The 576,716-nt window shown below is 41.3% G+C and overlaps 1 protein-coding gene across 1 annotated transcript; it reads left to right on the top strand.

Moving 5' to 3' along the window:
• Positions 1-216,075: 216,075 nt before the first annotated feature.
• LARGE1 (LARGE xylosyl- and glucuronyltransferase 1) lies at positions 216,076-509,999 on the top strand. The gene is made up of 16 exons (XM_050915399.1): positions 216,076-216,117; positions 218,105-218,191; positions 302,618-302,804; positions 358,417-358,718; positions 364,979-365,061; positions 376,185-376,308; positions 396,803-396,974; positions 446,576-446,680; positions 463,507-463,619; positions 465,142-465,267; positions 475,361-475,516; positions 486,863-487,026; positions 491,486-491,764; positions 498,602-498,748; positions 503,889-504,084; positions 508,380-509,999. Exons 3-16 carry the CDS (start codon positions 302,699-302,701, stop codon positions 508,575-508,577), a joined length of 2,271 nt encoding a protein of 756 aa, XP_050771356.1. The 5' UTR covers positions 216,076-216,117; positions 218,105-218,191; positions 302,618-302,698; the 3' UTR covers positions 508,578-509,999.
• The last annotated feature ends 66,717 nt before the right edge of the window (positions 510,000-576,716 follow it).

The following is a 576,716-nucleotide window of genomic DNA, read 5'->3' as shown; positions in this document are numbered from 1 at the left end:
CCTTTGTCTCTCTAAGACACACACACATACCTTTTTAATATACTTTGCCTCTGTGCTGACACTGCCATCACATAGCATGCAATACTGAGTTCCTCTGCTCAGCTTTGATTTCTATTACTTTTTTTTCTTCCTCCTTCTCTCCAACTCTGAAATCCCATTCCTGAGAAGGCCACAGACTAAGGACCTCCAACCTTCTTTTTTTCCTTTCTGTGTAAGAAGAAATCTTCTTGATGGGCCAGTCAACACTTTCCTAACTGTTCTCCAGCTGAGGAAGCTACTGAATTCAGCTCCACTCTAAGGAGGCAGGTTTACACAGTTTTCAATTCCCCATTAAAATTATTGTACTTCATGCTAATCACATGCTATTGGCAGACATCATGTCTGTCATGTTTACTATAGAACAGTAGAAAAGAGAAAACACTCTTCTCTGATTTACAGGATATTGAATATACCTGAAATTTAATCAAGAACACATTTGTAATGAGGCTGAAAATCGCCTGTCAAATACTGGCTGATGATTTCTTAATTAAAAACAACCATAAATCTTCTATATGAGAGGTAAGAATAGTTTATTAAGGTATCAGTGTGGGAGTACATAGAATACATAAGAAAAAAAAAGGAAGCAAGCTGAAAAAAAAAAAACCAAACAGAAAAATCCTCATCTTCATTCTATTTTTCAAAACACGCATGAATATCAATCTAAAAGTGATAAACCAGCCACGACCAGTACATTGGAATGACTACCCAATAAATTGCTGAACAAATATTACCATTCCTGGGCTGATGTTTATTGCTAGAGCTCAGCTTTTGTTTTTCTTGCCTTGTTCCAGCAATATGCAAGCTCAATGGTAGCCCTCCTTTTACAGCTATCGACTTAGTTCTTTTAAAAGGAAAGTGTTCCTAAAATTCTCCCGAAAACTGAAAATCTCAGTAAAGTCCAAACTACTTAATTCAAGCAAGAAAAAAGACTAGGGAGCTTGCACCAGTCTTTAACATGCCATCCACAGAACTGATCACAAATATTAATGTTGTGGTTTAACCCCAGCAGGCAGCTAAGCCCCACACAGCCGCTCACTCACTCCCCCCAGTGGGATGGGGAAGGGAATTGGAAGGGTAAGAGTGTGAAAACTCGTGGGTTGACATAAAGACAGTGTAATGGGTAAAGCAAAAGCTGTGCGTGAAGCAAAGGAAAATAAGGGATTTGTTCACTACTTCCCATTGGCAGGCAGATGTTTAGCTATCTCCAGGAAAGCAGGGCTTCATCATGCATAACGGTTACCTGGGAAGACAAACGCCATCACTCCAAATGTCCTCCCTTCCTTCTTTTTCCCGCAGCTTTTATTGCTGAGCATGATGTCATACGGTATCAAATCTCCCTTTGGTCAGTTGGGGTCAGTTGTCCCAGCTGTGTCCCCTCCCAACTTCTTGTGCACCCCCAGCCTACTCACTGGCAGGGCAGTCTGTGAAGCAGAAAAGGCCTTGACACTGTGTAAGCACCGTTCAGCAACAGCTGAAACATTGGTGTGTTATCAATACTGTTTTCTTCACAAATCCAGAACACAGCACCACACAAGCTACTAGGAAATTAACTCTATCCCAGCCAAAACCAAAACAATTAATTAGCTCTTATCCTTGTACCCAATGGATCACAATGCTACTTATCTATCTTTCCCACAGACATCTGCTCAAAGCACACACATTTTCCCAAAGGAAAAATGCCTAGTTTTGACTATGCTTCCCATACAAATCTAATCTGGGCCCCACTGGGGCTGTTCTGTTGCACAAGCAAAACCACAATATACAGATAAGATTTGTTATACACAGCTGATTCAAATTTACAGCTACCATATAACTCCCACAAGCATAGGCTGTGCATGTCAAAACAAGACTCCCCAGCCCTCTGTCTCCTCAGCCATACCCCTATACTATTTATACAGGGTAGGGATTGCCAGCTTCCATTTTGAGCAATCTTCTAGACTACAGCATAGCCTGCAGGACCTAGGAGCTCTTTTTGAGTATCTAGCCCCAGATGCCTCCAAACACCATACAGAAGCAAGACTGGGGGCATACACACCTCCTTACTTCTGTGTCCTGGTTTCTGTAGGAATGAAATGCACCCACATTGTCCAAATGAAAGTTGTCATACACATCAGCCAGCTCTCCAAGCTGGGTGATGGGGAGACTGGGATCCCAGGACATATCACAGTCCCTGTCTCCCGCAGAGCCTTCTCATTGCCTCTTCTGCTTTGAAGGTAGAGACCACCTTGGGCATAGCCAGCAGGTTGAGGGGAGCATTCACTCCCCTTTTAATTGGCAGTCCTGAGTCTGCACCTAGAGCACTGTGTCCAGTTCTGGATCCCCTGTTGCAAGAGAGGGAGTGAAAACTAGAGCAAGTTTAGCAGAGTGTTATGAAGACAGCTAGATGGCTGGAGAACCTGCTGTATGAGGAGAGATGGATGTAGCTGGGTTTCTTCAACCTGGAGAAGAGATGGTGGAAAGGGATTTAATCTCTGTCTGCTACAACTGAAAGTGGATTTATGGGGAAGATGGAGCCCATCTCTGAGGTACACAGCAAAAATAAAAGAATCAATGATCAAAAATCTCAGCAAAAGTAAATCTGACTGGATATAAGGAAAAAAATCTTCACTGTGAGTGTGGTTAAGCACTAGAACAGGGGCCCGGAGAGGCTATGGACTCTCCATAACCAAACTGGAGAACTATGGACTGGGTAAATGGTTGGCGAGAGGGTGGAAAATTGGTTGGGCTCAGACAGTGGCAATCACCAGTAGCAAGTCCAGCTGGCAGACTCTTACCAGTGGCATCCCTCAGGAACTAATACTGGACCAATATCGTTTATCATGATTGTTAGCAACCAGGGTGATGAGACAGAGCTCACTCCTAGCAAGGTTGCAGATGATACCAAACCAGGGGGAGCAGCTGCCATGCTGGAGGGTATGACTGCTATTCAGAGGGACCTAGACAGGCTGTAAAAATGGGCTGACAGGACCATGAAGTTCTAGAGAGGCAAATGCCAAGTCCCCCACCAGGGATGGAATAACCCCATGCAACAGTGCAGGCCAGGGACTGACTGGCTGGAAAGCAGCTTTGCACAAAAAGACGAGAGGTCCTGGTCAACAAGAATTGAACATGACTCAGCAGTGTGTCCTTGTCGCAAAGATGGCCAACCAGGTACTGGGCAGTATTAGTAAGAAGGTAGCCAGCAGGTCAAGGGAAGTGATTATTCTCCTCTGCCTGGCACTTCTGAGACTGCATGTGGAGTGTTGTGTTGAGTTTTGAGTTCCCCAGTACAAGAGATATTGACATACAGGAAAAATTCAAAACTTCACTGTGCAAGGCCTGGAGCAATCTGTCCTAATAGGCATTGTCTGACTGGGAGGTTGGACTAGGTCATCTCCAAAGGTCCCTTCCAATCTGGATGGATCCCTGTTTCTGTCTCTTGAGATACACAAAACTTTAATAAACAATCTGTGATCTGATCTAATTTTGAAGTTGGCCCTGCTCTGAAACAGTAGTTGGACTACGTCCAGAGATTCTGCTCAACCTATGTTAGACTTTGACCTGTGATTCTAGTGAACAACATCTTTGCTCATTTACCTGCACAAATCCAGTGCCATTCAAAATAAGCCTGTTAACAGGGCATAAAAACAAATTGATGCATAAGCAAGTCTGTTTGCTCCTGACTTCCAGTGGCTGACCTCATTTATACTGAAGGAAGGCCAAAATATATACGTACAACACTACTGTCATTTTGACTACTGTAAGGTACTCTTACTTAAGACTTCCAGTTGTCCTTCCAGAAGGACACGGTTCTGCTGGACCTTCTTGTGCCATATCTGCCAGCTCTGAGCAGACCTCTTGCACAGATGCAAGTACAATAACAGCACCAGAAGCCTATGTTTAGGGCTTGAATTGAACTCAAAGCATCCTAAGTTTGAGAAGATGTTGAGCAGCTCCCTACTGACTTACTAGCTGTAGAAAACCAGGCCAGTTACTCAGGCTGAGAGCCCACTGCCTCAGGAAAAACCAATTTCAGCAAAAAGAAGTTTCCTCTGGGTTTTCTCAGCTTCTGCTGGGCAAACCTTTCAGAAGTACCGCAGGCACTCAGGAGTGTCAGCTCCACAGACTTTCAATTGGATGTACCCCCTTAAGATGCTTACAGGGATCTGAAGCTGTTGCATTTTGGAAGGAAATTAAATAGCTCTGCAAGACAAGGCAAAACTCATTGCAGACCTCGCAAAGAAAAGCCAGCTGACATTATGTTGAATCAGGTCCTCACCCACATGCTTTTCTGAGTGCTGAAAAAGGTTTTGTACCCTCTTCAGCTAAACTGCTTGTGACCTTAGCTCACCAGGGTAAGGAGATCCTCTTGCTGACCAGGAATGATTCTCTTGTCATGGCCCTGCACTGGTAATTGGAGAGAGGGAGGCAAGCAAAAACCATGAATTGTTTCATTCATCATAGAAGAAAATTTGAAGGTAAGACAGGGAGGGGAGACGGGAGACTGGGCTGAAAAGATCTGTAAAATTGTTTTAGATGGTTCCTGGTGTAGTAGGCACTTTATAAAACCCAAAAGGCTGCACTAAATGGCAATCTGTGAGGGTTCTTTCCCTTTCTTGTATTTCTTTCTCTTACATGCAGTAACTATTTACCCACATTTGACATGCAGTCCTGAAAAGCGAGATATAATTTCTAAAGCCATGTGCTGCTTCCAAATCATTTATACAAAGAGACTATAAATATTCAGAGATGTCACTCCTCTGCTATGCACCAAGACCATATTTGTTCAAAGCACCTAATGCAATTAGGGTGCTCAGGAGAGGCAAAGACACAGAAGTGCAATGAAACTCAAAGGCTGTCAATGCTTAACAAACTAGATAATGAAATAATAATATATTAGATAGGGAGGAGGGAGTCCAAAACAATGACGGCAAAAAAACCTAAGCTGTAAATAAGCATTTAATTGTATCACACACGAAAAAAGAGACTGCCACATGGCTTACGTGCTTTGTAATCCTCCTTTTTGGAAGTCCTGTATGAGTTAGTGTTTTCTCTCCCATGAGCAACTCAAGCACACAACAGGGAATGAAAGCCTCCATGCAATCTTTTCTAACGTCAGTTATGGTGGTGTTATCCCCTCTGTAGGGGAACGTATCTCTCCTCAGAAGGCTAGTGCCAAGCTGTCGTCACTTCAGTACCTCTTAGCCCTGCAAGATAAGTATTGCTGCTCTCTGATCGGAGTCCTGCTTGGGAGTGGTTGAACGTCAGGATTGTTACTCTGCAGCAGGGAGGCAGGCAGGTTGTTGCATTTGGGAAGGAAAAGCTGGATTTTCAGATTTTCTAGGGGAGGCAAATCCCCACATCTTTGTGTTTCTTTCTCATCTCTCCACCCTCCAGTAAAAAAAAAACCAAAAAAATATGTTTGTGAATGCAAAGACCACCCATAGCAGGGAGTACAGGTGTGACATTTGAACATCCTGGAGCTGCAGACTGGAGCTTAGCTGGAACAGAGGCTCAAATCACTACTTTCCATTTTAGTGCAAGCCCCACAGCTGACTCTCAAGAACAGGTTGTCTGGCTTCTGCACTTCTATGAGCCAGGTCAGGGGGCATAGTGGCAGGTCAAAGAGCTAAAGAAGAGGTACAGTGAGAGGCACACACAAGAAGTGAGAAGCTACACAGAAAAGCCCAGCTGCATAATCCAATATGCAAAGGTCCCAGATGGAAAACCTTGCTCAGTGACTGTAGCCAAGAGCAACTGGGAAAGAAGCTTTGTTTGCCTTAAATGTTTTTGCACCCAACCCTTCAAGTGACTTGATGGCAGCCACCATAAACTGCACAAGAATTCGAGTTTGATAAGGTAGTAGGACTGGACAGGAGGATCAAAGAAGGGCAGAGGGAGTGAGAAGGGGCAGAGAAGGCTTTTATTTTATGTCAAAGACTCTTTTCATGGGTGCTGTAGACCACTGATTCCCTGAAATAGACAAATTTCAAAAAGCTGGCTGAAAGATAGCTCCAAAAAAGAGGTGTCAGCAGCCCAGTCTCTCCTCTGAGCTGCTGTCCTGGTTTCAGCTGGGACAGAGTTAACTCTCTTCTTAGTAGCTGGTATAGTGCTGGGTTTTGGATTTAGTGTGAAAATTATGTTGATACACTCTGTTGTTTTAGTTGTTGCTAAGTAGTGCTTATCTTTGGCCAAGGACTTTTCAGTTTCCCGTGCTCTGCCAGCAAGCAGGTGTGCAAGAAGCTGGGAGGGAGCATAGCCGGGGCAGCTGACCGGAACTAGCCAAAGGGGTATTCCATACCATGGAACGTCATGCCCAGTATATTAAACAGGGGGGAGTTGGCCGGATCGCAGCTCTGGCATTAGTCAGCGGGTGGTGAGTAATTGCATTGTGCATCACTGGTTTTTTTTTCCCTTTCCCCCCCTCCTTTTTTTGTTATATTCCTTTTCATTACTATTATTATAATTATATTTCATTATTATTATTGTTAGTATTATATTTTACTTTAGTTATTAAGCTGTTCTTATCTCAACCCACGAGTTTTACTTTTTTTCTTTTCCTCCTCCCCATCCCACTGGGAGGGGGAAGGGGGAAGTGGCTGCGTGGTGCTTGGTTGCTGACTGGGGTTAAACCACGACAGCTGCAACAGGCAAAGGCTGGGTGAACTTCAGTGAGCATCAGCTACCTACCATGAATAAAGGCAGTGTAATTACAGAGGGGAAGATGGGGGAGCCTGAGGACAGAGCCAGGCACCACTTCTTCCAGGGGCTAGAGACAGTCCTAGCTGCATATCTACTGTGTGAACTGGTAGCAACTCAGGAGATGATAAAAGGCTGTTTTCCTACAACATGGTCAGGATTCTGCTGCATTTTCCTTACTGCTGTATCTTCCTCTGACTTCTTTCTTTGTGGTACATGTGGACTCCACACCAGCAAACAGGGAAACTCAGGTCATAAAGGGAGCAAAGAAGTGATTCGGCTTGTCTCAGGTTTTGGACAGGGTTTGTTAGCCCAGGGAGGCCAGGGTGCATTCCCAGGTGCTGCCGATAGCTCCAGCGGGATGGTGACTTCAGGAGAGGATCCACAGGCAGGTGATGCTCAGCTCCACTTGGCCTCTACCAGGGTCCCACAGATGGGCTCTGTGTGATCGAGGGGAAGGGAAGACCATCCAGCCATGGGATGACTGCCGCACCATGTGAGGAGGGGCATGTACCCCACTGAGCCGTGCGGTGAGGAAAGGATGCGGTCCTCCAGTTCGCCCGGGAAGTCTGCTTCCATGCTTAGACTGCTGTTACAAAGAGGAGGGACGAAGTCCTGACACAACTAACGTCAGCAGGAAAAACAGACACCACAGAAGACAAAGGGAGAAATCTGCACTCTTTCATCCTTCTCTCCTTCTGCTCCCACACAAACCTCAACACTTGCTTTTATTTTACCTTGGTCCCACTGTCACTGCCCCTTTTCTTGGGGTGAGCACTACAGCTGATGCACACAACAGAGCCGCAGAGACGTCCTATGTGTCTGACTCCCCCCGCTCCCCACTGCCTTTTGCTAGATTATCACAACTTGACATTATTGTAACAGTGTTTTGGAAACAGAGGATAGGATGCGTTTAATTATGCATTATAGTTGTAGGCTGTGAGGCTGACAGCTTGTTTTTAATAACCAAACACTTGGTGATAATCAAACAAACCTTTCAAGTTTTGCTGATGGAGTGCCAGCTGGAAGGAGCTTGGCAATGCAAAAGATGCAGGGAACTCTGCAAGCACAGCAAGAATGCCCAGCCACCAGCCTGGCTCCAGGGCAAGGACCCCAGTGCTGCGCTGCCCAGCAAGCTGAACAGCAGAATTGTGCCTTTAAGCTTAGCTCTCCAACCATGCCTACCAAAGGACTGTAAGGAAGCTGTAGTTTTTGGAAACTTTATCTTGACAGATAGCTGAGAGACAATAGCTCCATTTGTTTTTTTTTCTCACAACGTCCCACAAGAGCCCTTCATATTCCCCTACCCCCCTATTCAACATCCAAATATTCTCACTGGTGTTCTTCACCTGATAAAAACTGAGGAAGGACTATCATCTGAACCATCCACAATGATCGAAGGATTCTTAAAGATTATGACAGAGAAGCAACAGCTCTCTATGGTGATATTTCACCTTTATATGATTGCCAATCTCAGATAAATCCCACACTAGGGTTTCTTTCCCAGTCAGCTCTGAATTTACCCACCCCTCTGCACTGCAGTGCTTATAAAAGCAGCCTTTCCTTTCACATAAACCCTGCATCCTTTCCAGAACACAAACATAAACTTTTCTGTACCTCCTAAGAACTTTCAGCGCATTCCCAGTGCTTTTTGCAGCCCTCATCAACCTTTTCCTTTCCAGTGGCCAAACATTGACTGCAAAACCCCAGGCTTTTCCACAGCTGCCCTTTATCTCCATTGACAGTCAAAGCTCCAGATACAAACATCTGCAGGCTCTTGAGAAACACAGCCAAGCCTTTCATCACTGGAAAGTCTTTGGAAACGGCTTTAATTCTGCGTACATACCTTCATAGGACTTGTCTAGAGACCTCTCTTGTATGGCCCGGAGCCGAGATGATACATCCCACACTGCCAGTACCAGTGGTACACGGGAAATTATGTTTCCTATGACTGCAGAGGCTGTGATCACTGCTGGACCATTGCTGGATAAGGAAATTACTGACACAGTGAAGACTCATTTGGAAGGATTATAATCAGTTTCTCCCTGTTCCTCTCACCATCTACATGAGAAACTGGTTATTTCATTCCTAAGAAGCAAAAAAAAAAAAAAAAGGGTGTGCTCTGTGATAGCTGAACAAGAATAATAATCAGAACAATGAAAGACTGAGAACGGTTTCTCAAGAGGGGGAGATTTGTCAATATTGCAAAATCATTTGCGCTGCTTTATGTAAAAAGATAAGATAAGATCCTCTACAGGAATGAAGACTCTTTTGAAATCCTCTCTGGACCTCTCCATCTCTCTAGAGGATCATTTCCTTGTTCAGCCCAGATGGACTATCTTGCCTATGCCATTGAATTTCGCTCTTTCCTTCTGTCAGAGGACAACACTCCTTGATGACTTTTCCCTGTCTGAACTCCTGATGAACAGCCAGGCGACACGTCACTGACAGTCTTGTTAGGAAGTCAGAGGATGGGAAGTCCAGCTCCGTCTTTTCCCATCCTTTTTCCCTGTGTTATTCACAAGGGGGCAAATCACCCCTCAGCCAGTTACTCCCAAATTCTGTTGGAGCACAAGGGTCTTTCTTTAAAACTCTGTGGGGGTTTCCATACCCACTCCTCTGGCACCAGGCGGTGATGCTGGCATGGACAGGCTGGGTAATTTTGAAAGCTACAGGCATGGTCAGTGTGAAGCTCCCCTAGCCAAAGCCTCTGCGTGTATATGCTGTACGGTGAACCCGCTGTCTCTGCTGGGTGGCCATGGCAGCTTCGCTCTGTCGCCTTTCTTCTAGTCACAGGATGCTCAAGGCTCAATCCTTTTGCACAAAATTTGGATCAAGGTCTCCAACGGGTGACTCATTCTGGAGTCATCTCTTTTTCCAGTTTTCCCACTGTTCAGGCTTGGAGTTGTGATAAAGACATAGCTATAGCATGAAAAAAGTACAAATTTAGCAACAGTCCAAAAAAGTGTTCCAATGACAGCCCCACTTTCAGGGGAGAGGAATTAAGTTAAGACTTCGGTACATGTTTCACACTTACCTTGTAATTTGCCAGCATAGGCCTATTTGTAGTGCAGCTGTAACAATATTTAAATATAGTAATTTTGAATCTGAATTATAGATGATGTTTTGTACTTTAACAGATCTCAGTAGCTAAATATTTATCTTTTGCTCTTTCAGGTGTCTCCTTTTGTTGGCAAATTTCCAGTTCCCTCTGCATTGCTTCTCTCCTTTGGTAATACTGCATTGAATAAGGATCTCTCTTCTTCAGAGCTTGCCTCCTCTTTCACCTGGCTCCTGTGGTGAAAGTAATTAAGAGCAATTGGTTGCTATAGAAATATTAATATTTATTATTGGTACTGCAGTAATATCCTGAAGCTTCAGCAGCTGTGATGTAAATATGTGTAAGAGTAATAATTGTGATAGTTCCAGCTGAGGATTATTACTTTGACCACAAGGTGAAGAACCCTGCCATCATGTAGACGTACTCTGAAAAAAATGAAGCAGGGAATCTTCCAGAAAAAACTGTAAAACACAGTTGCAACCATTTGCATGCAATACAAATGCAATCATTTTAAGCCTCGTTTCTCTTGAGAGGATCTCTGGGAACTGATATCTATGAATCAGTCTTTTGAGAAGTTGAAGAATATGGGTTGAAAGAAAAAAAATCCTCCATTTAAACTTTTTTACCATGGGTCAGCTTACCTTCTGCAATTGTGCTACGTGCTTCATTCTGTTGAAAGAAGTTAACTGCAATCATCAGGAAAGGTTGTCATGACATGAGCACAGTAAAGGAGCTTTTTTATCTTGGTGTGCCTGGCTTACTAAACCACCATGCTAAAGCGTTAACTGCTAATATTTCTTGTTAAGTGTATTAGGCACACAAAAGGCTAATATATTCCTTTTGAAGCAGAATGTAAAGGTGAGATTTGTGAAAGCAGACAGCATCCATCCCACCTTGCTACCGCTGCTGACTGCAGTATCACTGATTTTGGCCAAGAGTGAAGCAATTTTAAATGCGCTCACTCCAACCTGTTATTTTGTCCAGAAAGAGAGCCAGCATGAAAATCATATCATTGCAGTAGGTCCCAGCTGATACACTTTCAAGATATCACAACAGAAAGGCTACAAATAAAATTCACACCTTTTAAAAAAAAAGAACATTTTAGATGTGTCTGTTTTTTCAAATCACATTATAACATTTTGAAGAACATGAGACATTGTTTCATGGAAATTCCTCTGCCTTTAAAAGACTGTTTGTCATGCAAAAAGCACTTTGAAGAAAATTTTCACCCACTTTAGTGCATTAGTGTATTCTTACTTATGTACACACAGATTAAGAGGATATACACACCGTGTATGTGTCTGAGTGAGTTTCTAACAGCTTTATATATTTACCGACGAGTCAAGATGATTATGGTGAGATTATGGGAAGGAAAGATAATGCAATTTAAATGTATTTTACGATGATTTTATGAAAATGACAAGGGCCAATCATTCTAATTAGCCAACAAAGAGAGAACAAGATGTAATAGGATTAAAGGGACACTGTCAAATTACATTTTAGAAACCATCTAATTGCAAATATTCCATATTCTGACAACTTACATTTTCAATAGCATGTCTTGGTTTTGAGATTATTTGAAATTCTCTTGAGAAGGAAATTTCCGCCTTCTGTTCATTTTTGGAAGAAATTAAGAAATGTGAAAACTGGTTACTGTACACAGAGGTCATGTTGAACAGTTTATTGGGTTTTACATAAATAAACTAGAGAAAAATAACAACTTCTAATCTGCCAGCTATAGCCAAATTTTCATTTTACTTCCATTCAAACATATGAAATTTTTTTGAACAGATATGGTATTTTTCAAATAGGCAAAGAGAAATACAAGGGTACTGTTTATGTTGCATTGTACCTGCTATGCTATTGCCTGTGTCTCAGTGATACAATTTAGGACATGTTTTCAAAAAGAAATGTTGATTCTGGGTACCTCTTTTTGCAATCCCCAATTTGAGACAACTAAAAAAGCCCGCTTTTCAAACTTGCACTACTTAGTTCTTTTTGAAAATGAGGGCCCTAAAATGAACGGTCATTTTGAAAAACTTTGTTATTTTTTAAATTGCATAAGCTCTTCCAGAAGTAACATGTCAGAGAGTTAAGAAGAAATATTTTGTCTCTTTTGGTATTTTCCTTCAAATATGTCATTTGGTCACAGTAATTCTTCTGAGGAATGATGGACTAACTGTGGTATGCTAACACAATTGTAAACATCCTCCTTTTTTTCCTGCACAGATACATATCTAGTTTTAAAATTCTGTTATATAAGTGTGTTAGCTAGTCTGCCCTAAAAACATAGCTGACAGTCTGAAATGTCCCATTTCAAATATTTTTCAGTGACATTGAACTTTTTTGTGGATTATTTATTGTTTCTCTTGATTTTTTTCTTTTTTTTTTAATGCCACACAAATATTCCATATTTTTAGTTAAGAACAAAGATAAATTATGAGCCAATTTTATTTTTTTTACAGGAAAAATGCCTACTGTTTCCTAACCAGCTGAAATGTTTTCCTGGAGTAGACCTGCCATGGGATGCTGTTAGGTACCAATGAGAACTGTTTCCCATTCCAGGCACTGCTATTCAGAAAAAAATCTTATTGACAAATATGAGGGAGTGCAAATAAAAGCAGCAGAAACCATTTATGCTTAGATAATATGAGAGCTAGGGATGACAACAATGAGAGCAATGAGAGCTAAGGGTCATGATAGGTAACTGAAAGACTAGTTGAACTGCCTTATGGAGAAAGATGAAGGAAGCTAGGCACAACTAGATTGTCTAAACAAAAGTGAATTGCCAATGGCATAATAGACTGTATGTATTCAGAATAAGGAACAAATAATAAAGAGAGAGTGGTACTGTTTATGGTGATGTAACTGGTCATGACTTGACTATTGCCATAGCCTGAAGATCTTGACAACGCAAGAGGCGTAGCAAGGCAAACTTCCTGACAATGAGATCTTCAGGTTGTTCAAAATTGCAAAGCAGGTGAAGGAAGTCCCATTGCCTGAGGCTAGACTGGGCAATAGTCCAACCTGCTGAGCACATATTTTACTCTTTCTTGAAATTCATATCAAGAAGTTCTAGGGAATGTTTTAGATGGCAAAGCCAAGGCACAAACAAAGAGGTGTGCTTCAGAGTTAAAATTACTGTCCCTGTTCCACTAAAGCTCTGCGGAGAAGTTTCAGGAAAGGACCCTTCTGTGACTCTCAGCTCCTGTCACATGTACAAATAGAGAGTGCAGGTATCAAGCCTCTGGAGGTAAGATGAACTAGATGATGCAACAGATCTTTTCCATCTCTAATTTTCATGACTGCACAAACAAATATTCATGTCTGGGAATATTAATCACTATTGGGTAGAGGTCTAAATCAAAGAAGGAAAATAATGTTTTGTGCATGCTCAGCACACAATGTTCTGTTTATAACCATGTAATTTCAAAACCAAATTTCTTCAAACAAGGCAATGCATCATTCAGGACTACATTCACTTTCAAGGGTGATGTTTCAAAATAAAGTTGGTTGCTTTTTTACTGGGGATGAAAAGCATATGAAAAATACCTTAAGTGGTGAAAATCACTTTTTCCCTCCTCCTGATTGGATAACTTTGAAAAAAAATACAAACAGCTGGGTTGATTTTTATGAAAGTTTCTAAAACCAATTCCAACTTGGACTAAGACCAAGCATGAAAAATTTGAGCCCCAAAGGTAATATTTTTTTAAGAAAGTTATAAATGACTGTGATTTAGAATTGAAATGCCATTTTCAAGCTTGGCAATATCAGCACAACCACAATGCTACATTAACTTGTGTTGTGCAAAGCTGTAGTGATAATAAAAAAGCAAATTCTCCTGATTTCAACTGACCTGCAGCAAGATAGTCTGTCAGAGAATCTGTCGCACAAACAGAAAACAGGGAGTAAGAAAAAGAAGAGGGTGAGTAGGACTAGAGAAGAGAAGGAGAAAAGGAATAGGCATGAATGATAAGGGGCGGAATGAAAAACAAAGCAAAAAATAGATAGACCAGTACAGTCTCTCTCTTCAAGTCCTCTATTTCCCCATGGGAGGATAAAATGTCTACGGTCAATGTAGTTCTTTTGAATACGGTGGTGAGTAACACAAAACATGGAGATGGTAAAGAAGAGACCAAAAAGAAGGTGGCAAATGGAGTGGAGATAGAAGAAGTGGATAAAATAGGGAGATTAAAAGAGAAATGATCAAGGAAAGTAATTTTGGAGCTATTGCGAGAATTTCTAGAAGAGTCCTGGAACGACTCTCTCAATTACAATTCAGTAAGAGCTCCACTTAAAACCATTTTTAGAAACCTGCAAAAGCAGGGCTAAGCTAGAAGTAGGCTGTGTTTTTATAGGAGGCAAATGAATTTTATAAAAATAAAATGGGTGGAGGAAGAGACAGCCTGGAAATGTCCAAGGCTGCAGAACATCTCTTTTCTTCTTACCATCTAGAAGGAGTCCCAGTTGGTGTTTGCCAGCAAGGACACCCCTCCAAAGCCAAGACTCTGGCAATTCCAGCTCCTGCAGAGTCTCCTGAAGCTCTAGGCTTGGCAAGGGTGCCTCAGTGTGAGGTGCCTCAGATTAAACAGGTCCTGAGGGATGAAATTATCCAAATTTACCAGCTTTCCTTAGATTTGTTAACAAACTGAAGTCTCCTGCCAGGGATTCCGCATAAACATACTCCTTAAAGATCCTTTCTGAAGTTTCTATAGCTTCTCAAAACTACAGTGGCAGTCCTGGTTGCTGACCCTGCTCTGCAAGAGCTAGCTCAAAAGCATTTCAGGCAGCAGTCTTTGATTGAAGCTTGCTCTTGCCTTTATAGAATAGATCTGGAGCCTTATCAGTTTTCCTCTGCCACCATTTTCACTCCTCTCAGATGTGAAACACATGCCCTGTATTCTGCATTTTCTGCTTGTCTCCAGGTAGTATTCAATGAAGGACGACTCTGTGAGTTTCAGCCACAGGCCCCTCTCTTACCTCCTTCCAAACCACTCCCAGGGGTTGAGCATCATTCCCAGTTTTTCCTGTATAAACCAGTTGTCACATTACAAACATTCATTCAGCTTCTGAATTGGCTAGCTAAGAGTGAACTGTTTGCTGCTTTGTGTCCATAACCTGACATGGACAGAAAACAGCAGGAAAAATCAGCCTCTCCTCTCCTTCTGACTACAGATATTTTCTCCCCTTTCCATACTCTTATTTTAAACTAGCCATCCTTGCTCCCTACCCAACAGAAAAAAAAGTTCAGTGACTCATCTCACCCGTTCTGGTCTTGCTGACATTTAGAAACAAATGTCAAGTTGATAGCTTATCTGGGAGACAAGAGAGGGGCATTGTCCTTTGCTATTCAAAGAACCTTGGTACAACATTCTTAACATTTTTGCAATATTCTACATATTACATATCTTAAAAGGCATAACAATATCAAACTTCACCTTTATTTTTAGCAAATCCTAAGCAGCTAGTAAAAGTATGTATGGCAGGCACATTAAGGATATGGATAATAAAGCTGATAAGAGAGTGCTTTGATCCATAGTTTCCTTCCTCACCGGGAACATATTTGTATGTTAGTTTTAGGGCCATCTTACATCATATATAAGGAGCTTCACTTAACCCTAAAGTTGCCTTATGCAGTGAGCGTCAGAGAATGGAGCCCACGAGCAAACCTTTGGTACAGTGTGAAGGTGGCTAAAGCCAGGCATTTGGCGGTACTGATTCAAAATTCAGCTATTTGAAAAATTTCCATTGGGACTGTTTTCCAAAGATAAATATTTTTGACAAACGTGTGCACATAAATATTTTCATCTGGAAAAATGCTGATTCTGTACAAAACAAAGCTCCTTAAAGAGAAACATATCTATAAATCTCTATCTGTATCTATGTCTAAATAGACACTATTTTTGGTGCTGCCATACATCAATAACCATAAAAATGCATTGTGGGAAAGAAAGTTTGGTTGCTTGAAGTTCATATTCTGCATATTAGTTGAAGTTCCCTGGAGAAAATGTATCATTTTAAGTGGTGTAAGAGACTGTGACACATTCTACAGGCAAGTAGCTGTATTATACCTTATCCTGTGGCAACTGTGGTATGGCTCTGTTTAATGCATCTCCGAGCTGAATGCTTTTTGCACCAAAATATATGTTTTTTAATTTTTCACAGCTACTTAGCAACTTACTTCAGGGAGCAAAAATAATTTTCAGCTTGATTCTTTAGAAAACAATAATGAGTCAGGTAATTGCATGCTAATACGCAGGAGTTTTCAGCAATAAGGATGCTTAGTATGAAAGCTGGACTGGGGAATACTCTATACCACTAAAGTGAATGGATAACAGGGCAGAAAACTTCACAGGACTGTGGTACTCGTTGCCTTCCTGGTATGAAAAAAGAGTGAGAACCCTCTCTGTAGTGTAACTCATTCTTGTAACATACTTTTGTTATTTTAAGGACAGCAAAAAAATCTAGGCATGCTTTATACTGAAAGATATTTAAGGCTAGGTTGGAATTTCATCTTGAGGGAAGCTTTTAGGGATAATTAAATCAGCTCTGACATAATTTAGGTGAATGGCCTAGGCAGGCAATTAGAAATGTATCCCAAGCTCAACAGCTCTATGACAAAACATCCAAAGACAAAGTAAACTTAATTGCTTGCTTTTTCCACATTAAAAATTCTACGAGAGACGAAGACTAAGAAACATTAAATAATTTGTCCAAAATGTCCAAAAAGTTGATGGAAACACAGGCATAATATCTGACATGGATTCTGTATGAAAAATACTGTATGCAAAATAAGTATGTCTTCTGGGTAGCGATCACAATGGCTCAAGTCTGCCTTGATCAAAGCCAGGATCTGATTGCAGAATCAGAGCTGACAGCCTCATATTTAAAAGATTTGAAGACTGAGCAGTTAAAAGTTACAATGGTTATCTATAGCAATGGGATCTACATATCTTGGAATGAAAACAGGGTCTGTAATGACATCTAGTCACTTCTGGTTTTAGTGAAAACCAAAATAGCTAATCCTAGCCTTTCTCTTCAAATGGGTGCATATGCTTTTGATCACATTTAAAACAAAGAGGACAAAAGAATGTAAAATACATATTTTTTAAACAGCCATGCAATTTAAACTTCATTTTAGGTTGATTTTGGCTGAATTATGTGCCAAGTTACGGGCTGTTTGCTAGTGGACAGCATCATACATTGTCCACTCACTTTGATAAGGTTTACTAAGTCAAATCTTTTTTTCTAGAGAGGTACAAAGGATATATGTGTTTCCAAGAGTTACTTTTGGACCAGTTAGTAAAAGAAAATGTTCTGGAAATACTCAGAGTAATGTTCCATGTGGCAGCCTTCAGCACAAAAGATTGCTTAAGATCTTTCTGTCCTCGACCTGCTTCCCTTCCTCCCTCATCCCCAATGCTCTCCTGGTGCTTACCAGCCCCTTATCAGTGCTCTACTCTAAATTGCATCTGTGGGTATAATCTTGCCAAAAGAAAGCAACCTCTTATGGTGAGTTTTGGGGTAAAAACACAGAGGTGTTTCTGTGTGTGTGTGTGTTAAATAGATTATTTTCCACATCTTTATACCAACCTCACACAAATAGAATGGATGGAAGTGAAGAAGTAACTTTTGGCAGGATGTGAATCACTTAGACTAGCTCTGCCACCAAAGGATTCATAATATGAAAAAGCATATTTGTAACACTGCTTACAAATAGATTAGCATTTTCCAGTCTTGCACAAAACATGTGTCTTTCCACACAGACTGATAGATTTTTATTGAGTTTTCTGATTGTTCTATTTTATCACTACAGGCAAGCAACAAAGCCATGATCACTTTGTTTTAATTGTCTATCAGGTACTATTGCAGTCTTTTGGGTCCCTTTGTGCTACACCATTTTTAATTAATAGGTTATGGACCTACTCACCCCCGTGAGACTCCATTAAATGCCGCTGGATGGTACATGATGCTTACTGAATTCCAGCACAAAATGTTTGTCTGTAAATGTACTGTCTTAAGACAGGCTCTACGTCCAGCTCAAATTCAATGAAAAACTTAATGAAGCTTGTCAGCTTGTCTAATAAAGAATACTACCACTCTGTACAGAGCTGGAAAACACAGAAAATTTTGTCACGGTCTTTTTGTCAGACATGATGAGCACCGAAGCCCAAGCTGAAGTATAGACTAGAAACAATTGCTTTTCATTTGATCTAGTTATGTTGCTCTCTTAAACAAATTGAGAAAGTAAAGTGGGAGAGAGAGGGAAGGAGGTAGTTTGCATTTTGGAATAGACAGTTCAGTAAGAGGTAAAATGAAAGGAGGCTGCTGGTGGACATCTGGTGAGTCCATGAGTTGTGAGTGTTAGCACACAAATTACTTTTTGGTGCTCAGAGGTGGAATGGCTGCTTTGTTAGAAACATCCTCCCATTCATAACTGGGTCCTTCTGCTCTGTGGGAATCCATTGTGCTCTGGGATGCTCATTTAACTTCACTTGTATGATTTTCATTTCAGTTTGAGAAAGGTAGGGATTCATGTATTTCAGTGTGTCTCTTGTAGGATCCCTGACAATACTACAAATCTACGAAACTGGTTATTTTTTGTATTTGTTTCTCTAGCGCAGTCTGGCGCTATTTGATGCTATTTGTCACACTCACCTGGTATTCTTTACAGTTGCTTGGTTTGTGGAGGAATATGTGGTTGTGTTGGGAGTTTTTGAACACGATTGTTGTAAAATGCATTTATTTTGTAATGTTGACCATGACAACTAGATAGTTGAGGTTGGTGAAATCCATGGACACTTTAATGGACAAGTGGTTGTTAATTGGTGATTGTCCTGGTTTTGGCTGGGATAGAGTTAATTTTCTTCCTAGTAGCTGGTATAGTGCTGTGTTTTGGATTTAGTAGGAGAATAATGTTGATAACACACTGATGTTTTCAGTTGTTGCTGAGTAGTGTTTACACTAAGTCAAGGATTTTTCAGCTTCTCATGCCCTGCCAGCAAGAAGGGTGGAGGGGTGCAAGAAGCTGGGAGGGCCACAGCCAGGACAGCTGACCCAAAGTGGCCAAAGGAATACTCCATACTGTGTGATGTCATGTCCAGTATATAAACTGGGGGGAGTTGGCTGGGCCGGGCGGATCGCTGCTCAGGGACTCACTGAGCATCGGTCAGCGGGTGGTGAGCAATTGCATTGTGCATCACTTGTCTTTCTTGGGTTATATTTCACTCTCTTTTTGTTATCTTCCTTTTCATTACTATTATTATTATTATTATATTTCATTTTTTAATTTCAATTATTAAACTGTTCTTATCTTAACCCATAACTTTTACTTGTTTTCGATTCTCCTCCCCATGCAACCGGGGGGGGAGGAGTGAGTGAGTGGCTGCATGGTGCTTAGTTGCTGGCTGGGGTTAAACCACGACAGTGATGAAAATTGCTATAGGATTCTAAGGTTTTAGATCAGATGAAGAAGTCATCCTCAAACAGCATAGATGTCCTGCTTTATGCAACTCCTCATAAACCATCTAAAACAAGATTTTTCTCTGGTTATTATTCCTTCAAGAATAACTGCTGATATCTGTGCATAGGAATTCGTGAAGCTACCAGGGAATGAGAAATAAATGAACTATTTTGCAGTATGCCTGGTTTTAAAATCTGAATGCTGCCATGTTCTTCTAGATGAGACTGTGACAGTATAGCATCCTGGTATAATGGATGAAGATGATACTCAGAAGGATGAAAGAGGGTTTACGCTGAGAAGTTTTGAGGCACAGTTTGTCTCAGAAAAAAAAAATGCTTTCTGAATGGAAAGACATTTTCTGTGTATCCTACTTTTATTAGAACCGTGGTTGTGTCTGATGTGTCTACCTGGGTTCCTGTATTCATCATTATTCGGAAATGTATAGAAAGCTCTAGGGAACAGGGGTGGAAATAAAAGAGCTGATAGTGCAGCTTTTTCTTGGGGTTCTCTGAGAAGGCATTCAACAGGGTCTTTGAAATTAAAGACAGAGAAGTGTATGTGTTTTTTCCTTGAGTTCCTTTTTGTTCTGACTATCAGAAAATCACCTGCTTGTCTTGCTGATGCAGTCTTGCATGATGTACAATTTCTGTAGCTCTTCCTGAACTTAAAGATTCTCATTGTTTTCAATGAAGGATGAAATACAACTTGAGTGGAGATTATCGGTTACTCTCACCCATCTATATGAAAATAAGGTCAGATTTTGGGCATTCAAATGTGTGATTTCCAAAGCAATCTAATTTAGAGCTTGACAAGATGAAGAGTGCTTAAAAGCAGAAAATATTATTTCAGGGGAAGGAGTTCTTGATATGTAGATGGGAGAGCAGACTAAAATCTGTTTTACCGTATAAGTCCCACCAGTGGGGCTGGCAGTCACACACCATGAGGGCTATCAGGTCATTTGGCCTCATTTGTCTTCCTTTCATACCAGTAGTTGACTGCAGAACAGGGAGCATCTGAAATGAGACAGGGGCCACAGACTTGGTGGAAAATCTCTATCTACCCAGCCTGCATAAACAACAGAAAATGTGTTGGAGATGCAAGAACAGGAAGGAGAAAGCGGGGATGGCCAGTTCCTCATCAGTTCCCCTCAGTCCACCATTCTCCAGCCTTCACAGGAAAAAGAAAAGTCACTAGAAATGAGACACAGAAGTGGAATCATTGTTCAAGAGTAAATAGAGAGGAAAGAGAGGTTATGCAGAGGAAAAAAATGGAAAAGAAAGAGAAAAAAGCAGCAAGAGAAATACTGACATTTGTTACACCGTGGCATGTCCTGGAGGTCCCACTTTATGTTTGTGTACCCTTCTGCTAGCCATTATTTCAAACATTACAGAAATAGAGCCATTACCCTGGGAGCGTAAAAATAAACAAATCCTGCAAGAAACAGGAGAATCAGATTTAGTGTCAGAGCTCTGAAAATGCTGGTAGCAACAACACATGTTTTAAGGGATGAGTATCATAAAAGAGGACTTTACAGCTTCTTAGTGAAACCTACTTAGGTTCCAACAACACCCAAGTCCTGCAAGACATCTTTCAATCCCATCAAAAGCCAGGGAGAAAAGTTGTTCTAACTGAAAACAACCTTCAACATGCTTGATGGCACAAAAAGTCTTCTAGTGGCTGGGACCCAACATGCCAAAACCTGATTGCAGAACTGTAAAATATTCGCAGGCATCAGCAACTATCTAAGAGAGAAGAAATTGGATTAGCCTAGGGGAGGTATTTGACCATTGTGGGATATACCAGCATGACAAAGTCAAAACCATGCAGCCTCCTTTGAATGAGCAGAATGAAAAAGATTCTGAAAAAAATGTTCCTCCTTGAGCTTTTTGCCCCCACCTCCTTGGGATCTTGGCTTCTGATATGACATACCCTGGGAATATGCGTGCAGCTGCTGGGGCAGAGACTTCATTCAGTTGCATGCCAGCTTTGGGGGTAAAGGCAGGAGGAAGGATCGGGCATCTGCCAGCAGCTGTTCAAGGATCACATCACAGGCAGCTCTTTGGTCTTTCCAAGCAGCTGGTCAGAGTTCAGCTCCACTCTGCTGACTCTTTGAAAAATGAGCATTGTGCTTGCTCACTGGAATTTTTAAGTGTCTTTCCAGGAACGTTTAGCCCTTATATGCAAACACTTTTATCTGAAAAGCTGCAGGAAACCTCTTATTTGCTCAGCAAACTCTGGATGCAGCAGGCAAGTTTTTTTAATGCATTTGTTAGAATCTCTAGGAAAGACAATGAGGGGGAGACTGAAAGAGGAAATAACAGCTGATTCTAAGGTTTAACAAGTAATGGGAAAACCAGTACCAGTACAGAGTGCAGCTACTAATGCCCTTGTAGTAACAGTAATATAATTATATAACAGCCAGAGAGAGCAGTAATGCTCATTGCTAAACGTTAAGTACCAGTTTCTATCCTAAGTCTGCATTTTCTTTTTTTTTTTAGAATTTTACCAGACTCTATCCATGTAAAGTAATATACTCAATGACAATTACGTATTTTCTCTAATTGCAGCAAAAGATATTTCAAACCTTTTAAGAAAGGTGGTAAGGGAAAATAGTCTATTCCTTTGTTTTTCATTAAAGAATTAGTTCCATTTTTAATATATATTTTTTTTTTTAGCAAGCCTTCTAATGCCTGCATACTTTGCAACAGAAATATGACATTTGTTTGCTAGGGGGAGTTGGGGAAGAAAGAAAAGCTCTTTGTTATGACTGGCAAAAACTAGTACCTTTTGTGAATCAGAATTCTTACATTCTCACTAGAAAATGTTTGTAGCTACCAAACGCTCTTTACATGTTCCCTATGTGTTGTGCATGTTTCTAGGCTCCCCTAAACCATCTCTTCTGTGTTTTTTGACTGTGTCATAACACTAAACTTTAACCCCTGTCAGAAATATGGAACAGCATCCAGAGGCCTGAACTTCCCCAATGCAAAGACCTGGCCCTTCCAGCAAATAGTTTTAGGTCACAGCAGTGAAATGAGTATTATCTTCTCCTCCTGTACTTAGTTCACACAGACAATGAGAGTCTGCTGACAATATCAGTTACTCCGTTAGCTGAAACAACAGAGGCTCGTGTTGGCACCCAGCCTCCCAGGGAAGGAAAGCGACTTGTTCCACCTGAGACTGTTTCAGTGTGGGAGTCAGAGTACAAGTCCAAGGAAAATATGTGCCAGAATGCCAATATTAAAAGTTTGCAAAGTCAAATTGTGAAGCTGAGGAAATGTCAAAATTGTACTCGACAAGCATACATTGCTTTCCCCCCCCAGGATTCTTGTCTTGTTCAGTGCGCAGGATGGGCAATGAATAAGGCAGAAGCTGGCAAGAACAGAAGGGATGTTCTCTGCTTTAAAAGCTGGTCTGGGACCTAGGATGTCTGAGTTTTATTCCAAATTCAGCTGCCACCTTTCTACAGGGTGTTGGATAAAAGTGTAACGATAATTAATATATACAGGAAAGGTGGATTATGTTGTGCAATTCACCTTAAATCTGATATCTCTTAACTTGATTGTCATTTCAACCTTAACCTTCTTTTAATACATTTTTTCCCAAACCATTTTGATACATGTTGGAATGGGTCCATTTCTCATACCCAGGAATGCCTGTTAGCAGGCTGTTCAATGCTAATCTGTTGCATACAAGGGACTCAGTTATTCATTCCGCTGCAGCCCTGTCTCCAGGAGCCCTGCCATCCCTGTGTCTCAGCCTTACACTGACACATATTGCAATGCATCTTGATGACCATGTGGAGCTGTTCATGGGCAGGCAGAAATCAAGCAGGTTTTAAGGCACTGTAGCCTACGCTAAGAGTTGAATCTGCTCCTGGCCGGCTCTTCACCAGAAGAATTATGAAAATGTTATAATATCATCTTTATCATCCGAGACCTTGGATAAACATTTTCATCAGGAAGAAGTGCAACCAGGATATGTGCATGCATTGTTTAGAGATGTATATGTGTGCATGTATGCATAATGTATCACAGGCTCATGTCATAATCTTTTGCAAGAACACTGCATAAGAACTTGCAGCTTTTTTACCTTGCAGTTGACTGGATCTTGCTATTTTGCAGTATTAGCGAAGAGGAAAACACATTTTTCTTGAATTGTTTTTCCCGTCGTATTTGTGAGAACACTGGGATCCTTACTGATCTGTGCCTGATGGGAACCACTAGCCAAAATGCTACAGCTGAAGTGAATGACCTTTGCCAATACAGAGTTCGTCTTGCAGAAACCAATGGACAGGGAAAGAGCAAGAGAGCGAGAGACAGCTCCGACAGTAATGGGCTGTAATTGAGTTCTCAGCCTTGCTTTAACTGCCTTGGTGCGATTGCCTGTGAAAATTGCTCTGTTTTATGCTCTTTGTTAGGTTCTGTCAAGCCCCATTTAAAATAATGAGGCCCCTTCACTCACTTTCTCTCCGTAGAGTTCGTAGCAGACAAGAGAACTTTCAAAGGAAGAACAAAAACTCATCGGCAGAGAAGAGGGGGATGTTGTAAATTACTGATACCCAGGATTCTTGCAGAGGCAGTTAGCCTGGTGTGACCTTGACAAAGGACAAATCAAACACACATTATCCAGCTCTTTCAGCCAACGCCTTCTGTTCCCAGGAGGTGCAAACTCACGCTGGATGCCCGATAAAGCTGCTGCTCTCTAGCAGCTGACCCATCTTTTTCATCAAGTGTGCGAATCCACAACACACATCACAGGAGAAGGATGGATATAAAGACTAATGGGTCTTAGAAGGCCCTTTATGAAAGTCACGTTTGAATTGGGAGCAAAGGCCGTGTGTAGAGAGAGGTGCCGAGCACTCACAACCCTGCATTTCTCCGGTGGGAGCTGAAATGCCCACAGTTCCCTTTCCGTGTGGGACAGCTCTACCATTAAGTGATTGATCTCATCACCAGGTGTGTGCTGTAATTATCCACAACGGTTTAGGGTGCAATAACCTGCATGTCATACAATATCAATCAGCAGATCCTGCAACTACAGAGACTAGTGAAAGGATATTTTGCCCTCATAGAACTTCTTTTAATCACCCTTGAAAAAAATCTAAACTGTGAATGTTTCCATTTACAGGAAACCAGTCTTTAACCATTTTTAATGAGGCAAAAGGTTTTAGAGCCATTCAATAATATCTGAGTGGTTCAGAGAAAGCTTTCACATGAATAAGTTGTAAAAAAGTGCAAAGTATTTTCCTCACTGAAAATACCAATACTTATCCTCTTAGAAAAAAGATTAATTTCAAAAAGCTATTTCATTTAATGCAATTTTTCTTATTAAAATCATCCCACTAGCTCTACTGCTAAACTGGGCACTGAGACAATCACTGTTAGGGCAAAACTATCTCTTGAACATGAGGGTTCCCATTGTGTTGCTGGAGGCAAAATGCTTCCAAAAAGATGGTTCTATCTGACAATGTGGAAAATAGCTCCAAAACTGTGTGGAGAAAACTGATTTTCTTATAAGTCTACCTGACTCAAGATTTGGATTTTCTCCAACACAGCCTACTTGTCAGTAGAAAAGGGAAGCTGGAGAAATCAAGTGAGATGGCTACGTGCCTTTCCAGGATGTCACTCAGATGAAATGTCTCCTTGGATTCCAGTTTCAAAACAGTCTTGCATTGCCATAAGATGATCCACAAAACACACTGTGATTTGTGGGAACGCCCCCTTAGGAACAAGGCTGGTGGGGAGAGGCTGAGAGACTGTCCAGTGAGTGAATCCACGGAAGCTGACTCTAGTCCTTTTTACTGTGGGGAGGAGAGAAGGGGAAGAAAGTTATTTTTGATACAAACAGAAATGAGAAAACCAAGTCTGGACACAGGAGCCTGCCAATGCCTGAGTTCCTTTGTTGGCTTTGATAGACACTCCTTGTGCAACACAAAGCCCTATACACGTATTGTACTTCTCACTCGTGTGAGAAGACATGTACTGTTGGGAATACTTTCATTTTTCCCAGCAGGAGTTTTTATATGGCTCAGAACCATTGTTCTGAGACAAAGGTAGGCATAGGTTTAATTACTGCTTCCTTTCCTTGTACTAAGAGGATGGAAAACAGACACAGTCCAGCTGACATCAGTATCCTTACTGATGAAAGTAGGAGCTCAGGGCTTGAGGGTGGAGTGGTCTAATACTTCTGGGCTGAGGAACGAAGAGCCAGTTGAGTTGTCTCTATCACAGCAGCAACAAACCTCAGTGTCTTTCACTTTATAACCTTGATTTGAGAAAGGAGTAGATACCTAAAACTCTGAGATACAAATTTATTTTCTTCTCAGGAATGGAAAGCCAAAAGAAATGAGCTGATAGACTGAAAATCCTGTAGAAAAGACCTAAGTACCTGGCAAACAGAGGCCTGGAAGAATTCATCACATGACACCAACTCTAGCACTGGACTTGCTTGCAATGTATTAACAAACCATTAGATGTCTCTTTGTGCCCTGCAAAGCTCCAGACAGGGCACAGCCCCTGGAAAAAAAAAGGAAAAAGAAAGCTGGAGCTCAATCTGTGCAGAAAACTTTCTGCCTTTTTGCTTGCCCATATTGTGGTGGTATTTAGTAAATTCCACCTATTTAGGAAGGAACATGCTTCTGCAGTTCATGATATCAACAAACTACTGGCATTATACTCTCTGTGTTAGGCGTGTCCTTCTGGGTACATTGGGCAATGTTAAACTGTGAGGCCATCAGAGCAGTATGTGGTGTGGCAGGCAGAAAAACAGTGTGCTCTTGCAAAGTTTAAAAAAGAGGTCCAGCTCTGGGATGACTTTTACCTTGCCCACCTGCAGTAGGAAAAGGTATCCTAAAACACTGATCCAGTAGCAACACATGAGGCTGCCAGCAAACATGACAGGCAGCATGGGGCTGGGAGGGTTTCTCAGAGCTGCTGTGGTCCGCAGGAGGGACCCTCCGTAGGGCAGCAAAGAACATCCTTTCCTCCCAGGGAGCAAGAAGCTGAGTCGTCTCTGTTCTGGATGCTTGCCTCTTAAGCCATCTTCTCCTGTGTTATCAGCAGTTTACCACATTCAGCATTTCCCTTAGGTAGAAAGAAAGGAAGTGCAGTTTATTATTTAGTCATAAGTGTAGTTTTATGATCTCTTAATTGGTGAAGAGACAAGAATTGTTTGCTATTCCAGCTCTGACCACATGCAGAGCTGCAGAAAGAGACACAAGGCTGAGTCTGCAAGAAACCCTGTGATAACTCATTGCTAACAATCCCCAGAGCTGCTGCTTTTCTTCCACACTATTGCTTTTCAGGATTCATTATGCTTTCTTCCTTCTTCCCTTTTGCACACTTTCCTTTTGCCTTTCCACAAAGATCCCATTACCAGTTCTCTCACCTTGCTTCTCACTATCTCAGAATCTGGTCATATATTTTAATGTTTTTTTCTCCCCTTCTTCTGTCCGTAACTTTGTTCTTCTGTGTATGAGAGGGCATAGACAAAGCATTGTGAACTCCAGCCTTTTAGTATAGTGTTTATTTGCCTTCTGGATGGTTTTATCCTTACAGCTATTTATTATTGGCTGTTTTCATTCCTCGGCATTTCTCAGTGTTGGCACTCAGCTTCCTTTATTATACACACCAGTCAGTGAAATATATATTCACTGCCCTCTCATAATAATAATAAAAAGGAAGGAAGATATCTTATTATGCTGTGTGTCTTGTGCATTTATTAGCAGCTTGGAAGGTCTCTTTGGCAGTGATGTTGCTGATAGAGTTCTGGAACTATCAATCAGATTTGAGACAGACAATGGCATTTGTCCTGCAATGACAAAGACTTTACATTCCTCATCTTGCTGACTAGCTTATTGTCAATTGCTTGGTTGCTTTTTATTAAGACAATGTTTTGTGCTATTATTTTTTATTTCACTTATATTGCTCGTGTACATTTAAAACTGCTGTTCATCTTGCTGCTCGGGGCTTTCTGCAGCACAAGACGTACATGAACTATGACTTAAAGATGTCTATGGAAGAACTGGAGAGCTGGGAACTATGTGTTCACATAGCATCATCCATTAAATTTTAGGGACTTGGGTTGAAAGGTAGTGTAGAACTAGAGGAAAATAATGTGCTAGTGGTACGTGCTGTGCACGTATTTGCCCATGTCACAGACCAACAAAACGGGGGCTGCCAGCCAAGCAGAGACCCCAAGGTAAATGAAGAAAACCCATACAGAATAGTCAGAGGAAATTCTTGCAACACAATCAGTGCCACACAAGTAATTTAAGAGTTAAAAGGTTACAAAAAGCTGTCCAGGGACTGGGATGAGGCTGCCAATTCCATTTTACCTGAACCACACCCTGACCTGAGACTCGTCTGAAAAGCTAGCAAAGTAACGTGCTCTGTCACGAGTCTCTGACATATTCTTCAGTGTGAGTGTTCACTGCAGTAGCTAGGCAGGAACTTGGAGACTTAACATATCTGTTTGCTGCATCATCTCCTAGGGGAGAGATCCAATACCGTATTATTACTATTGGACTCAACTTAAGAGGCACTTTCGTCTCTCTACAGTCAATTATTTCTCAGAGGTGGCTTGACTTTGGCCACGTACAAATCAATCCATACAAGACTCATTAGCATGGTAACTGCAGATGGATTGCACCTTTGTCATTCTTTGCTTAAAGATTTGTTCTGGGAAAAAGGAGGTTTGAATTTAAAAAAAAGCAACCCAACTTCATTTGGGATCATCATCTCTCCTTTACTCTAGCCAAGTCAGTAGCCAGAAAACAGAAGTTAGGTGGCCAGGCTGTGCTAGTAATAGAATGGTATTTGCAGAAATATGAAATCCATGCTAAGCTCCACATCTCAGCCACTGAAACGAGGGAAGTCTCTGCTGATAGTCTGCAGCCTCAGTTAGATATTATGGCTCAGGACCGGTGCCTCCAGGTGTGTAACCCATTGCTCAGGCTGATTTTCTGACTTGTGAGGCAGTGCCCTGTCCAGAGAGGTCCTGGGTCACAAGCCTGCTGTGCCAGCAGCAGAGCTGGGGAAATGCCACAGTGCTGCACTGTGCCACTACATGAGAGGTGCGGAGGGGGTAACACGGGAGTCCACTTTCTTGCAAAACTGATTGGTCTGAAGTTGCAAGGAAATTGCCTCCCTATGATAACTGGTCCAGGACCATAGGAAGTCAGAGTCTCACCTTAGGATTTGGCGGGGGAAGGGATTGTCAGGATATAAAGAGCTGCCCCCTGTAAGAAAGGGGACCTGTGCAGATAGCTGAAGAAGTTGGCAAGCTCCCCTTGAGCTGGTTTGGATTCAATGAGTTTGGCAGAGCTCTGGGAAGCAAGAAGAATGTGAGGAAGAAATATTTATAAGGAATCCACTTAGTCATTAACTGAAATCTGGGTTTTAGTTTGTTTGACTTGGATATTTGGGAGAGATGTGGTAGGAACATTTGAGTTCCCAACAGCAAAACCTGGGAAGCAGAAAACATCTAGGGGAAAGGCTTTCTTTTACTTTGCTATGAATCACTTGGCACAATCTTCTTTACATCCCAGCCTGAAAGAGCCCGTCTCTCACACCTCTGATCCCAGTTTTAATTAAACTCTGCTCAAAACTCAGTCTCAGTGGTCCTCATGGTAGGCAATGCAGCAGCCTGCAAAAGTGATTCAGGGGAGAGGTGAGTAGCAGGAGAGTGGTGGAAGTCTCGCTTCTATATCTGGGTTATTTTTATACTGCTCTCATCAGCACAGTACCAGTATGCCTTCCGCTAGCACAACAAGCTGCACAATTAGCATCTTGTAACTGTGCCTCTTTCTCCTCCCTCCCACCCCCCTATGCGCAGGGGGATTTTGTTTTTAGCTAAATACTTTATATGCAGAACTATATAGATCTTCAGTACCTGCTACTGAAGATGGTGGGTTGCTAGTGGCTAAGCCAGAAGCATTCTGGCAACGTGAAACATCTTCACATGTAACACTTATTTCTTCTTTGGGAAAAAAAAAAAATACTGAAAACTACCAGCATAGGCAGTGCCAACAGGGAAGATACAGGAGCCATTTCCTAATAGTGCTGCAGGAAGAGCAGGCAACCATGTCGGTATGATAGGTGAAAGGTAAAGGCCAAGTAGGTGTGTTTGATGAGTGGTGGCAGTGAGTCTGCTCCCAAGGACCCCATGTTCCCCACAGCAGTGAGGCAGACAGGGAAGTGATGCTGAAATATAGCAAAATGAGAAGCGAGATGACAATGTACAAATAAGCAGAGCTTTTTTCCTGGTCCTTGAATAGGGGGAATACTGTAGGCCTTGCATGCCTGTCTCCTTCGGTGCCATTTGATCTCTAATTGCTGCAGCAGCTTTGATGGGTTATGATCCCCACTGTGGCTTTGAGACAAAGTAAAATATGGGCAAAGTAGGAACTCATCGATTCTGGTACATAATTCATAAAACTTCTGTATAAAAGATCCAGTTCATGAATTTCAACTTGATGAAATATTCAAAGGAAGATAAATATATTTGCAGGTATTAGACTCCCTGGCACTTAAAATCTCTCAGGACATTGTACCAGAGAGTTCCCAGCCACGTTAATCACACTGCGCTGTGAGTAAGCCGCTGCAGAGTGTGCACTCTGCCAGCTGATGAGAGCTAGGAGAGCAGACAGCCAGAAAGCCATGGACGGCACTGAAGCCACCACACAATGGCTACATGGCCAGGGGCTGGGAACAGGATGCAAAGCCTCTGAAGTAGATGTGTTTGTCCTCTGAGGGTCTAGCCCCCAGAGTCACCAGCGTCTGAGGGCAGCTTGGTGCATCCTATGCACTGCTTTGTAAGAGGGCATACAACAGAGTGAGAAGTCTGGGAAAGCCCCCAGAAAATGTTTCCTCTGAGCGGAGCCGCTCAGCTATGCTGGCCTTTCCCAGGGGTGCGCTGGAGTGTGTGAGCCATTGGAGACCGGGCAGACAAGGCACTAGCAAGGTCCTGAGTGGGCAGGGGAGGCACCAGCCACCAAGTAAACATTTGCTATCAGTGATCTCTCTGGTACATTCTCACAGCCATCATCAAAGGCCCTGTGGGGAAGCTCTCTGGAAATGTGGTGGTGGGTTCTCCCCTCCCCATGCACCAGGGACCTGGGTTGGCTGTGGTCACCATTGCTCTATCAGCACTCACATTTCCCAGCCCAGGAGAGATGCACCTAGGACCTGCTACCCTCAGCTCCCAAGGACATCACCTCTGACATCCCAGAGTCCCTCATGTCATCAGCACCCCACGCCCCCCCACAAAGCATTATCATTGAAGACACAGATGTGTACAGTTTCTCTTTTCAGGGAAACAGAGTCTTTAAGGCCTTGCCATGATAATCAGGTCTGTTGTACCTCACTCACCAGAAGGTTGTATCAGTGCTTAGAAAGTGTCTGCATACTGAAATATGAGGGAACTTTGAGCCAATAGAGCTTGTGACCACCTCTCTTTTGTGTTGGGCTAGGCAGTCTCATTCTGCGAGCTGGGGGAGGAGTGCCATGCCCCCTTTCCAAAACTCTGGTGGGAGACCTGGCCAAACATTGTGTCTGGCAGGGTCTGAGAGCTCTTTTGCATGCTAGACAGGAAAGTCAGCCAGATGCAAGATGAGAGGGAAGAGCAGAGGCCATTGAGCTGCAGCCTTTGAGGAGCTAGATAGCAATGTCAGAAAAGTGTCTAAGGTCCAATGATCCAAGGACTTCTTGGTGTCGTTCAGTTTATGAACTACCCTATGCTTACAGATGTACAGGAAGGAAAAATTTAGATGTTTCCGTGCCTGGAATAAAGTTTCCTTCCTTGTCCAATTTTTATATTTATTTTAGCCTTATAGCTCAGATTCTCAAGATTGTGCTTATAGCTGTTTTCTGATTGCTCTTTTTGGATGGGAGTTAAAATTTAGGAATATATGATGTCAAAATGCAAGGACGAGTCCCTGCAGTGATGACTTCAATGCAGTAATATCCTAATGGTTATAATAAGCATGAACTTCTTACTCAGGAGCTAAGTGGGTGGCTGAGAAAACAGGAGTCACAAAACAGAAGCTATGGGGATTCAGCAACACTACAGGAGAAAAACAGTTGAAGATACTCTGAGGAAGGTTTTGCAGGAATCACCACTGATTGGTAGTTTGTTCCAATAACATTTAAGGAATTGCTTCTTTGTAGGTTTCCTAACCAGTGCTGGAAATGGCTTTCCACTGGAATTCTGGGCAGACATCCACCAAAGTCTTGGAGAGGTGTCCATACACCGCTAAGCAGTCATAGGCATATATGTGTAATGATAAAGCTAAGACAAACACATTTGGTGAGCCAAGGAAGATGTGCTCTGCCTCTAACAGCCACCCAATGCCAGAGTGATGGGAATCAGATCATCCTTTCTTCTCCAGATCAGCGAAGACTGAACCAGCTGATATTTGGTATAGAAATGGGATGAATTTCCAATAACTTCACTGCTGATTGATTGGGAAGATGATAAAATTTCTACAAACTTTGTTTTCTACATATATTTTTTCTAGTATGTTTTTTTAAAGTTAAAATTCTCATTAAACTTATTTTAAATGTCAACCTTCTCTAATCTTCAGATTCCAGCCCTCAGGAGAGGAAAAGCTTTTATAAGGTCAAGAATCAGATGTAACAGAATTGCAATCGATGTCTTCAGGAAGACAAAGATTGTCTTAGTTGCTATTTTCTCCTCTTTCATTATTAATGCAGCTGATGGGCCTAGGGTAAAGACGAATAGGAGCAGAAAATATTGTTGCCAAACATCTTAAAAGGTTTTCATCTGGAGTACTGAGAGTTATTACATTTCCAGAGAGCACAGAATAATTTGTTTATCTCTTCAGTAGTTATACTCTTTCATTCAATGCAGTTGCGAGCTGATTTATATTATTATACTAGTGCCAACAGATCCATAGAGAGACTATTTACTTTCAAAATGTAGTAACCTACGTGTGTACATTAAGATATTAGCATGCAAACTGCAGGATACTCCTAAAGGCTAATTCAGGTAAAAATAAAGGAAATCAGTCTGCTCAGCCTTTTTCCATAGTCAATGAAGGGAGAGAGCTCTTCTAAGCAGGCCAACTCACGGCATTTAACATTAAGTATAACCATTCTCTCTCCACAGGCTGTAAAGTGAGGCTGGCCCACCCCATATTAGCATTATTCTTGTAAATACCCCCATGACTAGAGCATTTGTTGACACATTGACATTGAGGAAGGTTAAATTCAGCTTTAACAACCAAGTGCATTTGTAATGGATTAGTTAAATTAGTGCACTAAATCCTTGCACAGCCTCTGGAAAATGGAAGTGAATAAGCTGAACTGAATAAAGGCTACATTTGTTCTGAAGAAGCATCCATCACCAGGTCTGAATGCAGTCAAACGGGCTTTAAAAACAAACACGATTTTTTTTTTTTCTGAATATCACTTTACGGACAATATTCCTATAAGTGTTAGCACAAGGTAGATGACCTGCTGTAAGTTTATACCCTGCTTTGCTGTGCACTACTTTTTCCATAGACAGATCTTGAGAGTCTAAATCCTCCGCCCTGGAATTGCTGATCTGATCTTTACAAAGCCCTAGCTATTGCAGTGACAATTGCAGAGGGATCTCAGTTACCAGACCTTGCCGACTAGCCTAGTAAAAGCCAGAGAGGTTAATCAATTATCAAGTGAAAGTGGTCAATTTTTTACCTTTTTAGTATATTCAGAAGGAAACACAGTATCTTCTTGTTTGGCAGACTGTGCCAGGTGATGTTTGTCTGTATTTGCCTCAAGAAATGGATTTTACTTAAGCAAAATTTTTCCTTTGTTGATCTTGATATCTGGTCTGGAAACATTTGGTAGGTGGAGACAACAGTTATCTCAATATTTCATTTGTGACTGTACAAGAATTATGGCTTTGACTAAAAATACAAATAAAATAAAGACTATCAAAGACCACTGCAGGTGGTACATGGAGAAAGCTGGTTTTGAAACAGAGCTAAGCTGGTATAATTGCAGAGGCTTTCCCAGGTCAGAAATGTGGTGCATCATCAGAGCCATGAGGCATTGTTGCAGACATGGAAAAGAAAGTGAACTGCTGGTCACTGCCAGATTATGGTCACAGTTGCTTGCTCACAGTTTGCTTGATGGTATTCATCCCTTGTCTTTCCTTCCTTTGGCAATCTGGCTATGGAGGAGCATACAGATGTTCACTGTAATATTTACAGAAGCATTTTTGCTCGTCTTAATCTTCTTTGAAAGCTCTTTAAATTGCTGTGGAGAGGAAAAACACTATTTGAAAGGAAACTGATTTAGGACACCATAAGGTAGACTTTCTTCCTAGTACATTCCACATCCCTTTATTCATCAGAAAAATGTGGTCCATGGGTAAAACACAGAAAATACTCCTGCTCACGGAGTGGGTGTTGATAGAACAGATTTATCTGCACAAGATTGCAGGTGGAGAGGATGTCCTCAGGGTTGAGAAGCAGCACCCAGGAAACTTCTATAAAATTAATTTAGTGCTGTTGTCTCTCTGACATTTGAACTGGACTTAGTGGCCAGCATCTCACCCATAGATGTGCAAAATACAGCTCACAGCTGATCAGTCACTATTGCAGATCTGGACTTCTCCTGAGCAGAGAGGGTCTCTCTGTTTTCTTCAAGTGCTTTAATTCTCTGATGGACACAAACAAGGTTTAGGATAGAATCGTCAGTCTGACACAATGGGAGACAAAGGCGGATTAAAGTCAAGTATCTTGGGATGAACAGCTACAGCATCAAGGGCCCACATTGTATCAAGGGCCCGCTCTCGAATGAGATTTTTTGAGATATTAGCTAAGTTTTACAAAATAGAGCACTAGTCAGTTGCATGCAAATAAATAAAGCAGCAAATCTCCTTTTAAAATAAGAGATTAGTAACATGACAAAATATTCAACAAGGCAAACAGGACGAGTTTTAAAGTGAATAGGAAAAGGCAAATTATCTCATGAATGGCACTGTACCAGCTCAGCTCTTTCAATTCCACACCAGCAATGATTATCTCATTGGGAAAAGGCAGAAGATTGTACCTATACAGACTGGAGGAAAGTGTATTAATAGGAAGTGAGGTGAGAAGAAAAAATGTGACCTGGTTAACTGTGTGATTAGATAGAAAAATAATATTTCTGAGGAATGGTAACATCAGTGGACCTAGTAGTTTAATATCTTGCCCCCCACAATTATGGCCCACGTCTCCATATCCTCTGTCTGATGTTTTGTGGCACATCCACAAGCGTGGCTGTGCAGAAATAGCTAGATTCGCAGACAAAGCAGAAATTACACAAAAGGATCAAAGAGGGCCTTAGTTTTTGTGCCAGCCCTGATGATGTGGTTTTGTTTTCATAGTGGCTTTGTTATAACCTTGGGGAATGTCATGCTACTTCTAATTCCACACAGGATCGAGATGAGCTGTCAGTTTCCACCACAAGACGCCGTGAATAGGTTTAGAGGGAAAAAGTTCCCACTGCAAATTTGGAAGACCAGCCAAGTACAAAATCTGCTGTTTTATACCTAAATACTGGGCAAGGAGACATTCTGGAGGAAGTCATCTCACCTAACTTCCATTTGACTAAAGAGCAGTGTCTCCGATGCAGTTGGATATATCTGACTAAATTACCTTGGCTCCCTTTCATAGCTAATCGAGACCTAGTCATTACAGCCAGTGGAGACTAGACAGCAATTCTTCCTCTTCCTGCTTTTTCACAGAATATTTTCCAGTAGTCCCAGAAGCCTCTGCCGTGAGGGGTATTGACCATTCTGAATAGACATGTTAAGAATCATTCCTTGACCCAGAGAATTTCTAGTTCAATTAGTCAAGACAGAAAAAAGTGGGGAAAAGGCATTATTATCATGTACTACAACAGTGTTATTTCTTTCCCCTTGTTCCTAAGTGACATGAGCTGCATACAAATTAAATTCAAACCAGGGAACATCACGAGGATGTGAAATACCATTATTTGGAACAGAGTTCTGAAGGAAAGTGTGCAATGCATCACTAACTGTGGAGAGATACAGCTAGACCTTCAGCTCACCTTTCTTCCAGGGGCAAACACCCATCCAGCTTCTACATGGAAAAATGCAGTGCATTTCTTTCCAGCAAAACACATTGATGGTTCATGCAAATGATCACATTTCCACAGTGTAAAAATATTGTGGCAAGGCAGTGCCACACTTGCGCACTTAAGCTTATGGCTAATGCAATAAAAGTAGACTGAGCTCCATCATGGTGTTGTATTTTACAGAAGGTTAGGACACACACATACAGAGTTACAGACGACTGACAACTCAGTAGGCCAGCAGAAGTTGATCATGTGCCTGAAAACTGACATTTATGAGGAATCTCACTGTGTCTATTGCCGTTACTTTGCGCAGAGTAGGTCTTACTCCATGAGTGATCCCATCAGGCTTAGGTGCAAATTTTGCCCCCATTAGAGCAAAATATGCAAAATACGAGCAGAACAATGAAAAAAAGAAAGCATGTTGCTGGGCTCCTGTGGAGCAAGTAAAATTGCTTACACAGAAGGTAAGACAAGATGTCCTGGTGATTCCTAATGGCCTTATAATCCATGAAACCTGAACATCTGAGAGGGATAAGAAAGATAAAAATCAAAAGGGAAAGTAGGACTTTTTGCTCATTAGTCTTGACAAGTTTAATTCACTTTATATTTGGATGACAATAACTTCCCGTGTGGCCATCAGAGAAACCCCACTAACATAGGATTTTTTGCTACAGTGAAGGCTGGATGTAGCTTAGAGTATCTTGTCTGAGCTCTGGCAGTAAAAATGTCAAACTGACATTTTTTTCAGCACTTTTGATACATTTTTCATAAAAGCCAGCAAACAGCAGTGGGAATAAGAGTAAAGATGGCAATCCCACCTTCCTTTGGCCACAGCCAAAATTAATCTTTCATTAGTTTCTTGCTAATGGAGGTGAGCTTAAAGAAAATAATTTTTACTATTTACATTCATAGTAATAAGCTCAAGTGCCAGAGACCTAGCATGAAAAATGTTAACAACTGAAAAGGTTTATGGGTATATGTTTTTAAGCATATGTATATGTGTGTGTGTGTGTATATACATATAATTGGAATTAGGGGTACAGCTACTTTATGGAAGAGTGTAGCATTAGACCCAAACACCATACCCTTAGGTGGTGTTTTTCAGAAGACTAACTCTGTGCTTATTTCTAGGATGAGTCTTTGTTATGTTCACATGAGCTATAATTATATAGAAGAAGATACTACAAGGTAGAGACAAGAGGTGCATGTCTTCACTCCTTGAATTTATGCCTTATGAATCAACTAAAACAAATCTTTTAAAAATGTTCTAGCATGTCAGCACAAACTTTATAACCTGGATATCTTTACCGAAAGAATTCAGGAACCTCTGTTCCATTGACTCTCAATAAAGCTTAATCTCTTAAGTGCCTGTTATTTTGAAAATGGGACTTAACTCCAGATCCTCAAAGATATTTAGTTCTGTAACTTCTATTCATTTGAATGGAAATACCTTTGAGGACATGAACTCTAAATCTAAGCAAGCACATGTGAAAATGTTACTCTGAATATTACATTAGGGACATATCTCCAGCTGAAAGTTAATTCAGATTAAAGTTGCATGTACATTTGAAGTGTAGGAAATATTCTGGAATAAATCTGTGAATGCAAGCACATGATCCACCACCAGCAACCTGTGGTAGTTTAACAAGTCTCCGACTTTTGGTCAAGCCACACTAAACCTCTGGTGGGGCAGTTCGTGCTCTTGCTGCCTGTAAGGTAACGAGGCTTAATACTGAGCATCAGCTGATGATATGAAAATTAGTGTTTTTCTGCCCATAACCTGTATGTGGACATGCTTACACCGTGTCCGTATATAGTGCTTTACTTCCATTCAACTAAATCCACTGTCCAAGCAGATTACATTAAAGTGAAGCGAGGCATTGTTACTCTTGAGTAGGTCTGTACCTATATCAGTCTTTCAGGTAAAACTAGGCAGTTCAGCTAGGCATCTAGGCTAACTTAAGTTTCTTTTATAGCCTGTAAAAGTGGTGGAGAGATATAGCCATGCCCGAAGGCAATTTATCCTCTTCTAAGACAGCATCTAAGAGAGTCGCTATTGGCTAGAAAGCAAATCTAGGCAACCAGGCTGCAGAAATCACTTACTGTTTAGAAGGCAAAGGTAAGAAAGATTCATCCTGCCTCAAATGTCCAAATACAGAGCTGTTCAGAAATTGTGGAATAGGTTTTCCTGAATAATTCCATGCACAGGGTAGCTTTAAATCTTCATAAACTAACCACAGTGACATGTGGAACACCAGATATGATATCCAGTGCATTTTTTTCTAAAATCATGAAAAGAAAAAAAAAAAGGAACTACTGTGGTGCTCTTGCCTACCATGTAATATTTCAGGAATGAAAATAACTGAAATTATTTAGAATTTAACAGTTCAGATTCTAGAGCTTATTTCCAGGAAAGTTCAACATTTATATTATAATGCAAAAATTAGGATGGGGAAGGTGAGACATGTTAGGTTTATCACTCCACAGTTTTCTTTCCATGCCAAAACATTACATTTTGGGGTGGAGTTTCTGAAAAGGTGGCTGAAAATATCATCTTACAAAATCATTTACTTATGATATTTTCTCATTTACATAGTGTTGTATCTCATGCTTCAGGCTATGAGCCTACAAATGGATCCATATGAGTAGATTTAGTTTACTGAAATGTCTCATTTTTATCCTGGGATGATTCACACATATTAGTTACCTAACTGAAAAGTATGTCTTTCATTAACAGTTAAGAAAGGTTAAAAGCTCTACAGTTGAGGTCTTTGTTTGAGGGGTCAAATACTTAAACTCTAACCACAATTCATTACAGCTGCTGTCTTTTTGCCACCATATGAAAAACAGAAGTCAGTTCTTTTAAATTCTGCTCATCTACATGCAATGCAAGAAGGAATTTATCTTACTTCTACCACTAAAAAACCAGCATTGTGTAATGTTATGCGACCGCACTGAATTTCACAGTGACCCGATAACTTCTGTCACACGGTCCTGGAGCAGTTAGGAAGCAATCATCTAATGCATTTGGCCAGTTGCATTGTGCTGTGTATGAAAGGCCAGAACCCTTCCTGACCCTGTGCTGATGAGATTCAACCTCCCTTTTATTGGGTTAATAAAACTATACATATTGTCAATGGCCCTAAAAGCATTCATTCTTTTTTAAAGTCCACTCACTGCATTTGGTTTGATGACCTTGCCTGGCAATAAACTAACTCTACAGATTATTAATTATTATTAGGAAACACTTGTGTATGATTTCAAAGGTGTGAATAATGCCTCACAGATAGGAAAAACACAAGGAGAGAGATTCTGACCCCATGATTTCTATTCTTTTTTCTCTCCTGCTGTGCTGTGGGGACTACCTGGCAGGGAGGGAGACAATATCCATTTACTCTTCCCAGTGTTGACTCCCTGTCGTGGTTTAACCCCAGTCAGCAACTAAGCACCACGCAGCCGCTTCCCCCTCCCCCTCCCAGTGGGGTGAGGAGGAGGAAAGCAAAGGAAAAAAAAAGTAAAACTCGTGGGTTGAGATAAGAACAGTTTAATAACTAAAGTAAAATATAATACTAACAATAGTAATAATGAAATATAATAATAATAGTAATGAAAAGGAATGCAACAAAAGAAGGGGGGGGGGAAGAAAAAAACCAGTGATGCACAATGCAATTGCTCACCACCCGCTGACCGATGCTCAGTTAGTTCCCGAACCGCGATCCGCGCCTCCCGGCCAGCTCCCCTCTGTTTATATACTGGGCATGACGTTCCATGGTATGGAATACCTCTTTGGCTAGTTCAGGTCAGCTGCCCCGGCTCTGCTCCCTCCCAGCTCCTTGCCCACCTGCTTGCTGGCAGAGCATGAGAAACTGAAAAGTCCTTGGCTTAAGATAAGCGCTACTTAGCAACAGCTAAAACATCAGAGTGTTATCAACATCATTCTCACACTAAATCCAAAACACAGCACTGTACCAGCTACTAAAAAGAAAGTTAACTCTGTCCCAGCCGAAACCAGGACAATATCCACCCCTTATTCTATACCATTTACGTTATGCCCAGATCCCACACTTTCCAATACATTTCCAATTAATCACCATCACCTTTCCTGTCTTTAATATATACGTATAGATATCATTCCCGCGATCTATGGGCCGTCTCTATCAAATGTGTGTTGAGTTCATTCAGTCCATGACTTTGAGCTCCATCTATCGTAACAGTCTGTCTGGGCAGGAGGGATGATGCAAAGTCCGCTCAGTTGGTAGAACAGGATTGGGCTTCGGTGTGATGTGGCAGGCAGGTGATATTGGGCGCAGCAGGAGGATGGTGTGTGTTGTCGGATTGTTGCATGCTGCAGTCAGTCCTGGTTCCATCCCTGCTGCACTTCACTCAGCTTTGTCAAAGTTCATTCTTCATTAATCTAAGTAATTCTTACTATAATACCATTAATATAGCACATAATAATTATAATAATGATGACATACAGTGGCAGGATTATATAGCAATTAATAGCATACAATTCAATCTATTGGCTGTTCTCACCTAAAATCAAATCCCCTTGAGGCACACATCGGACTTCCCCGTCCTTCCGCATCACCCACCAAGTGCACCCAGGCCCTTGAGCAAAAGCAATCCCACGAATGGGTTTGCCTTTGCCTGAGGCAGGAGTAACCCAGACTGTTTTCCCTAGCATATTTTTTATGTGCACTACAGGGACCTTATCCCCTTCTACAGTACGTAAAAGTTCTGATTGGGCAGGGCCAGCTCGATTGGCAGATCCTCTAGTGTTGACTAACCAGGTGGCCTTTGCTAGATGTGTATCCCAATGTTTGAAAGTTCCACCACCCATTGCTCTCAATGTAGTCTTTAACAGTCCATTGTATCGCTCAATTTTCCCAGAGGCTGGTGCATGATAGGGGATGTGATACACCCACTCAATGCCGTGCTCTTTGGCCCAGGTGTCTATGAGATTGTTCCGGAAATGAGTCCCGTTGTCTGACTCAGTTCTTTCTGGGGTACCGTGTCGCCATAAGATTTGCTTCTCGAGGCCCAGGATAGTATTCCGGGCGGTGGCATGGGGCACGGGATATGTTTCCAGCCAGCCAGTGGTTGCTTCCACCATCGTAAGCACATAACGCTTGCCTTGACGGGTTTGTGGGAGTGTGATATAGTCAATCTGCCAGGCCTCTCCATATTTGTATTTCAGCCATCGTCCTCCATACCAAAGAGGCTTTAACCGCTTGGCTTGCTTAATTGCAGCGCATGTTTCACATTCATGGATGACCTGTGCAATAGTGTCCATGGTCAGGTCCACCCCTCGATCGCGAGCCCATCTATATGTTGCATCTCTTCCCTGATGGCCTGAGGTGTCGTGGGCCCACCGAGCCATGAATAATTCACCCTTATGCTGCCAATCCAGATCTACCTGAGCTACTTCAATCCTAGCAGCCTTGTCTACCTGTTGATTGTTTTGATGTTCCTCAGTGGCCCGGCTCTTAGGTACATGAGCATCTACGTGACGTACTTTCACAACCAGATTCTCTAGCCGGGCAGCAATATCTTGCCACAATGCAGCAGCCCAGATGGGTTTACCTCTGCGTTGCCAATTACTCCGCTTCCATTGCTGCAACCACCCCCACAGAGCATTTGCCACCATCCATGAGTCAGTATAGAGATAAAGTATTGGCCATTTTTCTCGTTCAGCAATGTCTAAAGCCAGCTGGATGGCTTTCACCTCTGCAAACTGACTTAATTCACCTTTTCCTTCTGCAGTTTCTGCAACTTGTCGTATAGGACTCCATACAGCCGCCTTCCACCTCCGATGCTTTCCTACAATGCGACAGGACCCATCAGTGAACAGGGCATATTGCCTCTCATTTTCTGGCAATTTATTATACAGTGGGGCCTCTTCAGCACGCGTTACCTCCTCCTCTGGTGATATTCCAAAATCTTTGCCTTCTGGCCAGTCTGTGATCACTTCCAGAATTCCTGGGCGACTGGGGTTTCCTACTCGACTTCGTTGTGTGATCAGTGCAATCCACTTACTCCACGTAGCATCAGTTGCATGATGTGTACAAGGGACCTTCCCTTTGAACATCCAGCCTAGCACTGGCAGTCGGGGTGCTAAGAGGAGCTGTGTTTCAGTACCAACCACTTCTGAAGCAGCTCGAACTCCTTCATATGCTGCTAATATCTCCTTTTCAGTTGGAGTATAGCGGGCCTCAGATCCTCGATATCCCCGACTCCAAAACCCTAGAGGTCGACCTCGGGTCTCCCCAGGTGCTCTCTGCCAGAGACTCCAGGTAGGGCCATTCTCCCCGGCTGCGGTGTAGAGCACGTTTTTAACATCTGGTCCTGCCCGGACCGGCCCAAGGGCTACTGCATGAACTATCTCCCGTTTAATCTGTTCAAAGGCTTGTTGTTGCTCAGGGCCCCATTTAAAATCGTTCTTCTTCCGGGTCACTTGATAGAGAGGGCTTACAATCATACTATAATTTGGAATATGCATTCTCCAAAAACCTACAACACCTAAGAAAGCTTGTGTTTCCTGTTTACTAGTTGGTGGAGACATAGCTGCTATTTTGTTGATCACATCCATTGGGATGTGACGACGTCCGTCTTGCCATTTTATTCCTAAAAACTGAATCTCCTGTGCGGGTCCCTTTACCTTACTCTGTTTTATGGCAAAACTGGCTTTCAGAAGAATTTGGATTATTTTCTCCCCTTTCTCAAAAACTTCTTCTGCTGTGTTGCCCCATACGATGATGTCATCAATGTACTGCAGGTGTTCTGGAGCTCCACCTTTTTCCAGTGCATTTTGGATTAGTCCATGGCAAATGGTGGGGCTGTGTTTCCACCCCTGGGGCAGTCGATTCCAGGTGTACTGAACGCCCCTCCAAGTGAAAGCAAACTGTGGCCGGCACTCTGCTGCCAAAGGGATTGAGAAAAATGCATTGGCAATATCAATTGTGGCGTACCACTTGGCTGCTTTTGACTCCAGTTCATATTGAAGTTCTAGCATGTCTGGCACAGCAGCACTTAGCGGTGGTGTGACTTCATTCAGGCCACGATAGTCCACTGTTAGTCTCCATTCTCCATTAGACTTTCGCACTGGCCAAATGGGGCTGTTAAAGGGTGAGCGAGTCCTGCTGATTACTCCTTGGCTCTCCAGTTGACGAATCAGCGTATGGATGGGAATCAGGGAGTCTCGGTTGGTGCGATATTGCCGCCGGTGCACCCTTGTGGTAGCGATTGGCACCTGTTGTTATTCGACCCTCAGCAACCCCACAACCGAAGGGTCCTCAGAGAGTCCGGGCAAGGTGGACAACTGTTCAATTCCCTCTGTCTCCAAGGCAGCTATACCAAAGGCCCACCGGTACCCTTTCGGGTCCTTGAAATACCCCCTCCTGAGATAATCTATGCCAAGAATACATGGAGCCTCCGGACCAGTCACAATGGGGTGTTTTTGCCACTCATTCCCAGTTAGGCTTATTTCAGCCTCCAATACAGTTAACTGTTGAGATCCCCCTGTCACCCCAGAAATACAAATAGCTTCTACCCCTTTATAGCTTGATGGCATTAAAGTACACTGTGCACCGGTGTCTACTAGAGCTTTATACTCCTGTGGATCTGATGTGCCAGGCCATCGAATCCACACAGTCCAGTAAACCCGGTTGTCCCTCTCCTCCGCCTGGCTGGAGGCAGGGCCCCTCTAGTACTGGTCATAGGATTCTCCACTCACTTGTAAAAATGGATTAGAATTCCTTTTCATAGAATCAGGAGTAAGATCAGCCCTTCCACTTTGTCGGCCACACCGCTCGCAGTGCTCACTGGAGGCTGAAGCAACCATTTTCCTGGAAGAACCCTCATTTGTAGTTGTTTTTCCTTTCAATTCCCGTACCCGTGCATCTAGGACTGAGGTAGGTTTTCCATCCCACTTTCTCATATCCTCTCCATGGTCAAGCAGGTAAAACCACAGGGTACCCCGTGGTATATACCTTCTCTCTCTTCTCTCTTGCCCAGAAGAATACCTTCTCCTAATAGCTGAGGTATTGGTCCGTACAGGTGGAAGGCAGAACTTATCGTCAAATCGCTGGAACTCTTGGGACCATTTCTCGGCTAGCGTGTCTGGCAGTTTCTCCACAGCCGCGACGAGGGAGGAAGAGAGACTTTCTTCGTATTGCCGAAGTCGGCGAGCCAATTCATCTATTGTTGGTCCCTCCTCATCTTTCCAGTCCACTACTGCCAATGCACTGGCATACGATGATGGTGTACTTCGTACAAACTTCCGCCACATGGGTCGTGAACATTGGACTTCATCTGGATCTGTGGGTAACTGCCCATCGTCTGGGTCATAATAAACCATCTCCCGCACGGCTAATTCCCTCAGGTACTGGATACCTTTCTCCATGGTGGTCCACTTGCCTGGCTGACATACAACATCTTCTTTGAAGGGATACCTTTCCCTCACGCCCGATAGAAGTCGCCTCCAGAGGCTGAGGGCTTGTGGCTTTTTCCCAATCGCCTTGTCAATGCCCCCTTCCCTAGAAAGGGATCCCAATTGCTTGGCTTCCTTACCCTCTAATTCCAAGCTACTTGCCCCATTATCCCAGCATCGGAGCAGCCAGGTGATAATGTGCTCGCCTGGATGACGGCTGAAGTCTTTTCGCATATCTCGCAGCTCACTCGGGGATAGTGACCGGGTGATTATCTCCGGTTCTGCCTCTTCCTCCTGTTCTCGTGATGGCCCTGCTTCACCTTCATCCTTCGCTAAGCGAGCTGATTTTTTTGTATATTTCCTCTTCTGTATAGGGGCGATTGATATTGGCACCGGTTGATCCTCTAGTTCAGCTGCATCATCCATCGCCAAGGTTTGAGTTGCCACAGTGCCTGTTGCTGGGGTTTGAATAGCCACAGTGCTTGTCATAGGGATTAGAGTAGCTGCAGTAGCTGTCGCCAGAGTTTGAGTAGCCACAGTGCCTGTTGCTGGGGTTTGAGTAGCCACAGCGCTTGTCATAGGGATTAGAGTAGCTGCAGTAGCTGTCGCCAGAGTTTGAGTAGCCACAGTGCCTGTTGCTGGGGTTTGAGTAGCCACAGCGCTTGTCATAGGGATTAGAGTAGCTGCAGTAGCTGTCGCCAGAGTTTGAGTAGCCGTAGTGCCTGTCACCAGAGTTTGAGTAGCCGTAGTGCCTGTCACCAGAGTTGAAGTAGCTGCAGTCATGGGAGCTGATCTCTGGGTGGTATTTTTAAATAGTTGTTTAACCCTAGGCAAGATCTGAATCACATTCAGGAACAGGCTGATTCCTAGCAGTACGACCATACTAAGTTCAACATCCCAAGGATATTCAAAATTTACAAACTCCTTCAATGCTATTGCAATTAACCTGGTAAAGAAAAGGAAGATGTGGGAAGATGTCTCCCCAATAGGTTGGCTCCCCGAGGAGAAAAGGTAGAAAGTGCAGTTATTAATATTCTCTAGGAGATAGCACCCGAAGTACGGAGATCTCTCCTCCACAGATTGGTTCCCAGAGGAGAAAAGGTAAAAGGTACAATTATTAATAGTCTCCCATAGGCAGCTCCCGAAGTACAGAGGTGACAACAATGCCGAGTACAAACACCCGATTAGTTTCACGGCTTGCACTTCTATCATATCATAAACCAGTGTTACAAACAACAACAACGTGATAACTCTAGCCCGGTTCCCACCGATGATAAACAGCACAACAGGGAGCATATACTGCAAGTAGGGCATTACATAACGCAATTTCAAGAACCACAACACCAACTTTGAGAGCAAACGAACCCACATTGTAACCAGTAACTATCAAACCAATATAATGAATACTTATAACAAGTTTGTTTTAACACACTCTGATCAGATCTGTCGTTATCTCAACCCTTCGTGCCCCACGTTGGGCGCCAAAAAGGCTGTCGTGGTTTAACCCCAGTCAGCAACTAAGCACCACGCAGCCGCTTCCCCCTCCCCCTCCCAGTGGGGTGAGGAGGAGGAAAGCAAAGGAAAAAAAAAGTAAAACTCGTGGGTTGAGATAAGAACAGTTTAATAACTAAAGTAAAATATAATACTAACAATAGTAATAATGAAATATAATAATAATAGTAATGAAAAGGAATGCAACAAAAGAAGGGGGGGGGGAAGAAAAAAACCAGTGATGCACAATGCAATTGCTCACCACCCGCTGACCGATGCTCAGTTAGTTCCCGAACCGCGATCCGCGCCTCCCGGCCAGCTCCCCTCTGTTTATATACTGGGCATGACGTTCCATGGTATGGAATACCTCTTTGGCTAGTTCAGGTCAGCTGCCCCGGCTCTGCTCCCTCCCAGCTCCTTGCCCACCTGCTTGCTGGCAGAGCATGAGAAACTGAAAAGTCCTTGGCTTAAGATAAGCGCTACTTAGCAACAGCTAAAACATCAGAGTGTTATCAACATTATTCTCACACTAAATCCAAAACACAGCACTGTACCAGCTACTAAAAAGAAAGTTAACTCTGTCCCAGCCGAAACCAGGACAATATCCACCCCTTATTCTATACCATTTACGTTATGCCCAGATCCCACACTTTCCAATACATTTCCAATTAATCACCATCACCTTTCCTGTCTTTAATATATACGTATAGATATCATTCCCGCGATCTATGGGCCGTCTCTATCAAATGTGTGTTGAGTTCATTCAGTCCATGACTTTGAGCTCCATCTATCGTAACAGTCTGTCTGGGCAGGAGGGATGATGCAAAGTCCGCTCAGTTGGTAGAACAGGATTGGGCTTCGGTGTGATGTGGCAGGCAGGTGATATTGGGCGCAGCAGGAGGATGGTGTGTGTTGTCGGATTGTTGCATGCTGCAGTCAGTCCTGGTTCCATCCCTGCTGCACTTCACTCAGCTTTGTCAAAGTTCATTCTTCATTAATCTAAGTAATTCTTACTATAATACCATTAATATAGCACATAATAATTATAATAATGATGACATACAGTGGCAGGATTATATAGCAATTAATAGCATACAATTCAATCTATTGGCTGTTCTCACCTAAAATCAAATCCCCTTGAGGCACACATCGGACTTCCCCGTCCTTCCGCATCACCCACCAAGTGCACCCAGGCCCTTGAGCAAAAGCAATCCCACGAATGGGTTTGCCTTTGCCTGAGGCAGGAGTAACCCAGACTGTTTTCCCTAGCATATTTTTTATGTGCACTACAGGGACCTTATCCCCTTCTACAGTACGTAAAAGTTCTGATTGGGCAGGGCCAGCTCGATTGGCAGATCCTCTAGTGTTGACTAACCAGGTGGCCTTTGCTAGATGTGTATCCCAATGTTTGAAAGTTCCACCACCCATTGCTCTCAATGTAGTCTTTAACAGTCCATTGTATCGCTCAATTTTCCCAGAGGCTGGTGCATGATAGGGGATGTGATACACCCACTCAATGCCGTGCTCTTTGGCCCAGGTGTCTATGAGATTGTTCCGGAAATGAGTCCCGTTGTCTGACTCAGTTCTTTCTGGGGTACCGTGTCGCCATAAGATTTGCTTCTCGAGGCCCAGGATAGTATTCCGGGCGGTGGCATGGGGCACGGGATATGTTTCCAGCCAGCCAGTGGTTGCTTCCACCATCGTAAGCACATAACGCTTGCCTTGACGGGTTTGTGGGAGTGTGATATAGTCAATCTGCCAGGCCTCTCCATATTTGTATTTCAGCCATCGTCCTCCATACCAAAGAGGCTTTAACCGCTTGGCTTGCTTAATTGCAGCGCATGTTTCACATTCATGGATGACCTGTGCAATAGTGTCCATGGTCAGGTCCACCCCTCGATCGCGAGCCCATCTATATGTTGCATCTCTTCCCTGATGGCCTGAGGTGTCGTGGGCCCACCGAGCCATGAATAATTCACCCTTATGCTGCCAATCCAGATCTACCTGAGCTACTTCAATCCTAGCAGCCTTGTCTACCTGTTGATTGTTTTGATGTTCCTCAGTGGCCCGGCTCTTAGGTACATGAGCATCTACGTGACGTACTTTCACAACCAGATTCTCTAGCCGGGCAGCAATATCTTGCCACAATGCAGCAGCCCAGATGGGTTTACCTCTGCGTTGCCAATTACTCCGCTTCCATTGCTGCAACCACCCCCACAGAGCATTTGCCACCATCCATGAGTCAGTATAGAGATAAAGTATTGGCCATTTTTCTCGTTCAGCAATGTCTAAAGCCAGCTGGATGGCTTTCACCTCTGCAAACTGACTTAATTCACCTTTTCCTTCTGCAGTTTCTGCAACTTGTCGTATAGGACTCCATACAGCCGCCTTCCACCTCCGATGCTTTCCTACAATGCGACAGGACCCATCAGTGAACAGGGCATATTGCCTCTCATTTTCTGGCAATTTATTATACAGTGGGGCCTCTTCAGCACGCGTTACCTCCTCCTCTGGTGATATTCCAAAATCTTTGCCTTCTGGCCAGTCTGTGATCACTTCCAGAATTCCTGGGCGACTGGGGTTTCCTACTCGACTTCGTTGTGTGATCAGTGCAATCCACTTACTCCACGTAGCATCAGTTGCATGATGTGTACAAGGGACCTTCCCTTTGAACATCCAGCCTAGCACTGGCAGTCGGGGTGCTAAGAGGAGCTGTGTTTCAGTACCAACCACTTCTGAAGCAGCTCGAACTCCTTCATATGCTGCTAATATCTCCTTTTCAGTTGGAGTATAGCGGGCCTCAGATCCTCGATATCCCCGACTCCAAAACCCTAGAGGTCGACCTCGGGTCTCCCCAGGTGCTCTCTGCCAGAGACTCCAGGTAGGGCCATTCTCCCCGGCTGCGGTGTAGAGCACGTTTTTAACATCTGGTCCTGCCCGGACCGGCCCAAGGGCTACTGCATGAACTATCTCCCGTTTAATCTGTTCAAAGGCTTGTTGTTGCTCAGGGCCCCATTTAAAATCGTTCTTCTTCCGGGTCACTTGATAGAGAGGGCTTACAATCATACTATAATTTGGAATATGCATTCTCCAAAAACCTACAACACCTAAGAAAGCTTGTGTTTCCTGTTTACTAGTTGGTGGAGACATAGCTGCTATTTTGTTGATCACATCCATTGGGATGTGACGACGTCCGTCTTGCCATTTTATTCCTAAAAACTGAATCTCCTGTGCGGGTCCCTTTACCTTACTCTGTTTTATGGCAAAACTGGCTTTCAGAAGAATTTGGATTATTTTCTCCCCTTTCTCAAAAACTTCTTCTGCTGTGTTGCCCCATACGATGATGTCATCAATGTACTGCAGGTGTTCTGGAGCTCCACCTTTTTCCAGTGCATTTTGGATTAGTCCATGGCAAATGGTGGGGCTGTGTTTCCACCCCTGGGGCAGTCGATTCCAGGTGTACTGAACGCCCCTCCAAGTGAAAGCAAACTGTGGCCGGCACTCTGCTGCCAAAGGGATTGAGAAAAATGCATTGGCAATATCAATTGTGGCGTACCACTTGGCTGCTTTTGACTCCAGTTCATATTGAAGTTCTAGCATGTCTGGCACAGCAGCACTTAGCGGTGGTGTGACTTCATTCAGGCCACGATAGTCCACTGTTAGTCTCCATTCTCCATTAGACTTTCGCACTGGCCAAATGGGGCTGTTAAAGGGTGAGCGAGTCCTGCTGATTACTCCTTGGCTCTCCAGTTGACGAATCAGCGTATGGATGGGAATCAGGGAGTCTCGGTTGGTGCGATATTGCCGCCGGTGCACCCTTGTGGTAGCGATTGGCACCTGTTGTTATTCGACCCTCAGCAACCCCACAACCGAAGGGTCCTCAGAGAGTCCGGGCAAGGTGGACAACTGTTCAATTCCCTCTGTCTCCAAGGCAGCTATACCAAAGGCCCACCGGTACCCTTTCGGGTCCTTGAAATACCCCCTCCTGAGATAATCTATGCCAAGAATACATGGAGCCTCCGGACCAGTCACAATGGGGTGTTTTTGCCACTCATTCCCAGTTAGGCTTATTTCAGCCTCCAATACAGTTAACTGTTGAGATCCCCCTGTCACCCCAGAAATACAAATAGCTTCTACCCCTTTATAGCTTGATGGCATTAAAGTACACTGTGCACCGGTGTCTACTAGAGCTTTATACTCCTGTGGATCTGATGTGCCAGGCCATCGAATCCACACAGTCCAGTAAACCCGGTTGTCCCTCTCCTCCGCCTGGCTGGAGGCAGGGCCCCTCTAGTACTGGTCATAGGATTCTCCACTCACTTGTAAAAATGGATTAGAATTCCTTTTCATAGAATCAGGAGTAAGATCAGCCCTTCCACTTTGTCGGCCACACCGCTCGCAGTGCTCACTGGAGGCTGAAGCAACCATTTTCCTGGAAGAACCCTCATTTGTAGTTGTTTTTCCTTTCAATTCCCGTACCCGTGCATCTAGGACTGAGGTAGGTTTTCCATCCCACTTTCTCATATCCTCTCCATGGTCAAGCAGGTAAAACCACAGGGTACCCCGTGGTATATACCTTCTCTCTCTTCTCTCTTGCCCAGAAGAATACCTTCTCCTAATAGCTGAGGTATTGGTCCGTACAGGTGGAAGGCAGAACTTATCGTCAAATCGCTGGAACTCTTGGGACCATTTCTCGGCTAGCGTGTCTGGCAGTTTCTCCACAGCCGCGACGAGGGAGGAAGAGAGACTTTCTTCGTATTGCCGAAGTCGGCGAGCCAATTCATCTATTGTTGGTCCCTCCTCATCTTTCCAGTCCACTACTGCCAATGCACTGGCATACGATGATGGTGTACTTCGTACAAACTTCCGCCACATGGGTCGTGAACATTGGACTTCATCTGGATCTGTGGGTAACTGCCCATCGTCTGGGTCATAATAAACCATCTCCCGCACGGCTAATTCCCTCAGGTACTGGATACCTTTCTCCATGGTGGTCCACTTGCCTGGCTGACATACAACATCTTCTTTGAAGGGATACCTTTCCCTCACGCCCGATAGAAGTCGCCTCCAGAGGCTGAGGGCTTGTGGCTTTTTCCCAATCGCCTTGTCAATGCCCCCTTCCCTAGAAAGGGATCCCAATTGCTTGGCTTCCTTACCCTCTAATTCCAAGCTACTTGCCCCATTATCCCAGCATCGGAGCAGCCAGGTGATAATGTGCTCGCCTGGATGACGGCTGAAGTCTTTTCGCATATCTCGCAGCTCACTCGGGGATAGTGACCGGGTGATTATCTCCGGTTCTGCCTCTTCCTCCTGTTCTCGTGATGGCCCTGCTTCACCTTCATCCTTCGCTAAGCGAGCTGATTTTTTTGTATATTTCCTCTTCTGTATAGGGGCGATTGATATTGGCACCGGTTGATCCTCTAGTTCAGCTGCATCATCCATCGCCAAGGTTTGAGTTGCCACAGTGCCTGTTGCTGGGGTTTGAATAGCCACAGTGCTTGTCATAGGGATTAGAGTAGCTGCAGTAGCTGTCGCCAGAGTTTGAGTAGCCACAGTGCCTGTTGCTGGGGTTTGAGTAGCCACAGCGCTTGTCATAGGGATTAGAGTAGCTGCAGTAGCTGTCGCCAGAGTTTGAGTAGCCACAGTGCCTGTTGCTGGGGTTTGAGTAGCCACAGCGCTTGTCATAGGGATTAGAGTAGCTGCAGTAGCTGTCGCCAGAGTTTGAGTAGCCGTAGTGCCTGTCACCAGAGTTTGAGTAGCCGTAGTGCCTGTCACCAGAGTTGAAGTAGCTGCAGTCATGGGAGCTGATCTCTGGGTGGTATTTTTAAATAGTTGTTTAACCCTAGGCAAGATCTGAATCACATTCAGGAACAGGCTGATTCCTAGCAGTACGACCATACTAAGTTCAACATCCCAAGGATATTCAAAATTTACAAACTCCTTCAATGCTATTGCAATTAACCTGGTAAAGAAAAGGAAGATGTGGGAAGATGTCTCCCCAATAGGTTGGCTCCCCGAGGAGAAAAGGTAGAAAGTGCAGTTATTAATATTCTCTAGGAGATAGCACCCGAAGTACGGAGATCTCTCCTCCACAGATTGGTTCCCAGAGGAGAAAAGGTAAAAGGTACAATTATTAATAGTCTCCCATAGGCAGCTCCCGAAGTACAGAGGTGACAACAATGCCGAGTACAAACACCCGATTAGTTTCACGGCTTGCACTTCTATCATATCATAAACCAGTGTTACAAACAACAACAACGTGATAACTCTAGCCCGGTTCCCACCGATGATAAACAGCACAACAGGGAGCATATACTGCAAGTAGGGCATTACATAACGCAATTTCAAGAACCACAACACCAACTTTGAGAGCAAACGAACCCACATTGTAACCAGTAACTATCAAACCAATATAATGAATACTTATAACAAGTTTGTTTTAACACACTCTGATCAGATCTGTCGTTATCTCAACCCTTCGTGCCCCACGTTGGGCGCCAAAAAGGCTGTCGTGGTTTAACCCCAGTCAGCAACTAAGCACCACGCAGCCGCTTCCCCCTCCCCCTCCCAGTGGGGTGAGGAGGAGGAAAGCAAAGGAAAAAAAAAGTAAAACTCGTGGGTTGAGATAAGAACAGTTTAATAACTAAAGTAAAATATAATACTAACAATAGTAATAATGAAATATAATAATAATAGTAATGAAAAGGAATGCAACAAAAGAAGGGGGGGGGAAGAAAAAAACCAGTGATGCACAATGCAATTGCTCACCACCCGCTGACCGATGCTCAGTTAGTTCCCGAACCGCGATCCGCGCCTCCCGGCCAGCTCCCCTCTGTTTATATACTGGGCATGACGTTCCATGGTATGGAATACCTCTTTGGCTAGTTCAGGTCAGCTGCCCCGGCTCTGCTCCCTCCCAGCTCCTTGCCCACCTGCTTGCTGGCAGAGCATGAGAAACTGAAAAGTCCTTGGCTTAAGATAAGCGCTACTTAGCAACAGCTAAAACATCAGAGTGTTATCAACATCATTCTCACACTAAATCCAAAACACAGCACTGTACCAGCTACTAAAAAGAAAGTTAACTCTGTCCCAGCCGAAACCAGGACAATATCCACCCCTTATTCTATACCATTTACGTTATGCCCAGATCCCACACTTTCCAATACATTTCCAATTAATCACCATCACCTTTCCTGTCTTTAATATATACGTATAGATATCATTCCCGCGATCTATGGGCCGTCTCTATCAAATGTGTGTTGAGTTCATTCAGTCCATGACTTTGAGCTCCATCTATCGTAACAGTCTGTCTGGGCAGGAGGGATGATGCAAAGTCCGCTCAGTTGGTAGAACAGGATTGGGCTTCGGTGTGATGTGGCAGGCAGGTGATATTGGGCGCAGCAGGAGGATGGTGTGTGTTGTCGGATTGTTGCATGCTGCAGTCAGTCCTGGTTCCATCCCTGCTGCACTTCACTCAGCTTTGTCAAAGTTCATTCTTCATTAATCTAAGTAATTCTTACTATAATACCATTAATATAGCACATAATAATTATAATAATGATGACATACAGTGGCAGGATTATATAGCAATTAATAGCATACAATTCAATCTATTGGCTGTTCTCACCTAAAATCAAATCCCCTTGAGGCACACATCGGACTTCCCCGTCCTTCCGCATCACCCACCAAGTGCACCCAGGCCCTTGAGCAAAAGCAATCCCACGAATGGGTTTGCCTTTGCCTGAGGCAGGAGTAACCCAGACTGTTTTCCCTAGCATATTTTTTATGTGCACTACAGGGACCTTATCCCCTTCTACAGTACGTAAAAGTTCTGATTGGGCAGGGCCAGCTCGATTGGCAGATCCTCTAGTGTTGACTAACCAGGTGGCCTTTGCTAGATGTGTATCCCAATGTTTGAAAGTTCCACCACCCATTGCTCTCAATGTAGTCTTTAACAGTCCATTGTATCGCTCAATTTTCCCAGAGGCTGGTGCATGATAGGGGATGTGATACACCCACTCAATGCCGTGCTCTTTGGCCCAGGTGTCTATGAGATTGTTCCGGAAATGAGTCCCGTTGTCTGACTCAGTTCTTTCTGGGGTACCGTGTCGCCATAAGATTTGCTTCTCGAGGCCCAGGATAGTATTCCGGGCGGTGGCATGGGGCACGGGATATGTTTCCAGCCAGCCAGTGGTTGCTTCCACCATCGTAAGCACATAACGCTTGCCTTGACGGGTTTGTGGGAGTGTGATATAGTCAATCTGCCAGGCCTCTCCATATTTGTATTTCAGCCATCGTCCTCCATACCAAAGAGGCTTTAACCGCTTGGCTTGCTTAATTGCAGCGCATGTTTCACATTCATGGATGACCTGTGCAATAGTGTCCATGGTCAGGTCCACCCCTCGATCGCGAGCCCATCTATATGTTGCATCTCTTCCCTGATGGCCTGAGGTGTCGTGGGCCCACCGAGCCATGAATAATTCACCCTTATGCTGCCAATCCAGATCTACCTGAGCTACTTCAATCCTAGCAGCCTTGTCTACCTGTTGATTGTTTTGATGTTCCTCAGTGGCCCGGCTCTTAGGTACATGAGCATCTACGTGACGTACTTTCACAACCAGATTCTCTAGCCGGGCAGCAATATCTTGCCACAATGCAGCAGCCCAGATGGGTTTACCTCTGCGTTGCCAATTACTCCGCTTCCATTGCTGCAACCACCCCCACAGAGCATTTGCCACCATCCATGAGTCAGTATAGAGATAAAGTATTGGCCATTTTTCTCGTTCAGCAATGTCTAAAGCCAGCTGGATGGCTTTCACCTCTGCAAACTGACTTAATTCACCTTTTCCTTCTGCAGTTTCTGCAACTTGTCGTATAGGACTCCATACAGCCGCCTTCCACCTCCGATGCTTTCCTACAATGCGACAGGACCCATCAGTGAACAGGGCATATTGCCTCTCATTTTCTGGCAATTTATTATACAGTGGGGCCTCTTCAGCACGCGTTACCTCCTCCTCTGGTGATATTCCAAAATCTTTGCCTTCTGGCCAGTCTGTGATCACTTCCAGAATTCCTGGGCGACTGGGGTTTCCTACTCGACTTCGTTGTGTGATCAGTGCAATCCACTTACTCCACGTAGCATCAGTTGCATGATGTGTACAAGGGACCTTCCCTTTGAACATCCAGCCTAGCACTGGCAGTCGGGGTGCTAAGAGGAGCTGTGTTTCAGTACCAACCACTTCTGAAGCAGCTCGAACTCCTTCATATGCTGCTAATATCTCCTTTTCAGTTGGAGTATAGCGGGCCTCAGATCCTCGATATCCCCGACTCCAAAACCCTAGAGGTCGACCTCGGGTCTCCCCAGGTGCTCTCTGCCAGAGACTCCAGGTAGGGCCATTCTCCCCGGCTGCGGTGTAGAGCACGTTTTTAACATCTGGTCCTGCCCGGACCGGCCCAAGGGCTACTGCATGAACTATCTCCCGTTTAATCTGTTCAAAGGCTTGTTGTTGCTCAGGGCCCCATTTAAAATCGTTCTTCTTCCGGGTCACTTGATAGAGAGGGCTTACAATCATACTATAATTTGGAATATGCATTCTCCAAAAACCTACAACACCTAAGAAAGCTTGTGTTTCCTGTTTACTAGTTGGTGGAGACATAGCTGCTATTTTGTTGATCACATCCATTGGGATGTGACGACGTCCGTCTTGCCATTTTATTCCTAAAAACTGAATCTCCTGTGCGGGTCCCTTTACCTTACTCTGTTTTATGGCAAAACTGGCTTTCAGAAGAATTTGGATTATTTTCTCCCCTTTCTCAAAAACTTCTTCTGCTGTGTTGCCCCATACGATGATGTCATCAATGTACTGCAGGTGTTCTGGAGCTCCACCTTTTTCCAGTGCATTTTGGATTAGTCCATGGCAAATGGTGGGGCTGTGTTTCCACCCCTGGGGCAGTCGATTCCAGGTGTACTGAACGCCCCTCCAAGTGAAAGCAAACTGTGGCCGGCACTCTGCTGCCAAAGGGATTGAGAAAAATGCATTGGCAATATCAATTGTGGCGTACCACTTGGCTGCTTTTGACTCCAGTTCATATTGAAGTTCTAGCATGTCTGGCACAGCAGCACTTAGCGGTGGTGTGACTTCATTCAGGCCACGATAGTCCACTGTTAGTCTCCATTCTCCATTAGACTTTCGCACTGGCCAAATGGGGCTGTTAAAGGGTGAGCGAGTCCTGCTGATTACTCCTTGGCTCTCCAGTTGACGAATCAGCGTATGGATGGGAATCAGGGAGTCTCGGTTGGTGCGATATTGCCGCCGGTGCACCCTTGTGGTAGCGATTGGCACCTGTTGTTATTCGACCCTCAGCAACCCCACAACCGAAGGGTCCTCAGAGAGTCCGGGCAAGGTGGACAACTGTTCAATTCCCTCTGTCTCCAAGGCAGCTATACCAAAGGCCCACCGGTACCCTTTCGGGTCCTTGAAATACCCCCTCCTGAGATAATCTATGCCAAGAATACATGGAGCCTCCGGACCAGTCACAATGGGGTGTTTTTGCCACTCATTCCCAGTTAGGCTTATTTCAGCCTCCAATACAGTTAACTGTTGAGATCCCCCTGTCACCCCAGAAATACAAATAGCTTCTACCCCTTTATAGCTTGATGGCATTAAAGTACACTGTGCACCGGTGTCTACTAGAGCTTTATACTCCTGTGGATCTGATGTGCCAGGCCATCGAATCCACACAGTCCAGTAAACCCGGTTGTCCCTCTCCTCCGCCTGGCTGGAGGCAGGGCCCCTCTAGTACTGGTCATAGGATTCTCCACTCACTTGTAAAAATGGATTAGAATTCCTTTTCATAGAATCAGGAGTAAGATCAGCCCTTCCACTTTGTCGGCCACACCGCTCGCAGTGCTCACTGGAGGCTGAAGCAACCATTTTCCTGGAAGAACCCTCATTTGTAGTTGTTTTTCCTTTCAATTCCCGTACCCGTGCATCTAGGACTGAGGTAGGTTTTCCATCCCACTTTCTCATATCCTCTCCATGGTCAAGCAGGTAAAACCACAGGGTACCCCGTGGTATATACCTTCTCTCTCTTCTCTCTTGCCCAGAAGAATACCTTCTCCTAATAGCTGAGGTATTGGTCCGTACAGGTGGAAGGCAGAACTTATCGTCAAATCGCTGGAACTCTTGGGACCATTTCTCGGCTAGCGTGTCTGGCAGTTTCTCCACAGCCGCGACGAGGGAGGAAGAGAGACTTTCTTCGTATTGCCGAAGTCGGCGAGCCAATTCATCTATTGTTGGTCCCTCCTCATCTTTCCAGTCCACTACTGCCAATGCACTGGCATACGATGATGGTGTACTTCGTACAAACTTCCGCCACATGGGTCGTGAACATTGGACTTCATCTGGATCTGTGGGTAACTGCCCATCGTCTGGGTCATAATAAACCATCTCCCGCACGGCTAATTCCCTCAGGTACTGGATACCTTTCTCCATGGTGGTCCACTTGCCTGGCTGACATACAACATCTTCTTTGAAGGGATACCTTTCCCTCACGCCCGATAGAAGTCGCCTCCAGAGGCTGAGGGCTTGTGGCTTTTTCCCAATCGCCTTGTCAATGCCCCCTTCCCTAGAAAGGGATCCCAATTGCTTGGCTTCCTTACCCTCTAATTCCAAGCTACTTGCCCCATTATCCCAGCATCGGAGCAGCCAGGTGATAATGTGCTCGCCTGGATGACGGCTGAAGTCTTTTCGCATATCTCGCAGCTCACTCGGGGATAGTGACCGGGTGATTATCTCCGGTTCTGCCTCTTCCTCCTGTTCTCGTGATGGCCCTGCTTCACCTTCATCCTTCGCTAAGCGAGCTGATTTTTTTGTATATTTCCTCTTCTGTATAGGGGCGATTGATATTGGCACCGGTTGATCCTCTAGTTCAGCTGCATCATCCATCGCCAAGGTTTGAGTTGCCACAGTGCCTGTTGCTGGGGTTTGAATAGCCACAGTGCTTGTCATAGGGATTAGAGTAGCTGCAGTAGCTGTCGCCAGAGTTTGAGTAGCCACAGTGCCTGTTGCTGGGGTTTGAGTAGCCACAGCGCTTGTCATAGGGATTAGAGTAGCTGCAGTAGCTGTCGCCAGAGTTTGAGTAGCCACAGTGCCTGTTGCTGGGGTTTGAGTAGCCACAGCGCTTGTCATAGGGATTAGAGTAGCTGCAGTAGCTGTCGCCAGAGTTTGAGTAGCCGTAGTGCCTGTCACCAGAGTTTGAGTAGCCGTAGTGCCTGTCACCAGAGTTGAAGTAGCTGCAGTCATGGGAGCTGATCTCTGGGTGGTATTTTTAAATAGTTGTTTAACCCTAGGCAAGATCTGAATCACATTCAGGAACAGGCTGATTCCTAGCAGTACGACCATACTAAGTTCAACATCCCAAGGATATTCAAAATTTACAAACTCCTTCAATGCTATTGCAATTAACCTGGTAAAGAAAAGGAAGATGTGGGAAGATGTCTCCCCAATAGGTTGGCTCCCCGAGGAGAAAAGGTAGAAAGTGCAGTTATTAATATTCTCTAGGAGATAGCACCCGAAGTACGGAGATCTCTCCTCCACAGATTGGTTCCCAGAGGAGAAAAGGTAAAAGGTACAATTATTAATAGTCTCCCATAGGCAGCTCCCGAAGTACAGAGGTGACAACAATGCCGAGTACAAACACCCGATTAGTTTCACGGCTTGCACTTCTATCATATCATAAACCAGTGTTACAAACAACAACAACGTGATAACTCTAGCCCGGTTCCCACCGATGATAAACAGCACAACAGGGAGCATATACTGCAAGTAGGGCATTACATAACGCAATTTCAAGAACCACAACACCAACTTTGAGAGCAAACGAACCCACATTGTAACCAGTAACTATCAAACCAATATAATGAATACTTATAACAAGTTTGTTTTAACACACTCTGATCAGATCTGTCGTTATCTCAACCCTTCGTGCCCCACGTTGGGCGCCAAAAAGGCTGTCGTGGTTTAACCCCAGTCAGCAACTAAGCACCACGCAGCCGCTTCCCCCTCCCCTCCCAGTGGGGTGAGGAGGAGGAAAGCAAAGGAAAAAAAAAGTAAAACTCGTGGGTTGAGATAAGAACAGTTTAATAACTAAAGTAAAATATAATACTAACAATAGTAATAATGAAATATAATAATAATAGTAATGAAAAGGAATGCAACAAAAGAAGGGGGGGGGGAAGAAAAAAAACCAGTGATGCACAATGCAATTGCTCACCACCCGCTGACCGATGCTCAGTTAGTTCCCGAACCGCGATCCGCGCCTCCCGGCCAGCTCCCCTCTGTTTATATACTGGGCATGACGTTCCATGGTATGGAATACCTCTTTGGCTAGTTCAGGTCAGCTGCCCCGGCTCTGCTCCCTCCCAGCTCCTTGCCCACCTGCTTGCTGGCAGAGCATGAGAAACTGAAAAGTCCTTGGCTTAAGATAAGCGCTACTTAGCAACAGCTAAAACATCAGAGTGTTATCAACATCATTCTCACACTAAATCCAAAACACAGCACTGTACCAGCTACTAAAAAGAAAGTTAACTCTGTCCCAGCCGAAACCAGGACACTCCCATAACTGTAGCTTTGGGAAAGCACCTGCATCTGTGGGCACGTATGGGGCACACATGATGGCTGCTGCAATGAGACCAGCGCAGACTATATGCTGACTCCACTTGCAATGGCAATTTAAGGCTCTCTAGCTGATACCAAGGGACAAGTGCTGGCTGGTCACAGCACCAGAGGTGGGTGAGTAGATATGGGATGCAACTGGCTGCACCAGCTGTTGGGGATCTACGTTGGGCCAGGCTGAGTGAGAGGAGCCCCAGGAGCAACAAGCCAGTGGTCTCACCCAACAGACTTCACAGCGGCATGGAGATTGTAAGCCGCCTCTGCTGGAGACTGTGTGGAAAATTCAGCCACTTTGATAAGGGGAGATGGAGCACATTAAAGGCCTGGGAATGTTTAAACCTACATGCTGCCTCCCTGCATTGAGTGGGCTCCCTGTCTAACCATACTGCAAGCTCTTCAGCAGCTCCTGGGATCATGGACTTTTCCCACTAACCAGACATGCACCAAGGGATCCTCTGGGCTAGTGGTGGTCATATGGCCTCTGTGTGGCTTTTCTCTATTATCCACTCCCAAGCCAAGCTGAGGAAGCCCATGGTGAAGGACCTGACTAAGCCTCTGGTGTGCAAGGCTTTCCACTGGGGTACTGGGTACTCTGAGGTTGGGCAAGGAACCGGCCTATATGGCTCACATCATCTCTTGGAGCAGACCACACAGATACTATGCAGTTACCTTGAAGTCACCCTCAGCTCAAAGCAGGTCTTGAAGGCAAAAGCAAGCAAAAAAATATTTATTTGCAAAATCCGAAATAGACACTACAGTTACAAAGATTTATAAAGACATGGGTGACAAAATGGAAAGAAAAGTACATTTAATCTACTTATCCCAAGATTAAATCTAAAGGTTGGTCTCTTCCCTTGTATCTAGCTGACAAGCTGTTAGACACTTATTTAACCCACGTGGTTAGGGAATCCGTCCTTGGGGACAAGTTACATCTTAACTTACATTTATAGGAGATATCCTTGAGCTACAAAAGTACGTTAGATTTTATATCTAATTATTCCCTTCGGGTTTCCTTGGAGCTACATGCAGATTCTTAACTCCCTTTCTCTCTTCATTTCCTCCCCTCAAGGATTATTGATCCTTAATTTATTTTATTTCATATAAATATGTAAAATGACATCTGCATTTTATACAAACAGACTTTTTTCTGTTCCTTATTGAGCCTAGACATAAGATTATCCAATTACAGAGAGGTGATGGCAAGTCTGGATGATTGATCTCCACCTCTGTTTTTATGGGATAAGGAACAGACCCACTTTTCTTCTTCATGTATCTTCTATTTTGGTGGTTGGGCTAGAATAGCAGCACCTTTTCTTTTGGTTCAGTTTGTGGGAAAAATGAGAGTTTGTGTCTACTATATCCCTGTTAACATAACCTACAAGTTCGTGGCCAACTCACTGCATACAGAATGAGTGCTCACTACTGCTGCTCAACTCATGTTTCCCCTCTGGTGCCCCTTTAGCTTGGCTCTAGGCTGCAATAGTCCTCTACAACAAAGGTGAGCTTAACACTGCAAATTACACCCTTGTTTACAGTGTGGCCGTATGGAATGGAAAGAGTGGTGCTTGCAGGATCATCCCTGGTTTAGATATTGCCTATTATGGTATGACCTGGAGAAGAAGTTATGAATTTCCTTCCTTTCAGTGAGCTACATTATATCGTTCCTTTGGTTTGGAGGTAGGTAGAGGCATATTAGTTACCATATGTAGAAAAGAGAGTAGGGAGGTAAAATAGTGTATGCCAATTCATTGTACAGAGGCCTCCAAACTAGCTTAAGGAGGAAAGGCTCCAGGGCTCTGTTCATTTCTCTCACTGCAGGCATCTAAAGCCATCTGGGATGCCCTACAGTATTCTGCCTGGCTTTCAGCTGCTGCTTCAGGGTGTCCCACAGGTCCTGCACCATGTCTGCCAGCCCTCTGTGAATGTTTCAGATACTCCCGGGGCATTTCAAATGTTCCTGAATGCCTATGCTCAGGGGGAGTGAATTAGAGTGTTCAGTATCTATTATCATATGCACTCACTCAGAACAATGAATGACTCTTATTGTCTGTATGCCCCTCTCATCCCTGTTGTTCTGCTGTTAGCCAAGGACCTTCACCAAGATCAGAGCCTGTGTGCGCCAGGAGCTCTGCACAAAGCCAATGAAAAACAGTCTCTAGGCCAAAAGGATGGGGAAAAAAAAAGGTGACTTGTCTTGCCCAAGCTTACACAAGGGATCTCTTGCAGAAAAAAGAACCAAATTCACATCTTCTGAATCCAGACAACAGCTACCCAATCCAGACTGTCCTTTTGTAAGGTCCTTTTGCAATATCTGCATTATCCTGTCTGCAAGAAATCTAGCACCTTGTGACCCAGCAGGGCTGGTGAAGGAGGGCTGAGTCTGCATCTGTAAAATATAAGCTGAATTAAGACAAAATCAGTCTTGAAATGCAATTATCGCTTTTCTGTTCCTTGAAATATCTCCACTCTCCCTGCCTTTCCCTACCTTCATTTCATGCCACTTGGAGTAAGATTTATTTTCAAGCAGAAGTAGTGAATTATGGTCACAGTGCTGCAGCCTCTCAGACCCTATATATCACAGAAAGCTCTTTACCAGCAATGTATTGCTAAGAGTATTTTTGCAAAAACTTCAGCTACTCCATGGGGATTTCTTTACATCACCACATTGCAAGAAGCAATTCAATGTTATGGTGCTTGTGTAGGTATGTATCTCTTCTCCTTGTTTCTGCTCGCTCTGTTCGGACTGGAAGATGTATTTCAGGGACTTAATGGGTGTCAAACAAGAGTGGATTTCTTGGCAATGACTCATAATCCCTGCCAAGCAGGAATTTTGAACAGAAAGACTTTTTTCTACTCTGAGAACCATTGAGGAAACAGCCCAACCCTAAATCTCAAATAACTTTGGAAAGTCTCTCTTGGATGCCCCTGATGTATCTTGTGCCTTGCTTAAGGCAGAACTCCTAGTGATTCACTTCCCAGTTTCACAAGGGATAAAAAGACAATGTATGCATAAGATACTGCCCTGTTGGGCAATTGTGACATTCAGGTCTAATGCTGTGACTGTCAGGGTTACCTGCCTGCTGGCAACCACTTTGCCCTGCATCATCTGGCTTTTGCGGCACAGAAGATCAAGCTCAAGGAAGAGTGGCAAGGGTCTGGGCTTGCCTCACATCAGGTCAGGTTCTCGGATGAACTGGCAGCAGTAGCCGAGCACTGCAGGCTAAGGGCCTTGCCCAGCAGAAACATTCCTGACACCCAAACCCATCACTCCCATCACCATGTAGTGTACTATACAGACGAACCATGGGACATAGATATTTCACCTTGGTCTGTTGTTGACTTTTCCCCTGACTGCTGGATGTAAGCCTCCTGTGGGATTCCACTGACAGCAATGCTGGCCAGACAGCTGCCTACTGTGTTTGGATGGCACAACCATAGTGCAGGAGCAAGCCTGAGCTCTGCCCTTGTCAATACTGAGGCTCCACATGCTTCTGTTTCCATTTCCCTCTCAGACTATGGGATCAGAGACACGGCCTTTGTCTTCCACTCACTCACGGCTGGGAGATGTTCGTTCACAGGTCTAGCCACCCAACATGTTCAGCCAGCCACTGCTTCCATAGTGAGAAGGAAAGAGGCTGAAAAAGAGAAGGGAGCAGAGTTAGTTTATTGGGGAAATGTGGAGAAAATGCTTCAGAAAATTGTGGCAGGTAATGAAGGCCCAGGAAATAGGATTTTCAAGTGTGGGACACTTCTGCCTTGTACTGTGCAAACCAAGACTTTGCTTACTTTTTGCAGGCTGCAGCAGAGTGGTAAATCATATCCTGAGTTTCTAGCTACTACCAACTAATGAAGCACCTTGCTTCACTTCAGTTTAACTAGCAGCATTTGATGAAATGTTCTGAAAGGTTCTTTTTCCCCATATTGAGAAGAAACAGAGACAGGGAATAACTTGGGGAGTAGCACTGTAATGCCAAACCTTTTACCTCCACTTTGCTTTGTTTTATCACGACTTTTAACTAGCTCAGTACTGCAAAGGCTAGGAGTCAATGCCAGTTGTGCACTGGCTTGCGTTGCCCTGGTCAAACTTGTAGCAGAAAGGCATCCTTGCTACAAAAGACTATGATGCAGATTGCATTTCTGCTGAGTTGTTGGCAGAAAGAAGAAGATCTTTTTGTAGCCTACTCATTCTGAGAGATCAATGAGATACTGCTGGGGAGCGCTGACCAAAGGATTCTCGCACTGCATAATGAAATGTACTGTATGGACACAGCAATTAGCCCGACATCTTCACCAGCATACGACTGCCTAGAAAGCACATTTCCAAAAAGGAGTTTGGCTGTCTGTGGACTGTAGTGTTGTGAAGTTCTGGCTATTTGTTGTAGTACTTCAGCGGGAAGATAACCTACTTTGGAAAAAATCTGGTCCTATAGATTTAGCCATTTAAGTATTTGATTCTGGCTTTTGGAAATAGCTGTAAGTAAAGAAAAAAAAAAAAGAGAAGGAAAAAGGTTGTCTGATGATGCTGCATATCTGGAGAATGCCCAGCAGGGAGTCACAGAAAGATGCAAATCAGATTATTTAAAAAAAACCCCAAAACTCAAAAGAAAGATATTAATAATTGCAAACCAACCTCGAAAAGCCGAATTGAAAAATCAACCAACTGCAAATCAATTACATACAAATGGATAAAGCAGAGACAGAAAGATACTGGTTGACTGGTTGATTTGTTTTGCTTTACTGTCTCCTGTCACAGTGGATATGACATGCACATTAGCCCCAGATGAATTTATAATGATCAAGAAAGTCATTACATGACATGACAAATGAATTATTAATGACAGAGCACAGAGTAGAAAACATCCCCTGAGCCAAGTGGTGGGCAAGGGGTTCAGCATGCTGCATTGCCAGGAGGGAACAGGGGTGCAGTTACTGATCCCAGTCTCTTGCTCTCCAGAGATCAGGAGGGAGGATGTCCCAACTTTGCTTGGTTAGTGTCTGCAAGGCAGGCAGCTCTTGCCACCATTTAGAACAGACTTTCTGCCTAACTGAAGACTGGCATTTTGTGGCTTCAACTAGTGTTTGCATCTTCATGATTCAGAAAAATGCCTTTGAGTTGTACAGTGTCACGTAGAGGAAAATGATAGGACAGGAGCTCTGAGGTCATTAGCAGACACTCAGGCACATCAGGAAAGACAACCCAAGCAAAGATTTCTGGTATGTTAACCACAAAGAAAAGCAGGCGTTGTGAAATGAACGACCCACATCCTTCACCAGATGCAAGAGCTAAGACAGCTCCCACCTGCTCTTCCAAACCAAGTCTACCACATCTCCTAAGCTGGCTGATGCCAGTTGGATTCATGGGGCTTGGAGCTCTGCTTTCATTGATCCCTACCACTACCTGTGGGATGCAAGCACTTTCATACTGTGTGGCTTTTAGTAGCTCTAGAGTTAGCTCATGAAATGTTCCCAAGAACCACCAGGCAACAAAGACAGCTCCATTTTCAAAACAAGCATGGACTTGTAGAAGGCCAGTAGAGACAAGTCTGGGAGTTTTATTCTGTCCCAGGCACCAGTGTGTCTTCTTCCTTGGATGAAATCTTCCTCCTTCCCCTTCCCAAAGGAAGAACTTAGGGGTGTTTGGAGAACAGTGGTGGGAGTTGAGTACTTTTTAGTTGTTTCTTTGTTGAAGAAGTTTGCTGGGACATCCCTTCTGCTTTCAGCAGTGATTGTATAAGGCAAGGAAAATAGAGATGCCCACAGCTTGTCTCTAAGGATTCCTGAGGTTTAGGTTTCCTGAGTTCTCAGTCAGGAAATGAGCGTTTTGGCTTTTTCTCATTTCTCATTAGATTAAAAAAAAAAAAAAGAAAGATAAAACTCATTGTGTCTGTAATGCATGGTTTTCAATAGGTAGCAAAGGCAGTCAGTTGAATTTGTTTTATTAGCCACGAAAAAAAAGGACAATGGATGATGCTGTGCAAGGGCACTGGGATTGATCTGGGAAAATTCAGGGGAGGGGAGAAGCCCAGAGGGCTTGCGAAGGGAAGGGGGGAACTATGCCCACATGGGGGGGAAAAGGGAAAGGGAATGGCAAGGCCTGGGGGTGGGGATGCAGGCTGGGAACTGTGGGGGAGCAGGGCTGCGTCTGTGGCTCAAAGTCCTAAATGAAGGGACTCACATGTTTCACTTAAATTGGAGAGAACAGCAGTTCTGTTGCCAGTTAACTCAATACAGACATACTGTCAAAGGAATATTTGTGCTCATGGAAAAGCCCCGGTGATGGCTGCAGCTGCGTTTTTAAACAGGGCTCTGTTTCATTGGCGTGAAGGCTGGACTCAGCATGGAGGGATGGCATAGGCAGGGAGGATTCAGTTCAAAGGCAGGGGTGTCTCCCACTCCCTCTCTGACTTGTGCCTGGCTTAACCTGCGTTCAGCGCTGTGGCCTGGGGTCACAGGCAGCTGCCCTGTTCTTCCCCTATATGAGAGTCCTGCACCCCAGAGAGTTAGAGCTCAGCAAAGAGCAGCTTCACTTTGTTTAATTTGCACCCCACTGGCATTAACGAGTGCATCGTTTGCATAGAGCGTTTGCCTCGCTGGCCTCCAAACCGTCTCTGGGGCCGAGGCACATGATGTGCATGGGGAATCACACGTCCCCCGCTGTCGGGAGGGCGGCACAGTCAGCCCAAGCAGCAGGCGGGTGAAATCCAAACGGGGGGAAAGGGCAGCACTGTTCGAGTGGAGGCTTCTCTGACATGGCGACCACTGGTGTCTGCTCAGAAGGACAGGTCTGTCGAGAGAGGAGAGCAGGGGGTGTGCAGCTACTCCCTTGTCTCTGCACCCCATGAGACCAGACAACACGAATGGGGGAGACTGCTCCTCAGAAACCTTCATACCCTCCCACAAACCCAGCCTGATGTATGGTTTCTTTTATATGTTGAAGCAGCAGCCTAACTACTGTGATCTTTCCCCTGGCTTTTATACACTGTGTGGGTGGGCAAGAGACATTACCAAACCCTGGGCGAGTGTGCTCCACTGTTTAACTCTTTTCTGGCTGCACTCCCACCTCCACACAGCGACAGAAAAGGCAGGGCTGGAGCAGGACTAACCAGGCAGATTTGAGGCCCAAATGCCAAGAGCTTTCCTGGGGGCCACGTGAGCATTTACTCCTATGATGAGGCCTCATAGCTCACATCTCACACACGATGTATTTTTCCAAGAAGGAAGACTCCAGATACAAGCACTTTACAAGATGTACTGGGTGGCTCAGGACACTTCAGGAGATGTGAAATGTCACTTTTCCATTCTGTCCTTAGTTCTGCTGCTGCTGTTCCTTGGTGCCACCTTGCAAGGGCCAGCTGGTTCTGGCTCAATTGTCCTGGAAAAGGTTTGAAGGAACACACCAGGAAGGTGACAAGGACAAAATAGATGAGACTCCCTCAGTCTTTGCATGGCAGATACAGCCCTTTCAAGTCAGGGAGGGTAAGACAGGAGCTAGGTCAGGCCCACAGTGCTCCTGGGAAAGTTCAAGGGACAACCTCATGTCATCTTGTTCTGTCTCCAAAGCTCCTGAGAAACCTGCTGCTGCTGCAGCCATGTCTCCTGGCCAGACCCGGAGGAGTTAAAAGGATCCAGGAAGGCAGAGAGAGGAGTCCCACTTTACCAACAGCAGCTAATCCTGCACGCCAGGGTTGCAGGAGAAACTCGGAGTTACTGCCAGTCAGTTCAAGAGGGAGCAGCAGGCAGTCATTTTACTGCCTTTCATCTGGAGCTGTTTCGGTATTTGTATTTATTTCTTTGCTTTCTTTATGTCTTTCTCCCTATAAAAAAAGAAAAGAAAAGAGACAAAAAAAAGAAAAGAGGATAAAAGGGAACAGCTCTTGTCTTCTATTAAATTTGAAGGTAAGGGAATCAGGATGCAAATTAGCAATAACACATCAAAACAGAAATGATGATAACATCTAGTTAAGGCTGTTAAATTGCTCCTTCGGCTCTGGAGGTAAGAGAGAAGTGTGGCAGTTCAGGAGTCTGAAAAGGAGCTAAGATTTGTATTTAACTTACAACTAAACAGCAGCAGAAATAAATACTCAGGAGACACTTATCTGCACCAGTAGAGACATATGCTAAGGGCTTGAGCTCGGGAAGTGACAGGAGGGGCTGAGGGATGCCCCAGAGGGGACTTTCTGTGGGTGCCCCCTCTTCTCCCACAGGGAGAGACAGAGGAGGGAACACAATTTTTTACTGTTCAAACTTTTAACAGTGATGGGAAAAACTCATAAATCTAGCCAGGGTATTTCACCCTGCCATGAGCTCCAATTAAGGTTCCCGTCCCTCCATCACTCTGTTGTTCACCCTGTGCGGCATGCATTGATCTGGGCTTCAGGTGCCAACAAATGATCACTCTGCCATCCACAGCTGCTAGCTCCTGGCTGCTGCCAGTGCTGTCTCATTACTGAACTCTCTTTCTAGGTGCTCAGAGATGGCTAAGTTGCCTACTGCACCATTATGAAAGCCACAGATCAAGAAAAATTGTTGTGCTGAGCTATTTTTCCCTCCTTTAAGACCTATTTTCTCTCTTTGTTTCTATCTGTCATTTACTTCAGCTACTGCTGAGTTGCCAGAACATTGTCTTTTCCCTGTCAGAGATAATCTGCATTCTTATGGAACCGCCTGTTTCTTTCCATTTCTCATTTATTACTTTTACAGCTGTATGGCCAGCAAGAGAAATGTTTCCATGCCCAATATCTAGAGCAGCAGTTTTCAAATATGTGGCTTATGGATCCCTAGCAGTTCTCCAGTAGATGTACAAACTGCTTTAGAAATTAAATTAATGTGCATTTCTTCCACACCTTTCTTTCAATGCCTGTGAAACAGTCTACAGACAACAAAGATTTTGCAAAACATAGTTGGAAACCACCTCTCCAGAAAGACCCAAATCTCCTCCAGGCCTCCATGTTTCACATGTTCCCTTTTTTTTCTCATTTTCCTCCCTTTTCTCTTCTTCCTCCTTCCTTCACCTGATTTTGTTTCTTTTCCCTCTTCCATTCCTACTCTTTTCCATACCTACTGATATCTATCTTTTCCTTTTAGCTCCATTGTCAAAATGGTGGAAAAACTCTTCAGAAGCACTATTGCTTTGCTGGTGAGTGTCTTCACCCATTGCCATGTCAGGAGTGCCCCTGCTGCTCTGAATACATATTTTCCATGCTGCAGAGAGAGATTAGTAACATATGCTGAGCTTTGTGGCTGAAGCAGCCCAGATCACACTAAGCACTGCTGGTCTTGGAAGGGCAATAACTCGCACCATTCAGTCCCCTGTGCAGAAATGGGCCAAGCAAAAGGGTTTATCTTTGGGAGGGATTTTTAATAGGGATATTATTTTTCCTGGCCATAATGCCATTCATTTGTGGGATTGCATTAAGCTCAAAAGTGAGACACAGGTGTAAGAAGAAAGATTTAAAAGGAGAATCTTATTACTGCTGAAATTTCCCCTGAAAGACTCACATATATTAATATTGCACAGCATTCAGTTTATCTACCTGGGTAAATGTGGGTCTGGATTGAGGTCCTCAGGGCTTTCAAGCTAGGAACTTCACAGTAGGAAAGGCTAATCTAGATGCAATGTTACCAGTCCAAAACATTCGGAAAAATCATGTCAGTCCCTAAAAACCATGAGGTGAGCCTTAAAAAAAATCTCACGTCTAAAAACATAATAATTTTCTGGTTTCTGTTCCTTTGAATCACAAGCAGGAAGTAGGAAGAAAGCCCAGACATCTGTCCAACAGGACCCAGTGTGAATGGGAGATGCTCAGCAAATCTGCAAGTGAATTGCCTCCCATAGAGAAATGATTGGAAAGGGGATTTGGCACCCAAATCTCTACCACTGTACTCAGCTGATCTCCCCATGTCTCAGCTAACAGCTGTGTGCAGGCTAGGTCTGCAGAGTTAGATCTATATGTATATTCAAGATTATATCAGGTCAAGCCCAGAGCCTTGTTAACACAGCCATGTAGTTTCCAAACTGGAGCTAGCCTGCACCCACACCTTTGGGCATGGCCAGCTCAGCCTCTCCACATCTGTGTGCACAGATGTGCCCAGTGATGCCTACACTCTTTCAGCCATCCCACATGGAATATTGGCAACTCTTCCTTTTCTGCCAGCCATGGGAGCCGTGCCCATGTACTTCACTCCTGTCTTCTCTCTCCTTTGTATATTTTCTGTTCATCTCTGCCTTTTTGTCATTAGGTAGAGCCTGGCATCAGAAGTGATTTTGTTTGTTTCAGGGGAGCTCCCCACAGATCCAGAGATCCATAGCAATGGGAATTTCACAAAGCTGCAGCACTTGGCCCATGACTTGTCAAAGACTTACCTGTATGTGTTTAACTTTAGGCACTCTGAAGGCACACTTTAGGCAGCACTGAAGTCAGCTGAACTGCTCACAGAGCACAAAGTGCAGTGCATGCTGAATACATTGCATGATTGGAGCCTGAGGCTGTAGACACTCTGGGGTAGGACTTTTCTCCTTGCAGTTATTTTTATCAGAATGATACCCGACTCAGACTATGTGTTTCCCCTGTCCCCAAAGCACTTTATGAAGGAAATCAGTACCAGCTGCATTTTGCAACAGAAGCAGCTGAGGGGCAGGAATAGCACGGGGTACTAATGAGTCCTCTCATACATTTGCCATTTAAGCCCTGTCCCTGCAAAGTGCCTTGAAATTTGGAGGTACAAGGTGCTCTAAAAAGTTGTCATACTTCCAGTCTCCCTTGTTAATGTGATAGATGCGCTACAGCAAAACACAGGCTTTCAGGACATGAAATGTTGTTTTATTTCACAATTGATCCAGCTCGAGAAGCAGGCCAGTGGTCTGGGATGCTGGGCCTTTGATTTTGCCAACATTACACATCATGTCACTGCCAAATGGCCTATGTCACTGCCAAAGGCTGGGAATGCCTATGGTAATTAAAAAAAAATAAAATTATTACACTAGATTTCACAGTCTGTCCAGGAGACAAATGTTTCTTATCTGGTTTGGGTTTGTTTTTTTTCTTGTTGGTGTAGTTTGTTTTTTTTTTAACTGAACAGCCTTACAGCTGCATCGAGCAAAAGGTGGTTGAATTTTCTTCTATGTTTTTAGAACTGCTATACAAATTGATAACCCCTTTTCTCCATATCCCCCCCTCAAAATGAATTAAATAAAAAAAAATAAATGCAGGAGGCAGAGGTCCTCCCTAGAGATATAGGAGTACAGCCTGCCTTTTCCTTTGCAATTCTGAGCAGACGGTATTATCTGAACATACAAATCAGAATTATTATGCACTTTATAAAAAGGTATATCTAGTCTATGAATAAATTTAGCATAAAATTCGCTGTTCTCCTGAGACTTCAGGAATTAGTAAAAATTCACTGGCTGACTCCAAACAAATAGTTATTATAGGTTTCTAAAGTGGAGACTGCATTCTTTTGGTGAAGTGGTCTCTCTGGTGAAAGAAACGACGCCTCTGTCCTGCTGCTTGGTGTCTTAATATTCCTATGTATTGGGTTTGCGTGGCAAAGTTTTTGTAGTGGGGGGGCTACAGGGGTGGCTTCTGTGAGAAGATGCCAGAAGCTTCCCCTGTGTCCAATAGAGCCAATTCCAGCCGGCTCCAAGACGGACCTGCTGCTGGCCAAGGCCAAGCCAATCAGCGATGGTGGTAGTGCCTCTGTGATAACATATTTAAGAAAGGGAAAAGAAGTTACAGGGGAGTAGCATTTGCAGTGAGAGAGAGAAGTGAGAATATGTGAGAGGAACAACTCTGCAGACACCAAGGCCAGTGAAGAAGGAGGGGGAGGAGGTGCTCCAGGCGCCGGAGCAGAGATTCCCCTGCAGCCCGTGGTGAAGACCATGGTGAGGCAGGCTGTTCCCCTGCAGCCCATGGAGGTCCACGGTGGAGCAGATATCCACCTGCAGCCTGTGGAGGACCCCGCGCCAGAGCAGGTGGATGTGCCCGAAGGAGGCTCTGACCCCATGGGAAGCCCACGCTGGAGCAGGCTCCTGGCAGGACTTGTGGACCCGTGGGGGACCCACACTGGAGCAGGTTTGCTGGCAGGACTTGTGACCCTGTGGGGGACCCATGCTGGAGCAGTCTGTTCCTGAAGGACTGCACCCCATGGAAGGGACCCACGCTGGAGCAGTTCTTGAAGAACTGCAGCCTGTGGGAAGGACTCATGCTGGAGAAGTTCATGGAGGGCTGTCTCCTGTGGTAAGAACCCCACATTGGAGCAGGGGAAGAGTGTGAGGAGTCCTCCCCCTGAGGAGGATGGAGTGGCAGAGACAAGATGTGATGAACTGACTGAAACCCCCATTCCCCATCCCCCTGCACCGCCTGGGGGGAGGCGGTAGAGAAAATTGGGAGTAAAGTTAAGCCTGGGAAGAAGGGAGGGGTGGGGGGAAGGTGTTTTTAAGATTTGGTTTTATTTCTCATTATCCTACTCTGATTTGACTGGTAATAAATTAAATTAATTTTTTTTTCCCAAGTCAAGTCTGTTTTGCCTGTGCCGGTAATTGCTGAGTGATCTCCCTGTCCTTATCTCGACCCATGAGCCTTTTGTTATATTTTCTCTCCCCTGTCAAGCTGAGGAGGGGAGTAATAGACCAGCTTTGGTGGGCACCTGGGATCCAGCCAGGGTCAACCCACCACATCCTACCATACTGAAAATCTTTTTAGGAAGGAATTTGGGTGAGAGTGAGACTTCCAGTATGATTTCATACACCTTCAAGAAAAAAGTTTGCTGCATTGTTCTGAAGTTGGTATTGCCAAATTCAAGTAACCTCAGGAAGCCCTAAAATCTTGGATTGGATTAAAAATGCCCTGAAATTTTTAAAGAGAAAAATAATTTGATATTTTTGTTCCTTTATTTTACTGTCTGATTCTTGAGCTCTTCAAGTTTCTTCTTCAGGGTTTATCTCAGCATATGTGACAGTTTTTTGTATTATAGCTGGGATTCACACGTAACACAACAGTCCAAGGAACTAGGGTTTGATGAAAATGGCGGGTTTTCCCAAAAGTTGTCACCGGTCTGTCATTTGACAAGCTTTGACAGCAGATTGAGGGAGGTGATCCTTCCCCTCTACTCAGGACTGGTGACACCACACCTGGAGTGCTGGGTCCAGTTCTGTCCAAGCTGTCCAGTACAAGAGAGACATGGACATACTGGACAGAGACCAGTGAAGGGCCACAAAGATGATTAAGGGACAGGAGCATCTCCCAGGTTTCCCAGGGAGGCTGTGGAGTCTCCATTCTTGGAGATATTCAAAAGCTATCTGGACACAGTCCTGGGCAGCCTGCTCTAGGTGGCCCTGCATGAGCAGCAGGGTTGGACCAGACGGCCTCCAGAGGTCCCTTCCAACCTCTGCCAGTTTGTGCTTCTGTGACTCACTTCTATTTTTTCAAGATGTGTTCAGTGGTATCTGTGCAGCAGGCAGGGCCTCCTTCCTCAGGCATCTTTTGTTCAGACGAGGCTCGTGCTCATAGAGGCTAAAACTGTACATTGTCCTTTGGTGCATCGTAGAGAATGCACTGATATATTTAAAACTACTAATGCTTGTGGCTATACTTGTGCCAGGGCAGAATCTTTGTACAGGGCAGTTCTCCAGCTGCAATAAGAACAATATTTTTCTTCATAGTTTTTAAAATTCTCATTTCTCTGCCCCTTTTGTATAAAGTTAAAAGGATATCATACACACTGATTATTCCAAGTCATTCTCAATTCTGCCAGCACTGACAGCCCCAATTTCTTAATCAAGACAATAAGTTCCAACCAGTTTTGAAGCAACTAGAATCACCTGGAGGAGAGGAGTTGAAATACTAGTGTTAAAAAAAAAAAAATCACAGAATTACTAATAGTGAAAAAACATAACACCGCCTAAACAGTCATGCGGTGCAGAGTCTATTAACTACAATCCCAAACTCAATCAAACAGCTCTCAGAGAGAAACTGACTTAACAAACAAAATCTTTTCCAGCTCTGGGCTGATGTCATTGATGACATATTCAGTTTCATGGTCACACATAAAAAGAAAAGAACAAAATAATAAGGGATCTGGTTTGCTCTCAGTCAAAGAATAACTCAGGTTTACTCAAGATTTATGCTAGTAGTGGGAAGTTGAATCTTGCCATCTGAGCTGAGATACACTAAATTATCTGTGCACTAGCAAATGAGACTAACAAGAAAAATTCTATAACCCACTTGTTTCCTGTGTCAAAGGTCTTATAGAAAGCCCATTGTTTTCCTGTGGACGTACCTCTCATTGCTGTCAACAGACTGCAACAGGATATCACTTTGTGTGCCATTCATCTACCTTTTATAACAGAGTAATTCTACTAGAGTCAACAAAGGTACCCAAGAGAATCCACAGGTAGGACTGAGGCATGTGAAAATAGGACCTGCCTGTAACCTCTGCATTACAGACCTGTCTGTAATCTCTATCCTACAGACTTTTCCAAGAATTGTGAGGACAAGCATAACAATTACAGTTTGTTGAGAAAAACTGGCAAGGGAAGATTAATTTTAAAGAGGAAACCTGAAAATAGGTTTAGAAATTCATGCTGAAGCACAGACAGTTTGCACAGAGACAGTGGAGTCCATATATGCATCACTGGCCATAGGGGATATGGCTCAGAGGGCTTACTGGCCCTGGGAAAAAGAACTAGGTCCTGCTCTCGCCCTTCCTGCTTTTCTCTTCCTCCCCTACTCCAGCTTCCAACTCTAACTAAAACTATCTTAATGATGGCAGAAAACTCATTGAGAAAAAAAGAGAGTAACTACCCTTCTGTCAGTTCAGTGAGCTGAATCGGATTCATGATGGCTTGGAGGAGAGCTGGAGAGGGCACAAGGGAAGAGAGTGGGCAGGGACGAGCGGGACCATCCCTTTGACAGAAGCTGTAGGGTCAGCACAGCCGTTTTTGCCTACTACATCTTCATTATGAATCACTTACCTGCAACCCTGGCAGGTAAGCACCATCAAAGCACCATCAATGCATATTTCTAAGGCACCCATCAGTAACTTGTGGATGGGATAACCTATTACCTACCAATAGACAGACTCATCCTCTCACCCCCACCACCGTCCTTACTGGAAAATATTTACTTCACGTGCCACACTCAGTGAGCAACAGGCCTATTATTGTAGCTAATTGGAAATTCTCTGCTTAGTTTACTTTTTTCTTCCTGCAGAACTGCATATTCATCAAAAATAAAATTCTTCTTTGAGACAGTTTAATTGCAATGAAGTTACTGTGAAACCACTGATAGACTTCAAAACCTGACTGAAAACTTCGCCTGGCTTTCTGCAAGCCCACCTTTCCAGCTGGAGGTCAAGAAGCCCCACTTTTTGGACTCCCCCCTACTTGACAGTTTGCTCTCCTGGCAGGCTGATGAGGGATGGAGAGCCCAGACCCTGTCCGATACCGAGCTTCCAAGCTTCCAAGTCTCCAGGTCCCAAGCTCCTGACTGTCACAAGGCGTTTAGGCTTTCATTGCTCCTGGGCTTTAGGCATGCTGGGTTGCAGCTCAGCAGTGGAGCTGACAAGGAACTGGGAACCTGGAAGCCCTGAAACTGGCGGTTGCCAAACTCTGAGGCTCCTGATTCAGCAGATGCTATGAATGACTTTTTGTTGCTTCTCTCCAGCAGAAGTCAGATTCCAGTGGAAGTGGGACCATTCTGGTTCCTGATCCACTCACTCACCTTACAAATTTTAAAACCTTTGACTTTCTATTTTAAAATGAAAACAGCATCCAAACCAGCATCCAAACCCTGACATATCATTTCTATGTAGAGCTCTACCTACTAGTATCCTATGTAACTAAACAATACAAACTCCCAGAGCCCCTCTTGGGTAGAAGTCTCCAACATGTCAGTGATTGTTTTTAGCAGTATTACAGTCTCACAACAATAATAATAATAACAATAATCATAATCATCTGCTTAAACAAGACACAGAATTCCTTTCAGAACCCACAGCTATTATCCAAATAACTGACTCATTGTGTGTCCTGCAATAATATTATTTTGCATTCACTTTTGTCACAGTACAATACTATTTATTGCAATTGCATGACTTTTAGGAAGAAAGCCACGGGCTTTCCAGTTACTTATGGGCTTATTTTATTGTATCTTAATTTCTTTTTCTTTGATGTCACTGTGCTTTTAACACAAATATAGTGTTATTACAGCTTAAGCAAGACTCCTCTCCACAAGTTCAGTTAACAATAGCAGACAGCTCAGATGTGTTTAGAGAGTATTTTACCCTAATTACTGAAAAGCTACCCTTATATGAAAATCAAGAGGATCAGAGCTAAACATGTGAAATGTGAGTACTTCCCAGAGGGTTGCCTTGCTTCAAAGATGTCATGATATCATCTGTATTATGCAGAAACATGTTTGTTCTGTAATAGAAGCTCCATTTTCGATTCTTTAATGTATCCAGAGAAAATGTCTGCACCTAGAAAAGTGTAATCAGATCAACATACAATCCCAATACAGACCTAGTAAAACAGCTGAAACAAGAAAGGCTTTGTTATTTCTATTCTTTTCCATGCCAGTAGACCCTAAGATACCTGAATCCATGGACAACTTGAAAATTCCAGTCCAGCCAATATCACCGCTTGCATGAGGTTGATTGCTCCAGATATCTTCAGAGACGGCTGCCATGAATACCAATCATGTAGTGACAACCCAAGTTATGTCTCTGACAGCAAATGCTTCAATATAGCAAAGACTGAGACATAATGAAGCATTTGAGAAGACTGAGTTTGAACATAGGGTTGACAGTAAAAGTTTATAATGGAAGTAAATTGCAAATCAGGTTCAACACATCAGGAATGTTAGTACAGTAAGAACAGAGAAGCCTCAAAATGTCCTTCTTCTGGGTCTGAGAACAATTTCACCTTTGCTGTCACTTCCTCTTGCAAAGAAAATTTCCCCTCCCTTCAGACTTTGCACTGTGGGCCAGAGTAAGAGATTTTTCATTCTGATGCCTTAATTCTTCTTTTTCTCATCTCTGTCTAAGCTTGGGTTTTCACTGCCACATCAACTTTATCATTTAAGAAGAAGTAGGCCACATACTACCATGTAGGGGTTCACTACCCTCTGCTAAGACAGAGATTTCCGCACTGTGCTCCATTGTCTGATATATGTTAAGTATCCTGGGTCCATTAGACTGAAGGTAATACCAGAAGACAGTTGATTCAATTGACTCTGGGAATTTGCTGGAAAGGGTGGAGACCAATCTGAGGGGCTGACAGCAGCCTCTGTAACTAAGAGCTTGACATATGAGATGGCTGAGATCCAGCTGCAATGTAATGAAAGTAAGAATGACAGAGGCTGACTCATTGACCATGAGGACCAGACAGATTCTGCTACCCAGGCAGAGATTATTGAAAACAAATCACAAATGTCAGTATAGGACAATTCAGTACCACAAGAGGCATCTAAAAATATGCCTAAATTGTCAGCTGAACTGGTCAATCATGGGTGTGCACATTCAACTCCAGTGACACCTGCTATTGTAATTTGCTACAAACTCAGCAAAATGATCTCTTTTCTTGACTAGTGCCTGTCTTACCTGAGCCACCATGCAAAGAGCTGTTTGAAAATAGAATTAACACTTGACCTGGGCAATGGGCGGCAGTGTAATCATAAGTGTTAATAGTTGAAGAAATACCTGCATCCTGGTGGCACCTGAGTCTGCCCCACATGACCACCAAATGGCTGCATGTGGATTTCAGAAGCAACAAAGACAGTTGACACCTGTGGTATCTCTGACCACTGAGTGTGAATCTAGCAATGGAGAGAAGCACCATCTTGGCAAAATCCTGTGATACTATGTCCATGAAAAAGGCCAGTAACCATTGAATAAAGATGAGGAATGAGGACCACTGGTGGCAAAGAAATGAGGCTGGATCATTTTCTGCAGCAAGTTCTATACTTGGAGCTGTCACAAACTGTTTTGCAGAAAAACAAGGATTTGTAGAAAGAGATTTATTTGCTGAAACAGAAGTTTCCTTTCTAAAAACACCAGTGTTCCTATGAAAGTTTTATCAGGAAGGTTTCCTAAGCCCAGGGTAGGATTTTAGGTCACAGCCAGAGATGGAGACAGAGCCAAAAGGCAGTAGTTGAGTCCTGATGCAGATGAGGAAACAAAATGTGCATCTTTTTGATATTTTATGATTTTTTATGACCAAGTTTCCAACTCACTTTTCCTAATGAATTTTTAATATCTGTACAAAGTGGAACACAGAAAAGAACAGGAACTGACTTCATACTGTCATTAGCTGGGTATTTTCCTGGGTTAGTCCAGTTTCACATGCTTATTCTGAATTGGGTGGAAGTAGAGGACTTGACTGTTGGTGTTCTGGTTCTTGGTGTTTTGGGGAAATTCTAGTTCTCAGAATATTTTCTGAGGAGCAGCCAAAGCAGTCATGGACTGCTTTGAGCACTACTACTTTCTCCTGGATAAAACTGGGACTGCACAAATAACATTTACAAACATAGTATTACTAATTGCAAATTAACTTTCTCCTGAGCACTTTGATCTGTGCACATCCCAAAGGTGAGCTATGACGGCTCTGAGAAGCATGGTGTAATGACAATTTTTAATTCCTTAATGGAAAACTTGCTTCATAATCCCTGTAAATGTTAGCTAATGACTATGTGAAACAGCTATACTACTATTCTTACTTTAAGAGAGGACATGATACATCCTTGTTCTCTCCTATCACATAAACTGTACTGCTGTGAGAGAGGGACTCAAGTTACCACTCACATCCAAATGTTGGAGCAGATACAGTTCAAGAACAGTGGTCAGATCCTTAAGCTAAATCTGCTTAGCTTGATCTAAATCCTCAGTCATGAATCATTTGCTCAGATAGAGAAGTCTGCAGACTACAAACAGAAGGTTTTTATACTGCTTTGGCTTGTAAAATGAAGAATGAGAGAGAATAACTATGTCTCTCTCTCCAGGCAGGCAAAAATCAGGTCCCTGTTGTCACCAAGGACTGGAGATACTTGGTTCACATCACGCTACCTTAGGGTGTCCATTCCAGCTCCTCAGTGTGGTCCTCTGAGGACTGTCTAATCTGTTACACCAACACTGTCACTTCCCTCTGTGGAGACTTGCTCACAGGCAAATGATTTACTTTCTCACCTTCTCTTCAGCAGCTAGAGTTCATCATCCCTGCCATTTCATCCTCATTAGTATTACCTTTTGTTAACCTTGGAGATATAAATTTGATAAGGCTTCAGGAAGATGTTATGTCACAGATATGATAAAAACTTGGACAAAGCTTATCAGCTATTAAAAATATTAAGTCTTCCTCTTGCTGCTTGCTATGCTCTGTGCATAAAATTCGCCCAGAGCTTGGCCCTCAGACTAGGAGTGAAGATATTCTCTGCTGACACCAGAGTCAACCTGTTTCATCTCAGCTGTGGCGGCTGCCAAGAATCCTTTATTCAGACGGGTATATTTCTCCTCCCTTTGATACCTCTGGGCTGTGCCATCTTCATAAACTATAGAAGTAAAATGTGTCTCGATCCCTGGAAAAGGTTTAAAGGAGAGATTCATGAAGTGTTGCTAGTGGCTTATCTTCATTTATCACACAACTAAAAGTTGACTCCATGGCAAGTTATTGCAGTGTGGGCCATAGCTGAGCAGAGGTACGTGAGCTGTGCATAGATCTTCTTGTGAGCATCCCTCTACTCTCCAGGTACAGGAAGGACTGGGACATTGCTGGAGCTGCCTCATTTTGTCTCCTAAAAACCAAGGGTGCCAGGTGAGCACGTGGCTCTCCTCTCTCTGATTCTTCTGACAGGAGGAGCTGTCATGGGTCTCTTGGTCTCTCTGCTTCTGTTCATGGGTCTCTTGGCTTTTCAGCACTGGATCTGGTTCCCTTGAAGCTTAAGCCTTCACTTTTGTGGCAAAGCAAGTATTTCCGATGAAGATTACACTTAGTGTCTTGTTAGAATAATGAATGGGGTAAACAGCTGGAGATAAGTTATGCAAAGGGGGTCGTTGTGTCAGTCTGAGGAAACCAAGGAAAACCTCAAATGTGTTGCCTTTCAGACTAATATATCTTCAAGTCTTTTCTGTTATTATATTTAAATGCATATTATGAATTAATTTTTACCTTTCTTAAAGAGGCTGTCCTTTGAAAGTCTGCACCTCTGTATATATTCCAGTAAATGGGTAACTTATAATTCATAAGATCTTTGTATCCTATAAATACTAATTCTGTGTGATATAATGAGGTCTTGACTGGGTATTTACATAAAGCCCAGTTCTGCCTTTTGGCACCTCTACATAGTAGTTTACATTAACGGTAATGTAAGCCCTTCACATCCATTCAAGACCTTAATATAGCCCTAGGTAGTATCACATCATTTCATGGTAAATTATTTCTGTCTTTTAAGGCACAGAGCAAATTGCAGGTAAATTATTAATAATAATACTTAGATCTTATCTTCAAAGCATTTTACTAACATTAATTAATTCCTGCACTCCTCTGAGGTAGGTAGCTGCATTATTACTTACATCCTTTACAAAAGGGGAAATTAATACAAGGCAGGATGAGATCTGCCTGCAGCTGCTGCTGGCTATGGGATGCAGACTGCCAGGCGGAGGCAGATGAGTATCAAGGACCAGCTAAAATGCTTTGCCTCCAGCTATTTGCTATCTTCTCCTGCTGCAGGTCACTGCTTCTGCTGCAGACTGAATGACAGAGTGCAATGTGAGACCCTGCTCCAGCCCCTTCAAGTCTGGCCCCTTTAGTTACACCTACCAGTGAAGTGTGTTGGGGAAAGGAATAAGTGGGTTAAGCTAAGTTTGTTGAACCTTGCTCTGAGGATGGTTATCTCCACCAGCAGAAAGAAGACACCTGGGGCACCACAGTTTTAAACCATTACAGCCAGATTTATTGGAAGTTACTTACCTGCAGGCTCAATTTCAAATATGGAAGTAGAATTCCAGCCAAAAGAGGAAAAAATTGGACTTTCAAAAAGAATTTATTTGGATTTTTTTTTAACCTTCCAATATTTCTCACCTGGCTTTCAAAAATTATTCTGAATTTTATGTAGGTTTTAAAAATTATTTTATATTATTGACACCGTATAACATTTGTTCCTACTGCTACTGGTATATCAAAGTATGACAGCAACTGGTCATTGAAATATCCTGGTATTTATCGGTTCTCAATTATTAAGGGCAATTACATGAAGCTAATTAGAGTATCTTGCCTCTTTTTGTGAATCAGATTGAGTCCTAGTTTCATTGATATCCAACAGATTCCTTTATTTTGCTAAAATTAAGATGAGAACATTTCAATAGTGATGTCATGAAAGAATAGATACACAAAACAGAAATATGAAAAATGCATAGAAAAGTAGTACAGATAGATACAATTTTCAAGTTTCAAACTGAAATTTTGAAATGAGATCCTAAATCCCTTTTTGTTTTAAAAATGTTTTCTCCTGCGAGAATTCCACAGAACTTGACATGATTTTGCAAAAACTAAAAATGAGCTTAATAGAAAGACTTTTTTCCTAATGAAAACTGTCTGAGAAATGTTATCTATCTATCTCGTCAGGCTGACTACAGATAGCTGCCAGGATTCTGCTCACACCTCTACAGCAAGCTTTGTTCTCCTTTGAAATTACATGGCCCTGCATCACCTCCTCCCATAAAGAAGCCTCTATTAAACAGCCTCAGGAAAGGAACTCTACACAGCAGTGCCCTCAGAGAATTATAATATGCCCACAACTCAGAGCTAATCTACTGGTGGGGCTGGATTTATCCCCCCAAAATTCATCTATCTGCAGGCGCAGAAGCAGAGCTGCTGTGTTCTGCAGTAAGGAGTGCTGCTGCAGCCGTTGCCCTCTGTGGTCCAGTTCGCTTACATTGAAACCATGGGCTGGAGATGCCTAGCTCTGTCCTTTGGCAATGAAAGAAGCCTTGGACAACTTTTGTGGCCCAGTTAAGTGCCTAAAGTTGGGGCAGCTTTGCTGTAGTAGCTGTGCAACTGAAGCCATTCAACTCCTGGCTGTGGCCATGGGGGGAATCTGGAAAGTCTTCCCTGAACTAGCGATGGATGTGGCCCATCTGTCTAAAGGGCTCAGAAAAGTGTGCCAGAGAGTCTAATTGCTGATAGATATCTGCTAATTAGTTATGTTTCTGAGGGTCAGCAAACTCAGCCAAAATAAATGGAGAGGTTCCCACTGGAACACCAATAATTAAGGATCTAGGGAGTAGCTTTTTTCAGGTATTATTGCTTTGCAGAGTGTGATCTGCTAGCTGTTCCAGCTCTAACTAGGGAAAGCACTGGGCACATGCCTAAATCCAGGCTTCAGTCCATGCCCAAAAAGTGAAGGGCTATCTGTTTGGAAAGAGGCACAACAAGCAAAGCCAGCCTGGTAACAGTTAGAGAGACATTCCTCACCTCCAGTGTCCCTGGTCCAGACAGCATCCCAGGACTGGAGACTGATCACTTTCAGCAGAGGAAATCAAGGGATCTGGGATCAGGCCAAGCCACCCCCTGTCCCATCTACCTGCACCCCAAAAATGACCTAGTACCAAAACAGACAGAGCTGTGCCTGATCCCTTAGCAGTTGTCCCTGTCCCTGTTTCACTGGAGTCCAGGCTCCAAGCAATGAAGAGAATACAGCCCTGCTGTTATTCTGAACATTTTATTTTCTGGTTTTTTCTGGTTTGATTTTTTTTGTTGTTTTTACTTTTTCAGTTTTTATGCACCAGGAGACCTTCTCATACTTTTTATTCCCTCATTTAAAGGGGAGAGCATGTGACTGTGTGCCTGCATATACACTTAGTGCCTATAACTACCACTGGGAAGGAGCCAGGAAGAAAAAAAAAACCCACAAAGTTTTAGTTTCCTTGCACTCTCAAGTACACTTTAAAGAGTATTTTTATATGACAGGATTTAGGACTGTTTAAAACCATCAGCTACAGACTGTCAAACAGGGGTAGTGAAATTTCAGTTTCCCTGTGTGCCCTGCTCAGGCCTCTGTTGCAGCAGTGGGAGGGCAGCCGCCTACACAAGGCACTTTATGACCATGTCTAGATAGGTGATTCAGACACCAAATGAACATAGTTTTGGTGTCACCATCTTTCACCAGTTCTAAAGTTTAGTTTCACTACATACTTTTTGCTGCTGTCTGCAGCCAATCACACCATCGTCACCCCCTCCCCTTTCCAACAGTTTTTAAGATAGGGAATATGTGTTTGTTTGGTGATTGCACAAATGGGATGATTAAATGTTGCTTCTAATATTGAAACTGGATTGTTTAGCTCTCGGCTTCTCATAATAATACCAGCTGAAATGAAAATCAAGCTTGGTAATGTGTAGTCCTGAATTTATTTGTTTGCCCAATAGCTTTAAGACTGTGTACAAAATCCATACTGAATCATATTTACTTCTCTGCTGGTGCCGAGCCTCTGAGGAGTGTGACAGATCCCATCCAGACAACCCAAAAGCCTGACTAGCTGCCCACCTACATACTCTAAGATTTTTACAGGGAGGAATAAAGACAGACATCCATCCATCTATATTGAAGCTGAGGCTATGTAAAAAGCTTTATGAATCTGTGTAGTTATCCCTCAGAGTCACTTCAAATTTAGTAGTACCCAAGGTATTAAAAGCCAGATTGGTACTTCGAGTCTCAAACAAGCCAGCAAAAGATAAATTGCTGAGATGTGAATCCGAATAATCTCCATTTGATGCCCAGCATGTGGGCTGCTCTTGCATGGCATTGCAAAGAGAAATAGCAGTCACCTGAAAGAGAGAGAGAGAGAGAAGTAGAGGCACATGGTACAAGGAAAGGAAAACATCATCCCAAGCCATGCTTCAGCCTTATGTTTATGTTTTGGGGGTCCATATGCATATGGGAGTAAGTCTGCCTGGAAAAGGCCCTATTCTTGCCCAGCCCTTTCTGTGCAGCAGCTGCCAAAAAGAGCCGTGCAGTGTCAGCTATCCCGCATTGCAAGCCATGGTCAGAACTCTGATTTGTCTCCCATTCCCAATCTCAGTCCCGGCTTGAGTACCCTGTCCCTTGCACAGGCAGCCTAAACCTCTCAGGTCAGCCCTGCTTCAGCAAATGAGGGTGCGCATGGGGAGGGAGAGGGAAGAGAGGGCAGCAAGGCCAGGCTCCCACCACACTCAGGCAGGATGCTCTGAACCACTTCCCAACAGCTGAGATCACCTTGGGCAAAATAGCAAGGTGTGTGGAGCCAAAGTCCGAGGCTCAAGCCTAGGATGAAAATACAGTGTAAATATAATCATTCAGAGCTGCTGAGCGTCTAGTTTGCTTGGGAAATGCCAATGGCACTGCACTGCACAGTGCACAAAATCTCTGAGTGGAAGTATTGGAAACATTTCAGGGGCATTAGCTGTGCTCATGCTGAAAAAGCAGGGAAAATTAGGTCAAGTAGACCTCCTGCTGGAATGAGTGTCAAAGCCAGTATAGGCACTTCTGAACTATGCTATGCTGTGCTACATGGTCGTTTCAATGTTTTGTTGCCTTGTCGAAGATGCAGCCTCATGCTAGCAGCCCACCAAACCTCAACAGAGCAGGGCAGAAAAGAATGAGACCCCCTGAAGGCACCATAAGAATAGTCCTTTTCCAGTGATCCTATAGTCTACAGGACTTCCAGCACTGAGTGTTACAAAACATTCCTTCAAGTGATCAGGACAGAGAGTAGCCACTCAGTGTCTATCAGCTTAGCTACATTAAAATAAGTATTTGAATATATGTGACCAGGCATTACTAGTCCTTTCCACACAAGACTGAATCCAATATCTTTATCAGGTGTACTCAATACAGGCTAAAAAAAGGTAGATTATTCCCACTAGCCCTACTTTAAGGCAGGTAAATGAGACAAAGATTGATGACATGACTTGGCCCAGGTCACCCTGCAGGCCAGTGACAGAGCCAAAAGCAAAGCTGTGGTCTTCTGAGTCTCAGTTGGATCTGTCAAACCACAGCATCACAATGCACAAGGCAAAATATTCATCTTGTTTAAACTAGGAAGATAGACTCAAGTCAAATGGCCAAATACTCTGTCTTGACCGAAAAAAAAGTTGCTTCAAAGCCTAGAAGAGAACCATCCTACAATAAAAAATAATTAACTTTCCCTGAAGGCTTGTCTTTCCCAGAGTCGCTGTTTCTCTCCACTCCTTCACATGCCTGATCAAGACTACAGCCTTCCTTCCCTCTTTCTTCCCTTGTACTTCCATTTATATAAATATTCCTCTCAACTGTCTTATGTAAGAACTTATTTTTTAGCTCAAGTAAGGTCCTATTTTCAATCATATCTGAGTCCTTTCACCACCATAAAACCATTCTGATCAGAGAGACATTAATAAAGCCACCTTCCTTTGGTTTATTTGCTTTTCTCTTCTGGCTCGACAGGGTGCATTGAGCTACATGATAAACATTTACAGCCGACATTAGAAAAGAAATGAGGACTGTAATAGAGTCTTGCTTTTTGTCTTTCACTCACATTTAAGACTGCAGCAAATACAATCCAGGCTGCAGGAAATAGAAACCAGGGTACTTTGGTGGACTGAGTCCCCAGCTCACCTCTACTTGGTCTCTAGCTAATGTCAGCCCCATACTGTACCTCCAGTGGTACAGAATCTCTCACCTTTTTTTCCAAAGCCACATGGGGGTGGGAGAGACCTTGTAGGCAATGAGTAAAGTGAGGGGAGACATCCAGTTCCCACCTCCGGTACATACTAACTTCATTCTTCTCTTCAGTTCATCCACCTCTATTGCCACTTGCTCTTCAACGACATTTCTCAAGTTTCTGAATTGCCCTCAATTCCAAGGTTTTGTTTCATGGCAGCCTCCGATGTAAAAGGGAATTAATAATGACACACTTGTGACATTTACAGCTGATATCAACGCCTGTGTTGTAAACACCAGAGAGGACAAACAATGACATAAAGGAATGGTGGCAGGGGTTGGCAGTGCTTTCTGAATAGCAGCTGGCAAAGAGTCAGTGATGGTTATCCCAATGCTCAGCACCCATCATCACCTCCTTCTTCAGCTCCTGGTGGGTGTGAAGGGTCAGGAAATGCAGGGAGGCAGGGGAGCATAGCCAGGGCAAACTGTAAAAGCAGTTTCTGTAGCTTCACAATAGATTTAGCTCTGCGATGATAATGACTATGTCTAGCAGTTTATAAAGCTGGAAAAGGGAATTGAGTCATCTCCAAGCGTGTCCCTAAGCTTTGGGAAAGAAGCTTCATTCAAGGTGGTTTTGTTTGTTTTCTTTTCTTATTGCTGTGGGATCAGGAGCCTCAGTATTTGCTGAGGAAGAATGAGAAGAATAGTCAAACAATAACAACACGATTAGATCTGACTTGGGGAAACTCAGGGGATGATGGTATGGCAGGGAATCATCTGGGATGTTGGAAAAGTATTGGAGACAAGAAATCAGGGAAACAATAATGCCAAGTGAAGCTTAGAAGGGACAGCAGGCTGTGGGTGCAATCAGCATGCCCAGGAGGAGGGCACTTGAAAGTGCTGATGGACCAAAAGGTACTCAATGGTGAAGTGGGAAAGGTTCCTGTAGTGGGACCAGGTCTGGTGCTGTTAATAGATGACTTTTGCTGCCCCCCAGGTTAGCTGGGCACCCTGCATCTCAGAAGACACTCTAGCATTTGTTTTCTGTTTCAAAATCCACCTCTCAATGGTGGGGTACTACATTCATTTTGAGAGACCATTTCCTTCACTCAATAATAGAGTTTGAAAGTCTATCCTGACCATGAAAGAACTGTATGATATAGTGATAGCAAAAAAAAAAAAAATCTTCCAAAGATCTTAAAAGTAGGAAATATCTGAGAAGAGACACAAGATCACACATAAAGCTCAAGGTCTCTTTATCTTTAGTGTCCCCTAGCAGAAACTGGGAAGAAATTGCACCTGTACTGAAGACCAGGGACATTATATTATGATTTTTTTCTTAAATTGTAAGGAAATGATGAGGAAAATGGCAGAAATCCTATCATTTAGAACTACTTGAATAAAGTATTAGTTAATGAACCAAGAACAATCCTACATTAGGAAGATGTACTGGGTAATCATTTAGTCTCTTACATCTGTCTTTTACAAACTGCTTGATATGTTTGTTCTTTAACCTCTTGGCTCTACAGAATCACCTCTCCACCTCTTTTAAACTACTGTAGTATTATTGACTTCAGTGAAACTAGGCCAATGTTTACCATCTGGGTTGGCCCATGACTACTTTTGAGAAAAGACTTCTTGTCTTAAAGAAAAAAAAATCCAACCCAGGATTAGTTTCCAAAAGTACTTTTTATCGCATATATATTAGATTCATGTGCTGCTCTCACCTTGACAAAGAACAAGGATGAGAAACAAGTCTGCATATGCACAGTTAAGTCAGAGTGTTACAACTTACAGGGCAAAATCAAGAATGGAATAATAGCAGAATCCCATTCTGGCATAGGTAAAGACAGAGAGGGAACAAAGATACTCTTAGACCCATGTCTGTGACAGCTGCACAGTAAGAGGCTGGTCTCAGGCATATTTGCACCTGTAGGTGATCAAATGATGGGTGAAGTATGTCCATTAACTTGGCAAGTGTCTTGATCTTTACTTTAATTACAACCCATTGGCTTTTCTCCACCTGTCCACTTGATTTCTTTTAAACACCAGTGGAAGGTGGGGTGATGGTCAGCACTGAGACAAGGATGTGCAGACTTCAGGGAGAGATCAAGAGGAAGAAGGGCTCTGCAGGGCACACTTTCTGTGACACCAGAGGCAGGTGTGAGGACAGACTGCTCAGCTGCTCCCTGTACAGCCGTTCCCTGTGTTTACCCCTGAGAATGGTTAAGCCCATCAGGCCCTTGGATAGCATTAAATTTACATGGTTTAGGAATACAGCCTTCTTGGCACACAACATCAATGAGAAAGTGAAATAAGGAGAGGCTAAAGGCATTCTTAAAGTCTTAAAGGACTATTTCAAGTCCTGAAGACAGATCCCCTATGGAGAAAAACTCTTCAGGCATTGCTCTGACATCTGTTCTAGTAACTCCCTCAAATTTCCCAGTTTTCTGTAGTGAACTTGTTCTCCTGGAAAGCCTTGCTGGGAAAAGACAAGCTGCAAACAGTGCAAACTGACCCCTGACAGCCCCAGAGAGTGCACAGGAAGCTACATCATCAGTAAGTAGCAAGGCATACTTTGAGTTCGTACATACCAATCTAGCTAGCATTACCCTCTCTTCCAGAAAGCAAAAGGAGGGGGAAATAAATGGGAGGAAGCAGAAACAGCTCTCCTTACTGAAAAAAACAGCATTTGAGAAGGTTTCAAAACCTCCTTAGAGCCACAAAAGAATGTCTTTGAAATTTCAAAGGAGAGATGTCTCCAGGCTGGCACCTGCTATTTACATGTAGTACCTGCACATCTCATTAATGCAGATAGTGGAAATTCAGTGTATAATATTTTGTCACAAAGCAGAACAGGCAGCAGGCTTGAAATTCTTTGAGCCAGCCATAAAAGTGGAAAATTGGCAGCTGGAAATAGAGTATGTCCATAACCGCATCACTACTTGCAAAGAATTGGTGGCTCTTCGTCCAGTGCTTAGAAGACCAAAGATGATACACACCACAGCAATCCCCATCATTGTGGAGCTGAACCCTGTTCGGATTTTCCATGGGGATCACACACAGCAAAGGGAACCTGCACACAGCATCAAACATGCAGGAGAAATATAAAATTGCAAAGGTAATTCAGAACACTCTCTGCTGAGGGTCCTGTCTTCTCCCATCCACTTCTTTCCTTCCTGTGTTATCTCCTCCAGATCATAAGAATGCCAAAGAAAAACCTTCTACTATATCTATCTACAGAATTGATTCCACTGGTTTGGGGCTTCTTAAATGCAATGAGAAAATATTTTTACTGCATTTACTTTAATAGAGAGGCCAGATACTGCATGGGCTCCAGGGATTTCATTTCCCACTTGCCCTCTGATGGGCAATGGAATAAGAGAAGACATAGGAGATTTTACTATCCTCTGTAGATAAATAATTCTTCAGGGCTATAAGACAGTACCTTTCACTGGAAGCAAATTCACAAGTTCATAAAGTTTGCTTTTTTTATATCCATTTTGTAGTCATCTTTAGAGATGTTAAGACTATAGAGAGGAAGTAACTGAAATGGTGTTTTCAAAAGAGGGGCCATATTCAGTCAAGCCGACATCCCAGCCTACCCTTCCCCAACTTCTCAAGCTCTGAACACACTCCCAGCACTTGTGAGAGAGCAATACCCTCAGGCACACCATCATTTTCCCACATGATAGAATCATAGAATCATAGAAGCATTTAGGTTGGAAAAGACCTTTAAGATCATTGAGTCCAACCGTAAAGCTAACACTGCCAAGCATCACTGCAATTGGAATGATTTGAACAGTGCAGTGGGTTTGGGGAAGGTCTGACAATAACACTTGAGGAATTTCATACCTGAGACCCCCACCCTTGGGGCGGCAGAAGCAAGATGCCCTGTGGTGCCAGCACAGGGACAGGGTGGAGAGTCTCTCACAGGTGCCTCTCTGTACCCTGCACATGCTCCTCAGGCCTTTGGCTGTTGTCAGTCACGTGGGAGCAGACCAACCTTGCCCTCCAAAAATTTTAAAACGTGTGCTACAAAATGTACAGTAACTGTATTATTAGGTTGTTTTGACCCTCTGAGGCGTAAGAACTTCAATCCGGACCTGAACTCTGATGCACCGTGAGACACCTCTCCCAGGATTCATCATTCATGTTTCTTTTCCAGGTTTTGCTCTGCCAGTTCAGATATACAAACACATGCCAGGTCAGGCAAGTGAACTCAGCAATCTCACATGAGATCTCAGATGCAACCTTTACTGTAATATGCACATTTCTTATTCTTCTGCCTCCACAGCTGAAATTAAAGCACCATTTAAAGTTCTTACTGGGCTTATGGCCAAACAGGCTCAAACAGCCACATCATCAGATTTAGCAGTTTCTTCTTTTTCCTCCTGGGTCATTGCAAGCAGGGGATTGAGCTGACAGGTAGATGCAATCTTATAAATGGCTCCCTTACCCTTTTCTTCCCTGCTGGCCAATTTGGGGTCCTTTCTGACCCAGTTCATGGAGTGAACTGTCCTTGCCCAAGGAGCCAGGACAACCTCTTGGAAGGTCACCTTTGGAATTGTGGCTGGCAGTGAAGAGGTTAAACAGATCAACAGGAATGTGCCCAGGTCTGACTGAGACTCTGAGGCAGAAACCAGTAAGGAGGTCTAGCACCAGGACTGAAGTGAAAATTAAATCTATTTTAAGATGTTGTTTTTAAACTGCTATTCTTTGAACTGATGTGCATTTTAGTCAAGCTGAAATTGGATGTAAAGTTACATAGAAGGGGAAGGGAGGGAGAACGATTTATTTACTTAAATGCAAGAAAAGACACACATCTGCAGTTTTCTGACTCTGCACTCTGTCATGTGGGGGTTGTGTCTACAATATAATTTTGTTGCAAAAGAGGTCTCCTGGACGTGGACACAACACAGCTGTCTCCACCACTCAGGCATGACCTGGAAGAATGGATCACCATAGTACTGTAGGCACGTGTGCGTGAATACTCGGGTGCATTACACAGCGGTGCTTTGTGCTGTGCAATCTCACTCTTCTCCGTTTCTTTCTTCTTCTATTTTAATATACAACCCTCCATGTCCTCCCAATGAGCTGCCCATGAGGACTGAACTGGGATCTCCCATAACAAAAATCATGAGTGAATCTACTATTGAGTAGGAGCCAGTGTGCCTCTGGGGTTAAAGTTAATCTCCTGTTTAGGTCACCTGTGGAGAAGGGCAAAGACCTTCCCTGTGCGGTAACACTTACCACCTCAAGGACCCAATTCTTCAGGTTCCTTTATGGGCACTCTTGTACTTGTATGCTCACTCAGTCTAATGGAAGTCAAGCGTGCTGCCTGGGAAAGTGATGTGCACCCACGCACAGAAAGCTGCAGCATTGGCCTCATTGCTGCTAATGCACCACTGGAATCCGTTCAGCAGCCACATCTATGTTTTACCAGTGGGGTAAGCTTTTCTCTTTGCTCCATTCCCCACTCGTTCACCACCCTTTCAAATGCTCCTCTCTAATCAAGAAAAACAAAGCTGTACTGTGCCAAATGCTCAGTACTGCACACTGGCTGGTGGAGCAGTTAACACACTAGCCTATAATTAGACAGCTTTCAAAGCCTTGCTTTTCCTTCTGTTCCGTTCCCATCCCTCCCCGATAAACCCACTCTCTCCTTTCTCACTGAGGGGGACCAGAGCTGTCCTCCAGGCATGCATTACTCCCCATTAGTGTCAGTGGGAGTCACAAGAGCACATCAGGGGAGGAACAAATCCTTAAGGGAAAGAAACCTTTGACGAAATCCAGCCACCCCATGCTAGGGCTCTGTATGAATTCTAAGCAGCCAGATCTAAAGGAAATGAGGGCATATTTGCCCAAGAACTTCTCTGAAGTACAGAAATGTCTATTTTACTCTGTTGGCTCTGTACGTGATGAAAACTTCAGATAAGGCTTGCTTATGAGCAGTACCCAGGAAAGTGGCAACCTTATCCTACTCCTGCTAAAAACTGCAGAGAATGCAAAAGATACAGTTCATCCCTTTCCTGGGGTTTTGTTTTATTAACAAATTTAAATAATAGTTGAACTTCTCATCTGAACCACCTTGCAGTTTTACTTGTTCCTATAGTTACTCTAATAGGCCCTCTGTGTACTAGGCTCTATTTTCCTTCACCCAGACAGCAATTTCCCACTGCTATAGCCAGAATAAAGTGTCCCAGTCCCACCAAGTCAGCAAGTGATAGGCCGTGGCCTTTTCCTGCTTTGGCTTCAACATCTGAAGGAGATCAGGTCACAGAAGACTATGAAACAAGCCAGCATTGCGCTAATGGAGAAATATGTATATAGTTACAGTCAAAGGAACAGTCCACTGAAATTTGTAATTCATTTTGGAATGGGAAAAAGCTGCTTAAAATGAATATATTGGGTGCACCCTCAGTAAGTTTGCAGATGACACCAAGTTGGGCAGAAGTGTTGGTCTGCTTGAGGGTAGGAAGGCTCTGTAGAGGGATCTGGACAGGCTGGATCGATGGGCCGAGGCCAGTTGTGTGAGGTTCAACAAGGCTAAGTGCCGGGTCCTGCATTTGAGTCACAACAACCCCATGCAACACTACAGGCTTGGGGAAGAGTGGCTGCAAAGCTGCCTGGCAGAAAAGGACCTGGGGGTGTTGGTCGACAGCTGGCTGAATATGAGCCAGCAGTGTGCCCAGGTGGCCAAGAAGGCCAATAGCATCCTGGCTTATATCAGAAATAGTGTGGCCAGCAGGACTAGGGAAGCAATTGTCCCCCTGTACTCGGCACTGGTGAGGCCGCACCTCGAATACTGTGTTTGGTTTTGGGCCCCTCACTACAAGAAAGACATTGAGGTGCTGGAGCATGTCCAAAGAAGGGCAACGAAGCTGGTGAAGGGCCTAGAGCACAAGTCTTAGGAGGAGGGGCTGAGGGAACTGGGGTTGTTTAGCCTGGAGAAAAGGAGGCTCAGGGGAGACCTTATCGCTCTCTACAACTACCTGAAAGGAGGTTGTAGCGAGGTGGGTGTCAGTCTCTTCTCTCAAGTAACAAGTAATAGGAAGAGAGGAAACAGCCTCAAGTTGCGCCAGGGGAGGTTTAGATTGGATATTAGGAAAAATTTCTTCACCGAAAGGGTTGCCAAGCATTGGAACAGGCTGCCCAGGAAAGTGGTTGAATCACCATCCCTGGAGGTATTTAAAAGACGTGTAGATGTGGTGTTTAGGGACGTGGTTTAGTGGTGGACTTGGCAGCGTTAGGTTAACAGTTGGACTTGATGATCTTAAAGGTCTTTTCCAACCTAAATGATTCTATGATTCTATGAATTAGCAAGCTGGCATATGGACCCCAAGAAGCACCACTTATGTGTCCGTGAATTATTTTGCTGGAATTTGGAGCTGAGGTTTCAAAGCATGCTCTGAACACTTGAGCTCACTCAGGTCATCTGACTGTACCAAAAAGGGGTCTACAGCAGCGTGAACATATGGCAAGGGGGGAAGAGTGGTTCAGGGCGGGATAGCGCTATATTTTTCCCCTTTCTTTCACAAAAAAAGGAAACAAGCTTTATATCTTCTTATATCTACTTTATACCTTATACCTGAAGTACTTTGTACCTAAAGAAAGCCTACGTTAGCAAACTTTTTGCTTAAAGGCTCCTCCATGAGAAAAATAGGCCTTTCAGTTTCAAAACAAAGAGGAGAAATTACCCAAGGAAGAAACACTCAGACTTCAATCCTAAGAGACAGGAAGGCTCTCTTTTCATTGTATTTGCCATTTTTAAAAGGAGAAATCATGTTTTTTCCCTATGGAAGACCAAGTCTAAGTTCTGCACCCTGGTGAGCAGTTTAAACATAGCCAGACTTGTGTAGGCAACAGCAGCCTAATTAACAGCCTAATTTGTGTCTGAGTGAAACATTCACTTTCCTGACTTACGTATGTTACTAACTGAACACAGAAGTGATCCCATCCCCCTAATTACTTCTGGTTCCCAATTAACAGAAGACTAACAACTTCTGTGTGGAATGACATGGAAACAAGGGCCTCTTACTCAATACCCCATCAGGAAGGGGCCAATGATCCAAGTGAGGGAATCTCGTTAGCTAAACCACACATTAGCTGGCATTCAGTCATGTGCAGGGACCAAAGGGAACCAACCTCATAGCCTCTCTCCTCCCGAGAAAGGGATCAGACAGTACTTTGTGGGTTTCCTTACTGCATCACGTCTCTGCCATCTTATGCTGGAGACTGGGTAACTCCCCTGACTTCTTTGGAGTTCCTCCAGATTTACATCACACAACTTTGGATTTCAGCGCTCATTTTCTGGATTAAATGGAACAACACTTCTGATATTCGTTCGTTTCTTTCATTAGAATAGGATAGCTTTGTTGTGTAATTGACATGCCAGTAATTAAGGATTCCAAGATGATGTACTAATTTCTCTCTCACACACACACAGTCTTTGAAAATATTATCAGCAGTAATTGCATTAACATCTTTTCCTATTCCCTTTGGGAGTTTATTAGGCTTTCATTTAGTCTTTTTTGTCATTTCACAAATATACACACATTTCCTTTGCTCCTCTGAAAATCCGCTACAGACTTGAAAACTTTGAGCAGCTTGACTCCCCCTGTGTGAACACAGGGGAATCTTCAGCACCCTTCATTTTTTCAAACTGTTTTAAACAGAAGGTGAAAACTTGCAAGTGATACTCTATTTTTTTTCCATGGATACAGGTCCAGATAATTCTTGTGATAGCAGGATCATTCATGTAGATACACCAAGTCAGCTGAAATTGAGATGGATTTAGGACTGTGGGTTACTACCATGAAACTCTAAGAAAGTCTTAAAATCATGCTAAGGACAGTTTATTGCTTGCTGAGCACTTCTTTTTAGTGACCTCAGCTCAAGCTGTAGAGGACTGTAAAATAACCAATGGATATTTTCCAGTGTGATGAAATGCATAAAACAGGATAAGTTAGGAGACAGCAGAGGATGGTTCATCCTAGTTTTTATTCATTTTCTGTCTATCATTTCCTTGGCTTTTTAAAATATTTTGTTCCAAGATAAAAGTTTGAGCTCTGTGGCTGAAAGTTACCATGCAGAGCTTAGTCTGAGTTGCCAGTGCGTTGAGATTTTTGTATTCAACCTTAGAGCAGTAGTGCCCTAACCTTGGTGCCTATGCAGCAGCAATGCTGCAATGGTTATAAGTTGCAAGCAACAGTCTTTTACTCTCATTCTTGGTTTTAGCTTTCTCTCTTTTCCAGCTGTAACACATGCCTAGGACATCTACATTAGGGATCCAGCCCTGGTAAATCCTTGGTGGGCAGTTGGGGACCCTCCTCTAAGCTCATTAAGATGTAGCCTCACTTTGTTTCTTGCAGTTTTAATATGTGTTAGTCACTTAAAAAAAAGCCCTAGTTCCTAAGCTGAAATATTAATATTTAGTGTTGCCCTACTGCCCCTGCTTTTTGGAGGGTCAGCTGTGAAGAGTGAGGAAGAAGCATGATCCAGACATTCAATCGTAATCCTGACTCAGGTATTGACCTTGACCTGCAACTTCAGCTTGTCCAAAGACAATTCCCAGTTCATGCCTGACACTGAAAATAATAGCTACCCATTCATCACCACACCCTGACAAGAGTACTCATTCTTTTTTCCTATCCCTTCACTTTCTGCTGCATTTTATCTTTCATCTGCATTTATTAGCCTGTCTCTCTTTGTCTGGGGAAAACAAATTTGCTGAAATCTATGACCATAGTGGTAAAATCACAGTGTTTGGTTGCAAGCCAGCTTGATTCTGCTTAAATGATAAAAAGGTCTGGGAAAGAAACAATTAGGTTTGTAGCTCCTTTATGTGCATAAGTTTAAAAAGGAGTAAATCTGCATTTTTCCTCTTCTATGACTTTGAATTGAGCCTGAGACCACAAAAGTGATCCCTGCTTGTGTTCCAGGCCAGAAGGAAGGAAGGAAGAGCATCGAAAGGCTGCTGTCACTGCCAGAGCAAACCCAGGATTCTGTTTCTGGGAAATGAGATTTTGCTGTATGGCTGGAAGGACAAACTTGAGGCAGCTGCAGCTTTAGATCTTTGCTGAGAATGCCTACCCTGTACAATCTGGTGGAACATAGACATACCCAAGCTATTTCAGGGCTGGAAGTGGTCCAGCTGTGGTAACACAGAGCTCCAGGCAGGCTAATGCATGCTATATGTTGTCTCTGTGCTTGAGGTAGGGAAATAACTCATGCCGTGGTAATCTTGCATTACACAAATATTTATGCAAACTATTTTAAGTGCTTGGGCGGTAATAAATTGCTACCGTTTGGTCTGTTAGAGCCTGATGAACAGCCTGTTGTTTTGTCAGGCGAGATAGCTGGTGCTGATGCAAACAAGAAAAATAAACCCAAAGCTCTCCTTGCCCATGCTGCCCAATGGAGATGAATTTTTCCATTTCCACCGATAGGCTACAACGGGAACTACATGCTAAGCTGATATTTGGTTGCTCCTTTTTCACATCCAAAGGTTTCATCTTCAGGAGCAGACTGATTTCCTTGGGAGGGTGGACGTATGGGACATATAGTGTCAAAATATTATCTTAACTGAGCCACACAACGTGCCTATAACTAGAGGAGAAGATCAATTCTGGGTCACGGGAATACCCAAAAACTGGTATAGAAAAGCTGGATACATCAAAGAAACATACAGTTTGTTATAGAGGATTAAGCTATTAGTCCTGTAATTTGTCTGTCATATATTTTATGCTGGTTATCCAGGAGTAAGACTCTCCATGGGGTCCAGTCAATTGAAATAAATGCTGTATGTAGGACAGGGGGTCTCTCTGCTGAAGTAGAGAGCAGGATGGGAGAGAGTTTACGATGAAAGCGTATGGGATTTTTAGTCCGAATGGAAAAGGTAACCCATTGCCTTTGCGGCAGCCTTATTTTGTTTACTTTTATGGAAAGCACAACGTGCCCTCCATTAATCTGATAGGCATGGGAGATTTCCATGGAAACAGCAGGACTCCATTTCATTTAAACTCTGATGCCTGATTTCCTTGTCAAGCGGAAATCAATGTGTTAGTAACAGGAGAAGCGTTCAGAGTATCGCTTAGAGACGCTGCCTGTGCAAAGGGAGGAGTGCAGTGATCTGCCCTATCCCATCACCGTTCACCTGAGCATGATCCACCACTCCACACTTCTGCTTTCCTTCCTTTCTTCTATTTAGTCAGTACTGCCCTCAGTTTCACTGCTCACTTTCTCTTCCTGACCTCACACACAATTATTATCCTCCCTGTCTGTGGGGTTATACACAGAGACAGAACTGTCAGTGCCTGGCTAAGTGCTCCAGCTCTCTACTCTCCACCCAGAATCAGGGGCATTCATTTAACTGGGAAGTGAGGTTTCTTTACAAACTAAAACAAAAATAAGTTCTAAAAAACTGTGAGAAGCAGCCAGAATTATTTAGAGAGACACTTTTTCATGTGCAGCCAGGGGAAAAAAAAAAGGACCACAAATTCCTTGCAGCACATCATAGCCCAGCTCTTTTCTCAGTTTATCTTCTCACATGCCTTAAGCAACTACCTTTTTTGTCCAACAAGAACTGGTCAAGATCTTTAGCGGTCTTTCTGTGGAGCCCACTAGGTAAAGGTATACACAGTTCCCTGCGTGCTCCATCCCAATGCATGGGCAGACTGAGAGAACATTGCTCCCACACCTCTCCTCAGCTGTCCACCTCCTACTGAGGCACTGGAACATGACCAGCCCTCTCCACTACTTCTACCTACCTCCAGATGTCAAGGTCAAACCCCACTCATGTTCCTCTGTCTCCAAAGTATGCTCCAAAGCTAGAAAGGGCCAGGGAAGGAACAGAGGCAGAACTAACTGTGTTGGTGTAAGAATGGGAAGGGACTGTGAGACAGGTCTGGCGAAGGTGTTGATATTCTGCAGGGTGAAAAGGTCCCTTCAGAAAGCTCCATAGCTTTGTAAGAAGAGGCCATGGGGAGAGCATCATTGCAGGGTTGCAGGAAGACCACCACCCCAAGATTTCTTTCCTTGAAGCATTCCCTCTGATGGCAGAAGCTGGGGACACAGACTTTTAGCGATGGTTCTTCCTCCAAAGCTGTGGGTCTTAGTGTCATGTGGGGGCATAGCAGCCCCACTAGAGACTCACCTCAGCAGCTCCTACACATGGTGCTCTCCCTCTGGCTAGATATTCCCCTGCTACCACCTCTATGCAGGCATGAGCTCAGCTCCTCTCCACTTGCCTTAATACATGCTCTTCGCCTACACCCTTGTAGTTGCAGAAGTAGCATAGCTCTCACCTGCATTTTTTAGGTGGCCTCTGGACTCTGCAAAGGTGGTGCCGTACAAAACAGCACCTTTTGGCCTTCAAAGCCTGTGAGTCCAAAGTTAATCACTTAGAAGGGCTTCCAGAGTGATACTGGGGATTTATATTCAGAGTGTGAGCTTTTTCAGTAATGCATTTTATCCAGACCTTGTCATCAGGTTTTTCTTTTTCCTTCTTCTGGGCTCTTTCCAGACTTTAATATATTTTTAAATGTGGCCATCAGAGGAAGACATAAGTAATTCAGACGACGGCGGCAGAAAGGGAGCTGTTTTACTGGGAAAGGGGACACAGAAGGAGAGAGATGTGTTGGGAGGCTAAAGGATACACCCTAAATTAAAGTAATTCAGTATAGATGAGTGTAGGACCCTGGAGTCTTGGATTCCCTGTCCTGGCCTTTAATCACTGTGTATCCTCTCTCGTCTTAAACTCGAAGTAAATCTTAGGCTGCATATAAAGGTTTCAAACTAATAATATATTACTGTCAATGCTTCCCCTTTGGCTGGGATAATGGCACAAGTACACACACCCTAATCTTCCTAAAGGCTTTTCTGAAAAGACACTTACCATTTAAAATCTTATTCGTCTTCTCCACATATGTATCTTATATCTTTCTTTGGCTGCTGGCTAGTGGAACCTCATTCTACCTGCTCTGACTGCGTACTGTGGGAAAACACAGAAGTCCTTCTTCTTGCATAGCTAAAACAATGGAGAAGCCAGATCAATTTATCTTTTAACATAGTTGCAAAGCAAAAAAATCAGACTGCTAGTTTATTCCTGTCAACCTCACTTCAACGTTACAAATTACACTTTCTGCCCGGCCTGTCAATCAGGAGCTGTAATGCAGATAGGAAGGTGCTTTCTCTTGATGAACAAACATTTCCAGGGTGGGAGGAAGGGGGAGGAACCTGACCAGCCTCACAATCAGGCTGGGAAGATTCCACCCGACAAGAAAGTCATCACCTCAAGACACAGCAGTGCCAAGGGCAGCCAGAAACAGAAGAACAAACTGGAGATAATGCTGAACAAAACTCCACGGAGACCACTGTTAGGGTCCAGCTGTGCTTTGTATTGCAGAAGGCCACTGCTTTTTGATTACTGCGACCACCTGCAGCAGCGCTAGGAAAAGCCCGGGTGATCTTTGCATGCCCTCTGCAACCCCCCCGTGCCCCATCACCACCATGTGCAGCTCTCCAAGCCAGTTCCCAGCAGTGGTATTTCTTGTGCTGGGGAATGTGCCTCTGAATATTTTTCTGCCTCTTGATGTACCTCAGTTGCATCAAGTTGTACAGGAGGGACCATTGTAGCCTTTCACATGAATCATCTAAGCCCTGTTCTGTCATGAGTCAGGTTTATCTTCCAGGGGGGAAGGGGAGGGAGGACTCTATGTAATACAATAGGACACAGTGGGTCCCCAACATCATTATTGAGAAGAGCAGAACCTTTTGCTACTTGTAGGAGTTTTCACAAATACTGCCCCTTTACCATAAAACTTGAGCTATTCATTAATTAATTATTATGATTATAAATTTTTAATTCTTCATACACATTTTAATCTAGTTATAGTAAGGGGATCCAACAGGGCTCAGGCCTTTCTGTTCTGGAGGCTGTGCTGGGAGGCAGACACAGATCTGTGCCTAGTGAACTTTGCTTAAAAAGCAAAGTGTGTACAGGGAAACCCCCATGTTTTGGGGATGACAAAAGGTAATATTTTCTCTTAAATTTGCCCAGGTCAAAGTGTAGCTGGAAACAAGCACTGAATTGTCAAGAAGCAGTTCTGTGGGTTTCTCTAGATTAGCAAAGGCCATGTAGAGCTGACAGCTACTGTCTTTAGCACCAGCATTTTGCTAGCTTTGCACTTCCAAGTAATTTTTGAGCTGGGGCTTTTCTAGGATAGAATAAGTGGCATCTATCCATTGAGCCATGATCTGAAATACTAAAACATCTATAAATTCTCTGTCTGATGAGATGGATTTTTGTTTCCCCTATGATCATATGGGATTGTCTTTTACATGGAGGGGCAGGATATACCAAGCCATGCTGGTGAATTCAGAAGCATCCCATTTTAATTTGCCAAGAAACTGGTGAGCAGGAGTTATGAGGAAGTGGGATAAGCCACACTATCCCTTCTGAAAATCAAAAATCTTTGTTTCTGTTCCCTAGCCACCGAAACTGGCTGTGCTTGCTGCTGCCATCACGTAACCACCACCCCTAAAGAAGTTTGTGTTTCCTCTGCCTTCCCAGGCAGCCACAAAAGGTGGGCAGATGTGCTACAATACACAGGATCATCAGACCTGACATGTGGTTAATCTGGTTAAGGAAAGTTATCAATATTAAACAGGTAGTTCAAAGAAACCACTAATTAATTTCTGAACAATGTGCTAACTTCCTGAAACTCTCAGAGGAAAGTTGTAGAAACCATATTGCCTAAACAGAAAATGCTTTGAGGGGTTATCTTTTTGTGATACTTTTCTTAGAAGGATGGTTCTAATATCAGTCTCAATAAAAGAGGACTTCTGACACTTGATGATCCTTGCTCTCTCTGTGCACATGTGTGTGTGCAGATAATCCAAGGATTTTCCTATTAATGACAGCTAACTAATAGACTGTGAACACCTAAGGCATCCCTAAGCTAAACAGCCACTTTCCAGACTCATGCATGGATGAAATTTCAGATCGGGAATGTTGTGTGATTAATCCTGAAAGTATTTCTCTGTACATTTCCATTTGAATTTTTCGTGTAACAAGCTGCATCATTTTGACACGCACCAGGATGTTTTCATGTGACCTCTGTTGGCAAAGCAGAGATATTGGCTACTGCCGGACTATCTGTAATTTGAACAGACTATCTTAATGAACACCAGTATCACCTTTGATCTGGGAGTGACTGGCACCTTGCTATATCTGGCATGCAGATGGAATAAGATGTTTCAGCTGGTGCTGATAATGCTACGTTGCACTTATGGCTGGCAGCTAACTGCTGTCTTCCAGTGTGTTAGATAAAGCTCATAAGGTTGTTGATTTATTTATAATGGTTTAATTAACCTGATAATTAGATTAATTGTTTTTGTTTATAGCAAAGGAAATTAAAATAAATTGGGTTAATATTTATTTTATGTTATGCTTCTGCTTAATTATTTGATTTAGCAATTAAAGTGCATAAAATTGGAAAACTGGAGGACTGGAGGATTTTTTTTTTTCTCTCTCTGGAAGTCAGGACCAGGTCTCTGAGGACTTCTAGGGTAGATAAGATCAAGAAATTGTGTGCCCCAGTGACTGCAGATACATTGAACCATTGGTTACTCTAACATTTGTGACACCCACCTACAGAGGAAAAATGGGCCAGGTTTGTAAAGATGCTTTGGTATCTAACACTGCATAATGAAATTTAGTTTTATTTTTCAAAACTATGTACACTTGTCTGCATCTTTAGCCACATTTAAGGTGCAACACCTTTAAAACTCCAGACCAAATAGCTTCTAGGAATGTCAGAAAGCCTGGGACAGAAATAGTTAGGAGAGAACAGTGTTTCCCAATTAGAGGAGGTAAAATTTATCACATTTTCAATGACATTTTTAATTTTGAAAGGGGAAAAAATCTTTCAACTTTACCAACCTGAAAGATTTGGCAACTATCCCTTTTTCTTTATATTTTATATCAGTTGCCGAATAGGCTGAATTTTCAAAGTGATGATACTTGGGGGGAAAAAGAAGTCTGTTTATATTCTCAGGCAGCTTTGATGCAATCCCAATGGCACAAGCATGCACGTCTGCTATATTTCAGCTTTGTAACTCCCCCCCTCATACTGATAATGATTATCAGTATGGGGCTATATATAGATGTATGTATGCATATATAGAGACTCTTTTAGATATATACGTATGTGGATGTAGATGTCTAAAAATACATAGGGATGCGTTCCGCAGCCTGCACAAGGGAGATCAAAGAAAGCCCACAGAAGTGAAGGAGGAGCGCTCGATCAGCAACTCCATCGTAACATCTGACACTCCTCATCCACCAACGTGCTCACCCTCACTGCCCCTCAGCAGTCAGAAATGCCACTGTTGCCCAGGGCCAGGGTGACCCGAGGCACCAGAGGAGCTGATGGGATGCTACAGACAGAGCTTGTGGCAGTGCCGAGAGCGACGCTGGGTTTCTTGGCTCTGGGTTTGTCTCCTGACAAGGCTGTTGCACATTCCCAAAGCTGGATAAATGATATTCCACAACAAAATGAAAAAAACCCTGCAAGTGGTAAATAAATGTTGCATGACCCTGCAGGTATATGCTCTGCTTGCTTTCCAGATACGTTCTGGTGATTTAGTTAGCAGAAATGTTCTGCCAGATGGCTGCAAGGGAATATTACGTAATGCTTATGAAAAGTGAATTTTGAGGTCTCTGGAGACCTTCATCCCAGAGTTATATTTGCCCAGCACAGGAACAGAAATACCCGCCCAGTAACTAATCAATATTTCTGTGAGTCCCTCCACGCCACACGTGCACAGTCGCACCCGCAGCAGCAAGGGAAATGGCTTTGGAGAGAAACAAGCGGACATTTCACCTCCAGCTCTCTCTTACCCTCTTGTTTGCCCCCGAGGATAATTAGTGCCAGGTGGTGTCTGGTCCTTTGGCTGGTTTTAGACAAATGAGGAGGCAAAGGATGGGACTTGCATGTGTGCCTGGCCAGTGATGGGGCTGCAGATGGGAAGGAGTTTGAGCACATCAGGCTGAAGCCTGGGCATGAGCGTAGCTATGCTGGGAGCTCAAGCCCAGCTGAAGGGTCCCAACCTGCACAGCCAGCAGTGGACAGACACAAAGGAGCCAGAGGATTTGGGCCTTCTGGGAGGCACCAAGGTCCTAGCTTGCAGACTGGACTCCACACAGCAAACACAGGGTGCATCTGGCATACAGCTTTGATTTTGAATGCTCCCCAGGGGACTGCCTGAGGATGAGCTACACACAGAGCATCGCTCACAGGAAAGATTCAGGGAATAATGGATGACTGCGAGGATTACTTGATTGGTTCCCAGACAGCCTGAGAACATGGAGGAGAGGAGAGGAGAAATTTTGGCAAGCGAGTTATTCATCATAAAACACATTCTCCCCTCCCCCCAAACACACACCAGAGTTTATTCAGAAGGTGGCTATTGCATGTGCAAGAGAGATGGAGGCTTTAAGACCTTTCATCAGTGCAGGGTTGCCTTATTGAGTCTTCCTGATGATGAATGCTTGAAGCTTGCATGACAGTGCAGTGCAATTACCGCTGAGTAATAGCAGCAGGTGGAGCTTTTCAGCTCCAGCTGGGATGTAAGAGCTGGTGGTGAATCAATCAGTGTGGAACAGACCTTGGTTTGGGAGGGAGGGGGAATATGGAGGAGAGTTTTTCCTTGAGTAGCCCCTGAATTTAGGGAAGAGAGAGCTTAAATTGCTTAAGAGTGTTATGGGTGACTGATGTTAAATTTATTGTTTACTAAAGCCGCACATGAAAGGAAATATATCTGAGCTCTTTGGAGCAAAGTAGTAACTATACCTGATTAAATAAGGAGGGGATAAAAGCTCTGACAGGGCAAAGGGAAGAAGTGAAAGAGAGTTGAGCACAGATGCTAGAATAACCCCAAATAATTACAGCAAGTCCAGTCTGCTGATCTTTCCAAGAGCTCTGGGACTTTTGGGAAGGCTGCTTTGGGTGGCATGAGCTCTGTCAAGGTGAAGTGCCAGAGACAGTGGAAGACTGGGCCCTGATTTTGTTTCAGACAGGACAGTATTGGATGTTGCGTGCTGTTTTCTACTTCTTTTATGGAGAACATGCCTTAACTACCTAGTCTCCGAAAGCACACCGCTACCTACAATAAAAATAGCTTGGTTTTCAAGGCTTGGCTGGTACTTTCATGATGAAGAATTGCCCAGCTGTGACCCACACAGATGTACCAGGGAAGAAAGGCAATTAAAACACTGTAGTTTGGGGCGCGGGGTGGGATTTTTATTATATGCTTGAGCTAACCACTGAGTTCAGCCAAGGTTGCACGCAACCAAAGGAACAGCTGAAGCTCAGCCCACAAGGGTCAGTGTGTTGAAGCTATCCATGCTCCCTTCCCACCCCACAGCCCCTACTAGAGAGCAGGAGCAGAGGAGGGCTAGGACTAGTGGGCAGAAAGAACCCCTGAGCTGCTCTACCCTTCACATGCTCTGCTGTAAGAATGGCATGTCCCTGCTTTGCTGGTAGCTGACATACCATGTGTGGGACTGGCTAGTCTGGGGACCGACAGAAAGCTTGTCAAAGTCAGATACTGGGGTAAAGGATAAAAACATATTCGAGGAGGGAAGAGGGAAGGAGAGAGACCACGGATAAAGTTGATGCCAGGCCTTATCAATCTTCTGCTTGAAAATGACAGGTGGTGCCTATGAAACCTACTTAAAGTTCCTGTGTGTCATAGGGAATATTTTTCCAGAATCTTGAAAGAAATTGGGCAATTATATATTTAAAACAGATTCTCTTTCTGGTCACCTGTGTTTTAGATGTCTGAGCCGTGCATGTTAGATGATATATCAGACAGAAACAGCAAATGGATTATTTATTTCCCTGCAGGGAAAAGGCTTGACCAAAAGCAAAGGAAGCAGAGACTCGCCACTGCTACGGTGCTGACTGGAAATGAGGAATTAAGTCCCGCTTGTCTCTTTGCAGTGGGCTGTCTTAAGGAGGGTGGCCCTGTGCTCAAAGCACCAGTTTTGGAGCCTAGAGACCTGTGCCTTTGTCCTGAGTTATGCCACAGGCTATGAACGACTTTGGGAAAGTTGCTTCAATGCTCTGCAGCACTGCTTTTCTGTATGTAAAAGAGGAGAACTGATAACTAACTGCTTCAGAAGGTTATTCCAAGGTTAGGCTAGTGCTAGTATATCACTTCAGTACCTTATGATAAAAGTTACTATAGAAATGCTTATTATCATAACCTCAGTCTTCTTCAAAGGTTAATACTGGCAGAACATAGGGAACTTGCCATCAAGAATCAAGACGTTCAAATTTAGGCAGAGCCTACTGAAAGATCAGGCTTTCACCTTGCATTAATTTTTCATTAATTTCCTTTTTTTTTTTCTTTTGTCAATAGGGAAAAAAATAGGAGGTGGACGAATGAAGAAGGAAAGTCTCTTCTTTCTCTCCACTTCACTGCCCTCTTCACTTGCTTCCCTCTTCACTCCCAGTCTGCTACCTAAGAAAAGATGGGCACAGTGACCTATTTTAGAGCATATATTCTTACTCTGGGGAAGATGCATAAGACAGCAGGAATACAGGAGCTCTCTAAAGTAATTTCAAGCAAGGCATGAAGATGCTTATAATGGTGCAGCTAGTGCATGTGGAGAGAACCAGCTATTAATCACAAATGTTTCCCTTTCTTTCTAGCATGTAAATAAGCCAGATATGCATTAATAAAGGGATAGGTGAGAGAACAGGCCAGATGGACAAACTGGAATTGAAATGGTTCACAGCACACCTGGCTCTGGCTGACTGGAAAGACTCCTTAGTCTTCGTGCTGACACTGAGTGAATGCAACGGAGCTTTCTTCCTAACAAAAATGTGCTATAAAAAACCCAGGAGATTCATGGTAATGATAAAGTTTGAATGGCATGGTCTCGCTTAAAGGGAACATAGACCCTAAATCACTGCCCTTTACCTCCAACCTTGCTGGAAGAAGAAAGGCTCATTCTGCCTGACTACAATTACAGCTCTGGTCTGAGAAGTCTGCAGCTGCAGAGGGAACCTGAGAGTCTCATAGTCTGGCACTCACGTGAAATTCCCCCTTGACTACTACCTTTCTGGGAAAAATGAGACCAAAAAGACTCTGATCTTCACTGCTCTCCTTGATGTGCAGTGAAAAGAAAAAAGAACAACAAAAAAAGTCCTCTGCAAGTTTGTGTGTGTTTTGTTCCTATATTAATACCCATTGTGGGAACGGATAGAAGAGGATTAACAGTGGCTATCCTCTCTTCAATCTAATCTCCTATTGACTGAGAAACATCACATAGGGATGTCTTGGAGGAATTAACACAAATCCTTTTAAAACTCTTCAGTGTCTTCTCCCTTCCCTTCCCTTCCCCCCTCCCCAGCCCCTTCTCTCTGTGCCCCCCGGTGCTGAATGTGCAGCAGAGGACATGGCCAAGGAGGATCATGGGTAATCAATTAAGATGCAGACTTTTACCATTTGAGATGCATTATCATGGTCCCACTGACACATCCTGAAACACAAACTCGATCTATCACATTGCAAATGAATTCAAAGTGGAAGATTAAAGAGGCAGAGAGGCACACAGTCTCACCATAGAATTCAATTAAAAAAAAAAAAAGAAAAAAGCATGAAAGCAGGAACAACAGAGAGAAAGCTGGCTCGTCTGTAGCCAAAATTTACCCTCCATCCTATAATTCTTCCAATGGAGTCAGATTGGCAGGGATAGTTTGGGGTAGTCTGAACCATGACCTGGGTATATATAAAGGGGGTTTTGTCAACTTGAGATGGGATGAAAGCACTTACACACAAAGACACGTCTCTGTTTTCTCTTTAGCCTCTCCAAAAGAATGTCTCAGGACCAAATGAATTGAATGCAGGTGTATTTATTTGTTTCCTGCAGTCATTCCAGGCCAGCAAAGCACCTCACCAATAGTCAGGCCAGGATGAACACCAGGGAACTACTAATATCCAGTGCACCTCATCTTCCGTGGTCACGGGTTTGTGAAGTACAAACTGTCTACTCTTCTCCAAGGTGGGCTGGTGCTTGTCAGGACTCATCTCCCTGGCTTCAGGGAAGATAAATCCACGCTGGCTGAAAGCAGAGGTGTAACTCTTGTAATTCAGACAATTTCTCTGAATTAGAGTAGATGTTTTTTCTGCCTTGTTGCTTTTATTCTCATTGCCCCCTTGCCCTCCTACAAGAGTTGAGATGGAGATCTTTCCCACTCTGTCCAGCACTCCTCAAAAAGTGTTGGCATAAAGAATAGTAAAAATTAGAAGTTTTAAATTATGCAAGGCCTTTCCTTCTCCGCTCTCAATGTTTTCTGCAATTTTTCAGAAGTCTTTGTATTTCTGATACCAATACAGTAAAGGCATAATGATTTGGGACGAAAACAGAATTAATTCAACTTAAAACAGAACCATACGTAGGCATGGTCAATACGTAGCCAATCCACAAATAAGAGATCACTGATTACATTCCCCATTTATATCCTTGCTCCCTGGGCCAGTCACTAGGGCACATCCAAGTTCTGAGTGTGGAAATCAAAGGCCACATAAGAATGAAGGCAGGGAATGAAGCTGAAAGTCATCTTTTGGGTGAGCTTCTACCAAATCCAGCAAGGGCTTTGACTCCTACCCTGGAAAATTGCTGTCTGCTAGAACCTGTCTGTCATTTCTAACTTTCTCTATAAGAAGCATAAGGAACGGTGGTGCGTCTGCCGAGGAACTGCACTAGTTACACAACTGCCAGAAACATACGTGTCCTCTTTCTTTAAAATTAAATTGTCATGTAAACCCCACCATTGGGAGCCTCCATGTGTCACAGCCTAGAGTGGTTGAGGCACCAGAGGGAAAGACGACTGCTAGATTTGCTCGCTTCCCATCTGTTTGCTCACAGAGATCTGGTTAAGGAGCCCTTCTAGCAGAGACAGGAGACAGACGCACGTAGAAGGTAACAAGGACATGTTGTGGATTCTTTATCAGCCATGGCTCAATTTGAGATTTATTTTAGTGCTAGGATTAATTTGACGTTCATGAAAGGGACAGGCTGTCAGCACTGACAAAAGCCTGCCTGACAGCCAGGAGGCACTGGGTGAGTTTTATGTACACAGCATTTGCCTGCACCCCTCGTTCCTGGTGTGCAGCACCACCTGCGCTGGTCTCTGCCCCACTGCCATGCAGCCAGCACCAATCCTGACTGCCACGCAGGGCAAGAGGCACATCCATGCAGTGCTCTTACCCTCGTCCATGCAGTGCCCTTTCTTACCCAACTCACAGTGCCAACACAGCCTATGAGCTGGGATCAAGTTATAGATATAGTAGGGGCATCCCAAAGAAGAGGAAACAATTTGGAAAAGTCAAAAGCTGAGCTACATTATTAACTCTTTTTTTCATTTCCTAACATTTTCAGCAAGGAATTCACTTGACCTTTATTGATGGAAGGAGTGGAGGAGGGGGAAAAGAAATAAAAGGAAAGAGTTATACAACCTGGAAATGAAAACAAACAGTTCTTCTGAGCTGCCAAGGAAGTTCAGCAGTCCCAGTGCCTTCACCTGGAGTCCCCGGTTTAGTGACTGGCTGAGCTATCAGTCATTGCAGGCAGTGTAACACCGTAACCAGAAATACTCTGTTTTGCTGGGGCTTTTGCTTAGAAAGTGATGCTGACTACCTGGGACGAGCCCTTCTGAAAGAAGGTGCTGAGGAAAAGCACCTATATATGTGCTGTCTGAACTACGAAGCTATTTTTTTTTTCCTGCTTCTGCAGTGAGTAAATATTTTTACACTGTGCAGGGCAAAACATTTTTGTGGACTTTTTGTAAAAGCAATTTCTTATGTAATTCTGTTTCAGAAAGCCTCAAATGCTTCATCAGATAGCTCTAGTTTAACCATTTTAAAGTGGATTTAAAGAGCTTGCAACCTTCCAAAGTAAACACAGTGCTCAAAATTAGCCTGAAATATTGTATTTCATATAATCCACTTTGGAAAGCTCACTCATTACTACAAGAAATGGCAGATTCTCGCAGCCTCTAGGGGCATATGCAAAATCTTAAACAATGCACATCGTGTAATGACAAACAGCCATTTATAGAGACCTCAATCCAAACATCAGTTCTTATTCCTTGCTAGTATCCCCTCAAGGACTGATGCCTGATTTTACTACCTTTACTTGTGGAGAGGGCAGAAAAGACTCTCCCAGTGACTACCCCCCATCAGTAGTGACTTATGGATTAGGAACCTGTGAGAAAAGAGCAAGTGTCCTCCCTTCCCTGTTCTCTCCCTGCCTTTCTGGTTCAGCCCCAGTAGGGTAAAAAGAGGAATATATAGTATTTTTCCACAATTTTTTGCTGAATTTTCACAAATATTACAGAAACATGTGGAAGATTGTCATCCACTGTGTTTTTATTTAAAAACTGCTGTCAAGAAAGACATGTTTTGTTTAATAGTCTCTTTGGTCAACAAAACCCATTATCAGTTAAAATATTAACTGTTTCTGTTAAGTACCTACTTAGGTTGAGATCTGGACTGTGAATCTTGGTGGGGGGAAGAGAGGAAAGGGGAGAATATTTTTACTCTGCCTCAGCAAAGCAGCAGAGAGGAAATCCTACTGCAACAATCCAGGCATAATCCAGCTTTTTGCATCTGCAGTGATGCATCTGAAAAATAAAGGGCTAGCAAATGAGTTTCTTTAAAATGAGAGCAATTCGTAAGCTGGGCCAGATGCAGCCCTGATGTGGAGGCACTGGCTGCACGGCAGCGCGATACCTCTCCTGTCTCTTGGTCAGGAGCACGCGTATTTCATCAGGCAGCACTAATGAGGAAAGTGAGGGCTACATCCCATTTTTATTCTACACTTGTGAATCTATTCCCAGGGATATTGGTGACCCTCCACAACCCTGAAAGAAGCATCCTCTGGCCAACAGAGAGGGGAAAAACATATAGGAACAAAAAACACATTAAAGACAAAATTACAAGATTGAAATACATCAGACCCCTGCCACGCTAGCACACGAGGACACCCTGACTGCAGAGCTCTATTTTCCTGTGATGGAAACTGCAGAGTAATGGAGTTCGGGTTTCTACCTGTTGCTGGGTGCATTTCCATTTCAAAAACAGTACCCTGGCACTTTGTTTTGTTTTCTGAAGGAGGCCTTCACACATCTGAAATCCTTCCATCATCCCAGAAGCGGAGAGAGAAGAAAAAGGGTTGCAGGATACATATTTGTGTCAATCCAGGCCTGAGCATGCAGATTGATAGTTAAATAGACACAGAACTACACAATACATGAAGCTGAAAAGCACATACAGAGAAGATAGTGATGTATTCCCTTACTTTCCTTCCCCCTTCCTTATACATGTGTCTCCTGCTAGTCATATACTACATTCTGATGAAAGCAGATATGTAAGAAAGATCTTATCCTTATTAAAGCTTGTTGTATTATGTTAAGTCATCCCCCAATTTCAAAAACAATATCCCATGCTGGCTCAATCTATCATTCCCCTCAGCACGTAAAATTTAACGCTTCTTGAATACCTGGCTGCATTGTTAACTCAGAGACCAGCCTTAAAAAAAAAAAAAAAAAAAGAGAGAAAGAAAATTAGCTTGGAAATTCAAAATGCTACAGAGATTTGAGGTGGGATTTTGAAGGAAAAAAATACCCAGAAGTAGGCCATTGGTTTCAGAAAGGCTGGGAATAACGCCAGCTGCATGCCGAAAACACACACATGCATGTGGAAGCATCATAGTGAGACGTTCAGTAGTTCAGCTGTTTTGAAAAGCCTGCTTCTAATTTAATTTTGAACAGAAAATGCTTTAGACTAACTGACTTGTATAAAAAGTTGGAGCCACTGAGATGGGATAATTACGTTTCTTTCACAGATTTTAGATGTCGTGTGTCCTGCAGAGATGACTGGAAGGTCTGCTGTGACAGATAGATAAATAGCCGTGAAAAGATGCCCCCACGCCTCCTCCCCAGACTCTTATTCTAACTGGTCATTTATCCTCCTGCTCTTTCTTCTGTCTTTTGGCTTTCATACCCATGCCCTTTACTGCCTGGCCAAAGAAGACTCTTCCTTTAGAGTCAGCTTGACCCCCCCACCTTGCTGCTGGACAAGTCAAGGTAGCCATAGTAACTGAAAAATAGCTACCGAGGCCCCATTTCACATAGACAAAAACAGTCACTTTAAAAAAAAAAAAAATTTTTTTTAAAGCTAGAAGATCATCTAAAACCATAATAGTGCCAAGCGACTTTAACACCTTTAAAAACATTTGAGTGGTCACTTCTCAAGCCCGAGCTCCCTGAGATGCCATGCTATCACATTTTAGATACATTTTTTTGCTGACTGAGGAGTCATAGAGAGCATCTCACAAAGCCAGATGTCTCTCGCTGATCAGAAAACTCATCCATCCTATTTACATCTGGCAGCACAGATTTCTTTTTATGAAAACGGTCTACCCTTTCCCACCTCCTCCTGCAAAGTTATCACCTCCCCACGGTGTTTAATGCTTCCCTTGCAAAATAACATTACTTCCCAGCCTCAGCAGCCAGTCCAAAACATCGAGGTCTTGCAGGTTATTGTTGTCAGGAAAAGAAATATTTTGATGATGGAGGCCCATGCCTTTGAACACAGTCTTGTAACTGCAGTAGGATGCATCACAGTCCTGCTGCTTTAGAGGCAGGAGGAAGCAAACCCTCAGAGTTTATCTGCTCACTGCACCAGTGCCATTTGCCTGTGCACCTTCTCACAACACGTCCTGCACTCCCTCCCTCTTCCCTTTCACCTTTTCTGTAGACACTTTTCGCCTGTGCTTTGGACGCCTTTTTATACAAAGGGATTGTGCTTGATCACTTCCCGTGAGTTTTCCTGAATTCTCTTTTCTTGAGCTGTTCCTCCTAACTATGCACGTGTACCTGTCCTCTCAGCAAAGCCTTTCTAACAAAAAAATTCAAAAAATTCCTCAGCTGCTTTGCATTTTCCCCAACTCTGGATGACAATATGTACTTGGCTTTCTGATTTGGAGATTGCAATCATTGCCAAAGCTCCCTGCTTTCACAAGAAGGTTTAGTGATCCTCTCAAGCAAATAATTAACCAGTTAGTTAGACAAAAATTTGGTAGATGTAACACCCAACCTGTGATAATATTTTCCATTTTAAATTTCCAAAGGATTTAGTCAGTCTAAATAGGTTTCTAATCCCTGTGTCTTTTATGATCCTAAATTGAGTAGAATGTATATTTGTATGGGGAATTAATGAAACAAAAGGGCCAGCAATCGTATTCTGCTCAAAGCCTAGAAGGAATAATACCCATTTAATGGGACTTTTAAAGTTTCCACACAGGCATGTTTTAGAAATAAAAAAGAAAAGAAACAAAACACCATTACTGAGGATCTCTACAGAAAAAAATATATACATTCAATTTTCAAAATTAAGATCGAATGTACTTATAAAGAAACAGATATTTTATTGCCAGAAAGTTATCTCCCATTTTTCCTTCACAAAAACAAGAAAAATTGTAATCTCATGATGTATCTTTTTTTTTTTTTAATGGGGAAATTTATTCAAAAAGAAAAATCCTTGTTTTGGTCCAAAAATCACTTTTCATTGGAAAAAGCTTCACAATGAAAACCTTTTAATCCCATTTACATTTTAAAACAAGTAATGTGAATATAAATCCATTATTAGTTACAGCAGAATTCTCAGGAAAAAACAGTTCTCAGGGCCAAATTTAACCCTATTATGAACCATGGAATTTAATGAGGTGAACTAAAAATAAATGTGGAAGTCGTCTTTGTTTTGCCTTTTTTTAGCAGCAAGACAAATGGCGTGAATTCGTACCTGGCTGTCAGCAAGAGATACAGAAAGACTGGAAGTGCTGAATTTTATTTTTACCTGTATTTTGTACTGAAGGGGTAAGCACTCTATTTTTAATCATAATTTCTCCCACAGCGCTTTCTTTTTTCCTATTTTAGAAAGGACTGACATTTTCCAGTGCAGCCCCTCTATCCAGGCAGCTGCAGGACACTTCAGGCCAAGAGTTCAAACGTGCCACAGGCTGCGCAGTGACCAGCTAAACAAATGCACGCCTCCTACAGAGCCAGCACCTTTAAAAGTGCATATGAAACCTCTGACAATTCAGTGCTTCAGACTGTGCAGCTTCTTCGACATTGGCAAGGCTGAGACTGTAAAAGCATCTTTTCAGAGTTTTTGCAAGTAGCCTATTCACCTTTTCTCAAGTATTTTCCCAGCTTCCCTGACACTGTGTGAAGTAAAACCTTTCCTTTTAGATTCTGCAACCCCTGGCTCAGAGAGGGATTATAGAGTGCACAGCTTCTCTCCAGACACGGACCTGCACGATGCTGATGTGCCAACACAAGCTGTGATAACTTATGCTTTTAGGTGCAGTGATTCCCTGGTTCAATTTGCAGTGCGCTGATCGAGATGGCAGTTGTCATGAGAGACAAGACTTCCCCTGGTGGCACATTGATTTCAGGCAGCAACAGGGACCCGGGGGTAGAGCTTTGTGTTTCAGTCCCCTAATGAACACAGAATAGCTAGCTTTTCTGAGCAGGGATTCGGCTTCGTTCTAGCTTCAAGGAAAGACAGGCTTTGCAGTGCCATCTGCCTTTCCTTACTAGTGGCTGCCCACTGGTGCCTATGATTAAGATACCACTGGACCTTTGAACCTGTCAGCATGGGACAGCAGTGTTGAAAACGTAGGGTGCCTCTATTGAATGGCAATGACTAGACACCCGCCAGCTGCAGTGCTTCCTTACAAAGTCTACTTTTTCTCATTATGTGTATTAAATAAACTAATTTTGCTTTGCTTTCCCCCTCTCATCAGAAAATTGGTCACGAGTTATGTACCACACAGTTTCCACTGTCTTCAGAACAGGTCTTTTGAAATGTTTAAATCAAGATCTTTGGTCCCAAGAAGAGACTTCTGTCATTGAATTGTTGAGAAAACAGTTTCTTTCTCCAGGGAACAGCTGCTAAATAGGGATTTGGCTCACAGGTAGTAAATTAAATGATAATTTGCTAGGCAGCAGGAGGATATTGGAGATCAGAATTCATGGGTTTATCCTGGGCATGGGAGGGAAGTCTGGTATAAAACTTACAGACAAGACTGAGAACATCAGATTTGATTTGAAAGGCAGTGACTGACATTAACTAAAGCAATCTATGAGGTGAAGGATCTATGTTGAACCCCCAACGCATCCTGAGCTGACTTTATCCATAAAATGACTTTACAAGAGAAAAGAACTAATAGGGTCTGACTCCTGGGCAGGTTTGGAAGTGCAAGATTTTGGTCAACACGAACGGCTGCAAAGTGCATGGAAATAAAAGGAGTGATCCATGCAGGTATTAACCACCCAACACAAGACACGCTCGTTACAGCATTCTGGGTGGGAGCTCTCGCTCTGCTGTGATTGTAAAGCACTGCCAGCCTTACTGATGCTGCAGGATAAACAAGGTCAGCAGGCAGGCTGTGGTTCCTTGGGCAAAACTCAGACACATATGAGGGGGTTCGTCATCCAGACACTTTCCCAGTAGTTACAGAAGATTTATAAGAGCATTCGTGTAGCTGATATACTTCTATGTCTGCGTAACGTGAATTCACACACACTATGCTTACACAATTGCAACATGCACTTGATTTTGGTAAGTTCCTTGAAATCTAGAGTAATGTGGTGATGTCTCTTTAGCTAGCCTGTTTTGCCTTCCCATCACCTTTGCTATATTTTCCATTTCAAAAGCCAACAGTCTATAGTCGTACATATGTACAGCCAGGCCTCATGCTGTTGTACACTGCTAACAAACATGGGCATCTGGCTCCCACTGTGCCCAAGGGGTTCACTCTCGTGCTCCTCAAGGGAAAGAAACAATACCTCCACTCAACTCACTCCCTGGAGGAAAGCAACAAGCTCTGAAAAAGCACCAAGAGCCATGGCAGGCTTGTGCTGCCTGGGCAGCAAGCCCGATCCACAGGCCGTGAGGAAGCCCACTCCCATGAAGTGCTAAAATGCTTTAATTGGCAGAAAGGCCCCACAAGACAGTTTAGAAGTAATCTGGCTGTCCTCAAAATGAGAAACCTCTCCCCACACTACAGTGCAAAGCCTTGGGAAAAGCATTTGCAGAGAACTGAGTGCCAGTTCTGGGCAGTGGTCGCAGGACTTTTGGGACGAGCTTCTGCCTGGAAGAGATGGTTCAGATTTATTACGCATTTTTCATTTTCTTCTCCCTGGAAAGACGACTTTACCAGCTTAGCTTGTTGAACTTTTCAGCCTTTCAAATTACATGGTGTTTTCAATAATACTTTTACCAAAAACATTTTAGCTACAACTTCTAAAATGTATTCAGAAATCACTCAATAAGCTTCCACATATTGCAGAAGGGTTCAGCTGAATCTAGGAAAACCAACAGGAATCAAAAAACCAGGACTTTTTTCTTATTTTTTGACTATCTCTAAGGGAAGGTAAGAGTATTGGGAAGGAAGGTCTTATTTTCTCCAAAGTAATCAGTGTAAAGATACAGGATGACTGGACATTGACTTACATGAGGAGCTCTAAAGAATTTGTGTGCTTAACATCAGTACAAAGGTCCTGATTTTTCAGGCATGCAATTCTTACTTTTATTGCTATTTTGCCATGGGCTAAATTTTACTTCCAATGAGTTTTACTCGTTAACTACCATAGGCCTAAAATATATCCTTAACTATTCAACTCACAGGCAGTTTGGACTGGAAACGCACACAGCCTTTCCCTTGTCTTAAGAGACTGAGATTAAATACTTTAATCTGAGAAAAAATAAATTGTGCGTGGTATCTTCAATTGAGCTCCCTACTCACAAGTAATTGATCACCAGAAAACCCCATCAAATTCTCAAAGATTTGCAATATCTAAACTCAAGGAACAGAGAAACACAGCTTAGCTGGTGATGAAAGGCCAGCGAGTCAAAGGAAGGCTGCTTCAGAGATGAAGACAGAAAACATCAGTTGTGTTTCATGTCTGCCAGGAACACCGATGGGGCTCTGGGAGGAAGGACATAGGCAGGCCCAGTCTGAGCACATGGGTTGTCAGAAATGGGTTGAACCCACCCATGTACCCCAACACAGCAGGAACACAGCCTCTCACACTGCTATGCTTCTTGCTTCCTTTAGGCCTTTTGGGGTAAAATGGACATCATAAGGCTGCTTATCTCACTTGCTTCTGGTCTGCAGAGAAACGTGCCACCTACTTCTTTGTACGTGGCCAAACCATGGGGAGGATGATTTACACAGCTGCAGGGCTACTCCTGCAATTTCTTTACTGCCACTGTTTCCCTTCAAGAGATGATCAATATCACATCTGTGAAGTCATTCTTGAGCTTGGGATCCAGCTCAGAACTGGGTTTTATTTTTCCCTTTCCCTTTGCTAGCCCTCTACTTTGTCATCAGTGTCTGATTACACAGGCATTTTTGTTTTCTGTCTTTAACTTCTTATAGCCAAGTGAGAATAATACAGTAAAAAAGGGGTATATAGTTTTTCTAACCCACACAAAACTATGCTGACTTTACTCCACAGAACTTTTTCTTTTTTTGGAGGTACTTGGTGTGGGCTGTCTTTAAGTTGACAGATATGTCTCATTCGATTGACAAGTCTTTGTTTCTTCAGTGTCACTGACTTTGGGCCCTGTATAAAGATATCTTTAGCCCCTTTCTTGAATTTTCTACAGCTAACAATGTGTGTAACTCCATGTAGTCATGGGTTTTTTTCTGTATGACCTTAGGAATCATCAGCCTGGTACGTGTATCCCACCTTGGCAAGCTGCCTCTTACACTGGTGAAAGAAACAGGATATGTCTTGTCCTAGGCTTCTTGTTCTAATAGCCATACTTACTTTCTCCAGGATTTCATCCTGAGCAGCAGTGGCAACAATCACAGTCTGCCTTTCATCTGCCACCAAACAGATTTTAGGCTGCTTTCTGAAGTGAAAAACCAACCATACTTATGCAATCACACTGCTTGTTGACTTGTTTATTCTCTCCATGCATCTAGCATCCCTAACTTTTGAACTCTCTGGTTGATTTCAGCTAAATTAATGGAGGATCACTCATCTGAAATATTTTAAACTCGTTTAAACTGCTGTTTATAGTCCTGAAGAAGAGAAATATTCTGTTAGTATCCAGACAGGAGAGAAACATGAAGGGTGTCACGTCTAAAGAGGAAAAGTCAATTGACCTTCGCACCTTTAGAAACCGATCCACAAGGTTTCATGGGTAACCAGACTGCCTTTGATTTGCTGCTCACAGAAAGACTTGCTGAAGGCAGACTCGGCTTTGCCCCCCCATGGAGGTATGGGATAGGGCCCCCAAACAACTCAGCTTCTCCTGTCCCCCTCTTTGCCTCCTACATTTGCATCCCTAATCTATTGTGCATATATGCACAGCAGCACTCTCAAATTGCTGATTCACATAGCTAGGCTGAAGACGAGTTTCCTTGTGGCAACTGCCTCACAAAAGCGTCTTTCTACCTTTTCTGTCCTTGCAGGCTCGCAGGTGATGATTTCAGACTACCTGTACATCTCACTGCTTTAGCTTTCCTCCAAGGCTAAAGGCTTGCAGAAAGCCTCCCTCTTTTCTAGTTAATTCAGGCTCTTTTGAGCAGCTGTAGCCAGGAGCTCTGGCTCTCTCCGAAGTTGCCAAAGGCCCCTGGCCATACTTTTCTGCTGGTTTTCCTCAGATCTAAATGTTATCTGTGTGGAACAGATTTTATTGGAGAGCCGGTTTCCCAGGGAAATGTCTTCGGTGCCCAACACATGCCAAGTGTCAATTTGCCAAAACCATACCCTAAGGCAAGAATTAAATGTACACAAACGTAAGTGCCCTGAGAAATTCAGGCCAGAAACAGAGCTGACACAGCAAGCAGACAAGAAAATATTTGATGCGACCAAGAAAAAAGATCTCTAAGTGATGGGAAGTGTTTCCATTTTAATGGAAACTTGGTTTATGTGCAGATGTAAATCCCAAAGAAGAGGCTTACTGCTCCCTTGGCTGACATGTGAATATAGCCTTTCTGTCAGCACTTCTGCTCACCTGAGTTTAAAACCCTTCCAGGATCATTTGGCTTTACAGGAGGAGAAAAAACAGTCTCAAGAGCAATAATGATGGAGCATTTGGGATCCTTCAGCTCTAACCTATGCTCAGAGCTTCTCTGTGCCCTGAAGACATCCTCATGTGTAACCATTCTGGCCTCCTGCCCTTGTCAGTATGATCGTTCATACATTTATCCCTGTTATTAGATAATCACCATCTGGTATTTTAACAGGAATGTCATTAATTCCTAGAAATTTAAAAAACAGCTCTCTTTATCAACTTTTGCCCATCGCTGTACGTAAAGTGAAGCAGAATTCAAACTTGTTGTACTTTTCATCTACAATCCCAGTATTTTAGCACTGTAGTGATTTTACCTGCTCCACTTCACAAAGAAGTACACATCTCCATTTTGTTTCAGATGTGGTATTTAGAAATCCCTCGGCACCGAGCCTTTGGACAGTTCTGCCACCGTTCTGTGAAAGCTCTGTGAACTGCGTACCTGTTTTTGAAGCTTAATAGATCAGCTTGTCAGAACTTAAGCTTCCTCTTAAACTCAAATGCACTTTTTTCCTGCCAAAGTCCTCTTAAAGACACAGTGCCCCCATCAGGGTCATCTTTTCTCGTGCTCTTACAAAAACTATGAAGCATTCCCCATCAGTGATGCCTTTCAGTCTTTCTCCTTCCTAGATAAAAGGAAGTCCTGGAAACAATAATCCACTGACTTTCTTCAATTTTTCAGCTAGCTCAGTAGTCTTTAAACCCCGTATCTCAGCATTTCCAGTTCCCTGAATTAAGGGTGTTCATGCTATCTTCCAAAGTAGCGAGCTGGGAAATCTAAGGTCTTTGTCAGCTCTGCATTGTGAGGAAAGGATGTTGTCTAGAGCAACTGACATATGTTTCATCATGCATTTTTCTGTCTCCCTGGACTACTTCCGCCTTTTCCTTTGGTCAAGTCTTTTATCCATAATCTTCTTGAATCCTTTCTGACCGTACTAACAAATAGCATTTCAGGGAGCTTTTCCTTTTTCTTCCCCAAGCTCTTATGTGCCCTCTGCCCCATAGCTCTTCCAGCACTCTCCACAGTTCCTATTTCAGGAGTGGATGTTCTCTTCCCCATGCTTCCCATTCCCTAACCAACCCCACAAACAGTAGCTCACAGGGTTGTCTCCCAAGGATAGTTTCCATTTTCCCCAGCCCACCACCACCTAGTACCATCCAGTTCATCTTCAAGGACAGGGATTTCTCTTGAAGCACCTCTCTGGTAATTCTCTCTGTTCCCTCCACTGGACAGGATACCTAACTAAGGTAGGAATTCCCTCTAGGTGCAGCCAGGTTATACCATTAGCTTCTGACAAGTCTTTCACTTACCACTCAGCTCCACAACTCACCTTGATATAAGCCAGCAAGTATTGCTCCTTTTTTCATCACTCCAAAAGTTAAAAAACACCCAATCTAGCAGATGGACCTCTGTGTTGACACCAGTGAGCTCATCCTTGACCACCCTGCCAGCAAAGCAACCATTCTGCCATTATTAGCATTGAGCAGTGAGGAGACACCCCCAGTTAAACACTGAAAAACTAATATTGGGCTTTCAGAAACCACTTCTTAATGATCTTTCACAACCCTCCAGAAAAATCTCATTAGCAGCAGCAGCAGAAACCCTGGAGCTGTGCAGAACGCATCCAGCATGTGTCAAAGGAGACCATTAGTTTGCCTCCTGATGAAAGAGGCCCATGAGTCACAGTGCAGGAGTCACTTGAGGACCAGCAGAGATTTTGAGAATAGTGAGAAAGGACATATAAGCAATCTAAGTGGAAACCCAGCAGCAACAGGGAAGTCACAGAAGAGGTAGCTGTAGACATTCTGAACCGAGAACAAATAAGCAGAGTGTCAGGTTTAATATTTTTCAGCTTTTGAGGCAGAATGCCAGTTAAAGTTAATTTGGAGGAAATATCAGCATGCAATACAAAATGATCTCTGCTACATGAGATTTCTTCACAGAGAAGAGTTCAGCACCTTTGGTGTGAACTTGGCCAGAATTTGTTCAAAGTTATTCTCTTTCTCTTTTGCAAAAGCAATGATTTTACTTTTCCAGTGAGCAAAGTTCAAGCAGGAATTATTCTGCCCTCATCCCCTCAGTGCAAAACTAAAACATCCAAATGAATGGATGTTGAAATGTCTTCAGGATGTTGTAAATACTTTTCAAATTCTTCTGTCTCGGACTATACCCAAATAATGTAGCTAGAGATGCTGCACTAAGAAATGGGCTTTTACCTCTGCAAAATCACACTTGATGTTTTGACCTAGGTGTCTTTTACATTTACATTCCTCAGGCACCCTTATTTTTAATGGCACTCAGGAACATTTAAGAGATTCAGCTGCTTGTGTCTCTCCATTCTTACCCTCTACTTCTCTGTCAGAGTCAGCCTTCATCTTCTCCAGGGAACCAATTCTTGCAAAGTGCCAGGTATGCTCAGCTGACATTTAACTGAACAGAAATAGGGGCTGCTCAGCCTCCTGAAATATCTGCTCAGATTTTTTTAGGACTTGCCAGATGTACTGATCTATGATGTGGACTAATTGGAATTGGGACAAATCCTCACATTGATTTTGTTTGAGCTAAACTGGAACAAGAATCGAATTCTTCAGAGATGATGGCTATCCTGAGGCTCCTTGCTTCTAATTCTCGTATCATCAGACACATTTCTCCTGGTATCTGGTTATTTATTTGTTTTTAACATAAAAGCTGCCCTGTCCCCAGTCAGAACAGTGAAATTAAGGCTGAATATTGCACTGCCCAGTGTCAAGATGTCATGGTTTAACCCCAACCAGCAACCAAGCACCACGCAGCCACTTCCCTCTCCCCCCTCCCAGTGGGATGGGAAGGAGGGAAAAAAAAAGGTAAAACTTGTGGGTTGAGATAAGAACAGTTTAATAACTAAAGTAAAATAAAATACACTACTAACTAATAATAATAATAAAATAATAATAATAATAATAGTAGTAGTGAAAGGGAATATAACAAAAAAAAAAAGAAATAACACCCAAGAAAAGACAAGTGATGCACAATGCAATTGCTCACCACCTGCTGACCAATGCCCGAGCAGCGATCCACCCCTCCTGGCCAGCTCCCCCCAGTTTATGTACCGAACATGACGTTCTATGGTATGGAATATCCCTTTGGCTAGTTCGGGTCAGCTGTCCTGGCCATGCTCCCTCCCAGCTTCTTGTACACCTGCTTGCTGGCAGAGCATGGGAAACTGAAAAATCCTTGACTCAAGATAAGCGCTACTTAGCAACAACTAAAACATCAGAGTGTTATCAACAGTATTCTCACACTAAATCCAAAACACAGCACTATACCAGCTACTAAGAAGAAAATTAACTCTGTCCCAGCTGAAACCAGGACACAAGATTTTATGAAAGTCTTTCTTACATTCTGGTTTCTTGTAATCTTAGCTAGCTTTCAAACAAGAGAAGACAAAAATGACGCTTGTGAAATCTAAATGCCAGAAAGGCAAATGAAAGGAAGTCCCACCTTATTTTAGTCCCAAAATTCAGCTGCAAGATGTTCAAAGAGTATTTAGGACTGGTGATATCTGCTGGCCTTCCCTAGCTGTTTCCTTGTGGAGTATGTCTCCTGTAAGCGAGCAACATTCCCACAGATTCACCGAAGTTATCCTTGGTCATTTATAAAGTGGTGTTCACCTCCCAAACTTACCTGTTTGCAGACACAGAAAGTGAAAGAAGAGGATATGCACAACAGCAGCAGAATGTTAAACAAATCACAAGTGTGTACCTTAGATAGTCCATGCCCTCTTCATCCGAAGAGGAGAGCATAGGATACAAACCTGATGCATACCTTCTCCTGTTTTCATTCTCAGAAGCTATTTGAAAGCCCAAAGAAAGGACTTAAACCTGCCAATGGTAATTAAACATTTTCTGGTTCCATATGCATCTCTGTCTATGCCTGGTGAGAAATATTCCTTACCTTAGGATGATCTTTCATATTACGAGGTTGTTGCAAACACAAGTAGAGCTCTGCCTTTCATGGAGAAACTGAGGCCATGACCGCTTTTGTTCTCCACTACGCCTTTTAGCATGAGTGGGTCAGTCTCCCCTGAATGCCATGAACACAGCTATGCACTTACTAGGCTGTCAAGAGAACAAAGGGAAGACAGAGTAAATCATTATCTCTGCAGTTGCCAGGGTTCCTTGGATGCTTTAAACGGAAGGCGTTTTATGCCTTGCTCAAGCATAGCTGACATGGCTTTCATGTGCTGGCAGGGGCTGAGGGGTGTACAATGGCACATTTTATCATCTCTGGAAGACACTTCTGCCAAACAGAATAAGGAGTCTATTATTGAAATCTTCATGATCACTGGTGCTTCCTTCATTAACTCTCTCTCTCTCCCCTTGCCACCCAAGCTGGATTTCCAGGGCAAAGCTGCTGGCAGGATCATTCCACCTGATTTATCACCTCAGTCTGTTAAAACCCTAAATATGGATGGAGGCAGGCTAGGGGAGAGAAAGAAAGTAGCCAGCGTCAGACTGTAAGGCTTCATTTTTCCCACCCACACAGCATGTGCCTGAGGGAAAGCAGAGAATAATGAGCATGGCAGCCTTGTTTTAAGGGTTTTTTTCTTCTGTAAACAGAAATTAGAAGGCAAAACAAATCCCTGTTAAATGTTGAATGTTGTACATCCCTCTGCATTTATGTTTCAGAACATCTGGAATGTCCTGTGGGAGCTTTTGTAGCTCCCCCATAAGTGGGACAGAAAGGAAAAGGAAAAGAAAGTCACAGAAATCACAGTGCTCTGAGAATTACATGCCAAATACTCATAAAACAACCACAGCATCAAGGCTCAGAACAGGATACAGATATTTCTTTTTCTGGATCACCTGGAAGGTCCCCATCTACTCAAGCATCTCTGTCTCATCAGGTTCTGGAATTTCCCCATGCTCCATCCTCTCCTCCATGAAGTATCACAAAACCAGATGCTTCTCTCTACACATGGCATTCTGAATCAAGGACTCTTTCCCAGGGATGGGACCACTAAACTGTGAATGGAAAAGTTACAAGACCTTTTCAAAACAAAGCGTCCCATGTTGCCACTTCTTGCACTCTGTTCCTTGGGAGACTGAATTAGTGCATGTATACAAACTCTTTGGCAAATACGAACTTACTACATGTGACTTCTGTGTATACAAATACTAGCTTGTGCAGACAAGCGATAACATGTAAATGCTGAACCTGTAGGGATGTGCATGATAAGACAAAGGGAGAACGCTGTGCAAATACAGATGTGAGCATCTGAGTCCACGACTTCTGTGCAGTTACTGAATGTTGCAATAGGGCGGAAGAAAGCATGAGTAGGACCAAATGACAGACAATGAGGGGACAGGCTGCTCACCAGCATGAGACAGAGCTTGACACTGAGAAGAAGAGACATGTTAACACAGAAGCTAAAGATGGGAAGCAAACCAGTCTGCCACAAAAGGGAGAAGAGGGTGCACAGAGGCAGAACATTGCATAGCACTGCAGAGGTTTGTAGAGTCTGAGAAGTGACAGCGCCATTAAGGGAATGTCCTGTTGGAAGAATGTGGAGTCTGGGTCCATTTGCCTGACATGCCTTCTGCTTCCTTACAGAGCTTAGGATAGCTGTCTCCAACACAAAACTTCAGAGTACAGAATGATTTTTCTTTAAATGAAAAAATTAGCTAGGAACAGACTGAAAGGGAAAATAGAAAAATTGAAATTCATAGAAGCAATGTGAAGCCAGTTTAGAAAAATTTCATTAGAAGTACAGGAAGTCTGTGGCACACATTTAAGCAGACAAGGGGAAAAACAGTGTACACTAATGGTAAGGTATGTGAATATATATGTAAACATCTTCCCAAAACTAGACTAGGCAGGGCTGGCAGAATCAATTAATGGAAATTACAGCCAGGAACAGGGGAAAGCATTGTGGTCTAGATATAACTTATACGCTGTTCTGAATACATCCATACCTAAGCACATGCTTAAGTGTTTCAGCAAAACAAGATTAAAACATTGCCATTGTCCATTCAAAGAGACTCTGTAATTAGAACTGGACTCCCAGGATAGCACATAAGCATGAAAAATTTTCTGCCTCTTCGATCATATTTCTTAAAAAAAAATACTCAGATGAGTTTAATTTACATGTCACAGACAACCTGATCTATATTCAGAAAGAACGTTATGTCCTCCTCAGATGTCAAAATAATTTTATCTCTCAACCTGAGTTGGAGTCAGACATAAAGGATGCAATGCATGTGGCTCCCATTAAAGTGTTAATTTGTAACACCTGCAGTTCACAGAAGTTTCTATACTTTGAAATAAACTGAAACTTCCCTTTCCTATTCCACTGGTGTGCAGTGCTTACTTGCAAATTGTTTTTCTAACTTGGCTTCCAACTTTGAAAAAGAATGCAATTTAGACTTGCTACCTGGGAAGCTTAATTCAATTTCCTGCTCCACCACAGGTTCCCTGTGCGTTTCAGAGGAAGCCACACAGGTTGAGATTTAAGAGATAGGTTGGAGCTTTGCTTCCCTTGAAAATACTTTGTAGATCTGGCCTTAGTCTCTATGACTATCTATAATATATATATAACAATATAGACATACAATCCCCTTGGAAGTAGCTTGTAGTGGATTCAGATTTTTCTGCCTACCAACTATTCATTATGGGCCTTCTCCTGTCTTTGTAACCAACCTGCATTATGAGGTTGTATGGACATTTATAGTCTGCTTCAGTACAAAATCAGCTAGTTTAGCCTGAATTGTTACTGAAGGTGGCATGGGCTATTGGCATAGCTCAGGCAGCTGAGGGAGAAATAATGCCTGGAAGATGGTCAATTCAATAATGAACAGTAGAAAAAAGGATGGGGCAAGTAATAGCTTGATCAGCTACACTTCTACTTACATGCAGAGGACATCCCTACCTTTTAGACATAGTCATGATCCTCAGTACCAGGAAGGCATAAGCAGTATGAGGGTAGACAGGTTAGGATTATGGTACATTGGAACAAAGTACAAGCAAGTTGATGTCTGGCCTGGAGAAGACAAAGAAGTACCCAGACAGCAGTATCAAGAAGGGACACAGTCAGAAGTTGGTGTGTGTGTCAGGGTGTGGGATGGAAGAAGATGAGGTCAGACCAAGCTAAAGAGCATGGCAAGAAGATAGTCAAAGTCTGGGACAAAGATGAGGAACAGACGTTTGCGATGATGAGAGGGCACCACAAGGACAAAAACCATGGCTAAAAGTACAGGTTGGGCAAACAGGTGCTGGTTAAGTGGCTTCATACAACAGATCAGACTTTTCCTTTGGTGGAGCTTTAGTCCCCTGGAAGCATGGTTGCCACCAGGCACCAGCTGCAGAACTCGATTGCCTCTGCAGGGTCCAGCAGAAGGGCAGCTCAGCACTATGGCAATGAAGCCTACAGAAGCACCATGCTGGAAGAACAGTTCCTTTCACAAGAATGAAACGCATTACTGGGAAAAAAATCACTTCTACCGAGACTCTGGAAAACAAGGACTATGTCTGAGAGATCCTCCTTGTGTTATAAGCAGCTGACGCTCTTCCCAGGCTGCTCAGAACTATTTGGTAGGTATGTGAGATTGGTAGATGGTGCAAAAAACATCCTTTGTGGGATTTTGTATCAACATTAGTTTTCAATCAAAGCAGCAACATGTGCTCCAGAAGTAGGATCTATGTTAGAAAATAAAGCAATAGATACTTCTCATTCCAATACATGCTTCCCTAAATATTTTGGATATCAGGAACTCAATTTTGGGTGTATATCTGAGATGCCTCTTACACATCACTGGCATTTTAGCCCTTCCCCTCCTCTCCAAAAGATAAGGTGTGTTTGGGCTCACAGATTACAAGCAGGTGGCCTGCTCTTGCTGACAAATCTGTCTTCTAATGAACTCTCATACTAGTAAGCTGTGTTTTCTTTAATGAGGTCCTTACACCAAGCATAGAGACTGCTTATGAAAAGTGCTTTTAATGAGGTCAGTATTACCACTCAGCATTTGGTTGACCCTGTGGGAATGTAAGAATGAACTCTAGTGCTGCAATATTAGCAGATCTCTTGATACTTATCACAAGTGTCATGAAACCTGCTGTCTCACTTCATTCTGCAGCTCCTGGAGGTTTGTGGTTACTATTGGAGGTGGAGGTTACTATTTGGTAATTCTAATTTGCATTAAAAAGAAACCAGTTACGGTAACAGCAGAACTAATAATGACTGGTTTTCCACTTATTTACATACTCCATCTGTTCCTCTTTCTGCCTGCCCCTACTGCAATTATCTCAGCTACTCCTCTGCACACCCCCAACTCCCTCCCATGTCCCCTAACTTCAGGGCTATAACTGTATGCTCTGTAACTACTGTGGTCAGTTCAGGCCATGCTGATAGCTCCTGTGCTTGTGCTGAAGCTTTTGCCTCACTGACAGTATTAATCTGAGGCTTTCTTTTTTTTCTACAACTGCCAATTTTTGTGAAACTTGTCAGACCTTTGTAACTTCAAGATCTTTTGCCCTTTTGCTGACTCTGGTAGGATCAGCCAGCGTGTTCAAGAGGATGAGGCAGGCAAAGAGACTGATGGACACAGATTTCAGTCACATTTCCTTAAAAAGCCAAGCCTTTAACAAGCCATTATGGTCATCAAAGAATGCTCATAAGATCCCTAAAGTTTCAAAATTAAGTTGCCAAAAAAGCATCTCAAACCTGTTTCATAATATCTAGTGATTCTGTGGACAAGATTCATTACATATTTCAGCTGCAAATCTATATAAGCTATATGTCTTTGTGACCTCTTTCAGTCTTTGATATGGCTAGCTTTCTGCTGGCACATATCTTTTTTGGAGGGATGTGATTGATGTCAGTGAAGTCCCATTCTTGTTAATTTGTTTCTAAATTATTTTCCTAAACCTGAGGAAAAAGAAAGCACCTTTTCCTCTCCAATTCCATAGGCTGTACAGTGTATAAAAGCTACTAGTCCCTAACTGACTAGAAAGCTGTGCAATGCAATTTTACTCCTCTCAACAGAAGGTAAAGTAGGTTTTCCTCCATGAAATTACCCTTATTCTAAGAGTTTTAATCTTCCAGGTTTAAAGGTGTTCTCCACGGATCCCTCTCTTATATTCAGCAGTGTGCATTGATGTTTAGCTTTGTTCTCCCTGCCACTTCCATTTATACACTAGTGCTTACATTTGAAATAAAGAAATCACTGGGAAACTCCCCCTGAAAGGGCAGCTGACTTTTCCCACAGATACAGCAAGTGCCATGCCACTCATTACCCTGACTGTCTCTCACATGCTGGCATGCACGTGAGGAGGGAAGCACAGCAGCTTATCCTGCCCTGGAGGGTGCTCGCATTGATGCCAGGGGCTATCTGAACCAGAAACAAAGCGCGCGAGTGGCTTATAACCACCCCACTGGGACAGCAGGAAAGTGAGCCCCAGCACTTTGCTACCACTGGAAGAAGAGCCCCCTTTAGCGCTGCCTTCACAGTTGTCGGTGCCCCCTCAAGGAAAGCTGCTGGCCCCCGCAGCGTGTGAGAGCCTCGGGGGCTGGCATACAGCCAGCCTGATGCTCCCCCGCACCTCCTCCTGCCCCTTCGCGCTGCAGATGAACCCTCAAGCGTGCCTGCATGCAGTATTTTAGCTCAATCCCAGGCTTAGTCACCAGTGTGAGCTGGAAGCAGCAGAGGCAGCTCAATAAGCTTGCAAGCAAAACCTTTTCCTCTTCCCTGCGACACCAGCCTGGAGCTTCAAATCCCGTTGCTGTTAGCCTGATGTCTGTGAATGATTGATTGATTGATTTCTTCAGACACACTGCACCCCGTTTTTATGAATTACTTACTCCTCTACACTTTTGCTCTGGGAACGATCACTGACTACCAGGAAATCAAGCACTGCAAACTAGCTCGTGGCTTTGTGAGCCGAGTCCCCGGAAAACAGCAAGTGTTAGGACTTCTCGCCTGCCCAAAGAAAACAGTGACTCTGCCTGTGTAGAGTCCTGTCAGGTACATACCAGCCACAAACTAGAAACAGTGTCTTCTTCTGTGTCTGTGAAATTAGTCAGTTTGAATCTCATATGCAACCTCTGTCTAACTTCAGCTGCTAGTCCTGTAAATCAAAAAAATACATGCTAAAATGACATGGTTACCTCATAAATCCTGATTTGCTTTTTACACCTTTTGAGTCGATTTAGCTTCTTGGAGTCTTTGAGGTACACTGACATAATGTTTTCCAGCTTCTCTCCACAAAACAAAAAAAATTATGAGAAACTCTGGGCTTGCCAGTGACACTGGAGGGGCTGCCAAGGTTTCTGCTCTTGGTTGGCGCAATGGACAGCTGAGCTTCTACTGTCATTTACAGGCGCAGTCTAAAGCCTGACATTTTATTGCAAAGCAAAATCAAGCTATAAACTGCAATGGTTCGGGATAAGCTTCATGAGCACTTCAGGAGGAGTGGGGGGTGGGAAGACATAACCTCAGCAGCAGCCTGAGGGAAAACTTTCCTTTTCATTATCTCTTAGTTCACTAAAATTGGGGGGAAATCAAGCAATTGCAAAATTCAAGAGGCTGATATGAGGAGATGAAATAGCTTCAGACAGTTAAATGGTTTTAAGATTCACAGTACTCTTTAAATTTGGAATCCCTTACTATACTCATGCTCCCACCTCCCTGATGCCTGAGAACTGCCTCCAGCCAGGAATCAGGATAGGGTTATTCAGATAACACAGTGTTTGAAGTGCCACACAATGCTAGTGCCTATTGAAGATTTTCCATATGATGTCTATGCATAAACTTTCATCATTCATTTTGACCTGTGTATGTGATAGGTCTGCCTTGAAAAACTAATAAAAAGAGAGATGGGGTTTTTTATTGACCAAAAAAGAACATCAGAAGTCAGAAGCCGGTGGAAGAGTCAGTGACTTTTCCAAAGCATTACAGCAAAAAGAGAAGAAGATTAAAAAGAAGAATTTTGCTGAAAAGCTAATAATGGGCATGTTACTCCTTGATTTTCATATTCTGCCAAGTGTCATATTTTGGCTACTTAAAGAAGAGATCTGTCTTTTCCATTTTTAATATCCTATATACCTAGAAGTGAAAAATAGATCAATAGCTGAATTGCCAGTTGCCCTGAGGCTCTTTCTATTGCCCTGGAAATGGAAATGTGTCCTCAGAAGGAGTGGAAATGGCATTTTTTCCTGAAAAGGCAGTGAACCCAAGGCAGAGTGGAGGCCTTGCTGTACCTGAGTGTCCACAGTGATGTGAGGGAACACCTTTCCGCTCCGGTCCACAGGCCTGCTCTTACGGATCCTGTTTCTCCGAGGCTTGCCCTCACTTATGCCTTCTGAACTGGGTAGGACACAGGAAAACAGAACAGGAGCATTTCACATCACATCATGGATGTGCTTGGCACTGAGGTAAGAGTGCATGTGAGAGCTGCTAGCTCAGTCACTGTGTCTTAGGCTGAGCCACTGGGTTTCACAGCTAAAACCAAGAGCTGGTAAAGCTGGGGTTAAGGCTTTTCAGACATAACACATTCTTGTACAAGTCCAGTATAGTGAAGTCCAGAAGATTTAGCATCTTCCCTAGGATTTAAAGGTCCATTAAGACTTACATATACTGCAAATAGCTTCTACTATGCAGCGCCTGGCATCAGCTTTTTAACAAATTAAGTGTGACCTGGAGATCTATAAGAAGATAACATGCTCATATCTGACGACAAAGAGACAGAAAGATGCTGCAGGAGGTTTCCACCACTCTTTTCGTGCGAGTTCTGTCTTTTTTCCACATTCTGCCTACAAACACCTATGTGACATATTTTCTTGTCGAGCTCGGAGTTCCAGAGGTAATTACAAAACACTGCTTTATTCTGCTGTCTATAAGACATATTTTTATTTTTATTGTGCTATTCTGTATCGTGACTTGATACTGACACCCCAGCTGTCTCTAGCTTCTTTACTTCATATGCTAAGGCCAGGTCTGACAGCAACTTAACTGGAGTTAAGCAAGTACTTAACTGATCCCTCAGGAATCAGATCTTTTAATGTTAAAGAAGAAGAAAAAGATGAATAATAATGATTTGAAGTTCCTTTGTTTCTCAGTGCCCTTCTTGAAATACTTAAGATGATAGGTTCGATTTTTTTTACTGCAGAACTTCAAACCACCAAGCATAAATTAGCACATATGTAAATCCTCACAGAACTATAACCTAAGTAGGTTGCACTGTGGAGAAATATTTTGTAGTAATTTAGACATGTTTCATAAAAAGTAATTAGTCATTAACTAATATTCCATTGTGGGTTTCCTGCAACTGCTGTTAGAATCTTTTGAACACAACAGAACATGAGATAACAGGCAAAAAATAATTCAGATTGGAAGATGGCAATGAAAACTGAACACGCTAATGCAAACCACCTGAGACAATGACGCCAAATTTCTTGCTGATAATAATTCCGTATGGGAAAAACCATATGTGAAGGAAATGCAGCAGTTACAGCACAGGGCAGAGCTATTAGCAGGAGTGCAGCTGTCTCATGTTCAAAGCAGTCGTTGGAGTGATAGCTTCCAATAACTGTCTAGGCACACTTAAAGGAAATAGAGCATGTGGACCCGAGATCAAGACTCAGCAATGGGAATTTCCCTGATGAAGGTCAAAAGCTGCATTACCATTAGCCAGTATTTTAGAGAAGATCATTTTATCTTGCAGATGAAAAAAGGAATGACTGCTACTATTGTTGTTGGAGAGATTTTGGTGTACTGTGGAAATGGTCTCCTCATCCCCTGAAGTCAAGAGGAGTTTTATAGTTTATTCTAATAGACTCTGGGCCAAGTGCTAAAGCGTGCCAGAACTTGCTTGCATCCTTGATCAGCAGAGCTGGGCAGAACACAAAAAAGTACTTGCAAAAAGTCTTGCCAAAGCCCACTTCCAAACAATTAAATGGTGATTTTATTATTATTGTTATTATTATTATTATCATCATAATCAGTGCTATTAAGAATATCCAATGGATCTTTTGCAAACACCCTATAAGCACGTGTACTAGAAGAAATGTTGCTGAAAATTAACATATTTTCAGTGGCTTCAGTAAATTCTTAGCAGTGCAAACTTCAAGCACGTCTGTACCAGGAATTCAAGAGTAAATTTTCAGCATGCAAAATCATATTTTGTGTCCAATTTAAGATTTTTCAAAGGGCTCAATCTCCACATGACCAGTGCTCAGCTCTTCCTCAGAAATGCTTTCGAATGTCTTACATTCACTACTCATTTCTGAAAATACAATCCTAGATTCCAAGAGTTAGGCTTGTTCAGTCAGGGATTAGAAACTATTTTAGAAGTATTTGCATTTCCCAAGTCTCAATACCTAAAGTTAAAGGCCTGTTTTACATTCATATTTCAACATCTTAGTAAGTTGCCTAGTCCACAAATTGTCTAGTTCACAAAGTCTTCAAGTAGATGTGGGATGTTTCTTCCCCAAAATGAACCCAAGAGACCATCCTAGAAATAAGAACCTTCCAGTTTCTCTGTGTAATACATGTGTGGCTTCAAGAGTGCATTCCATGGATGCAAATGAGAACAGAGAGGTCATTTCAAATCTACAAACCTCAATGGATACATTTGTTTTGTCTCCCCTCCTCCCCTCTCCTCCACTCCTCTCCTTTTCCTTATTCCTTTTCTTACCTTTCTTCCTTTCCTTTCTTCTTCCTTCCTTCCCTTCCCTTCCCTTCCCTTCCCTTCCCTTCCCTTCCCTTCCCTTCCCTTCCCTTCCCTTCCCTTCCCTTCCCTTCCCTTCCCTTCCCTTCCCTTCCCTTCCCTTCCCTTCCCTTCCCTTCCCTTCCCTTCCCTTCCCTTCCCTTCCCTTCCCTTCCCTTCCCTTCCCTTCCCTCCCTCTCTCATTTTCCAGGATCTGCTCTCGGTTGAAAAGTTGCTTTGTACTCTCTGAAATAATGATAATTTTTTTTTTTTAAAGGTGAAATATCAAGACCCTGAGGAATCTCTTAATGAATGAGACTTGAAACAGTATTTTGTCAGGCTAATTGCATGCTGTAAAAGATTTCAGGTTAAATCTGAAAATATACGTGGCTCGAGGTTGCAGTGTTATGGATGAAACCACTAAGAATGTCCTTCTTCATTATTACCTGGCTTATTTCTTTGAGCAAATAATAATAGTCTAGTCATTGCCCTTGGATATATGCATGCGAGTCACTCTGAAGACAACAGGACTTTTGCATGCGTATCCCAGGGCAAGGTTTTGCCCTATATTTTCAGTGATAAAAAGTATTTTAAGCCCATTTGTAATTAATATTTCACTAAGAGTTCTTTTTTTTTTCTTTCTTGTGGATAAACTAGTAAAAATGTCTAATGTAACAGTGGAATATGTCATTGTGGCTGGCAGCAAGGCCAGTTTAGCAAAAGTGACAGGCTATTGTTCCATTTCTTGTTCATTATGATCATGACTGCATGCCATTCATACAGGCTTAGCTGTATGGCATGGGCACAGTATGGTGATATCCTGTTGGAATTTAGTTTGTTCCTTGAGTATGTAACAAAATTGAAAGATTTAAATTGTATATGTAATGAATCTGTGCAACTTTTTCTTGCTGTGCAAAGCAAGCTATAATTTCATAGTAGTAAGAGATTGAAAACCCCTGTCATTCACTGCATTACCTAGCTATCCTTGGAGTCTTTCCCACAATGCATTTGCTGAGGTTTTGATCAGCTTAATTTTAAATGTCCCAAGTGATAGGACATCAAGACTTCCCCTCTGCCATAACTGTTCCACAGTGTAAGGGATCCCAGTGTCAGGAACTTTCTCTGGTATAAAATAATGTATTTTTTTCTTTTCCATTGTTTAGTAATGTTACATGTATATACAATCTTGTACAGCCTTATCGCCTACGTGGGTACTCTTCAAGTGCTTATAGGCTGTAACTGTACCATAACCTATCCCCAAACACAGCTTTGTATCTCATTTGAGTGCTCACCCTTGCCCATGGCCCATCCGTGACTCCTGGTTGATGCCCAGTGCCTGGGTCTGGGACTGCCCCCAGTGCCCTGCTCCCTGGTTGGAGCTGTGGGATGGGCACTGGCTGCCAGACCCTGTCCTGCCTTAAGGCTGTGCCATCAACTGGTCTCTTCATCTCATAGGTTCAGTCCTTCTCTGCATGTTCTTGTCCTGTTATTAATGCTAAGTGTAAGAGAATGGGATAATTACTATAATGGGGATGAAGCTCTTTTACATGGGTTTGTTGGCCTGTTTTGATCTTCACATGAGATAATGACATGACAATTGCTGTTGGACAGAGTCCTGCTGTGGGTCAAAAATTACAGAAGCAGATCAGAAACCCTGGATTGTCAACGCTGTCAGGCAACGGCAAAACACAGAGAGACCAGGACTGCTGTAACTGCAGCATGCTCCCTCACACTCGCAGCCCAGAGGGACGCCTGCTCCCGGGGAGCAGAGCTGCTGCAGGGCTGTACTGCTCTGAATTTGATGATAATGCAGGAGCAGCTCAATTAAGAGGGGAAATTATTTAGAGTATTGCCCCGTAATTACACTTCCTGAGACAGCTGCACTCTTCTTTGCGTGGCTACAGCCATTTCTTCACCCTCTGGGGTGGCAGAAAACATGGTTTTACTTCTCAAACCACCTCCAAACAGGTCTTCATATCAGGTGTTGATCAAGGAACATGGGCAATGAATCAGTCCAACTGTGTTAATATTAAATACTAGGAAGAGAGGATGACCAAGGAATAATGCAGTATTGTCTAGTGGAACAAAATCTTTCAGTGGAGATGAGGTGAGAAATTCTGAGACCTATCAAACTAGAAAAATTGGCAATACAAGGGCAGATTAGATTCATTTTAGACAAGTGCAAGGTAATGAACACTGGAAGGAACAGTTTAAGCTACCGATACATACTGATGGATTCAGAATTAGCTGTTATTTCTTAGGAAAAGAGTTCTAGGCATCATTACGGATCATTCAATGAAGACATCTGCTCTGCGAGCAGAAGCAGCAAATAAGATGTTTGGCTGCATGGGAAAGGAGATGGTGAATAGCATGGACAAAATTATATAATGCCATTGTATAAAACCTGCTGTACAGCATGTCCTTACTTTGAATACTACATTTACTTTTGGTCACCTCAGCTCAAAGAGGCCATGAGAGAAATTGGAAGAGATGTTGAGAAAGGCAAGTGAAAATTATTAGAATCACAGGGGAATATTTCAAACTGGGACAAAATATAAAAGAATCAGATTCATTAATCTGGTGAGGAGAAAAGTGAGGTGTGGTAGGAGAGAGCTCTCTAAAATACTATATGGTGTAGAAAGAAAGCAAAGCATGTATTACTGCCTCCATTTTCCTATAATGTAGGTATGCCTAAAGAATGGTCTGTGAAAAACAGCAGGTTCTAAATGTACGCAGTGAAATATCATTGTACACAGAGTAAAATAGCCTTTAATGCACTAGGATGCAGGATGAAATTGCAGCAAGAGGATTCAGGCCCTTATTAGCTATTAATGATAGTGACTGTCGTTTACAGGAGGGTCCCACAACCACTGCATGAGTGCTCTGAAAGTACCTTCCTATAAATAAGAGTAAGTAAGTCCCTTATAAGAAAAGGTGAAGAGACAGATTGGGCTAAAATTTTCTAAATTCAGATAAAATATCAAGGTCTATAATATCCGCATGCCTCAGGGCACTTGCACTAACCCATTGCTGTTGACAAAGGGGAGAGGATGACACTGTGACACACAGGATCTTAAGAGTTTTGTTAATGTAAAATTTTAGTCTGCAGCACTGAGCATCAGCCCTCCCTGCTAGACTAGCTCCTGGATCTACACAGATATCACCAAGAAGCCCATAGCACCTCTGCCACTCCATGAACAGTGCTTACTAATCTCTCACTGTGGGACATCCTTCCACTGAGAATCAGCTTCATGCACTGTATTTTAATCCACAGCTGAATTTAGACAGTTCTCTCCCTTCCCAAAAGCTGGCAGTGAGGCTGAGGACAGAGAAGAATGAACGTCTGGGACTTCACAGAAACATGGGAGCAGAAATAAAGGAAGTGAGACGTGCATGTGATGGGAAAGGGAGAAGTCAAAGTAAAAATCCTTGAAGGAATGATATAGGGAGAAAAAGGTGAAACATTTGAGAGACAGGAGGGTACAAGGAAACAAAAGAAAGGGTGAAGACAAAATGGAATAGAAAGAGACTGAAAGGAAAGAGGGGTAGAAGGAAAGATTATAGCACAGATTATTCAGAGGCCACAAAGAGTAGGGAATATAAAGGCATATCAATTGGAGGGAAAAGGAAGGTAGGCAAGTACAGGGGAAGGAGCAGAGAGAAGAGATACAAGGAGAGGAGACCTAAAAAGAAAAAAAAAACAGGAAGAAGATGCGAAAGGACAACCCGTCATGTGCCATGTAGTAAGTAAGAAGGACTTTTTCCATAGAAATTAAAATCTCTGCAAAGGATGCTGAAAGGCATCTAAATGACAGAAAGCAGATAGACTGAATTGAGGATGTATGGAAGGTGGAATTTGAGAGAGAAGACCACGCAGATGCACTACCAATGTACTACCAATGCCTTCCAGTGCGGGACAGAGAATGAACTCTGCCCCAGCAACTACCTTTGATTCAGAGTTCCTTCTGGGATTCCTCTGTAGGGTCAAAGTGTAAGATACATGAAAATACAATACAATGAAAATATCTTAGTGGTATAAATGTTGGACAATTCATAACATAATGGAACTAAGAGCAAATTCTGCTAACCATCTTAGAAGAAATCACGTATTTTCTATATACTATTGTTAATCCCAGGGGAAAATATACATTTTGCAGAAGTACTAGAAGGAATGGACCAGCCAATGATTTGTGTCCTTCCACAAAAATGGAAAGCTAATGGCCTTGTTAAGGTAAGTTCTATTGCACTGCTAGCTAGGAAGTAAAATTATCATCAATTAACTTTAGATAACTCTCAAAATTCTTTAGAAGAGCTTTTCTGTACCTAATAATGTTCTGATTTTAGAATATGACTGTTACTCAGAGCATGAGAACAAGTTCTGTAATCTCACTGGATTTCCACTCCTTCTCAACATGTGGTTTTACAATGCAGTTCCAAAACTGGATGTCATCCACTCTGGCTATTTCATACCCATAGGGGAGTGAGATCCAAAGACAAGTAAGCCTGATATCTGTCCTCCTACCATTTGCTTCAATAGGCAAGCAGGCTGGCAGGGCAACAGGTCTTAAGGGGTAGGTTTTGGGACTTTGGCCACATTCTTAGGAGATATCACTGACTTTTGTGACCTTTTACAATTATCAGTATCAGTGTTTCCTCCTTTGCCTTTTGTTTGCCTATTTAGATAGTAAACAGTTTAATGCAAGGTATTCAACAGCGTACAGTTGTCCTGGTTTCAGCTGGGATAGAGTTAACTCTCTTCTTAGTAGCTGGTACAGTGCTGGGTTTTGGATTTAGTGTGAGAATGATATTGATGATAACACTCTGATGTTTTAGTTGTTGCTAAGTAGTGCTTATCCTCAGTTAAGGACTTTTCAGTTTCCCATGCTCTGCCAACAAGCAGGTGTGCAAGAAGCTGGGAGGGAGCATAGCTGGGGCAGCTGACCTGAACTAGCGAAAGGGGTATTCCATATACCATGGAACATCATGCCCAGTACATAAACAAGGGGGAGTTGCCCGGGAGGGGCGGATCGCAGCTCTGGCATCGGTCAGCGGGTGGTGAGCAGTTGCATTGTGCATCACTGGTTTCCCCCTGCCCCTTCCTTTTTTTTGTTATATTCCTTTTCATTACTATTATTATTATTATTATTATTATATTTCATTATTACTATTGTTAGTATTATATTTTACTTTAGTTATTAAACTGTTCTTATCTCAACCCATGAGTTTTATTATTTTTTTCCCTTCCCTCCTCCTCACCCACTGGGAGGGGGAGAGGGGGAAGCGGCTGTGTGGTGCTTAGTTGCTGACTGGGGTTAAACCACGACAACAGTGTATAAAAACTTCAGGCCATACTATAAGGCAAGGATAATAATCTACTAAACATAGTTACAGCACTGTCCTTGGCTGTTATTTGCAATCTGCTTAGGTACTCATTGCTCTCACTACACATCCCTGTCCTGGTCCAACAGAAGCACAAACATGAGGTGTTTGTTATTTTTCTATGCATTTAATCTAAAAGAATAAGCATTTGGTTTTTTCCCCCCATCTCTTAGTGAGATTGTGATAGAGACTAATATTGTAAATAGGATGTAGTTAGCAACTTGCTATGAGTCTTTCAGCTTTTTCATTTTCTTGCGGGTTTGGTCACTGTCAAAACCTCACTTTCCAGAGATTATTCTTTGGTTCCTGAAGAGACTTCAGTCATCTCTACAATCTTTTTTATTTTGCTTCATTTAAATTTTGCAACTGATTTTCAGACTGGAACAGTGAATAAACTTAGGACAGGAGAGGGGTAATAAAGGTTAAGAGGCTTTTTTATTTCTATCATCAGATCTCCTTTCTATTCTAATTCATTTTCAGAAGTAACAACCCCTCTTTGAGTTTCTAGCGTTGATGAAAAGGAGAAAAAAAAAAGATGGATGGAAGAGACAAAAAGATGGGAGAGTTGGTTTAAAATGCATATTAGGAATAAAGTACTATCTATAATTTAATATTACTTAGTTTTTCTGCTCACAAATTTGGAAGAGTGATTTGGCCTAGGCAATCTCTTATAAGTCTTTGCCTGTGATGTCAGAATCAGGACTTTACTGCTGCTTGTCCATTTCATCTGGGGCTGCCTTATACTTCCCTCCTTTTTACATCCTGGACAGTAGCTCTGCATCCCCCATTCTGTCCCCACACTTTGGCAGAACAACATTTAATGCAAATAAAAGTGATAATGGGATTTACCTCCCCTACAATATTTATTTATCCATGAGACCTACAGCCAGGCTCATCTTCCTGGGCTTCCCCTCAGTTATCCTCGACCATCTGGGTTGAACTCTTGGATTCCCGTCACAGCGGCTCTGCATACCATATTTAGCTTAGAAAGGGATTTCTGTTGTTGCTCTCAGCAGTGGGGTATCTGATGCCCTGTGAGTCCTGAATCATGCTTACCAGTGGGGTGGGAGGCCCAGATCAAAGCAAATCCTCACTGAGAATAAATTCATATCCACTGAAGTTAGCAGAGCTGCATTAGTGCTTATAACTTCCTATCCTTTATCTGCACTCCACTCACAGCATTTTTACAACTGGGTTTGTGGCTCATTTTACATATGCTTGTTTATCATTCCCAGGAACCGTTCGATTTCATTCTTTTAAGGCCACTCTCCTCTGGCATTTTCCCATTCAGATTAGCCATTTAGTACTCATGGCTTCAGTTCAGCAAAGCACTTAAGCACATGCTGAAGCAAATGCATTTTAAACATGCAGTGACGTATGTTGCTGATACATCATTAGGACTTGATATTTATATGGACACAGTGCCTAGCAACCCAGCCCTGTTCCAGGAGTTCTGCTGCTGCTGCGTGTTGTACTGCCACACAACAGAAAGACAAACATTGTTCCCAGAAGCTTCTAGTCCTGAGCTTTATATACTGTACATTCCCTAAATGTGTTATGAATATTAACCTGTGTAACCACTACATTATGCTGAGGGTTAGATGAGCTAAGGTAGCTCCCATTTGTTGATAGGGAAAATTAAGCAGCAAAACAATTGTCATTGTCAGCCTTTCTGCACCAGCACTGGCAGCTTATCCCATTACCCCTCATGGGCTTTATGCTAGGCTAGATGTACTTCATGTTCTTCCATTCTTCTGGATTTAGGTTTGGCAACTATACCAACACACTGCTTCCAGGGCTAGACATGTAAATTGAACAATTTGTTGATCAAGAAAAAAAGATATCTATATGCTATATTGATTACATGAGCATAGAGGAATTGCAAGCTCTTAAATACCTGCAACAACGGATAAAGAATCAGTGTTACAAAGACGACCAACCATTATATTAAAACATCCATTTACATAGCGGCATAGTGTTGTTCTTGCATGGTTTGGTCTACTATGGATTTCTACTACCTTTTTGTCAGTTAATCAGTCTCTTCCGGGTTTGACAGTTGCTCTGGAAAGCTTTAATTTAATTCTGCCACGAGATGGGTTGAAAAGGTCACATTTCTGTTTTGTAAATCCTCAGAAACTGGGCTTTAGAGATGCAAAACTGAAATCAGTGTGTTTCATGTATATTTCATCTTGTGCTCTCCTGACACTGAAAAGGCAGAGAAATAATTTTAGATGCAAGACGTAGGGTGGGTTCCTCCTCCCACCCTCCTTCCCAGATTATAATCATTAAATGGGAACTGTTCTGCAGGGCCATTATTCTGGGACAGCTCAGCTCCTAATTCACTGTGTCCTAACTGCCTCATACACTCCAGCATTAGGTCTGTCTGTAGTTGTGTTTTAAAGTAGGCTGATACCAAGGAGATATTCTGCCCACTCTGGAGACCTCCACACATCTCTCTGAGGTCATTATTAGAAGCAGATCAGCAAATTAGGTGGTTTATGGGTTTAATCCACTGTGTAAACCCCCTTATTCAATTACGAGGATTTGATTGTGCCCAATCTCATGTGATAATCTCCCATGGCCCATGTATTGAACACCCACTAGTTGTTACTATGAAGAAGTACTTGGACTACCAGGGTCCTTGGCTAGTTATGGTAGGAATCCCTCTCTGGTCCAGAGACCAATGCAAATCTCCTTGTTTTACCTTGACCTGCAGATATTTTTCAACAGATCTACTCAAAACATTGCCTATATCTTTGTGTACACTGCGATACATACAAGGAAATACCTCATTAGGGTACGTAAGAAGAAGACATGCTCCTGTGCCTAACTGAAGGATAGTGTTGTAGTCCCTCTGCCTCACTTTGCTTCAGGTGGACTTTAACCCTGCCAAGACAGTGACTGCTCCCATATCTCTGCTTGCAGAACACCTAGCACTGCTTGCAGACACCGCAGCCTTCCTGCATCAGTGCAGCACACACAATAAATCATAACGCTGGTTCTCATAGGCTAGTTCACATGTGAATGGCAGGCAATTCTTTCTCTCTCGCCTTCCCGGGAGGAATTCCCAGCTGCGGCTGCCCCTTTCCCGCCAGCACCACGGACAGAAGCCGTTTCTTTCGCATCCCACTCCCCAATCCTGTCTGCTTTTGTAGATTCTGATATTTTTTTTATCAAATGCCTAAACTCATAAGCAATTTTCGGCTCTCTGCAAATGTGTGCCTTTGTGGCTAAAGTCAGAAGTTAAAGCAAGACAACCATTAAGTGCAAGTAACATTTAAACTGAATATTTTTGTCTTACCACCACTGTCTTTCCATGATACCTCAGGGTTTGTTTCCTTTCTATCCTTTAAAAAAGGGCACCAGACACTTTTTTATTTTTTAATGTTGACACAAATGAAAGAAATTGATGGGCTGTGAAAATAGAAGCAGCAACGAACCCTAAGAACAGTCTGGCATTCAACACAAAAGGGAATGTGCAATAAGAAGTGCAACAAGAGCATCCAATTCACCAAAAGACTTATCCTTCCCTTTTCCTTTCATCCAAAAGTAGCCAGTAAAGGCAGAATAGCAAAGAAGGCCCAGAGAAGTATACTGACTGCAGCGGCCAAGAATCCCAAGGAAAGATTTTTGTCAGAAATAAAGATTAATTTGGTGTCTCCTCTTTAGCCTTTCTTTACAAAGCCTGAGTCATAGGCATTTCTCAAATGGATAATTATCTGCTAACTAAAAATGCAGTTTGAAAATGACTCAAGCTGTTTGCAAATTCAGGTTGGATTTGCAGACTGCTTTAGCCAAAATGAATAAAAGAAATATGTAAGGGGGAGGGTGGGTAAAGCTGAAATGTTTCACTTCAATATTGTCCCCCCCAAAATGTTTCGGTTTTTTTAAATCTTGAAGACTGCTTTGAGATCAAGTGGAACAAAATTTATTTTATTTCCCCATTTTCATTTTCAGTTTTAAATAAAATGATAATTATTGAATGTTTTATCTGGGTGGAGAGGAAAACTAAGAGTATGCTTTGGCAAGAACATTTTCATTGTTAGTGTCAAGTTATCATCCTTAGTAAAGTCGTTTCCTTCCTTCTTTCAGTTACAGTATCAAAAATTGTTTGTGCTGCAGTAGAGCAAACCACAAAATGGTTTTGTGCAATCAGCAGCTTTGCTTGGCAGAGACAGAGGGCTAGAATAGCAAAGGTGCAGGTATTTACTGATAGAGGTCTCTGGGGTAAAGTTATGTCGGGGACTTGAACTTGGGAAGCTTCAGAAACAGTGGTACACACAGAGGAGACACAAGACTGGCATGGCATAAGCAACCTCATATCAGATAGGGAACAGTACATTAAATCAGAGCTCAGCATAACAAAAGTGGTTCTGGCGATCAGGATTAAGATGAACTGACAAAGCTGAACCAGATCAGCTGGTATAAAACCCAGGGAAAATGAAAGGTAACTGTCTGTGGCTAAAAACACTAACATGACAAACCTAACAGTACTTCTTTCGAACTTGATCAAGGACTGTGCAGGTTTCATGCGATGTGGAGCCAATGTCACCAGCTCCTTGCTTGTCTGGTACCTTAGCAAGCTTGCTTGCTCCCTGAAACCCACTGAGGTGTTAGCTGTTTGGCCCACAGCAATAGCCTCACTCCTTGTTGTACAGTTAATAACCAGTTCCTGTGGCATCAGCATTAGCTGTCAGTGTCATCAAACAGCAATAAAATCTGGATCTGAGAGTTGTTTCGCAACAACTACTTGTGCCCTGGCAGGGAAGGTTTCAGACTCCACACTTTGGAGCCTCTCTGATGCATTTTATATTTTGAGTCTTGATCTTCTGCACCTAACAGGACATGTTTTCAAAGTCTTTGTGCCCTCTTCCAGGGCTTGAGGAGGAGGAGATGGAAATGACAGAGGTAGCTACAGGAGTTCGAAGAGAGGAAGAGAAACTCTGTGTGATACAGCAGAGACTGCTGAGGTGCATATTTCCACACTTCCCAGCCACTGGCCAGCACAGCTGGGAACAGTCTGTTTCTTTGAATGCAGCCAGTAGATCATGAGCGGTACTAAGATCTCACAGAGTATTGGCAATTTCACCAGATAAACCCTTCTATGTCACTTCATGCTCAGTGCAATTCTGGGATAACTCTGGAGCTGCCACATCCCACCACAGCCTCTCTGTGTTCAGCATGCAACTGGCTGTCCCCAGACCTGCACCCAGCTCAGCATCTCCAGGGACAATTCTCCAGGGATAGGCAGAAAGAGCATCCTGTGAGTGAATGTACTGCATGCCCCTGCTCAGGAGTCTCAAGTCCTCATAAGTTTTACTCCCAGTGATTGCTTTTTCTGCTTAGGCAAAGAGAAACCTCTTACAGTTAAATATTCATATGACTTTAGTGGGAAAATGTTGCTGCTCTTTGCATACATTAGGCTCATCTTTTCAATAGAGAATGGAAAAAAAATGTTCAAAATCTGCAAATGGCTTGCCTTAATACCTTTATCCCTGTTAACACATGTGGAACATAAAGATTCAAAGATTCACTGGGCCTTTTTCAAAATATGTATGGGTTGTTCCTGAGTTTCTGTAAGAAGGACCACTCAAGGGAAAGTGTATATTAACTCTGGTGGGAAGTCTGTATACTTAAAAAAAAAAAGTAAGAAAGAAACCTTACATCTTCAGCTTAGCAGATTCACTAGCTTACCTATGTGGCTGCATTTAACACTTTGATATAAACCTTGTAATAGAACGAGTACATGAAGAAGTCAGGCTCTGTCCTACAGATCCTGTGTACTGTACAGCTGTAGCTCACTGACTATGGTTTTACTTCAGATCCTTGTTGAGACACTGAAGATGAAAGAGTGGGCTTCACCTGAGAAACAAAAAAGGAGAAAAAAGTAGAGTAGAGAAAGGGAAAGGAAGGAAGGAAAAACAGTAGAAAAAAAACGTTTGATGCTGCATTTGCTATCTTTAATTGAAAAAGGTAGAAAAGTTGTGCAAAATCACATTCTTTCCTTATCCTGAAGGGTTAGGGGAACTGAAAATGTGATTGCAGCTGGGTAGGACAAATACAACTCCAGCACTCTGCAGGGTTCAAGAAAAAAAAAAACAAACCTGCTCCATGCAATCCAAATGGTGCTGCTCAGACCACCTCCAGCAGCAGCTCCTATATGCAGCTAAGATGCTGCTGGATTTACCACAACCTGGGATACCGTCTAGGTCTTTTCGCCTAAGCTGCTGAGCTGGTGATATACTAGTCCCAGGTCCTTCTGATCCTTCCAAGGAGACCACACTAGAAGCAATGGATCCTTTACATCAGCCAGCCTGTGAATTTCTCTGATCAGAAATAGTATGAAAGGCACACCATGAGAGGGAGACAGAGTGCCATATGAAATGTGCATAGTTCCAGCTTTTTTTTACTTTTAATATGAGCCCAGGGATTTCCCTGCATGTTTGCTTACTGTTATTGTTTTGACTGCATACTGACATTCAATTGTTGGAGTCCTATTTCAAATTTAGTAGGTGATGTTTTCTTTGCTGTTACCTTTCATCCAGCCAATAATAGGTCCAGATCAACTTGTCATTGAGAAAATGGGCTCCAGTATTTCACAACTTGTGTAATTGCTTCCCTTCCTTCCCCTTTTATCTCAGTCTTTCTACTGCATCTCCACTCTTTTTCTTTTGCTTTTTTGTTTTCCGCTGTGGCATACCCAGGAAGAATGAAGGAGCATAAAGGAGTTGGTGAAGATAAATTAATATGTGGTTGTGGGCATGCTTGCATCTAATGATGATGAGATACAGGGAATATCATCTACGTACAGCAAATCTGATAGCATTAGAAGTTAGCTAAGCTTCCCTGAAATCATCCAGGTCTGCATTTGGCCTATCAGCATTAGCTTTTGGCAAAGGAAGTGCACCTTTGCATTTAAATTAAGCAGGTTGAAGGGTGGAATATGAGTGGCATTTATCCGTACCACTGATGTTTAGTAAGTCAGTATCTATGCTGGTTCATCCATGGGTGGTGAAGCCCGATTTGCATGATGTTCCCATCTGGCAAATGACATCTAGGGACCTCTCTGTAGTATGAGGCAGTGATTGCTAGGGAGCAGTGTTCAAATAGTCACTTAACAGACTGGTGATGGGGCAAATGTAAGTTTATAAGCCCAAGGAGACATGGAAGTGTTATTGCTCCCCACAGGAGACAGCTGGTGCCTGCTGGATGAGTGTAGGAACAGTTTTGCAGTTCAGACTACAGTGTCATCCAGCCCTGAGCTCTGCTTTGACTCTTTTCCTTCCCACGTGTGGTTTCCAACAGCCCACTGCCAGGCTGACATTTCTTCTCACTGCTGCTGGTGGCTGGCTTCCTTGCTGTTTGGAAACCCCAACAGGCGTTATGACTAAGCCATGTCAGTGTGATTGACAGGTTTGTACACACAGCAGGCTGGGGCATCCAAGAAGCACTGATGACAGCTCACAGACATGTGAAGGCAAGAGAGCAAGTGGATTTGGCAGGCTGAGGAGCAAGCAAAACAGGCCTTGGCTTCAGCCCATGAGCTTTGGGAAGGCAGTGGGGCCAGTCCAGAGTTTGAATTTGGTGCATGGGGTTACTGAGATGCCTGAAGGGCAGGCAAAGAAAGATGAACAGATGAACAGCCACGGGAAAAGAGGGACATTAGATAAGGGGGACGATACAAGGGAACAGGAAGAAGAAAAAAAACCCACAAAACAAAAAGAAGGAATATTATATCTCCCTCATCAAAGATGCTTGCTATGAGCCTTGCTCTTCCCTCCTACCCCACTCCACCTCAGGAAAGAAATTACATTTGTCTTTCAAGCTGTTATCACTAGCCTCCCCATAAGGAAGAACAGCCTGTTGAGTTTGCACATTCACAGAGCAGACCAAATCTCTTTCCTGGCTCCATCAGGAGATTCATATCACTCTTGCTAACCTTCTTAACAGAACAGTTCTTATATAGGTCTTATATTTACTGCAGGTCTTCCCTGCAAGCACAAACAGGAGGTCCTGTCCAGCAGTCCAAGTGTCCACTGCCTTGACACTATCCCACCAAGTAAATGAATAACTTGATTGACCCTGAAATTAAGTCATTGTGCTGCTAATTCAGGAGGATAGGCTGAGTACCCAAGTCTGCCAAAGACCGTGCAAAAGTTATTGACCCTCTTTTTGTTTCCATTCCCCACTGTAAAATGGAAAATACTGACACCTGGACACCTGCTTTCTTCCTTTATTTGATGGGACCATGTACATGGGTAGGCCCAAGAGATGCAATCACTCCTCCTCCAGTTCTGAACCTGTGGAATGGAAACCAGAAATTTTGAAATGGCTGTCCAAGGGTAGCCATGAAACTAGCTCGGCCAAATGTTTCCTCTTGGTGGGAACAAATACTGAAGGGGGAGCCCAGGCAAAAGGCTTTTGGTCCATCTTATCTAATTAGGCTGTAACCTCTTGGAGGAAGGGATACGTTACCACTATGGGTTGTACATGTTAGGGAATTATGATCTCAGTTTTCTCTCTTCTCCCTATTAACCTTTCCTCCTCCTTCTTGCCCGAAGAGCTACCATTGTGGATTTCACAATACTTTCTCAGCAGCTTCTTTTGTTAGTTTTTTTCTTTGTTTTGGTTTTTTCTTTGTCATCAACAACATCTAAAGACTCATCTGGAGTTGAATATGCACCATGAAATTTTCTCACATTAGGAGCTGCCTTATGTCTGTGTTTTTATCAAGGTCAAATCTGAGAAAGGATTGTGATTTTTCTTCTCTCAAATGCAAGCTTTGTCATTTTGCCATTTGTCTGTCCTGTTCACTGAGTTTCACTGAAAGCTTCAAGCTCTCTCCCACTTCTTAGCAAGGAGAATGAATATGGTAAAGGAAAAATCTACTTTCTTTTCAGTGAGGTGTTTATATCTGGTTTATTTATTTGTGTAGACCTGCTTTTGCCATCAGATTCAGAAGAGCCTTCATAGAAACAGGCATGGATAACATTAAACTGACTATGAGTCAGCCCAGCCTCAAAATGATCCATCAAACTTTCTGTAATGACTTCTAGAGCACCTTCAGTGCCAGTATATGAGAAAATGCTGTGTTGGACCGAGTGACCAGAGAGGGTGTCCGTGGCTAAACTGGGAATGAAGGCATCACCACAGCCTGGTTTATGTTGGCCTGTGGTGACATGGGATTGCAAGTCAGGGCAGCAGCCACAGCACTGCACTGTGCATGCATGAAATGCATGTGTGTCTGTGGGGAAGGGAAGCAGAAGCCACCCCTTTATGGCTTGTGTTTGATCTAGCCCTGTTCTACCTTGGACACTAGACCCTCCTTGAGCAGGGTCTTGGATCAGGCAACATCGAAGAGTACCTTCTGACCTAGGTTGTTCCCTGATCCTCTGGTTATGCATGTGTCTCGGTAAGACTGGCTGTAACATGCAGAATACCAGATAGCCCTCATTTGCTCCACTAGACTTTTTTACAGGGAAAGTCTAGGAGTTTCAAAAGTCAGTGACCGAAGTTTGGCTCTCACATTGCAGTCAACTTAACTAAATAAATAGATCATATACAAGGGAACCATCTGTTACTGAAGAAGTGAATGAAGGCCACTTAGTTATATATTTCCCTTCAAGCAACTGTTTTGAAAATCTTAGCATCCTTGAATACAAGTGTTATCTGTTGACACAGCTGCTACTCTCTTGCCATTGTCTCTCAACCTTCTTTCAGCCCAATACAACACCACAACACAGCTAAGGGCATCGCTGGCAGTAGTGTATGAGCTCCTCTCTTTCTTCCCATGCAGTCAGGGTCCAGGTAATTGCTGTGCATGGACTTACGATGCTGCCTGTTAAGGAACTGTGGCTAGAGAACAGGTGGGTAGATTCCTAAAGAGTGTAGCTTCTGCTTTAGGCTTCCTTATTTAAATATATGCATAGATTGGAGGTAATTTTGGACCCACATCCAGATTCAAAACTCAACACACATCTTGAAGATTTACTTGGGTCCAGAGATCTCCTTTTTAAGGCATTTGGATCCAAACTGAACTTCCTCCAAGTTTCTCAGCTGTCTAGATTTATGTAGTAAATAGTGAGGGAGCGGGTGTGGAAAGAGTCTGAGAGACTATAAAATGTGGAGGCAGAATTATAGTTCCAAATAGGATGTCTTTCATGGTTTAGTATGGGACCCCTTCAGGAGTGATGAAGTTCAGATTTGTGTGTTCAAGGAGAGTCATATGTTGCTGATACTGCCAACAATACTCCCCTTCTGCTTCCATACCCTGTGCAGCAAACCTCTATGATAAGACATTGTGTTGTCCAACTGGAAAACTAATAATGGACCTTTTACACTGAGAAAGAAGACAGCACTGACCTGGACAACAGAAGATGAGGGAGAGAGAGAAGGTGGTTTCAATTTTGCAATAAAAATAGAAATAATTATGCTTAAAAAGACTTTTTATTATTATTATTTTGGTTAAAAAGCACTGGAAGAGGTTTTTCTCTGTGCTCCTTGACATTTCCCTGTTCCTGCAGGAATTCCTATTTAGCCTAATTAGGCTCTGTTTCTCCTTCATTTGGGCTCCATAACTCATTAGCTTCCAGCTGGGCAACTCATGATTCTAGGATGTTTAATTACCTTCTTGTAGCAGATATCCTGATTGCTTCTGGTCAAAAAATGCAGATCCAGTCCCTTCAGCTGATCTGAACTGATCTCAAAATGAGTTGTGTCATTAGCCCCTTCTAATTTCATCCTTTCTTTCTACTTATTCCCCTTGGTCAAGACCAACATCACATATGACCTGATGTGACAGAGAACCAAGAATATAATACAGTTGGTATCTTAAAGGGGAACACTCACTAACTCTATTGGTCTGCATTATTTTGATAATATCAAGAAGTTCGGTTTGAAGTTCCTGAGGCACACAGATGGATAAGTATCTTCATCTATTTCAGCTAACCACAGAGGCCAGCACTTTTTCTCTTCTTTCCAAGGGAGACATTAAATCCATTTTAATCAGGTATGAGACCCTAATTGAATTTTGACTCTTTTCTGGGACTGTATCCAAAGTTAATTTGTCACAGTCACATTCAAGTTGAGCTCAGTCAGATTCAAAGTAAAGTTTATAATATTCTTGTAAATTTGGATAAATACATCAACATAGATCCAGACTTTAGTAAGAGGTTCATTCCATTCTTTTTGTGGTTCAGTTTATTCAGATTTAATTGACTGGTTTTCTTTAAAGAAAAAAAGTCTTCAGTTGCAAGGACTGACCCTGATTTAGTGGTCTACACAGATTATATTTTTTGTGTATAATAAATGCCCCAGTCACAAGACATCTGCTGTAGCAGGGAAGAATTGCACAGTTCACATTGTTAAAACAGATCAGGATCGAAGTGCTTTGTTGATTTATTAATGACAGGTAGTTAAATGCCAGTCAGCAAAACATACGTTCAGGATATAATGTCAGCAATACAACAGATAAACCATAAGACCAAATTCTTACAAAATGTTGTTGTACACCTACAAATTTCTAAACATCCTTTTACAACTAGTCCAAAACTTCTAATCCCATAGATATACAAACACAGAGAATTAATTTTCCAAGGGCGGGCTGTGTGGGTACCTCCACATTCAACCATCAGAGAGCAACAGATTATCAGTAGTTGGGAATACATGGGTGAGACATCTACAACCTGACCTCTGATATTTGTTCTAAATTGTACTAAATTGTGTTCTCTCTTTCCAATAGCCCCTTCCTGTCTCTCTTTCCCAAGCTTTTTATTACAATTTCACTTGGGCTGCAGAGAATTTTGAAGGCACTCCATAGAATTGTTTCCTTATTTCTCATTGCTGTAGACTACTGTTCCCAGACTAAAGACTTCAGCTAAAGTGTCATTTTCCTGTGTGAAAACAAGAGCGACTTATCCTCTCCCTAGAACAAGAGTGTCCGCCTATTGTCTGTCATCAATAAAGGTTGCTATATTCTATTTTACCCTCACTAATTACAGAAAAGTTCTGTGCTGATATTCTGCCACTCACCACCAGTATGCAACACACTCTGGTACTTCAGACACCTGGAAGTGATGGGGATTGTGCTTCAGCTGTAATTGAGACAGTCCTTCTAAATCACTGCTCGGTAGTAGGTCACTCTGAGTACCGAGCTGTTACCACCACCCTAAAATCCCTGTTCTGATTGAGACATTTATGGACATAAGAGGTCGAGAAAGTGGGTTGTGTTGCCATTACCAGAGCAGCATTAGTATTTCAGACAGAGCACTGTATTTATGTAGCACTGATATCTTCAACATGCCAGGGACACGGCAATGAATTCATGCTTGTGGTGTCACCGCAAGCACATCAAATCTGCTTTTCAGGTGTGGAAGTTGATACCTGGAAAGGTGACTTGCTCAAGGCCAGACAAACTAGGTCAAATAAAGGATTAGACTCTGGAAAATGTGTTTAACCCAAGGGACTATGCTATTTTTCCTGTCAGGATTCTGAGTTTCCAAACTGTGATACATTAAACACATGAAGTTCAACTTAAAGCAGTGGGGCTGATGCTAATTTTTAAGGATTTCCACGCTGAGGACAGTTTATTGATTTCATTTTCTCATTACTTCACTAAATATTTTGATATGCAGTTGTGAAATTGAGTTTCCTTCAAGCTGTTACATTTCCCCATGAAGTCTTACTTTTTCATCTGTCATTAAAAAGCGTGTCATTGTCCTGGTTTCGGCTGGGACAGAGTTAATTTTCTTCTTAGTAGCTGGTACAGTGCTGGGTTTTGGACTTAGTGTGAGACAATGTTGATAACACTCTGATGTTTTAGTTGTTGCTAAGTAGTGCTTATCCTCAGTTAAGGATTTTTCAGTTTCCCATGCTCTGCCAGCAAGCAGGTGTGTAAGAAGCTGGGAGGGAGCATAGCCGGGGCAGCTGACCTGAACTAGCCAAAGGGGTATTCCATACCATGGAACGTCATGCTCAGTATATGAACTGGGGGGAGTTGTCTGCAAGGGGTGGATTGCTGCTTGGGCATCGGTCAGCAGGTGGTGAGCAATTGCATTGTGCATCACTGGGTTTTTTTCTTTTTTTTTTTCTTCTTTTTTCCCCACCTTTTCTTTTTGTTATATTCCTTTTCATTACTATTATTATTATTATTATATTTCATTATTATTATTGTTAGTATTATATTTTACTTCAGTTATTAAATCGTTCTTATCTCAACCCATGAGTTTTACCTTTTTTACTGATTTTCCTCCCCATCCCACTGGGAGCAGGGGGGGAGTGAAGGAGTGGCTGCATGGTGCTTAGCTGCTGGCTGGGGTTAAACCACAACAGTCATAAAGACCCTGGCCATGGCACAGAAAGAAGACACCATTCTGAGGATAAAATATTTTGCTTTTGCAGTAACTGTGTTGTCAAAAATAATTTTTTTCCCTTCATAGCACTTTTGATGGAATGTTATTTCTCTTTTGCCAACTTATTATAACCTATGCCTTGGCGGTTTTTATTTTTAGTGGAGATGGTTAATTCCCTGTCTTAGGCATGTTGACCACTTTACGTAAGTGCACATGAGTTTGTCAGGCATGCAACGTATGAAGTCTTTTTGCTGACATAGAGGCAACATAGTGCTTCTTTCCATAAATAAAATGACAGATTCTGCTTTTAAAAGGATCAGCTGATGCCACACGCTTTATTATTTCAAAAGAATAATAACTTCATAAGAATAAATAATGTCTCTCCAAGAAGTTACTGCTGCCTCTTTAGGTGCATGTGAATGTGCTCCCTCCCCCTCTCACTCCAAAACTGGGTTAGCTGATATTTTGCCCTGATGTGCCAACAATAGGATAATAGGATAGATTAAGCCAAGGCAGTCACAATTAATTCCTAAACAGTTCTAATTTAATTTTCCTTTTTAAATAAACCCAATTTACCTCTGTGGAGGTGTGACACGTCTGATTACACACAGAGACGCTGGGAGCAGCCATGCTTGGAGAGGGAGAGGGAGGGAGAGAGAGACAGGAGTGAGCTCTGTGCATGATGTGATAAGAGATCAAAGCTAACAGAGCTCCTCAATATTTCTATTAGCAATAATTCAAAAGAACCTGCATTTCAAATGTCCCTCTGTAACTGCTTTAATTGCAGAGATAATAACTCTGAATCGTGGTAAAGGAACAGAGTCAGGGGTCAGTCCTCTAAGCAGCAGAAATTATGGAAATTAGAAAGGCTAGTTAAGGTAAATAATCCTCATAGCCTCCTGCTTCGTCCTGGTTTCAGAGTACTTGGTTTTCAGCTCGTGCGAGAGTTGCTGAGCTGTGGATGGTGACATGGGTTGGGCCTCTTGCAGGAATCAGAGGCAGGTTTTAAGAGGTACTTTAAACTCTTCCATGGGCCTTCTGTTTTGCCTTCCTTTTGTGACCTGCTATACCAGCTCCAAGAACAAACTTTCAAAGCCTTTTAAAATTTTCCTTTCCCTTGGTAGTGTAGGCTTGGTTGAGCATGTGCGTGTGTTGATGTGCATGTGTGTGTGCCCCTGTGAGAGCCCATTGCTTTGCAGTGATTTCTAATTCTTTAAAAGCTTATGAGCCACCTTCCCAAAGCACAGTCTGTTTAAATCATTTCACTCAACTGAAATTAAATATTTCAGAAAATTGGGAGATTTAGCAGCAATGGTTGCTTTTAAAGATTTTAATGTATTTGAAGACAAGACTTTTCATTGTGACTAGGTTTACTCCATGTGAATGTTAAGCAGGTGGTAAAGCACAGCACACGGTCTGTTCCTTGGCTGTTATGACACCCCAGAGCGAGGGTTAGAAGACAGGAGACTAACAGTCATGAGTGGCTTTAACTGTCCAAGACACATAGCCAGCACAAGGTCCTGGTGTGGTGAGAGACTTGTTGCTGAAAGAGAAAAGGCTTGCACAGGAAAATAATCACAAAAGTGACACCCAGGCAGGGATATGAAATCAGAGGCCACATGGGAACGTTCATCAGTGCCAGCATCCCAACAGGTGTTGGGATACAAAGACATATTTAAGATAATGAAGAATTTAGATCCAAAAATCAGACTTTGCAGCCCAGGGCTGTGCCTGGTTGTACATCTAGAGATAAGCCTGTGTCACACTGCAGCCTGGTTCTCGCTTGCACTGAATGGCTTTGACCTTCCAGGTCTCAGGTATCCAAACACACTTTCTGACAAATGCCTTGGAGCTCATATGAAGGGGTTTTGCCAGCCTGAATGCTGAGGAGTGAGGATGGCTTGCTGTGCGCCACAACTCTTCTCTGTTTCTCATGATCTCTGTCTGGGAAGGCAGAGCAGCCACAGATCTGCTCTGTCACAGAGCAGAGCCCCAGGAAGCCCCTCGGTAGTTTTAGGGATATAGGGCACAGGCAATTATTTTGAAGCCATCATCGCCAAATCCCTTCCACCTTTTTTCCATATCCCACAACAGCAGGAAGGGAGAGCCCTGTCCTCTCGTAGGTACCTGATTCCCATTGAAGTCAGTGGGAATAAGGCACTTTTAAATACCTTGGGGAATCAGGCAGTGAGAATCTCATTGCTTGGTTGCGTCTGTGTGAAACACTCACCACTAAGGTGTGCAATTCTTCGGTCAGGTCATTTCTAACACCCAGTATACCGAGTTCAAAGCTAGCTCAAGCAGCATTACCCAGCACTCAGGTCAGTCTTGTGAACATCATGCAGACAGTGTGAATGAAATCCTGATCCCATTAAAGTCCACGTGGTGGCCCATACCATAGATTTTTAAAAGTCACTATCACCAGCCTAAAGTACAATGCTTTGAAAGATGACAGGTACCAACCCAGAAAACCTGTAGGAGCTAATGGCTATGGTCAGACTGTGCAGTTCCACGCTCAGGGCCACAGGTAATGATTTGCTGTCTTTGAATTTGGTAATTTCTGAATCCAGAAGCTCCATTTAATTCTTGTATTTCTCCTGTTCTTTTTATCTCTAAGCAGTAACCAGGACTAGATCAAGTTAAGAATCAAGCTTTGGGTCTATTTGGCAAAGATCAAAAGCTGTAGTTGGTTCTTTTCTGTTCTCCTTCCAGTTATCTCATCAAAATTTCTAGATTTTTTAGAGATGATTGCACTAATCCTCAACTTTCTCCATTCAAACTCCTATGAATGCAGAGTTCAGGTTGGCTGGAGAAATCTTTATATCTCATTGATTTGATTTCTTCTACTCGTGCTACTGATCTAGCTTAGATCAATTTTATTAATAATGCAACTAAATTTTTCTACAGTGTTTTTCAGGTGGGCTATGGAGGTTAAAGTGCTAATTTGCCTGTTTTCTCACACATTTCACATTTCTAGACACTAAGAAAAACATACCTTAATTGCTTCTGTGCCAAGCACTCTGTACTTTGACTGTGTTCATTCAGTTTCATCCTTTAAATGTGTTCTGAAAAGCTGAAGGATGTGAGATATTTAACGTAGCTTTTCCTTGAAGCGGGGTATATGCATTTTTTTTTAAAGCCTGCATGCAAGAAGAATGCCAAAAGTTTTATGACATTTGGATTTTGCTTCACATTCACTATTTCTATTGATGTCTCTCTGTTCCGGGACTAGGTTATCCAGTACTGTTTCTGTGTCAGTAATGTCTATCCATTGTGCTTGACTGGCATTTATCACTCTTCTCTCTTAGAGCTTTGCAGTCTTCATTTTATACTCTGTCTTACGCACCTCTTCAGCAAAGGAGTGGTGGATTATCTTGAGACAAATAGAAAAGCGGTGACAAAAACAGGGACATGAGAATGAAATATAGAGATGCCTACCCCATCCTGCCTTCTTCTGGGCCATTTTGCAGAGCCTTGCAGAGGTAGAAAAGAATCTTTTTAGTGAATTATGATGAGCTGTAATCAAATAGGGTGTTTACCTGGCTTAGGTACCTGAACTTGCAGTCTGAACCCAGAGCCTCAGTTCAGAAAGCCTTCTCCAGGTCACCTTTCAGAATCTTTGCTGACTGCATTAAAGGGTTAGAAATCCATTTGGACAGTGGAAATTGTTCCCAGGAAGCAGACAACAGCCTTGTTCAATATTGCATCATTATGACATCCTACCCTTCTCCCTTCATTTAGAAGGCCAGGTTTTTTCCTGGATACCTTTCTAATGCATATTTTGTTTAACCAATGTCAGCTTTCCTAAATTCTCCCAGTAATCCCTCCACCATGAGCATATCCAGGCAGAAAATGGCCTTTTAACTCATTAATCCAAGGTTTGGCTTTTCTTAATTCTGTGGCAAAATTCTACAATCGCATTCACAAGGAAATCCCAAGGGCTTGTTCTGTTCTTTTTAAGACCAGTTGTAATATTTATGGCTCCAATCAATAGCATATGGTATTTAGAAGAAAGACAAATAAATGCTAAGTATATACACAGCATTTGCATCCAGAGTTCTGAATAGGAAATAAGAAACTTTAAGGTAATTAGTTGTAGGGTCCTATGCATCCTACACTTTACCAGGCTTTACTTCCTGCTCCTTCAATGAAGTTGTTTGAAAGTTTAGAGAAACAGTACTTGTGTTTGCCTCATGCCATATAATGGGTAGTAGTCTTTAGTCACCAGTTCTCACAAGGAGAGCAAAGGGCACAGTTTTTTACTGAGTATATGAGTTTACTAATAGCAAGACCATCATGAATCTTAGGCTCAGAGGCTGACCTCCTGTGAAGGTAACCAAGCTGGTGATTGGATGCTCTTAATTATAATAATTATTTCCCCATTAGGCATCAGGACCCTGCTGCCTTCAGCACTACACAGTAAGGCAGCAAGGTGACCCTTGGCTCAAAGAGCTGTGTAAGATGTGAAACACGCACAATAGGGAGTACAAGATCAAATCCAGGCTGTTGTGGCTGCATGAGCAGATGTAAGCACAGGACCTCCACTCAAGTTTGTTGGTATTGTCCAGTGCTACATGGCAGGCTGCCTCTGTCCCCAGCTACTAAAAATCTAGTAAGTATGTGGAGATGGAGTCTCAGCATGCCCCAGCACTGCTCAGCTCATTTATTATTGCTTATATACACGGAGATCCTGAGGAACACCAGAGAGAAACTGAGACATGGTGCCGCACATTGCAATATGCTCAGTCGTCTTCTGCCACATAAGATTTGCCACTAGTACTGCAGTGCTGCTTCCGTTTCATGTTGCTACAACAGACCTAAGATGGGATATAGCAGCTGACTCTAATTTTCTACAGCCAACACCCTTGAAGGTTGGGACAGTCCCATGGAAGGAGCAGGAAGTTCGTAAGTGAGACAATTCTAGTATAGGTATAAGACCAAGAGAAATATCCCTTTGAGAGTAAAAAAGAAAACTATTCACTTAAACAGGTGATACTTAATGAGTAAAAACCTAAATAAGCAAAGCACCAGCCGCTCTTTTTTTGCCGCTAATAAACACAATGTTTATTGCTCCCTCTGGTGGCTCTGAAATAGCAGATCAGCAACACTTGTCTGCCGAAGCAGTCTGCTAGTGGGACTGGGGCACAGTGCACAGCTGGTGTAGCAGGGGACGGCCTGCAGGATTAGCTGCTGGCATTGTTGGCATTGTACCCTCCCTCTCCTTCAGAAAAAAAAAAGAAAAAAAAGAAGAAGAAAAACTGGAAGCACATATCTGATAACAAAGTCACAAGAAATAATGAATATAGCATTTTACAGTGTGCATCAGGCTTATAAATCTAATCACTTCTCACTTCAAGGCAAAATTAGTGAAAAAAGAAGATGAAGTTTACTCTTAGTTCACACAGAAAACATTGTTGTATGGCATGAAAACAGACCTAAGAATCTCAAGTAAATAAACACTACTGCTAAAATAATTTCTTAGTTTTGGGATTTAATCGATTCAGATCTCACCATGGCCATTTCTTCACTGAGCAGTTACATCCCTGATCCACAATAAAGAGTCAGCTAATTACATTCACAGGTGATACAAAATCAGGAGGTGTTGCAAATCCCAAGGAGAACAGAGAAGTAATGTAGATTGCATTTAATTCCATGTAGCTTCTTGTACTTGCCCCGTAACTGTCAAAGCTGAGAAAGAAATAGAGTTTGAAAATAAAACAAAATTAAATTCAGCCTGGGAAAATGCACACAGGGGAAAACTCATCTGAAATTAAATTTTTTTAGAGGAAAGGGAAATACTTGAAGAGCTGACTAGTGAGAGATGGATGGTGAGAATGAATAAATGAATTACGAGTCTGCAATGCAATGTGCTGAAGGGAAAAGCCAATGTGATTACAAGTTTCTTCCACCTGAGGTCATGCAGTCATGCAGGAAAGATTAAAAGATCTAATTCGGCCAAAATCAGGCTGTTGGTTTTGATGGGGTTCATTTTGACCCAAATGTGTGCCCCAGCATACAGAGTTTGGTTGAACTATGGGGAAAGAGGATCCACCAAGCATGGCCAACTTTCCTGATCATCTGCATCACATAACTCAAAGCTTCAGGTGGTCACGATTGGCAGCACCTGTTCCTTGTACCTTGCAGAGCATAGGGTGGGGAAGCACGGAGAGTGGACCACAGACAGCTGGTGATACGGTTTTCCCAGGGATCCTCTTGTGGCACTGCAAGACGAAGGGTGAATGTGGACCAGGCTCCCAGATCCAGAATGAGAGGTAAATTTGAAGCGCATAAGAGCTGCAGGTTGGCTACTTATGGCTAGCTTATCTCTAAGCAAAAATAAACATCAAAAAGAGAGGGAGAGCTGGATCCAAAGGGTGTGTGCCTTGAAAGAAATGACAGGTACAGGAGCAGAGGATTTGAAGGAAAATTCACATGTTAAAAATGTCCTAGTACTGAGCTCTAATAGACCATTGAATAATCCCAAGAGAAGCAATAGAAACAGTTCAGATATGTATAAAAATCTCCAGGTCAAAGTACTAATGAATAGAAAATAAAGGACAATCCTGCAATGACTGCAGAGAGAAGACAAGACAAGCTGACACCATCTCTAACTTACATTATTCTATATCAGAACGTCACTGAGGGCTCAGGAAGAGGAGTGTGGCCAAATTTAGCCCTGGTAAAAGCAGATTAATCTGTTTAAAAGATGGGAGATGGTATATCATGGTGATATACACTGAGCTCCTGACAAACATTATCACCCAGTAATTCCTGAATCATACACATGCATTTTAGTTGCTTTTGAGTATTGACAGAGAAATTCAGAATGCAAGATGCCCCTCAGTTGGTGGAAAATGTATTATATCTCTTGATAAGCTAATTCAGCGGTTAATTATCCTGATTCTTTAAAACATGCACTTTGCTTCCAGTTTGATTTTTTTTTCCTTGTCTTCTAACGATTGGGCTTCGTCATGCCTTTGCTAAAGAGCCTTCAAACACTTCCTCCCTGCATAGGCAATGCAGCCTGCAAGCTAATCTCCATGAAGTCAAATTAAGGCATTCAATCCCCAAGAGAGACGTGATTTAAAACTCATCCCTCCTGTTGTTTTCTCCTATTGGCTAATTTAAGTAGCTCTCTTCTCAGCATGCTGGCTCTAGTGAATTCTGTTCCTTAGCACCCAACCCTCCAAAGTGTCATTAAATCAAGAATGAAGGGTTTGAAAGCCAAGCACTGCAATGTTCAGTGTTACAGTGGAAATACTCTTGTGGATCTGCGCCCCAGGCTTTGCAACTCTAAACAGAGCAAACCCTAACTATACATACGGATCCTACTATATGGATCTTGGCATCTCCACACCAATATTTCAGGAGTGCCGTATTACCTCTGCTAATCCTTTCCTCTAAATATGAGACCTTGCTCTACGCAACATCCCATTGCAAGTTATATAGAGGGTATTTAATGCCACTATTAACAGCTGTTCTAGTAGATTACTAGATAGTGACCCATAGACAGGAGCTAACAGATTATGAAGAGAAGAGGGTGAAGTAAATTCTGACATGTTATAAATGGATGCAGTAGTATCAGGTTCATAGAAATTCAGTTTTAAGTCAGTGACAGGTTGGGTTTCTGCATATTTTGTGGATTCCAGTAAAGAACTGCTGCTTTGTGAATGACCACAATGTGTAGTAAGCCACCAAAAATTGACAGGGCCTGCCATGGATCTGCCAGATGGGGCAAGAGTGGGTCATTAACTGAAGGAATAACCTATTCAAGTGGAAATACCTGAAGAGAATTATTTGATTGAAACCTGCTAGGAGAACTAGTTCCTTCATGGCTCTGCAGGGGAATGAGACAGACAGCTGGAAAACCTCAGAAGTAAAATTAAAGAATCAGGAATTCGTGGTGGGATATACAAAGTCAAGCGATTCACAGGCAGGCCAGTAAGCTTTGGGTTAGAGAGAGAACGGAGAAATGCAGGATTTTACAGACAAGGCTTTGATTAACTGTGGGACTAACGATGCTCAAAAGAAGCTAGTCTGGATGCAGTTCAGAGGCACCACAGTTGGGAGACTTAGCCAACTGGTCAGATTGATAGACAGCTCCAGGGAGTGATTCAGCCCAGCTAAGATCTGATTCACCCTCTGGAAGTGCCAAGTTTTTAATTTAGGTCTTAGGTAAGACTGACTCACTCCCTGAAAGCGCCTTTCTCTAAAGGCTGTGGAGGACCCACAGCACAGCGGGGGCTAAAAGCCAACTGGAGGAACTGAGTCTGTCCACAACTGCTTTTCCTTGCAACCTGCCCCAAAGAGCTGAGCCTGAAGTCAAGTCACCCACCTAATGGGACTCTGGGAAAGGGTGTGTGCAGGTGCTGAGCGAGAGAATGTGGTGCTTTCCTGTCAGATAAAGCCGTGGCAAGGGAAGGTCCAGAAGAGCTGGACCCCAACAAAGGGAAGCATCTGATGCCAGTTTGCTGGTACCTAAACACACCAGCCTGCTGAGAGTCCCACTAGGAGCAGATTACAAGGAATGCGTGAATGCCAAAATCTCCATGTACATTTGGCAATTTTATAGCTATTACTAAGCAAACGTATTTCAGCTGGCTCTGAGGAACCAACCTGGAATAGGTCACACCTTCCTAAGTCCAAAACCAATTATAGGTATTTATTCTTTATTTAAGGAAGAACTATTTAGTTATTTTTAACTATTTAAGAGATCAGTATTTTTTCCTTTACATATCTTTCTCTCTTGATGCTACGTTTTCTTGAAAGCTATCAGTTTAAATATACACTGCAGGATGTGGAAACTGGATCTTCCTGCTTTGTCCCACCCGTACTACAGTGATGGTTGTCTATTTCTTAATGCTGTTGTGAAACTTGTTTTGTTATCACTCATGAGGTGCCACAAGACTCTTGGATGGACAACACAATGACCTTGTAAAAATTATTATTTTGATGATGTATAAACTATACAGATGCCAGTCAAATCCAGGGATTAAATACTGCCTTTTACCTGCTCCATGAAGAGGGTTACCACGCAAAAACTATTTCCTAATTATTTCTGCAGATAAAACTCATTATGACTTCCTCAATTCTTAATCAATACTTTAAAGGCCTTCTGTTTTATAGAACAGTTCATCAATATTTTATTTATTTTAATAATTCATCCTTTATTACAGAACCAGATGGAGCCTGCGGCACACTTGTCCTCAAGAAACCAGAGCAAGGAGGAGAAGGTGCCCAGAATCCACATCACCTGGGACTGAAGACTTGCATTTTCCTCTGTTCTGCCCATATGTCTGCTATGTCTTGGGTTTAGTCACAGGGACTAGGGACTAACCATACCCACTGGCCCTGCAGCCACGCTGTAACCTTGGAATGGCAGGGTTGTGGAGGGGAGGCTGTTCAGCTCCCCTTAATACTGATTCCTAACTGTGGGGGATGCCATCTGTCTCTGCTGATGGGCTCACAGCTCTCAGGAGACCTTGACACCATTTGCCAGGAGATTTCCCTGGGTGGTCTCTGGCTTTGGGGAAAGGAATTTAATGTTATGGTGAAAGGGTCCATCACATTCTTTTCTCTGGAGCTGGGAAGCAGAGTTGTGAGTGACAGTCATCTTAGATGAAGGGTCTTGTGTGCATGGCTATGCAAAACTGCCCCTTGCCCTCTTTATGAGTGTATTTATAAATATATATGATCCCAATCAAGAAAAGGGATTTTTTTACCAGAGATGTAGGTCTGAACTGAGGAGCAGGTAAAACTGTTGAAGAAACTACCAAGGCGCTTTTACTGAGAAACGACCAGGGTGCAACTGAGATATGATTTCATGTCATCAGATCCAGATGATATGAGGTAGTATTTCCCAGGTGTCTAGCCAGGGCAATAGTAGGATAAAGGTCACCTTACTAATGCCAGTAGATGGAATATGGTTGCAGATAGTAGCTTGAGGAAAAGATTTTTCAGGATCTGGCATAGGCATAAATCACCTTTGTTCACATTTTTTGTACTGTTCTGGGAAAAATTGAGAGCACTTTTGGATTTATGGTTATTACTAGAAACTCAGCTAGCAGTGGTGTCTAGGAGCTCTTTCTTTCACTCTGTGTCTGGCTAAGAAAAGTGGCCTTTCCCTCTGGAAGCAGTCTTTGCCTTGGCAGTCTGTTCTCGCTTGCTTTCTAGACCGTCAGGTGATGTAGGACATGCTGGGCAGCCTGCTGCATTGCTTCAGCCACTGGGCATGCATTACACCATTCTCCCGTACATGCGCATATCTGAGGCTTAACACTTAGTGGTCCTGTTTTATAGTTGTTGGCTTCCTTTTCACCTCCAGTTGCAGTTCAGGTCTCTGATTTTGTTTACAAAAGTTTTTACCTCTTGGTTTTGGCTACTTAAGTGACCATCTTTCATCCTGTGATATACCATGGTAGATGGTGTTAGCTGAGTTACTTGGTCCCTGTTTTTCAGTACAGATTGGGCTGGTTGTGGGATGTTATCAGCGAAAAACACCTGATTAGACATTTCTTTATGCAGAGCCTGCATTGGCCTTGAACATGGATGACAAAGCCTGTCTCTCTTCTTCCTACCCTCGAAGACCATGCTGAAGGGAGAGGATTGTTTGACATATACTTTTGCCATTGATGAAAAGTAAATTACTGTGTAAACGGAATAGAAATAAATTCTGCTGTTCATTGATACAATAATCTAGGACAACAGGATGACCAGAATGGGTACTGATTTCAGACTTGCTGGCACCTGGAAAAGGTTTTCCTTTGGGTGGAGAGTAAACCAAAGAAAAGGGAACCAGATCCCTCAGGATCTGGACATGTGTGCAGACAGGGAGTTAAGCAGGAGAAAAGGTAAAGGGGGATAAGGATGTAAAGAAAAGCAGGAGAGTAAAGACAGATGATAGAAGAGTAACAGGAGGGAATGAACAAGATTCTCCATGTAAGAAAAAAATGAAAGGTAGAAAACGACTGAAGACAGAAGAGGAGGAAATGATTAAATAGAAATAGAGCAGCAAAAGAGAGTTGGAAATAGAAAGTGCAGAAGAAAACAAAAAAAAACTAGACAGGTTGCTAGAGGTAAGATGTTGAGAGAAATATGTTCAAACAGTTTTATATCACAGGGAAGTCAGATTAAATACAAAGACAGTAGGGTAAGGAAGAAATAGTACAGTATATAATGGGAACAGACATAAAGAAGGAAAAAAAGTAAGGGGAAGGAAAAGAGAGACCTAAAGCAACTGAGGCAGAATAAGCACATCACTTTTGATTGTTTCGCAATACAGAACAACTAATGTCGGTTCCTTGTAAAACAGGCAAATAGGCAGACAAAAGGGTAAGGTTGGACAGACAGTTTGCTTCCCTCCCAGGCTGAGATTCATCCCACTGGTAGTTAGATGCCTGAATGTGCTTCCTAAAGCCGGGAATATCATTGCCTTAAAATCACTCTGTAATCAATGGCTAGAGAGAGGGTACCTCCAGGAGGCAATTCAGACAATCCATCTCCCGCTATTGACTGGAAGGAGTCCAGGGTGATGAGAAGCCAGGTCTCGGTCATGTGCCTACCTCTCAAGCAATATTCCTTGCTACCAGACAAGCCTTAACCTCTGTGTCCCTCAGATTATTTATGCACAGAGCCCTAATCTGCAAATTCACAGCAATTTCTCATCTGCAGAGTGAAGGCTGCTGCAGAGCCCTTTGGCAGGGCACAACGGAGCTGCTCATGCTGCTGTTGCCCCTGTTGAACCTTTTTTGTGAAGAAAAATAAGATTTCAGTAAGTGGATCTGCTGATACATCTGAGTCCCAACCTACGAGATTCCCCAGTTAGACCAATTCAAGGCTTCTTTAGAGCAGAGAAGGCCACATACACTCAACTCTGCTGTGGCAGGAGGGTTGTAATGAGGACTAGGAGAAAGCAAGTGAGCCCCCTGTGCTTTCTGAATTTGTTCAGGATTTAAGCAGTTTCCAGCAGTGAAAAAACGTAGCTGCCACCAATCCCACTAAGTTCAGGTATTGCACATATTACACATACTTCCCCTTCAACAGCTCCATCCCTTTCAACAAATCACTTCATTAGAGTTATTGAGCTTAGCGGGGCAGCAAAGTTATTCTTTCACTTGTCCTTTACCTATCCACCGCCTGAGCCTCATAGCGTTTTAAGTCACAACACATGAGACCAGTCAGATACTGACCTGGTTTGACAAGCTTTGCTTCTATGGCATCTCCTTTGTTTAAAACTCTGTCGATTACGTTTTCTTCTAAAACACAGGATGATTTCCAACTTTACGCCCACAGAATGATTCATTTGACTTCTGAATCGTCTGAAAGCTTATGAAGATCCCTTCCCAGCATCCCCTCAAAGGGAGGAGGGTAAAAAGGGGGTGAACATCTTTATTTCTTTTGCTTCCAGAAGTTAAGGACATACTCAAGCTTGATAAAGGCTCTCTTTGTGCTTACTGGAGAGTTTATTAAGATGGAGTAATTGAAGTCAATGTTCAATTTAGTCTTAATAATGGAGATGTCTTCCAGTTCCCTTGAGACCTGCCATACTAGAGGCGGATGATAGCAGTGTTTTTCACAGCATCAAGGGTAAATGTATGCAAATCCCTACATCATTCAGATTAGTCCAGTGCTGAGTGGAAGCCAGATGGGTTCTTCTAGGTCTAATTCTCACAGAAGCAAAGAAAAGACCCATGCAGACAAAGGCTCAGTTCTTCTAATAAGGAAAGGGCCTGGTGACCCAGCCAAGATGCACAGCTAACCACCTGTTCACCCATCGGTTTACCCATTACACATAGAAAGGATTCCTTTGCCTTAGAGAAGAAGAAGCTCAAAGGATGGAAAAGATTCATAGCCGTGGAAAAGCATGTAAAACAGTCCTACCTATAGAATAACTGATGTTTACAATACGTCTGGCTAAGGACAGTACACAGACAGAAAGGAAATCCCTGCCCCAAAGAACCTACAGTCTAATATTGGTACTTTCATGGCTAAATATTTTTTTAAAAATCTCTATGGTAACAGAATTTCACAGCTTTAAAGAACACAGTGAAAGTGTAGTGCCTAAATCTATTTATAGAGATGTGTAGGAAACAGTTAAGGAGAGAGACAGTATATTAATGGGAATGGCTTGGCTATTGAATTTGTGGAATTCAGCACCGAAGTGAAAGAGCCTTGAGGGAGAACAGGATCAGTAATGCAGGAAGGACTGAAGAGTTCAGAGGAGCATGCAAACAGTACCTTTTACTCAAGGACAGATTTCATCCATACTGAGACATCCATACCAAGACATTTCAACTCCAAAATTTCCTTCCCTAACCTTACTGTTCAAAGAGCTTCTGGACTGACACCTTATCCTCCTGTTCAGTGAGCTACTCACACAAAGTGAGGAAATAACATAAGCATGTGGTCTGCTGATTTTCTATAGAGCTTTAGCACTGATGGCCATTTTCAGACTGTGTGCTATAGGTATGTAACTTACACATTACAACTACCTCAGCATCTGATTTCAAGAGAGAGATGAACAATTCAGACTTCCTATCATTACCCAGGGTTGCTGAAACATGCCTTCCTAAAGACTCAAGGAAGAACAGAAATTCTAACATCTAATTTAAGCCTTTTAAAAAACAATCTGAATGTGGCCCCAAGTTTCTGAGATGCTCTGAGCTCTCAGAACTACAGCATGGTTAGCTCGGTGACTTTATTTATACGCCTTGATGGTAATTCTTCAGAAGACAGGAGATAAAGTCTGTATCAGAAGGAATTAGATCTATTGGCCCTAGAAAGAGAAAGATTTTCAGTCTTTGAATTCTCTCAACACTATGAAAAAAAGGGGTTTCCTGTTCCAGATGAAGATGGGACCTGTACCGGTTCATTCATGTGTTTTTTCAGCCACGGTGATACTGCTTTCCTAGGATCTGACCTGACCTACAGGTTCATTTGCAAGGGGCACAGTAGCAGTATCATCATATGAAAATCAGCCACAACGAGAATTTCCCAACCATCAAGCACAGATGTGGCAGTATCAGTCAAGTGTGGTGAATTGGTTAATCTTGAGCGATGTGCTGTTCACAAGTAGTTCAAACAGGTCTTTGCCAGGGCTATATGACATCACTAACAGGGAGAGGCAGAAGGGAGAACTATTGCCTCTCTGGCTTGTGGATTATCTGAAAGGAGCATAGAGAAGTAAAGCCAGTATCACTGGTCTACCTGGGGATCCAGCTCACTACCCACAAAGAAATGGTGAGATGCCCTGTGAACCACCCACCTGTGAGCTGCTTTTGATGTACCCTTCTACTCCCCTCGGTCCTCCGTGAGCTGTAATGTGTGTCAGGGCTTAACAAAATTCTGCAGTGTAGCTTGCAAGATCAGTAAAACTGGCCCATCTCTTGTGGTCTGCTTTACAGAACAGCCTCAGACTCTACCCCCTCCTGTTCCCCTGGACATAATGCTCTTGTAGTTGGCAAAAGGAATGAAAATTAAGAGGATTTAAAGGAGAAGGGTGAGCTGCACACAAATAGACATGACTTCAGGAGAAAAAGGGAAAAGACTAAAAGGTTACAATAAAAACAGGGCTGTGAGAGTCTAAGAGAAAGAAAGTGATTATCTGTGTGTGGAAATGGAAGAAGCTGCTACTGCCTGGAGCTCATCCCATACCCTCCTTCGGGTCTGGCTGTGTGGGCTCGGGGCCAATTTTGATAAAGCAGCTCTCTGGCCTTGAAGTTGCGAGAGCACTGTTTGAGAAGCCTTTGTCGGGGCCTGCCATGGCCCATCGTCATGTTCTGTGTGGCCAGAAACTTACCAACAAGGTTAGAAAAGATACTTTGCCCCTTCTCCAATATAAGACAAATCGTTGATTTAATGATGCAATGCCATCTTCCAGGCCAGGAAAAATGGCCTCTAAGTACTAGGTATGTATAGAGAAGGGTAAATTTGTCATTGAAAAAGTTTTGATGGAAAGTGCTATTTTCACTGCAGTCAGAATGTTTACCTAAAGAATCACTGTTAATCAAATTCTCTTAAAAAGAAATACAAGTCAACAAGCTAATTTTTTTCATATAAATTATCTTTTCCAGAGAAAAATGTGTTCTTTTTTTATGAAAAAGCTTTCATTTTAGCTTGCTTCTAGTACATTTTTTCCAATTGATAAACTCCCTCTCTGTAGCAGAAATTCTTATTAGTCCCTAAACACATGATGTTTTATTTTAAGGTAGTGACTGTCATCCTGGTTCTATTATTTCAGTCCTTAAGATTAGCCACTTCTCCCTGTAGCATTGCTTTCTTCTCCTGTATATTGACAATATTTCCCAACTTCGTATCATCAAGAAATTTCTCCTATGAAGTAGAAATTCACCACCTGGGAACAGTGGAAAATGACAAAAAGACCTATGTGATAAATCAGTCACAAGGTAACCATGCCTAACAAATGAGATCCTGTGATACATCGGTTGCAGTATGCCCAGTAAGGAGATGGAAATACTTCTGCCATTGTATGCAAAGGTGGTGAGACTCCATTTATCACCTTCACTATTTTGCAGTGAGCTGCTGAAAGAAGTTAAGAGAGAGCAGAAGAGCTCTACCATTAAAAGATGCAGTACTGAGTATTCTTTACAAAAAAGGACTACATGAAAGAGGGCCAGAAAAACCAAAGGTATCAGATACGGAGGGGAAGAGAGAAAGAAAGGATGTTTTTACAACCTGTGAAAAAATGTATGTAGGAAGGAAATAGATGTGACGGAAGAAGAAACAGTGAAAGGGGAGAGATAAACAGAAAGAGAACAGTAAGACCTATGATGGTTTAGGATTGTATCTATCTACTCTAAAATTTTGCCACAAGAAAGAGGTGTTTGAGAGTAGCAGAGAAGAGGCAAAACGCTGCCTTAGGAGTGAAACACCTGGGGTGAGCTGAGCCTGCCAGGGAGGCTACTGTCTGCACCTCAAGTGACCAGTTTATAAGTAGAAAATATCTTCTTACACTGGGAGTAGGGCACAGAGATATTTTTCATTTGCACCTTCTTTTATTTTTCCCCGCTGATTCAGTTGAACTTCAATGTCTCACAAAATCACCTAAGAAAATAAATACAGCAGTAGGAAGTTGAAGCAGTGTGTCTTGGCATTTTGTGAATCAAACCTTTGATTTTTTTTATTAAAAAAATACTTCTGTTCGGAAAATTCCTTACATTTTTTCTAAAAAGGAGACAGGTTTAACTCCTAAATGTAACGTTCAGCTCAATCCAAGATAAAACTTTCATTCTTAAAAAAAATGTTTGCAGGTGTTTTTGGCACCAGTGGTGAACCCATAATCTGTTGCTCACGCCGTCTCAGATCCACATGCTGTGTGGATAGCAACATGGCAGTGAGCGCTTGCAGGGCTGCATGTCTTCTCAGAAGCGATAGCACATTTAGCAAAGAGGTATATCAGCAGTAGACAAGCCTTCTCCTCGGTGCCAGGAATATGGTCCCTCTACATGAAAGCGTAGGACAGAATTCTTGATAAGCCACCCTCCCCATCTAGTCCCAGTTTACTTATTTATAACCTCTTTCCGTCTCAGCACTATCTATCTCAAGAGGCTCGGGTACTTGTCTTCCTGAGACGTTTCCTTCATGCCATCCAATTTGACAGTGTAATTTTCTATGGTTCCCTCACAAATATCTCTGAGCCTGAGAAACTGTAGATAAGTGAACCGAAAGACAAGGAAACAGCTTGGGTGACATGGACAGAGGGGGCGAGAGTCTTTGAACCCTTTCCAGTGTTCCTCAGTCAAATTTAAGGTTGAGGGGTTGTTGGGTTTTTGTGTGGTTTTTTCCCCCCTGGTGCTCTCCTTTCCCTTGTGGTAGAAGACGCTTAGTCTAGTGGGCATGTAAATTACAAAGCTGTCAGGCCACATTTACGCAGGTTAAACAGGCTCTGAAATCCAAAGGGGTTACAAATGCAGATGTCAGGTACATCTAGGCAGAAAGAAACTTTCTCCCAAGTCCCTGCGCTCCTGCCTATCACATGGCACGCAGAGGGCCACCATGTCCCCCCACCCAGCGTGCAGACACCTTCCTCCCTTCTCGGGGAGGAGGCAGCTCCAGGCAAGTTGCCCTCCCACCCCAGGATTGCGGCTGGCAGGATGAGACCACACCCCATGGGGCTTCTCCATCCTCTCCCCATCCCTGCTGGCATTACGTTCACCCCAAGCCCTGGTTTCTCAAGAGGGGAGACAAAATTGCATTTTTTTTCAGCCCATGGATGAATGATGTGGTGTGTGCCAAAACCAGACTATTCCTGCAAAGGAACTGAGCCTGGGACAGAAGATAATGAGACAGAAAGCCATGGAGAAACATGCTTGGTTTCTCTGGCTGGAAGTAGTTAGGAGCAGTGGCTTACTGACCTTAGATTAGGTTGCTCCTTACAACACAAAGCCTTAGTCTTTCCTTTATGGCAACAGAAATGGCCAGATCAGATTTGCAGATCTCTGGTCTTGCTAAAACAAACAGAGGGGCCATAGGCAATAGCCATTATTGTCTGCGGCTGGAAACCACCCCATGCCTCACTCTCTGCCCACATCACACATGAACAAAGAAATTTTTCTGACTCTTCCTCTCCCTAGCCTCCTCTGTGGACTTCCCCAAGGGTCAGGTGTCGTTTAGTCCTGACAACAAAGGAAGAGATCTGTTCTCTCCTGACCCCACTCCCTGCCAAATGAGACAGTCTGAGGACACCTGAGAGCTCCAGAGTGCTTTGCAGCATCCTGGTGCAGATTTTGCTAGGAAGGCACGGTTTCCAATACATTCATGAATTGCATCTGCCCTGCGCAGAGGGGGTCACCATAGAAAGGGTGTTGACACAGTTGATGGGGACACATGAACATGTTCCAAAATGGGAGGCAAAACCACAAATGAACAAAAGGAGGATATAAGGGAGGAAGCCACATGGAAGTGGACAGCCATGGGTGGAGTATGAATGAATACAGAACAGAGAAATACAACAGCTCTTTAGGAAAGGAGCTGGGAGTTACAGCAGATCACAAGCTGAACATGAATCCACAGTGTTCTGCTGTTGTGAAGAAAGCAAACATCCTGCTGAGCTGTATAAACAAAAGGATAGTTTGCCAAGCCCACAAAATAATCCTTCCACTTCGCTCAGAGTTGTCAGTGAGCCAACCACAAGAGCCGCAGATAGGTGTACCACCTTAGGTGGCAAATTCTAATGGCACTTTTAGAACATCTCAAGGATCATAGACTTTGTTTAGATATGGTAACCTTCACTGAATGGCAGCTTAGTAGCAGTAATTATGTTCTTAATGCCAACAGTCTCCCCACTGATGATAAATATATTTTTGCATTATAACACTTTACATAAGCGCTATGTATTAGCCAAAAGGAGAGTTTAATACAAGGCATCTAACAAATTATGTTCCCTGTTCAAAAGTACCATAATCACGTAACATATTTTCTCTTGGTTAAAGCATATAGGTGCTTTAAAAACTGGGGATATATATTTCAAGCAATTTATTAATTCTCCTCTTCCTACTCCAAGTCTCTCCTGAAATTATGATGAATATTTTTCTCTTCTTCATGAGTTGTTTGGCTAGTGCAGGTTTAAAGCTAGCACATCTCTCAGACATTGCATTCAAGTATACTTCCCTAGTTATCAGAAGACCGAACTCAATTACATTTCCTAAGCCCCAGAATTGCTGGGGGGTGTTGGTGACCAAGTCATCCAGCCCACATTCATTAATATCAGTTGTTCACCCCTAATTTGACGTACTGAGCACAATGTGTTCACAGCGCAGATCCTCACCAAAACCCTCGCTGAAGAATTGCACACAGCTCATGCTGCATATGTCTTGTATGGTGAAAGGTGATTTGAGTCGGTTCCGTCCCTTTTGACACAAAAAGTCTGATAATGATACTCGCAGACATCAGACACTCCATTTTTAAAGTCAGCAAGGTTCCTTGTCACTTCTGAAGAAACTGGGCACAAGCTCCCACACTTTTGCAGTCTCAGAAAAAAAAATATCCATTGTTTATTTGTTTATCTTTGTTCCCTTCACATAAATACTAGGTCTTACAGGTTTGCCCTACTTGCAAGTGTACCAAAAATGTTGCTGCCTGGTTGGGTATGCAGACCAGCCAGAGGTCTGTGTCTACGAGCCTGAAGGATCCATGCTGCTTTACCTATGCCATTGAGTCTCATTCCACTCTGCGTTCCAGTTTTCCACTGCATTTTTTGAGGGAGATGATTGTTGTTAACCCAAGTCAGTGCAGAGCATATCCATCTTCAGTACCAGTTATAACTGATTTGTACCCATTATTTGAGGCACAGATGAGATGAGAAGTTAAATTTCTTCAAGGATAGATTGAAAGAATTGGGTTTATTTATTGTAAAGAAGAGAGGATTGAGTAAAAACATAACTGTCTCCAGCTATATAGAAAACTGCTGCAAAGAAAGGAATTAAGTTTTGTCCGTGTCCATGGTGGCTAGGGTGAGAAATAACGGGTTAAAACTTAAAGCAAGATAGCATCAAATTAAACATTAGGGAAATTGCTAGCAGTAGGGATAGCAAAGCATTGCAATAGGTTTCCTCCTTCACTGCAGGTTTTTGTAGAATTATTCTGTTCTCCAAGAGATTTGGAGAGGACTTTCCCACTCCTGTAACTTTACTGAAAGGCTAAGAAAATTCATAGTTAAAAGTCTTCCTTAACAACAGACTGAAGTTGGAAGACATGATTGTATCTGATTTGGAAGCCTCTCTCTCCTTTGTGAAAGCTAAGTAAGTTCCTCATTGATATATTTTCTTTGAAAAATCACCTCCTAACCCATATCAGACAACACTGAGGGCCTTAGACCTCTCTGTGCCTTTGAAAATTTCTTCCTTGGACAGATGGTCTTGAGGTCTTTAGCAGAACTGCTTCAGTCTCAATGAATGTGGCCTTCAGGCCTGCAGTCTCATTCAACGTCAAGAGACATTCATCTCCCAAGGTTCAAATTTCTAAAGGCATTTCGGTTTTCCAACACAGTTTTACACAATCCAAATGACTGAGGCACCTAAGGCTTAATTACAAAACTAATTTAGACCTAAAATCCTAAAACTAAAGGACTTTGAAAGAATACAAGACCTTTTAGGCCCAGATCCTCCAAGATGAGAGGTATTCAGTCTCCAATGATTTCACTGGAATGAGATGCTAAATGCCAACAATATTCTGTACTTAAGTGTCTTTCAAAAATAAGACTTTGTTTTCTAAATCACAAATGTGCTTTTGAAAATATGTCCACTGACCTTTATTTCAATGCCTCCAAAAAAATCCTCAGAGTGTTTTATTTTTATCAGTCAGCTCTGTTAAAAACCCTGGAGCTCACAATAGCCTGTGTAGTAACTCAGAACACAATACAAGATGTTTAGTGTTAGCTAGAGTTTTGTTTTTTTCTTAAGCTTTGTTTGTTCTCCAGGTTTTATGGAATTTATCAGAATTTATGTTCTTCTACTTGTAAATAAACACCCTGCTGCCATGGCAGTAGATGGTCTATAAATCAGGGAATAAATAAATAAAACAGGCCTGATTCACCAAGATGAAGGCAGCATCTGAAGGTCCTGGGTGTTTCCTCTTGTTTTAGCATATCTTTTGGGTGCATCACTTGAAGCAGCTTACTTTGCCTTACACAGTGAGTATAAAGGGTTACAGAGATATTTATCTTTTTTTTTTTTTTTTAAATGTTCTGGTTTTCTCATAGCTTTGGAGCATCCTGTTGGGATTGCTTGGAAGCACTAAAACTTAGAGTGGCCTCTAAGCATTAGCGAGGACATTCTGTTGTCAATTGCTTCTCCAGCTTAGGGAGTATTTGTCACCAGGAGCACAGGTGCAGGAGCAGAAGAGAAAAGGACCTCATAAGTCTGCTGGTGCAGAATCACTTCCAGCACAGGGTGTCCAGTGGCATCTCCATGAATGATGATGTAAATTACCACAGTCTCAATTTCAAAAAGGTTATGATGGTTTTTACCCATTGCATAACTACTTTCCTGTTCGCTCCTCTGTGTTCTGTCAAATCGAGGCTTGCTGCTACCTCCCAGCAGCTATTTGTTCCCATCTGCTCCCTTGAACCTTAGCATCCCTTCCAAATCTGGGAAACCATCAGTGTGATTGTTCAGATACTCATGCTTGCACTAAAGCAGCTGTGAAGGAAAAAGTCCCTGTAGTGTTGTTGTTGTTTTTTGTTTGGTTGGGTTTTTTTTAACAGATCTGATTATTAACTCTTGTGGAGGGCAGATCACATCATAACTTGAGTGTGGGAAGTGATTTATAGTTTCCATCTACTCATTACTGTGAAATGCTGACCTGTAAATTTTGCAGGCATTCCCACAACCTCTGAAGAACTACTCCAGCAGGATATAAATACAGCCATTCTCTCTGCTGTCTGTGGTATTGGAGTAGCTTTTCAGCTTATCAGCAAGGAAAGCAGTGTACATGTTGGGGCATTGGGAGACCAGAGATCTCATATCTTCAAAATTATGCACACTTGCATGAAAATTACCTAGACCAGGACCACAATTTAAGGCCTGTTTCCTAGTTGCACTTCATCTATATAATCCAAGGGTTTAAATGGGATTTTGCTGAGCCTATGCTCACTCTTTGGTGCAGAGAAACTTCCTATGTAAATCAGCTATTGCTGCTAGCAGTGATTTTGTCCTCTAGATATTGAGATTTATCTTATCCATACCGGTTCAGATAATGTGTCAGATTCATAATGTGCTGGTGTTGCATCCTCATGGCGAGTCCTGAAGTAATAACAACATGCCTGAGCCGATCAGAGGAACAAAACTCTCTTCAGCAGTAGCAGAGTTAAAGCGAAAAGAGCGGCATGGTAACTGTCTCTGTTCTTTCAGTGACGCTGTTTTTTCTGCCTATGTTACCATTTCTGATAAACACCTTTGCACTTTTCCCTGCACGGCACCTTCAACTTTCAATAGGTTCCCATTAAAATCCACAGTTACCTTTACATTATTTTCCTCCAAAATACATTAAGGCTGTCAGTGCTGTGACACCCCCAAAGTCCTTGGCTCTGGCACAGCAGCTGCTGCGTGTGCTCTGGCCGTTGTTACTGAGCTCTTCATTGCTGTCTCACAACCCTGCACACTGGGGGTGAGAACCGTGGTTTTCTTTTGTGTTTGCACAACACTTAGCACAGTGGAGTCCTAGTTCAGAATTAGGTAGGATGGATAGATCCTCCCATGTTACAAAAAACAAATAATAATGACATTGAAAAGAAGGAAAATGTACAGCAGAAATAGCTTCATTGCCAATCGATGCAAGTCAGAAGGATGGTATTAAATTTAACCTCCTACAACATTCTAGAGTTAATTTGGGGTCCGTGGGATTTTTAAGAAAAAATACAGCCTACTTTTCTGAGTAACTAGACAAAAGGATTCTTGCTAAACTGTACTAAATATGCATAAAGAACAAAAAAACCTAAAGATTAAAATTTCCCAAAATTAAAAGCTTGAATAAGCATTTGGGGGGAGGGGAGAGAATCTCTGCTCCTCCTGAATTTGCATAAAACCTTTTAATTTGGGTTTTTAATTAAAGCCCCAAGGTAACTCCAAACATTTTATTTGGGAGAATGGAAGAAGAAGTTAAATGCTGAATTCTGGCTCTGTGACCATCCTTACTGAAATTAATCCTGGTTTTTATGACAAAGACAGCACACACACATATGTAGTTGAGTACAAGGGAAACTGAAAGAGCTGAGAAAGACTAGGACTGCCATCTCTGAGGGCACTTCAGGGATATAGCCTGCACTGGACACCAAGGCAGTCCTTTTACTCATCCTTTGTGTCCTGGCAGGCTTTTCCAGCTGCAAAGAGGAACAGTTGGGTTTGCCCTGGGCCTTTTTTTCAGTTCTCTCTCCCTTTTCCCAGTGCAGGTCTGGGAAAGAGAGCTTCGTCTGTGAAGTCCTTGAGTGTGGAGATGCCTGATGTGGCTTTTTGGGAGCCACCCTAACTAAAACTGGTGAATGAAACTGAAGTGAGAATGACCTCCTCCATCCTTGTGCAAGGGCCCTGCTCAAGCATCAGGGCATGAGGGGGATCCCAGGAGGATGCTGGTGAGACAAGACAGTACTTGCCAAAGGAGAGCTCCAAGCTTTGGCCTCTGCCTGAATGAGGTTTAGCAGAGAGGTGGGGAAGGGGAAATGATGCCACATGGACTTATACTGTAGAGCATGGACTGATCTAATGACTCCTACAGAGGCTGTTGTTTATTGTTCCTATACATAGGCTGTTTTCATGCTTTTCAGGCTTATACTGTGTTTTGTTTTTCTCTTTCTCATCTGAGCTTTGTGTAAAAACTCACTGAAGCAGAAACTGAAACTCCAGTTGCTCCTGGCTTCCACAACAAAAAGTTATTCTTTCCCAGTTAATATTTAAATATATTTCCTTATAAAGGAAGCAGATCCAGAAGAGGCTGTGAGGGAGTGTGATTCCTGAATACCCTGTAGCCTAGAGGTAAGGGCTGGGCTGAACATCCTGATCTGAGGAGGGGATGGAGAATGTCCCTGAAGTGAATTTCCTTTATGAATGTCCTTTTCAGTGAAGCATGGCAGTGAGTCTCCCTCCATGAATCCTGTTAGATCTATTCCAATTTGTAAGAAATGGTGTCAATAAATGGAGATGCAGAGCGCACGTTCAGGCCCAGTGGAAGGAAGACATAGTCTAGCCTTACAGCTGAAACAGCATAAGCTTGCATGTCTAGCTTGATAGCAAGTCAAACCCATATCAACAAAGCTTGGAGCTACAGGCAGGATGTGCAATGGCCATGGGTAGCACTCCTGCTGAACCTTCAAGAGACATACATGCTGTCACAAGAGGTAGCTATTAAATTCCCTGTGTTTGAGGGCACAGAGCCCTGGCATCTGCCAGGTGAGGTCCTGAGATCTCTGCTACAAGAAACAGGGTAAACAAGCATGCTCTAAACTCTCTTTTCTGTGGCTAGACTTTTCTGCCACCCAAGCTAGTTTCCCTAGTAATGATCACTCTGATATCTCTACCCAACACCACCAGCACACCAGTATCAGCAGTGTAAACATAGCTTCTGTAGCACTGTGCTTGCAGAACCACATACTGTACAAACGAAAAATTTATCTTGCTTGAAGTATGGCTCTGTAACGCCATATCTGTGTTCTTACAATGGCCCAAATCGCTCCCTTCTCACATAGAGACTGACATGAGAACCATGTTCACACCAGCTCATGTCCCTGCAAGAGGATAGCCAGACACACCCAGCACCGTTCCCAGGCTGAGTGGCCAGCTTCTCAGCTGTCCCCAGCTTTCTCCTGCCACTTCTAAATCTGATACTGACTTGGAAAGCGCTTGCCCTGTGCTTCACTGATCTGTGTACACACCTCCTATGAAAGACAAGAAGAGAAAAAGAAGGATCTGAGCATGCAGGAAGATAAGTTGTTCCTCAAATGAAGCTTTCACTACAGCAGAGACATCAGTAACAGCTTTCTCCAGTAGATTTGTTAACAGCTAATAAGAGAGGATGGAGGAGACAGCACTACTGCCTTTGTGTGGTTAAAAAGGCAATCAACCTCTGATGGGGGAATGGAGACTGGAAGCCAGGCTGTGGTTATCTAGTGCTCATAACACCTTTGGCTTGCTAGAAAGCTGCTGACCAGGGGCACAGTGAGAGCTGTGAGCAGCACCACTCCGGCACAGCAGCATCGCTAAAAATGCAAGTGCTGAAACCTAGCTACTGTCTCTGTAAGTATGTATCCTGGGCTTTAAGAAACACAGCAGCTTCAGGGATGGGTTCCCTGGGTTAATCCAGGGTAGGGGTTGCTGGTTTGTCCACCAAATAATGTGGGGAAACTCCTTATAACGCTTTGCCCTGTGGTCCCAGCTGTGAGGTGTGCCACTAGGGTAGGTTGGATGGAGGTGGGTGAGGCAGAGCCATGGTATTTGCCTGCAGAGCACTAAATAACTGCAGTATCATCATCTGACAGAAATATAAAGAGATGCTCTTGTGTTACAGCAAAGAGGGAGTGGATAATTGCACCACAGGGACACCTCTGGGATCCAGCCATTTATAGTTAATCAGAATTATTCATCTATTTGGTAAACATTTATTTCTTTTATGACAAGAGGAAAAATTGACTAAGGATGCAGTGAGGAGATACAGTAAACACCAGCCTGGGAGGCCTGTGGGTGCAAGCTAAGGAGTGTGCAAAGGAATCATTTAGCAAGCTTGTGTTCAGGTGGAAGTGCTGAGTGCAGGAAGTCTGCTACTGCTTTTAATGTTGAGAGTGGTCAATGCATCTCTCACTATGTCCCTGAGATGAATTGTATTTTAATAGGCTTGGCTTCCATAGTGAGCAGCCTAATGCTCCACCTGACGGATGATGCTTCGCTGGAAGGCTGGCAGCTCCTGCCAGGGTAGCATCTTGCTGAGGTAGAAGTGTGGTGTCAGCAGCAGGGAAGAGTCCAGCTCAAGGTGTCCATCTCTCTTGTACACACACACACACAGAGCGTGTCTTCTGAATGTGTTAGCAGAAGGGAGGAGGAAAGCAGCAAAGACCTTAACAAGCATAGGTGGCTGGTGCTATAGCTCTAGCCCTTCGCAGCCTAGCTGCTACAGTTGGAGTTTCAACTTTAACGAGGATCATAGTGGAAACTGGCCTCCTCTGTCCACACAGGCATTTGCACGAGTGGCTGAAATCAGGACAAAGCCAAAAGCAGAAGGGGCCCTAGAGTCTCCATCTGCCCTGCAGGACATCACAGCTGGTTCCCCAGCTGAGCCCATCCTCACCTGGAGCATTTTCTCTAACCTGATGGTGGAGTTCCCTCAGCAGTAATCTGCTGTATCATGCCAGGAAAAATATTTTCTCATTACCACCCCAGAGTGGTGGTAATGGACCAAAGGGAATAAGCCTCTGCTGAGAAAGGAGGAGAGATTGTTGCTCCAGCATGTGGCATTCATGACCTCCAGTGTGAATCACAGGTGTGTGAAAGATCATTGATCTCTCCTGCCTACTGGGCAGCACATACCCTGTTTAATTCCCCTCCCCAGAACAGAACTTCCTTGCTACAGGAGTTTGGAGGGAAATAGCATGGAAATAGCAAGGAGAAATCCAAGAGTTCCCAGGTTAACTACTTTTTGTATTCGTATGATAAACAGGTTTATGAAATACTTCTAGCCATCTAAGAAGCCCAGAGCAAGGCTCTTACAATGAGTGTTATTATGGGGGAAAAAAGTAAATTAATCTTGCTCATATAATCACAGAGGCCTGCAGCCTGACTTTCGATTATTTATTTATTATCCTCATTTCCTGAAGAAACAAGCATTATGAAATTGTCCTTCTGCCTGCTGCTTCCCCACCTCCTTCCCTGCATAGCTTTAAGTCATTGCCTAATTTCAACCAATCTTTAAGGAGGTTTCAGAGATATGAAACTCCTATGCGTTTGTAAGAATTGGGGCTGCATAGAGGAAAGGGATCCAAATCAATATGTCACCATAGAAGGAAAGGTTTCAAAGTGAGCTCTACAGTTATCTGCTTTGTTCAAGCTGCCCATGCAGGTCTGCTGCAGAACAATATCTTCCCTCTGCCTAGTTGCCGATATTAGGGACATGAGATGGGGATGGGAGCCCCATGACACAGCCAAGGGGGTGTGCAGGCTATGGAAAGCCCTGCAAGCAATGACATTCTATATATATTGGGAAGACAGGGAGTTTGGGGGGGATGCATAGGAGCAGGGTTATAAATGCAGGCAAAACAGGGCTGTACTAATCCTGCTGCTCTCAGAGCATGGTATTTGTGGTGGTGTCAGCAGCACTAGCTGCATCCCAACCATAGGAGTACAGGCTAAAAGACAGCCCCTACCCCAAGGAACTGCTCACCAAATGCTTGCCCGCTGCTTTTGTGGAGTCATTTAGGCCTTCTTCTAATGCAGAGTTTAAGCTTATCACGGATCAAAATCATTTGAAGAAACCCGTTGGCGTCAGCTGGGCTGTTTCCCAAAGCAGGCACGAGGTTGTATATCTTGTTGAATCAAAGACTTGCAGAGTGAAGTGAGGAGTGAGGTGGCATTGTGGTAATTACCCCACACAGGCATAAGTGGCCATTAAACCTATTTGGATGCCTTGGGTAGTGAAGCAAGCCTGTGCAGTTAAATAGTGTGTTGATAGTTCCAGTAACAATTTAGGGAAGTACAGGGCAATATTTCAGATAATGAGGCAATCTTATCTACTTGTCAAAAGTAAAACCTGAAAATTTTAAGGACCCTATTGTATTTTGCCTGAAAGAAAAAAGGAGCTAGAAGAGACTTGATTGAGGTATTCATAATTATATGAGAAATAGTGAAAACTAATCAGTCTGTGCTTTTTATATTGTCACATAATGCAAGAACAAGGGGACTCAAAATGTAAATTAATAAGCAGTACATTTAGTGTTCAAATGTATTTAGTGAATCGTGTTACAATTACAGTATATATAAATAATCCACCAATTTCCATAAAACTATCTGATAAAATTCACCCATAACAATAGTTCATTTCCCAATTCACTTTTCATTATTCGAAATCCTTTAGAAACCCAAGGAAAGCTGTGGGCTGGGGATTGTAAAAGGCTGTATATTTAGAACAAATCTGAGGAGCAGACTGACTTGTGCAGCATGTACTCCTCTTCAGAAATTCACAGCCCTAGGAAGTTAAGGACACTAATGTAGAGGCTCACTAAAAGGAAGGGAGAAAGAGCCCACACTGGATAATTTTATGACCATTAGTAAATTTGTATCTATACAAGCTAAGATAATTATAATGGTAGTCATATCTCATGCTTCAGAGCCTAAAGTGATTGCCTGCAGAGGCCAGGGAAGCCTTGGAGAGTTTCCATTGAAAGGAAGATTAGAAATGCCTGAGATTATTTAATTTGGTCATATTGGATGTAGCAGAAAGAAGATATTTATTTCCCATTTTAAAAGCTTTGCCTTTCTCCTTTCTGAATCAGTTTCTTCCCTCTTGGCTTGACCTGTAACCTGGTATCCCCATTGGCATCTTCACCTTTTTTTGCCTTTCCCATCTATTTTGTGCCTGAATCTTGCTGGTTTCCCCCAGATCTGTTTCCCAGTGTCTCAGCTCATTCCTCTCTTGTGCTTGTCTCACTCATCCCCAAGGATATCACCCCTCCAGTGTGAAGAGGCTATCCTTGCATCTAGTGTCCTTGACCAGACTTTATTAGCGATTCCTGCTCTGACTTTGTTGCTCCCCAAGTGGCATCAGCCTGTTTCTTCTCTTTGCATGTGAGCAGCTCCCTCCATCACGGGAGCCTTTTCCAACCAGGTTCTCTAGGCTGTCAGTATTTCTGTATCCCAGTCTTTCCACTAAGACCCATACAAATCATGATACTAGAATGGAGCAGGACAGTCTCGTTTTACAGATTATCCACTGTTTTAAAAACTGAAGGAAGCGAATAAAGAGCCAGAAATGCCTCGTGTTGCCCTTTAACCATTGCAAAAGTTGGTGTGGGATCTGATCACCTGATCTCCTCCTCCTTTCCTGTCCTTCTGCCTTTTTGCACCTTCATTGCACAATTATCCCATGTGGGGCCAGATTCAGATAACCTCTCATGGAGAACTTTAGATGCCTCCACAAAGTGAGGTCTCCACTGATTTCAGTGAACCAACATGTGTAATAATGGGTATGACAGAATGTCAGAAATCAGCCTCAGGCAAAGAAGACGTGGTCTTTCTCCACACTTAGGAAGAAATGAGATAGGAAAGAAATGATGTCCTTTTATTACTCTGTGCCACCTGCTCACAGCAACACAGTGAAGAATAATTGACCACAAAGGGCTGCTATTTCCCTCTCCATGCAAGGAAGATGGAAATATAGACAGAGATTTTATTGCTTCCTGCCACACAATATCGAAGTTTTCTGAGCCTCTTGCAGAAGGTGCTATTGCAAGGAAATGCCTGCCTCTGGTTACTCCCGTGCTAGAAGCAATGACCAGGTCGTGAGTTTCTGAGGTTGTGTGTATATAGGAAGACAAAGGAGCAGGCCATGAACACACTGATCTCTTTCTTTGAGCCATTTGCTCTCTGCCTATAATAGCTTTTAGCTAAGGTTTCATATGAGCTCAAAGGATCAACTCAGTGTTTAGGAGCAGAAGAGCTGTTGATGGGACTTGATCATATTTCATGCACTTAAATCCCCTGAAGAGGAGCCTGGGCACTCACTGAGGTGCTGAGCTTCTGTGAGTGAGCCCCACGGCTGGGGCTTCTCCTCTGCAAACCATGGTGTCAGCCTTTTCATGCAGGTCTGCAGACGTGGATGATCAGCAATGCTGGTCTGGAAAGAAGGCAGGGGTGACAGCTTAGCTGATAGCATATACCTACCCTGGGATGTTGCCAAGCTCTTGGTCTGCTCCTGCACACATTGCTCCTGAGCTGGAGTTTATGCCAAAGCTGTGACTGAGTCCTGAGACCAGGTGCTTAGGAGAGCTCTGAGAAATTTATTTTCCCTGTGAGTGAGGTAGTTTGCTTTAGGACACTTCAGAAGAAGGAAAATAATAATTTGAGAACTACAGGCAGCTACGATAAAGGTATAGAGAATTATGAATGGCAAGAGGAAGGCCAAGAAAGCACTGCTAGTCAGCCTTTTTGGTAATAAAAAATAAATTGGCGGCCATTGAATGAAATTACAAAGCAACACATTGTGAGTGGGTAAAAGGTAATGTTGTTTACAAAAGGTATAATTAAACCATGATATTCACTGCTCCAGAGATTGAGACGGATGGCTCTCCAGGTTCAAGAAGTGATTCAGCATTTATATAAATAAAAAGAACATCTGCAAGGACACTAGCTAAATACAATTACAAGGGCTATCAATCCTCATGCTTCAGGGCACGGTTACCTGCTGAGGTCAGGAAGAAAATTCTTCATGGTATAGCACTAAAAAGTAAAACGCATTATTGGGCATTGATGGGTATTGGATACCTTATTAGATGGTCCTTTAATCTGTTCCACAGATGCAATTCTTTTGTTCCTCCATATCACAAATCAGTGAAGCATTTAGGTGTGTGCTTAAATTCCATTTTGAAATCAATAGGACTTAAACATGTGCATAAATGTAAGTGCACAATTAAGTGCTTTCCAGAATAGATATATTAAGCAGCTACTTAAATTTTTAGATGTATCGAAGTGGGTTTTGGTTCTGGACTGATGTTTCAGAGCCCAAATCACACACGCAAAACCAGTAGAAGTTACTGTATATCTCATATATTATCAACTGACTTTGCAGAAACTCCATAAAACAGCGTGCTGCCAGTTCTAAAAAACTTCAACCTTTCATGTCAAAAACCCATGAATTTGTGACTATAGCTCTACAGTTCATTCATACAGATAATCCAATATGCATATAGACATAATCACACTGGTCTGAAATAGTCAGTGTCTTCATCTTTGGGCTTTCTTTGGTGTGAATAAAATGAGCTTTGCCATCTGCTATAGTATCCTTCCTCGTATTTGTGTCCTACTGGTTCATCTTGCAGTTCTAGGTAAGGTGGCAGCCAGGCATTGAAGATCTCTCTGAAGATTTAAGTTTCCCTTTAAACTTTGAAGCCCATCCCTTTTTATCCTCCTTTCTTCTTAGAGGAGATGATATCACTCAATCCCGACAGTCTTTCAGGGTCAGTAGCAGGGCTCTGAATACAGGGGAAATGCAGTGCCAATCTGATCTCTCTACAGAGTCGGGACATAGTAGACACCCCCCATATGAAAAGGGGTTTCACCTGGAGAAGGTCATATGGAAGTATAAACAGAAGCTTGAGTGTTATTCACAGTCCTTCTCAAACATTGCTGGCAGGTGGTTAAAGGGTTTGACAGATACAGGAGACCAGGGCAACTGATGTGGCTGATCAGGATAGATGTTACTAAAAACCCAGGTTCTTGCGGCCTATAGTGTTACTTAGTTAAAAGGCCACTTGAAATATTGCCACAATGGTGGGAGAGGTTCCTCTTCTGTGGGTCTGTCTTCCTCACCGGACCAATTGCTCCTTGCAGAGGGGCTGCGGCAACTCACCGGGGGTGGCTGGGAGAGCTTCAGCGATGTGCAGCAGGCAGTAATTCTTCCTTCCAGAGGCTGAGTGTTCAGCCTGAGCAGCACTCGTAGGGACCTACATGCTGAGATCAAGGGAACATTTCCAATGACTTATGGAGGAGCTGGAACTGGGCCTTTACGGAATACTAAATAATTAAATCAGACCTCATGTAGAGGCGAAATAGATCTCTAACACTTAAGAATCAGCACTTAATAGCACACAGAAAGGCGTAATTTTCAGTCTGTATAGGTAGATATTATAGATCTGTGCTAATAAGGAAAACCATAAATTGAGGGATTTTTCTTAAACAGATCTTTTCTTCCCCTGATCATTAAACATAAAAGTAAAGGTGTTGTCTGGTGTAGTCAGACATACATCTTGAATTGCTATTTGCTTCCAGCTTCATTTAAGATAAAATTTAAACTGCTTAGTTTAAATGCACAATCTTAGTTACCTATAAAAGACTAACTTGCAGGAAGTGTTAAGCAGATGCTTTCTGCAAATCTGTTCTACTTAAGTGATTTCTAGTTCAGTGTTCAGAAGGTACCCAACCTAGTGCCTGACCAACCTGATAAACTTCCATGGTGAAACAATTGGCTTGGTAGATGAGGGAAGAGTAGTGGGTATTGTCTACCTAGACTTCAGTAAGGCTTTCAAAACTGTCTCCCATAAGATCCTCATAGACAAGCTGTTGAAGTATGGGCTGGATGAGCAGACAGTGAGGTGGATTAAAAACTGGCTGAATGGCTGGGCCCAGAGGGTGCTGATCAGTGGCACAAAGTCTAGCTGGAGTCCAGTAACTAGCGGTGTCCCCCAGGGGTCAATATTGGGTCTGATCCCATTTAACATCTTCATTAATGATCTGGCTGGGGCAGAACGTACCTTCAGCAAGTTTGCAGGTGACACAAAACTGGGAGGAGTGGCTGATACACCAGAGGGTCATGCTCCCATCCAGACCGACCTCGACAGGCTGGAGAAATGGTCTGATAGGAACCCCATGAAGTTCTACAAGGGACCCCAGGCACCAGTAAATGCTGGGGGTGGCCTGGCTGGAAAGCAGCATGGCAGAAAAGGACCTAGGGTTCCCGGTGGACAAGTTGAACATAAGCCAGCAATGTGCCCTCGTGACAAAGAAGGCTAATGGTATCCTGGGCTGCATTAGGAGGAATGCTGCCAGCTGGTCAAGGGAGGTGATCCTTCCACTCTACTCAGCACTGGTGAGGCCATACCTGGAGTGCTGGGTCCAGTTCTGGGCTCCTCAATACAAGAGAGACATGGACACACTGGAGAGAGTCCAGTGAAGTACACTAAGGTGATTAAGGGACTGGAGCACCTCACATACAAGGAAAGGCTGAGAGAGCTGGGACTGTTCATCTTGGAGAAGAGAAGGCTCAGAGGGGGATCTCATCAATGTATATAAATACCTGAAGGGAGGGTGCAAAGAAGACGGAGCCAGGCTCTTTTCAGTGGTGCCCAGTGGCAGAACAAGGGGCAACAGGCACAAACTGAAACACAGGAGATTCCCTCTGAACATCAGAAAACACTTTTTTACTGTGAGGGTGACCAAGCACTGGCACAGGTTGCCCAGGGAGATTGTGGAGTTCTCCATCCTTGGAGATATTCAAAAGCCATCTGGACATGGTCCTGGGGAACCTGCTCTAGGTGGCCCTGCTTGAACAGGGGCATTGGACAAGATGACCTGTCACTTCCAATCTGAGCCATTCTGTGATTCTGTGATAACCAAAAGCCACAGGCACAATTGCATGTCTTAGCCTAGGCTTTTCTGTTTAAGCCACCAAAGAGGGGGTTAAAACCCTTCCGAAGAAGTTTCTATGTACTGGAAGATTCCCTTTATCCGTTGGGAAGCTCTAGTAATAGCATTTTGGGAGCTCCCTTGCACATGTAATGTTCTCTATAGTCTTAGTAATGTGTTCTGGCTCAGGATTTCCTGAACTTCTAAACCATTAGCATTTCCTATGGGATAGTATGTACGCTTATGATTTCCTTTTAATATGGGATTTATAAGGACAGTATCAAAATGTGTACTCAGCGCTTCTACAGTGTTCATGTTTCTGCATCTCCACTCTGCTCCCATCAGACAGAGCTCTACACCCTTTACCTCCTCAGCTCTCATTTTGTGAGAGGGCTACAGAACTTCAGCATTCTCTGGGTTAACGCTCAACACAATTGAAAATCTTTATCTCACAGTGTGTGGGACAAATTGGATTTGAAACGGCTACAGAGGGTCATCAATTCTTCAAATGGACATAGCATGAGTCTCCCATAAACTGAAACATAGCCGGTGCTGCACAGATTCATCTGGAGAGGTTATTATTAGGGAACTGGGAGTGTTTTCAAATGCAGGGATGTAATTTATCATGACCAGGTTTTGTTAGCAAGGAATTTAGACAGTTTCTCTTACGGCAACCTAATAAGTCATTTTATCAGCATATTTATTTCCTTGGCTGCTGACACCTCGGTAACCCTCATACCCTCTTAGTATCACATGGCAGGAAAACAACTGACAAATAAAGAGAAATCATTGGTTGTGAACTCACTGAAATTGCATATTCCATCTGGAAAGCTTGGATAATGCAGTTCAGTAATAAAGCAGAGTCCATTAAAGGTATACAGGCCTCTTGCTCGCTCTCTGTGTCTCATCTTATACCGTATATAGAAGGAAGAATCTGTAACCAAGGGAATACATCATGAAATCCTACCCAGCTGCCTAGCTGTAGGGGAAACTGGCAGCAGTGTTTCTGGATACAGAACAGGCAAGGGTCCTAAGAGGAAGCCCAGGGTAAATGACAGCAGAGCTGGGCCTCCCTGCTTTACTCCCTCTCCAAACATTGAAAGACTTGCACAGATACCTACCTTACCCTAGTTAGATGTCTAGACCTCTGCATAACTTGCAGTCGCAAGCAGCTGCTCGCTCCCCTTAGAAAAAAAAGCTCCAATTAGGTCTTGCAAGATCAATTTCTCCTGGTTCAGCTCATCTCTGCTATTGCTAAATAATTAACCACTTATTTGGCAAGTACTTTATATATTTTCCTGTCCCTGCATCTCCAACCACTCACACAAACAGAGGGCAATTAAAAGTGCATTTACCTGTGACCGTCAGGGATTGCCACGTGCTGTGAGAGTCAATATATTTTGCTTCTATTAGGCTAGCAGAGAACCAAATTCCAGGGTTTAAAAGCACCAAGGAAGAGTAACATGCAGCCAGAATAGCCAGATCTCCAATCTGGAGACTATATGCAGAAAAGCCCAAGCTTTTTTTCAGTTGCTGTAATGAACAAAAACAGTCTTAGGAAGGGAAACCACAGCCCACAGCTGGAAGGGCTTTGTAAATCAGAGACAACTTCTCAAATTGTTCCTAAAAGCTATGAGAAAACTGCACAAGTGCAGAAGGGATCTTCCATTTCCTCTGACAACCACAACGGAGTTAGCAGGCAGCCATGCACTACCCCAGACAGAAACAGCTTGGCAGGACAGGCACAAGGGCAGAAGAGGAAGAGTACCTGTTATAAGCACAGGGCCAGATTTAGTTGGAGGTGTAAGGAGGTGGTACCAGGCCATATGGTAGACAGCCATCCTTCCTGCCCCTCTCATCACTCCGCACGTGCTGCAGGCCCTGTCCACAGACACCAGCACTTGTAGGACTAGATGAAAATTTTCCACTTAAATATTTTTGTACTGGCAAAATCACAGGTTGGGTTGGTTCGGTTTCTTTTAATGAAACAAAGAGCGTGGGTAGAAAGTGAATGCTTTCCTTGAGTTTTACATTTCATAGGTCAATCAAACTCCAGGAAAACTGAGAGGCTGGCAAGGAAGGAATCAGTGAACTGGGGGAGATAATTTTGTAATTCTGATTACTAAAATGGAAAGGAAAATATTGACAAGAGAAAAAAGAGAAACTTTTTTGTACATTCCTAGGAAAATCCTCATTTCTGGAAAACTTGTCTTTGGAAAGAGAACTAGAGGTACTTTTACAGCCAGCACATCTGCACCACAGCTGTCTCATGTTCTCTCTGATCACATATGCAGATGACAAGAGGGACAAGCCTAGACAGCTGGGGAATACCCCTGAAGGTCATCATTGACACAAATGATCAACTGGCTGAAGCCTTCTTTGGTGCTTATTAGCAAAGAAGGAAAGGAGCTACTGAAGGACAGTCGCTGACCATTCTTGTCAGGATCGGTCAGGACACAGCAGCAACATGGTCTAAACAAATCAGTATAGAAAAATGATCTGCCACCTTTGTTAAGGGGCACTAAATCGAACAAACCAATGAGGTCTCAAGTACTGAAAGTTATTTTGCAAAGGGTGAAAGATTTACAGAGCCCCAAAGAGCATCCCAGTCCCTCTCTTCCACCTCTTCATTCATCTTTCCCACAAAACCGAAATCCAAGGGCTGAGGGGTATGCATATGACTTCAGTATATACACACTGAGAACAGTCTAATCTGCAGGCTACCTCACTTTCGTAATGTCTAAAAACTTAAAAAGAGAAGCCAGAAGGAAACTCAGCCTCGAGAAGACATGACATCTTTCTGCTCTTGCGGACCCAGTCCTCTCATCCCCACTCTGAGGCTACTTGTTCAAAGGCTGGAACTGTATTAGAAACGTACCTGTTTCTTACAAGCAGCAGCTTGGATTTAACAGCAGGTTAAGTATTTCCACTGGTCAAAGCCTCACAGTGATTATTGCCATCAAGGAGAAAAGCTCTTCTTAGCCTTGAAACAGCCAAAGCAGAATATTTCCAAACATTGCACCCAACCCCTTCTTCTTGGTCTGAACATTGCTCTGTGGAAAGCAATGAATAGGTGAAGTCCCCATGCCCTTCTGGGTGGCAGACCCTCTGTGAGGCTGGGTCAGCTGGAAGGATTCTGGTTCAACACTGGACTTAACTTGTTTAGCTTTGTTGACTTCAGTGAAGTTATCGCTGGTTTTACACCAGCAAAAGCAGAGTTGGAGGCAACGTGAAAGAAATCAGCAATAAAGGGAAGCGATTGCTCAGTCTGCCATTCAGTGGGCTTCTACCAACCAATGATGGTTGTGTGCACAGGAATGCTCTAATATAGTTAACAAAGCCATTTACTACTAATCATACAGTACTAGTTATACTGTAATATTAGGTATTCATAAATCAGCAATTATGTCTTGCTGTGCTTTGCAAAAAGCCTCTTGCATTTCCTTCCAGGTTGAAAGTTGACTAGTCAGAAATCCTTGTTTCTCATCATTAGCCTCTATCTGACACTCTTGGTGTCATTTCAGTTTTAAGGAAAGCATCTGCGCTGAGCTACATTGCTCAGGCTACAGGATGATCAGAGAGAAGAGCAGGAAACAAGTGGCCTGTGTAGGTTATATCCACCTGCCAGTAAAACTAAGCCTGAGCCAGCCTTATTTGTCTTTTCAAACCACTTCATGTCAGATAGCAGGACTCATGTCAGAGCACAGGACCCCTGCAAGGAACAAACGGGGGAATTAATGTTCTCCATGTGGCAGGGATGGGAAAGGGTGGTGTGGCATTTGTGACAGCTTCCCTCATCCCTGGGAATTCACAGCACAGTTTTATATCAGTTCAAAGTGAAAACTAAGAACAGTAGGAGAGGCAGAGCTAGAAAGAAGCCTTGGCTTTGGGTGCTCATATCTGAAGCCAGAATATTGTCCTCGCAGAATATTTACCATGTACATAATTAAACCCCTAAGTGCCAGCTGAACTGGAAATCATGCTGTGTGGTGCCTCTCCTACCGTCTGAATGACTGTTAGACAGTTGGCTCTGTTTTGACACAAAAATGCAGTCCATCATAGGCCCATTCATCTGTCATCTGTTGCCTGCTTGTCTCTTTTCCCATTTAGTTGTGTAGAAGATGAAATGTTTTCCTCCTGCTGCTTGTCTGGTTTTTTTACACTTCATTTTCTTTGCTGTTTTTTATGTACCCACAATGAAATAGCCACATAGAGTCACATTGCCAGCCACAGTCGTGGATTGAAGCTATATTGGCTTAAGAAATAAATAGCCATCTTCATATTTTTCCTTTCTCTTTCTCATTGCAAAGCTGAAATGAATATATTATTAATTAGACTTCAGTCTCTGCCCCCCTCCCTTCACTTTAAATAACTAGTAGAAGAGCAGGGGAAAAGTTACCAGGCATTGTTACACATTCATTACTGTGACATACTAAGCAGAGAGCCAAAGTAATGATAGAGTAACGCAGCCAAAGAAAATTACCTGTATTATATTGTCATAGGCGATTGAGACACAGTCAGTTACATGTATACAAACCACAGGAATTGTTTAAAGAGCAAGTAATTACGTGGCCAGGGGATGGCGAGTTTTAGATAAATACTCTCATGAATTATTTACTGTAAGACTGTGGAAGATTTTTTTCCTGAAAATAATTGCAAAAAGTAGCCACAAATCAGGCTATTTGCTGAGCTAGTCTAAAGTAGTGAATAAGTACGTATATAGTTCTGTGCTGGACTGTGCCAGAACTGTCTGACCCACTCTGGCAATGACAGAAGTGCTCATTTTGTCTATTTTTATTCCTCAGTGCTGAAGAAAATAAAATAAATGTTTATCCAGGAATGTAACCTCTATGTGACCCTCTTGATTTGCAAGGACAAAAAACTCCCAAACCTTGGAATATTGCCTTCTGCCCTCCTGGTGTGTTTTTACATACCACATGACAGCTCCTGAAGCCTGCCTCTTCCTACGAAACTTTCTCCTTTTCAGACAGTGAAAAAGATGAAGAAACTTTTGAGATCTCCTAGAGCACTCGTGATTCATCATGAGTCATGATGTCTTAATTTTGGAGTACCCAAAACATGAACGTTAAACTCATCTTTCGTTTCTTTAAGGAAATAGCTGGGACTGGATTTGCAAATATTTTTAGGCATCAGAAGATTCGAGAAAATGCTTAACAGGATTTTTAAAAGTTCTTGCTGTGGTTAGGCACAGGATTCATATTGCAGACACATAAAAATTAGGCACCCAATTTAAGCACATCCTCCAGTTCATTCCGTCATCGATGGAACCAGAGGGCTCCCTCCAGAGGAAAATTCAGTCCATCAAATGAGAGATGAGAAGAACATTCATGTCTGTCCAATAACTGGAGATGCCCATGTTTCTCTGAGGTTAAGTGGGATGAATCCCACCTCGATGGCCAGCTCCTGTAGGAAAATCTGCCCCTCAGCCACTCTCTGGCCATGGCAGCTCTGAAGCAGCGGTGCCTCCACCCAGCTGTAAACCAGGCCCACGCACTCATCCTGCACTACCACATATCACGCTGTGTGGTATCAGTTTTGGAAAGAAACAGGAAACGCCCAGCAGATGTGCATTATGGGATGCCCTTCCTTTAAAATCACTCAGCATAGTTCCCATGCCTCCAGGGCCCGGGTGCAGCTGCAGTAGTGTCAGTGTGCAGCTCCCATCTGGGTCATGGCCGAAGCCAGTCCTAAGCAGTATTTCTGCATGAAACAGTCTTTGCCACCTCTGGTTTCCTCTCCCCCAGAACCAGTGGCATTAGAGGCCTCTGTCGCGGTGTCTGGGAGGCCCCTGAGCAGGCAGACCTGCGGCAGGCTCCAGTGGGCACCTTGATGGGTACCTCCTGCTCCTGACACTCACAGCCGGACATCCCTTGTGTCATGCTCGTCACGGCCCGTACTCTCTTCCCTCCATCTCTCTATCTGCCGGTGAAATCGTACTTCTGCAAAATAACCAGAGTATCCTCTGGACAAAAATGAAGTAACTTAGTAAAAAGGGAAATAATTAGGATTGGGCACAAGCAACTCCTGCATGCTGGTTGTGCTATGGGCACTGATTTTCTGGGGGAAATCTGTGTATAAAGATGAAGATGCTATTTCTTAGAGATACTCTGATGCAAGGTTCATCAAAGCTTGAAAAGCCACTATATTGCTACCAAAATTTATCAGACTGCATGCCCAACTCTCACTGGCTCTCACCCAGATTCCAGGCTACCTGAAGAATTATTAGTTTAGAAGCTTCTTTAGATCTTGTCAGCTGCATCTAGGTCGCCATGTATGTAGATAAGATTCACAGTTCCTGACAAAGGAGATGGGATCTGACTCCAGGGTTCCCTATCCTATTTTAATAATGCAAACTGTTAATGGCTGTAATGAAGGTTGGTCAGGGGGTTTTTTGCTATTAAATATATTGAACTGAAAATTATCAGAAAATATTTTTTTATTTTTGTAACAAAAGGTGCAAGTTAAAAAAAATTATTTAAGAAATTTTCAGTGAAGGAGTAGGGTCACAATACCAGGGCTACATAAGAGGTAGGGCAGTCAAAATAAAATAAAAATATTTTAAAATTATTGAAGTGAAATACTTCTCTCTCACTTGAACTAGTTTTTGTGTATCATCAGGAAGGTTTCTCGCTATGAACATTTTCAAGAGATTGATTTCTCTATTTTTGCTTAGGTTAGGAAAAAATCTGAAATTTCAAAAAATATTATGGAATTTGAAGTGTTTCCCACTCACATCATTAAAGATAAAAAAGCAGAACTGATTTACTCATATGTAATTTGAGCAACATAAATTTCAGATACCTCTGCCTGCACTGACCAGAACACCAACACGTTGATTTTACCTGTTCTATTTATTATCACACAGTTAAATTTACCCAAACTGGTATTTAACACTCTACATGGGACCTTGCTAACCATCTTGATTAACTGTCCCCTGAATGTTCCTTGCATTCACATTGACACTACCGGTGATACAACATTGCAGGCAGTCAAAATATACCTTTAAGAAACAGTAAAAAGACAAATCTGTGACTGTGTGAAAGAACAACAAGCTTTTAACTTTCACAGATTATGAAAGAGGAAAAAAAAAAGAAAATAAAACCTCTCTAGGGTTTGTCTAACAAGCCTAATTCAACAGATAAAACAAGTGCTCTGTGAAGGGAGTTGTGTTCATTACAGTGTTAGTTCATTAGAGGTGAGGTGGCAACGCTTCTGCTGCACACAGCTGAATCACACCCCACAGCCTCCACGGATAGCAGGCAATTGCTCACTCGTCTGCCTCTTCGCTGATGAAGCAGACATGCTGACATTTGAGACTGAGCATCCATTAATGCAAAGCAGGGCAGCTCTGCTCCACTTTGGGATGCCGAGCCTCCCTGCTGGTTGTCTCCTTTTGCCATCCCACTCCTCCCCTGCCCAGCCCATGTGGCCATGTTGGGTTATCCTGCTCCCATGTTTCTATCGTAACCCAGACCCGATCCTCCGATGCTCCACATCCTCCTGGACCCATGGTACCTTGCAAGAGCTGCCTGGACGATTGCACAGACGTTGATCTGGAGCAAAATGGCGTGGGCCCGCTTCTCCCGCTCCTGACTTATAACCTGTTACAGAGATTCTGAGCTGCTTAAGCACTCTCTAATGCATTAGGGAGGCTGGAAGCGCAGGCTCACATTCCTGTTTCTTTCCCAATTTCTGATATTTTACAAGCAGCATTAGAAACGTCACTTACCAGGGTTTCCTGACACTTCCCTTTATAAGTCTTTATTTTCAACTTTTACTCAGTTCAACTGCACAGATGTTTCCCATGTGGGATTTTGTCTCAGAATAAGCATATGCATTTTTTAAGTTTTAATGAAAATGGTTGAAAAATTCCCTGAAATGAGATTAGGGGAAGAGATAGCACTATTTTCCATGGCAGCAAGTAGGTAAAACTTTGTTTTAGAAACAGTAGTGCCCCCATCCTTTGGAGGATGGACATAATATTTGGTAGAGGTGGCCTTTCCCCCTTCTACTGTTGCTATGGAAAACTGCTTTTACTTGGCAAGGTTGAGCATCTGAAACATTTTATTTGTGCTCATTACAGCCTTGTTAGAGCTTGGCTGCTAAATGTTTGAGAGGGTTGTAGGGGCCAGCTTGGCTCTGTAAGCATTGCCCTTGAGGAAGACCTGGGCGGGCTCCCTCCGGGGCAGGAGAGGCTGAGCAGTGCTCTGGGCAGACGGGCAGGAAAGCAGAGGGCTTGAAGCCTGGTTTTCCTGCCTTCCCAGCATGGAGATTCCTCCAGCAAGGAGAAGGAGAGAGCAGTGTGGCACAGTGCGCTGGTGGGAGAAGAATTTATGGGGCTCTAGGAGCAATAAATGTACAGACAGAGGAGTCTGAAAGCCAAAGAAAGAGGGGAGGGAAGTGGGGAAAGAAAAGGGGAAAGGAGAGAAACCTCCCTGGCCCTCTTCTAGCTACTGAGAATGCTGCTTTCTTTTCTAAATTCATTATGCTTTTCTTTAGGTTGTGGAGGAAAAGTTACAAAATAGCATAAAGTAAGGTCAAACACTTGCTCCAGGAAAACAGTAATATCAAAAAACATATGCTGTGTTGTGTTATCACCAATTAGCAATTGCTTCCACTGTGACAAATGGTCTCTGAATCACCATACTTCCAGGGTAAGGAATACGCAGAGAGTAATTGTGAGTTACGTACATGTGAAGTGTTTATGTAAATGCTTATTGTTAATAATAACAACAACAATAAGGACAATAGAGAATCCCCTGTTTTGCATGGTTGTGGTTGCTCAGAACAGCTGTTTTAATGAGACATCTGCCAGTGAAACAATTTAGCCTGAGGATAATGAATAACTGTTACTTAACTGAGACAGTATTAGCATAAACTCTGCTTAATGGGGACACATTTGGCCAGTGAATAGTGATTTCTTGGTACTTATCTAGGTGTTTAATAGTGAAAATTACGAGCTTGTGGCAAAAATAAATGAACGAATGAATAGTCATATAGTATATACTGTGATTTTTCTGGTTGCTTTAGTTTGAAATACCTTAAAGGGATCTTGTCAGAGAGTGAATTATTCAAAACTTAGGGAACCTTTGTGGTGGGTGCTTGGAAATGCTGAAACACTGATGATCACTGAGAATCTTGGTCTTAGTCTTTTACTACAGAAATTATTAAAATATGAAGACATAATCATTTGTATCCCTATTTTATGGCATTATTTTCTCTCATCTGAATCTTTCCACATACCCACTATGCAGGTATATGCGCGTAAGCATGTTTAACACACCTTACTCTGGATTGTTTCAAAGCTGGGTAAACGAAACATCCAGAATGGCACTTCAGGTAGGGAACTCTGTTCTGATAGACTCTGCTCAGCAGAATTCCCAAATTTTTCTAGTTCCTATATAGATGTCTTTCGGAGTGCTGAGACAACTGCATAAAAACTTTATGCTGTGATGGGCAAGCACAGTGGTATGCTGTGATCAAAGTCATAGGCATGATTTTTGTAGACTACTGATTGTCCATGCAAGAAGTAAAAGCTTGCTTGTAAGTGATAATGTTATTTGCTTTCAAGGGAAATGAACTCCGTGTGTGTGTGTGTTGGCTGTTATCCCCTGGCTTTAAAAAAAATGCTAGCAAAGACTATGTTCTTTATGAAATAAACTAGAATAATGAGGTTAAATGAGAGACCAGTGCAGTGTGATTCAATTTATTTGGCCAGACCTATGAATGAAATGAATATGAACCATGAGACCTTTGAACACTGTGAAAAGCTATCTGCTATTTCTCTTGAGGAAACTAAATTAATGCTTTCTCAGATAAGATAAGAAAGACTCTTACCATATTAGTGAAAGAATTCACCAGATTTAGAAGAATGCCAGATAGTCCTTCCTCTCATATTTACAGTTGTCTTTTCCTGGATATAAAAAATGCAGCTGCTGTCATGCGGTGACTCTAAAGGTAGAAGAAAGCCCTTGGGATCTGGAAGATGGAGAAGACTTTGGTCACTGTAAGCGACTGATGTCTGGAGCTCTCCAGAGAAATACACACCATTTGGTGGGCAATCCTGACACTTGCCTTCATTCTGGAACCCAGAAATGATGAAATTCCCATCTGGGAAATGTTAAGAAAAATTGACAGTTATTTTGAATGTATTTGAAATATCTTGTTTTATTATATTGATTACTTGATATATTGATATAGCAACATATATGTACCATTTCTATAGTGGGTCTAGTGTTAGAAATGTCTGGTGAGAATCATTCGTAATAGAGACATGTACATTAGAGCAAGGCAAGTAGACTCCCTTTTAAGCAGGAATTTTAAGCTGTGATTCATTTGACCTATTTTAGACACCTACACTAAGACAAGATTAATCTGGAGAAGTGAATCATACCCATTGTGTCTATACTGCTCTGGACTCTTGTTGAAACTGCAGCATAGTTTCTGGAGGCTGCTCTAATTTCCTCAAGTTAGAGCACCCCCAGTAAGGTTCTCCAACAAGTAACAAGAATCAGAGCCACCTTTGGAGTTTGCCAGCACAGCTATGTTGCTTAGAAAAGGGAAAGAGTCTTGCTGCTGATGGCTTTTCTGACAGCAGTCCTAAACTCAGTTATATTGGCAGTTTGGTGGGACAGCGATATTGATTTTGGAAAGTAAGACAAGCCCTACAGTCAAAAGACTTCTTTCACAAGGACAAGCCTTTCTTGTGTACATTTAGGGTCCATCATGAGCAGGGAACTACTACTCCTTTCAGCACCTGAGGTGGGACTGAGGAAGCTTTGAAATCTACAGAAAGGAGACACTTCTATCTGGTTGAATGTAGTTGACTGCTGTTTGCCCAAGAGCTGAGATCAGCACTCACAGAAGATAGTGTCCCCACTCCATAGCACTCCACCTCTCATCAAACATTTGTGTGAGTGAGCTGGGGCAACATTCTTTGGTGGCCTGGCCACCTCTACCCCAGCTCTAATAAATCAAGGCAGTCTGCTTCTAATTCCACTTTGCATCGTGCTCATTGTCATGCCTGGCTTGGGAAAAATCGCAGAACAGTTTAGATTAGATTGAAAGGGATCTCAGTAGGTCATATGGTCCAACCCTCTTGCTCTGACTGACTTGAAATTTACATCAGGTTTCTCAAAGCCTTGTCCAGTCAAGTTTTCACTGTATCTGTGGATGGAGATTTCAAGCAACAGCTCTATTCAGTATAGAGACTGCAAACTTTGCTTACCTCTGTGCAGCCACAGGCTGATTTCGAGTAAAGGGCTGCTTCGTGGCCTGGTGCAAATTCACAGATGAAATATGCCAACGTACCTTTAGCATGTTACAAAGCACTAGCAAAATGATATACAACTAAAAGGTCCAAGGACAAATGAAGAGAAGGTGTTGCCCTGTATAGAGAAAGCACTAGGGGAACTTGCACAATACAGCTATTTGGAGAACTGGCACTGAATTGAACTCTTATTTGCTCCAACTTCACAGACTTACTGTTGGCCATACATCTAAACCATTTGGCTTAATAGCATTCCAGAAACAGCCACATTTTCAAAGAAGAAGTGATGCATCAGGGGAATAAATTATGCCTATTATATGTGAAAAGCAATGGATGTGTAGTCTCTGAGAAGAAGAAATTTTGTGAGCAAGAGACTGAATTTGTCTTGGAAAACTCAGATACCAATAAATACAGGTGATTGTGCATGCACTGATTATACACACAGGCTTGCGCACAAAGTTATATCCAGACCACATGAGTATTTCATTATGGCTTGAGGACTCTTTCGACAGCTTTGAATTTCTTGCTGGAATTTAAAAACTAGTGCTGTGGCTGGCTGTCTCAAAGGACAGCAAGTCAGACATAAGTTGGCAGGGTTGGTATGAAATATTTTAGCCTTAGTTATTTTAAGAACTAACTAAAAAACTTCATTTTATTGTTTCTTCTTTCGGCTAACCCCCCACAGCTCCTCTGCACCCTTCAGAAACATTGAAGAGAACTGATTTCATCCAGAATGTGGTTGTTCCTTTGTCATGTCCTAAGGTACGTGTATCAGAGGGTTCATACTAATGGCTTTCACTGTCCTTGCTTTTGGAGGGACATCAAACTTTTGTGTACGCTTGTGTACATGAAGACTCTACAAGGGAGGCTGTGTTCTCAGAACTGAGCTCCCACCCATAAACCTCTTGCTCCAGTCATAGAAAGATCACACAGCTGGTGAAATTGCTTTAGCCCTCCCAACCTCTGGCTGATACAAGGCTCATGTACTTTGACTGCAAACACTACTAAAGTCCATTAATGGTCTGCTTTTATTACATTCTTTCTCATCCACAGAAGTAATTACCAGAGATGTGTACTTTCTCTGTGACTTTTCCCACTTGAGCTCTCCCCAGAGCTAGAAGGACAGTGCATATTCATATTGAGGAATTATGATCAACCCTTCATCCTCACACTGCATTTTCACAAGCATTTTTGGAGATAACAGGGAGGAACCTTCTTCATAAATTTAAAAAAAAACCCAAACCTTTAGTGAGGGGTCAATAGTTTCTTGTTCTGTGTCCAGCCAAGGAATATACTTATTGTGTGATCCTCTTTATAAACTAGAAACAATCTTTTGGCCTGATAATTGCTCTGTGTACTCTCCTGAAGTAAGATCTCCTACTAGGGGGCAGTGTGGGATTATTTGTACAATTGCTGACAAAATGGGGTTCTGATCTAGGAGTGGGGTTCTCAAGCATGCTCATGTTGCTGCTAAAAACAATAAGAAAAGTCATCTAGAAGGATTGCTGGAGGTGCCTTAAAGGAGCTCTCTTTTGACACCTCTGTTTATGAGTAGAAGAGCTTCCTTTTCTAGATGTACACACACAATTTGGGGAGCATTTTCTCCTTCTTTTTTTCTTTTTTTTCCCTCTGATTGAAGTAACCTTTCCACTATGTGTGCACTCTGTAAGTCAACAATCCTTCCTCTGCTGCAGGAGCTCAATTCATTGCTTAAAGGAAGAATAAAAGAGAAACACACACTGGATCAAAAAGAAACAAGACTGCAGGTCTGAGAGAGACTTGCCCTTGGCATTTCCTCTTGCCCTGCTCCCACAGGCAAGCAAGACTATAGGGGCCATCTGTCAGTCTTATGGAAATACATTTCATCTGAAGTAAATGTTACCCTAGTCCACAGATGGTCTTCTAAAGTTTAAAGGAGTGATGTCAATTGTGGAAAGGGCAGTGGCAAGTTTGGGGAGGCTTTGCTTGACCTCTCTTGATCTGGACTCTGCTGATAAATGCACACAAAGTGGCCCAACAAAGAATCCAATTATAAAGCGATTAAGAATGCTGAACCCAATGATCCCCTTGTCTGGCCAAATGTGTGTGCCCTGACTGTGTGAAACAGAGGGGCTCCTGCTCATGCTGTGCTGCAGGTGAATGTAAAACAAGATTTTGGGGACTTCAGCTTCCACTTTGGCAAACAAGAGGCTTCTCGCAAGAGTTGTGGTTGTTGTACAATTAGTCCATCACTCAAAGGAATCCATTTCAGCAATGAGTTTTAAACATGTCAACAAATTATAGCACCGACATGGTTTTTTTTAACTTTGCTCACCAGTTTTTTCACATGCTATACATTGTCACTACAGAGCATCTTATGATAATGGCAAATCAGAATTGAATGCACAGCACTTTCTCCAGCAAGTCAGACTCCAACTATTTGAGCTAAAGGAAAACCTGTGTAAACTACCAGTGAAAAAGAACTTTAACACACATATGATCTGCCTACTGTCCAGGAAACTTATCGAAAGTTACCTGTTTTAGCCCATTCACTATTTATGTACAAAAGCAAATTGCTGACAGGAGCCCTCATGCCTAATTTTACAGTTTTAAAAGTATTTTAAATCCAAAACATTTATTTGGTTTTGGCTTTTTTTCCCCTCAAATATGTGTCCTCTGGCAAACAAACATCATAAAACTCTCTCCTGAATCTCCTTGAGCACCCTAACCTGGGCATTAGTGACCCAAAATTCCTCAAGCCTGGGGTGCTAACACCTTTAAGATTTTTCTGAAAGGACAAGACAGACTTGGAGAACAAGAAGAGCTCTGAAAACCTTCTCCTGGCTATCTCTCCACAACAGAAACAGTGGGAAGGAAAACTCCCACAGCAAATATCTACTGCCTTTCCTCTACTCTCCTTCCCACCAGTCATCACCATATGAGAAGGCCCTCCTATTCCAGAGGCAAATATCTCTGGAAGGCAAAATACTGCAGAAATTCCAAACTTTAATGGACAAGACCCCCAATTCCCATGTCTTAGTCAGCAACACAGCTCCAAAATCCCATAAAAGGTTACAAGAGATCTCCAAAGCTCTATGACAGGGCAGGCAGGACTCCAGTTATGTACCAACTACCCCAGCTTCTCTGCATGTGCTAATCCTGCTAGTGCCCTGGTGCGTGTGGGCTGACAGAAGACTTTCCATGCAGGCTCAACTGGAAGTGACTGTTGCATTCAGGATGTGAAAGAAACAGGCTTAAACTGAACCTGGGGAAGCATGTTCTGTTGATGGCTAAAAGTCCTCAGTTATAAAACAAAAGATGCAATAAGCAAGAGATATAACCCCGTGCTTCCATTGCACAAGAACAGAAGAGGCAGCTCTGCTTGCCAGAGATGCTTACAGAAGCAGTAGAGGCTTGCTGGCTTCCAAGGAGATTTTTAATGTAGTATCATCATCAGTATCCTGGAGCAAGAGTGCAGCAGGAACTGTCAGCAAGATCTCTCCACAGGTAGAGGGATCAGTGCATGAAAACAAATAGTAGTGCTCAAGAATGTCAGATTTCATTTGGAAACCAATTTTATTGTGTGGTTTCCAAGGTGTTATTACTATTCCAGCTAAAGGAAAAAATATTCTAAATTGATAGCATCCATTTAATCCCATATCTTAATTGGTTGAGAGGAGCATCTGCCAGTGCAGAGAGGAGCAACAGGCTTTTAGAGTAATAATGAAATTACCTGCCCCTACTGCGCTTTTCATCAGTAGATCTCAAAACACTTTACAAAAGGAAGTCAACTTTACTATTTCTATTTTACAGAAATAGTTTATGCAGTTGACATTACACTCTCTTTTTATGCCTCCATACACTAGGAAAGGATTCTGTAATGGAACAAACTGTCTTTTGTAATGGGTAAATCACTAGTATTTAATTAAGCTAGCAATGGGGTGATGCTTATCAGCAGTTCTAAAATATCCCTGACTCCACGCCTTTGGGAATATCACTTTTATAGTCAAATAAGAAAATACAGAAAACAAAAGATTTGCATGGGAGCTTTATTGTCTCTTTTATTTCCATAACTACCACTAAAGCCTTTCCTCCTGGACAAGTAAGAATAAATGCCTTCAATGGAGAATGTGCAAAAGTTCAGTGAAGTGGCAGAATTATCTAATGGCTAATTTAGGGATGCACATAACCAGAACAAAGAGGTGACAGTTCTTTATACCAGCTGAAGTTGCATTCCCTGAATTCCTCTTCTGAAGCATAGTGTGTGTCTTTGATCACGGCACTTCACTTCTCTGAATCTCTGATTCTGTTGGGGCAATGATCTGCTAAAAGTCTGACATTTTCAAGCGCAGCAGAAAAGCATCTTGTTGCTAGTATTCCAAGTATAATCCACATTTGAGAATGTAGGCTTGATATTGTATGTATGCATGATACTGTATGGTATGTACATGCACTCAGAGAATTTACTGATCCTGAGGTGCACTTTCTTGCTTTTCAGAGAGTACATTTACAAGGATTATCTGGTATCTTGAATAGGTATCTCTCTTCTTGTAGGATGGCAGCAGCTTTCTCTTTCAGTTCATGTTGTTCAACATTAAACAAAAAACCAAAACCAAAACCCAAAACAAATACCTACAGAAATCATCTCTGCTTTATTGTGAAATGCTCTCCTTTGACATTTCTAACATGTAAATCTTGTAATTAAGAAGCCTCCTGACATATACTTTTATGTAAACTGTAGGTAAAAGCATCCTGAAGGTGATCCCACAAGTAGTCACAGCCTCATCCACTGTTCTGCTGTGCAGGCTCTCTAAACACAGCATGTGATCTTGTGTTCTTTCCCTAATCCCCAGGGTTCATTAAAATAGGGGAAAAAAAAGTTTGCTGCCTTAATTCATATTGTTATTAAATAATGCATTTTAAAAAATCAAAATTTAGTTTTCTCCTCTCTTGAATGCACTATTTCTTCCACTTAGCGAGACCTGTTGTCTCAGAGCACGATTTGTTCCACTGGAGTGGTAGGATTTCATATAGGCATATCCATGCTAGCTTTGGACTCTACCTCTCCAATACTCATGGCAGTACAGAACTCAGCCCAGAATAAATATTTGAGCATGTGGTATCTCAGACCAGTTTTACTGTCTGCTCTAAACCTAGCGCTACTATTGCTACGCTGATAGAAGTTTCAATGGCTCTATATGAGCTGTAGTTAGAGCTATGACAATGGTTTTGTCAACCCTCATCTTTATTTTTTCTCAAAACTTGTTTTCATCCAGATATTTGGTTTTCCTTGATCAGGTTTTTATTTAATTCTTTTTCCCCCTGTAATATTGGGGCAGAAACAGAGCACAACTGCACTACAAACCCATATGACATATCTTCTAGAAGAGTGTATTCTCTAATTGCTGGTGCCACTGCATCTTGGTGATTTCCTATGCAAGTCTATTAGTCATCAGTGACACTGCTGGGGAAGAAGCTCCAGAAGAGGGTGGCACAGAGTAGTAATCAGGGAAGACAGGCCAAGCGGGGCTGCTTGGGCAGTGAGGTAGCTCCCTTATTCCTCTACCATATCTGCTAAGCTAATGCCAGGAAACTAGTTCCTTTGGCATAGACAGTAACCTCCCAAATCCCAAGAGAGCACACAGAAGCTGTTGCACAGCACCCTGTGCCTGCCAGCCCAGAGAAATGTGTGATGGGATATGGGATCATGAGTCCAGGGTGAGAAACCGCAAGGATGTATCATTCATTACCACCACCCACAGCATGCCTGCAGATGTGGGACCTGAGAACAGAGTGCTAGTGTGGAGAATGTCAGGATGCAGAAGCGTGGTAGGCTGCCGTATGTTGGCAAGCGCAAGATTACCTAACCCATGGTTAGCACGCAGTGTAGGCAGGTTTTATTAGCGAAGTTCAGACCATGATGTGCTAATTAAAGAAGAGGTTGTCCTAGTTGCTAAGGAAATGAATGCTTTCTGTATTGCTGCTTCTATCCCAACAAAGCATGTTCTCAGCTGTCCCTCCGGTTGTGTTTGCCAGAAAGAGGGGTCAGGGCTTGATATTGTTGCTTCTGTGATTACAGTGCTCCTGTGAGCTGATTTTCAGATCAAGAGTCATAGGTGAAAGGGATGCCAGGGAAAAGTGGTTTAAAACACTCCTTTATCGCCTACCTGTCTAGTGACAAGCTCCGCTTAAAACTAGTGGTTTCAGGGTTTTGCTTTTTAAGCTCAGTTCTGCTTCTTTTGGGAAAGATGCAGTCCAGACTAGGAGATTTGTATGCTTTAGAATTGGTCTAACTGTCAGCTCTTCTGTAAGGCAGAGGCTGACTGAGTATTGGAGCCAGTCCTAGAATGAAGGAGATGTAATGGTTTGAATTTTTTATTAGTAAAGAAGCTGGCTACCACCAGACAGGCATCTTGCTTAGCTTAGTCTCATGAGAAAGCATTCTCTGATTCGTTATTCCTTTACCGTAATACATACTGTGCATAGGCAGCTGCTAGAAACATAAGGATGCATCATCAACAGGACTGAAAACTGCATATTGCGAAGTTAATGTATAAGTCAAAAACTGTCTTCGTGGGGTGGTCCATCGCTGGCTGCTAGTCCCACAGCAACTCTGTCATCCTTCATTCTCAGTGTGAGATTTACGTCAGTTCCAGCTTGAAACTTAAATGATTGTGTACAGCATCTTCAAAGCATTTTTTTTCTTTCCCCTCTGCATCCTGCATGGAAACCCTGTCACCAGCACTGCAAACCTTTCTCTCCTGTCACTTTCTGGGGCAATGGTTGTCTGGCTGTAACTTTGTGAGATCCCAGAGCCATGATCCTCCTGTGTCATGGAGATGGGCAACAATAATAAAATTCTCATTAAGAGAAAATTGTCTCTGTCTTTGGGAGACAATAGAGTTCTACATCAAGCTCCAGTTTCCAGTATGCTAGACCACTGGTTTTTTTTCTTCTTGTGCTTTTATTTCTTGAAGTAATATTCCTCTAGCTGTCTATTATACTGGAACACATTCCCTTTACTTCATCTGCTCCCCTCCTACCTCAATGCAGACGTTGTAGCATCTGGCATCACCCCTCCCTACCAGCTGGTTTGCTGCTGCATTCTCCAAGGAATAAGTTGCCATTTTCCAGAGACCATTGAACACAGAGTTCCACTTCTAACTTTCTCTCTCTGAGGACTCTAACCCCAATGTGACATTTATTTCTCTTTCTCTTAAAAATGCTCCCTCTGCAATTTTATCTGGTCTAATTTTGCATTGCAAACTCTGCAATATGCTTTTGCTAATTCAAATATGTCATCTGCATTGCATTCTGCAAAAAGGGGCTCTGAAACCTTCATAACACAAAAATCTTTAGCTGAACTTCAAATTGGACTTGATAAATGAGCAGGAATCTCTTGCTGCCCCAGAGTCATAGCAGAGACTGGAACCTGACAGAATCTCCTGCTGCCTGCTGGAGGCAGATGTGGGTTGTTAGACTTTGAATATTTGGGAGAAAGTTCTGAGAGAGGAAAGCCAGCAACAGCTGAGCCTAAGTTCTTGCCCTGAGTTACTTTGCTTTGGTGGTTTGGTTGTTGATGTGGTTGGATTTTTTTTTGAACAATCTTTGTGTTAATAAAGCTGGAAGCAGAAAGGATGAAACTTTGGTGCTATGATGAAGGCAGCATTTTCATTTGCATTTTGGTGGGGGCTTCATCAGTTTACAGGGAGAGACAAAAGCAGCTGCGAATATTCTCAGTGTCTGCTGTGAAGAATTGTGAGTGCCCACGTGGGAGAAACATTTGCCATAATTACGTATTATTAGTCTCAGTGGTCAATGTTCATCTGAAGTCCATCCTGTCTGACACAGTCTTGGTCTGTGATGAAGCCTAGTGCTTCAGTCCTTGCCAAATTAACAAGAAACCAAGATAAACAGACATCGCTAAAGACCTTTGCTGCATATAAAATGTACCAACCATTTTAAAATTTCTTGGAACAATCTGCTTGGATAAGAAGTTAATGCATTTACTGGAGATGCTGACATTTAATAGAGGAATTTACTTTCAGCTTGATCCATATTGGATAGTAAAAGGGGACAGGAGTCCTTGAAAGATGCAAAGAACTCTTAAAAAATTAGGGGTTGTTCTCTACACTGTATTTATAAATCAAATATATCAGTTCTTGCTTAAAGTCTAAGTTCATTTGTACTCAGAATGGATATTCATAAAATGCCCTCTCCTTTTTATAAGAGATCAGATCAAGGATAGGCTCAGCCCTTTTATCTTAACTTTTGCTTTGGTATGTAACATTTGGAGACTGACTGACTACACCTCTTTAGTGCACAAGCTCAGAGTGGGCAAGAGCCAAGATAGCCGTTATGTCATTCGTATTTAACCTCTATAGGATTATCATTATTTTATTCATTAATGTTCCACTGCCTGTCATCACATTCACTGGTCTCTCTATTCAAGTTGGTTATTGATGGGACAGTTGGGCTCAATAGTTAATTACTTGTCAAATTAATCACTACTTCCACTTGTGAGACACATCTTTAGTGGTATAGAAAGTGTACTGCATTTCCAGGGAGGAGGTTACAAAATTAACTAAAGGTATTTTGAATGTTCCACAAATTGGATGAGCTAGCCATCCCAGGCACTGGGAAATCTGTGGGCTGCAATTCAGAAGATGTTTTTAGTCTTCGCTGCTTCTTCTCTATGATTTTCTCCCAGATTTCATTTTAATTACTTCCTTCAGTTCTCTGAAACAGCAAAGGCTCTTTTTCCTTCATCCTTTGCATTTATATTTGCATAGGTCTCTTGCTCCATCGTCCACCTCCACCTTTTCTTTCACCATGCTGCAATCTCTTCTCCCTGCCATACCCGTCTTCCCCCCTCTCCCCCCCCTTTTTTCCCTCACATGTTCTTAATGCTTATTTTTATTTGCTCACTTTTGGGGACATGCATTCAAAGACCATCTTCTTGCTCAGACACTCCCAACCTCCTCTGGAGGCCAGGTGTCTCTCAATGTTCCTAATCCTCCACCAACCTGTCCCTGCTTATGGCTGGAGCATTGGCTTCTTGTCATAGCTGTAGAGGAAGGAGCAACAGTGACTCTTTTACTCTTGGCAGCCATCCTTCTTTCCCTTCCATGTGCTCCTTCTGATCTAGCAATACCCATCAGTTCTGGACAACCCATGAAAAAGTCATCAGGCTGGCAGTTTTACATTTTCCAGCATGCCATTACCACCAGCATCTTAGGAGTTGAGTTCTGAGTTAGATACCAAAGATACCAAATGTGTATTAAGATTACATAATGTTCTAATCAGGTTGTGTCTTTTTGCTAAAGGAAAAGATCCTCTTATGGGCATTCCCTATGGTTTTTGTAGAATAGCAGTGTAAAAAAAAGTTGCTAATTTTCAGTGCCTACAACAGTATGAGCATTTAAATGTATATATTCCCAGATGAGAACCAGCATTAACAGTGAGTTAAAGCTTTTAGATGGTAACTCCCACCAACGCAAGCCATAAAGGGGGAAAAAAAAAAAAAAAGAAACCAAGAAATAAGCAGCAAAGTTCTTCAGTGCCTTGTCTGTGCTCCACACAATTGTTCTTTATTCTGGCTACCTTTTACTCCCTCCCACTGCCCAGATGTTTCCACTTGCACCCACGAATTACTGCTTTAACAAATCAAGGGAATCTGGAAACAAATCATAGATCACAAATTTAGAAAAGAGGTTCTTATAACTACAGAAGTACAGAGTCAGGCTGATTTCTTTTTTTCCCCTCTGAAGAGAATATGTATCAAACTGAAAAACTAGCTCTGTATCACATACAGATTACTACTTAAGAACTTACTTCCCAAAGCAATGTTTTCGTAACACCAGTAGTAGATTCCACGTAACTAGTTCTTCTTTACTACTGCATCTTTTGGTTCTCTCTGAAACAATTAGCTATGTGATAATCAACTCAGACTCTTTAGTTCTTTTTTTTTCAAATAAAGGGACTGGTAAGGTAGGGGAACAGAGCAGATTCCTGCCAACATCAGTGGAGAGATTCAGTGCCTGATGAGACATACCTCAAGTGCATTTTTAGTGGAGACCCTGCAATTCTAGGAGGGGATTCTGCATCACTCATTCACCAAGTCTCACAGTTCAGAACACAGTGAGACCCTTATTTTGTGTGTAAATGAATGTGAGATAAAGTTTTAAAGAATTTATGGATCTGTCTACTTGGGGGGGGGGGCGTGTTTTGACTGTTGCTTTTAGAAAGATGGTGAGTTTAGTGGTATGGAATGTGAATACCACTGTATGAAATTAGTTATCTCTCACCCAGAACTACTAAGAGTAATACCTTTAGGTAGTACTTCTTGATAGAGAAAAATGTAGTAAACTTTTCCTGGAATTAAAAAAAAAAAGCATTTAAGTGTACAAATACATGTAGTGATCCTACCTAATAATCTCTAATAATGATAAATGGTTCATGCACATTTGATTTCCACTCGCCTTCTGTTCCCATATTGTCCCAAACTGGGCCACCTTCCACCATTCCAAATCTCTTAAGAAGCTGCCTTTTTTGTTTGTTTGTTTGACAAAACCTACCAAAGAGGTGAACAGGGCACACCTATTTTTATAATTCAATATCAGAGGGGTTTTCTGGTATACATGTAAGCCCCAGTCCTGCAAAGCAGAGCCAGCTCAACACTTCTCACAACATACGCAAAATGCAATGTTTCTGCCTCAAAGCAGAGGGACTAAGGATGGGACTGCTATTGCTACGGGAAAGGAATTGGAGGGAGACAGGCTGTAGACCATGTGGAAAGTGTCTACCTCCAGCAACTCTGAGAGGGTGGGTATCATGTCGCTGGACACAGCACTGCTGGAGAGGCCTCCAAAACCCAGCACTGGACATCACACCAGACATCCTGCCTATTCTCTGGGTGGTGACAGCTGCAGTCACAGCAACCAACCTCGTTTTCCATGGCCCTGGTATAGACAAAGCAGCCTGCCGGACGACAGCTTAGCTGGTCCACAACTGGGGCTGGTCTGCTGCAAAGGTTTACATATTCCTATAAAAGCCTTCTTGATTTCTCTGGGAAAACTGGCAGCATGCAGTGTTTAGCATGTCTGTATAGCTTTTTCAGAGCTGTGGTCTCAGCACCCATAGTCTTTGGTGACTCATTGAGGCTAGAGATGGGATCTTCAATCTTGTCCCAAAGAGTCTCAGACCTGCACTGAGCCACAGCACTTGCAACAAGCTCTGGAAAGTTCCTGAGCTCCTGCAGCTTGACATCACAAAAACAGGTAAATATAAAGAACCTACTTGAGATAATTTGCAGTGACTGCTAAAATTCACTTGTAATTTCCTCTCCCTCTGAGTGCTGTTCATTTGGACTTATGTTACACGGCATGTTCAGAATCCTATCCAATCTCCATTTGTTTGGGGCATAGTTTTTAATATACATGCCAATTAGAAGCAATGTAATTTTTCTCATTAACAGCCTTAACCAGTCAAAAAGACATTTGTGCCCACATTTCCACCAGTTACATTCCAGCCTGGTGTACTGTTGTGTTCATTTCACCCAAATTTTGTAAGTACATGATGCAACTCTTTGGTTCCTTCCTCTTTGCTCACTGCCCCCTCCAAGTCTGCTCTGTAGACTTATTTATGGTGTCTGGTTTGCTTTGAAGCTGTCGTTCCCCAGGTTTAAATAGCCAATGTACTGCTGATGTGGTTCATCAGGGACTAAAGTCTAGGTCTCAGGAAAGCAATAGGTTTGAGCAGCAGTACCGGAGGCTGAGCTGGTAACAGCCATAGTAGATTCAGTAAGAGGCTAAGGAATGAAGTGTACACCCTACCCATCTGCAGAATGGTTTGCTCTACTACCCAGCCTAGCCTTGTCAGGCTGACAACATTGTGCAAGGTCCCCAGGCAATTGTTGTGATTGTTTGCCCTCAAGTAGTGCTGAGAGTCATTTGGGATTTTGACACTCAAGTTGGCAGTCTGGTGTTGAAGAACGGATCCTTCAGAAATATGGCAAGGTTTCAGCACTGTCTGCCTACATCTGCCAGCTGAAGATTTGGTCCTCAGTACCCAGGAGACAGATGAAGTTTCGAAAGCTGAAGATGGAAATTTCTTTTTTCTGTTTCCTGCTCAGAGAGGAGTAGTTGTGAATTTAAACTGGTGGGGACAGGATATTTTTAGTATTGTATTTCTTAGTAATTTCTATTAACTACTTGTCCTCCTGCATTTACTCTTCCCACTTCATCCAATTTTAGAAAATAAGTCCATATCTTTCTGTCCCTGGTGAAATGACGCACACCTCATGGAAGCATGCACATCATTGCTTTCAGACTTCTAGAGTTAGCAGCCTGCTAAGAAGTTGACACATCATTTTGAGATAACCATCTTCAGTCTCCAGAGAAAGGCTGATGCCCCAGGGTCTGCAAACATTCTGAGTTTGAAACTTTTGTTTACAAAAGTAAGGGAAGAAGAAGATATCAAAAAAGAGAAGGTATCTATATGTTTGCATCAAAATTAATTGGCAAGTACAGAGTTATGGGGCTACTGACCTTGTTGTGTAATTCTGTCACTCAAGGGATGTTAATCAGTCCAATATATGTTAAGATTCTAGGGTAGAAAGTGTCACTTTCTCACTAGACTTGGTGCAGAACTGCACAACTACCCCATGGACAGGCTGGAAACTAGTCTACTGAAATTTTCTTCAAAGGATGCCTTTGAAATTGCACGTTAAGCATTAGTTATATCAGAGATGCACACTATGCTGAAACTCCATTGCCCTGCATATCTGAGGCATATTTGTGAAGTCTCAAGCTCTCTGGCCAACCCAAACATTTTGTGACAATTGGCTTCAAGCATGTCCTTCTTCTGAGGCTATTCTTTGCAGCAGAGGAAACTGAAAATTAATATTTTCCCAAAGGCTACCTCTTTTCCTACCAGAAGGAACACAGGCCTAGAAAATCGACTGGAACATAATATTAATTCAGCTGCTGTAATTCCTCTTTCAAATCAGCCTTCTAATGTCTTAAGACAGTATGCTCTGCTTGCACCTCTGCTGGATTTGACATTTTGTCACCTGAAGTTATATGGACATTCTGCTACAAGTTACTGCAGGAAGGGTAAGCCACAACTTTCTTTGTTCTGAGTCTAAATCTGCTCAACAGTAGTGAGAGAGATTATCAAAAGAATCATTGTGTGCACCTGATTACTAGTATATAAAACAATTGATCTACTGAGGTAATGGGGCAGATGGATGGAAATCAAGCAATGACAGCTATATCTTCCAGCACCCAATTTGTCATGCAGCTGTCACTTGCATCTGAGCCTTTACCATGTGTATGCTGGTGGATAGGATTGTCTTCCTGTTCATGCCCTGTTACACTGATGCTGTCAAAATATTCTTCAAAAAATGTAATTCATTAGTGCCCCAGTTTCTTCAAAAATGCTTAGAAGGGAGAATACCTGCTGTGAGTATTATTTCAGGGAGCAAACCCCAAATCTGATGGCAGAATCCTATTCTAACTGTAGCCTACAAGTACAAATGGTTTGGGGTGTCATAACACTCTGAGACCTTCAATGGCATAAAAGACATCTAGGCATCTGACTCTTATTTGTGCCTGTTTTAGGTTTTTTTTTTTTCTATAAATGTCATCACTAGAAAGAAACTAGGAAAAAAAGCTTCCTGTTCATATAGGCACTTGTGAGCAATACAGTCAGTACAAGCTTGAAGCAACAAATACTTCATTAAGACTCCATCTTCTCCATTCTTTTTCTGTAATATCCAGCCTTACACACAAAAACTACATTAATAGAACATCGATGTGGTTGCAAACTCAAGTACACAAAGTTAGGAAATGACAAATAAATTCTCATATGCAAACAGAATTTGATATCCCCTTTTTTTCAGATTACGATACAATTCCTAATTACATGATCACAGAGTGATTTCTACCAGACCCTTACTTTATTTGATGTGCAAAAAGGTCAGGTGCAGACTTCACGGCACTGAGATCTTGTGTGTTGGTTGGAGAAGTGATGTTTAAAATTATTTTCCCTCTCTGTAGATGAAGTTCTTCTTTTCACTGACTTGAAGACATGCTGATTTCATTGGAAACTTCACTTGGTCTGGTCATTTCTTTTCGGTGCTGCAGGAACCGTGAATTCTGATGCCATCCATGGTAGTAAAAGCTTATTCCTTTCCTCAGTACACAATCCGATACAGACTGCAATTTCAGAGTAAGTAGCAATGCCAGCACCTGTGTGGCCAAGCTCAGAAATGCAAGTACACACACAGAGTGTAAAATATCTATTGAATTGGTTGGGCTTTTTTGTATGTGTTGCTGGATTCCTTCAATGTCACCTTCAGACTTTGAAGGCCTGTCCTTCTTCTGGGTCCGGCCTTGTGTGCTTGGCCTCTAGTTTGTCTGACAGCTTTAGTTTCACCTAAGAATCAATGGAAAAAACCCTACTGTGTCAAGATACAGTCTGAATCACAGAATATTGAAGTGTTAAAGTACTCTGAAAAAGAAGCGTTTAATGTTGACAGGTTCATTGGCGCTAGTATTGGTCTTGCCTTGTTGCTTGACCTTAGCATCAACTTCCCTGTAACTGCTGTTGAGACTGAGGAGGATTATCCTTTTGTTACTGACAGTTTCACTGCTGAGATGGGGTGACCTTTCCTATTCTTTTGCCAACATAGCAAGTCCAGATCATAGCTCACAACTTCTCAAATGCCAGCAAGAACATAGAAACTTTCTTTAGCATTAACAGTGTTGGCCAGAGAGCTGGATGCAGCTCACAGTCGCATCTCAGCCTCGGCAAAGAAAAATTTTAGTTTATTCACGGTACACTTCTGAGATACACAACCACTTGTGGCCACTAAATGAGTTCATGTTTGTATGCTTGGCTGTTCGGACTATTTCTATTCAGAAGCTTGTATACATATTTCCATTGTGTTTTTGTCTGACAAGGACATGAAAGTGGACTTTCTTCTGTCAATTTTGTTAAACTGCCAGAAAAGATTCATACTGGGCAGTCTTACTGTTGTGATGGCCAAAAAGCAAATAAGCCTGAGTCATTAGGCAGGATCTGGGTTTTATTTCACCCTCCCTTCATTGGATAGTAGCAGCTATAGTGCATTTCTGCTTTCTAGAGAAATCCTCTAGAAAATATTTAAAAGAATAGCCCTCATTGGGTAAAAATATGGAAGTTCTAGGATGTGACTGATAATTATGATTATTTATTTTTGGTCAAAAATATTCCTATTTGACTTATTAGGTAGTGATCCTTATAAGTAAGTTTGGGGTAATTTCCTTCCCCACAGTGCCTATTTTTAATTCAGGTATTTTTTTATACAGATTCTAAAGGCCTGACCATTGATACAAAACTTAAAATTATTTTAACAAGTCTTGATATCATGCATTAACTTGTAATAGGATCTATGTTATTATCATTCATCTGTCCATTTTAATTTTGTTTACATTTTATATTTATACTTACTCTGTAGTCCTGTATAGATTTTTTTGGTCAGACTTACAAGAGCTTTAATATAAAATCAGCATAAATGTGACGAAGGCTGGACGTGTTACTACTGACACTCTGGCTGCCTAAGGAAGCAATCCAAGCATTCACATGGCACCCTCCAAACATGCCTGACCCACCAAGTTAGGGACATCGGAGCTGACAGATGATGCTGGCCATAAAGGACATTGCTTGGACTGCATAGAACTTGGTAGACATCTTAACATTGTTTACTTAATCATTATTAGGCTTACTGTTGTTGGTTGTCTGAAGAGGCTATTTGACTGTGGGAATAACTCATTTGTCACAGGTATTCTCTGAGTTCATATAACTGGCAGTTATTCCTACTTTCTGGCAGAAACACTCTGTCAATGATTGAATGAGCCTTCCTGCTTTCTTAAAGAAGACAAAATTCTTCAACTACTGTAAGGCCAGTTTTCCTTCTAATTAGCATCCTGGCTCTGGGGAGGCCTGTATTGGTAACACTTTCAGAAGTTAATGAAGCTATTCTGAAAACAATTAAACCTTCCATGTATAAGACAGGTGCTTCTAATGGAAACAAAAGGTCTTGTTTTGATCAGGTAGAGTATCCTCTTTTTCACCAGAGCAGTGAAAGGTGTCAGATGAATTAAAACCTAAATGTGTAAGGATAAGAGCGGAGGAGTGATATGTCCTGTGCTTTAATACTTCTAGAAAGGATAGCAGATATTAATTATACAGGTCTACAATTCATTTAAGGCTTTTCATAGTCTTATTTAGCATTTATACTGCAGGGCAATAAATGGAGAAGTGTAACAAAAGAAACAAAGTAACAAGAGAGAGACACTATATCCACTATTTGCTTGAGAGTGAGGTGAAACAGTCAAATAGAAACAGTTACAAAAAAGAACTTCATAGAAGGGTGTGTGTATGTATATGTGTGTATATATATTTTCCCAGAACACAGACTGGGACATAAAGGATAGTTTAGATTGAATACCACTGCAATCAGTGCAGTTGCTCCACTGACTTCAACATACCTTGATTTGGGCCTAAGAGTACCTGGGTCAGTTTCACCTTCGTAGGCAGTGAAGTTTAAAATTATTTTAAAGTTTGTCCAATGCTGCTTTTCTGTCCCAGAAAATTCTGTAAAAGGAATGATACATGTTAATACAGAATAGTTATGCTACTGTACATTATCTAGAATTTCACTGCAAACAGCATAGGTGTGAAGATTCCTTCGTAAAAAAAAAAAAAGAAACTTCAAACACAGCACTTGTTGCTTTTTTTTTAGGGTGCAGTTATGCATTACTAAGAGCTCTGGAAACATTGGCATTGACTTTATGCAGTATGAAATAAAGTCTTTTCTGAGTTATATAAGTCATATTAGCAAAACAGTTCTCAACTATTTCTATAAGTAGAAATGCAGCATTGACTTGACCATGGTAACTTAAGTACTATCAACCTGAAATCAGATTAACTTCATAAAATTAAAGTTGCACCATATTTATTCTGCATATCTTCACTAGTTTTTATGGGTTTAAAAGCACTATTCCTTAAAAAAGACCAAACAAACAAACAAACCCCAACTATTCTCTCTCTAAATTACTGAGTCACAATAAATGGAAAGTAGTAATTGGCAGCAATGAAAAAAAAAATCCACAGAAACTTCTGTCAGAGATATAAAGTAAACAAAAAGGAAAATACCCCTTTCCTTCAAGTTTTCTTTGATATAGGGCATAATACTATCTAAGAGTCTAGTATGGATGTTTACCTTTTTGTGTCTAGAAGTACAACTGAATTCTGGGAGAAACCCATATGAAAATCAAAATAAGTTAACACAGAACAATCAGTTTATTGTCTGAAATCTATTTTGGCATAAAAGAGAAATAATTTCTGTTTTAATAACTTAATTTCCTTCGCATTCTGAAAGTTGTAGGTTTTCATGATGTTTTCTAGTTATTTAAATGCATTCAGTTTACCAGTCTTTATTATTTTTCCAGTTCCTATAACCCCAGGGAATCTGGATCTTGCTCTGACTTTCTTGGGTTTTGTTGATTTTTCTTTTTTCTGTTACATGCACAGGAAAATATCCATTAAATTTTAATTTACTGCCCATTGTGGACAGCATATGTAACAGAGCTTCCATTTTACACTCAAGAACTGGGAATTTATTTTTCCAGAGTAGATTAAATTTCACTTATTTCTTGTCCAAAAGCCTTTTCCTACTACAAAAGACGTTAGGCAGCCTGTTCTGCAGTAGTCCTGTATTCATTGCAGTGGCAGATGATAACAAAAAACTCAAGGGTTAGGACTTGCCTCAGACTTTTGGTCTTGCTCTTCATGCTCTGATACTATTAACAGTTGTGCCATTTAGCATCTAGAAGTCAAGAGTAGCAATTTATAAACAAAGATTCACAATCATCTGTGTTGAAGTGGATCAGTTAACACAATCCAGCCAGCCCGCTAAATCAGATTTGAATTTCTGTTCCCTATGAGAACACCCTGAAGGGCTGATTTTATGAAAAGTAGCTATTTCATCAACTCCACACAAAAGCAGGTCATGGAGAACTTAGCTTTGTCCATGCATATCCCATATCTTGAGTGTGACACAGCAGCATCAGCCTCACTAGGTATTTAAAATGCTGATTAACCACAGGAGTGTGCGTGGAGGAATGGGGACAGAACACCTTCCTGGTTTTCAGGAACGTTTAACTTCTATTGCAGCTGGCATATAATGCACTATCACAGTAGTAAAGCACTTTTCAGTCACCTCCTGAACAAAGCACTGTCTTTTTCCTCAAAAGACCTCATAGTGGTTGAATTCAGCTAGAACAATGAAACAACTGTAAGAATGTAAAAAGGACTTCACTGGTGTTAAACGGGAGATGAACTTCATGCACTTTCATAAGTTTGAATACTTGTGCGCCTTACACCTCCCTTTCATGTAAAATGGTTATATTGGAAATAATTTTGTTCTTTTCATCAAAACCCAGATAATCTGTGTTTGGGGTCTTATAAATAGACTTAATCCTATTTTACTTACTGATGTTCTGGTGTAGTGGAAGTACCATAACCTGTTTGAAGTTGTGTACTGTTATGCCTTTATCTCTTGTTCCAATAAGGAAAAAAAGAGACCAAATACTCGTGTGATAATTTTACATCAGTATAACTTGGTCATATAATACCACCTCAAAATCGACATGTTCCTATTAAAAAAGAAAGGTCTGGTTTACATAATTTTTTAATAATAGGACTGTTAAAGCTTTGAGATTTTCAACCTTATATAACTGTCACTTTTTAAAAAACTATATACTTGACATTACTATAGGTTTTGCTTTTTTGTTTTTTTAAATGTAAATAGACATCTCACTCCAGAACCTGTGTAGCTTCTGGAGAAAGGTTCCTTCTGGCTGAATGAAATCTGAAGTGCAAATATTTGCATCTAATTTCTTCTACCTATCCTTGGCATAAGGATCCTTCTGCATTGCTTGTTTACTCTATGTCCAAAGCAATTGCCACTTCAGGATTTTCAAGGACAAAGACTGATGGAGCGATTTTATGATGAATATGAAAAGATTACTCTCTTATAAACACAATTTCTGAAGAACTCCATCTTCATAGGTAGTCACTCCTCCGGTCCCTGTTAGTTTTTGTAACCTAGTGGTAATCATTCTTGGCTAGAGCCTCTGACAAACGCTGCTCTGGGTTTGGACAACTGGTGTCCATTTTGTGAGCAAGTCACCAACCTGACAGATTGTCGGTTTCAGCTGCGACAGAGTTAACTCTCTTCTTAGTAGCTGGTACAGTGCTGGGTTTTGGATTTAGTGTGAGAATGATGTTGATAACACGCTGATGTTTTAGTTGTTGCTAAGTAGTGCTTATCCTAAGCCAAGGACTTTTCAGTTTCCCATGCTCTGCCAGCAAGCAGGTGTGCAAGAAGCTGGGAGGGAGCATAGCCGGGGCAGCTGACCTGAACTGGCCAAAGGGGTATTCCATACCATGGAGCATCATGCCCAGTATATAAACAGGGGGGATTTGGCTGGGAGGCGCAGATCACGGCTCGGGAACTAACTGGGCATCGGTCAGCAGGTGGTGAGCAATTGCATTGTGCATCACTGGTTTTTTTTTTCTTCCCTCCCCCTTCCTTTTTTTGTTATATTCCTTTTCATTACTATTATTATATTTCATTATTACTATTGTTAGTATTATATTTTACTTTAGTTATTAAACTGTTCTTATCTCAACCCACGAGTTTTACTTTTTTTTTTCCCTTTCCTCCTCCTCACCCCACTGGGAGGGGGGGAAGGGAAGTGGCTGCGTGGTGCTTGGTTGCTGACTGGGGTTAAGCCACGACACAGATGCAGAACAATTTTAAGTAAGAAAGACATTTGTTTCAGTATGAAGTTCCATCATTTGTCATGCATGGTGGTACATTAGATAATCCTAATAATCCATGCTACTCTTAAAACCTAAGAATTTTTGAGGATGCTGAGAGTTCCCTGCTCTAACAGCAGATAAGAACATTAAGAACCTGCAGAAATTGTTCAATATTTTGTAGGATCAGACTCTGACAATTTACTAGTTTTTAAGACATTGCATGAGACTAAAAAAAGTGAAACTGCTGAGAATTCCAGTAACAGGCAGTAGACAATCTGGTTTTATTAATAATGAAACCGTATACACAATCGTCCTCCATACATCCTCAGCGATTTGTTCATTGTGACTGTCACCAAAGCAGTTAGTTACAATCCTTCAACAGTGCAAGAAAACATTATTACATTAAGGCTGATCCTTTAGTTTCACTTAGGAGAATGGACAGAATAAGTCACTTCAGTATAGCTGATTTCTGACTTTGATTTGCTCATGAAAATAACTAGCACAATAGAGACCGATCTGTATGTTACCATAGCTTCTCCAGAATTAAATTCTTTTTACAGATATGCAGAGGTGTGGGGTTTTTTTCCCCAAAATGCTTTCCTGGTTGTCAGAATATGTCAAAATTTGCAGTTAGTAACACTTATGTGATATCACTGGCATGTTCAACTTCACGATTTACTTTCAGTTCATCTGATACCACTCTTGACTAAAGCACCAGGAAGTGGGTGCTGCTGGTGACAGAATACTAAGCTAGATGGACCAATGCCTTAAGTCTGGCCATGAATAACCTGTTCCAGACTTCACAATATTTTGGCAGAGCATACTGCAAAACATAATTTCTGCCCACAATAAAGCAACTTCTGAGTAAGTTATAGCATTTAAGCAGTTGATGTAACAAGAGAAATTAGCATCTGTGGTATCTTTTGTAGAACATTTTTTCTCTTAAACTATTCACTTCTGGGAGAAGAAAGCAGTAAGGACTGAATAGTATCCCTATTATTTCTACTTCTGATTATTTACATTGTTACTCAAAGCACGTGTATACTTTCCTTCCTCTTCCATTCTAAGAATGGATCAATGCCTTTTTTAAATCGAATTGTATGCACATTTGCTCCTCTCCTCTAATTTCTGTTCTCCTTGCACTCCTCTCGAAATTTCAGGCACCCTCTCCACCCATACACACAGTTTATCATACGGTCTTCTTAGTATGCTAATGTATTGCAACAATCCATTTTACACCGCTAATGAAGTGAAAGAAAGATGATGAATAAAAATAACGAAACAAGAGCGTTGATGGTTGTTCTGTGCCCACGGCAGGGAAAGAAAAAAAAAAAAGAAAGAAGGTGCATTTATCGCTTCACTCTCAGCAGTTACCAGCACGCAGGGAAACAACACACGGACACGCTCCGCCGCATTTAAGCGAAAAGGTCTTCATTTCTGACGCGTTAGCGGTGGTAGAAAGTTGGGTCTTCCACAACCGAGCGTGCACGTTTGAAGGCTGGGCGCCGCTTCGCCTCCCTGACGGGCACCCCGCCGAGACGAGAGCCAGGCCGGGCCGGGCCGGGTCGGGTCGGGTCGCCGGGGCCGGGGGCGCCCCTCGCTGTCCCCTCACTTACCGCAGCGCGCTCCGGCGGCTGGCCGGCCGGGACGGCGCGCTCAGGTGCGGCGCTTGCGACGACCGTGAGGCAGGCGGACGCCGACGGGCGTGGGGCTGGCGGCCCCCCACGCGCGGAGCCGGCTCTCCCCTCACCGCCCCCTCCCGCGGGACGGGCTCGTTGTCACGGCGGCGGCGGCGGCGGGGCGCGGCCCGGCCCCCCCCGACCCCGCTCCGCCCGGACCCAGGTGTAGCGGCCCGGGGCGCCGCGCTGCGCGGGCGGGCGGACGGCGGTGGCGGCCGCTGCTGGTTGGGCGCTCGGCGCCTGTCGCTGGGCGGCGTGTCAGCGGTCTGGCTCCGCCTCGGCCCCGCGCCTCCGCCCGCCCATGCACAGACATGACACAGACACACAGTCACTGCAGCTGCCGCTGAGCCCCGGCAGAGCGGTGGCGGGCACCCCGCTCCCGGCACCCGCGGAACGGCGGCGGCGGCCGCCCTCGCGCCCGCCTCCGCCTCGGCCCGCCGGGCGCAGCGCCGGCGGCGGGCAGCCTCGGCACCGAGACCCGCAGGGGGCAGCCTGGCACCGGGCGCCGGAGGGACCTGGCGGGGGGAAGGCTGGCAGCGGGGAAGGGGCGGGAGGCAAGGAAGGAAGGAAGGAAGGGGAAGGGGGCAGCCTGGCACTCAGACTCGGAGGCGGCCGCCGGGCACCGGCACGGAGCGAGCCCGGGCGCAGCGCGGCACCCAGCGGCCGCTGAGGCCGGGCCGGCAGCAGTAGCAACGCCCGCGGCGGTGCTGGAGGGAGCCTCTCCGTGCCCGGCGCCGCCGTGCCGGTGACCTTCCTGGGGCTGCTCGCCGCCCGCCAGGCCGGGGCAGGGCAGGGCCTCCTCTCCCCGCGGAGAGTGTGCGCCAGGCCCCGGGGAGAGTACAGGAGGCCGGGCCGGAATCCCCCGTCGCCCCCGGGTCCTTCTGGCCGCCGGCGGGGCCTGTGCGCTGCGCGGCTCGCCGCCGGGGAGAGGGGCGGGGGAAGGCGAGCGGGACGGACGGACGGACGGACGGGGCCGGGCTGCACCTCAGGGCAGCGCGAAGCAGGGAGCGGGCAGGCCCTGGAGAGAGAGCTGGGCGGAGGAGGAGGCAGCCAGCTCGGCGGCGCATCCCGGGAAGAGTGGGGACCTCCCCGCCGCCTTCCTTTTCCCACCGTCAGCAGCTCCTCGTCCCGCGGAGAGTGGAGCCGCCGGCTGACACCTCCGGAGCGCCGGGCTGCGGGGACGGAGCTGGAGCTGCCCGCCTGGACCGAAGGAGGGGGAAGGACCGCTTGCCTGCGCGGAGAGGCGGGCGCTGAGCGCCTGTCCCGGCGGCCCGGGAGTCACCCGGGGAAGGTAAGTGCCTCGTCGGGTCGCTGCTGCTGTTAGAGGCGAGGGGCGGGGAGGGCAAGAAACAAGCGGTGAGTATCTCCCTTCCAGCGGCCCGGGGGAGGGGGCATCCGAGTACGGTAGGGCTGAGGTGGTGGTTTTATCTCCTGGATTTTAATCCCCATCAGATCTGGAGTTGCAGGGATGCTCAGGCGGAGGTACGCTTGTCGCTCCCCTGGCACAAAGGGGCAAGTCGCCCCGTCCCCCCAGCCGAGGGAGGTTCCCCCGCCTGGCTCCCACTTCGTTCCCCTCCTGAGTCCGCACGGGCGGTTGTTCACACCGCGCCTCACGCCCCTTTCCTCCGGCTGGGATGTGTTGCCGCTCCGCGGGGGGCTCCAGCCGTGGGGCGGCGGGGGGACGGGGTCGCCGTCCCACCGAGTACCGCAGGCTGCTTGGAGGAGTCCGGGGGAGCCAGGGGGCTGGTGGCTGCTGCCGTGCGGGTGGAAGGGTGTCACGCCGTGGGGCGTGAACGCCTTGCCCCTCGGCGTGCCTGCTCCGGGAGGCAGCCTGCCTGAACGGGACCTGCCTGCCGGCTCGGGGCGAAGCTGGAGTTTCACTGGGACGCTGCGGCGGGGAGGGTGGTTTCCCCATCCCCCTCCAGCGTCCCCAGCAAGGCTTCAGCCCAGGAGGCTCTCCTTTGGGAAGGCTTCTGCTATCACCTCCTATCCGAGAACTGTGTCATTTAGATCATTAATCCCTGCTCACCAGGGGGGGAAAACCAGCAACTTGCGGCCTCTGTGGAGGTGACATGAAGTTTGACAATGCCTTATGTAACACTTTTTGGAGAGATTCCTAGCTCTTCCGCTGTGCCCGGTTTTGTTTTTAGAAAGCAAGTGATTTCTCCTCTTTGCAGAGCATCAGACAACCGATCTTTATTTGTGTTTTCACCTGAGTACAATGTCTTCTGCTTTGTTCAGCTTGGAACAGGGGTACTGCTAGACAGCAAATAAAGCCTACTTTTTTCCAACATGCATTTTTTAAACTGAAAATTAGCATGTGGAGGCATCTGAAGGGTTGTTATAAGGTCTTGCCTTTTTTTGTATGTTTTGTACTTGGTTTTTATAGCACTCTTAAAATTACTACAGGAAACATTTTCACAGCACTGATTGTCATTTATGTATTCTGGAAGGTATGGATGCCAGGATGGAAATGACAATGAATCAAATGTCTTTTAAACATTGTTAGCTTTTTTTATACAATTTCAGTGCTAGCAGGAACAGAAAGCACCAGGCTAAACAAAGTACTATGTTAAAACCAGACCTGGCAATTGCCAACAGGTCAGCACATTTTATTTAATGAAATCTTCTGGATGCAGATTAATTTTCTTTGTACAACATTTATTTTTTTTAACTTGTTCAGAAATAGAAACAGCAGGAAATTAGATAAATGGATTGAAAGGTTGCCTAGTTTCCCTGCAGTTTCTGTAAGTGGTTATGTCTTCTACTGAAAAAAAAAGCTAGTTTCACACAAAAAGACACGGAGACAGGGTAGTGATTTGCCACATATTCTTTAGACTCCTACTGCAAAGGTACGCTAGGGGGACTAGTTTGGATTGGGTTTTTTTTCCCCATTCAGTGGTGAAAATGCACAGACTATTGTAATAAGACCGATGAAATGAAGGCTTTTTTTCTCACCTTATAGAGCTCCATCATTATACTGTAAGCTTAGAGGAAAAATCGCATGTATAAACTCAGGTGATGAGTTCAGGGCAGGGGGGATCTTCTAACAAAGCCATTCAGCTCCCTGCTGCAAATGGAGATAGGTTATCAAAGGTTAGTTTACTTATAAGAACAGAACAAGTTAACAAAAAACCGCCCCCTGAACGTCCTCACTGTGTTGCAGTTTTTTAAAATGGAGAAATGACCAAGGTGGAACAGGTATCCCTAGGCTTCTTGAAAACTGCAATTTGTTGATAAGTATTCCAAGTTTGAAATGTGAAATTCTCATTGCTTAGGTGTCCTGTGACGGCCCTTGATCAGCAAGGCTGCAAGTCATGTAGAAGCCGCAGTAACTGCAGAGTCTCTGATGGATAATTGGATTGGTAGGTTGTTTTTGATTTTTTTTTTTTTTTTGTCTTTTAATTGCTCGCTGTGGTAGCAGGTTCCTTTTCTCCATCCTGTTGATGTTTAATTCTCACAATTTTTGATTTATGTTGTGTGTTGCGTCTTTCCTGTTCAAAGTACATACCCTCTTCTCAGTTGCTGGTAAGGAAAGCATAGCTTGGAGGTATTTGGAGGGCAGTATGTAGCAAGATATTTTATTTTTTTTTAGTATCTGAAATGTGCATGACAACTTTTTTCTTCTCTGCTTAGATGACGTAAAAAGATCATAAGTATTCTCAGGTCTGGAGAAATATGCACTGGCTTTCTTTGAAGGAGCACTGAAAATAGTGTTACTAATATGCTGAATTCCTTGTGCCAGCGATTCAATCTACAGGCGTTCCAAAGTCCAGTCCTCAGAAAGCCAAAGTGCAGAGCAGTGGTGAATGACTGCATGTCTGTTAGCAACATCTGTTAGAGGCTTGCTCTGAAATTTCAGTGTGTAGGATTTAATATTAGCAAAAGTAGTATTCCTTCTGAATGAATTATTTTAGAAAACTGGTAAAACTAGGCATCTCCCATGTGCACTTAAATCGCTGAACTGAAGTGTTCTTAAATATAATTATTTTGAAGGAACAATCCTCCAAACTATAACTTGTGTGACTATTTCTTGCTCAAATGTGTATTTTTTGTTTTTACCTGGAATAAATGATCAGTTGTCAACAGACGCTTACTGGAATACTCTCCTCTTTCATCCTCTGATTGCTCTTATAAAGGCACACATACAAAAAAGAAATCTTAAAAAAAGCAAACACACATATACACAAAACCCAAGCCATTTTGCCTGATGTTTATGAACTGTTTATAAAGGCTAATAATGGGTAAAATTCATAATCTGACTACAGAGTCTTCGCACTATATGCTAAACTTGATCTACATGCAAAGTCCTATCGATGTTGATGGGGAGTGCTTGTCTAGATCCAGAACAGCATTCCTTTTTTTTCTTTTTTTTTTTTTTTTTCCTGGCTTGTATGGAAGCCTATGTTAATGAGCTCCTGCTAGCTTTGATTTAAGACCTTTCATCATCTGCATTAGAATAAATTAGAAAAATACCCATTGTAAGGATATGTGATTTCTGGTATATCTATTTTTCCTATAAACTACGTATGCTGATAACATTAAGATAAAGACTTGTGTGAGAAGAGGACGTAATGGCCAATGCAAGTTTACAGTTGGTTATTCTTCATGAGTTTGTCTCCATTCTCTCCAGACTTAGCTGTGTTGGTTGTTTGCCTAATTCTGTGGTTAAAGAACTTTCTGAAAAGTAGTTTTGTGTAAGGAAACATACACACATGAGCACATGCACTATTTTTCCTCTGTTACTTGTCTGGGCTTGGCTCGTCGTTTTTTTTTTTTTTTTCCTAGTGAATGCTAGTTTTAAAAACCAATCATTGTTCATTATCCCACACTTGGCATAATTTAAGAGCTGGGAAGTCAGAACTACCATCAAGGAAGGTAATTTTACTTTTCCTTTTTTTGCTTTTTCATTGGATCACTAATTTTCTCTTCCTTGTGGTATACCCACCTGAAGATAAGGGTTAAGAAATGAGCTTTGTACATTCTAGGGATTCATGACTCTCTTTGGTGTCACTTGGCTCAGTATTCGAAGGTCTATCCTGTATCTTGTCAAAGCTTGTTCAATGCATGGCTGTAGAAGGGGAGTAGCAGATAACAAATTCCATTTTATACGGAAGTTGGTGGCTCAAAAATCAAGGAGAAAGTGGCTAGAAAGGATTATCCTGGCCTTCGCACTGACTTTGAAGCAAAACTGCCAAGGCTGGAATCCTTGTTTAACTGCCATCTGTGTCAGAATTAGAAGCAAACGGTGTAAAATAGTTCCATTACCTGTTTTAATTTGCAGGTCAGACCAGGTCTGATCTAACAATGCTTGCAGTAGTATCCACATCAGTGTTCTTTCTGGGATATAGCTACTATTTCCACAACAATGGCGTTAACTGGGTAGATGCTACACTTAAATTGGCAAGAAGAACCCCAGCTATGTCTATCCAGTGCTTTAGCAAAAAGCCAGATCTAATCACATAATCCTGATTATGGAGGAAGCTGGAAATCTCAGATGATGCAGGCAGAATGCAGTCTTCCTCACTAACCTCCACATAAGATAGGTATGCTGGAAAATAATAAAAAGAAATAGATTACTTTTTAAGGATAGAGTTCCCTGTCCTTACTCTTCCAATCTCTTGACCAGTGCTACGAGGAGATAGATGCCACCACCACTCTACTCTTCTCCCATGCGTTTTTGAGTATTGATGAGTCATTTCTGTTACTCCATGTGTATACCAGTTTTCTATCCGCAGGGAATAGTTGCACATGTTGACCCAGACCCTATGCATGCTGCCTGAGAGGCAGCTAGTCAAGGGTCACATCAATTAACAGTGGCTAGCTTTACTGTTTTCCCAGGTATCTGTGAAAATGATAGAAATCGTAACAATTTTTAATCTGTTGTTGTTCAGCAAAACTGCAAGTAGCAGTGCTAACACCAGAACCATAGCTTTCATAAATCAGAAGGACAACACCCATATCTGTTTAAACCTGCTTTCACATTCTGACACTGATACACTTTTACAAGAAAACTTACGTTCAGCAAAAAAAAAATCTTTTTAAGTACCCGTCCGCTTCCTTCACCAGAAATTTTCTGCTGCTTAAAACTTCCAGGGAAGTTGAGTTGTCACTTTCAGTTGCAGCTTTCAATAGTTCCTCCAAAGTTTATCCCAGAATGTAATATTTACATGCAAAATGCCATCATTTCAGTTGTGTCATTAGCTTTTGGATTTTTATCTCCTGGTAGGCATTTGACAGCTAGGACTTAGGACTAGGAGAAAACTAGAAAACTATGTTATTGACCAATCTTCATTTAAATACAGAGAAGAATAATGAAGGATTTTGTTTTGAGGGGGAGCAAGAGGAGAGAAAGGGCAGAGAAGTGAAAGAGAGGAATTGTGGAATTTGATTTAACTTAAAAAACAAAACAAAACAAAAAAACCCCAACCCTCTTTGTTCTCTGACAATTTCCAGTTGGGCTTTTGTACCTGTTTAGGGACTTGGGAATGAATTTGTCTATTTGTAAAAAAGAAGGCTTCTCATCCTGGAATAAAAAGTGTTGTTGAATGGTGAAATGAGGGGAGCAAGAAGAATTGTGAACTGTTCAAATGAGATGAAGTTTCCAGCTGATATTCAGGCTTCTCAACCCAGCTCCTCCTGGCTAGGTTTCACTTTCCTCCTCTCTCTGGCTCCCCTGCTGTGCCCCTGAACCTCAGTTGCCTCAGTACTAAATTCCCTTGGTGATTGTTTTCTCTTCTGTCTTCAGTTAATGCTGCTGCTAATCAATACTGCAAATGGAATTTTATGTTCAGAAATTACTGGACTTCAATGTATGAATCTAGTTAATTTAATATTTTTCAGGCCGAAGGTACTAGAAAGGTGTATGCCACTGGATAGAAATAAGAAATGAAAATCAATCATTGTAGCATTATTAAATCCCCAAATACATGTTCTTTAGATCATGTTGTTCTTAAGAATATTAGCTTTCATTTGTTTTCTAACAGAAAGGAGTTCTAAGCTTCCTGTTTTTTATAGAAAATGAACTGACATTAGCTCTGAGGCTCTGCAAGCAGCAGTTAAATTCTGTATTTCTGTAGTCTCATCGGTTTTTAATCCTAAGACTGGTTCTAGAGTGTGACTCAGATTTAAACACAGGTTATCATTCATGTAAGACATGTCTTCTAAGATAAAATATTGGCTGGCATGCTTGAGAATTCTTAAATAAGGTAAAGATGGTTCCTACCACTTTAAAAGAGTACATTTGTCTGTATTTTTTGATTCTTCAATGTTGAGTGTACCGTACAACTAGATGCTGTTTTATCAAAGTAGAGAATTGGAGCACTGAAGAATGAGGTCCCTGTAAAGGTGGACATTTTCTGTTGTTATTATTGGAATACTTTATAGCTTATGTCCTTGATCTTGGTGTTCCAGAGCTCTTTAATATCAACTACTTTTATGAGAAATCTGTTCCTCTTCAGTGACTCTTCCAAGTAGTTGAAATCAGTAGGTGATGATGTTGTAAACAATTTTTAGTACTAGGAAAGCTGCATGTTGACATTAACTTCCACAAAGCAAAAAATGATCAGTTTAAAGAAATGGTAGAAGCTTTTAGTTTGGGATGTCTTCCTTCATTGAGATTTGTGTTGACAAAATGCGGGATGCTACAAATAGAGAAAGAGGGGGAAAAAAATCAGTACTGATATCGAGTCCACTGGAAGATAGGACCCGCTAGTGGCTAAAACAAACCATTTAGTGATGGGCAGGAAAGGGAGGCTTTTGTACTTGATGTTGTTGATTTTATACCAAGTTTTTCAGACTGCTGTCCAGAATGCAACCAAACCAATAATTTGGTCTATGCTATTACCTCAGAGAGCAACAATAAAATGTAGAAGCTGAGAATGTTTGAGATGCAGCTGTCTTCAACTCATTGTCCAGCAATCATCTTGCAGTTTAGATGACTTTAAGAAAGAAGCAATGTGTATGAGAATAAATTCACATCCTTCCATAGTTGCTCTCAGACCTCAGGTGTGAAGAGGAGAGTATACCAACAGTGGCTTAAGTTACTACATTTCCTTCCAAACATTGCAATCTGCCTCCCTTTTCTCTTCTTCTCACTGTAATGCTAGTGCAGCTTAAAGGCTGGTAGATTAAAATAGTGGCTTCTAGCAAACTTCTGGGGTCATTCAAACTCGCATTGTTTAGATTAGTGATGCAGATCCTTCGTCATTGGAACACCTCCTTTCCACATGAAGGCATTCCTTTGGGAATGATTCCTCCGTGGCCAAAATCAGATCACTTTCCACCTGGTTTGGATGGTGGAGAACCATGCGCAGTACTGCCTTGCAATGTAGTTATCAGTCTTGGAATTGACATCTCTACTGTTGGTAGCCAGAGCCTTGCGCCTTGCTTTTGCATGCTCTGCTGGGGCAGTTGGACGTAAAATCTCAACTTGTTCATACTGCCAGTGGCCACTGCTCTCATGCCAGTGCTCACACCTGGCACCTGAGGTATATCAAACTACATCATATACTGGAAACATCTGAAATACTGTTCAGTAAGCTTAGATTTTGATTTATGTTACAATTGCAATGTGAATAACTGTGCACAGTTGGTGAATGGGCTGAGAAGAAAGATGTTCCTAACATTTTTTCCTCATCAAGATGAGCAAAAATAGTAATATTGTGCCACTAGTATGTAAGGAGCTGAAATTGATGACAGTATATTTCATATGCAGAATAACTTTGCCAATTCTCTAGTCTTAGGCATGTTGTGGAAATAAATCCATAGGTTCTTGAATGCTTTACAGAGCAGGTTAGAGTGAGGAAAATGACACTGTAGAAAGATAAACTGATGCACTGCAGGTGAAGTGATTTGCGCAAAGTTGCCCAAGTGGTTAGTCAAAAAGCAAAGAGCAGAACTCTGGTTTCCTGAAAGAGTCAGTGTTCTGTGCTTTAAGCATGTGAAAACACCACTGTCTTTAGCAAGAACTATTGCTTAATATAGTTGTGCCTTGGATGATAAAAGCAAGTCCCTGATGATACTTGGCATATAACAATTATTTTTATGTAAATATACAGAATATATGTGCATCTTAAACAAAAAAGTTAATTGACAGCTGGATAAATGACTGTCATGGTTTAACCTCAGCCAGCAACTAAGCACCACACAGCTGCTCACTCACCCCTCTCCCCTCCCAGTGGGATGGGGAGGAGAATCAAAAAAAAAAAGTAGTAAAAGTCATGGGTTGAGATAAGAATGGTTTAATAACAAAAGTAAAATAAAATATAATAACAATCATAATTACAATTAGTAGTAGTAGTATGTTTTTATGAAAAGGAATATAACCAAAAAAAAGAGGGAAATAAAACCCAAGAAAAGACAAGCGATGCACAATGCAATTGCTCACCACCTGCTGACCGATGCCAGAGCAGCAATATGCCCCTCCCGGCCAACTACCCCCAGTTTATATACTGGGCATGATGTTCTATGGTATGGAATACCCCTTTGGCTAGTTCGGGTCAGCTGTCCTGGCTATGCTCCCTCCCAGCTTCTTGCACACCTGCTTGTTGGCAGAGCATGGGAAACTGAGAAATCCTTAACTGAGGATAAGCACTACTTAGCAACAACTAAAACATCAGAGTGTTAGCAACATCATTCTCACACTAAATCCAAAACACAGCACTATACCAGCTACTAAGAAGAAACTTAACCCTATCCCAGCTGAAACCAGGACAATGACAAAATAAACCCATCATAGTAGAATTTACAGATACTCTTTGTTGATTTAGATACAGTGCTGTGACCAAAGGTAGAAAGGAGTGTGTTTTACTTCTCAAAAATAGAAAATAGTGCAACATTTAAAGGAGAAGGAAATAGGTGAATGCTTGAAGGAGTAAATAAATATATCTTGGTCTTTAAAGGTTGTAGGTTAGTTTTCTTTAAATATATGGAGTTTTATCTATGGCCAGGTGGTGCTAACAACCTGGAGAGGGAAACTGGCACAGGCCACTGCCATTTAGCAGAAGTCACCATAAATGAACATTAAGGAGACCAGAGTCTCCACTGAATTATTGACATGTGCTAACTGGGTTAAAAATGCGTCACTTTTATTGATGACATCATTTTATATCAGTTTTGACCAGTGATAAGCAGGGGCAGGCACAACATCTGTCTGAATAGAAGGCTACTGCCATGTTTGTATGGCATGTATCCCACTGTGGTGCTAGGCAAATTTGTTAAGGGTGAAGGAGTGGAGAGATATGAAGAAGAGAGAGAGAAACAGCACTGAGGTAAATCCATATTCAACAGGTGTCTGAAGGTGGTGTAGCGTGATACAGAACAAGTTTTTCAGATGTCCTTCTTTTTGTCCTAAAGCTCTTCAAATTTTTCATAGGTGAGGTTCTTCCCTTTCTGTTCTCAGACTAAAAAATGTTGTATTATACATCAGTAATAAAGATTTCTGGACCTGCAGTTAGTATCAAGAATTCTCTGAATTAATTACTTTTGCTGTATATTTTATTTTCTGTGTTTGGATTTTGTTCGTCAGTTTCATTTGTCCTGCAATTGGACATTGGCATATCGAGAAAGACCCGAGTCTGATTTTTAAAAAATTTTTTTGTTCTTTCTTTTTCTTCTTTCTTTTCCTTTTCTCCTAGGCTTTCATATTTTAAGTTGCTATATATGAAGGTAATATGATTTGGGAAAACATCTTGACTTTTCTGATTGAAATAGTGGAATTGTGAATGTAGTATAGAAAGCAGTTATTTATCTGTGTTACTAAAATGCCTAGAGGCCTGGGTTGAGAGAGGGCTCCCTTCATGCTGGGTGAAGCACAAATACACAGACTCTGTGTGTACCTTCGGGGTACTTTATGGAACAGGAAGGCTGATATAAAACAGCAATATAAACACTGGTGTGTGGCTGGAAGTTTTCTGACACAGCAGTGCTTTTGGAGAATCACAGAATGGTTGAAGTTGGAAGGGACCTGTGGAGGTCAACTGGTCCACCCCCGTTGCTCAAGCAGGGCCACCTGGAGCAGGTTCTGCAAGACTGTGTCCAGATGGCTTTTGAATATCTCCAAAGAGGGAGACTCCACAACCTCTCTGGGCAACCTGTGCCAGTGCTCAGTCACCCTCACAGTAAAAAAGTGTTTTCTGATGTTCAGAGGGAACCTCCTGTGTTTCAGTTTCTGCTCATTGCCTCTTTTCCTGTCACTGAACACCCCTGAGAAGGATATGGCTCCATGTTCTTTACACCCTCCCTTCAGATACTTATTTTTGACATCCCTCACCAGTTTCAGCTCCAGGTGGGCTCTGGCTTTCCTGACCGCATTTCTGCATGCTCAGGCAGCATCTCTGTATTCCTCCTAGGTTACCAGTCCCTGCTTCTACCTTTTGTATACTTTCTTTTTGTGTTTAAGTTTTGCCAGGATCTCCTTGTTCATCCATGTAGGCCTCCTGGCATTTTTGCCTGACTTCCTGCTCATTGGGATGAATGGTTCTTGAACTTGGAGGAGGTGATCCTTGAGTATGAACCAGCTTTTTCAGACCCCTCTTCCCTCCAGGGCCCTATCCCATGGGACTCTTTCCTGCAGATCCCTGAAGAGATCAAAGTCTGCTATCCTGAAGTCCAGGGCTGTGATCTTGGTTTTTGCCCTGCTCCCTCCTCTCAGGATCCTGAACGCCACCATGGTCACTGCAACTTAAAGCTGCCTTTGACCTTCATGTCCCCAAGGAGCCCTTCTTTGTTTGTAAGTATAAAGTCCAGCACAGCACCTCTTATTGTTGGCTCCTCTATCACTTGGGTCAGGAATTTGTCATCAGTGCTCTCCAGGAATGCCCTGGTTTGCTTATCCCTGGCTGTGTTGTCCTTCCTGCAGATATCAGGGTGGTTTAAGTCCTCCATGAGGACCAGGGCCTATGAATGTGAGGTTACTTCTACCTGTCTGAAGAGGGCCTCATCCACTTGTTCTTCCTGATCAGGTGGCCTATAGCAGATGCCCACTACGACGTCACCCATACTAGTCTGCTCTAATCCTTACCCATAAGCTGTCAGTCAGCTCATCATCCATGCCCAGGCAAAGCTCCACGCATTCCAGCTGCTCTCTCACATAAAGGGCGACTCCACCTCCTTGGCTTTCCGACATGTCCTGTCTAAAGAGCCAGTATCCCTCCATTGCAGCACTCTAGTCATACAAGCCATCCCACCATGTCTCTGTCATCCCAACAAGATCATAGCTATGAAATTGCACACAGATCTCTGATTCCTTGCATTTATTATCTTTGTGTTTATTCATGCAAAAAAAATTTTCCACAAATGATGGAAGCAATTCAGATAAAAGCATTGTTTTTGCCAATATAACTGTGACTACTGTAGCAGCTTCTGCTAGCCAAGTTACGTCAATCAACAGTCACTCTTCACACCGTCAACCGACATAGCTGGGGTGTCAGAAATTCCCAAAGTGAGAAACCATTCCTGCCCAAAAGAGCTTACAAAATACAGCAGTAAGAGTGTGCTGAAGTGTTTGAAAACTGATAGTTTGTACTTTACTTTTTTTAAATTTTTTTTTAGGTTGTACTTTTAATTTCAATAATTTGTCATTTGAGTAATACTGGCTTATTTATTGATGGTTTTGTTTGTTAAAATGTCTTTGGAAGAAATAAAATCTGTATTCCTGTGTGGTGATCCACTGGAACCAGCAACATGGGACAGTTCTGAAAAAATTCACTGTAGTTCTGGGACACAGCTGGTTTTCTCTGTCAGGTTACATTGTTTTTTAATTGATGTGGTATTTTAAGTACTTTTTTATATTTGACTTGAAAGTGCTAAAATAAAATCTTAAAATAGTATATAACACCAATTTTTTGGACTAACCAAACGGAAACCTTTAGCAGGATGGAAACAGATCCCACTGCACCTGCCATGTGATGGTAATTTATGAAGGTGAAATGCATCTAACATGGCAGGAACTGAGTCATTCATCACAGATAGCAAGAAATCCAAGTTCCCTTGTGTTTTTGTGTCTTTTTCTTTACCTGTATTCACCATGTATATCTGAGTTTGTGATACAACTTTTTTGATCACCCAGAACTTGTTCTATTTGGTCTGTTTTGAGTCAGGTACAGCTATCATTTTTAGGACTTAGTATTTTTGATTAATCAGAGCAAAATGAAATTTCTGGTGAAGCTTTAGTGGATTGAGCGCTGGTATTATAGCAGGCCAGAGATAATATTATTGAGAGTGAGAAGCTGTTTGTTGTTTTCAGGAGCTGTTTGTAATGCCGACTTCAATCTTTGTAGTGAGAAATCACTCTCTAATCATTCAGGTTGTCTCAGGTCCATTTTTGAATCCTCTTTGCTTTCAGCGAAGGAGATTGTTAGATGATACCCTCTAATTTTTTCAGTTAGATATTACTGTCAGATGTCAACCTGGCAGCTAACTTCCATGCTTTTTTTGCTGGCTGGAACTCTGAGTTGACTGTGGTAATGCAGTGCAGATTCCCACTAGTAACCAAGCCTGCTAAACTAGGCTGAACAATGGGAGGACATGAAACCTGTGCTCCTTGCTCTTAACTAGCTTCTGTTCCTTTCTTTATCAAGTTCAAGCCCTTAATTTTTCAAGGCCCTACTCAAAACCCTAGTGGGAATGTTTCTGCCGGGTTCACAGGGCTTCAAGCTGGGCCCTTAATGAGCTGAACATTAAATACCGAAGTGAAAAACTTTGCCATTCTTGCTTTACTTTTCCTATGAGCTGTCTCACTGAAATCAGTGTGCTAATAGTGGAGTGAGTGAGGTACTAACCAATATACATGAGGATGTGTCAGAGTTCTGCTCTTTGAGATTGGCTCTCTGTCTATTAGCTACCAGTGTTTGCTGTGGTGTAATACTGGCAAGCATACAGTGATGCTTCTGGATGGCATGGAGTTCTCAGTAGAGATCCCAGCATTGATCTATGTTAGTAGTATTAGACACTCTAAATGAACATGAATGTAGCAGATAATGCTTTGTGATGAATCTTTTTGCATAAGTCTTTCCTGTTAGCTGTGGCTAAAGAGCCATAAAGCACCCTAAAAAAAGAAAATGGAATTCAGCAGGGCATGTAATGGACAAACTTAAACAAATTACAGCTTTGTATCTAGCATCTTGACTGTGCTGGGCATATGTGCCTTTGGAAATGCAGTAATGGGAACTGCAAAGAAAAAACACTTTATTCTTAATAAGGATATAAAAGCTTTTCTTATGGTGGTATAGAATAAAAAAATTTTCCAGTCTTAATTTAAGAAAAGCAACAGGAATTTCAGTTGGAAAAGTATTAGTGTTGAAAGTAACCCAGGTCTGCCAGGATCTCTCATTATATAGTAATGTAGTGTTCCTTTGCTGTTCTAGTACTGCAGAACCTGTTTTGATGCATCACTAAGATGGGAATGAAACCACAGTATACAAAACCGAAGTATTGGCCAGCCATCCGTCCATTTTTTTACCAAATTCTCCATCCTCTTTCCCTGCCTCCTTTCACTGAAACAATGGTTCCTTTATGTCGTGGCACGTTAATATTTGCAAAGTGTTTTTGAAAGATTAAATGCACCAGAAAGGTGCTAAGTATTCTTGCTTTCATTTAGAACTAATTTTCATTCAAGATGTTCTTGTCATGGCTTATACTTGGTGTGAAAACTGGAGGGGATGCTGTGATTTTAAGAATTTTGGGCTTACTTGTTTTGCTGGCAGAACACAAATATAGATATGCAAGGTTTTGCTCTAATTCTGTAGCTCAGAAGTAGCTTTTTGATGCAGACAAGGATCTGTATTCTAGAAGCTACTTTGCTAAGGGCTGGCATAGAAGTGTATCTGAGATTACTTGTTATATCTAGAATGCAGATTGGGATGTGCTCAGTGCATTTAATTCATCTTTCTAAGCATCACTGAATGTCCAAGGTGCTGTCATACTTGTAGGGTTTTTTCTTTCCTCTCCCTGCATGTCTGTAGCTAACAGGTAGACTGAAATTTTGGATTCTTAGATATTTATTTCTTTAAAAACACTGAATATTCAAATAAAGGAGAGGTTCTCGACCCAGGCTTGGCACAGTTAGTGCAAAATTTCTTGCCATTGTTAAACTACAGATGGGAGGAAGAAGTTCTGCAAGAACCTAATTAAACCACTGACACATCTAACTGTCTGTCCCATGTTTATATATAATAAACCAAAAATTAGTGGATGCTCTGGATCTATTAGGAAAAACGTCCTTTGAGGTGAAGATAAGTATGGCATGTTACATAGTCAAAATTCTCATCTTTAAGGTCGTTAACTCCTATGAAATTATTTAGAATAAATGGTGATCTGCAGGCAATTTCTAAGGTTCTTAGTTCTTGATTGACTAGGAAATGCAGACTCATATCTGTTATTTTTCCATCTGCATCTGCATGTGCATCTGTAAAACATTCAGGGGTTCACAAACGGCAACCACTGATTTGAAATAAAGTGTAAACTGATACAGGTCTAATTTCTGTAACTACAACTTAGGAAATTGTATTAAGCATATTGCAGAGCCACTGAGGCTTGCTCCAACTATATAGGAATGTAATGGCATGACGCCCGTTGACTTGAATTTTGGAACAGGACTTGAATACATGATCCTAAAAAGCTCCCAGAACTGTTTTCTTTGGCTCTGAGTGGTATTCATTACCTCTTAAGTTTTGCCTTCAATAGTTGTCTTTATTCAAGTGCTTATTTACTTACTGTAAGAAGTGATCGTTTACTTCACAGGACATATGAAAGACTTAGATGGTATTACATCTCCATGTGTCTTTTCAGTATTATGGGAAATTTCATGTCATAAGAAGCATATTTCCCCCTGTACAAATGTGAAATTGTGTTGTAAATGAAATCTCTTAATTACTGCTCAGCTTTGCTAAGCTTTTTACTTGAGTCAGCAACTGCCTTGCTGAAAAGTACCATAATTTTGAAGCAGAAATTTAGGACTGGAGAATTTAAACCAATTTCTTTCTTTCTCATCATTAAGAGAATAGTGGCTTAGCAGTCAGGAAGAAGAGCATTCTGGTTTTATGAACAATATTCAAGTTCTTGTATTAGTAGATTAGAACAGCATGTTCATGTTTCTCCTCCACCTCCTCATTGGCTCTCTCACTTCTGGTTTTGCTTCTGGTTTTTGGACCCCACCTTTCACTTTGGAGCTGCATTTTTTTACTAATCAAGTTTTGATCCACATTTTGGATCAAATGTGTGTATGTGTCTCTGGGAAAGAGGGGTTGCCTTGAGACCAAAAGTTTGCAGTTGCTGACTGCAAAAAAAAAAGTTTGGGGGATTTTTTTTATTTATGCATGAAAGTGTATTCTGAAAAGTGTTCTTAGAAATTGAGAAGTGTGTGTGTGTCTGTAGTGATGTCTGTAATTTCAACAGGGGTGAGGTGGCATGATGACCTGTATAAGATTTGTGGGCTACTTGGTGAAATCTTTTAATTGTCTGCTTAGGGTTGCACAGAGCCTCAATTTCTGATTTTATCTGGAGTCCAGGTTAAAATCCTAATTTGTGCTATGTATAAATTGAGCAATTTTCCTTAACTCTAGTCTTTATTTTGAGTTAGACTGTGATATGTTTACACACTTCTAGTGTGAATTCAGAACTGTTCTGAATATTGTCAGTGAAATCGGTGGTGTTGTTTGAGAGTGATTACTCCCTTGGATCCCCAAACGTGTGGTGACCGCTGATTGCTATATTTGCCCTGTTTCCTTTATGCTTCAGCTATATTTCCCTGTTTTAGCCACTTGTTTTCCTTAATAGTACCTTTGGGTTGTGTGAGTACCTTGGGACAGGCATAGTTACTTCACTGGGTATTTGCACCATGGTTAGCACAGCAAAACCATGGGTCTTTGGTGGTGCCTGGCAACCACAGTCCATAATGCCCAGTATAATGCTCAATAATTAAAACATTACACAGTTGGACAAGACTGGCAGGACTCGTTAAAAACGCATTCTTGTCCTAAGGTTACTGAATGTACCTTTAAAGCATACCCTAGATTCTCTCTTAACAAGTGAGAGGGTTTTTCTATTTGCTATTCATAACTACAGGGAACTCTAGTCTTCAGATAGCACTGGTAATAATAGCTACAATATTAAAACAAAGATGGAGGTACTAACAGCAAAGAGGGAGGATGCAAAACCCATTCTGTAATCCTCTGGGATAATGGCCTTAAGCCACATGTCCTTGTGATTTATGCACTTGTTTTTATTTGTCCTCTTCGACAGAAAGCTTTGTCACTGAAGAGATTTGATAATAGCCTGTTCAGTGTGATTGTAGTCTCTTGTATTCATGTAATAAAACAAATAATTTTGGACCATTTATGGGTTTAGTCATTCTTGCTGTATGCATTTCACCTCTGATTTAACCTTCAATAGCTTAGATGGAGCTAGATAAGGACTTTCTGCTCACTTAGTTCTGTCCCATGGATATAATACATAGAAATGTCTTCCATTTTGTGCTTTGATATATTGGAACACTAGTAAGATATGCATGTACTGTACCTGCAGTATATATATGTGTAGTTGGCATATGTGAATATAGGTTGGTAGAATTTGCAACTTTGTGTACTTTCAACAAAAATTGCAACCAGTAAAGGCCTATATTAAGATAAGCAATCTAAAGCAGAGGAAAAAATTGGAAAAATAGAATATATTTCTTTAACTTGCAAACTTTACTGTAGCCTCAGTTTTAAAGTAGTCAGTGTTGCAGTGATGGAATCTATAAAGGATGGAAGTGAGTTTCAGATCTTAAGACAGCTAGCTTATTCCAAGAACCATGCACTTGAGTAGCTGAAGAGAGCATACGTGGAAGAAAGGTAACATGCTGGAGCAGAGATTAAGCCATTGCTGATCTATTTTGCTGTTTTTGCGGTGGAAAATCTGTCTGAGAGGAATTTTTCTGGAAAGGAATTTCTTCTGGAAAGAAATACAAGTAGTGCTTTTACCTTGCTGCTTCTGTGACTGTGCATCTTCTCACTACATTAAAATGTTACCTTTGTTTTTTATCCATAACCTTGTAATGAAAAAAATTGTTCTAGAGCTAGTCTTTTATGTCCTCTAAACTGAGTTGGCTTCCCTGCTGTGATTTCAATAATGCATCATTTCATAAGTTCAGAGGATTTAATGCGTTTCAGGTGAATTTGTGAGTTGCTGTTAGATGGTTAAAAGGAAAATAGCTATAATGGATTGGATGCAAAGCTGCTTCCCCAGCTTCTTTCCCATCTCGCCCACTAACATGCAGAAGCATCTGTCTCTCATCTCCTCTTTGCCTGGTGCTACGTGTGAGTGTATTTTGACAAACAGTTTATGAACAGAGATCTTTGGAAAACCTATGAGACGAAATAACAGTGGTGAGAAATGCAAGTAGTTCTGTCTTACTAGATAGCTACTTGTGCAATAGAAGGTGATGCTATAGCAAATAAAAATATTTCTGTAGTAAATGTTACCACAGCAAATGAACCTGTCTTCTCTAGCTCTACTGAAATACAGCATCTCTAAATTTATAATGGTTACTTACAACTTAAAAAAAATGGAGGGGATTTCGGCCTATATTCTTCATAGAAGTTAGAAGATGCTTTTCTTTTTGTAAGGTTTCATGAATATATATTCTGGCTTTTGAGTTATCCGAATGCTGTGTAAAGGAGGAATTTTTTCAGTTAAGATACTTTCAAGATCATGAACATGTTGTTACAAGTCAAATGGCTTTATTTTCAAAATTTCAAACTTTGTACACTTGCAGATAGGAATTATGACTGAAATCTTTTCCATATCTGGAGGAAAGATTGATGGTGTACAGAAGTTCATAGTAACTTAGGGTAGTTTTCCAAGTTTGCATGATACATGTATTGCTTCACTTCTGGGAACATGTGTGTATGTGGTGCTTCCAACATGGGAGGATAAAAGGTGTCTGAACCCCTACATTTTATTTTGTTATGTGAACTTGCTTCAATGATTTTACTTGTTACTTACTCCGCTAGTGTAAGGAGTTTTTTAGGTAACATTTATGACTGGAAAGAATGAAATAATGTGCTCTGAAAACATCCCCAAATCTTTTATAAGTAACCCTACAATTTATAGCATAGATGAAGCCTTAAATGATTTTTCTAACATCAAGAAATTGGAGGATTCTACTAATTTGAATTGGATCTAATAGCTATCTGAGTCTGGTAAGGAACTGGCAAAAAGGGCTGAGCAGTACTGGGCAATTCTGGAATAATATCCAAGACATAACCAAGTTGGCTGTTGAGTGCTTAGTTTATGCATGTGTTGATGTGAAATGTATTCCTGGCCTAATAGGGTAAACCAGGATGAATTCTTACTGGTTTCTTCTGTATCCACTTGGTTTGCCTGTATCTGTCCAGATTTTCATATTTTCAGCAGCACATAAGCAAAAAAGTTCGTAAAGCTGAAGTGGGATGAGGATGCTGGGGACGGAGAAACTTTCATATAGGGTATGATTATGTTCTGCAAGTTGTGTGCTGCTGGCTTCAGAAGGGTTTTTTGAGCATGGAAAACAGTAAAACAGTAAGAGAATGGCAGCTGTGTAAAACCAAATGTTTTTTTTCCTTCCTCGATGAGTGTCCTTTTGCATTTATATACCAGAAGTATGTTATTACTCTATTTATATTTTAAATCAACTCTTTGCTTGTTTGTACTGTTATAATGCACCTTGAGGTTGGAAAGAGGTGCTGTGTAAATTCAATCACACTTAAAGCCAACCAAACAAAAGAAGTTGATAGCAGTAAAACACATCCTTTGTCAAGTACCTGGTAGACCTGTTAATTGTGAGAACTGTGTTAACTTCTTGGGAAGGTTCTCTCTGCACCAGAACCCCCCATTCAGTCTATTTCAATCGCAACAGGCAGTAGAGTTTCTAGCCACACAGCTCCAGTGGAACCAAAAGGGGTTCAAACAGATAGCTGAGCTACTCAAAGCCCAAGCATTTCATGTGACTGGCTAGGAGATCTGACTTTCAAGTTTAAAGGACTTCATTTACGAATCTGTCCAAACCCTCTGTAGGATAACAAAATGACTCTCCCTTGCTTCACTGACAGGCTTTCAAGGTTCTTTAGTGTACAGTTGACTCCTGGTAAGAAGAAACCTTGCCACCCTACTGAAGCCTGGGGACTACATTTTGTGCACTTCTCTAAAACGCTGTAGTAGTAGTTTGGTTTAATTGACTTCATACTTCAATGTTAAAAAAGAAAAAAAAAGTTGTCTGAAGGTTTGACCACATTAATGTGATTAAACTTTGATTGTTTGAGGGGAAGAGGTTTGTAGGCTTCCTTGTTGATTTGTGATTTTTACTTTTTGCAAATGCACTTCTTTACTGTTGTGTCCATGTAAGATGCTTTTTGCTTTTATTAATTTATTTTGATAGATTTTTTGCATTCAGTGTTATTCAAATTGATCCACTTCTGTTTTTCTGCTTCTTACAATTGTAATACTGAAATGACTGTTGTCCAGAGTATATTTCCTTTTCTATTGTCCATCCTTCAAAATGTTAGCCTGACAGTAAATTGTGCAGCGTTTTGTTTTCCCCCTAGGGGTAGTTGCAGAGATTAGCAGGACAATGAAATAGTAGGGGAAAGCATCTGGAAGATAAGACTTTCCAGATGGATATCCTGTTGAGATGTAATAGGGAATGTGCTTGGTATTTCTTTTTTGTTTTGTTTTTCAAGAGAGTAGGGTGCAAAAATTTTGCTCTTAATTTCTTAGTCTTTTCATTTTTCTTTTTTCATAATGAGATGTTTGCTAATGCCAGAGGAGTTAATCTGATCATCTAGCCTGATGGAATCAGGCTGTAGAATTCCAGCAGCTATTCCTGGCTCCAGGAATTGAGAGTCCATAAATAATGTTTAAGCTGTATCTAACGCTGAGATTTGCAATCTTTATTTTTAAGGTTTTGAGTCATAAAGAAGGTACCACATTTCATAGTTTGACTCACTGATTGTTTTATCTTGTATTGTCAATTGTGTTTCCTGGCTTCTTCCCCAGGCGTTTCTGTAGGAAGCCAATTGATCAGTATGGACTAAAAGCACAGACCATTCAGAAAATACAGTGCACAAGTGCCCAGCTGACCTTGAGAAAATATTTAAAGAGCATGAATCAAAACAAAAATTATGGGAGCCCCAAAGACTGGATAGCTATACTGAGGTTAGCAGTAGCAAATCTTGAATGGCACAAACGATCACAAATTTTCAAAGAAGCTTAAGAATATGGTAGCACATTTTATTAGTAGCTCTATGAATACAGTAGGTCAGTTGGAATAAGAAAAGACTTCACATTTCTCAACAAAACAAAAGATAACTATGTCCAACAGACGTTCAAAGAATGGGAGCCAGCTAAAGGTTTCAAATTAACTTCTCTAGCAAGATTAAAAACTCTACGCTACTTGGAATTCTTCTTTCCCCCCCTGCAGTTCTAAAATTCCTTGTTGCTTTTTGGCTGGCCCAAGATTTAGTATTACCAGTAAAAGAACATTATCTTCCCACAAGATGACTTGCAATTGAAGGAAAAGCACAGGTGATGTTTCAATAAGAGTTCTTAAAATCTCTTTATTGAGATTTAAACTAACCTGTCCTATCTCTGGAAATAATCAAGTTCTTTTTCCCTGTAAGGCTAACCCATTTCTTCTCTAACCCAAGCAATAACCTGATATTTTTCTGAACAAAGTAAAAATCAATAACTGAACTTGGACAATCTGCTCCCTTGATAACTGCAGAGTCTACTGTTACTTTCCTGCATTGACAGCATTAAGCTGCAATACAGATCCTTTTCTGGTTATAATAGAAGATCCTTTATAATTTCAAATGAGTTTTCAAGGAGATTTTATGATAATTGGTCACTTCATCTGTATGGTTGCCTGAATGATTTTTATAGGAGCATGAGATAAATGAGGGGAGAGGAGAAAGAAGGAAGACTACAAGACTGGCTAGATCCCAAAGCATCTCAGACTTAAGTGTTCTGTTTTTGGGGTAGGCATCTGACTAGAGCCACCCCCAGCTGACATCTGTGGAGTGTGTGATCAGCTTTCAGCTATCCCTGAAACTCACTACTGAAACACAGATCTCAGTCAGCATCAATCTCGGAAGATCAGTAGTCATCTGTTACCTTCAAAAGATTTAGTAGTAGGTAAAACTGCACTAAGGCACGTTTCTGTGGAATTCTCTTCAGGTCCACTGATGCCATTAACTACTTCCTAGCACTGTTAAAAACTTTAAAATACAGAGGATTAAAAACCCCACAAGTTCCTCCTTGAGCTTTTCATAGAGTGGTCTATTATGCAAGTCTTTTCCCTCTCCATCTTCCCAGCACACACATGATTTTTGGTAGTATTTGGGAGTTTTCTCTAAACAAGCTGTGTGAGTGTTTTCTAGGAATGGCAGTGGGTGATACCCTCTAATGGAGATTTTTCCCCCCCCCCCCAAAACTGATCTCCTTCTGATCTAAACAGTTGCACTGTTCATGTTATAAAAATTTGTATTTAGTTCCATCTGCATGTAAATGGAAAACACTGAGATGATTTTTGTTTTGTGTTTAAAACTTTAAAGGGCTGACAAAGGAATAAGTTTGTTTCAGAAATGGAATAACTCCTGGACCAAGCCAAAAATAGTCTTTGTCATATCTTTTATCTTCATATATTGTGTGCTAGAGCCATTCCATGTATCACCTCTGTTATGAGAGATGGTACTCTAACTTACAGAACAAGGATTACTTTGCACCTTCTTTATTAAATTTGCAAATACAAACGATGGGGCGGGGGGAGCTTAGTCACTTCATCTTAAAAGAAGTTTAGATCCTCAGTGGCTGTAAATTACTGCTTTTTTTCTTTTCTTTTTTTTTTTCTTTTTTCTTCTTTTAATCTGATGTAGGCTTAAAAATATTTACTTAGTCCAGACTTGTGAATTCAAGAACAGACTGCTGCATTAGCATGTTTGGCCATGTTTTGCTTTCTCTGCCAAGAATTGTTTTTCTGTCTATTAATTGGAGCTGTGGCTGTGCATGCTGAAGTAACAGTGATTTTTACATGCAGAACGAGCATACCAATCAGTAATTACCCACAAGTTCAAAGTTCTACTCCCTAGTGTATTGGGAAGGGTTCATGACTAAAGTACTGCCTTCATCTCATGGACTCTATTTCCATTTCAAGTTGATATTAGAAGTGGGAGATAATTCATTACTATAAGTTCCCTTGCAAGTGGATATTAGACCCAAGTTAAAAAGCACCATACCTTAAAGGAAGGTGGTCTGCTGGGGTGACAGCTGGCCTGGACATTGAGTGTGTAAATATTCCTTGTGTTCCTGAGTGGGAACTTCTAAAGGATTCTTGTAAAACACAAAGAAAGGATATGTTTAGTTACTTGTGCATTTTTCAACTATTGATAATATAAATTTCATAAAGTTGATACCTGCTGATGTCAAATTGTAGACTGAGTAAATTTTATGATCCTGCTTGGATGACTGAAGTGTTGTCGTCTTGGACAAGCTATCCTTACTAATTTACTCAAAACACTGGGACTGCTGCAGGGGGAAAGCAACAGTTTGCACATGTATTTATGCTCAGTGGAGATCTGAGGACAAAGCAAAGTGGTTACTGACTTCTTACACTTTAGATTAATTATTTTAAAATCATGGCCAGACTGCCTTTATGATGATTTCAGGATTGTTAAAACCTCAGATCCATCTGTCAAGACTGATAAGTATCAGTGCATGTCCAGAAAGTGATAAGTAACGGCACCTTTAGACACACTTGACCACTGCTGATGTAGAAGTGGAGATTTGTAAAAGAAATACTAAGATTTTATGAATGCAGTATGAGTGGAAATGCATGTTTGTGTAAGCACCAGGAGAAACAGCCAAACAAAGCAAAATAGTTAAAAGCATCGCCTGTATTGATAATAAAGAACACCATTCCCAGGACAATATTCCCAGCAGTAAAATTGAGGAGTGTGGTTTTCAAGACCAAAAGACCCGCGCTTTGATAAAGCCAACGCACAGATGGCTTGTCAGCAGAAGACCCTCCATCCTAGCACAAGGAAGGTGGAAAAAGGCTTTGACATACCACGTATACCATTCCTCTTCCTGTTAGGTCACGAGGAAAACAGACATACATTCCAAGTGAGGAAAAAAACAGACAGTGGGTAGTGATTGGCCTAAGATTTTTGGAAATTGAATTTAGCAAGACTTTGAGACTGAGAACCACCTCATAACAGCTGATGATGCCTAAGTGGTGTAAAAGAGTCTGTCTGAAAGCTGGCTTGTCAGTGAAGAGGAACCCCAGAGACATGGTATGGACTTGACAGCTGTGATCTCTCATCTTCTCTGTGCAGACTACTTGGGCACATATATCTTGGTGCTTGTGAGAAAGTAGGCTTGCGCATGTAAATGAATGAAATATATGTATCTTGGTGCTTGTGAGAATGTAGGCTTGGGCATGTAAATGAAAGAAATCTATGAGAGAATGAATGTTAGTGGGTAAACCCAATTTATTTAGAGACTTTGTAAATAAATACCACCTTCCCATTCCATGAGTTCTTGTATTTTACAGTAATTTCTCTGTATAGAGTATATGGCTTACCATTTCTCAAAATTTCCATCATTAGAGTTGTTGTTTCGTACTGGTTTATTAGCTAAAAGATGTGATAATTTCCAAGAAGGCAGCCTGTGCCAACAGAAGAAGAAAAATCTGGGGAACTTGTTATTTTGTAAAATGAGTACTACATTTGATAAGACTGAATTGTTATTTTTCAGACACAGAAACAACCTACTTCTGTGGATACTATTATTGTCTTGAAATTTACTTTGGAAACTTTTGCTGATTTCATTAGAAATTTAAAAAAAAAAGTTGATTTCCTTTCCTTTTACAGAAATTTAAGTTTTTGTTTGTTTCCTCACTCTTGATCATTGTAATCAGTCCAACTGTTTGTGAACTCTTGACCATCCATAATATGCGAGCCAGAAAATACAGCAGACAAGGGATTGTTGTGTTGAATAGCTTGCTTTTGTAAATTTTGTGTCTGTCACTCAACATTTTATCTAATCTTTGGACTTTTTTTACTGCCAGTCGCTGTCATATGTAAACATTCTTGAGGGTGATACATCTGTGTAATGAAGTCCGTAAGAGTTTTTCTGGCATTTTTGTGCCTTGACCCTTCCTTGGTTGGAGAAAGGGGTTTTGTTGGGGTTTTTTTGGCTCTCGTGTGTGGTTTTACGTGTACAGCCCCTTTTCAGGCATCTTACGAAGTGTTATAAATGATATGGATACTAGTGGTGTGGAGTAAAGGCAAAATCGGTGCAATCTCCTTTGGATGCCTAGTACACAGCCGATTCCCATGAACTGAGGGTATGTTTTATTCCTGGCTGTTGTTATCTAGGGTCTTTTTTTGAATTTTCCATTGGCTGGAGGGAATCCATTTTTTTGGGTAGACCATGACCAGCTCAAGGATGATGAAACAGTCACTGGTGGAACTGTGTTTGCCCCACTGACAGTCCTGCCGGGACCTTGAGGCAACAGCAGATGCAGGTTTGGAGGACTCTGTGAGACATTCCCATGTACCTGGGCTATGAACTGACAGTAGGCAAGTCTCTTGCAGGCAGGAAGGCTGCTGTGTTCTCCCAAGCTGGAATAGAGATTTTGGAGAAATTGCTTCCATTTTCTGACCTAATTACAGTTAATTACGATAATTTTGCCTGGAAGTGATTGATGCAGGGATCAACATGATGTGGCCATGTTCTCATCTGGGAGAAAAGGCTGACGTTTCCTAGTATGCTAGAGGTTGTATAAAAGGTTTCTGACTGCTTGTGTGTTTGACTGGTATGTTCTTTAGAAATTTCTACCCTTTCAGAACATGAGACCCACTGCTCTAGATCATAAGTCTTCTTGCTAAATCTCTTCATACTTTCCGGTAGTTCCAGCATGCACTTTCTCAGAGTTTTCTTAGTTTATTCCTTCAGAAATGTAGACACAGATGGTGGAAAAATACACCTATAGCAATTGTTCTTTCCTTTAGGCATTGTAAGAGAGGGCACCGGTTGAGCCACGGGGCTAAATGCAGCTCCAGGGTCTCTGTTCCCTCACATTTCATGTTATGTGACAGCGACACACCCCTGTGTTGCAGGAGAAAATGTTTGCTCCTCAGCTTTGTATAGCAACTTTGATTCTCTCCAGATTTCCACACAGGACACACAGAGCTTGAGAGATAATGTAGGCCCGTGTTATGGACCTCTGAGATCCCAGCACTATGGCTGACAGTCTGAGCCAGAATTGTGCTCTACTGGTAGAAACTGCTGTTGAAAAAAGATACCGATGTTAAGCTATGAGAGAGGAAAAATCAGTTAAGCGAAAGAAGGAAATCAGTGTTGAAATTTCTTGGAAATTTTTCTCTGTTTTGTGATTTTGTTACTAATATGTACTGAAATTTATACAAAACAGAGTAAAAATGACGATCCCCTTTGCCCTGGAGTGTTTATGTTGAGTTTAGCACGGTGAAATTCTCATCTTTATTGGAACACTTTTGTGCTACCAAAAGAAAATTAGTGAAACGATAAACATAGGTATTTAGGAATCTAGTAGTAATAGAAGTACTGGATCTTAACTGTTGAACTGTTAAGTTGCTCAAAGATGCATCACACCAAAAACATGCAAGACCATAAAATTAAAAACGAAGCACTCTAAGAAATGTCAGAATTAAGGTTGCCTATGCAGCTGTTAGTTAAACCTGTTATGCAGACATTTCCTGGAGGAGATAGTAAGCAGATATTTTACCTTACAATATGACTTGACTTGACAGCTTGAAACTTTAATGGAACACACTGTTCTGAAGAATGTTTTGAAACTTCAGAATCAACTTCTATGGTACTTCTCAAGCGGAAATGTAATTTTCTATTTTACAGGCCGGAATGTTTTATTTTGGGCATTTGGGTTGCAGTGACCCTAATCCATGTCTGTCTTTAAAACATCCAAAGACACCTGAAAGATAGGCATGTTGATTGACCTTATTGGTTAGATTGCATGTTGTGTGACGTGAAGTGGTCATACAAATGCTTGTTGCTCAGTGATTCATGACAGGAGATGTATAAAGCTCAGCCAGTAGCAATGAAATTATACAAGCTAGATTTCAAATTGCAAAGCATGGTGTAACAATCTGAACAAAATCAGCGTGCAGGGAATCAGACAGCATAGAAAACCCCTCAGATTTGGGGGTTTTGGCAGAGGTAGAAATGAGTGGAAAGAGGACCTTGTGTTAAAGGCTGTGTGATACTTTCCAACGTAAGAGTCGCCACATGTGGTCTCCAGAAGGATAAGGAAGCTTTTATTGCTGTCTTTTGCAAAAAAATGTTATTGTATTCATCACGTTTTCTCCTCTTTCTCATTGTTTTAAACACTGTTTAAATACAGGATTAGACTACTAGCTGGTCCTGACTGATCACTCCAGACCCAAGCATCTTCATGGGTCTGGCATAGTAGGAGAGTTTCTCTTTCTGCTAATTATACCAAGCCATCTAAATGAACTGTACCACTGTGCAGAATATATTACTAACACTGGGAAAGAGCTAAGTAACCAGCTTGGTGATTCCTACATCAAAAATTTTTCCTTCTATCAGAGATATATAAAAGTTGTTCATAACTAAACTGAAATGTTTTTTTTCTTTGGTGATGGTGGTGGTAGGGTGAATGGGAAGAGAAGGAATAATGGAAGTGGTAAAATAAAAGTCAAGGTAGCTCTTTAGGGAGGGCTAAAGTTTGTGATCATCTTGATCTACAGGACTGCACTTGAGAGCTGAGCTGCTTTACAGTATTAAATACACAACAGCATTTTGAGTTGTCCTGGAAGATGCATGAGTGACAGCGGGAGCCCATTTAGAGAGGAAAAGTTGAGCCTGCTTGCTCCCTGTATTCATGCAGTACAAAAGTATGAATGTAAATACTTTTAAGTCCTACCTTGAAAATTCATTTTTCCATGTTAAAAATTTGCTTGACTTTTTTTCAAGAAGTCTGGGATGATACCCATTACTCTAGAGATGTTTTTGAAGATTTTGCCCATAGTTCAAGAGTGTAAAACTTCATTGCACAGGTGGGAAAAAATGGGCCCAATACATCTACAACTTCTCAAGTTCTTGGGGTCTGTATATCAGGGGTTTCTATCAGCCATGTCAGTATCTAAGAGCATGATACCAAAAAGTGAGTTCTGTTGCCAGCATTTGTGCTTTTCCCATTCGTAAGAATCAGTAGGCGTCAGGCCATCTTTTTTCTAGGCGGTCTTAACAGGAATTCTTTGCAGCTCTTGACAGTGTTTCTCGTAATGAGAGAACGCACCAAAAGGTTCTAGCTTACTTCCTGGAGCAGGCAGGAATGCTTCTTACATTTCCAGCAGACTGTTAAAGAATTAGTGTCATCATTCCTGCCAGTTTGCCCATTTTCTTGTGGGTGATAATTGTGTTTAGTGAATAATAAACACTTTAAGTTGTGGATTTTTTTTACTGCCCCTAACTCTCTCAATGGACAGCTGCCAACTTCATCTATCCTTAAAGTAAGCCAAGAGAATATGTAAGCTTTAAAATGAGCCTCTATGTAAGTGCTGTAAAAGAAGCTGTTTTCCTTAAAATAAGAAGTACAAAAGCCCATAGAGTTGTAAAAAAATTGTGATGGTGATAAACTTATTTTAGAGGATGACAAAATTGTTATTGCCTGAAACCCAAACACTGCCACACTGACGATATGAAAGTTAATCTGACTTGACTGAGTTTCATTATCCACCTTCAGAGAGGAGCAAAGAGCAAGAAATGGACTTTTAAGATACTTAAAAAAAAAAATCTATCTTATGAATTGGCCTCAGATTAATAAATTTGTTTGCAACAGATAGGTAAGTCAACCTCATCATTTTAGTTAGACAAACAAGTCAGTAGTAATGCTGATTCTGTTGTTCCTTTATGGCTTCCTGAATATAAACACAGAAATGCTGCCCTTAAGGGAGAAAGAAGCTATATACCACAATTTTGTATCGTATTTGAACATACTAACCATGACCCACATTTCCACTGTCTTTCCTGACAGCTGATTTTCATGGCTTGAGGGGCATATGTACCTCCGTTCACTTTCTTGTCTCAAAAGTTCAATCCAATGTCTTTACCTTTGCTGGTATTTCAAAATCCCCTGAGTCTTAGCTCTGGGCTATAGTGCCTCTGATACTATTCCTTCTTAACCACTGTGTTGAGATAAGTTCTCATACTTTGATTTTTTTTTCCCCCCAGAAATATGTGACCAGTAGTATATGTAATGTCTTCTTAAACAGTTTTAAGTATAGAACAAAAGTAGAAGGCAAAAAGTATTTTTAGAGTAACTAGTCATCTGCAAGCCTATTTGTTGTTCCTAAGCATCATGTCTAGATAGATACAACTTTATCTACCAAGCTATATGTATCTTTCTGTCAACTTGGTGAGAGTCCTGGAAGAGCTTACCCAAAACTGCCTAGTCTTCCCTTCCTCCTGGAAAGCCATTTTGAAATTGCTGTAAAAATGTTGATTGTCTTGTACTCCCAGGTCTCTAGATGTCCAGCAGCAAATCTTGTGAGTCCCTTAACGTTTATCATTGATTTGCCGAATAATTTGAGTTGGAGGAAACCTCAGGAAATCAACTAGTCCCACCTCCTGCTCAGGGTGCAACTTACATTAAGCCAGTCAGAAAACCAGCCTTTTTGCTAGCTGACTGCTAAGTCAAGACTGCATTAGACATGAGGAACGTTTTTACAGCAAAATCTCTGTAAACTTTTTAAACCCGTCTTAAAAATTGTTTTACTTTTCCTCTGTTGTATTTTATGGGCCTCTTTCTCTTCCCTTCCTTAATTTTCTCCCCTTTCAAGGAGTGCTTTCTTGAGTGTTCTATTTCTGTGATGGATTATTCTGTTTGCAGCAATGGAAAGACATGCTTTTGCCTAATGACTTTATTAAGTTGCAGGCAGCTGGAACCATGGCTGCCTTTCTCTGCCAATATTGATAAACAGAGGAGGGGAGTGTGAGACTCATTGTGGAAAATGAAACAGAGAAGGGAGACAGGAGATACTGAACTCCTGTGACATCTTTTTGCATTGCAGTGCATTAGCTGCCTTTTCAAAATGTATTTCGGCGAATTGCATTCAGTAGTGTTTGCTGGCAGAGTGTGTGAAGAGCCTGTAAGATTAAAGATTTAGGCTTGCAGTACTACAGGTTGAAGATAACTCTAGCAATGAGGGAAGGGGAGATGCTGCCAGCTACAGGACACCTGGCAGCTCTCTAAGAAGGTGGATTTTTTTGTTGTTGTTGGGAAGTGAAAGTTACCTATAATATTTTAAAGTGTGTGTGAGGAAGTTGGCCTGATGTCTTTTTCACAGTGTACTTAGATTTTTCAGCACTGCTGACTCTTTTATGAGCACTAAAACTTGCTTCTGCTTTAGAGGAAACCAAGCGAGATGTTTTAGTATTGCAATTACTAGACAAAGCAAAGTTGCCAGTATTCATAGTAAAGAAACTGCTTCCACAGAAGCCTAAAAGGAAAAATAAGGAACTTGGCTCATCATCTGTGCCATTGAAGTGATGTTTGTCAGTAAAATAGTTTTAAAAGATTCAGTATGTGGTCAGCTAAGCTGAGGTGAAAAGCATTACCTGTATACATAGCACTCTGTGAAGCTTTATTATAAAGCAAACAAGAACAGAAATAATTGCTAATCTTGGAGCAATGTGTGACCAATAGTGACATCTAAAGGGAGGATTTAACTGGTACTGTATGATTCATGGCAGTGGCAAAGAATGTGAAACTAAGGAAATAATTGTGGGAAGCTCCCTGATTTTATAATGGATTGTTAAAGTAGTGTTCAGTTTGTTTTAACAAAAAAAAAAAAAAAAAAAAAAAAAAAAGGTGTTTTTTCCACTGTTGGGGATGCTATGCAACCTCCTCTCTCTCTGGGGCCAGGAGACATGAAATATTGATGCAGTGAGACACAGTTCTGTAACACCTTTGATAGAGTATCGTGGGGTAGGTCCTTTCATCCCTTTTATGTCTGATGTGAGTTCTAAAGTTCTGTCCTTCAGCCAGCCAACTTGAGTTACCTTAGGAAGTGGAAACTTCATCAAGTACTGGTGGCCATTCTGTTAAATACTCTAATTCAGGAGATAAAAAGGGAAGCTGAAGCTTTGTGGAAGTTGTAGGCCTGTATCTGATATGAAAAGGCAAACCTAGGCTGCTTCAATAAGCAAAAAAATCCCTCACACCTCTTTCTTTCTGTTGTCTCAGGCTGCCTTTCTAGCTTCAGGGAGTGACAGTCTTACAGCAGGGCTTAGAGTATCTTTGCAACCTCATGATGTATGTAGATATGTATGTAAATGAAAGTTTAAGATTTGCAGAAGGCAATAAATCTTGTGTCCATTTGCCTTGCAAAATTTCTTATCCACAGTTGGTGAGTGGGAGAGTGTATTTGTTACTGGCAGAGCCTGTCAAATCTATAATACACAATTGTTTTAAAGAAAGTGATATTATAATCCAACTTTCTAGAATGTTTCCCGGTACTAAAAGTTTTAAAACAAATGCACTTAGTTTAGACTGCAGATTTTGCCAAGATTGGTTTTCCTGGCTGGGAGAAAAAGCTGTTATTAGATATTCATTATACTGATGGTGTAACGCGCAGTTCTTTCAGTCACTGAGACTATTTCTCCTGATTCCTTTATGTGGAAAATTTTGATCTGTCTTTCTATCTTGCCTGTCTTAGCAGTACATGATGTTACCTTTTTATTCAGATCAAAGACAACTTGCTGGATCTTTTCTTTATATATATATATTTTATATATATATATATATTATTATTTTTATATTCAGTGTCAAATTAATTTTGGGAATGTGCAGTGATCCTTGTTTTCAGGATGAGCTGTTATTCTTCCCTCCTACCTCACACCTCCAGTATGTATGACTTGTGAGTAAGCTTCCATTTCTGCCCTCTCTTCTTTGAAGCTGGCAACCTTATCTGTGCTTCGTCCTGTGCATATGTACGTAGCTGCAGTGTGCGTGTGCTGTAGAAGCTGTTTACCACAACTTCTTCCAGGGGAAATTATTTATATAGATGATATATAAAACCAAGGAATTGTCTCACAAAACAAAATTTCTTATCATATATACCTATCAAATATGATTGTCTGCAGATGATCAGACAGTCACATATTGCAATTCTTTTTCATTAACATGAAGATTTTGTGTTTATTCCTTGCTGCAGGAGGGCATCAGAGTATTTCCAGTAATAAAACTTAATTCTGTCCTGTACAGCCACAAATGGTTAGGAATTATATTAGTATATCATTTTACCATGCCATAGGCATCAAAACCAAAAAGATGTTTGTTCTTCTGACTTGTAATGGCTCTGTTACATCTTGGTGAGTTTTATTATTTAGTCATATGACTAGGCATAGTAGTCAGCAAGTAGATTGCCTCATTTTGACCTACTTCATTGATTCCAGAGGAGGAAAATCTAGTCAGTAATTCTACCTGGCTCTCAGGATTTGGAAAGGTGCCTAGGAAAATGGTTGTTCTGTACCTTGGACTACTCATGTGCCTTCATAAACGGTCATATATTGTGTTTTTGCCTACTCTGCTCTGTTACTATTCCTTATCCTATTGTAAACAGGAGGTTTTAGATAAATTGCATTTTGTTTTAAGTAACAGACAGTTCACTTCAGTTTACTGTCCTGTTTGTAAAGGCAGTACCGATATGGAAGTTTGCTCCAGAATTTTCTTTTGATAGTGGTTTATTCCAAATGAATACTACTATTAATTCTTTGTCAATGAGTCCAAGTAGCCCCATGACCTTTTCCCTTTCCCCTCCCCAAAAGGATGCCTTTGTTATAGAACGGCTGGGAGCAGCTGGGGAGGGGGGAGGAATTTGTTTTTATTCTGATAATACTCTGAAGGTCTGCGCTCAGTGCAACAGGAAGAGGACAGATAAATTTAACTGTCTTTTCTCAGCCAGAGGTGAATTTGTGGACAGCTGTTGTGCACAGGAACTGAGGGACACACCCTTAAGAATGTGAGCCCTTTTGGGAATGTATGTAAATTCCACATTTTTAGTAAAATGTTGATAGGACAATGTTGCTAGGACTGTTTAGGTTTTGGGGGAGTTTTCAGCCTACATTTTATGTAATGCTCAAAAGTTACAACAGGTATGTCTTAACAGAAGCTCCAAAACCAGGTTTAGATGGGAAGGATTCTTTTGGAAGAATGTTGGTATATGCATACCTTAAACAAGTCAGATTCAAATGTGTCTCCTTGTGCAACAAAGGTTTTCCTAATCAGTTCTAGAAGCCTGTGGTTCTTTGCCACACGTGGAAGGCCTGCCCTGGTAAAAGATTTGTGTTTAAACTGAGGAGATGTGTTTGCTTCTCTCACTGATTGCTTAAGCCATGACCTGACAGTACTGGATAGCGAGTGCCTGAACCCTAGCTCCTCTCTTCAAGGGAGATGCTGTAGCAGTAATGACAACTAAGTCACCAAGTGCAGTCAGTGATCCAAATATGACCCTTAGTGCCTAGACTAATGCTGTCTGAACTAGATTAGTGCTCAGACTAATGTTGTTCTAGGTTCTTGCTTAAAAATCTTCACTGAAATTATGTAAAAATACAGGTCCCAGACAGGAGACTAATTCCTGGTGACTTTCAGTAGGAATTGAATTCCTGATTTATGTCTATGCATTTGAAAATTCCCCCTGGTCAAGCTTAAAAGAAAAGTGCAGCGTTTCATGGATGAGATTTTTTTTAAACTACCGAATCCAATTAAAAAACAGGGTAAATCACTAAAATAGAAGTTCTTTAAAATAATGAAAGAGGATAATTAACAATCAGATAGGTAACTCTCATTCTGGTAGTTGAAAGAATTTCCTTGTCCTTTGTATTAACATAGAGGAAGAAAAATCAAAGTTGTTGGGAGGCAAATTTGATTAAACCTGCTTCTTTGCCCTCCCCTCCAATAATTGGCATCATATATGAGTCTTGAAGCCATAGTTATATTTGAGAGAAATACAGGGTTCCTTTGTCATCTAGACTCCATATTGTGAGGCTTGAAATCTCTCTGGGAGAAAAAAAGATACAACTGAAGGTGCCACTGTGATGCTATGCCTTTAATTATGTGCATATGCTTGCAAGCATACATTCATATATGAATAGATAAAATTTAAGAATGTACATGTTTTCCAGTCTTTCACATCCAAGGCAACATGTGAGAACGTAATTTGGCTCTTCTGGCTGCATATGGAAATTGCTGGGCAGAACCTTAAAGAATCTGAAATCCATGTAAGTAATTGCATGAATGCAGTTATGCAAAGCCATGGCAGATATAAGCTACAGTTAGCAGATGTGATCACAGCTTCTGCAAATAAACAAAAACTAGATTTAACCTAGCTAGTGTAGGAACTAAGAGAGTGTAGTCTGTGGGTTTCAGCAGTGATGGCACTGACTAGTCCGGGGGTCCTGGTTCATGTGTACTTGGCCACTAAAACCTGAATGTGCATGTACCCAATGCACACCAGTCACTTTGCTACAAGCATGTTGCCTCTATTTGCAGGACAGTTAAGGACTGTTGCAACCCACATGGAGATTTTTTTGTGCAGTTTTTTTTTCTTCTGGACGTGCAAATCTTGCTGGTGTTCTTTAGCTAAGCACGGTGGCTGAATGTGAATTTTGTTCCCATTTCATGAGTTCCAATTCCATGTCCTAAAGCAGTGAGAAGTAAAGGTTAGGCAATTAGCTTATGAGCATCAAATCTCTCTCTCCCTCACAATTAGATACTCACCTGAGCGGCTTCATATAGCGGACTGCAATTTGTTTTCATTTCCAAGCAACGAGTGAGGATGCTTGATAACTTACTGAGTTCTGTTCTGGGCGCTATAAATTAGAACTCTAGCACATGAATTTAACAAAAAAGTATCCCCTTGAGCTGAGACTTCTATAAAAATTTCGTATGTGAAGTCAAGGTTACATACATGGAGACACTGGAAAACTGAGCTGTATTATTAGACACGTCAATTTTAAAGAAGTTAGTTTAACTTGATTAAATCTTTTATGTGGATACTTTCTCTTCCCAATTGAGTTACATCAAACCAAGTAGAGCTCTCTTGATTCTGAGGAAGGGTGTTCACGCAGCCTTTAAATGTAGTCTAGCTAATCTACTTGAATTCCACATGTGTAGCTAACATAGATTAATTTTCCTGAATGTCCCCAGGTAGACAAACCAGTCTTACTGACTCTCATCTCTTTACTGCTAGCACTGATTCTTGAATGCCTGTCTGACAAGTACTGAGGAAAGTTAGTGTTTCTTCTGTACTCTGTACCAGCTCTTGTCCACAGAAGTTAACCAAGTGAAAATGAGTTACCCTTTATCTTCTTGCAGCTGTCAGTTTTGTCTTTAATGTGGTGCTCGGCTGAGAATACCAAATTTGCTCCCATGCTCACTGACCTTTCCTCATCAACTTACCAGGGTAAAAATGGGTGGTGAAAGGCTAGATGGAAGATGCAAAGTAAAAATTACTTGAAACTAAATGTACCTATTGGGTAACTATCTTCTTAATGTACTTTATGTAAGTGCAGTCACATGCTTTAAAAATAAACAACATGAGCATGAGAGATTCTTTGAAGCACAAAGAGAAACAAAATCATGTTTGATATATTTACAGAAGTATGATTTGCAGCCCACACAATACCTGATTGCTCTGGGACTGAAGGCCTCCCATATGGAAGTAAGGGAGAAGAACAGCACAGACTCCTTTTTGCAAATGCTATGTTTGTGTTTTTTATGAAGTTATGCCTTTTTTTTTCAGTATGGGCTTTTTCTTCTGCAGTAATTCTAAATTAGATTTTCATGGTGATATCAAGGATAGTATCTATATGTGAGCGAGAAGGAGGAGACGATTTGAAGACATTGTTTTATTGATAAATATCTTCTAAAAAGGCCAGTTTTGAAAAAATCCCCAGTATTCAGTATTTGCATCTCATACATTGAAGTTTGTCAGATTAACCCTTGGAAGGTTGTGCTTTTGAGGAGGGGGAAGAAGTTTGGGACTTTCTTTTGTTATTATTATTTTTAAATTTCTGTTTATTTTATTCTTTTCAAGTGCTGAACATAACACTGCTTCATCAAGGCTTCTTTGCAGTTGTGTGTTCTTAAAGTGGCAGTTGGTTTTGTTTTTAAATAAAAAAGAGAATATTCTTTCTCTTCATACGGTAAGGTCAAAATAGAAATTTAGAATCAGACTTGCATAAAATTATAAAATGTGGACCTATTTATACTAAGTTTTCTTAAATAAAAGTGATGAGATGCTGAAAGCCAGAACTCTACAGCGATGAATGTTGATCGTGTAGAATTGACAAGAGAACCACGAACAGTGGCAGTAACGTGTAATTGGCACTGTCCTTACTGGGCTTCATTTGTAATGCTCTTTTCAATAGTGTAAAATAACTTTTCCCACTTTTTTCAGCTCAGATTGTGTCTTTTCCTCATTCATTTGACTGTGTTTCTGTCCCCGAAAGGTTTTATCAGGAATAGAACTTAATGTGGCATACAGTGTGTTTATGTTTGTTTCTTTTATTTGCACGTGATAATCACCAACTATCTCAGCAAAGATCTGGGAATAGTTTCTTAGCTGCAGCTGCAGAGGAAGTAAAAAAAAACTGTATTTGCGTGTGTCCTATGTAAACGGGCTTTTAAAAAAATTCCATTTCTCAGCATCTGTTATAACAGAAGAGAATTATTTTATTTTAAAAGCAGATTTCTGGAGTCTGGAAAATTTCCCCCACAGCAACTTTTTTACAGCTATTATTTGTTCCATTTAAAAGTGGTGCTGTTTTAACCAATGCTTGCTGTATTAGTTGTGAAAGGGAAAACTTTATCAATGACCACCATAACAAGCAGTGTTGTCAGATAAATGCAAATGAGTAGGTGCCCAGTGCTGCAAATTTGGGGCAGAATGAGTTATAGACTTGCTGCAGTTAAAGCATTGGGTATGTTTTAGTTTTCATCTTGGTTAGATTAGTGATGAAAATGTAATTGTTTTGGTAGTTCAAGAAAATACATGCTGGTTGTACAGTGGTTTGGTGTAGCAGATATTGTTTTTTGGGCTATTTCTTGGTGTGAATTCTAGACTAAAGTAGTAGAGGGTGCTACAGCAAGGCAATTGGATGCATTGATGAAGTCCTACCCTCCATATACTGCTAATTGAACTTAAGAGTCTCTGTACTTTGCATTCTTCAAAGGACTGCATTCCCTTCATCCTGCTGATATATGTAGGAGTATTGGAATTGCCTTGCTAGGTTGGAGAAGGGGCATGGGATTCATTTGATCACACGTAGATGTTGATATCTGGCTTTATTGAAGTATTTGAAATGTCCTTTGGAAGGTTAGAATTAGTGTTGAAAGAATAATAGAACAGATCAACATTTGTGTCTTCTAAAAATAATTACATAGTTGAATCAGAAACAGTAATATATATAGTAATATATACAATATATAGTATAAAACTATGGTGATCTCAGGTCTATGAAGTCAGCTTGTGGAAACTGTAATAAGGAGTTTCTCTGAACCTTTTTGTTGAGGCAGAGGCTCTCTAAACAAAATCCCATTTAAGTAGTGCCGTGCTATGTGCCGATCACCTTATTTTTAGACTCAGCTCTTCTGAAAATAGAAAGGGAAGGACGGGGAGAACAGAAAAAAACAGTAATAGCACAGATTGCTTCTCAGCTCCCCCTATTATGAGCAGTTTGCGGACAGGTGGTCACTGTGCTCTCTAACACGGATTAAGCTTATTGATCAAAACCAATTGTGATTATATGTGTTGACACCTTTTCCTCTCAATTCCACTTCCAAATAATATTTAGATTATTGCAGCCATAGACTCTTTTGGATCATTAGGGCCACAGTCAACGCTTTACTTTACTACCAGTCTTTTAACTGTGATTCACAGTTTGAAACCTGCTGATCATGACAGTCAGAAATCCTGACTGAAATCTGTGCACTGTCCCTCTACAACCATATTGTAAAAACAGTTCTTGCCTGGAAAAGTTCATGACCTAATAAAAAGGAAAGTTGGACCAAGAATTAGGGGAAAGCCAGTATTATCTCGTTATATAGATGGGAAACTGAAACAATTGTGATTTGAACAAATTGTGTAGGTCTTGACCCAGAGTTATAGATAGAACTCATATCTCTTGAATCACAGGCCATTGCTTTTCCTAGAAAACCATCATTGTTTTTAATCTTAATCTGTCAGTTAAGAACGTTAACGAGGAGTTTCTGCGCCACTGAAAGTAGCACTAAAGTATAATTGTAAACACTATGGAAGATCAAACCAGAGAAGGAAGTGCCTTTTTACAGCTCTTTTATTTGAATTCATTGCTTGATCATTGTAGAAATTTTTATACTTCAGTGCCCAAAGCCGTGCTTGTTCATTCACCTGGTCAAGCAAGCATTTCTATAATCATCATTGTCCTATCTAAGTACTAGATCAAACAGTAGCGGTTTAAACCTTTTAATATTATATTTGAAATTCATTTTGTCTTTTTTCATCAGTAATCCCTCCTGATTGATTACACATTTCTGAAGCCATGTACTAACTTGTCTATATAAATACTTCCCATTAGAAAATGCTTTCAAAGTTCTGAATTATGTTTGTTGCCATAGCAATACTTGGTTAAAGATTCATAGAATGGCTTTTTATTTTCTTCCTACCATAGGGGAATTCACAAAGGGCATTCTAAATCTATTTTAAATACGGGGGATTCAGCAGGACTGTGTGCATGGGAGACTGTGGGCAGAAAGGGAAGGAAAAAAATTGTCCAGAGTTTAAATCTATTCCTGGAGCACTGAAGGGATCTACAGTGATGGGAAGGCTTATGGCTTTTGGTTATATCCTGTATTTGGGTTCCAGGGGACCTTGTCTAAAAGCTAAAACTGATATGGAAAAGAAGCACCTACAGAAGAAATCACTTTTCTTTGTCCATTCTTGTTTTCCCACCTAAAATACGATGTGCATTTGTATTTCTTCTTTTGATCTCTAAGAACTTGAAATAGTGCCACTCTTCTTGGGATTGTGAAAGCAGAATGGGCAAAAACTAGGCTCCGAAATTATCATTCATTGCTAATATCTCATCAGCTGTCTTCATAAATCTGTTTTGAGTAGTCCCCTGTCAATATTTAAATTTTTGTTAGAGTGTCAGCAATTGCAGCCTTAGTAAACAACTGAAACCCCACATAAAGCTAGATTTTGAATAGCTCTGATTAAGTTTAATCTGAGTTCTCTTCCCAGTTTCAAGACTAGTAGGAGGCCTTGGAAAAGTTTGTCTCAAATGTGTTCACACTCTTTTGCTGAATGTTTCTTGGCTGGTCACAGAACATTGGACAAAAAAAGTCTTGATTAGCTGTGTGTGATGTTTCATATTTTGTTATTGGATACTTAATTTGACAAGTGTGGTAATTTACAATGAGATCTCAGTATTTTTATTTCTTCTGTGGAGGATTCCACCTCTTGAAGTCTAAAAGAGCTGTTTGAATTTCATGTGGTCTCAAGAGCAGCTGTTGTTTCCACGTGCCCAAGGAACTGTAGGAGTGTAATGAAGTGGGGACAGTAGTGGATTTAGGGGGAAATAGCAAGTCAAGTTCAGTATTTTGTCTGTATCAGTTGATTACAGAAGTGTAAAATAGTGTAATAAAGGGTAATGTATGTTTTCATTTTTTTGATTGGAAGAGGTAAAGTTTGAACAAATACTACTATAAACCACACTTGTTTTTGCTCCTGTTCCAGCAGTGTATCTTTTTTCCTTTTTTTAATTGAAAAAAAGAAACACAACTTCCCATTGTTCTAGGAAATTCTATTTAAGGTTTAGTAACGTTCTATTTATTTAAAGGGTTAATGGGGGCTGGGGGAAAATGTTAAATACTACACTTCATGGAAGTTCCCCAGCTGCTACCAGAATCCATGTGCAAACTGAGAAACGAGATCAGTCCTTGCAGCACACTCTTGTGTCAGTTTTAAAATCAGAAGGTTGCTAAAAAAACCTAGAATTTTTAAATAGATTCTTCTTATTTACATCTGGGGTTTTGAGCTGTTATGGTTCAATTCTTCGAGCTCTTAAAGTTCTTGTGATGTGGAAGAAGAAAAACAAATATCAGGCAACTTGTAGTAATTGCAAGAGCTGCAACACCGAGATAACAAATATTCAGAATGCAGTTCCTCTTCACTTGGGCCGTAGTTCTGCAAACACATAGAGCATGCATTCACTTTAGTAAAGCAAGTAATCTTGTAGAGAATGGACTGCTCTTGATGATGAAGTTAAGCATTTGAAAATGTGTTGCCAGGATCAAAGCCGTAGCTATCTAGCCTTTTGATTTCAAGGGCTTGTGGGTATTTCTTTAAGATACCAACAATTTAGTGTACTCTGAACTGATGGAGGACCTATTGTAATAATAGGAAATGTGGGAAATCTGATATTTGGTTTGTTTCTAGAAAGTCCAGGAGAACTGTTAAACAATAATCTCATTTAAGAATATGTAAACCTACAGTAAGAAATGTGAAGAATAAATGTTGCAAAGTGCAGTCAAATCCAGAAAATGACTGTAAAAGTGATATTAATGGGTTTATACTTTTTCCCTAATGAGTTCTAGAACAAGTTTGTTGAGCTTGGAAGTTAGTGAATGTAAAATACAGAAAAACTCCAGGGTGGGATCTGAAAGCTCAAGCTATGTTCTTCCTGGTTTGTGTATAAATAGAAATTCTTTCAGTTTCCTAAAGTCATCAGTTGGAACCAAAGCTCCCATCCTACTATAAACTCTCTGTGGGCAATTCCACATTGCAGGAATGGAGTCTTATTTATCCGTTTCTCTCTGCCTTGAGTTGAGCAAGAATCCAGTTTGCTACAAAATAGTTATCCCCATCACCGAATTCTGCCGACGTAATTCTTACTGCAAGGCCGCAGTAGTCTTGATGAGTGGAAGGGTTGCATTTTTCTTTTTACGGTGTTACTGTCAATTCCAGAATTGCAGATCAGAATTGCATCCCTGCTTTCTCTCCAAAAAGCAAAGATGGGATTCAAAGCCATGGAAATAAGTACTGGGCCTTTATTATTTGCCTTCTTTTCTTAATCTTTTAAGATTCAAATTTTTAAACTTTTTTCTGCTGTAGTAAAGGCTAGAAGTTAGTTCTCAATAAAAGTATAGATCTTTATTCAGTGGTTTTATGCAGTGTTTGTATGATTTGTAGAAACTGCGGGTCAGGGTTGAAAATCACCACCACCTAGGAGACTCAAGAATAATATAAATGCTCCTCTAAGTACAACACTGGAGATGTCAAATAACCATGTGATCTTTGAAGTGTAAATACTTCCTTGTTTCAATTGTAGCTCTTCCTTAAGATACCAGGAGGGAGGTTTCTGATTCAGGGCCCATGCTTGAGAGCAAGAGAGGTTGAAGAGGAGGAGGTAGGAAAGGAATAAAGACTTGTCTGGATTCTGGATGTTTCTGTTCTGGTCAAATCCCAGGAATAAGTTAAGTTTTGACCCTTCTCAGGAATGAGAAAATGCTGTTGCTTATTAAGTACTTCTAGCAGACTTGTGGATGTAATCTTGGAATGGCTGGGGGAGATCATATAAAGAAAAAGATAGGTATAATGGGAGGGGGAAAGAAGAGGGTGAAAAAGTGACTAGGTTGGGCAGCAAACGAAAATGGGAAGGGAGAAGGATAGAGAAGGGCAAATAGAAGGCACTTTTAAGTTAGCAAATCACTGTCCCTCCTTCTGGCATCTATAAATGATTTTTAAGAAAAATATATGATCTGCATACCTCTCTTGTTCTTTATTCCTTTAGCCCTTGGTGCAGCGCTCATGCATTTTTCCTACATTCAGCTAGTTTAGAGGTAACACACTTAGATTTTGCTAGGATATGTGAACTCCTCATCAACTGTTCTTTATGCAGTATCCTACATCAGTAAATTGCAAGGGTAGAATTGGTAAAGAACATGGTGAATTGAAGACTGGCATATTCAAATTGTTTTAAGGAAATTTCTCCACTAACGTGACTTGTTTTGAGTTTGTGGTAGTGTTTTAAGGAGGTAAATAAAACATGATGCTGGAATGGGATTCTATGTTTTGCAAATCTCCTTGTTCTGAACAGTAAAGGCTTGCCCAGTCATAGGTGCTGCGTAGTGTATAAATGCTGATCACAATAAAATGTTACATAGAAATTAAATTGCATAAATATCAGTAAAGTAACGATTTGTATGTTAAAAAATGGCTAAATTCAAACAGCATAGTTCTAATGGAATGAAATGTGTGATATGCAATGTCATGGTACCTATTTTGAAAGCACAAGCAGAATAAGGAATATTTTTCAGTTTTTAAAAAGTTTTAAAAGACTGTTAAATAGTCACAGTAGCTATACTACCTAATTGTTACAAACTGAAGCTGGATATTCTTTGGATTCCGTATAGTATGTGCAGGTGCATGTTTGTGTGTGCTTGTATGTGTATATATATATAATGTGTGTGTGTGTGTATGTTTGTCTTTACTACAGCTCAGTTGTTGAAAAATATTATTATTGAATCACAGAAAATAAAGCTTGCTGTAGCATCCACGCAAAATTTATGCTCCTTCTGCTGGCATATTTAACAAATGTGAATTCTAGCACGATATCACTCATAGAAACAGGTAGACATTTATTGTTCTGTGTTTGATATAATCATTTTGGTAAAGCATGAATGAGGAAGTATGTAAAATTGAGCTGAGTTAATTTCAATTTTTATTGCGGGTAGTAGGGAGAAAAATAACTTTGTCAAAAACAAAAGAATAAAATTGGTAAGAGAAATAACCACTTGCGTTTCAGCCTTTAAAGCTGATTTATGAATAGTGTTTCTGAAAATCTGGACTCTCCTATTCTTGAAGTTTGTCATAGTATCCTAGTAGATGATGGGTAAGTATGGCAAGCAGTTTTGACCTATTTGCCTTCAAACTCAGTTGACTGAGGCTCAGCTTCCTCAGTCGGTGACTGAGGCAGCAGTTTGGTGGCAGTTGGTGGCAGCAACTTTGGATGCAACTTTGTCAATCAAATTGGGCCATCCGTCTCTGTCATGTCCATTTCTTTTGAAGTGTACTGTGCCAAACTCCTAAAAGGCAGCCTTGCTTCCATTCACAAAAGTTTTGCAGAAATAAGAAACTTGAAGCAAGAAGGAAGGCAGTACTGCCTTCTTGGTGGCGGTTCAGTTTTAGATTGGCTTAAACTGATTTAAGATTGCAGCCAGTGTTACTGTGATAACCATTGCAGAGCAGATTGTTTCTCTTTGCTGTACCAAGAAGGATGGAAGGACCTGTACCTTTGGATTTCTCCATGGTCTGTATTGCTCTTTTCTGAGGTGGGATGCCTAGGTTTTATTTCCTATTTGAGTGGAAGTTGAACTACATATGTAAAGTAAAACAGCATCAACATGGGATACTCTGGTATATTAAATAGGTGTGTGCAACAGGAGCTGAATGGTCAGATTGCTTCAACTGAAGGAGTGAGCTGAGAGTGTCTCCAGCATCCTGGGTGAATGCACTGGGCTACTGGACAAAAGGGCTCCTTTTTTTCAACTTCTCCTACAAGTATGCAGAAGCATCAAATGTACCTTCCATTCAGTGTGACCTTTTCAAGTTTTTTTTTCATTGATCTCAGGTGAACTTTTTTCTGAAGCTCAGATACTTGACTAAGTATCAATTATTTACACAACTCTCACTACCAACATCAGTTACTTAAAAAATAAAAATAATGAGTCATACCTTACAATATCATGTGGGTTTGTTTGTTTATTTTTAAAGCAGGCTGCATTTTATTTTTCTTTAGTTCAGAGCCCTTACGGGACATATGGGTTACATTTTCATGAGATCTTCAGAGCCATACCATATAGATACTTTTAAAAACTGAGATTGTGCATTAATCCAACTGCTTGAGTTTTTTATGTTAAAGAAAATAACAAATATTTTGAGATTTTCAATAAAGCCATGATTTCAGTGATTTGTCTTAGGCATCTTCCCCTGTTTACCTGTCAGTCATCTGCCACTACCACCACCCTGCTTCAGGCCCATGCTCTAGATTTATTGAATATCCTTTCTGTATATCTGATTTATAGATCTGATTGTCCTAAAAAGAGGTGAGGGAAAAGGGCAAGAAAGAAAAAATTATATTTTACAGCTGCAAAAACTGAAGTAAATAAATCCCATCAAATATTACATGAGTTAACTCCCATCTTGGAGAACCAAGTGCCCTTGCAGACAGCAATAAGAATTTCTAGGAAAAGAGGCCAGGCCACATGATAGACCAGTTGTCAGCCCTCCTGTGCATGAAGTTGGGTGAATTATCAGCAATCACAGAGGGAAATGCAAGTTAGCAAGTCAGTAACAATGCACCTTACTCTGCAGAACAGGAGGTGGAAAACTTTCTGTAGGGTAGAGGTAAAGAGCCCAAGTGAACATAGGAAGAGTTCAACAAGAACATAAGGAATGTTAAAGGGATCAGTTTGGTTTCCTCAGCGTTAGTCATAAACACATGTGTCTTGTTCCTCTGATGAAAAATTTTCATCCTAGTCCTGAATTGTAGCCCTGATGTTCTGTTCTTCCCGGCTGATAGACCTAGAAAAGGCAGGTGCCTTAACAGACAGTATTGAATTCAGTGATTCTTAGCATACCTGTAACTAACTGCCACTGACAAAACTATTAGGCCTGCTGGACCTTGCAGGCTATGCTCAGAGCCACTTACTTTTACTTAAAAAAAATCTTTGAAAGTTTCTGTTGGCAGGAACTGCTTACTTTCAAATGTAGGGAAACTGAATACTGAGTGGCATCGTATTAGTTATTTGTCTATTATAGGGGTCTGACTGTAATTGGAATTGCTCAAAAATTTGGGGCAGCTGGAGGTGTGACAAGTTAGACCAGCTCATGGAGTGGCCAAGCACTAATTACCATTTATCGGGAATGTGTTTCATTTTCCATATTTGAACCCTTTATGATTTGTGACCCTAGGAAGGAACCTACTCTGAACTTCAAAAACTGTAAAAGAGCTGTAGAAATGCAACTTAGCTTTTTTTAATCACCTAAAACTATTCCTGTATCCCAGCCCAAAGGAACTTTTGTAGTTGTGATAGAAAACAGGTGCATCATTATGTGTTGGTCCTTGCATATCTATTTCTTACACGTTACCTGTTATCTTGCAGAAAAAAATTGCCTCGCAGGTCAGGAAGTTTGTTATTTCCTTACTTCACTGACATGACCTGTTCATTCCTATTTCATGCAGTGATCACATTCTCTTCTTGTCCATCATTCCCAAGGGAAAGTTTCTGGTTGACTAATTATGCCCAGGAGCATATGGTAGCCGAACAGCTTCATGCATGTTTCTAGTATCCTTGCCTTTGAAGGAGTTAAACAGCAGCATTCCCATCTCCTGGGAACTTGTTCTGGGGAATGCACATTATTTCTTTCTGTGTTACCTGCATGAGACTGTTGCGTGTGCTCAGGAGGGCCCTTGGTTAGTCAGGTGGCCGTCTGATTCTCCCATGGTAACTATTCATTTTTATTTTTTTCGATGGGAAAGAGAAGAGGAGAATTCTTAAGCTTGTTCATTGATTACGAACACAAGAAAAATGCAATGGTGAGAGTAAGAGAGATGAATAGAGAAATGAATATTTGTTCATCTAAGGCTTTCTGGAAGAGTTGGACAAATGGGCAAAATCTAAATTTTATCTTGTGCCTGGATGATTTTCCAGTTGGAAAACTGTATTTCATGATAGAAACTGATTCTGGGAAACTGCATGATTCTGGATAGCAAGGTGGGAAAATAATTGGCTGAGCTATGCAAGGTCTTCCTTACTTAACTTGTTGTTGGGTTATAATACAGCAACACTTGCTTGGCACATTCAGTCCATCCAGGATTTCTGGGGAAATTTGTTGTTTTTCCTAATGCAGGTATGGTTTTTGTTTTAACCTTGGGAGAAAGAGCAATCTCTAGAAAGTCCTGCTGCTTGAATAGCTGCAAAACTAAATAGTACAAAGCTACTAAAAGAGATTATTATGCAGAACAGCGACTAGGAGCTCAGCTATATCTTGGAGTGAGAAGCAGAATTATTCTGGGTAAAAAAATTTGTGGACAAGCAAAGGACTTGTCTGTACTCATAAAATCGTAATCAATGTAGTCAGTGAAGTGGGATGTAAACCACTTCAGGACATGCCCACAGTACTTTGCTTTGCATTCGATAATTTGCAAAACAGCTTACTTATTTATCACCAATTCTGTCGTATTGCATTTAGCAAGAGAAGGCAATTTGACTTTCTCTTATGGGTTGAGCTTCCCTGCCAGATTCTGGATCCAGGAGTCCTACTTGCCTTTCAGGAGGATTTTCTGGTATGCTCTTAATTTGTTTGAAACCATCCAGCCAATTGCTACTGTTGCTGTTTATTAGATCTGCTGTTTGTGTTTTTAATGAGGATAGTCAATATAGCACATTTTATCCACATTTAGCACATTATCCAAATTCTTTTATAATGGGGATTGATTTTTAACCAAAAAGCTAGTCAGAGGGATTTCTTGTTACTGTCAATTTATCTAGTAATATATTGTGATATTTAAGTTTATGCTGTACTAGTTTATAAAGTCTCTAATCATTTGGTTTGTAAATACTATTGAATCCATTATAGCATTATCAGTAAAGCATAGGATAATGAAGGAAGGAGAACATTTTAAATATTGCTTCCTGTTTTCATTTACTCATACGTTTTCAGGAAAACATGTTTTGTTCTTCATTGCTTCTTATTGGGTGACAGTTCTTAAAATGTTTCAGTTACGTGACTGTTTTAGTTTTGTGTTGTGACTGGACAGGGTGCTAGATAATCTTATCTAGGCTCCCTTTTCCATGAAAGTTTGGACCAGATGATCTTTCAAGGTCCCTTCCAACCTGGGCTGTTCTATGATTCTATGATGCTATGTGAGTCTTAATAAAAACATACTTTTTTCCACAGTAAAAAAGCATAGTAGAAAGTACAATATATTTTCATCTTTTCTGTGTGGGTAACAAAGAGGTGGGTAACAAAGAGGTGGCAGACATTGGCATGAAGTTGGTGCTTGTTGAGGTTTCTGTGTATAACCAAATTTGGAAAGAAAGGGTATAATAAAATAATGAAAAAAGAGAAAGTAAGTTTTCACATGTTCTGTAGACTTTCACTAAGCTTTAGTTTCTGTTTCTGTACTTTGAAGGACTTCACTTCTGTGCCTTTTAGTAAGTAGCACTTCATCACCTGGATAGTTTGCATGAGAAATGTCATGAATTTCTAAATAAAAAATAAATACAGAACATTTTAGAAGTATCCATTTGGGGTTAAACATCTTTTTTTTCTTTTATTCCATGAAGCATAAGTACAGGCCACCGAAATGCAGTCAGTAGCCTCCTCCAACTCAAGATTGTCAAGGTATTGGATTTAAGAGCCCAATTTAACATTTAAGAGCATGATTGTTGCACAAACGAGCTCAAAAAGTGTCTGCTCTGTGGCTTGTACACCAAGAATTTTAGATCAAAAGTCAGCTTTCCAGCAAATGTTGGACAGTGAGATCTGGGAAAACAGGAAAGAAAATCCCAAAGGGTGAGAAACAAAATCCACTTAGGGTGAACATCCTGCATATGCAACCTGTCTTGTGTGGTTAAGTGCTTTTTAGAATAAGCAGAGGTTTGGTTGTGTGTTTTCCAGCATCAGCAGACAAGAAGAAGGAATATGCTAAATATGCTTAGTGGTAAAATTTCCATCTCATCTGTGAGTCTGTTTTATGTGATTTACAGCACCTTGATCCAAATGGCAGCTCATGGGCCAGACCTGGCCTGTATCATCCTTCCATTCATCCTCCCACCTTTTCCTCAGAGAAGATGGACAGTGACTCTTCAGGCCTTGAAAGCCAAATGACTCTCTTTATATGTGGGCAGCTACTTGGAGCAAGACCTGCCACCACAGCAACACTGTATAAGAAATGATGGGAATTAAACGGTGGCGTGCCTCTCGCTATCCACATCTTGGGTGTTGTAGTCACAGCTTTCCCACTGACACAACTCACAACTAGGCTGTAGGAGTTTCATAGTTGTGATCTGGATGTATAGCTACAGAAATGGGATCATGCAGATTTAAGTTATGATTCTGTAAAGTGTGGCTTGCAGTAATCTAATCTGAAAGCAATAATGATGTAGATAAGGAAGGAAGGTCTTTACCTGAATAAAGAATAACCATCTGGCTTTACACTGGAGACAGTTCCTGCAATACTTTTGAACAGCCTCCTACTTTGTCTTTGGATGGGTACCAGTGGGGGGATGTGTTGTCTCAATTGAAGAATCACTAGTGATGTCTTCTGATTGGTTTCCACCTCATTCATATATCATTTATTTTATGCTTAACTCTAAGTCCATGAATAGTCCCACTGAGGTAAAAAGAACAAATGTTTGTGTGCTGAAGTACCTTGATTATTGAGCTGATCATCCTCCATGCTCAGAGCTACCCAACAGTCATCAAGACATTTGACAGCAGTATGCCAGGATGCTGGCAATAGTGTTTGCCTGTACCTTTAGTCTCCCTTCTTCTCTCCCTCCCTGCATTGCAGCCTCATTGTAGGTTCTTCTTGCTTATTATCTTCTTTTTTCATGCTGACCCTTATGCTTAGAATTTCTCTCCTAATGTATCAGAAAGCTGTTCTTACGTTATACATATTTGCAATAGTAACCTGGTTTTCTTGACTGAATGCCTCCTTAAAACACACATCCTTTGCAACCTCGTCACTGTGTGCATGAAATAAAAGAATAATGTTACATATATTAAACTAAAATCTATCAATTTCACTGCCTGTACTGTACTGAATACCTAATTCATATTGTCTCATTTTATTGAATATTTTAAGTTTGCTTGGACAGAGGTCACCTCTTTCAATCGTTTGCCAAGTGTCATGTAAGTTGATTGTGCGTAGTAAGTAGTAATAGGATCCTGTTAAATTTTAGCTTTTGCCTTTAATGCTATAACTGTCTTTGGGAAGGGATCAATACAACAATATTCAACTCCAAGAGAGGCTCCAAGAAAGAGGTGTTCTTACCCTGTTGCACCTCTTTTCTCAACCCTAATCTGCTATGCTGTCTGGCATAACTGAGGACCCCTTTTCAAGGGAGATCTGTAACTGAAGTGAAGAGTTATTGCAGATTAGGACAGAGGTGGCTTGGCAAAGCTGGGTGCGATTAGCATACTGCAGGCTTTTTTCTTCAGCCAATGCTGCAGTTTTCTCATTTTGCGTAACCTGCAAATCAATTTAAAGATAAATAAATAAATAAAATCTTTAAGTCTTGGTGATTACAGCATTGTTCTTAGAATAATTTTCATGAGTATTTACTGGGGATTTTGCACGGTTTTCGACCTGGTTCACTAAATTTGGGTTATATTAGCACTGCCGTATTCCTCACCGACAGTACTTCTCCTCCCCAAACAAGTAATCTTACTTAAGCCTGTAGACAGTACATCCATTCTTCCCAGTTACCTTCTTTGAACTGCTTCAAATTAGTCCACATGTTCCTGGGGTGTCTGCTGCAGGGTATTTGGATGACAGTGTGAAAGACATAAGAATTTTCCATAATGGTACTTTCTAGACTGTGAAAGATATTTTGGGAATGGGGAAAAAAGTTATGTTTTACTGATTTTATATAGGTTTTCTCTTGTGTTGTGGGATCCCCTGAGTAATTATCCTGATAAATAGGGCACCATTTTTTTTTATTTGCCAACTGTAGAGGTCCGAAGACTATACGATTAGTGTATAAAGCTATTATGTAAATCTTCTTTGCCCCAGTTTAAGTTAATGCTCTACATATGGCATGCCTGGTAGGGTGAAAATTCATGTTCACTCCTTACCCAAGCAATGCATAGCAGTGCTGCTCTTGGTGTGTTGCTAGAATAGGAGAGCTGGTCAAGGGGTTTATAAGTACTGAAGCAATCATTTTAGTTTTTCATGTACAGGATACAGATGACTCACTCCTTCTGTGTTTTAGCACTGACATGAGACTGTTCTGTAAATAGCACATGTTCAGAAATAGGACACCTCCCACCCCCATTAGCTATGAAATCAAGGTAATGTAGCTATTTGATTTTAAAACAAAAAGCAGGAGCAAATTTCAGCACTAGTAGCAATCTAGAATTGCATTCTGAGATAAAGGACCAAATTTATTTCCACTTCCTGACAATAGGCCAAATTACTAGTCGTCATCTAGGAGATGAAGGGAAAATAAAGAAATAAGGATGGCTAAGACACAGTGCCAAGAAGACTGATAGTAGGTGGACAGAGGGGTTTCTTTTTTCTTTCTCTCTGAAAAGCATTTCAAGATCTTGCAATGAAACCTGAGAATTTCTGAAAGGGAAAAGTAAGATTGGTAAAAGTACCCTACAGGGCAGTGTGCTGATAGATGAAGAGTTTGAAAGAGGTTATGTTACACTGTATGCATTTTTAGTATAGAATAGTCATGTTGTGACTAAGAATTCCTTAATTAGAAAGCTGAGAAAGGAGGAGAGGGTCACACCTCAATCTCTCTCTTGGAAATTCTGGATTCCTACTGTATTTGCCTGTGGCTCACAATCTGGATGCGGAGCGGGAAATAAGAAAGAACCCAAAACAAGAAAACAAATCAAGAAGGGAAGAATGAAAGACAACTACAAAGTCCTGTGCCTGGGATGGAATTAACCCATGCAGTAAGTACAGGATGGGGGCAGACTGGGTAGAAGGTAGCTTTGCAGAAGACGACCTGGGAGCCCTGCTTGATGACAAATTGAACATCAGTCAACAGTTTGCCCTTGAAGCAAAGGCGGCCAATTACATACTGGGTTGTATTAGCAAGAGTGTAGCCAGCAGGGTGAGGTAGATGATTATTCCCCTCTATTCAGTGTTTGTGAGACCGCATGTATGGTACCGTGCCTGGTTTTGGGCTCCCCAGCACAAGAAGGCCATACTTGCATGTGTTCAGCGGAAGGCTACCAAAATGGTTGGGGGGGGAATAACCTTCTTGTAGATTTAGAGGATTCTGATACTTAAGCAGGTTAATATGGATAACAAGATACCATATGCCAGCTGCCTATGTTGGCTGTCCACACACTTACCCTGACTCCATAACAGAGTATCTGTGTGGTAGCTTACTCCTTTTTCAGCTGAGGGGTGAAATACCTCATACCTACTGCATTTTAGCATAGGATACAAACATGTATACTGGTTGTTTCTCAGCAGTTGGTACAAGTTAACTACCTGCCTCATGGTAGCCTGTGCGTACGTCACAGTTGAGAATTAACCTATTTAGTGGTACCTTGCAGCAACACAGCTGCTTTCTGAACCATTCAAGTTCATGTTAGTATTTTCCTCATATATTCACTGCCATGAAAGAATGAACAAAATCTGTTAAAAGGCAGTGATGTGAAGATACAGATTTATGTATGAAAATATACAATGGATTTAAAAGCTCTACAGCTACTGCATGGAACTCTTCTGTCACTTCTTTACACATATTTTTGCTAGATCTCCATAGCCCAGTTTTCAGGTTGAAGGGTGTGCCAGTTTCACAAGTTCTTAAACTTTCTTCTCTTTTTTGGGATTAATTCAGTGATTCCCACTGGTGAATGAGATTGTTCCTATTTATAGAATATCCTTCAACACACATTCAGCGCTCAAGTTTGTCACCAATGCAGAAGAGTAGATCTCTCTTTAAAGAAAGTCAGAACAGATAGGAAACAGCTCTGTAACTCTAAATGTAATGAGAGGAGGAGAAAGGGAAAATGAAAACACCATACAGAAATGATTGGGTGGTGATTAAAGGTAATCTGTGTCTGGCCCAAAAGCTAAATGAATGCTCTGCTGTTGTTTTCAGTAAAGATGATAATGTAGGGCGCGTAGGGAAGGCAGGATAGCTCTTGGGAAGGGGTATATATAGAAATGGAAATTATAATTTCTGAGATGGAAGCAAACTGCAAAGAACTTAATGTGTTGAAACTGAACAGACCTGATAATCCCTACCTCCGAATATTGAAGTCACCAGCACATGAAGTTGTAAATCCACTGGTTAGGATTTTTTTAGAATTTATCAAATAGGAGGTTGTCTTATATGGCTGGAAAAGGGTACCTGTGGTGTCTCTTTTTAAAAATGGGGCAGAGACATCTGCCTGACTACAAACTTGTTAGTTTGATCTCAGTGCATTAGTTTAGGACATACTTTGCGGGAGGGGGTGCTTACAGGCGTGGAGGTGAACAGCAAATGAGATTAAATGCGTCATGAGTTTACCAGAGAGAGGTTGTACTACACTAACTTGCTGTCTAACATTACAACTAATTTTTTAGAAAGGGGTGGGAGTCCTTATTTATCTGGATTTCAGTAAAACATCTGATGCACTGTTACATGGGGAAATACTAGTCAAGATAAAACAAAATGAAGTTTAGAATAAGGAATGAAAGGTGGGCAAGAGAAATGGCTGCAATAAATCAGTAATTAAAGCTGAAGAGAATGCTAGATAGGAGGGAGAATAATGCTGGAGTACCTCAAAGATCAGATTTGAAAATATTTTAATGCTTTCTTGTTAAGGAAGTTGGCATGAAAAATAAGAAAGCTGAAAGCTGCTGATGATGGGGAGCACTGGAATAGTGGACAGGAGCGCTGGACAGAAAAATAAGATGCATAATATGAAGTGAAAGATCATGCCCATAACATGCAATTGTAACACTCTCTTTTATATGTTGGAAATGCTATTGCTTGAAAATGACGGAGGAACACAAAGAATGGGGTATGACTGTCAACTGCAAGGTGATTATGAACTGTGACTGTGATGTAATCCTAAAGGAGAGCAAATGTGATCTTAAAAAGGATCAGGAAAGGTATTTTTGCAAAATAGGGAAATACCGAAACCATTATACTTCTGTAGTGCAATATTTACCTGCAATGCTATACATACAGAACTCTAAATAACCTGTTTAGAAAAGGTGAATGTAATTTGGAAAGTAAGCAGAGAGGAGGTACTGCTTTGGCTTGTCTGATTATTGAAATAGAGGCAGAGGAGTGGTGTGCTGCCCTCTGTGAATGTATTGTGGAGCGAATAGGCACAGCACTGGGAAGAGCTATGTACGTTGAAAGGAATTACAGTGCCATCCTTGAGGTCTAAAACATGTTGCCCAAAATACTTTCTTGGACTACGAGACATTTAAATATTTTATCCTTACCATCAAATGAACAAATTATTCTCTAAAAGATTCAACATCATATTTTTCAAGTCTGTTATGAAGACTGCTGCCATAGGGAACTCCCTGATAAGGTTACATGTTTTGCTAGAATGGACAAGCATTGCTGCTCTTGGAGAATAGGTTTCTTACCTTTTTCTCCCATTTGACCTGTTAACAGGAAAAATTACAGTTACAAAGTTACGATGTTACTTGGCTAGAGATGTAAAAAGTAGATGTTTAGGGCATTATCTGGATAGTTGGGTTATTTAATTTGAGGTGATTAAGCTCAGTTTTGTAAGGAAAATGTTATCTTCTGAGAAGGTATGAGGAAATCTGTTTTAAACCCCGAACTGTAAACAGAACTGAAGCAGTTCTTGAATCCCTTCTTCCTGACATTCTGATTTGGCATTCATTCAGGACGGTGAGGAAGCTCAGGTCTCTGCTTTCATAATGACACCCCTCAGCTAGTTGCTTTTCAGACTGCTGTCTGATATCTCTTTACAGATCTTCTGGGTTTTATATCAGTAAAGAGTTGTCATAATTCTGACTAAATTTCTCCCTCTTTTTCAATGGTTCAGTTTTCAATCTCTTCTAATGTCAAAACACTATTTGTTCTGCTAACCACAGCACTCAATAGCACACTGAGCATGGAATTTAAATGTAAAACAGGTTGTTTCATAAACAGCTGAACTAATGAGGACTGATTTTCTATTGAAATGTATCCTGTTATCCTAATTTACCTCTCTACAAAACATTCTCGGATCCCTCTCATATCACCTACTTACTTGGCTGGAGAATTAACAACAGACAGGGTGGCTAGTGCAAACCCATTCACATGCTAAAGTGTTGGATAAAGATTGAGGTGTAATTACCTTCCTTCACTGGGAACACTCACTTTGTTCCTCTTCCTATGCTTCCTTAGTTGCTGATTTCCACAAAACTAGCAAGAATTTCATCTATTGAAACTGCTGATGCTCTGTCAAATTTAGATGAAATTAGCCAGAAGTTATGAATGGGAAATACCTAGAGAGACAAACATTCCTTTTCACAAGAAATGAAGCTAAAGACCTTCAGAGGAAACAAATCTGCAGTCACTTCAGGTCTAAATCATACCTAATAGAAAAGGTGAAAGCCTCTGTGTTTTTTCCATCACAAATAATTTAAAAAATACAGTTCTGAAAAGTCTCATGAGGAAAAAAAGTGTTGCAGAAAGCTGTGTGTTGCAGGAGAGACAAGTTCTGATTGTGTCTCTCCATCTCAGACCGCATAAAAGTGGAGCTGTCCTTTTGTCTGTGCTAGATATTTGCAGGCAAAAAGCATTTCTTTGGAGACATTCGGGTATCCACTTCTTTGAATCTTATTTCAGACAATAGGAGTAAAGGACTGACAGACTTGTAGGTATTCCTAGACAATTGGAAAAAACAAATAAGACAGACTCTGGAGACTTACACAGGACTGACTTTTTTCCTGAGTCTGAATTAAATAGTCAGGATCTGAATCTTCTTACCTGCATTGTTACTGTATAACTCTGATTTGACTGATTCCACTGGATCTCCTCTGCATTTGGTGAAAACTAAGATAAGAATCAGGTACTGTCTTAGCATTCTGGTCGACAGAATCTCAACCGACTGATCCATCTTTCTCTAAGCTAATTGAATGATGAAATTGAATGAAAGAGGACAAATTTTGAGATAATTGGGCTCAGGAGGCTTGCTTTCTCTTTTTTTCCGCCAAAGTGGACAAGCTGTTGATGTTCTCTTAAATGTGCTTATGATACATGGAATACCTAATGTCTTTTGGAATTACATTTCCTGCTCCTAAAAATACACCATGTATAGTGTGTATATTTTAAAATGTCAAGCCATTTATTGACATAAGGGTGAATACGGTAGACTTAAATAGGTTGTGTATGTTTTATTTAATATGAATGCAAACTGTGTATATACAGAGTATGAAGTGTGTATGCTTTTCTGTATCATCTCTGTGCATAATTCAGTGATTCAGTAGGTGGGATGGATGGTGTTGGAGGCACTAATACACAAACAAAATTTTAATTTCCGTTACGCACCCAAATAATGGGATGCTATTTAAAAGGTTCCTATTTTTGAAATTCTGGATTATTTGGAAATGAAAAGATTTAAGATAGATTTTGTTTACTTGATTTTTGTAGGTTTTGCAGATCAGACATATTTCCCATATTAGTAGAAACCAGTTATAACAGCAACTAAATCCTTCTTTTCCTGCATGTTTTGAATTTACTGAAATTAGCAAGTGATTTGTACTGATTTGGCCAGTAAAGTGCTGGTTGTGGCCAGAATCAGGAAAACAGGAAAGGGGAGAGAGGGAATGTGAATAAACGTAGGCCTCATCCTTTTGACTGGGTGGGAGCTGGATGTGAAACAGTTGAACAAGCAGTAGAGTTCCTGGTAGTCTTCTTGTACTTGCCTATAGAATTCACGTAACTAATGTTGCTGGTAATGACAATCTTTTTGGCTGTAAAGAAAATAGGTGTGGTTCAGTACACCATTCGTAGGACATTGTTCTCCTCCTAAATTCTCATTCCACCTCTGCTATAGATTCACTGATGATCCTAAATGATCTCTGCCTCAGGTTTCCCTTCTGTATGGGGGACGACACTGCTTTGAAAATGTAATGAGCAGCAGTCAGGGGAGGGTAAATGAGATGGGCTTGGGGGTAAGCAGAGGAATTGAAGCTTCATTTTTGAGGCAACATGTATGTTGCAAGGGGAAGGAATCCATGTTCTGTTGTCTTAGGTAAATATAGAACAGCTGTTGCAGAAAATTAATCTTCAAAAATTCACCTGCATTTATGAAGCAGGGAAGACAATCAGTCTTGAATGTGGATAGCTCTAAAACAGAAGCATTGGTTAAAATCTAGACTTAAGATTTTTCTTCCATTGACTTTGCTGATACATGGAGAAAAAACATAGACTTTGGCGCAGGCCACTTTTTCTTTGGAAGGCTTTATTTTTTATGAAGAGGTTAAATTGAACAATATATAAGTAGAAATATAAAGAGTGTATATACATGCATTGTGGATCTTCTGTGCTTTTTCATACTTCCCGTTTTCTTTGATTTAATGGACAGCTCTGTATGAATGATTCAAGGAAGAAGGACAATTAAATGGTAAAGGTGTTTTTCTCCATAGGAATGCTTAAAATAGTCATTGAACTATGTATGTTTCTAATGGAAAACTTCAACTTGAAAATTGAGATTGGAAATCTGTTTTCAGAACAATAATTTTTAAGAGCGCTCATTATTGTTCTGTTTTCCTCGAAGTCAATAGCAAAACTGTCATCCTTTTCAGTGAGAGGAAAGGTAGGCTGGTACTGGGCATTTCTGGAGATCTCACTTTTATATGCTGTATTAAGAAATATTAGGGTGGAAACGGAAGACTTTCACATAAAGACAAAACAAACAAACCCTCTCTTCATATGTTTTGGGAAACTGGCCAAATACAATGAAGGTTACTTGGATAACCTTTACTCTGTCAGTGCAGTGCTGCCAGCTTCTCACATCCCACTTAGCTGATCCTTTGGACCTTGTTTTGGATAGCAATTCTCCAATGAATGAGTTTACAAAGCCTCAGATGAATTTTTGTAAGATTGCAGACAACTAAAATTGGAAAATGCATTGTAGTTTTCGTGCACTGTATGCAAGAATTTGTACAAAATGTGTATTAGCGGTACGCACGTTTTGTTTTCAGTGTTCTTCACTACCTGCTTCAGTGCTATTTAATCTGTGTACCCTGACAAGTGTGTGCAAACTACAGAGGTACAATGCAAAACCTTTCCTAGTATGATCTTGTTAAAATCATAGGGTAGATGGCCCAAAAATTAAAAAATAAATGGCTAACAACCCTTTCAACAGACAGTTTCGGAAGCAGGCAAGACCTCCCCTGTAGGGACACGCATAAGATGTTCCTCCGTCTTGCTAGTTCTTGATTTCAAATGATATGAGAATAAATGAAAGATACGTTCTTTCAAATTTGGTAGAAGCTGCCCAACAGATGCAGAAGTTATTAGGGACAACAAAGAGTAATTGCACAAGCTTTGTTTTTTTTAGGAAAACTAATTGAAAACACACGTGAAGTTCAGTTTTAACAAGGTAGCAGTGTGTATTTTGCTCATGGCATGTTTTTTCTAAGAAGGATGAGAACATTGTAGTGCTTTCCTAAGAGTGTTATTCTAGTTCTGTTTTCTGTTTTGTGTTCTGGAAGTATTTTTTGTCTGTTTGTTTGTTGAACCTTACTCCACCACAATTCTTTTTTTTTTTTTTCCTTCCCCTGAGAATTCCTTTAAATTCTTTACTGTTTTTATAAATAGCTAAAATTGGCTTCATTTGTGCTAGTTCATCTTTTATTGTCTTTGTGGACTGGAATGTGTGTTGAGCTTGTAAACCCTTTGGATTACACAGAGACCTAATTGTTTATGCAACCAGAGTTTTTAATCATGACACTCATTTGGAATGAATATTTAAAAATACGCAGCATATATAGTCTGATGCCAGAGGCAAGCTCATGCTCACATTGTAATGTGAGAGGTGATTAATACAAAAATTATATATGTGTAATTGTATACACAAAGTATTTTTCTCCTTGTTAATATTGATGCTTATTCTTTTGTGCTCTTAAACTGGTTAAAATTCTTATCTACTGATAGAGTAGAAGCACAATGAGGAAATCCAGTGGATGTGAAATTATTTTGCCTCAGAAATTGTCAACAAAGAGCTATTCTCTCACTAGACCATGTATATCAGTTTTCTTGCAAAATAGTATGATTTTTTTAGGTTTTTTGATTGTTTTTCAAAATGTTGAGCGCTTTTGCTGTGAAATATGAGATTTTAAGTAGGCATTGATCGTTCCACTTTGATCAGATGTAAATAATATTATTGGATTTCCCAGCAACATAAGACTTGGTAGGCATGTGAACATAATTCAGTAATGATCAGATAAATGCAAATAGCCTACTTGATTCCCTTTTTTTTAAAAAAAAAAGGTAATAAGAATATGGATTGCATCCTCCTAGCTCCTACACTGGGAATTACACTATTGACTTTAGAGGATTTTACCCCTTTTATATGTAACTCCATTGTTTGAAATACATGGAAAGGAGGATTCGGAGCTAAGTGTGCAGCCCTTTCATTCTCCACTTAAGCCTTAATATTTGTGTTACAAGTACAGAGGACTGGACATACATTTGGAGGGAAGAGAATAACTACACAGACATTCTTCCAAGCCTTTTAATATAGCATCTTTCAAGTACAGCAGCATCTCAAAGGAATCCAGATGCTTTTTATGCATGCATTAGCTTTACTGAACCTTACTTTATTAGGGTTTTTTGACTTACCAATATTCAAGCTACTGTGGTAGCAACTGATAATTGCTGTAATGAGCTATTTGTAGGAAGCATAGTAATACTGACAGGTTTGAAACCAGGTGACTGAAAGGGCAGTTGGATGGTTATTTATCTGGTCTCCACATATGGTAAACAATTTCTGTTAACCCCCAAAATAACTCTTGGGCAGCTGCTGCTCTTTCAGCTGTTCATCTGGCTGCTACAAGAGAAGCTCTGGCATTTTCAGGGAATGTTGCTCTAACCTGCAGCACCAGGTACCTCCTGCTTAGGCTAAAGCTACTGTATGTCAATTCTGTCTTTGTATTTGCATGCCCCAAATCTGACTGCAGTGTAGAACAAGTTAAAATTAAAGCTATCTTTAATTAGGACAAGGTGGGGAAGGGACAAGCACAGGAGTGAGCTGAAGATGGCTGTTTTACACCTCTCCTCCTTCTGTTAGCAGTGGAATGATATCATTTGAGTCAGGAAAGTTCGTCTTTTTTCCTCCCCTGTTCTAGATGTTATCCTTTTGAAGGAGGATGCTCCCACCTCACCCCCCACCCCCACCTCCTCAAAAATAAGGCCTAGGAGTGTCCTGGCATTGGGGTGTGAGAAGGAACTGTTCTAATATGGACAAAAATACATGTATTAAAAATAAATTAATGTTAATATATTTCCATGTATACATTATACGTATTTATATTTATTTTTAGAAGGTTTTGTGGAAATAATTGTAACCAGGTAAGTCACAGTCCTGAATGAATTTCCTGTCTTACAAAGAATTTTATCGATATGAATCCGTGTTTTCTGACTGGAAAAAAAAAATCATGAAAAGAAAACCTGAAAAATTATCTTTTTCTCTGAGAGGGCTTCCATTTTCCCACCTCTGGCAGTTGTGCCTTACTAACATCATGGTTTTGGGACCTTATGGAAACCTGTGCCAAGCAAGCTGTGATTTTCAGTCTTTCCAGACTGAATACCCATGTAAACGTTTTTACAAAATAATAGCTGATAGCTTGTATCCCATTTGATCTGCTCTTTAGACAGGGAGCTGACTGCAGCAATTATTCATGTCGATAGACTCTTGGCCATTCTTGTGGCCACATATCAATAGTTATGACACATGATTTCTATTCAGTAAATCAGTGTGATCTTGGAGAGTTCATGATACCTCTTTCTACTTTCTTGAAGACTGAAACAAACACATCTCATGAACTCTAGGTGGATTATATATGTGCTGATAATCTAGTCAAGGCATCAGCAGTTGGTTTCTTTTAGTTTCAGTGGATCAAAACTGTGGGCCCATCCTGGGATTTGGACCCACTTCATTGTAATTTTGTTCTAAAAGAAGTTGCTTCTTAGTATCAGAACTGATAAGACGTTGTAGAAAATGAAGAAAATAAAATTCTAGTACCTGCTGCAATTCCAGGGTTCTGAAGGAAGGACCCAGCTCATTATCCTTCTACTTAACACTAGAGGTATTGGGGGTAGGTGTACCTGCTTCTAACTCCTGTTCTAGAATTGACAACCTTGTTAACAGCGGAGGAAAAAATAGTCTAGTTTTTTATTGAGGTTTGCAATCCATACAAAAAAAAATGCAAATTTCAAACTGTATTACAACACGGTTGTAAAAACCATGTAAAATGTCAAATGTGGTTTTGGGGTAAACCACAACATGATTTGAATTTAGCAGTGTCTTCTCTCCCGACCATTCTTCACCCCCCCCCACCCCCCACCCCCTTTTTTTTTTCTCTTTAACTTGGCTTTACTACAGCAGTGGAATTGCCTCAGTGGTAAGAAAACATTTTCTCAAAGACTGGTCTCAATCTGTAGTTGCATTGTTGGAAAGTATAGCTGTGTAGAGCCAGATCTAGTGTATTTGCAGGCTTGTTTTGATGATCCATGGGGAGTTCTGCTCTCCTCTTCTTTCAGAGCTGATGAAAAGGGCTGCATTGACAATAGGTAATACTGAGCCTTTTATTTTAGTAAGAGGTGGAGCAAACACATGTGCAGTTTTATTTGCAGGTTCAAGGCCAACGCTCTGAACTGTGTTGACAACGTTTGTGAGGTAGTCACTTTTTCCACTGAAAGTTTGAACAGTGGTTGGTAGAAATTGCCATAGGAGACAGATTGGATCAATTTGAAAATGCAAGATTACGGACCTCATATGGAAGACACATCATTTATTAAAATGGTGTGGTATTTCTCCAGGGCAAAGACTCTAAATACAGACGTCTTCACTGTTACGCTGCCTGTATTCTTACATGTTGTGATATCGTCCCCATTCAGCACGCACCCATGATGCAACAACATACCCCATAGTTTGCACTTTATGGTTCATGCTCCCTGTCTCATCATGGAATACAGAAACAGGATTTTCCTGTGCTTAAAGGGGTTTATGTTTCAAATACTGTTCTATTGCCTTGACAGGGACAGGGAATGACAGACAGCTCCATCCATGCCAGAAGTACTTTGTTTAATATATCATCTCTCCAAGACACATTTTGAAAGGGTGCAACCTTAAATATGGTGCTGTCAAGGAGAGTTATGGCTACAACATTTATTACTGCTACTTGCAAGAGCGAAGGGATAAAGCACAGGAAACATGCAGTAAAGATGGACAAGAAGTTCTTCTGACATACGCTAGCGTAGCTGCAGTCACTGATTTTTGTTAGTGGAAGATGCTACGCAGAATGTGTAGGCATACCCTAGTCAAAATGCTCATGTGAGGTAGTTACACTATTTGAAAGCTTTGTTAAAAGAAAAGAAAAAAAAGAATCATCTTAACAGCTGTTGGAAATATGGCCTTCCAGCAGTTACTTGAACTGAGCTGGAAATGAGCCAAAAATTTGAGCTAAAAAGATTTGTATGCAGTTACCAGCCTTTTTTTAATCATAGTGATCTAACTTCAGTAGCCATGGAATTGGTATCTATGTTTTGGGATCTCCACGATGGTTGTACTGTCTGCTGCCCCACACAAAGCAGCAGACAGTTTCTCCCAGAAGCTGCCAGCAGCAGAATGTACCATCTTCTCGGCACAGAGAGCTTGTGCAGAGAAGAAGAGGGATGGCAGGTGTCTTCTGCTCAATGCAGAAAGCTGCCTGCTGATCCCACTGCAGTTGGCATAATGGGAGACATGGTACTGCAAATTGAAACAACTGGTATTACCCATTTCTCTTCCCACAATTTAAAAAAGAATTTGGAATAAATTAAAAATAACTGTCTGGAATTCTGTGATACTAGCTGGGGCTGTTTTAATGTCCATGATAAACATGATGCAGCCAGCTTTCTAAAAATATGGATCTTGCAAATTAACCCCATAATGTATAACTGCAGTAGATAGTATTAGATGTGAATTTCCTGAATTTCCAAAATTTAGTGTTAAGACTCTTGCCACCACTGCAACACAATTTTAAGTCTGCCCTTTGAGATTGTTACCATATGACCAACTTGCATGAACATCATACAAATGCTGAAGATCACCATGAGCACTGTGAGACAGTATGTAATTTCTTCCCTTGCTTAGGCTAGACAGAACTGAAGGTTGAATAAGAAATGCAGGAGCTATATGTGGATGGATTGCATGCAGACACAGTAAACTATTAGACTCATCAAAGCTTACCAACACTAAACACTGGGAGATATTGTTGTATAATTTCTATAACATTAAAGAAGTCTGCTATGAGCCACTGTTGCCAAAGATTTCACCGCTGATATGAGGAATAGTTAATCCCTTAACTCGTTGTATAAGAGTAACAAGTATGCTGTTCTGTTCCAGTGTATTCTTCCACTGTGCAGTGCAACTATGCCTATTGCAATGAAGGCAGCTAGAATGGGATCATTATGGCTCTGGTCTGTCAGTGCCTCTCCATTCCCAGAGAGCTGAGCTGCCTTTGATAACGATCTCTTATTTGCTGGGAGACCATAGAAAACTATTTGAAAAGTCACTTTGTCAATGCTCTAGGTAGCTGCAATGCTCACGTGTGATGCCTAGGGTGTCCTTGCCCTTCAGTCTCTGTACGTAAGTGGGAGTGCTGACAAAGGGCTAGAGCATCTGTCAAGCCCCTTTCAGTATCCTGCTCCTCTTCAGTTCCTTCTCCATTTTCCCTTATTGCTCTCTCACCTGTGTTTCCTTCCACTGCACCACAGGAGTTAGGAGACTCTAAAAATGTTTGATTATATCAAAAAGAAAAAAAAACACAAAACCCCCCCCAAATGGTTGTGTATAAGGTTGTTCTCAAGCAAATGACCAGGTGGTTACAGCTTTTTCAGTCATTTTCTAACCTTTAAATTACGTAACTGCTTGCTAGAGTACTTAATTTTTCTTCAAGTTTTCATGCTGATTTCTCAGTGATACTTTGAAAAGAAACTTGGACTCTTCTGTTGTGTTTCAATACCTATATGCATGATGGTCTCCAATAAATTAAATTTTGATGCAAAAGAAAGCAAGCAGAGGTCAAAGAAGCTACACAACATACAGACTGAAAGTGATCAAGGATAGGGCTTAGGCTCAACATTTCATGACCATAGTTCACGTTTAGTGGCATAGCATGTTACAGGTGCCAGGCATCTTCTGTCATCAACAACGCAAGTGTTTTGCTTTGCAAAGAGCTCTAATTTTCTTGCCCTTGTTTTTATCCTGTCAGGCATGTGAGTTTAGCTAAGCCTGATCTAGAGCTACAAACTTTATCAGTTAGCTTACATACCATAGTGTTTTGCTAGAGATTCACTTGGTGCTGTGCTAGGTAATGAATCAATGCAAATGTTAGAGTTTGGAGTTCCTGTTTGAGATACATACAGAAGAAGTCATAATCAGATTAGTTTTTAAACAGTTGCATATGAGGCACATTTGTCTTGGGAAGCCTCATGTTCATGCAACTTCAGATTTGGACCAAAGTCCCTATGCTGTGTCCTTAAGAACAAACATCTGAAATGTCTTCGGCTTCACCATTTCAGACTGTTGTGTCAAGTTGTGTGGTGAGCAGCCTGTCTGGTACATGTCTTCCTGTGAAAATGGAGGGCCCATGTCAGCTTACTAGAGTTGGCAGAATGGCTTCAATCCCAGGCAGCAAGTGGGCAGTGTCTCTTCTGGCAGTGTTCTTCTGGGCACTGGAAGGAGACCTACGCCATGTGCCGCATAGTGTCCAAGTTTTTTGTTTCCTTTACTAAATACAGCAGATTACAGGACCCACCAACTGGTGATGTCTGGCACAAGTGGGAAAAGGCAAGCTGCTGTTCCTCAAAAATGCCAAGTATTACCAGAACTTTGGATAATTGTGAAAAGCTAACTTAACATTATGAATCTAGTATTTAAGACTATGAGGTAAAGCAGGTCCAGAAGAGGCATAAAAGATGTCAAGACAATCTCATTTCCAGGTTGACCTGAACTAGCTAATTTAGAAACAGAAAGGAATCTTCGACCCTTAAAAGAACTAATACTGCATCATAACATACTTAAATGACCATTTTTCATCCAATATGTGCTTCCTTCTCCCTCATCCAAAGTCATTGCTGCAAGGGAGCCTGAAAGCGGCCTGATTTTCATGGAATATTGAATTCTACTTTATGGAAGCGTGGCCTCCCACTAGCATGTCTCAAGTTAGATGCTCACAAGCAATGATTCAAAAAGCCTTGTCACATAGGAACTGTATATCTCTCTATTATGGAATGCAGTAGCAGAGAATATTGAAGGGTAGACAGAGGTATGCTAGTTGAGGTATAATGCGTGAAGAAATACATACAATTCCTGCTTACAGAGGATTTATGCAATACCATTAATCACTACACAGCCATTTTCATGGATGTTAAAAATCTAACCATTATTTCAGATTAAGACAAAACAAACAGGCTTAAAAACCCCAAGTAGTATGAATAGGTAGAAGTTTTAAAAAATGAATAGTATTTGAAATGACTCAGTAAGTGCTATCAGGAGAACTCTGGAATAATCACAGCATAAGAAGCAAACAGAAATTACTTGTATTCATAGGCACTGTTACTGTGTAATTATCAAAAGGCTGAGTCAAAACTGAGCAAGTCTGTCAAAAATTCAGCATGTGTCAGGAAATATTTCCTAGCTAATAAATAACATGGCAAAAATCTCCCCTGAAGAAATTACCAGCTTCTTTGCATATCTGAATGATATGTAATGGGAATAAGTGAATACAGAGTCAGCAATTGTGTGAGGAAAGAAGCCACATTACTCCTTTTATTTTTGGCTGTGCCTGAGGTCAGAAGTTCCTTTGTTCTTTCTTTACCTCCCATTAGAGCAAACATAGTCTGCTTCTTTTCTCCTAAGGCTTTTTTTTCCTGTCCAACTTTTTTTTTGTTTAAATAAAATAAAAATGTCTGTCTGTGTTGCGAACTGTGACTGTGTTGGCTCATTATTGTTTTCAACACTTGCATGTTAATGAAATGTTGCCTTATCCTACATTGTAATACTTTTCAAAGGAAAAAACCCTCTTAAAAAAGGCAGAGTAGTGGAGCTGTAATTTATTGAGTTAAAACTTCAAACAGTAATACTTAATGTGCATGCTGTTAAAGTACTAACCATGCATCAAGTACTTACAGTGTATAAGGCTACTTATATAATAACATGCTTTATTTATCAATGCTTCCACAATTTTGCGTACTACAGCTTTTCAAACACGGAAAATTGACTCCCTTTGTTTTGCTTTTCAGCTTTCAAGCTCTTTGGGGCCAGCATTTATTGTTTGCTTAGAAGTCAGTACTGTTCCATCAAATGCAATGGAGAATTCATCCACTTGCTGTAGGTGCTTACAGCCGGAAAAAGTTAAATAATAACATCGAGTGCGTGTGTGATGTTATATTTGTAAGCATGGTTCCTTCTGTGGAGAGTATGAACTGGAAGGGTGAGCAGAAATGTTTCTCAGATTGCTGTTAACCAGGGACTGAACTGTAACAAATCTGCGGCTGCTTCATGGTTGTCACTCTGTCGTTCACCATGACTGTATGGAATTTCACAGTGACAGCAGGGGTAGGACTTGGATCTGCATGCATCACAAATCTCGGCCCGTTGTCACCAGAGGAAGGACTCTGCCTGATTTTGGTATTTGTGTATGGGGCTCTACTAGTGGAGACTACCATGTGTGAGAAAAGGCAATTAGTTACTGCATTAGTACCGGTAGTATCAGTAGAGCTGGTGGCTTTTATTGGCTCTAGGACATTAAGTTGCTTTATCCTTTCCCAGTGGTTCATTTTGTAGAAGACAGCAAGAAAAGACTCGGATGACAAGGGCGTTTATACTTGAGTGACACATAGCTCTTTTTTCCTGTTTATGAACAGATTTCCCTAATTATTAAAATCTCAGCATGTAAGATGCTTAGGGATAGTTATTTGATCATGTGGCATATGTTTTCACATGAGACTATGCAGTAAGCATGCATTTGTGAATGGGATCATATGATCAGCGTCCTCAAGCTCGTTGGCTTGTGCAGCAAGGGACAGTGCTAAGCTTATTGCTGTGAGCTAAGCATCCTATGACTTTTTTCAGTGCCCTGGCCTGGTACCACAAGCGATCATCATTTTTGCAACTAGTGTAACAAAATTTAATGTGGAAGCCCTAAAGAAGGGGAAGGTGATTTTGCTTTCACAAAATGCATTTTTCTTTCTCACACTTACTCTTTCACTGATGAAAGAGTGAAACTCTCTTACTCACATATCCAGAAGCATCAAGACGTGTGGGCAAGTGATGGGGCTAGGATTACTTACAGTGACAGAAGGGTAAAAGATGCCAGCATTAAGTCCTCATCATATCTGCTGGTTTTTTCTTGATTGGTGATCACATGGTGTTTTTTGACTGTACCTTTTGTACTCTTTAGGAGTTGACAGTGATTGCAATCTTAGCCTTTTCATTCTGTACCATCTCTGTAAGTCAGTAGGCAACATTGCTGATTTCCCCACTGTCCTTCTGCCACCTTATCTGGGTGGTTTATAGCTCTAATCCTGTTCTTTATCTTCCTGTCACCTTCTCTTAATGATTGATTTTGTCCTTTATTTTACAAAACCAGACCTCTTGAGAAACTGCATACAGAAGTGCAGTTGATAACTGGTGTATTTGGGGGTGCCCATCAACATGTGACATCTTTTATTCTTTCTTTGACTGTTTCTTTTGGTGCTTTCACAACACATACATTTCCATTCATACTTCATTCAAACTATTCTTCATAGTCCTATTACAGATCTCTACACATTTAATTGATTGATGGGATACAACAACATCCTCCGCTGAAGTACAAGCGAATTCCATAATCCCTTTGAATTCTCTAGTCCTTGAGAAGAAGAGATATATCATAAAAGCTGTGGGCATATGCTCTGTTTTGCTGTATCTCAGCCTGAGGAGTCACTACAGTGTTCCCCTTCTCCCCTGTCCTCCCTCCATTTAGAAGATAATGCTTTAATTGTGGAGCATCCAATGAACTGACGAGTCTATGTTGCCTTATGACAAGCACTGCACTTGAAGAAATTCCTGTGTTGTGCTTTCTGTGTTTATCTTTTCTGGCCCTTTATTAATTGGAATCTTTGGCTGAAAAATAGGACCTTTATGCTCCTTGTTAAAAGCATCATGAACTAAGAAAAAACTAGAAGATACTGACTTCATTAGCTTGTATTGTAATTAAATGGTCCGAGAGACAGAGGAAGAGTATGTGTAAATTATATACCTAATAAGCAGAGTAGATAATGTATTATATAGAAAAAATAACTTTTTCTTGTAAAGAGGTTGGAGGATGTTTATTTATTTTCCTAAGAGGCATTATTAGTGCTAGAAATGTGAGTCGTAATACCTATTCTGCAATAACAGCTAATCTTTTGAGAGTAGCTGGCTCAGTCATCTTCAATGATGTGATTTTTTGGCTTTGGCTTTTTGTTGGGGTTATGGGTGTTCTGTTTCTTTGGTCAGTTTGTGTTAGCTGGTTGATTGTTTTCCTAAAGAAATTTGTGATGATGAAGTGAAATGAATTGCTGCTTAAATTAAAAAAAAGGGGGGAGGGAGGGAAATAATTTAAAGTTATGTTCCTTTTTATAGAGGATTTTTGTTTCTCGTTAATATATGTGAGTGATAGTAGATTATGTTCAGAATCTTGTATAGTATGATTAGCCTTTGCTTTTCCAGGGCTAAGATCACAGCTAGCAAGTGATGAAGCAGCCTTTCTTTTATTGAAGCTCAGGTAGGGGAAAGGTCTTTCATTTCCTTTCCCAAACTCTTGGTATTTGCCAAACAATACAGAGATGATTGAAAGCGGTATGTAAAAAAAATACTAAAATTAAAATAAAATGATAAAAGATATTTTTAGTGCTTCTACAAGACCCGTCTTCCTTTTACTGAGAGAAGGAGTGGCTCGTTGGTATGACCTTTCCCTTCTGGGGCCTATTTTTGTATTATAATTTAGGTCATAACTTCTTAGAACCTACATATCTGAAGCTAGTTGCTAATTCTGGCTGTATTAATTTTAATTCTGAATTTGAGACATTGTAAGACCTTGTTTTACAAAAGTATTGAGTACACATAACTTCTGTGGAAGTGTCTAAATCTAGAATTTGTGGTGTTTAATACAAAATGGACATTTTTGTTCATAGAATCATAGAACAGCTCAGGTTGGAAGGGACCTCAAAAGATCATCTGGTCCAACCTTTCGTGGAAAAGGGAGCCTAGATGAGATTATCTATCACCCTGTCCAGTCATGTCTTGTTGAGTCTTCACAAAAGTGGGTTTATCAAAAGGTAGACATCCCACATTGGCAAAGCAGATTTAAAAAAAAAAAAAAAATTAATTTTGGACTTCAGACAGTATTTGCCTCTAGATTACAATCTTTGAAAAAATAGTTCATTTTGCACCTAAACTATAATTACCACCTCCTGTTTCTGCAAAGCCAAAGAATGACAAAATGAATAGGCCTTTTTTAAGGTATTATATTTTAGGGATTTGATAAAGGATAACGAGAAGACTGTCTTCAATAACTAACTAATAGTCTGTCTTATATAATTTGAATCTAGGTTTCCATCTTTCTTCTATTTCTTTATTTTGGATTTTGATTTTTCTGCTGCCTTCCTAAAAAGCAGTGGGGTACCTCTCAGCCATTGCTTTCTATCCGTGAAGGATTTGAAGGTGAATGATGCACCCACTGGTTCAGATAACATTTTCATGCTGCCTAAATGTGAGAATTATGGGGGTCTAAACTAATAATCATAGTGTCAGACTTAAGTGTGAGTGGGGGAAAAGTATGAACTGAGTTAGCGCATAAGGATGTCTCTGATTTGCTGTTTCCCCGTTACCAAGGAAAGCAGTGATTTTTAACGATGTGTGGGCATTACAGAGATGATCTTTTTGACTTGGCAGCAGCTTGTGAGGTCATTCCTATCAGCTTCGTTAGTGTCCTCATTCCTTTTTCCATCACTCTATTTGGGTAATGAAAGATAGTGCTAACCTTATTCTAGTGTTTTATTTGCAAAACACCTATTCAGGCTGCAATCTCCCTTTCTATAATTCTCTGCAGAGCAAAGTCAGACGCTATCTCAGGAAAAGTGATGTTAGCTCGAATGTTTAAGGATTGTACGTAGCTCCTGTATGAGACTTCACTTCTTTCTCCCTCTGTGACCACAGTCCCACATCACCATTCTGTTGCTGTGTCCTAAAAACATGAGACTTTTAACCAAATAAGGTAATTTATGTGTGTATTTTCGTAAGACCTAGATTGTGAAAGTCAGCTCCATAACTCATAAAAAGGATCATCTCCTGTGTCTGTAAAGCAAAAATGTAAAACCAATTTGTTTTGTATTAGTTCTGTAAATTCTTCATGCACATAAACATAAGACACCTGCTTGTGTTCCTACTCATATGCATAATGTGACCAGTGTGAACTTAAATCAACCCACATAAGATTGGAAGGAAAGAACACAATTAGTATTGTAATACCAATTTTTAAATGTTGTAAGAATGTGCGTTGTCAGTGGAAGGGATATGAGTAGGCAGGTAAACTCTAGGTCTGCATTGGCCTCTTATGTAACACTGAGTAGGGATGGACAAGAAAAGGTCAGACCTCCATGATCCTTAGGGTAGAGGCTGTCTAGCCTGTAGCCCTGCCTGTCCCCCAGCACAGAAAGAACATGTTTCTTTTGCTTTTTGAGTAACATCATGCAGAGCTGTTTTGCAAGTGTTTTCTGTCCTAGAAGATTGTTTTTCTTTTTAATTTTTTTTTTTTTGGACTGCAAGTATAGGGTAGTGTTGGAGTTTCCTGTCTGGGATGGACTTTGACCAGCTCGTTAAAGCTGGAATTTATCCCTCAATACCTCTGTAAACTGCTGTGAAAATTGTAATTTCTTTTGGAAATGATGTTTCATTTATTTCCCAGAGCTGTAATTCAGCACTAAATACTGGGCACATGCCAGATCATAGGACTGCAAAATAGACTTTTGAAAAAAGCCTTAGACCTTCCCATGTTTTAAAACGTTTGAGAGGAAAAAAATGTAGTGACTCTTTAAGTGTGACACTGAGAACTTCCTAAAAAAATTCATCCCAAAATGGTCATCTCTTCAAAAAGTTAGTTAGATGCAAAAACCCAAAGGTGAATTAAGACAAGGTGTCTTCTCAGTTGTTAATTTTTCACTCTGTATGGTGTTCAATTGTGCTGCTAAAGAGTGTGTCAGTAAGTGAGAGAGACAGCTTGAGCCTGTAGATTCTCTTGGGCGTTGAACTGGGAGAGAGGGTCTGATCATGGCATGAAGGGTTCTGTGGTAATAATGCTTTTAAACAGGAATAAATTCCAGTTAAGGTGGTGGACTTGGTCTTCGGAATCCATTTTTCAGCTCAAGTTTCAGACTTGGTCTGATTATAGACAAGGGACATCAGTCTGCCATGATACTCTCTGTACTATGGAAGATCAGAATATTTTCTTTCTCGGAAATTTTAGATTGCAAGGTCTATACGGGCAAGAACTTCCTGTGTTTGCACACCACTTATCAGACATGATCCTCCCATGGTAAGGCCCATAGGCATAATTGTGCAAGAAGTTGTTTCTGCACTATGAGGAGGAAAATTGTAGAAATCTTGCCATTTTGCCTGAAAGTAAGTTTTTGTTTGCATGGTAATACTGTTACTAGCACTATGTGGATAAGCCAGCCACTCAGTTCTAGGATTCAGTGGGACTTTCTTCCCGCTGCCTGGCTACTGTATGTTTTTCTGCAACTGGCAAATGTGTGTCGTTACTTTTTATTGCCTACCATTGTCAGAGAGATTAATTCATTCTCACTTGCCTCTCCCCTTTCCTTGAGGCATCAGGGACGATTCTTCTCTTGCAGTCATCTTGCTAAACAATGTGACATCTGCTGTCTGACTGTGGCATTGCAACGCTTCAGTGTGCGTTGCTGAAAAATGCAAGCACTTTATGGAATTATATAGCTGACTTTCAAATGGAGCACCCTTTTAGTTGAAACTCATTTATTTTCTTGGAAGCATTTAGAACTACAACATCAGGATGTGTAATTTCAGTCTGTCTTAGTTAAAAAATTTCTCTGAAGCACTGAAAGTTAGAATACATCTAATTCCTTTCATTGCCACCTTTGAGGAAATAACTGCTTAGAATTGTAGATTTGAGGGAAAAAAAGTGTTGACATTAAATAAGTAATTTATCTTTACCTCCTTTGCCCACTGTAAGTGCAAAAGCAGGAAAAAGCCCCAAATAAGCTACCTTTATCAAGTACCTAATTAGCTGAGCTCTTATGCTTCAACATAAGACAGGTTATGAATGGGATGATAAAAAAGGAATTCTTTCATAGCCTAATTTTTAGATGAAGAAAAAACTTGCATTTGATCACAGCTGTTGATTATCCTGACAGCGCCACAGCCTGTGAATTATTCCTCATTAATACAGCTATATGAAACTGGGTTTTTTCAGTTCACATCACATTTTGTGTGGCTTCGGCTTTTTCTGCAGCTTGATGTGGTACAGCTTTGTCCATGTTAGCAAATACTGAGGCCCAGCACGAGTGGATTTGTAGAGTGAAATAGTTGGTGCCGAGGACCTGATACACAGGCTGCATTCATTCAAGATTTTTACAGTAGGCTAGTTACAGTCTTGTCCCAGCAGCTGAGCATCCGTAGCATCCTTTAGCATACACTCTGGAATGTATCTTCTGGTTTTGTTTCATCCTAAGGGTATCCAGTTTGTGCCCTCTCAGACTCCTCAGTCATGTAGCTCAGCCTAGAGTAAGCAGGAATGCTTGGGGAGATCGTGTCAAAAGGGGTGAAGGTATTCCTCCTCTGAATTAAAATGCTGATGTAAACTCACTCATTGACTTCCTTCTCAGTTGGAGCTGAAACTGCCTATTTCCCTGCTTTTTTCCACATTGATTCACCAAAAGGAATGGAGATTGAATTTCTGGGACATATGTCATGGTAGCTGTAGGGTTTCAATTGATAATATTACTGCTATTAGCATGCTGATTGAACTTTTTTCCCAATAAACTTTTGAATTTTTATACCTCCAAGTCTTTCATATTACTCACACAGTGAAACAATTTTAGATGCTCTTATCCAAAATCTCTTAACCTCACAGATGGCACAAAAACTAAACAGAAAATCCAGCATGTCATTATGAAAAAAAAAAAAATTAAAAAAAATACACAAAATGTGTAGATCTGATTCATTAATCTTTGTTAGTGGCACTTAGACAATATTATTGAGCTACTGTGGTAAAATATTAATGAGGACTGAGGCATTGCTTAGACGAGATATTTTCACTGCAGTTAGGCTTTTTGGATGTTTCTCCTAACTTCATCATTGACTTGCTGTGTAACCAGTAAACTCAATTTTCCTTAAATTCTTAATTTTTTTACTTTAAAGACGCGAGGACTCCCGAAGACATGTAAATATTATGACATTTAATTTAGAGATCCTGATATCTCAATGTCAGGGTACATTACAGGAATGTTAGAAATGCTAAACAAAAGTTGAGACCTTCAAATGAAGGCTGAGAATAGCTAAAAACCCCCTGTTTATACTGCTAAAGTATTTTAGTATCACAAGTAGTAAAATTATATTCTCCCAAAGAACTATTTCAGTGTTTCACAATTTTTCAAGCCTGATAAAACTCTGCTATCGTTTCTGTGCAAAAGCCAGTTTTCCTCCTGAACTCTTTTGTGTAATTATTTGCCAGCATCACTTTAAATATTAGAAGAATGACACATACAGTGTTTGATCATATTATTGAATATAGCTTTGAAGATGACAAAAAAATACCTCAAGATGTATTGCACATTCAACATTACTTCTTCTGAAGTGTTTTTAGACACTAAAAAGACATGATTCAACCTATAAAGTTCCACTTTACTCCATACTACTAGTTTATAGTACAAATCTGAAAAGGTCTTAACACTGATTCTTATTTGCATGTGAACACTTGGTAAGGTCTTCTCAACAGTTAAAATATTAAAGGACCTCTACCTTGATCAGATACAAACTACTCCAGGCATCTGTTTATTTAAGTTTATAAACAGTTTGTCACCACAATGTGTGTTTGGAAGGCAATGCAACATAGCAGACCCAGCTGACGTGTGTCTGCCTGAATCGGACACAGAAATTTCAAGAGCGGTATGATAACAGCCTGAATTTGTGATGAATATCCAGTAGTGGTTTGAACTCTCTTCCAATAGATACACGCATTTTCAGTAATGCCTACAACAGTCGTGCTAACCCCTATGATTTTCTCAGGAGCCATGAGGAGGTGGCATTTTATGTCAAGTTCAGTTCTTGAAGTTCTAATATAACTTCAGCTTTCATTTAAAAAAAAGAAAAGTTCTAGGTTTTGATAGTTGCAAGTATAATTTGAGATATGAACTTTAAAAGCTTTCCAATCTGAAGGTGCTATTTAAGAAAATGAGACCAGCAGCCCCTTCTTTCCCTGTCCGAGCTGGTGGGCCCTCTTTTTTCAATTCTGAGACACCTGAGGTTGTTAAGCTGCTAATGCAGCTTGTTAAAGCTGCAGGCCGTTGTTAAAACGGCCACTTAGGTGGAAATAAGACATATTACCATAGTTTAAGGGGCATTTTACAGGAACACCATTTTCTCTAGCATATTTTCACTCAACTATACATTTTTATAGTCTTCAGCCCTACTGTCCAATTATCTAAAGCTTCAATTTCTTATTTAAAATGGTACTTATTGTCGCTTTCAATATATTTCACTGTCTCTCTCTTTCAAAATCAGTTTGTAAAAGTCTTTACCTGCAGAGATGAAATACAATTTTAAGGTCATCTGTAACAATCAATATTAACAGGTTTCTTTAATCTATTCAAGTCTGTTTAAAAAGTAAAATATTCTTCTAACTACTGTATGTGAGCTAGAAACTAATACATTTCACAAGTTTTCAAAAGTGAAACTTTACTCCATTTTCTCGCACAATGCTAAGAGAGTACATAAACTTTACAAAATACAAACAATTAACATCCATATTAAGCATTTTATCAAGTTGAAACTCTTCAGGAATATATGTATTTTCTTCTAAAAATTATCTTGTTTTAGAGAAATTGAATCAAATGAAGATGATTTTGCTTCATGCTATCGCAATACAAAGTCAATGGTATGCACTTTAGAGCTAATGTGTATTACTGAAAGAAACCCCTTCACATTTTTTTTCTGCTTTCACAAGGTATGTTTTAGGTTAGGTAAGAGATAAGAAATACAGTTATGGCCAAAGAATCAGCCACTTAGGTCATAATTTACCCTGTAATTACAAAATTATGTCTAAATATCAGGAAATGTAAGATCATGCTATTCTTAAGACTGTACAAGACATTTTTAGCATATTATAGAAAAGGTATAAATAGCCTTACGTCACTGTGTGGGTCTGTCCCTCGTCTCCAGCTTTGGCATTCTTAACACACCAAAACATGCATTTGAGCTGTCTTCACCTGGTATACCAGAGGAAGTTCTAATAACTGGAATACATTTTAAATTGCATTTAATAGCATCGTATTAAAAATATAGTCACTACAAGTATGCCTTGACATTTCCATAAAACAAGACAGACAAAATAAGTCTTATAATTCTGAAACTTTTTGGACAAATAAGGAAAAGTAATTGAAAACTTAACTTCAGCACTTTCAAGACCAAATTATAAGTTGCCTGTAAAATATATGCAATCTATATTTTTTCCCAGCAATTAGTGGTGAAAAAAATACACTAATTTTCTATTAACTTGTGTATCCCAAAGTTAACATTAATACTATGAACTTTTGATTCAAGCATGTTCTCTAAATTTTCAAATATTCTTAATGTAGTGTCATTGTTGTATTGGAAGTAAAGGATTTATCTTCTATTTCAGCTGTGCAATAATATGTCATCACTGCAAATATTTTATATATCTATAGTTCCAATCCTCAGCAGCCAAAAAAAAACCCCACACCCAAGCCCTTTTCAGCCTTTTAAAAAAATCTTTTCATCAATTGAAAAAGCAGTTAACATAATCTTGGCAGTAAACAAAACTTGTCCTACCAATATGTATCCTCATACCTATGGGTGAATCTTGGAAAAACAACATTATGTAATTTGTTGTCAAAAGCAACCAATCTGTGTGAATCACTATAGCTAATAATAATGTGGTACATTTTTGGTAATACTATGGACTACTTTTGTTGCCCTTCAAATAACTGCATTGTTATGTCCTATTTTTTTATATCTTCTAGCAACAGAAAAAGTTTTTAAAAGTTTTATTTTTAGAAGTGTGCTAGAATTGTTTTCACAATCATTATATTTTCATGTTGTCTTACTGACAGTTCCCCATGAGCAACTGAGAAAATTCTTCTGCATGAAATGCAGTGATATATAGTGATTATTGCTGTCTGTTGCAATACATATTGAGGTATATCTTATCCTGTTGGTGAAACGTTGGCCTTGGGGTCAGTATCATGATCCCAGTCTCTGTACTGGTATAACTGAATTGACCCCCTTTAGTTTATGATCATTATATCTGCTGTGTACCTCCAGTTTACACAGCCCATGGATTCTAAATATTGTGCCCCATATGTTTATGATAAAAGATAATGCTTATGATACAAGAACAGGGTAGACCATCTGTAGATAACAAAATAGATGCTATAGCAATGACATTTATACTGCCAAAGGCATTGCCTCCAGAGAGCACATCCTGATCTGCAGGCCAAGAGGTGGAGAATGGCCATCATTCACAGCACTTGGCCCCTGTAGAGCGGACTGGCTGCATCCATGTTACATAACATGCTTGGCTTAGATCCCAAGACATTGTTATTTTTCTTTCTTTATGTGATTCAGAAAAACTGCCACAGTTCACCGAAGTCATGACATGATGCAAAGCGTATATATTGTATTTCTTGAGGCATTGCATGATGGCAGTGCCTGAAGGCAGCAAACCTGCTGAGGCAGTGCTGGGGGATTGTTATAGTGCACAGGGAGCAATCTCATCCATGCTGTCTGTAGGGAATGGTCCCTGTAGTGAATCTTCTTCAAAACTTCCCCTGATTCTGTATCAGAAAGACCTAGCTGGCTCACCCTGAAAGAAAGCCCAGGAACCAAGAGATGTGTGGAGAGCCATAGCAGATCACAGATCTGGAACAAGCAAGGGAGCAAAGTTATTAAACAGTATTGGTACACATGGGGTTATTTTAACTGCAGCTCCATTGGTTAGACTATATTTTCTTTAAAATATATTTCAAATGTATTATTTTGGCTTTGGCATCAGTTGCAGTTACATATGTGTGTTTGTATCCATGTGTTTGTATGAAGATATTTTTAAGGATCTTTTGGTTTTAAACTATTATTAAGATCTAATACGCAGAATTGTTGCAGAAATAATAAGTCTTCAGTATAGAAAGCTCAGGTGTCTTTCAGAATTCCCTTTAAAGGTGTGAATATTCATAATACGACTTTGTCATTCCTACTTGGTTGTCTCACTCTGGTGAAGTACTTCTATCTAGTCAACAACAGTCTCAGACTAGAGAGTGAGGAACTCCTTCACCTTAATTGTTCTCTGAGACTCCTACCCAGCCTTTGTCCTACGTTCAGAAGACCCACTGTTGAAGTTACTAGAGGTTAGCTTTACTTCTGCTCTGGATTTATATTAATGATTGCCAGTAAAACACAGAAAGAGTCAAATTGTCTTAAAAGATTCTACAATGTAGAAACAGAGTTAGGAGACACAGTAAGAGGTGTTCTTCCTCTCCTTCCCTCTCCTCATCTCAAACACCAGCCAGTGCAAATCTTGCTCTTGTGTTATATGACATGTCCATGACTGCACAGTCCTCTACATCCTTTGATGATCCTCAGCATCATCATTGTCCTCTTTTCCATTTGTTAGAAAAGATCTGGCAACTTCCCCTCTGCCCTGAAAATGATGAATTATAATCAAATTTGAAGTGGAAGTGTTAATTATGTGCATTTAAATAAGGTCATTCTTTTCAGTATATTCATTTTCCTTACAAGGGACTTGCTAAATATTTTATATTTATTATTTCTGCACCTTCATCTAATTGCAGAATTATTGGGACTTCAGAGAACAATGATGATGATAATGAGATCAGTAAGAGATTACAAAGACTGAAGTGCTCATGCAGAGAAACAATGAAATGTTCAGTGAAAATCACTACAATTTGAGGAAATGGAGAGAACATAGAAACCCTTAGCCCACTGCCCTTTTTCGCTAGGCAGACGACCCTCCCTCAGATGATAGTTTTTAAATGAAGAGTAAAGAGCTATCCAAATTACGGATTGGTTTGAAAGAACAGTATTCAACCTGCTTTGTGCAGAGGATTGGACCTCCAGAGGTCCCTTCCAACCTAAACTATTCTATGATTCTATTAAAATGCTAACTCCACACATGGAAAATTTGGATTCCTTAGTAAGTGCTTTTGCCAGTGTCTCCTCTTGAGGCTAGTTTCTACACCTTTGTTCAGCTTTGATAACACCTTTCATACTCCTTTTGTAATTGCATTAAACTCACGTGCCATTCTTGTCTAATACCCACATTAATCTGTGTAGTGCCAAATAAGAAGCCATGAGAAATCTGTATTTATAAATTCCAGTTTATCAAGCCCTTTTCCAATGTTCCAATGTTCAATAGTCCTATGTGAAATAACCTAAATCCACACCTGCCTTCCCTACTTAAAAAAGTGCCTGACACCAAATTATTCTGCAAGAGCTTTGCTTCTATGTCAGGTAAAAAGGAGGGGTATGGGGGGGAAGCACCTTTCCCATCAACTTGCATAGAACCCACTCAGCCCTGGGAAAGCCTAGGGAAATGGATGGTCCTTGTTGCCTGCCTGGATGGTATAATATTTAAGAACAAATAAATACTGGACCTTGACACATAAGGATTTCAGCAGAAAACTTAGTAAAAAAAGTAGCTCACAACTCATGGTGCTGTTTGATGTTTTGTAGTAGCATCAAAGAACTATTGAGAATGTATAATGTGCTTAGTAAAGTAGCACTGTCATTGTAGGGAAGGATTTGTCTTCTGCTTTCGATCATGGCTATATATATATTTATATTATGCTTTTTTCCTATTTGCCGATTCCTTGATTATTCAAATACAAAATTCCCAGCAATTCTTGGAATTTTCATTACATCATTTGTTCTATTTTTTGTATAAATTTGATAGAAATATTTGTGGATTTAATAATATTTAAGCAATTTGTAGTGATGAGGTGAGAACTTTGGTGCTTATATAAAAAATTCAACTTCTTGTCCATTAATTATGAAAGACAGTCCGTATTTTTTGTGAATTGATGCAGGTTGAATTGACCTTAGTGAAACTATATTGATATATACTAGCTAAAAGTTTAACCCGGGATTCTCTGCGTGTTTCAGTATAATTGTTTATGTGCGTTATTATTCATGCATAGTGGAGTAGATGTTAGTTGGAATTTTTGAGGATTTAAATTGAATGGCCACTATATATTTTATGACTGGGTACAAAACCACAGAATCACGGAATCATGGAATCGAGTTTGGAAGGGACCTCTGGAGATCGTCTAGTTCAACCCCCTGCTCAAAGCAAGGTCAACTAAAGCAGGTTGCTCAGGTCCATGTCCAGTTGGGTTTTGAATGTCTCCAAGGATGAAGGCTCTGCAACCTCTCTGGCTGTGTCCCTGCACTGGAGGGCCCAGACCTGGACACAGCACTCCACATGTTTCTCACCAGTGACGAGTAGAGGGGAAGGATCCCAAGGAGAGCTCCATGCATTTCTGCTGCTCTCAAATAGAGGGCAATTCCTCCTTGCCTTCTTGGCCAGTCCTTCCTAAAAAGCCCTTATCCATGCATTACCTAATTGCTGCAGACAGGTATCTCCTGTCCACATCCCTCAACATCCTTTGCTTGCCGTCCCAATCCACTACTTTCTCATTTGTTGGTGGGTTTTCATCTCCCTCCTCGTTACTCACAATTTAATTCCTCACCAGTTTGGCCCCAGCCTATTGGAAAAGACACTTTTGCCCCATGTGGTCAGATGGATCCAGTCTCTTGTTAGCAATCCTCCATTCTCAGAGAGGGTCCCATGGTTGTAAAATCAAAATACCTCTTGTCAATATCAGCTGCACAACCAATTTTTGACCCACAGGATCCATCCACTCCTCCTCAGCTCCTTCCTCCTCACTGTCAGGATTGAGGAGAGAGCCACCTGGGCCCATTTCTCTCTCTTTTTATTTTTTTAATTTAATATGAGTATTTCATAAAGAGCGATTTGCAAGTACGATGCCGACTTGTATTTCCGTCTGACAAGTAAGTAGCTGCTGTGAGCGTGTTACAAATCCCCATGTAAAACTAACTTGTAGTTTGAGAGCTATGCAGTAAAATACAGGGTTCCTTTTTTTTTTTTTAATAATAGGACTCCGCTTCATAGAGGGACATCGATTCTTTTGTCAGGAAGGAATGTTTCAAGCAATAATTGTTTTCTCCTGGGCAAAACTTTCTTGTGAATCTTTAATCAATTTCCTTGTTAGAGCAGCTTTGTACGTAGAGGATTCTAATGAAGGTAAAAACTGGTTTTAAATAAGCATCCAAGAACTTTAGCTGAGAAGCAAAGTAGTAGCATCAAAATTCCTGAGAGGTGTTATGTATGTTGCATGTAGCGCCCTACTTCTGCTTTGAAGACCCTTTTGTTTTCTGTGTGGTTGCATGTGCACAATACCTAAGAAAAGGAATTAATGAATGGACAAACCCATGACTCTTCGCTATTTGATTATGAAGGAGAAAGGTGTCCTGGTATAGAGGCAGGGAGAGCAATGATGCAGCAACATACTGATGTTTTCTTCCAGCCAAGAACAGGTAGCATGTTACTTTTTGTTTTTCCTCTTGCCATTATTTCAGGTGGAGAGGCCTGGATTTGGGAAGATGTGGAGCTTCGTCCTTTTTTTAAGACTGAAATTCAGATATGGAATAATGCTGTTGTTGCTGTGAAAGGCTGAAATCAAAGACTCAATAGTCTAGGGACTATTAAGTAGGTATTCTTTATTGCAGCGCTGGACACACAGGGGATATCTCCTCCTATTGTGTGTGTCCGATCAGGTTAATTGCATAGCTTATATACAAGCTCTACATACATATTCATCAGATTTCCGGGAACTCATTATACATATTCACCAGATTTCCAGGAACTCATTATCATATGCAAATGTCTCTTGCGCATGTCTGTTTATGTCTCCGGGTGGTCGTCAGGGGTCTCTGGATGAAGGATATACTCTTCCTCACTGTGTCCGCTGGCTGACCTCTGCTTTTGCGCGTACTCAGTTCTGAGACCATGTGTATCATGTCCTTCAAGGGTAGTCTGTTTTGATTGAGGCGCTTGTTTTGAAATTTCTTTATGGTTTCGCGCAACTGTTTTCTCTAAGGTCGAACTGTCCTAGTGACATTATTTAGGAGACTCTTATCTTAGAGCCTTCCTGACTTCCCCAAAACAGTAAAAATCCAATTTGGTTTAGTTACAACAATTGTAGTAAGTGGAAAATTTTACATTTACAGGTATCAGTCCCTCCTTTTCTTTTGAGGATTTGTAGCTAGGAAGCTCTGAATCCTCACTACAGTATCTTGTCATTATGTCTTAAGCAAAGTTTTAATAATGATCATTACACTTACGGGCAAAACCATGGTAAAATGAGTAGCCCAGAAAGCTTACTATCAGGCCTGTAAAGTGGTATATATTGTATCATGCAACAGGTTACAATAATTAGTTAGTTATAGTATTGAATTGTCATGTATTACTCTCAAATTTCTTCAGACCTAGAGAAGGTATCCTTAATTATTTCATGTTTACTAAATTTATAATAGCTCATCCTTTTCAAGGGTCCGAGTGAAATATTTTCCTGTTTCCACCTGATGTCTAACCTTGTTTCTTTTCCAGTCACTGTATGTCTCAGCTGAATTCCAGCAACACCAAAGAAAACATTTGAGAAATATACAAACAAATATTCCTAAAACCATCAGAGTAATCAATCCAACGACTAATTGTTTCAACCATCCTAAATTAGGAAGCCAAGAGGTTAATTTATCCCATAAATCTCGAAACCCCAAAGAAGTATCATCCAAAGATATTTCACGGAATACTTGTGTTTTCTCCCAGAGTGTATTCAAATCTGCTTCTATCTGATTATCTGTATTGATATATGCACAGCAACTGGTATTAATGATCATACATACACCTCCTTCTTTGGCAGTCAATAGATCTAACGCCATTCGATTCTGTAACACGACTTTATTAAGGGATGACACTTCTGTCTATAAATTTTTCATAATATCTATTGTTAGATTTTCCATCTTCTCTAAAACTGTGGAAATATTTACTATGGCTTTTTCTAGCTCACTTACTCCCAGCCACGGTAAGAACCATCTGACAAAGCTATGAAATTTTGTTCCCCTAATTACAAGTGGGTTATCTTCTCATTTAGCCCGTTTCCATGATGTTCTCAGTATGCTTCTAGGTATTTGGGACTGGTTATATATTCTGAGTGTAAACAGTAATTCTGGAGCAGAACTGCTTTACTATTGTAAGATTCTCTATCACAGTTGTTACTGCTGGTTGGCCATGGTCTCTAGTATGTTTATAATTCAGTGACATTGGCATCTCAAATTCTAAGGTATTCTTAGTATGTATATATAGTATCTTGTTAGACTTCTGCCATACACAAACCGAGTCAGGCTCTGCTTCACTTTTTGAACTGTGCCGAGTCCTGAGATAAACTGGGGAGTCAGGAAATACTGATGCTATATGCCCATATAGGTGAGGGGGTAGAGTAAAGCAGAGTTTGGAGAACTCATTGAAAAACCACGTCAGTAGCTGCTTTGAAAATAAGTATCATTCTTGGGTTGCAAATGAAATGTGAATAACGGGCAAGATTGATCTTTCTGTCATGACTGTGTTTTGTTGCTACTATCTCTTCTCAACTGATAGATTTATTTTTTTTCCTCCTCATATTAACAGTGACATTTTAGTGGAGGCTTAGGAAAAGATTCTTATCCTGTTGATCTTGAATTGTGTTATTCCTTGCTAATAATTTTTAAAGTTGTAGGCTTTCCTTCTTTTGAGCAGTCTAAGCTTGAAAGGAAAAAGGAATGGCATTAAAAATGCATATATAAATATATATATATATGCACATACATATAAAGGAATACATGGGAATCAAAAAGGATAAAAGTGAAAATGTATTATTTATTTACCTCTCTCTGTCTGTGACTGCTCTACTGTCAGGATAGATCCCTATTCCTGTGGTGGTGGTGGTGTTGCTTACAGCTGGAACCTTCTACAAAACTTTGATTAACAGGACACTAATAGAATTTTCCTTAAGCCACGGCACATACTGAGTGAAGATACAAACGAAGATGTCAATCCTGTGTGCCCTCGGAGCAGTTAGCACAGTTCCAAGGCAGAACTCATTTGTGCTGTCAACTTACTGGCTTTTTTCTCTCTTACAGATAGGACTATTTTCTTGTAACTAGTTGAGAAAGAGTAAATTTGGTAGCATTTGGAAACTCTGTTGTAATCTTTTCCTTTACAGTGGCTTCACAGAACTTCTGAGGTGGATGCTGAGTCTGAGTTTACTCTAAATCCTCCTTTAAAGTCACAATACCATAGGATTAAGAAGTCTGATGCGGGGGGAAGTTCTGCAATGCCAAGAAGATTCAGTTTGGAAGCAAAGGGAGCCTTAGATTTGTTTCTGTAGCATGTTCTTCCATGTGGGAGAAGAAGAAGAGGTTGATGAGAGAGGAGATGGCATTTTCCTTCAAAATGCTATTTCTGTTCGAAGAACTTGAGAAGTAGAATATATTAACAAAGGGATGTTTATTTAAATAAAGATTTACCATTTAATTCTTTCATCTTTTATTTCATAATGTTGGGTTTATTCCACACCCTGCCTTTATGGTACTAAACTTTTCTCTAATATGACAAAAAATCTGTCACATGACAACCAACTTCCATAATTGGAAGACCACAAAGATGCAAGATAAAAAGCTGACTATCAAGGAGTAAACTCATTATAACCCCACATTAGCAACATTTTAAAGAAAAACAGAAAAATACTGGCTAAGATACTGCTTTTTTCTTTAGGTTATTTATATTTTGAGTCTGGCAAAAAACTGTGAAAAATCTCTTGTAAGGGACGGATGCTACATTGATACAGAGCCAAAGGAAAAGCTTTACAGTAGAAATTGTTCATTGACTCTGTGACTGCAAGTGTGGAAAAGCAGAAAGAATTAGATAACATTAATTCAAGAAACGCAGCAAAGCCAAGGCACAGGATTGGTGTATAAACAGCTTTAACTGTATATATTCATTTCAGTGGCTCTGAAAACAAATGGAAGATTACTGGGATAAGATTAACTGTAACAAATGCAAGGAAATGTATGAAGCAGTTGGAAAAGCTTTTTATAGTAAAGCAGTTAAATCTAGTTAATTGTGTTTGATTTTTGTTTTCATAATTACTTCCATTGTTCCACTGAACTCCTGCTGAATGTCCGACATAGTTGAGCTGTCATGCCGTAATTAAAAAAATAAATGAATAGAAACTGAATAGCAATGTGATTAGTGTTACATTACATGCTTTAATGTATGTGCTGCTCATACGGGTTGAGAGCTGCTTCACACGTAGCTGAGGAGATAAGCCTTGATTTAAAACAGAGCAACCACTCTGATAAGGTAGTGTGGATAATGGAAACATTTGACTGTATGTGAAGGTAACAAAAGTCATTCTGTTCACTGTTGCCATGTGGTAAGAAGGTCATGAGTAAGTCTTTGTAATGAGAAACCCAATTTATTTTAATTCCCACTGTGACCCCTCACACAGGCATTGTCCAAGCTAGTAGCCTTTTATAGCACAATTAGCAGTAATCAAGGATGAGCTGGCCTGAGGTTACTGTATTAATGTCTGTTGATCTGTACAGGTGCAGTAGGTTTTATGAATCTTGAACTGGGTGTATTGTAGAAGTGTAGAGCATCTGACTTACTGACAGCAAGACACATACATGCATGATGTACATACAGCTAACTTTTGTGAATATTACTTATTTAATCAGATTTCTAAAATACAATTATATGATGCTCTTGGAGCACATTCAGTACATTAAAAATTGAAGACCAAGGTAGAAGAATATCCTGAAATGTGTGCACCTTCTCTGTATCTGTGGCACAGGCAGAAAATCTCATTGTGTCTGGACGAATGAAGCTGAGACCATGTTTCAAACTGCAAACCCCTTACCAGAAACTCTCCCAAACTTTCCCTTTCACTCTGGGGCTAATTATGATCTCCCTTGCTTTGAGATAAACCCAATAAAGATGGCTGAAGTTGCAGATGTTCATTGTGGCTCAGTTAGGTGTATCTGAAAATACTAACATTGGGCAACAGATAAAGAGGAGCCACTGGCTATTTTTTGGTCAAAGTATCGCACCTAGATCCTGTGCTTAAATTGGCCAGTTGCTTCCTCATCCTTTTTTTTTTTTTCTTCCAACATATTTCATGCTATGTATTTCTGAGTACAGGTGTTTAATTAGCACAGCTGTTAAGACTGAAAGCTATCAGGAGGAATGCTGCATGGATTTGTGTAAATGAAGTGAACCATCTCACAGTGTTTGTTATGACTGAAAAGATGAATATAGCTAGCAATGTCACATCTGAAGGAGCTTAATTTTTAGCCTGTACCATGAAACTGCTTTCTAAGACCTTTTAGGCAGGTGACAGTCTGATTCAGTAGGACTATGGCTTGAGGAGCAGTGGATGCTGTAGGAGAAGTCTGAAAGGCAATGGTAAGCTCATATGGCAGAAATGTGCACAGTGCTACCCTGTTCTGTGCTCAGCCCTTGCTCCAGCCAGTGTTGTCAGTCACTTTCCTTTCATGACGGATGTCAATCTGGCACCTGTTGAATTGAAAGGAAAACCAAGTCAAAGAACTGCAATATCTTCTTTCAATTTATTTGACGATGGTAGTTAGGTAAAATTCTTTATGAGTAAAACCAGTAATGAATACATGATTGCGTCCAAAGCTTTTCCTTTAAGCTAAGCATCTTCATTACCATTCATGGACCTTTTATACAATTGCTTGTGTAGGGTTTGCACATGATGCATTGTCTAGTTTGGAAAAAAATACTCAGCAGGTGTGGTGATATTATACACTGAAAATGACTATTTAAGACTCAAGGGAAGCTGTTCACAAGTTTGGGGAGGTGGGGAGATAATAGAAACTTCCTTTAAAATAGTTTATGGCTCTTTTCTCTTTTAAAGCACCATTAAAAGAAATTATCTCAACGTTTCCTAGGGTGATCCATCACAAGCTGACTTGTCTGTCTAGAATTTTCCCAAATGTCTTCCTAGTTAGATAAAAGATGCACGTGAATGTGCAGAATGATTTGGCTGTTTTGTCTGAATGATGACAATTTGTAGGAAACTGAATTTGCCACATTCCTAGCTTTCCTTTGTAGCTGAATTGGGAGTTCAATGTTGCTCCTTATACTTTCTTAATTTGTTAGGGTACTTCACAATCATGGAGCAGAAAAGCTGGATTTCATCGTCCATGTCGACCTGTTCAGAAACTTAACGTGCATGGATATTTAAAAGAATATATAGGATTGAATTATTTCTTAAATATGCAGCCCCAGGATGAATTAATCCACTACCAGCACTATAACCCCAAGCTTCAGAGCCTGGGTGTCATTATCCCAAAAACTTGTATCAGTGTACTTATAGCATCATGATTTCAGAAACACGTAGTGTTGACTCTTACTTTGCTACCTGTGGGTTTAACAGGTATCATTGATAGGAGCAGTATGTATCCAGTGCATGTTGCATTACAAGATGTGGCTACCTGAGAATGACCCTGCTTGTGAGTTTATTTTTTCAAAGATTTATTTTTCCATGCACAGATTGATGTCAGTGGTGCACACCATGATGTTAAAGGAAAAAAAAATTTCCTACTTAAAGTAAGTGATTCTGTGCACTTTACAATATACACACATACAGCAAGTGTAAAACACAGAAGCCAGGAAAATTATCTTTGTTTTTCAAGTAGGCATGTAAAGGACTCTCTTCAGAGTAGTTGTACAAGCTATGTGATGTAAGGAAAAGAAATGAAATGTAATCGTTATCCAAATACAGTGAATAAAGATAAGAGTTCTCCACAATTTATCTACCAAATGTGTGTGTCTGTCTAACACAGTGACTCTAATACCCCAGTTGTTAATATTAAGTCTGTCCACATATTTTGTGCAAAATCTCTGTGGTGAGGCATTCATTGCGTTGAAAAGCTGACACAATGGAATGCTTTTTGTGCTGGCTCTGGACAAATTATAGTCCATTTTATCAGTTCCAAGGTCAGAGTACTATCATGGCTCTTAAACTGTAGTGTAGTAAAGTGGGCTCTATTGAATGTTTGAGGAAGAGCTGTAAGTTTGCCTGATTACTGCAGCCAGGTATCTCCAGCAGCAGAGTTCTTTGTCTGAACCCATTTTGCTTGTCTATAATTCTCATTTTTGCTGTAATTTGATTTCAGAATTGACTTTCACTGCAATATACATGGAGTTGTAGAGCTCAGACGTATTTTCAAGAGAGACAGTAGCCATTGTTAATATGTCAGTGTAGAAATGCTTTAATTGCTTATTTCAGCTCTAGTGCTAGTTTAAGCATAAGCCAAAAGGTGCTGTTATTAAACATCTTGTATTGCCAGAGTCTGTGTTTCTTTCCCTGTCATTCTTGTAGACCAGTTCTGGTTTTAAAATTAGAAAACATAACCCCTTTCACACAAAACCTGAACTAGATTCGCATGGGCTTAATACCTCCCTTTCCTTCTCCAGCTTCTCTAGTCTAACACTAGCCTTTCCTCCCTTTTCAAAAAACAAGGCAAATGATGTGAAATGATTATTTTTATGCCCTGCATACCTGCACTGGTGTGGATATATTCGTTTTCCTGTGAATAAAAATCATCAGATTATTTTGCCATCTTGGCCTCTCTGAAATGCAGAACAATGATTTTAAACAAATTAAGATCAGAATTATTTTTTTTCCTCATAAAAACAGTGGTACTCTCCAGAATCCCCTTCTTTTTTCGTAGCATACGGTCTAAAGCTCCTGATACCCCCTTTTGTGACTAAGGAAGCTTCCTTGCCCATTTTGCTCTTTCTCTTCTCTGCTTTTATATAGCAGTTCATCAGTGCTTTTTGATTAGCAAAGTGGGTCATTTTAATAACATCCCTCTGCCCTCAACCTTTACCTTTCATTTTTCAGTTCACTCTCTTGAGTTCGTGACCACCTGCAGCCAGCTCATTGAATCACTGGTGTGACTTCTGCTCTTTAGGAGCAGGTGAAGAAATATGGGTGGCTTTCTCTTATCTGCCCAGGGGCACCAGTACACATAGGCATCAAAGAACCCAGAGTTTCTGTAGAGTAAAAGGGTGGCAAAAAAACAAATAAAGGTGATGTCTCTTCGTAAGATTAGCATAGTGTGTATTTAGGTGATATGATGTGTTTTATTGACTTACTGTATTATTTAGTAGTCATGGATAATTTTGAAATGGGTACTGCTTTGCGATTGCAGTTACCCTATTTTTAGCCTTGTTCTTTTAACTCTTTATAACACTGGCATAGTCTAACCTTCTGTAGAGAGATAAGCTGTTAAAATATTTTTTCCTTTCCTTTTTAGGGAGTAATATGTGGGAGGCTGTGGACTATTTGCTTCCGACATAGGAACAGCACTGGGTTGGGAATCTGCACTCCTGAGAGAATGCTGGGAATCTGCAGAGGGCGACGGAAATTCCTGGCTGCCTCGCTGACCGTCCTTTTTGTCCCAGCCATTACGTGGATTTATCTGTTTGCTGGGAGTTTCGAAGGTAGGAGGGGAATAATGGCTGGGGGTGGGGTGTTGAATGATTTATATCAGGGCAAACGAATGCAGATCTGTCGTCACTGATTTTATTTAAATAAATCTGGTTTGGCTTGCATAGGAAGTAGTTCCCAAGGTGCAGATTTCAACAAAGGGCCTTCCTTACCATGTTGTCACTGCTGAGGAGGTGGTAATTGCTGGCCCTGGTTATTTGATTTTCCTCTCATCTTTGAACTTTTTAAAAGCGCAACAAAAAAACCCCACCTTACTCATTTCTTCTCTGTGTTTTCTAATTTTTAAAAGGTGATCTATCCTATGCCCTGTAAGATTTCACTTTTAATTAAAATTAACGTCTCATTTCACATCTACCCTTAATATTATTTAAAAGTGTTTAAAAAGGCATCCATATGTATTCTGGGCACTCTTTAAACAACTCTTGTTTTTATGGACCTGTGTGTTAGACCTTATATGTATGGATGACATGGGCCACAGAGTCCGATTTTGGGTCATAAAGCAGGAAGTGTATCTAGCTACGAGAGCATGGAGGACCTACAGTACAAGTCAAGGAAATGTGTGTCTGGCATGGTTCTTTGCATAGTGGGCTCTGCTAGGTCGTGGTCACTCAGCTGCAGGCTTTCTCTTGTCCTGTGGACCAGTGTGCTGCTGCTCACTGGACCAGGGAACACACGGTGGTACCTAGTCTGTGGAATATCAGACAGTGGTGGGATGCTGTTCTATGAGGTGTCAATGTAGCAGCAAAGAATTCTGTGAAATGTTTTATGCGCTCCTCATTTAGTTATATAAATGCCTACATGGCCAAAACCTGCACACACATGAGGCTCTTGTCTTGCCTTTGTGTGAAGATTATTAGTTCTGGCCACTGCCTCTATGCTTATTGTGCTAGAAGGCTGAACACAGAAAATCAATGACTACGTATATAAAATCAGTTTAAATCCATATCCTTCTGGGTGGCGGTGGGTTGCTATAGCTGGAATCTGTTTCTGTCCTCTTCTTTCTTCAGGTGGAGATCCTCAAGTTTATAGGTACATTGACTTGCAACTATATAACTAGCACTTTTTATAATCAAACTTGGAATAACCACTACTTTACCTTTTAAATTGTCTATCTGATGAACTTTTTTTCTGGCCTTAAGAGAGTTCAGCAGTGATACTTCAGTTAGGTGAGGTTAGAAGATGCTGGGTCTCCTATTTTTTGTTACTTTGTAGCTATCTTTTTTTTTTTTTTTTGAGATGGAGCATTTTATGTTTGGCAGTAGGTGTGTTATTTTGGCAAGAGTAAAAAAAGCTGTTCAGCCTTTGTAGTTATCTTAGCATGAGGAAAGGTGTTTCAGCCTTTTAAAAACTGTTCAAACACTAGTTTACAGTCTGATAATTTTAAAAAGGCATTGTTTAAAATGTCAAGCTTCTTTCATGTAACCTTGGCTGACGAATTTGTGCTTTGTTTCAAAACAAAATTGAATTCCAAGTTAAATTACAAGCAAGAACATGTAAAGATTTTCAGTGTGTATTATATACATTTCTGAATTAGTTACATGCCAGGTACAAATATTTGCTTATGCAAATTTATTTGGTTACTTAAAATTCTGCCTTAATGGGCAGTAACTCTACAAGCTCATTCTAGAATGAAACACTTATGGGATTCATGTTAAATTGGAAATAAAAGGAGTGCTGGCTGCATATTTGAAAACTAATGATCTGGCAGGCAGAACAGTACTGATTTTGTTTGATTTTTAAAAGCTGAGCAAATGCAGCCCTCACCTTTTTGCTTTTAGAAGAACATTATGCTGTCTTGTCGTAATGACTATTTTAATTGTGTCCACAATTGATAATGGCATGCTGCTTTAAATTCCTGTGTGTGTAGAATCCTTTGTTTTTACAGAGAGCTCAATACAAATCTTGAAATTTGCTGCTACATGGTATTTGAAGTGACTTAAAGCTCTCAGTGTGAATTAATCTTAAATGCAAACCAGGGAGCAAAGCCCATTACCTACTAAAAAGCCTTGCACTGGAAGAGGACTGGAAAGTATATAAATTTAGTAACACTTTCTGTTATTTTTCTGTATCTGTTTTCTTTTTCTTTTAATTTTTGGATGGGGCATGATTTAATCTTTGTTGGTTAAAAACTAAGGTCAGTTAAAATATTTATTTAACCGAATAATAGCTAGCATTTTCCTTAACTTGTAGGTATTATAGGCAGAGAGTTAAATCCATTTTGTCATTTTAGCTGACTTCTTGTTTTGTACTCCGCTATGGTTCACACAATTTACTTATGTTTTAAGCTCTCTGTGTATACTTGAGTAAAAAATGTCCCACAACAGCATTGTGCCTTGGTTTGAAACCAGCAGGAGTGGAGAGTCCTCCGTCTTCTGGCACTAGTTTCTTTAGTTAATCACAGGCAATGCTAGAAGTTTTCTTTTCAGTTCATCTTGTTTTAGCTTCAAGTAAATGGTTCTTGTTATACTTTTCTCTACTAAGTTAAAGCAATTGTCAGTACCTGGTATCTTCACAGACTCAATTATTCAGGGTGGAAAGGACCTCAGGAGTTCTCTGGTTAAACTCCTGCTCAAATCAGGGTGGGCTTTGGAGTCAGGCAAGATTTCTTAGGCCTTTTTCCAGTCGTGTCTTGAAAACCTCCAAAGATAGAGACTATGTGGCCTCCCTGGGCAACTTATGCCACTGCTTAACTGTCCTCAGGTGGAAGAGTTTCTGCTTACATCTAGTTTGAACCTCCCTTGCTTCAATTTGTGTCTGATGTCACTCATCCCCTCACCATGTATCGCTGTGAAGAACAAGTTGCAAGAAGATGGAGCCAGGGTCTTCACAGCGATTTCTGTTGATACAGCCCAGGATGCCATTGGCCTTCATCACTGCCCAGGCATGCTGCCAGCTCATGTTTAATGTTCTGTCCACCAGGACTACAGGTCCTTCGCAGCAGCACTAGTCCACAGCCTGTGCCATTATGAGAGGGTTAGTCCTTCCCAGGCACAGGGCTTTGCTTTTTTCATTCCCCCAGCCTGTCTAGGTCCCTGTGTTGGGTTTGTGTAGCGGGGGAGGGGCTACAGGGGTGGCTCCTGTGAGAAGCTGCTAGAAGCTTCCCAGCTCCAAGTTGGACCTGCCTCTGGCCAAGGCCGAGCCCATCAGCGACAGTGGTAGTGCCTCTGTTATAGCATGTTTAAGAAGGGAAAAGACTGCTGAAAGTAAGGGTGGAGGAAGAAGATGATGGAGGAGGAGGAGGAGGAAGAATAAGAAGAATAAGAGCTACAGTGAAGAGAGGAGTGGGATGTGAGAGAAACAACCATGCATACACTGAGGTCAGTGAAGAAGGCGAGGGAGGAGGTGCACGGGAGCAGAGATTCCCCTGCAGCCCGTGGTGAGACGGCAGGCTGTCCCCCTGTAGCCCATGGAGGTTAATGGCGGAGCAGAGATTCCCCTGCAGCCCATGGAGAACCCCATGCCGGAGCAGGTGGCTGGGCCCGGAGAAGGCCATGACTCTGTGGGAAAGCCCACGCTGGAGCACTTCGTGGAGGACTGCAGCCCATGGAAAGGACTCGCGTTGGAGAAGCTTGTGGAGGGCTGACCAGCTGGACCAGCATGTGGAGGGACCCCACGCTGGAGCAGGGGAAGAGTGTGAGGAGTCCTCCCCCCGATGAGGAAGGAGCAGCAGAAACAATGCGTGATGAACTGACCACAACCCCCATTCCCGCCCCCCTGCACTGCTGCAGGGGGAGAAGGTAGAGGAATCAGGAGCAAAGCTGAGCCCGGGAAGAAGGCGCGGGCAGGAGGGGGAAGGTGTGTTTTTAAGATACGGTTCTATTTCTCATTATCCTACTCTGATTGGTAACAAATTAAATTGATTTCTTTTTCCCCAAGTCGAGTCTGTTTTGCCTGTGACCATAAGTGGTGAGTGATCCCTCCCTGTCCTTGTCTCCACCCATGAGCCTTTTGTTGTATTTTCTCCTCCCCGTCCCATCGGGGGGAGGAGTGAGCGAGCGGCTGCGTGGTGTTTTGTTGCCGGCTCGGCTTAAAACACTACAGTCCCCCTGGGTGGCACCCTTGCCTGTGAGTTTATTGACTGCAACCCCCAGTCTTGGTGTCGTTTGCAATCTTGATACGGGTGAATTCTGATTTCTCCTTCGAGTCATTGATAAAAATATTGAAAAGGACTAGTCGCAGAATAGATGCTAAGGAACTCCACATGTAACTGACTTCCAGACAGAGCATGAAGGAGTAACCGTCACCCTTTGAACCCAACATTCCAGCAAGTTTTTCACCCATCTAGTAGTCCACCCATATAGACTGTAAAATCCCAACTTGGATACAAGAATGCTGTGGGAGACCATATTGAAAGCTGTGCTAAATTCAAGGGAGACTGCATCTACTGGTCATCTCTTATTCATGGATCCAGTCATTTCATCACAGAAGGCAGGCAGGTTGGTCAAGCATGATTTACCTTTGGTGAATCCATGCTAATTATTCCCCTGTCAGGCCTGGGTATGTTTCTGTTTGAAGGTACTTACATATAGCAGTCAAATCACCTCTCAGTCTTTTTTTCACTAAACTAAAAAGATTGAGCTAGCTGAGTTGTCATAGCAAAAAATGTTGCGCTCTTTTTTTGTATGCTTTTGCAGTTGTTTGTTTGTTTGTATGTTTCAGGGCTCTAGACTGATATCTGCAGTGCTGTGTCCGAAAATTACGTGTTCTTGATGTAATTAGGAATTACATTACTCATCCTGTGTTTATATCTAAGAACTTAAGTTATTCATTTGCCATAGCATGGCAGTGGGATCACATTTAGAAACCCTTTATAAGCTCTTTGTTAGTGAATCTGTAATAGAAAATATGCCCTAATGTAGTAAATTCCCATGTTCTGCTTTTTAAATAGTTTACAATTCTTTAGGACAGAATTTTGTTTCATTTTGGGCTTTGTTTCTCTTGTCAGAAAGTACATTGCATCCTGCTACTTCAGAGTTGTCACTCAGACACTGCCAGTAAGACTCTTCCCTTGGTATATTCATTGGAGGTGGCATTACCTAAGCTGTGACAGCAACAGCTACTAAAAGCCTCATTCATCATGTATAAATGTCTATTAAGGTTATGAACTAGAGTAATAAAGAGGGTTTTGAATATTGTGTAGCCTTTGAATGTACCTGGTTACTGTTGTTCTTTTTAATAATGCACAAGGACAGCACAATTTCAGTTTTCAGTTACTTTGAATGAAAAAGCTAATTGTTCCAACATTCTTAAATTACATTCAAAAGGCAAGGTAATAGAATAGGAAGGGTGGAGTGCATTTAAAACAGGGAAGAGGAAATAATCAAATAATATATGATGAATTTTCATTAGAAGGAAAATAGCAATTTCACTAACCAACAGTAGCTCCAGAAAGAGCATCATTTTCCAAGCTATATGCAGCAGTTTCCTATCCCCTTTACTATGAAGGTCATGTAAAAGGGAGACTTGGAACTGTAATTTGACACATGCTCTCTAGATTACTGATTCCTCAAAAAAAAGTCCACTGTGGCTATGTGGCCTCAGCAGATTCACAGTCACCTCCATTTTGACAGGATGAAAATACACTTGAGTTAACTAGTTTCTGCGTGGTGGATCCACTTGAGGTTGAAAGCCCTAAAGTGTCTGTGTAGGGCTCCTGTGTAGAACGTATTTCACAGGAAAGGAAGAGTCAGTAAAGTAACCTTAAGATGAAAACATGAGAAGTTGTGTGAGATCATGTAGGGAGTCAGAGCAGGAAGTTGACTGTTTTTTCTTAACTGCCAGGGTAACATTTTAAAGACAGAGCCTGCCTTGTTTCCTGGGACTTGCTTTCCTCGATTGTCCTCTTTTCACTCCAGTGTTGGGCAACTATCATTCTCTGACAGTACATTTTGGTCCAAGTAATCTGTAGAGACATGATTGAAGCCAGAGTTGGGCAAACACCTCATAAAATACAATAAAGTGAAATGAAGGAAGGCTGCAAATAGTCATCTTAGTATTTAAATGGATTCACTTTGATGCTGTTCACACTCTTTTTGTGTATGCTTTCCATAAATATTCTAGTGAATATGTTAATTGAGAAGACTGTCTACAGAAACAATGAATATCCAGTTTTAATATTCATGGGAAGCAGATTTTGAAATCATATTTGTGAATACTTGAATCAGAAAACTGATTCTGGGAGTTCAGCTTTATCCAGTTAAGTGCCAAAAGTTTATCACGTTCTATGTGCGTGATGAAAACTGCCTGAATTTTTAATGCTTGCAATAAGTTGCTCATAGGAAGAGGCAAACAAATAATTAATTGCTAAAATGTCTATCAGACACTTGCAACTGATGAACAAACATCAGAAAATAAACTCTTCACAGACCATGTAATCAGAAAGGGGCAAAATCTAAAATTGCTTTTTTCATTACGATTCGCTCAGTTTGCCTGAATTTTTTCTGCTGTATGTCTCAACAGGATTAAACAAGAAAACTTAATACAGTGTCCATTTAAAGTAGAAGTTTCAACCTCTGTATTGATTCTATCTTTTTAATAAAGTTCTGAGAAAAGAGGTCCTGAAAGGGTGCCTCTGCATATAATAAGGATGTTACTGTGACGCGTGCCTGAACAGGTTTACAGGAGGTATGTTGTATGTTAAGATTGGCTTCATAGCAACCCCATTTCCATTCTGGAGTAAATGGTGGTGGTTTACTCCTCTGTTGTTGTTTTTTTTAGGAGATATGCCGAGAATTGTCACTTAAGCACCTCTATCTCAGCTGCAATCAAGATACCTTCTTAAGTATGTTTGCAGTTTTTACTTGGGGATCCTACCAGAATAAAATCAATCACAATAGTAAAGACCTCAGGCTTACGCCAAGTTTTGTTGCTTTATCCTGGAAAACTTGTCTTTCTATGAAACCCTTGCGATTTGGATGTAGAGAGTACTGACGAAGTTTGGTTGAAGTATGCTGTTGACCAGAAGGTCCCTGCTGTGAAAGCTGAGTCTGGTTCTCTCCTCATCATCTTTAGCTTGCAAGTCAGTATCCCCACGATTAGATTTTGTTTTACAGACATGGGAACCCTTATCTGTCCATCATCTAAGAAAATAACATTAACAAGTGAATATGAAAAAATAAAGGAGTTTTACTCCCCATTATATAAAGAAACAGTCTGTTTGTGAGCAGCGACTGGAAATTTGAAGAAGTTTCTGTGGCAAAACGAGAATGGCCTTAGGCAAAGAATGTGAGCCAAAATATAACATGGGCATGAGAAGCTTTTGGAGGTCAAACTGTGGAGTTAGTGAGGACCATGTTTCTTTTTTCTTCTCAACCATTCTTTCAATTAAACTAAATACTTATGATCCTGCAATACAATTTTATCCTTAACTAATGAGGTCCATCAAATAGCTCAACACCTAAATGCTGGTGTCAGTGCTGTTTCTTCCTTAGCTTGCCAGGATTTCACATCCTTAAACCAATATATTATCATCTCAGGAAATGCCATGAATCTTGCAGCGGCCACTTTTGTTGGTGTGTTGTGCCAAATGAAAGCAAGTCCACATTGCTCTTTTGAATTCCAGTACAGGACACACACATTCTCTTTTGACACTCATTTTTTTAAGTACGTGCTTATTCTTTCATAAAAGTAAGCTGTAGGTTTACCTTCTTTCCTCTCTATACATCTCTTAATGGGGTGGAATGTTTTTTTGTTTCTGAACACGTCTGCCAGTTTTGTCTTGGCTTTCTTTTTCTAGTCGGCTCTTAGTTTGTCATTTCTGGCAGAAACATAAAGGTCAGAATGAAAAGGAATTCTTTGAGCAGAAATAAGTTGCCAGCCTCTTTGGAACAGCAGGTTACTCTGAATATAATCTGTGGGATTTCTCAAGGTTTTTTTTTCATCTTTGTCTTCCTCATTCTTTGAGCAAACTTTTGGGAAAAATGCAGTCTATAAAAGTTGCATTCCACAAAGGTGATCAAATTCCTTCCAAAAAGAAGGGACATCTGGATACCTAAATTCTGTTAGGGCTGCATGGAAGACTAGCAGTAGGAGAGCTATTTTCTGATTATTCCTCTGTCTCTGTTTCAAAGATAGGTACTTACTAACTTCATAGTCAAAATATGTTTTTCTGCAGAAAAACAGAACAGCAAGATGAGCTTAAATGTCTTGTTTTTTAAAAAAAGCCAAACCCCTAAGAAGTAGTGCTTGGTGTTTTGAAACAAAATATGCAGTTTATAAGTACATCAGATCTTCTTTGAGTGCTGGAACTAATGTAGCCTGACTTGCTGTGATTGATGTCATGCAGCTGATTGATGTTGAAGCTGCTTTTCCTACAATTAGGGCATTTATAAAATCTAGCTCCCATATGGGTCTCCTGGTATCTAAATAAATCTTGAGCTCAATGCTGCAGTGTATTTCTCAATGGTAAAGTGTATAGCATCTCTCATCTCTCTCTGTGTTCCTGACAATTGTAGAAGCTTCAGTACCTCTGACTTCTTTCACTCTGACAAAGTAATTTGTTATTAACCAATGAGCTTTGGGGGCAAACAGGCAAGAAGGTCAACAAATGTATACGTACAGGATGAAAAAATACCTGAAATATAGATATTTTAAAAGGTTGAAGTGAAAATTTAACATTTTGATTCTGGTGAATGTTTCAGTTAACTAGGAAGAATTAACTTAAGATATTTGATTTTTGTGGAGTTTTTGTGTTTAAAATTTGTGGGTTTTTTTCAGATCAGGAAAAAGTTTGAAATCAGAATCTTTCTTGTTACACAACAAATTGCATCTGTAGTGCCTTCCAGTACTTTTGAAACTTATATTTTGAATATTTATTTAAATGTGTATAATACCAGAAGGAGAAGGAGTCAAGTTAAAAATAAATTCAAGCAAGTACTTCACACATCATGTATGGTTATTCTTATGTTCTGCAGATAATGCTCTGGCATGGTTTAGGAAAAGCAACTGAGTGTGAAGGTTAATATCCTGATACTGGATGGACGTGTTTTAGGTATGCTTAGCTTAAGAATACCAGTATCTTAACACATCTTTTTATTCCCTCTTAACCCTTTTCAAACATTTTTCAGTCATGATAACCATCAAATTGTTCAGTTGAGTAGTTATTTCCCTCCCTTGAATTTTTACCTCTCTTGTGTTGCTTTGCTTTCTGCAATTCTTATTTTGAGACTTGAATCTAAGATTTTTTTTAAATGTATCTAGATATCCTTGGAGAATTGAGTGAAATGCACAGCTAACTTCAAAAACATGGGCTGACAGCAGTCATCTTGGTTCACTCAACTTTGTAGATACCAACAATAGGAGGAAAAGTTGATGAACTGGAGAATGATATGGTTTTAGCCTGAGATTCTCTTCCAGTTTAACAATGTTCAAGCAATTTGAGCTATGTTGCTGTAATCATTTTTTCTAACCTGTAGCATGACTGTCCTTCTCCATAGTTCTGTGAAACATGAGTCAAAGTCCAGAATGTAAACATCAAGGTTTTAAACCTCCTTTTTTTTTTTTTAAATATAATTCTGTTTAGCTTTTAAATGGATAAATGTCAGAGTTTGCAGAGATCAGTAATTAGAGGGGAGAACTGAAAGCAGTGAAGCTAAAATTACAAAAAAATTTGGATTTATCACATTTTCCTAAGTTAAATTCACAATCCATAACAGAATGTGCTTCTGTTTGGTACATTTACTTTAAAAAAAAAAAGTTTAAAGATAACAACTTATGGGCCTAGTTAAAATACTTTACTGTCTAAATAAAGTCTTTCTTAATGAGATACTTCTCCAGTGAGCTTGTAATAACAGGTCTATACCTATTCTAGAGAAGAGATGCATGATCTGCTCTCTGCATACCGATTCCTGAACTTCTGTAGATGCCCAGTGAAATCACTATCACCAACATATACTTTCAGACTCCTGGAGTAGCTTACAAGATTGGATTTAACACATTAAGGTCCTGAATTGGAAAACCCAAAATGTGTCTCTACAAATAAACTGAAAGTGTGATTGTAGTACAGTCAGACCTGCTTATGTTGGCTGTAATTGTGCGAGCACAGGTACTCATTGAATTGTTCAGTTGAGTAGTTATTACCCTCCCTTGAAGTTTTACCTCTCTTGTGTTGCTTTGCCTTCTGCAGTTCTTGTTTTGAGACTTGAATCTAAGAGATTTTTTTAAATGTCTAGATGTATCACAAGTATTAGGGGTAGAGATAGGCCGCTATGAGAAGCAGAAGAAGCCTGGTCAGATTGTACACTGTTTTCTAGGCAGTGAAGCCTGGGCCCCTACCTCTTCAAAGTGATTATTGTTCTTCCTAAATAGATTAAAACCAGTGCATCTATGGCTGTTGAAGCTACAAAAGCATCTTCATTTGGCTCTCTAGACACAGGATTGAGATTGTCATGGTGTAGTTTAGTATCAAAGAATGTTGCATAGCATTCGTGTAATATATAGAGGATTATTTCTGGAGCTGAAATAAAGCCATAGCTAATAAGATAGAAATATTCTTATATGCTGGAAAGGGCTTGAAGAAATTGCTGGAATAAAAAACATGAAAGAGCTATCTGTTTATTGTGTGATTAAGCAGAGTAAAAAAACCATAATATCCAAAAGTAGTTGTGTTCCTCCCCACCATTTTCTTCCTTTCATATTTTCCCTATTTTATCATTCATCTTTCCTTCTTTACATGTCGGTACATCTCTCCTAGAGTAGTTGCAGCAGCCTTTTGTTTAATTTGTGTTTCAAAATGGAACTGGCAGACAAATTTGTAGATTCTCCCGAAAATCACACAGAACAGTTATTGATGTTTTGTTGGCTTGTGAAGATTTGTAGATTTTTACCATCAGAGGGACTGTTAATAATCAATGTCTCTAATATCTTGCATAGTGCAGGCTATATTATATTAAAGAGTTGATAGAATAATGCTGGCTGGTTATTCCTGCATCTGACCCATGCCTTCTAGATACACCAAAGCTTTTCTTCTAGCCAGATTTCTGAACTTGATTTAAAGCTGGTGGAGGATTCTAGCACGCCTCTGAATAAATTATTCCACCTTGTTCAAAAATACATGCTTTAATCCTTGTCTAGATTTTTCTGGCTTCAAGGTAGGAAGTGAAAGATGAGAAGTAGATAAGGAAAAAAATAATAAAAAAAGGATCATTTTAACAGTTTCAGTTTCGTGTAAAATAAGCGATCATGACTATGAGATATTGCAGTATATAAAGTGCACTGCAAGAAATATCACCTTGAGAACTATACATGAGGGTGCTACAGTGCTACGGTTACCAAAACATATAGCTGTTTAAAAAAAGAGATAAATTATAGGATATTTACTAACCTTGCCATAGCTAATAGAAACTAGTTATCAGGATGATCAGTTGCCATCCCAGGCCAGAAAACCTAATTTCCCAAGCGGATTCTTTGCTTTGTGCTCCACGTTACTGTACCTTTTCAGTTGTGAAAAATAACCCTTCAGAAAGGATCAAATCAAACACAGTTTCAGCTGCAAGTTAAGAATGTTTATTAAATTTAAGAAACAAGATTTATTTGAGCACTAATTTGGCAACCAATTATTCATGAGATCAAGGCTTATAAACTTATATTTTATCAATCTTGTAATCTCTATTCTCTAAATAAAACATAAAATCATTGTACAGTGTTTACAAGTTACCTTTACAGCATTAAGAAATGGAAGATTTATCTTCCATTTTTTTCATAGCATTAAGGCATTCGGTATTCTAGAATCATATTGAACTAATACAGCTTTAATATTTCACAATCAGTAAATTTCCTGCCTGTTGATGCATTTAATTTAACCTAACTCTGTGATTTTGCTTGTTAACTTTAGCAGGAATAATGTTTTCAGATGAATGGGTGGTATAAAAGTCTGCTTTTTATTCTCTACTAATCAAACTATTATAATGCGTATCTCAAGTGATCTACACTGACTTTAACAGAGGTTTCTTTTGGTCTGAAAATGTAATACACACAGAATGTTTTCTAGGAGTACTAACTATAATGTATTTAGCTATTTCACCTCTTACTTCAGTGCATTACAAACCCAAGGTTTAAAGTAAAAATCTCAACGGAGAGGTTACATTTTGTAGAATATTCTTATAGGAACGAAGTATAAAAATCTGTCTGCACAGCTACATGTAATTATTGGTTTCCAAGGAACTCCAACTAACTCTCTTTAAAGCTTTGCCAATATACACAGAGGTAAGTAAATCTGAAAATAACAATTATCTAACGTATTTGAGTTGGGTGAAGGTATTAGTTGCTTGTTCATGTACACTTCAGTGGAGAAGTGATGAATTAAGTAGTCTTCCTGTAGAATGCAAATGCCTTTAACTAAACGATTGAAATCTACTGTTTATCTCCTTTAAATTGTACGACTTTGTTTGCCCAAGATCTGCCTCATAGTAACCTGACTTCAGAGCTGCTGATGGTGACTCTGGGCTTCATTCTGCGTTTCTTGCTTTAGGAGATTTAAGAGCAAAACGTACCTCAGTTATTTTTGTCTTCTTTTCCTCTCCCCAATTTTAAACATTCTCATATGTCCCCTTTCTCTTCAGCTACCATACTTGCACCTCAGTGATTTGATATTAATAGCAAAGATTAAGCAGTTTCAGCTCATCAGAGAAGAGATATTAATCATCATCAGGCCCAATGAGAAGTTTAATTTTCTGCTTCTCTTTTTTCACTAAGCTCTGTTGGCTGTCACTCGCACTGATGTCTGTGGGACATTTAATAATCTGCTTCTGAAGATGCATTTCAGTGGTTTCTCTCCTTTTATTTCCTCTGTCTATCTCAGTGGGTTTCATCATTGCAGGCTTTAATTGAAGACCACTGTCAGGAGATGGAGAGAAGAAAATTATTCCTTGAACAAAGCTAGTTTAGGCACTCGTGGTTTTTATTGTATTCAGGAGGAAGCTGGGTTAAATCAAGATATTGAAAACTATAGGAATTGTTGTTTTGGTATGTGACTCACTACCTGTTCTCTTCAAAAATGTCATATCCTCCCAGTCCCCAGCTCCTGTTTGTACACATTTATTTATTTGTGCCTCAAAAGTATGGTTAGATTTGTGGTGCAATACGGATGTGGAACACGCTGAATCAGGGGATGACAAGAAAGAATCCACATAGAAAACTTCATAAATTACACCAGTACAATTATACTGGTTTATGTCGTTGTTGTAGATAGCATTATTGCAGTGTAGGAATGGCTTTTGCCAGCTCAGTTAAAACAGCTTCCAAAATGACAGATGTACCAATAAAAGCAGTCATGTGGGATATTATGCTAGTTGACATAGCAATAGCTGTTTAAAATGGCATGTCATCTTAGACTGGCACAAGCTTATCTCATAGAGAAGCCCTAAACGTAAAAAAATTCTTTTCTGAGATGGTGCTACCACTGTCACCTGTTAACTACAATAAGACAGTGAAGTACTGTCTGTATAGGTGTTAATGTGCAATTTGCATATCCCACCTATTTGGGGGGTGGTTTTATCAGCTTCTAAGTAGTTTTAAAAGCAGCAGCTCTCCATTAGGAGCAGCAGGTTACAGTTTTATAAGTCAGAGAAGAACAGATCAGGCTAAGACAAAGCAACACAGGGAGCTCAAAAGCAAAATGATTAGTCTTCTGTATGCGTCAGATAGAGCTCATTTATTAGATAGTGGATTTGTTGGTTGAACAGTGATGTAGCTGATTAATTTGTACAGCACATGCTGTGAAAGCACTTAAGTAAAATTTTAAGCAGTTCATAATTGTGGATGCTACCGTGCTTGCTTTACTGCCTCTGGATGCCTGATTTTGAGTCAGTGTTTCTGCTGTTTAAAAAAACAGGCCCCTTCAAATTTGAAGAGGCTCAAGTTGAGTACATGAGGACTTTAAACCAGAATTAGTCATTACTTTTTAAAATCTCTGCAGAAAAGACAGGTCCCCAGCCTGATACTTGGCTGTACTGAGGGGACTGATTTATTCCCTCTTGCCAGGAAGAGTCTTGTATAACTGCATTTTTTTAGCTTCCAAAAAGACCTCTATCTACGCTTCTCACTTGGGATGAGCCTGGTAACTGCAGCAGGCCTCTAAGTTTTCTAGTCACGGAACCTTCCTGAGCTTTATTAAAAATGGCCTTTTAAAAAGAACTTTTTTGCTATCAATAGCCACTTTTCCACCTTGGGGACTGGAAACACAATAGGCCAGTAAATCAAGATAAAATGACATTAGCTTAGAAAAAATTGCTATTACGCATTGCAATTGCTACCACTAAAGAAAGGGCAGAACCCCCTCCCCCAACAAATCTTCAACAATTAGTACTGTTTTTCTTTTAATTGGCATGATAATTTATTTTGCAGGTTGACTCAGGGGAGCCAGATCTAGAATAATATTGTCGACCTGAAGCAAAGCATAATCGTATTTTTGGGGGAAAAAATGTTTACAGCATACTGGACTGCAATCTATGAACATATCTGATGTACAGAGGAGGATGAGATGTCATTTCCTTTATTTTTTTTAGGGGTAAGATATTGCCCTTGGAAACAAATTGTTTGGGAAAGCATTTACATATTTAAACAGACTGTTACATTTTTAATAACTTAAGGATCATTTACCTTACATATCCAGCAGTAAATTACAAGGAGTAGGAATATATTATATTATTTGGATATTGCTTAGAAATATTCCACTAAGGTCCTGGCATTTTTGTCATAGTTTGACTGCACAGAAGTAATGGAAAAATCTGAGCCATTTCTGAACAGGGGATGTTTTTGTGCTAATTACAGTTTGGTTGCACAAAGTAACATACTTGCTTTAGGAGCTGTGGTGGAAGAGAGACTCTGCTTAGAGGCAGAAAGGAAATGGAAAGCTTCTACTGGTGGAAAGATTATCCATGGTAATTTTAGGTGGTGCTTGTTGGAAGAACCAGATTTTCAGTGAGTGAGAGTAGGAATTGCAAAAAGAATTGGTGAAGGTTGGGAGCTGTGTTTTTGGTGGGTCTCACAGAAGAGATGTTCTAATGGTGTGGTGAAAAGTGAGGACGTGAGTGTTTAACTGGAGATGGAGGAGCTAATGAATGAGAGTGAGGAAAGAACCATGCTCGGGTGTTATTGTCATTTGTCATAAACAATTTCTTGGTAGGAAGCTGAACGGAGTACTGAGAGCTGGCTTTTTTGTAATAATCCGGGCGGGGACAGAAGACAAAGGAAAAGATGTGCATGCATTGCAAGTACTGGGATGTAGTAAAAAAATGGATTCATGTGGAAAAGAGAGGGTATTATCCTGAGGAGTCAGGAAGACACTGAGTTCTGTTATGAGAGCATCATTTGGAATATTACTAAAAGCAGCCTCACCGTGCCTCACACTAACCTCATTGTTGTATTTGGGCATCATGTATGTGTGAAAGGATTCAGCATCATGGAAACATGTATGTTATTATCCATTCCAAATTATTCTTTTAGGTTTCAATCTTTTGAAATTACAGGGAAATTTTTTATCTGAAATTCATTCTAAAAATGACAGCTACCAGTTGAACTTGCAAATGGATAATTGATATTTGGTAGTCATCAAGTGTGTGTTTGTGGATTTAACTGAATGAGTGTTGTAAAGTTGAAGGAAATGGTTAAGAATTGTTAAGAGAGAATTTGCTGTTACAAGGAATACGGAAAACCTGCCTATTTGGTCCTCGCAAGAGCAAATACAACATTGAATGAACAATATATTGAAGAGAAAGAGGAAAATGATCCTGTAGGTGAGGCATTTTTGGTGATGGTGGATGGTGCAAGGATTATTTAAGGCTAATTTAAGTCTCTCTAGACCTCCCAACAACTTTTTATTATCAGTCTAGCTCAAGAGGCTTTACATCGTCAAACCCCCCAGTAAGACAACTGGTGGTTACGTGGTTAAAAATAATATGGAGAATAAAATAACTGAAAGACAATGACTGGAACTTGATAAGGAAGTTGTATTCTGCCTGTAGACTCTAATCAACAGTTCCAGTGTATCATAAAATAATCAACTTTAGAAGTAATTAGAACACCTAAGTTTTGGGTAATTGTTTTCTATGCGTATATAAAAGGACAGGTACACTTCTGGATACTGAAACTGAAGAAAAGGAAGAAAAGTTAAGAGACTGAACTGAAAGACTCAACATTGTCATTATTTCAAGATGGCTGGTTGAACATGAACATGAGATAAAGGCTGTGAAAATCCAGAATACAGGCAAAAACACATTCCTACTTAATACTACTGGTTATTTGTCTCCAAAGAAAACAGCAGGATGTTATTACCAAGTTGATGGAGATGTCAGCCAAGGATACAGGAGAAAAAAGTATATGAGGAGGTCTTTGCTTCTTCAGATAGCAAAAGTAGGGTAAAAAAGATCAGAACTTCACAAATGCAGTAATGCGAGATGTTTGAAGTAGTATTTCTGAAGATGTTTGTTGAGAAAGAAGTGTATCTTAGTACTGTCCTAAAGCATATGGTGGAAGGTCAAACCTCTTCCCTGGCTGTTTGAAGAGAGAAAGGTTGATTAATAGTGAAATTCTCTGGAAGATGAGGACTGCACATTTGTATTCGATGCTGCAAGCCGGCTAGACTTTTCATTGCATACAGAAGTGGATTTGATCTGAACATTACAAGTTAAAGCCTTAAACTGCAGCAATGGGAGATTTACGTAGAGTTTGACAGGAGGAAAAGCAGCTCTAAACATAAGGAGTGTGAAGTGTCCTGACAGATCGCGAACAGAAGTTGTGGAATTTCCACCATGAGATTTTTTAAAGCGGGACAATACAATGGCAAATTAAGTTCAGTGTTTGTAAGTGTAAAGTAAGGCACCTTGGGAAAGACTAATCTTAATACTCTATAGTGGACTCTTAGGTGATTGTCACTGCTCTGGAACTAGATCTTGGACTTTTAATAAATATTCCTAGGAAAGCTGAATTTGACACTGGAAGATAGTAGGTAATGTGTATATGTCAGTAGCCACAGGCAAAATTTGATAGAGCTTGCTAGTTATTAGAATGGGAGACTTAATTGTATTTTTCCATTCCTTTACCAAATTGAGAGCTTTCTAAATACATAAGGCAGGGCAGAGCTTTTCAGATGAACAGATACTGTTAATACCAAGACAAATGTTTTTTATCAGATCAACAATACATTTAGGATGGAAATGGGAGGAAAATACCTGTTCATCAGATCAGTAAACTTCTGGCACAGCCTCTCAGTGGGATTAATGAAAGGCAAAAAGCTCTCACTAGTTCTAAGGCAAAACTCGAGCTGTTTAAGAAAGGGCTTATATGATATATCAGCATGGGACACTGGGCCTTAGCTCAATAACTGCAAAGGTCCCTTCTAATCCTATGTGGTATCTTTGTAAATATATTCCCTTTTTGCTTCATGGAACCCTCTTGGGTTCCACTGAACAGGCAATAATCTCCTTTGCTAGAGAAGGTGTATTATTTGGAGATTATGTTTTGGCTTCTTCATGGTTTTAAAACACCATTTTTAAGGATTAAAGCAGCAGCAGAGCTGATTATTTAGTGGGTATTACTTGATGAGGTAATGACACTTGCCTTCTTTACTAAGTACTTTTGATCTACTGATGAAAAACACTATATAGGCTAGGTAATATTATTGTTATTCTAATGGAGTGTTGGGGACTAATTAGTCACACCAGCCTTTTAAGGCAAAGGAAGAGAAGTGTTGATGGAGAAAAAGGAATGCTGTTAAGCTTCAGGAACGCTGCTTGTAAGTCTTCGTTTGAGTGACAGTCTCTCTGTGTAACCTGAACTACTCAAAGCACTTGTGTGGGAAAGTGGATTTCTTTCAAAGTGGGTGGTTCAGGGAATGCAATTTGTAAAGAAACACACAGCATGTATTGAAAAAGCTCTGATCCACCTGTTATTTCTTTGCCTGGCACATTGATTTTCCTGCTACTACACTTCCTGTCCTGAAGGATACCGAAGTGTTCTGCAAAATACAGACTTCATCCTGAGAGATGCTGAGAACCTGTAGCTCCCAATGACTTAGATTTTATTTGTGGCAAGTTAGTGTCCATCATTATCAAACATAAAAAAAACCCTTGGAAGCATTGCACAAGAGGAAAGGTTAGGGTGTGAGGAGTAACACTATAACACACTGACACAGAAGGAGGAATTTTAAAGACGATTGTAGTTATTATATTCATATTTGACCAAGATGCAGGGGCAAACAGCCTCAGTCCTGCAAAAAATGCAGTGAGATTGTTAATAAGTGGCTATGATCTCTCTTCATAGCATGCCCAAACGCCATTCAGTCATAGTGACTGAACATAGTGTGGCTAACTGGGTCTCTCACATAGTGCATACAGCTTAGGTGGAATTGCATTGTGTCCTGTTTGTCCCAACTTGCATTTATAAGGTATAGCTCACCTGTGCACTGATGTAGTTTCCATATGTTTTGGTGCTTATTCAAGTCAGGTGGCCCTAAAGCCTAGACCCAGGCCCATCTTGCATGTTTTTTGCACTCATGGTACTAAATTTATGTTGTCCAAGTCTACAGATTTTTAACAAAAAGAGAAGGTAGTCTCTTCGAAGTATAACTCTGTCTTATGTATGAAAGTGATTAGATGGAATCAGCTTTCTTTTGGACTCACCTCCCTTTTCATATGCTTTTTCCTTTGCTCATCAAATGATTTTTTTAGCACTGCAAAGCTATTCCATGTATAGGAGAATGAGTTGGAAACTATTCTGAATTGAATATCAACAGAATTACTAGTAGCATTCTGATGAGCAACTCTTTTTATTGTTGCTGGAAAAAAAAGGATTCTTTTACTTTTGTGATGCAGGTTGAGTTTTGTGTATTTCTAGTGCTGAAACTAGTTTGTATGTAAACCAAATTGCTGAAACAATAATTGAAGATGAAAAAGCATTTATAAAAGTATGTGTGAGTATGTATGTGTAAGATATGAAGATGTGTTCCTGTTTGCCCAGTTGTCTTTGAAAGAAAAGATCACTCCCATTTAAAACTGGGGTAAAGAAAATTTTATTTTAATTGTCTATTTCGTTATTATTTATACTATATTCTGTGTGTAGTTTTTTAGACAGTTGTTGATGAAATCTAGTCCATGAGATCCAAATTTGAGACTGAATAAGCACATGTAAGGTATTTGTTCACCATGTAGACCTTCAATAACCTTCAAGATATAAATGAATCTATAGGAATCTTTTATTATAGTTTTTCAAGATTATGACATGAATATGACAAATTGAATCTTTTGTAAAATAAATATGACTGTAGAAAAGTTAAATGAAATCAGTATTTTTGAGAGTTTGAATGTTCACAGGGAAGCCATCCAACCTTTTGGCTTTAATACTCTTACACTCTAATAAACTTGAGGCTGTCTTCAAAAAACCAAAACAAGCAGTTTCTCTGTCATTAACCACACAAAATGAAATAGCTTACTCTTTCTTCTACTTGACATTTTACATAGATGGAGATTGTCTTGAAACTCTTGGAAAGAGTACTAGATTAAAAAAAGGCATCCTGTAGTCTAGATATGAAAGAAAGAGTGCAGGAGATCTGTCAAGGCTGTTACTAGGATAAGCAGAGTAATTTGAGCACCATAACTCTTGTTATCCAGAGAAGTATTTGAATACCTGTGTTTCTTTCAAGTTTCTTTTACATGAATGGAGAAATATTTCCTGGTTTCATATTTTTATGTAACTACAGCTGTGCAGTAGAACTTTTATTTAGCCGTCTCTTACAGATAGTTGTGCCTAACGTCTGTAGTCCCTAATTTCTCTGCCCCTAATTCCTTGCTGAAGACTTTTTATTGTGATACTATACATATGTTTGGCTTCACAGTAGACTGTGACAAGAACAGTTCATCACATAAGGGAGGAAACATTTAAACGCTCAGCTGCACTTTTGAAGTTACTGGTTCCCCTTTCTTCCAGTTTGCTGTTTTCCAAAGGACACGCTGCATGGTCATTCTGACCACCTCAGCTTGGTGGACAAAATTGAAGGCAATTTCCAAATGTCTTGTTTATTGAGATTCTTAGTAGTTACTATGGCTCTTGTTTCTTTCTTACATTGCTTGCTGGTCTGTGTTCATGTAACAGTCTCTCTTCTGATAAATGATCAAGGTAAAAGCAACCTAAAAAAAAAGAAATTAATCATTAAAACTCTTTTCTATCTGGTTTTCCTACTTTTGCCATCTTTTACTGCATCACAGCCTGTCACTCTGCCATGCTCTGTTGCTCACTTGGATGCTCATTTGTACCCGTTTTTTCTTTCACATTTATGCTTGGTTACCCTCTATCACTTTCAGCCTCACTCAAAATCGTGTTCCTGTTTTCCTCTTGCACTTGCCCTGGTTCACACATCCCTCACACTCTTACTCTTTCCTCAGTGTTTTCACACTTTGAGCCCTTTTAAGCCTTTTGTGTTGCACTTCTTTTTCATGCTTCATTTCACTCTGGCTTTCTGTCACACATGTTCAATTTTCTCTGTTTTATCACTTAATTCCTGGGGGTATATTTGCAGTGCTGCCTAGCAGGAATAAGGACTGCTATTCTAGTATTTCTCTAATAATCTTTATGTTCCTTGTTCAACACCAATGATGATGTGATCAGAAAATTTTAACCACTGCTAGTTTCCCTCTACATGTATATCATTAATTTTCTTTCTCTCTCTTTTTTTAAAAAAAATATAGTCCCATTTGCTTCCTCTTTTTAAAATTGATTTTCACTAGAAAAACAAGTTTATTTTGGAGATATAAAACCAAGCAACATTGTTCAGCAAAGTTATAATATGTTCAGTGCAAAAGTCCCAAGGAGCCTGGAAATGGAGCTAAGAGAAGAGCGTTGCATCCTCCCAGTTATAACAGACAAGATCCAACATGGCTCAGATGTTCCTTTCTATACAACAGTGACATTTCAGAATGGAGAAGTCATGCAAATCAGTTGTGCACAGTTCACCTGTCTATTGCTTTCCTATGCTGTGTATTCTGCTATCTAAATACCTGCTTAGCTATGCTTAACATAAAAACCCCACTGACTGCAGTTTCTCTTACTGTATTGGGACTCCTTCTTATATGATAATTAATTACGCTCTTTAGGAGTAAACTTCTCCTAACCAACTTAGCTTTCTATTCTTTTTTTTAACGTACTCTTCAGCTGTATAGTTTTCTTACATCTGGTTTATTTGCACAAACTTAAATGCTGGTTAGGAGCATTTATATTTAGGGCTTCCACTGAAGAAAATGTGATTTGAAATCATATGGCCAGCCAAGAGTAACTAGAAAAGTACAAGATTTTCAGATAGTTGAAAATTTCTTCACAAGTCCATGCGCTGCTTCTCTCTGCTTAGTGTTCGTGATTTAGCATGTTGGGATAATGGTGGTGGTGTTGGAGGGTGTCTGTACTTACAGTTAGCTAGTTGCTAGATGGTTTTAGCATTATTTCACTGTAACTGATGCAACTAGGAATAAATAAGAGGCAAGACATGATTTTCCTTTACAAGAGAAGAACCTCTGTCTCTTTTTCAGTCATTTATGATAGTATCCCAGGCTTGGGGAAGGCTGGGGGGGAAAAGGTGCTAGGAGGGAGAAGAGATGTTTAGATGTTTTATAGAAATAACCAAAGCAATTCATTTTGACAGGATAGCAAAACTCAAAGTACGTCTATGTTGCATTTAAAACCACAGTGGGAGCACTGCTGTTGGTACCGTGGCAGCATGGATATTTTGAGATCCGTGTGCAGCCCGAGCTGATACAGCCTCACTGTTGTCAGTGTCTGAACTAGTTAATGAAAACATTTCTGGTGTGTCTGCACTTCAGAGCTGCCACGACCCATCACCAAAGTTACAGACATAATGGTTACTGTGATAGGAGTAGGGGCAAGAAGGGAGCCTAAGAGTAGAGGGACTGAAAAAACCAGTGGGGGAGAACAGAGGCCTTTCCAAGTGATCCGAGCCACTGATCCATCCAATTATGTCCCGTCTCTCAGCCAGCACCTGCTTGCTTCCAGGGAGGTTTGGATCTGCTGCTGGTAAGTACAGAGAGAGCAATTTATCTCCTACCTCCTAGTTCCCACTGTCAGAAATTTGCAAAGCCTTGGGGCAAAAGATTCAACAGAACTCCCAAATTATTAATTAGTAATTATTGGGGTAATTACTGTTAGTAATTATGGGGCATTATTTTAATATATTTGTAGTCAAAGTAGAACTTTGAAAGTGAAAGGCAATTTGATTTAGAAGATACTTAAGGAACTAAGTGTTATCAATGGAGTACCAACAGGTATGTCCATTTTTCTACAGTGACAAAAAGAGTATCTTTTTGAATGATGGAGGTTTAAATACATCATCAGAGTTTGAAGTGCATTTTACTTTGGGAGCAGGGATTGAGAGGGGGAAAAAAATGTTATTCCCTGTCTCTAATGCTTTCCTTTGAGTCTTGGGTTGTTTGAATTGCAGATAAGGCCTTTGTGGCAAATGTCTGTCCAGGGCAGACGTGCATGTTACCTGAGGAGTAATGAGTAATTTGGGCTTGATAAATGGTGAGCAAAACTGTGCACGTGTTATGCCACTTTTGCAAACAGGGAGGTACTATGTGCAGGTACGAAACAACCCTAAATGTACTGTATATGAAATGGCAGAAGGACGTAGTCTGCTCCTAGCTTGAGATCTGGTTTTGTTATAGTGGGAATTCTCCCTGCCAGCTGCACAGCGGGATGTGAAGCGCAGCTACTTCACTGCAGAGCCTGACATAGGATCCCCCTCCTTCCTGCAGAACCCTGCCAGCTTTCTTCTGGTTAGCTCTTTCCGGGATGTTGAAGCCGGAAATAGGCATGTGGCGAGACACCAGGTTGTAGAGAGAGTTGACCGATATCTGTGTATTTGCAACTAAGGTTTTCACAAGTCAGTATCTGTAAAAATTTAACTTGGTTTGTTGTTTATTTCCTGGTCTGTAGCATCAAATGAGTGTAAAACTTCTGGAAGGAAATCAGTTATCAGCTCACTGGAGGCAAGGAAGGGAGGACACTGAGATACATTTTACCACATAAATCAAAGTGGACTTCTCAATTTTCTTGAAATTTATCAGAAAAGAAAATTCAGTACTATTTTTTTTTTAAACAGTTCCATTCATTTCTTTAATGAGTATTTGAAAATCTTTAACCTTCAAGGGTAATTATTCTCTAAGTCTTATCCATTCTTTCAATTTTGTAGATATTTTTCTTCCTTTAAAAAAAGAAAAAAACTGATTCATTATAAGAAGATGGATACTTAACTGAGCTTCAGGCATCTTCATGAATCCCAGACTGAAGCTGATAAATGTTATCTCTGGCAATTTAAAGAGTTTTTTCTTTTAATTGACTTTTTCAAAAATGGGGATATTTTTAAAAACTTGTGAGACAAGGTGATACATAACTGTCGTGAATGAATTCAGCTCACCTGTAGGAAAGCTTCATTACATACCCATTTTCAATATCAGAAAAGTAAATAAAGATTATATCTGTGTATCTCTGTGTGAACAGAAAATCCTTCTCTTGTCTGTAAAATAAGAAAAATCTAATAGTAAAATCACAAAATAGGCAGCAAGAGAAAAGAATGGGTGCAATTCCTCAAACTTTTAAATATTTTAAACACTCTCCATTTTTAAAGTTTTAATAGAATTTAATTTGACTGATGGTGTCTCTTTGGCTAGAAAAAATACCATTTACAGTATTGCCAATCCCAAATGTCCTAATATCATGAGTTCTGGATCACAAAAATCATGACATTGAATTTTTAGTTTTGTTTCTAAAGCAACTCTGCATCTGTTCTCCTAAAAATAAAAGTCCTCATTAGTTGCCATTTGGGTTATGAATTATTAGATCAGAATGTATAACTAGATAACAATTTCAAGCTTTGCTTTGGCATTCTATGGAACAAGAAATCTACTTGCTATAAAAAAAGAAAACTAAGACTCTTTGAATAACAGTCCACATGTGCATTCACATTAATGGAGATTGTATAATCTAAGAAGTACTTGTAAGGCAGGTACATGGGCTTGTCATCTAAATGACTGCTGAGTTTTCTTCCTTAATCTGTCATACAGTCCTAAGGAAGATTTGTTGAAGAATTATGACATCCCAAGTAGTACTTGGGATGTGCATCTTTTTTTCCTGTTCAGTATCCTTAATACCTACAGCATGAGGGTGCTGAGTGCTGCATCTCTCTCGCTAACTCCAAAGTAGACTTAGGAATCATTAGTTTTCAGATGAAAGGTCCAGGGAATGGCAGCTCTTAGGAAATTCTGTGATAATCCACGCCAATTTGCACTGCAGTGTGCAGCTACCAATCGTCACGCTGACATCTGGCAGCTCAGTAGGCTCTATGGAACTTGGCCACAGATGCTTGTGGCAATTGCCTGCTTGTTTACTTAGCAAAAAGGTTGTGAAGTATCTGCTTTCCCTCTTGATAGGTTGCCTTCCAATTAAAATGTGGCACGAGAGAGACTTGGGGATGGACAGCAGGGAATATGTTAGGTTAGACCTTGTATGCAGTGGTGGAGTAGGTAGCATAGGGCCTGATCCTGACAGCAGCAAAACCTTCAGTGAGGTTTGTCAGTGTGCACTTCTCAGGACCAATTATAAACCTTGATGGAAGTCATATGTTCATTGAGTTCAAGGCCATTAAGGACCTCCCAGTTGTCTGAGCTGGTCTTTGTATCACATCATTGTGTTTTACCCCGAAGTTTATTGTAGTGAGGCAGACTACTTAGGTTTTGCTGCAGTTGTACTTCTGTGAGGCTAAAGCAAGTCCTTCAGAAATGTAGTAATGATTCAAAACATAGAAAATTGTCACTCCCCATGGGAAGCTTGTGCAATGATTAGTTATGTTCAATGACAAAAATGTGTACCCCATTTCTAATTTGAAATTGTCTGACTATGGCTTCCAGTCGCTGGTTCTTGCTATATCATTCTCTAAGAGATTAAAGAGCTCTTCAGTACCTGCTATTTTCTCCCTGTGAAGGAGCTTATACAGTTTAATCAACTCACTTCTCAGTTTTCTTTTTTATAAGCTAAACAGATTGATCTCTTTCAATTGTGGGGCATTATTTCCAGTCTTCAACTCATTTTCTGACTCTCTTCTGAACCCTCTCCAGATTTTCTACGTGCTTTTAAAAATGCACGTGACAGAGGTCATAGTGGTATGAAGTATCATTCTTGTCAGTACTACATACAGAGGTACTACACATATTTATCTCCTCCTACTCTTTACTCCCCCAATTATACTTCCAAAGACCTAATTACTTACACCCCCCTTTCTTTTATAGCTTCAGCTCTTAGAGATCTTTTTCAATTGCTTGCTTGCCTACTCTGACTTTTAAGTCCCTTCCATGATCCTTGTTTTCCAAAATACATGATTCTGCTTTATATATATGGTCTGCATTGTTTGTTCTCAAAAGGATACCTTTGCAATTGGACATACTGAACTGCATTTTGTTTGAGTGGGACAGGATTGCCCTGTCTTTAGCATAATTTACACTATTAACTTTGTGTCATATGTAAAGTTATTTATTTCCAAAGCATCAATGAAATGTTAAGTGGGAACCAGCAGATATTCCTGTTTCAGTAATTGACACCTGTTGCTTGCAATCTGTTTAGCTAGCCAGTTTTTAGTTCATAAAATAGAATGTCCTGGTATTGTATCTTTTCAACATGAAAATTAGTTACTAGATCAGACACCTTGCAGATGCCTTAGTATGTTACACCTGTGCATAATCTTTATTTGCCAACTTTAAATCTGATCAAAAGATAAAATCAGTCTGATCAGAGCAGATCAATAGTAAAAAAAAAAAAAAAAGCTGTGTATCTTTAATTATATTCCTGTCAATTAATTTTCTGTATACTGATTTCTGGATTAACTTTTTCATTACTTTAAGTGCACTTAGTGTATTTGGCATCAGTGTAACAGGCCCAAGAGTCATCATGATCATTTTGTTTCCCCTTTTTGAGTACTGGCACAGAATAAATACTCAAGTCAATAAAACAGCCTATCCTTTCTGATAAGTATTATGTAGTGTTCTTGGCTGTTCCCTGGACAAATTCCCTCCTTTATTCTTCAGCACACTGTCTTTCCCTCGTTATTTAGTATGGACCACCGGATAGAAGATATCCTGGTTTACATTCCTGTTAACAAAAGTCAGGTCTTAAAATTGTCTGCAATGCAACTATTTATATTACGTAAAATCACGGTTCTTATTGTGTTCAAAAACTACAGATTGCCTAAAATTTCTAAATAAGGAAAAAGGTCACATTCAGTTTGACTTCAAGTACATTCAGTTTTCCAAACATGCAGTGCTTTCCAAGACTTTGGTGTGTGATGATTAGACATATTTCTCCTGTTTTCCCATCAGCATATTAGCTTCTTTCATTTTTTTCAGTTAAGTTTCAAAAGCTTTGCTTGAGGGAATATCCTTCTAGCTTGAATCATCCGGCTTCAAGACCCCTTTTGAAATTTTGCCGAAGCCCCATTTTAAGCCTGCATTAGAGCATCATGGGCTGAGTTTACACAAAGGGGTATTGCATTACAAAGAACTGAATGGGTATATCTTTGCATGATAATTCTACTTTAGTATGACTAAAATGGCACTTCCAACTATGCACCACAATGAGGCTTCACAAGGGAAAAATTATGAACTCTTTCTAGTCTTACCTTCTTTGTCTTTCTAGCTCTCCGTATGTCTATTTTGTTAATGCATTCCTTTAAATCTTGCAGCTATCATTGAGAACTCAATGGCTGATTTGTAATTTTTATAGCTATTAAAATAAATAAACCACACCAGTATAGAAAGGAAAACTGAAAAATCTTCAAGCTGGTACACAAACTGTTTTTCCTTATACAATATTGGAGTATATACACCTGATTCCTCTGCTTACTGTGTTGTGAGAATTCTTAAAAAGTGAAATGGAATACATTTATAAGCAATAGGTGCTACTTATTGCAGTCAATTCACTCTTTCAACACCTCCACTAGTAGGTCTGTCTTAGTTTTCCTTGGGACTTGGATTTTTTCACTGGAATTTAGCTTGTAAAGCCCCTTGTTCTTCTTGTTCCCCACAGACAGACACCATCTGGACATTGTTATGTTGTAATTGTGGAGAGCCTAATATTTTTGTTTGTTAGGATTATGGGATTAGTCTGGCTTTTAAATAAAGTGAAACAGACATCTTCTCATTAACATTTATATTGCTTCTTTCTCTCTTTGGTTGCAGCCAATAATATTAAAGCGTAAGGTTTCTATGATTTAGTAGATTTTTGAAACAAAATGTGGCCATTTTGGTGCCATGAGATATGGCAGCAGATTAATGCAGAGTTCAGCTTTGGCTGGCTTCACAGTGGAAGTGTGTTAGAACTGTATTAGTTCACATGCCCTAAAACTTTGAATTCTCACACTTCCAAATTCCTCTTTGAAATTTCAGAAGTGTGGTCCTCCAGGCAGGGGCTAAGGTGCAGTGGAGGTCACTGAGCTCTGGGGTGCACATTCTTTAGCTCTGGTAGTACTCTCAGTCCTTCACCAAACTCACTGATATAAAGGGAGTTTCTAGTATACCAAGCAAAAAGACACAGTTGCAGTCTTCTGCATGACACAGGCCACGGGATTTTTTTATTGCGTTTTACAAAAACTTGTTCTTGATTTTAAAATGTACAGAGACAGAAAATTGGTGGTGATTCTTGCTAGTTATTTCAATGCTTAATTACTTTCTCTGCTCAAGATTTGTACCTTGTTTCTGTCTTGCATTTTTGAAAATTCAGTTATCAGCCACTGATTCTTGTACCATTCTCTTACAATTGGAAGACTCTTCTTGGAATGAATTTTAGTATTTCTCATAGGTACTTAAGGACATGAGAAAATTGCCTATTATCCATACTTTTGTTTGTTTATCTGAATAGATTTCTGTCCTTCAGCAGTTCATTCTGAAATATGTTTTCTAGCACTCGGACCATTCTGCAGCTCTTCGCATAATCCTTCTTATCAAGTTCCTTGTTTAATAAGGATCACCAGAACAGAACAGTGTTCCATATTATTCATGTATGTATATTGTATAAATACACATAGGAAAATATTGAAGTGTCAATAGTTAAGATTGTCAAAATGTTTCCATTCTAAATGTCCTTTTTAAGAGGCTTACAGTTTTTTCAAAGACTGTGACTGTTCAGGCTAAAATTTTACATTTTTGATGCAGAACCTATGCAAGATTTTTTTAATTATTTGAGAAAATTGCTTATTTTCCAGGAGAAGATAATTTACCTTGCCAATATTATTCGATCACTGTTTAACCGTAACAGGAAGTACTTTCATTCTTTGTCCCCATTTTTGCCAATTCTGACTTTAAGGAAGTTACCCATTGAATTGAGGTTTCTAGTACTTCTTTACTTAGAAGTTTATTTATTTCATGGTGAGGAGGGGACAGGTACAAAGGAGTTTACTGAAATGCTGTGCAGATTGACACAGGGTAGGGGATAAAACGGTATGTTAACTGCCTTGTTCCGATGTTATTTTCTGTGAGTGGGTGATTTAAAAAATGTTTAACTGGAAAACTTCACACGTGCTATGAATACGACCTTTCACAAGGGCAAGTGACCATGACATTGGAAAAAAAGACGCACATTTGAGAAAATGTTAGGTATGAAAATCAGATGTTGTGCAGGAGCAGCAGTAAATGACCTGCCACTGTTATTTCAGAACATACTGAGAAGGAGGGCTGTTTCAGCAGGAGATCAATATGAGTGTTTTTGTTATATACTGTAAAAAAAAATATCTAGAATTGAATTTCAGTGCAAGAAAAGGCTTTGGTGTATTGTTATGACTGTTAATTTAAATGCACAGAAGCCAAGAACTTCAGAGTTACAGCAGCTGTGGGAAACATAAGTTGGTAATGTTTTACATACACTTCAGGGCATAAATTTCTTAGCATAAACACTAATGCAAAACACTACATATGAGCCAGTGGAGAGAGTAATGGATGCTGTGGGAACCATGTATGACACTGAATTTCTGGACTTTAAATTCAGAACCCCAAGACTGCACTCACTCACAGCTGTTTTCCCACTGAATATGTAAGATATAGAATGAATTATGTCCTGTTCTAAAATACAAGGCCCTGATTCTGCATAAACTTAAGTGCTTACATAAATTCAAGCATCTAAGTAACCACACTGCCTGCTGTACCTTCTTCCTCATGTGGTTAACATGCATATAAGTTTTTACTGGGCTTAGTTACCAGCATCCTAGAAACAATGTAAACTAAGAAATGAAAATGAACACATTATGCAAAGTGGAAGCTGGTATGTTTTCAGAATCACCCAACTTTGGATCTGACAGAGCCCTATCGACCCTAAGTAGAGCAGAATGGCCTAACATTGAAGATTTTTGAAATTCTGGTGCACACACAAGTTGCAGCACTAGTGTTTTGTCTGGAACTGGGTAAATGTGTCTTGAGCAGTGTGCATTCGCAGGATAACTAATTTAAGTAGCTCTGATAGTCACCCTTAGATGTGAAACTGCAAGGCAAAGAGCATGAGTCATTGGTCCATGGCATGGTGAGGGAAGGGGCACTGGATTATAGCAAGATAGCCGTACAAGTCACCTCATGTGTGGGTGGAAGGAGGGAAGATCCCGTGGGATTAAAGGCTGTCTCTGTGGTCACCAGCAAGCTCTGTTTGTGCTGCAAGGTGCAAAGATACACACTGTCTTCCCAGTGAGTTTGAAAGGCACTGTACATTTTCTTGAAAGACAGTAGCCTTACCTCCTTCCTTCTGCCCCTGCTTCTCAAAGTGCATTTTCTGTCTCAAAGCAGCTAGATTGAGATTCTTGCTGGTTTGACAGTTTGGCTTCAGCTTCCTGAACTCCCCATCGTGAGCAGCAGAGGAGATCAAGGATTCTCTCTGACTAGATATTTTTGCTTTTAGCTAATAGTTAATACTGGCTAAGAATCAAGTTAATTCACTTAATGCTGTCTAAGAGTCTTTATGGCCTGTAGATCATCTGGTGCCAATGTCTGTACTATTACATGTACAAAGTGGTTGTTGGCTCTAGTCATAGTAGTTTGTAATAGGTTTTGTGTTTTACTCTCTCCTTAACCCACCATTCATCCCTTTGTTGCTCAGAGTGTGCATATTATAAAATAATCTGTGTCTACTTGATTGATTTATTCTCCGTCAAGCATCAGGTCTACATATTGTTGTGTTCATTTCTGACATGTTTAGTGTGCCAGTTTATAAATACACTGAATTGACTTCCATTTTCTTCTAATCCATCAAATCAGCCTAACCAGTAAGAAATTATTTCTCCTTTTTAAAACATGTATGGTCTGAGAACAAATCAATATTTCCTTGTGTCTTTTGTGACCTTTCTGCTGATGCTTATTTTGTTGTGAAACCTCTAAGAACACACTAGAGTAGCAAAATATAGGGAACTTAGTCTGGCCTCTTTGCCTATATTTAGTAAATGTGGTGATTTAAGAAGCAGCTGTGACTGCATGTTGCCTTCCCCCCCCCCCCCCCCCCCCCCATCTATTTTTGTGGTTTAGCAAAGACCAAAAGAGACAGTATCAGAAAATTGGAAGTTTTACTATTGGTATCAGTGGGTTAGGACTTCTTTCAGAAAATCTTGATGTGTCGTGAGGGGAAAGGTTTATTTACTCTCTTCTTTTTAAAACTTTAGGGAACTACTTTTCAGTCTTTCTCTATCTTAGCAGAGCTAAGTGTATTTTTGCACTCATTTAGAACCTGAGATCCTACATAATTCCATTATGACAGTTGTGAGAGACTGGAGAACATCACCAAGTATTTTGAAACTCGTGATATGAGTTTCATGTCAGTGCTTATAATGTCTAGATGCTTCGCCATTGTTTCCTGTTATGACAGTTCATTATAATCTGGTTCTCCTGAATAATTGACAGTGGTTGATACATGGACTAGGTATGTATCTTTCCACGCTTGACTGCACCGCAAATTAAACTTTCATGGATTTGTTCCCGAAGAAGCTTTCAAGGGTCTTCTCAGCATGCTTCAAAAGCATGAGCTAAGTTCACATTAGCTGCCTAGGTGCCTAAATTGCAACACCTAAGTTAAAGAGAGAGATGAACAGCTCAGATCATCTTCTGTCTGGGCAGCCTGACCCCCGTTTCCTGTATAGCTGCTAGAAGGAGGAAGACACACTACCTAAATTCAGCAGACTACAGTTGGCAATCTGAAATAGCCTACGACTACTAGTAGCCTTTTTAGCACATCAACAAATGGTAAGTATCGGAAGGGCGGCTATGCCTACTGGGCATACTAGCACAGTTTTTCTCTGCCTTCACAGCGGCCAAGAGGGATGGATGAAGCTAGGAGAGAGATGCTGCATGCTCGCCAGTATAGCGAGAATTCTGGGTGAGGTCTCCCACCTCTATGTGGCCTCTTCCTTTCTCCTCTGACACGCCGGTGGTACCTTGGCCATGATCTAGCCTTCAGGGATTTGGGAGGAAGAAGCAATGGAGAGGAGCGATGAAGCTAGCTGTCTGTTTTATAGCAACTGTAACAGCTGTATGGCAATGTGCTCTTCTTTGGCAGCTGCTAGCAGCAATGCTATTAGTTGCCAAGACAATTGGCAGCAGATGGCTTTGTCCAATTGTGCCATGAAATTAATTTAAACTAAAAAGATAGAGTATTGTACTTGTAGCTGATTCATTACAAGAAAATGAGACTCCTTGTACTCTGATTTTATAAGTAGTGAATTTCACAATTACAGCTGAGAATCCAAATATTATGTATCCCCCCCTCCACAGCCCACCACCATGGCCATGAAAAAGTGAGAAAAGTTTGGTTGTTTTTTCAGTGATATCAAAGGAAGATTTTCTATATTTACTGTAGCTGCTAAGAGAACTTTTTAAAGTGGATTGCAACCGAGGAAATTTTGGACCCACACTTCTTGACGTGTTTTTTTGTCCAGTTACTCATCCAAATCTTTATTTTGGCAGCTGACACCATCATCAAAACAATATTACATTGCAGTATCTGAGTAAAAGTATATGACATCTGTGATAACTTTCTAAATACAATTTTTGCTGCAAAATAGCATGTGCTTAATGTAGGCCCTCTTCCAGCTTTTCTGTAGAATAACCAGAATTCTGATATAAGTTTGAACTGCTGGTCTTCACGGAACTTCTTGAAAAAAAACAATAGAAGAAGGACAGTGTAAAAGATGTCCATTTTATACTGTTTTGATGCTAACCTGAGCCTTACAGAATCTGGTATCTCTATACAGTTCGTAGTTTTGTTTATAAAATAGGTTCATTTAAGTAATAACAAGAAACACCAGAAAGCTGTGCTATTTTTCTGGCAAGAATGATCTTCTTCCCTACCATTCCTGCGACTACATGAAGCCAGACAGACTATCAGTGTATACTCATTTTTTTCTGATATTTGCTTTTTTTAAAAAAAATACCTTCACAGATTAGTATGATTGTTGGCCAGTCTCACTGGAAGATCTCAATGGGATCTCAGTCTCACTGTGAAAGTCCTCACGCTTCTAAAGGAAAGCTTGAAAAAAAATTTTCTAAAAACTCAAAAAATATTTTGCAAAATTTATAATTTGAAGAAAAAAGCAAATCCATGATTTTGGGTATCTAATAATTTTTGTAAGTGCTTGGACTAAATGCTGTTAATACCAAAAGTAAATTTATTATGTTTTGAAATGTTTAGAAAGCTAAACCAGCTAAACAATTTTGAATATCTTTTTAATTCATGTCAGAATTTAAATATTAACTTAAAAGCTTAATCTTGGCCATCCTATTTGGAGAGACTTGGAGACAATTTATTTTGACTAGGAATATGTTTTTCAATGGTACCCAAGTGATTTAGGAGCTAGGGAAATAGGCCTACATGACAGGCTCAAAAGTATCCAAGAGATTTAGGAAGATGAGCATAGCCTATTTGTTCTTGTAACTAATGAATGCCATTCTAAAAATCCCACTCCAACTCCCAAATTTTATACATATGTTAAATTGCTGGCAATTAAACAATGCTATTTACAGAGTTGTAAATGAAAGAAAGTGATAAAGGAATTGCAAAATACTGCAGTGGCCTAACCAGTGTCTTTTCTAAGAGCACTTCACCAGTATACAATCCTTTGTATGTTATACTGGTAAAGCATTTCTAGCATGGAGGCAACTGTACCAGTAAAAAAACCTCTGTGTTGATAAAATAAGCTGCTTCCCAACAATGCTGGTGAACATGAGTTTTTTCTGGTGTAATTGTATGTACTCACAGTGCTTCCACAAGGATAACAGTTCAGTCAGGGATTAAACATTTTCATACCCCATTTCATGGCTCAAGAAGTCTCCTCAGAAGCTTAGGTGTACCGCCGGAAAGCCTGAAAAATCACCTGAATAATGATTTGGTTGTCAGTTTGTTACCAAAGTAACAGGGCATATAATAATAATATAATATAATATAATATAATATAATATAATATAATATAATATAATTAGAGATTGATGGGTTTTGTTTGGGTTTTTTTTTTTATTTTCCTGATCTCTGCTGGGAAAAAGGTACTCTTAGGACCTCCTATTGTATTTGGAGCTAGTGAAGCAAATGGGGAATATTTTCATTTTGATTAATATGATCTTATTTAAGAAGAAATTAATGAGCTGTTCTTCCAAAAATCTTTTTTGTTAGTATTCCATATCCACATCACACATCCACATAAAGATGTTTGATGTATACAGTTTTGTGAGGCTGCTTGGTATTCTTCTCTGAAATTTGGCTTAACTGCTGCATGGTGACTTTGAATCAGTAGCACAAGAAGTTCTGTTCTGATTCTGACATTTCTGAGCACAGTGTCAGAGTCACTGCGATGAACTGAGCAGCCTAAAACTAGGCTACGTTTATCAAAACTCATTCTTAAGAGCTGACTGAAATGCTTTGTTCTGTTACCTGCAGAAAGCCAATCATCATCACTATGTAGGACAAGGCAGTACCCTCTCTCATTTATTAAAATAGGAAAGAGAGTTCAAATTTCAATTTTGGCAGCATTTTCATTATCAATATAATAAATGTAAAGCAGAAGTTAAACAACATCTTCAAATCCAAGTTGTTGCAGTACAACACAGAAACTAGAACTGGACGTGGTCAAACCCTTCAGTACCAGCCATTGACATACAGAGCATGTTCCAGGTTTGTGGGTTTTCTTCTCCGCCTTTAAACATCCCTTGCATTTCCTCAGGCTTGTCTGCTTACAGAGCATTGGCAGGTACCTGGCTGTCAGAATGGATTTACAATTGGTCTTGCGATAGCATTTTAAAAAGAATATTAAGTTTCATATTCAAGAGCAAAGTTAGTCAGTTAGGACTTTCTTTTTAAAGTCATTTAAGCAATTTGACTAAGGAAAGATGCCTAAAGGTGCACCTACCTGCATTGTAGACACCTGCTTTTCTTTCTGCTCCTCTCAAGCTTCTCAAGCTCCTCAGTGACTATTTATTTTAATGGAAAGTGCTTCTAAATCATCTACGTGATCTTTAAGACATTAGTTTTGTCAAAACAGTAGAAAGACATACAAAAAATCCAGAGAATAGAATTTCATTGGAAAGTATCAATATAGGTTGGGTTTTTAATTAAAAAATACTCATCTTCTTCATCACCTAAATGAAAACAATAATTATGAGTGCTTTTCTATCTCATTATTCTTCCATCCACCAGTCTACACTGGAAATAGGAATGAGAAACAGGGAAAAATGAAAATGAAAAGGTTTTGATTGCTAGACTTTTCTTGACAGCTGAGGAATAAATTAATTTCAAATTAAGATAAAAAAATAGGTTTGGTAGAGCAAGCTGTTCTGGGAAAGAGTTCTCAATCAACTGTCTTAATAATTTTGGCCTGCTAGATGAGTGGTAGGATTCACCCTCATCTGAATTATAAAGGGAATCACCACTGCTTCTTTTACTGAAGTTAATAATTTTCTTTTTCTTTCAAAGAAAGTGCTGGTGGATATGTCGCTGCTTATGGAGAATTGCTCTTATATAGATATATGCATTGATTTAGATTTATTTCTCATACCTCTGAGTAAGTCAACATTACAAAAACTTTAGGTACTAGGAACTAGTTTACTAGTTCTCTAGGATTTCACTGTCCCCTGAAACTAGGATAGGTGAATTTAGTAAGGGTAATACATGTGCTTTTTAGATTTCCCTAAAATTGAGTAGTCTTAAGAGTATGTGATCTCTTTTTCTTCAACAAATTAACCAGAAGTCTACCAAATACGTTTTTCCTTAGTAAAATTTAAATTAAGGTCAGTGTCCGCTATGCTTGTCTTAAACTCGATAGATATTTTTGACATCTTCACCTTAACAGCTCCATTTCTGGGGTTTCATTATGCTTTTTTTTCTGGTTCATGTGTTCTCTATTCTAAATTGGCTTTGTGCCTCTCTTTTGCTATTTTCATTTTACAAAGTAATATATGAAATGTGACCTCAGGTTACTGATTTTCATGTTTCTTGGAGCAGCGCTTCACTGCTCTCTGCATACTCCATTGCCCTAATAGTTTAAGCTCTTTTTCCTGAAGACATATATAAGCCCATCATTGTACCGTGCCCTAGGTTCAAAATTTTCCATGCACTGAAATTCAATCAGCAAGATACACTCATTGTGATTTATTGGTAGCTTTAATTGATATGGTAGGAGTGGTCAAGAAGGGAACAATTTGTGGTCTGCCCTTTATGCTACCCGTGTGGCATAGGATGAAAGTATTCATATACCACTTGACAGCGCCATTGCTTCACCTGTTCTGACCTGCAACGGTCATGAAAATATCATGGATCGTTACTGTATTTTCAGTAGTGTTGCAGCTGAACTGATAATTATAATTCCAGATGGGACTTTTTTTTCTCTAGAAGCCTTTAATAGACATGCATATAATGTGCATGCACCAGTCCCATATGTACCCTAACATGTCATATGTGACTGTAGTGGATCAATTCCCCAGAGATACTTAAGGCTCCAGTAGGCAATTTTTCTTGATTTTTTCATGATCCATTTTTAATTGAGATCTCTGACTGTATAAGCCTTCAGAGGCCCTGTAAGTTTTAGTCCCATGAGCAGAAGATCTTTCCATTTCCAGGTGAGACAACAGTGCTCAGTATGAGTAATAAAGGGTGGGAAATGATATTACCTGGGCAAGCAGGACTCTGTCACCCTTGCCACCATCTTTTTGTTGAACTTATCTGTCCGCAAGGATCTATGTGAGTTCTTTTTGGTTCTTGTTTTATCACCAACTTATGTAAGTAGCTTGTTTTTGATCTCCCCTAAAAGTTCTTCAGGAATGAATCAAAACCCATGTGTTTCAGAATACAATTCAAACCTTGTGTTTCAGAATACAATTGAAAACCTACTATTGTCAGCAATGATTTGAGGTTCCCAGTGGCATAAATTAGCTTCACTTCTCCTCATGGATCATATTTTCTAAGACTTCTGAGTGGTGGCTCTGCTGTGTCCATACTCCAACCCTTCCTTCTCTTTCTTGAGCTACAGAAATTTGAGTCTTTTGACTAGATCTGCTTTTGGTCCCAGTAAAGCCTTTGAGAGCAGCCCTGGTCAGGAAAGGTGTGTGCCACTGTTGTTGAAAGGATGTAACCGAAGGCAGATTTCCCTGGGGCCCTGGCCCAGCTGGTGTAGGAAGTTCATACTCCCTGCCTGTGCTTCTACTCTTTCACCTAAGCAACTACTCATTCCCACTGTTCCCTTCTTGCATAAGTTTGTAACCTTTGTGAGGCTGTGCTAAAAACAAGATTTAAGCAGTCTGCATTAAAAATAGCCCATTCTTTATAGTGGTGGGGAAAGAGCTTGGGAGTTCCTTAAGCACCTGTATCACTGTACTGCAATTTGTCAGGCCATCACCTCTGCAAACTGGAACCATTGTTAGTGTTTGCATCTCAGCTGCTAGTACATGCAGGAGTGCTTTTTGCTTTGTTTTGTCCTGTACACACGTGAGGCAAATGAAGCCAATACTTCTGGTGTTTCCTAACTTTTCAGTGCTTATGCTTAAAATCCTTGTATTCTTTCCACATAGTACTGTTAGGTATGGTATGGTATGGTATGGTATGGTATGGTATGGTATGGTCGGCATATGTTCCTAAAGGCCCTTTCCCTCCCAACACTTACATGCCCAGTGCGGGAACAAAAGATGCATGCATTCCTAGGATTTAATTTGTTCCCTTTCTGGCCAGGGATTTTGTCTGTAGCAGTAGCACAAGCTACATCCCTGTTCTCCAAAGCGGTAGATGTTTCTTTTCTTTCAGCCATGCAGCACCACTTCTGAGCATTCCAGAACATAATAGTATTTTCCTTACTGTCCTTCTTCACCTACGCATACCTTGAGAATTTGGGTATATGTATCTCTGTTAAAGAGAAAATGAGTGGACAGCCTTCAAAGCACTAACAAATTATCCTGATTAGTTTTATCCATAAATGCATGATTCTTGTCAATAGAAGCTATGCAGAAATGAGTTTTGATATGTAAAAGAGAGTTGTTTTCACTAGGTTTTCTTACATATTTCTCCTATAAGTAGCCTGTCATTAGCAGATTAAAAAATAATTTTTGGCTGCTTCGCTACTGCATTGAAAACCTGTAGCTGTAGCTCTCAGTCATGCCTGTAGCTCAGTGCCAACTTGTTTAGATTTACTTCACCAAAGGAAAAGCAAATAGAGAAAGAAAAAAGAAATGTAAAATAAACTGAGTGTTAACAGCACCTCTGTGTTGTCTACTTTACAGGTTTTATGGTAAAAAGTATTTACTGTAATTGTTTTTTGCTGTGGTGGGTACGAAACAGCCAGAATTAAGAAAGAAACAAGCATTCCTGAGGTCACACAACAGCCTGAAAAACCATCCCACAGCAGATGCAGCAACATTTGAACAATAACTGTCTCAGAGTGCATTTGGTGATTGCTAGTAATAGTCCTTCCAGAATACAAAAACAACTCCCACCTTCTATAGACCACTGTTTCACTGGGAATTGTGCCCACTTGAGCAAGTACTGAATTTTGCACAATGTCTTAGAATATTTGAAAGTGAAGGCTCAAGCTGTTATGTTTTAGGTTGAATTTACAGATGAATTTCTATCTAATTTAGAGAATCCTCACCTATATTAGATGCTTTATCTCTTGAATACTTCTGTCACTTCATCCCCTACTTAATTACTTTCATTCTTCCTTAATTGAGTTTAGGGTAATAACTTTGATAACTCAGACACCATCTGGCATGGGAATATAGATTTCACAAGAAGAAAGCAGCAGAATTACACTTGAAGTTCAGCTATATTTTTTTCCTCTCTCTTTTTAAGAGAAATAATCAAAAACAGACATGAAAATATTGTCATTTCACAATTTTCAAAGAAACATGCACCATACCAAATCCAGTGATGTATAACTACAGAGTGTACCTTAGAATTCCTCACATATACTCATTCTGTTAAACAAAATAAATAATAACATGGTTGTAGCTGTGCGATTGAGGCTTGAAATGAGGCTTATTTTCACATGTCTTGTGTGCAGCTGATAAAAGCCAGTCAGTTAGATTAGATATACCTGGGCTGCTCGGGGCTGAGTTTGGAAGGCATGAATTGATGAAAATTCATTACATAAGCATTTTACAGTGGTTAATCCATAGAGCAGGATCAGCATCAGCCTATTATGAGGGATTACAGTCTGTACAGCCACACAGAGGATGAATATAGAATTTGCAGAAATTTCAAAATGAAGGAGGGAATTGAGGAATGCTGGGCTCTGAAATTAAGGCATTAAGGATCATCAGGACCCGATTAAGAACCAGATCCAAAATGCTTGAGCAAGAGAAGCATAAAAGGGGGGGGGGGTGGTGTCAAAAAGGGAAAAGGCACAGCTGTGAAATTAAATACATAGTAATTGATATCTAACAGATTTGGAGGTTTATATTCTTGGCAGAGTTAAACTTCTGTTTTCTAACTGCTATAGTGTGATGGAGTGGAATTGGTATCACTTTACTTTTATCTGAGTATTTTTTCCTGGGATCTGGACACCTTTTGAGTGCCCAGTATGGAGAACGAGAAAACCTTGTTATGTGTATTAGGGAGATATCAGTGAAAATAGCATGTTTTTCAGTACAAAACTTTGACTGCAGAGCCCTCTTAAGGAGAATTCCAACAAAAATAAACAAAAAAGCAATAATTCAAATGATTGATGATAAATACTTGTTAATTTTGTGTATTTATTTATCTGGTATAACACTGTTGTCTTGAAAGTTCTACTGAAGATTACCACAGGATATTTAGTGCTCCTTTAAATGCCCAACAACACTTATGATTGTCTTAGTAAGCGCTCTTCAGGCTGAATTGATGGCTGCACCATAGCCATCACAAGCTTGTCACAGGTGCTGGCCCTTCCATTTACCCACCCTAGCTGACGTGTCTGCTGTTACAGGATGTACCCGTCATAGTAAAGCACAAGTCATTTGAACAGTCATAATAAAAAACTAGCATTGCTAGTTCAAGGTGTTCAAAAGTCATAATTCACTATATCTAAAATTATAAGGTTTTAAGAGCTTTGTCTCCTGATTTTTTCATCGTGACAGGTCATGTTTTTTTCAGCTTTCTCCTGCAGAGATGAAAATGAGGTCTTACTGCAAAGGAAACAAACAAGCAAAAAGCACTGATATTTTCTCATGTAACTCCAAGATTTGACTTTCCAATAAATCTAAAATATTGCAAGACTTTAAATACAATTTTAAGAACTGGAAATACTGAACACAGACAGCAAATTCTTTGCTCGCTCTTACATCTTGCGTGCTTCTTAATGTCCCAAGTTGGAACAAGATTGAATGCCTGTCACATAATAGTAGAGTAGAATAGTCCTATGTGGTCTTCAGGCAAGTCTGGAATTTTACTTTCCCTGTTGATTGGATTCAGTCAGATTATTCAGGAAAAGAAAGACAAGCATTGTCTGACGGAATTTACAATAAATATTTGTGCTCATCAAATAAGAAACTAAATCGTTTCCATAGAAGGTGCTAGTATAAGGTGCTAGTATAAATTTTAAATACATACCTGGTGAAGTTACAGTTTCTCAAAAGAGGAAAGACTGTCTCTCAAAACATAAGAAATCACATTCAAATGTCCTGCCAAGTGGAACTTTACCATAAGGGACAAAATGTGTGTTATATACTGATAGAAATGTAGGATTTTCTTCAGAGGAGCACATGAAGTCAGAGCTGGTATAACTCAACATCTGTGCTATTTTAATAATAGTTAAGACCAGAAGAAGGCATAATTTAAAAAGTAAACTTGATAGTAATACCGCAATAAAGTATTCTTATTCTGTTGTCTGCCTCAGTTTTTCCTGGGCAGATGGTCATAATTTAGAAGGGAGAAGGCCATGTTTTCTTATTTGCTGCAAGGGTATGTATTGCAGCAGCCTGTTCTCAAGGGAAAAGAAGGGTGAAGTAAGCAATGTCCTTCTAGCATTCACTCCTCAACCTTATTCTGTGTTTGTTCTTAACAGCTGATTCCTGTGTCTAGATTTGTTCCAATTAATACGGAATATGTAACTAAAAATAATGATTAAGATCCTTCCCTTTTGCTAGAACAAGATGGGAGTAGACGGGAAGGGAAGCTAATTTTTTCTCTTGGTGGTTTGTTGGGGTTTTTTGGTTGGTTGGTTGGTTTGGTTTTTTACTGTTGTTTCTTCTTTAGCTTGACTTTTAAAGGACTTTTACAGTTGCAGCATTTTTTTATGTAGCTGATGTATTGGTTTTTTCCATGTCTGGTTGTTCTTTAGGCATAAGGTGTGTTGATTTGGGGTTTTTTAATATGAGACAATTTTGGTCAAGTCTCCATCTATTCCGCTTAGACTTTAAGATAACAAAAGATATTTCAAATTTTAGAAATGAATAAATCTATATTTACATTAACAAAGGAAGATGGATAGATATTTTAATGAAAGTCTATCAACAGAAATAAAGGGCAATTGCAAGACTGTAATTGACCACTACACACAACCCATTTGCTCCTAAACACAACACAAAAATTTTTGTAAATGCCTCCACCTTCATCTTCCCTTTACCCCAACACAAAAACTTGTCATAGACATCAATTAGTTCATAGTATACCTCACTGTAGAAAGCCTCTGGCCATCAGCCCTGATCACAGGCTACCTAACAAAAGCATCATTAAAAATGGCACACTGTAGTATTTCATTTTTACTTATTAAAGAGATCTCCCACAGTATATTCTACTTTTGAGAGAAATTCCTGGAGGTAATGAAAACTTAGGAAACAAGAGATCTACTCGAGAAAAAAAGAGAAAGTGTTTATTTAAATACACGCAGATCTCATGAATATTGAGCTCTGCTGCTCTGATTGAGTAAAGCAACTTTATTTTAGAATAGTAAGGAAGCATGTCAGTGGCACTTAACCTCAGTGTCATCTTACACAAGAACAGGCATATTCTTTAGGATCCTTATTTAGGATCCTAAACATACATTAAGATGTTTCTGTACACTGGAGCAGAAATGTGAATTAGTCTTAAAGATGTACCTGATCTATTACAAGACAAAATCTTAGTAGGCAGAATATCTAAATCTTACTGTTAATTGATGATATTTAACCTTAATAAACTTGTGGCTGCTCAAAAATGAAAATTCTCATTTGCTTGCTGCACGGGAACCTCAGCAGGTTTGTGATGGGGCACAGGGGATATGGCCCACATTCTGATCTACCACAGTACAGCACTGTTTACATTTATGGTACAATATAAAAATGACCAACAACTCCATGCTGTATGCACGCAGGATATCATGAAATATTAGACCTATGGTTGTTTTCATCAAAGTCACTGAGTTTTGGCTTTGACTTACTTGAAATAAGATTATGTTTCTGATATACTGTCTTCACTTTTGTAACAAAACAAGAATATCATAAAGAAGAGTAATTTTCTCATGTTTTATAGAAAACTTAGGTCACCAGTTGAAATGAAATCTGTATCTACCTGATACGATATATCTGATATAAAATCAATTCTGTACATACTTCTTATATCTTTGTAGAACGAGCATCTCTAATATATTAAAGCTAAATATTTTTTTTAAAGGTAAATGTTAAGTAAGTTAATGAAAGAAAGAGGTTCCAAATTACATGTCAATGGAGTCTGGTCACCAAAAATAGATTGTAGTCATGGGGTAGATATCTGGCCACAATGAAGCTAATTCTGAAACCACTGTTGATTTCCATGGGATTTCATGAGAATTAAGAGTATATTTTCTAGTTTGTTTGTTTGTTTTAATTTCATTAGTCCCTTTTGTGTATATTATGAGTTTTGGAGATTTTAAGTAGAAAAGTATTATTTTATCAAACACAGTATATTGGCCAGCTGTGGCTTTCTATTTGGAAAATGTGGGGAAATAAGAAAATGTGACAATCTATTTAAGATTGCACTGAACTGTGTGGACAACTCATTGCTGTTTAATGTAACTATAACTTTTGCGAATAATCTAACTAGTTGCCTTTAAATAATTTATGAACTGTTGTTCTAGGGGTTTTTTAAATATTATGACCTTTTTTTCTATCTACTATTTTAAAATGCTGTGTGTTTCATTTCTGATGTCATAGCCATGACATGTAACCTACCATCTGCATCACTGCCGTGATATTTTTTTCTCTGCAAAGTGTGTTAGAAATTTTGCTGTATATAGTACATGACGATCTGTTATGACATTTTTCTTCATGAGGAGGACAGGAAACTAACTCATGAGTTATTTTATCTCTTGTCATAAGTGAAGATAAATGTCATAACACTGATCAGCCTTCATGGGTTCTGAATGTGCAGTTATTTGCATTTTCCCCTCACTGTTCTTCAGGACCGCAGTGGCTGAAATGACAGGTGCAGCAAATGAAAAGTGCTGAGAATGTGTGGGGAAAATAGAAGACTCAATACTGAAAGATATTAATAACTTATGCACTGCTATGTCATCAGTAAAATAACACTGATGTTATTTCATAACATCATACTAAACTAGAAGTATAAACTTGCAATATTTCTGTCTGCATGTGTAATCTTCAGATACATTTAGAAAGAAGAGACATCATTGTTTTGAAAATTTGTTCTTTGCTACTTGCCTTTATATATATGTGCTCATATCTGTTGTTGTTGGCTAGAGCTCTATAAGATTTGAAGGTTCTTACAGATCTGGTTCCTGCTAAGGAAGAAATGGCGTGGTGCAGAATTTGGATTTTTTTATTTACTTACTTATTTATCCTTGAACAATCCTTGATGCTCAGTCAGTATTCAGACAATCTCCTTTTCCAGCAGCCTCAATCAAAATACCAGTGCATAGTTCTCTGATGGCATCTCTGTGCCAAGGGAGATTAAGGGATATAACAAGCTTTCCAGCAGGTTTCAGCAGCACCAACCAGCCTGAACTAATACTGCAGCATTTCTGTAGATGTGTTGAAAATCAACATTGTGTGTAACAGTGCTACCAGGTGACTTCTAGCAATACACATAGATTTTGCTGTAGCTAAATTTTGAACTATCACTTAAGAGCCTAAACGCTGGCTTTCAGAGGGGCTGACCACCTGTATTCCCTTAGACCTGCTTTTTTCAACCCATCTCCCATGTTTAACCAAAGCCAAACTTGGTCATCTTCTTTGCTGTCTGATAAAAAAACATTCAGGTCTGTTAATAGTAAGCCTATGATGGACTCTTAAACCGAAGTGGTATGGTAGGTACATGGGGGCAGGTAGTTGTGTTATGGATTCCATAAAGATCTTCCCAATTTTTTTCCATGTTTCCTTATCATAGGCAAATATGCCTATGAACTCCTCTGGTGTTAAGCAGATCTGGTCATGCCTTGTCTGTCATATAATTATGAAGACATGGAGAATTGCACACATAAATGTAATCTACACGTTGTGTGTGTTTATCTGTATTCTTGATACTACAGTTAACAAGGGGGGCATGGCTGTGACTGATGACCAAGAATCGCATTCAGGAAATGAAGTTCTGATCTGGAGAAAGTGAGATGAGAAAAGGCTAAACAGAGAACCACATAATGATACTCAATACTCCTTTGGAGGAGGGGGCCACATCTGGAGGTCACTAGGAAATAATGGGCTGAATCTGTCCACTGGAGTTTCTGCATGTCTTTTAAGGTGACCAGGCTGTCTTGTCAAAGAGCAGTTGTTACAAATTTTTCAGGTTGTAAGGAAGCTTAAGTAAATGAAGTTTCGAGGAATATGCAAAACTCTGTCTTATATTCTTATTAGAGATATTCTGGTTGAAATGAATAGTTGCATTTTTCCTGTTATGCAGGGTTAGGACTGTTTTTTGCTCTAGCTTGTAGATGTCAGTATGTGTAAGTGCATTTCTTCTGAAGGGTTGGCCTGATGAGGGTAAGGAAGGATATGCAAAGCAGACTCTCTTGCCCAGGTTCCCCAAATCCAAGTGCTGTACAATCAGGAAATGCATTATAGCATCCATTGTTGCTTCAGCAGGGAAAGCGTGCTTTACATATGCAAATACTACTCAGAAGTTTAACTTAATAATTATCAGCTGGAGTCTCTATTGATGAGCAGCTGAGGCTAATCATCAGCAGCAGAATCTGAATTAACTACTACTAGGCTTTGATTGAGCGTACTTGTCTCATGCTTCTGGTTACTGTGGCAATTGTAGAAACCTGTAGGTATTTTTATAATCTTTTCTAAGCTTATGGGTATTTATTTATTGTACTTTCTGTACTCTTAAAAAACACTGTAAAATGCTGTATTTGAGACTTTATCCCTTCCTATCCCTTCCACAGTGTTTTACTGAGCAGGAGCCAACGTAGAGAGTTTCAGTCTTTTACATCCCACTGCCATGAATGATAGTCACAGTACTGTGTACAGCTGCAGGGATGCATTTGGGCACATGCTTTACCTTAGAGAGCTGTAATGGCTGCTTGCTGTTGATTGTGTATTCTGCTACATGAGGGCCTCAGAAGTTACCTTAACACCAAGCTCACACCTGAACACAGAGAAATCTCTGGGCATAAGATATCCAAATGGTTAATGAAAAAAGAGATGCAGCTTCTCCATAGGAAATCTTCAGATTAACAGATCCCATTGTCTTCCCTCCCACTCCTACTGTACACCAGGGAAATTCAGCTGGCTACAAATACTTACCCTGCAGATATCATTCATATGCCTTTTCCTAAGTGTGCTTTATTATTCACATCACACTCCTACAGTCCCTCCACAGCTTCCTTTCTAATTATTCCCTGCTTGCCCATTCCTATGAATAACCAGTGGCATTCACCCACATTCTGCCATTTAAGGCAGTTAGTAGTCCATCCTACTATGAATTGGATTTGTCGTTTTCCAGGAAGTGTCACAATTTATTTAAAATCGTCCAGATTGTAACTCTGAAGATTTATAATTGAGTTGCAGAAGGTTTCAGCTTCGGGGCACAGACACCCACTAGACAGTGGTTTGTCTCTACCCCCATAGTGGAGGTGGTAGAGGGGAATGCTTCAGGGCAGAGGCAGTCAGGCTAACTCAAACCAGCTCCGCTGAGCGCTTAAACTGAGTTGGATGCTTTGTACTGCAGGAGGTGAGAAGTGTTGCGTGACCCTTTGGGTCAGCTAAGCTTTGGGAATGGTGACCTCTAAGTGAATGGTGATACTGTCTGCAACTGATCTAAAAGGGGTCATTTGTTTGTGCCCCCAAGTGACCATTGCTAATTGTGATGCAGTTGTTTATGACAAAAAGTCATTGCTAAGTGATGGCTGGTCATTGGCTCTGTAGAGAAGTGCTTCTGCCAAAAATACTATAGGCAGCACCTCTGAGCCTGGATAGGGTGGTCAAGGACAGAAGGGGTATTGACCCTCTTCTCCTGTTATGGGATTCTCTGCAGTATACTTGCAGAGCGTTGTTGTAGGAGTTTTCCCTGCAATGCCCGTTTGGTGTCTGAACATTTGAGTCTTCCGAGCTGTCACACTGGCAGTCTTTACCTGCATGCAAAGCTTATGAAGAGAAAAAGAATATCCCTCTAGCTTTGTGGAGAAAGAGCTTCCTTTTCTCCTTTCTCCCTCCGTTCCCCAACTGCTACAGAAGTGGTTTGCCAAAAAATCAGCATCTTTACAGGAATGGGGCTTGGAGAAAATAACAATTCATCAAGAGCACAGATGGCTTATTTAGAATCTAATAGGTATTAAAACATTATTTTCCCCAAGCTTTACTCCTGATATTGATAACGTGTTATCTTTGCCAAGTTCCCCTCTTGATAACATGTTATCTTTGTCAAGCCAAGTCCCTGATAAAATCTTATTTTCACTCAGTGCTTACTCTGATAAGACATTATTTTCTTACATCTCCACTCCCAATGGAAAGGGGGAAAACGTTATTTTTAGTCCTTTTCTTGGAGAGGCATATATTTTGCCAAGGCAATGCAAAGCAGGGAAAGGAAGAATGAGAAGACAACAGAAGAAAGAAAAAAAAAAGTCATTGTATTCTAGACAAGGAAATGAGGAAATCATTTTAAGACTTATGGGCTCTTGTTTTAAATTTGCTAGTAAGCTAACATTCATAACATTAGCTAATAAGCTAATATTTCATTTGAAAAAACAAACTATTAAAAAGAGCCACATCCATTTTCAGAAAAGATGTATGACATGTTTAGATTTTCTTTCCCTCTTTCTTCCTGCATTCTGTTGCTACATACTTTTTCTTTACCTAGAGTCTTTTACTGTTTAGCATCCCTATTATCCCTGTTACAGGTATCAGAATTACATTCACTCAGCCAACACATAAACAGCTCTCTGCAGCTATGCAACGTGATGCCATCGTTGACAGTACAATTACTAACTCTTTCTGAGACACAGCCCCTTCCTCGTTTTGTGTGCAGAGCAAATGCAGCAGTGTAGTGAGTGGTTCTTGGACCACTGTTTAGTTAATTAAAGAGACTGGAAGGTGTGTTATGAACAAGGCAGGGGAGCGTAGAAAGAAAAGGGACAGCTTTGTAGTTTATGAAGTCAAATCTGCCCTGGAAAATTGTTTCTATCTCTACTACTGAGTTCATTACATGATGTTTATTAAACAAAGCTATTACAAGTGACTGCTAACTATTTTTTTCCCATTTTCTGGGTTTCCAGCTTGCAGATTCTTGCATTACAGAAATGTTAAGCGTATACTGTTGCATAGGCAGGTGATGAGGTCTGTCCTCTGAACAACTGAAGTGCAGAAAAGGTGTTTATTTGTTGAAAAACTACATCAGAACCATCTCAATTGTGCATCCAAAACTGGTATTTTCTTTTGGTGTTAATGACTCCAAACTTCTCTGCCCTGCCTGTAAAGAGGGACTGATAGTACCACCTTTCCCTCAAATAACTTTGAAAAATAAGTCACTGATCCCTGTGCCGCATTCAAGTATTATAGTGATGAGCATTATAGGCCAATGAGGGAATAAATAAGGCTTTTTTCAGAGCAGGGTATGTGTGGTCACAAACTGAATGATGAGCTGAAACAAGCTACTGAACAGCTGTGATTACCATCCATCCTGTGCACACAGTGATGCCAAGGTTCTTTGGAAATAAAGTGGTGATGATGCAATTAATGATCCTGTCATCAGGCACAAGGGAATGACAGCAAAGATTGGAAAGGAGACTGTCATTCTCACATTTCCAAACTTCTGAGTGTTTGACTTTTGTGGTGGGTTGACCCTGGCTGGATGCCAGGTTCCCACCACGCAGCTCTATCACTCCCCCTCCTCAGCTGGACAGGGGAGAGAAAATACAATAAAGGCTCATGGGTCGAGATAAGGGAGATCACTCACCAATTACTGTCACGGGCAAAACAGACTCGACTCAGAAAAATTAATTTAATTTATTGTCAATCAAATCAGAGTAGGGTAATGAGAAATAAAACCAAAGCTTAAAACACCTTCCCCCCACCCCTCCCTTCTTCCCGGGCTCAGCTTTGCTCCCAATTTTCTCTACCTCCTCCCCCCAGCAGTGCAGGGGGACAGGGAATGGAGGTTATGGTCAGTTCATCACACGTTGTTTCTGCCGCTCCTTCCTCCTCACACTCTTCCCCTGCTCCAGCATGGGGTCCCTCCCACAGGAGACAGTCCTCCATGAACTTCTCCAGCACGAGTCCTTCCCACAGGCTACAGTTCCTCATGAACTGCTCCAGCATGGGTTCCTTCCATGGGGCGCAGTCCTTCAGGAGCAGACTGCTGCAGTGTGTGTCCCCCACAGGGTCACAAGTCCTGCCAGCAAACCTGCTCCAGCATGGGCTCCTCTCTCCACGGGTCCACAGGTCCTGCCAGGAGCCTGCTCCAGTGTGGGCTTCCCACGGGGTCACAGCCTCCTTTGGGTGCATCCACCTGCTCTGGCATGGGGTCCTCCATGGGCTGCAGGTGGATATCTGCTCCACCGTGGACCTCCATGGGCTGCAGGGGGACAGCCTGCCTCACCATGGTCTTCACCACAGGCTGCAGAGGAACCTCTGCTCTGGCGCCTGGAGCACCTCCTCCCCCTCGTTCTTCACTGGCTTTGGTGTCTGCAGAGTTGTTTCTCTCACATATTCTCATTCCTCTCTTCGGCTGCAATTGCTGCTGCGCAGTAACTTTTTCCTGTCTTAAATATGTTATCCCAGAGGTGCTACCACCATCGCTGATGGGCTCGGCCTTGGCCAGCAGCAGGTCCGTCTTGGAGCTGGCTGGCATTGGCTCTGTTGGACATAGGGGAAGCTTCTAGCAGCTTCTCACAGAAGGCGCCCCTGTAGCCGCCCCACCCCCCCGCTACCAAAACCTTGCCACGCAAACCCAATATACTTTGTAAACCTGACGTTCTGTGGTGTAGGTTTTTTTGTGTATGATATGTTTAATTTCCAAATCCACTGATTGTAGAGGGCTATTTTGTTTAAGGAAAGGACAGTGGGAGAGCATCTCCCTGTATATCAGCAGCAGGCCATAATGTGATGCTTTAAGTAAGGCTGGCCTGCAGTGGAATTGAATGGTTCAGGTTTGGGTTCAATAAAACATGTTAGCATGTGCTTAAGTACCATTAACAGCAGTGGAAGTGAACGCCGATTTAGCACTTAAAGAACGTGCTGAAGTGCCTAAGTGCAATTACTATTGCCTAAGTCCAAGGCTGATGGTTGATTGGCATCTCATGTGGAAACAGTCTCTTCTTACCAATAAATGTGTAATTTAGCACATATGTTGTCTGTGCCAAATCCCAAGAAGGGTGTGTGCTTAATACTGATGGGAGCAGCTTTTCTGTCAGAGCTGAGGAAACTTGTTTGGGCAGTATGGAAGGGCTTGGTTGTCATTTCTTGTGCTGTCTCTGTCTAGTGGACATCAGCCTTCAGTGTTCTTAGCGTGACGTCTTTCAATGGCACAACTTTCTACCACTGAAACTTGGAAGCATAAGCTTATAATTGCTTCATGTCACATTAGAATGAAGAAGTTCTGTGTTCACAGGTCTGGAGTGAATTGCTGTCGTGGTTGAGGCCCAGCCAGCAACAAAGCACCATGCAGCCGCTTGCTCACTCCTCCCCACTGGCGGGATGAGGAGGAGAAAATACAACGAAAGGCTCGTGAGTCGAGACAAGGACAGGGAGGGATCACTCACCACTTATGGTCACAGGCAAAACAGACTCGACTTGGGGAAAAAGAAATCAATTTAATTTGTTACCAATCAGAGTAGGATAATGAGAAATAGACCGTATCTTAAAAACACACCTTCCCCCTCCTGCCCGCGCCTTCTTCCCGGGCTCAGCTTTGCTCCTGATTCCTCTACCTTCTCCCCCTGCAGCAGTGCAGGGGGGCAGGAATGGGGGTTGTGGTCAGTTCATCACGCATTGTTTCTGCTGCTCCTCATCGGGGGGAGGACTCCTCACACTCTTCCCCTGCTCCAGCATGGGGTCCCTCCACATGCTGGTCCAGCTGGTCAGCCCTCCACAAGCTTCTCCAACGCGAGTCCTTTCCATGGGCTGCAGTCCTCCACGAAGTGCTCCAGCGTGGGCTTTCCCATGGAGTCACGGCCTTCTCCGGGCCCAGCCACCTGCTCTGGCATGGGGTCCTCCACGGGCTGCAGGGGAATCTCTGCTCCGCCATTAACCTCCGTGGGCTACAGGGGGACAGCCTGCCGTCTCACCACAGGCTGCAGGGGAATCTCTGCTCCCGTGCACCTCCTCCCTCGCCTTCTTCACTGACCTCAGTGTATGCATGGTTGTTTCTCTCACATCCCACTCCTCTCTTCACTGTAGCTCCTCTTCTTCTTTAGCAGTCTTTCCCCTTCTTAAACATGCTATAACAGAGGCACTACCGCCGTCACTGATGGGCTCGGCCTTAGCCAGAGGTGGGTCCGAGTTGGAGCCAGGGAAGCTTCTAGCAGCTTCTCACAGGAGCCACCCCTGTAGCCTCTCCCCTGCTACACAAACCCCCGCCACACAAACCCAACACAATTGCTTAGACTATATTCCACTATTAAGATGGTTATTTGGGCAAGGTTTTCGACTTCCAGATGAGATCACACTGCAGTGATTCACAGAAAGGCATTGGAGAAAAAAATGCCGGTGAGTGTGAGAATAGGCACCTTGGGATGCCTTAGCACCTACTTGTGGAGGCATATATCTTAAAGCACCAAACTGTTAACAAACAGGACTTCATTCATAGCTGCCCATATAACCAATACCTTCCAGAGCATCCAGCTGAGCAGAAGTGCATAGAGTACTGAGGTGTTAGATGATTAAAGCTGAGCTAGAGCTCCAAAAGAAAAGGGGTAGTTTATCTGCTTACACAGAGCTTTTAAGTCTCCATAGTCCTGACTGCAGTCTTCTTATTTTCCTTTTCTCTTAGGGTCCATGGAGTTCTCTACAATGGTCTTTATGGGGAAAAAAATAATTGTGGAATGAACTTCCAATGATTTTGCTTGTCGCCTTAACGGGGAAATTCATGAGGGTGGTTGCCTGCTATCCCAGTTCTTTCTACGGAATGTTGTCTTTTGGTTAGAATTGTTATACTGCTAGTCCTCATAGGGTACGCTGATAATGTGACATTTCAAATGTGAACGAATGTGAAATGGAGGAGTGGTGTTTTCTTGTATCTGTATTCAGACAGACTGAAACATTATCTGTGAGCAGCATAACTTCCTCTTATCTCAGAGGCAGCCTAGAGTTCACTGTCATCAGTTAATTCATTATAAAGGCATTACACGCTATTAGGCAGGGGAGGAATAATAGCTAAAACACATAGAAACCTCTAGACCTTGTAAAGATGCCAAAAACCAAGTAGTTTGCACTTAAGATAGCAAAAGAAATGTAAAAAATTAAGGAAAAAAATACCACAACATGCTACATAAATTTGCCTGACTCAGTTCCTAACAAAATTTTAAGCATTTGAGTTCAGATCAGAGTCATCTGAGAAACTCAGGATCCCAGCTTGTGCACTTGTCTTCTCCTCTGAATCAGGGTGAATTTTCTTTCCTAAAGACAATGGGAAACTGCTTCTTTCTCCCTTATCCAGCCCTGCAGTTAACCTTTGGCTAAACTTTGTTTTCTCTGTGGCTCTTTCCCCAGCAAGCTTCCAACACCGCTGGGTCCTTTTCAGGACTATCACCTCTCCAAGTCTGATAACTACAAAACTAGGAACTTGGGGTTAATGTTTATACTTTAGGTTTTGTATCTAAGAAAATTCCAGTGCTTCAGTCCCTCTCCTTTCAAATAAACTATACTGGATTGCTTTCTATAGGCTTTATTTCTTCCAGGGTCTTAAGGTGCTGCTCTGCTTAAGTAACGTTTAATGAAATCTCTTGCCTTAAATACAGGTGACTCCACATATGCAGAAGCATTCAATAATCCATAGAATTCATAACTTGCATATTGTCAAGTTTTCTGAATTCTTGGACCTACTGTGATGATAAGTCATTGTCTGCTGTCAACCATGAAATAATTATTCAGGTTTGTGTTTGGGTTTTGTTTTGTGAACAGTGGAATTTTGTAGGTCATTTTTATTTCTTTGGCACAGTTGTATTAGCACAGAAAGTCTGAAGTAAAAGGCTTGACACAGATACAAAAAAAAATATTAAATCTGAGACTGCCAAGGCCCAAAAACAGAGCAATAAACCCAAATGAAGAATAAAAAATAATAGCTTTATTATTATTTATTGCACCATTCAAAAGTGTACTACTTGCTTCAGAGCACAGCAATGTTCCTTGTGGTGTTCCCTGGGAGATCTTTTGTCCCAAAGTCACACAGACCTCGTTATGTGTAATGTTATTTTATTTTAATTTAGACTAGATAAAAAGCGCCTAGACATCAGCTCAGAGCACTCTGCCAGTTACTTAAAACTATAAAACTCAAGTGCAGTGCAATCAGTTTAACTCTTCTACCAAGCAGCACACACAGTCAATCAAATATTAGTGGTCCCTTACATTAGTCCACTTACTCCTTCTTCAAAGATGAGGTGAAAGACACAGTCCTTCCATTCCCTTGAAAACTGATAGGAAGCAGATCAGGGTAGCATGTGTTGGTGTTTACCTACTGGGCAGTAGCTCCCAAGAGGCATTTTGCCATGTCTGTATGTTCACGGAAGTAAAAATATCTTCGTATATCCAGTCTGGTAATAGGACTAAATCAAATAGTACCTTGCCACCAGCCTTGCCAACCTCAGATGTGCAAAAATTATGAGCTAGACCATCTCAACATTTATGACAAAAATTATTTGATTTCTCAGTCTTAAGATCAAACTCAGGTCATTTTTTATTTTATACTTTTATTTCAAATGGGTTCTGGAATTGTCGCATTATCATTTGCAGCAGGGAGTTGGGGTGCTACGAATATACCAAATACATCAAGATACACCTGAGAATAATCAGCAGTGTTAGTAACAAAACAGGACTTGTCCAGCTGTACAAACCCTGAGGAGATCATCCCAGAAAATGTCTTGGATTTAGCACTTCGTAGCAAAACATGGATAATTTCTATAGTAAATCAATACATTTCAACTAGTTACATATATTTCAGATCAAGAAGCTAGCTGGTTGTATAATTCCTGACGTGATTTCCTTTCTGCCTTTTACATACCAGCAGAAATATGTACTACTGAGAAGACAGTAGTGGAGTTTACTGGCATTTAAAGCTAAGGCTGCATAAACACTGAACTGGTCTCATTAGTTGCTGCAACTTCTAGTCTGAGGCAGTGAGGTGATACATTCTTTCAGTCCCTTTCTCAGACTCAATTTCTTCTAAATATGTGTTCCTTCTAAATATTGTATAGAAACAGTTCAGCTGTTCTCATGAATATAGCTGCAATTGTTCAGATGTACAAAATGGTATCTTTTTTGTTAATTTTTAATTTTGGCAAAGCAACATTTATGACCTATTGATTTATGTCTGTAGAATAGCTAAAGAGAGGTCTACATTTTTTCCATATTTTGAGATTTTGATTAATGTTGTTCTGAGATTTACGTCCATACCTTGCTACCTTTTCTGGTAATTATTTGAGAAGGTAGCAGAATCCAATGACAAGCATAGGAAGAGGTAAGTAACATCTGTGTCATACTGGATATTCACCAAGTAGGGAGTTATGATTGCTAGTGAAGTCTTTGGCTAGATTTGCATTGTAATTGTATGTCTGATGATAACACAGGTTGGTGGTTGTGTGGGTGAGTAGGGGTGCTGTTTTTCTTTTTATCTGAGAGTGTCTACACAATACACTTTTGCTGCCCAGTAATAGGAATGCAATATAATCACATCCAAATGAGTTTTAGTCTTCCTAGCTTGGGTATCAGCAGCTGAGAAATAACACAATTTCAGTTCCGTACCTTCCAAGCTGGATGGAGAAAGATAACTCAGTATTTTATTGCACTTCTAATAGTAGCATGGCTCTGTCCTTAATGTTGACATTTCCCTATTGTTGCATCCATGATTTTCAGGCTTTTCAAATCTGTCATTTAATTTTTAATAACTATTTGCTTGAGCATTCAAATTCCAAGATACTAGTGGCCAAACTTCAGAATCTGTTGTGAGACATTTTTCAAGCTCAGACTTATCCATAAGCTTTGCTAATGGTAAAAATAATAAATTAGAAAAAATTTTGCAGGAGAAAGTCTGCAAGCAAATGCAAGATATTCTATCCAAATGGCGTATTAAAACCAGGATAGCTAATTACATAGATAATGGGAAGTGTGTACACCTGTATAACTCAACAATGGAAATTAGAATTGAGGTTTTGATTTCTATAGCTGTTTTTTCATGAACTCAGTTTAGAGGACTGCTCACTATTCGTGTAAACAAGAAACAATGGAAGAGAACAAGCAACGAGCAGGCCTTTATAGCAGGGAGATAGTTTTGAGTCAGAGGGTGAGAAATGTACTTGTTAAGGAGAACTGCTAAACAATAACTGCATGATTTCCATTTTCTAAATTATTGAAGCTGGTGTTTGTTTGATAAAGCCAAAGGGACTCTCTGCATTGGAAAAATTATTAAATAGCAAGCTTTTTTTTTAATACATGCAGGTAGAAAGTTATTTCAGTGAAATACCTTAGTATAAGATTCGTATCTTCACTGTAGAGGAATGTCTTGCTAATTATGACACTGTGGATAACTCCACTGTCTTTTGCTTTGTTTCAGTTTTATTTCAATTGAAGATTTTTGAATGGTAGTTTAGTTTGAGTTGTTTTTTACCACCTTGCAAGCATTTGTACTCTGTGTGTATATATTAAAGTTATGTGAAAATGTGTCTCCTTTGAAAATACATCAGCTACATCCCTATTTGCTCCCTTAAAATTTGGTAGCAATAATGTACTGGGAAGTGATGGTAGAATGTGTTGCAATTGTTGTCTTTGGTTATGGACCTTGGTTTCAGGTTAATTTATCTTTTTTATACTTTATATCTAGCTTATTTTTTAATGCTGTTTTGAAAAAATAAGATACCTTTTGAAAATGTGGAAGTGAAGTGTTTCATATTTCTGGAATGTAACTTTTCAGTTAAAGGTGTTGAATTGAACTATTTTGCCTTTTTCAAAATTCCCTTGTTGTCTTTTTTAGCCAAAAATACTTACCAGAATTTGACCCACATGTGTATTGAATGTTTCTGTCCTTCTGAACCTCTTACTTCTCAGCAAGCACATAATACTGCGTTGCTGAATAAAAACTGTCTGCTCCTCACATGTGAATCAGCTGGGGCTACTGGTTGGCATAAAATGGTAACCAAAATGCTGTAGCTTGACTGGAGGAAATGGGGAATAGGAAAATCATTTTGGCTTGCATACATTTCTGAAATATATTTAACTATATATTAATTGTCTTTGAATTAAATCCTGCTGTTCTTGACTGTCTTCCCAGACTAGAGACTGGCAGGCAGCCCTACCCAGAACAAAGGATAGACATGCTTATCTTTTAGTGTGGTTTTAAAATTGGTAGGAGCTGTAGCTCATAGAACTTCAGCATTTGTCCAAGTTTACCATGCACTTAAGCATTGCCTTGAAGTGCAAAGTCTGTGTAAAACATGGCTGTATTTGAAACACATCCCTGCGCCACGATGCTGACATTAAAGGAAAACGCAACTTCAAGTATATTCTGACAGAAGTGTTTTGTTTCCTTCTCTTGCAGATGGGAAGCCAGTGTCACTGTCTCCACTTGAATCCCAGCCCCACAGTCCTCGGTACACGGCATCGAGCCAGCGGGAGCGCGAGAGCTTGGAAGTCCGCATGCGGGAGGTGGAGGAGGAGAACCGTGTGCTTCGCAAGCAGCTCAGCCTGGCACAGAGTCGCAGCCCCTCGCACCACCGTGGCAATCACTCCAAAACCTACTCCATGGAAGAGGGGACAGGCGACAGCGAGACCCTGCGGGCTGGCATTGTGGCAGGGAACAGCTCCGAGTGTGGGCAGCAACCAGCAGTGGAAAAATGTGAGGTAAATAAACAAAGGAACCTGCCAGAAACAAAGCTTGATATATTTGATCCTTTAAGGACATTGCAGATCACTATCTCCTTCCCCCTGAAACTTTCTGCTCAGAAACCAGCCTCTTAAAGGACTACTGGGTGCAACTTTTTAGATAATTTTTAATTATTCTTTTTTTTAAAACTTTTAATCATCTGAATATCTTTTGAGTTATTATTTGATCAGAGTTCTTTGTCTTTTTCATTCTTGTGTCCCCAAACCTGGTGTAAAGATCAAAGCCTTGTTCCAAGCTGACTTCAATACAGATGTGCTGATACAGACCTGTGGCAAACTGACCCTGCGTGTTTCTAAATTAAATGAAAGCGCCACAGTGCTTTGAAAAGCCTTATTCCTTTGTTTGCGCATCTGTACTAGAATGGTTCAGCATTCACCATTAATTAAATTGTGGCTTATGGAGCCAGCCTGTGCTTTTGAGTCACTTTCAGGAGTGTTATCTATCTGGATGCTACTGTGGAACCACCTGCTTTGTGTGAGCTGTGCACAAGAGGTGTGGTTAGCTGCAGGGAACAGATCTGTTTCTAAGAAAGTTTTGGGGGGTTGTTTTGGTTTGATTTTCCCCATTTTATGCCAGTAGTTTTGTGGATGTCGTGCAGCTATTTAGTTGTCAGATATCTGAATGATGACAGTTCCGAATATGGATAGATCCAAACCAGAAAGTCTTACTTAAAGGCCTTGTGCCAGTCCCAGCTGGTGAAGATATCAAAAATAACTTCCTCTATTTATTTCTACAAACAGGGTAGTACCATATCACCTTTTATCTTGCTTTCTGCCACTGGGAAGATAAAAGTTGAAAGAAAATAAGTGGGAGAGAAAAAGAAGTCCTAATTATCTCTTCAGATAAAGGCTCTTTAATGGGCAAATATCAAATATCACTTAAAAATGAATTATTGCTTCTCAGTTGGATATCTTTGTCTATCAGTGTGGAAAAAAGGAACCACGTTAAGGAATTATGTTAAGGAGAGGGAAAAGGAGGAGTCTGTTTTTCATTTTCCCTCCTCCTGATAATGAGGGTCTGATTTTCCTCCCTGTGAGCATTTTGGCATTTCTTTTAATAAGGGAAGGTTCAGGCCATCAATAAACAAACCTCACTTCGCCCTTATTATCATGCCAAGGAGTGATGAGCTGAATCTCAGTTCTTGGTTGTTCAATGTACCAACCAATTTGGGACACAAAAATAGCAGCTTAAAGGAAGAATAGTTTAAGTGGCCTTTCAGTTTATAATGTGTTTTGCCAATAAATTTACTTGCTCAGTGGGATTTAGCATTGTGCTGTAGGCAATGGTTACATAAAATACGAAACCTCACTCTATTTGCCACCGCCTATCTCACCGCACACTATTTTGATAACGAAATAGTTTTTTCTTCTTTTTCTTAAGGAATTCACTCAGTAATTCAGTAACAGCAATGGAAGTTAAAATTAAACTTCCTTATTATCAGATTTGCCAGGGGTCTCATCATTTATCCTATTACTGTAGATTCTGATTCTGTGTTTGTGTGAGTGGTATCTTGACTCCTTTCACCCTCTGTTTTCAGTATTTCAGAGGTGTAAACTAAATCTTTTTTAGCCTCTGGCCCTGGAATATATCACAGCAAGAGTCAACAACTTGGGTAGAAAAAGACAAGGGTCCTTAGAAGAAGACTGGGGCTCTGGGGGAGACGAAGAGAGCTAGGAATAGGTTGTTTATTTCATTGAGTCAGTTCTTTGAGATTTACTGAAGGTAACATTTCAGAATCTAAGTTGGGATGGTTTTTAGTGATGATTAAAACATTTGAAAATGCAGTTACAATGAATTAACATTAAATCTCTGATAAAGCATAATCTGTGTGATAATAATTGTGATCCATATCAAACAGTGGTGGGTTTGTTACATTCCAGCCACTGCTTCCTACTCTGTTGCATCGCAGGAGAGTTCTTCTGACATTACAAAATGGACCAGCATTATATTGCAAGAAAAAATCAGAGTTCCAACTAAGGGCCTTCTCCCTGGAGGGAGCAGATCCCTGTCATGCCTTCCCAGTAGGAGGCAATTTTAACACAAACCTTGGAAATATAAGTAAGAGTAGTCCTTACACAGATGTAGGCACAAATAACAGGCTTCAGAAGGAGAGCATAATGCTGATGGAAGCTAACAGAATTACAGGACTCTTTCTTACGATGTTATCCCAGTATCTTTCCAGCTTGTGCCTCCATAAACTGGGCATTTAGTTTGAATTAAGTGTGCATTTATAAATATTTTTAAAAGAGATTATGTATTAGAAAATGGTTAATTAACAGTATAGCATTTAGTAGGTTAGCAGAATACTTAACATTTGAAGCATTTTTACAGGCATATTCGTATTGTTACTATTCTCAACAGTGTTGCTCGATAGGGTTAAGTGTGTACTGCTCCAGAGCCACAAAGAACAGGCCCCCACCAACTTAAGTACTGTAACACAGGAAAAGCAGATGTTACCTGCCTCTGGGAACCATTTGTAGCATATTTACATTTTTGTAACATGCTTTTAATATCTCTTAATCACATTCAACAATTATTTATGAAGGATTAAGTAACTGCAATGGAAGGCCTGGCTAGTACTACTGGAAAATTATTGAAGTATGAAATGCTTTACCAAAGATTATTTTTAGCTATAAGAACTAATTAGAGTTTGTTAAGCTCATTATTTCACCATTCAAAAAAGTAGCCTGAGGAGGAAAAAAAATAACATCTATTTATCTAGGCACCTTATGCTCCTCATCAGCATGGGATCTAAGGCCCAGTTCTTCATGTGGTTTTGGATATTTTCTTCCCATTAATATTACCCCAGAATGGACTTATATGAAATACTGCTTTCAGAAACAGTCTTTCGTGGTCTGTAGTGGCTAAACTAATAGTTTCTAAACTATGTTAGCATGCACCTTGGTATTATTTAAACTCTCTTTCCTAGAGAAGCTTAACTTCCTTAAAGGCCTTGAAGTACCTGGGCCTGAGTGCTCCCTAAACTATTTAAAATCAAAAATAGTTCTCTCTGTATCCCTGATCCCCAACCTGTAGGAAGAACAGCGTGATTAACTTCCACAGTGTGAATTGATTACCAATTCCTATCTATATGTATAAACAGAGGAAGAATTCATTGAGTCTGGAAAGCAAGATGTATCGTCATTTAATCTGTTGCTTCAATGAGTTCCATTGTCTGAAAGCAGCTCCAGTGAATGGCCTGTGTCCAGACTTCTTGCAACATCTACTAGTGATGAACATGTGTATCATTCAATTTAAAAAGAGTATTGTAGGGAGGATGGACACTTTCAAGGAGCTCAGTTTAGTCCCGCAGTGATTTCTGAATATCCAGGCTAGAGTTTGACAACTAGAATTATCATGGACTGTAAACAATGAGGAACAAGTGTAGCATGCGGAGCCTTGGTGTGAATGTTTGGAGGGACATGTTGAACCAAGCAGACAGGCTGCTGCATGTTGTGGACGTTGGAGCATTCTTTGCTTATGTGGCTTCACTCCTACATGTTAGCCGCAGTCATTGAGTCCGGAGGTTGTGTGAATCACAGTGGCCAGTTCTGGTGGGATGGGGATACAGTCTTGTAGCCATCTGCAGATGGAAAATGAGGAGTTTGAGAGAGCGGTGATGCTGCTGACCAATTTCATAATCTGGGAGCTGATGCTTACGGTAGTATGGTCAGGAGGATGCAAGTTCTTTGAAGTGCTTCTTTCTTCCAGCCACTGTTGCCCTATCTTGCCAGGATTTGGCTGCAGCCAGCTGCTCTCTATCCAAACACGTATTTGGAACAAGCATGGAGAAAACTGGAAATAAAACTTTTTTCATTAGGATGCAAACATCTGCAGGCAGTTCAAGTTGATGACCTCATGTTGACTTATCTGTTTTCCCACTGACTTTGTTTAACAGTTAAACGATGAGGGAGGCGAAAGTGAATCAAGAAAGGAGAACAGACTGAGTCTTGCAGCATGCTGCAGGCAAAAACTTTGGAAAAAAAGGACTAGGTTTCTGTTCTCTTTGAGGATTATTGCTCTTTCCTGTAGCTGATCACAGGCAGGAATGGAAGTGATACGTAGTATCAAACACCGCAGAGAGACTAAGCAGAAGGTATATGGATGCCTGTGTCTCTGAACTGGAGAAGGACATGCAGAAGAGCAGCAAGTGCTGTCTTCTCACTGGGCCCTGGCTCAAACAGCATGCAAGACAACAGCACCTGCTAGAACACAACGAGGAAAGCATGCTTTTAATTTTGAAACAAACTGATTTAGGAAAAGGAGAACAGATGTGGGCAAGTCCTTGACAGAATAAACTCTGATTTTGAGAGGAGTTGTAAGGTGGAGAGAGAGGCTGTGAGGAGAGCTTTTTTGGCAAGTAGAGGTAATATAAAATGATGTTGACAGTGATATGACAGTGCTATTTTGTCAAAACCCATAAAATGTTTGTTTCTGGTCTAGTGTCTTCAGGTGAAGTGTTTAGAGCAGGCATGAAACTATTCTCAGTTAATTTGATTTTAATTGGCATTGTAGGGAAGGAGCTTAGGTCTTCCAAAAGCCTGAGAAAGACCAGGTGGCAACCAGAGAGGAGGCAGTGCATGCAGTGTCAGGAATCTGTGCACCCACAGGAACTCATGCCCATAAGTATGGTACAAAGCACTGCTTGCAATAAAAGTCATTTTTTTTAGGGAGCCTCTGTTCTCCCCTATTGTTATCACAAGAGAGAAACACAATCAATTTTTGCAAAGTGCTGAGCATGCTCAGCTCCCATTGTCTTTAACATAAAGTGCTGAATACCTCACAGAGCTGTTGCCAAAATGTACTGCAATATCTTTTCTTTCTCACACCTGTCTGCACAGACAGTTGCCTTATTAATTCCTCTTAAAACCTCAGATCTTCAATGTGCCTCACCTTGTGAGGCACACTAGGGCTGGAGGCAGCTGCAATGTTCATGTGGGGGGTGCACAATGGCACAGCCACTTGGCAATTATATGATTCAAATTGTGCCCTGTGATGTTAATGGATGGGGCTATGGACTCCTCAGACGTGCGCAACACATGCCACCTCTTGTGTAAATATGCTTCTGTTACAAGCCAGACTTTGGGAATCTATGACTATGTGAGGAGGCAGAATTCCTCATTTGTTCTCTGCGTAGTGGGCTTTCTGTGGAAAATGAGAGCTGTGTGTGTGAGAAACCAGCTAACCAAGCTTCAAATGGAAGCCAAATGAGGCTTCCCTGCAGTTTCACAGCTGTGTCCCCAGTCGCAGCTTTGTGCTGCCAGCATGGTGAACTCTCCTTCATTTCTGTGACCACTAAGAAACAGAAAAATATGGAAGCTGAAGTCAAAACTTGCTAAGATTAATTTTCTTTTGTCCCCAGGGAATAGCAATGGCTAATTTTAAAACCAGAGAAGAGTAACTTAACAGCATTTTTCAAATTATTACTTACTACCTTAATAATAATGACTAGTAGCACCTTTTCAATTTTCCCTTTCCTCTTGAAGAGATGAGTAAACCTCTGCCTCATATTAAAACGGAGGTAAGAAGGCACAGAATAAGTGATAATTTACCAAGGTGCTTGGGTGGGGAGAATGTGTGTGGGGGGATTGTATTTAACTTCACATTAACACTGCCCAGTACAGCCCATACTGGTAGTCACAGGCAGGGAAGTGACCACCCATCTTCACAGCTCATGTCCTGTCTTATCACTGGAATGCACCCAACCCCTGGCAAACCAATTGTCCCACTCACGCTCATCCATTAGAGCTTGCTTTCCCTCTCCTTAGTAGCTGTCCTTAAGATGGAAATAATGCAAAATTTCTAAGAGCATATCTGCTTCTAATTGTCAGACAGAATTTTAAACTTCAGTTCAGAAGGTTGAAGTGTCTGCATGTTTGCATACTCAGAATTTTGTGTGCTGCTAAATGGATATGTGTGTGTGTACGTACACACGCACACACATATGCTCTTAGCTAATAAATGCAATTCTGTTCAGACATCTGATGTAATTTAGCGGTAGTAATGACTTTGGAATGATGATGGTGTTATAACTCAATTAAGATGTTTTTAACAAACTGCCTCAAGTGGGCTGCAAACAGCTGCAAAACGCCCACTCAAACCTTTAACAATCGCCGCACTAAATAATAGCACTGTCATGTATGTGCTCTCCTTAATGAATGATAGAACACAGGAGCAGGCTTTAATTTTTGTTCTTTTTGTTCCTTTTCTCCCACAGACCATCCACGTTGCCATTGTCTGTGCAGGGTACAATGCCAGTCGGGATGTTGTCACGCTTGTCAAGTCTGTCTTATTTCACAGGTAAAGGTAGCTTTCTTTTCCTGTATATTGTGTATCTGTGTCCTGGTTTCGGCTGGGATAGAGTTAATTTTCTTCTTAGTAGCTGGTACAGTGTGTTTTGGATTTAGTGAGAGAATAACATTGATAGCACACTGATGTTTTTAGTTGTTGCTAAGTAGTGCTTATCCTAAGGTAAGGATTTTTCAGTTTCCCATGCTCTGCCAGCAAGCAGGTGCACAAGAAGCTGGGAGGGAGCATAGCCAGGACAGTTGACCTGAACTAGCCAAAGGGATATTCCATACCATAGAATGTCATGCTCAGTATATAAACTGGAGGGAGTTGGCTGGGAGGGGCAGATTGCTGCTCTGGCATCGGTCAGCGGGTGGTGAGCAACTGCATTGTGCATCACTTGTCTTTTCTTGGGTTTTATTTCCCTCTTTTTTTTTGTTATATTCCTTTTCATTACAAGTAGTAGTATTATTATATAATTATTATTCTTAGTTAGTAGTATATTTTATTTTACTTTAGTTATTAAACTGCTCTTATCTCAACCCATGAGTTTTACTTTTTTTTCCCCCGATCCTCCTCCCCATCCCACTGGGAGTGGGGAAGGGTCAGCAGCTGCGTGGTGCTTAGTTGCTGGCTGGGGTTAAACCACAACAATCTGATGATGGCTAAATAAGCTCTTTTTACATTTACCCTCTTACTTCAAAAGAAAGTCATATTCCTTTCCCTTGTTGCTTTTTCTTTGGAAGGAGGAAGCACAAAGTTTATGACCATGGCAAATAGATTAACCTGTGTAAAGATTTCTGCAGTGAATTAGACGGATCAGAGATCCACCTGCTACCCCTGTTGCATTGTGGGAATAGTGACAGTATCTATCTGCACTGTAAAGCATCTGCACACTCCTGAATGTTGTAAAATAATAACAATAGTAATAACAGCATTGTATTCATTTAGCCTATTTCTGGTATCAGTTTATGGCACAGGTGTATGGGTAATTTGAAAGCCATACACATAAATACACACTGGTTACTTGACTATCCCAGCTTCCCATTTAGACATTTATTTTTCAAAGTAAACCTGTTACTATAGTCAGTATTATTTCATTAAAATCAGATTATTTATTCTGGCTTTGGAAGGGCTACTTGCAGCCCCTCAGAAGGCTTTGCAACCTGGTTTTAGCACACGGAGCACAGTTAGATCCCAAAACTGAGAGGCATAAATGTACAATGAAGACAAAATAACCAATTCCCTTAATAAACAGCAGCTCCAGAAAAAGAGAAATGGTCTTAAACTGTGTGTGGGCATATGTGTATATGCCTTGTCCAGTTTAGTAATGTCTCTCAGAGATGTTTTCCAACAGTGTTGCAGAAAGTGGATTAAAATAGGGAAGTGATCAGACTGTTTGACTCAAACAGGACAAATAGACTAATAAAATACATGTGTAGTATAAAGAGTTTACTAAGGAGTTAGTTTCAATACGCTGCTTTATATAGAATGATAGTTTTATACCAAGGAGGATGACTCCTGTTCACATCATGTGCTAATATCTTCTTATAGCTAGCTGGAGTGGGGCATTCCAGTCCCCCACCTTGCTCCTTATGGTTGTCTCCAATCCTCTGCTGCAACAGTCTTAGTAATCACTCCCTTACCATGGTTTTAGTACAGCATTTTAACTTTTACCCATTTTTTGTAAGCTTCATAAAAGAATGTAAATGCTCGCCTTGTACAATGTGGAAAAAGACTCAGTAAATATTGTTTAAGAGGTTGGCTAGAGTGCCGGTGGAGAGGGGAAATTCTTCAAAATATGAGAGCAACTTTCACTATCAACACATAGCCTTTGCAGGTCTTTCCAGAAGTAGCATGTTCATGTTACATGAGGGCTAGGAGCAGAAAAACAATGCTAAAATAAATATAACAGAAGCAAAACAACAGTAAAAACCTGTATCATGCTCTGTAAAGAATTTTTCTGAATGTTAAAATCCTGTTAAATTTTAAAACTATATCTGTTTCCAATTAGACTTCTGAATTATTCAGAGTAAACTGGCTTTATATTGCAAGGATGTGGGGCGTTTTGTCTATTTTGATTGTTGTTTCTAAGGGATTTCTTGCAAATACGCATTTTTATGGTGACATGAGTTATCCTAGTGGTTAGCTTCTTGTCGTTTTTCTCTCCTAGTACTTACATCCTTTTTGAGAAGACTGTAATATTCTGTAGGTTTCCAAATGTTCTGTAAATAACAGGAATCTCACAGCTCAAAGGTTTAAATAGTCTCTTTCTGTGTTATTTAAAGGAAATGTCCCTGTTTTACCTAAGCCACTCATCTGAGCAATTAGCAAACTTATAAACAATTCTGCCATATAATGGCAGAATTACTTAATTTGGAAATATATTAAGTTAAAAATATGAAACCAAAACAGAGGAAGGTAACATTGGTATTTCTAAGTCTGGTGAATTCTGCCGTTGTCAAGAACATATTTGCTGTTTGGCTACCAATACCACTCATCTCAAAGGATTTGTCTAGCTCAGTATAGGTGATCAAGATAAAGTCCAGTATAGCTGATGAAACTTTAGTACAGTTAGTTACATTCAAGATAACCTATCTCGCTTGTTTGCTCAAAACATACTTAAAGACAAATCTAAGTCCGTTCCTGCCTAGAACTAGCTTTTCTCACTAGACATTAAATTGTTCGCTAGAAAGGGAAGATGTTCTCAAAGAAGACACAGAGCTTCTTACAGAGATTTCTTCCTTATCTTCTAGAAAACACAGGCTTCTTAAGCATCTGTTGATGCTATGGCTACATGTGCAGAGTCATGCCTCAGAAACGCTCCTTTCTTGGATCTTTTATCTTTGGAGTGGCAATGGTGAAGAAGGCTGGAGAATAAACAACAAACAAACAACAAACTCAGCTGAAAATTGATTTAGAACCAAGATTCCTTGCCTTGGTTGCCATGTGCAAACAATGTTACCTTGGAGACTAGTATGCACTTCAAAAATTATGATGATTGGAAAGAAGGCTTCTTTTAGTTGCTAGGATCTATTTAATTGTAGGAAAGAAGGATGGAGACAGGTCATGATACTGCATTAGGAGGAATGAGTTAGGAGAGTTGGAGGTGGTTGGTTCAGATAGCGGATGCTTCATGACATCAGCAGCAAGTTCACCATCTGGCTTGAGGGTCATCAGTGAAAACAGGCATGGAGATGTCTCTTCTCACCCCTAAATGTGCACCAGGGAATACATCCTAGCTGGCATTGTCCAATAAGCCAAGCAAAATAGACATTTGAAAGGACTATATGTTTCCAGTGGAGAAGACATTTGCTTGTTCTGTCCTAATCTCTAAAGTTAGGCTACTGGTCCTTCATTTGTAGGATCACCACACTCAATCTCAAATATAGTTTTGCAAGAACAGAACAAACATGCCTCCAAACATACTGTCAAAGAGATTTTTTTTTTTTCCTTTTTTGAAGTTTCTGGTGATCAATGTTCAACCAAACCTGATACAGCAGGTGCAGAATTTGCCTGTAACAAGAGTGTGAGTGTATTGTATAGTTGAAAGACGCTTGTGTAGAAATCACAGCTGTTATTATGTAGCCAGGCACAGCGTGTGTTCTCCTTGGGCAGCTGTACCATTACACCTCAATACTGCCCTGCAACACCCTGAATACAATCTACTGGTTAAACAACTGGCCCCTCAAAGCAGCCACACTTAATATCCTCACCTGTTCCTGCTGCACACCACTAGGTGTTTGTTTTAAGAGCACTAATTTCAGTGGATCTGTCTGGAATTCATGGAGATGTCATGTGCTTTTATTAGCATTTCCGTCTAGTTTAGTAATTAAAGCATGTTTTAGGTGTGCATTTTGATACAAAAAGAGGTACCTAAATTCCCTACTTCTGTAGGGAATTCCTGCCTCTCTAATAGAATAATTCTGAGAAAAGGAGGCCCTGTCAGTCTAATCATCTTCCCCCCATGCATTAACATATTTGTTATACCCCCAACTTTGAGCTAGAGTGCTAGATAGAGAGACACAAAACAGCAGGGGTGCTGGGTCATTAAGAATAAAAACTACAGGAGTTTCTATAGATGGAGTGTGGTGTCTCTTCTCTCTTGCATGAATATACAGTAAATCCTGCATATTGAACATTTCAGCTCTCCCCAGGTCTAAAAAAGCAAGGTTCTGATTCTAGTCATACCATATATATCGTGAGACTTAGGCAAGCTACTTGTTCAAACCATTTGAGAAACCGTATCTGTCTTCAGGTTCCAGAGAGTGGGAAGAGGAGGGGAAAGGGGTGGTGTGGTTGATTCCTTACAAGAACGCCATAGTTCAGAAATGCATTTCATTCCCAATGGAAAAGGAGCTTGATTCCAGTTTTGTCTTTAGAAAACATATGCTCAAGCCACAAAATCCCAGCAGCTTTTAACACCCAGTTTGACATAACTGACAGTCTGTTCTCAGGAGGAGGCTCAGCAGAGCTGGGATAGTGCAGGGTTTGCAGAGTCTGATAAATATGCATTGGCAGTGCTGCACAGAGGGAGGCTTGTAGAATGAGTGCTTAGTCCTAGTCTGCAGGTTTCCTGCTTTCCTCTCTTGGGCATCTAGTTCCTAATTATGACAGATTTTATAAATCTGTTGCAAGAATACAAAAAAATTCTCCCTGAGCTAGTTTAACACAGCCAAGCTCATATCACTGTGTCCTAAGTGCAACTTAACTTTAGTTTTTCCAAAGCAAAAGACTAAACACTAAAAATAAAGATACTGGGTCAAATGGGCAAAAAAAATGCAAGTGCTTTTGGAAACAGTGCATATAGTAGTATGCAAAAAGCATCTGCATTTCTTTTTCAAAACTGAAGCAGTGTCCTGTGGCTAATAACTCTCCTTGAAACTTTTGCAACTACTGGGCCAAGTTACATCGGTCATTTTCAATGTTTTACTCTGTTTCTGGAAATTGTAAAGCTTAGAGTGGCACAGAAACAGCCCACGATCATTTAAGATCCAGCCATATAAGATAATTTCTGTCTCTACTTAGGCAAGTCTTAACTTGAGTAAGAGCTAAAATGATTTTTAATGTACTGTTATCTTTTCCAAAGACATGCTAAACATGTTCATTTGGGAACAAAGAAAGGCCAGAATTACACAATTATAACATGTTGCTGGCAGCTAGGTCAACCTGAGAATCTGTGAAAAATTAACTTCTCTTTTGTGCCAGCTAATACTGGCTTTTCCTGCCCCCCCCCGCCCCATGTTAGTCCTTCTTCTTTGGAGAAGTCGTGATTACTTCTTTAGCTGTACACTCCATCTGTCCTACAGCAATAGTAGCATAGTAATGGTGATGGGGTTTTGTAGTGTAAACAAAACCAGTCAACTAGGAATAGCCTCTTTCCTTTAAGAAGGCTGCTTATAACCTTAAAGTTAAGCATATGTCTAAGCATTTTTAAGATTAGGATATGAAACTGTGTTATAGATTGCTGTAAGAATAAGAAACTTTTTTTCTTGGAACAAGTAGAATAAGGCAAACCGACTGAAAATCTAAATTAAATAAAAAGGATGACATGTAATTTCCAAGTAAGACTCGCAAGTCAACAGTGGCTGGTAATTAAAGCTTATGTAATCTAATGGCTGTATTCCATGGAGACCACTTTGCCTTAATGGAGTTAATTTGAGAATTTAAAACCTCTGTCATTTTTTCCAACTTTTCTAACATGTCAGTCTATTTTGTGGGAGATTCTTTTGGCAAAAACTATAAAGCATGAACTGGTTTCTCTGTTCCATATAGATGCATTAATAATACACACTTCGTATTTTCTAGCGGTCCTAACAATGGAGGCATAACGGAGAAAGGAATGTTTAAAAAAAATCTAGCCATGAAATCTCTTATTATTTCCCAAAGTGCTTCTACAAGTTAACACAAAATAAGATCCATGAGTGAGGCAGCTAGTGCATCTTTAAGATCTCTCTAATAGTTTGGGGAGCATTTTAATCAATACTGGATGTGAAGGGGTATGAAAAATCTGTAATGATTTTCACATTAAAATTCTCCCCATGTGAGAGAGGGATTGTCATATGGGCATTAGGAAAAAAAAATTTCCCAAGCTGCCTTTTATAATTTCTGTTTGAAGTTCTTGTGACCATTTGTTACAGATATAAAAGGTATTACCTTGTTGTGCTTCCCTTAATAAAGTATAGGTTTTGGAAATAAACCCCCGGGCTACTGACCTTTTTATATTCTTAGAAAATAAAATTCCTGTGTTGCAGAGAGAGAACTGTGCAACCAAGCAGCTGCTTTTTGAATTGCTAACAATTGAGCTATGGAATAATACAGAAGGGAAGAGTGAGTCTTGGTTCACTACTCCCTTTTTCAATTGTAGATTTTTTTATTTAACTCTGTGGCAGTGGCTATTTGAAAAGAATGGGCCACAAATGCTTTAGCAAGCAGATCAAAACTCTGATGAAGAATAAGAAGTTTTGAAATGTAAAAATAAGACATCATGATTAAAAAAAATAGAAATGGGTACCTCGGAATAGGCTCCTAAATTCATAGCCTGACTTTTAAAATTACTGACTTCTTTTCATTTTACTAAACTTTACAGGACCTCAGCAATTCTGAAAATGAGAGCATTCATTTAAGCTCCTATATTTAGGCCTAAGAGCCTATATTTAAGCATCCATGCTTGAAAATCTTGGCCAGAATCTCTTTTCATTCACTTTTGAGGAAAGCAATTTAGGAAAATGAATGTGTGCTCTTTACGTATGGTTTGCTTTGTCAGATAGTGTTCTGATCTTAAGATAAGTGGAAATAATTCAATATATGAAGATTTGCAGTTTTCTAAATAGAGTGGTTAAAACCTTGAGATTCTACTTGATGGGAAATACCCCTATTTTGAAATGGCATTCTTCCGCATTAAGACATTAGCGTGTCAGCATTTTCCATGTAGCAGAAACTGTGAAAAGTTGTAGTTGGTAAAAATTCAGATGTTCAGAATCTTTGAGGTAAACAAGATTAAATGATTTCTGGACCTTGGGAGAAATTCTCTGGCTGTTTCAATACCTGCTTCTATAGTGAGGAATCTGGAAGACCTGGGGCTCAGAGTTCAAGGGCTGTCTGTTCTGAAACCTGGGACACCAGAAACCTTGACTTCCAAACATACAAATTCATACATGAATACTGGGAATTTTCCAAAACCTATTAATTTTGTAAGAGAAGTTTATCAAAATTGTCATATATTGACCTATATTATTCCATAGTTGCATATACTGTCACCATTTACAGTATAGTGCTTTCTAGCAGTACAAGATATAACCAACCTCTATCATGTGTGGTTCTTTCATTTTCTGGACGTGCCCAGTGGAAAATGAGTTATATGGGATAACATATATGTTAAAAATAAACACAACACACAGCTGTGCTTTGAATTGGTTAGAGAAGTTGAAGTCAAAGGAAGTCCACCTCACATTTGGAATGAGAGAAAAGGAGGTTTGTGTTGGTCGTCACTTTCTCTGAGACTTGCTTCCAGGTTCCCTTCGACCCAAGAAAGATGTCCTGCACTGAAGTCCTGAGGCTCAGGGAATTGGAAAGAACCTGTTAGGTCATCTCATTAACTCCCCTGCTATTGCAGGGAACTACAGCATTGAAATCCTTTTCATAACTTGATCTACCTTCACATCAGAAAGAAGTCAGGTTTTTCTTTAACCAGAGCATCATATTTTTCCAGTTTCATGCCACTCAACTTCCACTAGCAAACTTCAGTGTCTTCAGCTGCTCATTAAACTTCTTCAAAGGCCATGCCACCCTTCCTTGTTACCCAAGTGAGGGACTCTCAAGCCTCCCTCTGGAAGACTCAGGTATTTCTCCTGGCCTTTCCCAAACTTTTTAAACTGTAGCTGCTAAATGCCTGTGAAGGATAGCTCTCCACATGGCTATCCCTTAACTTATCATAGGAGCAATACACTTTGATTTCAGTTTTGTAAACCTCGTATCCCAAAATGTCGCTGTCCTGGAAGAAGACCAGTCTGAAGAATGGAATAGCTTTCAATGACACCAAATGGTAAAGCAAAATGTCTGAGTCTAATGAAATGTAGCTTTCGGTGGAGTTCTTCACAATATCCTGGTTGTCACCCCTAATTCCTACAGCCAGTGATTCAATCATGTTGGCAAATATTGATGACATCTCTTTCTCATATCTCTTGAGAAACAAGATTTCTCATCTTACAAAATCTCTTCTGTATCTTTTACGATGGATGCTAGTTGATCTTTAAGCTTCTGAACTTGTTTCATAAACACTTTGAAGCAATCCATATCTTTTAGGCTTTGCATACTGCAGACACTAGAAGAGGTAGAAGATGTCATCTGTGTGTATGCTAGTACTGTTACCTTCAGAAGGTCTTCCAGGTTTGAGTCTGTGCTCTGTTGGCTTCTAGCACCATGCTAAACCTCACGTTTCACATAACTAAAATCTCGTCTGGAGTAAAATTTTCTGTGGCTGATGCACATTTAGTTGTAGATGTCAGCAGGTCACTATTCTGTTTTGGGGATATATTTTTGTAAGTGATAATCTTCTGCTTTGCCTCTGACACATACTTTCCTTCCAACTGAATCTTTACCATGAGGCTAACAACTTGAAAGAGATTTCTGTGTAGGAGTACGACTACTCCTTTTTTCTTTTTCCCAGTAGGAGCTGAGCTAAAGAAAATGTCACCCACTTGTTCCCATTTAAGTTTCATACACTCTGGGTCATTCAGATAAGTATAAACTGCTACTGAACATCTGAGTGTCTTTGTATCAGATTTTTTCTTTTCAACTAGTGTGTTTCATCTTCAAATATTTTATATCAATTCCATTTAACTAAATGATGGTTTGAAAGAAGATGTAGCTTTCTCCTTTTTAACTGATTTTTTACTCTTCTTATTCTACTTTGCAATGTATAGATAAATGACCCTGAAAAAAAGGAAAAGAAATTACTAAAGAACACCAGCTGGGAAATAGTCCTACCAGATACCAGACAGCCCCTGCTAAGCAGAGGGACCTATGTGGAATATGTATGTTGACATTCAACACCTATGTGCCTTGAGATATTGCTTTGCCTGTACCCAAAGCCACTGGTGTTGTACTTTGTTTCTCTTGGCCTTTTCTCTACTAATGAAATGTATTTCCTGATCACTGCTATTTCCCGATTTTTTCTTGGCAAGGTGCCTGGTTACTGCGGAATCTGCATGAGCCAGGATGTCCTCTTCTTCTCTCCTGCTGGGCTGGTGAAGCAGATATAATTGCTGTGATCCCTTCAGCTTGATAATGGGACGCTCAGCAGCTGGCAGCCTACGCCTTTCCCTCTCCCCTCCTCACTCCAGGGCAAGCCGGAGATTGAAAGGCCTTTGTCTTTTTGGAAAGCATGTTGTGGCTTACTGTTCTGGATATTGTTAAATGCAGATCAGCTGTGGGTTTATTCCGCCATCGTGATTATCTCATATATAAGGCTTCTAATCAGCGCTTTTCTACTTTTCCTGTAAGCACGTAATCTGACCCACAGTGCCCTCAAAGCCAATACAACAGCTTCACTGATCCCTGGGTATTGGATTGGATCTCAGGTGCAGTATTTCTAACACTGCAAAATCCAGCCATACATTGCTTCTCACAGCAATCTCCTGTTTCTGCTGAGAGGTGTGTTATGATACTATGAACTATTATATGTATTTTTACGTTTTCTTGTGGACTTTGTTCAGTGAGAAACAGTATTACTCATCAAAGCAAGAAGAGTAGCATTAAAGAGAAAGGCACATATTGTTCATTAATGCAGGAAATGGAGAAAGAAATAACCTTCATCTTTTGGGTTAAGCCCAAAAGTGTAATGGAAGTACATTGGCCTGAACTAACACAGATTTCCTCACTTCTCTTTCATACAGCAGAATGTAGTAGCATCAGTCATCTTCTACTTTAACCAGCGTCTGAAACGAAATACTACTCTTTTTAGATGAAAAATATCAGTTAACAAGTACACTCATTTACCTTTGTAAATTTCACAGAAATGAGATTCCACTATTCCACCCTAGGGATCGAAGAAAGGTTGAGCCAATGCTAAAGTCTACATGAACAGTCTGTCTTCTTAGTGGCTTTTGCAAACTCTGTCCTTCTCTGCTGACAGGGAAAGTTGCTAAGCTGGGGATAAACATGGAAGACTACAAATTATGACTAACTTCCGCTGGCAGGTTTTTGTACTCCTACCACAGAAGTTGAATAAAGATCAGACTTCGTTGCTTACTGTCCCTCAAAGAGAGAAGCAAGGTTAAGGGACTTAAACATGGTATTTGTAATGTCCAAGTTCACATTACTATAGAAAAATCCATACACTTTGTCAAACCTTGCCACTCTTGCTGATACTGGCTTCACTCATCTTGTTTTGAAGCTTTTCACTTAGCCCAAGTCCTATAACTAGAGGTAAACCCAAATCTGATGTTTTGAAGTAAAATATTTTCTTTCTTCCTGCTTTTCTTCAACCCTCCCTCCCTTTTAGGAACAAGGATGTGGGGAGATCTACAATCTCCATTCTATTCCCTATGCTCGTAGCTAGAAGGCACTCACTCAAAACATCTAATTTTGGGTTCCCATAGGACAGCTGTTGATACCCCAAGTTTGCTTTGTAGAAAAGATGCGTGTGAACTCAATGGTCCTGGAATTTCACCTAATTCAGATGATTATTTTTTAACCTTCCCTTCCACCCCCACTTTTCTACAGACAGCTGTTCTTAACACAAAGATAAGTTACCAGGTTGACCTACAAACTGAAAGCAATCACTTTCACAGCTCAAATCCCCAAAGGAGAATTAACTTGGCCTTCTTTTAAGGAGCTGATAGAAGGGACCAGATCCTTAGCTGTTATAAATCATCACATTCCACTGAAGTCAAAGGAACTATATTTATTTACAACCACCCAGAAACTAATCCAGTATTTCTGTTATTGTCATGTTTATTCAAATTATAAGTGTCTCAGCATTTTGGCCACAGAGCAGGACTCCACTGAACATGCTGTACGCTTTACCTTGACACCTTAGACATAGATCAAGCTTTGTAAGTTCTGATGTTGTCCTTTTACAATAGGAATTAGAAACCTTTGAACTAATGCATTTCTCTCCCTTCTCATATCAGGCGAAATCCACTCCACTTCCACCTCATCGCAGATGCAATTGCCAAACAGATCCTGGCGACTCTGTTCCAGACATGGATGGTCCCTGCTGTGCGCATAGACTTCTATGATGCAGATGAGCTCAAGGTAAAGAAAGACAAACATAAATGTTACTCATACACTTCTGGTTTCATGTCATCCTTTTTTTATTCATCTCTCTGGATTGGTGACTTGTGGGAGAACTGCTGGCTAAAATATTCTCCCTGGCTAAAACTAATTCTAACCCACATGATTGTAAGCCCAGCTACACTTAACTAGAAGATACTAAATGGCTAAAATCAGTGCAGTTTCTCCGCTAACGGAATGTGTTGTTTAGCAGCTTAGAATTTTACCTGCTATCAAGAGGATTCTGGCTGCCCAGGTTGAATTGCATCTGATCACATTATGTTTTGCTAAGGATACTTCTTCCTAGTAGCAATGGTGGAATCTTAAGTATCTTGTTCAATAAGCCCAAGTTTGTTACTGGAAACACTCAAGTTCCCTACATTCCTTAAGCATGGGTGTGTAACACCGTAAGTACACACACTCTGACGAGGTATCAATATTACATTTTGAAATAGCTACGTTTTTTATCTGGGTGCCCTTTCAAAAGGAATGACTATGAAGAAAGGAGAATTCCAAGGGGAAAAAAAAATCACGTACTCAAAGCATAAAGTAATTATCTTTTCATAGTTAGAAAGTTTAAATTAGATCACAGAGGCACAGCATTGAGTTTGAGCTGCATGGTTTTTAGCTGTGGAGGTAGAATGAAGTATTCAGATTTTAGCATTTGGAGTTGGTGGCAATCATTTGTATGACTTATCAGACAGTTCTGAACAGCACCCTGAAACAAGGAAAAAACAGAATTTAGCAAATTGCTGTGCTAATTAAGGGGTAAATTCAAAGCACACTATGTTGTAGAATCTTGAGTACAAAAAGTTGTAGAAAGAGATGGAAAAGGGAAGAAATGATCCTTGAGAAAAATATTTTGTTTCTAGCTGTTTTTATTGTTTTATTGGTCCTTCTACATGAAGCCGTAAGCTGATATTAACCTAATTAGCTAGAGATCTCCCTTCTGTTCTTTATAGCTTCCTAGCAAGGAGGAGGTTTGTTCTTGTAAATCTTGTACGTGACTATATTACGTGTGCTTTTCTTCAAATTGTAGGGTTTTACAGTGCTTAATTAGCCTCTCAGCTGGGCAAGACAGACCTCTTGGTGTTTTCCTTCTGGTCATTTGGGTATGGTCCAATCTAGTTAAGTAAATAATAACCAAGAGAGCTTACTTCAGTGATCCCCAGCTCGCTGACTTATAGGCAAAACACTGTGCAGATATGAGGCTACAGAGCAGAGTCTTGTTTTGTCCCTCCCTCTTCACTCAACTTTAATTTTTATATGGCTGGTGACCTAAAGCAGCACCGGACTGTCTTGCATGTAACCCATAGGCTTTAGGTTGGGGACCACTTTCTTACTGGATGCAGGTATTGATGCATAAATACATCTTTCCAGGTCTGCCACTCTTGTTCAGAGCTCATCATACTGCATACCAAGCAATTTCCCTGATTTCAGCAGCCAAAAAACGCAGTATAAAGTAGTACTCAGCATAGGTAAATGTGACAGACACTGCCAAAGGGCAGCAAAGAGTTGTAAATATAAATGGAGTTTTAAAAAGCCAGGTATGATGCTCACTCATATCCAGATCATTCTGCAAGTTTTAGCAAAGAAGACACAGGAGCTGTTCACAGACAGCTGTAGGAGCTCATCTCATTTGTTTCCTGCATAGCCTCTAGAGAGGATTTAATGATTGTTTTGGGTTCATGTATTTCACCTGTACTCTTGGGAGCTATAGTATGCTGTCCAGTGTTAGGAAAACATAGAGGTGATGCTGAAATGTTTACTAGAAAGTCTACCTTCCTCTGAAGTGATCTATGAATCCAGTGTTACAGTGTATACTATGTTTCAGTTTTAATGACCCTCCATAGTTCTTTTTTAAACCTGTAATCAATACCAATTGCTGACATTTAGAAGGGTTTAGACTGAACAATAGCTTGAGAATTTTCTGCTTAGCTTTCATTCACCAATGTTTCATTGTTTTGGAACACAGTTTAGCTGCTACAGAAAACATTTCCTTTCATGTTTGGTTTTTTCCCTTTGGATATGTATGAGCTTCCAGCCTCTTAGTTCTAATGCAGCAGGAGCTGGCATGTTAGCTTAAGCCCTTACATCCTGGGAAAAGTCCTGCTTCTGCTCCTGTTCCTGCTCAAACAGTGGAAGGGAGCACATAATGTTAGATCCTCCATAAATAGTATGGATGCTTTTTTGTTTTCAAGTAGCTATTTAGAATTCAAGCAACGGTTTCCACTAGGGTATTAATTCTTTAAAAGGCAGAATTTGGAGACTAAAATATTTGGCAATGTTTTTTAACATATCCTGCAGTTCTTAAAATACTTGCTGTTTAGCTTAGAGTTAGAGCAACCGGTGTCCTGAAGGAAGGTGTAGAAAATAAGGCTCTGCAGTAGGTGGTGTTTTCTCTCAGGTTTTTGAGGAGAACTGGACGTTTCATTGCACGAAAGGGAAGACAAGGTACCACTGATTATCCCAGAATTTCTAGGGCCAGCAAACAAACATATCTACTTTGTCTGCTGCTGTGAATTAAGCATGTCAGATGTTCCTTTTAAAATTTAGAGAAGACTTATTTTTCCTTTTGTAAGGTGACACAGCTGTTCATGTTCATCCTGCACCACAAAGAGCCTACGTTCATTCTCTCCCTAGAGGCAGGTGCTGCCAAACTAACACCAGCCTTCTTGGAAGAGGGATGGAGCACAGGAAAGGATGGCCAGGGAGAGGTCTGTCTTTGCTTGAGGCACATGGTAGGACATGGGGCGGAAGAGGAGGAGATGTGGCTGTGGAGCTGAGCCAAGATAACAGCAGTTCCAGGAAAAGGGTCAGACACAGTTGAGATGGGAGCTTGCTGGATATATTTCTTTTAAACAGCTAGTTTGATGATTTTAACACACAGTTCTACTAAGACACTTGTAACCTGCCCCAGCATAACTTGGCCTGTCTCCTCATTGCCTTGCCAATGACCACAAGGGAGATCTGTGCTTAAAAGTTCTCCCTCAACTTATAAACTGTTCAGATTGTGAACTGTACTGCCAGTGCAACCCTCTCCCATTAACTAAACTTGCTACATGTGGTTAGTAATCAGTGATAAGCATCCTTGAAGTGTGGGCAGCTGATAATGGTACCAGTAATTGAGCCATTCCATAGCTGCAAACTTCATTCTTGTTCTACTCAGTATGGCCCACACATAACTCTTCCAAATTAATGTGGTCACATACGGCTGTGACTACAAACTGGAAAGTTACTTGGCAATGTATATTCACTTTATATGATCATATTAGTTGTGTTATTCAGCTTTGGTCCTAATGCAGTAGATATAGCTATTACAGCAATGCATCCCACAAAATAACTGGAAACTGAAAATTCCCTTCTTTGAATATTAAATAAAAGAAAAAAACATACCTGTGAAACATTGGTCTAAAAGACCCATTACAGCTGTGGCTTGCAAATATCAGGCTGCACGGTATTGTGGTTTTTTTGGTTCAGTCTTACATGAAGAAACTCCAGAGCTAAGTATTGAAGATGTGCAACACAATCACTTAGCTTCTACACTTCATTATTCAATGTGGAATCTCATGTCAGTTCACTCACAAGGAAGTATAGGCATTAAACCCATTGTGATCTGCATTGGCCCAGAGCAGAAGGAGCAGCTGATAAAGCAGTACTGTATGTGTGATGTGTGGAATATAGATGAGGTGAGTTTGTTTTCCCAGATGTTGCCTGACAGACTGCTGACAACATCAGGTGAACTGAGGGACGCAGAAGGTAGAATGAGCAGTTGCCTGCTCTGCTGTATGTAAATCTCGGTGACCCAGACAAATGTAGTCTCTTCATCACTGGTAAAGCAGAAAAGCCATGTCCTTTAAATAGTTCAGCCCACAAACGTGCTACAATTGATCTGTGAACTTGAAGGTAGGGATGGTGAAAAGGTTTTTGCAATAGATGAGCATTTGACCTGAAAGTGAAATGTGAAAAGCTCCAGACTTTGCTGCATATATGGACAATATTCTAGCTTTTACTGTTTCCAGAAACGACAGACCACAGATCTCACTACCAGTGCTGCCTTAGGTGATTTCATATCAGAAATGTTGATGTGGTCTGCACACTCAGTCAAAATCAGTAGTGTGATCCAGAGAGCAAAACCAAGCTGGGATAATGTGTGGCATAAATATCATCTAACGTTAGGCATTTACTTAAGTATGAGATGAATCACTCCTTAGCCACTTCCATCTGAACTGTGAAGACAGTTCACTAGGTCAGACATTGACATCACTTGGTCAGATGGATAGCAAGGGCTATGAGATTTAAGCAGAAAAATAAAGTTTAATTCTTTAATTATAATTGTAGTGTAGCTGGGTCTCAGGGCTGTGCCTGTGTGCACCCCCAATGCACCTAAGTTACTAATTCCCAGAGTGGTCCAGGAACTCCCAGGCCAGTCGCCTGCATAGATGAGATAAAGGGCTGGTTTGAGACAGCAGACCAAGTTGAAACTAGGTGATTGACTGAACTGCTGGCCATCTGCACAAGAACTATTTGACAGATTGTTACAGGAGCTGTCCCAGCGGGATTTTCAGACAGTTCTTGAGATTTCCCAGGCAGTCCCAGCTGTACCTAGACCAATTTGTATGCTTAACTGTTGGTTAACATCCTGGGTGGAGAATCTGGTTGTCCCAGAGATTCCCAGACAGTTCCTGCTGCAAAGTTAATCAATTGTACAAGGGTAAGACAATCAATAGAAACAGTTCCTACACATGTAGAAATGATCATGTAGGACAGGCTTTTGTACATACTTAAGATAGTTAGGAAATGTTTTGTGTGTAGGTTAAAGTAATCTATAGTGATGGATTATGCATGTCTTGAGGTGGTCATGTAGGACCACAGGCCAGCTGGATTATAAAAATTGGACAGAATTGTGTTTTAGGGAGTCTTACCCAATCCAACTAAGATGCCCCTGCAAGCACCCTTACCATGGAGACTCCCTTCACCATCCAGACAGCAACCAAGTGTCCTGTTTGACAAATTATATTGTCCATGCAAGAGTTACCCTAAGCCAATATCCCAATAATGTTAGCTGTTTTAAAGTATGCTCTGTTTCTAAGTGTCTGTGCAACAAATGACACCAAAACCAAATCAAATGCCATGAAATTTTTTGCTATCAGTGGAAGCTTTTCCAATGACTGATAGCATTGGTGGGGCTGTATGTGTCATACATTGCCATATACCAATTTTGGAACCACGTTCAAGCAAATACTTCCAACAGAACTGTGGATACCACCTGCTGAACATGGGAGAGGGACCTAATTGACAATTGGGAGGATGTGAGATGGTATTTGAAGAACGGATTATTAGCTTAGCGTTGGTCACATCAACTGCAGAGGGTAACAATGATAGCAGTGTTGATAAAGCCTTGAACAACAAAACTGGACAGCATTCTCCTGCATTTCACCATCTTCCTGGTCAAGCAGTTCCACTGGATGTTGCAGAAGCAGCCGTCCATAACAATTTATTTTCACAGGACTAGTGACTGGCTACTAACTATAATAGATTATAATGGTTAGACTATATTTGCATTGCACTGCATACAGATAGTATGTTGTTCAAGGGCAGTGCATGATTGTTTATCTGTTAAGTAGTTCACTGTATGCCTCAGAGGCAGACACAGAAAGTTATAAAGCAGATGTACATTACTTTCCTTCCTTTCTTTTCCACTTCATATGCAAGATCTAATTGCTATTAATGCAATACAGGATGTGAAACACAGCATCTGTTTATGTTTACATTCATTTACACAGTGGTAGGTATTCAATGGAAGTGTTTCTACAGCACTGTGGTTTTGGTCAAATACTGTCACATGTTATGGTGGGCTTGCAATCCTCCTGCATTTCACCAGCCTTGTGTCTTTCTGTGAACTGGCCTACTGCACATGTCAGTGAAATAATAAGCATGGACTGCTGTTTCTCCCTCCCCTTTCCCTTTCTCTTTTAAAGAATCATTTTTAAAAAAAAAAGAATTGCAAATTCAAGATTTTGAAAACCAAAGTCTGTAATCAAAACATTGTACAGATTTTCATAATTTGCATGGCTTAGTTGTAGACTTGAATTTCCACATTATAATTGAGATTTTGTCTATTTGCTAATGAACATATTGAATACTAGAGACATGAAGTCTCAGGTGATAAAATATGCTTGTGGTTGTGACACAATGCTACCATGCTAAGAACAGGGTCTTTTATCCATGGTTTTCAGTACAGATGACTGGACATTAACAGACCAGGTTTTGTAAGCCAAGATATTTTCCTTCAGACTGCTTGGGAGGAAATGAGTATCCACCAAGAAACAGATAGCAATTCAAACTCCCCAGCACAGTGGAACCTTTGTGAAGTGGTCAGAATCTATCCATGCAGACTGAGTAGCCTAAGCAGTACTTCCTCTGCCTTCCCAGTCCCTCTTCTGCGCAAAAAAAAGCCATGCAACGTTACAGATTATTATTAGATGTGTTTTCCATTATTATTCAGGCCTAGATATGAAAAAAGTAATTTTACGTAAAATCACACTGGATCTTAAATTTCTGCCTATTCAAAACAGGCGGTGATGAAAGAAGTGCTGTGGAAATCGGTGAGGCTGGTCAGAAATTGGTCATGAGAATGGGAGTCATGGTGCTGTTACTGTCTTCCAGCAGTTGTCATCTGCTCAGCGACATCTAGCTTTCATGGGCAGCCTCACCTCTGACTTTGTCTGTGGAGGGAGGCAAGATACCAAAGGTGGAACAGCTTTTTGCAGATTTTTGTGTAATTTCTCCTTGGATTTACAAATGTTGTCAGAATTTAAGATTTGGAACTGTAAGAATTTGGTATACTGGGGTGAAGGTCAGTATGATGCAAGAAGGTGCAGTATTTCCTCGGCCTCTTTCAAGGGTCCCAGTCTGCCTACTGTGTTACATTGTGCAGTGCTTCCACTGCACAACTGGCTATTCCAAAAGAAAGCCTCATGCCTGGCTTTATAAACCCCTTATACTTTCTTACTGTTGCTGGTATTTTGGAAATGTTGGAGTTCTTTGTTAATTTTATAACTTATCTCTAACTGTTGTGGGCTTCTCTGTAGCTCCACCTTTTTCTTAATTCCAGGGAAAAGCAGTACAGTCACTATGTACTACCTCCACCAGGAAGCTAGAGTAGCTGCTCTTTGTAACATATGTGAAGTGAGGAATAAGGAGCCAACTCTCTTCCACTGACATCACCCACATTTGTATCATAGTAGCTGACTGTGACATTTCGATAGCAAGGATTCCTGTTTGGCATTCAGCTTCTTAAACGTCACTCTTATTGCAGCAACATGTGCTGCACCTCCAGTGAAGGCTATTTTAGCAGAGATTGAGAAAAAGATGAATAACTGCACATGAGATTTTCCAAAAATTATTCAGTTTTACAAAAATTATCCAATGTGCCCTGGAAAAAAAAGTTAAAAACACGCAGTGCCTCAAACTGACTGCTGCAACTATTGTTTGTGCTATGTATCCCCATGACAGCAACTGCTTTCTCAGAACTTTATCATCCATCCATCAGAAATGAAAGCATTTTGCTTCCCTAACCGTGGACATATGGAAGTTATTTAACACTTTGATCTGCATAAGGGGTATAGGTTGTATATCCCCTGTACTTGCTGGGGAGAGTTAATGGTCATCTTGTGTTCCAGCACAATTTCTTTTCTTGGCACTAACAGATAAAAAGCTGGGAAGACATATCATGACTATCATCTTAGATCTTAATGACTCTGCACTTGCTCATAAGGACATCTCCCTGTCATAGGGCATTCGATTACTGATAGAAGAACAGCAGTGACTGTTCAAGGCATTCCTGTTCAGGATTAGTATTGATGTGAGCATCTTATAAAAATGTTCAGTGATCCTTGCTTTTAGATTTACAAAGAACTAAACTATATATATTTCCATGTCTGATTGATAAGCTGAAAAAAGATAGCAGGCTGGAAGGACTCCAAGAATATCCTTGATTCACCACCAGGGAGCTGGAATTGTTAGAATTTGTAAAGTACTTGGCGTTGGCTTGTTTCTGGGAAACAACTGAAATTCAGGGAAGTGTTGCACGATAGTTCAGATGTGAGCTCCTTCCCATGGAGCGGTTCAGCAGGCAGTGTAGGCAGAAAGTATTCTGAAGGACTAGGGCTGAAATGGTCATTCTTGTGGTAAAAAATGATGTTCAACTTACATGGGCACACCTCTTTGTATGACGCTTTTTCACAGCACTGGAAATTACAAGCCATGCCGTGCATCTGATGTAGCACAAGAACACAGTGATGTGAAGTCACTCTTCTCATAGGTCTTCTGAAAACATCTCAGCTGGGGTAAGGGCATTCAGGCTGATTTGGAGTTTGAGTACCTGCTTCAAAGGGGAGATATATAATAAGGTTATTAATTAGATGCCACTGATGGTACCTCTTTTTGAGTCAACTTGATAGGAGAACATTTGAATTTCTAAATTGTGACATTTCATTGCTGTTAGTGGAGATATCACTTTTCAGATGAAACTGACTTAATCCTGCAAAAGTTTCATTTTTTGAGGGTAAGATGATGGTGTCTAGGTCTCACCCTTTCAGCAACAAAGATGAAAACTCAGCAGTGTTTTGATCCTCTGATAATTTTCCCATATATTGTTCCATTACTTCAGGTTTGACCCTTTTCACAGTTGAATGGATTCCACAGTTTTCAGCTGATACAGTTGAAAGCCTTTATAAAATGGTTCCAGCTGTATTGTTTTAATCAGCCATTTAGGATCTGTGTTCGCCTGTCTATCTGACTGCATTTTTATCTGATGGTCCTTAGTGTGAAACTGCAAGATTACATGGAATTAGGGTGACACCGGTGGCCTTAGCCCTCACACCAAAAGTTTCAAGAAGAGATATATGCCTGCTACATGAACACTTCCTTTAAACACCACTCTTGCAAATTCACTGTTATCTGAAGTATTTGACCGGTATTTAACCAGAACCTAGGCAAGAAGCTAGACTGGTGTCATGAACATAAAGCTCAATATTTCTTGCTTTGGAGGAGCCTAGCTTTCCCAATAATGCCTTTATTTTCTTCAGATTGTTTCTCTAGTTAGTGCTGCATTGTTTGAGAGACTTCTTATCTCTTTCTAGTAACAAATAAAAATACTTTTTCCCCCCTTGTTGCATTCAGTGCTTCTTATACTAGGTTATTGTTAGTATTGCTTGTTCATAATTGTTAATACATTTTATCCTTTATTATCCTTTTTATCCCAAATGTATTCCTGGAGCTTTTTAGTCTCCAGGAGTTTTGCTGTATTATAATACTTACTTTTGGAGAAAAGAACACTGCTTCATGTCATTTTTGTTCTCTTGAAGCAATAATTGTGATATAAGAAGTTCCCACTCACCTGGCCTCCAACCCTGCAGGATGGAGGATGATTTGTTTTCCTGCAAATTCTTTGTTTTTGCTGAAAATAAGAGAACTAATAGTTCTTTATGGGATATGGCATTTATTCCACCAGCTGGATGTGTGTTCCACCCACTAATGGCCTCTTTCTTGGTGCAGCATTTTCAGCTGTTGAAGTTTCACCTTCCCGCTTTGAAGGTAGAAACAGTAAAAGTTTAGGTCTGGAGAGAGGTGATTTTACTGGTGAGATGCTGGATAGTAGCTAGTGATTTCCTTCTGAATAGAAGAATGAATCCTTTTTTCTCATATATATTTGCTATGTTTTGACTTCATATTAGGATGTCAGAGGTCTGGTGGAAGCTGCATTCCCACATCCTTTCCACAAATCATCATCTTCTGTAACTCTCACTGTTGCATTGAAGTACATTCTGTTTTGTATTGGATACAAACAGGACAAGATCTTTCAGTCTTAAAAGGGTGAAAAGTCCTTCCCTCAACATTTTTGGGTTTTGGTTGGGCATTTTTTTGCACATGATAACTAACATTTTAGACCTGCAGTCTCCTGCCAGGCATTACTTGGTTAATAACAGTCACTGTAACTGTTCTGCTACCTTCTTTCATCATCCTTAAAAAAAGGACTCTTGCACAAAATCCAGTAAGGAAAAAAATCCCACTTCAGATACATTTTGTCACTGAGCTGTGGCTATTGTCTATCCAACATAACGTGTTTATGCAGGAGATGGTGTTGCTTTTTATTCTGGACAGTGTGTCTTGATGACACCTGTTTAATATCCTGACATCGTGCAAAATACAGATTGGATGCCTCTGGACTTTGACCTCCAGAGCTGCACGGAAATTTGCCAGAACTTATAATGGCTGCACCTAATGTGCACGTATTTGCATAGTTACTAAAATTAAAAAGCTGGCAATGATAATATTTTCATGGATTCGTGTCTTCCCTGATGGATTAGTACAAAGAGCTTGTTGATTGAGTTCACTAGCAATTAAAGCTTGCAATTGATCTTTCTTATCTTTCCATACAGGTGAAGTGAGAAGGGCAGCCATGAGCTGCTTTTGACCACTGGCCAAATTCTAGCCAGATCTACCTGTCAGTCAGCTTTTAGCAGAAAGCTCTGGCTTCCTGCCATTTTATCTAGTCCAGCTTGTGTGTCTCTTTTCACTCATTCACTGACAGGAAGGAAAAGAAAAAAAAGGCTTTATCTTATCTTCTAGGGAAGACTTGCACTTTTGCCTCTGCTGGAGAGGTAGGACTGGGAGCCTGGTGTTTGGTTTATTCTCACTGACCTCTCTGAGGATGCTCTGACTCTTGTAGGTCCTCCACCCTTGACTGCCACACTGAAAACAGTTGAGGCCAAAGGCCCCAAAGGAACAAGAAACGGCACAAACTGAGACTGGCCAGACTTGACTTTTCTATTCTGCAGTCTCATCTTGCACAAATGAATAGAGAAAAACAAAGAGGGCATTCAGCATTTTGGAGATAGCAAGAAACAGTGGAGAAAGTTACGAATGCCTCAAATGAGAGTAAAGAAAAGGACTCAGAGTCAAATGGAAACTGGCTGTTTGAGTTTGGTGGGGCTAAGCAAGAAGGGAGGAATGGAAACCTTGTGGAGGAAAGCCAGCCAAAGAACTAAGGGGAAGGAGATAATCCTCAAAGATCTGAGGAGGTGGATTATCTTTTGGTCATTTCTTTTCTGAAGAAGCTGTATGGCTGAATGTCTTGTTACCTAAATGGCAGAGACGAAAAAGCATCCATTGTACTTTATATAACAGTCTGCAGTTTCATCCATATAAAGCATGTTGGTTCCAAACACAGAGCGTGGCTTAACTCTTGGCACCCTCAGTTAATTTTGTTATTAAGGAAGTTGTTTTGAAGAAGCATTCTTAAATCAGGTTTTTCCCACTTGTCTGCCTTTTGTGTGTATGTGTGTATTGGTTAGAGATTTGGAAAGAAAGAAAAAAAAAAAACCCAAGCATCAGCATCAGTCAGACTATGATACAGATTTTGCTACAGAGATGAGAATTAATTTGCAGTTATTCTCCTTTGCTGTATGCTGATTTGGGAGGTTTTGTTTGTTCTGCCTTTTTAATATCTAATCTTCCTTTCCAGTTGTGGCTTGCTCCATGGTTTCTGCATTTGCTCTACATTATCCAGGACCCAGAGGTTCAGATAATCATCCATTTCTATCTCAACCTTTTTGCTCACCGCTATTTGTATCCAGACTTGTTGCATGTATGTGTGGAAGATATCATCTGTTCATAAAGCGAGAGATGAGGCAGAATTCTATTAAAGTCACCAGTGCTTCTGTGATGAGTAAGAACAACAGCAGCAAAGGCCAGCAGAAATAGAAAAATAATTTTAACAAAAATGTATAAATTCACATCTCCTTACACTTGTTTCTCAGTGTGAATTATGATTATTTCTTTAAATACTCAGGCACCAGAAATTCTGAATCTAGAAAAGTTACCCAGCTTTGCTGGATTCCTGGTTTCCTTGACAACCATTCATATAAATAGTAAGGACCTGTTATGAGGGGGAATATCAGTATAGTCGAAACCTGTGAATCACCCAGGAAAAAATTAAATTCAAGGTTGAAGTTACAAGTTATCCAGCAAACATTAACAGAATAGTGTGTTTTCATTTAAATAAGGCTCTTCTGTTAATGTTTGCTGGATGCCTGACAAGGATGGATCAAAGGCAGTGATTTTCCAAAGGTGAGATGCAAGGATATTCCTTTTGGCATTCCTCCTGAGGAAACTATTACATGTGACAGTCACCTTCTTCCTCCCAGGCTCTTTGGTCACTTGCAATTGGTCTCTCTTGCTTGTGATTCTTTTTTTTATTATTATCTGTAAAAAAGAAGTACAGTGTGCTAAAGACAGGCATGAATGTTCCCCATATTTAAACGTTAACCTACTATTCCCTTCCTTTCTCAATGATTCAGTTAACCCAATCTCAGCAACAAGATGTTGATATTGCTCTCCTGGAAGCAAGAGAGTGAGAAAGGGGATCAGCCAGATGTCCCTGCAAAGAGTTTAGATATTGTAAGGTATGGTCAATGTGAAATGGGAAAGATTATCCTGAAACTAACCCTGATCTGTGCTAGTGCTGCTGGAATTGTGACTCAATTTTCATGAATGTGAGAAGAGGTATGGCAAAAATTCACAGCAGGATGAAGTTCTCCCTGTGTGAGATGAGAACAGTGATGAGAATAACTGTGCATCAAGAAAAGTTCCTGTCCTGTGCCATCAATACGATACTGTTTGTTTTCCCCCTCTTTTTATGCTTTGCGTTGCAAAAAAACTTAATAATATGATTGTCATTAAAATGGTGACAGTATTTTCCTCCAGTTTAGAAACAACATAAAAGCCCCAGTTCTATTAGCTTTGTCTTAAATAAAGGTCACATGATTTAAAAAAAAAAAAAAAATCTTGCTACTGCTAGTGTTCACAGAAGCAGCAAAGCACTAAACAAGTAATGAAAAAGCTGTGAAAACAAGTTATCAACTGTGTCTAGGAAGTTATTTATCCAGTGTGAGGAAATAACCATTTTTATTGTTATCTGATTCACACACCAGAATTTCCAGGGCTGTTTCCCATGCCTGGGCCATTTGTAAGGGCTGCCTGAAGCCAGCAGCTACCAAAGAATTTGGCTGGTGCTCCTTCACAGAAATCCCTCCAGGTGTAAGTTCTTGCACTATGTAGATTGCACTGGTTTTCAGATCACTGTCAGATACAATTCAGAACAATTCAGCTACAATTTGTGCAGATCTACAGCACTCTTTATGATTGTGCTGTGGCCTGGAAGTTTTGTTTTGTGTTGCTTTGTTTGTTTTTTTTTTAAGATCCTGAAGTTAGTTTATCACCTGGCTGATAATCTTCAGGAAGACGGTGCCTATGTTGAAGTTGGTGAGAGCAAGTAGATGCTGAATACTTTGGATATCTAGGTTTCCATCAAGTCATTCATTACAAAGCCTAATTCACATTTCTCTTTATTTCAATCAGTATATTCTAGATGCCAGATATTTTTTTTAGCAAAACCTGGCATGAAAGCTCTAGGGAGGCAGAATTACCTGCAGACTGCCTTTTCAACTTTGGCCAGCCTTTTCTGTTTTCTGACTCCTCCTATTTGCTGCTGGCTGTTTCCCCACCGCAGTGAATCTGCAGCCGTTAAGTCTGGGTGGTGGTGAGATTTGGTTCTACTTGATCCCAATTATTAGCCCACCTCTGAGAGGGGTGCATGCAAGTGGCATCTTCTGCCTCCAGGCTTGCTGTTTCTCAGCCTGGTGCATCAATCCAGCCAGTCTGACCATCAGGCTGTTGCAAGATACTGGCCTTAGTGGTGCTTTTGTGAAGTCAGCTGAGCAGAAAGGGTGCCTTTTATTTGGAGTGGGTATGGGGATATTATGTCATAGCTGAGGATTATTTTGATGATTGATTTTTTTTCCAAGCATATCTAGGAAGATGCAGTGAATGTAGTGAGAAAATCAATACAGTATTGAAGGTTGCATTTTTCCAGTGTAAAATGTTTAAGGACATGCTGCCAGGGAAAACACTTCATCAGCTAAACTTCCCTCATCTTACCATGCTGAACAGGAAGCACTTTTTGTAGCTCAGGGGGTGCTACAGTGCTATATATTCTGTGGGACTGTGAGGAATTCTGTTTGGAAAATGAAAAAAAAATATTATTCAGCAGACACGAGGGTCTGACAGGAACTTCATGAAGTTCAACAAGGAGAAGTGCGAAGTCTTGCACCTGGGAACTACCCCATGCACCAGTACATGCTGAGGGCCACCCAGCTGGAAAGCAGCTTGGGAGAAAAGGACCTGGCGGTCCCAGTGGACACCAGGTTGAACATAAGCCAGCAATGTGCCCTCATGACAAAGAAGGCTAATGGTATCTTTGGCTGCATTTGACAAAGTATTGCCAGCCGGTTGAGGGAGGTGATCCTTGCCCTCTACTCAGCACTGGTGAAGCCACACCGGGAGTGCTGGGTCCAGTTCTGGGCCGCTCAGTACAAGAGAGACATGGACACACTGGAAAGAGTCCAGCCAAGTGCCACAAAGATGAGGAAGGGACTGGAGCATCTCACATGCGAGGAAAGGCTGAGAGAGCTGGGACTGTTCAGCCTGGAGAAGAGAAGGGTCAGGGGGATCTTATCAATGTATATAAATACCTGAAGGGAGGATGCAAAGAAGACGGAGCCAGGCTCTTTTCAGAGGTGCCCAGTGACAGGACAAGGGGCAGTGGGCACAAACTGAAACACAGGAGATTCCCTCTGAACATTCAGGAAACACTTTTTTACTGTGAGGGTGACCGAGCACTGGCACAGGTTGCCCAGGGAGATTGTGGAGTCCCTGTCCTTGCATATATTCAAAAGTCATCTGAACACGGTCCTGAGCAACTGGCTCTAGGTGGCAGTGCTTGAGCAGGGGAAGGTTGGACCAGATGACCTCCAGAGGTCCCTTCCAACCTCAAACATTCTGTGATTCTGTGATGCTGTATGGACTGCAACCTATTCATCAGGAAAAGTCAGGATAGATTTTCTTCTGGTAGGGAGATAATCAGATCTGGTTAACTGGGGAAAGGCTGCATTTAGAAAGGAAATGTAGTCTCAGGTTTATGTAGTTGTCTAGCTAAAAGTCTTGAGTGCTTTGTTTAATGGTACTATTATATACCCCCTCCCAATCCAAGAAGCACATAGCAAGCCAGCTTGTTAGGTTTTCTGTCGACCTCCAGTACTTCAGGGAAGATGGTAAGTAATGAGAGAAACATGTACAGTCCTACAGAATTTTAGTTTGGCTTTCCTCTGCTTCTATGCTTGCTACTGTTTCTATGCTCCAGTCTGTGTATATATAAACCAGCACTAAGGTAAGACAGCAAATACATTATCGCTCTTCTTGTGCTTCACCTTACTGCTCTGTTTATCATAATTTTAGTAATGTAGCAAAGAGAAGGGTGAGTGCAGCAAAATCATATTTGCAGACAAAGTATCTTAGCCTGTAAGACTGATGACCTTTAAGAGCATAAGGTTTAAATAGAAATGTAATAATAATTGGATTTAATTAATTGGGCTTTTAGCAAATACGAAGCTGTATGTCATCCTTGCACATAACTTCAAAGTGCATTTTTCTCCTTGCTCAACCAGAGCACTTGCCCTGTTCTTTTCCACATTTATGCTCATGACTGGCACCCATCACTGCACCCTGCTTTCCACATTCATCTTTCTAAGAGCTCTTTTCTTTGTCTTTACCCCAATGAGGATCAGGTGGCAGCTGTTAATAAATGCAGAGTAAGACACATGAGAAAAAAGAATCCTAACTTTATGTGTACAGTGATGGGTTCTGAATTATCCACGACTACTCAGGGAAACGGGTTTGCTGTTCTGGTAGTTCTGTGAAAACGAATGTGACCCAAATTAAATTGGTGGATAGCTGGGTCCAAACAAACAGGAGTTGTAAATAGGCTGTGGCACTCTGCTGCAGAATGTTGTGGTTGCTAAAAACTTACAGGACTTCAAAAATCAACCAAATTCACGGATGAAAAATCCATCAAAAGCTGTTAACGAAAAAAATACCACCTCTAGCTCCAAAATTTGGTGCAAATTGCCAGAGGATGGGAGTATATATGGGGGCCGTATGGCTGTAGAACTTCCCTGGTTTTATATTCTTCAGCAGGCACCTGCCACCATCCACTATCAGATGCCGGCTACTGAGCTCAATGGACTTTTGATCTGACACAATACAGGCACCCATAAGTTGTTTTTCCTTTCCTTTTGGTCACTGTTCCTGCTGTCATTCTGTTCATGTTGGTAGTGTTTTCCAAATTTGCTCTCTGCTAAGTCTACAAGACCAAGTCTCCATCCCTTTCAAAGAGGCTCAAGACACCTGCCCATGTACAGGTTTCACTTACAGCTACAGAGCAATCAGTAGTCACCTGCGAAGCCTGGGCAAATTTCCCCGTCACCTGTTTGCGGGGAAGAAAATAACATACTTAGGGAAAAAAAAAAATGACTATAATTCCCTAAAGAAGTACAGTATAAGAGTCGAAGGCTGGCCGAATATATTTGTGGTGACTCGGTAGAAAAGTTGTGCTCTTTGATGTCAATATGTGGGCAACCAGACTCAAGTGTTTTTAAGAATAAAAATACCTAAATACTTGGGAATATAGTCACTATACAGTTCATTCACAAACAGAGAAGGAGCAACCGTTTTCCCATCTCTCCGTCATAGAAACAGGGACGCTTGATTTTAAGCTGTATGTCTGTATTAGACTTCTCTCCTTAAAAATGGCACTTCTGCTAACTCTAATGAACGTTTATACAGTGGTAGCAGCTGTGAGAAAGCTGCATTAGGCTATGTACAGCCACTGTGTTTTAGCCAGCTTTTCCCAGAGATAGTCAGAGCATAGTTAGGGAAGACAACTTGCTGGTAAAGTATCACCGGACATGGAGACTGTTGCTTCCGCTTCTCTGGCATTTACCAGAGTGATCAGTTGTGTACAGCATCCAGGCTCATGGGCATGTAATTTCCATATTCATAGCCAGAAGCACCGAATAATTTAGATAATTTAGTGTATTTTCAGTCTTCAATTATGGAAAGAATAAAGATGGTTCTGGTGAAAGATCTTTAGTGAGAAGATATTATTTCACTTAGCTTACTTAAAATCACTGTCGGCACCAGCTAAGTGCCTTTCTTTGCTCTCCTCTCATGAACAAAAATCCAGATCTTGAGAGCTAGAGATCCGAGGTGTGCTATTTCTGCTGAACTGAGAGTTATACAAATGGCAAAGTATGTCACACTATTTTGTTTCACTTGCCTTTTTTACTAACTTATTTTTTTCTGTTCCTGCCTTATCTTCTAGGAATATTTGTTCTCTGAAGGCAACTCTGATCTAGCTTGTAAAGCAAATGATTCACAAACATTCCATATATGGGCCATTTTAACTATGCTAGAGAAAAAACCCATGTATTAAGACTTACAGAAAATATTTAGACAATATTTAGATAAATGAAATGGCTAAATGTTACCAGTTATATCAAAGTGGACAGCTTGGAGGTTGCAGAATTTTGCAAGAGTTTGTGCTAACGCCACCTTAATTATCTCTGACTGGCACTTCTTAACTACTAAGCACCTATTCAACCATAGTGTTCTTGTATTTCTTTAGTAAGACTATATGTAATACCCAGAGAGAGTGAGCCTTCACAGTGCTGTTGTGTAGTGTAAGGAGTTTTCCTTGGCATGAATTTGGAACAGTTACATTATTCATGACTAGCAAAGCCATGAAGAAATTATGCTGGGGACTAATTAGGACCCCTGTTTATGTCTTAGTCAACTCTTCATCAGAGGAGAGAAAACTTCAGATACATTGAACCGATTGACAGTTCAAGCTTCAACATATGCTCACATCAAACACGTGCTAGCCAGCTGTGATGGACCATTTGGAATAGGGACTGCTCCTTTCATTTTTAAAAGCGATCCTTTCAGACATCAGGCTTCAGGATGACAGGCTTTTGGCTTCTGTGTGCCAGACTGGAAGGAACTGCCAGGCAAGGATCTCCTCCCTGCAGTGACACGTGGCAGTGGTGTTAGATATTGGGAATCCTGAGAGCAAAGAAAGTAATGGCCCCTTGAAGGTGACTTACTTTTCCAGCCACCTTTTACCTTCCCTGCTTGTCTCAGGCTACTCATGCAACATCTGAACCCCTGCCTTTTTGGGCTTATTTGCATGAGCATATTAGGAGTTATTCTGGAGCACTGTTGCATTTGGACTAATAAAATGAAGGGCATGCCGTCCAAAATTAGTAACATAGGGATGGGTAATAATAAAAGCAAGCTCAAGTCTGTAAAATTACTTTAACTCTTTTACCATGTCAGTATGACTAGAGAGCTGATCTCCATGGCTGGTCTAGCACAAGGATGTCAAGTGGCAGATTCAGAATGATATGCAGAGTTTGGGGAAGCAGGGTAAATACTGCTTTGCTGACACCTTGGTGTGATGGTTCATTCCTAGGGCCATCATGTGGGAGAGCTAGGACCACAAATAGAGTTTTGAGGGTGTGGATTTGAAATTATCTCTGTTACACACATAGAAGACATTTCTGGAGAGGATTGAGGTTCATTTTTTTATAAGTAGAGACTTAATATTGGCATGTGTCTGGGAGACAAAAACTAGATTTCTCTTCTAAGCACCATACAAATTAGAGAGACAGCAAGCAAGAAAGAATTAAATAGGATAGATGGCTCTTTAGACCCATAAATTAAACTATGCTGTGTGTTACTTCCCTCTCTGGGAATGGTTTATACCAGCATCCTAGCAATCCTTGCTTGTGTTATTTCTGGCATTCTACAGTGCAAATCCTATAGAGAGCACAAGTAAATAATACATAGACATGTGTAGGTGACAGTGCCAGCCACATTGCATATGCAAGTGATTACATATGAATTATATGCACAGACAAGGGAACACACAAATGGATTGCCAGGATGAGGTGCTTTTCAAAAAAACAAACAAAACTTCACACTTCAGTTTGCGCTTCCTGTTTTGGGGTTGTTTTAAGATAACCTGCTTTTCCTGCCTTTCCCTTTAAAATTTTGCCTTTCTCCTTAAAGGTTTGCTCTACTACCCTCAGTCTTTTTAATGAACTTAGCAGTGAGGAAAAGCTCTGCCCTGGTACAGGAACCCTGAGAATACAGAAGAAAATTGTGTGCCATTTTAAAGGGAAAAGAGCAGGTCAGCTTACATCAGCAGAGGCCTTGTTACTTTATATTCAAAAAGAAACGTGCTCTAAGCAGCTCTTATTAGCCTTTCTTCAACCACTCTTGCAACTTCCAAATAAAGTTTAGGAACCCATTCTCTTATGGAAAGGTTTTCTTGAAGGATTTTGGAGGAAATGAGCTCTTCTGTGCAAAAGCTGTTTCACATAATAAACTTTACAATGCCAGTGAATAGATATGAGACAGTTAAACAACAGAATAAATCTTCTCAGTTTTATGAATGCACTTAGTTTCTGCCTACTTTCTCCGAAGTATAACATGCCAGGACAAATTCTGAAATCTGTCTCACTCAGGTCCCCTATAGACAAAATACTAATTGAAGTTAATGGGAGCATGACTCAGGGGAAAACTTAAAATCTGAGAATCATAGTGCCTGCCCTTTAAAACATTAAACAAGAGTAGTTTCAGACAGGGCACTGGGAACTTTTGAAAAACTTCTATATCCCACTTTCAGCAGTGACTTTTGATATTTGAGAACTTGAGTCTCACAGAAAGAAAATTAAACATAGCTCATGGAACATCCTAGTGCCAGTAGCACAATGAAATACTGAGTTTAGTCTCCCAACTTTTTTTAGAAGCTGTAGAAATGTTTTGTTTAGCCCTTACTGAAGAAATGTAAATGTTTGGGTTTGCCTCTTCAATATATAACAAACAAAAAATGTGGCTAAAAATGTTCTCCCACTTTCTCCACTTTTGAGCATGTCTGTGTGATGTCAGTAGTTATAAGTTAAAGATGTAAGGCTTAAGGAAAACTTGAGTTTGTAAGAAACAAATTTTTTGCAATTTTCTGGCCCATTGTTCCAAGTGACTGGCCTTTTGAAGTTCTGACCTCCAAATCTATAAGAAATAAAAGGTAAAAAATTATGTTTGTGACTTCTACTTCAGAGTCAGAAAATTCTGGGAGTGGCAAACACAAAAGTTTTTGTTTCATTTGAACATGAAAGCAATGTACAATACACCTGAAGTTTTGGATTAAAAATATTTTTCAGTTTTGTCAGGATAGATGGATGTCTCAGAATGGATTGTACCAGGTTGGAAAGGCTCAACTAATTTTACTTATATTGTGTAAAGTGGTTGCCTCAAAGAACTTTTTTTTTCAAGCTTTCAGAAACTTTAGCATATTTCAGAGCTTCTGGAGTTAATTTAAAAGCACGACTTTAGATGACTGTTTCCACCTCAGACATCTTCCACTGTTGCAAGAAACTAGTGTCAGGAAGAGTTTCTCTCTCTAATGAAGATTATTTTTTCTTCCTCTTTCCCACTTCCCATTTCTTGTCAGTCGGAAGTGTCTTGGATCCCCAACAAACACTACTCTGGGATTTACGGGCTGATGAAGTTGGTTCTGACTAAGACGCTACCTTCCAATCTCGAGCGAGTCATTGTCCTCGACACAGACATAACATTTGCCACTGACATTGCTGAGCTATGGGCCGTCTTTCACAAGTTCAAAGGTATTCTAACGATTTTTTTACTGTCTTTATTTGAGGGGAAGGAAGAATGGTAAAGCACAGTACAGCGGGGGTAAAAGGGCTATCTGAGATTTGTTAAATGTTTTCACTCTTTTGATTTTTGGTGTTTGAATGTAATTGTTCTATTTGTGAGCTCTTTCCTCAACGATGTTCCATATAGAATGATTGACAACACTGATTATCTATGTAGTTTGTTTTATTGGTCTAATTATTTGGAACGGTGAGAGCTTGACAATACAGTAGATGATAAAGAATTATGAGGATGCTGTAGTGATGTACCATTCAAGTACCTGTTGGTATTCAATACTTGGAAGAACTTGTTTTATATTACTTTTTATTAAGAAAACCTAATTATTACTTTCAATATAACTTCTCCATGTTACCACTGAAAATGAATGAAGTTAGGATCATACTTGGACCAGGGAGGAGGATGAAGGGGGCAGAGTTATACATGGGAATAGAAATGAGTTACTGCCTGCTCCTCTTAATGAGTTGATAAAGGGTTCCAGATTTGAAGTATCCACCTAAAGTAGTTGTCTCTACCTACCCCCATTTCCCACAGCTCCTTGAAAATTTTCTTGATAGTTTGACCAAGAAAGAAGATTTTCAGTGTAACTGTAAGGAGATGATCACAAAAAAGTTCCCCACTACCCTGCCACAAACCAGAGCACTTTCCTGGCTAACACACCGCTAAAACCATTTAATTCTCCCAGGCTCCAGTGTTGCCAGCTTTTCAGAGTCAGAGACGTGCCCTATTGTTCTCCTCTTGCCCTCAGAATATGTATTGCAGTGCTGGTAAGTGCAGAGGCATTCCAGTATCCTGGTTTGAAGGTTTACAGCCCTGTAAAAGTGTAACCTTGATGCATATCATCAGCTCTCTTAAAACCACCTCAAGCAAAGTCAGCCTAAGCAAATGGGAGTAGTTATTTACAGAAGCCAAAATACACCACTCCATTAGAAAGGTGACAGAAAAGAGAGCACATTTACTGTACTTATCCCATGCTGAAATCCACAAGGCCTCTTTGCCTTTCCCAGTACCCAGCTAACGGGCAGCACCTATTATCTTCAACTCTACAGTCAAGGACTGGGTTCTAGTGCTTGCTTCTCCCTGCATTTGTTTCTTTTCCCTTCTCTGGATACACTGATGTCCCTTCAGCAGGCCCGAAGCAATCACCTTCTAACATCACTGAACTATTCACGAACTTGCTTCATTAAGGAATATAAAGTTTTTCCTCCTCTTCAGGTATTGTTCAAACCTCTTCACTAAGCCTTTCCCTACACTGAACCTTGAGTTTCATATAAACATATACCTTGACAACCATAATTTACATAAATGTATGCATAGGGAGTAATGCTGTGCTATTGTACTGTCTCACTGTGTGCTACTGTCCCATTAATAGTAATATTTTACTGAATATGGTGTATTAGCATGATGTAGCAGGTAAAGAAATGTGTATAAATTGAACTTGGGCATAGAGCACTGCATGGTCAAAGACAGCAAAATCTGAATTGAGACAATGAGGGGGATCATCTCCTTACTTATATTTTCTGCCGTAGTTTCAATGAAGGTCCCTTGCTTTTTACTGGGGAAAGAAACCAAGCATAAAGACTGCTTGTAAAGAAAGGAATATGGAGCAGAGGCAGGCCTAAGACTGAAAAAAAACCAGACAGAAAATACGGAAACATGGAGAAGGATAATTACGGGAAGTAAAAAAGTGGGTGTAAGTCAGTCTCCATAGAGCTAGGCAAGGTTGTTCAGCTGATTAAAGCTGTGAAAAGCTCTAACTTACACATGGAGACAGAATTCCTGTGCTACTGCCAGCCCTCATAACATACATATCTGTCCTGGTTTCAGCTGGGATAGAGTTAATTTTCTTCTTAGTAGCTGGTACAGTGCTGGGTTTTGGATTTAGGGTGATAATAATGTCGATAACACGCTGATGTTTTAGTTGTTGCTAAGTAGCGCTTATCCTCAGTTAAGGATTTTTCAGTTTCCCATGCTCTGCCAGCAAGCAGGTGTACAAGAACCTGGGAAGGAGCATAGCCAGGACAACTGACCCAAACTAGCCAAAGGGGTATTCCATACCATGGAACATCATGCTCAGTATATAAACAGGGGGGAGTTGGCCGGGAGGGGCAGATCACTGCTCTGGCATCGGTCAGCGGGTGGTGAGCAATTGCATTGTGCATCACTTGTCTTTTCTTGGGTTTTATTTACCTCTTTTTTTTTTTTGTTATATTCCTTTTCATTACTATTATTATTATTATTATGTTTTTGTTATTATTAGTTAGTATTATAATTTATGTTACTTCAGTTATTAAACTGCTCTTATCTCAACCCACGAGTTTTACTTTTTTTCCCCGATCCTCCTCCCCATCCCACTGGGAGTGGGAAGGGGTGAGCGGCTGCATGGTACTTAGTTGCTGGCTGGGGTTAAATCACGACAGTGTCACAACTCCCAAATGTATGATTTTGTAAGTTGTCCGGTCTGTCTTTTTAATTCCGGCTGACCACCTGCTTCTCCACAATTTTTTAATCCTGGCAATAAATTTGTCAGTGTCTACATCTGCTCATCTCCCAGACAGTCATGCACAAAGAAAGAATTAATGAGACCATCCCATAGCCCCAGGAGTTGAGGAGAGTAGGAGAGGACTTTGGAAGGCATGTACACCCAAAATAGTGATCCTAAATGTTAGGGAGGAGAGAGAAATGAAAATGTCCAAGCACAAACTTGTTCTCCAGCCTGTATCATAGGGTGCAGTCACATTAGGCAAAGATGAGCTTGATGATGGTGATGATAGGGTTGAGTGTTTATGGGTGAGAATCAGGGGGAAGGCCAACAAGGCAGATACCATGGTGGGAGTCTGTTAGAGACCACCCAACCAGGATGAAGAGGCAGATGAAATAGTCTATAAGCAGCTGGGAGAAGTCTCACAGTCACTAGCCCTTGTTCTCGTGCGGGACTTCAACTTACCAGGTGTCTGCTGGAAATACAATACAGCAGAGAGGAAACAGTCTAGGAGGTTCCTAGAGTGTGTGGAAGAGAACTTCCTGACACAGCTGGTGAGTAAGCCAACTATGGAAGGCACCCTGCTAGACCTGTTGTTTGCAAGCAGAGAAGGACTTGTGGGTGATGTGGTGGCTGGAGGCTGTCTTGGGCACAGTGATCACAAAATGATAGACTTTTCAATTGTCAGAGAAGTAAGGAGAGGGGTTAGCAGAACTGCCACCTTGGACTTCTGGAGGGCAGACTGTGGCCTGTTTAGGAGCCTGGTTGACAGAGTCCCTGGGGAGGCAGTCCTGAAGGGCAAAGGTGTCCAGGAAGGCTGGACACTCTTCAAGAAGGAAATCTTAAAGGCACAGAAGCAGGCCATCACCATGTGCCGAAAGACGAGCCAGCAGGGAAGAAGACTGGCCTGGCTGAACAGAGAGCTTTGGCTGGAACTCAGAAAAAAAAGAGAGTTTATGACCTTTGGAAGAAGGGGCAGGTAACTCAGGAGGACTACAAGAATATCATGAGGTTATGCAGGGAGAAAATTAGAAGGGCCAAAGCCCAACTAGAACTTAATCTGGCTACTGCTGTAAAAGACAATAAAAAATGTTTCTATAAATACATTAGCAACAAAAGGAGGGCTAAGGAGAATCTCCATCCTTTATTGGATGCAGGGGGAAACACAGGGACAAAGGATGAGGAAAAGGCTGAGGTAATTAATGCCTTCTTTGCCTCAGTCTTTAACAGTAAGACCGGTTGTTCTCTGGGTACCCAGACCCCTGAGCCGGAAGACAGGGACGGGGAGCAGAATGAAACCCCCATAATCCAAGGGGAAATGGTTAGCGACCTGCTACACCACTTAGACACACACAAGTGTATGGGGCCGGATGGGATCCACACAAGAGTACTGAGGGAGCTGGCAGAAGTGCTTACCAAGCCACTTTCCATCATTTATCAGCAGTTCTGGCTAACCAGGGAGGTCCCAGTTGACTGGAAGTTAGCAAATGTGACGTCCATCTACAAGAAGGGCCAGCAGGAGGATCAGAGGAACTACAGGCCTGTCAGTCTGACCTTGGTGCCAGTGAAGGTTATGGAGCAGATCATCTCGAGTGCTATCACATGGCACGTACAGAACAGCCAGGTGATCAGGCCCAGTCAGCATGGGTTTGTGAAAGGCAGGACCTGCTTGACTAACCTGATCTCCTTCTGTGACAAGGTGACCCGCTTAGTGGATGAGGAAAAGGCTGTGGATGTTGTCTACCTAGACTTTAGTAAAGCCTTTGACACCTTTTCCCACAGCATTCTCCTGGAGAAACTGGCTGCTCATGGCTTGGACGGACATACTCTTCGCTGGGTAAAAAACTGGCTGGATGGCCAGCCCAAAGAGTGGTGGCGAATGGAGTTAAATCCAGTTGGTGGCCAGTCACAAGTGGTGTTCCCCAGGGCTCAGTATTGGGGCCAGTTCTGTTTAACATCTTTATCAACCATCTGGACGAGGGGATCGAGTGTACCCTCAGTAAGTTTGCAGATAACACCAAGTTGGGTAGAGTGTTGATCTGCTTGAGGGTAGGAAGGCTCTATAGAGGGATCTGGACAGGCTGGATCAATAGGCCGAGGCCAATTGTGTGAGGTTCAACAAGGCTAAGTGCTGGGTCCTGCACTTGGGTCACAACAACCCTATGCAACACTACAGGCTTGGGGAAGAGTGGCTGGAAAGCTGCCTGGCAGAAAAGGACCTGGGGGTGTTGGTCAACAGCTGGCTGAATATGAGCCAGCAGTGTGCCCAGGTGGCCAAGAAGGCCAATAGCATCCTGGCTTGTATCAGAAATAGCGTGGCCAGCAGGACTAGGGAAGCGATCACTCCCCTGTACTCGGCACTGCTGAGGCCGCACCTCGAATACTGTGTTTGGTTTTGGGCCCCTCACTACAAGAAAGACATTGAGGTGCTGGAGCATGTCCAAAGAAGGGCAACGAAGCTGGTGAAGGGCCTAGAGCACAAGTCTTAGGAGGAGGGGCTGAGGGAACTGGGGTTATTCAGCCTGGAGAAAAGGAGGCTCAGGGGAGACCTTATGGCTCTCTACAACTACCTGAAAGGAGGTTGTAGCGAGGTGGGTGTCAGTCTCTTCTCCCAAGTAACAATAATAGGACGAGAGGAAACGGCCTCAAGTTGCGCCAGGGGAGGTTTAGATTGGATATTAGGAAAAATTTCGTCACCGAAAGGGTTGCCAAGCATTGGAACAGGCTGCCCAGGGAAGTGGTTGAATCACCATCCCTGGAGGTATTTAAAAGACATGTAGATGTGGTGTTTAGGGATGTGGTTTAGTGGTGGACTAGGCAGTGTTAGGTTAACAGTTGGACTTGATGATCTTAAAGGTCTTTTCCAACCTAAATGATTCTATGACTCAATGGAAGCGGATCATCCTGGAAAGCAAGGGCAAATAAGTTGGAGAGATACTGTAGCTCTTTTACTGCTTTGTAAAAGATTGGTTTAAATCATATGGTGATTCTCAATTTGTCCTGTCTTTTTATTTCTCCTGCCAACATTACAAAAGATTCAAAGGATGTCTCATGTCATTAGCCCCAAATATTCCTCTAAAGGATCTGTTTTTAAACTAATGTTTTAATCCCCTCCTTGTTTCTCCCTCAGAAGTCCCAAGTAAGTTTATGAAGATTTCTTTGGGACAATCTAGTGTATTTGTTGAAACATTACTTGAACAGAAGAGAATTAAAACTCCTATGAAGGGAAATCTACTTTCCAAAGGAACCTGACACTACCCCCAACCCCAGCTTGGAGGGCAGCTTTAGACCCACAGGCTGTCCTTCTAGAAATGTTCAAACACCCAGTTGTTGGCTGGAAGTGGCCATTATAAACCTGCTTGCACCAGGATGTTGTATGAGTAAATAGAAGAATTTTTCACATCAGTGCAGGAAAGGCAAGAGCTTCCTTCTGCGGGTTGCTGCAGGATAACCGATAAGGCAGTCCAGCACAGCCTCTTCCAAATTATAGCCACACAGATAAAGAGAGAGAAGGTCCTAGAGACTGCAGTTCTTTCTGTGCCCAGGAAGACTTTTCTTCCCAACAAAAATAGTGACAAAGAGAGACCAGTAGTAGCTCAGATTCCTTTTTTCTAGGACACCACGCTTGGAAGAAACTCAGATTCAGGATTGTCTTGCCATTTAACCAGGTCCAGTTTGCTCTGTAGAAAGGCTCACAGTATGTTTTAAATAGCAACTGCAATACACAGTATCCTTGTTCTGCAAAGGTTCTTCTTCCAGTCATCTTAAGAGTTGCTGAAAAGATCAGACCCTTACATAGTAACTTAATATTTTAGGTGGTAAAGCTACTATTACATTCACTCTGTAGATGGAAAAAAGGGAGTAGGATTCCTTTGTAAATTATTGCTCTTCTGCCCTTTTCTGATAAGCTCTTTGCATACGCCCTTACAATAAATGATCCAACTATTCTGTAACTGAGTGCACAAATTAGGGCTCTACATACGTGATTTTATTTGAAAGTCTCTTCTTTGAAGTGGCAACCTTAGGCTTTGGGAGAAATTCACACCTCTCTTCGGTAGCCTGAAACAGCGTCTCAAGCAATGTAACATTTAAAAATTTCTCTTAGCAGTTATTGGGGGTTGTATAATTATTATTCCTTTTGTATGCAAGCTTCAATCTCTATGCATAAATATGTCTTTGCGAACGAGTAACTTTGAAATTTCAAGAGCCAGATCCAGCTTTTCAGCTGGGATTTGGACATTTCTGCTTTAGCCTCATTCTCTCTTACTCTCCCAAAGATAAGCAGTCTGTTTCTCTAGGACAGATATGTACCTCCAAAATACTGACTTCAAAGGTGTGAGTCTGCAGCCAGTCTGGTGAAGATAGCCTGTCACGCATGTTTTCTGTGACTTAGTTGACGTTGATTATGTTTTCTATTCATCTTTCACTGGATTTTGGCAGTTCTAAACTTGAGAAAGCATCTGTCCTAAGGGCAGAAGAGTGGGACTGTGGATCATACACATTCTTGGATGAAGTGCTGCACAGTGTTTCAGACAGCAAGGATTAGTGTAACCAATATGCTTTTATTGCAGAAATTGTGTGAATTCTTCTGATAAAAGAACCAGTCCAAAGCTATGCTCTTTGCCATCAATCTTAAAGTTCTTTTAAAGGCCACATCAGCTAATTGTTTTATTATTCTTGCTCACCCAAACTCTTGGTACTGAAATATGGGTTCTTTTTTCCAAACTTCTGATTTTTACTTTATGTTAAATATGGATTCTCAAGAGCATTCACTGTAAATGGTATTGTGAATTTATTTGGGACCTGACTATAACAGTTGTCATAATTATTTGTGTTACAGATTGCAGTTCCAGTCAGGATCACAGCCTCTTTGTGCTGAGTGCTGTACATATAAATAGCAAGAGACCATCTTTGTGCTTTACCTAGTGTCAGGTGACAATTCTTGTGTCTGCTTGGTTCCTTTAGGCCGTTGCTATGTATGAGTCACAGCTGAAACCCACAAATGAGACCTGAATAATCTCTGTAGAGATCAGTGTTGAGGGACTCTGTGTTAGGCTGAATGCCACATCTAAGGGCATTACAGTATTTCTAAGTACACGTCGTAACTCAGAGGCTATACTGAACAGTGATGTCCTACTACTACATGTTAGTCTCACAATCCAGCTAGCTGATACAATGAATATTTTCATAGAATCATAGAATCATAGAATGGTTTGGGTTGGAAGGGACCTTAAAATCATCTGGTTCCAACCCCCCTGCCATGGGCAGGGACACCTTCCACTAGATCAGGTTGCTCGAAGCCCCATCCCACCTGGCCTTGAACACTTCCAGGGATGGGGCATCCACAACTTCTCTGGGCAACCTGTTCCAGTGCCTCACCACCCTCATAGTGAAAAATCTATTCCTTATATCTAATCTAAATCTACACTCTTTCAGTTTATAGCCATTACCCCTTCTCCTATCACTATAGGCCCTTGTAAAAAGCCCCTCTCCAGCTTTCCTCTAGGCCCCCTTTAGGTACTGGAAGGCTGCTATAAGGTCTCCCCAGAGCCTTCTCTTCTGCAGGCTGAACAACCCCAACTCTCTCAGCCTGTCTTCATAGGAGAGGTGCTCCAGCCCTCTAATCATCTTCGTGGCCCTCCTCTGGACTCGCTCCAACAGGTCCATGTCCTTCTTATGTTGGGGGCCCCAGAGCTGAACGCAGTACTCCAGGTGGGGTCTCACGAGAGCGGAGTAGAGGGAGAGAATCACCTCCCTCGACCTGCTGGTCACACTTCTTTTGATGCAGCCCAGGATACAGTTGGCTTTCTGGGCTGCAAACGCACATTGCCAGGTCATGTTGAGCTTCTCATCAACCAACACCCCCAAGTCCTTCTCCTCAGGGCTGCTCTCAATCCATTCATCGCACAGCCTGTATTTGTGATTGGGATTGCCCCAACCCATGTGCAGGACCTTGCACTTGGCCTTGTTGAACTTCATGAGGTTCTCACGGGCCCACCTCTCAAACCTGTCAAAGTCCCTCTGGATGGCATCCCTTCCCTCCAGCATGTCAACCGCACCACACAGCTTGGTGTTGTCGGCAGACTTGCTGAGGGTGCACTCAGTCCCACTGTCAACATTACCGACAAAGATGTTAAGCAATGCCGGTTGCAACACCGCCCCCTGAGGAATGCCACTCGTCACTGGTCTCCACTTGGACATCGAGCTGTTGACCACAACTCTTTTGAGTGAGACCATCTAGCCAATTCCTTATCCGCCAAGTGGTCCATCCATCAAATCCATGTCTCTCCAATGTAGAGACAAGGATGTTGTGTGGTATAGTGTCAAATGCCTTGCACAAGTCCAGGTAGATGATGTCAGTTGCTCTTCTCTTATCCACCAATGCTGTAACCCCATCGCAGAAGGCCACCAAATTTATCAGGCATGATTTGCCCTTAGTGAAGCCATGTTGGCTGTCACCAATTACCTCCTTATTTTCCGTGTGCCTTAGTATAGTTTCCAGGAGGATCTGCTCCATGATCTTGCCAGGCACAGAGGTGAGACTGATGGGCCTGTAGTTCCCTGGGTCTTCCTTTTTTCCCTTTTTAAAAATGGAGGTTATGTTTGCCCTTTTCCAGTCAGTGGGAACTTCACTGGACTGCCACGGCTTCTCAAATATGATGGATAGTGGCTTAGCGACTTCATCCGCCAGTTCCCTCAGGACCAGCGGATGCATCTCATCAGGTCCCGTGGACTCGTGCACCTTCAGATTCCTTAGAAGGTCTTGAAGCTGATCTTCTCCTACAGTGGGTGGTTCTTCATTCTCCCAGTCTCTGCCTTTGCCTTCTGCAACTTGGGCAGTGTGGCTGGAGCACTTGCCAGTGAAGACTGAGGCAAAAAAGTCGTTGAGTACCTCAGCCTTCTCCATATCCCAGGTAACCAGGTCTCCCATTTCCTTCTGGAGAGGGCCCGCATTTTCCCTAGTCTTCCTTTTGTCACAGACGTACCTATAGAAGCTTTTCTTTTTGCCCTTGACATCCCTGGCCAGATTTAATTCTATCAGGGCTTTAGCTTTCCTAACCTGATCCCTGGCTGCTTGGACAATTTCTCTGTATTCCTCCCAGGCTACCTGTCCTTGCTTCCACCCTTTGTCGGCTTTCTTTTTGTGTTTGAGTTTGTCCAGGAGCTCCTTGTTCATCCATGCAGGCCTCCTGGTGTTTTTGTTTGACTTCCTCTTTGTTGGGATGCATCGTTCTCAAGTTTGGAGGAGGTGATCCTTGAACATTAACTAGCTTTCTTGGGCCTCTCTTCCCTCCAGGGCTTTATCCCATGGTACTCTACCAAGCAGATCCCTGAAGAGGCCAAAGTCTGCTCTCCTGAAGTCCAGGGTAGTGAGCTTGCTGTGCACCCTTCGCTGCCCTAAGGATCTTGAACTCCACCATTTCATGGTCACTGCAGCCAAGGCTGCCCTTGAGCTTCACGTTCCCCACCAGCCCCTCCTTGTTGGTGAGAACAAGGTCCAGCATAGCACCTCTCCTCACTGGCTTCTCTGTCACTTGGAGAAGGAAGTTATCATCAACGCATTCCAGGAATCTCCTGGATTGCTTATGTCCCGCTGTGTTTTCCCTCCAACAGATACCAGGTTGAAGTCCCCCATGAGGACCAGGGCTTGTGACGTGAGGCTGCTCCTATCTGTCTATAGAGGGCCTCATCCGCTTGGTCTTCCTGATTGGGTGGCCTGTAGCAGACCCTCACTGTAATGTTGCCGGTCCCTGCCCTCCCTTTAATCCTGACCCATAGGCTCTCGGTCGGCTCCTCATCCATCCCCAGATGGAGCTCCATGCACTCCAGCTGGTCATTAACATAGAGGGCAACACCCCCTCCTCGTTTCCCCTGCCTGTCCTTCCTAAAGAGCCTGTATCCTTCCATTCCAACGCTCCAGTCATAGGAGCCATCCCACCACGTCTCCATGATGCCAGTAAGATTGTAGCCCTGCAGGCGCGCGCACATCTCTAACTCCTCTTGTTTATTCCCCATGCTACATGCATTTCCATAGAGGCATTTAAGTTGGGCCCCCAATGAAGCTGACTTAGTGGCTGGAGTGGCTGGAATTCCTTTGTGCTGCTCTTCAGGTGCTCTTCTGCTGACCTGCGATCCCTCTCCAGGCTCTGAGCATCTGTTGCTGGCACTGGCATCAGACTGGTAGGAGTGGGATGGATTGAGGTTCCCCTCCCCCAGCAACTTTAGTTTAAAGCCCTCTTCACCAGCTTGGCAAGCCTATGACCAAAGATGCTCTTCCCCTTCTCTGACAGATGGACCCCATCAGCCCCTAGTAGACCAGGTTTCTCAAAGCGATTCCCATGGTATAAGTAGCCTAACCCCTGGCTGCGGCACCAGTCCTGTAACCATTTGTTGATTCACCAGATTTGACTGCCCCTTTCAAAGCCCTTCCTTTTTACCGGGAGGACTGATGAAAAAACTACCTGTGCTCCAGAGTCCCTTACTGCCACTCCCAGGGCTCTGTAATCCTTCTTGATACTCCTCAGACTGCTCCTGACTGTATCACTGGTGCCCACGTGAAACAACAGCAGCAGATAATAGTCAATGGACTGGACCAGGCTTGGTAGTCTCTTGGTGACATCCCTGATACGAGCCCCTGGTAGGCAGCACACCTCTCTGGAGAGTGCGTCAGGTCAGCAGATGGGTGCTTCCGTACCTCTCAGAAGAGAGTTGCCTACTACTATCACCTGTCACCTTTTCTTAGTTGTGTTGGTTGTTATAAGGGGAGCAGATCGGGCTGCCTTACTCGGCTCCAGTGCCTCTCCTGATATGATGAGTCTTTACTCTTCAGTCTGCAGAGTGATGAAGCGGTTCTGCAAGGGCACCTCAGGCTTCGGGGGAAGTCCCTTCCTCCTACAGGTCCTTGCCGTTGCAAGCTTCCATTCTTCTCCATTATTGGCCCCCCTCCCTTCTGTGTGTGCCAGTGGGTGAGTTTTTGACTGTGTGGCCTTGGGCTGTGGGTCCACTGCAGACTGCGCTTGCAACCAGCTATCTAACTCCTTCTCAGTGTCCCTGATGTTAAGCAGCCTTCTCACCGCCTCCTGCAGCTCAGCCACCTGCTGCAGGAGGTCCTTCACCTGGGCAGACCTTTTGTAGGCAGGTCTGCTGCCTGTCCCTGCCACAGGAGAAAGGTCTAGGTACTTCCTGCAGTCTGAGGTCTACACTGCAGCCTCTCCCTTCAGCAGCTCCGTCTGGGTGGAGGCATTGGCCACCGCTGGGGTAGATGGTGCAGACCCCCCAGCTGGAGCTGCAGCCTTTGCTCTCAGACGAGTGCCCACCGTTCTGCCTTGAGGGTCAGGTAGGATGAGTGCCCTTGGCCTGTGCAGATCGTCACAGAACAGCTCCCAGTTGCTGGGTGTATTGGGTCTAGCTGAGATGGAGTTAATTTTCCCCACAGCAGCCCTCGTAGTGCTGTGCTCTGTATTGGTAGCTAGAACAGTGTTGATAACACACCAGTGTTTTGGCTACTGCTGAGCAGTGCTCCCACAGCATCAAGGCTGTCTCTCCAACATTGCCTCCCCACCAGTAGGCTGGGAGTGGGCAAGATCTTGGGAGGGGACATAGCCAGGACAGCTGGCCCAAACTGACCAAAGGGATATTCCATACCATAGGACGTCTGCTCAGTATAAAACCTAGGGGGGGGAGGAGGAAGTGGGGGGCATTCATGGGTTTACGTTTGTCTTCCGGAGCAACCACTACACGTACTGAAACCCTGCTTCCCGGGAAGTGGCCGAACATCGCCTGCTGATGGGAAGTAGAGAATAAAATCTTTTGTCTTCCTTTGCTTTTGCGCGTGACCTTTGCTTCTGCTTTATTAAACTGCCCTTATCTCAACCTACGAGACTTTCGTTTTATTTTCTCCCCCTGTCCAGTTGTGGAGGGGGAGTGATAGAGCGGCTTTGGTGGGCACCTGGCATCCGGCCAGGGTCAACCCACCACACTGGGTTATGTGGACTTCAAGTCTCTCCACTGGGCCAGTGGAATGTCCCTCCTTCGAAGAGGTGCCCTCCCTGCTGTGCCACGCCTTGGCCGCTAGCGCTCCCTAGGGCTACCTTTTGTGGGAGCAGGGGGGTGGCCGCCATTACTCCTGGCCCTGCCCACGCCTCGTCAGCTGCTCTGGTGAGAGCTGCTGGCTCCTGGCAGGTCTCTGTGCTCCCCTGGGGTTTCCCCAGCTCAGGAACCGCCTGTACGCCACGATCCCCGGCTCCGCTGCACAACACACCTGCACTGGAGCTGATCGCCTCAGCAATTTTAAGTAGTTTTAAACAATAGAGACTGCGTAGTACATAACTAGTGTGTTTCAAATAACTGTACCTGTAGATAAATCATGCGGAGAATATAAGCTACAATTAGTGTTCATCTGTGCAAGTAAGTCTTCTCTGGAAAGCTGATGAAGGCAATAAGGCAGAATCACCTACCTCCATTAACCAAGCATCCAAGGAGAAGAAAAGGCAAGCTTGATAGGAAGACTGAGATTCCCATATTCATATTTTGCATGAATAAAAACATGCTATAGAAGCTGTTTGCTTTGTGTCAGGAGCTCAAACAATGATAAAAATCCATACTGACATCATAAATACGAGAAAAGGTCAGCAGCGATTTTGGTGCAGGATCAAGTGCCCACAGCTGAAGAGGGACTGGCACATAGTCAGTCCCAAACTTAAAATTTGCAAACACTCAGTATGTGGGTGCTTTGGCATATTGCTCTGCAGAATGCCTGAGGTAACAATCTAGGTTCATGCTATTTTTGCAGCTTCTTCAGGAAAAAGAGCAAACCAAAAAAAATCACAACCATCACAAAATTCAACATCTTGTGTAGGTGGTTTAGTAATAATATTCCTACAAGAACTATTGTGCATAAGGTTGTAATATCAAATGCATGCATAACTTTTCATTTGTGTAAATTTAGTGTGCCAGAAAGTGAGATGCTGATGGCACCGGTGAGACTCAGGCAGAGTCAGCAGGTGCTGTATAAATTTCCCTGAATTTGGCTCTATCAGTGAAGCCCTGTTTTAATAAACTGTCATAGACCTAGGCTCTTCTTATGCAAAGATTGTACTTTTTATAGGTATGCTCTTCTTGTGATGATGTACAATATTCAGTTGTTGCCAGGATTAAAATTTAAAATTCATTGTCACCTACGGTTGAAGCCAGGATTTGAGCCACAGAATTGATTCTGGGCAGGTTCTGTAGTTCAGTCTGTCAGTTTACACTGAGTAAATCATTAAAGCTTCCACGGATCATTTTGAGACAGGATCTCTGCGGGCTGACACACTGTGTTAAACCCTGCAGAGATCTTTCTGTTCCTTCTGGTCAGTACAATAGGTTTTCTTTTCTTACTTATCAAGAGGAAGGCATTAGCAATGTGCACCTTAGTGTGTGTAAAATTCCATGGTATGAGTCAGTCTTTTTGTGAAGGAAACAGGATCACATTGTAGCAGAGTGCATTAATAAAATTGTCAGGCAGCTATTAAAATAGCTTAAAATTATCTGATTTTTATAGGTGTCTAAAAAGGCCGAATGGCACTTGTCTTTGCTCATAAAAGGAACATCTGTTAGTTTCTGAAAGACTTGTGTAAGTGTTTAATGGTTAGACTACAGTACATAGCTCATCCTAGGGTTATTCCACAAATGAAATACATTCTCTCTTTGAAAAGGTCCCTGTGGAGACTCTATCTGCTTAAGATTTTCTATTCCTGATTATTATATCGCGGTGTTTTCTTCTTTTCTGCTGCAGAAGCTTTGAAGGTTCATTCATAAAGAATACTGTTTGTTAGCTATAGCTGATAGAAATGTTGGGGTGTGTCGTGCTCCTCTGTCTCATGATGCTGTTGTTATCATCTGTGTATGAAACTACAGGAGTGAACACTGATTTATCTTGGTGAAGAGCCAAAAAAAGTAAGGATTTAGGATATTCGGAAAAAAGACAAGTTTCTAACTGTGATTGGAGGTTAATTTTGCTGATTTTAATTAGGAGGGGATCAAGCAAAGAGATAGGACTTACTGATTCTGTGGGTCTACAGAAAAACACCTCTGTCTCTCCACACTTGTCAGATAAGCTGACTGGCTGGAACCTCTGTTTTCCACACACCCCACACACACACCTTTTTTTTTTCTAATTGCAGTTTGCTTTGCTATGGTATTCCTTTATTGAGGAGGCAGTATGTAAGAAAGTTGACCCCAGTAAATGAGCTCCAGGGGAGAGAGTTTATTATATGGATCAGCATGTGCATGTTCTAGTTTATGGGTTTTAATGTGACAAGGGACATAATCAGAAAATTCTGATTATGAATTGCTGCCAAAATAGAATGGCTGCAGTTTCTGAAACATCTGTAGTTCTTTTTTAGCCGAACGGTTCTTTGTCTGTTTCTGCCACCAGGCAGAAATATTTAGAGGTGAAAGGCCAACAGTGCACAGAAATTGGGTATAACTCATGGTGGGGGAAATTCTAAAATATATTAAAATAAAAGATTTGGATTCTTTATTTTTCTGTTTTGATTTCCAAGGATACCCTTTGGTCATGTTTTCCAGCTTTTTCCCATGGGGGCTAGGAATGTTTTAATTAAAAATGAAAGCTGATATTCTTTTGTCATCTTTTGATTCCACAACTGGAGTTTTCAGAATAAAAACCCACCGCATACTACAAGATTTGTAATAAAGTCTTGTTGGCAACACTGCAATTTTGAGGACTTTTTTCTACCTTCTCAACATCAATGTAGTGCTTTTTCTGCATTATTTTTCTCCAGTCTTTGTTAACCTGCTACTCATTCTACAGCTGTCTTTTTGGCTTAGATGCTATGATGTATCAAACACCCAAACTAAACATTGTATGACTCACACAGTGTTAAAGCAAAAAACAGTTTCTGTCTCCTCTGAGCTCTTTCTTCAGGATTTAAAGAGACTTTAATTCTATTAATCTCAAGTACTCCAACCATGGATAAAGGACCTAGAGCTTTTTGAATTGCCTTGCAAACATTTATTGAGAGAAATCTGGGCAGAGCGCGGCATCAGAGGAGCAAAGTGCATATCCCCATCTCCCTTGACTAGCAGAAGCTGTGACTTCCCAGGAGCTAGAAAATCCAGCTCCCAGAGGGTACACACTGGGAGAAGGGGCATTTCTGCTTTGCATGTTTGTTCTTGGCAGAGGAAAAGTGCATTTCTGGGAACGGAATGCCAGTAGGCTGTGCTGAAATGAAAACCTATGAGAATAGAGGGTGGGAACATACTGAGGAGGAAAATAATAGTAACTCCCCATCCCAACTAAAAAGGGGATATCAGTCAGGAGTTGCTGTCCACCGATAAATATTTTAGATTGATCATTTTCTCCTGCAATCTGTTCACCTTCTTGTGCAATTATAGACATGCTTCCCCTCAGATACGTTCAGTGCCCCTGCCCCGTAAACTCACAACTTGTTTAATTACATTTTTTTAGAGGGCTATTAAAAAAACCCCAAACCTGAATGTCTGCCAGTCTTCTTGGGTGGAACACACAAATTAAGTACATGTACTAATCCCTCTGGCCAGTCCCTCTGCATTCCCTAGGTGACAGTAAAGCAGAGCAAGTGCATGAGCAGGGAGTGAATACGGAGGGAGTGGCAACCTGTCCATCATTCCAATTAATAATGTGTAATGATGATTCACCTCTACATGTGTGAAAAAGCCAAGCAGATGAGACACATGGGTCATTCACCTAACAAATGAAGTTTACTCTAAGGTTTGATAGTTATATTACTAGGACAAAAGAAAGAATGATATTTAATAGATAGGTTTCCGTGCCTAAGGCCCTCATTCTAATCACATGCAATCTATCAAGCACGTATGCTTTTCACAGTTCTCTGTGACGTGCATTGTAATAGCTTGATATTCTGTTTTCCCCCTCTCTGAATCAGGCATATTCTCTGAGCCTACCTTGTTCTGCATTAGCAATCCATATTTTTAAGGACCTAAGGCCCCATTTCCAATTACAAAGCTCTCATCCGAGGTTTCACCTTCTTGGTTTCATGCTGCAAATTACGTCTGTAATACTGTCCTTGGCAGCACATGGATTTGCATAGGGTAAAGTGGTGTAGGGAATATCTGTCTCACAGGCTCAAGCTGGAAGGTAGAATGTATTGCCCAGAGGTCAATGGTATGATTGTCCCGTCAGCAGGATGAGTGCATGGTATTGCTCTCTGTACAACCAGGGAAGAGGGAAAAGAGTGTACAAAATTAAACCAATTTATTGCATAACTGCACTAAGGCTGTGTACAAATGCACCATGAGCAAAAACTGGGGACAGTTACATGAACTAAAAGTTAGACATGTAAACAAAATCAATAATCAGTCCAATTTTGTGGAAATAGTAGAAACCTCACAGGTTTCCTTTTTCCAAGCAATCTAGAGAATCAGTGGTTTTTGAACCCCTTATTTTAACCCTCAAGCTAGAAGAAAGAATTAGGTACGTCTGTAATGCCCCACTTCACTCTGCATCACCCAAGTGTCTTTATTTTACTTAAAACTCAAGCTTGCTCTACTCCATGTTCTTTGCAGTAATCTCTAGCTTGCATTCAGCATGGGCCAAGCAGTTCAATTAAACAAAGGAGCTTTTCTCCCTCTGACTCTTTCCTCAAGGTAAATCTTTTTTGTGCTTTGAGACACTGCTAACAACAAGATTTTTGTCCTAGCCCTTCCAGATACATACCAAAAGGGGATTGATAGAAGTACAGTAAAACTCAGCGACCAAGTGTGTCCACAACTTTTCTGTTTCCTGCATTTAATCACAGTGGAATTCATAGTTTGGGCTTAAGTGTCAAGTTATGGTGATCTGTAACACCCTCCATTGCACAGGGGCTGGTCCTGAAAAGAAATTGAACCTGAAGTGCAAAAGTCATAGCTGCAGTAAATGGTGTACAAGTTCATGTCAGTAAAAGAGATGCACATTCGACATTTTCTGGTGAAGACCCAGGCCAATTGATGTTTCCTTTGCACTGCCTGAATACTTAAAAGGGTCTCAAGGTCTAAGCTGATGCTATTCCTGCTTGGGTGTAAGACGAGCCCTGTGTCAGCTGCTTCCGGTCCTCATGGTTCTGGGATTCGTTCTGGAGCTGGGACTGAACATGTCAGCAGAACAGCTTCTTGAGAGCCATTAACTACTGGCACAACTAAGTGAAACCCTGAAGCTACTTAGGTCCCTGTTTGGGGCTGTGGTGTTTTTTTCTATCATCTGCTTAGGGACTAGGGGAGCTGTCAAATAAATGCTATTCTGACACACCAAGAGAATTTGTCTGATGGGAAAGGAGGTGGAGGTGTATAGCAAAGAAGGTGTACAGTGTTCAGTGGTGGTGTTGACAAATAGGCCAGACCGTGAGCCATGCCAGGGCTGAGAACCTAGCACATGCTTACTGCTTCTGCCCTTCTGAGACATGTAACTGAGCAGGACCAAAGCCCTACAGTGAAGTGAGCCGTTGTACTTTTTCTCATACAAAGTTGTCCTTGGCTGACTCGATGCTACCACTCTTCTGTCATCAACACAAAATGTCTGCCCATTTATGCTCACAGCAACTTACTGAAATGCACATCACCTCTGAAACTGGCTCAGGATGTCCTGAACTTCATTAATTCATGGCATTACCATGTCTTCCTGCACATGTTATGTTTAGTAGACAGTAATAATATTTCCTTCCTGCATGCTTCAGGGTATGATATTGCAGGTGCCAAGTGGCATTCTGTACGGCTGTCTACAGGCTTTTTGCCAACCTGCTTCAGAGTCATACTGGCACCAATTTTTACAGTATTTGGAGATTCAGGCATACTACTAAGAAATGATGGTCTGAATATTGCTACACTGGCGTCCTAAAATCCTGAGAGAGCACATCTCGGCTGGTATAAACTAGCTTTATAAAACATTGGAGTGAACCGGATGACGCCAACTTAAATCAGTAAAGAAGTCTAGCTCCTATATTCCCTGATTTACGTAAACATTCCTGCTTTGAACTTACAGCTTCTTTTATAGGCTAACTAAAAAAAGATGTGAATAGTTGGAGGAGCAATCTTTACATATGCTCTCCTTTCAACTCTAGACCCCTGATATGGGTCACAAGTAAAAAGAGTTGGGTGACCTCAGCCAGGTCTGACGTGCATGAAGGCTGAAGTGCATAAGCAGGGCAGCAAAGGGACACGCTGCTGGGGTATGAATTTTGAGGCACCTCGGCAGAATTAGAAGAGGATGTTTGCACACTGTCAGTTCCATTCTCATGATCATATAATTCTTTCAAACATAATAATAGGAAGTGGACATAACCAGTAGCTAAATGAGAAAACTGTGGAGATGGAAAGTGAGAGTGAATACATAGGATACTGAGCAGGAAAGAAAGAATAGGAAAAGGGAGAAGTGGCAACACATCCCAAGTTAGTCAAGATTATTTACCTTGAAACCTATCTGAGATTAGCTAAAAACGTCATATATCACAGTAAATTTCTGTGAAGCTTTATAGAAGCAAGTGTATGTATCTAGAAATTTTCTGCATTTCCTTGGCAGCAGCATCTGACTATAAGAAAAAACTTACCAAGGAAATAATGAAGTACACAGTAGCATTAAGGAGCTAAGCCAGCATTTAATTCAGTTTAATTTTGGCCTGTCCCTCCCATGAGGTGAGTAGCGCAGATATCGTCCCCACTTGGCTGCAGTCAGCAATTAGTCCTACTGGCATTGTTATCACTTTTTTATTTGTTTTGCTCCATGGTGCAAGAGCTCTGCTTGTGGACCAGCGCTTCTTACCACCACTAAAAGAGAGTGGTAAGAAGGCTCTGCAAACCCATTGCCATGAAACCAAGTGGTTTTCTTCCTCTTCCTAAAGAGTTTTGATCACTGTAACACCCAATCTAGTCTTTGTGTGGGGTAGGAGGGCTGAGAACGATTTGTAAAGTTGAGAAGAGCAGTGATGAAGCTCCATTTTTGTGGGGTTTTTTTGCTTTAGTTTTATGCTATTGCTTTTAAAGGTTTAGTTGCCATAACAACCCAAAGCAGTCCTGTATTACCATAGAAACGTGCTGTTGTGGGTGACAGTTTTTATGAGGATCTTTTTTTTTTTTCTCACCACGTAGTGTCTTTAACACTGGCCTTTTTGCAGGTATATCACAGTACACTACAGGGGTTCCATAAAGTGTCAGACTGATGTAATAAACAACAAAAATGAAGCATATTCTTAAATCCAGGAAGAAAATCTGCGGTCGTGGTTGACTGAGAACAGAGAAAGAGTAAAAGTAGATTCCTGTTGCTTAACTTGGATGTCAGAAGTACTGAGCTTAGAGCAGGGCTGGCTAATCAGTCCACATGAGTAAATACTCAAATAAAACCACAGCAAAACTGGAGTTAGGGTTTAGATTATGTACCAGGGAGTTAGTATAAAAACAACTTGTCATGATAGTTGTAGCTATCAAAAGACAGGACTACTTTAATGTTCTCTGCATGGTGCTGCTCCTTGAGACTATTCAGAGGCTGAAGTGAGAACTGCCGAATGAGGCAGCCCTCTTACAAAGCACTGCTTCATGCTGAGAGCCGGTTCCAGTTGCATACTGATAGCCTGCGAGCTTCAGGGTGTTGGTTGTGACCTGGCAAACCCTAAATTGTTTGGGATCTGTCTATATTGAGGACTTTCCCTCTCCCTGTGTGATATCTTTAACAGCTGTGCTCTGCAAAGTCTCTTGGGTTCGTAAAGAATGGTAATAGAGCTTTTCCTTCCACAAATCTGCATCTCCATCTACTCGTTACTTGGCTCCCCTGGGAGTCTCAGTATATTGGCAATACAGAACATATAATCAGCATTAGCCTGACCTAGCCAGTACAGTCAGTACCATTTAAGTGTGGGCAGCAAACACTACACTTGAATATCAGTGTGTTTCAGTGACGATAGTTCTACATGTGCTTCAGGGCTGTTTTGTCATTGCAGATGTGACACCAATATTTGAGCTGCCTTGTTTTTCACCTTTCTTATGGTTTACAACCCTTTTCCTATCTTCCCATCACCATGCGTTTTCTATAGAGCATTGAAAACATTAGCAGCCTACACCTGAGGTCCATCTGCGGTTCCTTGCTGGAATACACTCTCTGAACTGGCGAGACACACTTCACCAGATATCCAGGTCTGTACTTAACCTTCCCCTAAAAGGCACAAAATTATGAGGTGCAGCGACTTATTGATGAAGGCCATTGTTTAGTGATAGAGTAAATAAAAAACTAGAGATCTTGGTACTGGGTCAAAATGTCATAGATACCTAGCACTAAGTGGTAATCTAGTATAAATTCACTGATTCATTTCTGTTCCAGAATATTAATGGATTAACTATTCTGAGAAACCTTACCCTGGATCAGATACCATCTGTCTTTCCATAGTAAGCTTAAAGTCAGCATAAACTCAAAATTATGTGTTCTGGCTAATGCAATAGAAATGTCATTCTGTGCCCACATTTGATTATGTATCAGATTTGCTCTGCTGAATGACTCAGTCATGAACAGAACCTGTATACTAATGAACATAGAGCCATTGCTGGAGTGAGGCTTGGACTAACTTCGTTGAAATATATTGCTCTAGGGTACCTTGCTATGTAGCTCTGACTTTCACGTTGAAGGCAGATGGGAATGCTAATTTCTTGGGATGAAGCTTGGAAGGCAGAATCTAAAGTAGAAGAAATTTGATTTTAGTGATCCCAAGCTATGATTAGTGTTAATTTATCCCTTGGTAGAAGAGGAAGATGTTTAATCATTTCTCTAACAATATGTAAGGTCTCCAGGTTGTCAAAATTAAGAACTAAAGATTGGGTTAGAAATCTCTGGAAAGTGTGTTGAGACCTGGAGAGCACCTTTCATTGTTTTCGTCCCCTTGTGACCAGTGCTGGAAAAAGCAATGATAAACTCTGAAGGAAGTTGCAACTAGAGTTCAAAGCAGAGACAGGAGAGCTGTGATTTAAGGCTGCGAGCTTTGGGGAAAAAAAAAAGAAGTCATGCTGACATGTCCACCTCTGCAAAAATGCACTGAGGATATGCTTCTTAAGACATCCAAAATAGCTAGTACTTTTTGTTCTAGTCTCCAAAGACTGCTTCTGTCTGGCCTAGCTGTCAGGCAAAACATGAGCTTGTTCCTAGGAGCTTTGCAGCTCTGATGCCTTGTTCATAGTGGGTCCATTGTCAAAGGGCAAAGAGGAGGCAAACTCTTCCAGATGAATCAGGATAAAGTACTATCACAATTGCATTATTAGCCCGAAAGCTTGAAGCACCTTTACCAATTACCGATACCCATTTCCTGCCTTGCAAGTGGAATTAGGATCTCTCAGCAATATATTGAAAGCAATTGAGTATCATCCAGCGATTGCCATGAGTGAAGTTGTAAGTAATTAGTACTAATGATACTTATGAGGGAAAACAGGTGTGGCTGAATCACGCTTTCCCCTTACAGACTTAGAATATACACAAACTGAAACTAGTTATTTAATTATATGTTAGGGTTGTTGCAGAGTTTCTTTATGTCTTTCTAGTGCTGTTGGTGAGGAAGTATATTGAGATAGCAGGACATTGTAACCATTTCCCCTGAGATCTCATCAAAAGTTGTAATGTAATTGTGTAGAATTAATGTACTAAAAAATACCATTTTTCCCCATGAGGGGATCTTGCAAGAATGTGGTGCATTTTTCACTAAAAACCCAGTGTTGCTAATGGAGATCTTAAGGGAGACATTTATGAGATTAGGCCAAGATCCTTGTCTCATTTACCATAGACTGAATCCAGAGTAACTCCATTACTTTCATTTAAGTTATTCTTGGATTTATATTGGTGAAAATGAGATGAGAATCCAGCTTTTAATTAGAAAACAGTGCATACATGAGATGTACAGTGGGTTTTTTTTCCTAAGACAGCAGACTTCAGTGAGCAGCAGAGGTCTCCCAGAAGTAACATTACCATCTATGCTCAACATAAAACCAGGAAAACAGTTGATCCAGATATGTTTTTTTCCTGAAAAATAAAAACCCATGAAACTCTGTTAAAATTCAAGAAAAAATTAAGGAACCAAACTTTTGGAAACTGTGAAATGTAGATAAATTTGGTGATCATGAAAGAGAAGATGTGATAGCTTTCATTTAGCTCTGAATAGCATGGGATTTGTCTGCTTATGCCTGAGCTCTAGTTTAAGGGTCTCATTTATTCCATACAGCCCTGTTCCTGAAATGCCATTGCAGTATTAACGGCTGTTGATAATTACCTGCCAAACTGATGTGATTCCTTGTGAATCACAAGATCTAGCTACAGGGTGGCAAGAGAAACAGCTAGATTTGTCTGGCTGTACAGCACTGTTACGAGGGCGTTTTAGATATCCAGTACTGTATAGGTGCTCTACTGTGCCTGTCAACTGTCAGCACTGACCAGAGCTTTTTCTCTCCACATGACTTGAAGTTCAAGCAAGACAGCATTAGAGGAAGGAGGATCTAACTCAAGCAGGGGCTCAGTGCCAGGGAGCTTCACAAGTGAGATGAGAACCAAGCAGTTCCTGTCTCTCAGTTCCTGTGAAAAGCACAAGAGATCATAGCTCTCCCTCTTTATTTTCTAATATACTGCTTTCCACCAGTTTCCACCCCATTCACTATTTCTCTCTGTTTTTGTTTCTATTCCTCAAGCTTATTAACTTGTGCTTTTTCCAGGATGGTTTGTTTTTTCTTATTTCCCCACCCTCACTGTTATCCCTCTAGGTCTCTCTGTAACATTCCTGTCTGGTGGTGTGAGCAATAGCTCTCAACTTAATGATGCCTACACTGGTAATCAGGGTGCTTTTTACCCCACTTTCAGTACTGTTAACATTCAATTGGGCAGCCTCAGCTGAAGAGAGTAGAGGAATTTTAACAGCCCATTGTATCACAGGTCAGGATTTATGGACCTGGCCAGAGCTCCAAATGAGAAGCATGTATGGCGTCAGCATGCGCTTTTTGTAGCTGTGAAGTAACTGCAGGATTCTGTTTTTCCTCCCTTCCCTCTCTTTTTATTTTAAGGTTTAATCCTCTCCTTAAAATTTTCCCAAGTCATGGGTTATTATTTTCATAGCCAGTTCAGCCATTCCATTATAAATGCTTCTGCTTTTATGCTGAGCATCACTGGAAAGGATGTATCTCTGACCCACCTCCACTGCTCACTAAGTCAACTGCCTTTGAAGTACGTGTAATAAACTTTCTCTGGTGGTAAAAAGAAAAGCCTCATTAGTTCCAGCCCATATTTGGGAGGCACCTCTAATCCACACTCGTTCTGCTTCTTTCTTTTTAATGTTTAATGTTTAATTATTGATACACCTTACCTGACTCATGCAGTCTTATAGTGGTGAGATTTTTCCTGCATTTTCTCAACCTCCCTTAACATTTTCACTCCCTCACTCAAAGCCTGGGTCTCATTTGCATGAGGGTCTGTGAAATGTCTGGCAAAAGACCGTAGCAAAGAAACCCATGTACAGTAGGTTGTGATGGCTGAACAGGGCAGGAATCTCTTCTTCCCTCCAGTAGAACTTGCAGCAAGAGAAAGGTGACATAGCTCCAAGGATGGGCAGCTGTTGGCGGGGAGATGTTGCATCCATGTAATACTGGCAGGTCTCCTGAAGAGGCCATACTGCAGCAAAACCCAAATAAAAGCAAGATGTCCAAGAGAGGGTAGCTCCGACACTCTCACCTGTTTACCCTTTGGATACTCTCCCATCTAAAGTGTTTAGCATGACTTGGGCCCCTTTGTATACCAGCCTCATTTAATCTGATCTGCATATGTAGTGTTTCACCTTGCTCACACTGGGAAGTTACTTAAAAGTCTGGTCATCAATACTTGATGTTACCTGTCTGTAGTCTAAATAAGGTGAACTGCAGCTTGCATTTGCTTGAAACCAAAGAGTTGTTTCACGCAATGCCAGGCTAGCTTTGTGTAGTGCAGCGTTTTGCATTGGTACAGCTACAGTGGTGGCTGGAATTTGGGGAAGTCCTTACAGCATATAGGTACTTTTAATGGGGAAAACAAAAATGGTATTTACAGGTAGTTATCTTACCCTCTTGCAGTTATCTTTCCCTTTTATTAGACAGAAGGTAAGAGGAATCGGTTAAGTTACCCAATTGACAGAAACAACATTCTAGTAGCAAGCAGGTTAGTTACTCTTTTTGTTTTGTTCACAGTAGTTGAGTGGTTTTGTTTGTGTGGGGTTTGTTGGTTTGGTTTTTTTAACATGTCAGGTTGTACTGGGCCTGGCTAGAATAGAGTTAATTTTCTTTATAGCAGCTCATATGGTGCTGGGGTTTAGATTTTTGACCAAAACAGTAGTGATAGCACACTAATGTTCTAGCTTTTGCTTAATAGTGGTTGCACAGCATCAAGGCCTTCTCTGTTTCTCACTCTGTCCCCCTCAGTGAATAGATTGGTGGGTGCACAATAGGCTGGAAGAAGACACAACTGGGCAGATGACTCAAACTAACCAAAGAGCTATTCCATACCATATAACATCATGCTCAGCAATAAAAGGGAAAAGAGGGGGCTTTAGGGGACTAGCCATCTTTTGCTTGGGAACTGGCTGAGCATCAGTCTACCCACAGGAGAGGCATCACTTGTTTTGTTTTGTTTTCTTCCCTTCCCTCTTCTTCCACTTATCCTTCACTTATTAAATTGTTTGTTTGTTTGTTTGTTTTATCTTGACCCCCCAAGTTTTCTTGCTTTTATTCTTCCTTTCCTCTTCCACCATCCCACTGAGGAGGAGGGGGCGTGAATGACGGACTGTGTGGTGCCTATCTGCCCACTGGGGTTAACACACAACACAGGTATAAAAACCTCTGCCAGCTAGCTATCAGTATGGGACCAGTATCTCTTTATGTCTATTGTATCCCGGCTGGCTGCATGAGTATTTGATTGCTACCAAGGAAATATCGCTTCTGTTGCAAAACCCTGGCATCGGAAAAGGTACATATAGCTGTGCCAGAGAAAGTAAAGGTATCATCATAGCCTTCTGCACACGGGAGAAAAAATCCCCTGTGAGAAGGAATATATGGACCTGAAATACTGACTTTGAGAGGTTAGTTCCTGAGACCTGCCTTAATGGGGATAGCCTACCATGGTAAAACCCTCAAAGATCAAGAGACCTACTTAAAAATTATGATGTTAAGAAAAAAGAAAGTATATAGTTCTACTTTGTTGTCTGGCTCATTAATGTTACACTTCCTTGCTTTTAATAGCAGTCATAAGAGCAAAAAGCTTACTCTTTAAAAAAAGCAGAAGAAAAGCAAGTTTTTCCCATTATTAGACACTTACAGAATATGCAATACTAACAGATACCCCCAAGGTATGCTGGGGCTCCTGCTGCCTAGCCCCACAGAGAAAGGAAGATGTTGGACTGTAGAAACAATTAATTTACAGGAATTCCATTTTCCAAATTCTTAGGAGTGTTTCCAACCCCTGCCATAAAGCACAGTGTGTTCAAGAAATTTCACAGTAGGGTCAAAGTTCTTTGGCAGATATTGCAGGGACGTTTTGATCCTCTAAACCCAAGTCCATTTAACAGGGCACAAGTAAGAGCAGTAGGTACTGCAAATCTTAAAATATCAGGCAGCATTAAATAACAAAAGCGGTAGTATGGTTATAATACCACTCTCTCCCCAACAAATAACAGGAATCAGGGGATTATTAACATAGGAAATTATTTTTGCCTTTTAATTGGTAGTGCTCCAGAATCCTACCTGGGACACACCTCATTGGAATAGGAGCTATGTCATGTTAGTATACGGGAATTATGTGATAACATATCAAATACATACCTCTGTGAACAGAATCACCTCAAAAATAGAGTAACTGATGTCTGGCGTAATCAAGCCTCTGCTACTGTGTTTTTGAAAGCTCCTGTTCCGCATTCAACACTTCTTTCCCTTTCTTTAACATTGCATAGTAAACTCCATCCAATGATGTCAGCAACTGATCTCTCTACTTATTTGCAAGAGTCTTTTATAAGTCTAAACTGGGGAGTTTAGCATGACCACAATGAGGTGAAGCTAAGGTAAAAAAACCTTGCCTCCTCGCAAGAAGTTTGTTGACTCAAATTCTCCACTAGGATTAAACTTGAACCCCGTGCTGATTAGGTCCCTTTAGTTCAGGCATGTTCGCTCTTTCAATTAATTATTAAAGTAGGGTCTTTTATTGATAGTGTCTTCTGTCTCTGCTGTTCAAGGAAACAACTTATCTCAGCTGAAACCACCTTCTCCAATCTGCTCCCAGAGAAAAAAGAAAAGTATGCCCCACCTTTAAGCCAGTATGTAGAGGCATGTGGCATCAGGGGGGATTAAACAGCCAGATGTGCTTGGCAGGTAACTCCTGTTAACCTGCCAGTTGCCTAGCAGGAAATGAGTAACTTGCTGACTTTCCCTGGAAAGGGCTTGGGAAGCTACTGAGAAAAGCCAGAGATGTAACAATAGGAAGTGGTGCAACAGGGGCATCTCTCTCACAAAGTTTCCTTTAGCTTTTAGTTGCTATGCTTTTATACTGGTAGAATGAGCGCTGGGTCTGGGCCCCTAGGAAGAAAAGTCCTTTTTCTGATATCCTGTCAAATCTCTAAATAAAGACGCCTTGCCAGGGAGAGGGAGCCAGTTTGGCCAGTTTTTCAGAAGCGCTCTTATTAAAATCGGTGTGAGTTGCGGGTGTTCTGACTCCTTTGAGAATCCAGGCTCTCTGAACAGCATTCACACTCTCTTCTTAGCAGCTCTCTTATTTTTATTCTTTATCCTGTACTCACTCTCTTTCCCCAGCAGTGTAACCCTCATAGGCCACGTGCACCTGAGGAAGAGGAGGAAGGGTGAAAGGTTTAAGGTAACCAGCTCAGGAGCTATTCTCCCTTTCCCAGTCACTAGAAATGGGTAGAAAGAAGCCTTCCATTACCAGCTTGCCAAAGCTGTAGCTCCTGGTTCAAGACTAGATTGTGCTATGATTAATGAAATGTGTTTAGCAGTCTCATTTGAGCTTTTAATGGTCTGTTATCCACATTATGGCTTTAGCATACACTTCAGCATGATTGATAGCCTGTTTGGGAATAGGAAGCAGGGTAGAGGGCTGCTTTGAGGTGTACACGCTGAACGAGAGAGAAGTGAAAATAGCTTGATAGCTTCTGGAAGTGCTGTGTGAATCCTTTCAGATATGTCTTTATGGGGGCCAACACATGCATGTGTACCCAAGCTAGTTAACTGCACTAGCAAAGTACTGTGTTGGGCTGATTACTCCTACTGAGAAGAGGCAAAAATGTGGCAAAAAGCTGCATTAACACAGTTGTATGGCTTCTGCTACTCAAACAAACTGAGATATCTCTGCAAGACACTGCAGTATGCCAGGTTCATACACCTTTCCTTTTCTGTGTATGTCATCCTTTTCTGAGAGCCATAACATGCTACTGTTCTTCCCTACATCAGCAGTAGGGTAAACACAGCTCCCTCCTGAATCAATCAATTTCCCATGTCTTAAGTTTAGTGGGAGGATTGCTGACATGCAGATTGGGATGTTATTTTGCCACTTGTTTTGCCAGCCATGAGCCTGAAGGGAATATGTTGCAGGTGAGAGAACAACCTTCAGGAGTACCTAGCAAGCATCTACAATTTAAATTTAATGACCTTATTTAGTGAAGTACTTAATCATAGGCTGAAGTGTAAAAGCTCATGAGTAGTCTCATTGACTTCAGCAAGATTGAAAATGATGATACACTGAGATACAGCATTGAGTTAGGGCTGATAACGTCTGAGCCTGTCCCGGCTAATAGATTTGGGGCCAAGCATTGCTCTCCACCAGCATCCTCTTTTATCCCCCTCATTGAACAGTATCTGCCAAATGTGGTCTTTCCAAGTGCAGAGGAGAAGATGTGATGTACTAACTTCCTATTAGCCCTTTGATGCTGACATTTAAGCTGGAGTTTAAGATGGTTGAATTTAGCATTGGGAAAAAGATGGAGCAGTCAGCAAAACGTCACAGGTGACCATGATGAACTGCTGCTCCCCACTGGCATGTGCGCAGATGATGCATGCCTGAGGCTACAGAGCTCAATGATCCCTAGGAAAAAAAGCTCTTGCCCACAACTCATAAATTCTTAACACTAAAATAGTTTTGTAACTAAACTTCAGCAGGTTAAAAGTGTTTGTAGCAAGAGAGTGAAGCTAACTGGAAACCTCCAGCTTCCGTAGAAAATGAGTTTTCATCTGGCTTCTTTTGCCCAATTTCTGAGCTCTCATATGTCATAAACTGTTAGTATAATAATTTTCATCAATTTTTTGTGAATGTTAGGAATATGTCACCTCTGTGTCCATCTGAACACGCACCTATCAATTTGCTTGTCACCTGTCTACCTGTTTGTCACGTAGAAGATGTGAGCTTTGTCATCCTTTTATTCATCTTCCTGGGAATGTTCATGAATTATTCTGGTCATTTAATGCATCTTAGCTCTGCATTTCGTGAGTATCTGTTCTTGGTAGCAGTAAATCAGTCAGTTTAATTGCTTTCTCTTTAGCCTCAAACTTTTTCTCATTAAGTCGATGAGTAATCATCTTATATTATCAAGGATACTAGGGCAGAAGAGTTGTTACTGGTTCTCTTTGAGTTCTTTTATTTAATAAAATGAACTATCTAAATAATAATCCCTCCCTACTGTTTCCTAAATGGTATTACTTCCTGTTAGGCACATGGGAGCTTCAGCCTGTTTGCTTTTTAATTAAAAGTACGTTTTCAGCTACCTCTTTCATCATCAGAATTTTCTGTCACCTTGAAATGAAGGCTCTGGCATTGTCTTTTAAATTATTGAGTGCTGGCCGACTGGGGGAGTTCAGTTTAGAGTATACATTAATCTTCTTAACTACTCTCATCAAACTGACTGTCCAGCCTGCTATGGTTTCAGTACTCCTCTTGGCTGTCCCTCCTTTGTTTGTCTACCCACCAATATGTATAAAACATGAATATAATCTTTCTGCATGCTTGCTAATTACTGAATTATATATTCTTTGTGTTCTGACATGTTACAAAACATTTCCCAAGGTCATGTCTGACATGAGTAAGTTGGTGTAGAGAGCTTTTCCTTTGCCACTTGGTTAGTAGAACTTGGAGTTGAAAACAGCATTGCTGGGGGAGTTACTTCAGACCCTCTGGGAAAACATTATATATCTGTCTTTTTTTAGATCTTTTGCAAATCAGAGAATTTGAAAGAAAAAAAAAATAATCCTTTAAGCAGAGCTGAACTAATCTGCAATCTTAACAACTATTCAGACTCTTCTGTTGAAACAAGAAAAAAGGTTAGTGTTGTCAGTATATTGGCAAACTTTGTTGCTCGTGAAATAAGTTGTTAAAAATCCATAGCGGGGTTGAGAATGAGAAGAGCAGTTCCATCGGGTGGAACAGCAGGGATCTGGGCTCTGCTTCCTGGCTCTGCCACAGACATATGTGGGCACCTTACTGCCTCTGAAGTCTTGGGTCCTGTTTCTGGTTTCCTTTCTCCTTCCCATTGTCTGTCTTGCCTAGTCATTACAAGTTGTGTATTTGTACAGTACCTAGCACTGCAGAGCTCTGGATAAGCTCCCCCTGTACAAATAAATTGTCCATAGGAATAAATATTTTCTACACTGAGCCCTTTTTACACTGGGAATTCGCAGTTCCCTCTGATTTATCTCACGTTTAGTCTCAGTGGAATAATTGTGCAAGATTTACTGTGAATACGTGAAGTTGTAGCTGTCTGGTTTCATTGTGGTTGCTCAGATGCTATTGTGTGCACTCCTGAATGACAACTGTCAGACGCTTTAGAGGGCAAATACTGTCTTCTGTGAATTTTAACATTTAGTGCCACACATGATTCTGGTACTTTCTTCTCGCAGAGTTTCTTCCCATGAAAACATCAAATTAGATGTACTCTCACAGCGATCAAGCAGCAATTTACACATCCTGCTATGCCATCCTGGTATCATTTCAAAAATAGTGGTTGGATCCCTTTGCATTTGGGAAAGTTGTTAGTTTTAATTTAGCTTGCTCTTCTAAGGAACTAAACTTGGGCTGCTATGGATTAGAATTCATGAAGCCCAGTTTCCCAAATGGCAAAGCCTCTCCTACACAGCCACATGCTCTATGGAGCGTGCCTTGGCCAGAGGATGGCTTGCCAGCAATCCTGTTCTTGGTCTGACAGCTTTCCTCACCAACTTGCCCAGAATGGGAAAGTGGGAGGTTTTTAATCAGCAGCGAAGCCAACAGCCGGTGTTTTTATGAGAAAATATATGAAAAATGCTTCATTCTTCTGTAGTATAAATTTAGCGAGCCAAATTCTGACCTACAAGTTGGAATGGCTCCATTTGATATAAAAGGAGTCATACCTGCTTACCATATCTCTATATTGACTTCTTCAAGTCAATGTGTGTAAATGGAGGGTCTTCGTTCCCTGTTACACTGTCTCACGCCACTGAATCCATTTGTCAGGAACCACAGCAGCTGCTATTGCTGACATCTAAGACCGCCCTGTTGAGTATATTTTCAGCTGCCCTTCAAAGACAGCAGTGCTGTGTTTCGAGGGCTTGACGGTGCTGGTGTTCACTGGAGCACCCTTGACAGATAGCATCCAAGGACACAGGTGCCTGTGCGGCAGAACACATCAAGTTTTAATCCAGACCCAGATACTTGCAATACAGTTTCATTGCTCAAGTATGGTCTACAGTACAAATTGAAGCTGATAAACAGAAATAAACCTGAGAAGAGAGCAAATTCCTTGTGCAAAGGGACAAGGACCAGAGATTTTGTAGTGTCAAATCAACACCGAATTTAATGATCAAAGCTGCTTCAACATGCCTATAAAGTGGCATATTCTACAGAACAGTCCACTATAAACAAAGTAAAAAATCATTGAACTAAGTAATGTACTGAACTAAGTCCGAAGTTATGAATCAAATCAGTCAGTCTTCAAAAAAGTGATCAACATATTCTGAAAATCTCCATTACCCACAATAACCTTAAAAACTTTTTCACAAGCCTCTGTGGTTATCAGCTCCCAAGCAAATTTAACTGTACTGTTTTGGACTTTTTTCTTAGGCTCTGTCTTCCCTTAATTACTGATTAGCCTCACCAAAGCAAGTATATATAAAGGAGGGTTGGGTTTTTTCTCCCCTTTCCAGTCAAATATGACCCACTTACCAGTCTCATTCAGGAACGTATCTCAATCTTTCACCATGGAAATCATTTGATGTCACAAATGTGAGATTGTACAATCAGTTAATATGTCAGGCAGGTAGACCCAGACTAATTACAAAGGAGAAAAATTAAATTTAACACACACATTTATTGACAATAAGTAATGATGGGAAAGGAAATTAAGCAGCAGCTCATAATTGTTAAGTGGTCCAGAAGAAATACATCAAACTTCTTATGAAAGCTGCTGTAGGTGTTTAAATCACTTTTGGATTATACTGTGGAAACATTTTAGTATGGGCAGTATCATATACCTTATAGCTTACTTCAGACCTCTACTCTATCATCCTTATATAGAATTCAATTCATTTCCATTAGCAGTTCCACATGCTTGTTTCCATTTTTTTTCCTGCATTGGTACATGATACAGTTGCAGGCATATTTATCATGTTAGTTTCTCTCTCATTCATGGTGACTTACTGATAGAGTATATCCAGAAATTATTAGAATTATTAAAAGAAGCTGCTTTCTTTGTTACATTGTTCAGTAGTGTTCATCTAGCTTCTGCTACATATGCACATGTGCATGTGTATAGTTGTGTGATCCAAAGCTCACTGAAATTACTGAATGTTAGGTCACCGTTTTTATTGCACATATATTCACATAGACTTTCCATTTAATCACTGTTCACATAGAACATCTGTTACCTGTTTTTGCTATTCTTGAGAACAAAGAATACATATGCTGTTTCCCAAACAGTAGAGTTGGGAAGAAATAATAATAATAAAAATATATAATATTTGTTTTATCTAGCTTGCTTTCTTTTCCCCTTCAGAAGATTATTTATTTTACCTTCCGTACAGCAGAGGGAATAATAAAGTTTAACTGGAGGTAGATTTTCTCTCTTAGCTGTCATTTAAAGGGACTCTGACAAGGTTTATTAGACCTAAAAATCAATTCACAGTACTTTGTTATTTGATGCATCTGTAATGATTTTGTACAAATTATTATTTTTTCTATTTTTTGTTACGGCTTGAAATTAAAAGAAAAAACCCAAAAGGATTGATTTGCTTTCTGCAATAAGAAGTAGACATCCAGTATGAAAAATGGCAACACCTTTATCTTCTGAAGGGAGATATTAAGGATTTGCATTAATAACCAACTCAGTTCTTCCCCACTGGGTTTTCTTCCAGCCAAGATACTAGTCCAAATAACAAGAAATAGCTTGAAGTCCTTCCATCCTAGTTGACAGTGGCTAGAGAATTAAGTCCAAATCCTTGCATTTTATCCACCAACTAGATTATTTCATTCAATTCTGCAGCCAAATGGAGGCAAACCAAGCTCAGATGTTCATTTCTCGGAACAGTTTGCTAAATGTGACTTCAGAAAACATTTTTGTGGAATCAAAGAAATTTCTCTCTGCCCTAGCTCAGCCACGACTTCAGATGTTCTTCAGTACAGTCCATAAAACTATAGGTACGTCTCTCTCAGTTCTCCTGTCCTAGGCTAGCTGTGTCTCACAGTTGCTGATGTGGGCAATAAGAGAGGCAGAGGATGTTTCGGACCTACAGACCTTAACTGAGCAACTCTATCCACAATGTTGGTTCTCCCTTCTGGTACTGCAGAAAATAAATCTCAGGAGGAAGAGCTATGTCTTAAATTTGGTTTTTTTCCCCTTTGTTGTTCTCAGGGGTCAAAAAATCCTTTGTTCTACACACGCTTCTTCTTTTCTTAAATAGCAAGCCTTTCCTTACTTCCCACTATTGTTTGTGTAAAACAAAAAATTGACAATCCCTTTTCTCTCTCAGAGTCCGCTAGCAGACTGCTAATGTTTAGTAAGAGCTCACTGAAGTGACTGACAACTTTACATTAAGGAGAATTCCTGTGTGTAAACCACTCAGACCACAGAGGGACACTACCTTTCTGGTCTGGAAGCTGTCCTTGTTCCAGTAACGCATTTGCATAACGTTGCAATCATCTTGGTTGGGGGAGAAGAGTGTGCAAGGAGATAACTTTCAAGGTACGTTGATTTATCCTAATGCTCTTGCCAGTGAGTCACTGCTGTTTTGATCATTTTGTTTTTTGAACTACAGACTCAATAATAGATTGTAAAAAGCAAACGAAGGGAAGTTTTTTTTCTCTCTTGCAGCAATTTAAAAAATAATTTTCATGTTTCATCTACACAAAGATGATTTAATTAAATACTTTAATCCTGACCACAAATAATTTATGTAGTGGTTCAGTGAGAGAAGCCCAGCATTGTCTTGTCATAGAGCATTTACTTAATCCTGTCGTACCTGCTTGATAATTACTCTCTCAGATCTGTCCTTGCATTAGCTACAAAATTAGCTTAGAAGACTTGGAGAAAAAGAGGAGGGGGAAAATCCTTCAAATTAGTTAATAATTTATGATTGCTGTTGAGTCAGCCCTCATTCAGTCTTTCTGAGGGGTGAACCTTCCCATCTGTTGTGAAATGAAATAACATTAGTACTTTTCAGTTTCTCGAGCTGCTCAGAATCTGATAATGATATATAGATCTTTTCTCCACCTCCAAAACAGATAATGATCTCTTTTTATTGCCTTTGTGTCTTAAGTCACATCTTACATAAAGCTTCCTTTCCTTCAGTGCCTGCATACTCACACATTTCTCTTCTTGCAGCATTGATCTTATAAGCTTAAATGGGAAATTCTTTATTTTCCTTTCATGCAAAGGCAGGAGCTGCGTTCCTCTTCATGTGGTGATAACAAATGGAAGGTTGTCCCAGAATTTGATCTATGCCTTGGAGTTTGTTTCCTCATGCAATTAGTGGGCTGAGCCTAAGTGACAGAATAAGAGCTTTAAATTCAGTCAGAAGGTCACATCTTATTCTAGAAGGAAAGAAACTGGCATTTCATGTGTTGTAGAGGGGGTGTTGTGTTCTTTAACTCTTTTTTTTGTTGTTGTTGTGAGTATATATGTACCATTGAAAATGATCCCTACATTTCTTATGCCAATTTACAAAGCACTGTTGACAATCCATATTTTACAGCATTGAACACAGAGAGAAAATCATACAAATGAGAAATAAAACAATCTTGTGAAAAAGAAGTTCATTTCTGAAAACCCTTAGGGCATGATAGGGAACAAGCGTAGGTCCAAGCTAAAAGTAGCGCTAATGAAGTGGGGAGTTAAGAAATGCCTCAGGGGGATGCTTAAGTCACTGTAATAGAAGGAGGCTGGAACTGAATGGACTAAAATAAGAGTTAATTAGGGTGCATTTGAAAAAAAAAATCTGTGCACAGATGATTTCACAAGAGTTACTCAGAGCCACTTACATTATCTTTTCTTTGTGAAGAGTAAATCCTAGGCAGGTCTGTTTGTTTGGGACTACACAGTTGGATTTTATAAGTGGGTACTGTATTTGTGCAGCTCCAGGAAAGAATCGTAGAGAAAGAAGATCCGTTTTGCCTTTTAAAAGGGCAGAGGTGGAAGCTAAAGTGAGATACTGAAGGGAGACTTTCACAAAACTACCAGGTTATAGAATCTGTCCTCAATGCTAATAAGGGATTTACCTTTTCTAGAGATTAGAACAGATTAACTGTAAATGTCCCATTTACTGGATGCTTTTGGAGGCATAAACTGATGTCCTGACAATTTTGCTTGGGGTGATTTAAGAAATTATTGCCATCATCTCTTCATTACTTTTCCATGAGCTGCATTAACAGATTTTATGGGGACTCATAGTCCCTCTCCCTCTCCATACAGCCATTATAAAGGGCCAGTGAAGAGGGCTGCAGCTAATCCAGATGGCTGTTCACTGAGATGAACTAGGTAGGCAGTAACTCCTGCTATGGGGTGATAATTCCTCAAATTAGTGTGCTTGCTTCTACAGCATTTATGTGACTGAGGTCTGAATTAAGTCTTGCAGTGTTAAATCCAATGGAAGTCAAGATTTCATCTCTAGATTTAACTGGGTCTTAATGATCTTCCCAATATGCAGCCAAAATTGTCATCTACATCACCTTTTTTTTTGACTTATTGCCTTTCTGATCTGCAAATGCATATTAATTTGTTGCTATTTTTCAGTACTTGAAAGGCAATCCATTTTCAATTTGCTGAAGTATTAAATGTGTTTCTATTGTAATTTGTATTTATTATGGTGCTTAATAGATCTGCAGCGTGACTGACAAAAAGGTGACATCAGCTTCCGCTACATGGAACTACAAGCCGATAAAGGGTCTGTCTTGTGATCATCTGGTGGGTGAGGGATTTTTTTTTTTTCTCCCCAAGGAAGACAGAGAGTGAAGCCCTTTGTTTTGTAATACCTTTTTTTTACGCAAAAGAGGCTTATCGTACAGATAGGTTGCAGATAATTTTCTTTATCTTATTTATCTCATACGTTTGTTCCCTTTTTGACAGCAAGTACAGTGTGTCATCTAATGTCTGTGATTATGAGGGAGTGAGTTAGCAAAGTCCATTTTACAGTTTTCAATTTTTATATTGTTTTCCATCTTGTCCCTAGACAGGTGAAGAGGAGAATAAGTAAAGGGAAATTTACTCATATTTGACTTGCTGTTCTTAGCCTTTTGATTACAGAATTCATTGAGATGCAAGATAGTTTCAAAATTCATAACAGCATTTTACTGCTTCATAAAAGAAATGTTGCTTACACTTCATGCTTTAGTAGAGATTAAGGGGATTAACTGATACCACAACTTCCTGCCCTTTGCATACTTTCCTGCAGTGGTTGCACAGCTGGCTTACTGCATTTTGATGTCCTCAGATTTCTTAATACTTTCATGCCTCCCTCTCATTTTATTGTGGAAGTATGGTTTATCTTATCTAGACATTTTCAGTATCTGAGCTGATCATGTTGATTCTTCTCTTCAGTATTTTCGAAGGAAAGCTTGCACCCTAAACCTTGCTATAAAAATGGCTAAAAAAAAAGCAGTTAAATTAGGCTCAAATTAACAAAGGGACACTGTTGTTTAAATCTAGGTGGAGTTTATACACGTAACTAACAAAGCAGTTCACAAAAGTTTTTCCAAGCTGCTGATAGGCACCTTGCTTTTAACCACAACACACAGGCATTTTAAGTTCTGCTGCTGTGCCTGCTTACAGATGCTGTCATTTTGGTCGAGCCAGACAACTGCCAGCTATTTTCAGCCTAAATCCATTTTGCATCTTGACTCTCCTGCACCTAACCTTTCAGAAGGTCAAAACAAGTTGACCTCATTACAGGGGAAGAGTACGAAGGAGAGTTTGTGGGGTGCTAGTGCTACATTTTACATACTAATGTAGGGGAAGGAGCACACAGCCAGAAAAGGGAGGGCCTGCTTGCAGATTCTTCTTTAGCCTGTAAGCGTTTGAACCAATTTCTCCTAATGCTTAGAAAAGTATCTGTAACATCTGGCTGCAGGCAGCTTCTTGGTGAGGCCATGCTGCTGTGCACCAGGAATGCAAAATTAACGAGGCTAGAAAGGGAGGGAGAATAAGCAGGAATGATCCTAACGCAATCATTCACTGATGAGGATACTTCTCTAAGAGGGTAAGTTCTGGATTTTCTTCCAGAAACTGCTTTTGCTTTTTGCATTTTCCTCCTCTAGTTCTGTCCAAAGAGAGCAAGGTTTGGAGTGCATTTTCTCACCAACACTGTTTCAGTATTCTCTTAGCCTCTACTAGGTAGATTTGAGAACAGGCAGGTTGTTTTGGGGTGCTTTTTGAACTCCCACACAGATCTGCGTTTCCTTCTTTCAGGTGTTTGTCTTTTCCATACATTTATTTCTGTGGCTAAAAGGAACTCTGAGCTCTTCTTTGCCTTTCAGTTGATGCAACCACTTGTAACTATTGAGTGTCAGTAAACACACTTCCAAGGTTTCTCTGATGATATTTGCTACTGAGGCTAAAGAGAACAGGCTCAGTTGAATACATATATGTATGTCTTCTCTGTTTTGTCAGCACAATGCAGAATATTTCCTTAAAACTGTGTGCCAGAAAGTTTAGTAGTTCATAGACTTCTCTTCTGATCTTCTCTTCTCCTATAGCAGAAAACAGCAGTCAACACAAAAGTTGAATCCTAGGCTAACAGAGCTTATCTCAAAGCACCTTTGTGAGAAATTTGAGCGACGCTTTTTGACCGATGCAGATGACATGTAAGGCAGGCTGCAGTCTGACCAGGTGAAAAGCCCTTCAGCTTCCAGGAAGAGAACCAAAGAGACTTTTCTAAATACTAGGGCTGGTGGACTTCTGCACTCTTTTTGCTTTTTACCCATATAATGTCAACGTTATCCAGAGAGCAAACTCCCACTAATGAAGTCTGGGTCTCTCCCCATCTGTCTCAGTAAATGCCACTTGGAACAAGCACCTTTTCATTTGACAATAAAATCAATGAATGAAATATTAGAGGCTTGAACGATATGATGTGCAGAATACATTACGGGTGGTGTTGTATTTCAATGGACAGCAAGTCTTGCCCTTTCTTCCCGTTATCATCAACATATCTACTTAATGAAACTGGCACCTTCTGCTAGTCTCTCACCTCTTTGCTTTTAGATTTTAACTCTTTTGTAACACTTTAAAGTCTCTCTGGCTCAGGGCTGTGTCATAAAATTCTGCACTCTCTGTATACTATTGGGCTCACATTTTTCATCTGTTCATGTCAATTAAAGCCAGACCTGCATTGACTAAATAATTAAACAACAGAGAGAGAGAAGGAGCTTAAGCTGATTTTCATAACGTTTGTTTTTGTCCCTTTACTCAGTTGCGACAGCCTTCTTCCTCTTTGCTCTGAGGTTCTCTTCAGAACAACAGGAGTCACTCAGTGCTAAGCTAATAAACGGCAAAAAAAGGGAAATGTCAGTGCTGAGGTGGACTTCAGTTAAACACCCTAAAAACTCTGGAACTATCCACAAAGATTGATCTGCAAAAGACTCAAGAATGTTTTTTTTCTTATTGCTTTTTCCAAGACTTACTGGATTCTCCATCAGGGGTATTAACCACTTCACTGTCATGCTAGCAAAATGTGTCATACAGGTAGTAAACAGCTGAAAACTGATAAAGTAAACAGTAACTAATGCTTACTAGCAATCCATGAGACATGCCATACTATTCAACCTTGGAGCTCAAGGTACTATGTGAGTAGCAGCTTCATAATTTTATCTTTGTGCCAGTCTTGACTCTGTAGTATTGGACAGGGTTATTACATGCTGGCAAAACTGAGTCAATGCTATATATGATTTCAAGTTGAGTTTATGAGTAGACACATTTTCAGCAAGAGAACATCTGAACCACTTTGCCCTGTAAATCCAGATGTCTCCAGGGTACAGGTTAAAAGACAGAGAAGGACATAGAGAAAGAGTGGTTGTGTTCAAATTTAAGAGCAATTCTCTGCACGTTTATTAGATATTTGCAGTACTCCATCTCTTGCTGACAAAATAACTTGCAACACTGTGTCAGGATAAAATTTTCCATTCTGTTCTCTGGGTTGTTCTTTTCTTCTTATATGCACATCCGCTATTTAGCCTGACTGCAGAATCATGCCCTACTTAGAGAGGCTGAAGCTCAACAAAGAGGTGACCCATCTGTGATTGCACAGCCAGTCAATATTAGAATGAGGAACAGATCCCAAGGCTCTTGAGCTCATCACTAAAGCATGAGGCTTCTGGTACACCCACTGTTTTGTTGTATCAGGCAGAAGCATTTCTTGTTCTGTAGGCTCAAGGTGCAAAGCAGCAGGTTGTTCTTTGGTATCAAAGCTCTATCATATTTCCCGATACAGGACTAATTGTGCTTAGTCATTAGATGTGAACAAATGTTTGCTGTGTCATCTTACCATCTGATACTCCTGATACATAAATAATTCTTAGCTGTAGTGTTTGTGATCTCTAACCTGTCTTGAAGCCCATAATTAAAAGGATAAGGTGAGCTGTTTACATAAACCAATTGTAAGTGCCATTAATACCATTGGCAAGAAGTGCTAGGCAGGTAGCAGCATCTTACTGCAATCTGTGTCTACTGAAGAGACGACTCCTGACTTTTCATCCTGAAAAATTTGCATAGGCTGGTAAAGCCACATAGCCAAAGGGAAATGCAGAGCTTGTTTATTTTTTAACAGAACTGAACCCAACAAAGGGGAAAAATAGTGTCAACATAGTTGGATTTCAACACCATGTACAATAACTTGGCAACCTTTTTCACATTAAGTGGGTGACTACAGCCCTTTTCTACTAAATATAGCCCTGTTTTTTTCTGGTTTGGTTTGAGTTTTTTCACTTGTCACCAGAAAACCAGTCCTTTTCATTTTGTTCATCATGGGGTTTTTTCTGCCACTGCTTCTACATTCTGGGACTTCTCTTGATGCTCAGAGAAAGTACTTATGATACATACCTACTGATTTCTTGCTTACAAACAATCCTGGTGTGTCCATCGATTTAGAAGATCAGTTCCTTTTAAATAAAAAGGAAGGGAGTTTAATATCTTGCTGTTTATGTATGATAACTGCCAAAAAGTATATGAAGTGGGAAGCTGTGCACAGTTTCCATTAACAGTCTCCGGAATATTAGAAAGCTCTTACTCTCTGTCTCTAATTCATTGCTAATAAATAACAGTTTACTATTCCAACCACCTCGAACACCGATTACTGAAACCTGATAAAGTGTAGTGAAGCAGTGGTGTTATCCTCATTTTACAGAACAAAAGTGAGGAAAGAACAGCCAGCTGCTAACCTCTGTTACCCTGATGTGAATCTGAGTTAAGTTTGTTCAGTTAACGGAGGCAGCTTAAGGTTTACATCGCTACAGCTGAAATGAGCAGCTGCCTGAACGTCGAGAGGAAAGTAAAGAGGCATGCCCAGAATCCCAAGGGATGTACCCAAAGTAAAGCTATGTCAGAGCAGAACATAGCATTCAAGGATCTGGTGAGAAAAACTCAGCCATCAGTGGACCCAGTAAGCTGACAGCTGCTCAAAAGACTAGCTGAGTGGGAATTTCTAAATGATTATGGCAGTGACAGTTCACGCACTAGGCTACTAAAAAGGACAGTGTCTCTCAGTATATAAGAGCAGTGTTCTGGGTCTCACAAGTCCTGGCACCTGTTCATAGATCACCACTCGCCTCCCCGGTGACCTTGGAAATGTCACTCCATCACCATGTGCCTCAGTTTCTCTTGCTGTAAGGAGGTCTCTCTTTCCTTTGTAAAGAGCTACTAATGAAAGGCATTGCATAAGAGTTAGATTATTGATTACACATTGCAGCCTGCTGCTCAGCTCCCCATTACTGAGATGCATCTCACAGATGGGGTTTCTGCCAACAAAAATGTGCATATCAGGACCTTATCCCCTTTATAAAATTAATACAGTTACAACAGGCAGAGTCATGGTGCATGGACAGTTACTTTCATGCTCTTCACATGCTCCTCCAAGAGAGTTTTATTGCATTATCTTTGGCAGCAAAAAAGAAAGCATTTTTTGTGCAGTGATCACTTATTCCTGCATAGCAAAAATTCAAGCCATGGTTTTAATAGCTTGTATGTTCCTGAAACTTTGGGCACAGTCATTTAAAAATATCTTTTCTCTCAGACCAATTCCTGAATATTAGACGTAGTGGATTTGAATTTACTTTGTTCACAAGGATGTTTTGCTGCTTTCAGAGAAAGAAGTTTTTGATTTTGTAAGAGTGTGGGTTTTTATATTGAATAAATTAAAAATTAGAAAGGAGACCATGATGAGGAAAAGCAGTATCAGGGCACACAATCTTTAAGCTGCCATTGGTGTGAATAAAAAAGCGAGGTGTGTAGTCAGAGCAATGAGTACATCTCGCTGACCTCCTGCAGCCTGGTTAGGAGAGAATACCTATCACCTGAGAAAGGGTTCATGTCAAGTCTCCTATTGCTGTTAATTAGATGTCAATTCTACTGCTGGGACGTTTTGTGCTACAAACAGTGACATAAAAACTGAGGCGAGGAATGACAGGCTCAGCAGCACCTGAAGTTGGTATGGGCATCTCTTCTGCTCTAGCTTACAATTTCACAACCGTTTCACTGGTCAGGCTCATTCTTCCCCAGACTCCATGCTAGAGCACTTCTCCTGGCAATGTGTTGGGCATATCCTTTCCTGCCAGGTAGAAAACAAACAAAAACTTCTGTGCATGTCCAAATCATAACATCTTCGAATTCTTCTTCAAGTTGCTAGCAACACAAGAGCCCTGTTGTCATGGGCGCACGAAGCCTTGCCATTGTCATAGAAAACCTCAAAAAGTTTTGTTTGAAAGTGAAAGGTTTTTTCTACACTTACTCTCTTGTGCTCAACTGCGAAGAATCCATTTCCCTGAAATTCTGCAGATGAAAGTGCTGCAAACATTAATGATACATTTGCTAGCTTTGCTGTAGTTTGCTGGACTCCTCACTGTCCTCTTCATTTTTCTAACAAGCTCCTTGGAGGAGAGGAGTAGATGTGCACAAACCCAATATATTCTCTTCTTTTGATTGATTTCATTCTTTCATCTTTCCTTATGAAGATGAATCACAGATTTAGCTCTTTACCCCAGCCTTTCTCAATCCAATTCTGTGTACTTCATCCTCTTGATCACCTTTTGTGTATGATTGTGCCTTTTGAATCCTCCCTCCTACCACCTACAAAACACTTGTCACGTTTCTTTCTGTACAGACTCTGGCCAAGTTGTTCTTCTCTGGCCCAGGTTGCTGTAACTTCTTTTGCCCTGGCCACATTGCCACCTCTGAGTACATCCAGAAGTCAGCTGATACCATTGCTTTAAATCCATGTTCCAGCATTGCCAGTGTCTTCCTTTATTCCTTTCACTAGCTCCTTTCTCCTTCACTGAGTCAACCTGGCCCATCTTGTCTTTCCCTGCCCTTGACGTACTGTGTCTACCTCTGCTTCACTTATCTACCCTCCTTTCTTATCGGGTATTCACTGCCTGTCTCCTTTCTTCCTCTCCTGGCACTAGGAGTGCTATCCAATGTAATGCTCCCATGGAGCCATCCTCTCCTCTCCTGAGACAGTCCTGCAGTACCTTCAGTGAGCTACTCTTTGGCCTCCTTCTTATCCAAGTTGCTCCTTAATAACTGTCCATGCAGTTTCTCTCTATGAGCAGTTAGTCTGTTAAGAAGGGCTAATGGCTGTTGGGAAGCAGCAACATACATGATGCAAATGAGATATCAAATAAAAAAGTTAAACTTGTGTGGGAGGCATTTTTCCCTGAAACTTGACTTTTCCACATGTAGAAGAGAAGTTCTTCTATATATATACACACACATATCTGTATGTATTTATGCATGTATATATGTGTGTGTATATGTATACACATGTGTATGTGTGCATACACATACAATGCATACATTTGTTATGTGTATGCACACCTGTGAAATAAATGCACAGTGGAGGTTAAAGTATTCAATTCTGTTGAACACAGCGCATCCTGTACTGTACAGGCATATGAGAAAATGTCACACTGTTCCTGGGAACAGGCAGACTTGTGTTACAGTGCACACGCAAGATTTCATGTGCATATTTTACACTGGATTCAGGTAAAATTTCTAAAAACTTTATAGAAGAAAGTGGTGAGAGTTTTTGTGCTTGAAATATATTTTCAGAGGTAACTCAGGGCATTTGTTGCATGAGAAGACAGAGTCTTTTTTAGGGATGAGAGAGGACGTGGCAGTAGAAGAGAGGAGTGAATTTGGCAGCAGGAAGAAACATGAATTGATATAGACAGTGCAAGAATTGCACAGGGCATCAATAGTGAGGATGAAAAGCTTGAACTTGACAGTGATCTGAAGAGGAGGATGAGAGATGTGGCAGGAGGAGTGAAAGAATTTAGATGCCACGTATTTTGTATGAACCGGTGCAAGATCAGGGACTGGAAGGCCATAGAGAAAGGGTCAGTCACTCAGGTTAGACTTAACATGAAGTGCAACACATTCAGCTGGTATCAATTGACATAAGTACACTGATTTCATTGAAGTCATGCAGATTTATACCAGCTAAGGATGTGGCCTCACACATTTCAGAAAGGAAAGGTGTCTTATGCAGGTGTTTAAAGGATAAAGAAAAAGAAATCGGAAGAAGGAGAGAAGAGCGAAAGGACACTAATGAAAGATTTTAACTCCAAGTCGTGCAGAAAATAACCCAGCTTCATTGTACCATTATAGATTCAGCTAGTCCTGACTGTGTTCATCAGACTTGGTACTGGCCAATTTAGAAATGTTCCAGCATTCAGAATATGTACCTTTTCCCCTCTTCCCTCCTGTCACCTTTTTATTCTCTATTTCTGTGTCCCATTTTGGGAGCAGTTCTCCTGATTCCTGTCAAGCTTGAATCTTAAATTCTTGTTGAGTCCTTCTCCTGTTCTTTCAGCTTACACTGAAGATATGCATTGCTTTGGCAGTACTTGGCTGTGGCTACAGCATTCATGTCTGTATTAAATGATCTAAACCATGGCTGTTAAAGTAGTTAGAAGTACCAAGACAGAGTTCTGCTCTGTTCTCCTTTAATAACCTCCACAGTGTAGAAATTACTTACTTCTTATGTTTTTGAAGGCTGAAAAATACTTTGCACTTGCTTTTCACTTTGGAGGCCTGTACCAAATACAACTAAACCTTGCAAATGTAACAACCGGATCTCTCCTGTGATATCAGCTTACCCTTTGGCCATGGGCAATCAAAAGGTGGCACCCCACCCCACCCCTTCCCACCTCTCTAACATGCCTTTTATTTTCCCTTTCTGGAAACAGCCTGATGTCCTGAGGACCACAGAAAATGCAACTCACTGGAAGTATTTGCTGTGGGCCCATTGCTCTTACTGTGATTGCAGTGGAGTCATGTGAAAGCCACTGTAGTCTCTAAGACCAAAAAAAAAAAAAGGGGAAAAAAAAGGCTTCCACTAAAGGTGTTGAAAGTAGTTGTAATAACTATAAATTTTTACTACTATTATTATTGTTTGTAATAGCAAAATACCTCAAGGCAAGAGCTGAGGTTAGAGTCCTTTGTACCAAAGACTCTAGAGAAGATAGAATTCTCTAAAACTGGGAAAAAATCAGGGCAGAATAGGAAAATATTGTTCACCAGCACCAAGATTGTACTGGGCACCAAGTGAAACTAGCAGATACCAGACTTAAATAAAAGCTGGTACTTCTTCAGATGTGCCATGTGCCACAAGTCACTGGAACACGGAGGACCACTGTTAAGAAGTGCCACCATACAGCTGCGCTGTTGTGCTCCATACTGCACAGCTGCTAGTCCCTGCTGCTGGAGACACAACACTGTGCTGGATGGAGCTTCAGCCTGGCCACGTGCAGCTGCTGTTATGCTTTCAGTAGAAACTAGCACACAGTTATTACCTCAGAGGACTTATATTTGCAATATGTGAGACAGGCAAAATGGGAGAGGGGTAAAAAGTTATTATCCCCGTTTTTATTAAGGAAGAATTGAGCAAGAGGCTGTCATGTGACCTGTCCGGTGTCACCCAAGAAATCAGTATCAGAGCTAGGAGCTGAGATGAGATCTGGAGTCCCGTTCAATGCCTGAATTAGAGAATCATGCTTTCCCGTCCGTTAGCCACCAGAAATCTATGAAGTGAAAGCAGAATCAAAGGCATTGAGTTGTCAGGCTCAGAAGTGTCTGTTTTTCCATGGAAACCTCTTCCCAGCGACAACTAAGCTTTTGCAAGGAAAGAAGCACTTCTCATCATGTGAGAGCTGTCAGGGAGCCATACTGTGCAAAATGTTGTAGCTATGCAGCTGCCTTCTGGAGAAGTCTCATCCTGCAGCCAGGCAGCATACAGCCCCGTTCCCAACAATCCAGCTGTAATTCTGCCTGCTTGATAATTTTTCACCGTGGTCATGCCAGAATCATAGCCTTGTTTTCTGTTGTCTGGCTGTTAGTGGTGATGTATGAATAAGTAAGAGACAGCTTCATTTTCATAAGGTAACTTGTGCCTGGAGTAACAGAGAGTGAGAGGAGTGCACTTAATCATAACTGCAGGGCCAGAGCAGAAAACAATGACAGAGCTTTTGCTGTTAGTGATGGTATTTTAGTATAATAACTCTTAGGAAGAAGAAACAGGCAGCTCAGAATGCTGAACGATTCAAATTCATTACAGTAGCCACCATGTTCTCATCTGCTGGAAGAATAGCTCACATAACTCTTTTATGCTTGCCTTTTACAAAAGGCCATGGTGGGAAGGAACTCTAGTCTTTCTCCTCAGAAAATCTGAATTCAGATTGCAGTATGATCAGAGGTGAAATGAAGCTGGTGAGTTTCTGCAGAACCACAGGCACCTTGCAGGGAAGGCATGAAGAGTGGCAGAGGGACAGGTTAGGGCTGATGGATGGTCAGAGAACTGTGGGCAAGGGGAGCGGTCATTGTGCCTGCTCGACACCATGCATTGCTTTGGCCAGTGCCTCATTTCTATAACTTCATAATGCATTTAAAAAAGTAAATAACTAAATGAAATAACTGGTAATACTCAGATACACTGGACAGATATTCTCACAATGATTCATTAATATAAAAAAATTTTGATGAAAGCTTTGAGTGAAACATTTTTAGTTGTTCAAAATTGGAAGGGCAAAACTTAGGATTTTATTTTGTTTGAACTTTTAGATATATAGAATAATGTGGTACATATGGTATACATTATGCATCTGTATTATATGTCACATTGTTTGATATTATTTAAAATGAGGAGGGTTATACATTTAGATGTGGTTATTTTGATATCTTCAGATCAAAATATTTGGGGAATTTTTTCCAGAGAATATTTCTGAATTTCTTTTTTCTATACTGATTTAGAATGAAGACATTTTTTGGAACCATTAATATTTGCTATGCAGCTGAAGTTCTGGTTTCCTGATCACTTCTGCCCTAAGTCAAGATCATAGAGACAATGTAAAGGGAAATAAAAATATATTCTTCTTTGGCAGAGACAGCAACACTATTCCAGACTAGAGAAAACAGAAATATCACTAGAGAAGAGACAAAACATATCTTCATAACTTTCTCCAAGGTGGCTTGGGAGACAAGCCATCACATCTGCCTAGTAGATTTTTAGACACCAGCAAGAGTTACAACAGCCTGATAAGTTGCATAATGCTCTACCCAAGGACAGTACGTGAACACGCGCGTATTCCCAGGCCATTGCAAAAGCAAACTAAAGTGTGTTAGCTAACACATTTTACTTCGTATTTGTGACAAGCTAAAAGGACATGTACAGGCAGTTATTCCAGCTCAGTTGATACACAGTAAGTCACATTATCTGATCCATGTATCTAAGCTTACATGATGTTAATTTCTGCCTTCATCCGTGTCCCGTATCAAACTTCAAGGAATACTGGTGAGAGCAGGATTTGTTCTGGTATCTTCAAAAATAAAGGGAGAAAGGGGAAGGAAATTATACAGCTACAATAAATACATGTGAACATAATTTCCTGAGCCTTTTCAGTTTATCTTAGCATGAGAAATAATAACTGAGAAATAAGTATTTCAGGGGTACATTGTCAGAACTGAGATTTTGGACTGGTAGGTGGGAAAGGAAAACCATTAACAAGCAGCAAGGTTTTTTCATTTTTTTATTATTCATCAGTTTGAAGGCTGAACTCTGTGGCTTGTTGGGAAATGCATGGGGCTAAAATAATGAAAGCAGATTGATGCTCCATGGTAAGGAAGTTCAGTATCTGCTTCTTGCAAATGGAATGCTAACATTTCTTTTGATGTTAGCAGTACTATCCTGAGAAGGATCTGTGGACTGCTGAGTTGTGAAATGCGCTGTTAGAATATGGGCAGGGTCACTCTCTTCCTACCAGCTGTGCCAATCCATTCCAGCCCAGCTGCACCTGCATTTTTTATTGGTTTTTTTTCTCATCCTTTACTAGCCATGGTAGTTTCTTAGTTTGATTTATTCTACCTCAACTGTAAGGGAGTGGTTATAAAGAACAGGCAGTCTTCCAGCACGGAATCAACAAGTGTTGGTTTAAATTGTGCCCTTCAGCCTTTTTTGGCTAAGACTTGTTTCAGCCAGTTGAGATCCCTTTCATATTTCCTCACAATATATGACTTGTGGCGCCTCATGTGCTGTCTGCTGTGTTCCATGTGTCTTACAGGTTGAGAGATGCTACAGTTTATTTGTATGAACAAATCATCACTTGCTTAGGATGCATGTGCCTCTAACTTGTCATTTTCTTCATTCTCTTGTGCATTGCACTCTGTTAATATTACCAGTTTTCAGTAGCACCAATGGGGTGGTAAATGTGTGGTGGTCTTTTATATGATCCTTTCTGCTCTCCCCCAGATTTTCCACCTTCTTAAAAAATGAGTTATGGAGTATAATGTGAAAAATTAAATATTTATATTATACATAATATATAATGGAAAAGGAGAGACATCATTAGAAAATGAGGTGTGTTGAGGACTGGCATGTTGTGATTAGGATAGAGTAGGATGATCCTGAACAGTGGTGTGGAGTGGACTTGGCAATCTCTCAAGGTTATTTCTAGATTGATTTCCATTCACTCCTTGAATGCTTTTGTAACATTCTGATTTATTTGTCATATGCATTGGCCACTCACTGCTGCTTACACTCTTTGAAACAGCATTCAAGACATGTGGGGGTTACTGACGTTCCACTGAATTAGAGATACCACAGGAGAGTATCGCAGTCACCTGACCTATCCTAATGTCTTTCTAGCTGATTATAAAATTGAATTAATCACTTCTGTCTTATGTCTTGCTTCTCAGCCCAATCTTGTCTTGGGCCATACTGAAATTTTAGGAATACAGCTGTGGTCCTACATAAGCAACATGTAATGATCATTTAATGCTTTCAGTGCACTGCTGTGACCATACACCCGGTTTTATGAGCATCACTGGGATTTGAAAATGTGCCTTCAGAGAATGATGCTTAATTGCTTTCTCAAAAGGTTGCAAAATAATGTCCGGTCCTAGTCTTAGTGCCCTTACTGAGCGGGTCCCTCTGTCAAAACACCATTCCCGTTCCTTTCTTTCACTAGATCCAAATGCAGTTTTCCCCTTCCCTCCATCCTCTGTCACCAGAGCATCATTTCAATCACTTCTCTTATTTACATTTTATACAGCACATTTCAGGATAGATAATTAAGTCCTTATCTATACAAACATTCACTTTTCAGTTGATTTTTAAGCAGTGCAAACCTTCTAGACACATTTGATTTAAAACACGTTTTACTCTAGCTGAAGCCAGCTGCTAATCAATGATGTAAGCTAAACCAAAATAAGCCCATCTGAAACTGAAATCCTAATTTCTATGCAGCTTTCCACACAGGCTTACCTAGATGACTTTTAAATTACTCTCTTAAATTAAAACAGTGCAACTTCCTTATGTAGGTAAACTCTTAAAATCCAATATTTTCCTGAGCAAAAGGGATTTCCTTTGTGGCTGAGAAAAAAGTCTCTGAAACTAGTGGGGGGGAGCACGGGAAGAGAATAATTTGTTATACTGAGCCTTGTTCTTCAATTATATTATCTCCATCAGAGTATGAACAGATCTTCGTATTAGATGATCATTTTACCAACACTTCTCACTGGGAGGATTCTCCATCATTGTATTCCAAAATCAAGCAGCATTCAGATTTGTCTGGGTGATGTATTTTTGTCAGCATGACAAAGGTTCCCACAGTGTTTAATTACTCAGACTAGCCAGAGGAGAAGGAAAGAAATGAGCCGTGCTGAGTTTGCTGTGCCAGGCTTGCTGGCTGTTACATAAGCAGGCATCTCCTGAATGCATGAAAGGAAGGCAGCACCCCAACTTCTGTCTTGTCTTTCCACTGGCTGTCCCTCTTCAGATTTTGTGTTTGTTTTCCATTGATTGACTGTCTTTTGTCTCATGATCTTTTTGCAATTTGCTCATTTCCAGGGCAGCAGGTTCTTGGCTTGGTGGAGAACCAGAGTGATTGGTATTTGGGCAACCTTTGGAAGAATCACCGGCCCTGGCCAGCGCTTGGGAGGGGCTACAACACAGGTAGGCCCTGAGGGTTTTCTTTGAATTAACGTTTGCATTAAGCATGCAATCAGTCTTCTGGTATAGAGAGTATGAGATGTGGTAACTTGCACCTCCCTTCCTAACCTACTGCAAAATTTGTCATTTAAAGCAGTAAAAATGATGCGGTGTGATGCATTTTGGAGCTTCTGGTCCTGTGCTGCTCTGAGGAGAATATGTTCCTTCTCTGAATGGTCTTAAGAGAGATTGTATGGCATCCTTTGGGGAAGGACAGAGCTTTTCAGCAGTCTCACACATACCCAGCACATCTCCTACAAGATTTCTGTCCATGATGAAGCGTATGTAGGCCCAGCAAGAGGGAAAGAATAGGAATCAAGGCTCATTTTCTGTAGAGAGGTAAATGGTATGACAAAATGTCAGCCCAATGAAGATATAACTCCTGCAGGACAGCAACGGGGTCATAATTGTCCTAATAAAATGCAAACTACTGGCCATCAATTTCTGCTGCTGTGAGAAAGGAATAAAGGCACTAGATCAGAGAATTTATTAGGTTACAAGAGACAGGTCTTCCCACTGATTTGTGTTTGGTATGTGAGAAAACATACCAGGTGCATAAAGAACACATACATACATCTAAATCATTTTGATGCTAGGCTTTACATGCTGATGCAGTGAGTTAGGTTCCCTCTCTATTTGTAATAAAAGGGCAGAACAGATGGTGAAGCCTCCATTTAGAAAAAATGAGTCCATTTAAATATCCTTGCACTATCAGGAAATTATTCACCATAATAGTGGGTTTGCTTCACAGAAATTTATTGGATTGAATTAAACAGACTAACTAGAAAAAGGATTGCACAAGTTGTGGTTGGGTCGTCTGTATTTCTGTATTCCTTTGTATATTTGGGGGAATCACACCAGTTTTTGTGAATTTGTATTTCAGCCTCTGCAAAGCATCTCTGTTCTGTGAAAATGTTCAAAAGAATAGCCTAACAGAACACAGATAGATATGGATACAGGATTTTGGCAAAAGAGGTTTGTTTCCTGGTTCTCCTCCTCTTCTGCACTTGCCAGAGCAGAATTGCATATATAAAGGCTTGGGCTGCCCACCCCTCCTCCGCATCTCCCCAAAAGCATGAGGCAGAGCTAAGTTTCAAGGATTTATCCTGAAACCTGAAAGCTTATGTTATACACAACTAAACTTGTTGATGTCAGTTCTGTTCAGTGTTACACCACAAAGCAGTATCTTTTGTTCTACTGAGAGGTGACCACCTTTTATAGTTACTTTCTTTCTGCTGCATTTTTGCTTTTTCCTTTCTGCCATTTTAATGCTGGCAGAGAGAAATGTGTCATAACCACATAACGTTAGAATAACCCAGAAATGTATGGTGGGTAGTATCTAAAATGCAATTATGTAAATAAAAATGCTGTAAAGCTTTAATTTATATTGTTTTAACTTACTGTTCCAAATGTTTTATAGGGATACCAAATGTCAGTATATCACAAAATTCTTTCACTGAAAGCAAAAATAATTGAATGTCTGCAGTCCTTCACATACATTGCATGTGTTAGTTCTTGGTATGTGTTAATACATACCTACCAGGCCATGTGTAATCCTGCCCATGATTTTAGTCTGCTCACAATTTCTTTCTTCAGACAACTCACCTGTAGTTATAAAAAATTCCTTTTTTTTAGAAAGAAAACCAGAAGGTAGATAATGAATGGAAGATTGACAAATGATCATAAGAAGTGGAATGATGTTTTTTCAAGTACGTGAAACAAGAGGTCACTGAGTGAAACAGTGCAACCTCTGAGAAGTAGCAAAAGATGTTATTGACAGAATCAGCATCATTTACTATAATTTTCTTAATTGAATTCACTGTTTGCCTCAGTAATCTAGCAGAGATTGGAGGTATAAATCTCTCAAGGAAGATGAAATACCAAGTGAAACTGGAGCTTGTTTGACGTGTTCAGTAAATTAAAATAATTGACACTGAACGCAACACTGTGGCCAAGGAGGATTCAGAAGACTAAAGGGGGTGAGGGCAGGAAAGAGAGGCAATAACTCTAAGCAAAACACTCATGAAAAACAGTGGGCCAGGAAAGGGAAGGCTCAGAAATTCGGGTGCTTAGAGTTGTACTTAGGAACAGTGAAAGGGCCTCCAAAACCCTGAAACTTTAATGAGCTAAACAAAGCTGGATCAGGGGGAAGCTCTCAGACAGACTTTGCTCTTAATCTTGCTCTTGGGAGCGTGTTTGCTACAGTCCTAGGATACAATCCTAAGAAAAGAGATTTTTATGTAAGCCTCTTCAGCCAGACCCAACCCTGGCAGATTTTATGCAGAAGCACCCCTCAAAGTCAAAATTCTTCCACTGCTTGCTCCCAATTTCTGAAGCAAATAATTTATCTTTCACTCCTACCTTTCTGTGTCTGAGCCACTCTGGACAACATATAGGTTGGGGGAGTCCCAGAAGGTAGATACATTAAAGCCAAAGGTGTGTTTGTTCCTTCTCCACTAGCTCTTTAAACCCGGTAAGCATGTGCCTTCTCCTATTCCTGTGTGCCCAGGCCAAATCTCCTGACAGCCAATACAGATTTTCAAGGAAAGATTTTATTTGGTTGTTTTTCATCCTTCTTCCTCATTTGCACAGGCAGATAATCCAAGTCATACTTTAGTCCATGATAATATAATCTTAGGAAAACCAGACCAAACTCAAAAGTCAGTTCAGTGACAATTTAATTGATGTTTAAAATGTTCTTAGTTAGAACCATTCTTTATTTGAGATAACATTCCCTTCCTCAAGCCATTTTAAACACAGTTCCTTCTGTACCACAAAGGTACCCAGGTTTTTTCTGTACCTCATTGGCCGAAACTCAGTAAGCTGCTGAATCAAATACTTTTTTTATATATTGTCCACTCCATTTTGCTTGCCTACGCTGAGATTAACTCTTACAGACTCCTCATACATTAGTTAAAGCACAGTTTTCTCTCTGTATAATCTATATTGTCTTTCACTGACTAAACTGTGCTTTTGAAAGTATTGCCTGAGCTGCACTATGATTTTCCTCTCTACAGATGTTAAACTGACAGCTCCACAATTGCACTGTATGGTTTGATGTTCATTTCTGGAGTAACAGTCATCTTAGTCCTCAGAAAAATACCTTGTCAAAGAAATTCGAAACATAAAAGCTTTTAGTACTTTGTCCACCTTATATTTTCCACCATGGTGGAGAATAGCTTTTACAAGCGGTTTCTGGTGACTGTTATTATTTCAGGCCACTTCCTCAGCTGATGTGAATCACCCCTGGCTTCTCTGGCTTTAGTGCAGCAAGGCCAACTTACATCAGCTGAGAATGGACTCCATGCCTTTCAAATGGAGCTTTAGGATGGATCTGTGCCTGTAATTTGGGTGCCAGGGGGGCATTTGTAAAAACTTTGGTCCAGGGGATTTCAGACTTCTAGACTACCGAAGCCTATCCTGCGGATTTGAGGCTCATCTGAAATACACTGCCTCAGTGCAACTACTAGATACTGTAAGGAGGTGTCTCAACAGCTTGAGCTGAGAATTCATACTCCCACACTGAGTGATGTCACATTACCAGATTTGTGGATTGAGAACAGAAGGGAATGGCTAGCACCTAACGATTACCAGGCTACGTGTGCACCGTGCATTATTACTCCCATGTTTGTAATGACTGGAAGAATGCTAGAATGAATCTCTTTCCTTTATTGTTTCCCTGAAAAAAAGGACCTATGGAAGATGAATTGGAAGTGGGAAGCATATGTTATGTCATTTTTGCATAATATTTAACAATTGTGACAAGCATAGGGCAGACTGTTTATATGAAATTAGAGTGGATCACATCTTGTGTTTCTTCGTGATGATACTGTGCTTCTTCAATGCAGAAAGCAAATGACTAGTAAAGCAGTGCAAAATGAGGTGGTGGTGGTCATGGAACTGCCTGTGGTCCTGCTCCAGAAACACGATAACTGCTTTCATCTGAGCTCCACAGGCTTCTTCTCATGACATTATGATAATGGATGTGATGTTAAGAAGTGGTGAGCACTTTTAATTTAATCAGACACTTCTGTTTTTCAGAAATGCTCACAATTAGTGCTTTAAATAGTTATTGTTGCCTAATTCTGGATAGATCTGTTACTAAAATGCCTTTTTTTCCCCCTGGAAGAGTCAGAATTCCATGAAAGCCATCTGAATATAGCACTAATTTACAAACTATATTCCGTAGAGTCTGACTAAAACTAGTGCTTTTCTCCATGGTGTAAAGAAAGGAGTATAGTGATTGCTTGAGAGAGGAGAGTTTTCCGAATTGTCTCAGTGAATGAAGAAGTTAGAAAACGCATGGTTTATAGAACCTTTAAATACCCACCATCGGAGCCTGACTCAGTTTAGCCATGCCCTCCCTAAAAGCCATTGCAATATTCCTACCTCCCATTATGTAAAACATAAGTCATGTTTGGTACAGGAACTGGTATCATTATGTTTGGTTGTAAGTACAGGAGCCTTTGCAAACACATGAAAAACACATTTTAATGATTAAAAAAAAAAAAGGAAAAATGAATTCCAACACCAATGTCAAGGCAAAAAGTAGCACTTTCTTCACCTACTCAGATTCACACTGGACCAGTTTTTTGGATTAGATTATTCCTTCTTTAAAATACTGTGAGCTCATTCAGCAAATATTATCAGTGCAAAGCATACTGATACACATGTGCTTTATAATGCACAAAGATGCATTTGAAGTAAAGGTATCATGCACGTTGTACAGGTAGTAGTTTAGGAAGTGCCAACACGTTATTGCTTTTAGGCTTAATAGGAATTGTCAGTCTGTTTGTGTCAATGGTGGGAAGCTAAAATGATAATTCTGCTTTTAAGGACCACATCCCTATCTTTGTTGGCTATAATCTGTAGCTTGCACTTAAAAATAAGCTAACTTAAAGCTGACTACCCTCAAAGAATAGCTTCCTTTGCAGTCTTTCTCATGCAGTTTCTAAAGCATGTGAGGTACCGAGAACTTGTTTACAGCACGCTTGACATTTCTGAAATGAGGATCAATATGTATTTGATTTTGAAAATGGTGCCTCTAGTTTGAGAGGTCTATCCATGTAGTAATGGCACTGCTGTGGCTGAATTAGTCTACTGTTCATTGCATTCTCTGAGATACATCCTCTGCTCCTTAGCAATTGAATCTATCAGACCCTGCAATAACTGCCTTTTTTTAAAAAACACCTGTCTTTCTTTGAAACATTGAAAACTTTCATCTCCTAAGAAACCTGTGATAAAAAATCAGTGGCATTCAGACAGTCTATACCAGATTCCAGTTTCCATTGTACTGGAGTAAATAAAAAAGTATTTCTTTTTAGTTGATTAAGTTGTCCTAGTTTGGGGTTTTTTACTGGTCTGACCTGAGTTCATAATGTAAAGTTCTGCATGTAATGTACATAAATAGGACATATATATGTAGTATTCCAATCTAATGATTTAAAGAGTCGTTCTGAAGTGTGGTATTTTTAGCTTGATCAAGACAGTTCTTTATGTGAACATACATAGCTTGATGAGTAATTATGTTGTCCAGCACTCTGAAATGCCCTCTCTTTATTGTAGAGGGACCACCATTAGCAGGTTAAATTTAGATGAAAGACTTGCACATGAAAGCTTAGTAGAGACATCCAGGTGTCTAAACTGAGAAGAAAAACTTCTATTATATGACTGGAGAACCCCAGACAAATTCATAGTAATAGTAAAACCAGTACTTTTTCTTCTGAAGTGCAAGTTCACTTTCCAGTTTCTCATTGTGCTCATAAAAGTGATTGTGTAAAGACAGTTCCTTTTTGTAGACATAGAAACAGAGATTTTAGCCATAGTCCCAAAGCAAAGAAAGAGGCATCACAGTTAGACTCCATCTTTGGACTCTAACAGGTAGCCTGGTGCCTGTCACAGAAAGTAGCAGAGGAACTAAGATGTCTTTCTACACCCTTGTGTCAAAGCTGTCACCTCAAAGAGAGTGCCAACAAAAACCAGTTGAATTTGGTCATAGTCAGATCACTCTCTTAGGTGCTATTGGCTACAGAAATCACTATGCTTTAATCATTTTAGTGTTAGGGCAAACTAGGTCCAGGACAAACCTTTCCCCTTTAAAAAAATATCAAGAGACTTTTGAGAAAGAAGAATCTGCAAAATTGAGTGGACACTGAAATCTTAGAAGCAGCAGCTCAATTCTTTCCTTTCCCCATTGTCTTTCTTCTGTCTCTATGTTCAGCTACATCCTGACTTTAATTGTTCCTGCTGTAGCACCTCAACCCTCCCTCCTCCACCTGTCTTTGTGGAACTGAGCTCAGGGGAAGACAGGAGCACTGCAATACCCTATACGTACAGATAGTTTCTACACAGTTGTTCTCATGGCCTTAGCAGAGATGATGAAAAGAGACGCTTTCCCAAATAGGACCATAGAATTATAGGCAGTTTAGGTCAGAAGGGATCTCCAGAGGTTTTCTGGCCCTATTCCCAGTGAAAGCCAACTCAGATTGCTCAGGACCTTTTCCAGTTGAGTTTTTAGTATCTCCAAGGATACCTCTCAAGGCAGCCTGTTCCTGTATTTGGCTACTGTCTTGGTGAGAAAAGTAAAAAATAAAAGTAAAAATTCCTAATGCGTAATTAGAATTTCCTTTGCTGCAATTTGTGTCATCAGTTACCTCTCATTCTGTCTCTGTGCATCTCTTAGAAGAGTTTGGGTCCGTTAAATAGTTGTAGACAGCAATAACAGATCCCCTTAGCCTTCTCTTCTCCAGACTGAACAAGCCCAGTTCTCTCAGCTTCTCCTCATACGTGTTCTTCAGGCCTCTGACCATTTTGGATGCTCTCCGCTGGACTTACTCCAGCATGTCAGTGTCTTCATTTGACTGAGGAAACCAAAACAGTACTTCAGCTGTGGTCTTACAAGCGCTGAGTAAAGAGTGGTAACTTCCCTTGACCTAAGGGGCTAATATAGCCCAGGATGTGGTTGGCCTTCGTTGCTGCAAGTTCGCACTGCTGGCTCGTGCTCAACTTGCTGTCCACCAAGCCCCCTAGGACTTTTCCTGAAAAGCTCCTTTCTGTCCACTTGTCTTCCAGCCTGTACTGTCCATTCAGGAATAGTCCCATGCAGGACTTTTTGTTGAACTTTATGAGCCTTCTCTTAGCCCACTTGTCCAGCCTGTCAAGGTCCCTCTGAATGGCAGCCCTATCCCCAGGGTGCTGGCCATAGACCCCAATTTGGTGTCATGTGTGATGTTGCTGAGGATGCATTCTATCTCATCTCCAGTTCATTAATCAGGATGTTAAACAGTATCAGCTCCAGTATCAACTCTTGTGGAATGCCACTTGTAACTGGCCACCATCTGAATGTTTTATTGCTGAACACAACCGTTTGAGCTTGGCAGTCCAACTTACTTTGCAGGCACCTTGTAGTCCACTTATCCAAACTGTACCTCAGTTTGGCTATATGAGCATGCTAAAGAGCTCCACATACATTTTCTCCTTACACAAATGCATCCCTGTATTTCTGTTGTGAACCTAATCCTGTCTCTCTGTTACTGGAAGAGAAATGGTCGTGGAGGAAGGATTGTCCTGCATCTTACCTTTGGGTGAAATCATTGCATTTAAGTACATTGTGTTTCCTGGTTTTTAAAAATGCGATGGTTAATTTTTCAGCTTGTCCATTCTGTGCTGCTGCTTTCCTTCCCTTAATCCATTTTTTAGAACGTTCTATTCCTCCTGAACCTCGTCCAGTCAATAAACTGCCCATTAAGAGGGGGAAGAAGAAGTTGTCTGATTGCTTCTGAATGCAAAACCCCAAACCTCTTTGTCATCCAACTATAAATGAATACCTGAGAGGCCGTTCAGCCCATGAGCCACATTTCCTCCTCTGTTGCTAGGGCATTGACTGAACACCGGACCAAGAAAAGCTATGACGGGTTCTTACTCATTGTGCCCATCCCTACAATTAGCCTTGTGGACTACTGTTAATATTAGAAGCCAGCCAAAATAATTATCACTTGTGCAGAGTGCATTTTTCCTCTTCACATAGTCCAAAGTGGAAACCTTGTAAAATTGTTGACGTTTTGACCCCTATTAAATATGATGCTTTTGAGAGGATCAAAAGCAAAAAAACCCACATAATTTAAAGCAGTGGTCCCTGTTACCTTTCGCTTTTTGCTGCTTTCTGAGAAAGAAAAAAACATAGATAAGCATCAGGGATAAGGTCCAGATCTGATATAAATGCCTGGCTCTTGTGTTAGATAGACCTAAGCTGATTTACAGGAGCTGGGGATCAAGAAAAGGATTTTTTTCTTTCAAAGGTGGGTGATTCTTTGGTGGAGAGTCCAAGATAGATTAGTTTTGGAAGACGTACTTGCTTTCATCAGAGCAAATATTCAGCAAATTCCAGCAAACCTCCTCAGATTTTATCCATGGAAACAAGCTTTGTGTGATCCCTTTTTCCAAACATGCCTGCACAGGGAGATTCAATGACTGGACCTCCTGCACAGTAACCCTGTACAATCTGTACTATTCTGTAATTCCTCTTCAGGACATTTCACCTGAAGTCCAGTTACTCTGGCTTGATGTAGAGTTGTGACACTCACTTGCACTTCGGTGTTTTGAGGCACTGACGTGTAAAATTGTACACTCAGAAAGAATGGAGAGATGCATGAGAATCAGACCAGGATGGATAATCAGATGAACATGAACTCCAGGTTTAATACGGTTGTCAAAATACTTTGTGTGATCATTGGACGTATAAACAGGGACATTTCAAGTATGAGTACAGGAGATATATTTCTTTTGTACTGAGTGTAGACTTTTTACTCCTGACATACCAGATGTCTACACTGTCAGATAACTTAGCTCCCTAGTTCATTCTTTGCTCTTGGCTCCTTGATCATCCACAGGGCACAGAAATTAGGTGGTACCCTGTCTTTCTTAGGGACCAACCTGTCTTTTGTCAAGAAAAAAAAAAAAAAAAAAATTGAGTGTAATTTGTTGATAGTTCACTCCCAGAAGTATTCTGGAAGGTAGTATGGCTAGGACTACACTCTGTTTGGTACCTCTTTACAGTCCTTCAGCACTGCATCAGAAGGCTTCACACTCTAATATTCCCACATGCCCTGATGACATTCTCCAGTGCAGACAACATAGACCCTCAGTTCCATGCTGAAAACTTTCCAACCTAGAAAATTGTAACATGGCTCTCTCATAATGTTGGACACTGAGAAATGCAAACAGAATAATTGTTATGTCTAAAAACTGAAGGAACACAAACTAGGCCCTCGGAGACAAGTGCTGTGTAGTATGAATGTTGCCAGCCTGCTCAATAAAGAGCTAGACCCTGAACGGTGTGTGTACAACCACTCCATAGTCCTTGATCTGGGTGCTAGGGATCACTTCTTGGAGTGGATATATTTTAAAATGTAGGTTTAGCTACTTGTGCAGGTCTAATCTCCACAGGTCAAAGATGAGTACTTTTAAATTAACAAAGTTCAAAGAAAATACTGGAAAATTTCCCATGAAGTTGGAGAAAATGGCTCCAGGAGCTTATCTGGGAGCGAGTCAAGGGATAGTTTGATCATAGCTTATTAGTATCTGCAGGAGAAAATAACATTTCTTAATAGAGGGCTTGCCAATTTAGCAAAGGTTCAGCAAGATCAAATGTCTGCAAGTTCAAAGACATGTTCAAATTAGAAATAAGGGAAGTATCCTTCATCAGGGTAATTATGCATTGGAATAACTTATCGAAGTTTGTGATAGATTATCCATTATTGTAAATTTTTAAATCAAGACAATGTTTTTCTAGAAGTTATGCTCTAGTTAAAGCACAAATTGATTTTGAAAAATCCTATGGCTTCTGTTACACAAGAGCTAAAAATTATCCTTTCTGACTTTATCACTTAAATATGTATTTAACTGGGACTTTGTTTTCCTCTTGACTGAAGTCACCTAAGCACCCAGGCAAATGAATCACAGATAACCTGCCGTGTAAGAACTTACTGCATTTTTAGTATTGAAGAGAGGAAAAGTTCTTTAAAACTTTGTAGAAATTTTCCACATTTCCCCCATGTCACTTTCCTTTTTAAGTCTCACATTTCACAATGCTTTATAAGATGTGTGCCTGACCATCTTTTTGTTAGTGTCAACTTTTGGCACCTCCATCATGACTTCCAGACATGTACAGAGATGCACACTGAGTAGCTGTTGGGTGATACTTGTGCATGGCAGTGATGTGAGACACATCTTTGAGACAGCTCTCCTCTGCTCCTTTTAGAGTGGTCATTGCCATTGTGCTACAGCATATAGAAGCTGAAACCTCTCTCCTCTCTTCCTTTGCTGGTCTGAAGTTGGAATGCGTTATCTGGGGTTTAAAACTTCTGAGCAAAAACTTTCCCAATCTTTTGAATTTCAAGAGAATTTAATGATTTGCCTTTTGTGGGTTTTTTTCCCCCTCTTGGAAGCCATCTCCCTAGTTTACCAACTGAGAAGTCCCTGGAATATTTGCTTTCCACTGCCTTTAAAATGTGATCTCTGTACCCTATATGCTCACAAGGGTCACAGAGTGCAAAGGCAATAAGAAAACTGAGGAGCTTTTTAAAACCCATGTAAGGAGCTTCTTCATAGATGGTTTTCATCTCCTACAACTCTTTGTACAGGGTTCAGGAAACACAGGGAATTTTTCTGTAGCAGCCTTTGGGGCTTATGAAAGTTGGAGAAATTCCCCAAGAAATGGAAGTCATTAAAGAGAAGATACAAAGCATATGTATCTTTTTTCAAATTGCTCAGGAAGAATAGCATCTAAACAATAAAGAAACAATTAGAAAACTAGGAAATTCTGAGCTACAGTCAGTAGCTCTATAAGAAGTTAGGATCCTGCTTGAGTATATCCTTCATTTTAATTCTGCCTAAGGAGAAAAGAATACTTTGGAAGAGGAGAACAAAGAAAATAAAAGTGTTCCATTTCATTAAATGGTCATCAGGAAGTATAAACAAAATGTTTATAATGCTTCAGGAGGAACCAGGTTCCCAACAGAGCGACTGCGCTACATTTCAAAATGCACTCTATCACAGCTTCGCTTTCAATACATGTGCAGAGAAAACAAGGGCTATTGCATTCTGTCACCATGCCCGGAGGGACACCCACTTTCCATTTCAAAACAGCTTCTCAGCCCTGTTTGGTTTTCTCAGAGAAAAGTTCAAATGCAGAGTCATCGTTTATTCTCAGTTAACACATTGCGCATCCCTGCAAGTTTTTACTAGGTGTTTTTACATTGTGAAAGGCTTTTTTTGAGAAGAAAGCTGGTGCATGTAAGTTCATAAATAACGTATCAGGATACTCCAAAAATGTGTTAGAATGACAGTCCTTTGGTCATACTGTGTTAAAAGCTATAGACATAAGCTATGGTTTTATTATACTAATGATACGGCTAGTCAAATTATGAGCAGCAGTTAGATAGATGGTCTATAAATCAAGTGAAATAAATGCAGTGATTTTCATCCACACGAAGACTTAAAATGAAGATTTAAAAATGCGTGCAGCGGCGTGTTGTGGAATTGCAGCTTTAATTCAATTTTTTAATCCCTAACAGCCATATACTTGTGTTTTTCTATTTGCTCTTGATACTATGGGTGGAAAGCAGAGGCCACAGTCAGTGGTGTGGAGGTGTGGCCCAGTGGATTCCAAATGCAGTCCTTAGCAAAATGGGTCATTTGGGCCCTGATCCAGCAAAGGCATAGCCGCATTCCTAGCATTATACACTGTGACCACTTCCGTTGATTCCAGGTACAATAAATTGGAATTAAAAGAACATGCGTAACTATTTGCTAGAGTACTAAGCAGTCAGCGCTATCATGGCGCCTTTCCTGGGATAGCAGAGCTACAAGCCCCTTCCATGGCGCCTAAAACTGAACTCAACTTTTTGGTGCCAAATCTATTTCACAAAACATGGTAGCTTACTGTTGTTTGTACTGCCTTAAATCTCTGGGTCAGTTATTTATTGCAGCAAGCCTCCATAATGTCAGCCCTATTTAATATTATTTCTTACAGTGTCTAAGACTCAGTGGTTTGGTGTATGGTTTTTGGTATGCTGGTTAGGTATTGTAAAATCCCAGTAATTTTTTTAAAACTCACTATTGCTTTGTAATGTATTTTGAAGTGTGTCTTGCCTGTCTTTCTCAGATACTGTAATGGTATCTACTTGCTATCTGTCTAGATGGTTCACTGTTATAGGCTTAGTTTTGAGAAGAATTTTTAAAAACCTGACAAGGATAGGCTCTGAGATGCTGCTCACAGAATATGGCATTGCCTCAGCAGCTCACAAAAGCATCCTGTTCCATCTGAAAGAAACAGGCAAGGTAGTGCTTACAGAAAATGATCTCTTAGTAGCTACATTTTTTTCCCCCACAGCACGGAGTATTTTTTCAGCCACCTTAAAAGGCCATTGTAATAAATTGATTGAGTTTGAAAGCTTGTCCAGTTTCACTATAACTTCTGTAAGTGATTCTGTTCTGTCTTAAAATGTTGTTTATTACTTCCAGCTCTACTATATATTCCTCTCTGAATTTCAGGAAAAGCCATAGTCTGTGTTCCTGAAGTAAGAGGTGGGGATGCTTGGTGGCATTCCAAGGGAAATTGCTGATGTTTCTGCAAACTTTCACTTTACTATTCAGAAAAATGAAATGAATATTTTGTTCTGGAGCAGGTCAACAAAAAAGCCCCCAGACTATTTTGCTGAGATGGCTTGATGCATCTACTGAAACCATTGGTTAGTCAAAACATTGGAAAGACAAAAAATCTGATTTGGATTGAATCAAAAAATGGGAAAAGGACAAAAAATTCAGGTGATCCTCAGAGTTTTGTTAGACCCAGAATGAAACATTTATTTTCCTTTTCAGGTCTTGTAACCATTTTCAATAAGATTTTTAGTTTGTATCCATTTTGAAGTGAAAAATGTTATTTGAGAATAAGTTGATTTTTAAAATGTCCCAAAAAAAAATTTGCAGCATTTCCCAACTGAAATGTTTTAGTCCAAATATGTTAATTCAGATTTTTTGCCCTGTTTTCTCCAATCTATTCATCAAAGTCCTTTTTTTTTTGTTTTGCTTTTGGGGCTGGAGTTTTTTGTGTGTGTCCTGAAATTACATTTTTGAGAAACTCCTTTGTTTGTTTGCTTGTTTGTTTGAACAATTCAGAATCTGTCAGATTTTGGTAGTTCAAGCAAAGTCTCATCAAGCAGGGGGAGAAAATGCCATTCAAGTAAAAACTAGAATAGGACGTGTTCCACAGGTTTAGTAATAAAGCGTTATTTTTACAACAGCTCTTTGAGATATTTGCATCTCTGTATATGCCTGAACTATTTCCTCAGGATAAAGAAAATAGGATGTTCTGTGGCTGATCATAATTTGTTTAATACTCATGAGACAGTTGGGCTGCCACTTTTTTCTTTTTGTTTATTTGCTGCCAAGCTTTCCCTTTGTTTTTCTCAGGTAGGTTAGGGCAGGAAAATGCTGCACTTGTCAAAAGATGAGAAGTCCCACTGCCTGGGGCCAGATGTTCATAAAATACTCCTTTGATTTTTTTTTTTTTTCTTCCCTCCAGTCTCTTCCTCCCCCAGCACAGTAGCTGAGAGTAAGTCCTTTTTCCCCTTATGTTCAGCTGTATGTCATCTTGAATTTAGTCTGAGATTTCAGTCAATTTGACTCTGAGGGAAGGGGCTCCTGAGGCAGATATTTCCCTTTCCTTATTTCAGACACTTTGCCTGCAGACTAATTGCGCAGATTGGAGTTAGTTTATTTGTTATGTTTGCTTTTGGTAACAGAACAATATAGAAGTAAAACTGAAGTGCTCTGTTCTGAAGAAAAGGCAATTTTTCCTCTGCATGTACTATTTAAAAGTTCCCAACACCCATGCTTTTGCTTTGCTTTCGCACTAAATAACACTAATTAGGTGAATAGTATTAAATTTGCCTTTTAGTAGAAATCTCTTATTCTCACTAATACTAATGAATAAATATTTAAACTTGCTATAAATATTCTCCAGTAGTTATTTTTACAGTAGCAGTAAATTAGAATTCCATTGTGAGAAGCCCTGAACAGAGGCTGTAAAAAGGTGTTAAACCCAAGCCTGTAGGTGAATTAAAATAGAAATCACATCGAAATTAGTCTTGACGATGGAACATTAAAAGCTTGTGAATATTTTCAGTAGCCATGATTGCATCATAATTTAATATATCCTTTCTCACATATATTCCAGTTTTTCCACCCCATCTGCCTCTTTTACTCTCAGCTGCTACCACGATAGCCTCTCAGGACAGCATAATCTCTTTAGCTGTGATGCCATAATCTGCTGCTAGCATAAGAGTGGAAGACAAAAAAATTGGAGAATACTGCACATATTAAAACATTTCCCCTTTTCCTCCTCAGACTGGAGGCTTAAAGAAATTAAGAAAAATTGTTCTATTGTCTATAAATTATAAAAACTATTACATTGCAATTAACTGAATCTTACAGTTATTCTTTATTTTTCTTTATAATAAAGAACCTTCTCAGTTGTATTTCACTATTGAAACAAAGCTGACAGTTCTTGCCAGCTGGAAAAAATCCGCTGCCAGAGAGGAGCTTATCCCACCCAGTTTATTGCTGCAGCACAAGGAACCTGCTTCACATTGATCTAGAATTTCGGACAATGCACAATGGCTCTCTTAGAAGCTAATGGATGCACACTACACACTCCGAATAGGCTTTGGTTATGCTGGAGAGAAGACAAACACACTGGCAGAAATACGTTGTAGCATGTTGTGAGAATACGTCCCTTTCCAATCCAACAGCTGGAAGCAGAAAGGTTGACTGAAGATGAAAGGGGATCCCTCCAATACAGGTTCCAGCATCCTTGGGAACCAGATGGACCGAAATGGAAAGCAGAACTAAAATAGGCCACAAAATTCACTGCCAGAAGTTTTCTTTTTATTCATGGCAGTGCCAGGTTTTACTAGAAAGAAATTTGACATGTCATAGAAACTGAAGATAGGAATGAACTGGAACCACCTTCGTTCTCTCCCAACCAGTGCAGGATTGTTCCAGGTATATTTTCTAATCTTTGTGTAGTCTGATTTTTAATCTTTGTGTAGTCTGATTTTTAAAGACTCGTGAAATAAAGCATTTTATCTGGCATTTTTAGGTTATTTCACCACAACGGTTTTAGGAGAATTTTCTTAACTATTCAGACTACATTTCTTTTCTTATTCTCATTACTTTTAGTTTTATCATCTTAGACTCCCTCAGGCAGCTTTTCCCAGTGCCTGCTTTTTACCATTTCATATTCTTCTGTGTAGCTGTTCTGTTTCTCTACAGTTGCCATGATATTTTTTTGTAAGACCTCTTGTTTAATGTCACTTGCAGATGTCATTACTATTCTGTTCACTTACCCCTTCCACTAATGAAGATGTGAAACAACACAGAACCTATCATTGCTCTTGCTAGGTACTTCCTGTCAACCTGCTAGGCTGCTGTTTATCGGTACTCTTCCTTTATGGTCCTTCAGTTTGCGTTCATTCCCTGTGACAGTGCTCTTATCTAAGTCTTTCCGAATTAATTTTTCAAGCAAAATTTTCTGAGACACTGTAGGAAAGGTTTTGCTGATGCTTCAATCCAGCTTCATTGCTTCTGCTGTTTTCACTTCTTCTACACTAGGGATTTTGTCCAGACAAAAAGCAACTGAGGAATAACAATGTGTGTTGAGATATCTCTTTTCCTGCTTTGAGTGTAACTTTCTGATCTGAGGATCCTGCTCTATGAAAACTTGCTGCCTTAATGGTGGGGACTCTCAACGGCTAGGTTGTAACCAGCATTGATAATCTGTTACTCAGAAAAGTTTCAAAGATTGCAATCATCAGATGTGTCAGGTGATTAACTTCTTACTAGGTGGAGTAAGGGCTGCAATTCCATCTTATGCAGTATATGTATTGCATGCTATGCAGTAAGTATTAAGGGCTAGATTTCACTCCACACACATTGAGTAAAATGTTCTATATGAGTGACAAAATTCTCTTTGTCTCAGCATAATCTTGATTTCAGGCCAGATAGAAATTAATTTAAACAGTGGGATTCTGGAAGAAGCAGATCTCTGTTCAATGTGAAAATGGCAGAAATGGAGTCATACTAGATGATAGATCAGGATTGTCTCTACCCTTTCCCTGGTAGACGGTGACTTGACAGAATATCCTCTTGCAGCCTGTAGGTTTTCAGAATAAGGAGTGGGGAGGGTCACTTCTGAGTGTTAAGAGGTTCCTTCTTTCTTTCTTGTAGGATATTGTCTAATTCTCTTTGCAATGGTAATGACCTTTGGATGGAGTTAACCTCCATCATGTTAATCATCACCTGTATTCGTTCATTTTGTAAGGAATAATCCCAATGCTAATCATGTCATAATGAAATCAAGCTTTATCATTTAAGGAGAATACTAGAAATACAACATCCTTCTCTTGCTTCTCTTCTTCCCAGTTTCACTCCTCTTTGGCTGCTTTAGCCTTCTTGCAAGCCTGTATAACCTAGCATTCATCTGTATACCGTCTCCATTTGCATCTCTGCAAAACCCAACCCACTAAGGGTTTCTCTTAGTGGCATCTTGAAACCTGAAGCTTTTTTAGTTAAGCTCCTGTGTTAGCGCAGGGTAAGCACTGTAGTTTCCACTGATAGATCTCAGCTCATGTCCTTGCTTTAACTGCTGAGTCAGCACATAGACAGGATGGGCTTTGACAGGCATGTGACATCATGGCTTCTCTTGTTTTCTGCACTGTGTTTTCCTTCAGGGGTTATCTTGCTGCTTCTCGATAAGTTACGGAAGATGAAATGGGAGCAGATGTGGAGACTGACGGCAGAGCGGGAGTTAATGAGCATGCTATCCACTTCACTGGCTGACCAGGTGAGTAGGACATTGCAGACGAGTGGTACAACCACTACTCCATGGATTGAGGAAGGTAAGAAAGGGAAAGAGGATGAGATGTGGGAAAAGGCAGGGGAAAGATATTGTGCCTGTAGTCACCATTAGTTGAATCGTTCTGGGGAAAACATGGAAGAGAGGAATGGAGATTTACTCATGAGGTTGCTCTTACTACACTGACGTTTTTACCTCCTCTGCACAGATGATTCATAAGATAGACAAATGGGGTTCGCAAGCTTTAATTTTCTGAACTCCTTTCTTTAACGTAAAACTCTCCAGACACCAGAAGTCCAAATATACTGTGTCTTTTCATACTGGTTATTGTCTAAGCAGACTTCTGTTTTAAGTCTCCACATATTTCTTCACTGTTTCTGGCAGATGAGTCCCAGCAGTCTTTTTAATGTACTCCTTGCCACAACACCCCTGTGAAGACAAAAGCGCTGCTGTCTCCCTGCCACAGATGGGAAACTGAGGCCAAGAGAAGAAATAGTGTGCTGATACACCGAAATGCATATTTAGTCTCTTTGTGCTTCTTGCCAGCTCTCAGTTTTAAATCCAGAAATCCTGTTAATGTAGTACTGGACCTGAACCAATAAGTCTTGCTCAACGGCTTGAGTGTATTAACTCAATACAGCATCATATTTAGATATTTCTATTGCTTCTGAGCTACATCTGGCTTATGACCATTCACCACTAAGGAAGCATGCTGCTTACTGTGCACATAGAGATGGGCACTTGTGTACAGTATCCTTGCAGGTTGATCCAAAAGCTACTGAAGTTCATTGAAATGATTCTTGCAGCTTCACTGTGTTTTCAGTCAGGTCCTCAGTTGCTGTCTAATACCTGCCTGGGCCAGAATTTTGCAGAGTGGACCAAGGTTGCTTATGTCTTAACCTAATACCTTAACCGCAAGACTGTCCTCGTAACTTACTTCTCCAACTGCATGGCTGCATAGAGGCAGAACACGTTCTGTCCCTCATGGTGTAGGCTGTTCTGCAGATATGTCCTACATGCCCTTTCCATGAAATACCTAGAATACATGTTGCAACAATAAAGTGCTAGCTAAAATCCCACATAGTAATTCACCTTGAAGCAGTGCAACTGCCAGGATCACTTTCATCCCCTTTCTTGAAAAGCGATGCAGTATTTACTAACAGCAGGCAGTTTGTCATTTACTGCATATTCCTCTCCCTGGTGACTAGGAGAGGAACCCCATCTCTTGCCAGCAGTACAAGATACGTGTTTTGAAAACTTTGTTGGAGTCCATTAGCTCTGTGTGTCAAGAGAGCCTGTTCCTCTTGATCCTTCAGATCTACACGTCACCCCTTAGAATATCACCCTCTATTGAAACAGAATTACGAAGCAAGGTTTGCAGAGTTCAGCTCGCATAACCATTTGCATTTCTACCTGTGAGGGGGAGAAGGACAGTCAGCTTGGGGAGGGGTTGAGATCACCTCACTGTAGAAACAACGTACCCAACTGTTTCTCTGGTTTTGTCTGCCAGGATATCTTCAATGCAGTCATCAAACAAAATCCCTTCCTTGTCTACCAACTCCCATGTTTCTGGAATGTACAGCTGTCTGATCACACCCGTTCCGAGCAATGCTACAGAGATGTGTCTGACCTGAAGGTATGTTTCACAGGAGGTTGGATGGGTGGTATCCTTTGGGACAGAGAATGCAGGACTCCGCTGTGACAGAAGGATGAAGTCCCTTAAGTAGGGGGAAAACTAACATATACAGTTTATGAGGACACCCAAGTAGGGGAAGCAAATATGACTTTGGCTTTGTGCATTTTGACTGCTAGAAAAGTCAAAGATGGATGCTGCTTTGGGGTTTGGCGAGGTGTTAGAGAAGTGCTTCACCTTCTTAAATTCTGTACCTGTCACCTATGCCACTGCATCTTACTGCTGAGTTCCTATTGCTGTCCCAGTTCGTAGCTCTTCCTAGCCAAAGAATGCAAAACCTTTTTTTTTGTACTGGACAAGTTTGAAACTCTTTAGTCAACATCATTTAATAGAGTGAAATTCACAAAGAGAATTGGGCGGACCCTAGCTAGAAATAGATTAGCCAAAATTTGAAGACCTTGCACACTTCATATTTAGCCTTTGCTTACACTTAACCCAGCCACACTGCCACTCATTTTTCCAGGATTTGCCCTGGAAAAAAGGGCTGAGTAGAAACTTATTAATTTAATAAAATGAAGCTATAGTATCAGTTTAATAGTGCATTTTTCACTATTGTCAAGTAGAATATAAAAACAGGATGGATTTGAACATATATAGGTAAATTAACATCAGTTGTGCTTTGGTCATTTTGAAAGGCCAGACTCAAATGTAGCATGCAGAGAGTTCAGAATTGAAGCTGATTGAGCTTCTACCAGGTGTAGAATAAGACTGGCTGGCTAAACAGCAGTAGATTCCATCAGAGCAGATTAGTGGCATCAGAACACAGTAAATATTAGGTAGTTTTTGGCAGTTCATTTTAAAATTCAGTTGAGGTTCATATACTTAATTTATGTTTTAAGAATGCTTTAGTAAATGAGATTTAAAAAAGAAGAACACAGAGCCCTAGAAGAGGTTGCAAGGGACCTCTGGACACCATCCAAACCCCCCTCAAAGCAGGACCAACTTAGATCAGGCTGCTCAGCGCCTTGTGTAGTTGAGTATCAAGTCTCCAAAGACTGAGATTCCACAACCTCTGTGACCCCCTGTTCCAGAGTTTGACCACCCTCGTGGTGCAATATATTTTCTAAATCTAACCAAATTTTTCCATGTAACTATTTGTAGAGTAACAGCAGGAGTGTTCAATATGAACACCAGATGCTGGATGAATATAGAAAATCAATCACCCTCGACACACTGATTTCAAAAGCTGCACTTCCCAAAAGACAGAAGATCTACTACATGGGTTAACTGACCGGTCAAAGCTGGCCAGTATTTCCTGAATTTCATACATAAAGTATTCACAACCAACTATTCACTTGTGGTCCATAGAAGACAGCTTTTAAAGTTAGATCAGTATACTGGTCAGTACACTGATCACTAAATGTTTTATGATAGGTGCTTGTAGGGCAGGATCAACACAGGGACTTAAAAGCATCATGGTTTTATGCCTTGTAACAAAGTGCTGGTAGAGATTTTAGTTCTGTGCTCATGTTGAGAATCACATATGACAGCAATTGCAAGGCCTGAAACAAAAGGAGAGATGTAGTAGCAGGGAAAATGTTTTCTAAAAGATGAATTTTAGAAAAATACACCTCCTACCTGGGAGATATCACAGTATTTTTTTGTGAATTAGAGGCTGACATTAATTCATATAATACACTGAGACAATCAGATTGAATTCAGCACAAGGTTAAGACACACACATTTACATGAGAAAAAGATATTGAAGCTAATAACTGAGGATCTGGGGCTTGGTTCAATTGCCTAAACACAGTTTGAATCACCATAGATACTCTCAGATATCCATACGGGACCGGCAGATACAACACAGACCTACAGGAGATGATACCCTTTTGGCAAGGCAGCTGATGGGCAGGCAGGATAACCCTGAAGTGCTTTCAGTGTTGCTATAGATTTGTATTTAGGCAGCTGAACTGTGATCCCCGTGAGTGGTTTTGGAGACTGGTTAAGCTCACCTCAGAGTAGACATCTGACGACTAATCAGGCAAGTCACTCTTTAGGCTCCAATGACTGTATTGACTAATCTGCTTCAGGTGTGGGACATCTAGCCCATATATAACACCAACCTAATTTTTCAAGTCTAACAGCTTTAAGCACACACACCATGCCTCCCCATGCCCCCCAAAAAAGAAAGCCTGCTTGTAACCCCCTACAGAATTAACATGCTACCTGCCTAGCCAGCAGGCTCTTGGCTCAGTAGCAGCATGACCTTGCACAGGAGAATTTTGCTAAGACATGGCTAGAAAGCAAGTTGTCAGCATCAACAAGTAAGCATTTAATAAAAATATCTTAAAAATAAATTGAATCCTTTCTTCATTGTTGATTAACAAGCTTATGTTTACAACTATAACTTAGGCTTGGTTGTTTATTACCGTATATTGTATCACACTGTCAGTTCCATTACAGCATAGGCAATGAAGTCTAAGACGTATAATATTCTCCACTGGCTTTCTGATCTGAGGTATTTAACTCAACAAGGGATGTAGACACATAAGCAATTTCTTCAGCTGAACTGGACTTATGCACACTGCTAAAATTATCCCTTAAGTACTGAATCGGGGCTGAAATTCTTTGCTTTGAAAGAGAGGCCAGAGCCTTATCTAGTGCACATAAGTGCCCTGGTTTCAATAAAGCTCTTCCCATGTTCAGCAGTTAAAGAACTGGCCCTCAGGCAGCACTGTTTAAATTCTTCATACAATTAAAAAAAAAGCATAAACTAATTAAATTTATGAATTTGCATTATGAAAACTAGCAAAATTCTAGTTCTGAAAAGAAACCCACTGGTTTGGTATGTGGTCCTTTCAAAAAAGAAACAAATGTCATTAGCCCAAGTTAGAAAATATACTCTTAAAATCACCAAAGTTAGTCAGTTCCATGGCATTTAATATAAATGGTATGACACAACTTACTTGGCACATCCTGTATTTCATGGTAAGACTGGAATAAGAAACGAGGTAAAAGAAACCTCCAGGGTAAGAGGGAGAGAAAGACAGATTGTGAAGTTTGTAGTGGAGGATTAAGAAGGATAGCATAGGAAAGAAGGAAATGCAGGGAGAGATTTAAATTCCAAGGTAAAGCTGGCCCAGTCAAGTATTCCTCAGTCAACATCAGACTGCATTCCTCATGTCAGACTGAAAAGGCACTGATTTAATTCCATCTGGCCTCAAAGTCCATGGGACCTGAGGATTTGTCATCTCTTACACCCAACATTGTGTCAAATAAACTTAGACCCCCAGCGCTGGCTGCTGTTCAGGTGTGTGTGTGTATGTATATATACACACACTTCTTTGCTGCTTTGTTCACATTCATGCAGACATAGGATGACCAGCATATTTTTTGCAGGCCTGTGAAGCACTTGAATATTTCATATTGCCTGAAGAGTATTCTAATCACTTTTTTCTCTTTATAGTCCTCATTAAGTTGCATCTCTATCCATTTTATTGAATTTTGTTTTTTTGTACTGTCTTCTGTTAGAGAAGGTCAGATGTTTGACTACTGCTGAACTCTGCTTCCTTGCTGCAGCTGAGCAGCATACACAAATTTGGAAGGACTTGCATGTGGGGATCTTTCAGAAAAGGCATTAGAAGAATAGAAATATTTATAACCAAGTTCTGCACTGTTAGTGACCACTAATTTTATATCCATCTAAAGCAACATCAAAATAAGACTACTTTATTATTTTTATTCATCTAAATGCTTACTTACCTCCTGTGTCATACTATATAGTGCTAGAGGCCACACTGTACACAACTAGACTGAAGTCCGTGGGCTTTGTTCTGCTGTCCATGGCATATGGAACCAAAACTTATGTAAACAATTACACTTACAGAAATCTTCCCTTCCCCACCCCACCTGTATTAAGGATGCTTTGCATCAGTCAAGAATGTCTTGAAATGAACAATTTTAATAGAAAACAAAGAGTGGGCTAAGAGGAAGCAGATGCCCTTTAATTCTTTTTGCCAAGTGAGCCAACTGCAGTCTCTAAAGGCCAGACGTGTTTATTTTTGCATGGCATTTATTACACCTTGGAGAAACACTCAGGAGTTGTTATTGATGACTGGCCAAAAGATGTGGAAGTGCTAATAGTCATTCTGTGTAGGCATCCACTGTCTATCTTGCTTATCTCGGCTCCTCACATTGTCCCCAGTAGCCCACATTGTCAATGGACAAGCATGTGTGCTGTAGGACCATGTCTTGCTGGGCTTCAAAGCCTGTAAGGATCTGCCTGGAACTGAGGTTCATTTATGCATTACTTTTGCTGGGCTGGGCCCTGTGTTTGCTTTCCTTTACGGTTAATAGTTTGTTCCTGTCTGTAAGGAAATCTCAATTACTATGATTTGGCACAAACCAAATGGCAAGAAAAATCCTATGAAAGAAGGTAATGAATTGTGATGCCTCTGACAATGTATCATGACCTCATTGAATGAGTCAGTCATGAAGAGAAGTCTGGTTGTCAAGGATACAGATGCTATTTACACACAGAGAATCTGGTAATTCACAATCACAAAAATCAGATGCTGGACTCTTCAATGGGAATTGAATTAGAATTTACCCCCCTCACCCCAAAACAGAAAAATGCTTTAAAACCTGTTGATGGCTTTTCAAACTGGTTTTGAACACATCTAAGACTAAATTAGCAGGTAGATAAATAATTAACCTCATAAATTCCCCATTCTGAAATTGTGTTATGTGATTCACTGTGTCCTCCCTGGGAACATGCTCCACACAAGGACAACTTCGTGAGATTGCTTACAAAAGTTTAAACAGCTTCTTGTCCATAACCCAAATACATCATTTCAGATCTGCCTCAAACATGACCTATTGCACCTCTTTCTATCCCAGTCCCTGAGCCACCCCATGCTGTCCAAGCACTTCAGCACTGATCTGCAGCAGTTCTGGCATTCTGCTGCCTTGCACCTTTTAATGCCAACCAAGAAAGAGCTACACTGAGAGGAGTAAGGGCTCAAGAGGGTTAAACATACCCCTCCCTTGAATGAACATCGTAGTCAGTAAGGTGCTTCCGCTCTGCCAAAAAGGGAGCACTGTGGTATTATAGAGGTGTTTTTAGGGGTGTTTCTGCAGGCAGGAGGCCTCTCGTTAAACATTGGTATGGGAGTTGAAGGGAGAGCTGCAAATCCTTTTGAGGAAAAATTGAGAACTCTGAAAAGTACAAGACAGGGACAGTCTGTCAGCTTACTGCCATACAGCATAGGCAGTAAGCTGGGGAGTAAAGTAATCCCTGGGACCATGGGCACCAAACCAGGCAGGGCAGGGATTTGAATCCCATATCCAAAAGCAGTGCCTGGACCTCTGGGTTGCTGGCTACTCCAACGTGAGTCTCTTCCACTTACATAGTTCAGAAATATCACTCTGAAACCTCCCTGATGACATTTTTGTGAAGTATTTCATCCTTTCTGAGGAAATTGGTTCTTTTATTAAACCATTCATTTCTGATAAAACACAGTTTAAAAATAAAGTTTCCAGACATCTCTAATCGAGGCGTAAGTTACACATGTGGTGCTTGTTTGCAGTGTGACTTGGGACATATTTAAACTTTTCAATAATACGTGCCTGAAAAAAAGCCTATTGAGATGGCATTAAAGTGGCATATATAGGTGGCTTTACTGTGCAGATTTGCTGAATGTTTAACTCCTGTTGATTTCAGTGGGAGCTGTCTGGTTGCCTAAACAAGGAGTCTAGTTTTTAAGCAGGAAAGCTTTCCATCTACAAAATGCCACTTTTACTTATTTACCTAAATTGTGAAGTGCTCATGGGCTTAATTAAGAATATCTGTTCAGTGCTTTGCAAAATTAAACTTCTTTAGGCTTAAATTTAAGTTTAATTTATTCCTACTTTTTACCCCTTCAGCCTGGAAAGTAGTTATATAGGTATACAGGATATCCTGTATTCTCTGATTTCATAAGGGCTGAAGCAGAGTGAGAAATTATCAAGATGTGTCTTTGGGTAAAAAATGGAAGAGATTGTGGTTAAGGAGACATTTGGCCAAATACTTCTTTTGGAGAGAGAAGATGCTTCAGGGGAAAAATGGATAAAGGTACCTATAGAAATAATGTTGTGTTGAAGCTTATCATTTAGTGGTTTGAACATCAGATTCGAAATATTAATCTCCCCAGAGAGGACAATGCAGCTGGTAACCTAAGGAGTTTTGCTGGACTTTTTGTTTTCAGTGTATTTCCATGCAGATAACTGACCTTAGAGCCCTCTCCTACACTCCACCAGCATATAACATCCTCCGTTACCTTCCATGTCGGATCCCATTGCCAGTCTACAAGGCTCCAGCTGTGTCATCATTTGAGTGCTTTGGGTCACAACCTGGTGAATAAATGGGAACTATTGGCGCAGTTAGCCTGTTTCACTAGGTCACAAGTGTATGGAAGTATTCCAGGAGGCTGGCTGAACATAATCAGTGAGTAGTAACAGTTGCTGATTAACTAGGATGGTATTAACAGAAATGTAGATAGTGCTAAGTTGCTTAATGATGACTAACCAAGTGTTAAATAGATGTGGAATTTTAAGTTCTGATCTTTCAGTACATAAATTGCTAAATGAAGATTGAGGAGCATATTTTTCTTAGTTCTCAGGAGGCCTTAATCAAGAGTGGGAAGGATCCGTGGGACAGCCTGAAGGCTAGCACTGTTCCTGAGGTGTCCACCCAGATAATGGCACCGGAATTTTATATGTTCTAGCTGCAGTTTCCTCTGTAAGCCAACAGAGCTTTGGAATAGCTTAGAAACTAGGAGGGAAAATAGAAGAAGAAATAAACACAGTATTACGGTGCTATTCAGTCTTGGAAAGGGGATGCTGTAGTAATGAGATTTTTAGTTTCTAGATTCACTTTCTCTTTTTAATGTTGAGATAACACTTGCTCAGTCTGCAAATAAAGTGGATTCGAAGTTTGACTTTTTTTTTTTCCTTCTGATTTCCCTGTAGTCTCTTTCCAGCTGATTTTTTTTTTCTCCAATCAATTCACTGTTGCCCACAATGAAGTTTCTAACGTAATGGCCATAGCTTTACCTGTGCAGCCCATTGTCTTCATCGTGTACCTCACTGAAGCCCGTGACGGGCTGTGCAAGGATGCCTTGGCCTGTACAACTTCTGCTGTAGCTGATGGTGCAATAGACCAAATCAGACAGCTACAGTCAGAACTGAAGGTGAATTTGTGGGCTGACAGCAAAAAAAGAATATGGTCTTTGGATGTAGTGTTGTATGTCAATGGTTAAGAGTCTTGCTGCTTTTTGAAACCTGCTGTTCTTTTTTATGCTTTCATATATCACATAATATTTATCTAATCATGTTACATTTGAAAAGCAGCCTGCTTTTTCGCTAGACCTGTTTTGTGGTTTTCTTACCTCAGGTCATCCAGATGGTTGCATAGTTCCTTGATGTTCTTTAGCTGCATTGGCGTGTGCTGTCTTTCTTGATTAAAAAATCAGCTTTTCTGGATAGTCATCAGCTCCATTCAGCTTTCTTCAGTTCACTCCAGGCTCCCCTGACATCTGTACACATGCAGCATCCTGACATGTTTCAAATCTGATCAGATCTGAACCACCAGCTAGGCCCTTGACACTTACCAGCTTTTACACACACAACAGATTTTGAAGCACGGCAGCAAAAAGCCTCTACACTGACAACTGCAGTTGTCTGGCTTTGATATCATCCCACACACAACTGGGTAGAGGCATCAACACCAGTACTTAGCTGTGATGTGACATGGTGTATGTTGATGGAAAATTCCTGCAGCACCAGGGAGCCTGTACTGTAACAGTTACTGAGTTTATCATCATTAGCCATCTTTGTGCTTATGGTCCCCAGGGTGAGTGGTCAGAGTGCTCAGCAGCGGGACAGGATGCTCATGAAGACATCCAAAAGGAAACTCACATGGAGTGTAGGAGTAGTACAGAGAACACACAGAAAATTTTTCTTAGCAAGTATTTTTTGTCCCATTTGGAGCTTCTCAGCTTTCTTTGATCCACTCTTAAATAAGTGCAAGTTACCAGCAGACAGTTTCCATTCTATGCCAGCTTGTAAAAATGCATACTAGTACCCTGTAAAACTGTTAAGCAGCCCTTTAGGTTCCTTCAGCCCTATGCTTCTGCTACATGTGCCTGTTTCCCTGCGGTAGGATTCAGTCGTTGAGATTTTTTTGCATGCATTTAATGCCTTTTGCTGCAGTTAAATGCAATGGATGAAATATGTCAAGTTCTTTTCAAAGAAAGGAGATTCTGAAGATCCATTTTTCAGTGGAGGAAATCTGTCATCTTAAGTTTATGTCCTAACCTACCTAAAGCGCCTTTTATTTCTGTGGTGTTCTGTATTTTCAGCACACATTGCAGCAACGTGTTATAGCACAGTTAAGCTACGCTTCCGAACATACAGACAAATGTAAAACCAGCAAAGAATGTAGCATTACCTGGGAAAAATATCTACACCAAATATTTTTGTCCAAATAATTTCCCAGATTTATACAGTGTGTAGGTGCATCATGATCTTGATTTAAAGTGTTCCTATAACTGGAAAAAGTGATATACCAATATCTGAAATGATCTTTTTTCCCTACAGTTGCTTTTCTGTAACTGCCTGTATGGTTTTCTGACATCCTAGTAGCCTCAGCAGTGAAATCCCAGGAAGGGATAAAGCCTTCCCTACCAGGAGATATTTTCATTGGTGTTGGGTATGTAGAAGAGAGTGCCATAGCTTTTATGGCAGTATGAATACTCAGTGGAGAGACTATGTTGTTTGCTGAAGTTAGTACAGGAAGAATTCAGGCTATGTCCTGCTCTTTCCTCCTCCAGTCCACTCATTCGGCAACAGATAGCATGATTTCAGAGGGCCCCCTGTTCCTGTGGAGTTGTTTTGCTGACACCAAGAGAACTGCATTCACCTACTCTGGGCTGCTTCTGTTCTACGTGCTGCGCTTCAGCTCTGTGCATTCCCTCCCACAAATGCAGCGTTCAGAGCAAAGCTTACTGTGCGACCAGCTCGGCAGCTGGCGTTGCAGCTCTGTGGCTGTGTGTGAGTGACACGGTGCCTTCGCGCAATTAACTTAATGGATTCAGAGAACCTCCAGAACTCCTAGCTTGGAAATATTCCCGAGGGAGCCTTTTTTTTTTCGTCTCTTTAGAAGTCACAGGAATAAAACTGAATACAAAGCATTTGGTGTTTTTTTCTTAAGCCTAAAATATAGCCTCTATAAAATGAAATCATTCCTGCAAGCCACTTTTGGCTCCCTCTTAGTTTTTCCTTAGGGCCCCATTGTCATTCACACTGGCAGCAGTGCAAAGTTGCCTTGATGTAAATGAGAATCAGGCCCTTTATGTCAGCATTAGAGTTAAATCTAGGCCAGTGTGAGAGTGATCTCCCATTAACAGAGGCTAAATACCTGCTAGAAATTGGTATTCAAAGGGTGAAGCATTGTACTGCATCACTGTGTTGTGTAACGCAACTGAGATCAGTCTTGTTTAAATGAAGCAATGGCGAAAAGGAAGTCAGATTAAATTCAGTCCTTTTTGAAGGGTGTAAATGGGTATAGGAATTAATTTCAAGCTTTTTCTTCTCAATACCTAACCAGAGAAGAGTCTGCCTGGCCTGAAACAGTGAATCAATTTCATTAGCTGAAACAGTCATGTGGAAATCTGGGATTAATGTTTAATACCTACATCCCTGTGTCCCCCGTCCTGCCACCTTCATCAACAGAGTCCATAACCTATCAGCTCCATGATTAGAGTTGTGGCAGCATTTATGAAGTGCTGCATCACAGACTGGAGCAGCACCCTAACTCAAATGTGCAGGTAATCCTATGGAGGAGTTTCAAAGCACATCGTCTGTAGAGTATGCCGTTACTTGTGAAGGACGTGGCAAAGCCTTCCTGATAAAAAGACAGAAGGAAGTCTATGTAGTTTTGGGGTTGGTTTTTTTGTTTTTAAGAAGGCAGTGAACTGAACACACATAAAAAGAGCAGATAAAGCAAATCTGTATGCTAACAGCAGGATGTGTTTTCTCTTTTTTTCCCTCTGAGGTGATTCACTGGAACTCACCAAAGAAGCTGCGAGTGAAAAACAAGCACGTGGAGTTTTTCCGCAACCTCTACCTGACATTCCTGGAATATGATGGGAATTTGCTGAGACGAGAACTCTTTGGCTGCCCCAGTGAGGCAGACGTTAACAGTGAAAATGTAAGTAAGTGGGATGTCTAGGGCGTGACAATTTAAAGGGTGGTTCATATAAGGCACAGGCTACATGAAGACTTGGAGAGTTGGTGGTGTGGGTAGTTCTGTGCAGAGGGACTCAGAAGAGTTGAGGTCAGTGCTCAGATTCCAGGAGTGACGCTGTGCAAAATATTTAATCTCTCTGTGCCTCAGTTCCTCACCCGTAAAATTGTCATATTAATCCTGCCTTTCTCCTGTTTTTTGTTGCTTTTTTTTTGTCTACTTTGCCTTTTAAAAATCCCCAACAAAGGTAACATCACAAACTGAAAATGAGGATTTGGGCTCTTAATTCCATTAGGCAATTTTGCAAATCTCACCCTTAGACCTAAAACTTTCCAGGGGAAGGGCTTGTTTCTTGCTGTGTTGCTGTGTGTCTGTTCAGCATACAGTGATGTCAATTTTGGGTAGTAGATACTAATGCACAAATAATGAAGAAGAAATGAAAATATCAAGACTGCTGGATTTAGGTCTATGAGTTTTTGCCGTGCTGCAAACTATAGAATGAGTTAGTACTTCAAGGTACACTTAGGCTGTGAGACTGCAATTTTTTTCTGCACTGCCCCTAACCAAACACAGCAGCATTTACGTGTGTCTGCATAAAATTTGCAATCAGAACCTTTCAGATGAAGCAAATCCTTTGAAAATGGTTGAAATCAAGGATGTTTACATACAGATGTTCTTATATGTGTGTATGCCTTAGTACATATAATTCCAATGTAAAAAACTGTTAACTGAAACGTTTATACACAGATGTATATGAACTCCTTGTGTATAATGTGGTCACTGGAGATTTCTAGACCAAGTACCAATTTTGGCTATGTAGTCTGAAAGGAAATAAAAAGGAACCTGTAACATTTTGTGTTATCTTCAAGAAAAAAAACATATTTCTTAAATATTCAACATTCTCTATATAAAAATCAATAAAGCAAAGCCAGTATCATGTACACATTAGCAGTTAAGAGGTAATTGGCAATCAATAGCATCGTTGAGGCTTGTAGTGTTTCCATTTAGTCTGTGGATAAAATGACCACAGGAGATGCCATTCCCAATTTTTTAAGTATAGCACTCAGAGATTGGATAGATATATTTTAGCCCAAGGCATGGCTTCCCAGATACTTATTTGACCATCCCACTGTCTTCTGAAAGGAGTGGGAAACAATAAGAAACTGGAGATAAGCATTAACTGGGAGAGACTGAAGCAGGGATGAGAGAGAGAGAGAGAGAGAAAGTGAGCGCACAGTGAGAGCAAAAGCACATGGAGAAAGAAAATCCTCTGCAAGAGTGAGAGGCTTTTAGACAATCAAGTGAACTGAACGTGATAAAAGACCACTAAGAGTCTGATGGTCAGAGACATCAAGATACAATAGACAGAGTAGAGGGTAGGATAGGAAGAGAAAAGGGGAGTGAGACATTAAAAAAAAAAAAAGACAACAGAACAAAACACACCTTCAACACACTTCAAGAATGCAGGTTAAAATTACACTGAATTCACAATATATTGTGTGGGTTCGAAGAGCATGAATGCAGTCACAGACTTGTTGCTATATTTTCCAGAGCTCTGTAAATCCTTAATAAACAGATTTATTCCAGATGACAAGTTGCTGGGGAGCAGTGCACAGTGAATGCAAGTTCTTGCTGCTGAAAATGGCAGTCCTAAAAGTTTAAAATGGCTCATTTTACTGAACTTGTATCTAGTTGACAGACACTGGAAATGACTAACTGTTCAAGCCTGTTTCTTATTCAAGACAAGTAGAACGCAATATGGTATATGGTATGGCTTGTGTCTGAAAAAGAAATGTAGCTCATTCTTCCATTTATAAATTTTAAAAAAAAAGAGATACTGGAAAAGAATGAGCTAGACATACAAAAATACATGAGTCCTAACTTGCCAAGAGACACCAAAAAGTTAACAGCCTTCTATCAAATCAATCAGATACAGGAAAAAATCTAACTTCAGATAGCTTAAGAGTAGTCACTTAGAAGAAGACATTGTTTTTTATTAGTTACCCTTGATGTAAGCTTCCCTCTAAACTTGAATATGTCCTTTTTATTGTAGAATACAAGAAGCATGTTTCAGCTTTGAAGTTATGCTACCCTAAGAATAGGATTATCATGAAAACCACTCTTTCTCACTCTGTCTGCTGTAGCACAGTGTCACAGGTGTCCTATTAAAGTACAGTACATTTCCATGATCTATTGCAGGACAATCTTCAGAAGCGGAGCATCTTGTAAGGGGAGCAGGGAACCACTGTTTGTCATTCCTCCCAGTACAAGAACTAGGGGGCATGAAGTGGAAATAGCAAGTAGCAGGTTCAAAACAGAGATAGACATTTCACCCACGATGTAATGAAGCTTTGAGCAGGAGGTAATGTTGCTAAAAATATACATATGCTCAAAAGTGACTCTTCATGGAAAGAAAATCAATCAGGAGCTGTTAAGCTTTGTTGCAGAAAGTCCTTGAACCACAAGTTCAGGACTAGGGGAGCATTCTGAGAAAGCATCGCTGTACGCTTGCCCTGCTTTTACACTCCTCTCTAGGCAGCCAGCTCACAGCTGGAGACAGGATGCTGGGCTAGATGGACCTTTAGTCTGACAAGATGCAGCCATACATTTCCATTAGGATTCCTAAGCATATATGTTACATAAAAGGCTATAATTTCTGCAAAGTCAAGTATGTATAAAGTAGGAATTGCTATTTGATTTATCTTAATACCTATTATTTTTCCTTTCTTCTATGAATTGAGACTAGCAGCCCCAAAACGCAATTGGGCTTTATTATGCTAGGCATTGTATATGGGTAAAAGGTGCTCCTTCAGCTGCGTGTGCTTCTCTGCACTGTGGACCAGTGGACAAAATGTTAGGATAGCTCTGCCGGTTTTATAATCGGAGAGAATTACTTAAGCACTAAATGCACTGAGCCCTGTTGTGGAAGAAGCAGTGGCTTGGTGCGAGTCTGTCACTCACAGTCTGGCTGTATCAGAATCTACCCTTAAGGTCTTGTTCCAATATGCCAGCCATTGCTTCTCTACAGTTTAATATTTGTAATGATGTTTTATTTAGAATGCAACCTGTAATTAAGGAATCTCATTTGTAATGCAAATAGCTGTAAAACTGAAACGGAAGCCTGGCAGTGGGTACCGTTGGGCTGGTTCTGTTACTCTAAGGCCCCTTTACACTTCTCATCGGTACTGAGATGGCCTTAAAATGAATGTAAATTATGTCTCTTCCCTTTTTAAGGACTCTTTACAGTGCCAGAGAGCTGTAAAGGGGCATTGGTTTAAAATGTAATCAGACCTTACATTAGTCTCTCTCACTCTTCCTCTGTGTATATGTGTGCATGCATGTATGCTTAAATGTATATGTCTATATGCATGTGGAAGAATTAGTACTTTTCTTTTTTTAATGTTTGCTAAGGAAATATAATACCACAGACTGAATTTTAAGAGGTCTAAAGGCAGTCTTTGGATCTTATACTGCATAATCCTGAGCTAGTCAGTTGTTTATCTTCAGCTGCACCAAAAAGCATTGTTATTAGGTTCCAAAATGTTACAAATGGGAATGAACAGAACAGATAGGGCTCTGAAACTGAAATATTGGAGGCAAAGAAATACAAACTGGGGTAATTTTTCTGTTTATGTAAAAATGCTTATATGTATGTCTATGTGTACATACATGTTTCATCCTTTCCTTGAAATATTCAAGCTGAAAGACCCTGTGTGTTGCAGGGACAGGCTGTGGACAGGAGCCTGACACGTGCTCCTTGCCATAGAGCAGTGCTGTAAGTTCCCTTTATTCAATATATACTAAAATGAGATTACACAGAGCAGACTCTTCTCTGCAGATTGGTATTACAATCACCCCTTTGCCTTTTGTGCAGATTCTGGATGGGAAATCAGAATATAAACCAAATCCTCCTGTAAACACAGCCATTGACTCAAGTGGCCTTTGGAGCACGTCCTTAGTCACTCCATCCTACCTATTCCATGCTATTTCCTCCTTCTCACTCCTTCTTTCTTATTTTGATGCAATGCAGAAGATTTTAGGGAAACTCATGAAGGCGAAGCTCACGATAATCTCGAATTTGAACGTTTCTTATTGGCTTTTAATGCTTATGTGCAGCATTTCATTCTAAAGGACCTACTATAAAGCCTAAAATATTTCAACAGGATCTTCTGTGTACCAGCCTATCTCTATAGTTACACTACGAGATAGATATTGTAAGCCTGATTTTAGCACACAGGCACACACTCAACCTTTTAGCATTCTCATAAAACTTCTTTCCTGCAGACAGCTTCTCACCAGGTACTTCTGCCAAGCATTAAATCTGAAGGTTGAATGGAGTGTCCCCTATTAGTGAAGCCTGTGTCGTGATCCAAAGCCCAGAGCAAGATCAGTGGGAAGTTTATCGCTGATTTCACTCAGTTTAAGAAAAGGACAGTAGATTCCCATTACAGAAGACTTTCAGAAAACACAGGAAAAAATTCTCTGCAGATTTTTATTTTCAGATTTTCAAATCAACAATACAAAGAAACCACATAAAAAAATCTAGTTCTCCCTGAAAACACTTGCTTAGGAGTATACTTACTTACTAATATGTTTTTACTTATTTATTTTTTTGTGCAAAACCAGAGATTCTTAACATTAGCAAATGGCTGTGCTTGTAATATCCACCAGAAGAGCAGGAGATTCTAGCAATGTACCGCATAGCATAAACTCTACTAACAAATTTAGCCATTTTTGAATGTCTAAAAATAGCATGCAAAGGGAGCTTCCAAGTCAGTATCAGGGCATTGAACTTGTAGTCAGACTGATGCTTTGAATACCCTTTTCTCCTGCAGAATTTCAGAATACTGCATCATTTGTAGGACTGGGATTTAAAGTTACTATTTTGTCATGACATAGTCTTTCTCTAGTAATAACAGATGGTATATGGCAGTTTTGAGGTGAAATCCTGACTTCCCCAGCTGTGTTGTTTCTATTATTATAGCTGTTATTGTTATTAAATGCTGAGCTGATAGCCCATCCTATTAGTTGCCTGAAAGTTGCCATTATACTGCTTTCAACTGCTTGTAATATTGCTAGATGGGGGATCATGTGGACTAGGGGTTTTTTTGTCATGCTGGTATGCCTCTTTTTTTCTTTTCTCTCATTCTTTAAAGTGAAACATGGGGAAAAGCTTGAGGGGGTTGCCCACACCACAAGTTCTGATGACCTCTTCATGGAAATATTCTATACCTCAGAGAAGAAACTGACTTTTGGGCCAGGAACATGTCTTTTGCCAACCTGGTGAAAACTTAGGCAAATTATAATGATAAAAAATCATGGTTTACACATTGTCAGTAGTGTTTTCTTCGACTTCAAGGAGGCTCAGATCTCTGGAGACTCTTTCTTAGGAGTGTGCATGGGTATGTCTGACCAGATTATAAATATCCTAGTGACACAGCAGAGTTGAGTATGCTGCAGGCAGGGGACCTGGACAGAGACTGGCATTTTCTGTGATTGGTTCTTCTGAATGCTCCATGCCAGGTTCAGACTGGGCAGTAGAGCTGAGAGCAGGAACCTATTTGGTTTGTGTTCTGAGGGACATCCATTGCTGTCACTGCTGTCCAGACAGTATGGAGGAGAAGAAATCCAGATTCATATATAAAAGGGATGAAAGCTAGATCAAAGGCAGAAAGTAAAGAGTTAATTGAGACATAAGTTCTGGAGAGAGAGTGTTTGGAGCAGGAAGAGGAAAGGAATGATGGGTGCCTGTAGGTATAGGAAGTTGGCAGACTACTTGAATAGGGACCATGGGACTAGAAACAGGACTGGGACTGACTTAGACCATGGAACTTGCCACACAAGAAGGACCAGGGCTAGGAACAATCTGGGAAAACGAAAGCAAAGAGACCAACCTGTCAAGGCACTGTGCTGCAAGGGAGGTCTGGGAACAGCTCAGCCAAGAAGGTTTGGCAGGGACCTGGGGAAAGGAGATGCAGAGGGCTACCAAGATCTGGCACGTGCAGCTGAGATCAAGGGAAGTTGTGCTTCATATATACAGAACTGTCTACGATGTTACGCATGCCTAAAAATTGAGTTCTTAACTGTGTTGATTATTTGCAGTCAAGATAAGCTATTACTTCCATTTAGCAAGAGTATTAGCTACTTTTTACATGCTGTAGCAAAATTCCTCTTGCTAGGTAGGCTTGCTCAGACACTATCCTCTTTGTCCTTAGCACAGCTTTGTTTCACAGAAGACTCAATTTGACCCATAGCAAATGTACAAAATTTTATGGTGTGGGAGGAATAAAGGTTTAATTGATGTGGGATTAGTTTGGCTTTTATTACTAATCATTGGAGAAGCCAGAAGTACTTTATGTAGGTCATCCCAAACAAGACTCAGCGAATGCTTTTTCCTCCCTACATCATCATCTGCTTTGTTTATGCCATGCTAAAGGCAACAGTTAATTCACACACTTTGAAAGTGCTAAATGTTGCAATCCAAATTGCCTACTGGTGGGAACTGGGGCAGCTACACAGGAGGAAATTAAACTGCTGCGGTTTATAACCAGATTATGGTTTCATCCTGGGCTGGTGTTAGTTTTCATCTCAATGGCTAAGCTGAGTTGATTTTGTGCTATGAATCTTAACTGCGCACACCTGGGAGAAGGAAAGATGATCTGAAAGTTAAAAGTTTTCATCTAAGCTGCTCGGTTCCTGTTGTGTTAGCATGATAGTGAGTGAGTGACTTAAGCCTAGTGTCATCCCACCTCAACTTAAACACTTGATGAGACAGAGATGCCTACATTAGGGTTTTTATGCCCTTCCCCAAGATCTAAATAGCCTCTAGACACAAAACATTGTTTGTTGTTGGTTTTTTTAAATATTGCTAATCCCTAAGAAAATACTTCTGATCCTGGATTTTGGATTGATCTCATCTGAGATTAAATCCTGTAGATTTTGGTGGGAAGTAAATTGTTTCTGTGACACAGCAGTTAAAAAAAACAAAGCCAATCACAAATTTGCTTACACTAGGAGCAGCCTTAGGAAGGGAGATTTATGAGCAGACTAACCAGTTTGCTGGTGAAAGGTACATGTTGTGTGCTGTGTATCATATGGGTCTACCATCTATCACATGGATAGAAAACAGCACCTCATCTCATACAAATGTACTAGTCAGACAAGTAGACCTGGTAAATCAGGATGATTTATGGTAGAGTTGAATACCTTCTGGCCTGCCTGTGCCTCTCTGGCCAGCCTAGCTTCAAAGACTACTTTTCCTGAGATGAAGTCTGATCACCTGCCACAGCTGGTTGCCCAGAGAAGTAACTTAGCATATATTTTTTTATGTATTTGTCTCTTTGTTTTGGCATTATGCATGTCATGGCTGCCATTTTTATTATTGAAACAAGTAACATCATCATGCTAATGAAGGCACTTGTTTCCCACTACAGTGTTTCCTAAGAGAACATCTACCATACACAGTCTGAAAAGAATACATTTTTCAACTGTGAGAGTGTTTCCTGAGGTGACATTTCCCACATGCTCAGTGGCAAGTAGCCTTAGCATTGAAAATCTTGTAGAAACAGTGAATCTTATGCTAAGCAGGTACTTGCTTATGAGAATACATGCTGTCATGCTAAGGTTGAGAAGTCTTTGCTATATTAGGCATATTGTTATAAGTATAATGGAGGGGTCCATAATGGGGATGCCATCTTTTTATCAAATCCAGCTGATATTAAGGTCCTCATTTTGATGGTGCACTGTGTTTAAGTAAGCATCTGTTTGCATAGATCTGTCAGCATTCCCATTATAAACCCATCTTTTCAAGAAGACATAATGTGGGAGCAAACCTTAAACCAAGCTATAAGTTCTTTGTCTGTAGATAATGGACCCACACAATATGCATGCTGTAGATAAGATTATATCATGGGAGAAATTTTATGTGATCATGTAACTGAAAAATAATATGAGGTAACTCAGGAAGAGATAAATTTAAGGATATATATGTCTGTCTTACACAATTCCCTGTCTTTTGAATGACATGCATCTTTAACATTCTTCATTTTAAATATGTGTGTAAAAATGGCATATGACTGTGTTGTATGTGTCTCTTCATAATAAAGAGGAAGCAGCCTTTATATGTGTATGTGATACTGGGGCATGGGTATCTGAATGTATATATGAATGAGGGAAACAAAGAAAGTGAGAGAGGGAAAAGGGCTCTTAAACTGCATAAAACTGTGCAGCACCCAGCTGTTGGTCCTGATAATTTGTCCACGTCGTACTGTTAGCTTCAGCGAGATAGCTTGTGAGCTTATGGGTTTTGCTGGACCAAATCCAGAGTGCCTTAGCATGTCCAGCATTGCTTCCAGTAGGAGAGGAGTTTTCATATGGATAATCACATGCTCTTGCATTCCAGTGCCTGTTGCCCCACCATTGTAGGATAGGCCTATCCTTAATGCAGACTGCTTGCCACATACACAGTGACAACGCTACAGGCCAAATCACAGCCTGTCCTGTGCGGATTGTCCTACCTGAAGGAGCACACCTTAAGTAAGCTGTGTTTGCCCCGCCTGCAGAGCATGGCTCCTACAGCTGCCTAGCAGTTTAGGCCATGGTATGAGCCAGCAAGGACTGCACAAGCATTCTTGCAAAGTGCTGATGGAGCTGTATGTCTGATCCTGCCAAGTGATGCCCACATATTAGCCAGGGCTCTCAGACAGCCTGTGCTTGGGCTTCCCCCTGGCAGCCTGCCTGCACTCGAGTGGAGGGTGCTGGGGGCAGAGGCTGGGGGAGAGTGAGAGCACACTATGCCCACGGTCTTTCTGGGGACTGCTCTCTCCAAGGGGTATGGACACAGCCGTCTCATCTCTTCTCTTGGGTCCCAACACTACATACAGTACTGAGCATGAGTCATGGGAAGTGCCAGGGAGAACCTCATGGACTATCAGCATAGCTGCAGGCTCAGAAAAAGTCTGACAGGACAGAGACAAAATCCTGACCCTACGAAATGCAGCAGAAAGAGCAAGATTTCCCTTTCCCTGTAGCAGAAAGGATCTTCTGCTGTTTGCTGCTCTCCTTCACCTCCATCACCAACTTTGTGACTTGGTGAGTTTCACCACCAAAATACTGGGGCCTCTAAGAAGCTGTGTCTCCTCCTCTTCCCCCACCCAGGGCTCTGTAGTGTGCAAAGCCATAATTTAGCCCCAAATGTTATTCTTTAACTCATAATTAAGTATTTATATCCTCTTAGCTTGCAACCCAAATGTAATCTGATAATCATTCAGTGACTGCCTGATTAATAGCTGCTGTGCAATTAGAAACTTCTAGCCTGGTCATTTGTACATACAGCAGGATAGTAAGGTATCCCTGAAACGTGCTTTGCTATTGTTTTAACCATTTAAATGTCAACCATCTCCTTGCTGATTCTGTTAAGGGCATACTAATGTCTCTTTTCAAGGAAGAAACAGAAAGATACAATATTCTTTCTAGTCATCGTTGTAAATATTGGGTTTAATTCAAATATTGTTTGAATGTGATTTGGAAAATAAAGTACAGGCTCAGCTGAATAATGATTTGTAAAGCAGAAAGAATGAAACTCCAAGAATACGTAAAAGAACTCCTGTTTTCTATTCTACCAAAAGAGATCTTGTTTTCAGTAGAAGTTTTGCCTGAGCAAAGGTTTGTCAAGATTCAGACTTTTGTCTTTCTAAAAGCAGTCTCTCTTGAGGGATGTTTTAAGATCTGTGCAGAACAATAGCACAGAAGAATGAGAGCCTGATCCAAAACTCATTGAAATCAAAGTAGGTATTTCCATTATTCAAAAGAAGATTATAGAGTGATGTACAGGAAAATATCAGGAATTATTCCGTCAGCCTTCACAGGAAAAGATTCAGCTGTAAGCATTATTGTTGATGGCAACCATTATGCTTATAGTTCCAAGAACAACAGCTCTTTTTCTTAACACAGTATTAGAACAAGAAATATCTACATTTTCCATTTTTTTTCTTGAAGATGGTGAAACTATTACTTTAAATCATTCTGAACAGGACAAAAAGAAGAGATTTTTCATTAAATCTAAATGAATGTCTATAATTCAATAATCTGTTGCATGAAACAGTTTTGAAGTGCACTGTGATTTTTATCAAAACTTGTAAAATTCCTATAAAATGAATATTTTTCTTATGTACTGATAAATATGTAATCATATTCTTCTTATAGGATGCTTTTAAGAAATAAAATATAAAAGATACTTCTATTAATAACCTACATTTTAGAGCAACACAAATGGAACTCTATTTGACATGTTAAGACCATATATAACATTCATCTTCATTACATTTTGTAGTACATTTTACAGCAGGTATGACTGATTTTTCCTTTTAAATGAGTGCATTTTAAAAAATCTAGCCAGATGTTTGGCTTTAAAATAATATATTTCAGGGATGGAATTGGTCAGCTGCATAGACATTTGGTCAGTTTTTCTCTTCCTACTTTCCCCAGAGGTAAACTTTTATTCTCTTAAAGCTACATGTCTAAGTGACTCCACATTGGATTGCTTTGAGATGCCCATTTTGACTTTGAAGGGGCTTGGTTTCCACGGGAGCCAAAAAAATACGTGTTCTCTGCTAATCTGCCATCCTTTGGATTTCGCAAACTAGGTATCCAGAAGCATAAATCCTGGTAAAAGTGTAGGCTTAATTCTGGCACCTCTGCAGTTGAAAGAATATTTTCATTGCAAAATTGAACTGGTGCAGATACATAAATCTTGAGAGATGGAATAATGATCAGTTAAAGATGTTACTTTTCCAGCTGTCAGTCGATGCTGCTAGCAGCAGTTACTATTCTCCAACAGAGGCAGCAGAACGCGAATTGCTCAGTCCAGCGTGTACAAGCTTAATCTGCTGCTGAGTATTGTCTGCTGGAGCTGTATGTCTACAAGTAGTTTGAAACAGTGCTTCTAATGAGGAGTGACGTTATGCATCACACTGGAGCATTAACTCTGAAACTTGGCGATTATTAAACTTGTGATTGTTCACTGTTTCATTGCTGGTCTGGATGTTGAAAGTATGTAATACAGATAATATATACAATATATAGACCATAACACAATGGTCTGTCTGCCTTATCAATTTACTTACAACTGCTTTCTTCTAATCTCTTGTCCAGTGACTTGCAGGAGCAAGGCTTGGGAAAACCCTGCTACTCTGTATGTTCCACTCCCACTCCCCATTGCATCATGCTGCAAGTTCCCAACCTCCTTGTTCTCTCTGATTTGCTAAAATAATTATAAAGAACTTATCTTTATGTCCACTCTTTTCCTTACAGCTCCAGAAACAGCTGTCTGAGCTGGACGAGGATGACTTATGCTATGAATTTCGTCGAGAACGTTTCACTGTCCATCGCACTCATTTGTATTTTCTACATTACGAATACGAGCCTGCGTCAGACAATACCGATGTAACACTGGTGGCTCAACTTTCAATGGACAGGTAGGGAAAATCTCTTGTTCATTTGGGAGCATGAGACAATGAATATTTTCTTACAGAGAAATCCAACTATGTAATGCTTTGGGGAGAGAAAAAACTCATTTTCACAGAAACTTAGATGTCATACTGTAAGACCTTTCTTGAATTAGGAGTAGCACATGTAGATATCACACATGCATCCAGACTTCAGCTCTGCAGTGCACACATGAGTGTGGGTAGAGTTCATGAGAGGCTGAATACTGGAACTGCAGGGGTTGTTACTTGTCAGGATTGTCAGGCATTATTAGTTTATGGAGTTTTGCAGCAACTTAGAAAAAACAGGAGATGTTTGTAATAGACTTAGGCAAGCAATTGTAGCTGACCAAGTTTTTACACACAGTATTTCCTCATTAGACAATGTTAGTTTTGCTTTCATCGTCATTTTCCTTGCAGAAAATTTCAATTAGTGATTTTTCGTACAGTGAAAATCAAAACTAAACATTTTAGTTTCAAATTGGGAAGTTGAAAATAAAACTTTTTTAATGTGCTAGTGTGAAATAAAAAAACTCCTTTTGAGAGGAGTCATTGCATTTTTATACAAATGTTGATTTTCAGAATAACATTTCTAGTTTAACTCTTTTCAATTTCAGTTCTGATGTAAAGTGGAATTTAACTGGTATTTCATTTGGGAAAAAAAATCCATTTCATGACAAGTTCCACCTGCACCTTTCTCATTCCCACCATTGCAATTAGTTGTCGTTTTTCAGAAGCTCTGAAAGCGCAGTCCCGATCAGCCAGCTTTGTGAAATTTTGAATTGTCAATCTCCTTTTTCCTCCTGCTTCTCAGTTTGAATCTAGTCCAAACTTTGTAGTTACTGCTATCAGAGTGGGTTACAAAACAGGTCAGAACTCCTTGAATATTAGCCAGAAACTGATATTTCATTTATCGGAGCACATACAGAAAACAACATGACCCATGAATACCACCACTGCTACACCAGTGGAAGGTCAGCAGTATTCCAGGAGGATCAGAGGAATTCAGATCAACAAAACATTTACAGCCTGTTTTAAAAATAAACACGAACGAATGAGGGCTATTGTGTTTCACCAGTGCCTCAGCGCTGCATCCTGCACATTGTGTTATGATTTGCTATGCACATCAGTGTCTGTTCTATTGATTTTTAATTGAGGAAACATTTCTTAAGTGTTCACAAACCTTTGACTAAAAAACTAAAGAAATAAATTAAGCCAGACCCTGAGCGAGTGCCACAGTAAATTAGTAAAGCTGGTGTGTGCACATGGTATATTTTCCCCCCAGAATTTAATTCAAAAGAATGAGCTGGGGCTCAGTGCTGATTCACTGGCACTGATGCAAAGTCTGAGCATCTGTTTCCCTTTCTGGATCCTCACTGGGGCACATGTTTTTATTGATCGACAGAACCACACATTTTTATTCAGGAAGAACAGCCCTCCTGATACTGTGCAGGAAAAATCTTCTCTACTTTGTTGGTGTGTTGCTATAAATTATTGATTTGATTTGGAAATACTTTCTTTCAGCTAAAATCAATAAATAATATCATACCAAAGAACTGTTTAGCTGCTTTGTTTTCTTTCACATCTTTCAGTTACTGCCTTGGTTTTCTTGTATCTTCTTTAAACCACTTTTATTGAACTCTTCCAGCATAGCTGTAGACACTTAAGCATAGTGTCTCAGATGTAAGATGACATGTACATAAACAATGTGCTGTATGCTACATTCCTGCATCATTCTTGCAAACGATCATCCGAGATGAGGAAAGGCAAAAAAGCAACTCCCAGTGTCTCCAATTACAGTCCTGTTGGAGATGAGACTGACATGACTATCGTGACAGGCTTATGTTTGCCTGTGCTATAGGCTGGGGAATGGAGGAGAGGGATGCAGTTTAGGAGCTAACATTAATGCCTTCAGATAGAAGCTTTGAGACAGACTTCGTTCAGTGTTGTTCGTTACTGGTTAATTGTCACCTTTCATACTGATGTGACATTTTCTTGGATAATGGCTTGGTTGCATCACTGTGGTTTTCATGCATGTGTTTTGGCTAGGCAGCCGTTATAAAGGCACGGTATGTACCTGGGGTTCAGAAATCATAGTGGGAGTTACAAAAATGTGAGATCAGGATGTGGACAAGGAAAGACACGATTAGCATTACACCGCTTGAAGTCTGGGTGAGAATGAGTTGTAAATTGGTTGAGTACTCTTAAGAAGAAAAGTGAAAACAAAGAATCTCACAAAACAATTGAATTCCAGCAAAATTCACTTGACTGAAACAGACCTTTAAAAAATTTACCAACTAAATGATGCCCTCATTATTATGCAGTACAGCAGTATATTTATTTTCTCTAGAGACCTTAAGAGAACGCATTCCTCAAGACCGCTAACAAAACCAAAATAACTTGGTCATGTTGTGCTCAGAAACTCGTAATTCTAAGCTTTATGGTCAAAGGACACTACTGTAACAACCTGCAGAGAGCAGATTATGGAGCATCACCCAGCAGTCCCATGAGTATCAAACTCATGGAAGTGGAGCCTGTCAATGAGAACGACACAGCAAAACGGAGTATTCTGAAGGGCACTAAGCTGTCCAGCTGGAAATTTATACCAGCAAAACCCAGTTCCCACTTAACTATCGTGAAAAGCTTTGCAGGCATTACCAGGTGTGCCGTTTAAATAAGTTATGTATGCCATTTGTCCACTGCATGGAGTCCTTGAAAGGCATTTTGCTGCATTTCTTGCTAGGCAAGTATTCCATTTTTAAAAGGCTGCCCTAAATCTGAGTGTTGATGAATTGGAGTCTCCTGATTAATAGGTTTCCACTATGTTGGAAAAAGGCAAGAAAAAAAAGTATTTTTATTTATTATTTGTACAATCAAAAGCCTGAAGCCTTCATATATTTTTTCGATCTTTTTTATCAATTTGTGTTTCTAATTCAGCTGTATGTTTCAGGCTGATAATAACCTTTGTTTCAATAACAGATAAAAAGAAAATAATGTACCAGGTGTAGGCTAGTAAAGGTAATATCTCATATCTAAGAAAAAATTATTATATCATCTTCGATGTCATCACGATCATTCAGAAATGCGGGAAAAAGCTATTAATGTTAAATCAGAATGTGTGTTTGCTGGTATATCATTCCTTTCTGCTGCAAAGCTTAGGGAGATAGTAGGAGGGGAAAATTATTTTCTCTGATTACAATGATGCAGAAAACTTTTCTTGTGTCCTGTATAAATATTAATAGGAAAAATCTAGTAATGTGGATTTGGAAGGGAGAAAAGATAATCATGTTGCATAGACTACTCTTCCTAATTTTTAATAGAATATCTGGCTAGGCTGCATAGGTTCATTTCCCTTTGTATTAACTCAAGAGGCTTTGTAATCAGTCCTTCCTATATTTTTGGGTGGCATATCTTAATCTCTAGGCAATTCTCTATAAATTATCCGAAGTGCTTAAACAGTTTTGACCAGGCTGGGTTTGATTTACATTTGTGTATGAGATCTCTTGTTGTCATTGTCATCAATAGTATTGTAACTGCTGGAAGTTTTAAAAAATATACATCGATACAACCTGTTTTAAAAATGACTTAATGAAATTTGAGATACTGCTAAAACATACACAAAATAGTACTTTAAATGATGGGTTTGTCTGAAATGTTCTTTTGATATTCCACAGCAATGCCATGTCTCTCCCTCCTTCTCTCCTTACTCCCTATACATAGTAAATCCCATTTCTATCGATGTGTCATCCTTTTGCCCTTTCCCTGACAGTAAGTTTTCTTTTAGTCAATGCAAATGTTCATATAAGTCAGTATTCCCTTGACCTACCACTTTTAACAGCTTTTAAGATCTGACTAACTGCCTTGCAAAAATTTGGGGAAGATTTTCCTAAACAAGAGGTAAAATGATCTGTGGGTCTGTACACCTTTCTCCTCCACAAGCTTGTTGAAGAGTACTGTAGTATGTTAGTGTGTGAGAATAGCTTGACCTGAAGTGTGACACTGTTTAAGATTACAAGACCCCTATCCTGTGAGTGGATCCACATGGATAGATCCCTGCAACTGCTCAGAGCTCCCATCAGATGAAGTCCCATCGTCCATGTGGGTTCTCCTGCAGCATCAATGATTTAGACAGAAAGGATGGTGTTGATTTCACCTAGCTTTAGGCACCTGAGTTGTGGATGTGTGTATCTGAGCTAGGGCCATCTTAGGCTCCCTTGTATTCAGTGGAGAGAAGTAGGCATATCTAGGGTGCAGTCCATCTGTCCAGAAGGAGACATCAACTTAGATGAGACTACTGTGCTGTAGAAATAGTTATTGCTTTCCACAGCATACAAAGTGACCCCAATCTGTCTCACTTAGAGATAGATATCTGCATTTGATCATATGAACCCAGGCAAAGAGTCCCAGACAGGGAGACAACCTTTTCTTATTCTCACCCTTCCTCTTTCAGGCTCCAGATGCTTGAAGCCATCTGCAAACACTGGGAAGGTCCAATCAGCCTGGCACTCTATCTTTCTGATGCAGAAGCCCAGCAATTTCTGCGCTATGCCCAGGGCTCGGAAGTACTTATGAGCCGCCACAATGTCGGCTACCATATCGTGTACAAGGAGGGCCAGTTCTATCCTGTGAATCTGCTAAGGAATGTGGCCATGAAGCATATCAGCACACCATACATGTTTCTGTCCGACATTGACTTCTTGCCCATGTATGGACTCTACGAGTACCTCAGGTAAATGGACAGTGGAGGGATTCCCACTGTCACCTGCGTTTTCAGCCCTTCCACACCCCACCCTTCTCACATATTCCCAAAACAATGCAGTCTGAGCAGATCTGAAAGCGGCAGCTTATAGATGTTTAGGGTGTGACAATGCCCAGCAAGACACAAGAATTTTTAGGGTAGAGGAATGGGCTGTAACTGGAAGTAAAGCAATACAGTTATGAAAGAAAAAACTCAGGTCTAAATATGAACCCTGTTAGCCATCAGCATAATTCCCTCAGAGCAGCAGAAGAATCAATTTGGAAATTGAACTGGACTAAGTATTATTAAATGTGCAAGAGCATCCTGTATTAGCAGAGATGTGAACCAGGCGATTTTCCTAAACATCCCTGGTTCTTAATGTCACTGACAGAAAAAACATGCAGAGCATTACTGAACTTGTCCCTGTGACACACTCTTAATCCAGTTCCATATCTTGAAAAGAGGGTGATAGTCTAACCAGCTCAAAAACATGACTGCAACGCCAGCACCTGTCAAAGCAAAATAATTAGCATAAGGAAACTGGGAAGAGTAACCTCAGTGTGTATTGTATCATAATGAATGTGAGCAGGTTGGGCTGAGCAAACTACAAACCTCTGATCCATTAACTGAGCTTTTTTTAATAAAGACCTTTTTCCCCTGCAGAGGCTGGTCATCTGAGGCCAAAGCATAGAGCAAGGAGGACACCCTGTGGCCATAGAGGAGGATTTAAATTCCTTAGTCCTGACCAGTTTTGCTTTTCATCTCTGTTCTAATTCGGTAAAAGTTGATCACAGTGTTCCAGTGAGGGTCTGCCTGTAGGTGATCCCTTTCAGTCCATAGGCCCGGGTTTTTGGAGTGTAAAGGGAAATACACCTTCCGGTCTCATAAACTTATGGAGGAATTCCTTTGTTTCAGGCTTAACAACTCAATAAGCATCTTCTTCTCACTTCTCCCTCATGTGGAGATTTAATTGCCTTTTTCAATTTCTGCATCCATGTATGGGGCCAAATTCACTATTCAGAGGGCTGGAGCACCTCTCCTATGAAGAAAGGCTGAGAGAGTTGGGGTTGTTCAGCCTGGAGAAGAGAAGGCTCCAGGGAGACCTTATTGCGGTCTTTCAGTACTTAAAGGGGGCTTATAAGAAAGATGGGAGGAAGCTTTTTAGCAGGGCTTGTTGCGATAGGACAAGGGGTAATGGTTTTAAACTAAAACAGGGTAGATTTAGACTAGATATAAGGAAGAAATTTTTTACAGTGAGAGTGGTGAAACACTGGAACAGGTTGCCCAGAGAGGTGGTAGATGCCCCATCCCTGGCAACATTCAAGGTCAGGTTGGACGGGGCTCTGAGCAACCTGATCTAGTTGAAGATGTCCCTGCTCATTGCAGGGGGGTTGGACTAGATGACCTTTAAAGGTCCCTTCCAACCTGAACTATGATTCTATGATTCTATGGCCTTTAAGACACTGGATTTCAATATCATTGAAGTTTTATTGCACTGTGTCAGCTTGTTTCCCACTTATTTTCGGGATGTTTCTTTTTGACTTGTGCTAGGAGGACTCCAAAATAATTCTGTGTCCCTTGCACACATTAGCTGTCTCAAGATACATGTAGGGACAGTTATTGTTAGCTTCTCTATTCTTTGATGTTAGTGTTGCATACTGTTAAATCTCTTCAGATAGATGCTGGACACAGTAAGGATAGCAGCTGTTGATACTGGCATGTAGTACTAAAAAAGCAACTTGTTCCTCCATCCTGCTTCACAGTGCACTGATGGGAGCCAGCACTGAAAAGAAGGAAAGAGGAGAGAAGACAGAATGATGTACCACAATATACTTGAGATATTACAACCATAGAAATAATTCTTGTATGGTGATAATGTATTATAGAACTGAATGCACAGTGATGCCACCCATTGTGCTGTTTCAGAAAAAAAACAGATTCACACTGAAAGCTGTTGCATCCGAGATGTTGTGTTAGTCTACCAGCCTTTTGTGAGGCCCATACCACCTTAACTCTGACTGTGAGTCTCTGTTGCCTGGGAATATTGAAATTGCTAATCTGCTACTACCAGCTCTTTAAAAAGGGATTGGATTTTTTTGCGTGTGGACTAAAGGCTTTTGTTGCTTTTTCAATAATGATTTTTCTGAGCAAAATAGCAGGGAGGTGCAGTGAGATTATTTTAAATATGGACACCCAGTATCTTTCTGCATTGACTGTTCCCACTGCCTGTGCAAGTAGCTGGTAGTGCTGTCTATCTGAATGGCAGCGATTGTTTGTTAGAGACGTACAAACTTTTTCATCTTCATTTCCTCAGATAGAACAACCATAAGCAAATAGAAATAGTGTGGTGTTTCAGGTATCACTTTGTACAAGATAAGCCAGACGAGTCCCTCTCACTGCAAGAGTTTGCTGATTTATATATATTGTGTATTGTGTCTCTACAGACAATATATTCTCAGAAAGAAAGGAATTTCGAAAAACATTTTCAACATATTTTGAAAGTGTTGTATGTGAAAGGTTACAGCCAGTTTTGAAGGAGAAGCTGATGGAGCTGATGGTTACCTGTCCCTCTAGGTATCTGTTGCTAGCACTTAGATTTGTGCTAATTGAGCTTTTTCACAGCTCCTAAGACCATTTCAATGCTTTTAATCTCCATCAAACCCCCTTTTTGTCCTACCTTACTCTTCTGTCAAGTACAAAAGGAAAGAAATGTATCATTTAAAGATTTGCTGCTTATGAAACTGAGACACTTTCATGGTCTGTGCTGAGTCGGTCTTTTCGTCACCTTCCCTCATTAGTTACTGAGGTCATCTTGTTATTGCCCCAGAGGTAAAGGCTCTTTCTGGTTGCTGCAAGTAAGGTGTGTGGGTCATCCTAAAGGTTCTTCTAACATAAAATAACTAGACAGGCTGCTTATCTACAGTTGTCACAGCTAGCATTGAAGTTCTTTCCTGACACATTTGTGTAAAATATGCCCTTCGATTCCAGTGACACATTTAGCATGAATTGGGACCTGGCATCCAATGTCTATCTGCAGGTTTTATACCTGTCCCCTGCAACATGAGTTGTGAAGTGTTTCTGGTTGTTCTTCAGCATCTCAACAAGAGACACACTTCGTGTTGTGCCTATTGTTTTTTATTTGTTGGATGCCTTTGTAGGCTATGCATTCATTGCTTTTGCAGAGAGGAAGAACGTTCTAATGAGTTTAACAGTGGACTGACAACTCTCCCGTTCTTACCACAAACTCTGTGACTGCCGTATTCGTGGATCTCAAACTAACCACTTAGCGAGTCCTGATGGTGGAAGCTAATTTGAATTAATGGACTCTTTTTTTTTTTCTTCTGAATTCAGTGCTTTAGGATTAGGTTGCTAACCTTTCTGTATCTGAGCTTCTCTATCCTCCAGAAACGGGAATGATATTACTATCTGCCCCCATGAGGATGAGAATTCTGTGTTAATTTTTGGCAAGGACTATGGAGATGAAAAGATTGATATCAACATGCTGGAGTTCATTCAACCTGTGAGAAGACTCCTGTGATTTAAGATTCATTTGTTCCATGCTTTGCGAAAAACAGGGTTGATCAGTAGATTTAGAAATTTAACCCAACCTTCACTGTGTCAGAATGACATACATCAGGTCTGAACACAAAGATGCCTGGGAAACGGTTTCCTGGACAACACTAGCAAAGAGAAAGCTCTTCATAAAATCATATATCCTTATTTTGGGGTTCAGGGAAAAAGGACAGATAAAGGAAAATGGATACTGAATCGATATTATTGAATCCAAAAAACAGCCCTCATAAGGATAGTGCAGGAATTAAACAGTTTACCCAGTGCTAGTTTGCAAAATAACCAAATGTATTCCCTGCATTATATTCCCCATACCTTGCAACACCAACAGTGAATACTTTCCTATTCCAAGTGTCACAGAACCAGTCAACCAGCAAATGGCACCTCCACTCAAAAGAGGAAAAAAAGTCACCCCACACAAAAGGAAAAGTGGATTTTCTTCCATAGGAAGAGGTTAGATTTTCAGCTGGTTGTCCGAGGAGCAGACCGCCAGCCAAGTTATCAGAAGAACATGGAAGGTGTTTTTTTCTCTACCAAATCCTCCCTGCCATTATCACAATTTACATGGCCTCCATTGTCCTTTGCCACTCAGGTTCAACACGTGGATGTCGGCACTGATTCCTTTTTCCCCTTACATTAGTCCTTCGTGTCATCTAGTCCACATCAAAGGCAGCCTGTTCTGTTCGGAGGTCAGTGCTGCTGGACTTCTTGACTGAGCATGTCTCAACTCCCAGCTCAGTTTTGGTGAACCCCTCCACTTTGAATTTACCAACATGCACTTCAGATGCTCACATATCTCTTGAAAATATTTCTACAGAGATTATCCCACTGTTCTGTTTCACTCTTGAAGTAGCTCCACCAGTTCTCTGTGTTTGACTATATCCACTACAAGCATCTTGTTTTCAGACCTCTGCTTCTATCCACTTACCTAACTTTTCATGATGACCTTTGATGGTGCAAGTGATTTCAGCCTCTTGTATCAGTTTGTTCCCTCTGCCTTTTGGTTTTCTTCATGAAGGTACCGTCATCTATTCTTTCCAACAGTTCTGCCATTGACACCTATATTACATTTGCAGATGACAAGAGTAGGGAGTGTGCAGAAAGGATTATTCATATCCACATCATTTTTGTGCTTGTATCCCATATCTTATAAAATTAGTCACTTTCAACACCGGTTTCAACACAGCTTGCTCTGTCTGACAGTCTCTGCTGTTACCCTTGCTTGATGCCTATACCTACTTCAGCTTTGTTCATCTTCAGACTGTGAACTTTGGTGGGCAGGATTGTCTCCTACTCTTTGCAAGTGCCAAGCTCAGCAAGGCCTTGATTTTTGCCTGGGACTTTTGAGTTCTCCATCAAACAAAGAGATAGTAACAGCCGAAGCGGCTGTTTCCTTGCAGAGCCCAAAGGATGGGCGTCACTGCAAATGTTACCTGCTCCTTCCTAGAACTGAATCCCCAAAGCTGTAGCGCTCAAGGCTGATAGATCGCACAGAGTCCAGAAAACCTGAGATGTTGGAAGAGAAACTATGTTAGTGTCCCCTGCTCTCAGAGAAGGTGTGAAGGGGAAGAAACATTGAAAGTGCCATAAAGACTGGATGCTGGCACTGCTCAACGATTCTGGTAGGTTGTGGAGGCTGATTGTGAAGGAGTCATCTATTTACGTGCAGATATCTTGGCCATTAGTGATGGTGAGGGAGAAGCGAGTGAAGAAAGTACCAAGAAGTTATAATAAGATGCCGTTAAAATCTTTCAGTTGTGAAAAGTTCACTGGGATGTGGCGGGGGTTCTTTAAACAACGCAAACTTTGCAGTAAGGCGCTGAGAACAGATATTTTTATAGAACAGGCCTATATGGTGGCGTGAATTCTCTAAAATTCAGATTTTATTAAATAGCCCTGCTCTTCTTCTTTTTCTCTGATGGCAATATAAATGAATTCTAGGTATTCTGGGCCTAGAAAGTGGTTTGTTTGGTTCTTCTGTTATTATGACAGTGATCCCAATTCCTTCATCTTATAAGGCTGTAGAGAGTTTGCTGCTTGTCAACATTGTCCTTGATTGCTTGTTGCAGTAACATAAAAGTCAGGACAGTGAATCCTGTTAAGGGGAACTGACTTTGACAGGGAGAGGGAGGCATATTTCTCATATGAAATATGAAGATAATGAAAGGAAAATCAAGACAGAGTTATTTCTAATGACAAGCATAGTAAGTTTCAGTTTGGGGATGGAAAAGTAACTTCTTTTTCTTTTTCTTTGGGTTTTAGTTTGTTAGGAAAGAATAGACTGAATATCTCTGGCAGGCAGGGCGTAAGGTTGCTAAGCTGTTGCTCTCCTGTGGCAGTTGTCCTAAGGCCCCTGACTGGAGAAGGGCCCTACTATGCAAAATGCGGTAGGTGCACACACGCACACTCCCCCCCAAAACAGTCTCTGCACTGAACGACTTGCAGCAAAAGAAGGGAAAAAGCACGGTATCTCAGTGCATCCAGTGCACAGCTCTTCTCTGCAGGAAACAGCCTCTTTGCCCTATGTACAGAGCCAAGCACAAATGAGCTCTGATCTCTGGGCACTACCATGCACATGATTAACAATACTTAAAAAAATACTGCTAATGTACAGTTTTGCTGATTTGCACCATGTCCTGTTGCAGTAGATCTGTGCCTTGCCTTGAACAAAGACCAACCATCATGGCAACAGTGTTCTTGAGAGCAAATATCTGGTCCATAGTGGTGTTAAGCTAACACTCACCTTGCAGGACATACAGAGCTCTAAAGCAGACGTAAAAAGCAAGTATGATGGCACAGCATAGCACAGAGAATAGCTAGGCTGAAGTGCAACCAAACTTTCCAGCTCCTCATCTTGTAAAGTGCCACTGAGTTCTGGATAAATCCCATTTTTTTAGAACTGCCGTTGACTGGGCAGCTCTTTCCCATATATGTAGTAACATTCAACTATGTTTCTCTTAAAGGGGTGGTCAGTTGGCCATGCTCAGAGTGCTAGTTCAGCTCTGTGCACCCCTGGACACGCAGGGCAGCATTGATCAGTCAAACATGCAAGCTCTTTTTGAACTGTGTTGTTCTCCATGCTCTTAGAGCAGCAGATCAAAAGTAGAGGAAAATATGAAGCACCCCTGGGAAAAAATATGGGCCATAGTTTCGTTTACAGTATCAAACTGCCCATTCTCTGCAGTTTATTTTGAAAAGCCCAAATGATTTGTTCAGTTTAAAATTTTCCTGCTTTTATTTGTTGTTTCTCTTTGCCAGGAAGTCCGTCATCCAGCTAGACCTGGCTAATACCAAGAAAGCTCTGATTGTACCTGCTTTTGAGACCCTACGCTACCGCCTCTCCTTCCCCAAGTCAAAAGCAGAGCTGCTATCTATGTTGGACATGGGAACCCTCTTCACATTCAGGTAATGGAAAATACTTTTGTTGAACCTGTGGTCATTATCTCTAAAGATTTTTTTGATGTTCTTGTGAACATTTGATTTTTCTCTCTCACTGTCAGCTAGCTAGCTCCATTAAGAAACCTACTGGAATTTTTTTACCCTTTTCATAGAGAGGCAGTGAACAGAATCGTATGTGGATATATTCCATCTGTAAGCTCAGCCTTTTATCTAGCATTATAGTCCTCTACTGAAGGACTTCAATTGTTAAATTGAATTTGTTTTATTTTCATCATTTTTTATTGCGCTACAAAATCAAGCGCGACCATTACACTCATGTGCGTGTAATTTGCTTTTTGGCTGCCAAATACTATCCGGATAGCTGTGTCCCTCATGTGACCAAAAATAATTTCTCTCTGCTCGTTGGTTTGCTTCCTTACTGACTTACTGGAAAAACAAATGCAGGCTTGCCATGTGCTCTTTTAAAGTGTGAAACAGCTGCTTAAATAGCTAGAGTTTCTCAATGCAGAGGTAAAAGTGTACTCTGACTAGAAGTTGAGAAGTGAAGAACACCTAAATTTGGAGCTCCTCTCTGAAGCAGGCTCCTTTTGTGGCTGTGAACAAGTCACTTCTATTATCTGCCAGACTCTTCGGTTTTAAAATGCAACTACCAGGGGTTAACTGTCTCTTAGGTGTGTGTGGTAAGGTCTGATTAGCAGACATTTGTAAAGCGTTGCAGTGATGGGAAGAGTACAATATGGCCTTATGATGTTGCACAGAGAGGGGGCTTAGGAGACCTGCATTCTCTTCTCAGCTTCACTGCTGCCCTGCTGGGAGGTGGTACACGAATCAGTTCACTTTCTTACATCTCTGTTCTCCATCTCTGAAATGCAGGTAACAATGTTCACCTCTCCTTTTAACAGTATTTTGAGATCTAGAGATAAAAACTATGAAAAAGCTAGGTATTATCCATGGCCAGTGGAGCTCTATATCACCTCTCCCATCCTTCCCTTACTTTAGAGCTTTCCTCGCTCTTCTTCCAATCCCTGTATTACACACCTCTCTTGTTGCAGCAGCCACCCTTCCCTCATGTGGCCGCATGCACATGTCATAGCAGACAGCCTGTCTGAGCATGGAAAACATAATCCTGACGCTACCTCTACCAGTGACTGCCTTGAAATAGAAACTTCAGGTGACTGAGAGGCATGCCTCTCTCTGGAGAATTACTTAAGGATACTGATAGAGCAAGTGCCTTTCACTCTCCCATCATTCTTTAACAGTCAAAGACATACAAATTAACAAGAGATTTGTTGATAGAAAATAATGGTTTCTCCCATAGTTGAAAGAAAAAATCCTTCCAGTGGAAAATAACACCCTCGGGATTTTCAGATGTTACATTCTACCAACAATCAAATTGTCAACTTGCACAGCAGTGGCCTTCCACTACAGATTTCATCTTCAAGCTATACAGCATGTTGGCGTGTTAGGTACACAGCCAGATTTGCAGATCCTTTCTCAAGTCTCACTCAGGCAAAAATGTCTTCAACAGCAGCGGGAGTTTTGCCAGAGCAAGGTTAAATAAGAATTGAAGGACATGCGGTCTGTAGCTTGTGTACATATTAATGTAGGACACATTTTACAAATGCTTCCCCAGTTTGCTTTGGCTCATTTCATTGCTCAAATCTATCAACAGCCACAAAACAGCTGTGATCTGGGCTGAGAATTTCCACCTCCACCTTCAAGGTGCTTTAATAACGCTGCAATTTGAGGCTGAGCGGGTGGGAGTGAGCTGGGGAGGACTGCTGTGACAGTGATTGCTGAGAGTGCCTGCAGCATCCCAGTCCCTCACACCACATGGTAGATTACAATCTTTCCCTCACTGAAATTGCTTTTGTCACCTCTCTTCCAAATGGTGACCTTTTCTACCTCTGGGCAGCTAAGAAGTACAAAACGGCTCTCAATTACATCCCCCAGTCACCACCAGAAGAAAAGGGAAGACGTGAGCATCTGCGGCTGGCAAGGTGTGCTGTGTGGAAACCCTCCGCGGCAGCGGGTTGCTCTGTGCCAGCTTGCTGGCTTTGTTTGCAGGTGCTGGCTGTGACTGTGCCTCACGAGGATGTGCCCACTCAGTGCCTGGGTAATAGCTGATGAAGCACAAATGCACTGCCGACACAGCTTTGAGGCACAAGGGAAACCACGGCTGGTAGAAGACGCATCGTATTGAGAAAACATAACCAGCAACAGCTGATTAACTAATTAACTGATTGCATCCACAATCCAGCAAAATGTTTTAAGCATCTGAGAACAGAACTGGGCAAGTTTTTCTTTCACCAAATCATCTTTCTCACTGAAACAGGAAGCTTTAAGAGACAAGGCACGGAGAAAGAACACTCTGAGAAGAATAACGATTTCATTTTGCTAACTTTAGCAAAGTTTACTATAGTTTTGAAATTTTGTTTTAAATAAAAGCAATCGATAACACAAGTAAGATGAAACATTTGATGCAAAGCAGGAGGGAGTGTTTTCCAGTTGTTTTCCATGAACCGTGGGAAAGAAACGCATCATCATTTTACGGAGATCGAATGATTTGGTTTGGATTTGTCAAAATTGCCAGCGTAGTGAAAAATATGTTGTTCACAGTTTTCACAAAGTTCTCCTGGGAGTCAGTGAGATTAAGTGTGGCCTTAAAATTCAATGGGTATTTAAATCTTGAGTGAGAAGAGCCTGAGCAGGAAAATTAGATTTATTCATTTGTCCTGTGAGATGGAAGACCAATACAGACAGTGAACCACTTCTCACAACTGCATCACCGAGAGTAGTCTGTTGGAAATGACTCACTCTTTTATGGTAGCTTCCTCTATATGGACATCCATGTAATGGTGTCTGCATATCTTACTTTGCAGTACATTTCATGCAGTGATCAGCCATTGGCCAAGACCTAGCTCCAGCAGATTATGTGTGTGTGTGTGTGTGTGTATATATATGTAGACCCATATATATTGTATGTACAGATATGTATGTAGTCCTGAACTCTCACAATTCTTGTTTCCAGTCTAATTATTCCTTTATAATTAGTGCACACCTCATTTGAGCATCCTGTACTCATTTTCCTCTTTGTCCTGACCTTAGCCATCCTTTTGTCTTCCTCCTTGCCTGCATTCACATCAGTCACTCTGAAGAGGCAAGTAGATCATCTCTGGTATTATTTTGTTTGGTACAATCAGGTCTGTTCCTTCCTTTCTGCTTTGTTTTGTCTCTCCAATCTCACTTCCATATTTTTCCTTCATTGTCTCTTCCCAATTATTTTTTTTTCCGTGCTGGTCAACTCTCTCGACTCTCAGAGGTTATACTTGAGCTGCTGTAACTGCTTACACTGATATCCCCAAAAAGGTTGGAAAGAAATTGATGTTTTTTATGGTTAGTGTCCTGTTCTCCCCGTTTAAATCAGTGGGAGAGTGTTACTAGAACAGCAGCAGGATGTGACTGCTTCTCTGCAGGAATCTCTCAATTAACCAAAGTTTGTATGGGGCTTTGAAGACACAAATCACTTCATAAGTGTTTAGTAGTCGTTATTATTATTATCATAAGTAATTTCAAAATGGCAGAGGTAGGATTTTAGAATATACAGCATCCTCCACAATCCCGTATCATTTTAAAGCCCACATTGTGATTGTATTTTTTTTCCAGCGTAGATAGCTGCCCATTAGTGACTGGGTAGGTTACTCACTCATTTCCAAGAGACCAAGAAAAGGGATAGGCTTTTTGGAGGTGATTCCAAAGGGCATTAAGGATTGCAAGCATCTTTGTGAATCTGGGACTGGATTCTAATAATCTGTAGAGAATTAATTCACTGTCAGTTTTTTTAATACAGAGGGGTTTTGTTTTTCCAGGTCCCCAAGCCAGATATCTGAAAGTGATGCAACCTGTTCACAGTTTAGAAATGTAGCCTTCAAAGGACCATGTGTTACTTGGGACCCCCATGCTATCCAAATAATTCTGGCCTGCACTGCTCCTGAACAAGGAGAGGCAGTGAAGCTGAACACCTCTCTCTTCTTCCTGTTACAAGCCATACAAATATACAGTCCAAGTGAAAACTCCTAGGTTGTGATTTACATCCCTGTTTTTAGCAATGGCTCGCAATGTTATGAGAATTTCTGGGGCTGAAACATTACCTCAGGTCCTAATTCTGCAAATATTTAATGCTCAAATCCCTTCACTTCTAGCACATGAGTCATCCCTGTGAATTCAATGTACCTTACATTATGAACTGGCAGCATGTTTGTTTTGCCCCTTCTGTTACACATCTCAGAGCGTTGTAATACAGATGGCCTGCTATGCCTTTGTTTCATTATTTAATCTATGAGTCTGCAGAAAGAGCCTGTTTCATTGATTTTTGGAAAGGTGTAAGAAGAATAAGTGGGCGAGAGAGTCATTGACCCTGGCACTAGTGGGGTGGATTCAAGCTGTGCTTGGAAGAGACCTGCTGTGACCTAAACAAGATTAACGAAGTATGAAAGGATCTTTTTCTGTAAATCAAATTGATTAACTTACTGAGGATCACATGGGTACTCCCCACAATGTAGAAAGTACAGCAGAAAGCCTTTATGTAATATTTTACGTATTAATTTAATTATGCACTTTGGCTCCTGCCATAATAATAACAGTAATTAATAAAACGGAACATCTATCCAGAGCTGCAGGTGTCTCTCATACAAATTATAAAATTGCATATAAAACAGATCGTGAATGTCACTGCGGTGTAGAAGTAACTAATTTTAGGGACCTTATCAGAGCTACAGAATTTCACACCAATTTTAGAGCACTGATACAGCCACTTGGTTGCTAAGAACGAGACACAGCACTTTGTAGTGCAGATGAACTGTCTGTGTACTTTGTAATTGTTTCTCACGTTAGCATTAGGTAGTGTTTTCACACTATCCTTCACCAACTAGATGTGTTTAAGCATTGAGCACATAGAGGCTCTGAGAAGCATGCTGGAAATAGTCCTAGAAATTGCCTCCGATATGTCCTGAAAATGATGATGTGAACTGTAAGCTAATGTCCTTATTTTTGAGCATTTCATCTAACAAGTAACATTTTGTTGCCTCGCCAAGATGCTTTCTATCTAATTGCCTCCCCACGTCCATGCCATTTATGTCTGTTTAAGGTATCACGTCTGGACAAAAGGGCATGCGCCAACGAACTTTGCCAAGTGGCGAACAGCCACCACCCCCTACCGCGTTGAGTGGGAAGCAGACTTTGAGCCATACGTTGTTGTGAGGAAGGACTGCCCGGAGTATGACAGGCGGTTTGTTGGATTTGGCTGGAACAAAGTAGCTCACATCATGGAACTGGATGCACAGGTGAGGAGATGACGCCTGCATATCTCACCCAGGGCTGGGCAGCAGGGTTGTTAAAACAAAATCTGTGTCCTGTAGAAAGGCTTCAGGCTTTGTGTCACCAAAGTGCTCATTTGGCCTTACTGAGCTCCTTAATGACTGCTTCTTGAGTTGGGAACACTCAATTTAGTCCTTGTCAAGCATTAAAAGGAGAACTGAGTCTGAGTTAGTTTATTTGTCAGTGCTGAGAAAGTTGTTGTTTCACAGTGGCGCAATCCCCACAGTGCCTGCCTCCTGTCCGACGGTGTGTCCGAGCATTGCAGCACTTGTTGCCAGTCTCATCACCTACTAGGGGATCTATAGACCTGGCTGGAAGTTTTTCAGTTAAACAGAGGTTGGTGAGTCCCAAGTGCTAATTTCGAATTCAAAAAGCAATCTTAAATTGAATCCAAGGCAAGCATCTTCAGTTTCTGGCCTGGATTTACAGCGCATCTCTGCAAAGCCAAGGACTTCACATTTCTGAAGTCTCTGGCTGTGGAACAGACTCTAGAGGATCCAGATACTTGATCCTTGGGCTACCTGCCTCTTGGATCTGTGACTTGGGATGGAGCTACTAGGCAGAATATCTAAGAATAAGGATGCAGACAAAGCTCGAGAGTCCCAGACTGGCACTAGAGCTCTCAGAGCTGCCAAGGTCCCTGACACTGACCTAGATCTTAGAGGCTGGCAGTGACTATGGCTCCCTGGGAGCCCGGTGCTGCTGCTCACTGAAATGGCAGGGTTTGCATCTCCCTGCTGTTCTTGGATGTGAAGCTAACCACTGTGCTAATCAGCAGGGGCTGGGTCATGGCATTTCTTTTTAGTTTGGGTTTGGTTTGGTTTGGGTTTTTTTTTAGTTTGGTGTCAGTCCCAGGTTTTGAACTAGTAGCATTTCATGCTGACCAAAAGACATGCTTTTTGGCCATCTGTATCCTCCTGTGCTAGCTTTTTCTATGGATCTGGAATATAGCTGATCCTTCTCTGCTCAACTCTCACCAGTTTATGTGAAGCAGAGCAGCACAAGGCATGCAGCAAGTTACTGCGAGATTGTGTCTCTGGGGTGCAGGCTACCATGTATTTCTGTGCAGGCACGTATGTGGGAGGGGTATTTTCTACTTCAGCTTACAAAACCACACGGTCACCTTGGGCTGGCAGCCACTTGACCTCTGTTTGCAGAAGGGCATTCCCAACAAATTTGTACCTACTTATGTTGAGAAAAAAATATTACAGACTAGAAAAAAAATTGTTCCTTATGTTATCGTTAATAATAATACTTTGCTCTGCTATAGCACTTTAATTTTCCAGTGCACTTTCCAAACACTAATCAATTAACCATCAGTCGTGGAGAGTGACAGGGTAATGAGTTATTATTTGTTAATCTGGGTAACAAGGCTTATGTTCCCACTGGCAGCTCTCATCTAGCACTCATGATTTAACTCTTCTGTTCAGAGATGTTTGCCCAGCATACAGATTCACACATGGGAAATTGGAAAGTTTTTCAAAGTTGATCATAGCGCAGGTATTTTAAATGGCCATTGGGTTGGAACTAACTCTGGGGAATTCTTTTTCTCACTCTTCCAGCCTTAAAAACATTCTCACATTGAAAAGAAGTTTAATTTTGATCTGTAGAAACATGGGTATTGGCCTGTTCTCCCAGAAAATCAGCCTGGAGGGCATGTGGGATCGCACAGCTACCTCCCCCTATGGCATTCCTCTGCTTCAGGGTGTCCACAGATCAAGTTGCTGCCAGCTGCTTGGCTGGCTTCATTATCAGCAGGCAGAGCAGCTTCTCAATTAAATTATTTCACTACTCCTCACAACTGCAGCATCTGTCAAGAGAACTGTTTCAGACTCCTTACCAAGGGTCTGTGCCACTACCGTCCTTCAAAGCAGCACCCAGCGTGGAGATAATCGTCATTATTATTCTGGGGGCATGCAGATGTCCACTGAGCTGGATGCTGTACAAATACATAGATAATGACAGTCTCCGTCTAAAGAATTTATAACCTGTGAGGTAGGGACAGAGGTTCCTGCAAGTGCATTGCTTTCTCAACAAACGTTTCCTTATAGTAGAGATGAGCCATTAGGAAACCTTTCCCTGCTCTTGCAGCGACTGTGGAACTAGACTGTGAGCAATCCTTTTTCTAGAACTCCAGCCCAGCATCTTTCAAAGGGGCTTATTAGCAGCAAGTAAGGTTTTGGAAGGCGTTATGTGCCCGAAGGCCTTTTGGAGGGATGGGAGCACCGCTGTGCTGAACAGTTTACACTGGAGAGCATAGATGGTCCCTGACCTGCAGGATTACAGGCTTGAGATGCAAACAGAGAACAAAGAAACGATTGTATGAGGGGGATGTATCTTCCTCTGCAGCTTCAGCCTTTAGTTTTAAGGTCCCATAGAGATATATTTTATAGTTTGTAGTTTATCAGCTCTCCTCACTCCATCACACCAGCCTTTGTTTTTGCATTTGGTTCCCCATTAGTTCTAAGTCTCTTCCAGCTAAATGAGTTCTACCTGCAAGCATCAGATTATTTTGCTCTTGCTGTGCATTTGTCACCCCAAACAGAAGCTCAGAGGGGCCCATTCCCATATATGACAGCATTGTAATTTGGCACAAAGATTTACCACTTTAACACTGTCTAGCAGGGAACAGGCATTCCCATAATGAGAAAGGAGCAGCCATACAGCTGCATCTGCAGCTAGCTGTCCAACACGTGCTGCTGTTTCATAGGTGTCTCCGGGAAGGCACTGCAGCCTTAGCTACACTTTGGGCTCAGCAATACCACTGCCTGAGATGGGAAATGGATGCACATTGCATTCTGCTCACTTTTTTCTGTTTTGTTCGGGCTACATTTTGGGCTGTGTTGCTCAAACACTTGGTTTCTGGTAGCATCATAACCCAGCAGCTTTCAGTCTTTTCTGGGTTGATCATATTTTGTTAGGTGAAGAAAGATTTATAGGTGAAAAACTCACGTTTATTAGCACAAATGTGTTGTCTCCCATAAATCTCTTTCCCTAACAAAATATTTTGGAATTCTCTTCCTCTGTACTGCAGATACTCTGTATCTCTGCACAGACTCCTAAATCTACAAGTGACTGGACTTTGCAAACCAGCGGAAGTTGCACACCGTTTCTTTTAAAGCCAGCGCGCTCTGTGGCTGTTCCTTCCCTGCCCAGTGTCTTATGCAGAGATGGCTAATGAGTCAATCCAGCAACAGTTGTAAATAGAAACTGTGTGAGGACAACAGAAAATTTGCCTGTGGAGGCTTCGAAGGTTCTTTGTCATTTGCATCCCATACAACTCAGACTTTCTGAAATTCCATGTGAAAAAAGCGGTAGCGTCCTAGTGGTTAGGGTACTTCACTTGGCTACAGAATACTGAGGTTCACATCCCTTTTCTGCCCAGTTCCTTGCAGGACCAGATATGTGGTTCTTGCACATCCTACACTAGTGAACTTTCAGCTTGTCTAAGAATCAGTCTTTGTCTAGCTTTGCTCTAATGATCATATATTTAATTATAAAAATTGAAAAAATCTAGTAGGAGTAATTGAGACTTAAATGAACCATCAATTTTTAACAACAAAAATTGTCAAAGAACTTGGTCAGCTATAAATAAAGAGAATTAGTGAAGTAGTTTTAGAGGAGAGGGGGAATTAGCACAGTATCTCATACTTTGTGAAAGAACTTAATTTGCGTAAAACCTTCTCAAAGCATATAGAATTAGCAGGTCCATTTTCACACATCACCTATAAAAGATATCATATTCTCCCCTTATTTCAGGTTTATAAATGGTTTTGGACAGTTTTGTCACTGTAAGTATCTTAGTATACAGGCAAAGCAATGTATGTAGTGCAGTGTGTGCCTTTGTAAATATAGCTTATTCCAGCATCCCAAGCAAGATAAATTGTAGGGGCAAAAACGTGCTTTTGCACAGACACTTGACGCTCATGCTGTGTGCAGTCACAGCTGTGTTGGTTGCAAGCACCCTACTGCAAAATCTGTGCTGCAGACATGGCTTCAGGCATGCCTTTTCTACTTTTTCCCCATTATTTGGCTTATATGGAGTAAAATGTTCTAAAAGAGAAAGTAGATCTTTCCTAAAACCAAGAAAAAGCAACTTTAAAAAAAGAAGACTTATTTGGCATATCTGTATGGGTTTGCTGTTTCTGAGACCCACACTGCACTGTTACGTGATGGAGCATGTTTGACTGTGGAGGTATGGGAGACATGCATTGCAAGAGGGCTCGGGAACACCCTCACAGCTGGTGTCTTTCTCCCCCAGGAGTATGAGTTCACGGTGCTGCCCAACGCATACATGATCCACATGCCGCACGCCCCCAGCTTCGACATCACCAAGTTTCGCTCCAACAAGCAATACCGCATCTGTCTCAAGACCTTGAAGGAGGAGTTCCAGCAGGATATGTCACGCCACTACGGCTTTGCAGCCCTCAAATATCTCACGGCAGAGAACAACAGCTAGCACAACGGAGCCCGTGTACAGGAAACGGACACCGGAGGGAGGAGCCACTCAACGTTTGGGGCCCAGTCTTCAAACTTCGAACTGAGAAATACTTTCTGTTTTTATATCGTACTCGGCAGTTCTAACAGTAGAAATTTGAAGTGACATGTCTTCAGGCTATGCTCATTCGTCCCTTCCTCGACTACCCCAGGCCTTTCAGCTTTAGCATTCGTGAGGTGTCAGCGAGAGGGTCCGGCCACGCGCCCGCCGTGCTGCCGGAGGTGGGGACTGGGCAGGGGCTGGGAATGCACTCTGCTCTCTTAACTGCAGAGCAAAGACAGACCTTCAGAATATAGGATTTCATGTTGCTATTTAATAATTTGACATGCTTTTTATCTGTAAAGGAAGATCTTCGGGTCGCTGTCCTGTGAATTTCAAATCTGCACTACTCTAAAAGGGAACTTTCACCTGTGAACTTTCACAGGGGCCCTGTTAACATGGATGACCTTGTTAATGCAGGATGAGCCAAAGGTCTGAATTAGCCTTGAAAACGAAGGGGACGCTTATACAATACTGCACTCCAGAGAAGGTGTGTTACTGGTTTAGGTGTATACATGATATCGGTTGGTCTTTTATTCTCAAATTAGTTGTTTTATCAGGAAAATCCCCTATACCCCACCCTGCCTTTTTCCCAGTCCTAAATGCTGCTCCTTTCCTTGCCAAGGAAATGTCTCCCTTGTGTTTCTTGCCCATCTTCAGTTCTGGTGGTCCAGTAAAGAAGATCAGTAGCTCTGCTGGAAAGTGAACAAAACTTGTCAGTGTAAGGTCTGTTTTCACCAGAGCAACTTGTTCGTGTGTGTCTCGTAAAATAAAGGGCCTGACTGTAAAACTTCATCTTTTTTAGGCAAGAATTGGATTTTGCCTATAAGGCACATTGTGCGGGGGGATATTGATTTGTAGGCTCATTTCAGTGCATGCCCGTCCGTGAAGGCATTGGGCCTTGGCCTTTAAGTGGACTTCTTTGCTGAACAGGGAATATAAACATGGCAACTAGTAGCCTTGGTGCTCTCCTGCTGCCTGCTGCAAGGTCTCAGAACTACTTCGTTAAAGGAGTTTATAATTAAAAGGAGCAGAACTGTTAGGAATAAACTCCCCATTCGAGGGGGAGAAAAGAATGTGTTGGGAATCTGAGTGTGAGTGTTTGCTTGAACGTGGGCTGGTCAAGTTCACAACTTCGGTACACACAGGAGTATGCTGGAGGGCGGACAGGAAACCTAACAAGCAAAACGCAGAAAACAAGACACTGGACTTTTTACCATTTTCTTTATTCTTCAGTATTAATGTTGTGTTTACATGGGATGAAGAGATGAGGTTTAATGCACTACCCCTTGGAGGGCTATTTGTAATTTCTGTTGCAATGTTAATAGAGAAAGCAGAAACAACTCAGTGAGAAATGCGTCTGTCTCCCTACCCCAGATCCCCATACAACCACACGTACCAATACCACTGCCTGAGTTGGGAAATGGATCCACATTGCGGTCTGCTCGCTTTTTTCCCATTTTGTTTTTCAGTCACTGGACCTTCTACTTTCCTCCCCCACCTCATCCCTCTAGAGCTTGGTTTTATTTCTAACCTGACATTTCCTGAGAGCTTTCTGTTACGGTGGAAACCACGCGGTTAAACCAGACATTTAAACTACAAATATCAGTTCATCATGCTGTGTATATATAAGAAAAGCCAAAAAAGGCAACGTCTTTGACAAGAAATAAAAAGGGGCGGGAGGCTATGTGTAATTTTCACTTTTTCCCCTGGGAGTGTTGGCTGCGTAAGAATACATCACTGCATAATTTTCCAAAGTGCTTTTCTTCTGTTCTTAATGGCTTTATGTAAAGATTTACATAAAAAGCTGGGAAGAGCTGGGAAGAATGGAAATGAATGCTCAGTCCTGGGTAAAATATATTCTTTTAAAAAACCCAAAATCTTGACTCCCCAAGCCCTGTATTACTCACCATTAAGGGCCCAGGTCACTGTGCATATTGAGAATGAGAACAAGCCTGCAGCACGGAGTCCTGTTGATTAGCTAATGTGCAGAAAGATAGCAAAAGCTGATCCTAAGAGAGGCTAACACTAGTTGTACCTACATAAAATCTCCAGTCAGAGCTTCAGTGTGCCCACCATTATGTTTCATATATATTAAAAACTTTCATTTCCGGATGTACATTTCTCCTTGGCTTAACAATGTTGCCTAAGGATGGACTGGATTGCCCTGCAGGAGCATAACCTGTAGCACAGACCGGTACATTGTTTGGATGTGCTATTATCAACATGAACATTATTCTCTCCTTGGTGGTTATGAGATGCGGATGGGGGACCAGGGAGGTAATCATTTGCTACTTGCCTGTCTGTACAGCGAGTCATGGGACCTCCTGGGTAGGCTTAGGTGTGCTGGCTGGTGTAACCAGCTCAAAGATTGGCAGTAGGTTCAAAGAGCCCCTTTTTTTCCCCTTATAGACGCTGTACTGACTTGTGTCTGTCATGTCATGTTTGTCTATGTGCTTCATAATTTGGGAGGTATGGGGCTTGGGTTTTTTTAACACATTTCAGCCAATTTACATGATAGCAAATTAGGATTACATATCTGTCTGTAACTGGCAGGGCTCCTCCAACACCGTGAAAAAACCACCACCGACAACAACAAAAATCCCCAACTCAGTTATAATACTGACTGTCTTCCAGGCCTCTGCTGTAGTAGGTATTTGCTGGCAACTTTGTTACTTAATTCTCATTTTTCTCCTGAAATCTTCAAGAAATACCAGATAAACTGGGTGTCTTAATGCCTTTGATTTATTGATTTGTTCCACCAACTTCTCTCTTGAGTCTTCAGTCTATGACCTCTCCTTATCTTTGATATTTGGAAAGTGTGAGTCTCTCATTTAGGTATCACTCCAGCACCCTCTCTGGTGAAGACTGATGCAAATAAATCATTTAGATTCTTGGCAATGTCCTTACTGTCTTTAATTGTTTCTTCTACTTATTGTTTGGGGTGGCCTCGCAGTTATCTCCGGTTTTCTGCTTTTGGTGTACTGAGCAAATGTGTATTTTCAGTTTTAACTTCCTACTCTTTTTTGCTCTTCCAATTCCCTCTTAGCTTGCTCAAACTCCATCTTAACTATTACATACCTTCCTTTAAGCTTTACAAAGTTTTGATTTCCATTCTCTGAACATTTCCTATTTGGCCTGAATAACTTCTGAAATTTCCAGTTTAGTCATACCAGCATTTCCTTGTCCTTGTCTTCCATTTATCTAAGGGGATACCATACTCCATGGCTATTTATAAGCCCTTTCCATTTTTAATCTGAGGATTTCAGTTTTTCTTTTCTTTTTATTTAGGGCCACTATTCTTTCTTTAAAAGGAAAAAGGGGGGTTTGTTTTTAAATTTTTACATCAAATATCACCCTACTAGGTTTTGAGGGTTTGTATTTTCCTCTTTAACCTTCCTAAATGCTAACCTTTTCCTAGTCAAGGGATCAGAAATAAAATCTTACAAAATTCTTTTGTTCTTCTAATTTGGGCTCTTATCTTGACATGTTTTGTTATGTGTCTCCCTTTTCCCCCTGCACTCCAAAACATTGACACATATGAGTCACTGCAAACTTCTCAGTCCCAGAGCCTGAACTGTGTATTTCCCAGCACCTTGTGACATCCCACCACATTTCAGACATAATTATTATTCCAAATACTAATCTGCTGGCTGGGACCCAATCCTCCTATTTTTGTTTTCATGCTTCTCCCTTTGATATAACGGGCTTTGCAAGTTTAAGTTTTGGGCAAAGCACTTGCCTTTATTTAATGCCTTATTGTAACCCTCTAATACATTTCCATGATTTCTCTCTGTTGTCACAGTATATACCTTCAAATGTTTGGCTGTAGTTTCCATCCTGTCATTTTCTGGCTAAGGGTCATCTACCATTTGCCTACCTGGCAGACGTAGAAAGTGTCTTTGTTTATCCCAAATAGTCCTTATTAACTATCAGATTTTTTTCCAAGTCCTACTTTTAGTAATTCCTTCCAGCCTTGCTAGTTTCCTATGTGAGTAATCTGGTTCCACTTCATAATTTGTGATTTTTTTCTATTTGTAATCATCATCTTGGACTCCGTGACATAAAGGAATTAGCAGCTGTACCTGCAGTTCCATCGCTTTTGTTAGACTGAATATCACATATGCTCACATTATTCCTAAGGTACTGATTTTTTACCTGGTAGGCTTCATGTTGTTTGTATGTAAATCATAAACTGCATTTTCCTTTTACTGCAACAAGCAGAGGCACTTTGTAGTGTCATTTGCAGTAGCTGTTGCAGCAGAGTAAGCCCTGTGTTAGAGGGAAAGCACAAAAACCTTGTCAGAATTGTAGCTACTGTTTCTCTCCGCAGGGGAAAATAAGGCTCTAGCACAGCTGAACAGTTTTATAAATGCCCTGCACAAAACACATTGCACATTATTTTCTGGTAGGTATAATCGTACATCGTCCAATTAAATATGAAAAATACATTTTTAATGTTCTCATTTTTACATGCAATTCTATCCAGAAGATAATGCATTTCCTTCTGTATCTTGCCAGTTTCCCCCATTACTCCAGCCTGCCTAATAGCCCCATCTGTTTTTGGCTGAGAAAGATTAATGACCAGCAGCACTGGGAGTCCTGGCAAATCAGCAGAGATATTACTCTGAGGCATTGCACAGGACATTCCTTCCTATTCTGCCAGATACTGTATGGGTGTTCCTCCGGTTTCAGTGCAGCAACAGGAGAACACAGCAAGCTCAGCAAGTGGGGTGAGCATCATTATTTATGAACTTCAACAAGGTCTAATACATTAAGTGATGGGAGTGCTAAAAAAAGAATGTATCATTGTTAGCTCAAAAAGTATTTCAGTTTTAGGAAAAGAAAGCAGCTAAGTTTCTGCAACTCCAGTAAGTGAGACTGGAACAAATAAGTCACTAGTAGACAATGACAGCCAATAACCTAGTATTTCCACTGCAGTATTGAAAATGCAGAACCATTGATAGCTAAATGAAGTCATTTTTACAGTAGCAATTCATAATGTATATTTAGACTGTGTTTACATCCAAACACTTAGGTGAATTGGGGATTGTTTGAAGATTGTTACTTTGGTTCACAGTATAAAATTAAGTTTGGAAAAGCTTCTGGCTGTGCACAGCAAATTATGGCTCAGGAAATGCTTACGAACCTGGATTTAGAAATACCTTGCTTTTATAGGAATTCATTTTCATCAGTAGTTATGCATTCCTAAAACAAGACACAAAGTCCTTGAGAATTTCAAAAGGAGCTACGTACGTGTCAGTTGGCTGGAACATTTTGCTTTTACAGCTACTTGGGATTTGGGGTTTGTTTGCTCTGCAGAGTAGAATTGTTATGATCAGTCGAAAAAATAATCTGGGAATTAGAAAGCCAGCCAAATATTTATTTCTGTGATGGATCCTTTGAATGTATTTGTCCAGACTTGCTAATGGGTACTGCAATGGAAGTGTTAGCTCATTGAGGGTGTCAGGATGCAAAAGATCTGAAACCCAGGCTAAGAGCTTAGTATCTTTTCAGTCATTCTGTGCTATCGTTTCCCCTCATAGGATGAGAATAGCTTTATGTCTCCCAGCTAATTACTGTTTCTGTAGGGTTAAAAATGTCCTAAACCTCTGCGACATGGATTCATGGGAAGTCACTGTGCAGGTGACAAAGGCTGCATTTGAGCTCCATGATCCATTGCCATGAGATACAAGATTTCAATCCAGAAGAAATAGTTCTGACCTGGGGGTAATTCTCCGATCAGGTGTGTAGACACCACTCTCACCAAATATATTCTAGAAGAAGTCCCCAAACACGTGAGGCCAAGTAATTCAAGCCAAGCTAAGCCTATTCCTCAGTATTATGGCAACATAATTCTCAGACAATGGATGTGTGAATTTTCAACATTAACCATTATATCACAAGACTCCTGCTAAGGCTGCAAAATCAGTCATGTGAAAGTTAGAGAATCTGAAATTTCAAGTTGCTGGTGGAGCTGGTGATTTGCTCATACAACTTCTTTCTGTCCCCTGGAACATATGTAGTAGGACATAGTCTCTACACAATCATTTGCTGGGTTTTTTTAGAGGTCTCCTCTTTCATTCTATGTGCAGAGTGGATGGTACTCGGGGAATGAAGCAGCTGGGTGATACTTCTTTTTACTTTTACTCTCATTGAGCTTTTCATAATATGATAGCTGCCTTGATTCTGAGCAAAGCCAGACTTTTTTTTTTCTTTTTTTCCGAAGGATAGGTTTAAACTGTGATTTAGGAAAATCAATTATCCCCCATGCTCTCAGGCTTTCTGAGCAGAATGCCTGCAGTTCTGTTCTACAGGCTTTTCTTGTCTGGAGGGATCCTACAGAGCTGATGGAAATTACACACTTGGAGGCCCTGTAGCACTCACCCCCAACTTATGAATGGTAACAGCTGAACATGCTAGAGTGATGAATCCCAGCGCTGTCCAAGCATGTCTGCTCCATCTCTGGGAGCACTCTAAAGGCTATCGGCAGTCTGTCAGGTAAGCAGTGAAAAGATGGAGTAAATAATTGGGGGAGGGCATGAGAGGTTTGTTTTAAGTAGCCAAATTTCCAGAGGAATGAGGAAGGCAAAAGCATTCTGAGGTCCCTCAGAAGATCTGTTCTTAGGATCTGTGGGTTGGACTAAGCTCATTCTGGATCTGTGGCATTTCTTATCCAACACTGGCCAATGTGGCCCACCTGTAATAAATTCTATGGGTTGTAAAATCCATGAAAGTCAGCACTGAGATTAAACCATTCTCAGCTCAAAGATGTTTAATTTGTTTCAGTTCTTTGGATTCCCACATTGCTCTTTTGGTGCTCATGAGAAAAAGAAAAAGAAAAAAAAGATAATAGCAGCTTGATAACAGTAGGAGTCTGACTACCCAGCCTTTTTTAAATTGTCAGCACTGAGGTCAATGGTTGGGGCAAAGCTGGAGTTAGCGAGGTTCATAGAATTTCTTCTTTTGATCTGCCTGTGGATCTGTTGTTCCAGCAGTGCTCTCCAGCGATGCTATAAGGAAAGGAAAAGCTATCCAATGCTGATTGATCCATGAACTCTTCATCCAGTTGGAACTAACCACCAGCAGCAGGAAGGGATCCGCACTACTTTGAGTTTTTTTAGATGGCAATAGCTAGTTCAGTATGAAATTTATTATTCTGATGATAGACTTTGCTGAGCTTTTCTGCATTTTAGATGGCCGTAGGTGACAGAGGCCCCTTGGGGTTAGGAAGAGATGGGACTCAGCAGTTTGCTGGTTCAGAATGAGAACAAGAGATGTGTGTATTTTCCCTCAACACCTTGCCCAGTGTTTACTAATTCTATTGGCACCAATTAGTCCAGCTGGCCTGAGACTTGGTGTTCAGGCTGGGCAGTAAGCTTCTGCTGTCTGTGTTAATAAAAGAACAGACGAATAAACGAAATCATGCTTTCTGTCCATAACATCAATGAAGAGTGCCATAGGGGTTCAAATGGCTCATGGAGAGTTTACATCTTTTACTTTTCGCTGTTAGGGTTTATTCAAAGAGCAGCAAAGGCAATCCAAAAAAACCCAGTGAGTTCTGTAAGGACCCACAAGGATTAACATTCATGGAGATTCATCAATGCAAAATAGCCACCAAGTTAACCTGCCAGCTTTTGTCATGAACGCAGAGAATACAGGCACCGTCATGTTCTTTGTGATTACACTTCATAGAGCAAAACAAGTGCATGTGATAAAAACAACTCTCTGAATCAGATCACCCAAGACACAAATATTTTATAATTTTTGTTGCTTTGATTTCCATTTTCATATGTGAAATTAACAGTTTGCAAAACTTCTTTATTTTCTTAAGCTGATACAGCTTTCTTCTGCATCAATCAGACTTGCAAACATTACAGCATTGTCTGGGGTGAATAGAACCGAAGGGTTGTTGGGATGTCCCCAGCACCACTTTAGTGCAGAGAGAGCCTTTCCTGTAGCCTGGGGGATTTTTCTTTCATTTGTGCTATCACATGTTTTATTTCTATCTTAGTAGTGTCTCTTCCAGTAAGTATGAAAGACTGCTGGCTTGTGCTAGACCACTGCGTGAGTTCATTACTACAGCAATGTTTCAGGCGTGGCACCTGGGCCTCCACACAAATTTATTCTGCAGAGTTTTCTTCCAATTTTAATCTTCAAGCCTACACCTGAGAGAAAATTCAGCCATTTGAAGCTGTAAGAATGGGATCACTATGCTTTGTTTTATTTTTAACATATTCATATTGTTCAAACTTTTCTGTCTACTACACCCATATATCTTCCAGAAAAATATTGTTTTGAGAGGAAGAGAGTCATTGCAAGTAATCCAATGGGACTGAAATCAGCAGCATTTATGAAGATAAGTAACCTACTCAAGCCATAAGTTTTAGCACAAGTTTCTACAATTTACAAATTAGCTACCATTTCTGTAGGGCTCAGTTTCAGGATCCTTCTTCAGCCAGCCCATTCTCAGTTTTTCCACTTTTTCTCCACATTCCCAATCTGCTGCACCCCTAAATCCATGTTTATACCAGCCTTAGGTAGGTGTTGGCAGGTATTTTAAAGACAGTATAGACAGTTTCCACAGTGCTGAGGTCTGGTTATAACTCTTACGTAGAAAAAGACGTCTCTCCATTGCTGCCTTCCTTAAACCAGCAAGAACTCATTTAAAAAATAAGAGAAAAACAAATACTTGGGCTGCTGGGGGAGAGGAGAGGGAGAGACTTAGGCCTTTAATACCGTTAATGCCAAAACAAGATCAGGTTGCCTAGGACCTGACACATTACTACAAGTTGGTAGCCATGCATAAGATGACAATGGTGATTATGTGTGGCTCTGGAAGAAACAATGACTTTAGAAGACTTGACATAGATCATTTGGTCTGCGGCCATAGGTTTCGCTTTTCCTATGCATTTGAAATGCCTTTCACAAAGCCATCTCCCAGTAGCATGGTTCCCAATGGACAAGCACTAACTAGCATAACAAGTCTACGAACACTCCCTTTCCTTCCAAACTCACTATAGATCATGTTGGCATCACGTACCCTGTTTCTCCACCCTATAGCAGAGGGTCCAAAACCTGAAGAAAGGTAGCACCAAAGTGATCTAAATACCAAATGTACCTTGCAATGCCAGAATCCATAGGTTTTTTAGGTACCCAGCTGGAAGCATTCAGGCCCAGATTCAGCCATGCAATCTGGCAGCTGTCTGAGACCCGCTATGTTGGAGCTGGTCCCCTTCGTTGCCTTTGATGGTCAATGGAGTGAGTGGGACTTCTGCAGAGGGCATTTCTGTTCACCTAAACCCTACATCACCCTTTGCTCTCTGACTAGCAGAAAAGGTTACAGTGCTGATGGTCCCCACGCAGGTGCCTCAGGGGTACACCTGCCCAAAGTAATATGGGACAAATTTGGGCCAGTGAGCATCAGTTTTAGAGCTACCACCTACTCATTTAAGATTGCAGGTGTCAAAATCCCCCGGAAACTAAGCAGTAAGTGCTACAAGGCCATATACTCAATATTAGCTGACAAACTTGAAAACAACAGTCTATATGATGGGAAATGTGTGGGCGGATCAGCCATGAGAAGGGAGTGATTTGTGGACTCCAGAGACTGTGATACACGTTGTGACAGACAGCTTGTGCTAACAGCCGGGAAAGCACTTTTCAGCACAAAGCTGTGGGCTTCATAATGGTGGTTAAAATATTACCCCCAGCATTGCTGGTCAAGTTGTGCAACGTTCGTTGCACTGTATTATCACTGTGCAGCCCTGCTGAGAGCAGGGGCAATGTTTGTAATGTGTCAGCCAGCACTTTTCCAAAAGTGCAGGTAAGAAATCCGTGAGAAAGAAGGAAAAAAAACCCACAACAGCCTTTCACGTGTGTTTCTTCTTAAGACTCAAACCTAATTCCTTTTCTGTCATGACCAACATGATTCTACATTCTCCAGGGGAAAATTGGGATGTTGTGACCTTTAGGGTGAACCATGCATGAAACAAGGCTTGTAATTTTCTTGCAAGACTTGTGGCACTGAAGGGTTTTGAATCTTCAACTCACCACCCTGTCAGTACATTACCTGACTGGCTGGCCTTCTGCTTGAACTAATGCTGAACTCTTGTTTCTCTCCCCAGGCTGGGGAAAGATCCTTAAGTAACATTTCAGGAAAGAAAAAAGAAAAATGTGTCTTCTTTCCTTCTGCTGCCCCATCTCCCAAGCGCCTCGCCCTCCAGGGTTAGACTGAGGCAACTTGCATTTAACACAAACCATTTAGTTTACATGTATGCTTCAGTCCGTGTGTAAGTTTTCTAGGTGACAATTTTATTGGGGAAAACGCTGTTTAGATTGTGTGTGCAAAATAAATGGCTTGTAAATATTTAAAAAAAAGGTTAATTTTCAGTTGTGCAATAAAATTGTGAAATAATCCTCTCAATTCCTTTCCAGTGTCTGACTTGACATGTGCTGGTTTCAGGAGCATACCAGCTGTTGTTTCTTCAGATGGAAACAAAAAAAGAGAGGTCGTGGACTGTTTTCTTTTCATCTTTAAGCTTTTTATTACTTTTTAATTTTGCATTGTCATTCCCTTTAATCTGGTTTATTCCTCCAACCCTGGTTCAATCAGACACATTAGTACAAGGCTGTTCCCACTGAAGACAGGTGAGTCATTATCTGCTCAGAGTTAATCATATGTTTATCTGCTTTACTTGACCTTGACCTTGACCTTCTTCCTGCTGTTGTCTTTCTATAATCAAAGACAAGACTTTGGCAGATGGGGGGAGTTTATTCAGGTCATGGTTAAGTATGACAACAAGCAGATGGATACTCTACAATGAATGACACCTTACCACCATAATGGAAGCAAATCCAGCTAACAGGTTAGTATTGCAAATGCTTTATCTGCTAGGTGGAAGCATGGATTTTCCATTATATAGGAGTCCTTCTCTTGATAATAGAAAAAACTATGCAAAAAACAGAAGCCTTCACTTTTCTATTAATTAACCCTTGCTGATAGGTTTTTCAGGTGCTCAGAGCTGCAATTGCACCTCCCATAATCTCACTTAAAGCTGGTACATCCTTTAGCACTAATAAGTAGAACCACAGGATTACAGCTCTCTCCCTTCCTTCTTCCATCCTACTTGGTGGCCTGAGGCTTCTCTGCAGAACTTCATTATCGAGAAAGGAGACGGGGCAAGAGTGGGAAGACAGGTCAGCTGCGTACTCCTTTGTGGTTTGTTTTGGGTTTTTTTTTTAACCAAAAATCAAAGTAGAGTCTACTATAGAAGTGTGTTTGCTGGGGATGACAGCACAGAATTTATATTTGTAGGGATGTCATAAAGAATAGGATATCCCTGGATGTAGGGTATGGAGCCTTTCTCAAAGATTGAATAGGATATGAACAAAAACTAGTGTACGTTGGGAAACTAGCTGAATTTCTTGTTTTTCAGACGATTACAGAACCAAATGGATTTCGTATGGTGCTGGGAGTCCAACAAAAGTTAGAAAGAGAGCACCTTGGATTCATTATCAGAAACATAAATACTTGGAAAAGTATATATACATATAAATAGGTAGAAAAAGAATTCACAGAAAAGGAAGATGAAGGGCTGGAAATGTACAAGTGGGAATTTTATAAACTGAACTCTGCAATCATTGGAGAGAAAGAGAAAACCTGCAGGTGTAACTCCCTTAAATTGCCTGACTTTGCAGCAAGGCAAAGCTGGCTTGCACTGGGAAATGAATGAATGAGCAGATGCAAGAAGTGAATGGCATTAACTGTGTAAATAGCAGCTGATTTTCAATAATCAGGCTCCCAGAAGGGATCCTCTGCCTATGCCATTTCCACTTTACCCACAACCCTTCCTATCCATCCACCTCTGGCAAATCAGTAATAAAGAACAGAGCTTCCTTCAGGATTTATGTCAAATATTAATGCTCCAAGACAGACGCAGTAGGGCAGATTACAGTGTGTTTACCCTGGGGTCAGAAGTTATGTTTCATCAAACGGGGGCAAGTTGAGTTCCCAAGACTGAAGTGGTGATGGAGCATTACCCACTTCTGTACCAACTCTCCTCCAGGCTCTCTGCGTGATTCCCGGTGGTCTTTGTGTAACCACATTCACCTTCAAGCTGCTTTAAAAGAAGAGTTAGCTGGTGACCAGATCGTACAGACAGATGTGGGATGCATGTGTGTGTGCTGCCTCAGGGTATGTTATGCAGCTCAAGAGCCAGGTGTTAGTTAGGCTGGGAATGTTGATGTGAGTTCTGCCACAGATTTAGCCATTAAAATGGCATAAAAGAGGGTTATCTATCTCCCTAGTTTGCCACTTGAGTTTCTGTCTCAGGTTTCCACAGACCAAATCTGGCTACCATTTCTTCACTTTCCTATCACACAAAAGCACAGTCTACAATTTCCCTCCTTTCTTCCCCCTGCCCAAAATATACCTCAAGAATAACTTTTGTATGACAGTAGTATGAATCACATGCCCTGTACAGTCAATGTAGCTGTAAGGTACCCAGTGTCTGTGGGGCAAAGAAAAATCAAAATCGAATTCACATGTCAAACTTTGGATTTCATAGCCCAGGCACTGGGAGATTCTGGAAACTTTAGTCTTGGTAATTTTGCATATTCATAGCAAAGCCAAAAAGGGGGAGGCAGTTGTACTAACACAAATACTGCCTGTGGTGAAACGTGTAGCATCAGCTGGTCACTACATAGCCTTTGTATACCAGGAGAGAAATAGCATTTTGCTGACGTTCACCCCCCAGTTTGGCTCCAGAGCTGGCAATTTCAGGTGGTAAATGGCAACAACCTCTCAGAGCTCTCATTTCAGGCTTTTGCTGATACAACATCTTCATTTATGTTGGGTTCTGATGTTGAAGGTTAATTTTGCAATTATAAGTGCTGTACACTTTTTTTTTAAACAAAAGCGGTATTTTGAAGTGGGCACCAGGGAGAAGGATGAACAACTTTAATGGGTTCAATTCATCCTCTGCTTCAGGGCATAATAGCAGTTCTGAGAAGCAATTGTTCCTCTTGCCTGAACTGCATAGGCAAGTGTGAGACATCCATATACAGTTGGCTTTCCTTTATCATGCCCTTGGATTATTCTTTCACTTGAGAACTCCCATGTATTTCCTGCTAAGAACAGCTCTTTCCTGTTGTTTTCAGGGAGCAGCCCACCTGTTATGACCCTGTTAGTCTCAGCACTGCTCCTAGAGAGACCCAAGTCCTTGTCCTTTCTTCAGCTGATTAAACTCTTTCTCAGTGCCGGGGGAGCACATGTGCACACCCACATACCTGCTCATTACCTGCTCAGCTTGAGCAATGTTTGCAGCAAGTGGGAAACCTTTACTTACGTTTGTGGTAAAGAAATGGGGAGATCTGTACTACTGCTGCATCTTACTGATGTGTTGTTTTGTAATAATCCAGGGGAATTTTGTAAAGTCAGGCTTGTCTATCATGGTTACCTGGACGAACCATTAGGAAGCTTTAAGGAACAAAGCAACATCCAGAGACTCACAGGCAAACCCCTTATTCAGATTGCAGGCTCATCATAGATGTCTGTTAATTACCCAGAGTGTTGTTTGCCTTACGTATTTGATAACAGCACCTCAGTGAGTTTAATATCCTGTAACTAATTCTTTGATTAATGTCATATTTCCCTAAATAGGGTACTTGCCTCCTGGCATGCATGAAACATTAGTTGCAAGGACTTTAGGAGTTGTCCATGTTAAGGCAGTTAGGGTTTTTTAGCAGCATCTGGCAGGCTGCTCAGTGTGGCTGTATCTTGGGGGATGGGGATATGTGGTGGTCTCCTGTAAGAGCACATAGGCCCTAGTCACAGCACGTTGTATGTCAGCTGGGTTGCAAGGCACCCAGCATTTACATGTTTGTTTTCCTTTGGCCAAAGGCTGGGGGGACCCTTTACACTTCAGTCTTGCCAGCAATCTCTTGCTGAGAAATCCTATGCGGCTCAAAAAGTTTCGTTCCTTGCGTCTCTTTGGGAATCGCCTGGATGGTCCTATATGGACGTCTTCAGAGGCTTCTGCAAGGAAACTCAATCCTCAAAGGCTCAGCTAAAGGAAAGCAAACATGAGATGCTCCAGTAACTTACATCAGTCAGCTCAGTTTCAAAATAACTTTAACAGGGGAACAAGCATCACAGTTCAGAAGGCCGCCACACTGCTCCATCAAACAGCAGAGACAGCTTTCAAGGACCAGAACTGTCACTTCATACTGACAGCATTTATTTATCTATTAAGATCTTTTTAAAAAAACCCAACACTGCTCATTCTCAAGCCTTAAGTAACATTCCTCCTTGGAGCTCAGTTCTTGTTTTAGTGACACTCTCTTCAGCCTTTCTTCACTTCTCTCTGTAGTTTTCCATTATGCAGTGGCTCTTCAGGTAGTGGGGCTCTGTGCTTTCATATGGGTAGGCTGGAAGCCTGCAAACCACAGGACCCTTCAAGCATGGGGAGAAGAACTGCTGTGGCAAACTCCTCCTTGCTCTCTGTGTGCTCCTGCCCTCACAGGGATGACTTTTGCACAGTGTCCCTCTGAGGTGCTGCAGGCTGCCAGAGAGCATGGGACATCTCAGGTTATTTCAGTGAGGCTCAGTGGTTTCCTTAGGGTTACTCGGAAGGGAGGGAGCAGAGGCACAAATCTGTGTCACAATGTCCGCACGCAGTGAACCCATTAACACAGCGTCATCGTGCTTTTGCTTTCCAGCATAGCAGGGGTGTTTGGTACTGTACGTTGAAGCGGCTCATGGATTAGAGCTTTCTTCTCTGACAGGGAATTGCCTTGCTATAGGAATGTCTGCCTATGCATGGTCTGGCTTAATTTTGCTGTGTTCCCCCTGCAGAGGGGATGAGTTTATTCTGAGCAATAGAAACAATCCACCAGCTCTGCTCATTCCAGTTAAGCATGAGGCATAGGACCTTAACTTTAAATGTCCCTTAAAATAACAACAGGATGTTTAATTTTCAGCTGGAGCCTGTAAAAGTCCTTCTGCCGCAGTGCTACACCTACTCCCCTCAGCTACAACAAAACACATCAGAGGCCTGGCAGTTTATCTGCCCTTCCCAACACAGTGAGGAGCAGTCACAGCCCTCACCCTGGGCTGGGTGACTGCTCCCTTCACATCTGTGGCTGTCAGGAAAGGCAGGAACCGTGAGCTGGGGGCCCCTTTCAGCTCGGTGTCTTGAGTTTGGTGGTTATTTATCACACCTAAATCTTTGTGAAATGTTTGTTTCATGAGAAGCAGATTTAAATTGGATGGTTCATTGATTTGATTAAGAAAAGTGATTAGTATGGCAGTGAAAACTTGTTAGTCAAAGATTTTTAACCCAGCTGTTCCTGTGGGGGGGGGAAAAAGAATCAGATGGGATTTTACTGCTGATTCCAGCACTCAGTGCAGTTTGCTTTACAAGCTGCTGCAAAGCTAAAGGCACAGGAGCTAGAGCATTTGGTTCTTGAAAAGGAAAATATCTCAGCCTGTGTCACGTCTGCTTGACTTTGACTAGAAGAGAAAGGTGTAGGGCTATATATGTGCATGTATTGAGATGAGGTAAGAAATGTGTGACTGGGTCCCTCCCTTTGGGGCAGAGCTGCCATGCCAAATTTTCTGGTTCTCTTTGAGGGCAAACGAGGAAGCAGCGGTCTGCTGGCTGCCAGGATGGCAGTACTGTGGGGCCTTTGTAGGTGCTTTCATTCCTGTACCTATCCTGACTGTGGAGTTCAGAAGATGGGATCAAGATGAGAAACAAATACTGAAGCCCTACACCAAAGGCTGTAATACTTAGTGTCCCCTAAACATCCATCCTCCATGTACATAGAGTCCTGTGATGTAGGAATGGGGGCTTAGCCCATTTTCGAACTGAGTTATCTGAAGTAGGTTGAGGTTAACTGGCTTATAAATGTGTTAGTAACTAAAAAAAAAAAACCAACTAGCTGAAATGCCTCAGTTATACTAAAATCCATATTTGACATGGGTGAAGGGTTCCTAAATGTTATAATCTCCAGGCTGTTCTACAGAAAAAAAACAGGCTTTACCAATGGATTATTAAGTTCCTTCAGCCTAGTTGCTTTCTCTTTACTGTACAGAATAGACTGGGGACAAAGGTAAGGAAATGAGAGGAAGGAAACGGGTAAGGGGCTTGTCCTGCATCCTCACCAGACACCTGGGGGTAGGAAGTCCCTGTTTCTGTGTGCCAGCCTCTACTGAGAGGCTGGTGCAGTGAAGTGGTTAATGGATCGTACTTCACTTGGAGGCCAGAAACAAGTGGAGTAATGCAGGGGTCTTTCCTGGCACTGCCTTGTTCAACATCTTTATCAGTGACTTAGAGGAGGTGACCAGCTGCATATTCATCGTTCACGGGTGACGCACAGCTGGTGATGGCAGCTGGACAGGTCAATACAATGGTGGGCAGGGTGGCCATCCAGCAGGACCTAGACAGGCTGAGGGCATGGGCTAACAGAAACCTTATGAAATTCAACAAGAACAAGTGCCAAGTGCTGCAGTTGGGAGGGAAGAGCCTGGTGCAGCAACCTAAGCTGGGTCTGCCTGCCTGGGGTGCAGCCCTGCTGAAAAGACCCCGGGAGCCCTGGTGAGCAGTGAGCGGAGCATGAACCAGCGGTGACCCTGGCAGCAGGGACGGCCACCAGCCTGCTGGGCTGTATCAACAGCAGCACAGCCAACAAGGTCAAGGGAAGGGATTATCCCACTCTATACAGCGCTCATGAAGCCACATCTGAAATACTGCATCCAGTTTTGGGCCCAGACATTGATAAACTGGAGTGAGTTTGGGGGAGGGCCTCCAAACTGATTAGGGACTGGAGCTCTTGTTCTGTGAGTAGCAGATGAGGAAGCTGGGCTTGCTCAGTCTGGAGAAGGGAATGCTTCAAGGGAACCTAACCACAGCCCCCTTGTGTCTAGGATAAGGTTATAAAGAAGATGGAGCCAGGCTTTTCACAGTACTGCATGGCGTCTACCAAGGCTATGCAAACTCATCCAACCCACAGAGAAATTCCTGCAACCACCCACCTGGTCACAGCCCTGCTCTGCCTGAGCATCTGCCTGAATTGCTTCCTTGTTGGCATCTCAGTCCTGACCCTTTCTGGGAGCCCAGCAAGCCCAGGCACTTCCCTGCTTTTCCATGTGTTCTCCCCGCACACCAGCCCTCCTGCCCTCATCTCTCTTAGCCGTGCTCTGGTCCTGTCACTACATAAACGAGCCTGTATTTCCATGGCCTGAAGTTTATGGTCATAGACAGGCAGGTTTTTTATTATCATTTAATGCATGAAAACTTTTGCAATAGTTCACAACTTGACTGCTTTACTTTTGGAAACAAGTGCCTGAAAGAATGACCAAGGACTGCAGCTGCTAAGTGCATACGTTAGCACCCACCTCTGCCCTGGGCCCTGTTAAACTAGACTACAGTTCTGCTTGGCATCTTTCTGAAGGCATTAATGATGTCAAGCTGCGCAGTCCAGTGCCAAAGGCTTAACCAGGCATATTCTAAGAATACAGGGAAATCATGCAGCACAAAACTGCTAATCATTTACCTGCCTCAGAGCTGAAAGCTGGTGGATAGTAACTCAGACCATTGTGCATAGCAAGCAATTCAGGAAAACCAATTGTACGGGCTGCAAGACTGATAAGAAAAAAAGGTGTCTGTATTGACTGGGTCGGACAGGCGCCTTACAGCTCCCAGTTTCCCCACATCATGGCGCATAAAGCTGTTCAGGGCTGTATCAGGGAAAGAAAGAGCACAATCAGGACTAGAGTGTCACAAGTCTGCAAACGGGAAATACCCTACTTAATTCACGGTTTCCAGACAGCGTCGGGACGCAGGCCGGCGAACAGGGACACCCCGGCGTGCTCTTGCGAGCGAAGCGGTGTGTACGTACGTGGGCTGGCGTTGCCCTCTGCCGGCTGGCGCTGCGGGTGGGTGATGGTGGGCGCACGGGGTGCGCGGCGCTTTTCGGGACTTCGCCAGTTTTCTTGCCGTGCTCATCACAGTCTCTCCTTCCCGCTGTATGATACGTAGCCCAACGGCGGTTCTGCTTTGCTGCGCCTCTGGTGGCAGCTGGGCAGGGTCCGACTTCGCCCTTCTGTATTTGGCACTTTGTTCCACTTATTTTTCTCCTGTGGGTGTAGTTTTGGCCTTGTCTTCCTCTTCTCTCTCTCCGTACAAAAGTTATTGCCCCTCTGTGTAAGGGACGTCATTGCCCGCTGTGCTAGCAACTGCGTGGAAATGCTAGCTAGTGTTTTTAACAAGTCAGTGAGCAAATTTTAACCATTGCAGTGTAAAATGATGAATAAACAAGGCAGGATCCCTTTGGAGGGAGTCAGGAAGCTGAAAGAGCTTTCTCTCAGTTTTATTTACTTTCAGTGTACTGGTTAATGACTTCCTGCTCTTGCCTAAGTTTCTGGGGCACTGTTCCCTGATGGGCACAGGCCCATTGCTTTTAGTGGCATTGCATTAAAAAAGAACAAAGCTCACAGCCCCAACAGCCCTAAGAAGAGTCTTTAGTGCTCTCCCCATATTGCATTACACATTTGCATTTTGCAGTCTTGCCCTTGGAGAGCTGGTATCTTCACAGGAGAATATGGATCTCTTGAAAAACATACAGGAGTGAAGGGAACTGTAAGCCAGATTTCAGGAGCGCAGAATGGAAATGTAGAGACTTTTTTTATGAGTTATTCTCATCTCACTGAGCAACAGTAGCCAAACTAGTCCCAGGGACTGAGTTTTTCTTTTGCCCTTGCCCGGCACCATGTCCCTCCACCCTAAGGGCTTATGCTGGTCTGATGGGTTGCACAAGCATTTTTACTGGAGCTAATGAAGTTAAAAAAGAGCACAGAGGAAAGGCTGGTTGGAAATTTCCTGCCATACTAGCAACTCCCACTCAGAGCCAGATAACACTACTGGCTACAGTGTTCCTTCTTTGATTTGACTTCCAAAGTCTCCCCAATGAAACACTGCGGACACCTCTTGCTGGCAGAGCAACAAAACATTAGGAGAAGGCAAGAGCAGCCATGAAAACAGAGTGGGCATCACTCATCAAATGCAACCACTAGACATTGTTGACACTTAACAGTGCTCAGCTCCCAGTGGCACTGGTGCAATAGGCACAGCAATTGGCACCAAAATAAACACCCTTGGTGGTGGCAGCCTGCAAAATGAGGCCAAGAAGCAAAAACCTAGGGGAAGAGCAGGGGATGACAAGAAGCTGAAAAAAGTCTCAAGGCACTACTGGCAAAAGATTGCGAAGGATGCTCAACAGGGAAAGAACCACTCTAGGTGAAGGTCCTTGCTGTCTGGGGCTGAGGACCTAGATCTAATCCAGATGGAGCCCACTGACAGGTGAGCTGTATCACCGTAGTCCTGGGTAATGGAGTTGGACAGATAAGGGGACAAAGTCACTGCTAAGTACCTCACTCTCAGAGGATTATCGTGAAGCATTGAAGTGAGACACAGATCAGTCACCTTAAATGAGCTGGGAGGAGGTGCCCCTTGCATTTTCCAGTTGTAAGGAAAATCCTGCAAAGGGAGGCAGAAACCCCTAACGTGGGCATGAAACCACCTGGCTTCCATATCTGGCACTGCAGTAGCCTTGGATAGTCTACTACATCCCTTAGTGTCTGTGCTTAGCTATACAGAAAATCAAGACACTCTTGCAATTGCTTTACAATCTGATAACAAGTTGTCTGTTACGGTGATACATTCTTCTTGTGATTGATGGTGGTGCTCCTGTGGTGGAGCAAACTTCCAAACTAGTGTCATAGAGTAGAGCCTACATTTGGGCTTTATTTCATACAATAATATTGCTTGTCAGTGGCTTGGATCCTGCTCCTGCCAGCTGAGCAGGAGAGATAGGATCAGTGGATCTCTTTCCCTGAGTATTTGGGACATTATCCTCTGCTGGACATAAGCTGATGGTCCTTGGAGACATAACAGTAACAAAGAACATGGCCCATAGTCTCGAATTCCCCAAGTTAAGATGCACTGCTCTCAGCTCAGCATCTCTCTGATGGTTCTCTGTGTGACATGGATGCCTAGAGAATCAGGTGGAAGATCCCTCTCATGACTGATATTGAACAGGAATCAGTGGTTTGCTCAGTGTTATTTTGCACTCAAGATGATTGGCAACAACAATGAAAATACAGATGGTAAATCATGTAGAACTTGAGAAGCTGCTGCCCTGAAACTTTACTCTGCGGGTCAGCAGCAGAGTGATGCTAATCTAGTCTGAAAACAGCTGTTCCTTGGGGAGCAGAAAATAATTCTGTTGAGGAAATCATGAGTATCATGATTTTTTTTGTTTTATCTGAAAGTTTATCTGCCTGTTTCCTGCTGCATTTTGGGTTGTTTTTCACTTTTGGTTTCAGCAAAAACAACAGTTTCATCCGGAGGGCCACCCACTTATGATGTACATTGTTGCCTGCACTCTGTGAGTGAGAGCGAGGGGCAGAAGGAGAAAAAAGAAGTTATGGTTAATTATAGCCATCGTTCTGCCACTATAGACTCCTGGAAAATATCAGTCACCTTCCTGAGTACCTCATAGCAGTTACAACAGGTTTAACAACCCAAACAAGATGAAAGTCTGTATCAGGTAGAGAGAAGTCTCTGAGGACGCATTGGAAACACTTGAAGGAGGATAAGTAATATGTCAGACTGACATTATGGTTAGGGATAAGGTTAACCAAGAGGCATTCTTAGCAAAGGACCCAAGGACTGAACAGCTGTTCCCCTGGGAGCATGGGCCTGCTTTCTCTCAAGTGACTGGTAACTTGGGAAACCCAGTCTGGAGCATGGAGATGGCCAAATGAACTTCAGAACTTGTATGTTTATGCCCCACAGTACGTAGAGCACAAGACTTCATCCACTTCCCTTATACTCAGGCCAGAGGATGAAAGTTCTTCTGACGTTAAGCCCTTTCTGAGAGTTGTACCCACTAGGGGATGGCAGTCCCCGACCTGTCACCTTTGGAGAATTCTGCACCAGGATGAGGAGGACGTTTTTGGGACAGGGTACCCAGGGGAGTTTGCACTGCTGCTGTTTGTGGTGGAAGCAAAGAGAGAAGACCAAGTTTTGTCAGCCAAGTCCTTTGAGAACAACTAGCCTGGAGCCTTTTTTGTGGGAATAAAGGAGCACTTAGGGAGGAACAGGGTTCAGGATGTGTTGACATGTGTCAAGATGGAAGGTCACTGTTTATGGACTGGGCAAGTTCCAGGCAAGTCTTTGCTGGGCCTTGTCTCGGTTTCCTCCCTCTGAAAAAGAAAAGGGGATCAGGCTCAGTCCCTCTGCCTATCAGTCTCTCTTACATGCATCGTGGCACAGGGACAGCACACCTCTTCAGATCAGGGTGTCCCAAGCTCTTTATATCATTTACGTCTAGGGTGATCGGATTATCTGCAGACACTGTAAAGCTACAGGTACTTTTAAGCAGTGATTGCAACATGTTTTACACAGGTTATTGTGGTAATGCTCCAGGGGGATCTGAGTCAGATGGGATTCTCAACAAGCCAAATTCCTGTCCGTACAGCCAGCCCGAAGAAAACTGTATTATAGCACAGCTGGGTTATCTGGTACGATTGACAGAAATTTTACTCATGCTTGGAATAAAAGAGAAGAAGAGTTCTGCAATGGGCTTGGTTGAAGCGGGTATAAGCCTGGAAGTGTAAATATGCTTTGTGATGCTCTCTACTGACTTGCATGTCTTGAGTAAGTTAAGACAGGCTGTGAATCTAAATTGCAGTTGTCATTCCTGGATAATTATGTGGGCGGCCCAATGTAATCAATGTTTTATCTCAGACCCAGTCTGATTTCTCAGCCTGCAAAAAAAGCCAGTACTCTTCAGTGAGGCAAAAAAAGCCAGTACTCTTCAGTGAGACAAAAAAAGGAATGCTTAATCCTATGTGAAACAACCTGATGTTTTTAACTGAGGTGTCCACTTCACTTATCACAGTGGGCTATATCCCTCTGTCCTGGGGATGCACATCATTTCAGGAAGCCAAAGGAAAAAGTTGTCTTAGGTAGCCATGTCCTTTCGCTCCAAATGCTATAGTTAGCTAAATGTCACCTCTAGAAACATTGTAATTCAAGTTAGTGGGCTATATGGGAATATTTCTGAGAATCTGATTTGCTTAAATCTATCTTTGTGCCCATAATCTCAGATCCTAGCATTGCCCTTTCAAAATGCCAAATGCAACAGCTTGGATCATTAGCACACTTTGAATTCTGTTATTTGGGTCGTGCAAATGTGACTCCTGTCCTTTAGACAGACACTTTCATGTTGTAGGGGGAGCAGGGTGGGGAAGAGGGGATAATATTTAAAATACCATAGGACAATTCTGATGTCACGTACGGTGTTGTAACTCCAATGAAACCTAGTAGACCTATCCCAAGCTTAATTGACAAGAAAAATTTGCCCAGGTGTGAGAGGTTTATCATTAACCCATTTCTCTCTCTGAAATTTCATTTCCCCTGCAATATTTCTTATCAAGTTTGCTCACTACACACTTGACTTTGAATTGTATTTCTTCTCTAAGAGCCTAACTTTCTCCTGGTGTTGTGGTTTAACCCCAGTCAGCAACTAAGCACCACGCAGCTGCTTCCCCCTCCCCCTCCCAGTTGGGGTGGGGCGGAGGAAAAAAAAAAAGTAAAACTCGTGGGTTGAGATAAGAACAGTTTAATAACTAAAGTAAAAATAAAATACACTACTAACTAAGAATAATAATAATTGTAATGAAAAGGAATACAACAAAAAAAGAAATAACACCCAAGAAAAGATAAGTGATGCACAATGCAATTGCTCACCACCTGCTGACCAATGCCCGAGCAGTGATCCCCCCTCCTGGCCAACTCCCCCCTGTTTATATACTGGGCATGATGTTCCATGGTATGGAATATCCCTTTGGCTAGTTTGGGTCAGCTGCCCCGGCTATGCTCCCTCCCAGCTTCTTGCACACCTGCTTGCTGGCAGAGCATGGGAAACTGAAAAGTCCTTAACTGAGGATAAGCGCTACTTAGCAACAACTAAAACATCAGTGTGTTATCGACATTATTCTCACCCTAAATCCAAAACCCAGCACTGTACCAGCTACTAAGAAGGGAGTTAACTCTATCCCAGCCAAAACCAGGACACCTGGGTGATTCCATATGGAAATCCTATTGAGGAGGAAGAAGAGGCAGAGCTTTGGGTGGCCTCCTTCCAGTTTGCACAGGCTGCCACCCGGCCATTAAGGCTGCACAACTGCCAGGGTTGCAGGTAGATGCTTCATTGAGCTCTGTGGTATTCACAAACCCTTCTGGCCTCTGCTATCTGTTGGTTTTTCTCTCTTATTTTGGATGTCTTCTCAATTCCACAGTGCAGTTTGTAATCAGAGTGATGCTAATCTGTTGCCACAGTTCTTGCCAGAGGAATTGTTTTTTATCTGAAGGCGTTGGGCTGGGGAAGTGGAAGGGCGTAAATGGGGCTCTAGCTGAGATGACAGTAAGATAACGCAGTACAATTAAATGCAAGTGAGGAAAAGAGAGGAGAAAGACGGGTTTTGAGGAAGAACTGGAAGTGTGTGTGAAGAAAACGCAAAGAGGAAAAGGAGGAAGGACAGTCAGAAGGGATGAAGGGAGAAGAACAAAAGAAGAGATACAGAAATTGAAAAGCAGCAGTATGGGATGCCACAGACATGACAAAAAAGTGATCAAATAGAAGGAAAAGCAACACCAGAATGAGTTAATTAAAAACAAATTCTAACAAAAAGTTGAATGCCAAAGTGCTACCAATCACTGTCAATAACACTACTGTATGTTGTGTTGCTTTCCATTGGTGTAACATATACACTGGGATGGACACTTCCAGCATCATGTTTTATCGCACACCTTTAAATACTTAATTCTTTGTAATAGAAAACTTTTGGGTACACGGCTATTTAGGCTTTTAGCCAGCTCCACTCACATCCCCACAAGGGAGTCTGTCGCCTTTGCATGTATGTCACCCTCTATGTATATGTTGATAGAGGGAGAGCATTTGCTCTCCAGCTGCTATATACTCTCCTGAAATGATGTGTCATAATTGTAATGTACCTTGTAACACATGCAAACAGAGAAGCCAAACTAAGATTTCACTGACGACCTTAATTTTGGCATTTCCCAGCTTTCAAATGCTTGAGTTAGCAACCTTGATGTTTTTAACATAGTTTTTTTCTCTGCGATTATAAACAATACTTTGCCTTTCTCTGATGTCTTCTGCCTGAGCATTTCCTGGTGTTCTATAAACATTTTTGCGATTAGTCATGACAGCAGCCTTTTGAAGTAAGTAACTATTACCATTATTTCAGCTTTTGAAATGAATACATGCAGAGATCATGCTTTACTGAGAGTCACACAGGATGTCGGTGGATCAGAAGTGACAGTCTCTAACTTCTACATCCTGACCTGTGTTTTGACCTTCATCCACACTTCTTTTTCAGCTAAAAAAGTCCTTTTTAAGATCACAGAATTGCATTTGTGACTCTGCCTAAGGCCACCTCTCATCCACAGTAAGTCTGAAAGGGATGCTCATTAACCAGTAGCATCCCCAGTCAGCCTGGGGTTCACTGCAAAGGGCCACATGAATACTTTATGAATAATAAAATGGACTGGAAAAGTTTGGATAATGCAGGTGAGGTCTTCTGTAAGAGCTATCTGAATTACTAGTGCCAGAGCATCATTAAATTCTTGTTAGCTGAGTTTAAATTTGATCTTCTTGAAATAGTTTCTTATGTGTCCATCAGTGAAGGTCTTCTGTGCATCATGTTGCCTTTTGGTAGATCAGTCTCTGTCTGTTGGTAAGCTAATTACTTATGTTTTCATCCTGCCTGGTAAACAGTTCTCCCCTTGTTCTTATCACAGTTCATGCCTCACTTGTTTTGTGGTAGACTGCTTTATTTCTTCTGTCAAGCTATAAAGGCCTCTTCTTCCAAGGCAAGAAATAATAAGCATTAAAAACAAGTCCAGACTGAAACTTTTATAGCCCTTTGGCTCTGTACAGGCAAAATACTTCATGAATTCAGAGCAAACAAATCTTCACTCTGCCTGCACTCACTCACCTTTTCACTCCATTCCTCTCCCTGTGGCCTCACATCTTACTTTTACTGGTTCACATTTCCTAAGAGGTATCTATAGTGTTTCCATCTCTAAATGCCTTCACAGAGCTTTTTGAGACCATCCTCCTTGGCTGTCTCCCAGAACAGATCTTTGTCCTCTCTAGACCCAGCCAGCTTGGTTGAGTACCATCCCTGGAACACAGGACAGTGTTTGAAGCCACTCTGAGGAGCCAGTGGTAGTAGCAGCAGCAGCAAAAGGAGGTGGGCTGCATGTCCTATGGTTTTGTCTAGCATGAATAATAGGAGTGTGTGTCACCTCAGCTCCCAAAACAGCAGTGGCCCTGCTCCACAGTTACAACCCACTTTGTGAAAACCACTCCTTCCTGACACCTCTTCTGAAACAGACCTTTCTTGACATCCCGTCTCTTCCCTTCTCTTTGCCTCCTCCATCATGTGAATTGGACTGATGGATAGGCTGATAGTGTAAAGCAGCCTTTGCTGAAATAAGGGGTAGACTGAGGTGTAAAACGTGGTGTCGGGATCATATTTCTACCTGTGTGCTTTGGAGCTTCTGACTTCTCTCCACTTGGTGATGAATGGCAGGAGGGGAGAAAAGGAGATGTGGGAAGACCCCCTGCTTTCATTAACGGAAGAATGCTTAGTGTGCAGTAAATTTCTGGTATTTCCAACTCATTCTGGAGTATGTTTGCCAAGAGTTAAGAGTTATAGGCCCATAAGTCAAATACCTTGCAAAATAGGCGCCATTATTCTCCCATTTTTCACCTGAGCTTGTAAGTAGGCCCCATATATCTTTGGGTCACTCTGCAGCACAGATTTCTTCCATGTTCTGTTCTGTTCCCTCATGTCAATTAAACTCCAGCAGGGAGATGATGTATGAATGTATTTCATCAAAATAATCACGCCCAGAGCCTGGCCATGGTGCTCCAACAAAAGCTGTGTCACAGATACAACATGCCAGGAGGTGTCATCAGAATTTATTCTGGTTGTACCCAGCAGCTCCTACAGGCAGTACCATGACCACTTTGTCACAGCAGACACATCAGCATCTACCATGTTAGACTCATGGCCCACACCATGCCTTTGCTCCAGTGTCCAGGTGCTTCACAGCATGCCTCTTCCCTTGCAGCCACACTCGGAAGAAGAGAAACATTCCTACCTCTGTTCTGTGGTGGGAGAACTGAGATACCACCAGACTAATTCATTTACCCAGGGGACTCTTTTTGAGGATTAAGGATGACTAGGAAGAGAAGGGATCCACCTGACAAATAGGGACGAAGAAAAAGCAGAGGCATTCAATGCTTTTTTTTTGCCTCGGTCTTTAGTAATACTGATAGACTTTGGGCTGCCCGGTCCTCTGAGTTGGAGGACCATGGCTGAGGGAACAGTGACATTAGGAAACATTTCCTTACCAAGAGGATAGTCAAATACTGAAACAGACTTCCTAGAAAGGTGGTTGGTGCCCCACGCCTGTCAGTGTTTAAGAGGCATTTGGACAATGCCCTTAATAACGTGCTTTAACTTTTGGTCAGCCCTGAAGTGGTCAGGCAGTTGGACAGGATGATCATTGTAGGTCCCTTCCAACTGAGCTGAGCTATGCTACGCTACGCTACTCTACTCTACTTTTTCATTGTGAGGGTGGTTGACCACTGGAACAGATTGCCCATAGAGGTTGTAGAGTCTCTACCCTTCGAGATACTCAAAACCCAACCAAGCATGGCCCTGAGCAACTTTTCTGCTCTAGGCGACCCTGGTGTGAGCAGGAGGACTGAACAAGACCATCTCCAGAGGCACCTTCCGAACTCAACAGCTCTGCCATTCTGTGCCTCTGGGTCATGCAGAGCTCTTGTGCTGGGGCCTGGCTGCAGATTTCTTCCATCAAGTGTTAGTGGTGAAGCAACCTTAAAATTGCTTTCATTTTCTTAGAAATGGGAGGCAGCATTGTTGTCCCTCAGCACAGATTTTGCTTGCTTTAGGTATTTTTTGGGCTTTAGTGTTAGATGAAAGCTTATGGCCCAGTGTATGCACTCATCTATCGATTTTTAGTAAAGTTACTGGTGGGTTTTTCTGTACTGTTATGGCTGGTGGGGAAATACCCATCTTCACTGGCATGGTGTGCTTCTTTGAGTGTTGTACCTGACACCAGGTCACATAAAGACGAAGAATCAGTCAGATCTTCTACATGTTCACTGGCTTTTTAGCAGGTTGTGAACTGAATATTAAGCTAGTTCCTGCTGTTCTCTCTGCTGTTACCCCAAAACAGCACCAGTCTTTACTAGGTGCAGTGACTTTTTCAGATGTCTTTTAGCATTTTTCCCCTGTACCAGCTCTCTGAAAGACCTGACAGAGAGGTGAAATGGCTTCGTGACTCAGACACTGAAAAAGAAGTGCTCGCATTACCATAGGACTATATCATCTTGTCTCATCTGCTAGCCTTCAGCCAAGAAGTAGTACCACTTGATCAGCTGGTTAAATGCTCTTTACCAAGCCTACGCTACCCAAAGTGAGTTGTTAAAAGACCAAAGCCTTTCAGAAGAAAGAGCCTGATGCCTGTTGTATTGAGGATGGTGGGGGCCTTTCCCTCAGCTTGGTCACCACCCACAGCCCATTTCAGGATCAGCCCTGTCCCACACTTGCTCTGCGGTGTCATCACTGCTGGTTCCTGCAGCCCCGAGGAGGAGGGCAAGCCAGCCAAAAGCTCACTGTATCAAGGGCCTATAGGGACAGGGGCTGCAACTACGGAGAGCTCAGTGTTTTCCACCAGGACACAAAGGATCTTGTCAGCAGCAAGGATGTATGGGCAGAGCACTGCCTTCCCCAGCAGTGGGGAGGAGGATGATGATATTACAGCAAACCCTGAATGAAGGCAGCCACCAGGCAGGCCTGGTACATATGCTCAAGCTCCACCATCAGCTAATTAGGGGAGTCCATGGCACGTCATCACATGGCTGTCCCACCTCAGCAGCTGCAACATTTGCATCTCTTCAGGCAGCCAGGTTGGTACATCAGCTGAGTTGGCACCTCCACCCTGAGTATGGGGACGCTGGGGAGCTTGCATCTGATGGGATGCTTGCCCACATGATGCACCCTCAGCAGAGGTAGTGGCCAACCCAGCAGTGGTAAATGAGGGAGGTGGAAGAGCTACAAGACATCCAGGCCAGCTTAGCCCTTTGCAGGATAGTTGGGTATTGCAGAGTTCTCTCTTTGGATCTTTAACTTTTTTCCTTTTCCTGTTTTGGCATGTATGAGGTGAGGATTCTTGTCTATATTGTATTATGGACATCTCAGAAGGCACAGTACCATCTACCCATGCCCTTTATTTGGGTGGCTGCATTTCTACTCAGTTTGGATCAATCTTTTATGGGAGACAGAAAGCGAGCATGCAAGTAATGCTAAGTCACCTTTCTGGGCAGGGACACAGGCAGAATAGAAAGCAAGGTAATGGCACCTGGTTCCTGGGTCAGGGTTGCGATGAATAGAAGAGGTCAGCTGGGAAGTCATTCTTTGGGCAAATCTTGGGTTTGAGATGTTTCCCTACCCATCTCCTGCTTCACTTTCTGCAGGGTTCTTGACACACCTGCAATTTCCTATTACCTCCTAACCTACCCCCTTATGGATGTAAAAGATGGCCACAGCATGATGATTAAAAGTAGCCTAGGCAGGGATGACAAGCCAATGTGTATGCATGTCTGTGGCAGGAACTTGCAGAGGATCCTGTTCCTCCTAGCACAGACCCTTATGGGGAAATCTTCCCATCACCGTACAGCTAAGGACGTGCATTATGTCCCTGGAAGCTGTATTTGATAATGAGTTTTCCAAGTGATGGTAGTGGTGTGGAGGAAGGTTACTAGCACTGATCTTCTCTTCCATTGTAGAAGATAATGAAGTGCCCATAAAAACCCAAGTGTTTGGGTTTGTTTTTTTCCCCTCTCAAATGGTGACCTCCAGCACGGGCAGTTCAGCATGGCTAAACGGCTGATTGTTATGGCAATAGAGGGAGCAGTCAGCCATCTGCAGAGAGTGGGGAAGTGGAGAGAGGAAAGGAAAATCGCCTGAAGGAGGAAGGATCTTGTGGTTGGCAATGGAAGACAGGCAGCAGGGGATGCAAGTAGGCAACCTCAGTGCCAATGTCATATGGCAAGAAGACAAAACTCTCTTGTCCTGTATGGAGTTTACAGTAGAGCTCTTAAGGAGGTAAAGGTCCTGCACATCACCATCTAGAGCATCCTTGTAGGAGTGCTGCAGGGGCAGGTGGGGAGCTAGGGTCATCCCATGCCTGGTGGAGGTGCCTTAGGCACTTGCACAGGGACAGCCCTCAGTAATGACCAAAGAGGACAATGCAGTTACTTACTTACATGCCTATAACCTCTCTTCAGCATTAGTGCACACAGGATGTTGGCCTTCGGTTGGAAATGTTCCCAAGAAAGGGCTGACTACAGTCTCAGCACTAAAAGCTGGTAATTAACAATATTTCATATCCTTCACCCAAACTAATTCTGGAAAAGAGAAACTGATATAATAAAGAAATGGCTAGAGAAAGCACAATTGTGAATACATTAAGGATTTTATGTGAGGAGAATAAGAAACTTTTATTAACACGTACAAAAAGTTCATTAAAATGAGACAGCAGGAAATAACAGGCCAATGTTTCAGGCCTTCCTAACTCTGTCATTCCCCATTCAACTAAAACCTGTAGTAGACACTACAAAGTTTTTTTTTTCTTTCAAAAGACTATGCACTCCTATATTTTTCTATTCTGTGATACTTCGTGAGCACCTGCATTAAATTCCACACTTACTTTAGTTTTGTCCAGTAGTTAAAGAAATTAAAGTTACCTATATGGTCACATTCAGTAATTTGTTAGATGTATGTGGCTGGTAGGGAAATTTTGGTAGTTAACAGAAGGTTTTGGTTTAGTGTCTCTAGAAACTTAAGTCATCTAGAGAAACAACACAATTTTTGCTAGGGAGACTAACAGTGAGATGAAAAGATAGCTCAAGACTTTGCCTTTTGACTGTTACCTGTTAAGTGTACCCGGAGCTAACAAACTCATCTTTTATCAGAGTCATGAATGACAGATTAAATCCATCCCTGGTTTGTTTGATAGTGTAGACCTAGTACTGTGCCACACACAAGCAAAGTCAAGGAGGGTGGCTTAGTGCCCTGGCACCAGGCATAGCAGGAGGCACATGCTTGCACTGCAATTGAAGTGTTCTTGGTTGTGATAACAAAACCCAATTTAGCGCTGCAGCTGGGCAAAAGTTTTCATTTGGGAATGGCGCCGTGACCCTGTGCCTCAGACTGCATTAAATAACTCCTAGGAGTCGACTTGGCCAAGCTGGCATGGACATAGAGCAACAACTGAAATGTGCCCAAGCATACCTGGCCACCACAGCTCTCCCTCTGCTTTCCCGAGTGGTGGTCTGTGAGTCTTGATGCCAAGCCTGGTAATACGTCACTCCTTATATCGACTCCCCAAGGCACTTTCAGGCCAGCATCCCAGCTGGGGATAGGCAGGTACAAGGATGTTTCAGCCAGACTCTCCCTTTGCCCTCATCTATAAATGCAGTGCCAAGGGCAATGTGGGGTGTGCACAGGAGCCACCTTTGCCAGCACACACCTTCTGGGTCTTCCCTGCTGAGGGTTTAAAGAGCGGGACTCAAAATGTGCCCTGAAATACTGGCTATGTTTCTTGACTTCCAAAAAAGGCTGTGATCATCACTCAGACGTAAGAGTCTGAGGAGGACTTTGCTAGGGCCCTGGTATCCAAAAAATGGCTGCCTAAAGTCAAGCTTCTCAGAGTGTGCTTAGCCATCTAAAAAAGGGTCTTTTTAAAAAAATGTAGAATACCTAACTTGATATTTTCACAAACCAGGCATCAGAATGAAAAATAAGTGTTGAAATGACACCGTGGTTTGTAAAGCTCTCTTACAGGCTGAGGTGAAAAAATAAATTGAGGTTAACAAGAGAAGTCGGGAAAGTGGAGAGGCAGGAGATTAAACCTTACTGTTCTCAGCACTTATTCGGAGGAAAAAATTAATAGCATTTTGTTCTGTAGCAAACATTTTTCACAATGGTTCATATCAAATATCAGCTGCAGATATATTGCTTTATCAGAAAGCTGGCAAGCGACAACACAAAGAGCACAGATGGGAATGCAGAGACGGAAAAATAAGCAAAAAGTATTCTGGCTTATATCTTAAGTACGTATAAGGTACTACCCTGGTATCTAATTATAGGCTGTGCAGTAAGTAACAACTATAGTTAAGGTTTCTTGACATTCTTATCTGCATGTCTTCTGTTGCTTTCAATGTCAACAGATTGTTTAAGCTGCTTTTTTCCATGGTGGGTATCTGCCTCTGGCTGAATATACTCCAGACAGAATCAGCCCAACTATTTCAACTGTTTTGCAGGAAAAGACTGGGGGACACAATCCTGGAACTTTACTTCACCCATCCTAAAGAAACATTTGCAGCTTTTTTTTGCAATCTGCATTTAAAGATATACCCCTGTAAAGCTTTATATTATTGTTGACACCCACAGTTACTGAAACGGTCGTGCTTTTGACCACAGTTTAATACTAAAAGAGAGCTCCCAGCATAACCATGGTCCAGACACATGATCCCCGTTAATGCTGAGGTGAGACCGGTATTAGTGCCTGTCAAGAAGCCAAGGACAGAGCCATAGGCTCCCACCCCAGTCTGGCTTCCTCCTGTCTGCAGTTTGGACCCAGTCGCTGGGCTCAGCTCTCACACTGGCACCACCCGGGATCTCCGTCCTCCTCCCGCTCTGACTGTGCTCTGATCCTGCACTTGCCGACCAAAACGGCTTTCACTGCAGTGGTCCTTACGGGATCTGGTACAGGGGTCAGTCTCACTCAAAGCACGCCAAAGTGTAGCTGTCGTATTAGTCTGATAGTTCATTGGTTTTTGGCAGGTTTCTTGACAAAAACCTGATTTACCTGAGAGAGTGCTTCTAGTGCAGTATCTGCAGAGGATGCTGAAAAGAAAAGAAAAAGTTAAATTCATAGTTACAGGTGAGGGAATTCCAATGATTTTTATATTCCTGAAATAAATATGTCTACAGAATGAAAACTGTCTTTGGAGAGACAGTGTAAACAATAAAGGAGCTGCTTTCTTCGTTGTATGGAGAGCAAGGGTCAGAGTAACTGTGCTGGTAGCTAACTATACAAAATATCAGTGCCACAAAAGGGTAAACCCCTGACAAGGGAAAAGAGGCAGAGAACACCCGGAGACATACACAAAACCAGCTCAGCCCTGTGCTGGGAGGCAAAGTGAGGCAAACACCTACCAGAAAAGGCTTAACCCTTTTTCAGGCCCAAGCATTATTGAAAGAAGCTGGCCATTATTGTCCTTGGATGATATGAAAACACCACAAGTAAACAAATAGTGTGAAACCTTTATTGTTTCCAGTATTGTGCAGGGTTACATAACTATAGAGCAATATGTTTTCTTCTGCTTAAGAAGGCTTATATGTAAAATACCCACAGCTATAAAGGCAAATGCAATGGGAACTAACAAGACTGTTGTGTGGAGTGCTCTGGATGGCAGAAAAAAAAGTTAGTGAAGAAAAAGAGGGAAATAACTGCGTTTTTTAAAGGGTTTTTTTTCCTGGTAAAATTTACGATAAGGTCCACTTTATCTTGGATGGACAACAGCCTGATGGAGCTGGTTTTGGCTTTTGATAATCAGAGCCCCTCAAAAAGTGACTGAGCCACATCTTGCCTCCAGACAATTCCCAGCCTCCCCCTCTCCGCAGGGCTCTCAGGTGACATTGAAAAAACCCATCAACAGGCAACTGTCAGTATCCCCCTGGGTTTAGATCAGCTTACCCTTTGGAAATGACCCGAGGAGATGCCAAGAGATACTTTGCCCATGATCTTTGTCTAACTGAGTGCAAACAGATCACTCCTGAGCAGCTATTCAATCCTCGCAAAAAACTGGCTGTGATGACACGGCAATGGGCTCCTTCTGACCAAAGCGCCTTAGACTTCAGCCAGCACCACCTGGTACCCACCAAGTCCTGCGAGGTGAAAGGGTGGCATCACCCTGGCTTGTCCGTGGGGAACAGAGGCACAGGCAGTTTCTGATGAAAAAGATCTCTTTGTTTGGGTGCTGCGTTTTCATCTCTGAGGATGCAGTGTTCGGGTTTCAGTTTGGTTTGGGGTGGGTTTCTTTTCTGACTATGGAGCTTAAGGCTGCATTGTGGAGGTTCAAAGCACAGATATCACTGTCTGGCACATGTAGAAAAAAGGTAAACTGGTTTTGCCCAGTTTCGCCACAAATGCAGATTTCTGACAGGATAAAATTTCACCTGGGCTCCCTTGTAATCCAGGAGGATTTAATAATCCCTCTTTACCTTTGATCCTTGTTTTCACAGAGGGCCCATTTTTTCTGGCCAGGGCTGAATTATCTTTATATATATATTCAAAGCAATTTTGGATTACCCATCCCCCAGTACTGGGCACAGAGAGACTCTTCCACCTGTCATGGTTCATCCGGGGGTACCCAGAATTAAGTCCGCTGTAGCCATCTACTTGCAGGGCTGATACTCCTCTCTTTCTAGTTTTACAGCAGTGGGATTCTTCTGACAACACAAGTTTGCTTCAGATTTCCAGCACGAGGGGGGAGCCCCAGCTAGGTTTGAGAGCTCCAGCCCACCTAACAGTGATGTGACACGGGGTGAGTTTTCTGGCTTTCTCCTGCTGTCCCAGGAGGCAGGAACAAGCCCCTTCAGTAACCTCTCTGCAGATGCCGTGGCTTCTCCCCACTGCTCTGCCACACTGCAGGACCTCCACAGCCACAGAGGTGGCTCAGTGGCTTTTTCTAATCAGTGCTTCTTACCAAGCTGACTACCACAATCCTGCCTTTCCCAGGACCCACCAACTTTCTCTAGTCAACAAACTAGTTTGCCAGCTCCCTATTGCCTCATTACATCCAAACATTGTCCCAAAACATCTTTGTTTCTCTCCACTGCTTGCCCTGCTTCTTAAGGATAATAACATGGTTTATCTGATAATGGCTACAACAAAAAGCTTGATGGAATTACTGTGTATGTGTACTACGCCAAATGCAGCCCTGGCAAACTTGTATTGAAATTAATGCGGTTGCGCTAAGGGTGCATTTGTTTCATTTCCTTCGTTGCTGTGCCAGCAACCATTGTATGATAAGCTTTGGTACGTGGAAGGTGAAACAAAAGCGTACGAGGGAAAAACAAAGTGGTTTCGTCATTGAGGAACAGGTTATTGTTTGGGAATGCAAAGACCTGTGTACATCTAAACATTTTACTTCAATGGATAGTTCTGTTTGACCTGTAAGCTTTCTTCATTTTTCAGAAGGGAAAAAAAAACCCCAAAGGTGAAATACAAGAAAAATAGTTGATGAAACCTTGTTCCATCACTTTGCACTGAGGTCTTTTGTGTTGTTTGCCTTTTATTAATTCTAAGAGATACTCCATCTGTGTCATAACCAGACCACAGAGAAAGCACCAGTTAATAATGCTACCACTACTACTATTGTATCTCATTCATAGTCTTTTTCATTTATAGCTCTTACGAGTCTTTGCAAGTCCATGAGAGATAACAGTGAAGTTAAAAAGCCATCCCTGCTTTGGAGACTACCCACAAATTCATGGTCCCCTTGGCTGACGTGTTGGCAGCTGCAGCCCAGCAGCAAATCTGTTTTCAGTTAGGGTTTGATAATACACCTTGAAATACTCTTATTTCTAAAAGCTGAGGGTTTCCTACTCCTTTAAAAAGCCTAGTGAGTCCGTGGGCAAATGCTGCCTCCTGTGTCATGAGCTCTCATTTGGTTAGCCATCTTGCTTAGAGTGGATGAGAAGTAATTTGGACTGCAAAGTGCTTGAAAGATATAAAACTGTTTGGGACCTGCAGTAGTTTTTATGCAATAGGGTGAGTGATTACAGGCCTGTGACAAAGGAATGAACCTCACCCACATCCAAATTCTGGAGTACTGATTCCTTTGCTTTTGAAACATGCACCAACAGAACCAGCCCTCAACGTTGTTCCCACGATGGAATTTTCCCCACTTAAAACCCAGTTGCTGCCCAGCATCACTGATGGGCATTGAGCCCAGCCGTTGCCTGTGTTGTATCACCTGGGCAATCGATCAGCTGACTCACACTGGTGGGTGTGGTGGATGTCTCTAAAAGTCCAGGACGGACCTCCTACCCCTGTTTGGTTAGATGTTATGCTGGTTTAGCAAAAGTGTTGAAGGAGCTTACAGTGTTATGAGAAGTTATGAAGTTCTGGGGTGGAGGGCTGACTTGGTGCTTGGAGAGATGGATATACAGCAAAAACTCAGCAAATGCTTGCTGAGGGGCTTTGACCTAAAGGAAGTTTCCAGGGAAGCTGCCTTGCTGGGTGTCCTCTTGGAGATGGGTGAGCTGAAGTGACCATAAAGGATGGATATGCTGATATGCTTCTGGGAGGTAAGAAAGGTTGAAAACTTACACTGTGCCATATAACTGTAGTAAACGCTGTGCATGGACTGTTAGCCAAAAGCTGGTGAAGGTAGCTCATTATGCTTTTCCTGAACATCAAAAAATCCTGTATTTACCATGGGACAAGAATTTATGTGTGTTATTATGGAATAACTGAAGCTCATTAAGTTCACAGCATACTTATCTCCAAGTAACTTGTTTGAGTGCATGTAACTAAAGACAGACTGCAAATGCTAAGTCCTAGGCAAGGTCTGTTTCTTAGTTTGTATCAGTGTCTGCTTTCTTGGCTTTCCTGAAGGAGGACAGGGAGAAGAATACAAGTAGCTGTCAAAGGGGAAAGCTGAGGGAAGGGTAGGCTTTAAAAAACTCTAGGAGTCTTATTGTCCTCATACTGAATTTTGCATTAGATGACCACGTTATTAAAAAGGAGTTGCTCCCTTTGACAAAGCTACCTGGTTTTCAGGGTCAGGCTTTGATATAAGGACCCTCTTGGGTCTGGGAGCACCATTTGTGGCTCTGGAAGCCTGAATGTCCCGGGGTGGGGTCCAGGGGTAACACTCCTGTGCTGTGTTCCCCCCAACTTGTGCACTAACACCCAGTTCAGTCTTTTTATGCAGCTTAATTTAGTCTACAGCCTGCCCAGGACTCCGGTGACCAGTTGCTTATCATACCTGTTTCTGCAGGGCTGTCCTGCCTACTCTATGTGAGGTTTCCTTCGCTGTCTGGAAGGGGGTAGAGGGTGCACACTTAGAATATAGTACAAACTGTTTCTGTAAGTCTCAGAAACTGTAACTAAATGAAAAAGTGGGTTTTCTAGGCACCGCTAGATGGTGCCTCCTGATCGCTGTTGCCGGGAAAATAGCGCTGCTCATCCAGGAAAAGGAGCAGCGGGGAAGGCGGGGGGGGGGGGACGGATTGCGCAGCTGACGGCGGGAGCGGCAGGGCTCAGACCCTGCCTGGGGATGTGTGCGCAGGTGGTAACCGCGCAACATGGGCGGGCAGAGCTGTCCCTCAGAAGTGCAAGTGGAAGTTAGTTTCGTTTGTCCTTTAAAAGACACTGAACTATGGAAGCGTTAACTTCTGTGTTACGTGAGCTCCCCTCAATGAGAAAAGATGCTTTAGAGGGAAGAGATAACTTTTGATTCTGCGTAAACCGTGGTTTCTTTCCTTTCAGCATAGAAGGAAATTCGGTAGCTTATACTTGCAAGAAGTCCATGCAATTAGATGAATCGCAGGTGCAGAAGTGATCCCTGGATCCTGCAGCCTGTTAGTGATCTGAAGGACTTAAGTTATTCAATTAATAAGCCAAGTGTGGAGGAAAAATGTCCAAAGGGGCTGAGGTTCAGATATGTTTGAAGTAGCAATATTAGCTAAAACAAAGCAAGCAAAAAAATTAGGAGTATCCCCTCCATCAGGAAAAAAAAAAAAAGACTTCTGAGCATGTTAATCATCATCATACATATTTTTAGATTTTAAAATAATATTTTTATTTTCTGCACCCAGAATCTTCACTTCTGTCGTATTTTCAGTTTTTTTCTTAAAAAATCTAAGGCCTAGAATCTTCCTTTGTTAAAATAAATCATAAAAATGAGGTCAGATTAGCCCAGACTTGTGGCTTAGATGCCTGTTACAAGTCTGGCCTTCTGGCTGCATTCGAGTATGCAGAGTGGATACTACTGAAGGCAACAATATCGAATCATACAGACCCAAGAGATTGACTCGCATATAGATTTACCAGAAGGGCCATGATGAGTTCACTTTTCTACTGTCACCGTCCCCTGGTCCTCTTGTTGCAGCATTGCCAGCTCACATTGTCTTCGTGAGTGGAGGAATCAGTGGGTGGATGAGGGCATAGGAGGGGAAGAGCTGCATTGCCCTCTGCTTTGCCATTCACGTCAGGTCTGTGTCTGCCTGAGGACTGGTGTATTGTCAGAAATCCCTCTCTAAGAGAGGGTTCTTCTGAAATGCTCAGGGCCAGATTCTGGCTTGTGTAAGTCTGGGGTTACCTACATCAATGAGTTTATTCAAGGACTATGAATAAAGTCAGACTGGTGTCTGTCACTTGTCTGAATGACAAGTACATCTGCAAAACAGATAAACATTTGACCATGTTCTCACTGCACCAGGGTTCATCTCTGTTCTTGATCTTGACTTATTTTTTCCTGCCCCTTTTCCTCTTACTCCAATGCTTACTCTTCTGCTATTGTAATCATACCGCTAAAATAAGCATGCTTTTTGCTAGGGGATGAAAGCTTCAGTTCCAAGACACATCATTCTCTGCCACCGTGTTTCAGTGCTGTGGTTTATGCCAAGGCTGGTCGGGAGGAGAAGCCAGGTCTAGAAGGCCTCGAGGGAAGGGTGTGCGCTTTCCTGCGCTACGCATGCAAAGACAGGATGTTGCTATGTTTAGCTTGGGTTCCTCTTGGCAATAAAACATTTTCCATAAAATATCTTCCATAAACTCCAGGTGGATCTTTGAAATCCCATCCAGAATACTATGATTCCAATAAAAAGCACAGTGAAAAACGAAGATACTGTGTAGCATGTTGGGAACATATGATGTGAAAATACGTAAAGCTCTGAAAATCAATTGGTTTGAGTAGTAAGAGGCAACCCTGCAATTAAGTCAGTAAAATGATAACCTGTAAAATAGTAATGCTGTCACCCCTTATTAAGTCCCTGAGTACTTTTATTTCATCGGTCGCTTGCGCCTACATTTTAAAAAGGATAATTGGTGGTGGGAAAAGTCTGAAAAGGTTTAGAAAATGTTTGAGGTCAACTCAGGAAAATGTATGTAGCAAAATTCATGCTTAGTTTGCCTATATGAAAGATGATTAATGTGCTATAGGAGTCTACAAAGCACTGAGTCTACTGCTAGATGGCTCTCTCACCTAAGAGAAAATTCTGATACACACTGGTTGGCACCTGAAGTGAGACAAAGTCTGATTAAAAATTGAGTTCCAGCTCCCAGCAGTGAGGATAATTGGTTAATGGGATGACTAATTGCAGTGAGGGCATGAGGACTCTGTGACTTAAATCTTGATTAAAAACCTGGCTCTCATTCTCAAAATGCTTTATATCCCAAAGATGGGTCCTGGGCTTGATGCAGAAATTTCAACAGAAGTTCTAGGTCTGCTCTGTAGAGGGCAAACTTCAGTCTCTGAAATAAAGCGATTATAGAACAGCTTCTGAGTTGGTAGGAGTACAGTTGTGTAGACCACTAAGTAGGAATAAGGAATTTTGTTATGTAACACAGATGAGGCTGAGATCGGATAAATGAGCTTTGCACAGTGACACCAGTCACCAGAAAGCATGTGCACGTGGGTGTTCACTGGAGGCGAGTAATGCAGAGGAGGCAGCGCAAGACTTCTGCTGTGCCTTGTTAGTGTTACCTAGCATACGCTTGGTGCGAGAGGTCAGCCTAAGATCCCCAATGTGGCTTACAGGGCTGCACTATCTCTGGCTCTGGTCTTTCATGAAACATGGAAGTACTAAAAGGAGCTGCTGTCATCTGTGGTCTTAACTTACAGCTTGGTACTATTCTCTCTCCATGGTGGTGGCAAGTATTATCTTGTGAGCTCACTGGTTTGGATACCTGTCTATGGTAGGACACTTACATTTCTCCATGGGTCTCGAGGGCTGTGTTGATGCTCAGCCCTATATGACTGTAGTCAGTGGTCTGTTTTCTTCCACATTTCCTTCCTTTTTGAAGTTCAGAGCCCCTTGCTTGCCCCAGGCGCATATTTGTAGCTGAGTTTGCACACCTGTGATTATAAATAAATGTAGTGGCTGTTGTGGTTTAACCCCAGCCAGCAACTAAGCACCACGCAGCCGCTCACCCCTCCCCACTCCCAGTGGGATGGGGAGGAGAATCGGGAAAGAAGGTAGAACTTGTGGGCTGAGATAAGAGCAGTTTAATAACTAAAGTAAAATACTAACAATAATAATAATAAAAATAATATCATAATAGTAATTAAATGGAATATAACAAAAAAGAGAGAGAAATAAAACCCAAGAAAAGACAAGTGATGCATGATGTAATTGCTCACCAACCACTGACCAATGCCCAAGCAGCGATCTGCCCCTCCTGGCCAACTCCCCCCTGTTTATATACTGGGCATGATGTTCTATGGTATGGAATATCCCTTTGGCTAGTTTGGGTCAGCTGTCCTGGCTATGCTCCTTCCCAGCTTCTTGCACACCTGCTTGCTGGCAGAGCATGGGAAACTGAAAAATCCTTAACTGAGGATAAGCGCTACTTAGCAACAACTAAAACATCAGTGTGTTATCAACATTATTCTCACCTTAAATCCAAAACCCAGCACTGTACCAGCTACTAAGAAGAAAATTAACTCTAGCCCAGCCAAAACCAGGACAGTGGCATAGTCCAGAGAGGCTGTATTGTCTTGTAAATAATGGTGGGATTTACTAATAAGGCTTTGTTGTATAGCTGCTTCCCTCAGACTAGAAATGGAGGCAGTGTTTCTCATGCAGAGCTGTTGTGGTGACTGGAAAAATCAGCTGGAGCAAAAGGGAACCACCTTAGTCTATGCCACTTTGAGGGAAATCTTCTGAGGTCCCCTGAAAAACTGACTTCTCAGCTGTGCTGATAGCACTTCAGAGCATTTCTTCTCTGCCTGCAGAACAGGGCTGTCTGGCTTGCTCAAAAAGACTTACTGTGTGTCTCTAGCCCATTCTCTGTTACACTCTCTGTGGCTAAAACAGGTAACTTTTGTAGGGAAATTTGGGGTCTATGAATGCATCCATGTAGGATGTTACTCTGAAGAACACCAGGTTCAGAGAAGAATGGAAGGGGTGACTTTGAAAGGTGCAGGTCCTACTTTCAGTTAACTTGTGATTGCATGGTGCTTCCATTGAATAGGGCCCTATAATTCTTGCAGAAGAGCTTTGCTCTGTGGTCGTAAGAAAGAGACACAGTGCCAAAGCGTACTTCCAGACTTCTTTAAAACTTGTACTCACAAAGTACCCTCTGAGATGTTTCATTGGCAGGTGTACTACCTTGATTGGCCTCTGTGTGATTTTCAGAGACCTGAGCAGCTCCTCCAGCTGTTGATGCCCAGAGGAGCACAGCTGTTAGTGTTCCTTGAGAGACACAGCAAAGAGATGCAGCTGTCTGCTGAAGCTGCTCTGAAGGCTAGCTGGGGTCTTTGGAGAAACAGAGATTCCCTGGCCCCTCAGTTAAGCAGAGGTGAGCAGAAAAGGCCTGTTGTGATGCAGTAACCACTATGTTAAATGGATTTTCTCAGTATTGCTGTGTCCTGCAGGATAACAGATACAATGACCAGACACTTGAGATGGAAAAGTCACTGCTTCCTCCTGCTGATGGTTGAAAATTTACCTCGATGTTTCTAAGCCTCTGTAGCTTCCAGATGATGTAAGCCTTATCTATTTGCTCACAGGAACACTCAATGGATTTTCATATTTAAATCTCGCGCACACACGCACTCTCTTCATTGAGTTTATGAACAAGCCCAGCTTCTGAACCATATGTAGGCTTCATACATCTGAAAAACATCTCATTGCCGAGGCTCTGCTCACTCCATGGTATGAATAATGCAGAAGAATTGCTCTGTTGAAGCTGGCTTCGTTGTCAGTTTAAGCTGAACATGAATAATTGAACACGTTTTCTTTTCAGGGACAAGAACAGCTGCCATCTAAGCTGTTTAACCCCATTTGCCTTCTCACGTTTCTCCTTAAACTTGGTAAAGCCCCTGTGCTTAGCCATGCCATATAGGAATGCATCAAATTCATTTGGGGTTTTTCACGTGCTTGAGGTTGTGTCACAAATAATCTGCTATGCTCATTAAGCAGGCCTAAACGAGGGCTAGTTACAATTGTTGCGTGTACACCATTTGTCTCCAGCTTTAACTCTTTGGTTGCTGGATCCCTGCAGGACTCTACTGGGACTTCAACAGCAGAGTGCTGGGCATAAGCGCCTTCACAAAGCTAAACCTTCCGCAGTGAGGAATATCACTAAGACGTGTCAAGAGATTAAATATTTAAGCAGTTGGTGTGGAGACTACGGAATTAATAGCCTGTCAGTTAAGCCTTCAAAGCTATAACTGACTTCCCCATGGAGCTTGGGCACCGTTAGTTCCATTAGGTCAGGGAAGGAAACCTGTGATGTCTCTCTCCTGTGTATTTTTTTTTAAATGGAACATGTCGCTTTGAAATCATGGGAGCTGGCCTGCCAAACTGAACTTGTCTGTTCATTGAGAAATTCAGTGTTTATAATTATCTATTCTTAAATGAAATTGTTTATGCAGGGAGAGCATGTGTAGCAGATATTCTAATTAGATGTGAGGTCCATGATGGGGAAACCTGAAGGGAGGAGGGATTTTTTTCCGAAGCCTGATATGGGAGTGTTAGGAAATCATGACAAAGACCTGTAAAATGTTCATTCTAAGAACAGTGCAAAAGCATTTAGAGTAACTGTATCGTAAAAATTCACTCCTTCAAAATGCTTACTTGTAATTGCCCAATTATATTCCTTTTGATATAGTCATTTCATCTATATACTTGCAAATGTTATATATTACAAGTGTCTGCAACCTTGGGAGTGTACTATGCATTATAATGAGCATATCTTAAGATGTGTTCATATTTCCTAGCTTTTTCCTTTGAAATCTTATTTCTTCTTGGTCAGTAAGTCCCTCTTTACATGCTGTTTCTGAAGCATGTGAGTGCAAATTTCCTCTTTATTTTTCTGACAAGTCAGCACTGATGTTTTCTACTTCCAACACATTTCCCTCCATGGTAGTGGCTTTGTCCAGCAAGAAATGCATTACCTTATTAGTGAGTGGGTAAGTAAATTCATAAAACAAATATGATTTGAGTAATAAAAGTTGTACTTACTGTTAGTGATGGAGCCATTCTGCATGTTATCTGCTGACTGAATTATACCGTTTTTCACATACTTAAAGCAATGGAGTTTGATAAGCAAGTAGCTATTACAGATATTTAAGCTGTCTCTGAAAATAGTTTTCTTGAAGGGACCAAGAGAAGCTGGGTGTGGGAGTGTCTTCATCCTTCCAGAAATATACTTCTAGAAATAAAATGTTTCGCATTTTAGATACCGTGATGAAATTGTATGGATTCTGTGAAACTGCTGGCTTATATCATGGCAGGGGGTAGACTGTTCTGTGATGTTATGGGAAGCAGAAAAAGAGATCTATGCAATTGGCTGTATGGTGGCTGTTGGAGGAAAGCTGTAATGATTCACAATCTGCATGATCCTTGTGTCTTATGGTACCCTTTAGAACTGCAGAGTCTTTTGCCAAAACTTCCTTACCCTGCAGCTGTGAAGTTGGCTCTCACCTTACAACTTCCAGATTGGAAGTATTTTAGTGGTGTCATGGCTTTGACCATGTGAAATTAGTCGTATAGCATGAGATTTCTGCTTTAAAAAAATTCTGAACTGCTGAACAAATGTGCTTTGGCGTAAGAGCTAGGACACAGGAGCAGGGGACCTGGGATGATCTGAGACCCAGTCACTGTTACTGCACCAAAATAGCTGGGGTTTGAACCTTCTGCATTTGATGACCTGTGTCTTGCTAGTGGCCTGGCCATGGTGAATGGGGGTACTGCTGACTTACCTGGTCTTTACTGAGGTTGGCTACAAGCATGCGGGAAAGACCCTGTGTGTTATGTTCACTTTATGCTGAACAGGGCTCTGGTGAGAAGGGCCAAGCTCACAGCTTCCTTCCCAGGAGGCTCCAAAGGACTGTGGCTCCTACCAGTAACATTTTTGAGAGGAATCTGGAAAAGTCTCACTTTCCCAACCCTTTTGCCACAGAAAGGTTGTGTTTTTTTCCAATGAGGAAGCATCACAAAAACCTTGAAATCTGATTGAGCCATTAATTAGACATATGGGTTTAAAGCTTTTTAAAAAACGACATCTGCCCAAAGCCTTTTCTGTGCAGATGTCTTGGCCTTATCTTGACTCAGAAATTTCAGCTAGTTTCAAGCAGCCCATTTACTGAAAGCAGTAAACTAGCTGAGCAAAAGGCACTTACGAAGTTAGTGAGAGAAATAAAACTTAAACATGAGCACTTTGATCCTAACCTCTGCATAGTAAACAAGCCCAAAGAGACCAGGGCAATCTACCTCTTCAGCAGCTGTGCCAGTGAGGAGAAGACATAAGTGTAATTCAGCTGGGCATGTTGCAGGTCCAGAAGTGATTTGCAGCCCACGCAGGCTGAGCTGTCTCTCCAACTCTTGCTGAAAGGTCCCTCTTTTTTTTTTTTTTTTTTTTTAAACTGGTAGTAGGCAATGCGGAAATGCATTTTTGCTGGCCTTCAGGAAGTGCTCAAGTTGTTACTTTCTAGTCAGTAAGTTGGTGGGAAGTGAATGAAGCAGCAGAATTCATCTTGCATAATATAAAAAGATGGACTCCCAAAGTACAAGAGATGCAGTAATTGCTATGAGGCAGGATATGAGGAAAGTTCTTCCCATGGCTGTTTCTTTTCTCTGTCCTTAATATGAGGTTATGCTTTTTTTTGATGTGTCATGTCTGTTTCTACTCTTCAGCTTTGGTTTGTGTTTAACAGACTAAATTCGGTTCAGCTGGGGGAAGCCACCTGAAGGCATTGCTGTTGCTGCAGGTTGGATAACGTTGGGTACCCTTCACAGTTCAGTGCTCTTTTCCAGTAGATGGTAAAATCTCAGAAGGCCTGATCTGATAAAAGGATCAGAGGTAACAGCTGGGCTGTTCAGCGAGAGAAATTCTTGAGTTTTGAATGTGGTCTTTCAGACAAAGTAGTAGTAAAAATGGCATATTCATTTTGCACAGCCTGCATGTGGTTTAGTGTTTGGCTGCCTATCCTTGGCCATACAGCAGACCTGAAGATGTGACCAGTGCTAATATGTGGTAGCTACAATTGCTAGAAGGAGATGTCACAACTTGAAAGGATAAATCTGCAGTGATATTCTGAAGGTGTTCAAGTCCTCTCTAATCTTTCTGATTGGATGAGAACAATCTTTAACAGCAAGAAAACTTTAGTATTTCTTATGGCAAGCCTTTGTTCTTTTCTTTTGCATCCTTCTAGGTTGAGCTGTGCTCTAGCAGGGAGGCAGCAGCTTGCAGTGAAACATGCTAATGCTATGCTTGTTAGCCAAGTGAAATCATCTGTTTGTAGCTGAGTTTATTCCTTCAAAAAAGAAAGCCCTATCAAGACTCATGAATGCAGTTACAGAGTATATCACTTCACAGGCCTCTCAGATACATAGGGTGGGCTCTGAGAGGCAATGTAGAAAGCAAACTGGGCACTAACATGGGATATGGCATGAACAGGCTTTCTGTCTCCAGAGCTGCCTTTTAAAGCTCTCTATGGTATACTTGGGAGGGGACACAAAGTGAACAGCAGGGCCTCCAGATCTGCTGGACTGAGAGCTGCAATGAACTGCTTGGTGTCAGCTGCAGAGCTCCCACATACTGATCTGACACCGCTCTCCCATGGCAGGCTCAGTTTCAGGAGTGGATGATGATGCTAATCAGCCCCTCCACCCTAATACTGCCTGGACCACCACCTGACGTGTGGACACTTGTCCAGGAAGAGTTTGATAAGAGCTCAGCTTAAACTCCTAAGGCAGACAGAATCCTTGCATCACTTAGTCTGAAATCCTGTTCTTTACAAGCTGTCCAGCTTCACCACTCTAAGCTCAGACTACACATTGAATGATCATGTGTTGTGGTTTAACCCCAGCTGGCAACTAAGCACCACACAGCCTCACTCCCTGCCCTGGTGGGATGGGGGAGAGAATCGGAAGAGTAAAAGTGAGAAAACTCGTGGGTTGAGATAAAGACCGTTTAACAGGTAAAGCAAAAGCCACGTGCGCAGGCAAAGCAAAACAAGGAATTCATTCACCACTTCTCATCGGCAGGCAGGCGTTCAGCCACCTCCAGGAAAGCAGGGCTCCATCATGTGTAACGGTTACTTGGGAAGACAAATGCCATCGCTCCAAATGTCCTCCCCTTCCTTTTTCCCCCAGCTTTATGTGCTGAGCATGATGTCATATGGTGTGGAATATCCCTTTGGTCAGTTGGGGTCAGCTGTCCCAGCTGTGTCCCCTCCCAACTTCTTGTGCACCCCTATTCTCCTCGCACTGCTCAGCAATAACAAAAACATCCCTGTATTATCAACACTGTTTTCAGCACAAATCCAAAACATAGCCTCATACTAGCTACTATGAAGAAAATTAACTCTATCCCAGCCAAAACCGGCACATCATGGTAACTACAGAAACCAGTTTTTATCAGCTACTTTGGGCTACTCAGCTCCATAAACAATGGGTTTTACACTTGGATTTGGGGAGAGGATTACCAGGGAACTGCTTTGCCTTATCCTTGCTTTCAGTAGCTGCTCCATGAGGCTGTTTTCCTTTTATCTGGAAGGGTTGGTCTGCAAAGATGAGCATCTTTTTGAAGGCCATGCCTCCAATATTTCATTTTTCCCCTCCCACCACCCTCTGCAAATTGGTGGAACAAAGTCTGCAGATGTGTTTAAATACATGCTTTAATGCAAAGTGCATGAGCAGTCTGTGCTAAGAGAGAGGCTTTGCTAATGAAGTCTTTCACACTGACCCAAGTCTGAGTCAAAGAGTTTGTCATGTGCCCGATTTTTCTCAAAGTTGATGGAAGTAATCTAGAAACAGCAGAAGCAAACCAGGCTGCTGAAACCAAAAATATAACATGTTATCTGTTTCTTATTCATAAGGAGGGGGAGGCAGAGAAATTTGGTACTGAAATTATTAACCTGACTGTGCGGCTCCTAATTACAGCTACCTCCAGCTGCAGCAAATATCTGTGTTTTCGTGACATGCAGCAGCTCCTTCCTCATGGCAGCAGCAAGCTCTGACTGTCATGGTGTTGGTAGGAAGGAAGCAGCTCTGTGAAGTCTGCTCAGTACTAATTTAATGAGGTGCAGCTCAGCAGTGCGGTACAGGCCTTCAATCATAGTGAAAGGCGAAGAATTCCCTGCAGGCAAGCTGGAAGAGTTTGGCTCTGACAACAGCTTGCTGACAGCTAGGAGATTAATTTTCTCTGATGGGTTCCGTGGAGAGAAATGAACCAAAATGAGTAAACATATATTGCCTGCTTGGCAACACATTTATCAATAGTTGTGATTTCCATTGCAAACCCAATGAGAGAAAGACTAGAATCTGTCTTCCAACCCTGCTCCCCTTTTCCTGTCCGATACTACTCAGTGGTGCCAAAGTATCTTGTCCAGGGTGGGGAGATAGGCGTTCTCAATTTCCTTTTTGTCATTCTTTTGAAAAGTCAGATACAGAAAGATCAGAATTCCTCGACAGTGATATTTAAACAGTTGCTTTGGTTAAAGTATGTAGGTTGTCCATTTGTAGCTGCTCTGTCTGGGTGCATTTGTAGAACACTAATCTCTTCCATTCTCTCTGGTCTAGTAGCATCCCTGGATGTAGGCATACTCTTTTCTTCCCCTGCCCAGCAAGACCTAGTGCTCCACACAACCCCACTCCTCCCTGGCTAGCTTGACTCTGGTATACATGAAGTAGGCAGCAGCTCTGTGTCCATTCTGCTATCCTGCCATATTTGCTGGCTTGTCCCACCAGTGGTAGGCAAAATGCACTCAGCCAGCAAATAGTGTCTAAAAATGTGGTATTGCATGACATGTGATGTTCATCCTTGTCAGCAATAGTTAGTATTTGTATCCTATAGTACTAAAGTACCACCCAGAACTGTAAACGTGCAGTCAACGTGACAGGACAGCATAAGCTGAGGAGGGGAGCTGATGCACCTCTGGCCTCCAAGGGTGAAGCTTACATGGCTCCAGAAGCCAACTGCCCAAAGACAAAGTTGTATCCCAAAGTCTGTTACTCTGCAGAGTGCTGTAGCAAACCAGAAGTCACTCAGGCATGCAGCTGTATGTCCTGCTGTCTTACTGTGCTGAGAGGGGTTCTCATGGCTTGAAGATGTAAACTTCAGGTGAGCAGGCTGGTGTTTGATATCTCCAGGAACTCAGTGTGGGAACTGAAGAAGGGGGAAAGGAGAGGACACTTGAGAATCTGACCCCTCATTTGAAGGGCACAGAAGCATATAGTGACTTAGAAGCATCAGTAGAAAATAAGTCTAACTGAAGTCAAGCTGAAGTTTAGCATTTTGGTTTCTGTGTCTAATTTATTTGAGATCCATGGAAATGTAACCTAGTGTCTGACACTAGGAGAGTGATTAAGGTTGTTAAGCAATTTTTGAAAATGTGAGAAATACATTCTCTTTTTTTTTAATCTGTTCCATTTATCTGCTGTTCACATCTCTTTCAAGGAACTTGATTGGCAGCATTATAATGAGTATGTAAAGCTCAAAGCAGAGGAGGTACAGCTCAAAGCAGAGGAGGTACCTGGCACTGATATGGTCTGTAGCTCCTTCTGAAAAGGGAGTTTCTAAATAACATCTTCTGGAGGAGCTTCAGTTTCAGGAAAAGGTATATCATATTATTCTGAGTTGTAAAAATGGCAGTAGAGAAAACAGTTAACCACAGTCTTAAAACCTTCTACTGCCCTCAAAAACTTTCTACTTTGTTTCATTACAGCAAATTTTGCACTCACATTAAGTAGTCTGGGTATAGCTCACACCTAGCTGTTGTATCTTAAACCAAGTTAAACTGATCTGGATGATCTAGATGATCTGGCTGATCTAGAGCTTCAGCCACTCATTTGAAGATCCCTTTGGTTCAATATTTGTTGATCCTTGCTCTAGATTTTTGTTTTGGTTAACATATCATTTCAGAGAGAGCATGCTTTGGGTGATATTTCCTCACCTAGCTATGGGAGTTGAGTATGCAGATCTCAGTCTGTTGGACACTTTTGCACACCCCCTCTAACAAGAAAAAGTAATTAAATTCCTCATAGTAATTGAATTAGGCCAGGATTCAGTCTTTTAGTCAAACTGGTACCCTATCCATGTCCATGGAGTCCCTCAGAATGCACTAATGCAGTATTTTCTTCAGTTTCTTCCTCCTTAATAACTATATCAAACATATGCTGAAACATTTCTGCCCTGTATCATCTTTCAGAATGATAACAAAAGTTTAGAAAATACTGAGTGAAAATACAGAAAATATTCCAGCCTTCACCCTGTAGGAATAATTGTCTAGTCTGCGGAACTGATTTTTCTACTTAAAATTGAAATGTAGCCAACTTCCTTCAGACTCTTTGCAATTTAAATTTATATATATATATGTGTGTGTGTGTGTGCGCCCCCACATGAGCTCTATTTTTCTGTCTTCTGGGCAGCTTACTATTGACGTTTCTGCAAAGATAATATTAGTCTCTCTACATACAGCTCTGAAATGGAACAGTAACACATTCTGCTGTGATAGCAGCTTTGTTTCCCCTCTCAGGGAAGGTAAAAATGCATTTGCCTGAATTGAAAATTCAACATGTGTTTTATTAGGTCTCCTTCTGACACAAAATTTCTCAAGGTTTTGTATGCAACTCTTGCTAATCTTCTGTAAAAGTCTTGCAAATAAACAGATACGGAAATTTTGTTCAAACTCCCCCTGATTGTGGCATAACACTCTTGGCAAGTGCTGCTCGAAGACTAGACAATAAAAAAACAGTCTGAGCCTTCTTAAAGACATGCACATCAGCAGCATGAACTGATTTCCTGAACAACGTAAATGCCTTCACTGATGGTGGTCCCTGCAGCACATATATCTCTTCTCAAGTGTGGCGAAGTCCTTTTGGAGAATGCCCAGACTAGCTGTGCTGATGAAACTCAAACCTGCACTCTAGATATTAGCTAAGCTGTCAGTATTTCTTGCCAAGTAAGTTACAGTAAACTGCCGTGGGACTGAAGGCATTTGTCAGATCTCTGATCCCATTTGCTTAATTACACCATTTGACCATATTGCTTTACAGGTTAATAGAAAGGTATGTAGTCTGAAAGCAGTTCTTCAGAAAAGTTATATCTTTTAGAAGTATTTTGGACTGAAGATCTCTCCTTCAGTGGATGCCAGCTTATTGTGATATGTTGCAATACATAATGAGGAGGCTATTCTTGTGGCTAGACTGGTGTTATCAGTTCAGCAGGCACCCTCAATGAATATGTCTTTGTCTTAATAATTATCTTCATTAGTCTGTTCAAGAGCTTAAAACGTTTGTGTGGTTTACCTTCAGACTGCACATCACTCATTCTATGTCATTTCTTAAGTATATGGATTGGTACTTGTGCTGGAAGGTTAATTGTTCCTCTCTAGCGAATAAACTGAGGTTCATAAATAAGGGCCAGACTGACAAAACAACTGGGGCTTTGGTTTTCTTGAAGCATGCTATCAAAAAAGAAATAGATTGAGACACCTGGTAAATTCTAGAGCATTTCAGTCTACTCTTTACCTGTTCTCCTGATAATTCCTTGAGTCTTAAGCCCTTTTATGACTTAGGTATCTCCCATCCACTGAGTTTATCATATTAGTTGCTTTCCTTTCTTTTTTTAAAAACTCACGTTATCACCATGTACTATTATGCTGTGCTATCAGAAGTTGCAGAAATAGTAACTCTATGACTACACATGCCTTAATTTTCTTTTTTTTTTTCCTACTTCTTTATTTTTCATATTGCTTATCCTTGGGTGGACTTGAAATGTTGGGAACAGTATACGGCTGTGGTGGTTAAGAAGTATTCCTCACCTCACTGCCTCTACATTGCAGCTACTGCAGGGTCTTACTAAACCTGTCACTAATGCGGGTAATTTGGAGATTGTGTTCATATTTCATCCGCTTTTTCTCTCCATACTTATTCACTAACATCCTTATTGCTAGTGTCAAAACTCTAGGACTTCTTGGAGTCTTCCTGACCAAGAAAGCCTCATGGGTTGCTCTCTCTTGGGAAGAAGCACCACTCGGTTCATATGTGTGCTCATATGTGGGAAGGTGACTACTCTCCGAGGACCATCGACTCACCTTTGTTCCCCTGTCCAAGGTTCTGAGTCAGCAGCTGCTTTATGGGTCACTACCTGAAATGGAGCCAAATCCTCATTCCATTTCCCTTGGGTTAGGGAGTCCTCTGCCCTACCCTGTCTTAACATTATTCATGAATATTTAAGATGTTGAAAGAATGATATCAAAGGTCTTGAAAAAACTGCAGTTTTCTGTAGTGTGAGCTTCCCTCTCGGCTAAAACAGCTGAATTTGAGGTTCAGTACTGCAGGTAACTGCAGCTAATGGGTTTCTAAACCTGTTTCTGGAGAGTTTGCTCATTGCTAGGGTGAGCAAGATAAGGTGAAGGGTCCCTTTAAGATAACTACATTTTTGTGGTCTTCAGCATGGATGAATCCCTGCCATGTGAAATAGTCAGTATGTAATTTTCAAAGCTGGTTATAAAAATGGAGTAAAGGATTTCAGATAGAACTTCAATAAAAATGATAACAAGCCCCTTTAATGCTTTTTGCTTGGCATTTCATCATATCCAGAACCCTTGCCCACTGAAAACTTGAACAGTGTCCTGGTTTCGCCTGGAATAGAGTTAATTCTCTTCTTAGTAGCTGGTACAGTGCTGGGTTTTGGATTTAGTGTGAGAATAATGTTGATAACACACTGATGTTTTAGTTGTTGCTAAGTAGTGCTTATCCTCAGTTAAGGACTTTTCAGTTTCCCATGCTCTGCCAACAAGCAGGTGTGCAAGAAGCTGGGAGGGAGCATAGCCGGGGCAGCTGACCCAAACTAGCCAAAGGGATATTCCATACCATGGAGCATCATGCCCAGTATATAAACAGGGGGGTGTTGGCCGGGAGGCGCAGATCGCTGCTCTGGCATCGGTCAGTGGGTGGTGAGCAATTGCATTGTGCATCACTTGTCTTTTCTTGGGTGTTATTTCTCTCTCTTTTGTTATATTCCATTTCATTACAATTATTCTTATTATTAGTGTTATATTTTATTTAACTTCAGTTATTAAACTGCTCTTATCTCAACCCAGGAGTTTTACTTTTTTTTCCCCCCGATCCTCCTCCCCCATCCCACTGGGAGTGGGGAGGGGTGAGCGGCTGCGTGGTGCTTAGTTGCTGGCTGGGGTTAAACCATGACAAACAGGAAAAACAGTTATTCAACATCAAATTGATCCAAAATAAAATTTTGGCTATTTTAATGGAAATATTTTTCTTCAGGGCATCTGAATTTATCTGAAATCGAGAGGTGCCTTATGGGATTAGCAAAAGAGGTGTTTCATGACAACATATCTCTTCAGTGGATTGAGTGTCTTGGCCAAATTTATCCAGTGAGGCATACTAAAGAGGTCCTACCCTGAGGAAGTGTTGAAGTTGTTCCTTTTCACAGGAATATATTTGGGCTAGATCCTGAATCAATTATCTTGGATTTCTTTATTGGCCATCCAGTCTATACAGTTGGCAGGATTCTTTGCAGAGGTTGAGCAAAACTCTTTAAAGTAACATCTGTGAGTTGATTCTGGTCCAAGAGAAGAAAGTACAATATATGTCATATTAAAACTGACTTAATGCAAATTTTGTAATTTGTCACTTCTTCTGATCTCAGCCTACAGAATTAGTCAGGTATTTAGCATCAGTCAAAAGGAATTTGCTGTAGAATATATCTATATATTTTAATGACAAATTAGGGAACATAGCCAAACTGTGCTTTTCCTCTTCCCTGAATATCATGGATAGAGGGGGCGGGGGCAATATCCTTTATTCTTCCAGCCAAACAGTTTTGATTTTACAGTTGAGGTTGCATCGCATATCTCGTGCCAACTTCATGCTGTGCTAATACAATTTACCAAGCACACAATGCTAAGAAAGAACAACATGATTCAGAAGAAAATCAGCTCCTTTCTACTTTCTGCAAAAGGAGTTGCAAAGCACAGGTTTTCAAAATGAAATTAAAAGTAATTTAGTTTTGTTCCTTCAAGCAACAGATTAACTACTGGAAAAGGAGGTAGTTGCACAACAGGATTGCCCTTTGCTTCTGTAGACAGAAGAGCAGCAAGTCAGGGTGACAGAAATGCTGTGAGGAAAATGGTAGGGGAGGCAGCAGATGACCCTTTTTCCTACCAATGCATTTGCATCAGAGTAATCTTGTAACTCTCTGTTGTTGGCTGGAATTACATCACACAAAATATTGACCTGAGGTATGTTCACTGCTTCCCTCTAGAGAGACAGGGAATTGCCTCAGGCACATAATAGTGTAAGGGCTAACTTCCTGTAGTAACTGTATGACCCTTCTTTACTTGATTACTAGACCTGAATGCCTCAGAGGAAGGCATGCAATTTGCATAGTGTGTTTCATACACTATACTTCAAGGGAAGATGCTTTAGCCTAATTGTAGGTGGTGGGTCATTTTCTTAAGTAAAGAATGAAAAATAATAGCTGCTGCAATTTTATCCTTCCTAGTGTTGTTAGAAAGACTGTCTTGTCAGTGGTAGGGCTTGAACCAAGGGCATTGGAGCCCTGCAGAGTCTAGTTGTTTCACTGGGGCACTGGAAGACCTTTGAGGTGTAACAAGTGACCTATTCAACCTAATATTTTTCTCACAGTAGGTAGCTACATGGGTTAATCAGGATTTCTAGTCTCTCTCTCTCTTTTTTTTAAATTAACTAAAACAATTGGGACCATCTGGTCAATGAGGTCTTGTTTCAAGTGAGAGCAGTGTCTGATAAATACCCACACATCCTACATGCACAGTACAAATGGCACACAACAACTGTTGGGGAATACTTAATCTACCTCATCTCTGGTGCCCAACTAATACTGCATGTTGTCTTCTAGTACATTATGGACTGCTTTTCTATTACAGTACTTTAGAACTGATGTATCCAGATGGCCCAGAACAGTAGGAGTCAGCCTTATGGAGACTTTCTGAGGGTAGGAGCAGGAGAGTTAAGTTATCTGTACACATGCCCGAACAACCAACAGCCAAGACGATGCTTCCTCAGGGATGTTTTCTCCCCACGGGAGAGTGGATCCAGTGACCTATTAAGGGCAATGCTGCCTGCATGAGAAAACAGGATGGTCAGGGAAAGGATGGTTGCTGTTTAGGCAGGCTGCGTTTCCCTTCTAGCCACAACCTGCTAACCAAGTGTTAGTAGTGTATCAGAGCACTTCACTGACAGGTCTGAAATATGCCTTCACCTCAGACACAATGCTGTGGCTTTGACTTAACATTCAGTAGTCCCTAGCCAGACCTATAGACTTCTGTAAGCATAGCCTCCCTGCCTGGGTCTGCCCTTTAATGAGAAACCTTCTTCACTGTTTCCCCACCTGCAAAGGGGAAAAAGGGCAGAAAATTACTGTACTCGTTTTTTATAGTATTGCCTGTGTCCATTTCAATCTCCAAACCTAAGTGTTAAATGTTTTAGACTAATTGAAGTATCTGTAGAATTTGTTGTTCAATGTATGTACCTGAATGCTTACCTCCCATCAGTGTGTATGTGAGACTAAATCTTGGCTAAATCTCAGCATTTTCAGCAAACTGTTAGGCATGTTTTATAATCTTCAAAGGACTGTTAGAAAAATCACCATGCTGCAGAAATACCAGCTTATTACATGCATATCAGCTGGCGGTCCACCTTCCAGTTCTTTCCTGAGCCGTGGATTAGACATTTGGTACACAGCAACAGGGACTCTCTGAATGGCATGTCAGAATTGACGGCTGCCTGGCAGCCTGCTGTAATCTCTGCTCTGGAAAAATTACCAACTGTTCCGCTCTGCTGACACGAAAAATACATCCTTTCAGCTTTAACAGCTATAAACTGGAGCAGTCCTGGTGTCAGGCAGGTTCAGACTCAAGAGCTGGTGGCAGGACAGAGTTGATAGCGGTGGCAACCATTTTGCCATCTGTCATTTCTTATGTAAACCCTCTCAGTTTGGTGTCAGCCCTATGTGATGCTAAACTCCACGACCGAAGAGCAGAATTGGGCTGGCTTAATTCTGTGCATCTGAAAGGTGGTTTCAAAGCTCTTCCCTGGCACAAAGACCAAGTGGCACACAACGTATTCAGTGGAGCTGGTCCAGAAATAGAGCTTTCATTCCTGGAAAGCTTAAACATTTCAAAATTAGCTTCTCCTTTGGTCCACAGAGGGAGAAACGCACTGAAAGAAAACACTTTCTGAAAGTCTTCAAATCAGAGATGCTGAATTCTTTTGATCAGAAATTACATCTTTCATTCTGACAAAGGAAAATGAAAGGGTTGACACTTCAAATCTTCCCAAATACAAAATTGAAAAACTGTACTTTCAAACTCTTCTGAGAATTTGCTGTAGTTTTAATGCAAGACTGTTGCTTCTATCTAGGCTTCCCCCTAAATTTCAGTTGTTAAAAATCTCCAAGTTCCTAATGTTTTCTCATATTGCATGTGAAAATTCAGAAACAATTTAGGATCAAGGTTAAGACTGTTACCAGGAAGAAGTAGAAAGACTTTGCTGTTGGTGGTGATTTTTGGTGGTTTATGCTCTGTGAAGTGGATTGGGCGGACAGGGGGATTTCTTTTGGTATGTGCTGTAATAATGATTATAGTGAGTCAACTAGAGATTCACTATGGACTAAGTTCCAGGTTAACTGTGTGTTTTCACAATATTGTTTCTACCTTTATTTCTCTGGAATTGCCACTCATTTAGTATAGCTGATAATGTCAGGTCAGGAAAAGTTGTTAGATAACTCCAGGGGTTAGCATCCTTCTTTTCAGGGCTGAAGTGCGATTTTTAAAAGTTCATAGGAGCCCCAGAGCTAGAATGCCAACAGCAAACTGAAGATTATCTGACATTCATGAAAATGCCTGCATTATTTACAAATTGGGACAGAGCTCTGGAATGAGATAGAAAACTGCCAGATCCCGTGGCGTATGTCTGAGTAAGCTGTGGAAGATCCCAGGAGAGGAAAAGGATATAAAGGTGAAAATCTGACCCTTGCATCCTTGAGAGTCTGAGCTGGTCAGTGTGCTGCAGCTCAGTATCATGGGAAGAAACCTCACCACTGTCTTCAGTCCCCACACCGGAAAAGCTGTATGATGAGTTGCAGGCAAGAATGGCAATGACTTACTGTTTTAACAGTCACCCGATCTTACCTGTTAGCTTAGCTACAATATTATACATTCATAACCCAAACTAATACAGAAAAGGCTCATGAATACAGTTAAATGTTATGTAGAAAATCGTGTGTGTGTGTGAGAAGGGAAGGGTCTGATGAGCTGCCATAGTCCTGAGGCATTTCCCAGGATGATTCTGCTGTTCATAGTGGGTATTTATTGCTCTCTTTTGGCTGGTAGGTGCATGGTGTTGATAGCTATTTCTTCCTCAGTCTTAGGCTCCTCTTGGGTTTATTTTTTACACTTAATCCATCTACTTTCATGCTCTCTTTTAACTGGTTTCCAGGTGATCAGTTTTACTATTCTGTTATCTCTAAAACTGTTCTTACCTGAACAATGGGAGCTTGCACTTCTATAGCAGCCATGCAATGTTCATTGCAATTTGTGTTTACACATACCTCCTGTCCGTCCACCTGCCCCCCATCCATCCCCCCCGGTCCATCTCCCACCTCCCCAAGTTTTTTTCCATTTTCACCCCCCACGTGAGTTACTTTCCCATGTGAGTTTTTCTGTGTTTGCCCCCGTGCGAGATTTTTCCCCGTAACACCCACACACACACACACATCCCCTGCCCTCCTATCTTGTGCCCCCACTCCCCCCTCCATGCCCCCATATTCCATACCTCATCCCCCCTATAACCCCTCTGCTTCTGGACCCCCAGTGCACTGCCTGCACCCCCCCCCACCTGCCCATTGCCCCCACCCCAAACTCTGACACCCCACACACTTCCCTGCACCCCATTCCCACCCCACTCTCCTTCCTCCTGTGTTTTGGATTTGTACTGAAAGCAGTGTTGATAACACAGGAATGTTTTCGTTACTGCTGAGCAGTGCTTACACGGAGTCAAGGCCTTTTCTGCTTCTCACGCCACCCCACCAGCAAGGAGGCTGGGGGTGCACAAGAAATTGGGAGGGGACACAGCTGGGACAGCTGACCCCAACTGACCAAAGGGATATTCCATATGACATCATGCTCAGCAATAAAACTAGGAGGGAGGTTGGCAGGGGGCTGCAGCTCGGGGACTGGCTGGGCATCGGTCGGTTGGTGGTGAGCAATTGTTTTCATTTGTATCACTTGTCTGTCTTGGGTTTTATTTCTCTCTCTGGATTTTGGGGTTTTTTTTCTTCTTTTCCTTACAAGTTGTTGTGGGGGTGGTTGTGGTTGGTGTGGGTGGTTGTTGTTGGTTGTTCTTGTTTCTTTTTAATTATTAAAATGTTTTTATCTCAACCCATGAGTTTTCTCACTTTTGTCCTTCCAATTCTCTCCCCCATCCCACCAGGGCAGGGAGTGAGTGAGCAGCTGTGTGGTGCTTAGTTGCTGGCTGGGGTTAAACCATGACACAAGGCTAGTTGCAAGCCCTGCCTGGCTAATGCTTTAGGCTCACCATGTTATTCCTACCATCTCGACAGGCCATCCTTGTTCTTCATTGCTGCTTTGTAGTGCCTTTTGCTCCGTAAGCAGCAGTACTCATGCCGTGCAAACATACCTGTCTCCCAACCTCTGGGAAGTAACTCTGCCAAAGATAGAGCGAAACAGCCACGTCACAACCTACAGCAATTCTGCCTTTCAAGGGACCCAGCAGGCCCCTTTCTCTCCCCTCTTACTCTGTCTAGCTAGGCTGGAAATTACGGTTGTTGCAGAAACTGCTATACCCTGTGACTCCTTCTCAGGTTGTTAGCTTTGCCCTACGTATAGGCTGCCAAGGTCATCGACTCTGCACAGGACACAGGCAGCCTGGAGAGCTTTACACCAAGTCATTCCTTTCTCCTTTGGGCAGCAGCGGTTCTGCTGCTGCTGCAGGTAGCCACTTGCTCAAGGGCGAGGGGCTGGGACAACAGGCTGCTGCACACTCAGTCAGACTAAGCTGCTGTTCTCTGGGGACTTGGTGCAGGAAAAGCTGAGCTACGTTCTGCACTGCCAATAGCTCTTCGCAAGGGAACCATGCTCTGGTTTTAGCAGAAAAAGGTGTCGGTCACAGGCAGCCACATATCACTGTGCACAACTATTTGGCAGGTGTTTTGCTTGTTCAAGTAGAGGCATATTTCTTGCCTTGTAGTCTTGATGCCAAAACAATCAGGGGTTCAAGTTATAAAAGCCTTTTGACGTCAAAGCAAGATGACAGCTCGATTTCTACCAGCACTGTATTTCAGCTGCGTTGCTAGCTGAAAATGGCTTGCAGGCCAGGAGATATTTAGAAGGGTCTGAATTAAAGAAACCGAGTATAGACGTGTTTGTTTTAAGGAGGCAAATTAAGCAGCCAAAGTAACTGGGCTGCTCACCCAACACATCGGCAGAACAACCCATCCAGCCTACCAAGTATTGCGTGTTGCAGGCAGCAAAGTGCAACTGCGACGCTTGCTGGCAGGAGCGGCAAGGAGTGCAGAGCTATGCTCCTGTACAGAGCGAAGATGGAACCTCCAGGGCTCCACGGTCATCTGCTAAGGACATCTATATACCAACATGCCTCTTTGCTTTCCCTGCTTCATGTCTAATGACTTTGCACACTGGAGGGAAGGGTGGTAAGTAACATCGTGCAGTGTCTGTTATCTAAGTGACAAGCCCTGCACAGGAAGCCTTGTGTGTATGCAGGATTAGGAAAGCAGATTACTGATAGCACAGAGGTGAGGAAAGGTGCAAACAACACAACAGTCCATATAGAATAACTATTTGTTACCACTCTAAACTAAAGTGAAAATAAAACAAATTTAAGCAACGGTTCCTTGTTGCTAGAACCTAGAATAAGCTCACACTGGGACAAGTCCAGACAATTCCTGAGACCCTGTGCTTGCCAGATCAATACAAAGTCTTCAGCCTCTAAGTCATAATAACAAAAATCAAATTTATTGGGTGACAGAACAAACCTTGGAGGCAAGGGGGGGGGGGGGGGGGAATCCCATGTGATGTATACTGATCAGTGTCAACATTGCTGTCTAACGGGACCATCTCTGTAATCTAGTCAAATAGGCTTAGTATGTTTCTTTTATATCAACTCAGTTGGGCCTCATTATTTCTGCTTACAAAAATCTCCCAAACAAGAACGTAAGAGCATCTTCTATGTTTGCACACCCCATTTGCAATTGCCTTATTACACCTACTTATTTTTTCCTTTTTTCTTATATTGGCTGCAATGCAGCTTACATGGCCAGAGGATGAATGTCTTGCAAAAGCTTAGGTGCACATCAAAATTGCTTTCTGAACAACAGGGCACCTTCAATTTTATCAAATCTCTCTTTCGTACACTGGGAGTACTCCAAATAAAAGGACTAATCTGTTTTCACAAATAATTCTCATGCTGAATGGCAAAATGACATTGCATTGCAGGAACTGTTAATTGAAAGAGCTTTGCGCAATACAAAGAGAAGCGATTACTTTGTGCATTCTGCTTGGCCAAACTTTGACTGCATCCACACAACAAAGCCAATGCAAAGATTTGAGGAATAGTGAGGTTTAAAGTGCTGGTACCTTTGTGCCTGGAAGCTTGGCTAGGGAAACCTTAGTGTTTGAAATCAGGCAGGAGGCTGGTTGGATGAATGATGAAAGTTGGTTCATGACAAACCATTAACCAGTAATGAGACTTCTAGAGCATCCCTGGTCATTGCTGTGACGCAGCATAAACATTTGGTAACCTTGAGACTATTAACATTCGAGGAAACAGTGAGTGAGAATCAGTGTGGCTGTGCTGAGGGCTGTGTGGCTGCCAGCAGGCTCTGCTGCCTGAAGAGGGGATGCACGATACCTAAGGAACAGAAAATGCTCTGTTCATTGTGGGTGGAACAGCAGTTCAATTCCTGAGGAAGAGAACTACAGTACTTTGAAAACTACATGGAAAAGGAGACTAACCAGCAGCTTGGGCTGCAAGAACTAGGTTCAGTAACTCACAGGATCAAACATCTGTGTCACTGTAGATAACATGCTTAGCCTGCCTCTTCTTCTGTTAGATTTTGCTTTGCTTGTTTTTCTGTCTGTTTTAGGGCCTGGGACAGGCAGGAACTACCACAATTTCATGTGGCCATTTAAAATGCTTCTGCTAGGCTATGTAATGAGTGGTGGTGTTGCTGGCACAGGAAAGATGATGTTCAGTAAAAAGGAATTGAGATTTGGCCCAGCACCTCTGCCCGTCTGACTTCCCCATGCTCGCTTGCCAGCAGGCAGAGACCTGTGGCCTCAGACTTGTCAAGAAATTCCCCCGCTTGCACACCCTCAACAGATCAATAGAGCCTCAGCATAGAGCAATTACAGCAAATTGGAAGAAGAAAAACCCTGCCAGTGAATCAGCAACAGCTGGGAGTGGGGGAGGAGGAAGCCCAAGTTATAAAGTATAGCAAAGGGGTGGCAGGGGATTGCACAGAAGGTTGTTTCTGCATACTGGTATTACAAATAGCAAATGCTAATAGGGCTGGAGAGTGTTGCTTTGGGTACTAATGTGACTGGGCTTGAATGCTTGGAATAACCCTATGGCAAGTGTCTCAGAATGGTTCCCAAGGCCCTGCTCTGTAAACACAACTTAAACTGCTCAGAGGAGCCTCCTGGTTGACTCTGAAAGTTGTTGATATTTTAGCACATCTTTATTGCAGTAAATACCCTTACATGTTTCCAGGTTTTGTGTTAACAATAGCACTGCACAAAAAACTTCTTTTCATGATCCCACGGCTAAATTCCCAATTCAACAAAACACTGTTACGCTCCGAAGTGTTTGGCCAAGTCTCAACTTCAACTGGGCTGGAAGGGCATGAGTCCAAAGCAGTTAAGAATTCCATCATGCAACTTTGGGCTCAGGAGATTGAACTCCTTATTGATTGATTGATTGATCATTGTATGACTCAAAGACCAAAACGTGACTGAGCTGAGTTCATGCTTCCCTGTTGAATCTTGAAGGATTATTCAGTTTGCCTTTCTTACAGCTACTTTCTTTGAATGCACTTTTTCTGCTCTAGTGTGAAAAGAAGAGTTATTGACTGGCTTCATGGCAAAAGCCATGTCCTGGTTTTGGCTGGGACAGAGTTAACTCTCTTAGTAGCTGGTACAGTGCCGTGTTTTGGATTTAGTGTGAGAATGATGTTGATAACACGCTGATGTTTTAGTTGTTGCTAAGTAGCACTTATCCTCAGTTAAGGATTTTTCAGTTTCCCATGCTCTGCCAGCAAGCAGGTGTGCAAGAAGCTGGGAGGGAGCGTAGCCAGGGCAGCTGACCTGAACTAGCCAAAGGGGTATTCCATACCATGGAGCATCATGCCCAGTATATAAACAGGGGGGAGTTGGCCAGGAGGTGCGGACCGCGGCTCTGGCATCGGTCAGCGGGTGGTGAGCAATTGCATTGTGCATCACTGGTTTTTTTTCTTCCCCCCCTTTCCTTTTTTTGTTATATTCCTTTTCATTACTATTATTATTATTATATTTCATTATTACTATTTTTAGCATTATATTTTACTTTAGTTATTAAACTGTTCTTATCTCAACCCACGAGTTTTACTTTTTTTTCCTTTCCTCCTCCTCACCCCACTGGGAGGGGGGAGGGGGAAGCGGCTGCGCAGTGCTTAGTTGCTGACTGGGGTTAAACCACGACAAGCCACATCTCAGTTACACGTGGCAGGGACCCAATTAAAGAGAAGTTGATTAGTAAGTAAGTGCATTATAGCCACAACAGTCTTAAGTTTTATGGTGATGAAGAAACCATCCTAGAAGGGAGGTATGTGCATTGCATGTTACATATGATGGAACCAGAGAACGTTGTAATTCTTTTTTCTGCTCAGACTGCCAAAGCTTTTATCTGAGAGACATGTAATGAAAACACGTTTCTTAAGTTTCCTTTGTCTGTGTTACCTTGACAGTCTAGCATCACTGATGACAAATGGAAGCAAAGTGGCATTTGCATTAGTAACAGATTTAATTAAATGGGTTCTGATGTCTGAAGACAGTACCTTACATTACTTCGTCTTGTGTTTTTTTCCCCTCATTCCTTTTTGCTGGCTTTTTCTCTGCAAGACTTGCCTTGATAAACTGGTAAATTGCTGCTTGGAAGACCATTTGCTCCTGCTGCTCAATCTCCTGACATAAAATTGAAATAGAGCTTTTGCTTTAGTGTGCTAAACATCAGACAGGTCCTCTCTCACCAGCTTTCCCCCACTGCAACTCCATTGATTTATAACTCAGTTACCTTAATTTACAGCATGAGAGAAGCTTTTAAAACTGCAGATTAAAATCTGGACTTGGTTGACTTGTCCATTCTTTCTGAATAGCTGTTTTCAGTTGCATATAGTTTTCTGCAAGGTCATTTTGGTTCAGGCTTTCTGAAAAACAGCAAAAACTCTGAAAGTCTTGGCAGTACTTGTGTAGCAGTCAAAGACGGCATTGTTGCTTCAATTAAAACAGCACAGACCCCAGTGGCCTTTACCAATGACTGATTTCTCTGTGCACTTCTTGGGTACCCATTGAATGTCACTATAAATCAAAAGGTGACTGCACTTTATTATTGCTACAGAACCTACCAGGCAAAATTTTGATTGAAACGCTTCATGTAAAGCGTTGCTGTTCTTTATTAATGAGGCTACAACAGTAGCGTTGCTGATAATGTCCCTAATAGTAGTTTGTCAGCTAGAGCTGGTCAGACTGCAAGGGCTGGGTAAGTGTGTGTATATTTTCATCGGCATTTTATTTTGGTGATGGTGGTAACTGCAACAGAAGCTTTATCAATGATAATTGCAGCTGCATTCCAGTGGCAACATTTTGGTACACTAATGAAAAGGTCACTTGGACCAGTAAAACTGAGATGCCTGTGTGGGTACTTGCAGCACAGTTACATCCAGTCTAATAAATTATGTATGGCCAGGAGTGTCCATGGGTACTGAGGCCAACTGGCATGGACTGGCCTATTTCTGTGACAGTAAATACTGCTGGACTACAAAACAGCATGGCTTGCACAGGCTGCCTATTGGGAACGGTCCCAGCAATGCCCTCATCACTGAACCAGGCGTGTAGGGATGGTTGGTGAGTGTCCTAAGTGCATTTTGCAAGCAAGGTGTACACAGAAATGTCCGACGATCAAAGATCCTCCCCATGTCCCACTTACCTCATCACAACTGACCTCCACTGTCTGAATATGGAAGATTTGCAGAGGACTACTGATGCTTCCACTGCAGACTTGAAAATAGTGCTCCTAAATGTCTGACTGTTGAACTGCAGCTATTTCTTGAGATGAAAAAGCTGCATTCATTTCAATAAATGATATGCTGTGAATTGTTTTCTCAGCCTAATTAAAAATTTAAAACTAGAGAAGGAAAAAGCACAATGTGATGTAACTGGCATAAATACATACTGAGAACTGAATGGTGTTGCCCAAAATATATTGTGCTTGAATGAAAGAACAGAGAATAGGGGATGCTAGGAACCGGGCTCTGGAATATCTTGCTTTCTTCTGCAGTTGGCGTTATTCCCCCTTTGTGTGACAAAACCTAGTGTCTGTATAAGCTAGCACACTCCCAGCGAGTGAGAAATCCACTCCCCCTGCCATCTGCTCTCCTGCATGAATAATTAGGAGGAGGAAACAGGCCCAGCTTGGGAAGAGAGAGAAGCAGAGAGCAGGCTAATGCGGGGAGAAAAATATCCCATCAAAACTAGCGGCAGGCTGGGAGGAGGGAGAAGGGGGGAGATGGATTTCCAGCCTTAGGCAAGTGCAGCATGCAGTAAATGAGGCCGTTCACAAAACAACCAGCAGTGCTTGGAGTGGGAGAGCTGAGAGGGGAGGGAGCAGCACTCTGGTTCCAGGAAACGCTGTCCTTGCAAACACACTTGGGCAAGCACTGCCAAGTAAGCTGGAGTTCTTTAGGCTGTCACTGCAGCTCATGACTTGTGTGTGATCTTTGAGGTGTTCTGCATCAGTCAAGCAGCGGGACTGAAGACGTGGTCCCCTTCAGAGCAAACCTCCTCTCAAGGTGCCTTGTTTATACCCTTGGAATATCTCAGTCTTGCACTCAGTTGATCCATTTCCTTTTGCAGTTAACAGTCTCATGTGATCCTTTATTTCTTAGAGCAAGAGATTTGCACTCCACGTGGCCATGTGGGATATCCAGAAACGAGTACCAAAGATGTCCCCCACAACATGACTCTCCTTCTATCTAACATTGACTGTTCACACAGAGGGAAATGTTAGTAGCATTGCAGGAAATTTGAGCTTCCACCCGTAGCCCCGGTTTATGTTCTGTGGGTTCACAACTAAATGAAGAATCTTTATCACCCACATCTCTTACTGATTGTAAAGCCATATTTCTTTTGAGGAAACGTAGAACCACAGAAATACAAGTAAGACCATAAATGTTCATCTTGTGCTTCCAGTGAGAAGATTTGCAGACCACCCTATAGGTAACTAAAGAAGGCAGTTGCTATCCCAACATTTGACTTGGCAAAATTCTTCAAGCTAGCTAATCCAGCAAGTTTATAGTCATTCATTTCATACCCCATACTCAGTATTGTGGCTTTTTCCCAGTAAACCTTTAAATGAAAATGTGGAAGGTGGCACTGAGTCACTTCTTGCTGGTCATCAGCAAGGGCAGGGCATCAGTACAGCTACCAAGACTTGTCAGTGCCATTGTGCGTACTACATCATATGCGTAGTACATACCATGCAATACTGTGTTCTGGTCTCAGAGCTGTGGCAACAGGCAGTAAATGCAAGACTGAAAATGCTAAGCTCTGGGTAAGTTTGTTGTTATCCCTTCTTTGAGTGGAGACTTTTGATTTGATGGAGGATAACAGCAACGAACACTGGGACACTTGGATGTGCAGGATTCAGTTCCCTGCTCTCTAGGAGGTATTCCAATACGCACTGCAAAAGAAGAACCTCAACTCCATTTGTGCATGCACGAGCATACAAATGGTTGTATTCACATTTCATCCTGTAGTAATGACATTTTCACCGCTTCCCTCAGTCATGTAACTTCTGTAAGTATTTAAACACACACACATTTTTACAACATACAATTTGAAAGCCCTGTTTCACGGGGAAAAGTTTCATAGGTTTTTGTGTATTTTTTTAATCCCCTCTTGTGGCAAAACTTTCCTCCAAGTCTCCAGCTGCCTTTTCAATGTGTGACATATCTGTCTCAGAACAAGCTATGCAATACCTATTCACTCACTCTTGTTAGCCATGGTTGATTTGTCTTTATTTTTATTTTGCTCCTTCTATGTAAGGTTGGAGCAGTTGTTTATCAAAAGGAAAGACTTCCAGAAATTCCCTCAATATAATTCCTTTCTTCCACAGTAACAAACTCCAGCTCCATTTCTTATATTTTTGTTTGGCAGTAATGGGGCCTTCTTTTGCCCATCACCAATGCAGAATGTGCATATTTTATCTCCTCTCACCTTTACCTCACCCTTGCGGTTCCTGGTGATTATTTGAACTTTTATTTCATGCAGTAATTAATGTGTTGTAATAAATTAATTCTTGGCTTTCTTTCCTCCTTCATTAATGCAGGAAATTCTTTGTTGTTCAAAGAGGTTATGTGTCTGCCAGATTTCACACAACTCATTAAAAAGGAGCTTTAATTACTGTAAACAAATCAACCCTCAACCTAAACAAAACGGAAGGGAATATGGGAAAGCATGGTGGTTCTACTTGCATATGAATCTCTCTCTTTTGCACAGGTAGGCTTTTTTTTCCTAACTGACGTTCCCAAGATTTGGCTTTTTCTTTATTTCTTATTTGTGATGTACATATTAGAACTAGAGAGCTTTAACTCAGGGTAAGGACTGCTGTGCCCTCATCCTCTGCATCCTGGGTATTGTACACTTTTATAAAATAAAAAAAAAAGTGTGTTTTCTCTCCTTCCTTGACGTAGAAGGTGTTTTGTTTTGGTTTTCTCCTTCTTCACAACTGGCAGTACATAATCTGGGACGGTATCTGTCTGTCTAGTGACCACAGAGAACTTCATTGTATCGTAATGGTTTGAAAGCCTGGAGGACTTAGACATGTCAGAAGACATTAAAAAGTAGAAGCTTCATCCACCCACAGTGGTTCCTGTTGATCCTTTTAACTTTCACTACAGTAAAGAATCCTTGGGTGTTTTCCTTCTCTCTTTAATTAAAGCAGACAGAAGACTTCTCTGTGAGGTTCTGTGTCTGTTGAATTTCACACATTGCTTTATTTGAGTAAACAGACCCCATAAATATGTATGGAGAAGTCATCCCAGCACAAATAAATTGTTGCAGCTCTTTTCAGAAAATATAAACCTCTCTAAGTGTTTTACTGGTAATGCTTAGCGTGTAGTTGCACTGGGGGTGTATTGCAAGGTGGTTTTGAACTTCTGCTCTAAGTCCAATGTTGAATAATGGAATGGGCAGAGATTGCCCAGCAATGCTCACAAGGAAAGGGCAGGTGCTATTGCTACAACATTTGGGGCTCTCGGTGTTGTCTTTCCTTCTCTGTGGGGTCTCTTAGAACCTGCTGAACCAGAGAAGAGAAAAGAAGCTTATGTGGAAAACAGCATTTGACTGAGATGTCTAAGGGCATCTGGGAAAGAGTCGTGGGTCTGGAAGGTATGGAAGCCTTGAATCTGTCCAGATACGCTCAATCTAAAAACATAAGGAACTGGAGAGAGAAATATACTGAAGATACAAACTTAAAACCCATGAAAATGGGAAAGACATCTATCTCTTTGTCATTGTGTCATTCAGGCAGGACGTCATTTAGGCTGCAGCCGAAGTAGAAACAATTAAGAAATAAGGAAGACCCCATGGTAGAGACCTGTGCAAAGTCTATCTGAGCTGTAGATATGAAAGCGTTCTCCTGTTCAGGAGACAGGATTACCATGTAGTTTTGCTTAAGAGTATTTGCAGGACAGTACTGGAGAAAACCAGTGAAAACTGATGGGGTATCATTGCCCATCACTTAAGTGCTTGAAAGACATGATATGTAGCACATTTCTTATTACTAAGGCTGTAAACAGTCTTAATCTGTACCACAGTCCCTAAAGCCAGAGCTGCTGCCTTATGAGAATGTGGAAGTGTACTTGCATGGCACAGGGCACTGTGCTGCAGACACCAGAGCTGGGGCTACAGCAGCAGCACCACTGGGACCAGGAAGACCTGAGCTGCACTGGTGTGCTCCTCTGCCAAAGTGGGCTGACCCTGCCCCTCACACAATAACGCAGCTGGAATGGGATACAGACCTGAACTACTGTAGGCACCCTCACATGGTGCTGGGTGCTGCATAGACATGCCCTAAAAAATGCTAGGGGTGACTCTGATTTAGTCAATCCCAGAAAATTATCCTCAAAGAAGAACTGGCTATTTCCAAAATTACCGTGAAGTCATGTTATTTATGATACCTCAGAGGAGATACCAAAGGTACTGAGTGGGAGTAGTGGTCAATACCTACGCTGTCCTGCTGTGTCATTTGGTCCTTGCAGTTCTGTCTGGTGCTGTAGCATATGCCCAGCTTTCTCTCAAATTCATTCCAGCCTGCTGCTGCTGTTTCCTTCTCCTTTAACATGCTTTGAGAAAGGCATTTAGCCATCAACATTAGGGAACATGTTTGTATTTTGGCTCTCTTATCAGTCAATGAGTAATTCTAAATTAAAACATGGCTTTTCTGTTAATGTCTTGTGTGGTTTCATTTTACAGCCTATGAGTAGCTTCTCATTTGATTCCCATACCCCTGGGAAGTGAGCTGTATTTAAATACAGTGGTTTCTTGCCCACTGTAGACTGCTATTTGAAATGCTCCCCTAGGATGTGTGCACTCGTGAAAGAATTTATTCCCTCACCTTTCTTCCACACAGAGAAAGGCTTCAATCACCTCAAACAAGAGGAGCGTGCATGGCTACGCCAGAGTCCTTCCATGTTACCTGCCCTCCACCCTGCTGGTTCACCGCTCCCCTCCCTGCACAATTTCCCCCCTACCCCTTTGTTCTGCCCCCTCCTCATTCCTCTCACCTCAGCCTGCCTGTTGCAATGTCCTGGGTTTTGTGATAATGTCAACTATGCCTCTGTCCAGAGCCCAGCTGGGCTGCCGTGGCAGATGCTGCTGCACAAGTGTACGTAGTTGAGGTCTTTGCATCATGCAGAAAAATGTGTCCGCCCATCCTGCCTATCCATTTCTTTCAAGAAAATCCTTTCATACCTTATATTCTAAGGGCTTTTCCCTCTAGAGCCAGTAAAGGGATAGACCATTTTAAAAAATAGCAAGGTTTAGTTGCCAGAATTCATAATCCCATCCATACCTTTCCAATAATAGCAGGGGCACCTTGATATAAAAAAGCTGAAATGAGCACTTAATCAGAATGTCTGTTTTGTTTTCTACCGTTAGGTGCTAAATTTAAGTAGTGTTTAAAAGGAGGAAAGTGACGACTCGGCAAAAATTTATTCCTAAATACTGGTTTCCTTTCCTTAATCACTCCAAACT

Source organism: Gymnogyps californianus, chromosome 1, assembly GCF_018139145.2.
Source record: "Gymnogyps californianus isolate 813 chromosome 1, ASM1813914v2, whole genome shotgun sequence".
Lineage (NCBI taxonomy): Eukaryota > Metazoa > Chordata > Aves > Accipitriformes > Cathartidae > Gymnogyps > Gymnogyps californianus.
The sequence above is the reverse complement of the archived record's forward strand: the minus strand, read 5'-3'. Positions and strand labels throughout refer to the sequence as shown.

What these genes read in the sequence shown, in the direction of transcription:
- LARGE1 (XM_050915399.1), top strand. Translation starts at nt 302,699, where the DNA reads ATGCTGGGAATCTGCAGAGGGCGACGGAAATTCCTGGCTGCCTCGCTG. An exon ending in GTTTGCTGGGAGTTTCGAAG is followed by an intron (nt 302,805 to 358,416) that starts GTAGGAGGGGAA and finishes CTTCTCTTGCAG; the next exon opens with ATGGGAAGCCAGTGTCACTG. An exon ending in CCACTTCACTGGCTGACCAG is followed by an intron (nt 463,620 to 465,141) that starts GTGAGTAGGACA and finishes TTTGTCTGCCAG; the next exon opens with GATATCTTCAATGCAGTCAT.